General features: G+C 39.8%; 3 protein-coding genes and 1 long non-coding RNA gene across 6 annotated transcripts; 1 reads left to right on the plus strand and 3 right to left on the minus strand.

Annotated features, from left to right (window-relative positions):
• Nucleotides 1–112,528: 112,528 nt before the first annotated feature.
• On the minus strand, nt 112,529–114,638 carry LOC134210370 (ficolin-1-like). The gene is made up of 3 exons (XM_062686424.1): nt 114,563–114,638; nt 112,861–113,248; nt 112,529–112,586 (listed from the first exon to the last, which is right to left on the minus strand). Exons 1-3 carry the CDS (start codon nt 114,636–114,638, stop codon nt 112,529–112,531), a joined length of 522 nt encoding a protein of 173 aa, XP_062542408.1.
• Nucleotides 114,639–142,875: 28,237 nt separating this feature from the next.
• LOC134218004 (fibrinogen-like protein 1) lies at nt 142,876–143,884 on the plus strand. Its single transcript, XM_062696883.1, has 3 exons — nt 142,876–143,094; nt 143,163–143,673; nt 143,736–143,884. Exons 1-3 carry the CDS (start codon nt 142,908–142,910, stop codon nt 143,842–143,844), a joined length of 807 nt encoding a protein of 268 aa, XP_062552867.1. The 5' UTR covers nt 142,876–142,907; the 3' UTR covers nt 143,845–143,884.
• A 12,539-nt stretch (nt 143,885–156,423) lies between these two features.
• On the minus strand, nt 156,424–485,726 carry LOC134213593 (transcription factor hamlet). 3 transcript variants are annotated; one of them, XM_062692795.1, is made up of 9 exons: nt 485,024–485,726; nt 260,692–260,855; nt 260,456–260,626; nt 214,190–214,315; nt 213,986–214,103; nt 185,101–185,452; nt 162,333–162,501; nt 159,348–160,511; nt 156,424–159,281 (listed from the first exon to the last, which is right to left on the minus strand). In XM_062692795.1, exons 1-9 carry the CDS (start codon nt 485,058–485,060, stop codon nt 158,259–158,261), a joined length of 3,324 nt encoding a protein of 1,107 aa, XP_062548779.1. In that variant the 5' UTR covers nt 485,061–485,726; the 3' UTR covers nt 156,424–158,258. The 3 variants fall into 3 exon arrangements, with proteins under 3 accessions (XP_062548779.1, XP_062548781.1, XP_062548780.1); XM_062692797.1 differs by having other exon boundaries at nt 162,345–162,501; nt 485,024–485,725; XM_062692796.1 differs by lacking the exon at nt 485,024–485,726 and adding an exon at nt 281,846–282,727.
• LOC134218005 (uncharacterized) lies at nt 233,774–234,393 on the minus strand. The gene is made up of 3 exons (XR_009981214.1): nt 234,300–234,393; nt 234,161–234,244; nt 233,774–234,078 (listed from the first exon to the last, which is right to left on the minus strand). It is a non-coding gene; the product is annotated as an uncharacterized LOC134218005 (long non-coding RNA).
• Nucleotides 485,727–511,352: the final 25,626 nt, after the last annotated feature.

The following is a 511,352-nucleotide window of genomic DNA, read 5'->3' on the forward strand; positions in this document are numbered from 1 at the left end:
TCACATACCCTTAATAAGAAGTTCGGCCGGAACTGCACCAAAGTCGAATCTTCCCATGAGTCGAAAGATGAGTTTGAATGCTTCAGAATATAATTTATTGCTACTTTAATGTCAGCTGACTGGATAGGTCGCTTGATTGGCACCTGCACGCAGCGCCAACCAGTCCACTTATCTACGATCTCAACCCCAGTCAAGCAGTCAACAGGGTCCCGTCAGCGCCAAGTCAATGGGTCAACGATTATCATCAATATGTTAAAGGGTCAAAATTACGACCGGAATTGACAAATTAAAAGGTGACAAACGACGGGTCGCATCCAATAATGTCTGCTGGTGGCGTCTCTTGGCTAATGAGAATGGGCCTAATTTCACGATATTGATCGCGGATTATGAAAGGCCCAGCGGCACGGCTGCGGTGTTCATGATGGGTCTTATGATGTTGGGATAATCAGCCGCCGAGTGGACCACACGTAACCCATCCGGATTACTGATGATATTTGCAATGAAATTTATTGCACCCATCGAAATGAAACTAAGTTGCAAAAGTGAAATCTGTAATCCGAAACTCCCACTGAAAAAAAAATCAAACCTTATTACGACGTTGATCGTTGTAGCCAGCATCGGACGAACAACTCTTGCCATGTTTTGTGATAATAAAAACGGTAATACAGTGTGGTTGTAAAACCTCCTTCAACGGAGAGGCATCTCTTAGCTGCATGAATGACGATGCGAGTTAAAGTGATTTATTGGACCAATCATATCGCTGCTGGACAGGTGATGATCCTCGTCGAAACGTAAAGGTAGGTACGCTGAAAGTACCATCACAACTCTTGATGCCATAATACGTTTAAATTGCTTTAAAAATAGTTCTTCAATTACTTAGTTAATAAATGCATAATAATGTATATTATACGATTCAACGTCAATATTTGAACAACTTTGGAGCTTGTTCAAACCAGTCCCACTTAATCAACAAATCTTAGATTCATTTTTGATAGCTTACAAGAAATCGATTTGAATTTTTGGAATACAAAATACAGCATATCAAAAGGAATATTAACTTTATTACAAAGATATACAGCTCAGCACTGCTGAAGTTCATGGCATTACGAAAATTAGCTCCGGATCGTAAGTGGATGAATGTTTGTTACCTCGGCGATACGTCGGACAAAAAGTGCGCAGCGACTTCAAAATAATGATTTTTTTTTCAGAACTCGTGTTATTCGCATTGGGATTTGGATTGGATTTGGATTGGATTTGGATTGGATTTGGATTGGATTTGGATTGGATTTGGATTGGATTTGGATTGGATTTGGATTGGATTTGGATTGGATTTGGATTGGATTGGTTGGATTGGTTTGGATTGATTTGGATTGGTTGGATTGGTTGGATTGGTTTGGATTGGATTTGGATTGGTTTGGATTGGTTTGGTTGGTTTGGATTGGTTTGATTGGTTTGATTGGTTTGGATTGGTTGGATTGGTTTGGATTGGATTTGGATTGGTTTGGATTGGATTTGGATTGGTTTGGATTGGTTTGGATTGGTTTGGATTGGTTGGATTGGTTGGTTGGTTTGGATTGGTTTGGATTGGTTGGATTTGGTTTGGTTGGTTGGTTGGATTGGTTGGTTGGTTTGGTTGGTTTGGTTGGTTGGATTGGTTGGATTGGTTTGGTTGGTTGGATTGGTTTGGTTGGTTTGGATTGGTTGGATTGGTTTGGTTGGGTTGGATTGGTTTGGATTGGTTTGGATTGGTTTGGTTGGTTTGGATTGGTTTGGTTGGTTTGGATTGGTTTGGATTGGTTTGGATTTGGTTTGGTTGGATTGGTTTGGTTGGTTTGGTTGGTTTGGTTGGTTTGGATTGGTTTGGATTGGTTTGGATTGGTTTGGTTTGGATTGGTTTGGGATTGGTTTGGATTGGTTTGGGATTGGTTTGGATTGGTTTGGATTGGATTTGGATTGGGGTGATTTGGATTGGTTTGGTTTGGTTTGGTTGGTTGGATTGGTTTGGATTGGTTTGGATTGGTTTGGTTGGTTTGGTTGGTTTGGTTGGTTTGGATTGGTTTGGATTGGTTTGGATTGGATTTGGGATTGGTTTGGATTGGTTTGGATTGGTTTGGATTGGTTTGGATTGGTTTGGTTGGTTGGATTGGTTGGTTTGGTTGGTTTGGATTGGTTTGGATTGGTTTGGATTGGTTGGATTGGATTTGGTTGGTTTGGATTGGTTTGGTTGGTTTGGATTGGTTTGGTTGGTTGGTTTGGTTGGTTTGGTTGGGTTTGGTTGGTTTGGATTGGTTTGGATTGGTTTGGATTGGTTTGGATTGGTTTGGATTGGTTTGGATTGGTTTGGTTGGTTTGGATTGGTTTGGATTGGTTTGGATTGGTTTGGTTGGTTTGGATTGGTTTGGATTGGTTTGGTTGGTTTGGATTGGTTTGGTTGGTTTGGATTGGTTTGGGATTGGTTTGGATTGGTTTGGATTGGTTTGGTTGGATTTGGATTGGTTTGGATTGGTTTGGATTGGTTTGGTTGGTTTGGATTGGTTTGGATTGGTTGGATTGGTTTGGTTGGTTGGATTGGTTTGGTTGGTTTGGATTGGTTTGGTTGGTTTGGTTGGTTTGGATTGGTTTGGATTGGTTTGGATTGGTTTGTGGATTGGTTTGGATTGGTTTGGTTGGTTTGGATTGGTTTGGTTGGTTTGGTTGGTTTGGTTTGGTTTGGATTGGTTTGGATTGGTTTGGATTGGTTTGGATTGGTTTGGATTGGTTTGGGATTGGTTTGGATTGGTTTGGTTGGTTTGGTTGGTTTGGGATTGGTTTGGATTGGTTTGGATTGGTTTGGATTGGTTTGGATTGGATTTGGATTGGTTTGGTTGGTTTGGGATTGGTTTGGATTTGGTTTGGTTGGTTTGGATTGGTTTGGATTGGTTTGGATTGGTTTGGATTGGTTTGGATTGGTTTGGATTGGTTTGGATTGGTTTGGATTGGATTTGGATTGGTTTGGATTGGATTTGGATTGGTTTGGATTGGTTTGGTTGGTTGGTTGGTTTGGATTGGTTTGGATTGGTTTGGTTGGTTGGATTGGTTTGGTTGGTTTGGATTGGTTTGGATTGGTTTGGTTGGTTTGGTTGGTTGGGATTGGTTTGGTTGGTTTGGTTGGTTTGGTTGGTTTGGATTGGTTTGGATTGGTTTGGTTGGTTTGGTTTGGTTGGTTTGGTTTGGTTGGTTTGGATTGGTTTGGATTGGTTTGGTTGGTTTGGTTTGGATTGGATTGGATTGGTTTGGTTGGATGTGGATTGGATTTGGTTGGTTTGGATTGGTTTGGATTGGTTTGGATTGGTTTGGATTGGTTTGGATTGGTTTGGTTGGTTTTGGTTTGGATTGGTTTGGTTGGATTTGGATTGGTTTGGGATTGGTTTGGATTGGTTTGGATTGGTTTGGATTGGTTTGGATTGGTTTGGATTGGTTTGGTTGGATTTGGTTTGGATTGGTTTGGATTGGTTTGGTTGGTTTGGATTGGTTTGGATTGGATTTGGTTGGTTTGGTTGGTTTGGATTGGTTTGGATTGGTTTGGATTGGTTTGGTTGGTTGGTTGGTTTGGTTGGTTTGGATTGGATTTGGATTGGTTTGGTTGGTTGGATTGGTTTGGATTGGTTTGGTTGGTTTGGATTGGTTGGATTGGTTTGGATTGGTTTGGATTGGTTTGGTTGGTTTGGATTGGTTTGGATTGGTTTGGATTGGTTTGGATTGGTTTGGTTGGTTGGTTGGTTTGGATTGGTTGGTTTGGTTTGGATTGGTTTGGTTGGTTTGGATTTGGTTTGGTTTGGTTTGGTTTGGATTGGATTTGGATTGGTTTGGATTGGTTTGGGATTGGTTTGGATTGGTTGGATTGGTTTGGTTGGTTTGGTTGGTTGGTTGGATTGGTTTGGTTGGTTTGGATTGGTTTGGTTGGTTTGGTTGGTTTGGATTGGTTTGGTTGGTTTGGGATTGGTTTGGTTGGTTTGGTTGGTTTGGTTGGTTTGGATTGGTTTGGATTGGTTTGGATTGGTTTGGTTGGTTTGGATTGGTTGGATTGGTTTGGATTGGTTTGGGATTGGTTTGGATTGGTTTGGATTGGTTTGGATTGGTTTGGATTGGTTTGGGATTGGTTTGGATTGGTTTGGATTGGATTTGGATTGGTTTGGTTGGTTTGGATTGGTTTGGTTGGTTGGATTGGTTTGGATTGGTTTGGTTGGTTGGTTGGATTGGTTTGGATTGGTTTGGTTGGTTTGGATTGGTTTGGATTGGTTTTGGTTGGTTTGGATTGGTTTGGATTGGTTTGGATTGGTTTGGATTGGTTTGGGATTGGTTTGGTTGGTTTGGATTGGTTTGGGATTGGTTTGGATTGGTTTGGATTGGTTTGGTTTGGATTGGTTTGGTTGGTTTGGGATTGGTTTGGATTGGTTTGGATTGGTTGGTTTGGTTTGGTTTGGTTTGGATTGGATTTGGTTTGGATTGGTTTGGATTGGTTTGGATTGGATTGGTTGGTTGGATTGGTTTGGTTGGTTTGGATTGGTTTGGGATTGGTTTGGATTGGTTTGGATTGGTTTGGATTGGTTTGGATTGGTTTGGTTGGTTTGGATTGGTTTGGATTGGTTTGGTTGGTTTGGATTGGTTTGGATTGGTTTGGTTGGTTGGATTGGTTTGGTTGGATTTGGATTTGGTTTGGATTGGTTTGGATTGGTTTGGTTTGGTTTGGATTGGTTTGGTTGGTTTGGTTGGTTTGGATTGGATTTGGTTGGTTTGGTTGGTTTGGATTTGGTTTGGATTGGTTTGGATTGGTTTGGTTGGTTTGGATTGGTTTGGATTGGTTTGGATTGGTTGGATTGGTTTGGATTGGTTTGGTTGGTTTGGTTGGTTTGGATTGGTTTGGATTGGTTTGGATTGGTTTGGATTTGGATTGGTTTGGATTGGATTGGATTGGTTTGGATTGGTTTGGATTGGTTGGTTGGTTTGGATTGGTTTGGATTGGTTTGGATTGGTTTGGATTGGATTTGGATTGGATTTGGTTGGATTGGTTTGGTTGGTTTGGATTGGTTTGGATTGGTTGGTTGGTTTGGTTGGTTTGGATTGGTTTGGTTGGTTTGGATTGGTTTGGTTGGTTTGGTTGGTTTGGTTGGTTTGGATTGGTTTGGTTGGTTTGGATTGGTTTGGATTGGTTTGGATTGGTTTGGTTGGTTTGGATTGGTTTGGTTGGTTTGGATTGGTTTGGTTGGTTTGGTTGGTTTGGATTGGTTTGGATTGGTTTGGATTGGATTGGTTTGGGATTGGTTTGGATTGGTTTGGATTGGTTTGGATTGGTTTGGATTGGTTTGGGATTGGTTTGGATTGGTTTGGATTGGTTTGGATTGGTTTGGATTGGATTTGGATTGGTTTGGATTGATTTGGATAGGATTTGGATATGATTTGGATTGATTTGGATTGGATTTGGATTGATTTGGATTGGATTTGGATTGGATTTGGATTGGATTTGGATTGGATTTGGATTGGATTTGGATTGGATTTGGATTGGATTTGGATTGGATTTGGATTGGATTTGAATTGGATTTGGATTTGGATTCAGCTCACAAATGTCGCAATGATCAAAAATATCGAGAGCTGGTGTAATAATTATTGATGCTGTTGCATTTATTTGTTCTGGTATCTGGTAAACTTTTGACTTGACTTCACTGCTTCTAAGCACATTATTTGCTGTTAAGACATCAACGTGACATCAATAATCGTCTAATTTGTTAAGGCATTTTTATGTTTTGCTTTCAACACCACTGGGAACTAAGTTGAAAAACTGATAAAGTTTCCGTATGCCAAAAACTTGTAGTTAACATTGTTGCAATATTGGCGTACTTGATGGGGAATGAAAAATTGTTATTTTATTCTTGCTAACGGCGATAGTCAGTTGCTTCCATAACACAAATTTACTTGAAGATTCTCTGTCAATAATTTCAAAGCTTCTGGGAAAGTGATTTTCAGTCATCAATCGTCAAACGATTTCGTAAAGTCATCTTCTCAAAATCGCTTGTTGTAGAATGTCCGATAAAGTTAAACGCTGAATATTCAAAGATTTGTAATTTGAGCTCATTTTTCAGCCAGCTTGATACATTTTCTTCCTGCCACTACTCACTCCAGAGAACTTATCGCACATAAGGTTCGTCCAGCAGCAGCACCTGAGTGCCTGTTTACACAAGCCAGTTAAATTTTATTGAAATGTATGGAAACTGTAAACAATATTTGCATAACGACTGCCAACCCACCGCACCGATCCCACTTTGTCCAGCGCAGTTAAACATAATTGCATCGTTCCATGCGAGATAATGAAATGAAGTTCAACATCCATTTTTATATGTGCTTCACTGCCCACCACCGTTGAGATACTTGGCCCTTCCTCGTCCGATCACGCATTTTGTGATTTTTCTTTTTTGAAAAAGTAACACCATCATCACCATCAGCATGATCATCGTCATTATTGAAGGTTTCACTTATTCTTCTCATCCGACCGAGAAAAAGTAATTTATGATCCAACTTCTGACTGGGGAAACACGAACCCCAAGCTAGTACGTATACCGAAATCAAGGATCATTATGAGATTATGAGCAAAAAAAATTTGCATACCCGGACCCGGCCGAGGTCGATCACCGATTTAGGGTCAAATCCAAGTGTTGGCCAGATTAATAAGAAACTCACCACCAACATCGACCATGATTAATGCGCCGGGCCACACCTTCTCCGCGGAGGTTATCAAACTGTGGCGGATCTTCCCCGCCGCATGGCTCAATCAGGCCCCCTTATGGCGTTATAGCGTGAGATGGTTTCGGATATTGCCCGTTTTGGCCAGAGGACTCCAGTCGTGCCCGTAATGAAGCGCTGAAAGAACGATAAACATCACCTTCCAATTCATCAAGGTTTTATTTTCCCAAAGAATGCATGCGTGATGAGTTCTCTCGGCCACTTGATACGCTCTTCTTCAAACGAGCTGTGCAATGGTTTTTTTTTCTGAAGGACTGTGCAACAATGTTGGCATTGCCCACCAATCAATTAAGTGAGTATTTGTTGGTTTTTCGTTTATTTCGATCGTTTCTTCAAGTGGATTCAATGTGCGTCAATCAATTCGACGACGGCTGGAGGATATGAGTCAGACAATCGAATAACTCTTCAAGAAATGCAGTGCAGTAAAGCATCATTTTTTATGCACCTCTGACAGGATGGCTCCGAGCTGCATCCTTATCGTGATCCAATTGCATTCGGCCTCCACTGTTTAATGTTCGTTAATCGATGTTCGTGATGAAGTAATTTAAATTTTGTTTCGGGTCATTAATTGACGGAAGCTATCGTGGCTGCCGTTTCTGATGGAGGGTTTCGGTGTAAAAAATGGCCGCGAGGTGTCATGTGCCATTGGAATTTAGCAACGATCAAGGTCCAAACCCGAAATTTGGTTTGCCCATCATTTCAAAGTAGAGGTCTCGGTCGGATGCAGCTCACGACTATACTGTATAGTTGTCCCGTAATACTGGGCAGGATCACTTGTACGTAGTGCGTTACGGTGTAAGATTTACCAAACAGAGCCCTAGCTCAATCCATTTTCGAGCTACGGCAATAAGTTCTGGCAGTTGAGGATTCATCGTATTTAGTCTTCGCTTCGTGTTTGAATTATAGCAACATTAACTTTACCCAGCAGATAAAAAGACCACCGTATGCAGTTTACCCTTCGTATATAAGCATATGCTCCATACTGTATATATGCATTCTGAAAGCAAAGCCAGAAAAATAAAATTTCCTTGAAGAATTACAATTTTTCCATAAAAAAAATAGTTAATTGCCAAAAACGAAATCAATCATATAAGCGCAAAGCATGAGCATTCAAAATTCTATAGGAATCTGTGAAATAAATGGTGAGCAACTCTCTTTGTTTTTAATATTTCATTACGGTAACCTGTGAGTAATATAAACTAAATCATTAATGGTCTGCTGGATTACCGTTCTGTAATAATACTTTACAGTTGAAAACAAAAGTCGGTACATGCGCAGAGTTTTTTTGATTCTATAATATCGGGAATGCAGCACAAGCTATACATAGCTTGGCAGGTTGTTGCACTTCGGCGCATCCTTTAAAAACAGCAACCTCAAACACAATATTCTGTTTTAATGAGCTGCATCTCGAATTCTCAATAAGGAAACTGACGAGGATGCACAATATCGCAATAATTGTAATCTGAATCTATGCCGGCCGGAATTCATGTCATTACCCTATCACTAATTAAAAAAAAAATTAAGTGATTCTTTTTCGGAAATTGTACACTCAATGCTTTACAGTGGCGATGCTAGTTTCTTCATGTAGTTGTTTCATTGGACTTAACGAAACACAACAATGTGCATTCTAAATGCTGATTTATGACAATCCATCTCATGATAGCTTTGAGAGTGCTCATATTCAGAACACCTATTTTCAGACAGCATGGAAGTATAATGCTACAATATTGCTTAATTTGATATTTATAGATAAATGACGTTCATGGTGATTGCATTTTGAGATGAGCTAAATTGAGTTTACATATTACTGTAGGATACCTAAACCGATCGTTGATAAAGCGTGGTTGGATAAGGGGGCTCACAGGCCAGATTTGATCTACAACTACAAAAATGATTCGAATCCCCAACCGAACGTTGGGTGGTGAATTTAAATCCACGAAACACTCTCCCACTCAGCATCCATATGATCGTCGTTCGACCTTCGATCCGTCCATCACCTGCATCAATGACGTCGCTGAATCTTCATCGAAAGCAAAAGTGATTTGATGTGGCCGACCGTCGAGTTACTTGGAGGACAATGGCAAGCAGACAGCCTCTGCTGCGGTGCGGTTGAACCAGAATAAGTTAGTTAGGGTGGTTCTTACAAAAATTCTCACCCACCCTGAAATGTTGATTCCTGAACCTGTAAGTAGATAAAGTCCTCTTCGATGGGGACAGGGAAGGAAAAAGGTTAGGGTTCAAACATCATTTGCTGATTCCGGCATAGGAAGTAAGCAAACCTTCTCTACCGATCTCTTCGGTTAACGGAAACTGTTTTAATGGTTATGACTCGAACAACTCCGGTGTTTCAAGGATGCAACTTCATGATACGACCCATTCGCCAACGCATTTTCAGTAGTATGGTGTCCTGGATGACTACAAGCCTACCTACTTGAAGCTGAACCGGTGGCTTGCAGCGCTTGTTCCTACCATGAAACTGGAAAATGTATTCCTTCTTCCACCTATCCCAAAATTGCTGCAGCCTTTGCTAAACGACCTGCCAATGTTTAAGTTGGACCGAACATCTTCTTCAGGAAAAGATTATAAAGATTGTCCAATCAGAAAGTGGACCATTGTAATCGGTTCTAGGTCGTCTGGGACACCTGACATTCACATCAGTGGCTTGGAATTTGAATAACCTTCGTCTTCATGAGATGCAGAATTACATCATACAACACGCAGAATGTGATGTTTAGCCGATCGTACCGCAGCCTCCCATAATCCACCGAAATGCGGGGAACCAGGAGGAAAATGCCAACTGATTCCTTCATTGGCACAAAATCTTGCGTCTTCTTGACGATGTTCTGCATCGAAAGAATGAACACTCGAAAGAATGCTTTCAACGGATTTCGTGCTGTTGTCCGAAAACAGGTCGGTACACCTTCCTCTGCGCGAGATAAACCATATGTAGAAGCGCTTGCAGAATCCGTTTAGTGGACAAATCGGAAACTAGCTCCATGTGTACCGCCTTGGTGCACATACAGACAAATATTGCTACGTAGGTCTTCACTGGCCCTTCGCGTGGTGCTAAGCGTATATGAACTGAGCCAAAGTAGTTAAACGGGCGGGATGGCAATTCTCCCATAAACTGTTGAACTTGCTTTGGCTTTGACCTGAAGCATGTTAGGCATTTGTGTACGACATGTCCCAAACGTTTCTTCCTCTAAGAGACCAGTAGCATTGCCGAACTGTACTCAGCAAAAGTTGCGAACCGCCGCCGTAAAGCGATCGTAGACGTGGTAATTGAACAGAATTTTTGTGAAACGATATTTTGCTAGTTAAAATAATTCATTCCGTCAGGTTCAGGAGATCTTCTTCAAACGGATTTTTTTTTTTCGAATAAAATGCAGCTCTTTCGGAAATGTTTTCTATTGTAGGGGAAGGATGGTCAATATGCTCTTAATTTAACCTTTTATCTGTGCTCTGGGGTCAATATGACCCCAGGCCACTTTGAGAAACTGCCATTTTTTTTAGTTTTCAACCGATTCTCTTAATTTTTAGTAGTTTGGGAAAACTCGCCGAGATCTGTCTCCTAGGTGTAAATTTGCTCGAAAAATCTCGAAAATAAGAGCTACAATGTACTTTTATCACAGTGTACTTGTCTGTGGTCTGGGGATGAAGCTGCAGCTCAAAATGGGTAGGATTTCCAGATAAAAGCAAAATAAGCATAAAAAATCATTGTTTTTGTACCCTTTTTCACAAAAACCCTTTCCCGCGAGGTACCCTATGATCAATCTTAGGTAACGTCCTAAAAGATGATTAAATTATCTTTCGAGACTGCCCAAAAACTCAAAAAGTGGCCGAACATTAAAAAAGTTATAGCAATTTCAATTTGGAGTCTATATGACCCCAGAGCACAGACAACGTAAGTTTTTTACAGCACAGACAGAAGGTTAATGGTGATTAAATCCGAAACAGTGTTATTTCGGAGTGTTTATCAATAATCTAGCATTTCAGTCATTATATAGTCCAAGAATTTTCAAGAAAAACCAATAATAATGCAAAAAAAAAACGCTGTGCATATACACAGCCAAGTTATTCGCCTGAGAGCTCTTTATCCTTTTTAGTTAATTATTTAACAGATGTTTTCACTTGGTATACTTCCCAGATAAATGGAAAAATGCCAAAGTTGTTCCAATTTTGAAGCCGGACAAAAACTTCTTCAATAAGCAAACTGTTTGAAAAGATTATTTTAAAAAGAATGATGGTTCATATAAATGACAATTCTATTTTTGCTGATGAGCAATTTGGTTTTCGCCATGGGCATTCAACCAGTCATCAGTTATTAAGAGTTACGAATTTAATTCGACTCAACAAATCTGAAAAATATTCGCCAGGAGTTGCTCTTCTTGATATAGAGAAAGCATTCGACAGTGTTTGGCATGAAGGTTTGATTGTTAAATTGATGAATTTTAATATTCCTCTGTACATTGGGCCGATACAAATATTAAAATTATTTTATGTCACCCCCCCCCCCCTCAAATTTACAAAAAATATAGAGGGGGCGAAAAAAAAAATTGTTCTGGCGATTTAATTTTTTTTTAAATATGTTTGTACATGTTCATCACTGTTTTTATCTTGGTACGAAAAATGTCATTTATAGACCATACATTTGTCACCAAGAATATTTCAAATGAAAATAACAGCATATATATCTATCGGCATAAATATTCTATATCCTATCAGGTCACGCATATTAAGGGGACTCTTGCTTACAGGTTCCGTCCAAGCTCCCTTGCAATATGTGGCCTACCTATTTCCACCAATGTTATCGAAAATCTATATATTGCTATCTGTATTTGATGGCTTTTATGTCGCTCGGAACATGCTATCCAGCTGAATTGTCGTCCGAATTTTAAATTTTAAACATCATCTGCGTTATCTTGACCTATATACTCAAAACGTTTCAACATCAAGTGGTACACTCGACCTTTGGTGAGTGGATCAATCCGGTATTGTTTCCAAATATTTCGATAACACGCAAAGTTATCCCCAGGTCGTGGTTCCATGTCGATCCCAATTTCTCTATCTGCTGATATGGCGACGGTCTGATGGCGACAAATCAATTGGACAGTACCTACGTGTCCGAAATTTAACGTGGACAGGCTTTAATATAGCTTTCGTGATCATTAGCCAATACTTGGTGGTTTTTTTAAAAACACTGACTGAGACTTGAAGACGTTGTTCGAAGATCTCGAACCAGCACTTCAGCTGTCCAAGTCAAAGAGCAATTGAGGCTATAACCTCCGGTTGCTGCATCCATCCTTTCTTCATCGGTCAGGAAGTCCACCTATGCCTGCCTATCCTGTCTGCAGCAGCGCCCGACTCCCACTTACAGGAATACATACCGTTGACGGACTTTACTTCTCTGATTCTTCACATTCCTCACCGTTTGCTTCTCTACGCTCCTCAATCTTTCGTCAGGTTACATCTGCAATCCATTCTTTTCGCTGAGTGAGCAGCTCACCCAAGTTTTTCTCGCCGATTTCGATAAAAACATTCTTTACTGCCCACTTATCTTCTACGCTGCCACCTTCCAGAACCATTCACTACCCGAGTTCTAAGATCCTCAACGAACGATATCTTCACAGCTGGATCTTCTGGACGGTCTATTTTGATTCCTCGCTCGAGCCTCGCCTGACACCGCTGAATCTGAGCAATGCGATGTCGCCAATTAGAAGATGATAGTAAAAAGCTATGTCAGCGCTGCATTTAGTACGGATTCAAGAAGGCTGTAAGGAGGCTCCTGTGGGGGGTCCTTAAATTATTGGCTTATGCGCCACTGTCGTCTGCCAAAATCCAGTATTAGGCTGCCCAGCTGGCGACGTTTACGCCCACCAACAGAACCCTTCTCCCCGTGTCTTTCCAACTCAAACTAACTAAATTCCCAATAATCCTAAGTATTCCAATAAATCTATTCACGGTTATTCATTCCTCCAATTTAGAATAAGAAATAATTTAGTAGTGCCTAGAGAAAAATTTATTAGAAAACCTTTAAATAAAATTTTTGTAAATAATAAAAAAGTCGAAGCATTTAACATTTTAAATTTCGTTTTCGTTTTTTTTTTCCTTCAAAAAACATGTTTAACAATCCCCTAGTCCTCACTGACTAACCATCGGCCGTTCTCCCGGAGCAGATGGCTGGCCAACGGTACCGCACTTGCCGATGGTCACTCAGTACCTGCTTGTGACGTCACTACCCAGTCGTGTCTATACCTCGTTTCTTCCCCTACTATTTACAATCGTGAATCCCTGCTCGTTTTGGTGTAGTGGTGTGTGTCAAGGTTCGCGTACTTACAATTGGTCTTGTTGACGACGAGTCGATACCTGTTTACCACCCACTGGGTGGTTTTGTACGTCGAAGTGATGACGACCGATGATGATCGAGCCAGGATAATTGCACAAGCCCTCGTTGCAAATATTCCACCGACTCTTCGGCATTCGATACAGTGCGCCTAGTGGGTGGCACTTTGAGGGTTTGAGGTGGTGCGGATGGGTGGCGATCGAAACGTTCGATGTCTATCAACGTAGTATTGGTAGTCGCTTTTCTGGGAGGGTATCCTAAGGAGGGCCTCCGATTTTGAGTACGTGAGTCGGGCTGATTACTCGGGCGTTGGTAGTCTTTCCCCGATGGGACTTATCCACGAATGGGCAATCACAGGTAACGCGTGATGCACGTGGGCCCAGCGATTCGTACCGATGACCAGCGCTCTCTGACTGTACCTATAGTGGTACGCAACCACGAGACGATAGGTACAACCAGGGTAATCACGCCGGATACCGTCCGATGGGCTGCAAAACGGTGGGTTGACATCAAGGAAGGAGCGCCCAACAGAGCTCTGGTCCCCACAAGTCCCTATCTTCGTCCGATGACAAAAGACCGCCAGCTAAGGGTTGTGTACTTAGCTGGTAGTGCAGCCTGGGCACTGTTGTCCTTCTGACATCAGCTAGAGTGAGAAGGTATGCCTCGAGCGTCTGTTCACCAGGAGGTGCGGCTCAAACAGCGTCTGCCTGGTACCCAGCGGCTGATTAACGAAATGCTGTATCGCGTCAGCTACACCTAAGGTGGCAGCCCCATCATCGCGATGTAGGTAACGCGACCCCGGTAAGGTAGCTTACTGAAGCCTCTTAAATACCACGAAAAATGGAGATAGAAGAAAAAGAGAACGTTATTTTTGGCAACCGACCCGGCAACGAAATAAGGACTATGATTGGAAACTCGGTACTTGGAATGTCAGGACCCTAAATGAACCTGGACGAGTGAGCCTTCTGGCTCGTGAACTGCACAAGGTTGGAGTGAACGTGGCTACTATTCAAGAAGTCCGATGGCCTAGATCCGGAGAACGTTAATTCCGAGCCTTGGACCACACGACCAATACTGCATTCAAGTATAACATCTATCACAGCGGCGGTGAAAAAGCAGAGCATGGAGTTGGTTTCGTAGTGATGGGCAAGCAGATGAAGCGAGTGATGCGGTGGAAACCCATTAGCGAACGAATCTGTGTGTTGAGGATACGGGGCAAATTCTTCAATTACAGCCTAATCAACGTTTACGCATCGACAAACGATAAATCCGACGACGTGAAGGACACGTTTTATGATAAAGCCTATGGAGAGTGCCCAAAGCATGACGTAAAAATTGTTATCGGAGACGCTAACGCTCAGGTCGGTAGAGAGGACTTTTTCCGCCCCATAATCGGTAGGGAGAGCCTTCACTCCGCTACCAATGACAACGGCCTACGGCAAGTAAATTTTGCTGCTGCCAGAGGGATGGCCATCAGTAGCACCTAATTTGCACGAAAGAACATCCGAAAGCACACCTGGAGACACCCAAATGGTGAAACTTGCAACCAGATAGACCATATTCTGGTGGATGGGCGCCATTTCTCGGATGTTATCGATGTGCAGACATTCAGAGGTCCGAACATTGACTCTGATGGTGTTGGGTACCCGATCGAATAGAGATCGGTACAAGGAAGAAACAGCTTGAGCTTGATTGACTGCTCGTAGTTGCTACTCCATTATGACCAGATCAGCTGATCAGGGAACCAACAGATGTTTACTTGGGACTAGCACAGATCTTCAATTTACAAGTACTGGTGATCTCATTTGTTAGGTCATACTGGCGCCTGCCACGTCAGAATGCAAGTCAATGTAGGGAAGGGGAAGGAATGATGATGCAATCACTCGCCCACTGCAAGCCGAATATACCTCTGCACTTGCCACGAGTTCATGCGGAATTTGTTGGAATTTTTGGGTTAGGTTCGAGAGGCAGAGGTCCGTCTTGGTTAACGAGCTGCCAATGTGATAGATAGGAGAAAGCAACTGATGGAATTTCTAATTGGATGTAGGAAACAGTTCATTTCCAAGATTACTGTTAGAATAATCAAGTTGAAGGTATAGGTATAGTAATGGAAACGGTATGGAATCCATTTCCAGTTCTAGCGATTGCTAGAACATGAGAAATATAGAGAAAGATACAAAGTAGGAGAATGGGACGGACCTGGGATTGAACCCACGACCTCCTGCGTATGAGGCAGAAGTAGTAGCCATATGACTACCAATCCCGCTAAATAGAGATCGGTACAAGGAAGCAAGAGCAGCCGAAAAACGAACCCACCGCAGGAAGAAAAAAGAGTACGAAGCACAAGTTATTAGTGAGGCGCAGGAAAAAAAATGGAGCAGAACGATATGCGGAGGTTTTATGCGTCTGTCAATGGCGTGCGGAGAAAGACAGCGCCATCTCCCGTCATGTGCAACGACCAACAAGGGAATTTGCTGACAGATAAAACCGAAGTGGCTGCCAGGTGGAAGCAACACTTCGAGACTTTGTTGAATGGAGGAAGTGATGGTGCATCGGTGAACAGAATAAATATTAGCGACGATGAACAAGCTGTGGAGTCACCTACACTAGATGAGGTTAAAAAAGCTGTTAAAGAGCTGAAAAACAATAAGGCTGCGGGGAAGGACCAGCTCCCGGCTGAACTTGTCAAACACGGCAGTGAGCAGCTTTATGAAGTTCTGCACCATATTATGTCGAAAATATGGGAAGACGAGGAAATGCCTGCTTGCTGGTTGGACGGCCTCATTTGCCCTCTCTTTGAGAAAGGGCACAGACTGGAGTGCGCCAATTACCGAGGAATAAACCTCCTTAATTCGGCGTACAAAATTATGTCCCGTATTCTGTTCAACAGATTGAGACCGCTTGAAGAGTCCTTCGTCGGCGAATACCAAGCAGGTTTTCGTGAGGGCCGATCAACGACGGATCAAATGTTTACCCTGAGACAAATCCTTGATAAATTCCGGGAGTACAACTTGCAGACACATCATCTGTTTATTGATTTCAAGGCGGCGTACGATTCAGTGAAACGGAATGAATTATGGCAAATAATGCTTGAAGATGGTTTTCCGGCGAAACTGATCAAGTGTAAGGGTTCCGGATGAAATATCGACGTCATTTGTTACCTTAGATGGATTAATCGAATCTACTGTTCAATATAGCGCTCGAGGGAGCGATTAGGAGAGCTGGTGTGCAAAGAAGCGGTACCATTATCACCAAATCGCATATGCTCCTGGGATTGGCGGACGATATCGATATTATCGGAATTGATCGCCGTGCCGTGGAAGAGGCTTTTGCGCCTTTTAAGAGGGAGACAGCGAGGATTGTACTCACGATCAATACCAGCAAAACGAAGTACATGGTCGCTGGCAATCAACGTGGGTTCATTAGTGGTGGTGGTAGCGAAATAGTGCTGGATGGTGAAATTCTGGCGGCGTCGCATGAATCACGAATTGTACCAGGTGTATAAAGGGCTGGATATTATTAAGCTTATACTGGGCTGGTCACGTTGTTCATATGCCGGAAGAACGTCAAGCGAAGATAATATTTAGTAGAGAACCCGGAAGAGGCCGCAGGCTTCGTGGAAGGCCGCGTACACGATGGCTTTTTGCAGTTGAAGAGGACCTGAGAGCGCTCAATGTTCAGGGCGACTGGAAGCGATTAGCCCAGGATCGAGTCCAGTGGAGAAGGATACTCCATTCGGCGTAGGTTCATCGAAGAGCTGTAGCCCATCAAGTATCAAGTATCAAGTACAAGTAAATTAATATGAGGGAAGATGGGTCGAGTTCGAGAATAACATTTCGATGTCTTTGAATAACTATAACTCGGATACCGTTCCTTATAGAGAAAAAGTGTCCGTGAAGGAATGGTAGGGAGTTTGTTTTTTGTTTTGGATTTTCTAGAGAAACTTGTAGACGTTTCTAGAGGTACTTACGATGGAATTCCTGGAGATCTTTTGGGGGAATTTATGAGCAGCTTGAGAAATATTCCGGAGAATTTTTGAAGCAGAAAATAAGATCTCGCTGATCCTCGTTGCCCGGGGCAGTGATCACCAACGGCGATGAAATTCTACGCACAGGTCTGAATGCTACAACAAGCGATTTAAAAAAATAGCATTTTTTATGGCCGAGTTTCAAAAATTAGTCACTTCTACTGCGGATAATCCTTAGAGCATTGATATTGCTCTTAAACATAGCTATAGCAAACAGTTTAGAAAAAGCCGCAGCTTTCTGGGGCAAATAACAAAAATTGGCCGTTTTCCGGATGTTCCGGAGCTCCCGGAGAACCATTAGTCAGAAGAGTCCATTCGGGGCTTAGGTGAAACAGTCAAAGAAATAGTTGAAACTCTATGGTCAACTGTGATGAAAAGAAGAACAAGTGTCAAAACAAGGAAAAATAAGCTGCCGGTCTCGTCTATTCCTGACCACAATCTGACCACAATAAAAGTGTATCCAATTCAAAAGTCTTCGTAAACAAAATTCATGCGGAATATTTTATTTGGGATACCACTACTTGCTTCCAATATATCGGTCATATCGATATTTTTGCTTTCGATATCGATATATTGAATCAAAAGAAAGTAACACAAAAATAACAATTGCATTACATTTTGTGAGAAGAATACTTCAAAATGGATATGAAATTTCTTATTTTTAATGGTGATAATTTTTATCGGTAGCGCGGATGGTGTGAGGTGTGCGCTGAAAAGATATTTTAGTTTTTTTTTATCTATTGTATTTATTTGACAGGCTCAGGCGTGTATAACACTTAACTGAGCCGAGACTATTAATGATATTTCTCGCTTAACTTTTCAAAAGGACCTAAGTAACATTTTTTCATGAATTAATTTGAATAGCGCAATCAACAGAACAGCATGAAAGCTATTGATTGCAGTATTCAAATTAATTCATAAAAAAAATGTTACTTAGGTCCTTTTGAAAATTTAAGCGAGATTTACAATCGATATCATCTTATTATCAACAGTTAGTAAGGGAAAGGGACAAAGACCAAGATACTCGTAGCGACTCAAGGTTAGATTGCGTAATTTGGTGATGGACGGGGTTGGGATTTAGGTTTGAGGTATTTCAGCTGCTCATCCGGGTATTTGACATCAATTCTGGTTTGGCGTAGCGTCGTGCTCGGGTTTTGGTTCTTCAGGGAGCATCTTCCGGATGGCCAGAGCTTCATGGTACACGGAACAATAAGACAGAGACAAGAAAAAAAACTGAGAAAGAGAAAATTGAAGTATTAGACTTAGATGTGTATTTTTTCGTGAATGTATTTTTTCGTGAAAATTCTGAATATTCAATCAAATTTAAAAAAAGCTTACATGAAAATTCTGAAGAGAGAATCTTCTGTTGTTAAGAATCAGAATAACCCGTATAGAAATATAGAAAAAATGTCAGTGGAATTTCGGCAAATTTCTTAAAACTCCAGTTGATATTTTCGAGCGTACGGAAAACAGTGAGGTCAGTATCATGCCAAACGCCGCCACTTCCGGTTAAAACTACAATGATGGTTGTTGGACTGGCACACTATAGTATAGATGCAGATTGGATTAACAAAATTGAATAGAACAAAAACCATTGCCAATCATTAATGTAAAGGGCTAATACGGTATTACGATAGTATGAATAAATAAAACAAATATATTCTAAATATTCTCATTTTTGAAATATCATATGATTTTACGATATATCGATATTTTCATTCCAATATATTGGAGATATCGATACTTTGATTCGATTTCGATTCGAATCAAATATCGATATTTTGAAGTACATATTGGAACGTCCCTAGAAATGCTCAATCCTATTTTATCGATAAAGTAGAAATTTTGCTGAGTAGCATTTATTCAGCATCCGGAATGCTGAATAAATGCTTAATTTTTAAAACAAGAAAAAAGTTTTTTTCAATGGCATTTTTTTCTAATTCTTTTTTTACATAATTTTTTTTCATATTATTTTATTATTGTATTTTGATATTTGAAATGGAACATTTTTTTTTACTTTCTTCGAGCGGGATTCGAACTCGCGCTCTTGCCACCCGACGCTGTAGTTGTCATCGCCCTTAGCAGCTGGCCCGTAAGAGAGAGATGATAGTGGGAATAATTTTGCCCAACTTAAACATTACGCCCCTTCAGGAATATTGAAACTTAATCTAACTCATCTCAGAATGCAACCGTCACAAACGTCATACCCAGTTGAAATGAAACAGCTACAGTAGTGCTGCTTTAATCCATTCATCGAAAATAGTGCAATGGGGTAATAAAATGTAGCTAAACTATGTAATTAGTGGTAGGGTTAGGTTAACGACAAAAACTCCTGTCAATGGTCGGAATGGAAAAACAATTGTGCACGTACCAATTTCTATTCTCAAATGTAAGTTCATTGGACAAATAGTTCCCGCTTTATGATTCCATATTGGAAAACGTTTGATGTATGAACACTACAGGCCTTAAAGTGGCACTAATGTAGCTGTTCCATTGCACTTACCGAAAAACAACATTGTGCATTCAAAATGCTATTATAAGACTATGCCTCTCATGATTGCTTTGAGAATGCTTATTTGGAACAGCCAAGTTTTCGAAATGCTTATTTACAGCATGGAGCATATGCATATGCATGCAATGCCATTATAATGCTACTATAGTGCTTACTTTAATGCTTATTGGTTAACTGGGAATATTTGATTTAAATTTTGTCCTACTGGTCTGCGAAAGGTCAAGGGAGGGGATAATCTATATATCTATATACATAAAAATGAATTTCTGTCTGTCTGTGCCTTATAGACTCGGAAACTACTGAACCGATCGACGTGAAAATTTGTATGTAGAGGTTTTTGGGGCCGGGGAAGGTTCTTAAGATGGTTCGAGACCCCTCCCCGCTTTGGAAAGGGGGGCTCCCATACAAATGAAACACCAATTTCTTCATAACTCGAGATCTAATCAGAAAATAAATCAATTTTAGGCGAAACGAAGTTCGTCGGGTCTGCTAGTAAAAAATAAGTATTAAAATGGAAATAAAAAAAATCAATAAAACTCCTCGGATTTGTTAAAGAATGTTTTGAAAATTCTCAAAATCATCAAAAATTGTTTGTTTTTGCCCCCTCAAAATATAATTTTTGGGGGGAGACATAATTGTTTTTAAATATTTGTATCGGCCTAAGTTATGGTAAAAATCACATAAAATTTGAAGATATAGGTGGATTGATTAGCTACTAATATACAGTATCGACCCGATTTTGTCACTCCCCGATTTTGTCTACCCCCGATTTTATCACGTTCCGGTTTTGCCAACCCATTTTTTTTTAAATTTTAGCCTTTCTTTTTATTTTTGTTAATTGTACCGCAAACAATAATGATTTTCATGAAATAGCTTTCACCACCTGTGGTTTATTTTGAATGACTTCAGAGTACCTGTCAAGAATTTTGTCAGCCTTTTCGACAAGAAACTATAGGTTCCGTTCACGTAGTTTGCCTTCCCAAGGCATAAACTGATTCGTATTTGTGAAACAAATTTAAAAATCGATTTTTTTTTGTCTGATTTAGTCACAATTCCTACTTTATCAACCCAAATTTCACCAGGGGGGATAGAATCGGGATATTACTGTATTTCAAAAAATAGAATTGTACTTACATATAGATTTAGTTATGGCAAGATTGGCAGGTCGTTTAGTGTCAATATTGGGGACAGAAAGCTATCATTACAAGTAAATTCTACCATTGTTGAAGTGATGAATTCTAATGAAACCATATTATAGTTTAAGCACGGCTGCTTCAAAAATTATTTTATCCCGAACAAGTAAAATCAATAGCACTACTGTAAATTAAAATTTATAACCTCATAAATAAGGACTTACACTCGCAGTAAACTTTTCCCATAATTGACCCAGCTAGAGCCGTAGTAACCAAAATGATCCGAAATTATTTTTATGATCGACTTCATTTGCGCCATCAGCGGACAACTTAAATTGCTTTTTTTTTATTTTGGATGCAGTTAAAAATAAAAACATCTCAAAAAGCGTCGACCAAAAAAATCTAGTTCCATCAACGTGATCTCATCTTGGAAAGATCTTCGGTTGCCAAGGCGGATACCAGTTTCCTGTCACCACGCGAGCCCGTTCGACAATGTGATCTCGTCAGCAGCAGTAGTGATCCATTCTGATTTTGAATTTCCAGCAACTGAGCTTTTTGCTTCTCGTCGTCATCTCCGAAGCATCACATGTTTGTCCGTTCAAGGATATTCCACTTTTTCCCATCCCGTCAGCAGGCGGGCGGGGGGTAGGTAATGCTTCGACGAGCGAAATTAAGTCAACCGAACGGGACTCCGGCGCGAGACGAGCCGGAACATCATATGTCGCGATCGCAGAGGATCATTACAGTGCAGAAAAGTGAAAGGAGAAAAACTGGGCGTTGTTCCAATGGCCCATGTCCAGCTTGGATCGCTCTCGCTCCTCAAAGCATGCCCCAGCAGATGAAAAAAATGAGATCACGTAACCGTATCAAGCACCGGAGCATTAAGGGTATGCGATATGAGGGTTTTGTACGCTTCGAAATGAAGCTACTGCAGTGTTTGTATCTCTGAGGCGCATAGGACTGATGTGAATGTTCCAATGCGATTGCCTGTTTAAAAGTTATTTACCATACCCAATTTTGCTTTCGATTTTTATTATTTTGATATTTAAAAAATAAAATAATGAGCGTATAAATTCGGATTAAATTCTAGAAATTTGAAATATAAACAATTTTTTTCAGATATCTCTAGAACTTTCATAACCTGAGCTTTCCTTTTACCTAAACTCGTGCAATATTGATATCCTCGCTAGAATAAGTAAGTAATGCATAAGTAATGCAAGTATGCTGTGCTCACATTCAACAGCACGTATAATTAAAGGGAATACAAACTCGTCTTATGATAAGTCAGCTTGTTATCGCCGTTGATAAGATCTGCTGCAAAGTAGTGTTACACAAGGTTCTAGTCAGGATATTTGATTTGTCAGTCACCAACAGCTGTAAAAGATGTGGAAAATGTTTGCTTTCAATCTGACATGTGCAAATTTTGCCTACGGCTAAATTCCAAACGATTCGCCGAGAATTTCGATTCGAATTTTTTGGTATTCAATGAAGCATGCACATACCCACACCCAGTACTACACCGCCTTGAGTTATGATACCGTTTCACAGAAGAGTGCGCATTTTTTCACTCAAACCGAACAAAAAAAACTGTGACATCCACCAGTTTCGAATTACGCTGGAAGCTATATGCGCATCGAAAGAAAAAAAAATGATAATAAACTGCGATGGGTTATCGATCCTGATTGAAGGCTGATCCAATTCTGTCACAGTTTGGCCGCGCTGAGGAATCGATCCAATCGATCCTTAACGAAGCCCGTAATCCCGTCGGTTTAATTGACGTCGTATCTTTGGTGGATGATCCCCGAAAGATTCGGAGCCTACCCTAATTAGCTTTTAATGCCGAAACAAGCGTTCGTCAATCCCAACGACGACGACGACGCGACATCGGCTGGAAGGCTTTCATGGGAAGAATTTAATTTCACTCGTAATCAATCAAGCGCTCTCTGGTCCTGGTCGCATTTGCAGTCACCCTCGAGATGTGAGTTCAAGAATGGTGGCGGATGAATTTCCCATGTCAAGTCATCCTGCGGATTGAATATCGAGGATCGCGAAACTACGTCCATTAATTGAACTTTTGAGAGGGCCTTACAAAATGACATGCAAAGTGACTGCAGTGGGGTCAGATTATGATGGACTTTTCCATGGAAGGATCAAGGCGATGGCTTGGGTCAAGAGTATGTCGGTGGAACCATGGGGGATGGCGGCTGCAGCATGATTTATAAATCAATTTGTCATCTTTGTTTACCATTATTTTAACAGCATTGAATTTTTCTGATCGTTTCAATGGACAAAACACTGACTGTGGCTGGTTTAATGTGGAAAATTGCACGTTGCTTGGGTCACGATAATTATTATTAATGAATGTCCGATATGATGGCAGGTTCGTCAGTGGAAAGTGCTTGGTCAATGTCTGATGAAATTTTGAATGAGTTTGATACATCATAAATCAGACAAACTGGTGCAGCCCCTTAAGGGACTGAAGAAGTTGCTGGCGCCATGATACATAATGTAGACCGATTTTTTTTTCAAAAATGCTTTACATGTCTAGAAGGGTTTTCTTTGCTTGTATTCAAAATCATTGTGAAGAAACGCGACTTATTCTTTTTTTCAATTTGACTGAGTTTTTTACACACTTCACTTTTCCTAATTCTGTCTCCACGGCTCATCAGGGAATAGCACCCTTATATTTGGATAGCATAGCATAGCATAGCATATCTGACCGCACACTATCCTGGGTTGGCTGTCGATAGGGACGTTAGATGCGCCAGAAAAACAGCCTGGGGCTTGGCATGTTTTTCATTCAACGATCCCTTTGTTCAACACCTGGCCAGGTCCTTACGATCAGTGGGGATTTGGGTGGGAAGTGTTGATTAGATACCTACTTAAGAAGATGCGGAGAACTCGCGCGACCTTCATAGGTATCTGGAGTTGGAGTTTGGATGGGTTATTAAGGGGTGCTTTTCTTGGCGAAAAAGCGTAAATATTATATTTTTATTGGTATTGATATTGTAAAAGGTGATGTTTTGTTCTTGAATGTAATATGATTAAATAGATTTTGACAAAACGATTGCATTGATTTTGCAATCTGCGGCATATTTCTGAAACAATAAATTGTAGTAATATTAGACTTTGTAGTGTGATGCTGTTTCAGAATCTTCGTCAGCACCCAATGTTTCTGAAAATGAAGATCAATAATTGTCATTTGGTTAGGTAAATCGTTGACAAGATGACTGTTTATAAATGTTTATGCGAGATTATTTAAAATATATGGAGCTCCGTGGTATGAAAATATTAAGAATAAGTACAGAAAAAACGTTGTAATTTTTGAAAATCAAAGGAGAGCAAATTGATCCATGGTGTGAAATAAACTTCACCAGCAACACTTGTTTCAGCTGAAAAGGAAATATTAATGTTTAGATTGGGATTATATTATTTGAAAAATAGTTCACAGTGTCCCTGACCGAAGGACCTCAGCTTCAAGAAATCAGCGTCACCAGATCACCGTGTGTCAATAAAAATATATGGTAAAAATTATTAAAATAAATATGTTTCTTCTATTGTACTGGAAATGTTACCTTTTCTTTGTATCTTGTCAGCTCCTCCCGTTTTTATATCACCGAACCTATCAAAGTTTTGTCAGATAATAACGACCTAGGTAAATGATGCCATCTCAATCTTCCTTTATATTTAGTGAACCAGTTTCAGTAAGTTTTTAATAAAAATTTATATGAAAATGTAGAAAAATAGGTATAAGAAAATATGACAATATGAAGGGAATGTAAATAAATATATGAAAATATAAAAAAAAAAAAAAAAAAACGTGAACGTTTACAATAAAAATAAATATTGAAGAATGAAAACATAAACATATGAATATACAACAAAATGAAAATATATAAATTTAAAATTAAGAAAATATAAAAATATGAAAGTAGCAAAATATGACAATATGGGTATATGAAAATATACAAATGAAAATATGTATGAAAATATGAAAATATAAATGTATATAAAAAAATAAATATATGAAAATATAAATATATGAAAATAAAAATTTATGTAAAAAAAGATATATGAAAATATAAATAAATGAAAACATAAATATATGAAAATATGAAAACACGAAGAAACAGAAATATGAAAACAAGATAATATGAAAATATAAAAATATGAATATATGAATAATAACGAGATAATATGAATACATATTTGAAAAATATATAAATAAAAATATGAAAATAGATAATTGAAAAATATAGTTCCTTATCAACAGTATATGGCAGCATACAATACAGCATTATGGAATTATGAAAGCATAAAAATAAAAAAAAAATATGAAGATAAAAAAATGCAAAATTTTAAAATATGAGAGTATAAAAATATTACATTATGAAATTAAGTAAATATAGCACATATAAATATGGAAAAGTGAGGGAATAATTATACGAGAATAAAAAAAAAAAAATCAAATTCCAAATTAATGAAAAAAAATGAAAGTGGAGTAAAACTCATGTTTCTTTTGAAAATACTGTTCAGATTGCTATCAGGAATCAAGGTAGGTGTAGTCCTTGATTTCGATCCAAGACAAAAATTTCAAAAGCGTAAGGAGTGCGTACGGAGTACGCCCATCTAAACCACAAATAGGGGATGGAAAGGAAATGTTGATGTGATACTAAAGAGAGGCTCTCCACTCAGCGACACCCTCATAAAGTACCACGGAGTTGGATATTGAGAAGGTACTCGTTGGATCAGGATTTGCCTGTAGCTGGCAATGTGACCGTGGTAGATCTTACCCCGTAACGCACCACGTAAAGATGTCTACCCAGCGTTACGAGCAATGAAAAAATAAATATATGAAAATATGAACTCATTAAGAAACGAAAATATGAAAACATGATAGATTGTGAATATAAAAATAATAAATAGAAAAATATGAACATAGGAAATGAGATAGATGAAAAAATGAGAACGTGATAATATGAAAATATATTTGAAAAATAAATAAATAAAACTAGAAAGACATAAAATATGAAAATATATAATTAAAAATATAGTTCTTTATCAGCATATTAATTTGATTTTTCCTTGTGAATCTCGTTGAAACTTGTCCTCGTTCGCATAGGAAATATGCAGTTATGAAAATACATAAAAATGTGGAAGTAAAAAAAATATAAAATTATGATAATATAAAAACATTAAACTGTAAAGTTATTAAAATATAAAAGTATAAAAATATGAAAACATGAAAGGATGATAAAAGGCAAACATGTGAAAGTAAATTAGAATACGAGAAATTGAAAATAGCATTTATTAAACCGCGACTCCAAAATACAATCATATCGTATGGGAGATAGCGCCAGTGATACACCTCTTCCGGGGTGCAGATACTCTATACAAAAAGTGCGAGCTAGGAGTATGAGGGAGAGAATGGCCACATTTCGAACCGCGCAATGATTAGATCTCCATAAGAACAATGACGACACCTCCGAAACATTTAACCCCCAAAATCCAAAGTTCAAACCAGGGATCCTTTTCGATCCTACATGAGGTATCCAAAATATATTGCTCGACCACCTTTCCTGAGTGTCCTTTGTATCATCCATACAGTTCCAAATATTGCCACACTGCACATTAAATTCACTCCTACCAAATTCCCTTCGAAAGCTTCCGTAAATATCAAAGAACTATCCAAATATCCTTCAAGCTACATCCTAATTAGCAATCGTGCATTGATTTATCATATTTTCTCTGCATCTATATAAACCAAAACATACAAAATCAGCAGGACAGAAGCAGAAGCTTTGCCAAAAGCTAACACCGTAAACACCAAAGACTAAGACATCTGGTGGCAAGAATCAGAAGCGCGAATTCTTAACAAACTTTTAACGAAACGATGAGAAATTTTTAACGAAACTTTGTGCAACGACTGCAGTGTTCCTAAGCAACATTAAGTTAACTATTGAACAAAATATAAAAATCATTTCACACTATTATGCATTTTGGTACGATTTGTTTAAAATGTGAAAAAATTGGGTTAATCGGAAATACTATATAAAAGCTGTTAGATAATAAATATTAATAGTAAATATGGAACATCCTCACCGGTTTTCTGGTAATCCATTCAATAAATCTGGCAACTAAGAAGCTTTACGGCAAAGAAAAACATCCAAAAGCTTCTACACTGTAAAGGCACCCACACTAGCACAACTCTTCGCTTCGACTTTTTTTTTCTTTGGCATTGAGGTTATTTTATATTTAGGTTTCTTTTCTCAGCAATCCATATTCCAAACGAAATTCACTTCGACACCAATATGTTTGACACAAAAAACTTGATACACAATCTATTTATAATATTTGCTACCGTTTACACTAATAATTATTGCAATTTATTTTAACCCTCGTGATACAAACACCTGATGGCTAGCAGAGCTGCCAGCAACCTCCAATAGCACCCTTATATTTGGATTTGTTAAAAAGACATATATTTTCAATATTAGTGTGGAGGGTTGGATATTTGTGTATGTTCTTATAATTGCTGTACTGCTGTTTTTTACTAAGTTCTTTTTATCCATGTTTTAAATGCAGCCACCTATTTTGTCTATTGTATTGTTGACCTGTTATTAGACGAAGTAAAAGAAATCAGGTTTGTATGTTTCTCAAAATCGATTAAGTATCATAATGATAGCTTATGTTTTTCTCAGTATTGCATCATTAATTGTGGTAATGAATTATAGTTGCGAATCTATAGGAACTCGAATTAAAAAATATCACAACTATTGGAATATGAACTGCACTATAATAACAATAGTGGATGCTGCTGCGATTGAAACACTTTTCGTTTGAAACATAATTTATGAATTGTCTTATACACACTTGAAGTAGGTAAGTGGAATTGATCGTACAGCTTGTTCAGCCTATTATCTAATAATTGAAGTAATTTTACTGACAGAAGATGGTTCTGTTATTTCAAAGATAACCAAAAGTAACACATGCCAAATTAGCCAAGACAGACTTCAAATTCCTGGACTTTCTGAACAGTAACTGGAAGAGGAAACGTGGCAAAGATTTTTAATTAAATAAATTTTTCAAAAAAAATATCTCTTTCATATGTTTCTGTGGCTTGAAGAGCGACATTTATATACCAATCGGAACTAATTTGCGCACCTGAAGAAATAAAATAGACCCCATTTCGCGGTCCTCAGCCTCTTACTCAGCAGCTCTCTATCTCCTCATGGAGCCGGCCGGGAAACGAGCAACCTTAGTGCAGATCAAGTAACCAACCCAGGTGGGAACTATAGTCGCATGCGATCAAGGAAAGGTTGGGAGGGGGGTAAGTTTTGCTCCTCTCCGGTGGTATAAATCTTATCTTATCTAGCGAGAAAATCTGAGGGGCGGCTGATCATCGTCCAAGTTACATCGAGGGATTCTAAGCAAAATTGTACACCATGACCCTACGGAAATTTAGGGGGTTGGTGTCAGGCTTTAAAGAAATCAGCAAAGAATACTCACTAATCAGCGAGAGAATACGGACCAGAACAATCGGCAAAGACTACTGCGACGAAAAGCGATGGGAAACTCGATTCGTGAAACTGCAAATCCCTCAAGGCAAGAATGTTATCGATCATTTAGTAATTTGCGTTCGATCATTTAGTAGTTTGTCAATAACTTATTCCAGAAGCAGAATTTCTAAATGTGGTGTTGGGTGGACTTTTAGTGCGAAGGTTTTTCTACAACTCTGCCAAATGGTTCGTTGTTTGAATTCAACTAGTAACGGAGTTATAGCTATAGTTTCAGTAACTTAGACTAAATGATAACAAAATTCAAATCATTTAGTTGAAGTTACTGCAACTAGCGTTATAACTCCGTCATCCTTTTAATTCTAACAACGAACCATTAGGCAGAGTTGTAGAAAAACCTTCGCACTAGAAGTCCACCATACAACACATTTAGAAATTCTGCTTCTGGAATGAGTTATTGACAAACTACTAAATGATCGAACGCCAATTACTAAATGATCGATAACATCCTTGCCTCAAGGAACTTCCTAGAAGGTTACGGAGAAAATCCTGAAGGAACTTCGGGAGGAGTTCTTGGAGGAACTTCCGGAGGAGGTTCCTGGAGGAACTTCCGGAGGAGGTTCCTGGAGGAACTTCCGGAGGAGTTATTGGAGGAACTTCCGGGGGAGGTTCCTGGAGGAGCTTCCGGGGGAGGTTCCTGGAGGAACTTCCTGGGGAGGTTCCTGGAGGAACTTCCGGGGGAGGTTCCTGGAGGAACTTCCGGGGGAGGTTCCTGGAGGAACTTCCGGGGGAGGTTCCTGGAGGAACTTCCGGGGGAGGTTCCTGGAGGAACTTCCGGGGGAGGTTCCTGGAGGAACTTCCGGGGGAGGTTCCTGGAGGAACTTCAGGGGAGGTTCCTGGAGGAACTTCCGGGAGGTTCCTGGAGGAACTTCAGGGGAGGTTCCTGGTGGAACTTCCGGGGGAGGTTCCTGGAGGAACTTCCGGGGGGGGCTCCTGGAGGAACTTCCGGGGGAGGTTCCTGGAGGAACTTCAGGGAGGTTCCTGGAGGAACTTCCGGGGAGGTTCCTGGAGGAACTTCCGGGGAGGTTCCTGGAGGAACTTCCGGGGAGGTTCCTGGAGGAACTTCCGGGGAGGTTCCTGGAGGAACTTCCGGGGGAGGTTCCTGGAGGAACTTCCGGGGGAGGTTCCTGGAGAAACTTCCGGGGGAGGTTCCTGGAGGAACTTCCGGGGGAGGGTCCTGGAGGAACTTCCAGGGGAGGGTCCTGGCGGAACTTCCGGGGAGGTTCCTGGAGGAACTTCAGGGAGGTTCCTGGAGGAACTTCCGGGGGAGGTTCCTGGAGGAACTTCCGGGGGAGGTTCCTGGAGGAACTTCCGGGGGAGGTTCCTGGAGGAACTTCCGGGGGAGGTTCCTGGAGGAACTTCCAGAGGAGGTTCCTGGAGGAACTTCCAGAGGAGGTTCCTGGAGGAACTTCCAGAGGTGGTTCCTGGAGGAACTTCCGGAGGAGGTACCTGGAGGACCTTCCGAAGGAGTTCCTGGAGGAACTTCCGAAGGAGTTCCTGGAGGAACTTCCGAAGGAGTTCCTGGAGGAACTTCCGAAGGAGTTCCTGGAGGAACTTCCGAAGGAGTTCCTGGAGGAACTTCCGAAGGAGTTCCTGGAGGAACTTCCGAAGGAGTTCCTGGAGGAACTTCCGAAGGAGTTCCTGGAGGAACTTCCGAAAGAGTTCCTGGAGGAACTTCCGAAGGAGTTCCTGGAGGAACTTCCGAAGGAGTTCCTGGAGGAACTTCCGAAGGAGTTCCTGGAGGAACTTCCGAAGGAGTTCCTGGAGGAACTTCCGAAGGAGTTCCTGGAGGAACTTCCGAAGGAGTTCCTGGAGGAACTTCCGAAGGAGTTCCTGGAGGAACTTCCGAAGGAGTTCCTGGAGGAACTTCCGAAGGAGTTCCTGGAGGAACTTCCGGGGGAGGTTCCTGGAGGAACTTCCGGGGGAGGTTCCTGGAGAAACTTCCGGGGGAGGTTCCTGGAGAAACTTCCGGGGGAGGTTCCTGGAGGAACTTCCGGGGGAGGTTCCTGGAGGAACTTCCGGGGGAGGTTCCTGGAGGAACTTCCGGGGGAGGTTCCTGGAGGAACTTCCGGGGGAGGTTCCTGGAGGAACTTCCGGGGGAGGTTCCTGGAGGAACTTCCGGGGGAGGTTCCTGGAGGAACTTCCGGGGGAGGTTCCTGGAGGAACTTCCGGGGGAGGTTCCTGGAGGAACTTCCGGGGGAGGTTCCTGGAGGAACTTCCGGGGGAGGTTCCTGGAGGAACTTCCGGGGGAGGTTCCTGGAGGAACTTCCAGAGGAGGTTCCTGGAGGAACTTCCAGAGGAGGTTCCTGGAGGAACTTCCAGAGGAGGTTCCTGGAGGAACTTCCAGAGGAGGTTCCTGGAGGAACTTCCAGAGGAGGTTCCTGGAGGAACTTCCAGAGGAGGTTCCTGGAGGAACTTCCAGAGGTGGTTCCTGGAGGAACTTCCGGAGGAGGTACCTGGAGGACCTTCCGAAGGAGCTCCTGGAGGAACTTCCGAAGGAGTTCCTGGAGGAACTTCCGAAGGAGTTCCTGGAGGAACTTCCGAAGGAGTTCCTGGAGGAACTTCCGAAGGAGTTCCTGGAGGAACTTCCGAAGGAGTTCCTGGATGAACTTCCGAAGGAGTTCCTGAAGGAACTAGCGAAGGAGTTCCAGGAGGAACTTCTGAAGGAGTTCCTGGAGGAACATCCGAAGGAGTTCCTGGAGGTACAACCGAAAGAGTTCTTGGAGGATCTTCCGAAGGAGTTCCTGGAGGAACTTCCGAAGAAGTTCCAGGAGGAACTTCCGAAGGAGTTCCAGGAGGAACTTCCGAAGGAGTTCCTGGAGGAACTTCCGAAGGAGTTCCTGGAGGAACTTCCGAAGGAGTTCCTGGAGGAACTTCCGAAGGAGTTCCTGGAGGAACTTCCGAAGGAGTTCCTGGAGGAACTTCGAAGGAGTTCCTGGAGGAACTTCGAAGGAGTTCCTGGAGGAACTTCGAAGGAGTTCCTGGAGGAACTTCCGAAGGAGTTCCTGGAGGAACTTCGGAGAGAGATCCTGGAGGAACTTCCGAAGAAGTTTCTGGAGGATCTTCCGAAGGAGTTCCTGGAGGATCTTCCGAAGGAGTTCCTGTAGGAACTTCCGAAGGAGTTCCTGGAGGAACTTCGAAGGAGTTCCTGGAGGAACTTCCGAAGGAGTTCCTGGAGGAACTTCGAAGGAGTTCCTGGAGGAACTTCCGAAGGAGTTCCTGGAGGAACTTCCGAAGGAGTTCCTGGAGGAACTTCGAAGGAGTTCCTGGAGGAACTTCCGAAGGAGTTCCTGGAGGAACTTCGAAGGAGTTCCTGGAGGAACTTCCGAAGGAGTTCCTGGAGGAACTTCCGAAGGAGTTCCTGGAGGAACTTCCGAAGGAGTTCCTGGAGGAACTCCCGGAAGAGTTCTTGGAGGAACTTCGAAGGAGTTCCTGGAGGAACTTCCGAAGGAGTTCCTGGAGGAACTTCCGAAGGAGTTCCTGGAGGAACTTCCGAAGGAGTTCCTGGAGGAACTTCCGAAGGAGTTCCTGGAGGAACTTCCGAAGGAGTTCCTGGAGGAACTTCCGAAGGAGGTCCGGGAGGAACTTCCGAAGGAGTTCCTGGAGGAACTTCCGAAGGAGTTCCTGGAGGAACTTCCGAAGGAGTTCCTGGAGGAACTTCCGAAGGAGTTCCTGGAGGAACTTCCGAAGGAGTTCCTGGAGGAACTTCCGAAGGAGTTCCTGGAGGAACTTCCGAAGGAGTTCCTGGAGGAACTTCCGAAGGAGTTCCTGGAGGAACTTCCGAAGGAGTTCCTGGAGGAACTTCCGAAGGAGTTCCTGGAGGAACTTCCGAAGGAGTTCCTGGAGGAACTTCCGAAGGAGTTCCTGGAGGAACTTCCGAAGGAGTTCCTGGGGGAACTTCCGAAGGAGTTCCTGGGGGAACTTCCGAAGGAGTTCCTGGGGGAACTTCCGAAGGAGTTCCTGGGGGAACTTCCGAAGGAGTTCCTGGGGGAACTTCCGAAGGAGTTCCTGGGGGAACTTCCGAAGGAGTTCCTGGGGGAACTTCCGAAGGAGTTCCTGGGGGAACTTCCGAAGGAGTTCCTGGGGGAACTTCCGAAGGAGTTCCTGGGGGAACTTCCGAAGGAGTTCCTGGGGGAACTTCCGAAGGAGTTCCTGGGGGAACTTCCGAAGGAGTTCCTTGGGGAACTTCCGAAGGATTTCCTGGAGGGGCTTCCGAAGGAGTTCCCGGAAGAACTTCCGAAGGAGTTCGTGGAGGAACTTCCGAAGGAGTTCCTGGAGGAACTTCGAAGGAGTTCCTGGAGGAACTTCCGAAGGAGTTCCTGGAGGAACTTCGAAGGAGTTCCTGGAGGAACTTCCGAAGGAATTCCTGGAGGAACTTCGAAGGAGTTCCTGGAGGAACTTCGAAGGAGTTCCTGGAGGAACTTCCGAAGGAGTTCCTGGAGGAACTTCCGAAGGAGTTCCTGGAGGAACTTCCGAAGGAGTTCCTGGAGGAACTTCCGAAGGAGTTCCTGGAGGAACTTCCGAAGGAGTTCCTGGAGGAACTTCCGAAGGAGTTCCTGGAGGAACTTCCGAAGGAGCTCCTGGAGGAACTTCCGAAGGAGCTCCTGGAGGAACTTCCGAAGGAGCTCCTGGAGGAACTTCCGAAGGAGCTCCTGGAGGAACTTCCGAAGGAGCTCCTGGAGGAACTTCCGAAGGAGCTCCTGGAGGAACTTCCGAAGGAGTTCCTGGAGGAACTTCCGAAGGAGTTCCAGGAGGAACTTCCGAAGGATATAACGACATGTTTGGTCACGGGAAACTGTTTCTCGATAATAGTCTTCGCATTTCTGTTCGTCGACAGAATAGTTCAAGCCGTGTAGCTCTTCGATACGCCAGAACCGCTCTAATTGATCGCTAATAGAAGTAACTGTCGCCGCATGACAAGTTACTGTAGCTTGCTGGAGTAGTTCCTCGGGATTTTCAAACTTTCCAGTAACTACCCAACCAAAGACCGTTTCAATTAAAATCGGACCCTGCTTGGGCAAGCGAAATCGGCCATCTCGGAGAAATGTGTAAAAGTTGGCTGCGCCGATAATCATGTCGACTTGCCTTGAAGTGTTGAAATCGAGATCGGCGAGAAGGAAGCTTTCGGGGATTGCCCATCAGCTACTCAAAAACGTATTTCTGCCTTTACTTCGTATTTCGCGTTCGTAACAATGCTGTCCACTCCGGCAATTGGAATGTTGACAACTTTTCGTGTGAGGAGTAATTGTAGACTCAATCGCTCGCTGATTGCATTGGGTTGCGAGCCGGTGTCCAACAGAGAACGGGCAATATGCTCCTGGCCGTAAGCGTCAATGACGATCAACACTACGGTCGTTAGAATTACACTGGTGTTAGACGATTTGACCGTAGATAGGGTCTCTGGAGCTGATGAAGCTACCACAGCAGTGGTAATATTCAACGAATTCGAAGGAGAAGTACTGGAACTCAACGGAGCAATATTCTGCGAGCTGGGCTTGTCCATCTCGAATAGACCGGCGCTGATCATTGAATGATGTCGTCTGGAGCAATGCTTGCAGCTATATTTGGAGCGACAGTTACGGGTAAAATGCAGAAGCAATTGCTGCAGAGCTTCTTGTCGGTGACCACCTTCAGGCGATCTCTATTATCAAGACCGTTGAAGATCGCACAATCGAAAATAAAATGCTTTTGCTTATCGCACGCAGGGCATAACGGGAACACTTTCGTTGATATTTCTGCGGCAGCGATCGTGTTTAAATGGACTTGATACGGCTTCTTCGATGCGAGAGAAGAGTTGGAAGGCTTTGAGCAAGACTGCTCCGGTCGTTTCATGGCGATCGTCTCCAGAATACGCGCTCTTTTCTGAAGAAAATCCACCATTTTGTCGTTGGTGGGATGCTCGCCAGCTGCAACCTATTCCTCCCAGGCAGTTAGTGACGCATCGTCAAGTTATGCTTAAGTAACTCTATGAGAATAGAGCTAAACTGCTCCACCGGTTCATCAAGCTGTTCCAAAACTTTAGTGTGACGCTGAAATTCATCAACAATTCTATCCACCACTTAATTGTATCTTGACAGATACGTATTTCGACCTCAACAATTAAGTGGTGGAATTCAATGGGATTGTACAAACTCGTCTTATGACAAGTGAAGACATTCCACTAAAGAGCTCAAAATAATTTTCTTAACAATTCTATGCATCGTATCGACGTTGTTGCTGAAGATTTTTGGGTACTTAAGTAGCACTCGGATGTGTTTCTTCCGTAAAATCGCCTTGTTTGAGTAGCGGCTGACCAAAGTGTGCCAAGTGAGAGCGTAGTTGTTGGCCATAATTGTGATCGATTGTATCAAGTAGGCAGCCTCACCCTTCAAAGCGGCTCGCAGGTAGTGGTATTTCTGCACCTGTGAGATTTCCGTTGACGAATGGATCATCGACAACAATGTGTCGTGGAATGTCAGCCAAGCGTTGAAATCACCGTTGAACTCGGGAAGCGATATGGTTGGCAGTTTCACATTGGCGAGAGTAGTCGGAACCACTGGCGCTGACACATTATGTGCAACAGGAACGGGAGTAGGTGAACAAATTTCGACGAGCCCAGCTTTCACACGGAAGTACAGACCTTCTGCATATGCACGCATCTCCGAGTTTTTCTTAACAAAATGTTCGGAATCATCCATCTCTTCGTATTCGTCCTGCACAGTCTCAAACACATCCCAAACCTTCTCTAGACGATCCAAGCGGTGAGCGACTTCGTGTTGGTTATTATTTATTTATTCAGACTAAGGCCGGAGTGGCCTGTGTGGTATATAAGAGTCTTCTCCATTCGGCTCGATCCATGGATGGATACACGTCGCCATCCACGCAGTCTACGGAGGGTCCGCAAGTCATCTTCCACCTGATCGATCCACCTTGCCCGCTGCGCACCTCGCCTTCTTGTGCCCGTCGGATCGTTGTCGAGAACCATTTTCACCGGGCTACTGTCCGATATTCTGGCTAAGTGTCCGGCCCACCGCAGTCGTCCGATTTTCGCGGTGCGAAAGATGGATGGTTCTCCCAGCAGCTCATACAACTCGTGGTTCATTCGCCTCCTCCACGTACCATCCGCCATCTGCACTTAGTCGAGTCAAGTACGAGACACTGAAGACGGCCTTACTGTTGAGGTCGAAATAGTATCTGTCGAGATACAATTAAGTGATGGAATTCAATGGGATTGTATAAACTCGTCTTATGACAAGGGAATTCTATTTGGAAATTCTGCTACAAGTGCACTACATAAACAACAAAGTCATTTGTAACTTCATTGTACCTTATACGGAACATGCAGGGGACTTTCAAAAATAAAATACTGCTCAACTGAGCTCAAAGTGTTTTGCAACATATCAGAAACATTGTCGTAACAGCAATGAACCGAAGAGTTATTAGTTCTGCAACGTATCTGTTTTGTTTCTGATATGAAACACATCGAATTTTAAACCACCCAAGAAGTCAGATGGGTAAAATATTGTGACGCCACTTGGACGGAAATGAAACATTGTGATTTTCTGAAACTGGGAAGTGGCTTTAATGTGACTCGATGTATTGCCAGTGTCTTCAATGCAATTTATTAGGAACAAACACCTATTTGAAAGATGTTGCGCGTGCAGCTTGGGTACCGGTCTAATGAGCGTTTTGTAGATTGTCAGTTTGGTACGGCGGTGAACTCTATTCGATCGGAACGTCTTGTGAGGTCCAAAGTACGTACGATTTCAAGCCACTATGCGTCTCCGAATTTCTCTGCTGGTATCATTTTCGGCAGTCACCAGTGAGCCCAAGTACACAAATTCTTCTACCACCACGATTTCGTCACCACCGATTCAAACTCAAGGTGGGTAGCTCACATTGTCTTCTCTTGATCCCCTTCCTATCATGTACTTCATCTTCGACGTGTTGATGACTAGTCCGATCCGCTTAGCTTCCCCAGTAGGCTTCCTCCATCTTCTCAATGGTACGTGCCATAATATCTATGTCGCCGGCGAAGCCAAATAGCTGGACGGACTTATTGAAAATTGTACCACTCGTGTTAATCTCTGCTTTTCGTATTACCCCTTCCAAAGCGGTGTTGAATAGCAGGCATAAAAGACCATCACCTTGCCGTAACCCTCTGCGGGTTTGAAGGGACTCGAGAATGCCCCTGAAACTCGAACTACGCACATCACCCGATCCATCGTCGCTTCGATCAACCGTGTCAGTTTATCCGGAAATCCGTGTTCGTGCATTAACTGCCATAGCTGGTCCCGATCGATTGTATCATATGCGGCTTTGAAGTCGATGAATAGATGATGAGTGGGAACGTTGTATTCGCGGAATTTCTGCAGTACTTGGCGAATGGCGAACATCCGTGGTGGAGCATTTGCCCATAAAACCCACCTGGTACTGCCCACGACCTCCCTTGCAATTGGTGCTAGTCGACGGCATTTGATTGCGCTGTAGTTGCTACAATCCAGCTTATCGCCCTTTTTGTAGATGAGACACACGACACCTTCCATCCACTCCTGCGGCAAAACTTCCTCCTCCCAAATCTTGGTAACGACCCAGTGCAGTGCTCTAGTCAGTGTCTCACCACCGTGTTTAAATAGCTCTCCTGGTAGTTGGTCAACCAGGGGCTTTGTTGTTCTTCAGCCGGCCAATCTCCTCCTGGATTTCCTGGAGATCCGGAGCCGGTAGAATTATGTCCTGCGCGCGTTCTCCCAGGTCCATCACCATATCGTCATCTTCATCTGCCACATCGCTATTCAGGTGTTCTTCGTAGTGCTCACCTCACGCTCGTTCGTAGGAAGGTTCCCGTTTATGTCCTTACACATATCAGGCTGTGGCACGTGGCCCTTACGTGAACGGTTTAACTTCTCATAGAATTTTCGTGTGTTATTAGCGCGGTACAGTTGCTCCGTCTCTTCACGGTCTCGATCTTCCTGCTGGCGCTTTTTCCCCCGGAAAATAGTATTTTGTCTGTTCCGCGCCCGTTTATATCGTGCCTCGTTCGCCCTCGTGCGGTGTTGCAGCCATCTCGCCCATGCTGCATTCTTCTCTTCCGCTAGCTGCTCACATTAGCCGTCACACCAGTCATTTCTCTGATCTGGGGGCTTGGTGCAGCGGTTGCGGTGCTACCAAAGGCGGATCATATATCTCTCCAGCCATCTGTAAGAGACGCTGCGCCTAGCTGCTCTTCCGTTGGGAGTGCCACTTCCAGCTGCTGCGCGTATCCTTAGGCTAGTCTACCGTCTTGTAGCCGCCCAATGTTAAGCCGCGGCGTCCGACTTCGACGCGTGTTGTACACCGTCGAGAGTATTGAGCGCAGGCATACTGCAACGAGGTAGTGGTCGGATTCAATATTCGCACTGCGGTAAGTGCGGACGTTCGTGATGTCAGAGAAGAATTTACCGTCGATAAGAACGTGGTCGATTTGGTTTTCCGTTTCTTAGTTAGGTGATCTCCATATGGCCTTGTGGATATTTTTGCGGGGAAAGAAGGTTCTTCGGACTACCATTCCGCGGGAGGCTGCGAAGTTCATGCATCGTTGGCCGTTTTCATTCGATACGGTGTGTAGACTATCCGGACCGATGACCGGTCTATATATAGACCGGAAATGTATACATTTCCTCCCTTCCTACCTGTGCGTTCATGTCACTGATGACGATTTTGACGTCCCGCAGTGGGCATCCATCGTATGTCTGCTCCAGCTGTGCGTAGAACGCTTCTTTCTAGTCGTCGGGTCTCCCTTCGTGTGGGCAGCGCACGTTGATGATGCTATAGTTGAAGAAACGGCCTTTAATCCTCAGCTTGCACATCCTTGCGTTGATTGACTGCCACTCAATCACGCGTTGGCGCATCTTACCCAGCACTATGAAGCCGGTTCCCAGCTCGTTGGTGGTGCCACAGCTTTGGTAGAAGGTAGCCGCTCGATGCCCGCTTTTCCAAACTTTCTGTCCTGTCCATCAAATCTCCTGCAGCGCCACGACGTCGAAGTTGCGGGGATGTAATTCATCGTAGATCATCCTGTCGCAACCTGCAAAACCTAGCGACTTGCAGTTCCATGTTCCAAGCTTCCAATCGTGATCCTTAATTTGTCGCCTAGGTCTTTGCCGATTATATCGAGTCGCATTATCTCTTATATTGTTCGTAATTATTGGTTTTCCAGGCGGCTTATTGGGCCTGCGCAAACCTCCTGTCTCATCGGAGGGTTAGCGGGAAACCGAACGTACGCAAATGTGGGATTATGGCGGGAACGGGTAGCAATCAATCGATGTGTGGCGAGAACGGGGTGACCAACGATCCTGGTCACGACACGCTACGTTCTCAGAGAGGAGAATGTTGGAACACAGTTTGTTACCACTTGTCATAAGACGTACTTGAGTCGAGTCAAGTACGAGACACTGAAGACGGCCTTACTGTTGAGGTCAAAATACATATCTGTCAAGATACAATTAGGGTAAGACGGTATAATGCGCCCCACCTGGCCAAAACGCCCCCTTTAATTTCTAGACAACTATACCTGACTAAGAGTAAAAATCAGTTGGAACCTATAAATATTTGTAAAACCATTATGCTATGTGAATGTGGAAGTATTTTTCTATTACACAATGAAAATAATAGCAAAATACAAAAAGTTACAGTTTTGATCTAACTTTTCATGTTTGTTTGCTCAACATTCTGGAGCGACGCTAACATACTGTCCGCAAAACATGCACTGGAACACTAAATTGGGCAACAAAATAACTATTCTCAGTTGTTAATATGATATAAAATTGCTTCCATCTTCAAAAATGTAACGATTTTCGAAAACATGTTTCACTGGCCAAAACGCCCCAGTGTAGGCAGGACGGTATGCCCTTACCAACTGTACCCAAGCGCAGCGAGCCAGCAGCATTTGCTTCCAATTTGTATGGACAGTATTGAAATGTAATTCACACCTGCTTAAATGGACTTTTGTTGGTTTTTTAATGCCAAGACCATAAGGATTTGTAACCTTTTTGTTATGGGATAGATAAAATACTAATGAAGGGCTATGAAACGTGTTTGATTACGGTGGGGCGTATTGCCCAGGCACTTTTTGAAATCCAGTTTTCATGACTTTTCAAAAAAGCTTTATTACATATTCTCAGTAATATTTTTATATGACTACTCATAGACTTGTTGAACTACCAAATAACACAAAGTTTGCATAAATTACGTTGAAAAGTAAAAAGTTTTCATAGGAATTGTCTTAGGGGGGGCATATTATACCGTCTTACCCTAAGTGGTGGAATTCAATGGGATTGTACAAACTCGTCTTATAACAAGTTAAGACATTCCACCAAAAAGCTCATAATAATTTTCTTAATAGTTTGTTAGCCAAAATATTGCGCTCAAATTTCAATTCAATCAATACGTATTGTCACCATCTTCAGTGCCTCGTTCTTTACCCGACAGCACTAACTCCCCTGACAAACACACGACATCATTAAATTAAACAATTTGTGTGCTTCGTGGCCTTGCGGTTAGCGACGTCAATCATCTAGACGCATGTGCTGTGGAGTGTGGGTTCGATTCCCGCCCCGGTAAGGAGAAAACTTTTCGTAAAGCGAAAAGTTCTCCACTGGTCCACTGGGTGTTGTGTAAATGTCCTGTCCGTTGTCTCATGCTAGATGTTAAGTGTTCAGTCTGTGCGACCTCTCTGGTCGAGTGATTCTGTCTTTTTTTTAAATGCTAGAGACATGAAGACCCATGCATTTGCCCACTGAAAGTCTAGTCTCCAGAATTTTATTGGAAGGCCTCACTAGTCCCTTAAATTTTGAGTAAGCTGGACAGCTGTTTGCCATTTCCTCTAATCGACAAAATCTTTGGGTCTGGCATCTAGAATATTTGTTTAAATTCATATTATACAGGGACACGGCCATCAAAAAAAAGAAATAGAATATTCGTTCAAACCAAGCATCTGAATGTGCATTTTCATATACCTATGAACAATTATTTCCTTACAATGTATATATTAAACAAATGCCTTCGAATAAATCTGCAGAAATTTTTTTTTTCTTATTGTTCCCCATTTTACAAAACAACACTCAATAAACAACGTCAACATACGTCATCATTGCTATGATATGCCGACATTAACGTAAACCGTAATTTAATCAACGGTCTATCATTTCACGACCATCCCCGTTTCATACAATCCACCCTTTTCTCAGGTTTCCAAGAAGTTACATTGCGCTGTTTCCCACACATCACTTTTCGTTTATTTATGATGTAATTCATCAACTTGGTGCTTGAATTCAAAAAGAATCTAGCTTGGCCTTATTATTAGGGTTTATATAAAGCACTTTTACTTCACTAATTCCCTAGCTGTCGATTGATTTTGAAATGCTCACAAAAACGATCCCACCACTTCTCGATTCCAAATCGAATGCCGTTGCTCTCTAGCTCACACGGAGAATCCTATGTCGTTGATTGCCCTCGAAAAATAAACTCAGGTTGCCAAATCATATCAACACCCTATGGGCGAAGCCCCACACCGCATCAGGACCGACACTCGCCCTCCGCCTTCGAAAGCAATCCGACCGGGGAGGGCGTTCGGAGAATCTCCCCCGGGGACCCAATCCAGTTCATGACCTGCGAATTGTACGCCTTTTAGAATTACCAAAATTACAGATCGCTTACCGAAGACGAAACGAATTCGTCGTTCCGCACAAATGGAGATAAGCACGAAAACGCAGATCAGACGAACATGTGGAACCGAAACAAAATATGCCGCGTAATTTAAAAGACATTAAAATGAAATTTTCTCCCTGTAAAGAGATAATAACTCTATTAAACGAGTGTTCCCTCCTGCTCGGTTCGCCAAATTGGGTCGCATCCGAGAAGTCCGAACAGCGGTTCGAGGGTGTGTACGAATTAAATTTGCGGTTGCGAATCATACGTTTTTGGTGCTTTTGTTTGAGTTTTGATATGATTACCGTTCGTCCGTCTGTCGTAGGTTATGAAGAACTGCTGCATCGCCGGATGAGCAGCAGAGAGCTTTCTGATTGCAATGCAGACAGCGCCCCATGACGAATGGAAACGAAGCATCCAAACAGACCGGCAGCGATGTCCGATGGCCGCATTTCACCAAGTGGTATTTAACTGATATGCATGAGCATTGGTGGTTACGGAGACACCGCGTGACGAATAACGAGAGTCCTTATCGCCATTACACGGTGGTTGCTATACCTACGGAATGGTGGTCAAAAGTTTCGAACCGAATTTTTGGACGTGTCGTCTAACAATTAGCAAACTCGAATCTTCAATTAAAGAAACTCGGTTGCTGCTGTTTTGGCCACATAAATCACCACAATATATCGTAATCGACAGTTGTTAAATTCCGAACGTGGGATGCGTGTTCGGTGACTGATAAATGGCTGGCTTCGTCCGAATTAAGCTGTTGCCAAGAAGCGTTCACGGAGACAGAAGGCCATTAGTCTTGGGATTTGCGTGTCTGCGGTCATTTGACGACCTACCTGCAGCAACTGGAAAGCACTTGATGACTTAATTACTGCAGGTTGAGGTGAACCACACTGGGTGGTATACTCAATAGTTGGGCTTGCAACTTTTAATCAAGCTCCAATCATAACCCACAGAAACGGTTGAGTTATTTATATTCATCAATTTCACTGAAGGAATCTAAAGCAAATCTGCCATAAACTGTGTCTAAATTGTAATCCAGTTGTGTTCACTTTTTTGCTCCCCTCAATGTCATCTTGTTTTCGCTTTCATGTTCTGCTCATTAGTCTTGAAAGTCGTCGCGCGATGAAAATCGCGTTGATCCGCAGCGACACTAAATTGGATTAACTTGTTTTCAATCAGTCCACTTTTTCTATCGATGAACGGTCAGATAGACAACCACGCTACAGCGTCATCCTCCGCAAGAGTACCTCACCTCATTTTGCCTCGCGAAATCGAAAGCGAACGGCCACGGTTCGTCCATCCTACGAGATTGTGGATTGTTGCTCCCACTCACCTCCTGAACCAGCACCACCGTAGCGAACAATCACTAATTACTTGGCGGCGACAAATCATATCTCGGTGCTCCCTTTCCCGGAAGCGCCTCCAAACTGGATCAACCGTGTTGGAAAGAAGCTTACGGTTCATTGCCGACACGGTGCCAGAGAGAGATAGAAGGAGAAAAATGCCATTACACAGCCAAACTCGAACCCAGTGAGGATTCTGATGAAATCGCGAGCGAAATTTGCATACACCTCTTCTAATCCAATTAAAATGCAATCGCACACGGATAAAATTGTGAAATGCCAGCCAGAAACGGCACCAACAACTTGGCTCTGCGGTGTCCGCATATGTGTAGCCATTTCTTCCTTGTACCCAAAGCCACAGGTTAGGCCTTCAGATGTTCCCCAACTTGTGTAATCACAGACCGAATTCTTCAGAATATACTCACATTCAAAAGATAAAATTGTATCAAACAGTACGACAGAATGTCACTCGTTGTTGTGGCTGAACTGTTTGTTTGGGAACGTCTGCTTGGGGCTATTTAAGAAGCACATTGCAAGCGCGCGCATGTGTATCTCTGAAAGGGCGGTATGTTCGAAGAGCTGCTGCAATAATACATCAGTCCATCCAGCAGGCAGAGAGGTAGGTCGGTATTTAGCTTCCTAGACGCCACCTCTCTCCGGGCGGACGTTCGCCATTTACCACTCGCTGCAGTCTGTGTCCAGTCGGGGCCCGTTCACCCAGCTCTCCTCGATCCCTCCAGCTCAATATTGATTTTGATCGCTATTTTTAATTGCTGTTTGTGTTTTTGCACCGTTGCTCGCAATTATTTTCATTAATTTTGTAATATATTTAGCGGGGCGATGCAATAGTCTAAGTAGTAACAACAACATCAGCCCGCGACCGGCGTAGAGCATCGATTAACCGCAAACCGGCAAATGGGATTTTATGGCCGGGATTAGAGCGGCGACGGAGGCGACGAGAATGGGCCATTCGGCCACAGTGCATTCAGCTTCCAAACGGATAGGTGCACTGAATTAAGTGGGAACTGCCCACGCGCAAAATCACACTCTCTTCTGGAAGGCTAATGCCGCTTGTAGCGCGCTTTTAGGCAGAACAACAAAATGCAATCGAAAGCGATTCATCGCGATGATGGGAGTTGATTGCAAATTGTTGTTACAAATCCTTTAGTGGAGCACGCACTGTAGGGTCAGGTGGACAACATATAAAAATTCGTGTAATAATACGTAATTTAGGGCCCTCTTTCGAGACATTCTGTTCTTGATATGTGTAGCTTACGTTCCAGTCTAAAACTGCATTTTGAGTGTGTGAATCCAGGTTTTATTTGAAGCCGATTGGGCACATGCTGTTTGCACTTGCAGTGCATTTTTCCCTTTCCCAATCATCCAGATCGCGATAGAACACATAATAATGTATTGGAGGATGAATGGAGGAGTTAACAGATAGGCAAATTCGAATTTAGTAACGTTCAATAATAATCACAATGGGCCCTCCTTAGCCGTGCGGTAAGACGCGCGGCTACAAAGCAAGACCATGCTGAGGGTGGCTGGGTTCGATTCCCGGTGCCGGTCTAGGCAATTTTCGGATTGGAAATTGTCTCGATTTCCTTGGGCATAAAAGTATCATCGTGTTAGCCTCATGATATACGAATGCAAAAATGGTAACCTGGCTTAGAAACCTCGCAGTTAATAACTGTGGAAGTGCTTAATGAACACTAAGCTGCGAGGCGGCTCTGTCCCAGTGTGGGGATGTAATGCCAATAAGAAGAAGAAGAAGAAGAAGAATAATCACTCCAAAGTGATTAAAACTCGGCCATTACAGATTCAGAGCCTCCCTATAGCCAAGCTGCTTCAAGCACTCTTAATAAATTTTAATTTTTCTTCCGATATATTCAAAATAAACAGTTCACAGAGATGTCCGAATATCGATCGATTAATCCAGTGTTTCCCAACCACTGCTCCGAGAACCCCTAGGGGGCCGCGACACGGTGCCAAGGAAACCGTAGAACCTTTAAGAAACATTTCTTCTTTTAGTGGTTTCGTTTTTCTTCAGGAATTTGATCACTTTGTCTTCGAGGGGGAGCGATAAAATATCTACGTGCTAATCATTCCCGTTATGCTGGGATCCGGATACTCTGAAGTAGTGCGTAACGGTGTAAATCCGGTCATATTAGCGGGCTCGGTTCAACTCTTAAGCTAACAATATGACGACGTCCCGAAACCCCCAAGGTGCATGGGGACTGTCCCTACTTTGGTAGGGTAGTGCGTGGACTGCTTCGACAGTAGAGCAAGTTTGAGTGGCAGAAGTTTGAGTGTGGACTTTGCATATTGAGGCAGTAGTATCGTTGATTGGTCCCTACCAGGGATCGTAATGCTCCCTTATTCTCACGAGCAGAGGATGCTCACTCACACAGATTTTCTATTCCTCTCTCACTAACAGTGCCCCGAAAGTTGATTTGCTCGTTTTCTCAATTCTTTTATCCAGTTGATGTGGTGGTGTGACTAGAGTGAGCGCAACCTAGTGCCATTTTTGTTGGTGTACTGGGTTCGAATCCCACTGCAGTCATAACATTGTTATAAAAGTACACAGAAAATGTTCGTGAATATCTAGTGAGGCGTACGAATGATGAAACGAAAAATTCTCTTCAACAAGTAGTCACGATTTTGGTTTATCTTTCAGACTAGAGATGTCGCAAATTAATCGATTACTTCGATTAATCGATTCATCGTTGTGATAATCGATTAATTTTGAATCGATTATTACCCAACGATTAATCGATTCAATAATCGAGATGAATCGTGAGTAATCGATTAGTTACTAATCGATTAATCTGAATTTTACGACATCATAAGGATGTCGAAAATTAATTGATTATTTCGATTAATCGATTCATCGTTGTGATAATCGATTAATTTTGAATCGATTACTATACAATGATTAATCGATTCAATAATCGACAAGAATCAAGAGTAATCGATTAGTAACTAATCGATTAATCGGGATTTTACGACACCTCTATTTCAGACTTGTTCGAGTAGCGAGTGAAAAATGTTTCTCGCCACCAAGGTGCGTACTTTTCGTTTCGAAGACATGAAATCAAGCGATTTTTGGGTCGGAGAATAATCTTTTTTCGGAATTTGTTGTGGAGAAAACTTTTTTTCCCACCCCTCTTTTCTCTAAAGCGAACCTAGAAGATAAGCGAAAACCTACTTGATGAATTTCTATTTCCATTTCATCACTTTTATGCCTCACTCACTTTTCGCGAAAAATTTTTTAGAACATCAACAGAAAAGGCAATGAGATGTGGTAACTATAGCCATACCACCACATCGACTGCATGTAGGAATTGGCTTGCTTGTTCCATAAATGCTACTCTTTTTGCAATTGGTGATGACACGAAAAGGAATAAAGGAGTGAGAAAACGAGCAAATCAATTTAGTGAGGGAGACATGGTTATCTCTCATCACACCATTTTTCTTTTCTCGCAAACCGATTTCTCGGCGAAAATCAGCGTGAGGGAGCATTCTCTGCTCGTCAAAATAAGTGAGAATTACATCGCCACAGACTTAGAAAAAAGAATCTCCTTCGGCCCGCAAATCGCTTGTTTCGTCTTACCGAAACGGAAAGTACAAACCCTGGTCCTTATATACCACTATTGACACCTCGATGCATGCCAGTTGAGTGTGCTTGCGGATATTCTTACGTTCGAAGTAGGTACTGCTTATTGCCATCCCTCTAGCAGCATCAAAGGTTACAAATCGCAGACCATTATCATTGGTAGCGGAATGAAGGCTTTCCGTACCAATAATGACAAGGCGAAAGAAACTTTCTCGCCTGATCTGCGCATTTACATCTCCGATGATAATCTTTACATAGTGTGTTGAGCACTTTCCATAGGCCTTATCATGGCTCTCATAGAACTCATCCTTCACGTCATCAGGTTTATCGTTCATTGGGGCTGACGCTGATCAGGCCATAGTTGAAGAACTTGCCCTTCATTCTCAACACGCAAATGTGGTCGCTTAACACGCTTCATCTGCTTCCCGATCACCATGAAGCCTACTCCTCGTTCTGCTCTGTCAGCCGCTCCTAACAAGGAGGACAGACGCTCGATCAGATTTGCACCTCCTGAGAGGAGAAAATCCCCCTTCCGTGTCAGCATACGACCATAGTTCCCACAGGGGTTGGTTACCCGATCTTCCCTAAAGTTGCTCGCCACGCCTAAAGGCCAGCGCCACGAGGAGGTAGGGATAGGAGTTGCTGGGTAAGAGTTAGTTAGGACCGTGAAATGGGGTCTATTTTATTCCTTCAGGTACGCGAAGTACCAATACTGCACATATTAAAAACCTCTAAATCTGTTACGCTCGGTTACAATAAACAACACATGCTGAGGTAGGAGTGTTTGGCCCAGGCAGCTACCGCTATTGACTCCTCAAAACATGGCAGTGGAGTGTTAAAGTGAGCATCCAAGTAAGTCTCAAATGATATGAGAGCCTGTGAATACATTAAGTACAGCCTATCCCCCAGAAGATATGTTTAATTCTCCAAGTGTCGGCGGTAGGGACGCTTCTAGCACAGCGGGAGATACCAGCAAGAAGGAGTCTAGTGAGGTCTTCTCTCACTGGTGTGGAGGTAGTCGCTAACGAGTACGGCGTTATCACAGTAAATGGAAGAATAATAGAAACTGATACTTCGACAGTCTGTTCAAGCTGCAAAGCAAAAACAAGACACGTTCATTACGAGGGAGGTGGGAAGCGAGAAGGTCAAGGTAGGCTCACAGACAGCTCACAGAGGAAGGACATTTTGCGCAGGCCTACGATAAGGCTCCTACCCAAGCAACCAAAAGATCGGATAAGAGGGGATGTTTTGGCTTAATGGCTTAATGGCTAAATGTGAACCAAAAGTGAACCAATTGGTTCGGTTAGGAACAAAATTAAGTAAAATCTGAACTTTTGGTTGCTTGGGTAGTTTCCTTCCCAAGTAACATTTTAAGTTGAGAAAATTATGTTGAGCTTTTTAGTGGAATGTCATCACTTGTCATAAGACGAGTTTGTACCTTCCCATTTAATTCCACCACTTGATGGTCAATTGGTGGAATTAAATGGGAAGGTACAAACTCGTGTGGATTCAAGTATGTCGTTCACTACTTTTTTAGATTTCTATGTAGACCCCCCTCCCCCCTTTGTCACGCTTTTTTGTATACCTTGTATATGTACGGTCACAAAATCTTAGACCCCCTCCCCCTAAAACCTGTGACATCATTTTTGAACGATGCCTTATGACAAGTGAACATTTTAAGTTTTATTATTTTAAGTTCTAGAAGTCTCCGAGTCGGAGACCGACGTCGCTATTCTTGCAGATCCGTACACTCCCCCCACAATTATGGATCTTCCACAGTTATGGAAAACTTTTGCCAAAAAGTCATAATTTCACAATCAAATTATGAAACAGTTTAATTATTACTCTATAAGGCTGATACAAATATTAAATTTATTTTATGTCCAACAGGTCTAGAAAGGTCCAAGGGGGGGAATAAAAAAAAACAAGGAAACAATAAAAAAGTCCAAAATGAAAATATTTCATGGAAAATTTTAAATTTTAATGGAAAATGATAGCAAAGAATATGAATATTCGTAACATATTCATCCAGTAGTGAATATTGCACAAACTTATAATTTAAAAAAAATACTGGAACTCATTTCTGTAATTTTTGTTTTTCCCTTTTTGGAAAAGTTGGACTCTACACTGTTGAATCAATAACAACAATTTTTTTAAAGAACTGCCAGCAGTATAAGCTTGGCAGTCAGATGTACTTTTGAAATCACAGACGTGTTGTCTGAACTTGTTTTATGAAGTTCTTGCATTGTTTCGCAATTGCAGACTTTCCGGACTATACGGAATACATGTGAAGTAGAATCGGTGGAGTATCAGCATGACCACGTTCCCAAAATTATTGAAATGCCATGCTACTTTTTAGCGGCATATACGAGCTCGGACAAACCCGCAGAGAGGAAGCAATGGACGATAACTCACCCATGCAAGAAACATGCGCAGATGAACTGCGAGGATTTCTGTATAGTCGTACGGTGGTCATTTCGGCTCAAGCACGGCTCCCAACCCCCACACGATCTGAGATGTCTTTTCAGGTGTCTTGTTGCATTACCTTACTCCAAGAAAAGGTAAGATACACTGAAAACAACCTTGCTTATTGAGAGTTACAGTTTTATGAAAAATAAAACATTCTTCTAAACAAATTCTAAAATAATCTAAATAAATCTTATTTACTTTATAAAAATAAATAAATCTTATTTACTTTATAAAAGTTGCTAATCAAAATTACACACTACATTGGCGAGACAGGGATTGGTTTCCTTCTCAGCACCCATGTACGTGTGGCATTAATTGAGTGGGATCCAATTCTCACACACTCACTCTTGTGTTCTGAGCACCTTTAGGGGTACATAGGGCCAACGTAAAAGATCTCCATCCTTGACTTCGGCCCAAGTCTGATATCTATCGACTTCGATTATTTCTCTGTTAAGGTTTTGTTGATCACGGCGATCTCCTGGAACGATAAGTATAAGATAAGAACGAGTAGATATCATTTGAAAAATATTGGCCAGATTCAGAATGATATCTGTCGTTTCTGTAACATGGAACGTGAAACCTCGGAACATCTGCTTTGCAGTTGTTATGCATTGTACAAATGTAGATCCAAATTTCTAAATAGTGGCTTTATGCAACCAGGTGAAATTTGGAACGCAAATCCTGGAAAGGTAGTGAGTTTTATTAATTCAATTTTGCCGGACTGGGAACAGACGCGTCTTAGGTTGTTTACTTGAGAAATGGTGATCAACCTACAAGATGCGTAGTTAATAGCAAATAGGGGTATACCACAAAAGTTCAACTCAATGGACGCAGTGGTCCTACGCCTCAACAAAAAACCCTGATTAATCCACCTAGCGGTAATGGTGCCTTTCTCGTGCATTATAAAAATAGTATTTTGGCCATTACTCTTGAGCCCATAGTCCGATCTGCCCAATTTTCAATAGGAAGCAATGGTAGAGTATCTTGCGTCGAATGCAATTTGTTGCGAGTAAATCGACTAAGGATATGTGCCTGAAAAATGAGTGACATTTTTTTACTCAATTTTTCTATAAAAAAGTGGTATTTTGGCCTTAACTTCCGAGCCCATAGTCCGATCTGACCAATTTTCAATAGGAAACAATGGCAGAGTATCCTGCGTCGAATGCAACTTGTTGCAAGTAAATCGGTTAAGGATAAGTACCTAAAAAATGAGTGAAATTTTTTTTGGGTGGGTGCGCACAGACGAACGCACATACACACACACACATATACACACAGACATCACCTCAATTCGTCGAGCTGAGTCGATCGGTATATAACACTATGGGTCTCCGGGCCTTCTATAAAAAGTTTGTTTTTGGAGCGATCATATAGCCTTTACCGTATACTTAGTATACGAGAAAGGCAAAAAGTATTTTGGCCATAACTTTCGATCCCATAGTCCGATCTGGCCAATTTTCAATAGGAAATAATGGAACACAATTCTGCGTCGAATGCAACTTGTTGCGAGGGAATCGGTTGAGGATAAGTGCCCGAAAAATGAGTGACACTTTTTTACGCGATTATTCCGTAAAAAAAGTATTTTGGCCATAACTTTCGATCCCATAGTCCGATCTGGCCAATTTTCAATAGGAAATAATGGGACACAATTCTGCGTCGAATGCAACTTGTAGCGAGGAAATCGGTTGAGGATAAGTGCCCGAAAAATGAGTGACACTTTTGCTACATTTTGGTACGTGGGTGCGCACAGACGAACACACATACACACACACACACATACACACAGACATCACCTCAATTCGTCGAACTGAGTCGATCGGTATATAACACTATGGGTCTCCGAGTCTCCTATAAAAAGTTTGTTTTTGAAGTGATCATATAGCCTTTACCGTATACTTAGTATACGAGAAAGGCAAAAATGGTAAAATTTTCGATCCCATAGTCCGATATGGCCAATTTTCAATAGGAAACAACGGGACAGGATTCTACGTCGAATGCAACTTGTTGTGAGTAAATCGGTTAAGGATAAGTGCCCGAAAAATGAGTGACATTTCTTACGCGATTTTTTCGTATGAATTTGTATTTTGGCCATAACTTTTGATCCCATAGTCAATCTGGCCAATTTCAAATAGGAAACAATCGGAAAGGATTCTACGTCGAATGCAACTTGTTGCAAGTAAATCGGTTGAGGGTAAGTGCCAGAAAAATGAGTGACATTTTTTACGCGATTTTTACGTATGAATTTGTATTTTGACCATAACTTTCGATCCCATAGTCCGATCTGGCCAATTCCAAATAGGAAACAATAAGATAGGATTCTGCGTCGAATGCAACTTGTTGCAAGTAAATAGGTTGAGTATAAGTGCCCGAAAAATGAGTGACATTTTTTACGCGATTTTATCGTATGAATTTGTATTTTGGTCATAATTTTCGATCCCATAGTTCGATATGGCCAATTTCAAATAGGAAAAAATGGGACAGGATTCTGCGTCGAATGCAACTTGTTGCGAGCAAATCGGTTGAGAATAAGTGCCCGAAAAATGAGTGACATTTTTCACGTGATTTTTTCGTATGAATTTGTATTTTGACCATAACTTTCGATCCCATAGTCCGATCTGGCCAATTTCAAATAGGATACAATGGGACAGGATTCTGCGTCGAATGCAACTTGTTGCGAGCAAATCGGTTGAGGATAAGTGCCCGAAAAATGAGTGACATTTTTTGAGTAGTTTTGCGCACACACACACACACACACACACACACACACACACACACACACACACACACACACACACACACACACACACACACACACACACACACACACACACACATCACCTCAATTCGTCGAACTGAGTCGATTGGTATATAACACTATGGGTCTCCGGGCCTTCTATAAGAAATTTTTGTTTTGAGCGATCATATAACCTTTACCGTATACTTAGTATACGAGAAAGGCAAAAGGTGGTTTAGCCATAACTTCCGATCCCATAGTCCGACCTGGTCAATTTTTGATAGGAAACAATGGGACAGTATTCTGCATCGAATGCAACTTATTGCAAGCAAATCGGTTGAGGATAAGTGCCCGAAAAATGAGTGACATTTTTTACGCGATTTTTTCGTATGAATTTGTATTTTGACCATAACTTTCGATCCCATAGTCCGATCTGGCCAATTTCAAATAGGCAATAATGGGACAGGATTCTGCGCCGAATGCAATTTGTTGCAAGCAAATCGGTTAAGGATAAGTGTCCGAAAAATGAGTGACATTTTTTACGGGATTTTTACGTATGAATTTGTATTTTGACCATAACTTTCGATCCCATAGTCCGATCTGGCCAATTTCAGATAGGCAATAATGGGACAGGATTCTGCGCCGAATGCAATTTGTTGCAAGCAAATCGGTTAAGGATAAGTGTCCGAAAAATGAGTGACATTTTTTACGCGATTTTTACGTATGAATTTGTATTTTGACCATAACTTTCGATCCCATAGTCCGATCTGGCCAATTCCAAATAGGAAACAATAAGATAGGATTCTGCGTCGAATGCAACTTGTTGCAAGTAAATAGGTTGAGTATAAGTGCCCGAAAAATGAGTGACATTTTTTACGCGATTTTATCGTATGAATTTGTATTTTGGTCATAATTTTCGATCCCATAGTTCGATATGGCCAATTTCAAATAGGAAAAAATGGGACAGGATTCTGCGTCGAATGCAACTTGTTGCGAGCAAATCGGTTGAGAATGAGTGCCCGAAAAATGAGTGACATTTTTCACGTGATTTTTTCGTATGAATTTGTATTTTGACCATAACTTTCGATCCCATAGTCCGATCTGGCCAATTTCAAATAGGATACAATGGGACAGGATTCTGCGTCGAATGCAACTTGTTGCGAGCAAATCGGTTGAGGATAAGTGCCCGAAAAATGAGTGACATTTTTTGAGTAGTTTTGCGCACACACACACACACACACACACACACACACACACACACACACACACACACACACACACACACACACACACACACACACACACACACACACACACACACACACACACACACACACACACACACACACACACACATCACCTCAATTCGTCGAACTGAGTCGATTGGTATATAACACTATGGGTCTCCGGGCCTTCTATAAAAAGTTTGTTTTTGGAGCGATCATATAGCCTTTACCGTATACTTAGTATACGAGAAAGGCAAAAAGGTGGTTTGGCCATAACTTCCGATCCCATAGTCCGACCTGGTCAATTTTTGATAGGAAACAATGGGACAGTATTCTGCATCGAATGCAACTTATTGCAAGCAAATCGGTTGAGGATAAGTGCCCGAAAAATGAGTGACATTTTTTACGCGATTTTTTCGTATGAATTTGTATTTTGGCCATAACTTCTGATCCCATAGTCCGATCTGACCAATTTCAAATAGGAAACAATGAGACAGAATTCTGCGTCGAATGCAATTTGTTGCGAGCAAATCGGTTGAGGATAAGTGCCCAAAAAATGAGTGACATTTTTTACGCGATTTTTTCGTATGAATTTGTATTTTGGCCATAACTTCTGATCCCATAGTCCGATCTGACCAATTTCAAATAGGAAACAATGGGACAGGATTCTGCATCGAATGCAACTTGTTGCGAGCAAATCGGTTGAGGATAAGTGCCCGAAAAATGAGTGACATTTTTTACGCGATTTTTTCGTATGAATTTGTATTTTGGCCATAACTTCTGATCCCATAGTTCGATCTGACCAATTTCAAATAGGAAACAATGAGACAGAATTCTGCGTCGAATGCAATTTGTTGCGAGCAAATCGGTTGAGGATAAGTGCCCAAAAAATGAGTGACATTTTTTACGCGATTTTTTCGTATGAATTTGTATTTTGGCCATAACTTCTGATCCCATAGTCCGATCTGACCAATTTCAAATAGGAAACAATGGGACAGGATTCTGCGTCGAATGCAACTTGTTGCGAGCAAATCGGTTGAGGATAAGTGCCCGAAAAATGAGTGACATTTTTTACGCGATTTTTTCGTATGAATTTGTATTTTGGCCATAACTTCTGATCCCATAGTCCGATCTGACCAATTTCAAATAGGAAATAATGGGACAGGATTCTGCGTCGAATGCAATTTGTTGCGAGCAAATCGGTTGAGGATAAGTGCCCGAAAAATGAGTGACATTTTTTACGCGATTTTTTCGTATGAATTTGTATTTTGGCCATAACTTCTGATCCCATAGTCCGATCTGACCAATTTCAAATAGGAAACAATGGGACAGGATTCTGCGTCGAATGCAATTTGTTGCGAGCAAATCGGTTGAGGATAAGTGCCCAAAAAATGAGTGACATTTCTTACGCGATTTTTTCGTATGAATTTGTATTTTGGCCATAACTTCTGATCCTATAGTCCGATCTGACCAATTTCAAATAGGAAACAATGGGACAGGATTCTGCGTCGAATGCAATTTGTTGCGAGCAAATCGGTTGAGGATAAGTGCCCAAAAAATGAGTGACATTTTTTACGCGATTTTTTCGTATGAATTTGTATTTTGGCCATAACTTTCGATCCCATAGTTTGATCTGGTCAATTTCAAATAGGAAACAATGGGACAGGATTCTGCGTCGAATGCAACTTGTTGCGAGCAAATCGGTTGAGGATAAGTGCCCGAAAAATGAGTGACATTTTTTGAGTAGTTTTGCGCACACACACACATACACACACACACACACACACACACACACACACACACACACACACACACACACACAGACATCACCTCGATTCGTCGAACTGAGTCGATTGGTATATAACACTATGGGTCTCCGGGCCTTCTATAAAAAGTTTGTTTTTGGAGCGATCATATAGCCTTTACCGTATACTTAGTATACGAGAAAGGCAAAAAAGGTTTCGTTGCCAGGAGATCCTAGGTTTGCCTCTGCTACGATGTCCTGCCGGATTGTCCAGCGCTTGCTTGAAGATTTCTTACGTGGTGTGTGACCGGCCTTCACATTGTGGAGTTGTTCTAAATGGTCGAGCCAACGATTCAGCTGATCAGTTGTATCGGTGAGTGACTGACATGTCGCGTCTCTGGCATCCACGGATTAGTCTTTGCTCCAATCATGCGTCGTGAAATATCGTAGCGGAGGCTATAATCGCCGGTTCTTTCGGCTTTCCTCCCATCGTCGACCGGGGAGTCCACCTGCGCCCGTTTCTCCCATCTGCTACCAACAGCGTTTGACTTACTTCCTAGAGCCGCTTTTAGTTGGCAGATATAGTATTTAGCTCCTCTGGTAATGGATCAGCTGAAAATGGAGACGGTGCCCGTAATAAACGCAGCGCTGAAATCGCATTTGATTGTCATCTTCTAAGTAATTGGCGAGATCCGTCAACGCATTGCTCGGATTCAGCGGCGGGAGGGGAGGTAAGGGCGACGAATCAAAATAGACCAACTAGAAGATCCATTTGTCGTTTGTTGAAGAACTTGGAGCTAAGGTAGTAGATATTCTGGAAGGTGGTAACGTATAAGAGAAGTGGGCGACAAAGAATGCTTTTATCGCTTGAGTGTGCTGTGCTCTCTACGAAAAGAAAGGTTAACAGAGATGTAACCCAACGGAAGATTGAGGAGTGTAGAGAAGCAAAGATTGAGGAACAGAAAGAATCAGAGGAGTAAAGTAAGAGTTCCGTCAACGGCATGTGTCTCTGTAAGTGGGAGTCGAGTCCTGCTGCAGACAGGACAGGACAGAAAGAATGGCTAAAACAACCTAAGATTATCAATTACTCACTGACTTGGACAGCTGAAATGTTTTCGAGCACTTCGAATAGTTTCTTCAAGTCTCAGCCAGTGTTCTTCAAAAAGCAGCCATCCGAGGCATGGATTCTAAAAGGGCCCCCAAGGTCGATCGGCTGTCGGTGGAGGTGGACCCTGGACTGACCCTATGCTACCTGTGCGAATATTGTAGCAACTATTACGCAATGTTTTGACCCACTCCGAAAGTGGAAGTGTCCCTTTATTTGCTATTCATTGACTACGGAAGGGGCTTCTGTTGTCTGAGTCACGAAGATCTGTGTGGCACCCAGGGATTCGAGGGATTTTCAGTTAGGGTCGGAGCTTTGTCTGAATCCATTCGGATAGTCGCTGATGTGAGGCAAGGCTGCATCTTAATTACTTCTCAGCGTAATCGGTGGCTGCGATTAATTGTGTACCATACCTTGAGCTGCTTTGACAGTTTATTGTTGTGATCCATCTAGACGACTCTGATTTGGTTAATGATCACGAAAAGCTATATTAGTATAACGGGCTAACCGTATGCTTCTTTGCGGCGGGTCTCGCCATCAACGTCAACATGATCAGGTGGCTGAGTGTCAACGGGAACAGCCCCTTAAACTTTGAAGTAGCCGGACGATTGGAGGATTACAATATTTTGACAGTCTGATATCATCAGACGGCTAAATTAAGATCGACATTCTATATTCGGAGACCCAACTGGATTGATCCACGCACCAAAATTCGAATGTACTACTCTATCGTGAAACATGTTGTGTACAGGCAGATATAACGCAGATGATGTCTAAAATTTATAATTCCGACGGCCTTACAGCTGGATATTGTGTGCCGAGCAACATAAAAGCCATCAAATAGCGATAACAATAGATGCTGAAAACGTGGATGGAAACCGGCCACATATTGCAAGGGGGCTTAGACGGAATTAGTAATCAACAGTCTCCTTAATATTCGGGACCTGATAGGATATAGAATATTTATGCCGATAGAGATATATGCTCGTATTTTCCATTACAATACTCTTGGTGACAAATTTATGGTCTATAAATGATATATTTCGTACCAAGATAAAAACCGTGTAGGTATAATGTTCAAAATTAAAAGAAAAATTAAATCGTGAAAAAAAATTTTTTTCGTCCCCTCAATATTTTTGGAAAGTTGAAGGGGGGATGACATAAAATAAATTTAATATTTGTATCAGCCTAACTTGATTTCAAATTATTTTTTGTGTTAGCATCCACGATCAGAAGCAATAATTGTAGGATGGTTTCAACAAATGCATTGGTGGAATGAACTAATTTGTAACTAATATTTTCATTAAAACAGTGTTGTTTACATTCGCCGCCATGTTGGATACAAAGTGTTCCATAATATGGTTATTTGACATCGATTGGAAGTTCAGTAATTTTCTTTGATTCAAACATATTTATGATTAGATATTACATGGCGTATCGAAAGCTTAGATCCTAACGATGATATTGATGTATTAATATCATTTACAGTTGGTTGATTTTATGGAGTTGTACAAGTAATTGAATGTTGAGAGCGTCGTTGAGCGTTCCATAACCGTGGGGGTAGTGTACCGTGTCCCTGCCAACAACGGCAACTGGGTCGAAGATGGCGGCGATTTGCACTACGGGCTTCAAAAGTGTTGCCATAGCTAAGATCAACGAAGTGTTCTATTGCAGCTGTTATGTCCCACTACGTTGGCCAATAGAGCAATTCACCCAAATGGTCAAAAGGCTATCGTCCGACCTTGTAGGTCGAAGACCAGTTGTCATCACGGGTGACTTCAATGCTTGGGCAGTAGAGTGGGTAGTCACTTAAAATGAGCATAACATTGTCAGTTTTTCACCGATTTTGACGATTTTGGTTGCTACGGATTCAGGAACTTACCCGCTATGCGATACATGTTACATAAAACCGATTCGGATTACATAGTTACCGGTATTCCGGATTTACTGGGCCAAGTCCCAAAGTTTGTATAAATTGAAGATATAGTCAACCAAATAAAGATTTCTTGCGTCATGACTTCGTTCGAAATTAAAAGAAAATAACTTAACGTTAATAATGTTACAGGACCATCTAATTATTTAATCCCAGAATGATTATTCTGGAAACATGTTCCAGTGGGGCCTAAAGTGGCCACATACTCATTCTGAAGAAACCCTGGCAATATGGGTATCAAAATTCATGAAATTGTTTCGGAAGAACTGGTGGAGCGCTGCGATCGCAGACCTTCGGTCAACCTGCCTTAACACCCTGGGGCGATGCCTACAGAATAATAATGGCGAAGACCAGAGGCGGACTAGCACTCCCCAAACGCTCGCCGGCCAGGTTGAAGCGCATTATCGAAGTTTTCTGCACGAAGATTTGCTTGCGGTGGCCAAAACCATTGATACGAACAAAGCTGCGGGTCTCCAGTAGCCTTGCGAGCAAAGGCGTAGGATTGCCAATCCGGAGATGGCGAGTTCGATTCTCGGTCCGGTCTAGGATGTTTTCGGGTTGGAAACATTCTCGACACCCTGGGCATAGTGTATCCATTGTACTTGCCACACAAGATACATACTCATGCAATGGCGGGCATAGAAAAGCTTTCAATTAATAACTGAGGAAATGCTAATAGAATACTAAGTTGAAAAGCTAGGCCAAGTTCCAGTTGGAATGTAGAGCCATTGAAGAAGAAGAAGAGAAGAAGAAGAAGACGAACAAAGCTCTGAGGCCCGACGGAGTACCAAACCTCGCTCTAAGAACAGTGATCATGGTGAACCCTGACATGTTCAGGACAGCTATGTAGAGATGCCTGGATGAGTATAGTTTCCCCGCTAGGTGGAAGAGACAGAAACTGGTGCTATTGATCAAGCCGGGGAAGCCACCCGTCGACCCCTCGGCGTATAGACCTATTTGTCTGCTGGACACCACAGGGAAGTTGCTTGAGACGATCATCATCAATAGACTTACCTGGGCCCAGTGATATGAAACGCTATGTATGACGGTGTTTTAAGACTGAAATTTCCTCCTGGTGTTAAGATCGTTGGCTTCGCCGAAGACAAAATGCTAGAAGCTTACGAAGAGCCTATTGTTGAAGTGGAATTGACGGCGGCTCACCCGATCACCTAGCACACAATAAAACCGTGGTGGTTGTTGTTAACAACCATAAGTCGGTACAAGAGCCGGTGGTTCGCGTGGGCGACTGCGCCATCAACTCTAAGCGGGATGTGAAGCTCCTTGGGGTGATGATGGATGACAGACTGAACTTCGGCAGTCACGTTGATTACGCCTGCAGGAAAGCTTCAGCAGCTATTGCGGCATTATCGAGGATGATGTCCAATAGCTCGGAGGTGTGCTCCATCAGACGTAGGTTACTAGCTGGTGTTGCCCTATCTATCCTCAGATTGAACCTTCAGAAACTGGAGAACATATATAAGTTGCTGTGTCTCAGAGTGATAAGTGCCTAGGCCTACCGCACGGTATCACGGGATGCAGCCTGTGTGAATGCGGGGATGTTGTCCATTGAGCTAGTTATACGGGAAGACGAGGAGAGTTTCGATATGCGCGGAACCAGAAAAGCCCGTAAAGTCATTAGAGTCACCTCGACTAACAAGTGGCAACGGGACAGGGACAACTCTTCTAAGAGTAGGTAGACCCATCGGCTGATACCGAGCTTCACTTCCATCTGACACCTGTTCCTGTCAGGCCACGGCTGCTTAGGTGGTATCTACATAAGTTCGGGCATACGGACTCTCCCGTCTGCCCAGACTGCTCAGGGATTGACGATATGGCCGAGTACGTACTATTCGTATGTCCTCGTTTTGTCGTGGAGCGGAGCGGAATGTCAGTCGTTTGCGGGAGGGATACTACCCCGAATGATCTTATCCAGAAGATGTGTCAAGAGGTGGAAATGTGGAACGCGATATTGGCCGCTACCACTCAGATTGCCTGCATCTTGCAGCACAACTGGCGCGCCGATCAGTAGTCAGAAAGCGCCGACTAGTGAGTAGCTAGTCAAGAGGGGGTGAAACTAGTGGGTAGATAGTGAAAAGGTTGAAGCTAGTGGGTAGCTAGTAACGTGGGCGTGCGTAATCGCATGGACCCCTCCCAGAAGTAATGCCCCAAGGCTGTACCGGGGAGAACAAGGGTCTTTGAACAGGGTGGTTTTAGCGGGTAGGCGGTAGCCATCCCTGTTCGCCGGTAGCCCACCGGTGTCTGGATGCAGATTTCCACCCTACTGTAAAAAAAAACAGAAGTAATGGTGGAAAGCTGTCCCGGGGGAAATTAGGATTGGTGCCCAAGGAGGGTTTAGTAGATGGGAGTCCCACACTCCGGTACACTGCCATGTGGTAGGTTGGCAACTACTAAGCGGGTGCTAGGTTAATGCATAATGCATTACTCCTTGTTAAAAAATGGCTCGTTACTCAAGCTTATCACCAAGCATTACGTTGCATGAGCATTTGTGTTTGTCTGGCCAGGATAAAGTGGATGATTTGGTTCTTTCCGAAGCAACATCTCTGCTAGAGAACCATTTGGATACTCAATGTTGTCGAATCATTCCCTTGATCCATCTAACAATGTCCATGAAGGAAACAGAGACAGCCTCAGAACAGACTTATCGACCGGCGCCAGTCAAACGGTCGGCCTTCTCCTTGCTATGGATACCGGAGTGTCTGAGCAACCAGCAGAGCACGACGCTATTGGCCATTCTTGCCATCCTCATGAAGCCAGGAAAGCTTTGAGGAAGAGGAGCTTAGGATAATAGTCGTTAAATATGAGAAAAACAAAGGTTGGGGAGGGAAGAACCCTCCCGTTAAGAGCTGAGTAAAACAGATACGTTTGCGTACGTTTTGACAGCTTTCCTATGGGACAACTGTCAAAACGTACGCAAACGTATCTAATTTGCACAGCTCTTCATACACGGAGAGACGGCAGGGTTCAAAATTTGTGGAAATTGTAAAACCAAATTAAAAATATTTCACACTCCTGTCATTGAATCGGAAGCTATCTCCACCAGGAAACTATGGTCCCTTCAAATCCACATTGTAGTATCGCAGACAGTACTGCAAAAGGTCGTGATCGTCATATGACAGAGAGCAAAGCAAATTATTTTAAAAGATATATACAAAGAATAGTGACTAGTCGATAAATTAATCATATTCCTTTAATTCACCGGATTGAAAGTGGTAAAATACATAAATAAAGCAGATATTGCACACTTTCATGCCCTTTTACGGGACAAATATTTTTTGAGATTTTTGTAGCAGGTGACATCTCTCATTGAAAATGAGAAATTTCAGTAATGGTCACAGTTTCACTGCCTGGTCTTCTTGAACACCGCCAAAGATGGTCCTCAGCACCCGTCTTTCGAATACTTCGAGTGCTTGCAAGTCATCCTCAAGCATGGTCCAGATGTCATGTCCAAAGAGGACTACCGGTCTTGTAAGCGTTTTGTACACGAAATATTTTGTGCGGGTGTGAATCTTTGTACCTATTGGCTATAAGCCATTTTATGAGACAGATTCGATTAGCTGATCAAAATCTCACCATCAATTCGTCATTATCAGCATCATTTCATTTTGATTTCGAAAGAGTTCCTTCTTCTTCTTCTTCTTCTTATTGGCATTAAAACACCACACTGGGACAGAGCCGCCTCGCAGCTTAGTGTTCTTCAAGCACTTCCACAGTTATTAACTGCGAGGTTTGTAAGCCAGGTTACCATTTTTGCATTCGTATTATCATGAGGCTAGCACGATGATACTTTTATGCCCAGGGAAGTCGAGACAATTTCCAATCCGAAAATTGCCTAGACCGGCACCGGGAATCGAACCCAGCCACCCTCAGCATGGTCTTGCTTTGTAGCCGCGCATCTTACCGCACGGCTAAGGAGGGCCCCAAGAGTTCCTTGGTTGATGAATAAAAAGTAAATATCAGTGTCAGGTCGCCTATCATTTAACCCGTTTCGTAAAATAGCTTATTGCAGAAGTCCACCAATATACAGTAGGTACAACATTTCACCGTTTGTAGAGCTGTGGAACTGTTTGACGAACTATGTTGGCCAACTCAGTTTGTCAATCAGCCCTACACACGATCAAACATAGTGTCAACTTGTCTTATTTCCTGGGGGCGGAGCCAATGTTTGTAACACATGCTTAACCGTGTGTATGTGAAGTTATGCACTGGAATTCAGTTGAAAAATCACCTTGACAGCCACTTTGTATCCGTCATCCGATGCAATCTACCGTAATGAAATTATTTCGCCAAACCCATCGGAAAATTAAGGACCCTTCTCCTGAAAGGACAGTGACGACACAGTGGCGTCAACAACACACCTCTACGGCGCGCCGCTCGCCACCGCGCAGCGTCGATCGCATAAAAGCATGTCAAATTCAATCATTTCGATTCCTGCCGGAGTCATCGAACGCCCAACGTTGAAAGTTAAAAGGTCCAAGACGAAGCTATCTTCGCCCCGAAGGCTATCTTCGGCCGAATTGCCCTCGGGGAGAAAGGTACTGCGTTCGCAGGTTCCCTTGGAAGATGATGACGGCTAATTGCCTGCGGACATTGATTGCGTTCGTTCCGTTCGACGAAGAACAGCAACGTACCGGCACCGTCGTCGTCTTATAATCCATCATGTAATCGAAATGAAAAATGGGTTCCACCGATGAATACGGTGACGACGATAACGATGGCAAAATCGGAAAGAAAAACTTCTACGCGGATTCCCAAGATCGAACGAAGGGGGCTGTTTCATTAAATTTTATAATTACAGTGCCACATTACGGGTCGATTTTTTCACTTTGCCCAGTGCGTTGTTATCAGCGGCAACGCGCATTTTAATGGCCGCAACAATAAAACTTTTCGCGAGGGGACTTGATTGAAATGTAATTTAATTTATTCCTCATCAAACGGTGTTGCAGCAGCGGTAGCATGTTGCAGGTTGATAATTGCCCGACTCGCTTAGGATAATTACCAACTGCCCAGGTAATGGCACAGATCGGGTCACGCTTAATTGGCAGTGACCGCCTGATGCAATCAATCACCATACTGCTGGTACCTACTGCTGACCACAGTGTGAATGATCTTCGAAGATATGACTTTCAATAAAGAAGATGTGTTCGTATTCACGGCGATAGTGGAGTAGTGTATTCTATGTTGAGGATTTTTTAAATGATTTTTTGTGAAAAATACTCTTTTTAAAAACGATTTATCGCCTTTATTACAGTGCTTTGCATCAGAGGTGTCTATTCAATGACGAAGCTTTCAATTTTTAAAGATTCTGACTGTATGATAGGTTAGTATTAATTACGAATTCATTCATATGATATGTTCAAAGTATGCATTGCAAATCTCTTGTAGTTTGCTACGATATTGAGTAAGAAATTTACCTCCGTCCGGGGAAACAAATGTGAAAAACCCATCTGATCTCTTGTATTAGTTTTAGTTAAATCCATAAAATACAGATCCTCATACCTCATGAGCGAACGATTAGGCCTTTTCGAAAATGAAATGGAATTTAACTTTGGAAAACTAATTTAAAAAAAAATACAGTCCTGATTAAAAAAAATGAAATACCTAAGGATATTGTTCATAAAAAACGTTTATAAAAAAAACCTTGTTCAATTTGAAGAAAAAACGATAAACAAAATAAATCACATAAAGGTTTGAAAGCGCGCCAAGATTGGTACACCTTGCAAAAAACTTCGACCACTTATTAGCAAACCTCTTCGAATAAATGTGAGAATTTTGACAAATTTAAACGTACAATAATTGGAACCGCTGTCATTCCAGACTCGACAGATATTATATTATATCCCCATTACCAGCCCCTCCGTTCCCAAGAGGTGAAAGATGAGACAGCAAAATATATGCTCATGTATGAAATATTGCCCCCCGAGATCGTATCTTTCAATCTGATCTTCTTAATGAATGATGAATTCAATAATTAATCGCCATTGATTGCACGGTTCTTCTCCGAATGCGTCGCGATCCCGGCCAACCCGGGACCCGAGGGAAAATAAAAACACTTCAATAAATGATTTAATTTATATGTGAAACGTGCAAATTTAAACGTGAAGCCATTACCCATTTCTCATTGGGATTTTTTTTTTCTGTGCGGGGGGCACTTTGCATCCCACCGGCCAAGGATGAACGATTGTGAACGGAGACTGTGCATCGGTGAGAGTTCCTCGGGTATCGAAGCAAAAATCATCAACATCATCGTCCTCACAGTCATCTTCATCGATTTATGAAGCCTGGTCCGGTATGTGTTGTGGCTCAGTAAATGGATCTCGTGCTGGCTACCACCAAATATGCTCGCAGGAAGTCGTACACTTTTATTAACATTTACGACACTCTCATTGGATGACGCTGCAAAATGCGAGTGGATCTCATTTCAAATTTAATTCAAGTTCAAAATTTGATAGTGTCCGAAAGTGAGTGAATACGAAGAGAAATGTGCGTTGAGACTCTGGACCTTTCAAAAATCATGCTAGAATTTGATAATATTGCGCGAATGTAAGTTGTAGAAGAGTAATTTCTTGAACTATCTTATTTTATCTATACTTACCCTTCAATAAACGTTCATTTAATTTTATTACCAGCAATAATAGCTTCAATATTCACAATGAGAGTCTTGTAATTTAAATTTATTTAGTATCTCTGTATTACTGCATCGATATTCGGCATAAACTCATAGTTTTGATAAAAAAAATCCAGAATATGATTTCCGAACAAACTTGTTCATGGTCGAGTTTCAAAGATGCCCTCCAATCAAGGCCCTCCAAAAGCACAGCTTTCAAAAACGTAACTAGATTTACATTCTGTGGGCCCTCCTTAGTCGTGCGGTAAACGCGGCTACAAAGCAAGGGTGGCTGGGTGCGATTCGCGGTGCCGGTCTAGGCAGTTTTCGGATTGGAAATTATCTCGACATCCCTGGGCTTAAAAGTATCATCGTGTTAGCCTCATGATATACGAATGCAAAAATGGTAACTTGGCTTAAAAACCTCGCAGTTATTAACTGTGGAAGTGGTTAATGAACACTAAGCTGCGAGCAATAAGAAGAAGAAGAAGATATTATTATTCCACTTCAGATGCTATCTGTTTTCAATATAAGTTTAATCAAATTTTGTTTCAGTCCTGAGCGCAACGTCAATCAATCAACACAGGATGCTCATAAATTCAACAATATCGCAAACCTCCTTTTATTTTATTACCCTACATTAACGTTAATTCGAGCGATCAGTCTCCTCATTCGTCGCGGTAGGTCGAATCAATTTCGGCCCAGTTCATGACGAAAGCATCCCCATCTTCGACAAGACAAGCCCACAAAAAGCGAGTGTAGGGAAAATTGAAAAACAATGAAATCACATTTTTCAACTACCCCGCGTAGAGATCCTCGTCATGGTGATCAAGAAGTATAGAGAAACTGTGCATCTACATATGAGTATGCAAATTCCACCGTTTCTCGGCTCAGTGGCAACACCCATCCCATCGGTTTCGAGTCAGACGCGTATGGCATCGGCGGCAACAGCAGCAGCCTCGCACGCAATCCGGTAATCAGACCAGACTGCGCACTGCAAACAAAAAAATGATGTGAACTGTAACATGTCAAATTTACTCAACATTCAATTTCTCACCGAGACTTGGCGGTCCGAGGAGTACCGGATTCCGTTTTGCGGCTGTGTACACAACGCGCAATGCACCCGAGACAAAGGCAAAACAAATTAGTCTGGCTGGACGTGACCGGTATCCGGCAAATCACACGCCCCGAAAAGAAAAACGCATCCCCCCAAGTGATGGGCGGCGGCGCGGTGACTTGCTGGACTGACTCTGGTAGCTCTGCAGTTTGCGCACAGTGGCGGACCGTGGTATAGAAGTTGGACACACTTAGAGATGGTATTAAGTACGTTTGAACTGAAGTGTTGAATTCGATTTCATCGACGATAGATCGGCCCTTCCCAAGTAACAATTTTCTTGCTTGTTGGATTTATTTAATTCTTATAGTGGATTTATGACAGCAGTCACCATGGCTAGTTGCTCAGGTTTATTGGCGATCTTATTGCTATCAATAAACCTCTAATAAATCTGCTCGAAAAGCTTCAAACGTCAAATGCCGACTGGTCGTGTTAGCAGCTCTACGATTCTAACGAAGAGCGTAATAAGTCCAATTTTCAAAGCTTGATCAAAGCCATAATTTTTAGTCGTAATGTGGTCAAATGAATAACCCCAATAAGAATATTTACATTGAAAAGGGTTTATAACGGTGTTTAATAAGAGCAACATTTTTCTGATCGAAATCTATGATGGCCATATTGGAAATGGGGAACCATTTATCACTGGAATTTATTATTAGACGGTGTTTTCGCCGCGAAAGACACGTTTTTGGTAAAAGATATAAAAACAAACATATTTGGGTGTAATATCAATAAATTTAGTGAAGATTTACGCTATTGATGTTACATTAATTTTAAATTTATTGCCCAAAACTATATTATTTTGCGGACGCGTAGTGTTTAATCTAATTTTTCCACTAGCTTTCACCATGAAATCGAGCGCGCACCTGATTTCCATGAAAGTACATTGGGAAAAAAAACCTGAGAAAGTATTATTTTGTAGTCATCCTCATCATAATTTTCATCAACACTTTAGTTTGTTATTATTTGTTTGCTTGGTTTTGTTTCTCTTTTTTCAAAGCAACATTTTTAACAGCTGCCGCACCCAAATTCCCTTTTTTGCGGGCGGCCTAAAACGGATTTTTATATACTCTTATAAGAGGTATATAATGGTAATCTAGAGAGGGCCATTTGGACATATCTTACTCTTATAGTGGTCATCAGAAGGTAATCCTGTGGTATTGGGTTTTATTGTCAGTTCTTGTGATTCGATCTTGAAAACCATTCCTAGAGCGGAATAAAACTTGAAATGTTACTTGGGTTTGGACCAGATCGGTAACAAACTCGACGTAGACTTATATCATGTTCGTTCAGGATGACTTTTTCCAGCAACTCGAGTCGATTGGGCAGGCTTGGACTACAGCACCAATTTCTTCCTGGGAAGCCACCTTCGTTCTCGAATAAGTATTGCTTGTTCGAGGACACGGTTTGGGTTCCCGTTTTGCTCCAGTGCCTTGTCCAGTTCCAAGTTTTCCTTAGCAACGTTAAATTCATCGTTTGTTACTATTGGAACTACATCGGCGGGCTCGTACGGAGTAAAAGATCAAACAAGTCATGTGCCGGAAATAAACCATCACTATCCTCACCAACATATCCGAGGACTTCTCATGAAGAGTGATTTCAGTCGAAGTCATCCTGTTGCGCATAATGCACATCCAAAATTTGAACACCGAGAACCGTATTTAAGTTTGACAACCCTAAGTAAAAGTAGAGATCAATTAATTATTGGCAGTGGCTGATTTTCTACTCGCCGCTTCCACATCCAGGCGCTATCGTATATGCGCAAATAGCCAGCATGAGTTAACCGCCAGAAATTTGTATGGCGAAAGACATCTAACGCGAGTTTTCTCAAAATTAGGAACTTTTCATGAAAAACTATTTGGTACCGGTTATGTAGGAAGGTGTCCGCTACTACGCCTACCAAATATTTTTTCGATGAAGGTGCTTAATTTTGAGAAATCGAACCTTAGATGCCTTTCGCCATAATGATATCAGAAAGATAACTCCTAGTGTGCCGCTGTAATTACGCAGGCGATTCATTGCTAGTAAAGAGGTGCACGCAGAGTACAAATTATTTGTTTCTATAATCTGCCACCGAATTTGTAAGTTTTAAATGTTCGTAGCTGAATTCGTTCAATAAACTTTATTTTTTAGCTTTGTAGCTGAATTAAGGCTATGTGCTTGTTTTTCATATCTGCTGAAAGAGTCGGCTAATACTAAACCCTCCCACAACGGCAACTATCCTATCCAGAGGCGCATCCACGTTCCGAGTCGTGGGTAGGACAAATAGAAAATGCCGATTTGGGCTAAAATCTGGTATTATCGGTAACATTAAGCGATTCGTATAAATTCGCAGGTGTTGCTAACCTGCTCTAGTAATATTTTGGTTTAATGCTGGTTAAGGTCATGAAGAGCAAATTATGGCTTTGAAGATCGTTATTAAATAAAAAATGTTACTTGGGTAGAAGTACCATCATTTCCATCCGTTAACACAAATAATGATTTAAGACTAATCACTATTTCTTAGATGAAAGCAAGGCACTCTTTAACACCAACAGTCGAGATCAGTCCTGGTCACGTTTTGGGAATGGTGGAGGGAAAAGAAATATTAATTGGGATATCTATACATAAGAAAGGAGCTACTGGAGGTTATCCCAAGTAACATTTTAAGTTTTATTCCGCTCTAAGAATGGTTTTCAAGATCAATTTATAAGATCTAACAATAAAACCGAGTAATACACGGCAACCTTCTGATGACCACTATAAGAGTAAGATATTGCCAAGTGGCCCTCTCCAGATAACCACTATAAACCTATTATAAGAGCATTTAGAAACCCTTTTTAAACCACCCGCAAAAAAGGGAATTTGGCTGCGGCAGCTGTCAAAATGTTGCATTAAAAAAAGAGAAACAAATCTTTGCAGAAAAATAATAACAAAATGGATTGTTAATGAAAATTATGATGATGACAACAAAATAATATTTTATTTCAGGTTGTTTTTTTGATTCAGTACCATTGAAAAGAAGTGCGCTTCCGATTTTATGGTCAAATGTTGTGAAAAAATAAGGTTGAACACCACGCGCCGGCCATATAACGTAGTTCAGGGAAATAAATCGAAAATATTGATTACCACAACGTCTAGGATGTCCACTGAATCGATCAGTATTTTTGGCCAAACTATTAATTAATAAAATTATTTATCGGAAAAAGTATGATAAGCGGTGCAAATTTCGTTAAATCATGCATTTCAGTGATATATTTCACTGACAGCAAAATGCTTTCCCGTTTTCAATATGGCCATCATGGAATTTGATCAGAAAAATTTTGCTTTTATAAAACTCTTCGCAATACAAACATTCTTATGGGGGTAATTCATTTGACCACATTATGACCAAAAAATGTAGCTTTATTCGAGCGTTGAAAATTGGATTTATTACGCTCTTCATCACTTCCATAGATCTGTTCATATGGTCAATAGGCATTTAACGTTTGAAGCATTTTTCAGCAGATTTATGGGAGGTTTATTGATAGCAATAAGAGCGCCAATAAAACTGAGCAATCAGCATCGTGATTGCTGTCATAAGTCCGCAATAAGAATTAGATAAATCCAAGAAGCATGGAAATTGTTACTTGGGATGGAACTGTTAGTGTGGTATAACTGTAGGAATAGTTTTGGTAGAACGTGAAATACAAAAAGCATTGGCGTAAATATGGAGGGGGGGGGCTAGGGGGGACTTAGCCCTCCCTAGAAAATAATTAGCCCCCCCCTAGGATTTGATAAGTTAGTTAGCAGTGATATCAGTTTTCAACATATAGCATAATGAATTACCGAAAAAGTTTGAAGACTAAAGAGTTATCTCTCATATTCACTCTATCATACTTAATGAAATGAGCGGAAGAAAAATTAGCTTGTTTCTGAATTCAGAGAAAGATTCCCATCAGCATCCGAGAAGGATTCTCATCAGAATCCGAGAAGAATTCTCACTTCAATCTCTAAAGAATTCTTTTCGGATTCATCGAAGTATTCCAATCGTAATCCAGAAGAATTCCTATCATTTCCAGTACCCGCATAATAAAAAACAACATGTTATATGGTCAGAATCATTATTACGATGTAAGATATAGCTTCACAGTTTACGTTGCGGTTATGGAATACTTTTCGATCGATTCAACCATAACTGGTCGACATCATCACTAAATGTCAACATATAACATGCTGTCTCTAAAATGTTCTTTATTTCCTGCATTATATGTCAACATTTTATCATACTGTTGAGCGAAAATTTTGCACGCGAAAACAGACGATTTTTTATGGTGACATAACTTAACAACCCATTCAACATATTGTTATTTGTCAAATAACCGTACCACAAACTGTTAAAACTTTATATGAGATTGTTCATTTACAGTTGTCAACAGTATAGGATACTGTTGTCGACCGCACGGGAAAATGTCCATGTACAGTTTGTAATTATGCGGGTATTGTTAAGCAATACCCTTGGGAATCTGTGAAAAATGCCCTTTCATGGAGGATTTGCTTTAGAATCTCTCGTTGAATTGCTCCGGAATATCTCCAGATTCGTTTCAAGATTGGTTTAGGAATTCCTTGACAAATCAGAATCCTTCGGCGATTTGCTTCGCAATTCTTTGAAGATTTAATTTGGAGTCTCTCGACGTTTTGCAAATGATCTGCGTTGGGATCTCTAGACGATAAGGAATCCGGCTGACGATTAGCTTCGGAATCCCGCGAAGAATTGCTTCAAAATCATTCGACGTTTCGTTTCGGAATACATCGACGGTTGGCTTCAGAATTACTCATAGATATTGTTCAACATCCCTGGAGAATTCCCTTCAGGATCGCTGGAGGATTCTTTTCGAAATAACTGAATGATTAATTCGGAGTCGCTCGACGATTTGCTTCGAAGTCCTTCGACGCATTGCTTCGAAATCCTTCGACGATATGCGTCTTCATCCCTGGAACATTGCTCATGAAATACCTGGGACCATCATATTGGAATTCCTGGAGGGTTTTCGTAGAAATTCCTTGGAATATTCCCCTTCAAATTCCTGAAATATTTCCGTCAAAATTCCTGGAGGGTGAAGGATCCCTGGTACATTCTCGTCGGAATCCTTGAAATTTTTCCGTTGGAATTCCTGAAACATTCCCTCCGAAATCTCTGGTGGATTCCCTTCATGATCCCTGGAGGCTCCCATTGGTATTCTTGAAGGATTCATGTCGAAATATCTAGAGATTCCCGTCGGAGTCCCTGGAACATTCCAGTCAGCATCACTAAAGGATTCTCATCAGAATTCTTGGAAGATTCTCGGCGGAATCCATGGAAAGTTGCACTATTTTTTTTCATTTGAGATAGATAGAATATTTATGAAGTATGCAAATATATCCACTGCCTGACGCTAGTCGAGCGCAATAGCGCAAAACATAGACTGTGAGTTGTTGCTCACACGTGGCCACGTGCACGTGCTTGAGAAAAGAGAATAATATGAATGAGTGTGATGGATCCACAATTGCCTTAGGTGACTGGACTGCATTTGTCACATTACCGCTGATAACTTGATGAGATGTTATAATGTTCGAGAATTTTCAAAAAGAGGGTCAATTTCGAGAAAAAATATAAAGGGGCTATAGCTCTCCCTAGACATCCGAGGTAGTTACGCCAATGACAAAAAGAACTAACATAACAGAATAGAAAAAGGACAAGCCTGCGATCGAACCCATGACCTCCTGCTTATAGGCAGAAACTAAAGCCACTAGATCACTGAGCTCGGACAACAATTCTGGTAATGAGAAATCGATGCACATTCTAACTATACTTAGTACTACCACTGAAAGCATAATTGTTCTATGTTGATATGCAATCCATTTCGTTATGGGAAAGTTATATTTGCAATGAAATCAATTTTAAAAATAATCAGGACTTGAAAAGTTCTTACGACCAGAATATTTATATAATTTGAGAAAATTTCCTCGATTTTTAGGACAAATATTGCTTTTCCATTATCGATTATGTAATATCTCTTTACAAGCTTCAAAAAGATTACAGAAATTTGAAAAAATACTCAATGGTTTTAATCAATTATTGCTAACTGCTAGGATTATAGAAAATGTTATGGATCTAGATATAAGTCAAACTACCAAAAAATCGCATGATTGCCAAAGAATCTGCTTTAGGAGTTTAGAATCCCTTACGGATTAGATTTAGAGCGGACTTCGGTATGTTTCTGGTTTCTCAAATTTTAATAGATCTATCAAGGTTTAAAGAAAAAAATTTCCGTGGTCTTCTAATAATCGTGCTTTATCATAACATCCTAAAAAAAATATTCGCGGATTTCAATAACTTCTATTTTACCTCTGTAAAACATTTAGAGTCTGAGAAGTAAAGTTTAGACATCTTTGAGCGCTTTAGGGATTATAAAGTGCCTGAGGTCCCAAAGAACAATCAGTCTATTGTTATAGGATCCCAAAAACATCTATGATTATTGTTTTTAAAATAACCTTCTGCTGACACACAAATTCTTACCATCGAATGACTTCATATATTCTTACCATAATCATGGGTAGGACAATGCTTTGACTGTCCCACCCAGGAAAATTATTGCGTAGGACATGTCCTACCTGTCCCACCCACTCCCGGCGCCCCTGATCCTATCGATCACTTGTTGAAGAGCCTGCGTCTCACCGTCTGTCCTTCCTTGCCATGGAGCGTCACAGTTTTCTTTAAGCTTTAAGACAATTTCGGCGAAGGCTCGGCTCGCAACGAAGGGCTTCTTATTCTGTGAGTCCCTCCTGATCAAACTAAGATGTCCTCCATCCTGGATCAACAGAATTATTCTACCTTGTGTTTCCAAGTACTGGTACGATGGGCCACATTTAACTTCGCTAGCGTTTCAAGTATATTACCTCCACTGGGCATAATGCTCTAATCCGAACCACCTTGCCCACCTCGTCCGTAATTTATTCGTAATAACATCCATCCGCTTGCCAAGTTCCCCCTTGCCGTTTTCAGGCGACCTCCTCTGAAGTTACCAGGCCAGGCCACCACTTCGAAAGGAAAAGAAGTTCGAAAGGAACAAAGTGACGATAAAGGTAAAAGAAGTTGGATGAGATGAGGATGAAGGAAAAAGGAAAAAGAAAGAAGGATGAAGAAAGCAAGAAGAAGGAAGAAGGAATAAACAAGAAGAAATAAGGAAAAAGTAATATGAAATAAGAAGAAAGAGAGATAGAAGAAGATAGTCGAAGCGTTCCAGGGAGGTGACCTTCATTGATGTGACTGCGGAAAGTAGATTCGTCCTACCGCGCTTTTCCTGAAAAGCCGGTACCGATCTGTACGGCAACAATCACTACCCTGTGCAGATTTCCACCAACGCTCCTCCTTCTGAAGGCATCAAGAGACGCCGTAGGAAATATTATGAAGCCGATTGGGAAATGTAAGGGCGCACCTATCGATCGCTTGCGCGGACCAACCTTCCTCGTTCTTCATCGATTTCACAGACACGATCCTCGCTGCCGCTCAGCGAGCCATCCCTCAGTCCAGTGGTCGTTTTGGCCATCGTGCACTTCGATGGTGGACCGAGGAAACCCGGCGTGCTGTCAAAGCTATGCGCAAGGCCGTACGCACACTTAGAAAGCTCAACTTCGACCACCCTCTCAGATCTGACGCCTTGGAATGCTACAAGGAAAAACACCGACTGTGCAAAATAGTCATCAGGAAGGCAAAGTCTAAGCAGATTTCATCTACAGCATCAACCCGTTTCAGACCTCCGCCGAACGCAATCAGCGGCATATCGAGAGATGTTCGCATCCACCTCGATCTCTGTGAATATTTTGCCTCCCTGGTAGCCCTGGTTGATTTCCAAAGGACTATTGCTTCTCGTGGTCCACATCTAAACACCACCCTTATTCTCGCAGAAACCCCATCCCCTGCATATTGACCCTGCCTTTTCCAGCACATGAACTGGGCCCACGCACTTGCTAAGAGCGACGGGGACTCATCCCAATATCACCATATTGAACTCATCCGGCCCGGATAAGTTGGGGTATTGCTTGCGGAACAGACAAAACTCGATTTTCCGGAGGAAAAAGCGCCAGAAGGAAGATCGAGACCGTGAAGAGACGGAGCAACTGTACCGCGCTAATAACGCACGAAAGTTCTATGAGAAGTTAAACCGTTCACGTAAGGGCCACGTGCCACAGCCCTTAAGGACATAGACGGGACGTGTAAGGACATAGACGGGAATTTTCTTACAAACGAGCGTGAGGTGATCCAAAGGTAACGGCTGCACTACGAAGAACACCTGAATGGCGATGTGGCAGACGAAGATGGCGGTATGGTGATGGACCTGGGAGAACGCGCGCAGGACATAATTTTACCGGCTCCGGATCTCCAAGAAATTGAAATCTCCAAAAATGTCAAATTTGCAAAATTGTCAATATTTTTTTTTTCAAATCAATGAAATCAAACTATTTTTTTCGCTAGTACTAAGGTTATTAGTCTAGCTTTCCATTGGTATACAAATGTCGGCATAAGATCAACTAGGGCCAAAGTTATGGATCAAAGACAAAAGGATGCCCACAACCGAACCTCTTCCCCTACTATTTGGTCGAACAGACCATTAGGCCTAAAGGGACATATAGCCGAAAAGGTCATTTGGCCGAATAGGATACTTGGCAAAATAGATCATTTGGCTGTATAGGACATTTAGCCGAATAGGAAGTTTGGCCGTATAGGACATTCTTCTTCTTCTTCTTCTTTTTCAATGGCTACACATTCCAACTAAATCTTGACCTGCTTTTCAACTTAGTATTCTAATAGTATTTCCTCAGTTATTAATTGAAAGCATGAAGTATGTATCTTGTATGGCAAGTACAATGGATACACTATGCCCAGGAAGTCGAGGCAGTTTCCAACCCGTAAACATCCTAGACTCGAACTCTCCGTCTCCGAATTGACAATCCTACGCATTTGCTCACAAAGCTACTGGAGACCCAAGATGGACATTTGACGGAATAGGAATATGCGAAATGCCCCGCTAGGTCAAATGATCTGTTTGGCCAAATATCCTATACGGCCAAAAGTAGGAACTTGATATTTCCAAGGCTTATAGCAAAACCTGGACACTCTTGGTCCTTAGCAAACTCCAAGAGTGGAATATCATAGGCAACATGCTTGCTTTCATTAATTTTTTTTCACATGACGAGCCTCTCAAGAACTCATTGGCGGCTGTGCATCAGACGAGTTTCCCGAAGAATCTGGCGTTCCCCTTGGGTCGGTACTAGCGGTAACGTGGTAATAATGCAGTGCCGGACAACCTGTGGTTATCAGAGGGCAAAACCCATCTTTTTTCTTGTTGGAATTTTTACTTTGTGAGATGCCCTCCTTGGCCGTACGGTAAGACGCGCGGCTACTAAGCAAGACCATGCTGAGGGTGGCTGGGTTCGATTCCCGGTGCCGGTCTAGGCAATTTTCGGATTGGAAATTGCCTCGACTTCCCTGGGCATAAAGTATCATCGTGCTAGCCTCATGATATACGAATGCAAAAATGGTAACCTGGCTTAGAAACCTCGTAGGTAATAACTGTGGAAGTGCTTAATGAACACTAAGCTGCGAGGCGGCTCTGTCCCAGTGTGGGGATGTAATGCCAATAAGAAGAAGAAGAAGAAGGTTCTATTGTTGGTACGGTGATTTTTGGCAAGGGTTTTCATAAGACTGATGCGGGACTTGTAAGCCACTTTCTCCGCCTGTAAGTGCGGCAGAAATTTGAGTTTCCGGTCAATGTCGACTCCAAGCACTCCACAGTGGCTAAAATAGTGTGTTGAGCACCACCAACAATAGAACCACCAGACTAAAAGTTGGACAAGCTATTATGTATCGACATCCACTTTCAGAAAAAAATATTTAAGCTCTTTGAGTGGAATGTCTTCAACTGTCTAAGACGAGTTTGGTAATTTCCATTTAATTCCACTACGTTTTTTTTTATCTTTTCATATACGTATTTCGACTTAAACTGTGAGGCCGTCTTCAGTGTCTCGTACTTCACTCGACTTGCCAAGTGGAAATGGAAATGGAAAGTACTAAACTCGTCTTAGATAGTTGACATCCACTTGCTTGTTGGTCTCGAGCTAACGTGTCCTGCTTACCGGAATCTCGTAAACACTCTCTTGTCCGTCTTCAACAACTACGTCCGGTCATCCTCTGGTCTGCTTTTGTCCACCCCGCTGAAGCTGCATGCGGTGACGCCGGTGACTTCGACATCGAGTTCTGATGACCATCACCAGGATCGACCACACCATTGCCACCCGGCTCAAAAGTGGAACTGTTAGAAACGCGGCTCCGGGACTATGATATCCGGGACACCGACGGATCCGTCTGCAGCCGCGGTGTAGGTTTTGGAGTCTCCGGAGAGTCTAGCTAGTCAATGCAACATCTTCTCGGTTGAAGCCGCTGCTATTTTTTATTGCTGCTACGGTTCCGGCAAACAAGCCGATTGCGATCCTTACGGATTCAGCCAGTGTCATCGCAGCCGTCCAGTTTAACACTCCCAAACATCCATGAATCCAAGGAATTCTCGCTGGCATGGCGCCAAATACTTCCTTCGCATGGATTTCTGGCCATTGCGGCATCAGGGGTAATATCACACTTCGAAAAAATCATGTAAACTCACATTTTATAAGATGCACATAAAAGGAGCGACCCGATTGATGTACAAATACGTCTGATTTGAAAATCACATGACGCGCAAAAAATATGCGTCATGATGTAAAATAAGCTCTACTTATTTTTACGTCATGACATGTAAATAAAATTAATTTTTTTGTAACGTTAACATTATTCCGGCAGCGGTGTTGATCGGAAATTTTCTTGCATGCTCTGGTTTAAAAGAAATAATTTGTTGTAATTATATGATTTATTTTTTCAACGTCTTCTACAGTATTTTTATTTTATTTTGAAATTACTGGAATTTTTAATTTGATAAATCCAAGATTTTATGAGGTTTATCTATTTGTGCTGTACATCTGTATGTTGCAGGCCTGTGTTCCTTTTTGTTTCCAGAAGTGGGCAATTTTGTGGACGTTTGGTGCTCCGTTGTCAATCAATTTCTGTCATGATCATAACTCATAAGCAACCGTTTTACAGGACAAACATGAATGCATCTTGTACAAAGCAGTACATAAGATTCTGCAAGTACATACATAGTATCTGAAGAAGAAATTCTATTCTTATTTTGATGCTGCTAGCGAAGTTCGATAAAAAAAAAAATTACCAATCGAGGACGTGGTAATCTAAAACTGAAATTGCGATGAGTAGTCCAGCTAGCTTCATGATAGATTTCCAGATAAGTGATTCACTTTTCCATAAACAGCGCACGAAACAAAAAAAAATACGGGAGACTGCGACTGACATACAACTGCTCTGGCATTGTTTTCAACTGAACTGAAATTCAAGGACGAAGCTTTTTCATTCCGCCGCACAGCATCGGTCAAGATTCATGTAAATTTACGCCACACTGAACAGATTTCCACAGATTTGAAGATTTTAATTTTAAAATATGATGTGAATTTCAAACGATAACGTACATTTTAGTCATTATTCGAAGTAATGAAATTGATTTGAATTGCACATCAAATGCAATGTTAAATTAGTGCAGATTTTAGTTTGAGCAACCAAATAATTACACACCAAAAAATTATTAATGTTACAGGTGACGCGATTAAAAAAACTGACACAATAACACAAGACGTAATATGAATTGAGATGTATCTTTCAGTCAATTTGGATGCACACGAAAGTTTCAGTCCAATCGCCACAAAAAACAAACTGAAATTTACATCCATCGAACCCAAAGCACAGCAACCGGCGCGATGAACGTTTGAAATGACAACACACGCACCAAACACCCAAGCAGCCGACGCACAGTGTTGCTTTTTGTCGATTTCGTGCGCTTTTTTAATAGCATCGTTTCTGTTGATTTTTTCGCTGTAGTTTGTTTGGAGGAAACGTTAGATATCATAAAGGGCTTTTTTTGAGAAAATCTGTGAAATGATTAATCCACCTAAAAGTGAGATAAAAATTTTACTTTTTCACCTAAACCGTATATGCGCCTAGTGTCTTCGAGAAAGTTGTAGCGGATGGTATTTTAGGCCACTTTGCCAAAAATCATGTATCTGTGACTTATACTTTACTAGATATGTGACATTTACCGTGGAAGGCCCCTAAAATCAGTTTTTTGAGCATAACTTTTTTTATATGTTTCAGGCACTTTTACACCCTTCTACAAAGTTGTTTGGCTAATAAAAATACACGTTTTTGTAGAACATTGCGAAGCTCTATCTCTTAAAATTGATAAGTTATTTGAGAAAATATGTTTTTTTAGGGGTATTTGAGAATCGTATAACTTGGTCCGGCGCAAAATGGCGCAGACAAATTTTTAGTTCTCTGAAGCTGCTGTATGTTGACTCTTGCCTAGCGATTGAAGCTTGTGTTTACACGAAATTACAAACGAGTTATATAGATTTTAAATTTTCTTGTTTTTGGCCTTACTCGTACACTAAGATTATGTATAGGCTATAGGATCGCACTAAAATCCAATATTTGATGGTGGCCCATAAGCCCATAGTTTTATATAGAAATTCGATAAACTGAGCTGATGTCTGTATGTGTGTATGAGTGTATGTGTGTATGTGTAGACATTTAAAAGACACCTTTTTTGCCTTTCTCGTACACTAAGTGCAAAACTAAAAGACTTTTTTATTAAGACTAGATATACACATAGTGTCTTCGGGAAAGCTGTAGCGGATAGTATTTTGAGCCATATTGCCAAAGATACCCCATGTCTAACTATTATACTTTAAAAAATATGTGACTTTTTCAATGGAAGATACCTAAAATCACATTTTTTATCATAACTTTTTTTCTATTTTTCCAAGACTTTTCCAACCTTCTACAAAGTTATTTGTCAAACAAAACTACACGTTTTTGTGGAACATTGCGAAGCGCTATCTCTTAAAGCTTAAAAGTTATAATGAAAAAGGTGTTTTTTCTAGGGGTGTTCAGAAATCAAACAGCCTGTTCCGGCGCAAAATGGCCCACAAAACTTTTTAGGATTCAGAATCTACTGTTCTTCTACTTTTCTCTAGTGATGGAAACTTATGTTTACACGAAATTACACGTGTGTTATATAGATTTCAAACTTCCTCTATAAATCTCTGCTTTTTTAATTAATTCTGTATAAGGAGGAATCGCTTCTCAATTTTTTTTTTTTCTTTTTCATTATAACTTTTAAGCTTTAAGAGATAGCGCTTCGCAATGTTCCACAAAAACGTGTAGTTTTGTTTGACAAATAACTTTGTAGAAGGTTGGAAAAGTCTTGGAAAAATAGAAAAAAAGTTATGATAAAAAATGTGATTTTAGGTATCTTCCATTGAAAAAGTCACATATTTTTTAAAGTATAATAGTTAGACATGGGGTGTCTTTGGCAATATGGCTCAAAATACTATCCGCTACAGCTTTCCCGAAGACACTATGTGTATATCTAGTCTTAATAAAAAGTCTTTTAGTTTTGCACTTAGTGTACGAGAAAGGCAAAAAAGGTGTCTTTTAAATGTCTACACATACACACATACACTCATACACACATACAGACATCAGCTCAGTTTATCGAATTTCTATATAAAACTATGGGCTTATGGGCCACCATCAAATATTGGTTTTTAGTGCGATCCTATAGCCTATACATAATCTTAGTGTACGAGTAAGGCCAAAAACAAGAAAATTTAAAATCTATATAACTCGTTTGTAATTTCGTGTAAACACAAGCTTCAATCGCTAGACAAGAGTCCACGGAGAAAAAGGCTTTTAGTTTGAAACAAACAATTCGTTGGTTGAAATTCAAACCATCATTCATGGTTGTTTCAAACTGAATATTTGTTAATACTAACTTTTGTTTTTGCTTATATCAACCTGCTGTTTTAGTTTTAAACAAACTATAAAATTTAGTTATTTCAAAGCAATGTTTTTTTGTTTTGAACAAATATTATTATTATACCAAACAAAATGTTGGGCTATTTTTAACAATTTACGGGTTAAATTCGTTGTTCTGATTTCGCGTATGTTTGTTTGAAACAACCAACTTCGAAATAACAAATATAGTAGTTTCTTTGCTTCACGGCTTTAAAATTTATTTAAGTTAAAACTCTAAATAGTATCAAGAGGCTCTTGTAGTAAAAAACGTTTTTCAGCAGGTGTTTCAATTTCCTAATTATTGTAAAATATTTGCGAATCTGACGGGTGAGAAATCTATTCTTCGAAAAAGTTCTACTTATTTTAATTTTGGAAAATTTCAGGCAATGCATGCACCGTTTGAGTACGCATCCTGATAAAAGCTATGCTTTTGGTGAAATCCGTACAGCGATGGAGATTACTCTATATCAAGGTAAGTTATAAAAATCATATGCTTTAGATGTTTGTAAAAGTATGAACAATATTCATTGTGGCGTTGACAATATTTTTTACAGATCATGCATAAATCGCACAATGCATCAAGTAAGCGTCAATTGGACGTCGATGTAGCAGGTCATCACCCAGTCGAGACCGGTCGAAACAGCACCTGACGATGTCTGTCGTTAAAACTCTTCAATCGCATCTCGGACTTAATATACTACAATGTCCATCGCAGTAATGGACGATATATGTTAAGAATAATTATACATATGTAATTTACCAAAAATGAAAATAAACATGAAACTTAAACCATAATAAACATTGAGCATAAAAGGCAAAAAGCAAAAAAAAAACAAGAAAGAATCTGCCGTTTGAATGAACAAATTTCTTAGTTTGAAACAACCAAAATCATTGGTGGTTTACACGGCTGTCAAAATAACAAACTAAGATTTTGGTTGTTTCAAACAAATGTTTGTTTGATGCAGTTGTCAAACCACCGGATTGGCTACATTGTTTTTTAGTTTGTTTCAACCAGTGTCGATGGTTCATTCAAACTAATATTTTGTTTGGGCCAAATTCAAACTAAAGATTAGTTTGAAATAACCTGCATTTTGGCTGAAGTTACTAAATATTTTTCTCCGTGTCAACATACAGCAGCTTCAGAGAACTAAAAAGTTGTCTGCGCCATTTTGCGCCGGACCAAGTTATACGATTCTCAAATACCCCTAGAAAAAACATATTTTCTCAAATAACTTATCAATTTTAAGAGATAGAGCTTCGCAATGTTCTACAAAAACGTGTATTTTTATTAGCCAAACAACTTTGTAGAAGGTTGTAAAAGTGCCTGAAACATATAAAAAAAGTTATGCTCAAAAAACTGATTTTAGGGGCCTTCCACGGTAAATGTCACATATCTAGTAAAGTATAAGTCACAGATACATGATTTTTGGCAAAGTGGCCTAAAATACCATCCGCTACAACTTTCTCGAAGACACTAGGCGCATATACGGTTTAGGTGAAAAAGTAAAATTTTTATCTCACTTTTAGGTGGATTAATCATTTCACAGATTTTCTCAAAAAAAGCCCTTTATGATATCTAACGTTTCCTCCAAACAAACTACAGCGAAAAAATCAACAGAAACGATGCTATTAAAAAAGCGCACGAAATCGACAAAAAGCAACACTGTGCGACGGGTTGATGCAATGAACATAGCATACGCGGAAGAATGTAGAACTTGTTTCCCTTTGATCTCAGCTTCTTCATGAAGCGGTGATGGCTGGGTGGTAACGTGAGTGGCGCTCACGCTGCGAACCAATGTTCGATTCCCGTGTGGTACTTTATCATTTTTGTTTCATTAATACAGCCGTGTAAATTTAAAAGTGAACCTAGTTTTACATTTATCATGACACAGTTTCGCATCAATAATGATGCTCGTGGGTGTCGGTCTCGAAGCATATAAAATTACATGGCTTTTTCGAAGTGTGTAGGTTCAGTAACGTTTCAGTCATATGTAAATTCCATTATTTTTTAGAGTGTAGATGCCGATGCTCTTGCAAGCGTTGGGCATGAGGGCCATCCCTACAATGCAATGCTCCACCCCGCCGACGTTAAAGAATTGATAAGAAGTATGTCGTCGGTCAGAAATGGGTTCAGATTTAGAGCAGAAAAAACTCACTACCGTTAAGGAAGATTAAATGCACTACCGGTCCCTGGAGTGAATTAGCTTTGCAGAAAGAACAGCCAATCGTCTCGAGATTACGGACTGGTCATACAAAGGTCTCCCACAATTTTGGTGGGGGCCATTACCGGTTTCAATGTGACCTGTGCGAGGTCAGGAACAAAATGGCAGCTCAATTCTGCTTTTTGAAGGATGCTCGGGAACAGGGCCCTCTGCCGAGGCGAACGGGCATTCTTCGGATTTAAGTCTCACCCCGTCAGTGAAACGCACCTACTTCAGCTGATGGGGCCTCAGTCTCTTCTGTTTACAGCCATTTTCACATAACACTCTGTCATCTTTTCGAAATTTTCTTTTGCCTTTTCATCAAGTACTTTTCGGTGATAATTTGGCGTTTCAGTCTATATTTTGAATAAAAACCCCTCTATGTTTTCTTTCTCCAACGTTTCGATCCTTATTGAATATTTTTCAAGGATATTGGATCGTCAAGGTCCCAAAAATTATCTTTATTTGAGCAAGATGGGCTCCTCCAAAAATACGGGCTCTGAAATTGCCATTTCTTGGCGTGATGATGGCTTTCTGTTGTAGTTCACAGTATCGAAGTGTGTTTGTTTAGGTACCTTCCGATGATTGCTACAACGACGCAAATTGATAGCGTATGGTACTTGCGTCTAAGTGTAGTAGCGCTCGGCTTTGTTCCGCACACTCAAAGGACAATATGTGATGAATCACTGTCAGGCACTGTCATGGCAATGAATATTTTTGCTCATTTAATACATATTTTATCGATCTCAAATGAAAAAAAAATATGATAAGGCACCATTCCTCCAGGGATTCCAACGGGAGTCCTCCAAGGATTCCGATGAGAATTCTTTAGTGATTCCGACGGGAATGTTCCAAACATTCCGACGGGAATGTTCCAAACATTCCGACGGGAATCTCCAAAGATTTCGATGGAAATTCTCCAAGCATACCAAAGGGAATTTCCAGGGATTCCAAGAGGAATGTTTCAGGGATTCTAACATGGATATTCCAGCGATTCCAACGGGAATATTCTAGGTATACCAATGAGAATCTTGTGGATATACTCCATCCTCCAGGAATACCGTATGAAATACTCCAGGAATTGGAACAGTAATGTTTCAGGGATTCCGACAGAAATGTTGCACAGAACCCAACAGAAATATTTCTGGGATTCCAATGACAATCTTCCAAAGATTCCTTCCAAGATGGAATCCTCCATGAACTCCAATGGGAATATTCAAAGAATTCCGACGGGAATGTTCCAGAGATTCCATCAAAAATCCTCCAGGAACTCCAACGTGAATGTTCTAGGGATTTCGAAGGCAATGTTTCAGGGATGTAGAAGCAACTCGTCGAAAGATTCCGAAGCAATCTCTCGATGGATCACGAAACAAATCGTCGAGGGACTCCGAATTAATCCTGCAGGGCATCTGTAAAGAATCCGCCAGTGATTCCGAAGGGAATCCTCCAGGGATGTTGAGGCAAATCGAAGGATTTCCAAGCAAATTGTCGAATGATTCCGAAGCAATTCTTCTAGGGATTCCGAAGTAAATCGTCGAGGTAGTCCGAACTAAATCTTCGAGGAATTCCAAAGCAAACCGTCGATGTATTCTGAAGCGAATCGTCGAATTATTCCGAAACAATTCGTCGATAAATTTTTAAGCAAATCATCAGAGAAAATTCCAATCGTCGAGGGATTTCGAAGCAAATCATTGAGGGATTTCGCAGAAAAAAAAATCGAGAGACTAAATAATTAAAGGGATTTTGAAGCAAACCGTCGAAGTATTCTAAAACAAATCGTCAAGGAATTCCGAAACAAATCTCCGAATCATTCCGAAACAAAACGACTCCGGAGGAATTCCGAAGCAAATCAACAAGAGATTCTGAAGCAAATCCTCCATAGATTATGAAGGGTATCCCGCACAGTATCCCACAGCGATACCGAAAGGAATCCAGTATGAAATCTACTGGAATCCGCTTGGAATACTTCGATGATTCTGAAAGGAATTCTTCAGAGACTCCAATGAAAATACTTCTCGGATTCTGATGGGAATTACTCTCGGATTCTGATGAGAATCCTTCTCGAATGCTGATGGGTATTGTGGAGATTATCATGCTGCTAGGCAAACGGAAGTCTGCTGATAAACTGTCACTCCAACCCCGTGATGGTTGACCACTTGTCTTTGACTGACTGCTGGCAACTACCATGATTGCTTTGATTGATATTTTGATGGCTCTCCGTTGTTGTTCATATCAAGCCTACTTTTATGCTTTCAAATCAATGAATCACCCGCTTTGAACGTACTTACAGCGCAGCGTAGTGTGCAGGAGTTAACTTTCTAAAACCAGTATGGCGAAGGCCTCTAAGGTTCAATTTCTCAAAATTAAACACCTTCATCGAAAGACTATTTGGTAGACGTGGAATCGGACACCTTCCTACATAACCGGTACCAAATAGTTTTTCATTAAAAGTTCCTAGTTTTGTGAAAACCCGCGTTAGATGTCTTTCGCCATACACATTTCCGGTTAACTCATGCTGGCTATTTGCTCATATACTATAGCGCCTGGATCCTGGTTGCGGCGGGTAGAAAACTAGCCACTTAATTCATTGGATATTGCCTTTTCATAATGAATAACATACAGTGGATGGTTTCCTACCCGCCGCTGCAGCGTATCCAGGCGCTAACGTATATGTAAAAATAGCTAGCATGAGTAAACCACCTGAAGTTTGTATGGCGAAAGACATCTAACGCAAGTTTTCGCAACAACAGGAATTTTTCACAAAAATCTATTTGTTACCAGTTTTGTAGGAAGGTGCCCGCTACTACGCTTACCAATTTTGTTTTCGATTGAGGTGACTATTTTCGAGATATTGAACCTTAGATGCCTTTCACTATACTGATTTTCGAAACTTAACTCCTAGTGTACCGCTGTAAGCACGCTCAAAGTAGGTAGTTCATTAACACCAAGTGCAGTTTCACTGCCATACAGGAATCCTTCTCAGAAATGAGAAACAAGCTCATTTATTTTACACTCATTTCATTAAGAATGTGAGAAATAACTCTTTTGTCTTCAAATTTTTTCAGTAAATCATTATGCTGAATGTTAAAATTGATATCCCTGCTAACTAACTTTTCAAATCCTAGAGGGGACAAGTTTTGTTTCTAGGGCGGGCTAAGACCCCTTAAGCTTCCTTTTATTTGGATGGATAAACCCGACGACACAAAATTCATTAATTTTTTTTTAGAAAAATGTCTAGATATATTTAAAAAATTTCTCATACATTAAAACCTTCAGTTAGTTTAACATCGTTGTTACATACTTTAGACTTTTCTTTTGCTTTTTATGTACCTTTTTCGTAAACTAAGAGTATCGAAAGGATAGATTGAACAGTGCACCTTTTCAGCCACACCTTAAGGGCCGATGTCAACGTAGCGCGTACGTAGCACGTAGTTCAGAAACCCTCAAAATAATTTAGATTTTGGAAAAAATAATGTTACACTATGCAACGATTTTTATAGCAATAAATATAAAATTGAATACAGTTCGGCGATAATGTGACGGCATGTCCGCTCCCATTACTGTCCCATAACGTTGATATTCGGTTGAAGAAAAGAGATTAATACCGTTCACTTGGGCCAAAATATTTCCCCACAAGTGCGCCCTCGTTGATGGACGACCCAAAACTGCGAACGTCAAAAATACACTTCAGGGCGGGCCACTCATCACGGATCAGCAATTGGCTGGGCCTCTTTAATTTCTCCCACAATTTGCGTATGCCAATTGATATTAATATTGTAATTACGTTCCATTATAAAACGGAACCCTCCCATGCCGTGTGGCATCTCGTGTCCATTTATCTCCGATCCGGATCAGCGCGTTTTGCTACATTTTTTGTTGTTGTTCAACTGTCGGAAGGCAGTGTGCAGCATCTCGAGATCTCCCAAGCCAAGAAGCCGTCAACTGGTCGTGGCCCAGTTGAGTAGGTAAGTAGCAGTGTGGCGCGGCGTCGTAGCTCGTTTAAGCCTGCCGCCTTGTTTTCCACCCACTCACGACTTCCAGCTGAGCTCGGATGGACCGGCGCGCGGTTCAGTTCAGCTACCGCGAGACGAGCGCAGTTCTGCACAAAAAGTAACAAAACAAAACGGTCCCATCTTGGCAATAAACACAAAAAGCGAACCGACATGCGATGCTCATTATTTGTATAATTCTATTGTTATCACGCTGTTTTCATCATAGGCGGCATACACATGCTCATGTGTTGAGGAAATTGTGGGAATGCTAATGGTCTAAATGAGTCTTGCGTATCTTGGGTATGTTCCCTCAAAGGTAAGGTTGAAAGGTTGGACGAGATCTCGTTTTCTTATAAATTAAAACATTATTAGCAGATTTATATTTCGCAGTATTTAGAAATTTATAGCAAACAAAAACTTCATGGATTAAATCTGGACTTCTCTTGGCAATCACCGAAGAAATCTGTGAGTTTTTTCAGATTTGAGAAAGCTTTCCAATTTTTCAACAAAAACGTTTCCGGAATTACCAGAATTCTATCAACGATTTTGGAATTTCTTCTCGATTCTCTCCAACATTTTTCAGGGCATCATTTTGGATTTTTTTTTACTTTCCTCTTGCATATTTGCCAATGAATCTACGAAGCAATTATTAATATTTGTCTGCTGATTATTTACTTCTCTTCTTCGCACTGCCTGTTTAATTTGGTATTGCATGGAGGAATTTCTGAGAGAATCATAATGACGAAAACCAAAACTAGTGCTAGTCAAAGCATCTAAACCTTCAATATCATAATACGCTTTCATGATTGGCACAATAATCATACTCATTTGCGTTCAAAATAGTCATGACTTAACTTCAAACGTAATATCAAGTCTGCCAATTCAAATTGAAATCTTGAATGATTGTAACTCATTCTACCTTGTGACTGCGCTGCACAGAACCTGTAGAAAGTGAACGTCTGAGCCCAAATCACGAAAACAACACAATCAGACATGGCCCAATACGAACGACCCCTGAGCGAATCCTTTGTGTGGGGGACACACATTCCCGGCCAAAGTGGTCACGTGCCTTGATCACTATAATTATTGTCACCGAGGCGAGAGCGATCGTGGTTTGCTCGAGATGTGACGTGACCTACCCAAGAGCGCAAACGAACGCTCGCGCCGAATCCTGGTCATGATTCTGTGTCGCGCCGTCGTCCTCGAGTTGTGACTGCAAGCGTGATCGATGCGAGCCACGGTCCGGTTTGTGGCGATCAAAACGATTCAAACGAGTGGACACACATCACACACGGCGTTATCGCCTGTCGGGGAGATCCGTTAGCCGCACACCAACCACCGGACCACAACGGACGGACTCAATCAGGAACTTGATCCTGCTGGGTTGCAAACATTGTTGCGGGGAACCTGTTTCTGTCACAAAGGTGCGTGCAATTAAAAGTGACCGAGTGACAACGTTTATATATTTTTTGCATGCGCAGATCAGCATAAAATTAGTTGCCGAGATTTAATATTCGTGCAAGAATGAGCTAAATTGATCAGCGAGACCCAACATAGAAGGTGCCACATGGAAACAATCCTCTTTATCCTCATAGGAAGGTAAAACTGACACTAGTCTTGAGCAACTTATATTTTCGTTGGCGGCGTGATAGATTATTTTCCATCTTTGGCGTCACGCTGAAGTTGATTCGAAACAGAATTTCAGTATTGAACGTAAAAATATTTTTTGCAATTCCTGATCATAATATTTGGTTTACAGTTCGCATTTGAGTGATAAAACGGCCTACTTTTCCATACCATTGGAATTGGTGCTTTAATGATCATTATGCCACCCAAATGGGTTGCATAAAGTTCGATATAGCAATCACTTGGGTGCTATAATGGAAAACCAGCATTGGAACAATAGTTACATGACCATATTTTGCTCAATTAGCTTGGATTAGTGTTCAAATTGTGTATTCTCTGTGTCGCGTAATAAATGAAATAGTTTAATGGACATGACATCAAAATTCCCCAAAGATAGATTTATCTATCGCTATATGGTCTGTCGAGCATTCAATTAGTCACGATAACATGGAATCTGTTTGTTTTCTGCAGCAACATGATTTTTTGGCCAGATTTGTCATAAAACGTAAATCAGACAGTACCATTTTGGTCCAGATTTATCATATTAAAGCCCATTTTTCGTCATTGCAAAAAATAGCGTGTGCAACTCGTTGCAAAACTCGATTTTTTCAGCACTCGTAGTATTTATCCAACTCGGCAAGCCTCGTCGGATAAACGTACAACTCGTGCTGAAAAAATCATCTTTTTGCAACTAGTTGCACAAACTACTATTTTGCAATTCCTGATCATAATACCTGGTTTACAGTACGTCATTAAGTGATAAAATGGCCTACTTTTCCATATCAACCAAATGGGTTCTTTAATGATCATTATGCAACTCAAATGGGTTGCACGAGCTCGGTGGTCTAGTGGCTACCGCTTCTGCCTTATAAGCAGGAGGTCGTGGGTTCAATTCCAGGCTCGGCCCTTTCCTACTTTGTATTTCTATCTTAGTTCTTTCTGTGTTTCACGTTATACCAAAACGATTCCTACTGTTATAACCTTCCACACAATCCCAAAACCTCCCGTGGCACCTATGAGAGGTCGTAGAGTTCTCTGCATCTTTCTTAAGTAGGTGTCCAACAAACCATCCTTCCTCTTCCTCAGCATTCTCAAGGACGTGACCAGGACAGATCTCGACTATTGGAGAGTGCAATGCTTCCATCTAAGAGATAGTGATTAGTCCCAAATCAATATCTGAGGTAACGGATGAAAGTAATGCTACTCTCATACAATAGTCTTGGCTTGTACCACCTACGAATTTGTGCGAAATGCTCAATGCTAATGCTAATGCTAATGCTAATTATGCAACTCAAATGGGTTGCATAAAATCCATTATAGCACTCATTTGGGTGTTATAATGAAAAACCAACAACAGAACAGTAGTTACATGACTACATTTTGCTGATCAAGCTTGGGTAAGTGATCAAATAGTGTATTCTATGCGTCGCAAGCCTCGTTAGATAAACGTACAACTCGTGCTGAAAAAATCATCTTTTTACAACTTGTTGCACAAACTACTATAATCAGTTTTTTCACTTTTTTCAATCAGTAGGCTAAATGTGTAAAAGGTTTACGAAATACTCTGAAAGAGACTTTGGAAATTTGAAGCATCTTCTAATGGATTTTTCGACTTCATGATACTTCCCATAATTTCCATAACTATCCATTATCCAGAATACCATTACCCCAAAGGCCACTACCACGAACGCCACTACCCTGCATGAGTCACTACGAATGTCATTGCCCCTAATGGGACACTACCCCGAATTAGTCATTATTTCAACTGTTTCAAGTGTATAACTTCATTTCAATGAAAAAAAAATGCCCTCGCCTAGAACTGTTCCAATGTAGTATAGAACTAAGTATTCTTACTCCGTAAAATCCCGTACCACTTCGTATGGCACCCTTCAAGAGTTTTTTTACCCTAAGTTTCTGTGAATTGTGAAATTACTTCACTAGTCATTATATTGCCGGCGATAAGGGAGCAGCTAGCTAGGCTGATGATGATGATGATGATGATGATGATGATGATGATGATGATACTACCATCTATTGTAGCAAGGCACCTGCCGATAGCACTGGCCATATCTGACAAACAGCCTTGGGAAGACCAGAGAGGCTCGCACACCACCTTGGGTGGGACTTATTTCTGGGTTGGGGTGCCTGGATCTAGAGCTGGATCTAGATCTGGTGGTACAGTCCTCCATCTTTGAGGAAGCAGATGAGGACAGATAGGCAAGCGGTATCGTCCGCTAGGGTATCTCGTATGTTTGTCGGTATTCCGTAGCTGGAACGTGGATTGTCAAACTTTGGACATCGGCATATCACATGTTCAACTGAGTTTTGTACTTCACAGAAGTCACAAACGGTACGAAGGGCCTTCCGCCAAAATTATGTGAGAACCGGGTGTGTCCGGTGTGGAGGCGAAAGATCGTTCCAGGATGCCGTGGATCCCTTGACCTTCCGCAATTCCGTGGTTCTGGAAGCAGCCCATTGGTTTTCCCAATCCTGGCTGACGATCTTTCTGATCCAGGTTTTAACGTCAGCCGAGGGAACTGATGTTGTGAAACGCTGGCCTTGGTGACCGATTCCAGCCAGAATGTCCGCAGTGACACCCCACAGTGCCCGGGAATCCAGGCGAAGGATGCCGATTGTTGTTCGCTAGCGAGGATGGCCTGGATCCATTGGTGTGTCGGGTGGCGATGGCACTGGCGGAATCAGTCAGAACTGGGACCGGTTTGTCGGAAATGGTAGTAGCGGCAATTACCAGAGCTGCGTTTTCCGCCGAGAAGACGCTGCATTGTGCATGAAGGCTGTTCGAGACCGTTTTGTTGCTCCCAGTAACGCCTAAGCCGACTCCTTTTCTCGAAAAAGAACCGTCAGTGTATCGATGTTCATGGTCCCTAAACTCGGTGTTTAGCAACTCGGCTACGTCTACTAATCCAGTAAAGTATGAACTTGCTCCATACCCCGGGCGAAAGGCGTGTTAGCGAAAACCAAGATGTCCGGCAGACTCAAGCTTTTCACGCAGTCTACGGCTGACCAACCTCTCGACGACCTTTGACACACAGAATGTTAGCGAGATAGGCCGGTAATCAGCGGCGTCACGGGAGGAGATAGGGGAAGTGCACCGGTTTTGGCCAACCCTGAAAAATACATATTTTTCCAAAATAATCGATCAGTTGAAAGCAGCGTTGAAGCGTGAGGGATATATCTCTTGTTGGAACTAATAAAACCCTTGCGAATTGTTTTGTTTTTGGAGTTATTCGCAAAATTGGCCAAATTAGGAACATGGCCAAAACCGGTACAGTTCCCCTACTGTTTTTAGGTATCGGAATAACGAGGCGCCACAAGTCCAGGCTTGAGTTGTCAGATCGAGAACTACTATTTTGGCGGTAGTTGGAAGGTTGTTCAGCACCGGATACCCTATTCCATCCGCACCGGAAGACTTCTTTTCGCTTCTGACAAGAGCGAAGGAATGGTTGGCGAACGAAAAGAGCTGGTTTATTGGGGAACTTAGCAAGTCCGGAGGGACTCGAAAGACCTGCAGCGTTAGAGCCCTGGTGGCTATGAGCCTTTGAAAATCGGCAGGGTAGCCGCTTACTGATGCGAGTGATGCAAAATACTCCCCTAGTGCATGGGCCACATTCGGCGGATCGAAAATAGTACGGTCTTGTGAATCGATGTGGATGGGGGAAGATCTACGCTTGCCACTTAGCGCATTGACTTTCCCCCATAGTTCGGCGGTGGATTGGGCCGAATTGATGGAGTCAAGGAAGTCCTCCCCCTGTTTCTTTTCGGCGTCTTGGATGACCGTTCGGCACTCATAGTGTTTTTGTTTGTAGTTTTTCAATGCACTTACCTTTCTCGGGTGTCCAAGTGGAAGCCTCCTAAGCTCTCGGAGGGCTTTCCTTCTGGCTTTGACAGCTCGACACGTTTTGTACGACCATACACGAAGGGCTTTTTTGCGTCCTGGCCAAGAACGGGTAAGGGATCGCCCGGAGGATCCTTATCGCCACGGAGTGCCGGATATTTGTACTTACCTTGCAAATCCATTTGTATTTGCCTCCAAGGGAGCGATCTATGAAGTCTGGTGAGATGCGGTTGACCTGTTGCAGGGCTATAATCCAGGGTGAACTATCGTTTGTCAACAGTTCCAGGTTGAGCAGGTTGTTAAAAAGGCCGTTAATATTCCACTGAAGACATAGTTTGGCCTCTGGTGGAAACGTAGGAGTCGGAAAAGAGGCAGAAGTGTTTACTATATCCGTACCCCACTCAGGTGGGCGCGATGATGACGTTGTATCAGCTGCGTTGCGCTGAGCAGATTGAAAGAGAACGCTTTGGGAATCGGAGCGGACATCCTCGGAGGTATCCGGAAGGGTACTGTTGTAGACAGGTGGTCGAGTCTGGGTAATATCTGGAAAAATCTGGAAAACAATTGATTGGAATCTCAACAACTTGTAATGAAACTTGAAATCTCACCAAGGTCTGTAATGGTATGGTCGACAAAACGGGCCTTCCCGTCGTTTTAAATGAAAGTAATTCGGAGGAAGGATTTTATTCGAATTCCATTTGGCCGAAAAACATGTTAATACGAAAGTCATCTAGTCGAATTTAATTTGGCTGAAATGAACGTTTGGTCAAAACGGTAAATAGGTCGAAAATGGTTTGGCCGAAAATGTTATTTTTAAATGAAATCGTGCCGAAACTAACATACTGTCGAAAGGGACATACGGTCGAAAGGTGCATACGGCCTAAATGACCTAAAGTCGTTTGCCCTAATAGGTCATTTGACCGAAAATGCCGTTCGGCTAAACAGGTCATTTGGTCGAAAATGTTTTTCAGAATTTCTACTGGAAGGTCTTCTTAGTTTTTACGGACAGCATTTCTAAAATTTTCACGAGAAATTCCACTGGTACCTGAGAATTTCCACGTAAATTATTTAAATTAGATTTTAAGATTTTAAGCAATGTATTCGACGACCGCATAACTCCAAAAACTGAGGGCGTAGACAGCATGGCGCGGTGGCGCATATAAGTTTCATATAAGTTCTCCAGGGCCACTCCACGAGCTTTCGGGAATAGTTAATGAGGTCTTTACAAAAAAACCCATAAGCTTATTAGTAAGAATCCGAGAAAAAATAAGTTGTCGTATGACACTTTTTTGTCTGCAAACGGAGATGTTCATCCTAAAAGGTTCCCTGGTTATAGACTATAAGGGTTTTAGGGTGGCAACTAAGATCTATTGTGCTTTACAATCTGACCCGCCTTTTTCAGGAGAAGAAACGCCACCTGGAAGAAGCGGAGTGCGAGGAGATGGAACAGCTGTGCCGTTCTCAAGATACACGCAAGTTCTATCAGAAGCTCAACGCATCCCGCAAAGGCTTCGTGCCGCGAGCCGAAATGTGCCGGGATAAGGATGGAAGCATCTTGACGGACGAAAGTGTGGTGATCAAAAGGTGGAAGCAGCACTACGAGGAACATCTGAATGGCGCGGAGAGTACAGGCAGTGAAAGTCAAGGCAGCGGAGGAGATGACTACGTCAGTTCAGCGGACGATGGAAGCCAACCAGCCCCCACCTTGAGGGAAGTTAAGGATGCCATTCAACAGCTAAATACCAATAAAGCAGCTGGTAAGGATGGTATCGGAGCTGAGCTCATCAAGATGGGCCCGGAAAAGCTGGCCACTTGCCTGCACAAACTGATAGTCAGAATCTGGGAAACCGAACAGCTACCGGAGGAGTGGAAGGAAGGGGTTATATGCCCCATCTACAAGAAAGGCGACAAGCTGGAGTGTGAGAACTTTCGAGCGATCACCATTAGGGCAGTTCACATTTCAAAAATGTTCGAAAATTCCAACTCCCATATGTCTATTAGCATCATTTTGATAATTTAGGAGTCCCGGCAAAATTTCAGGCAATTCGGTGGCCATTTAGGGGTGGCGCGAAGTCAATTTATGTTTATATGGAAATTTGTATGGAAAAAAATTAAAATTTATTCAAATCCCCCTACAACTCTTAAATCGTGATGAATTCAAATAAACATCCCCAACCATTTTTGGAGTCTATTTGAGCTCAACCAGTGGATAACTCATTAATTTTGATTTATATTTCCACTGCTACGTTGAGGCTAATTACACCATTTTTGCCATTTATATCATATTCACACTGTCAATAGAACCGTTCAATCCACTCATAACTAATGTGTTATCCGGAGGTCTCCTTTATATAGATTCCAAAAAGGGAGGTTGGGGATGTTTATTTGAATTCATCCCAATTTGACAATTGTAGGGAGGCTTGAATAAATTTTAAGTTTTTCCCATACAAATTTCCATATAAACATTAATTGACTTCGCGCCACCCCTAAATGGCTAATCACCATCCTTAATGCCGCCTACAAAGTGATATCCCAGATCATCTTCCGTCGTCTGTCACCATTAGTGAACGAGTTCGTGAGAAGTTATCAAGCCGGCTTCGTTGACGGCCGCTCGACAACGGACCAGATCTTTACTGTACGGCAAATCCTTCAAAAATGCCGTGAATACCAGGTCCCAACGCACCATCTGTTCGTTGATTTCAAGGCGGCATACAACAGTATAGACCGCGTAGAGCTATGGAAAATTATGGACGAGAACAGCTTCCCTGGGAGGCTTACCAGACTGATCAAAGCAACGGTGGATGGTGTGCAAAACTGTGTGAAGATTTCGGGCGAACACTACAGTTCGTTCGAATCGCGCCGGGGACTAAGACAAGGTGATGGACTTTCGTGCCTGTTGTTCAACATTGCGCTAGAAGGTGTCATGCGGAGAGCCGGGTGTAACATCCGGGGTACGATTTTCAACAGATCCAGTCAATTTATTTGCTTCGGGGATGACATGGACATTGTCGGCCGAACATTTGCAAAGGTGGCAGAACTTTACACCCGCCTGAAACGTGAAGCAACAAAAGTTAGACTGGTGGTGAATGCGTCAAAGACAAAGTACATGCTTGTGGGCGGAACCGAGCGCGACAGGGCCCGCCTGGGAAGCAGTGTTACGATAGACGGGGATACCTTCGAGGTGGTCGAGGAATTCGTCTACCTCGGATCCTTGCTAACGGCTGACAACAACGTTAGTCGTGAAATACGAAGGCGCATCATCTGTGGAAGTCGGGCCTACTACGGGCTCCAGAAGAAACTGCGGTCGAAAATGATGCGCCACCGCACCAAATGTGTCATGTACAAGACGCTTATAAGACCGGTTGTCCTCTACGGACATGAAACATGGACAATGCTCGAGGAGGACTTGCAAGCACTCGGAGTATTCGAGAGACGGGTGCTTAGGACCATCTTTGGCGGTGTGCAAGAAGACGGTGTGTGGCGGCGAAGAATGAACCATGAGCTCGCCCAACTCTACGGCGAACCCAGTATCCAGAAGGTAGCTAAAGCCGGAAGGGTACGATGGGCAGGACATGTTGCAAGAATGCCGGACAGCAACCTTGCAAAGATGGTGTTCGCTTCCGATCCGGCAGGTACGAGATGGCGTGGAGCGCAGCGAGCAAGATGGGCAGACCAGGTGCAAAACGACTTGGCGAGCGTGGGGCGTATCCGAGGATGGAGAGATGCGGCCTCGAACCGTGCATTGTGGCGTCAAATTGTTGATTCAGTGTTATCTGTTTAGATGTTAACTAAATAAATGAAATGAACCTGATAAGAAGTTTATTCGTAGGCAATCATGAATGAAGAGCTATCACATGACACGTTTCGATCTGCAAACAGAAATGTTCCTTCCTACAGGTTCCCCCGGAGAATCCCGAGAATGTCCTCTCCTACTACTTTCCCGGGAAAATCTGAGAATATCTTAGAGACGTTCACAAGCACTTCAAAAATTCTAAGACAATCACAAGCCAAATCGTAGGTACCCTATCGTGCCCCAGCTTAGATTCGCCGATGCTTTGAAATCGTTTACCCAACATCTCATCCGTTGCACCTACTATTTTTTTTTCAGTTTTCATTTCATCGCCCATCAACCTCGTGCAAACTTGTGATAAACAATTCCTTTGATATACTTCATCCACATTATCAATTTTGACAAATTGGCTACGGTTCAGTCCAAACTCAAAATATGTACTTACTGCCGTTGCAACATTATCGAATCGATAATTCTCATGCAACAAACTGGAGCCCCCAACGGCAGTGAAACCGCAATTCACGACATGCATCACCGTCACGAAAAGCCACCACGGAAATTAAACGTCCCTTCCAATAATCGTTATCCCGCGCGCGAAAGGCCTTGAGAAATGAGAAAGAACCCCTTCGCGCCATGATAAATTATCGGTTGACAAATGTATGAATATTTATGTTCGTTTAATCAAACCCGCCAAAATCTCGGTGAAAATAAATTATTTGTTTATCTTTCGCAGTCGACTTACCTATATGGGTACCAAGTGTTCCGATGCGTTACCTTTTTGGCGTTTTGCCCGGTCGGTAGGCAGGCTGGACAAAGTTGTGAGAGAGCTTCCCATTTTGTTCGTCGTCATCCAGCCCGAGCGCGAACATCCCCACGGGGGGACTTTCAATAAAGCTATCATAAATCCTCGCAGTTATCATATTTTTAATCATCTGCCCGGTTGTAAAAACGAAATTTCCAAATTAACAGCTTTGTTCCAATCGAATTCGCTTTGCTGGCTTTTATGTGGCGAGCGAACACCAAACCTATGACTTATGTTGTTGGCGGTTGGGACCCTGGCCAGGGGATTAAAAATCCGTTTGACTTCTTTCAAGGAGGTGCTACAAAGTTCGTGTTGCTGCAGCTTGTGGCACTTCCAGCCACAACGTGGGACCCAAGATGGAAAGGGAGACAATGTGAGCAGATTTTTCTTTCACTTAATTGGAACTGAAGGAATGCATCCAGGAGCGATTTGTATATAGTGGCTTTTCGTTTTGTTGGGTTCTCGCGCGAAAGTTGGCCCGGTTCCGGGAGTGCGACACTGACCAGGGCGCTTCTTATCAGTGGTCAATCGGTAATAAAAATTAAATAAAATGAGTATTGGTGTATCTGCGTGAGTCGGGAAAGGGGTTTCTCTTCGCACTCACTAAAGATAGCAATTACGGTCGTAAATAATGTAGTCGCACCATTGTGCTCATATGTTGTGATAGTGAGACAATAAAAAATGTGAGCTACGGAATCCACGAAAATCTCAAATTGGAACCAATTTGTATGCACAGATTTTCATCATAATGTTGCGTTGATAAGCTGCAAGTTGCAGTGCTCGGTTTATTCTTTGGAAAACATGTGACGATGTAGCAAATCCAAATTATAGAAGACTCTGAAATGTGTCTACTTCCAATTGAATCATTTCAATCAAATTGTGGATTGTTCGGAACAGCAGACGCTATGCCAAAATTTTAAATTTGGGTATGGTAAGTCCGGCCTAACCGTTATTCAACTCGCGTGTGGTTTTTCACTTCACCTACCGTGGATTAATGTACAGCTCGTCCATCGTCTTCATGCTATATTCGGCATGGATCCTACGTCTATAGCCTGTTTCCAGCATTTTCTATGGGATTTATTTCTCGTTAACTATTAGTTTTTTACTGCACATGATTTTATAGGTAACGATAGAGCCATTGAAATTAAATCTTTTTCGATTTCAAATGCAATCTAACCACTGTTGAATTGTAACATCGATAAGTTGCAAAACTGACATTCAGATGCTTCCAGGTTGATATACGCTGGGCGCCAATTTATAAATAGCATGGCCTGGCCAGGAAACTCAAAGCTTAAGGCTAGTTCGGATTAATCAATTTAACGCGAATTTTAGTAGATGCCAAATATTGTCCAGGTACTCGAGATTATACCTGCGGACCAACCAAAAACGTAAAAAGGAATCTGATTTTGTAGCAATACCGAAAAAGTCGAATGGCCGAAAGGATCATTTAGGCAAAAGGATCATTTTCCGAAAGGGTAATTTGACCGAAATGGTCATTAGGCCGAAAGGGTAATTTGACCGAAATGGTCATTTGACCGAAAGGGTCATTTGGCTTAAAGGGCCGTTTGGCCAAGAGGGTCGCTTGCCGAAAAGGACATTTGGCACTATAGTTCATTTGGCCGAATAGTTCATTTGAAAAGAGAGAAATTAGGAATGAAAAGAGAGACGTCTCACTTCTCACTCTTAATTTTTCTCTTCACACTGTAAAAAGTGAGAAGCGCGAAATGAGTAGTGAGACGTCTCACTACGCACTTCGCAGACGTCTCACTTCTCAATCCTCATTTCTCACTTCTCATTATAAAAAAGAGGAGCGCGAAGTGAGTAGTGAAACGTCTCACTACTCACTTTTTACATCGAGAAGTAATAAATGAAGAGTGAGAAGTGAGACGTTTCACTTCTCACTCCTCATTTATTACTTCTTGCAGTCAAAACTTAGAAACGCAAAGTGAGTAGTGAGACGTCTCACTACTTACGTCGCGCTTTTCACTTTGTACAGTGAGAAGAGAAAAATGGAGAAAGTGAAGTAAGACGTGAAAAGTGAGTAGTGCGAAGTGGGTAGTGAGACATCTCACTACTCACTTTTTACAGTGAAAGGTGAGAAATGAGTAGTGAGAAGTGAGACGTCTCACTTCTCACTCCTCATTTCTCACTTCTCATTGTAGAAAGTGAGTAGTGCGAAGTGGGTAGTGAGAAGTCTCTCTACTCACTTCGCGCTTCTACTTTTTACAGCGAGAAGTGATAAATGAGGAGTGAGAAGTGAGACGTCTCACTTCTAACTCCTCATTTTTCACTTCTCACTGTGAAAGTGAGTAGTACGAAGGGAGTAGTAAGACATCTCACTACTCATTTCACGCTTCTTACTTTTTACAGTCAGAAGAGAAAAATGAAGTTTGAGAAGCGAGACGTCTCTCTTCTCATTGCTAATTTCTCACTTTTCAAATGAACTATTCGGCTAAATGTCCTATTCGACTTAATGATCCTTTCGGCCAAACGACCATTTCAGCCAAATGACCCTTTCGGCCTAACGACCCTTTCGGCCAAACGACCCTTTCGGCCAATTCACCCTTTCGGCCAAATGACCCTATCGGCCAAATGACCCATTCAGCCAAACGACCATTTCGCCCAAACGACCCTTTCGGACAAAACGCCCCTTCCGGTCAAACCACCCATTTGGCCAAACGACCCTTTCAGCCAAATGACCCTTTCGGCCAAACAACCCTTTCGGCCAAACGACCCTTTCATCCAAATGACTTTCAGCCAGATGGGTTTCGGCTCAATGGTCTGTTCGGCCTAGTGGCTTTTTTCAGGAGAAGAAACGACGCCTAGAAGAAGCGGAGTGGGAGGAGATGGAACAGCTGTGCCGTTCTCAAGAAATACGCAAGTTCTATCAGAAGCTCAACGAATCCCGCAAAGGCTTCGTGTTGCGAGCCGAAATGTGGCGGGATAAGAATGGGAGCATCTTGACGGACGAACGTGTGGTGATCGAAAGGTGTAAGCAGCACTAAAAGGAACATTTGAATGGCGCTGAGAGTACAGGCAGTAAAAGTCAAGGCAGCGGAGGAGATGACTACGTCAGTTCAGCGGACGAAGGAAGCCAACCAGTCCCTACCTTGAGGGAAGTTGAGGATGCCATTCAATAGCTGAAAACCAATAAAGCAGCTGGTAAGGATGGTATCGGAGCTGAGCTCTTCAAGATGGGCCCGGAAAAGCTAGCCACTTCCCGAGCAAAAATGAATAACTAATTGATAACAAATTCTATTATCCGGTTATCGAACATATTGATAACTGAACTTGTTATCATGTTGGCTGAATTAAGAGCCAACATAACAAAAATGATACCAGAATTTTGTTCCTGAAATAACTACATGAAAACAAATTAGGTTATCACTGATACCAAATTGATAACACATTTTGTTAAACATGTTATTTACTCAAATAACTGATTTAGTTATTATTTAGTTATCAACCATCACTGTTTTATCGACCAAAATAGTTAAATCTTCTTTGCCGACTTCGTTACGCATTGAAAAAAATGTTGGCATTCACTTGGAATCGAACTCGAATTGACTGATTGTACGGCGTTGTCTCTAGGCATTCACCCAATCGCGCTTTCTTGAGCAGCAGAAGAGAAGAGCACTACGCTTTCTACAATTTTGCATTTACTGAAGACTAGTTATAATCAAATCATGATGCCATGACCAAGGCTTGACACGAGGACCAAAATAAACACTCCCCCTAAACAATTAGAAAATTCCCATAAGAAAAAAGAAAATTGCCAATAAAGAAATCAGGGTATGAGCAATAAATAAATATAAAATTTCCACAAATAAAACAAAATTTCCATAAACAATTAAAAATTTTCCACAAAACAAAAATAAATAAGCACTTTTAAAAGCAAAAATTGCAATTATAAAAGAAGAATTTTCCATAAAAAAAATTAAATGTTCCACGAAAAAAAAATACAAAATTTCCATAAATAAATCAATATTAGCAATAAAAAATAAAAAAAAATTCCACAAAATAAATATATTTTTCCATAACAAAATAAAACTTTTCCACGAAATGATCAATAAAAAGCAATAAAAAAAATAAGAAAATTTCCATAAAGAAATATAAAAAAGCAATCAAACTGTGCTTTTTTTCCATAGATGACCCCTTCTTTAAAAGCGTTTAAAGTTCATGTAAAATTTCATCAGCTTTATTGCTTTCTTGTATTTTTTAATGGAAATTTTCTTATTTGTTTATTGCTCTTTATTGATTATTTTGTGGAAATTTTTTGATTTTGTATGGGAAAAAGTATTTATTTTGTGGAAAATTTTGTATGTTTTTTTTTGCTAATATTGATTTATTTATGGAAATTTTGTATTTTTTCGTGGAACATTTTCATTTCTTTATGGAAAATTCTTCTTTTATAATTGCTATTTTTGCTTTTAAAAGTGCTTATTTATTTTTGTTTTGTGGAAAGTTCTTAATAGTTTATGGAAATTTTGTTTTATTTGTGGAAATTTTATAATTATTTATTGCTCATACCCTGATTTTTTTATTGGCAATTTCCTAATTGTTTATGGAAAATTTCTAATTTTAAATGGAAATTTTATTTAGCTGCCTGACGAGCTGGGTGCAAAGCAGAATAACTTATTAATAACAAACTTAATTATCCAGTTATATTGATAAATAGAATTGTTATCATTTTGGTCGAACTACCAAAATTTTATTCAAAATAGCGTTGCTAGCAACGCCATGCTGTGTAATCGATTTCGGTAATAGGTTTTATTCAAACTAAACCACAACCTTGAATTTCACAGTGGAACGTTTCATGTTTTCATATGCACATATAAACACTGCCGACTAGTTAAAAAATATTTTTGGGCTACTTTGTGATGGTCCATTCAAACAGCTTCCAAAGGATTTTCTATTTCACAACTCAATATTCCCATGAGTCGACCGTACTTTCAACATCGACTATTGGAGGTTCGACTCCAGATTGTCTTGCCCGGGTTTATATTTTGCCTTCAAACCTAGGTTTAAATTGTCAATAGTTAATGTTTTCTCCACAACACACTACATCGTTGTAATTTCCTGATTATACGACACTTCCAGTTCCAGTTCCTGAATGTGCTCATGCCCTTGGATCATATGTTCCTGAAGCTGCAGGGCCATTTTAAGTACTACTACAACGCTTGGTGCTCACATACATGTTTCATTAGTCAACGACACCTGAAATGAAAGTTATGTCAATAAGCATTGTATAAAACAAATAAGAAAATTTCAACTTTCGTGCAAATTGCTTTGTTGACAGAGAAATAAACAAATCGTTGGTAACGGGGAAAATCACCGTCTGCTTAGACGAAAATTTCATAGCATAGGTCGGGAACATTTAGCAGAAGTTTTCATTTCAGTTATCTGCCTTTGCTCGGGTTGCCTGCACAAATTGATAGTCAGAATCTGGGAAACTGAACAGCTACCGGAGGAGTGGAAGGAAGGGGTTATATGCCCCATCTACAAGAAAGGCGACAAGCTGGAGTGTGAGAACTTTCGAGCGATCACCATCCTTAATGCCGCCTACAAAGTTATATCCCAGATCATCTTCCGTCGTCTGGCACCATTAGTGAATGATTTCGTGGGAAGTTATCAAGCCGGCTGCGTTGACGTTCGCTCGACAACGGATCAAATCATTACTGTACGGCAAATCCTTCAAAAATGCCGTGAATACCAGGTCCCAACGCACCATCTGTTCGTTGATTTCAAGGCGGCATACGACAGTATAGACCGCGTAGAGCTGGAAAATTATGGACGAGAACAGCTTCCCTGGGAAGCTTACCAGACTGATCAAAGCAACGGTGGATGGTGTGCAAAACTGTGTGAAGATTTCGGGCGAACACTCCAGTTCGTTCGAATCGCGCCGGGACTAAGACAAGGTGATGGACTTTCGTGCCTGTTGTTCAACATTCTGCTAGAAGGTGTCATGCGGATAGCCGGATGTAACAGCCGGGGTACGATTTTCAACAGATCCAGTCAATTTATTTGCTTCGCGGATGACATGGACATTGTCGGCCGAACATTTGCCAAGGTGGCAGAACTGTACACCCGCCTGAAACGTGAAGCAACAAAAGTTGGACTGGTGGTGAATGCGTCAAAGACAAAGTACATGCTTGTGGGCGGAACCGAGCGCGACAGGGCCCGCCTGGGAAGCAGTGTTACGATAGACGGGGATACCTTCGAGGTGGTCGAGGAATTCGTTTACCTTGGATCCTTGCTAACGGCTGACAACAACGTTAGTCGTGAAATACGAAGGCGCATCATCTGTGGAAGTCGGGCCTACTACGGGCTTCAGAAGAAACTGCGCTCAAAAAAGATTCACCACCGCACCAAATGTGTCATGTACAAGACGCTGATAAGACCGGTAGTCCTCTACGGACATGAAACATGGACAATGCTCGAGGAGGACTTGCAAGCACTGGAAGTATTCTAGAGACGGGTGCTTAGGACCATCTTTGGTGGTGTGCAAGAAGACGATGTGTGGCGGCTCGGAATGAACTATGAGCTCGCTCAGCTCTACGGCGAACCCAGTATCCAGAAGGAAGCTAAAGCCGGATGGGTACGTTGGGCAGGGTATGTTGCAAGAATGCCGGACAGCAACCCTGCAAAGATGGTGTTCGCTTCCGATCCGGCAGGTACGAGATAGCGTGGAGCGCAGCGAACGAGGTAGGCAGACCAGGTGCAAAACGACTTGGCGAGCGTGGGGCGCATTCGAGGATGGAGAGATGCGACCTCGGACCGTGTATTGCGGTGTCGAATTGTTGATTCAGTGTTATCTGTTTAGATGTAAACTAAATAAATGAATGATGTGTTCAAATAGTGTATTCTCTGCGTCGCGTAATAAATGAAATAGTTTAATGGACATGCCATCAAAAATCTCCAAAAGAAGGTTCGTCTATTGCTTCATGACATGTCGAGCTATGCAATATGGCACGATCACATGAAATCTGATGTTCCTCGGCAAGCCTCGTTGGATAAACGTACAACTCGTTCTGAAAAAATAATCTTTTTGCAACTAGTTGCACACACTACTATTGACAGCAAGTTTAAAACTAGGTTCATAAGAAATAATATAATAATACTGAAACATAATATGGAGTCTAAATCGCCTGTAGAATAAAATATAATTTAAGCTTGGATTTGTATACGTCCAATATATCTCCCTTTCAATTAATGTTACTTAATCAGACGTTGGTTCGATAGTTACATGAATTCATTCATGAAGCGCGGTCATTATCCAAATCCATAGATTGGACCTCCCTAATTGAACTAGGGAGTCGAGTCGTAAATTAAATTCGATCACATTTCAAGCAAAACTATCAATTGCTCCATATAACATATCCCGCCCAAATAGCATACCATTCAGTACCGATGAATTTATGTCTTTTGAATAGGAGATCAATCAGATCAACAATTTCACTCTATTTCAGAGAATCAATACACTTACACTAAAAAAATCGTTTCAAATTATAAAAATTATACGGATCTACGGTTCCAACTCCTCCCCACAAGCAACCGAACCATGAAACCCCACTATCTGATTCTGTCGATCATTTCACAATTGCCATTTTTCAATTGAATTCAATTTGCTCGATTTGTTTATTATGGCACTATTTTTTTCTTTGCGATCAGGTTCAGGTGATTTTCACCTCGTTGCTATCCAAACAGGACCCAACCAAGCCGTATTGCACCCAGCAATTGTGTGGCTGCGGCAAATAAAGTTGGCATTACTCTGCCCTGCCTGGCGTTCGCGTTGTCGTCGTCGCGTCATCGATCGCAATCGATCGGATCGACCGAGCCGCGGCGCGTGTCTCTAATGGCGAAGGGTCAAAGCGTGGTGGACCTCTGCAATTCGACCCGTGCTCGCGCGTGGACCTGCGCGGACGGACAGTTCAGTTCGGTTCGGTTCCAGCTGGCCGGTCCCACACGGGTAATCAAGATTGACAGGTCGTGACGTGTTGCAGCACGTTAGATTGTCGGGTGATCGAATGGAAGGGGGGGAGGGGCGAGGTTGAATTTTTCTGATGCGGGTGGAGATCCGTCTGGTGCAGCAGTTCTCAATTGAGCTTTTGGATCGCGTATCATCATGTAGCCTCAATCCTCAGAATTTGTTTGACTCAATTCAGTGCATCCTGCTTCTTATCGTATATGTACTTTACTTTTTGATAACTTGAGAACCACTGGATTTCCCATTTAAAACATTTACTTGAAACAAGACCACATACACTTGTAAATTGAATTGATCCCTCTTTTGTGAATGTAGATCAATCATTTATGATCTAATACTCACTGCAGCTGTGATATTGAAAATGTGAAGCATTCGAAAAAGTTTGATTTATGATCCTGGTCCATCTCGCTGAGGTAGGTCGGTACATCCCGTATCGCAGGTGACGCACGTGACGTGACGAGGTGAAAACATAAACTGTCAAAAGGAGAGCCGAAGAAAACCATTTGACGTGATGCGACGGGCGCTAATCGTTCGGTCATGACTTCGGTGCGGCATTTTAATTACCTCAGCAATATAATGGTTGCCGACGTTGTTGTTTCTAAGTTGGCCCACTTTTAAGCCGCGATTGAAGGGGACCCCAATTCGAGCCCGTATCGAATGCGGTGACATTGTGCGCAAAAATTGGGAAATAAATCAAAATGATTAGAGTATCCAGAAGCTGTCCATTAGGGAGGCCTAAAGTTGACGGGTTGCAAAATCGCCTTGCGTATGTCCGCCACCGGACCGGTACCCAGAGCAAGACTGACAGCTCCTCCGCTTCGACCAGATCAGATGGTTTATCTTGACGGGAGTTGGGTCTCATGTTGTTCGGATTGTTCCCATAGTAACCGCGGCTGTCACTTTCGATTTCTCGGACAGATCTGTCGAGACAGCCGGATAGAAAACAACACACATGTCAGTACGAGCGTAGTGCAACCAGTGTTCAGACTTCTGGAACGATTGATCTGACCACAGAGCACGTGATGGTGATTGATATAACTCAATCAGCTACTTGTGTTGACTGCTCCCGTTCGATTACGCAAGCCACTGATCTTAATTAGAACGCGAAGCGGGCTTGACTGGTAAAACCCGGTCGGGTCGGGTGCATGGAGTGCTGCAGCAATGGATGCGGAAGTCCAAACAAATGGTTGGACACAATTGAATTGACCACGATTAGGCTACTGGGCTAAAAGCTTCCAAGTTCTCCGTACATAAATTGACTAAGGTTTTGGTCAATAGCGAAAGGAGGTTTGCGAACAAGACGCAGCAAAATGCTTGGAGTTCCCTCTCCAGAAGGAAACCACATTTGGCCGGGAGTGCTATCATTTCAATATAATCGGGCCACAAATGACCCGAGCTTAACCGGCGACGCGGTTGGACATTATTCAGTAGCAAAAGGAAATCGATAACGAAAGTTTGCCTGTTTGGTGGCTTCTGGGACGAATGATTCGGGCTCCATAGTATGAAGAAGGAAGATGTAGGGCGGGATATCTTTCGAGTTAGCATACATCGGATCGTCCCCACCCGCGTTGGACTAGACTTGTGAGCCGTGATGATCTTCAAAGTGGGTCTCGATCAAGAAGACTAAGGTGAATTTTGAATGGAAAAAATGTTATTATATGCACATTCAATTAGTTAGAATGTTGTTTGACAAATACCAGTAATGCAAATTCTTTTATGAGGAAAGATGTCATTGAATATGAATCACTATGCAAACTTTTTATGAATTTCAACAACAAAATTCATTGGGATTAAAAATTATAAGATTTTTAATCGATGTACTCATGTATTTGGGCGCAAGTTCTTTTTGCAAATTCAGTTTCTACATTCTCGACTTGTGTTCTAATATGCAGGTTCCAGATGAGTTTCTCTCCAAACACTCTACTCCTGGATTTGTGGTACTTATTGGCCTTGGTAATTATAGAAAAGGGGCTAAAGCAGACCACTGGAAAACTGTCGCGATTAATCGTCCACAACAAGTCGAAGACTTTCTACCAGTCCCGCCCGATCATGAACGTAGCTGACCTCCAAAACCGTTAAAGATTTGCCTGACATTAGAAAAGCAGAGGCGTTCAATCTTTGACCGATCTTTGACCGATGATTCAGTGGAATTTCCATAGAATTTCCTGATTGATCCCTACAACATCACGTTGAAATCCCAGAGAATTTTTCGTGAATATTACCGAAAAACATTCTGTAAAAACTGAGAAAAGATTCGTGTGAAAATTACGAAGGATTTCCAGTACAAATCCAAAGAATTTCTCGTTGAAATTGAATTTTCGAACGAAAAAGGGTCATTCGGCAGAAAGCCATTTGGCCGAAGACCACAAAGCTGAAAGTTGTTTTTGCCGAATATATCTTTCGACCGAATAGACCATTTGGTAGAAAACTAAGTAGCCTAAAGTTATTTGGCCGAAAATGTCATTTGGTCGAACAGTTCATTTGCCTGAAAATAACGGTTGGCCGACTAGCTCAATTGGCCGAATATGCCTTTTGGCCGAAATGGTTGTTTAATGAATTGGTCAATTTGGATATTTTCAAAACATTACCAGAAGATTTTTTTTTATTTCGCCGGGAAAATCTGAACTTCCTCAGAAAATACTTTTTTCCAGAATGTTCTTTTAAAAACTATTCTCAGATTTTCCACGGGAGCTACTTTTAAGTTTCGAGAATTCTTTGGAATTACCAAGTGGAGCTCTTTGGATTTCCCAAGTGAAATTGTTTGGCATTTCAGCGAAAAAATCTTCGGATTTTACATGAGAATCTCATCAGAATATTCACAGGAAGTTGTTCCAAAATTCTACAGGAAAATATTCGGAATATCCGCGGAAAGTTCCTGTTGAGTTTCTAGTACTATTCAAAATTTACACAGAATATCCTTCATAATTGTAGGAGCTTGTGACTGGAAAAAGGGTAAAGCATATGTTGACTTTTTCAATCTAGATTAATTAGAAGACTAGTTTGGCACGGCATAGCCAAAATTCAACAGAAAATTCTTCGGAATATCCGCAGAGACTCCCTGGAATTTTTACGAGACGTTTTCTGCAATTTCCGCGAAAAATTCTTCAAAGTTACTGCGAAAGATTGTTCAAAATGTAGATTTCAAAAAAAAATCTTTGGTTTTTAACGGAAGATTGCTGGCAATTTTTAAGAATTTTCTTTGTATTTCTACAGGAAATTTATTGCATTTTCCATAAAAAAATTCTGGTAATTTGGCCGAAAAAGCCGTTTGCCCTAACAAGTCGTCTGGCCGAAAAGATCGTTGTTTTGCCACAGAAGTTATTAGGTCATTTGGCAGAAAATGTTATTATGGTCAAAAATGGCTACTCGTTTGGCGAAATGGCCTTTATGTCAAATGACAATTGAACAAAATTCCATAACCTTTCTACTTTTCAAGTCGATACTGGCCTTTATGCAAAAAATCATCTAGCCAAATCCCATTTAGCCGAGCTGAACTGAACGTTGTCTGAAACTGTTATCAGGTCGAAAATAGTTTGACCGAAAATGTAGTTTGGCCGAAAGCGACATTCAGCCGAAAGGAACAAAAGTCGTTTTGTCCGGTTAGATCATTTGATCAAAATTACAATTTGGTAAGAATGGTAATTTAACAGAAAGATCCACTTACCCCAAAATGTCCTTTCTGCAAAACAACCATTTCGGCCAAATGGCATTTTCTTCGAAAAGGGTCGTTCTGCTGAATTGATCAGTTTGCTAAGATGTCGTTTAACCGAATCTCATTTGGCGAAACATGCCGTTTGGCCGAAAGGGTTGTTTTGCAGAAAGACATTTTCCGGCCTAATGTCTATTTCTGCCAAATAACCATTCCTACTAAAAAGCATTTTTGGTCAAATGAACTATTCGTTCTAACGATTTACCACTTCGGTCGATATGTCGCTTCCTGCCAAACTACATTTGCGGACAAATCATTTTCGAACTGATAACAGTTCAATTCGGCTTAATGGGGTTTGGTAAGATGACTTTTTGCTTAAAAAAACTTACAAAGTAGAGAGTTTATGAAATTTCGTTCAATGATCCTTTGAAAATAAACACATTTCGCCGTAAATGTCATTTGGCCTAACGAGTGGACATTTTTCAGCGCAATCTCTCCATACCGAACCGATATATTGAATTTATTCACGTTATGGACAATTTTTTGCGTTGGGCTAAACAGCGAAACTTCATTTCGGGCTGATGACCTATTCGGCCAAAATACCATTTCGACCAAACTACCTGTTCGGCCGTATTTTTCTTTCAACCAATGTAATTTTCCAAGAATTCATCAAGAACAATGCCCTAGTCGTTAGATAACTGCAACATGTTTACAATTCAGTTATCAGCCGTTCGATAACTACAACGCATTGTAGACATCAAAAGATTGTCAGTCGACGTCAGATGCAATAGAAGTGCACCTGATTGTGCCGTGAAATGAAGCTATCATCGACTTTGACATCGTTTTGAGCTGCAAAACTGATACAACTACCGAATTGCAGTTAAAAAGCATTGTAGGTCAATGACTTGCAGTTGCCGAACGTCTGCTTTACGGAGAATTTCTCGTAAAAATTTTAGAGAATTTCCCTTGGAAACTGCATAGAGTCTCCCGCGGATATTCTGAAGTATTTTCTGTGTTAACGATATCCATGCCAAACTAGCCGTCTTAATTATTCTAGACTAAGCAAGAGAACGTTAAAACGCCCATTCTACTAGCCGCAATCTTTTTCAATTATAAAGAATTTTCTTTGTAAATTTCGAAAAATATTGAATAGAAACTTTCCGTGGATATTCCGAACATTTTCCTGTAGAAATTTGGAACAATTTTCGTTGGGATTTCCAAAGACCGTCTGATGGTAATTCAAAAAAAAAATCTCGAAACTTCAAAATATTTCCCGTGGAAAATCCGAAAATACTTTCCAAATGAACATTTTCCGTTAATATTTTGAAAATATCCTGAAAAAAGCAAAAAAAAAATTAAGAAACGTCATAAAAAAACCGTCACGCCGATTCACGCCGCCGCCGCCGACCAAAATTCTGACCAATGTCGCCTTCGTCTTCGACGTGTTGATGACTATTCCAATCCGTTTAGCTTCCCTTTTCAGTCTGATGTTTCCATCTTCTCAAAGTGACGTGCCAAAATATCAATGTCGTCGGCGAAACCAAATAACTGAACGAACTTCGTGAAAATCGTATTACTCGTGACGATCCCTGATCTTCGTATTACCCCTTCCAAATCGATGTTGAATAGCAAACACGAAAGACCATAACCTTGCCGTGGGGGAGGGCCGTTTGGCCGAATGCCGTTGCCATTTGGCCGAAGGCCACTAGGCCGAAAGTTGTTTGGCCGAAAGGGTCATTTGGCGTCTCACTTCTCGCTCGTGAGTAGTGCGACAACTCACTACTCACTTTGCACTTCTCACTTTTAACAGTGAAAAGTAAAAAATGAGGAGTGAATAGTGAGACGTTTTACTTCTCACTACTCATTCCCCACTTTTCAAATGATCTATTCGGCCAAATCTCGCGTGATTTTTGAAAACGTCTTAAGTCCAAATGAGAGACTCTGCCGACGTTCTGATACCTCTCTTTCATTACGCTCTCTTTTGCTAATATCTAGGCTAGTTTTAAATTGTTACAATATTTTCACCTCAGCACACCAGACAAAGCTATTTTCTTCAGATCGGTGCAGGAAAATACAATGTAAATGTTAGTATGGCTTTGTAATAATCGAAAGAGAAAGTAAACAAAGAGAGCCTCTCTTTTGGACTTACGACGTTTTCAAAAATCACGCGAGAAATGTCGTATTCAGCCAAACGTCATATTCGGCCAAATGTCGTATTCGGCCAAATGTCGTATTCGGCCAAATGTCGTATTCGGCCAAATGTCTTATTCGGTCAAATGTCCTAATCGGCCAAATGTCCTATTCGTCCAAATGACCCTTTCTGCCAAATGATCCTTTCGGCCAAATGACCCTTTGGCCTAGTGACCCTTTAGGCCATATGACCTTTTCGGCCTAATGACCCTTTCGGCTAAATTACCCTTTCGGCCAAATGACCCTCTCGGCCAAATGACCCTCTCGGCCAAATGATCCTTTCGGCCAAATGACCCTTTCGACCAGATGGGTTTCGGCCAAATGACCCTTTCGGCCAAACGACCTATTCGGCCGGATGACCCTTTCGGCCAAATTACTTTCGGCAAAATGGGTTTCGGTCTAATGGTTTGTTCAGCCTAGTGGCATTCGGCCAAATGGCTTTCGGCCGAATGGGTTTCGACAAAACGACCCTTCCCCCTTGCCGTAACCCTTTACGCGTTTCAAAGAGGCTCGTGAATGCCCCTGAAACTCGAACTACGCACATTATCCGATCCATCGTCGCCTTGATCAGCCGTTTCAGTTTATCCGGAAATCCGTTTTCGTGCATTAGCTGCCATAGATGGTCCCGATCGATTGTATCATATGCGGGTTTGAAGTCGATAAATAGATGATGTGTGGGCACGTTGTATTCGCGGCATTTCGGCAATACCTGACGTACGGCGAACACCTGGTCCGTGATAGAGCGTGGGGTCTCCAGTAGCCTTGCGAGCAAAGACGTAGGATTGCCAATCCGGAGATGGCGAGTTCGATTCTCGGTCCGGTCTAGGATATTTCGGGTTGGAAACATTCTCGACTACCTGGACATAGTTTATCCATTGTACTTGCCACACAAGATACATACTCATGCAATGGCGGGCATAGAAAAGCTTTCAATTAATAACTGAGGAAATGCCAATATAAGTTGAAAAGCAGGCCAAGTTCCAGTTGGAATGTAGAGCCAATAAAAAAGTAGTAGAAGAAGAAGGAGTGATAGATCGTTCTCCTATAAATCCCGCCTGGTACTGCCCCACGAACTCTCTTGCAATTGGTGTTAGTCGGCAGCATAAGATTTGGGAGAGTACCTTGTAGGCGGCGTTCAGCAAAGTGATACTGCGGTAGTTGCTACAATCCAGCTTATTGCCCTTTTTGTAAATGGGACACACGACTCCATCCACTTCTTTGTTGTTTTCAGGAGGCCGATCTCCTCCTGGATTTCCTAGAGATTCGGAGCCGGAAGTCACAACGAAAAAAGGGACAACTAGTGGCACGCAGCGCTGATCTGCGCGACCTTAGTAAAGTCTAGCTCATTGGTCTTGGCCTAGTCTACCGTCTTGGACGTCTCGGACGCGTGTTGTACACCATCGAGAGCTTTGAGCGCAGGCAAACTGCAACGAGGTAGTTGTCGGATTCAATATTCGCACTGCGGTAAGTGCGGACGTTCATGACGTCGGAGAAGAATTTACCGTCATTTAGAACGTGGTCGATTTGTTTTGCCGTTTCTTGACTAAGTGATTTCTATGTGGCCTTTTGGATATTCTTGTGGGGAAAGAAAGTGCTTCGGACTACCATTCCGCGGGAGGCTGCAAGGTTCATGCATCGTTGGCCGTTGTCGTTCGATACGGTTTGCAGACTATCCGGTCCGATGACCGGTCCCTTCCTACCTGAGCGTTCATGTCGCCATTTGTTTGCAGTGAAGCGAATAGCTGAAATACAGGCCAATACCATTAGCTTCCGCAGATATGATTTCTCGGGAAGTTCCCGTCATTGAGCCAATAAGTAGTGAACTGTGAAAACGTGACTACTAAAAAATAAGATCCGCTTGTCAAACGACATTTACAGCCGTATGACCCTATGGCCGCTAACCACAAGTCGAGCACATCTGTATATGGACGGCTGATATACATTCAGCCGTATTTCCCTTCTTGACATTTACGACTTATCGAATTATTCGATGCGTTTCGGCCAACCGTTCAAATCGTCCTAAAGGAATTGGACTTGATGATGTTTGTCCAGGTGACATTCAGCCAAAAGGCTTCCGGTTGAATGAATTTCGACCAAACGTCCGTTCCCCGATCTCCCGAAGGCACGTTCAAACCGATGAAGAACTAGAGCCTGGAGCTGAAAAAATATGCACATTGTCACTCAAAAAATTTCTCCTGATCTTAGTCCTAAACATACTGAAAATGGCAATCCATTATTGATCTTACCGTTGCGGAAAATCAATTTCTAACTATCAGGAATTAGGACGATCAATCAAGATGTGGTTTTTGTTGAGTGAAAGCTCTTGAGTGTTCTTGTTTTAGCTATATAGGTTTTCTTTTCGCCTGCGCTTAATGGGGAAGCGCTATAATGAGTATAATGAAAAAAATATTTCTTCATACTAATTTCAATGCAAGCGCAAACCGGCTTGTGCTAAGTCAGTTTGTATCCAAATCTGCACAAGTTTCCGAAGAAGACTCAGAACATGAACATGTGAATACTGACCTTCTAAACTTCTTCTCGTATTTCCAGCCTGCAAATGGATACACTCGGCTCAGCACTCTGCAGCTTGCGCTCCTCTTCAACGGCAACTTACTTCTCGCTGCTGCGATGCTGGATTAAAATCATAATTTTATTCCAAATCATGATTCACCCTGCAGCCAAGCGGCAGCATGCAGAGCCTCGGGGAATCAGTAGGTGGCCAAAACCAGCAGGCGAAACTTCTGTCGAAACGTTGTGTTCACTGCCGAGATGTAGCTACTGCCGTTGTCGCATCGCTACTGCCTTCCATTCCAGCCTAGAAGCCATCGCAGTTCCATTCCTCTTCCATTGTTTTTAGGCAATAATAAATTGTTTCGACTTTTGCTACGGTTTATCATCTTCCATTTTGGTTTCTCCGACCTCACCAATCGTTATATCTTTCGTCGTAATTAATGAGAATCGAAGTCGAACCTCACCCACATCGCACTGCTTCTTCGGGAGGGTTGCACAAATATGGCAAGCACCTCTCCCCCTCCTGCAACGGTCCTCCTGACGATCGGAACATCATTGCATAACCCCTCTCGGTAGACGGCTTGGAATGTCAAAACTGGATCAGCTCAATCACGTGCGCGCCCCCATGGCTTTCGGGTCACGCGCCTCCACAAGGAGAAATCCTCCGTTCGAGTCGGTGGTGTTATCTGCCCGCTTCGATCGATTACGGCCTCGTGTCGCTGAGGGACCAATATTCAATCAAGTCCCGGGTTTGATTGCCTTCTTGGCCGAGCGAAAAGCCGCCTCTCGTCGTTGTGGTTCATCGATGCTGTCGTCATCGTCTGAGAAAGCTGAACTTTTTGCTCTCATTACTAGTTGACGTTCGTCAATGGATTTGTCTGTTTGTTTACTTCGCAGATTTGATGTGATCTAATGTGACACTATGCAGAAAAATATTTGAAAAACATTAATTTTATGAATGCGAATATATTCGTATATTTTCGTATATTTTGCATATTCGAAATGTATGATCAATCCAACTCAGCCCCACATAAATTTATCATAATCTGTATTATTTTGGTAGACTCCGTTGAGATTCCTATGAGAAATAAACAAAATTAGTTCATGATTATTTAAGAATCCTCACTTACCTCCATCTACAAGGTCAAGCATGTTCGTCAAATATACACTCCGCCCCCCGCACAACAGAAAAATTGATGTAGGAACATTTGACCGTGAGTAGCGTTGTTGGTCAACTCGTTTTTTCAATCAACCCTACTCAAGCTCAAACATTGCGTTAACTTGTCTAATACTTGGGGGCGGAGTAAATTTTTGTTGAACATGTTTCACCGGAAGTATGGGGGGATACTCACGTTTCATGACAGTTGTTAAAACACCACCCACTCTCGTACAATTCTGCACAATTGCCGCTCCATAAATCATTATCTCGATCGAGAGTTGAAAAGCTCATCCCATTATGTTTCTTCAAATAGTCTTCCGTATTTCCACTGCTAAGGGGCCCCACTGTCAATTTGTAGTTTTCGGATTCGCCCGCTACATTGAACTCACTGTATTGGACCCACATCTCTTCCTCATCATAACCCTTCATAACTATCTTTAGCTCATAATTTCCCGCATCCGTGATCAGGTGCATGCGGTGCACCAGACCCAGCCAGTACTCGCCTTGGAGGTCTCTGAAGCCTTTGCGATAGTCATCCCAAAGGCGGATAAAGTTCTGCGTGCCATCAAAGCGCCGATGAACTACGATCCAATTCAAATTTCATCTGGGAAAATCGTGATAATAATATCTTTTTGTAACATAAAAGGTGTTATTAGTGAATCTTCAACAGTACCGTCGTTCGGGGTGACATTGGGCCTAGGGGGTAAGATTGGGCCAGAAACGAAAAATGTTTCAACTTCTAATATCTCAGAAACTGTTACGAATTTTGATGAAAACTTCAAACGGTTCGAAATTATATTAAAATTCACGTCTAGGAAATCACAAAACAAATTCCAAGGAATAATTGTGCTCGTACCATAATGCTTGGAATTTGAATGTAAAACTATTGATCGAATGAACCCGTATTAAAATAGTGTCAGTAATGCCCCACAAATCTATCACATAACTGAATTTTACATCGATGGATACCTGGTGATCATGTTACGATAATCTGTTTGTTGTTTTATCGAATTTTATGAATATTTATTTAGCGGTCTTGCTTTTTCGTAGCAACGAGCAATGCATGGCAATGTTGGTTGATTTGCCATACATAGTTTGTAAAAGCCATAATGTAGGCAATTATTTTTATTGAACGATTGAATCGTTGCACCGTCACCGCTGAACTTTATTGTATGTGGCCCAATGTCACCCCCTGTGAGGGGTGAGAATGGGCCAATTTTAAACAGCATATAACTTTAAAGAATTACTCTCATTTATTATTTTTTCCCCACACATTGGTAAATTTATTGTTTAAGCTTGTACCTATCTAATTACAACTTGATTCCAATATTAACTACTAGAGCTTTGTAACATTTACTTGGAGCATACCACATTTTGGCCCAATGACACCCCCGTAGACGGTATATCTCAAATTTACAACGCATCTAATATAGATTCCAGATTATGTGGAAAACCTCGGTGTTAAGTTTAGTTCCAAAAATGTTGTGAAACTGGTAACACTGGCAATTAAATGCATATTATATTTCAATACAGAGGCAATAGGGTTCGGTTAGAATGGTTTAGAGTGGCGATGGAGCCTGTTGCTTGTAAATTTGGTGAAACTAGTTTGTAAGTTACTTTATACATATAATGAATTTAATAATAATTAGATAATAAATTACAGCTTTGAAGCTGTGTGAAATGGACACTGCTGTCAAAACCGTTTCTATCAAGCCAGGAAAAATCCGTCGCAACACTCGGTTTCCTTAAAAGCAGAACTGTTCGGTAATGATTTTCTTATTTATTGCATAATAAAAGAAAATCTGTTAAATGAATACCGAACAGTTTTGCTGTTGAAAACTCGATGGAAGTCACAGAAACCTGTGATATAAGTAAAAGTGACAATGAAAGCTCACCGTCAGCTTTAACAGAAGCGATCATTTGCGTTAATTCTACAGCAAGAGCAATCGCTGTTACGCTTGCCATCCACATTGCGATGTGTTTTTCCATTCGCTATTTCGGAACTGATTTTGTATTCAACGGAAGTGAGTTTACTTTTATCAACAGTAGAGCGGTTCTGTGACATCGTTATGGGCGGAAATGGGTTATTGCTATTAGTTATGGAAATTATTAGCTTCTGAGGAACCTACTTCAGCATTGGGGCGAGTCGCGATGGGACTAAGCAGAACGATGCTGAATACGGCTGGGTTCAAATCAATTTTGACATTGTGACTACTTTCCAACTTATAAAATATACAAATCCTGTTCTTTGCTGAAATATTTAAGTTATAAAAAAGATCGCGTAATTTTAACACTGACCTATATTTTGTATACGCATATAAATCATTCACCGATTCGTAACGGGAAAAATGATTCTCAGAAAAAGTAAGCTATGTTTCAATTTGGGATGCAATGCCGTAAAGAAAGAAAAGGCCGTTTACTGTTTCTTAGATGATTATCGGTATTACGATAAAGAAACAATGCAGTGGGTCAGTGCTAAAAAATTTCCTCCCTCGTCATTTGTGTATGAATGAAAAAGAATTGTCAAAAATGTCCAAGAATTGTTTATTATTTTTAGAAAACTTGTTTTTTTTTGTCTTGCTTTTATCTACTCATAATTTTCCAGGCATCAAAATATTTACTCTGCTACTCTGCTGCTCGATCTGCGCGATAGAGGATGATCTTATTGCCGAACTGATGGACTGAGGACTAAAACCCACTATAGTCCACAAAATCGCTCATCATGAGTTGATCTGCCTATTATATTTGGTGCATGGGTCTATCGCGTGATGGAGCTTTAACTAATAGGTGTCCACAGTTGTTGACTGGGATCGTTTCAGAGTATTAGTGCAGTCCAAACTGTTACAACATCGGGTTATTCTCTGGTATTATCCTTTACAATACTTTAGGCATTGCTCCATCAATTTGCATTCCCGCTTTTGCGTAGATTGTCAAAACACATTCTTTTGCTACTGTGTAGCCTATGACAGCGAATGTGAGTAGTTAGTAGAAGAGAAGAATGCAGCATGGGCGAGATTGCTGCATTACCCCACGAGGGCGAACGAGGCACGATATAAACAGGCGCGGAACAGACAAAACTCGATTTTCCGGAGGAAAAAGCGTCAGCAGGAAGATCGAGACCGTGAAGAGACGGAACAACTGTACCGTGCCAATAACACACGAAAGTTCTATCAGAAGTTGAACCGTTCACGTAAGGGCCACGTGCCACAGCCTGATATGTATAAGGACATAAACGGGAACCTTCTTACGAACGAGCGTGAGCTGATCCAAAGGTGGCGGCAGCACTACGAAGAGCACATGAATAGCGATGTGGCAGACGAAGATGGCGGTATGGTGATGGACCTGGGGGAACGCGCACAGGACATAATTCTATCGGCTCCAGATCTCCAGGAAATCCACGAAGAGATTGGCCGGCTGAAGAACAACAAAGCCCCTGTGGTTGACCAACTACCAGGAGAGCTATTTAAACACGGTTGAGGCACTGGCTAGAGCGCTGCACTGGGTCGTTACCAAGATTTGGGAGTGTGGGGAATAAAGTGAGTCCGAAGAATGCATTTGCATTTGTTGGTTGCATTGATGGATAAAATGGAACGTATTTCTTATTTCATGATAAAAATAATGAAATAAACTAAAATATTTAAAAATGACATTAATAGAAAAAAATGATAACGAATTTGAAATTCAATCGTAGTTGGCATTTGAAATGCCAGCATACTAAGAGCTAATGAGAAGAAATTTGAAATTCAATCTCAGTAGGCTGACAGGAACGGTGAAAATAAACGATCATTCAGTGTTCTGTTTTTGAAGCGTGAACATGCGAATTATCCTTCGGTGTTCCGCGCTTGTTTTCGTTGGTGAGAGGCAAATCGGAAGACGGATTTGCTTGGCTACGACAGGGAGGAGGAAGTTTTGCCGCAGGAGTGGATGGAAGGTGTCGTGTGTCCCATCTACAAAAAGGGCGATAAGCTGGATTATGCCGTCGACTAGCACCAATTGCAAGGGAGTTCGTGGGGCAGTATCAGGCGGGTTTTATGGGCGAAAATCCACCACGGACCAGGTGTTCGCCATTCGCAAAGTACTGCAGAAATGCCGCGAATACAACGTGCCCACACATCATCTATTCATCGACTTCAAAGCCGCATATGATACAATCGATCGGGACCAGCTATGGCAGCTAATGCACGAACACGGATTTCTGGATAGACTGATACGGTTGATCAAAGCGACGATGGATCGGGTCGCACATCACCGATTTTCAGGGGCATTCTCGAGTCCCTTTGAAACCCGCAGAGGGTTACGGCAAGGTGATGGTCTTTCGTGTCTGCTATTCAACATCGCTTGGCTGCGAAATGGTGAGTTGACATCCGGGAAGGGGCGCCTAACATAGCTCTGGTCCTCACAAGTTCCAATACTCACGCTTCCACGGGTCTTCCGATGACAATTGACCGCCAGCTAAGGGTTGCGTACTTAGCTGGTAGTGCAGCCTGGGCACTGTTGTCCTTCTGACATCAGCTAGAGTGAGAGGGTGCGTCCTGTGGTGGGGTTCGACAGTGGGATCTGTTGAACTCCTGTAAAAAGCTGCATGTGTCCCCAAGCAAGCCCTATCAAAGCGACCGTGTGCCGCTAAAAGCGCACTAGCCTAATCCTGATGTTGGGTGGGACATTAAACAAATTTGACCCGACTGACCGAGCGTCTGTTCACCAAGGAGGTGCGGCTCCAACAGCGTCTGTTCTGGCATCCAGCGGCTGAGTATGAAATGCTATTCCCCGGAAGCTATACCTACTTCTACCTAGAACTTCTACAGTCAACTACAGGAAGTAAAACGCTCATGTCGACGGGACAAGCGAGCGTGGGCAGACTCTCTGGCCGACGAAGGAGAGAGAGCCGCCGCAACCGGGGACATTCGCCTCCTCTACGATATCTCACGACGTTTAAGCGGGGCGAAGATGAATGCAACGATGCCTGTGAAAGACGCGAATGATCAGTTATTGACCGACCCAACTGACCAGCTGAAACGCTGGTTCGAGCACTTCGAACAACTTTTTCAAGTGCCAGCCAGGCCATCACCACCTCGGCATGATCTGCCTAGGATCCGACGTATAACACGCGTCAATACCGAAGCTCAATCACTGCTAGAGATTCAAACAGCCATCCAAAGCATACAATCGAATAACCCGACTAGTTAGTCATAACAAAATTTTATCACAATTATATCAATATGTGTTACAAATAACAAAACTTGCAATAATGCTGTTATAAATTCTCTGCCAAAGATGGAGGAAATAAAATTTTATGATCGTGTTGATTATAACATAATGTGTTATGTTTATTTCTACCGAAAAGAAATTGCCTACATTTTTGGTATATAGAAATTGGAAAAAAAAGTGAGGTACCACCTACAGTATAACTTGAATCTACATCCAAAGTTGAACCAGCTGGACAAACTTAATTGCCTACATTATGGATAATCATAATCTTTTCAGGAACATAATTTGCTATAGTACAAGCTATTTTCACCACTTTTTATGTAACACAACGAGTTATATTTTTGTTCAATTAATAACATATTTAGTAATAATTTTGTTAAAACTAGAAGAGATTTTGTTACAATTTTTGTTATTTTAACTACTAATGGTACATGTTTTATAACAACCGCTGTTATAAAAAACTGCTGTAACAGAATAACAAGGTCTGATATAAATCTGTTACTATCTACTGGTCGGGAAAGCCCCAGGGGTCGACCGCATATCAGCCGAGATGCTCAAAGCTGACCCCATGACATCCGCTCAACTACTGCATCGTTTATTTCGTAATATCTGGGACACCGCAACTTTCCCGGTCGACTGGATGCAAGGTATCTTAGTGAAGGTGCCCAAAAAGGGTGACCTGACTGTATGTGATAACTGGCGAGGCATTATGTTGCTGTGTACCGTTCTCAAAGTTCTGTGCAAAATTCGACTCGACAAAATTCGATGCGACTCTCCGGCGGCAGCAAGTCGGATTCCGTGCCGAAAGATCCTGTGTGGACCATTTTGTCACGCTCCGCATCATTCTGGAGCAGGTCAACGAATTCCAAGAGTCCCTTTACTTGGTATTCATTGACTACGAAAAAGCTTTCGACCGTCTCAATCACGAGAATATGTGGGGCGCCCTGAGACGCAAAGGAGTTCCTGAGAAAATCATCGGCCTCATCGAGGCACAGTACGAGGCCTTCTCGTGTAGAGTGCTGCACAATGGGGTCTTGTCCTACCATATCCGGGTCGTAGCTGGTGTGAGGCAAGGATGCATTCTATCACCGTTACTGTTCCTTATCGTAATCGACGAGATTCTGGTAGATGCGATTGACCGTAAACCAAACCGCGGGCTGTTATGGCAGCCTATAACCATGGAGCACCTAAATGACTTCGAATTGGCGGATGATGTTGCACTACTCGCGCAACGGCGCTCTGATATGCAGAGTAATCTCAACGACCTTGCCGAGCGCTCCTCTTCGGCAGGTTTAGTCATCAACGTCAACAAAACGAAATCGTTGGATGTAAACACGGTGACTCCTTCCAGTTTCACAGTAGCCGGGCAACCAGTGGAGAATGTTGAAAGCTTCCAATATCTTGGTAGCCAAATGGCGTCAGACGGCGGTACCAAGATCGACATAGGCGCACGGATCAAGAAAGCAAGGGCTGCCTTTGCGAGTTTAAGAAATATCTGGAAAAACAGGCAGATAAGTGAACGCACCAAAATACGAATTTTCAACTCTAACGTGAAATCTGTGCTGTTATACGCTAGCGAAACATGGTGTGTATCAGTGGAGAACACTCAACGGCTGCAGGTGTTCATTAACAGATGCCTACGGTATATAATTCGGCCTGGTGGCCTCACAACTGGATCTCAAACAACGAGCTCGTCGTTGTCACCAGAGGCCGATAGCAACAGAAATTCGGGATCGGAAGTGGGGCTGGGTCGGCCACACTCTACGTAGGGGCGGAAACGAAATCTGTAAACAAGCATTAGACTGGAACCCAACGGGATATCGCAGCAGAGGCAGACCCAGAGGCTCATGGCGGCGAAGCCTCAATAAAGAAATAAAAGAAGTCGACCGAAATCTAACCTGGCAACAGGTTAAAGCGATAGCCGGGCAACGCTCAGGATGGAGATCTTTCAAGTCGGCCTTTGCACCACCGGAGGATCCATAAGTAAAAAAAAATTCAACATCGCTTTGGAAGGGGTAATACGAAGAGCAGGGATTAACACCAGTGGTACAATTTTCAATAAGTCCGTCCAGCTATTTGGCTTCGCCGACGACATACATATTATGGCACGTAACTTTGAGAAGATGCAGGAAGCCTACATCAAACTGAAGAGGGAAGCCAAGCGGATCGGACCAGTCATCAACACGTCGAAGACGAAGTACATGATGGGAAGAGGTTCAAGAGAAGACAATGTGAGCTACCCACCACGAGTTTGCATCGGTAGTGACGAAATCGAGGTGGTAGAAGAATTTGTGTACTTGGGCTGACTGGTGACTGCCGAAAATGATACCAGCAGAGAAATTCAGAGACGCATAGTGGCTGGAAATCGTACGTACTTTGGACTCCGCAAGACGCTCCGATCGAATAGAGTTCGCCGCCGTACTAAACTGACAATCTACAAAACGCTCATTAGACCGGTAGTCCTCTACGGACACGAGACCTGGACGATGCTCGTGGAGGACCAACGCGCACTTGGAGTTTTCGAAAGGAAAGTGCTGCGTACCATTTATAAGGGGGTGCAGATGGCGGACGGTACGTGGAGGAGGCGAATGAACCACGAGTTGCATCAGCTGTTGGGAGAACCATCCATCGTTCACACCGCGAAAATCGGACGACTACAGTGGCCCGGGCACGTAGCCAGAATGTCGGACAGTAACCCGGTAAAAATGGTTCTCGACAACGATCCGACGGGCACAAGAAGGCGAGGTACGCAGCGGGCAAGGAGGATCGATCAGGTGGAAGATGATTTGCGGACCCTCCGTGGGCTGCGTGGTTGGCGACGTGTAGCCATGGACCGAGCCAAATGGAGAAGACTCTTATATACCGCACAGGCCACTTTGGCCTTAGTCTGAATAAAATAAATAAACAAATAGTAGTGACGTCCACCCTAGTTTTCGAAGCGCAAAGAGTAAAAACTGTTGTTGAACTGATTCTAAGCGGTTCACATGTGTTTCTCGATACGGAGCCCAGACTACACGACTGTTGAGACTGGTTATGTCCTTTCTTAAAAAAACAAACCTATTTTTTGTTTGATATTTCTCCTGCTTTATTTAATCCGTAGGCCACAATCGACCAAAATTAAACGACCTCAGTGTGTTCAGACCAAATTATTTAAAGTATTGCAATGGTTAGAATGTTTTGCTGGGCAAACTATAAGTGCTGCATAGATTTATGCGAGCTTGTAGGGATTGCGTTCTTGATTATCTGGAAGATTTCCAAGTCCTTAACTATTTTTAGAAGTCCAAATACTCCACAGAGAGTGAATAAGAATTCTTACTCCGTAAGCGTACTTGAGAGCTAATGAAGGTTCCTCGATATTCACGAAAATCAAAATACCTAATCCATAAGGATTTTTAAACGGCATTAGAAGATATTCTAGAAGCTTCCACGATTGTTTGGAAAGAGTTCAAAAGTCGTGTCAAAAGATACAAGATTTCACACAAATTTCCAGAAAGATAATGAAAACGATTTGAAGGAGTCCGTCAGCAGTATTGGAGGTCTATTGCGACTCCAGGGAGTCCATAAAAATTTGCAATGGTGGGTGAAAGCACCAGAAAACTTATAACATTATTTGAGCCAATTTTGGAAAGATGTGAATTATGAAAATCTTTCAGAAGTTCTGCGTACTTGAATATTTGTGAACGGGTTAGGGACAAAAGGTCGAAAGACAAAAGGTCGAAAGGACAAAAGGTCGAAAGACAAAACGTCGAAAGACAAAAGGTCGAAGGGACAAATGGTCGAAAAGGACAAAAGGTCGAAAGGGACAAAAGGTCGAAAGGACAAAACGTCGAAAGGGAGGAAAAGTCAAAATAGACAAAAAACTGAAACGTAAATACAGGCATACCTCGATAGTACGTACCCTCGATTGTACGTACATTTTACCTCGATAGTACGTACACAAAGTAAAAAAAAATTTTTGTTCAATTTTCTTTACGATTTTAGTAAAAATTTGAATATGCTTTGATCATGGCACATGCGGGGGTCCTTCATATGTTACGTAATAATTTCACAACTGATTTAAACACCATCGTGAGCTTATAAGGAATTTAGTAGCAAAACTTTGAAAAAGCAGCGTGTCATAAATGTTTGCCAGTCTTACGTAACACATATTACACTATCATTTTAAACAATTGAAGGAACATCTGAAACAGCTGAGTTATGCGGAGCACAAGAGGAATTCTTTTGTCTTGGACGCGTTCGCACACGCACTCGTGTGAGTATGTCATCGGCATAAGAGTGTTAGCAGCAATAAATTAAATTGTATGGGTAGATTGTCTCAGAAAGCAGATTAGCTATCCACACTTATTATGTTTATTAATTATTTTATCTATCAAGGAAATTAGTTTCAATTCTAGAACCCTTCCCCATGCATTAGTTCACCTGATAGGCCAGAAAATATTTCCCCGAAGAGAAAATTAATTTCATCATGGGAATGGTGATTCATAAAATAGAATTTTCGCAAGATATTTTACTGTTTAATTAAGTTTACATTAAGTTTAGTTCCATTCCACAGTGTTGCTTTTTGTCGATTTCGTGCGCTTTTTTAATAGCATCGTTTCTGTTGATTTTTTCGCTGTAGTTTGTTTGGAGGAAACGTTAGATATCATAAAGGGCTTTTTTTTTAGAAAATCTGTGAAATGATTAATCCACCTAAAAGTGAGATAAAAATTTTACTTTTTCACCTAAACCGTATATGCGCCTAGTGTCTTCGAGAAAGTTGTAGCGGATGGTATTTTAGGCCACTTTGCCAAAAATCATGTATCTGTGACTTATACTTTACTAGATATGTGACATTTACCGTGGAAGGTCCCTAAAATCAGTTTTTTGAGCATAACTTTTTTTATATGTTTCAGGCACTTTTACACCCTTCTACAAAGTTGTTTGGCTAATAAAAATACACGTTTTTGTAGAACATTGCGAAGCTCTATCTCTTAAAATTGATAAGTTATTTGAGAAAATATGTTTTTCTAGGGGTATTTGAGAATCGTATAGTATAACTTGGTCCGGCGCAAAATGGCGCAGACAACTTTTAGTTCTCTGAAGCTGCTGTATGTTGACTCTTGCCTAGCGATTGAAGCTTGTGTTTACGAAATTACAAACGAGTTATATAGATTTTAAATTTTCTTGTTTTGGCCTTACTCGTACACTAAGATTATGTATAGGCTATAGGATCGCACTAAAACCAATATTTGATGGTGGCCCATAAGCCCATAGTTTTATATAGAAATTCGATAAACTGAGCTGATGTCTGTATGTGTGTATGAGTGTATGTGTGTATGTGTAGACATTTAAAAGACACCTTTTTGCCTTTCTCGTACACTAAGTGCAAAACTAAAGACTTTTTATTAAGACTAGATATACACATAGTGTCTTCAGGAAAGCTGTAGCGGATAGTATTTTGAGCCATATTGCCAAAAACACCCATGTCTAACTATTATACTTTAAAAAATATGTGACTTTTCAATGGAAGATCCCTAAAATCCACATTTTTTATCATAACTTTTTTCTATTTTTCCAAGACTTTTCCAACCTTTTACAAAGTTATTTGTCAAACAAAACTACACGTTTTGTGGAACATTGCGAAGCGCTATCTCTTAAAGCTTAAAAGTTATAATGAAAAAGGTGTTTTTCTAGGGGTGTTCAGAAATCAAATAGCCTGTTCCGGCGCAAAATGGCCCTAAAACTTTTTAGGATTCAGAAACTACTGTTCTTCTACTTTTCTCTAGTGATTGAAACTTATGTTTACACGAAATTACACGTGTGTTATATCGATTTCAAACTTCCTCTATAAATCTCTGCTTTATGATATCTAACGTTTCTCCAAATCTAACAGCGAAAAAATCAACAGAAACGATGCTATTAAAAAAGCGCACGAAATCGACAAAAAGCAACACTGTGATTCTTCCCACTTGTCGGTAACATTTTTTTTTCTTGAGAAACAAATTAGCAGCGTTACTAAAATGAGAAAATTTTTTGGAGGAAACTTTCCTCTGAGACGTCCTACTGAGAATTCCGAAGAAGTTTATTATGGAACAGTAGTTTCTCCCAAGGGTTCTCCCTGGGATACCTTGGTAGTTTGATCGAAAATTCCATACATGATTCAACTTGATATTCTATCTAGACCTGTGTGCCGATTGAAATTTTATCGACCGTGAGGCGTGATAGATCATTTTCAGCCAGTGCCAGTGGCATGGTGGTGATTGGCGGCGGCGTGAGTTAACGTGAATCAATTTCGTGTATTACAAGTTTTCCGGAATTTATCTGGATGTTCCTCCAGGAATTCCCCCGGAAGTTTCTCCGGGAATTCCTACGGGAGTTTTTCCCGATATTTCTCTGAAAGTTCCTTCAGGAATTCTTCCGGAAGTTCCTCTAGGAATTTCTCCGCGAATTTTTACAAAATTCCTCCGAACATCCATCTTAAATTCTAGCCAAATATTTCTCCGTTAATCCTTCCAAATATATCCTCTAAATTCCATTATTTTCTCGGTAATTTCTTCAGCAATTCACTTAGGAATTCTTTTTGAAATTTTCACATCCCCTTTCCCAGAACTTCCACCAGAAAATCATTCAGAAATTCCCATGTAAACTCCTCCGGGCATTCTCTCTGGAGTTACTCCAGAGACTCCATCAAGATCTCTCCATTGATTACTTCGAGGTCTTTCCGGATTTTCTTCAAAAACTCACGTGGAAGCCCTTGATACTCACGCCCCAGGAATTCTTCCAGAAATTCCTCCAAGAACTCTCCCGGAAAATTGTTCCGTTTTTTTTTCTTCGGGAATTCTCTTGGGAATTCCTTGCAAAATTCGTCTGCAAATTCATCTGGCTACAAAAATTAAATTTCGCCAAAACCAGTGCAGGAAATACTCGCTTCACGAGTAAGAAAAGAGTGTAATTGGGCCTACCAGAAATGCCATACTCGTGCGAACCTACTGCCTGCATTGCTTGCTTTGTTCGCGAGTACGAGCAGAGCAAAGACAAAAAGCAGGGCAGTATTTTTTTCGCGAGTAAAAATCACGATCGCGAGTATTTGTGGTTGTGTTCTTGCTCGAACATCCATGAGAATTATGTACCGATGTTAGTTTATGACATTTTGTAAATTAACCCGAATGACTCGCAAAGCTCCTCGAACATTTTTCGGGGTTCGCTTTTATGTTTTCTCTGCGAGTAGTAGGTAGGCAAGAGAAGGCAAAACAAGTGTTCGCGAGTATTTTGCATGGCATGGGTTTTGTGAACAAGTTTCACAGATATCCACCACTGGTCAAAACTCTTTCGGAATTACCTACAAAAATTCCCCTTGAAATTCCTCTTAAGGGATTCTCCCGGAAGATTCTACAGCCATTATCGAAATTTCTACGGTACTTCGCTTAAAATTTCTATAAAAATCATCAAAATGCCCTTCATTACCGCGAACCCCGAAAATTCTTCGAGAAACTCTCCCACTTTTTATTCCAGAAATTCCTCCATGTATTCTCCCAAAAAATCCGCCAATAATTTCCCCGGAAATTACTTCAAGAACTTCTTCAGAAATCTATTTCAAAGTTCCCCCGAAAAGTTCTTCAAAAATTATCCGGGAATTCGTTTCGGAATTACCACAAAGTTTTCTCAAATTATTCTGCAGAAAATTCCTTCAATAACTGCTCCGGGAAGTTCCTTTTTCAGAATGAATAGGAGTATCCGAAAGGATTTGCTGAAGAATTTCTTAAAGTAATTTTTGAAAAAAAAATCGCGATGTATTTCTTGGTTTGAGTTTGAGTTCGAAAAATCTTAATGGATTTCCTGGAGATATTCTCGAAAAGAAGAATATTTGAAACAAATCTAGGAGAAATTTGAAAATTAGAAGTTTTTTGAATGAATGTCCTAAGGAATTTTCAAGGGAAAATACTTGACAAACACACATTTTCAGAAGACAGTATCTTTATGTTTGGCCGAGAATGTATTGAATAGTGGCCATGTTGCCAAAAATTATCCCACGTCGCACTTGAAGGTTCCTTCAAATCAACGCGATGCGTTTGTTGCTATAGCTGACAGTTTGTCGCTTTGGTAAGGAAGCGTCAATAGAGCCAATAAAATCGCAACGACAATGACAGCGCAGGACAACCTTAAAGCTTTTCATTTACATAAAATCTATAGGTGGAATCCATAAAATACGTCACGTAAAAATGTTGTGATCAACTACTTTTTGTAGTAACATGCATAATAGACTGGCCCAGATTACTATGGGGAGAAAAAAATGTTGTCGAATTCCACGGGGCACCCCCCAGAATTGTGTCTTTGGGTGAGAAAATCAATCTCTGAAAATTTCAGCTCAATCGCTTGTTGCATAAGCTGGTGCATTTGATTTGAAGTTTGTATGGGGATTTCAGCCAAAATGTATAGGAAAATACACCTCCGTCACTCATTCGATCTGGAAATTGGTTCTGATTGCTCGATTGACCTCAGAATTGCAAAACCGGCAGTTGGTATGCTACAGAACAATTTCACAGAACATTGCATGATGATTAAATGAACTTTTATATAATTTTCGGCTGATTTATTAGGAGCTGATTTGTGTATTTTTGGGTTTTTTGATCGAATCGCATCAGCCGAAACCTATATAAAAATTCATTTAATCATCATACAATGTTCTGTGAAATTGTTCTGTAGCATACCAACTGCCGGTTTTGCAATTCTGAGGTCAATCGAGCAATCAGAACCAATTTCCAGATCGAATGAGTGACGGAGGTGTATTTTCCTATACATTTTGGCTGAAATCCCCATACAAACTTCAAATCAAATGCGCCAGCTTATGCAACAAGCGATTGAGCTGAAATTTTCAGAGATTGAGATTCTCACCCAAAGACACAATCCTGGGGGGTGCCCCGTGGAATTAGACAATTTTTTGTTTCCTGGGCCAGTCTAATGCATAATTATGCATGATGTGTAACATATCTTTAAAACGTCACAATATCACGTAATTTATGGATGTTCCGAAGCATTAAGGTCACTCCTGACGAAATCCAAGTTTAAAAGTGCTCGCGTTTTCGGGGGCACACCACTCGATACGGAAGCAACGAACAACTGTCATTTTTATTATTTCACGCATGCTGCGACGCAGCAAAGCTAAATCAACAAAAATGACAGTTGTGCATCGAGTGGTGTGCCCCGCGAGCACTGTTGAAACTTGGATTCCGTCAGGGGTGACCTTATCATACAATATTTCATAAAAACAATAGCCTCACATTTACAAGGACGATAAGTTTGCGCAATGCTATATGTAGGCACCATTTCAAGAAAAATCTGAGTCATGCTGGTCCGTTGTGTACTATATCAAATATAAATTTGCTTAGAATACAGAGCCTTCTATCGAAATTTCGGCTTCCGATCAGTTTTATAAACATTACACCACTCCCAAACAAATAGAAAGGCAAAAAAAAATTATTTTTGTTCGGTATTTTTTTGCTTCGATAGTACGTACGCTTCGATAGTACGTACACTTAAATTACGGAGGTGTACGTACTATCGAGGTATGCCTGTAATCGATCTCGCACCAGAGTTGCCCTACACAGTTAGCAAAATCTCTGCTCTTTTATTTTTCACAACTTTTAGCAATTAAATAATATTTATTTAGTGAGTACAAATAATAGATGGATGTTTGAGTTTTCTAAATGTCAGTTCAATCTGTCAGAATGGCCCACGCCGCACATCATGCACACTGGCGTGTATTACACGCCGCGAATTTTCAATACGCGTGCCTGCGTGGCTGCAGCGTACACTATTTTGACAGATCGAAGTGACATTTAGGAAGCCTAGATAATCATCTATTATTTACACTCATTGAATGAATTTTATTAATTTGTTAAAAATAGTGAAAAATAAAAGAGCAAGTTATTGCTGACTATATAATAGGACAACTCTGTCTCGTTTATTTATTTCCTAAATCAACAATCTTTTTTATCTCTAACAGAACTATCTAGATATTCATCATATTGTTTCATAGTAATTTCTCCTTCCAATAATTGTTCATTCTTCAAATTTGATTGATGAGATGAGTGTGTTATTCTTGCTTGAAGTTAAATGCATTTCACAAATTCCTTTGGAATACACCCATTTTGTTATCAATTTGTTCTTAATCGATCTTTTGTCCTTTTCGACCTTTTGTTCTTTTCGACCTTTTGTCCCTTTCGACCTTTTGTCCTTTTCTACCTTTTGTCCCTTTCGACCTTTTGTTCTTTTCGACCTTTTGTCCCTTTCGACCTTTTGTCTTTTTCGACCTTTTGTCCTTTTCTACCTTTTGTCCCTTTCGATCTTTAGTCCTTTTCAACCTTTTGTCTCTTTCAACCTTTTATGCTTTTCGACCTTTTGTCCTTTCGACCTTTTGTCCCTTTCGACGTTTGTTCTATTCGACCTTTTGTCCTTTCGACCTTTTGTCTTTTCGACCTATTGTCTTTCGACCTTTTGTCCTTTCGACCTTTTGTCTTTCGACCTTTTGTCATAGATTCTTTGTGAACGACCAGAATTGCCTACGATATTCTACAAATCCTTAATGTTCTGTTTCTAGAAGTGAATAGGCTTCCAGTAGCTCAGGAACTCGTATGGACTTCAAGGATTTACACATGCAGAGATTTTCATACGCTTCTGGGAATTGAAAAAAACACATTTTTCATACCTGGAATTTTTCGAGGAATGGTCTGGAAAGTCAGGTAATTTTATTCTCAGATTTGAGTCGACACCTTGATATATCTCTTGTTGGAACTAATAAAACCCTTGCGAATTGCTTTAGTTTTGGAGTTATTCGCAAAATTGGCCAAATTAGGAACATGGCCAAAACCGGTACAGCTCCCCTACCTTTTTCTATTTTGATTTTGTCGTCCAGTGATCAAATGGTATATTAAATTTTTTTCACAGCGGTACCTTGATAAGGATTGAGTGTACGATTCGTATTCTTTATGGGCCGCATGCTCGTTTTCATTATGAAAGGTGTGCGATGATCATCGGTAGATAAAATCAGACTTATGTTTGTTATTATTATATGAATAGCTACTTGAATAATAAATAAAGATAAAGGATCACAAAGTCAAACACTTATAATGTATAATTTAAAAGTATGTTTGAAGCACAAGAATATTTTGAAATATTTTTGGAGCTCCGCCGTTTAACAGATAGCTCACTGTTTGATAGCCCAGATATTGCGATCACCATTAACTCTGGCAAACCATATGCACAGTATTGAATGAGTACTGACAAATACGAGTTTTGCATTTCAAACCACTGTGCGTTGGGATGTCAAGTCAATGCCACCAGAAAGAGAGAATAATCGTGACACTAATCTTCGCTAGACATCGCGCGCGACTCGTTTAAAAATGCGTTTCCTACTCTGAATGGTTGTTGGGCTAGTCCAACGCAATAATGGTCAGCAGCCCATAACCGATATCCTGCTGCGTAGCGGCCTCTCGCTTTCATTCATAGATTCTCCCATTCAGCTATATCTCTTACCCTCCTGACTGTTCAGGGTCTATCGAAAGGCTATGTTTCCACCATTAAAGAATATGGCTCAAAGAGACATTTAGGCTGATCATCTTTATTTAAATCCGATTGGAAACTCAACTATCAGACATTGGAAAAGTTAAACATCCCCGCGGGGGGGATTGAATAGTTCTTTTTATCTACGCCAACTTTCTGCAACCTCATAGTTTCGATGTAGATTTATTCAATTTGTGGCCGTAGTCGTTCATTCAGTTTCCTTTAGATTGGTGACTTTACCAGTTTTTGTTGAAGTCACTTTAGTTGCGAGTACCGATTTACTTCACCGTCGAGAGTGAATTTCGCATTCCGCCGTTTTGTGTTCGGTTGATTGATCTCATCTGATTCGAGGCTCAGGACTCGCTATCGGACAGCTTTATCTCTAAATGCGTATATTTTTTGTCGTTTGTCCGAGTGCGGCTCAGTTTGGCAACGGTATGATTTATTATTTCATTACCGAAGCCATGGGTGATACTCCTCTCACAGTTTATTGTCGCCGAGTGGCGTGTGTTTAAAGATCGCCATCATGTCATAATGGAGAAGTTTACCTATCCGGCGGGACCCACTAGGCGATGTGGGCTATGACTCAACCGCACGGGCGTTGAGATGGGCTTGGCATTTGACGATCGATAAGCTTAATTAGATTTCCTGTATAACCAAACTAGTTTTCCTGTTCGAAAATTTGGGGATCGATCCATCAACCAGCATTCATCCTGCGAACTACCTTTCGCGAGTCAGAACCGGATTCGCTCTAATGAGGTGTATCACACTTCAAACAAACCCCACCTTCGACAATCAAGCAGTCACTGTCATATAAACGGTTTCACCAATTTACGACACCTTGTCGCTCAAAGGAGCCGCTCAGATAATTGCAAATAATTGATTATTTAGCGAAATTATGGTGTCATACTGACACCCTTCATTGAGATGTTGGCTGGAGTGAAAGGAGTACTTGGTGGGTGTCGTACAAAACTAACGGAATGCTGTCAAGAGGGGAGATCTTCACAATCTAAACCGATTTTTGTCGATTCAAATGCGAGATACTGAAAAGGGCTTTACTGTTGAGGTTAAAATATGTGCTTGTAAAGTAACAATCAAATAGCAAACGTACTATTCTTTCGTACAAAAGCTGGTAAAGAATTTCTATACGTGTTTTATGTTCGATGCCCTGATGTAATGAACGATTGTAAAACACATTTAATTTAATTTCAATTAACATCATCCAATTAAAAATCCCATGAAACACTAAAAAATAGCTAACCTTCACGTCCGACTATTTAGGAACACGAATTTGTGATTTTCATTACATAATGTCTTTAACAATTTCCAGGCTGACTTGAAATGTTTTAAAATAAGAGATTCTGAAGTCCTTCCGTATTGAATAGCACATAGGATAGTGAGGTGCCGTCGTGTTGGAATATATAATTTCATATATAATAAAATACATGAAGAACAGTCAAAGGGTTTTGGTAACAACTTTCTCTAATAATGGTTCTTCATTGATGAAAATCAATGGCACGTTTACAAATTGTTCAAAAATAGCACCGAAGCTGCACATTTACATAAATTTAAATTAATAGCAGATTCTATTAATAAATAATTCTATTAAATTAAATATATAAAGTGAATAACCATAATTTCGATTTTTAAGTCCCAAAAAGTCAAAAAAAATTTTTTTTTTGAGATAGCACCAGATCTCGATGTTTCATGCATTTCTAAGACATTTTGCATCAAAAATAAAAATCCGATTTCGAAATTTTCCTGTAAACCCCCTTTTGGGAACTAATCGCGTTTCAAAAAAGTTAAACTTTGACCGCTTTGGTCAAACACTTAATGGAATCCGATTGAGCTGAATTTTGCATAGGGATTTTTTTCGAGGAGATGAAACTTGTGAGCACTACCCGTTTTTGAAATTCGAGAAGTCGATTTTCATTGGCACCATTGGCAACTTTTCTATTCAATCAATTTCATGTTCCCATTTAGTTACCTCGGTTATTATTTGAAGAAGTTTTAAGCTTGCTATATTATTAAATTTTTTATTTCCATTCTTACAGTTGGCTGTACCAAGACAGACTCCAGAAGTTCGATTCTTTCCTGCAATAGAAAAACCTATCAAATTTAACAAAAAAATGTCAATTAATTAAAGTTTGTCAGCATTGCGACCACGTAATTGAGGTAGTATCGCCATCATAAAGAAGTATACTAAAATCTGCACAACATAAAATCTCATTCGATCCCACATTCGCCCAATAATGCGTTAAGTGATCCAACTACCGCCACAACGCGTTGAACGCAATCTCCCGCGAAACGGAATCATCATAATAATACGTTGGGGTAATTTAATTTTGACACTTTTGGTTTTGGTGGCCGTTTTGCCCTTTCTCTTTTTCGGCCGGGGCTTGCGAAGGGCTCATCGTCGCTGTTGCACATATAAATACCTATTTAATTGTTTCTGTAGACATTTTTCACCGGTGGCTTCCAATCAGAAGCAAAAGGACAAAATTGGCGGCACAATTTATGCGCTTTTTTGGCGGTGGTACTCATCGGGCTCGTTACGGCCAGTTTATGACCCTTCTTTTCGGTCAACGCTAGCGCTGGAGGGAACTGACGCGGTAGCACCCGGTAAGGGCCACTGCTGGAGATAATTAATGCCACGATCGGGTTCGCTTCGGCCTAATGAGCCAACCTGATGGGAAGTAGATTGTTATCACTCGGGTGGATGTTTTAACCATCTTGATAATAAAATCTTTGGGGAATGTGCGGGATGTATATTCTCTTTGCTCGGCGTGAGGTGATTTATTGGCAGTCGTAGTCTCAGTGTGTGGCACATTCTGGGGTAATCTGTGTTGCACAAACAAAGCCGTGATTAACACGCTAGCTTTGTTATTCCAACACCTAACTAGATGTATATAGGATTTATTGTAAAGATGAAGCTTGATCCAAAGCGAAACTGGATTAGCCGAAAATGTCCTTTGGCTGAAAGCGACATACAGCCAAACTAACAGAGTTTGCCTGAAAATACCATTTGGCCGAATTGGTCTTTTGACCAAACATGTCATTTTGAGGAAAAAGTTTTTTGGATGAACGGATCATATGGCCAAAACTATCAGCCAAATGGACCTTTCTAACAAACGATTATTCCGGCCGAACGGCATTTTCGGCCGAATAATTCTTCGGAATTTCCATTAGATTTTTTTTACAGCTCCAAAAAGAAATTGTTCATAATGCGTAATTAATATAATCGGGACAAGGGGCAAATACACACGCTCTATATACATCGCTAAAAAAAAATTTGCATTTAGAAAAAGCTTCTTAGTTGTCGACCAAGCTTGACTAAGCAGGACGGTAGGGCTCTCAGCCCTAGGTAATCGGATAATAATTTGATGTTTGATCTTTGTTCCTGCTGCTGAAAACTTTTCCGATGCCAAAATTTCTAAGTTTAGAACGTAATAGCACAGACAAACAGACGTAACACTTTTCATTTCAACATCGTTCACGTGTTCAACGGTTGATTTGAAATACATCTGTGCTACGCGATTGTGCCAAGAGAGGCACTAGTGCTCAATCGCTTTGACATTTGATTAGTGTATATGCTGCTGAATATTTTCTGTGTCGATGACGATGATGATGATGACTGATATAGATGTATGCGTTGGGAGCAAACGTCAAATGGAAAATAATCATGACCGACTGTGTTTCTCGCGATTCTGGTAACAGATGGCAGTAGTGTTTTCTGAAAAGCGAATGACGATAATTTTTCGAACAGTTTGTGTGAAGAGTTACGTCTGTTTGTCTGTGGTAATAGTCTGGTTAAGTTTTCATCAAAGTTTACGGATACTCGTTGCAATTCATTTGTTATTGGTGATAATGTGGTTAATGATTTTCTGTACAGAGTTTTTCTATGTTTGTCAATGATGGTCTAAATAGTTATACTTGAGTATTTGTTTAGTCTAGCTGTTTCAATTGTAATTTAATTCCTTCTGTTTCCTATGACGCTAAGTGGAAAAATCTCGAGTCTATTGTGATATCGGAATGTGGCATAGTTAGCCATGGAATTGAGATACATAGTTGAGAAGTGATGTGACAGACGTGTAACGCAAGAGGCGGAAATAAATGTAGATATTTACAATTGATTCTCCTTTTCCACCAATAAGTTTCCGAAATTAGATATCATATTGGCGACGAGGATCAAAAACGTTTAATCTGCGATTATAGTGTGTTATTAAAATCAATGGTTTGAAGCTTCCTGGAGGACCAATCAACAAGAAAATGGTGAAAGTACTAAACATTTTCAGATCAAGTGTAGATCCAATAATAAGTTCAGGTTATTGTTGTTTGTTATTATCATTAAAATAATTAGTATGTGACTTATTTTTTGGGGTGACCCTTAGAGGAATTGATATTCCGGATATAAGGTATGTTCAATTTTGTTTATATTCGAATAGTTTGGCCGTAATTCTTTGTGATAAATGCGATAGTATTATTAATATAGTTGAAATAGCATAATAAATAATACGTTACTTTTGCGTAAAGTATGAAAACAAGTAAGTATAATTGAAATGAACATTCAAATGTAAAGTAGTAGCCCATCATGGAAACCCCCAATATGTGCTGGTTGAGCATAGCTTTTCATTTCATCATGTGTTAGACCAAAATGAAAAATCCAACCAGGAAAAAAGTATCTAATAAGACGAATAAGTATGTAAGTTGATGAGTTCATAGGAAGATAGACATCATTGAATTTTATTATGTTCTGTTGTCGGTTTCACTGACGAGAAATGTGTAATTGGAAAGCTTTTAGATTATGATTAATAATAAACTTGACTTTTTGACTTATTGTTAGGAATATGTTTATAAACGGGGTTTCATCAACATAAATTATAAGAAGGCGCGTTTCGTCAACATAATTTAAAAGGCGGCCTTCGTCAATATTGTTTAGAAGGTGGTTTCGTCAATATAATGAGAAGGTGGTTTTCGTCAACACAAAGAATAAGAAGGCGGTTTTCTTCAATAAACTAAAAAGGCGTTTTACGTCAATAAACTAAGAAGGCGGTTTTCGTCAACACAATGAGAAGGCGGTTTTCGTCAGCATCTAGGAAAGACGGTCTTCGTCAATATTTCTGAGAAGGCGGTTTTCGTCAATATACTAAGACGGCGGTTTTCGTCAAAAGTTTTGATAAGGCGGTCTCGTCAATATTTCTTGAAAGGTTTGGTCAATATAACGAGAAGGCGATTTTCTTCAACAGTTTGGTAAGGCCGTGATGCTGAGAAGACGGGTTTCGTCAACATAAATTATGAGAAGATGGTTTTCGTCAACATATTGAGAAGGCTATCTTCGTCAATACAAACAATAAGAAGACGGTTTTCGTCAATACACTGAGCAGGCGGTTTTCGTCAAGACGAATCACGAGAAGACGGCTTTCGCCAACATAAATGAGAAGTCGGTTTCATCAATACTCGAAGAATGCAGTTTCGTCGACATTTTTGAAAAGGAGGTCAATCTCCATCTCACCGAACATACATTCATCTCATCGGGAAGCAAAGAAATACGGTACCAATTTCGTAGCTTCTTTTTGTCAACATAAGTGCTCCTGCTGAAAAAAAAAATACAAACAAACAAATACCTTTCCATTGCTCTGCTTTTGATGGGATGAACACCGGAGCCATGAGATGAAATCCAGGAGCAGTTCCCTTATATATTTAGGTCGCCGAAAAAACTGTTAAAACTGCATTTGCCGATGAGGGGAATGAAAATATGCATTTCATCTATACATGGTTTACCACTTTAACACAGTAAAACACTTTTATGGCTCAAAATGTTGCATTTAACAATTGTCACTATATGCTGTTTAATTGTAATACTTATTTTAAGAATTACCTGCATGCGATGTCGAGGGCAAAAAATGTTTGTTTATGATTTTTTCTTGTATCTGTCTACGTTGTCATGTTGTCATTATATATAAAACTGCCAAGCTTTTAGTTTGACCAAGATAAAACTTGCTAATCGTAACATGGTCCTGATAAAGGCCAAGATAAAACCTCTAGTTGTTTCAAATGCCAAGATAGGGCCAGTTCAGGAATAGTGGTTATACAGAGGCATATTTTATGCAATCAAAGTTTTATTCGAAAAAATGTCGCCGATATGAAAAAAATAATGAATTTCATAATCGAAATATCATGCACATTTATGTTACACCTTTTAAACGGTAAAATTGATCATCTAAATAAGTTTTAAGAATAATGCTTTGATTATTTGATCAAACAAAGTGGTTATTTATTGAAATTATTTCAAAAGTTACTAACTAAGACAATTAATTAACTTAATTAACGAAGCGCATTGCTTAAATACTGATTATTTATCATGGTTTCACCATGAAAAATCTCTGGCACGCCTTCAAACATGCATAGAACACCAAAAGCCAGATATGAACTTTTATTGAACATGGGTAATAATAATTCTTATATTTTTGTTGTAATCCATATAATGCAGGAAGAAAAACATATTCCTGTTCGAGTACAAGCGATAAACAAATAATCGACCTGAGAGTTGACAGCTGTCTAATTATCGGCTTGTTTGTTTTATCATAGTCATGAAGTGGTTGTATCATGGTTATATAGTGGTTCTCAAAACCACCAAGTCTGGAGGAGGTTTTATGTTGCATGTTTTATGTGAGACTTGAAGTATATTATAAAACCATTGGTTCTGAACTAGAACGCATATCAGGTTTTAATGATTGCAATAAAACTGGGCCAACTGGCTGTAACATGGTTATATAGAAATGTACAGGAGGTTGTGGAAACTGCGAGGACTGCATGGAAGGTTTTGAGATTAGGTTTTGAAGAACGCTATAAAACTTTGATACAACCTCAATTGTTACTTGGGATTGTACAAACTCGTCTTATAACAAGTGACTAGTTGATAAGTCAACCCAAGTAACATTTTGAGTTTTATAACGCTCTCGAGAACCATATTTTACTCTTCAAGTGTATAAAACCATAAAGTTACTAGAGAATGAAGCCCTCTAATAGTATTGGCAATAAAAAAAGAAGATGAATCTGGGATCTTGAAGAGTGTTTTCTAGGAAGTGTCTTTTTGAGATATAATTGAAATATAGCGACGAGAACTTAAAGCTTTTCCATAAGGTATTCCACATACTGGAACTTCATCATCAAAATTCAAAATACCACATTTACTATAAAAAAAAACTAGAAGACATTTCGCTTAACCCAAGCTTGGCAAAATCATGGCCTGCAATTCACTAGTCAATGTTGGCAACCGAACCGTTATACGGATGATATTTACATGCAGGGAGAGAAGGCCAACCACTGAATCCCTACCCCGACATGTGCTGGTTCTAAAATGTAAACAACAGTGTTAATTCTCTACCACCTTTTTGTTATGGCGAGGGAATTTTTATGCACACTTTTGTTCTCGATATTTTATCAAAATTAAACACTCAATCATGCAGCAATATAACGATGTGGAATGCTTGAGATAAATGTTTGATTAAAGGGACTCGAAAAAGAATTTATTTGCAGTAACTAACCGAATATAAAAATGTTCGCATTAACGATTGCGCCCTAACACTTGTTCTAAGCTTCGATGCAGAGTACACGAGCTTTGTTCGCCAGTGACAGGCGTATGGGGCCCTTGTTTACATGTCTGTCATCAATGCACGCTCAGAGTGGATTGCCCAATTACGTTTATTTGACGCGAACAACCCGCCCCTCTTTTTTTCTACGAGACGAGCCAGCCTTGAGCTGAAAGTCTCTTTAATAACAATATTTTAAAAAATCCACCCCTCTTCTACTCTACCTTCAAAAGCTGCAACAATCCGATACTCTTCCAGAGCACCTTTGACAACTGAAGCAGAAAACCGATGAGAAAACAAATCATTTATTCCGAAAACAAATCATGTTTAATCGAAACCGACAAGAACAACAAATCATTTAATCTGGTACCTTCGACATTACAAGTGGAAACAGATGAGAAAACGAATTTATTTACATAATTTACAATTATTTAACAATTTGTAATTTGCTTTGACGCTACTTCAGAGTTCTTTCGATTTAAACTCGTTTAGGTCAAACCGATAGGAAAAAATTAAATTATTTCAGCGCTCTGTCTGCCTTCAATGCACGCTCAGAGTGGATTGCCCAATTTCTATTCAATCTCACCCTCACATTCCTCTTCTTCTCTCATCAAAAAAGAGAAAAAAAACATTGACTTGCGATTTTCATAACACAACTATTAGCATCATTTTTTCTCGCATTTTTTTTTACGTTACAGCCAAATTTAATTTTACAATTCAGTATCCAACATCCGTACTCAATTCGCGTATTCAATATAATCCTAATTCAAATATTTCAATCCTACGTTTAATACGATTTTCCAATCCATACGCAAGTGCATATTTACTAAACAAATTAATCATACCTTTTTTTCCGGGCCTTCTGAACTGTCAACTTTTTTTTTATGTTCCTTCGACATCACAAGTCGAAACCGAAGAAAAAAATGTCCAAATCACGCTCACAGGATACTTACAGAACAATAATTTCCAACCAGGAACAACCTGGCCTGGTCAAATATGACGCCTAATTCCGTCGAACGAGCTATCCGTGGATTTGATCTCTTCTCGAGCGTGCAACTCCGGGCGTGCCCGACGAGGAAAGAGGCAAAGTCATGGCCTGCTATTCACTAGTCAATGTTGTAACCGAACCGTTATACGGATGTTAATATCATCTGTCTGTCATTAGTGAACGCTCAGAGTGGATTGCCTAATTTCTATTAAATCTCATCCTCACAGTTTTGTGTTTTGTACTTGTACTTGTACTTGTACTTGTACTTGTACTCCTTTGTCGGCGAATACCAAGCAGGTTTTCGTGAGGGCCGATCAACGACGGATCAAATGTTTATCCTGAGACAAATCATATATATAAAAATGAAATGGTCTGTGTTCGTATCCGCATAACTCGAAAACGGCTGGATGGATTTTTTTCATTTCTTCAGCAGAAACATTCGTTATCGTTTCCGACGGGTTTATATGATATTTCCTTATGCGAAAATCACGGGTAAGATGGAGTAAATCGTGAAAACCTAAAATTAAGAATCGTATGGAAACTTCGCATGGGCAGTTCACAACGCGCATTTTCGCCTACTATGCAGGACAACGTCTGCCGGGTCGACTAGTCCTTGATAAATTCCGGGAGTACAACTTGCAGACACATCATCTGTTTATTGATTTCAAGGCGGCGTACGATTCAGTGAAACGAAATGGCAAATTATGCTTGAACATGGTTTTCCAGCGAAACTGATACGGCTGATTCGTATAACGTTGGACAGATCGAAATCAAGCGTAAGGGTTGCGGATGAAATATCGACGTCATTTGTTACCTTGGATGGATTAAAGCAGGGTGATGCACTCTCGAATCTACTGTTCAATATAGCGCTCGAGGGAGCGATTGGGAGAGCTGGTGTGCAAGTAAGTGGTACCATTATCACAAGATCGCATATGCTCCTGGGATTTGCGGACGATATCGATATTATCGGGATTGATCGTCGTGCCGTGGAAGAGACTCTTGTGCCTTTTAAGAGGGAGACAGCGAGGATTGGACTCACGATCAATAACAGCAAAACGAAGTACATGGTCGCTGGCAATCAACGTGGGTTCAATAGTGGTGGTGGTAGCGAAATGGTGCTGGATGGTGAAAAATTTGAAGTGGTAGAAGAATTTGTGTATCTTGGAACATTAGTGACGTGCGAAAATGATGTTACCCGCGAGGTGAAAAGGCATATTGCAGCTGTAAATAGGGCTTATTACGGACTTCGTAACCAGCTTAAGTCCCGTAGTCTGCAAACGAAAACAAAACTCGCGCTGTATACTACTCTGATTCTTCAGGTGGCTTTATACGGCCATGAGACATGGACGTTAAAGGAGGCTGATCGGAGAGCTTTCGGAGTGTTTGAGCGTAAGGTTTTGCGGACAATACTCGGCGGTATACAGGAGAACGGTATCTGGCGGCGTCGCACGAATCACGAATTGTATCAGGTGTATAAAGGGCTGGATATTATTAAGCTTATACAACACGGCAGACTACGGTGGGCTGGTCACGTTGTTCGTATGCGCGGAAGAACGTCAAGCAAAGATAATATTTAGTAGAGAATCCGGAAGAGGCCGCAGGCTTCGTGGAAGATCGCGTACACGATGGCTTCTTGCAGTTGAAGAGGACCTGAGGGCGCTCAATGTTCAGGGCGACTGGAAGCGATTGGCCCAGGATCGAGTCCAGAGGAGAAGGATACTCCATTAGGTTCATCGAAGAGCTGTAGCCCATCAAGTATCAAGTTAGTACTTGTTCAGTATCTGTTTTTGTGTCTTTGTAATGAGTTTAAAATTCTTTGATTAACCATTTCGGCAGATATTATTTCTCTGATTTCGTTTCCTGGCTTGTGAATATTGGGTAGTCCTTTAATTCTAGATAAAGTTGGGTTAGAAATTTTAGGTCGGGGCAAATTTTCAAATATTGGTTTACATTCTTTGGTGGTCTGTCTACTTTTTTCAGAATATTTGCTAAAGATCCGTTGTTTTCCGAAGAGAATTTTGCAATCATTATAACATCGAGAGACGAGATAATGGTTGTTTTGATGAGGCTGCACTGTTCACCAGTGTTCCATTGAAAGAAGCTATTACCTTGTTAGAAGATTGGTTATTAAGACAAAAAAACAAACGCATCCTGAAAGACAAAAGTACGTACATATTTAAAATTAACAAGACTAGATATAGACTAGACTAGCATAGAAGAAAATTATTTCACATTTAGAGGAGAATTTTTCAAACAGGCAAACTAAGCAAAAATACGTAACCTCCTGTCCCCTTTCTTATGTGATCGAACCTCGGAATATATTTGAAGGGAAAAGAGGCTATTCCAGAACGATCGATGGTGGAGATATGTAGAAGATATCGTCAGCATCGTCAAGAAAGACGCACTCCCATCAATCCTAGAAGCCATTAAAAGTGTTCATATCCGAGAGATATCCGATGTGAACAGGAGAAAGACGGGAGATTACCTTTCTTGAATGTTCTGATAGTTAGAGAATAAAACCAAATGGAGACAAAACGAACATGAGAAAAAATGTTCAAAGAACATTTGGCAGAAGCCACAAAAGCTACCAAAGGCACAGAGCAGAGCAGACAAAGTAGCAGAACATATATTTAACGAATATCACCATTTAACTAAAGACAACATATCAATTCTCAGACACATCCAAAATCCTTGGAAACTTGACGTACAAACAAAAACAATTCGGTTTCCCTTCTGTAAGGTCTGCATAATTAGGAATAAAGTACTTTGACATAACGCCGTTTTGCATAACGCCATTTTGCATAACGTCATTTGGCTTCATAAAGGTCAGTTGTCATAACGGACATAACTTTGAACTGCAACAGATGAGTGGATCATTTGGCCTAACGGACGTTTGGCATAATTTGGAAAGAAAATTATTTTGAGCTTTTTAGTTGAATGTCTTCACTTGTCATAAGACGAGTTTGTACAATCCTATTTAATTCCACCACTTAATTGTATCTTGAAAGATACGTATCTCAACCTCAACAGTAAGGTCGTCTTCAGTGTCTCGTACTTGACTCGACTTTGAAGGAATTCCAAATAACGCTCCCTCTTTTTACGCTCAAAATTCTAAATAACGCTCCCTTTTTTACGCTCTGATTCAATTTATGCTCCCCTGTTTTGAACGCAAAAACAGGTTTTGCAGTACAAAAAAGCAATAAAATTTATAAAATTTTCCATGAACCTTAAATGCTTTTAGAGAAGGGGTAATTTATTAAAAAAAAATGCTCAGTTTTATTGCTTTTTAAATTTCGTTATGGAAATTTTCATAGGGGAAGTGCACCGGTTTTGGCCAACTTAGTGCCTATTTTGGCCAACCCTGAAAAATACATATTTTTCCAAAATAATCGATCAGTTAAAAGCAGCGTTGAATCGTGAGAGATATATCTCTTGTTGGAACTAATAAAACCCTCCCGAATTGCTTTATTTTTGGAGTTATTCGCAAAATTGGCCAAATTAGGAACATGGCCAAAACCGGTACAGTTCCCCTATTCCTTCATATTCCTCTTTATTGATAATTTCGTGGAAAATTTTTTATTTTTGTGGAAAAAAAATATTTATTTTGTGAAAAAATTGTTTATCACTAATATTGAATTATTCATGGAAAACTTGTAGGGGACACTGGGGTAATATGCACCCCCGGGACAGAACGACCCTTTGGCATTTTTGAGTATATTTTCAGCAGTTTTTCCGGAGTATTATCTACAGCGCATGTAGTTCGGATCTCGAACCACCGATTATACAGACATTCTTGAAAATATTCCAGGATCACCGTTAAAAATTCCAAAAGGTTGTTTTGCCCCGCGGCTGCATATTTTCCCAGTTACCCCTATTTTTTCCGTGGAACATTTTGATTTCTTTATGGAAGATTCTTCTTTTATTATTGCATTTTTTTTTTGCATTTAAAAGTGCTAATTTATTTTTGTTTTGAAGAAAATTCTTAATTGCTTGTTGAAATTTTGCATTACATATTTGTGGAAATTTTATATTTATTTATTGATCATACCCTGATTTCTTTATTGACAATTTCCTATTTTTTATGGAAAATTTAAAAAAATTGGGGAAATTGTTATTGTTATTATTAAAAGGGTTCGACAATATGATAAAAGGGAGAAACAATGCATGAGTTCTCTTGCACAAATGTCAAGTTATTTCAATGCTGATTTATCTTGCTAGTTGGCGTAATAACATTTGACATATTCATGATTTTACAGACACTAAAGTCCAATTATCACGTATTGGGCATATGATGAAAGCAATATAAAGGAATCGCTCGACAAATCTTATTCATCAATCACACAGCTCTAATAACAATAATGACCATGAAGACGGCCTTTTAGATGAGGTCGAAATACATATCTGTGAAGAATGCAACAGTGAAGACAATCCATCAAAAGAGCTTGAACTGATCATACGCGCGTCGTGACTAGTGCACATGATGGCGCACGGCAGTGGCATAGATGCGTGGAAGCACAATATTTCCGCTATTATTGTAATACATCTTTTGTCTACATAGAAATGATTCTCGAAACAATCCCATAATTTTTTTCCTACTACCTCCGTTTTTGCCGTCAAATAGGAGAAAAATGAACAAGTAGGTAAAATTTACATACACAGTATTTAATACATGTAATAGTTACAAAAACATAGCTTAAAATACGACAAACAAAAATTAACAATTAACTAATTCTGCATCCAGAATGGACTTACGCGGTTTTGTCGACAAACAAAATATTAGTTTCGCAGCCGTACAGTTTGAACAGTAAGCTGGATCTCATTTCATGCCTCTAATTGACCAGGAAATTTAGAGCTCCGCTACGTACTCGATTTAAACAAAGATTCAGTCATTTTTCGAGATCCAAAAGTATCACAATGAGATTGCTACAACTCGCAGCATTTTTGATGATCATTAATTTGGCATTCACCACTTACCACATACCGTACATTGCCTCTCAAGATAACCCATTGATGGTGGTGTTACAACTGATGCATGCCAATATTGACCAGTTGGCAAACGGAATGGAAACACTTAAGAACAAATTGGGTCATCTGAAAAACGGTGAGTTAATATTTGTCAAAAAAAATTCATTTGAATCGTTATCATTCGTTTATTTCAACTTATTTTAGAACTATTCTCCGCTCCAACATGCCCCAATAAAACCATCGATGGTGTTTACCGCTTGAAACCGTCCCAGTCGTTCATATCGGCGTACTGCCACTACGACCAAAATGACTCAAACGGTTGGATCGTTTTCCTCAGACGTTCCAGTGGATTGTTAAGTTTCTCCCGCCTTTGGAACGACTATCGCGCTGGTTTTGGAGATCTGCGAGGCGATCATTGGTTGGGTCTGGAAAAGCTATATCAGATCACCCGTATGGGAAATTATGAGCTGAAGGTAGTTTTGAAAAGTTTTGAAGAGGAGCACATGTGGGCCAGGTATGACGGATTTAAAATTTCCGATGAATTTGATCGGTACCGATTGCAACTGGGACGATTTGCTGGGGGAAATGTCGAGAACAAACTGAACAATCACAACGCTATGAAATTTTCCACCCCGGATAACGACAATGATGTGTGGGATGGCAACTGTGCAGAATTGTACAAGAGTGGATGGTGGTTCAACGAATGCCACACAGTGTAAGTATTTTGGATAATTGAGTGTGTTTTTAAAATAAACTGGTTTTCTTTTCTTATCAAAGAAATCTCAACGGGATGTACAGAAACAACACACAATTTGACAAAATAATTTGGGACGGCAAAACTTTGAAGGAAGCTCAGATGATGATTCGAATTATAAAATCTAAATAATCAAAGGCTAATAAAAACTGATCCTTTTTGTACTTGTCAAGCTTGCTTTTTGCTTTTTTTTTGCATTTTTAACTCTTGTCTTCCCTTAGGCCATCGAAAGAAAAAGACAACTGTTGTCTACTGAAAACTGAATACAACTTATACATGGAACAAACATTGTTTTACATTGTGATAAAATTAAACTTTCTTCGCTTCGGTCTCAAAATACAATCATCATTAAATTGCACCCATCAGCGAATCTAAACGACCACCACACGACGCAGAGTATAACCTCTTTCGAAATATTCTGCAAAAAAGGAAAGAAATGGTCAAATTGTCCGCAAGGTAGTTCACGACTCCCGCATTGCTAGCTTTTAAGTCGCTCGATTATCGATATTTACTTCTGGCTGACCGCAAAAAAAAACTTGCCTCAGCATTGTTACGCTAATTTGCTTAAATCGTAGGTGGTACAGCATTGCCCGGCAGCCAGTTGTATGACACAAACGATCAAACTACGGAAACAAAATCTGCTTCTTCCAATGCCTGCAATTGTTTTTTTTTTGCATTTGGCTTTTCCAAATGTAGTGCACAATTAATAGGACTATAAATAAATGAAAGTTCGTAGAGTTGCCGTCGAGTCAGATAAAACGGGGTACAGTTGTTCAGAAGCAAACTACCAGGATTCGCAACAATTTAAGGCACGTTAAACTTAATAATGGGCATCAAACTGATAATTTGGCTCTCGGAATCGAAGTAATTTGGAGGGAAGCATGCTTCACATCGTTATGGGTCCGAACGAGAACAGACATGGAATCAATTTCGCATATGGGCCAAGAAGACAGACGCACTGAGCCCGTCAAATCACCAGAAGCCATTGTCGTAAATTATCACTTTCGATGGGATATTGTTGATCCTCGTTGCGGGTTCGAGGTAAAAGCGTTATTTTGCGAAGATAATCATGATTTTAATGGTGCAACAGTTGCGTTACTGTCACGCGCGGTATTTTTCTGCAGATAAGTCACGAAATATCGTTCAAACCATATTAATAAAGGCCAGCAGATTGCTATTTTCGGTTTCTTTGAAGGAAAATTTCATTTCAAATAAATATTAAGGACGTAGTACTTCGGCAGTAAAAATTTAAACTTTTATTACGCACCACACTGAGGGTTGGGTTCGGTACCCAGTCTGGTCTAGCAAATTATCGGGTTGGAAATTTTCTCGACCTCCCTGGGCATAGAAGTATCATCGGGCCTCATGATATACAAATTCAAAAATGGTAGCTTGGCTTAGAAAACTCGCAGTTAATAACTGTGGAAGAGCTTAATGAACACTAAGCTACGAGGCGGCAATGTCCTAGTGGGGGATGTAATAGCAATGAAGAAGAAGACGAAATCCGCAAAATGGTAATGCTGGCATCTCGGCAAAAATAATGTTTGTCTGCGGTTGTTTTTGAGAGCTTAGTTCAAGTGTAGTTCAAGATGACTGCAAATTGAGCAAATCAAGGTTAAAAAAGTGTGACTTTGCTAGAATTTTTCTGTCGGTGAAATATTCCATCCTCATTTTTCAGACCCAATCATCGCTCCATAAGACTGTTAATATCAGGGGTCTTGAGTATGTGTAAAATCCTTCATTCAATTTATTATAATTAGGTTTATCTAATGAAACTATATTGCAGTTTACAGTTGAAGTGCCAATTGGTCGCGAAAATCAGAACTCGCATTGCCAGTATCCAATTGCAAAGGAAACGCCTTTCGGTTGCCATCATCATTAGCGTCAGCAAGTTGGCTCCACCTTTCGTTCGTTCGATATCCAGCCAGCGCGGCCGTGCAAAACCAGGGTAGAGGCATTTTCTTCAAGGTGCAGTGCAAATCATAATCGCTTGGCATCGGTGGCAGCGCAAGCGCTCGTCGGAGGGAGACGCTGCAAAAATTTATTCGTATGGATAGCATCTGTGCGGTGGATTATTCAGGGTTTTTTCTGGTACCTTCAATATTACACGTCGAAACCGATGAGAAAACGAATCATTTGCTTCGGCGCTACTCCAGAGTTCTTTCGATATTTTAACTCGTTTAAGTCAAACCGATGAGAAAACAAATAACTTATTTCGGCGCTCTTCCAGAGGTCACAAGCCAAAACTGATGGGCAAATCATTCAATCCGGCGCTCTACCACAGCAGTTTCAACATCACATATCGAAACAGATGTGGAAAGCGCCTTCGACTTTATGGGTCGAAACCGTTGAGAAACAACAAATGTTTCAACCTGAGTGCCTTCGCCATCACAAACCAAAACCGATGAGCAAATCATCGACATCACAAGCCGCTCTTCCAGAGATTCTTCGACATCACAAATCGAAACCGAAGAAAAAATGTCCCAACCACGCCCACAACATACTTACAAAACAATAATTTCTGACCAGGAACAACCTGGTAAGATCGCCAAATGTGCGGCCAAATTCCGCGGAACGAGCTATCCGTTGGTTGATCGCTTAGGTGCTGCCTTATCGAGCGTGCAACTTCGTTGATTGCCCGGCGATCAAAAAGGCAAAGTCATGGCCTGCTATTTAATAGGTAATGTTAGCAACCGAACTCGGCCTAAATCGATAGTTGATTGATCGGCTTTCTTCTCAGGAGCAACGTCTTGTACAACAGCTGATTCGTTGGAGATCCATTTACGTAATTCAAATCCCCCTTTCTATGAAAGTGCTTCCAGTTGCTTTCGCAAAGCAACGGCTTCATCCAACGTGTTTGCTCCGGAGTATAAATCATCGACATAGAAGTCTTTCCGAAGCACGTGCGCAGCATTCGGAAAATTGTCCTGCTTGTCTTCGGCGAGTTGTTGCAGTCCCCTTGTGGCAACAAAAGGAGCGCCTGGGGTACCGTATGTAATGGTTTTCAATTCGTATGTATAGAGTGGGACTTCGTGTGAAGGACTCCAGACGATGTGCTGTAAATTGTTGCTTTGTTTTTTTTTTCAAGTTCGTTTATTTGGTAGGCTCAGGCGTGTATAACACTTTACGGAGCCATGGTTCTTTGTGATACATATATACAATCAATATCATTTTATTATACAGTTAATAAGAGAGGGGAAGGAGCCAGCGTACTCGTGGTGACTCGAGGTTAGATTGTTGCTTTGTTAATCAGTAAGAATCTGTCGATACATCTGCTTAATATCGGCGTTGAGAAGAACAGGGCGGATTCGAGAACGCATAATAATGGATCTTAGGTCTTCTTGCACTATTAAGTCGACCATAAGTGCATCATTTAAAGATGGGCCATTTGGTGTGGGTCAAGGCGCGTCAAAAACAACTCGTACCCTTGTGGTACCCGGTGGCCCTCCTTAGCCGTGCGGTAAGACGCGCGGCTACAAAGCAAGACCATGCTGAGGGTGGCTGGGTTCGATTCCCGGTGCCGGTCTAGGCAATTTTCGGATTGGAAATTGTCTCGACTTCCATGGGCATAAAAGTATCATCGTGTTAGCCTCATGATATACGAATGCAAAAATGGTACCATGGCTTAGAAACCTCGCAGTTAATAACTGTGGAAGTGCTTAATGAACACTAAGCTGCGAGGCGACTCTGTCCCAGTTGTGGGATGTAATGCCAATAAGAAGAAGAAGAAGAAGACCCTTGTGGTGGTGCTGTCCTCTTTAGGGCCCTATAAACCGTAATCAATCCGGTGATGACGATGATTTTATTCGAATCCGCACTAATACTAATAAAGTTTTGAACTAAATTCAATATTTTGGGGCTATTTACGGACTTACCCTCCATCATAATATATTCATGGCATTTCTATATTAATTGTTCACTTATCAAAACTAGCTATTACTGAGGAATTGCTGGAAAAACGCTGAAAACTGCGTTTTTCCTAGGCCGATATTTGTATGTTCATCGAACGCATACCAACGTTCGAACGTTCGGATCAAACACATACACACTCACTTGATTTTGCACTTGATCTTTTCCAATTGTTTCCTTGATTTTATCACTCCTAAAACATATTCACTAACTGAATTTCACATTTATCTTCAATCTTGACTACCAATAAATTCACTTCACGTCCAAAAACTGTCGAAAACTGCTTTCCAAAAATCGAAGTGAGAGACAAATTTGACGACCGTATTGTGAATGCAATAAAATGCGGAAGGCTCAAATTCAGTAGCGCAATAAATGAAATGGTAAGTACGAAATCACCGCGATGCAGCTTCATTCAATCCAAACAATACAACGTATACGCCAGCCAACACGCAAACAAAGATGTGCATACACAAGAAACTAATCATCTCTTCTCCGTTGCCAGATTTATTTATTGGAAAAAATCATTGCTGTTTGTTGGATTGAACAAAAAAAAACTAAAAATAAATATTTGAACATGTTATGTAAGCTTCTACTTATTACGTTCTAAGTGGCGTATAACATTTTTTAAACCGGTAAATACGCATATATTTGATACACCATGTTCACGGTTATGATATAAAATAAACAATTCGTCAAGTCTGGCAACATTATGCATCAGCTAGCATGTTTTGAACACCCCATTTCCACCCACCCCAGTTGTAAACAAAATGTATTTATCGCTGCTGCACTTTTCCGTACCAATTGCATCACTATTACAAACAAGTGATACAGTCATTATTTTCAAAACATTGTGATGGAGTCTTGAGCCTTAACGACAGCATGATGGGGTAGATAATAACATGGTCTCGGAGATGATTGATTCTCTTCAACGCGTTGCATATGACACGATGTCAAATACTCGCTCATAAAGTCACAATACTGTTGGTTTTGTTCTTCATTTCGCGCAAGTTGAGTTTACAGTAACCGGAAACGACGAATAGCAGTACGGCGATTGTCAACGAGATTTACGATCACCTCTTCTTTTACAGGAAAACGCACGATGTAGCGATCGTCGGGATTTCGAGAAAATGTTCGGCAGAAATGCTCTTCACACGCAATTTCTTCAACAGAGTAGCAAGAACGAACGCTGTCTTCTTCAATGGACCAAAATTTCTCCATGAGATTGTTGATGTCACTCACGGTGGCAATATTATAAACGATTGGAGTGGTGATTGAACGCTGTGTGGTTTCCCTGAAACGACCCAGCCGAAGACGGAATTCACGAGAGTTGGTAACCTATTTCCAAGCTGTATTCGGCCTGTCACATTGAACAGCTCAAAGAATATTTCTGCTCCCAATATGAGATCAACGTGGTTGGGCTGATGGAAGGCAGGATCTGCTAACTGAAAGCCTGGAGGGATCATCCAGTCTGAGGCATCTACTGTGGTGGAAGGAAGATCGATTGCCACCTTAGGCAGGACGAAGAAATCTACACTAACAGAGTAATTACAGACACGAGAGCGGATTTTCGATGGAAACTTGAAACGCGATTCCGTAGACGATTGTCCAATCCCTGCGATTGGAAGATGTATTCGTTTCCGTTGGGCCTTCAGTGTTTGAGAAAACCGATTCAGTGGCGAAACAGAAGCGGGTTCTCTTTGAATTCGGAGACTTCATTAGACTTCGAGGGTGGAAGACCGGAACTTTGGCAAAGCTGAGTGTGGTGATGTCCTTTGCACTTTCGACAAGTGCTTGAGGATGAACAATGTCGGCTGGTGCCTGGTGCTGGGAATTTGGTTTCATCAGTACCCGCTAAGCTACGCTGGACGTCGGAGGTCCTTCGTAGCTTAGTAGGGAAAGCACCTGTCATGCGAACTAGGGTCGTGGGATCAAAGCCCACCGAAGGGGCGGTTACCCTCCAATACCTTTTCCGAACTTAATCTATCACATGTTGTACATATGCATAATCAAGTTTCAGACATAGTAATTAATTTCCACACCGGGTGACTTAATACCCGGCATAGAGGCAATTAACTTTGAATGCACTGGTCGAGATTACCAGTGAAAATGGGAGTTTTTATATCGGGCAATCTAATATGCGACGCCGCAGAGCTTTGTGTGTTTAGTGAAGAAGATGTATTACGAGGGGATGTAGTTTCCGTTTTAGTAATGGAGAGTAAGAATCCCTTAACACGGAAGTACGCCGTTTCGAATTCGACACGTTCTTTCAGATGAGCGTCGGTAGCGGTCTCGAGCTCCGCTTGTATGCCGTTGAAATCGTTCCATATACTCACGAGATGTTCGAGACGAACACCCACTTCACGTGCTCCTTCTGCCTCTGTGTATTCGTCTACAAACGATTTGATCAGACCGAACGAAGTTAGTAGGCTCTTCTGTCTCGTTTTCAAAGACTTAATCCGGCGATCAATCGACATCGTTGTGGAGATGATGATCTGAAAACCACAGACCGCGTAGCTCAAAAGGTAGAGATAGATACGCTTGGACAACTAATTACCTGCTTACAGGCATTGTGATGCCTAGAATGAATTCGAACGACGAGATACGATCAACCTGGGTCTACCACGTGGCGTGTTTCAAGCTGCCTGGCGGATTACCAGAGTTCGACGGTATCCGGCTCGAAGGACCAAGATGTCGGTAGCAATGATGAGCAGTAGTCTGATTGATCCCCGTATCCGTTCACTTTCTTTCCGATAATATGTTATTAAATTTCACTGATAGACATGCAAGTTCATTTATAATCCAACTCTTTAATCTTCTTCACAAACTTAGTTATTTCAATTGCCCATTAGGATTTTTCAAATTGTAATGCTTTAATTCACTTTACTTCTCTTAATTCAAATTTCTTCCCTTTTCCACATGGTCCACACTAATTTAGGACAACATTATGCTACAATGATTGAACTTTAAAAGAGAACATGCTGATGACACAGCGAGCTTTTATAGATTATCACCGGTTGGTATCATCGGAAGTAAGCTTTCGCCATGTTGCTATTTCCGAAGGTTCATTGCTGCCCAACGTAAAAGTTGTCAGAGTCAGTTGACCAAGTCACGATCAAGAGGTAGTCGTGGTGATGAGGATGATGAATATCGACAACTAGATGGAGCTCGGATGCACAGTCAAAATCACTCCGTGTATACACTGACAATACTATTGCTTTTTATAGTCATTGAGCACAATTTGCTTGTTTATAAATAAACTTCCAATTCATGCCCTGAAGGATGCCGTTCCAACAGCATGCTACACGCAGATGAAATTACTCTTATTCTCTCTGTTTACTCACATTCGCCATGCGCCGAAGGTTGTCTCTCCAGCGGGCGGCATACTAAACACGGAGACAGCTATCTCTTATTCTCTCTGTTTACCAGGCTATAGACATCCCTATCTAACTCCATTAGCCTAAAAATAGCCACCATGTCCCGGGCACAGTGTGCAGATAGACCGCTGTCAGTTGCATGAGATGTCAACAATCGTCAACAACACCAATGATTGTAGCTTGATAATTAAAAATATCCACAACAATAAAAGAGCAGGATTTCTTTTTAAATTCTGCTCAAGCTTTTCACGCTGAAATAAAAGACAAATTGTTGTTCTCCATGTAAGTAAAATCAAAATTGATCATGTAGATAAGTTTTGTAATCAATTAAACTTATTAGTCATATTTAATGAATATTCCCGATTGAAGTTGCATATTGAAGAAAGCTGAATTTGGATGTTTTATGATGTTAAGCTTTTTTAGATTTGACGTACATTGCTCGGCGTTGGTGTTGGTGTTGGCTACGCTAAACATGAGCTCTTAGCATAGGCCTGCTGTTTACACTTCGTTTGACAGAACATACTCGATTGCGCTAGTACTGCACCATTCGAAATCTTGTACTGCGATTGAATGAAGTCGACCGAAATACATAATGCCACAATTTTTTCGAAACGAATGCAAAAACGTACAATTCGAGTGACTCGATTCGAGATACGCAATGCCACCCCTGGTCTGCGCGAAAGCTTTGAAAGTTGGTAATATTGCTGATAAGTGTGTAAGGCCCGTTTAAGGCTCTATAAACCGTAATCAATTCGATAATGACGATGATTTTATTCGAATCCGCACTAATACTAATAAAGTTTTGAACTAAATTCAATATTTTGGGGCTATTTGCCGACTTACCTGCATCATAGCATATTCATTGCATTTTCATATTAATTTTTCACTTATCTAAATTATCAATTACTGAGGAATTGCTGAAAAAACGCTGAAAACTGCCTTTTTTCCTGGGCCGGCATTCGTATTTTTTCGAACGCATACTAACTCCGAACGTTCGGAGCAAACACATACACACGCACTTGATTTTTCACTTGATCTTTTTCCACTGTTTCCTTGATTTAATCACTCCTAAAACATATTCACTAACTGAGTTTCACCTTTTTATTCAATCTTGACTACCGATTAATTTACTTCACGTCCAAAAACTGTCAAAAACTGCTTTCCGAAAATCGAAGTGAGAGACAAATTTGACGACCGTATTGTAAATGCAATAAAATGCGGAAGACTCAAATTCACTAGCGTAGTAAGTGAAATGGTGATCCGAACAATACAACGTATACTCCATTGCACAGTGACGTCACGCACGACTTTTGACAGGTACTGGTCCTGTTGTTTACAGACGACTTTATTTTAATTTTGAGATTCTTCTATGATTCTTTGGATTTTCTGATCGATAATTACCTAAACTTATCGATAATTACCAATATTTGAATGCGGAATGTACAGAATGTCTTCAACATCGTGCAATATGCAGATCTAAGTCCGAAACGTAAACAACAGGACCAGCACCTGTCAAAATAGTGAGGTTAGGTTTGCCGCGCGCAATGACCTATACGCCAGCCAACACGCAAACAAAGGTGTGCATACAAAAGATCTCCTCTCCGTTGCCAGATTTATTTATTGAAAAAAGTCATTGTTGTTTGTCGGACTGAACAAATATACCAGAAATAAATATTTAAACATGTTATGTAAGCTTCTGTTGCATTCCAAGTGGTGAATAAATGTTTTTAAACCGATAAATACCCATATAATTGATACATCGCGAACATGTGTTATGATATAGAATAAACATTTCGTCAAGTCTGGCAACATTATGCGTCAGCTGGCATATTTTAACACCCCATTTCCACCCACCCCAGTTGTAAACAAAATTTATCTATTGCTGCTGCACTTTTCCGTACCAATTGCCTCACTATTACAAACAAGCGATACAGTCATTAATTTTCAAAATATTGTGATGGAGTCTTGAGCCTTAAAGTCATTTCAAGATCTTTATCTTTTGTTCCCTGATTGAATGCAAGTGTTTCCGCTAACTGATTTTAATTCTTTCTGGAACAAATTAAATGAAAACAATTGAGTACTGGACTTAAGGAAGACAGAAGTATTTCCTATGAACAGAATGCGGTAGCATAAAGTGATATATGTACCTCGAAATAGATAACGCATTTGCGAAATAGATACGCAAACCTCAAACCAAAACAGCACTAATAGAACTTTTGTTTTGTTTCTTATATTAACAGTAAAGGTTCTATCCGATGCTAATCCACTGTCCATTATTGGCGGATTTCCACGCAAAAGTATTTGCATACTATAGTTCACACTAATTCCTGGTGAAATGGCCATTCTTTTCTAACCCTGAAGAAAAATGGAATCCGAATCTCAATGTAATTCCGGGAAGCATTCCCAAAGGAACTCCAGAAGGGGTTTGGGGAGGGAATTTTCAAAGCGATTACTTGACGAGTTCCCGATGAAACAGCTGGAAAAATATTCGAAAAAACTTTTGGAAGAATTCTCAAAAGGGATACTGGCTGGAAGAATTCAAGAAGGAATCGTCAGAAATCCAAACTAAATTGGAAGACAAAAAAATGGCTGGCGGAATTTTCGAACGATTTTTGTGAAGATTTTCAATAGAATTTAAAAAAATATTTAAAATTGAAGTCATTAACAGCGATATATTTGAAGACATTTCAGAAAGCATGAGCATGAGCATGAGCATGAGCATGATGACCGTGCATTTCGTAGTTGCTACTCCGTGATCAACCGAACAATCGCAATTGCACAGGGAACCAATAGATGGAAGGATTTTTGCTCTCCAACCTCAATGTGCACAGTCCGAGAGTTCTAGTATTTTGGATGGTCGATAACGGCGCTGGCCACTTCCTCACGGTCATCGGGGATGGGAAGGAATTGATGATGCAGTCACTCGCCCACTGCAAGCCGAGAACACCTCTGCACTCGCCACGAGTTCCTGCGGAATTTTATTGGAATCTGGGGGTAAGGTTCTATGGCAGAGGTTCGTCTTGGTTAACGGGTTGCCAATGTGATAGTAATGAAAGGGAGATGTATTCTAATTGGATGCCGAAACGAGCTTTTATGCTCTTTTCGAATTCTAACAGCTACCTGCTAGAACTAATCAAATTGTAGGTATAGGGATAGAAGATGGAAACGGTATGAAAGCCCATTTCCAGTTCTAGCGATTGCTAGAACATGAGAAATATATGAAAGATACAAAGTAGGAGAAATGAAACGGGCCTGGGATTGAACCCACGACCTCCTGCGTATGAGGCAGAAGCGGTAGCCATATGACCACCAAGCCCGTTATATTTGAAGACATTTCAGAAAGAATCCCTAACGTAGTTATTTTTGGTATTTCAGGCAAAGACGCGCGGCTACAAAGCAAGACCATGCTGAGGGTGTCTGGGTTCGTTTCACGGTGCCGGTTCAGACAATTTTGTGAGTATAAAAGTATCATCGTGTTAGCCTCATGATATATGAATTCAGAGGTCTTAAAAAGAAGGGGGTTTTGGCCGATTTCCACCAAACTTGGAATACATATTCTTCATTCTATGCAAACAACTATACAGAGGGGAGAATAATCATTTCTTAGATATTGGCAATTCCCCGAATATGACTCTTCTCCATAAAAATTGTATTTCTCCGAAAATAATATTTTCCCCGAAAATAACTTATGGAAAAATACTTTTTCCTGGAAATATCATATAGAATGCCACAAAAATATATTTGGTAGAACTATTGAAATCTACCTTTTTTAATCATTGGATGTCCAGGTAACCATTAAGCATTAAGGTAAGCACTATAGCAGCATTAGGGTTTTGGTTTTATCATTTCCCAATTGTAATACAGCATACATAAGAATTACTATTATTAATTATATAAGCATTTCAAAAACCTGGCTGATCTAAATAAGCATTCTCAAAACAATCATGAGAGGCATAGTATTTTAATAGCATTTTGAATGCATAATGTTGTTTTTCGTGAAGTGCAACGAAACAGCTACATTTGTGCAACTTTGAAGCCTGTAGTATTCATACGTCAAACGTTTTCCAATATGGAACCATATGCGTGCAACTTTCCAATATGGAACCATACAGCGGGGACTATCTGTCCAATGAACTTACAGTGAGAATAGAAATCGGTTGTACATTTTTTTCCATTCCGACCACTGACAGTCCTTGTCGTTAACCTAACCCTATCACTAATTACATAGTTTATCTAGATTTTATTATTCCATTCCACTATATTCTATGGATGCTGTTTGATTGCACCTGGGTATGACGTTTGTGATGCGGCCTCGAACCGTGTATTGTAGCGTCAAATTGTTGATTCAGTGTTATCTGTTAAGATGTAAACTAAATAAATGAAATGAATGACGTTTGTGATGATTGCATTCTGAGATGAGTTAGATTACGTTTCAATGTTCCTGAAAAGCCGTAATGTTTATGTTGGGCAACATGTTACATTGGATGCGGAATCCTTCCTAACTTTTCGCTAATGAAAAATTGGCCCAATCGGCCATTGCGTTCCGGAGTTATTAAAAAAAACATTATTTTTTCCCCATTTTTCCCAAGGGAACACTCCTCCCCCAACCCGTCTTTTGAAAAAAAAAAGATTCAAAATATTTTTTTTTAACCGCTGCAATGCATTCAATTGAACGCAAATAAATGTGAATTTACGGAAATAACTGAATCTATCTCCCTAAAGTGCAATTTTGACCTCTCTTATGTGCTTTTCTGGTTACATTTTATAATACACGGGAAAGGCGTCATCACCGCTAAGAGGCTACATGCTTTATTTAATCCTTACTGGTTACCTGGGTGTTCTTTAACATACCGTTTGCAATCCGCATCCAATGATGAAGTATCAACATTTAAAAAAATGACCCTTTTGACCAACTGGTTTTATCATTTTCCAATTGTAATAGCAATTGCAAATTCGAACAATCCCGGCCAAGGCCGGGCACATACAGCATACAGCATACATAAGAATTACCGAAGAAATTTCTGTGAGAATTAGATACAGATTTAAATAGAGAGCCTCGACTTTACTTGGAAATTGAAATAACTAGTTTATTATTTTCCCTCAACAGATGCCAACTTTTAATCATTGGTTCTATAACATATCATTTACCATTCGCATCCAGTTTCAACATTAGAAGACAATTACCCTTTTGACCAACTGGTTTTATAATTTTCCAATTCTAATAGCAATTGCGAAATCAAACTGACAATTCCGGCCAAGGTCGGGTACATACAGCTAGTACTTTGATAAATTTCACGAAGAATTATCGAAGAAATTTCTGTGAAAAGAAATTGAAATAGAAAGCCTCGACTTTATTTGGAAACTAAAATAACTAGGTTAGTATTTTTCTCATCAGATGCCAACTTCACAATTCAATAAAACTCAAGAATCATTTTCGTAATTGATTTATTTGACGTATGCTTGGAAAAGTTTTGCGCTTAAGGTGTAGGAATTTTCCTCGGTTTATTTATTTATGTATTTGTTCTTTGCTGAAAGGGCTTCAAGTTTTTAAAACTAACTAACAATCCGTTCGTTTCCCATCCTTCCATCCGTAATTTTGATTAGCTTGTCATCGTTTTGCAGCGGGTTGTTGGTTGGTTGGTATGAGTAAACAATCAATCGTCGAACCGTTATTTTACAATTTGGAGTTCTTCCTTCACTTTAATTTATTATTATATTAAAAATTCTCTCATAGGTGTACAAGTCTTCTGGAACAATTCTTTGGGAAATAAATTACAAACTAAAGCAAATTCAATCAATGATAATAATAATAATACAACCGAATAAGAAAACACAAGATAAAATTTTGTCTACATTTTTTTCTGTTCTACCATTCTAAACGCGTGCTTAGTCGTGTGTTCGCTAAAATTTTTGGTTTCAACTAAATTCTTCCAAGTGGGGAGTTTGTTAAAAAGTTTAACTTTTTCTCTCTTATGTATTACTGACTATAATGCTAAAATTCGTTACATAAAAGTAAACAATATCAATATCACCAAAGAAAATATTTGATCTACGATAAGGGTGTGTGGCTGTGCAAAAATCGATAAGGAATTCTTTTGTCAGTGGGAATTAGGGTCTGTACAAAAGGGGGAGTGCCTATTGCCTAAGTAGCGTCTTAAAAGTAGTAATATTTCCTTCAATTGATTAGGGTAATTATCGATTTAATACTATTAGTTAGTGAGCCTGGTCAATGGGATTGGTGTGTAATCTAAACTCGGAATTAATTCGCTAATAGTGAGCATAGGGTGAAACAGTAGATAGGGTAAGACGGTATAATGCGCCCCACCTGGCCAAAACGCCCCTCTTTGATTTCTAGAAAACTATAACTAATTAAGGGTCAAAATCAGTTGGTACCTATAAATATTTGTAAAACCATCGTACTATGTGAATGTGCAAGTATTTTTGTATTACATAATGAAAATAATAGCAAAATACAAAAAGTGACAGTTTTGATGTAACTTTTCGTGTTTGTTTGCTCAACATTCTGGAGCGACGCTAGCATACTGTCCGCAAAACTTGCACGGGAACACTCAGTTGGGCAACAAAATAACTTTTCTCAGTGGTTAATATGATATAAAATTGCTTCCATCTTCAAAAACGTAACGATTTTCGAAAATATGTTTTACTGGCCAAAACGCCCCAGTGTAGGCAGGACGATATGCCCTTACCAACTGGACACAAGCGCGGCGAGCTTGCAGCAGTTGCTTCCAAATTGTATGGAAATTATTGAAATGTAATTAAAACCTGATTAAATGGACTTATGTTGGTTTTTAATGTCGAGCACATAAGGATTTGTAACCTTTTTATTATGGGATTGATGAAATACTAATGAAGGGCTATGGAACGTCTTTGGCTAAGGTGGGGCGTATTGCCCAGGCACCTTTTGAAAACCATTTTTTCACGACTTTTCAAAAAAGCATTATTACGTGTTATCTGTAATATTTTTATATGACTACTCACGGGCAATGCATTTGCGACTTCTTGCATTATCAAATAACACAAAGTTTGCATAAATTGCGATGAAAAGTAAAAAGTTAACAAGGTTTTGCCTTAGGGGGGGCATATTATACCGTCTTACCCTACAGTTGTTCGGTTCGGTCCTCTAATTTATGTACAGTTCGTGCAGGATCGCAAAAGGACCGACAAGAGAAAAGTTCGATGTTTGGTCCAATCAACAGCTCGTATTTACAGTTGAACACTTGGGCTGATCAAGATGTTCTACCATTAGGTGGCAACTTCTATCGCATCGTTGTTGTTCATCGGTTCCTTGTCCGAGTCGATGTTAATCATGTCACTTTCGACATCACTGGAGCCATCCTCCAGGTCCGGTTCCACCGTTGTCACATCGATAGGCGTGTAGATGTGACCGGCCGTACCGTGCAGGTGGGTTCCAGTCAAGGGCGATCCCGAATAGGTCACTTTGCCCATGAAGGTACGGATATCGTCGAAATAGTGATCCTCCCGTTCCGCCTCATTGGACGAGGGAGAATCGCCTAGGCCGAGCCCAAGCCCGGCCGCGTCGGCGTCGTGCTTTTTCAGGTGCCGGTCGAGATTCGTCTGCTGGCCGAAGCAGCGCTCGCACAGGTGACACTTGAACGGCCGCTCTTTGTTGTGAATGTTACGCACATGTCGCTGCAAATTACTAGAGATACTAAATGACCGTTCACAGTACCGACATTTGTAGGGCTGCTCACCGGTGTGGGTGCGCAGATGGCGCGTCAAATTGGCCGAGCGCGGAAATATTTTGCCGCAGAATTTGCACGAGTAGCGGTCCTTGACCTTGCCACCCCCGGTGAGTCCACCGGCGGCCATTATGGCCTCGTGAAAGGGCTTTGGCGGAAAGGAGCCAGCCGTCGATGCGTTTCGCTTCAGCAGGTCAAAGTTGGGGCCGAGAGAGCCTAAAAAATTGAACGGCGGCCGTTGGAAGTTCGGAATGCCAGGGCGGTACATGGCCTCCAGCAACATCGGATAGATGGGTCGTGGGTAGGAGATCTGCTGCGCACCGGGCGATGACGGCGATGGGGTGGGTCGAGGCGAAGGCGTCGGCGATGGACTGGTTGGCATGGTCACCGGTGGTGAGGCGACTGGCTTCGGGGAGGTAACCATGAGAGGTGCCGTTTCTGGAGTTGGGGTCGGTGTTGGGGTTGGCGTGGTCACCTCGATCGGTGTCGGACTACGTGCGCCGTTCTTCTTCTTGGTCACACTAAGATCCAACGGTTGTTCTGAAGTGCTTTCAATTTTAGGAATCTGGAAATGATGACGAAATCGATTAATACTGATGAATAAATCGAGTGATTCTAAGCTGCTCATTACCTTAGAGGGCACCTCCAAATTCTCTTCTTTTGTCTCACATACGCCCTCATCTTCGTCTTCCTCATCGTCATTATCTTCCTTGACCACATCAATTGAAGGCTGTCGTCTCTTGCCCAGCAACGATATCGGTGATTGGCGTTCTTCTTTGATGTCCAGCGATCCGGTGGATGATGCCGTAGAATACTTGGACAGGTCCTGCACACGAATCGATCCACCCGAAGGCAGCTCGTCATCTTCCGAGCTGTGCATTTCCAGTGGGGCAACACCTCGCGAAGCAGAACTGCTGTTGAATGAGCCATTTTCTCGGCTGCGGTTCAGGGGCTCTCTTTTGATGTGGTTGTTGTTGTTGTTCAAATGGGAGGCGATTGTTGTGTTGGTGGCAGTCGCCGATGCTGCCAACGGAGTGGACGTCATCGATGGGATCGAGTTGAAATTGACGGGGATTGGGCGCGCTGGCGATGGTCTCAGATGGTTGGTTGCTTCTTCCGCAGTGGGAGGTGAGATCTTCATCGCTTGCTGGCCATACTGCTCCAACAGGCTGACATGGCGTGGAGACGGGGTTTTACGATCAAGCTCGACTGGAGCTGGGGTTGGTTTGGGGAAGAATGGAAGTGGGAATTGGGGAGCTTGGGCTGGGTTTGGGGGGAAGATACCGGACATCCCTGGATAGGGACGGAACCCGGGCGGGAAGAAGGGGCTTCCGTGAAACATGAAGAACGGATTGGGTGGAGTGGCCATGTTGTGCGGCAGGTTGGGCACTCCAGAGGACTGTTGCTGATGGACTGCCGCTGCGGCTGCGGCCGCTGCTGCTGCTGCTGCCGTCGAAGGATGCAGTGGGCCTCCACCGACGGAGGTCGAATCACAGAATCGCTTGTGCTTGGAGAGCGACGTTACGGTACCGAAACTTTGTCCGCACTTGTTGCACTTGATTTGCATGCGACAGTCGGCATGCATGCGCTTGTGGCGGCACAGGTTCGAGAACTGGGTGTACGCCTTGAGGCACACTTCGCACTGGAACGGCTTGACCGACGAGTGGATGTGGGTGTGCTGCTTGAGGCCGGACGAGGTCGCGAATGTTTTGCCACACTCGGGACAGGCGTGGCTGCGGGCACCGACGTGATGGGTACGGATATGCCGCTGGAGGTTGGATGGATCGGTGAAAACCTGGACGGGCGAGATTTGAATAAGGCGATTAGTGAAAAATAGAAGAGAGTTAGGGAAACTTAGGCAACTGAATTGGAGGAGGATTCTTACAAATAAACAAAACATAAGAAGAGGAAAGCTTGGACATATTCATAACATACTTAACAAAACACGAAAAAATATGAAGACGACTGGATTGAATACGTCCCTCCAAATCCGTTGAATACATCAACAGAAATGGCTGAAGAGCAGAAATTACAGAATGGATTGAAAGATTTTGACAGACATCGATTTGGCAGCAAAGTCTTTTGGCCGAAAATGTCGTTTGACAGAAAGAGACATTTGGCTGAAAATGTTATTTGGTTGAACTGGTTGTACAGCTGAAAATGTCGTTTAGCCGAACGGGTCATTTGGCCGAAAAAGTCTTCTTCTTTCTTCTTATTGGCATTACATCCCCGTCTGGGACATTGCCGCCTCGCAGCTTAGTATTCATTAAGCACTTCCACATTTATTAACTGCGAGGTTTCTAAGCCAAGTTACCATTTTTGCATTTGTATATCATGAGGCTAACACGATGATACTTTTATACCCAGGGAAGTCGAGAAAATTTCCAACCCGAAAATTTCCTAGACCGAACCGGGAATCGAAAATCGAACCCAGCTACCTTCAGCATGGTCTTCCTTTGTAGCCGCACATCTTACGCACGGCTAAGGAAGGCCGAAAAAGTCGTTTGGTCAAAACCGTCATTAGGAGGAACAGGACGTTTGGCCGAATAGGTCGTTTGACTGAAAATGCCGTTTAGCATTTGACAGAAAGGGTCATATGGCCGAAAATTTCGTTTGGTCACAAAAATCATTTAGTCGAAATGACGTTTGGCCTAAATGGTCGTTTGACAGGAAAACCGAAAATGCTATTTGGCCAAACGGCTCGTGTCATACAGCCGAACATGTTGTTTGGCCGAATTGGTCATTTGGTAGAAAAAGTAGTTTAGCCGCATAGGTCATTTTGCCGAAAATGACGATTGACTGAAATGGTCGACAAAAAGGCCATTTGGTCGAAAGTGTAATTTGGCCGAAATTACGTTTGGCCGAAATGATAAAAAAGGGCCATTTTCAACAAGTAATTTGACCGAAAATGACGTTTGGTCGAAATAATCGGAAAACGGCTGAAAATGTCATTTAGCCGGAAAAGGCCCAAAATGTCATTTGGTCGAAAGGTCATACGGCCGAAAAAGCCGTTTCGTGAAAATAGTCGTTTGGCAGAAAGAGTCATTAGGCCGAACAGGTTATATTGCCGAAAGAATCGTTTGGCTGCAGTGATCCCTTAGCTGAAAATGACGTTTGATCAAAATGGTCGTTTGGCTGTCTAGGTCATATGGCCTAAAATAACGTTTGGTCAACCGGGTCATTTGACCGAATAAATCATTTGGCTCGTTTCAAGTGGTCGTTTTGGCAAAAAGGGCGAAAATTTCAAATAGCCGAAAGGGTCATATGGCTGAAAATGCCGTTTGGCCGAAGAAGTTGTTTCGACGCATAGGTCATTTGCCCGAAAATGACGTTCGGCCGAAATGGTCGAAAGAAAGATTTATACGAACGGATTATACAACAACATGAATTTGACCTTAAGGTTCACATAACTGATATTACCAAACATAATTTTTAATTTTAAAAATCATCCTATCAGATACTTTGAAATGTGCGACAATTTGGGCTAATTGGCCGTATGTCAAAGGGCCTATTCTTAAATAAGCATACTAAGAAATAATCAAACAAAATTACCGAACCAACTGAAGAAAAAAAAGTCCAAACAAGGGAACGCTTCCAAACCCAGAACGACACTTACAGAATCACTTACCTTGGGACAGTTCTCGCACGGATAGCGCCGGATCTCACCGTGGACGATGGCCCGGTGCCGCAGCAGCGACGGTCGATAGCAGTAGGCCCGCGGGCAGAGCTCACACCGATAGGCGTCCTTCGGGTAGTGGTGCGAAATTACCAGATGATCGTCGAGTCTGTTTTCGGTGCGGGAGGGAAATAGAGAAGAGAGGAATATTAATTTCTAGGTGGTGCTGCGACAATGCATAATTTCGATCGAACACGGGCAAGCATCAGTGGGAGTCATCATGCATAATTGAGAAAACGAAAAACTATGTGTGTGGATACAAGCGAGCGACCTTTAGACTTATGCTATGATGGAATCGGGTGGGAGGATCCCCTCAGTACACACAACAAACAACAAACAGGACAGAGGTAGAGAAGGTGGGCAATGCCTAATCGCTAGGCATGGCAACTCCCATCCCATTGTCGCCTTCCTATATATGTAAATGACTTAAACGATTGACACAGTATCGAATCCGGGTCCCAAATCTTCTCTAGCCTATAATGAGAATCGCCCCGAGTGACAATCGACAACTCTAATTCCAATTTCCGATGAATCCGAAGAGCCCTCATTACAACACCCGAAAATGCGTTTAATTATTCATCGTTTCCTCAATTGCCGCCTGACACTATTTATGATGGCACAGTGTACAAAGCAAATGAGTGTGATGGGCTGACGATGACCGTCGCGCGCTGTGTAGCAATTTGCTTAGGGGAAAACAAAACGTTTGGACGGAATGAAATGTGGATTGATCCACATACTGGCTAAAATGTCTATCTTGTGAGGACACTGGAAATCGTTTGTATCACGCCTTGCAGGCACTGTTCAGAAAATTAACGTTGAATATGTTCTTTTCATAAGACACCAAAGCTTTCAATTCCGTACTCGCATTTTCCCAAACGAAAGACAAAAGCCTGATGAAGCGATTTCATGTGTTGAATTTCTCACCCATTAGAGGTCGATCGGGGGGATGGAACCCAGCGTCACATCGAATGAGCACCCTACAACCAAACATGAGAAAGGGCAATCATCAGTCAGTAGCCCTCGTTCCCCCAACACACATGCTTTGCACCCATCCGGGCGCTGTCAATGCGTCAAAATCAGATAAGTCAAAGTGAATCACAGACCGATAGGATCACCCACTCAATCAATGGGAATGGGTCGCGCATTTGTGTGATGAATTCGATGCCATCAGGTCGTGCGATTCCCACGAACAATGCATTGGCGGAGCGGCACATATTCGATTTCTTTCTCGGAGCTTTACTCCATGCGAAGGAGGATCACCACCCCATCGTACACGGTTTAAAATTGGTGAAATGTCAACGTAAGAATAGACATGATACGATTATTTGGCTGCATTAGATTCAAACTTTCACTTTTTAAATATTTATACCACATATACTGAAGAATAGATTCGTGTGAGATCTAGCAGAAGAAGGTAAAGAAATCAATTCGAATTCTTCAGTTTTTTCGCAAACTGCTAAAATTAACAATTAAAGCTTCAATTTTCCACAATAAAAAGTTTAATTGAAATCTAGAAAAAGTTTTAATGTAAAACTATTTTTCCGACCATTATATTAAATATTATATTAGATATCTAACAAATTTCTGATAAAATCGTCTTCGAAAAATGATTTCTTTGCTAAGTTAAGAACAGATCGCTTAAATGACGCGTAGCAGTTGAAGATCGTGACCTTCTTCATGGAGTTGCGCGCCTTCTGTCTCGCGAGTGTTCTCAGTTGTCCGCTGTCAATCAAACCGATCCAATCCGAAAAGCCTTCCGAAGTTTTACATCAGCGTATGAATTAATTTTCAAAGTTTGCCACCCGTCCGGCCGTTCTTCGGCGGCAGATAAAGTGGCCTCGATAGCAGTGCGTCGAAGATTTATGCGAGCCGCACAAACGCAGCCTCAGCCTAGTGGTCGATTGGAACTTACGCACGAGATCGAATCGGACTTGGCTACCGCGTTGCTGCTGCTAATAATGTCTTGATCCGGACAATCGTAGTTCGTAGCTTTGCGCGGATGTCATTAGCATCGGACCAGGATCCATCCCACACGCAGTAGCAACATAACGATTAAGATCGTGAATGACAAACACCGGATTCACGATGCCCGAGTTTGTGTCGGATTGCGTTACGTGATCCGCCTTAAACTTACACTTCTTCTTCTTCTCGATAGGACTATTCCGGAAATCTAATCGGATTTCGCTTCGTCATAAAAGCGAAAACATGAGCTCCTATACCAGAGCAGGTGTACAGACTACAAAGACACCACGGATGAAGAACTTGATCAGTATGTGTTATGGTCTGGATCGGACATTTTTGGGATCTACGTCGCGTCGGTCAAAAATGTTTGACAACTTTCCCCGGATTCCGAAGCCAATTTTAAGCTAATGCAAGTTATTAGCGAGTGCGTGTCCGAAATAGTCGTCCAATGTGGCAATGAATCTGTCAATCCATGAGGTGTTCTGCGGTTTCGAGTCTTGAATACTTGCTCCAATCGATCGTAGAAGCAAATGCGTGGGTTTCAACATTTGGCATCAGATCGGTGGAAATCGGCACGCATTCCCATTTGCCGTGTTCAACTAATTAATTAATGACAAACCTGTTGAGTGCGAGCCTATGCCGCTTTTGCCGCTTGCGGTCGTGCTGCGGTATCACTTTTCACGCGGATTTGACATCTAATGAGACTTGACTTTCGTATTACCACGAGTGGCGGTAATTTCGTTTAGGTAATTAAGATTAGTCGTCAGCGGAGGTGACGAACGATCTGGGCTAGCTCAGCTGATTAGATTTGCCCGTCAGCGAAGCAATCGAATAATGGGGCTGTCAATCACAGAGCCATCCAATTTATTCGGGACACGATGATCACACCTTGTAGAGCGGAGTTGCGTCAGCACAACATACTTTCTAACAAAGTGGTCCTCTGCTGCCACCATTAACGATTCCAGCTCAAAACCATGTCGCACAACCATCAATTACGGCCAGCCCTCCAACTACCTCGCACTCGGACCACTTGGAAATCTTCCCAGAACAATCATTCTGAGCACGATACGGAAAAAAAAAATCACTGACCACACTCAGCAGGGATGCTCATAGGCAATGCACACAAAACAACAATTAAGGTGAAGCCACTGTGATTGCCACCTAACTGCACCGAGCCACTGCATCATCAACAACAACAACCACCACCACTCAGGACCATTTAAATATTCATAAACCTGTCGTTCCATCACTGAACGAACACGCGCGTTTGGGGCCCTATCATCATCATTGTCATCGCGCACTCAAATCGCCGCCGGGAAGCACCCTGCAGCGAGCCGGCCAGAACGAACGCCACCCGCCCGTCCGTGCGAGGATCGTCAATTATTCACCGACCAAATCAGTCCCACTAATGTTATTGCGTGCCATGAATCTGTTACAAACTAAATAAATCATAAATGGACGTCCTCCCGGTGTTGTCGTTGTTGTTTGCGGGGGCTGGTTTTTGCCGCTGGAACGGCCGGGGCGGTGCGTGGTGGCGCAAAGTTGTTGAATGTTGATGCCTGGTAAACATGTGGGTTTACATAAGAAATTTTCACTTCATAAATTCGAGATCGGGGACATCGCTCTGGCAAACATGAAACCGTGATTACGCAGATGGTTGTCACGAAAAGCGTCGGTAACATGTGGGGAGCAAACAGGACTTTGGAAATTAATTTATTGTGGCTCTGAGATGGATAAAGTTGGCATACTTCGGTAGGCTGTTGATGGTACGAGAATGTTTAAATTCCTTAAATTCGCTGGGTCCGTCGCAAATTGAGGAAATTTTAAGGTTTACTTTCAACTCGACTGACATAGTCAAGCTGGATATCATTGATATTGTGGGTAAGAACCATTCCATGATTCATTAGGTTTGAATTTAAAAAACCCAGATTAATCCACCTAGCGGTGATGGTGCCTTTCTCGACCTTCGTAAAATGTGTGTGCTTGAAAAAAGATGAGCTAGTGGCTAGGAGTAAAAAAGACAAATTTCTTTGTCCGTTCTATGAAAATCAGATTATTTATGGCAAAGATATTGTAGATCCAGTTGAAAACCGAAAATCATATTTTGTCCCATTTCCGGATGTCGCAACTGCAGCGCGAGTGGTGCCCGACTATGGCACAGTTGCGCACTACTCGGGATGCAGTTGCAACATCCGGAAATGCGATTTCGCGGGACCTCGGTTCGGTTTTCAGCTTGATCTACAATATGCTAATAAGAATTTCGACATTTTTGTTTCCTTTTCCAATCTTTTTGACGTACATAACCCTGTTTTATTTCACCCAGTCATATATTTTAAGGATATCACTTTTGGATGTTAGTTGAACTGAAGCTCCGACTACACAAAAAGAAAACGAAAATGTCATTCCCATCACGCGAGCGGAGGGCAATATTTGTTATGATATAAATCTCATGACCGTCTTTCTGCCAAACTCCCGTATGAACTGCCCATGATCACATAGTTGACGTATAAGCCAAAATGACCAAAACACACTTTTTTGCGAATATGGATTCTTCGTACGGTTATACATATGCTCCATGAAAAAATATTCATGTTTTGTTCGGAAACATTTGAGTTATGGCGATAATTGTTTTTGGAAAAATGGTCATTTGATCGCATAACTTGACGTACCTCCATTACCTGCTGCAATATGGAGCAAAAACCTGTCTCATATTTTTTCGACATTCACAAACCACTAATTAAGCACTACATAGGTTTTCGTTTTACTTTGTCGTATTTCAGGACTACTTTATGATTTGGGCGTAACTGATTTTGTAATCAAAAATTAATATGCAAGTTCCTGCTGAAGCAAGCATTTCTTACAATGATATGGAAATGCTAATATCAACTTCCAAACTTAGACGTACATGTTCACGGTAGAGTTCGAGGCGAAAGTATAGAGTTGATAGTTACGTTAGGATACGGCAGGCATGAAGAATGTTTTTATAGAAGTCGATTTGAAAGCGAGCGGGGGGCAATATTTGTGATGGCACATATCGCACGACCTTCCTTCTGCCAAACTTCCTTCTGCATTTCTAGTGAAATCCACGGTATAATCCGACAAAATAAGCTTTCATCCATCGAGGTGTAGCTCTGGAGATAAACGTTTACATTCTTTTGAATCAATAAAATAATGTTTGTTTGCTAATTATTGTCGCCAAAAGTTTTGATTTAAGACAAACGCGATCATTCAAAAAGAAGTATAATATAGAAGAAGAATGAAAATCTATTAATTATGTAACGCAATGATGAACCAAAATCTAGCTTCATTTTTTGCGTGACAGGAGAGGTCTGCCACTGAGGACTTAACACATAAGAATTAATGCGTATTAAATGGCTTTTTATTTGTACCTCAGCTTAATAATATTGGTATGTATATTTCGAGCACATTTACCGGGAAGGATCCTAATATATTCCACGGCAGTTATTTTAGTTTTTACAATTGTAATACAATTCTTATTCATGTTTTTCATTACCTTACCCGGCCAGAACTGAATTATACAACATGATATGGACTTTGATGTATGATTCAAAAGCGCAGCCAAAAATATCAACAAAAAAATGCACCGACGTGTTATTTAAATATCAAGATGAGTTATGGTGGATGAAAACAAACTAATAGCTCGAGATATTAATCACTTCTTCCAAATACCATTAAATGATAACCTCATGAAGTTTCGAATTTGGATATCGTCGTCTGATATTTTGTGCTTTTATATCCTACATATGAATCAGGCCCATATCTCATTTTGCAATCTAATCACGATTGATTTACTTCTAATCCTCGTCTACTCGGGTATTTGAAAATAGGGATTGGAACCATTTTTGCTTAAAATTTGGTTGGAACAAGGGCTTTGGTAAATACATGAAAACAACAACTGCTTGCACACTTGTTACAGAACCATTCTAATGCTGTAATGTGCAAAAATCCCCGTTCGGTACTGATTAAATTCTTTGCAACACGAACTCTTCCACTCATAATTTTATCTTTACCTCATAATTTTAATTTTCACGGAAAGAGCTATCCGAAAAACCTTTACCGGAAACTCGAACTTTCCAAAAGATTTCCCTTCTTAAATCAATAAATCGTTGGAACTAACTAGAATTATTCTTTAGCGCTATATAACCACACGTAGTAGCCTGGTTTTTACGCCATGTTATGGGAACAAACATTTCACAAAACGTTTGTTTGATCGCATAAACTGTCGTATGCATATTTAGACCACTTCAATTAAAGGAATATTAATTAATTCCCCGCGGCCTTAAAATAACTACTAATATTGTCCATTTAGACAGATTAGTTCATGTATTTTGTTGATTGATATGATAATTCGGGTAAAATTGATAAAAATGCGTTTTCCCAACATCGATGGTGCTGGTTGTTACGTCAACTATGAAATCATGGGCAGTGAAGTGGGAGAGACAGAGACATCATCTCAGTTCGTCGAGCTGAATCGATTGGTATATAACACTATGGGTCTCCAGGCCTTCTGTAAAAGTTTGGTTTTTGGAGCGAACATACAGCCTTTTCGTATAAAAGGCTAAAATGGTGTTTCGGCCATATCTTCCGATCCCATAGTCCGATCTAGCCAATTTTCAATAGGAAACAATGGGACAGGATTCTGCGTCGAATGCAACTTGTTTCGTGTGAATCAGTTAAGGTTAGGTGTCCAAAAAATAGGTGACATTTTTGTGATTTTTATGAAAAAGGTATTTTGGTCATAACTTCCAATCCCATAGTCCGACCTGTCCAATTTTAATAGGAAACAATGGGAAAGGATTTTGCGTCGAATGCAATTTGTTGCGAGCAAATCGGTTGAGAATAAGTGCCTGAAAAATGAGTGACATTTCTTACGCAATATTTTCGTATGAATTTGTATTTTGGCCTTAACTCTCGATCCCATAGTCCGATCTGGCCAATTTCAAATAAGAAATAATGGGACAGGATTCTGCGTCGAATGCAACTTGTTGCGAGCAAATCGGTTGAGGATAAGTGCCCGAAAATGAGTGACATTTTACGCTAATTTTTTGTATGAATTTGTATTTTGGCCATAACTTTCGATCCCATAGTCCGATCTGGCCAATTTCAAATAGGAAATAATGGGACAGGATTCTGCGTCGAATGCAACTTGTTGCGAGCAAATCGGTTGAGGATAAGTGCCCGAAAAATGAGTGACATTTTTTACACAATTTTTTTCGTATGATTTTGTGTTTTGGCCATAACTTTTGATCCCATAGTCCGATCGGGCCAATTTCAAATAAGAAATAATGAGACAGGATTCTGCGTCGAATGCAACTTGTTGCGAGCAAATCGGTTGAGGATAAGTGCTTGAAAAATGAGTGACATTTTTTACACGATTTTTTCGTATGATTTTGTGTTTTGGCCATAACTTTTGATCCCATAGTCCGATCTGGCCAATTTCAAATAGGAAACAATGGGACAGGATTCTGCGTCGAATGCAACTTGTTGCGAGCAAATCGGTTGAGAATAAGTGCCCGAAAAATGAGTGACATTTTTACGTGATTTTTCGTATGATTTTGTATTTTGGCCATAACTTTCGATCCCATAGTCCGATCTAGCCAATTCCAAATAGGAAACAATGGGACAGGATTCTGCGTCGAATGCAACTTGTTGCGAGCAAATCGGTTGAGGATAAGTGCCCGAAAAATTAGTGACATTTTTTACGCGATTTTTTCAAATGAATTTGTATTTTGGCCATAACTTCCGATCCCATAGTCCGATCTCGCCAATTTCAAATAGGAAACAATGGGACAGGATTCTGCGTCGAATGCAACTTGTTGCGAGCAAATCGGTTGAGGATAAGTGCCTGAAAAATGAGTGACATTTTGTTGAGTAGTTTTGCGCACACACACACACACACATACACACACACATACACACACACACACACACACACACAGACATCACCTCGATTCGTCGAACTGAGTCGATTGGTATATAACACTATGGGTCTCCGGGCTTTCTATAAAAAGTTTGTTTTTGGAGCGATCATATAGCCTTTACCGTATACTTAGTATACGAGAAAGGCAAAAAATCGAAGGCCTGAGTAATTAAATCTCTAAAACTTCAAATAAATTGGACAAAAATTTAAAAATTTGAAAAAAAGGAGAAATAAAAGAAAAAAAATTTCAAAATTTAAAAAAAATAAATAAAATTTAAGAAAAATTAACAAAAAAACTAAAAACGTGATTTTTTTTAAATTTAAATTTGAAAGAAACCTGTTTTTAAAAATTCTAGAAATTTAAAAAAGCTGCTACAAACATTTGATTAGAATTAAGTCCTACTGATATCCGAAAGGTCAGGGAGGGGACAATAATAATTAAATATTAAAATTAAAAAAAAAATCCTCGGATTTGTTAAAGAATGATTTAACAAGTTTTTCAGATTTTTTTTTGGTATTCCTCAAAATAACATTTTTGGGCCAAAGAATCTGAGACGAGGAGACATCAATATTTATCAATATTTGTATTGGTCAAATTTGAAAAACATGAAAAAAAAAATTTTACAACGTCAAAAAATTCTAAAAGTTAAAAAAAATATTGAAATGAAAAAACAAGGAAAATTTTGAAAATTATTTTTTGCAATTCCTGATCATAATATCTGGTTTACAGTTCGTCTATGAGTGATAAAACGGCCTACTTTTCCATACCAACGAAATGGATGCTTTAATGAACATTATGCAACTCAAATGGGTTGCATAATATTCATTATAACACTCATTTGGGTGCTATAATGAAAAACCAACACCAGAACAGTCGTTACGTGACTAAATTCTGCTAAATTAGCTTGGGTAAGTGTTCAAATAGTGTATTCTATGCGCCCCGTAATAAATTAAATAGTTTGGCGGTCATGACATCCAAAATTTCCAAAGGCAAGTACATCTATCGCTTCACGGCTCATTGAACTTTGCAATGTGGCACGGTAACATGGAATCTGATTCTTCTCCGCAGCAACATAATTTATTGGCAAGAATGATCATGTGGAGAAAATTAGACTACAATTTTGGAACAGATTTATCAAATTAAAGTCCATTTTTCGTCATTGCAAAAAATAGCGTGTGCAACTCGTTGCAAAACTCGATTTTTTCAGCACTCGTAGTATTTATCCAACTCGGCAAGCCTCGTTGGATAAACGTACAACTCGTGCTGAAAAAATCATCTTTTTGCAACTTGTTGCACAAACTACTATTTTATGGGTTATTGAAAAAAATTAAATAGGTATTTAAAAATCATTTAAAAAAATTGAAACATTTGGAAATTTGAAAAATTAAAACAATTAAATGATATAAAGCTAATGAAACAAAAATTTGAAAAATTTCAAGATTTTTTTTTATTTTGGAACTTGGAAAAAATTGAGAAATTTGAAAACTTGATAAAAAATATGAAAAAATTGAGAAATTATAGAAAAAATCGAATTTTGAAAGTTTTTTAATATTTTGTTTATTTGGTAGGCTCAGTCGTGTGTGACACTTTGCGAAGCCGCAATTCTGAAGTATGATTTTCCTTAAGTATTCATTATATTGAAACTTTCAAATTTTTATACATTTCCCAATATTTTTTTAAATTTAAATCCACAAAATTCGAGAAATTTGAAAAATGAAATACATTTTTGAATATGATGGACAAATGGGATTCTTTTTAATAATTTTTTTTTAAATTACCTTAAATTTGAAATATTGAAATTTTAAAATTAAATAAAAAACCGTAGAATCAAAAAAAAAATTCAAATCCGGAATATTTTTACAACTTTAACAAAATTTGAAATTTCTTTAAAAATGTTTTTTTTTTAGTATTTAGTAGGTATTTGTTTTATTAATTAAAGAATTATCAAAAGAGAAAATTTTAAACAGGTATATTATTATCATAAAGAAATAATTATAAAAAAAAAATATGAAAAAAATCACAGTTCTTTTTAAATTATAAAAAGGATTAAATTTAAAAAATAAAAAGCTAAACAATTTGGGAAAATTTAAAATTTTTACGATTTAATTTTTTTTATTCTCGCTTTTTTGAAGGCTCACCCATATTTTTAGGGCACTTCTTCTTCAATTCATTCTTACATCCTAACAAATTTCTTGATTTTTTTTCTAAATTCATTTTTTTTTCTTCTTTCTATTGTAATAATAATAAAAAATGTCAAAAAATGAAAATAAAAATTCAGGAAATTGAAAAATATCAATTTGAAGAATTTGTATAAAAAAATCAAAACTAGTATTTTAAAATTTTGAATAAAATTTTTAAATTCCAAAACAATTAGAGCTTCCATTTCCCGGCCATTTTCGTTGTCCCGGGATTCGGGATGATCTTGTTCGTTTATCCCGGGAAATCCCGGGATCCCGGGATTTTTCGATGTTTCCTTAGAAAACTTATTTTTTAACGATTACGATTTTATTCAATGTTCAGGGGTAAAGTTCATATTTTAGAAAGGCCAGATAATACAGAATTCAGCAGCTGGAGTCGGAATCCCTCGGCAACATGTTGGGATCCAAGCTCTAGAACAATATTTAATGCAGCGACCTGCATTACTGCATTCTAGGCATAGAGTACCTGCACCGAGTAAAAATACTCTCAATTACTAACCTCGTCCCCTATTCAGTATGATTCGGTTAGGATGAGGAATTTTGTCCTCACTGTTCGTTATAAAATAATTCGCGATTCTGAATATTTGAAGGTGATGCAATGCTTGAAATAGGTTTTGTATAACCAACTTGAGCATATTTGTACTTTTAACTGTAGTATACGTTACAGTTGACTCGCTTGCTCACTTTATCGTCAACGAGACATCATCGTACAACCGTTATCGTTATCGAAGTTTGCGTTAAATTAACGATGATAATTTATCGATTAACAACCCAGGAACAGATTATGGTCTAGGAAGATTTCATATCTTAAACACAGTGTCGATGGCTTATCTACAGAAACGTAATCGCAATCCGGGATCCATGGATGGGGCACATAAGTCTCGTGGGATCATGCATTGGCTGCGTAAGTCATGGGTAGCGCCGTACAGAATTTAGTGGGAGGTTTGAACTTCCGGTAGCTTGCTAGTTGGTCAGTAGGAGTCCAAGCGAAGCTTTGAGCAGGAGCTGGTCAGCAGCAAGAACCAAAAAAATTAGGTAGAGCATCAGGGTTGGACCACTTGTACCTGCGTATGTGCTGGAAAGTTTGTTGTACGAAGGTCGATTGGAAGGACATGAATTGGATCAAGAATTGTTTTGGAGGCAAGAAGCTCAGGAAGACTGACTCAATGTTGGGCAACGCGATGAGATTAGCAAGGCGAATATCAGCTAATGTACACAACCTCGCTGTAGACGGGAGATGGGTAGGAAGCAGGTGCCAAATAGATGTAGCTGATCTTCTACTGTAGGTACTTGTCGTTTAATTAACAAAGAGCTGGGGCTGCTGGAAATAGTATCAGTCAGTAGCCCTCTATTGAGTGGTATAAGAAAATCTAATATTTTTTGTGAAGGTGTTCTATTAACTATCTCCGATATTTGCATGTCTGTTCCTCTCTTACTAATTTAATAATAAGATGATATCGATTGTGCATCACAAAGAACCTTGGCTCCGTATACATGCCTGAACCTACCAAATAAAAGAACTTGGGAAAAATCGTGTCTGATGGGAAGTATAAAAATATGATATGAGTTTATCACCTAAGTTGGGTTTCGCATTCAAAACAAATAACTTTTTAAGAAGAAAAATTACACTGTTTGCGAACCGGAATGAAACAGTATTTTTTATCCCGGGATTTCCGGGCTTTCAAAAATAATATCCCGGGAATCGGGAAATCCCGAATTTTCCTAAATCCCGGGATTTTTTGTCCCGGGATGTCCCGGGATGGAAACTCTAAAAACAATTAAAAAATTTGAAAGAAAAAGAAAATTTGTATAATTTAAGAACTATTAAAATAACAATGAATTTAACATTTTAAAAATCATAACTTGAAACAAATTAAAAAGGTGAAAATTTTTATTTCTTTTTATTTATTTTAAAAATTTTGGAAATTCGGTTTAAAAAATTAAGAAAATTTACAATCCAAATTTTTTCTATTTAAATTAAACAATTTAACAACTTTTTAAATATTTTTTGAAAAATTTAAGAGATTTAAAAAATGTATAAAATTGCAAAAGCCTAGAAATTTTAAAAATCTACAATTTTAAAATTTTGAAAACAATGCTTAAATATAAAAGTTTTAAAAAACTGATAAAAGTTTCCATTTTGTCTCACCTTTAAAAAAAATTTATATCTGAAAAAAAATTGCAAGATCTAAAAAAAATTGTTTGCGAAAATGCCAAACATTTTAAAAGTTATGAAAGTTTTTAAGTTTTTGAAATTTGTTAAAATCAAAATAAAAAAATTAAAAATGTAAAAAACTACAGATTTTGACAAAAAAAAACATGTAAAATAATTAAAAATGCTCAAAAATTTGGGAAGAAAAATGAAAAATTTAAATTATTTGCAAAATAAAAAAAAACTTCAAAATTTAGAAAATAGTTTTTGACCATAGAAAACTTGAAAATTTGATTTTTTTAATAATTTAAAGAAATTAAGAAATAAAAAAAATAATTTAAAAGGTTTGTTTTTTATCATTCCATTCCTTGGAAGGCTCAGTCATGTGTGACACTTTGCGGAGCCGAAATTCTAAAGTAGGACTATTTTTTAAGTATTCATTATAATGAAATCTTCAAATTTTTATACATTTCCCAATATTTTTTAAATTGAAAACCACAAAAATCAAAAATTAAGAAGAAAGCTGTTAAACTTCCGATTTTTTTTCAATTTCCTATAAAACCCGAAATATTTTTACAAATTTAAGAAATATCTTGAAAACTTTGTCAAGTTGAAATTAGAAAAAATTATAAATTGAACAAATTAAAAAAAAAAATAGAAAATAAGAAAACTTTAAGCAAATGTTCTACTATTTAAATTTTGAAAATTTCAATGAAAATCACAAATTTCTGAAGAAAAGATTTGTTAAAGAATGATTTAACAAGTTTTTCAGATTTTTTTTTGGTATTCCTCAAAATAACATTTTTGGGCCAAAGAATCTGAGACGAGGAGACATCAATATTTATCAATATTTGTATTGGTCAAATTTGAAAAACATGAAAAAAAAAATTTTACAACGTCAAAAAATTCTAAAAGTTAAAAAAAAATTGAAATGAAAAAACAAGGGAAATTTTGAAAATTATTTTTTGCAATTCCTGATCATAATATCTGGTTTACAGTTCGTCTATGAGTGATAAAACGGCCTACTTTTCCATACCAACGAAATGGATGCTTTAATGAACATTATGCAACTCAAATGGGTTGCATAATATTCATTATAACACTCATTTGCCAAACATTTTAAAAGTTATGAAAGTTTTTAAGTTTTTGAAATTTGTTAAAATCAAAATAAAAAAATTAAAAATGTAAAAAACTACAGATTTTGACAAAAAAAACATGTAAAATAATTTAGAATGCTCAAAAATTTGGGAAGAAAAATGAAAAATTTAAAATATTTGCAAAATAAAAAAAACTTCAAAATTTAGAAAATAGTTTTTGACCATAGAAAACTTGAAAATTTGATTTTTTTTTAAATAATTTAAAGAAATTAAGAAATAAAAAAAATAATTTAAAAGGTTTGTTTTTTATCATTCCATTCCTTGGAAGGCTCAGTCGTGTGTGACACTTTGCGGCGCCGAAATTCTAAAGTAGGACTATTTTTTAAGTATTCATTATAATGAAATCTTCAAATTTTTATACATTTCCCAATATTTTTTAAATTGAAAACCACAAAAATCAAAAATTAAGAAGAAAACTGTTAAACTTCCGATTTTTTTTCAATTTCCTATAAAACCCGAAATATTTTTACAAATTTAAGAAATATCTTGAAAACTTTGTCAAGTTGAAATTAGAAAAAATTATAAATTGAACAAATTAAAAAAAAAATAGAAAATAAGAAAACTTTAAGCAAATGTTCTACTATTTAAATTTTGAAAATTTGAATGAAAATCACAAATTTCTGAAGAAAAGAATTAAATTTTACAATAAATTATAGCAATTTAAGAAAATTCAAAATTCTCACATTATTTTTTTTATTTTCTATTTTTTACAGGCTCATCCATATTTAAGGCACTTCTTCTTTAATTCATTCCACCATCCCAACTAATTTCTGGATTTATTTTTTTTATTTCTTTTTATCAATAATTAAAAATGTCAACAAAATCAGGAAATTGAAAAATATCAATACAATGAAGAATTTATAAAAGTTTTAAAATTTATATTTTAAAATTTGAAAAAAAAACTTTGGAATTTTAAAAACATTGAAGAATTTGAAAAATTAGAAAATTTGTGGAATTTAAAAATGACAATAAATTAAACATTTAGAAAAAATCGAAATTTGAAACAAATTAATAAGATGAAAAATATTTTTTTGATTTTAAAAGCCTTAAAAATTCTAAAAATTTTAAGTTTAATAAATTAGTCAAATAAGCCTTTTTTATCAATTCAAATTAAACGATGTTTTATTTGTTTTGCAATATTTCTCTATTTTCCATTTTTTTGTACTTTTCAAATTTTTAAAACTTTAATTGTTCAAATATTTTGGGGTTTTTCAGAAAATTTAAAAGATTTAAATTAATTATCAAATCCAAAAAAAACTTGACAAAATTTAATTTTTTTAATTGAAATTTTTTGCAAAAATTCAAAGGTTCAAAAATTTAAAATTTTAAAATTTAGAAAAAAATATAAAAATATAAATGTTAAACAAAATTGAAGAACGTTTCAACGTTTTTCTAACCGTGAATTTTTTTAAATCTGAAAAAAAAATGACGAACTGTAAAAAATTCAAAAACATTCAACATTATTAATTGAAAAAAAAGTTGAAGAATTTGGAAAATATCAAATATTGGCATTTTGAAAAAAAAATAAAAAGAACATTTTAAACAATCCGAAACGCTTGAAAAATTTAAAAAAAATGGAAGTTCTTGAATATTTGGAAAGTTTACAAAAATTTCAAACATTTTCAAAGTTCCAAAATTTTTTAAAATTTCAAAAACTTTACGAATTTGACAAAAAATGAAAAATGTATAAAAAGTACAAAAATTTTGGTTTTTTACTTTTTTTGGTAGGTATTTTCAATTTCAAATTACTTTTTTCCGGATGGTTCAAATTTATTTTTTATTTCAAAATTTTAGAAATTTTCTTTTTTTTTAATTTTTTTTTCATTTTTTGTTTTATATTATTTTTTTTAAGGCCTATTGGTCTCCAGAAGGTCAAGGGGGGGGGGGGATAATAAAAAATAAATATTTAAGGTCACTCCTGACAGAATCCAAGTTTCAAAGTGCTCGCGTTTTCGGGGGCACACCACTCGATACGGAGGCGGCGGACAACTGTAATTTTTGTTGATTCAGCTTTGCTGCGTCGCAGCATGCGTGAAAAAATAAAAATTACAGTTATGCGCTGCTTCCGTATCGAGTGGTGTGCCCCCGAAAACGCGTGCACTTTTAAACATGGATTCCGTCAGGAATGACCTTAAATGAAAAAAATCTGAAAACTCCTCGGATTTGTTGAAGAATGTTTTGAAAATTCTCAAAATTATCCGAATTTTATTTTGTTGCCCTCTCAAAATGTTATTTCTAGGAAAAACAATCTGAAGGGGGGTGAGCCAGAATTTTTTTTTAATATTTGTATCCTCCTAAATATTTAAAAAATTGAAAAAAATTAAACTCAGAAAATTTAAAACTGTCAGTCAATGCAATGAAGAATTTGTATATCAACATTTTGAAAAATTTAAAAATAATATTTAAAAAAAATCAACGAAATAAAAGAATTTGAATAATTTGGAAAACTTGAAGAATTCAAGAACTTTAAAAATAACGATAAATAAAACATTTAAAAAATATTAAAACTTAAACAAATTGAAAAGTTGAAAATGGGTGGGTGGGTTCAATTCCAGGCTCGTCCCTTTCCTACTTTGTATTTCTATCTTAGTTCTTTCTGTGTTTCACGTTATACCAAAACGATTCCTACTGTTATAACCTTCCACACAATCCCAAAACCTCCCGTGGCAGCTATGAGAGGTCGTAGAGTTCTCTGCATCTTTCTTAAGTAGGTGTCCAACAAACCATCCTTCCCCTTCCTCAGCATTCGCAAGGACGTGGCCAGGACAAATCTCGACTATTGGAGAGTGCATTGCTTCCATCTAAGAGTTAGTGATTAGTCCCAAATCAATATCTGTGGTAACGGATGAAAGTGCTACTACTCAAATACAATAGGCTTGGCTTGTACCACCTACGAATTTGTGCGAACTGCTAAATGCTAATGCTAATGCTAATGCTAATGCTAATGCTAACAAATTGAAAAGTTGAAAATTTTTTTTTTTATTTTCAAAAATCTTGAATGTTGAAAGTATATTTTTGCATAAATTTAAAAAGTTTGAAAAACTAAAAATTAAAAAATATTCAAAAACCACATTTTGGTTTTTTTTTTCAACTTTTTCTAAAATTATTTTTTTTAATTTGAAAATTTGAAAAAAAACTTAACCAACTACAAAATTTCATAAAATATGTCAAAATTATAACTTTTATTAAAAATAAAAAAAAATGTTGATGAATGAAATGATGAAATGAAAAATGAAATGTATTAGCATTTTGAAAAAAAAATGTCAATTAGCATTTTGAAAAAATAAAATTTTGCATTTGGAAAAAAATGATGAACAACTCATTGAACAATTCGAAACGATTAAAAAATTTGAAGGAAAAATTAGAAAACCTAGAATATTTGAAGGATTTGCCAAAATTTAGGAAATTTATAAATTTGTTATAATCAAAATTAAAAAATGAGAAATTGGTCCCTCCAAAGAGCTTTCCAAAGATTTCCTATTCCACATCTCGATATTTCCATGAGTCGATGGTCCCTTCAATATCGACTCATGGAGGTTTGACTGTAAATCCCACAAATTTTGAAATTGAAAACCATAAACCAAAAAATATAATGATTAATTATTTTAGAGCGTCTTAGGGGAAATGCTACAAGGCTTCAAAAATTATAACTTTTGGAAACTTAAAAAGCTTCTGAATTTTAAAATTTGTGATTTTTTTTCAATATTTTAAATGATTTGAAAATTTTAAAAGAATTGGCACGTGTGGAAAGTTCTTAAAGAATTAAAAAAAAAATTATATTTAAAAAATCTTGAAAAGTTTCAAAAATTTTAAAAGCTTAAAAATAAAAAATAGTATAAATGCAATGAATTGTTTTCTTTTTAATTTTCGAAATGTTTAAAGACCATTAGATTTCCTCATTTTTTTCATTTTGTTAAAGAAAATATGATTTAAATAAGATAGAAAATCCCAGAAAATTGAAAAAAAAATTAAAAGTTTGATAAAATGGTTTTAAAAGTTTGAAAATTGTTTCAAAACTTCCAAAATTTAAAATACTTAAAAAACATGAGAAAAAAAAATTAAGTTATGAAAAAAAATCATATTTTCCAATAAACAAAAATCGGAGACGAGCCAGCTTCGGGCTGAAAGTCTCCTTAATAAAGACACAAAAAAAAGAGAAGGAAAGCTCGAGAAAGCTTGATGGGTTTAATTTACTTAAAATTACCTAAATCAATTTTAATAAAAAGAGCGATTCTTAATTCAAAATTTAGAAATTGAAAAGGTTTTGCCACTTTTTCATATAGTAGAGGTTGCATTCGACGGGGGACAAACCCTAGTTGATCATTATTGAATTTAATCACGATCGGTCATTGCGTTCAAAAGTTATGAAGAAAACGGTGTGTTGGTTGGTTGTTTGACTTACAGCGTTTACGGAGACGAGCCAGCCTCGGGCTGAAAGTCTCTTTAATAAAAACACAAAAAAAAAACTTACAGCGTTTGCAAGAGCCATAATGTAGGCAATTGTTTATAACGTGTATCACACTAAGGTAAAGCAAAGGAATTGAATCGAGAAAGGCATCGTCACCGCTAGGTGGGTTATTCTGGTTTTTTAATGAGAAAAATGGGAATTTGGAAAGGAAATAAAAAAAAATTGTCAAAACTTTTTAAAACCTGTGAAAAATTGATGGAAAATAATAAATCATCAGATTTTTTTAATTCATAAGAAAACTAAACACAAAAAAATGATATTTAAAAAATTAGGAGTTTTGAAAAAACGTGGAAAACTTAAAAACAGATATTTTTTTAAATTTGAATTTTTTCATAAATACAAAGACATTGAAAAGTTCATTAAATGTGACATGTTATAAACAAATAAAATTAAAAATTAAAAGAAATGAGAAACTCAAAGAGAGTTCAAATTTTTGTTAAAATGAAATTTTAAGAAAATGAATCGTTGAAAAAGAGAATTTTGAATACATATTCATAAAATTTAAAGCAATACAAATCTAAGAAAAAGTCAAAGATTTAAAACCAATCAAATTTTGGAGTTTGTTAAAGATTAACTTTATTTCAGTACTTATTTTTTATTGAATTGAATAATACACTACTACGGCATTTTCAACATATTTGACAGAATGGATAATTTGGACAAATTGGGACAACTAAGCAGATTTCATTAATTTGGCAAATTTGACGAATTGCTTAAACCGGTCAAATTAAATTTGATCGAATTAAAAATGTGAACGATTGGTGAAATATTATAAAGTTTGACAAATTGTATAAAATAGGCTAATAATAAAACAAGTTCTACAAATTATTCAGCTGATGGCTAACAATATCGCTATATGTTACATGTTATATACGTATACATTATATTGAATCATCATACAGCAAAATATTTCCCACGTTTCATCAACGAGGCCTCGGGATGTCACCAAGACCACTCTTCAACGACAATTCACAATCACCGTACGGTAACACCTTTAGATATCACCAGTCACGCGCAAATCCAGAACCAGTGACAAAAGATCACGATCGTCGTCCCTTCCAACTCGGCCATTATCTTCTCACACCTTGCTCGGACTCGGATCGCTCGGCTTGGGCCACATCCATAGTTCACAGCCACGCCCACACACGTACGCACCCTCACACCGGACCAATGCGAGACGCTAATTGTGCCGTGTCGTCCTATCAACGACAACAATTAGCGCAATTAATTACCTACTCTAACCGGCAGAGATACAATCCGCCATTCGCTGACCATTTCCGAGTGATCGAGAAGATCGCGACGCGCGGTTGCTTCCTCTTCCCTTCTCCCAGGCGCGCTACGCTGCGAATAAGTGCGCGAGCAATCACTCCACCACGGCGAGGGAGATTTATTCATATTTTTAAATTATTCACGCCTCTAATTGTTCGGCTGGCGCGCGGGGCGAGTCGGGGCGACAATCGTGGAAAACATGATCTCCACTCGAACCCTCGCTCGGTTGGGTGTGTGGCAATTTTAGTGCCGAGTACTCTTAACAACGCGCAACACTCGCTACAAGTGCGATGAGTTATGTGACATTTTCATTAAATGCGATCGGAGTTTCACCAGCGTCCCCCTAGTTCCAGTTCCAGAGCGTTACATTGTGTGTATGAATGGAGCATAGACGACGATTATGACGACAACGGCAATCGGGTAGTGTGTGGGCGCGCGCGACAATATCTCGCGACAACGATCATCGCCCAGACGCCCAAGACAAGATGCACGACGGGCGAGAACCTGAAATTAGAATAATGATGCTCCGCTCGAGTTGGAGACGAGGCGAGATTGATCATAAATTTGATTTATGCCGCGCTGCGCTAGTTCGGGCAAATCAGTTCAATGACACCTTCAGGGTGTTCGAGTAACTGATAGGATCACCACCGTCGTCAGTCCGTGGCCCACTTGGGTCATGTTAGATTTTGGGCGATTTTTCGGGAAGTGTCACGCCCTAACCATTTTGGCATGGAGTAGCACAATCGCCCCAAATTTTGCATGGAGGCGTTGCATAACGTCTCTCTGGTCAGCCAACAGTGAACTGTCAGAGAGTTCGCAACAGTGATCAATCACCGCCGATCGCGATCCTGCTGCTGCTGTGCAGATTTGCTGGTTCTTGAATAGTTAGACCACTTTCACCACCGTTCCACAGACATAGACCAAATGACACAAAGCAGATCAGTTGGGTATTCGGCCACGGACGAACTGCGCGAATTGTCCGAATCGTAAATTGGTTCAACTTTCGCCCCCCCTTGCAGTCACCTTCGAAACGACGAATCCGAATATTTGGTTAGGATTATCTGCCGAGGTGAACTGTTGCCTGCGTTGATGGTGTGTGGCTCGCCACATATCGCGATGATCGATCTCCTTTCGCTTTCAAAAGAAATAATAGTGATCTGATTTGCGGGGTGCTGGCCGGCGCTGGTGCGTAACACAATTCGAAAAAAGGCTTTTATCGCGTCTCGGCTCTCAGTGAGACAGACGGCCGCCGCCGCCGCCGGCAGACTATCATTCCAAACCCAGTGGGTAAAGTAGCCAGTCTAATAATTTGAAAGCATCCGAAATATCAATCGTCATCATCAACGGTGGACAATGTGGTGATCCTCGCACGATCGTTCGCTAATGTTGCCGTGCTTCCAAGTGATGGATATGGAGATTAACATACCAACAGAAACACGAATGATTACAGGAGAAGTCTGCCAGGAAGCGATTTGCCCTTTCTATAAATGGTTGGATGACGGTTTTTAGTGCTTTGGATTTCGTATTAGAAAGAAGACGAATGGAATTTACTACCACTATACACGTTTTGTCGTTTCAACTTTTTTACCTTCGAGCTTTTGATCATATTTCTTCAGATTTTCGTTACATTCGACTTATTGCCAACCATATCTTTAGACAGAAAGTAATAATGATACTTCGCCAAAAATTGTTGTGCTAAATTAATCAACAGCAATTGAAGGCATTCCAAAAAAAACTAAATAGTCATTTTTTCATCGGGTGGTGCTCCATCAATCGGATTATCTCTAGCAATGAATGTCAGTTGATTTTCAGCATCTTCCATCCGAATAAAACTAAAGCAGCCCTGCTCGCCGCTGAGGCGAAACTGGTACAGTGTCTTCTAATCAGGGTTGTGGACCGTTTGATTTATAACACCGCGTTTGCGTTTCCTTGCACGAATCGAAGCCCGAGTAGCCGTCGTCGTCGTCGAAAAGCGTGGACACATCTCATTATTTCCTTCCCTTTGGCTATGACGTCGTCACTGTCGTCATCTCCGTACGATTTTGGATCGCCCTTGAGGAACGACGACGATGGTAGAAAGTTATGAATTTCAATCTATGTTCCAGTGATTCTGTTATATTTAGTGGCCCATTGCGCGGTGGCCGGCCGTGGATGTGGCCCGCCTGAGAAATGCATTTTAGCCAAGATATCAACCTGTGTCCGTCCATCATACTGTCTGTCAATGCCACCGACCCCACTCGGCTGTTCACTTGCGGTGGCATATGCTTCAAGACACAGATAAAGAGACTTTGCACTCCTAAATTGGTATTAATCGAGACTACACTAATTCCATATGTTCGTTATAACTTGTTCAACTCATTGCATATCAAGTGGATAAAGAATTTGAATGTTAAAAATCTGTTCATGGTTTATGTTTAGTCTGCATATCCGTACATACATCACAGTTTCTGTCGCCCAGAACCGGCAAGACGTTGAAGTAAATTGAATTTCTCTTAATAATGATCAAACATTACTTATCTCGGTTGCTAGTGTGGGAACAAGGGTTTTCCGACCATCGTCGTCGACAACAAACCAACGACGCTCGGTGGAGCATAAGGTCGGCTCAACATTTAGCAAATTAAGTCGTAGGTGGACACAAATTTATTGTTTCACTCGAGGCGGCTCTCGTCGGGGGTAAACCGCGCAAACTCGGAATTCAGAATGGTTGCAGAGAGCTCGCTTTTCATGATTGACACTGATGCGGTGCAGATTAATTGCCTGGCTGCTGCGCGGCAGCAGAAGCATGTGGTGAATCGCTGAGCATTTGACGTCCGTTCACACCTCTCGGTGGCCAGAAAACTTAAACGCGTGAGATGGAAACGAACCGGTTTTGATATATTTTAAAGAATTTACAGTTGAACTGTTCAATTGCAACTTCGAAACCCGTGCTAAAACCAACTAATCCAAATTTTCATAATTATGAAGAAAGAATAATTTTAACGACCTAACCTCATAAAAAAATAAAGTTATTTTGAAGAACTTATCTCGACAAGCTCTCCAAAGCAGCCCTGACTTGCTTATGTGACTACGATCCACCGGGCTAATAGCAGTCCATGCAAACATAAATAACGACAACCCAGCGAATTTACCCATGTCTCGTCCCGGGCGGGAATGATTTATCGTCCAACTCAGCGCGGAAAATTAATATAAATTGAATTTGACATTATTAAAATATTTGCCTTAGCTGCCGGCAACCGTCGTCCGTAGCTCCTGGCCATGAACGACTGTTCCATGTCAACAAGTCCGCCCCCGCGCGACGAGTCGCGAACGACAAACGACCCGAAGCCAAGGCGAGAATCACGGTTCAAAGCAATTACATTAGACCAGTGCCTTACGACCAGAGAGGGTAACCGTTGCCCGTTTGCCTAATGACCTGATCAATAAATAACGACGCGAACGAACTGCTTCCTGACTCGCATTGCATGCCACACACTCGCTCACACCCGCACCATCCAATCGAAACGGAACTAAAATCAACTAAAAACCGATAAAAGAACATCAAATCCGACCGATATACTCACTGATCGATATCGTGGCACTGCCGATCGCAGACGACGCACCGCGCATCGATGCCCTCCTCGTCGTCGTCTTCCTCGTCCCCGTCGGCTACCTCGCCGTCACCGTTGCCGTTCTGCGTGCCTTCGCCGGAGCCTCCGAGACCTCCGCCACCACCACCACCGCCGGAACTGATGTTGCTATTGCTGCTACTGTTCTGATCGACGTTGTGCGGGTGGCTACTGCTACTGCTGCTATTGTTGTTGTTGTTGTTATTGTTGTTGTGATGCGAATGATCCTTGTGGCTAAGATGCAGACTAGAATCGAACTCGGTCGAGGTGTTGTACTCGTCTTCGAATGCTTCACTGTTCTGGGAACCTGCAAAGGGAAGGAAAATGGGGTAGAAACGGTCGTTAGTGAAGGTATCCATCAATCATTGGGAAGACTTGGTACGGAAGAGTTGAACTGAGGGGTCCACGTTAAAGAGGTGTATTTCAGCTTGTGTCAGATTCAATCAATGGGATAGATGAAAAATGAATCCAGTGAAGCTAGATCATCTCTGAAGGCGTCACAGTCGTTTGGTGTGATTTTGTGGATGATCCAATAGTTTATTGAGTACTGAAAATTGGTACTACCATGTCTAGCATGGTTTGGCAAAACGAGTTATGATAAATAGCACAGGTTCATATTTTTTGACAAATGTATGTGCGAGATGAAAGTGTGTTCCAAATGCGTCGAGAGTTCGTGTAACGATATTAAAAAATGCACTGCGAGTTGACAGTATAAAAATACTCTGAAAGATGTTCTTAAATATTCTAGGGTTCTATTTATTCGTGCAGAAAAATATTTGGAATTTATCCAGATTAAATTCTACGAATATCCCAATAAAGTTCTTCTGAAGTTCCTAGAGACCAAAATATCCGGAATTTGAATTTTGGAGGGATTTTTCCGAATTTTCTTTGGAAATGTTTCTGATTTTACAATAGATGTGCTCCTAGATTCACAAAGAAAATTCTTTGAATTCCCAAGCAAAAATCTATTAAATTTTACCTGAATCTTCAATGGAAATATACATTAATCATCAAGGTAAATTTTCCTAAATTTCCAAAAGCAAACTCTACCAAATTGTGGAGGGAATTTCTCCTTGTAGGATGGAAGTTTTCCTGCCAAAGAGATGTGAGCAACCATTCATTCAAATACATCTAGTCTCCACCAAGATGGATACACCATTACGGATTACGGCAGTATTATTGGTACTGTGACAAAAAAATAATTTGTTCAAAATCATACATTCTGGTTGAACATAATTTTCAACTTTTTAGTATCGAGATATTCAATCATCGCACAGTGGGGAAAAGCTGACCCAGAAAGGTGCCTATTTATTGCGACATGCTGTGTCAGAAAAATATCTTTCCTAAAAGCACAATCCACGAAAAATCGAATGGTGCTATGTATTTTCTGGCCGTTTTGCCTTTTTTACCCCTGAAAATCGATTTTTTCCTATGGCAGCTACGATCTAAAATCGCTTGCGGCTAACTATTTAAATGTTTTCTGATGCTAATTTAGTAGAAATTCGAATGGTGTATAATCCGGCCTTGGACTGTGACTAGAAGTGACTGTTCTGTTCCACCTACCTCTAAATGTGCAGTTTTTCTACAATCGCTAAGAATTAAAATCGTTCGGAGCATTAGCGTAACTAACTAAAAATTCTTGGGGGGCAGGGGGGAGGCCAAACTTTTTTAAAATTTCTCCTACGTAATTTGCCTTTTCGGACCGCCTCAGTGTAATGATTATTGCAAATTATTTAAATAGAATTAAAATTAAAATGTGAATATAAAAAATACATTGTTTGTCAGTGTCAATAATGTTCCAATTCAGTGTTTCCGAAGTGATGTATCACAAACATCCATACCAGACAGTTGTTGTTAGACCAAACATTGGACAAGGAATAAACATATTATTTTTTTCCGGGGAAAGGTCATTTGGCCGAAATCCATTCGGCCGAAAGTCATTTGGCCGAATGCCACTAGGCCGAACAGACCATTAGGCCGGAACCCATCTGGCCGAAAGTCATTTGGCCGAAAAGGTGTCTATAATAATAATAAATCACAACAATTTTAAAAGTTTGATACCAGGTTGACGAAAAAAAAATGCGTTTGCCAAAATGTATGACTAAGACTGAATGACCGACTCATCTTGCATCGTTTTATTATTTACTTCAGAATAATAAAGTCGTTACGAATCTATATACATAAAAATGAATTTCTGTCTGTCTGAATCTTATAGACTCGGAAACTACTGAACCGATCGGCGTGAAAATTTGTATGCAGACGCTTTTGGGGCCAGGAAGGTTCTTAAGATGGTTCGAGACCCCTCCCTCCTTTGGAAAAGGGTGTCTCATACAAATGAAACAGCAATTTCTTCATAACTCGAGAACTAATTTGAGAATAAATCAATTTTAGGCGAAACGAAGTTTGTCGGGTCTGCTAGTATTTAATGAAAATTATGTCGTAGTGGCCTCCGGGAGGTCAAGGGTGTAAGGTTGAGTTTAAAAAACATCAAAAAAGCTCCACGGATTTGTTAAAAAGTGATTTGAATATTCACAAAATTTTCCTTAAATTTCATTGCTGCTCCCTCAAATTATTATTTTAGAACAAAAAAAAAACCCGCGAGGGGGAAACTTTTTTTTTATTATATCGACATAATTGTACGTTTGTTATATCTTCTCAAATCTTGTGACACAACGACCTGCGTTTAATTTGCTCCAGTTTCCTACAATGTCCATCCAATGAACGGTGATTTGTGTAAGGAAGCGACCGCAAGACAAAGAAACCCACAGAAACCAAACGAAGAATCCAGAAACAACACAAAAAACTGCCTTCAACTGAATGAACCAGATCGCGTTTAAGGTGATCCCGTTGGGGATCCATTGCTTGAGTAGCTTCTCTATTCAATAAATTAACAAATGAGTCGTCTGAAATGTGAGTGGCTACCATTCTAGAGTTCCGATTCGTTTGACCTTAATGAAAAACAGCAGCAAGACAGCTACCAGCAGGGTGAGGCAGTGCCGCCGTGTGTTCCGTACATCGGACAAGCATCACGAACAAGTGGCTCACTTCGCCGAGAAACTCGGTTAAGAATTTCGCTCGATCCCTTTTATGCTTGAACTTCTTTCCCCTGAAGTGATCGCGACCGGCAAAGGTAGAAATTAATTTTCTTCTGCTGGACCCGTTCCACGGCGGAGCGCAATGTCCTGCAACACCAGAGTAGGAGAACATCAGTTGAGGTGCATCGCCAGCGGATCTTCACGCTCTATTTAGAACCGCATGCACACGATCGGATGGTGGTGAATGATGGATAACAACGGTGGGAAGGCAACACAGCATCCCGCTGTGGAAGAATTCGAAGGAACGGGAGGCGGACGACATGTTCAACACCGCTTCACGGAAGGGCATCGTTTAGCAGAGCGGTAGCCGTTAACACACAAACTGGTAGCTGACCAAACCCTTTTGTATTTTGTTTTTGTTTCTGTGTCACTCGAAAACAAATTTGTTTCAGCAAAGTATGATATATACCTAGGCTGGCGGTAAGAATATATAACGGTTTTACAAGCTCCTCTTTTACTAGATATTGGAATTGGAAAAGACTTTCACCTTCTCAACCGTTGTGGTTCAGGTGATCTCCTATGTGATTTAGCATTTTAAATCCGATAAATTGAGCGATTTGGCTATTTGTAATTTCTCAATTTGAGAAAAATCATTGTGGTAATCAAAACAGATTTCTCTATACGTTTCGAATTAGGTTTTTCGACAACCTGCCGTGACTCGCCATTGCACCACCAGTGAAGGAGTCTTGACTTGACCTCTTCAAGAAGCGCTGCGCCTGCTGTGATTAGCCCAGTATTTCAATCACTTTCAACCGATTCATACCCCGTCCCTCCCCTGTTAGTCACTGGATGGAGCTCATTCGACTGTGAGTGAAAGTCGTCATCCGAAGTCAACGGACTCGATTTGTTTGCGCTTATCAGGTGTGCGGAATCTCCCTAAACATGTAGGTAACGCGCACCCATTTCTTCTAATTCGCCATAAGGCAGAAACTCCAACAGGTAGGTGGCCTCCATCGCATCGGCGGCAGTCCCATTGACCAGAGTTCATCAAGAAGATCATCTCACCTCCGGCGGCGGCGGCGGTCCGTTCGATCGGTGGTGGTCGGTGCTGGTTGATGCTGGTATCGCCATCGTCATCTGAGCACTGCGCACTGCACCGCCACCGCAGCGCAGTCGATGGTGGGTGATTTTTCATCTTCGATAGTTTGGGGGATAGTCATTTCTGTTTTTGTGTGTGCAAAAGACGGACTCCCAGAAAACAATTAGCAGAAATCGATTTTTTCACTTTGAAAAGCTTCGGATGGTTCGACGCGGGGGATGATTGATTGTCCCGCGCATGGTTCGAGAGAATCGAATAGGCACTACACACTCCTGGTAGGCGTTCGCTGCCGGCTAATGACGCACTCGTCTCTGGGATAGTGAGGACCTGGGGATAGTGATTTTTTTTGTTGGTACACGCGCGTGAGGTGCCATCTCTAGAAAATTGTATTTTTTTTCTTCCTATATCTGTAGCTCATTTCGGCAGCGTTGGTGGCTCGTCAGTTTCTACGCGAAGTAATGATCGCTTTCGAGTCAACTGCGACGTCCGGCTGGGTATTGATGGGTTTGCCGGAGCAGAGAAAAGTGATTGATGTGAATCAATCGCTGGGTTGTATCAACAGAACTACCGGACGGTATTGAGTATCGTTCGGTGCGCTTCGGACTGATCAAAGCGATACTGAGTTGCGGGACTGGTCAGATTCAAGGAGAACGTATGGAACGTGCGGAGCATAAATCAAGTCGCTGGTTGGGTGACTGGTAGATTTTTTCAACAATTATGCATAAAAACCTAGCAAAATCTGTATAAAAACTGAGCTTATGCGAAATTGTTAGATTCTCATATAAAAAATGTAAGCTCATAAACAAATATTGTAAGAAAAGCTTTTTGATACGAAAATTATTTTAAGCTTTTAGTAGAATTTGAGACGAGTTTGTACTAGTCCATTCAATTCCACTACTTTATTGTACCTTTGACAGATATGTATTTCGACCTAAACAGTAAGGCCGTCTTCAGTGTCTCGTAATTGACTCGACTAAGTCGTCTTCTTCGTTGAAATGTACTAAAGAATACACGAAAGAAGTCAAAGATATCTTAGATTTTTTCAAAATCCTAGGGATCGGAATCCAAAATCCAACACTATTTTGTCGAAAGCTTCGGAACGCAGATGCCAATCGACCCCATTTTCAATGACGAAAAACGTGATCACATTCTCCTTTGACTGCAAGCAAATAATGCTCAGCACCAAAAGGTGTGTCGCACATTTGTATTGATTTCAATTACAATGTTCTGCCAGATTTTAACAATATATTCCACACATGAAAAATTGTGTGATTCACTTGAGACTTGAATAACAGTTTGTAAGAGGAGCCTAATATTCTTTAAATCTTGTTTAAGAATCGTTCGAGGGGCAGAGTTAACGGCATTTCGATACCGTTCAAATGATCCGCAATTTTAATGTGAGTAAATGATTCGTCGCTAACTTTTTGAAAGACCCGGCTGAACAGATCAGCAAATCATCTCACCATTTGTAAAAAAAAAAATGGCGAAAGAAATGTTTTTGTTGTAACTACGTCTCTGTTCGTTGTTTATAGATATTTTATAGGATTTTTCTTAGTCGCCTTAATTGCTTCAGTGTTGTGCTTAATCATTATCAGACGATGATGATTGCAATTTTCACGTGAAAACTTTTCACTTAAAACCAGCAGGCGAGTTGTCTCAAACAATAATAAACACTGAATGTCCATTCAAACGTTAATTTTTTATAATATCAGCTAATTGTCAACAGTCTCGATCTTTTATTTGGCGTTATGGTATGGTAAGGAAAAAAATTCAAAATGTAACTGTAAATGCTTCAAATCAAGATATGATTTTCAAACGATTCTTGATTGCTGGCGAGTTTTATCAATTGATAATTTAAAAGTAAGATCGCGGGTGAGTTTTGATCACCCTCAATTTTTTGAAAATTTAATTTTTCCCATCCCTGTATTGCTTTTATTCTCTCCGCGCATCTCTTTATAATAACAATGTCTCTGCTCTGTATGGAACAATGCTTGTTAAGAAGAGCGGATGAAATAATTTACTGATTGGGTCAAAACTGTGAGCTGGGTCAGCCGTTTCACCATTTTGCATTCACCGGTTGAAAGGTCCGGATCATTATAGAGCGAATGATCCAGATCTTATCTGTTCGTTTGCCCATCTCTATTTGGGACGCAAAATCTTGAGGAAATTTTCACGATGTGCGATGCTATCATTAGGTAGGATCAATATAATGTGCCTAATTTAAAAGAAATCCAAAACGAACACTAACAGTAAGTACTTGATAAATGTACAATGAAATTCCTTACAAAAAAATCATGAGACATTGTTGTTTGTGTTGACTAAAATATAAACTCTCCCTAAAAAAAATAAACATTAGGGTGCCAATGAAAATGACATTTATGAATTTCAAAAACGACATTGCTCATAAGTTTCATTACCCCAAAAAATGACCCGATGCAAAATTTGAGCTCAATCGGACATGATTTAGGGGTGCCTAAGATTTATTAAACTACCCATGAAAATTTTCCTAAGGAGAGACCAAAGGAAAAGTCGAAAATCGAATTTTAGTTTTAGATGCCAAATGATTTAAAAATGCATAAAACGTCGAGATCTGATGTTATTCAAAAAGAGTTTTCAAAAAAATCGATTTTTTTTCTTAGAACATATTTGAGATTTTTTTTAGATGATGAAATTTTTTTCATCGAATTTTAACACCGGACGATACGCAAAAGTTTTCGTAGCTAAAAATATCCCCCAATGCAATATTTGAGTTTAATCGGACACGATTTAGGGGTGCTCAAAATCTAGCTATCAAAATTTTGAATTTCATGCGTTACCGCGTAATAATAACCGTGTAAAAATGAACCTCAGTGTAATAAATATCTCCTTGCAATCTGATAATTTTCTCCGTAAATCTGAGCTCAAAAGTTTTCAAAGTTACAAAAAATTCAAAATTATGATAGCAAGATTTTGAGCACCCCTAAATCATGTCCGATGGAGCTCAAATTTTGCATAGGGGCATTTTTTAGGGCTAAGGAAATGTTTGCGTAACGTCCGATTCTTAAATTCGTTGAAAAATTGTTTTCGCCATAAGAATTTTTTAGTCCCAAAACAGTCGATTTTTTTCAAAATATTAATTCCCTAAGTTTCATGCATTTTGAGTCTTTTGGCAAAGAACAAAAAAAAATCGTTTTCCCCTCGGAGAAAAAATAATAAAGTTTTGATTAATTTTGAGCAACCCTAAATCATGTCCGATTTAAATCAAAATTTGCATAGGGGGATATTTTTGGCCAAGAAAACGTTTGTGCATCGTTCGGTGTTAAAATTCGATGAAAAAAGATTTTGATCGTCTGAAATTTTTTTCAAAAATGTTCTAAGAAAAAAATCGATTTCCTCCAATTTAAAAAAAAATAAAATCAGATCTCAACGTTGCATGCAACGTTAAGTAATTTGGCATCAAAAACAAAAATTCGATTTTCGACTTTTCCTTTCCCCTAGGGAAAATTTTCATGGGTAAAAATTTCAAAACTTTGATGAATTTTAGGCACCCGTAAATCATGTCCGATAGAGCTCAAATTTAGCATGGGATCATATTTTGGGGTAATGAAACTTGTGAGCAATGTCGTTTTTTTGAAATTCGATGACAATTTTTTTTCCATACGTTCCATTAGCACCGTAATAAACATTTGTCATAAAATTTCGAAAAACTTTATAATTTTACTATGGGACGAATTGTCAACCTGGTAGCTAACTGTAAAACAGTCAAATTTCCATGTTCCAGAATAACTCCTGAGCCTATTGACCGATTTCAACCAAACTTGGAAAACACATTTTTTATCTTGTGGAGTGTAGGTGTATAGAGGGGCGGGGGAGGTACGTTTGACCGAAACCCATTCGGACGAAAGCCATTTGGCCGAATGCCACTAGGCCGAACAAAACATTAGGCCGAAACCCATCTGTCCGAATGACCCGGCCGAATAGGACATTTGACTGAACAGGACATTTTACCGAATAGGTCAGTTGAAAAGTGAGAAATAAAGTGTGAAAGTTAGACGTCTCACTTCTCGCTACTTATTTCCCACTTCTCAATGTGAAAAGTAGGTACTGCGAAGTGAGTAGTGAACCTTCACACAACTCACTTTCCACTTCTCACTTTTTACAGAAAGGAATGAGAAATTAGTAGTGAGAATTGAGACGTCTCACTTCTCTTTTTCTCATTTCTTACTTTTCACATTGAGATGTGAGAAATGATGTGATTGAGATGAAGGGAAATGAGTAGTGAGAATTGAGACGTCTCACTTCTCTTTTTCTCATTTCTTACTTTTCCCATTGAGATGTGAGGAATGAGGATTGAGACGTCTCACTTCTCACTCCTGATTTCTCATTTCTTACTGTAAAAAGTACAAAGTGAGTAATGAGACTCTCACTTCTCATTTCGTACTTCTTAGTTTTCACTTCACACCACATGACCTATTCGGCCAAATGTCCTATTTCGGCCAAATGATCTTTTCGGCCAAATGGCCTTTTCGGCTCTATGACTCATTCGGCCAAATGACTTTCGGCCTAATGGTCTGTTCCGTGCAGGAGAAAATGATGCAGGGGAAGGGTATTGTTTAGTTGTCGATCACCTCAGTGTAACTTCTGAGCCTCTTCACCGATTTCATCCAAATTTGGAACAAATATCCTCTGTAGAGTAGACAATTACAGTGATAGTGGGAGGGTCATTGGAAAAGGGGGAGAATGTGAAAAAGGGTATTTTTTAGTTTCTGATCAACTCCGTGTAACTCCTGTGCCCCTTGACCGATTTTAACCAAATTTGGAACATATAATCTGCGTCATAAGAAAAAGATTTTAATTTTTACGATTTTAATTTTAAAAAACGATTTTAATTTTTAAAAACGATTTTAATTTTTAAAAACGATTTTAATGTATAGGTCGTTGGAAAAGGGAGAGGGTGTGATGGAGAAGTATTACTCAGTTAACGATCAATTCAATGTAACTTCTATTGATCAGTATCGATCAGAATATGTATCTTTGAACTACTTCATCTATGTTAAAAAATACACCAAATACCTAACCCTTTCCCTTTCACGATTCTAAGTTATGACTCAGACCTCCCTGAAAATGACATTTCCCCGAAAATGTTACTTCCCGAAAATATTCATTTCAGAGAAAACAACTTTTCCACGGAAATATAATTTAGATTAGAACTAAAATTTATTTAGCGGAATCAATATTTTCAAAAGTGAAGTTTGCCTTCTTTTAGTCAAATGCAGAAGTATGAATAACACAACACAATTACGCTGTAGATCATAAACATAAATTCAGAATTCAAAAAAAAAATTTTCACCGTAGAGCAATAAAGAGCAATACAAAAATATTTCTTAGATTTTTTTGAAATTGTTTATTGCTACATACTATTGATTTATTTATGAAAATTTAATTTTTTTCTCAGTGGAGAATTTCGTTTTTTTTAATTAAAAAAATATTCATTCATAATTGCAATTATTATTACTAAAAGTGTTAAGATATTTTTGTTTGTTGGAAATATCTTAATTGTTATTGAAAATTTTGCATTCATTATGGATTTTTTTTAAATTTATTTATAGCTTTTAACCTTATTCTTTATGGGCAATTTCCTAATTTTTCATGGTAAATATTTTGTTCTTCATGGAACTTTTGTTTTGCTGCTTTTGTATTGCGCTGTTCTTGTAATCGTAACAAGAAGAGCAGTCGAATCTCACCATCGACTATTGCTATGGAAAATCTGCTTGCATGAAACTGGCCAAAAATACGCACTTTCACCTCTTTTGGATAAAAAAATAAAGATCTCAACGTAATGCGATGGTGAAAAGGCGATCACGTCAAATTAGTTCAGTCAACAGATGTTCTTGGCAAAATTATTGGATTCTGTTCTGTTTGCTAAAACATTCATTGTTGCTGAGCGATATCACAATTGTTAGATTTCTGCACAATTTTATCCCAACTGAATAAAATAAATTTGCATTTGGTGTGACCTTCACATTTTTTTTTATAAAAATCTTGTATTTTGATTAAATAAAAAGCATTCATTTGAACTTGCAAAAAGCTGTGTCGCTACGGATGGATTTTTTTGTTTCATTTCAATTTTTATTTGAAATACATAGCTTTTAATTTGAAACTAATTCGCCACCTGCTACGGATGGATTTTGTGAGCTTATTTTTAATAATTGATTCTGACATTTTCTTCTGATTTAGAAGCAGATCTGCCTTCTTACTACATCACTGCAACTGATGACAACGACTCAAAACCTCAACTTCTGCTTAGACCCCACCAGCTAAATCGAATGGTTGCGGTTGAAAACTTCCACTTCGCCTTGCACTTCGCGTCTGCGAAAAAAACGTGATTGAAAAACAGAACAACGGAGCACGCCAAAGTCATCCGTTCGCCGTTTCTTTACTACGGTCCAGCATCCTCTTCATTGAGGCAGTCTTAAATTGAAAAAGCTCTTTGACGCTGTGCACACGTTCAAACAATCGGAGCCATAAAATGTCCTCAAGCAGCACGCGGCCCGTCGCAAGTGAAATGATTAAGTGCCTCCACCTTCCCTACGGAATGGCACTTGAACGAGGTCTGATCTGATCTATTTGCGGTTTGCGGAATGCTGCAAAGATGTGCTTACGGTTTCTTTTGTTTTTCTCCTTTGCGGGGCACCCGCTTCTCTAAATCCTCGAACTGCTTCCACTCAATCACTGTCACTACGCAGTGCCACGTTGATGAACAAAATCACTTAATACACGAACGAATCTTCTTCACCGAAAACACCGGAACTCATCGGAACACCACCGAAAGGACATCCGAGCGCTTCTTCCACTTTGAGACGATTGCCGCACTGTCAGGAATCGCCGTCGCATCAAACCCGACAAAAGGAACAACACACCTCCCCCATAGGTCACCTGCCCTTCCGCGCTTTCCCCACCGAAAAACAACCCTGCTGATAGCAGTTAGTCATAAGTCACGGGGACGAGTGAAAACGCACATATGGAAATGATTTGACGGGGCAATCTACCTGTGTGTGCTCTCGCCAACCAACCCTCCGATAACAGCGCGTTACAGTTCTCCTGCCCGAGCCTTGTGTGAACCAGCGCGCGGGGATTCGTGCCCACCACTCCGTGACGGTACCGGTGCGGTGGGTGCACTTGAGTGACCCTCCTACACTGCCATCCTCGGCGTCCCCGTCGATCGTCATCGCCATCGGTCAAGTCCGGAATTAACACAAAAAGGATAATAATCGCATTGTGTTCGTTCACCATCGCCAACAATTGCCGCTATGTGTATAATCACTAGTGTGGTGTCCTGCTGCTGTTGGTTTGAGTTCAATGGTAATCAGTTTTATCTCTCCGTCAGTTTGGTTTGAAGCGATATTAGTTTTGAATTGGTCTACACGATGAGTGGAGCATTTATGGAAATATAATTGCGACACGAAAAGTATATCTTCTATTCCAAAAATTTAAAATTTGTTACAAATTCCGGAAAAGTATCTTACAAAGACCATCATGACATAAAAATTGTTAACATGCGGTACTAAAAAATAACATTAAAATATGTAAATTGCGCAAGAATTTGAATTGCATCTTACAAACGGTCCAATAACTCACGTCAGTCAGATCTTTAAATCCGCGATTCTGTGGCGCCAAGTGATTGGGCCTCTGCTGGTCCCGTTCCATTATTATGATCGATTATTGACATTCAATAAGATCAACACCCCGTCAACGGCGTCTAGCACTTGGAACCAGAAACAGGAACGACACATACTTGAACTATCGACGATCGCCCACTTCCCATCGTGCGATCCGTGGGCCGAAATGCCAACCATCTGGGCCGATGCAATATGCGCCACCATAAGAACCCAAAAAGCAGGCAAACCGCTTCCTCTTTGCAGCGAAGATTGGCGCTCGTTCAGAATTTCCCACGCACAAGAGTCATATCGCACCGCCAGTGCTCCCGCGCCAGCTGGTCGTCAGTATTAACACAAGGCACAAGGTGGTTTACCTTTCTTCCGTGAGCTTGTGAATGCTTCTTATTCGACCGTTACCCATCCTTGACTTTGCTCGAAATTCACGCTTCTTGAGCACGCGTCAGATGGTCACAAAATTTACTTGAAACTGAGGTGACTTACCGGTACCTTGTGAGAAAATTTCCCACGACTTGACTCGATTGCAAACAGCTGACATTCGACATCAAGTTTGAAGTTTTTTTAAGGAACACGAAAATAGATGTTTCATAAAATTCTTTCATGTAATTTTTCGTAAAATAATCAAATTTTCTAATTAACAGAATCAAACCCGGAAAATTAATTCAATTATTCAAATCAAACTTCAACGGTTTCCGGTCGGATCCGACAGCCCAGTTTTGGCACGTACCTACCCTCAACCGAAAAGCGAGCAGGTGTTGTATCCTTCGGCCTCGAAAGCAAAAAAAAAATTCAAACCACAAATAATGAAACTCTGGTTGGTTCGCTGCGGCTGCGTGCCCCGTTCAGAACGAACCTTAACTCTGCCCGAGTGATAAGATCCCGGAGGACAAAGCAGGAAGTGACTGCTCAACCTAACCCCTACGTCGCTTAGCCTTTCGTGATCACACCGTCGTCAGACGGCAAAAGGCTCGCACTGAGGGGAGGGGTGAACCTCTGACGGTTGATCTTCCGGTCAGTCACAGGGAGGCACACGGTCGGTGGTCGGTGGGTGCGAAGTCAAACGGTTGAAAATGATTTCCATTTGTGGAAATCAGGAAGTTCTCGATCCAGACAAGTGAGAGATGTAATTTGATGGAGCACGTGTCCAACCACCCACTGGCGTGCGTTAGCGTGATTGTAGTTTTGCTGGGAAAGGAGTTGCATTTGGTAAGGATTTTGTATGAACGGTACCATAAACACACAATCTAATAATCGTTTGTTGATTTTAGTTGTAGAAACAGTTGCAAATGCTGTTATAGCTGAGAAAGCCCTAGCCCATAAAATACCAACTTGAACGTAGAGAAAGTAATTTATTGAGGTGGAAATAGGTTTACTTTAGCATAATAGCACCATTCGCTGTTTTTCGATTCCATTGAAAACATTTTGGTTCTATCCAGCTTTCCACGATCGCCATAATGGCGGCTGCTATAATATATTCTGACAGCAACTGCTTCCGACGCCCAACTGATTCCGACGCTGAACCGTATCTCAGCAACCATTTCAGTTTGTTTATTTACTAATGGAAAAAGAAGCAAATTGAAACGATCAGCTATTCAAATGATATGGGTAAACTTTTTTAGTCTATTTATTATTATTTTTTTGTATTTTAGGTCCTACATTCCGGGGAATGGAAGCAAAAGAATTTCAACTTGGTGTATGTTTGATGGTACATGGACGGACACTGTCTTCATTGCTAGTGTTTTTACATAAAACAGTACCAGTGCCAAAGCAGTTCAACGTCCTACAGTTCAAAGTTTGGTCAGAAAATCATGCATAATTGGCAAAGATCTTGACCAGTAACCTCATCACGCCATTTGGTTGGAATCACCTTGAGTTCCTAGCCACCTTGTGGCTATTCTATTGAATTTTGTCTCTACGCATGGCAATATACGGTTGCGTTGAAATCATGTGTTTGCTGTGCCTTCTATTAAAAGTTTTCACGTTTTCTATTCCAAAAGAAGGAGTAGCAGCAACAGTTTTTTTTTCAAAATTATACATATAGTAAATACATTTAATTATTGAATTGAAATATACGGCAGCCCTATATTAGTACTGAGTAAATAAAGCATTAAGAATATTTGGGCACCATAGTATAGTACATTTTCGAATATGTTAAAGAATGACAAAATAATGTCTAAGCAAACACGACAAGGTCATTTTTAATTATCTTTGATAATAAGCTTCCTGCAAGAACTTGATTTGAAGTTTAGCAAACTGACATGCAATGAGTAGGGTAAGACACCCAGAAATCGCCCTCCCCCCAGTTTTCGCCCACCTATTTTAAAACCTTCATTTCTCGAAAACTAGTTGTTGGAAACAGTTAAAGTTCAGGTTTTTTCATAATTGATTGATGCTTGTATGGAAAAACTTTAACTGTAACTGTTTTCAACAACTAGTTTACGAGAAATGAAGATTTTAAAATAGGTGGGCGAAAACTGGGGGGAGGGTGATTTCTGGGTGTCTTACCCTATTCAGTATTCACATTTATATGGAAAGTAAGCATGTTGAAGACCAGTTTGCACTGGCAATTTGCAATAATATCTGGATCAACCAAATGGCTGATCGAAAAGGATGATAATTCACAAAAGATCCATGATGTAATCGTGAACAGCCGTTAAGTAACGTAGTTTTGTAGTTTTTGTTGCAGTACTATGCATAAACAGAACGTATAAGTTTACGCCGCTTTCACAACACAAACAACACAAACACATTGGATGCTCGCCAAATGATTAGTTTCGATGCTTCCATGCTGAAAAATATAAATTATCTATAATAAATTTGATTAAAAATGTACATATTTGTACAGCCTTTTATACAGCCACAAAATGTACAGCCTTTTCTTTCTGCCATCAGTAAATAAACAAATTGAAAGGCTTGCTAAGACACGGTTAGGCGTCGGAACGGATTAGGCGTCGGAAGCAGTTAATGTCAAAATAATTTATAGCAGCCGCCATTATGGTGAGCGTGGAAAGCTGGATTGATATAATTTTATTCAGCTCAATTTGAATCCATCCAAATCTTTCCGATTCTTCTCGACGCCATTCAAATTTCATCGATCATATTAGATTATTTTTGATTCTTCTCGCTTGTCGGAGACGAGCCAGCCTCGGGCTGAAAGTCTCCTTAATAAAGACACAAAAAAAAAAAAAAAAAAAAGATTCTTCTCGCTGCTTTTCGATTTTTTTTATCCTACTCGATTTCATTCGATTCTATTGTTTTTCAGGGATTGAATCCAAAAGAGAATGAAGCGGTCTCTCACTTATCATCTCTGTATACAAATAAGATATGTACACGACCTAAAATTGGCTTCTCTCATCAAACTGCTATCGTTAAGTAGTTTTCTTCCTCTGTTGTTTATAACAACAGGTGGAAAGAAAGAGATTCTAAATCTAAAACAACTCAAAATGTAAGTTGTTCGATCAACCCGTGTAGCATACCGTGAGAGACTTTCTCGCAAGCTGTCATGATAAAGAATTGATTCGGGAGGCTATACATCGTGATAAATTTCTTTTAAAAGCTCCAAACGCGAGGACCACTGGTTCTGACGATGCATTTCAACTTGTTCTACACCAGAATCATCACTTCTCCGTGGGGGCTGCCTATCCGATACTGTTTGTTCGCACTTGTATACAAGTTTGTTACATTTGTTATCATGGCTTGCTATGATTCGGAACAGTTTTTGACTTTCTTTTATAGTTGTTCGTTATCTATTGAGAGCGATTTCTGCAAACCCTGTTGATTTTCGATTTTTCTCATCCAATTTGATTGTAATCCATTCCATCCGACTTGATTCAATTCTATTAGATTCTGTTGATGCTTTTCATTTCAATTCTAATCTATATTTTTTTTTCGATTCTGTTCTATTCGATTTGTAGTCGATTTGATCCGAATACATTCCATTCAACTTTATTCGATTGTATTCACTTTTCGATAGACTACTCAAAACATTTCGATTTATTTCATTTTTGTTAACTGTTTTCCGATTCTATTTGTTTTCATTCTACTCTATTCCATTCAATTCGATGTTGTGTGGTTATGTTTGATTCCATCGACTGCTTCTCGATTCTGTTCGATCCAGTCTATTCCATTCGTTTCTATTCGAATGCAACCGCTTTAAATCCATTCGATTTTATGTGATTTTTTGTGTTGTCATTTGATTCAATCGGTGCTTTCCGATTCTATTTGATATTTTTCTACTGAACTAACGGAATCTATTTACTTCCATTCAACTTGCTACAATTCTTTGAGATTCTGTTCGATGCCTTTCGATTTAATTCGTTTCATTGATTTCCAATTTTATTTCGTCTCGTTCCATTCTATTCCATTGATCTGCCGCCACTCGATTATTTTGTTATATTCGATTTCAGTCCATTTCATTCGTTTTTGATTGATATGCTTCTATGCCTTTTGTTTCAATTTGATTCTATTCATTCCTTACCAATTCTGTGGAATTATTTTTTAATCCAAACGCTCTTCAGAATTTCCTCGCCCACAATTCTAGCGGGCGTCCCACCACGCAGAATTGTGATCCATCCAAATAACAATTAGGTACTAAATCTCTATCTCGTATTTGACTGCAAACGATAGGGCATTGGTTGTGTTGAGGAAGACTTGATTCATGATCTCATGAAAAAAAATCAAATATCGATTTGTTTTGGACCCAATTACACCATACTTCTTGCGGGTGTCCCGCACAAGAAACACTCTCGTATGCGCGCGTCTTACTACACAGTGATCCATCTGATCCAGAATTAATCCCTTCGTCTTGCAGGCGTTCCATTAAAGCACATGAAAAACTCTACGGGCATTACACCACACAAAAATGTGATCCGTCCGATCCACATTTACATCATTCTTCTACCGATGGAACTCTAATGAATTTTCTCTGAAAACTCAAGTGAACTTCTGCTGAGAATTCGAATGAATTTCTGTTGGAAAATCGATTGAATTTCCATTAAAAAAATGGTGAATTTCTGTTTGAAATTAATATAAATTACCGTTGGAAATTTGGATGAATTTTCGTTGACAGATCCGATGAATTTCCGTTGGCCATTTAGACGAATTTCCTTTGGAACTCAAAAGAATTTCCTTTGGAAACTTGGAAGTTTGCATTAATTTCTACTGAAGATTTGGATGAATTTCCGTTGAAAGTTCGGATGAATTTCCATTGGGAGTTCAGATGAATTTCCGATGGAAGTTTCCTTTGGAAATTCGGATGTATATTCTGGTGGAAGTAAAGATGTATTGCCATTGAAAATTCGGATTTATTTCCGTCTGCAGTCCGAATGTATTTCCGTTAAACATTCGAATGAATTTCTTTTAAAAATTCGGATTAATTTCATTTCCTTTGGAAATTCAAATGAATTTCTTTTAAAAATTTGAATAAGTTTCCTTTGGAAAGTCGGATGCATTTCCGTTAGAAGTTCGGATAAATTTCCGTTGGAAGTTAGAAATGAATTTCTCTTAGAAATCCGGACAAATTTCTTTTGAAAATTAGGATGAACTTCCGTTGAAAGTTTGGATGGTTTTCCGTTGGAAGTTCGGATGAATTTCTCTTAAAAATTCGGATGAACTTCCTATGAAAATTTAAATGAATTTCAGTTGATACATCGAATAAATTTCCGTTAATGGTTCAAATGAATTACCATTGAAAGTTCGGATGAATTTTCTTTGGAAGTTCGGATGAATTTCCGTTGCCAATTCAGATCAAATTACGACGAAAGCTCAGCTGAATATTTCTTTGGAAATTATGATGAAATGCCGTTGGAAATTCGATTGAATTTCCTTTGAAAACTTGGATGAGTTTCCATTAGAAGTTCGGTTAAATATTCTTTGGAATCAGGGTTCACTCACTTCGACAGTAGATGGGAGAGATTAGCGCAAGGGTGAAAAATTCATTTTCAGTGCAAAACGTAAACAAACTCGGTGGCTTTCCCATACAAAAATCCAAGATGGCTGAATCAAGAAATTGGCATACTGCAACATCTGTTTGTATTCATCTTGGTTGGAAGCTCAAATGAATTTCTCTTAAAAATTTAGATGAACTACCGTTGGAAGTTCAGATGACTATTCCGCGGGAAATTGTGAAAAAAAATATGCCGCAGGAACTTAGATTGATTTTTTTTAATTCGGATGAGTTTCCGTTGGAAGTTCGGATGTCTTTTCGTTCTGAGTTTGGATGAATTTCCATTGCAAGCTCGGATGAATTTCCGTTAGAAACTCGGATGAATTTCCCTCGGAAGTTCGGATGAATTTTCATTGGAAATTCGGATGAATTTCCGTTCAAAGTACTGATGATTTTTTTTTGGAAACTGGAATGCTTTGGAAATTCGGATGAATATTCTGATGGAAGTAAAAATGCTTTGTCATTGTGAATTTGGATGAATTTCCGTTAGAAACTCGAATGAATTTCTCTTGGTAGTTCGGATCAATTTCCCTCGGATGTTCAGATGAATTTCCGTTCGAAGTTCAGAAGAATTTCCATTGGAAACTGGAATGCATTTCCTTTGGAAATTCGGATGAATATTCCGATGGAAATAAAGATGAATTGTCATTGGAAATTCGGATTGATTTCCATAGGCAAATCGGATGAATTTCCGTTAGATATTCGCATGAATTTATCTTAAAAATTCAAATGAATTTCTTTTGAATATTCGGATGAAATTTCTCTGGAAATTCAAATGAATTTCTTTTGGAAATTTGAATGAATTTCCGTTGGAAATTCGGAATAATTTTCGTTGGAAGTTCGGAACGAATTTCTCCTAGAAATCCAGATAAATTTCCTTCGAGAATCCTGGTGAATTTCCGTTGGAAGTTCAGATGAATATTCCGTTGGAAATTCGGTTGAATTTCCCTTGAAAATTCGGATTAGTTTCCGTTGTAAACGGATGAATTTCCGTTGGAAGAATTTCTTTTGGAAGCTCGAATGCATTGCCGTTGCAAATTTGTTTGCATTTTCGTTGGATATTCAAATGAACTTCCTTTGAATTTTCTTTGGAAACTCGGAAGAATTTCTCTTAGAGGTTTGAATGAATTTCGTTTCAAAATTCGAATGAATTTCCGATGGAATTTCCGTTCGAAATTTGGATGAATTTCCGTTGGAAGTTTAGATAACTATTCCGTTGAAATTTATGAAAAAAATGTCGCTGAAAATTAGGCTGAATTCTGAGTTTCCGTTGGAAGTTTGGATGAATTTCCGTTGAAGGCTCGGAGGAATTTTTTTTGGGAGCTCGGATGAATTGCCGTTGCAAATCCGAATGCATTTTCGTTGGACATTCGAACTAACTTCCTTTCGAAAATCATATGAATTTCCGATTGAAATTGAAATTAATTTTTCGTAGGAATTTTGAAAGATTCTCCGTTGGAAGCTAAAACGAAGTTCCGTTGGAAATTCGAATGAATTGTTCAACTTATAGGCTCGTCCATGCCACATAGGTCAATTGGAACAAAGCCATTTTGCATAAGGTCAAACCATTTTAAACTCAAATCTTCAGCAATCCATTTTTCTATTCGATTTGATTGAATCCGTTCTATTTGACTCTATTGGATTCTGAGGAATGTCTTGTGATTAAATACGATTATATTTATATTCGATTTCGTTAGATTCCATCTCCAGCTTTTAATGTTTTTTTTATTGTATTTATTATCGAACTTTGATTAAACATTATTAATCTATATTCAATTCAATACTTTTCTATTCCATTTAGCCGAATTCAATTCCATTCTTTTCGATTCAATTCTGTAAGAATTTGGTTATCAACTGTTATATGATTGTATTTGATTTTATTATAACTTTATTTTATTAAAATTCTTTTAAATTTGTTTATTTCTGATTCGGTTTATATATTCGGTTATAATATATTTCACTATACGGTTATAATATATTTTACTATTCTAGCAGCGGCTAATGCTTGTTCGCGACAAAATCTGGACACACAACATCTTCTTTCTTCTACTAGTCTTCTTCTCTATATAAAAAAATGAGTAACCATTTCCTTCAAAGCAAAATAACTCACGAGCGGATGGACCGATTTGCAGCATTAAGCATAAAACGAAGAAAAAAAACATCGGGAAAGTTGGAAAATTGTCAAAATGCAACGTTTTCATTATTTCTTCAAACTCCATCTGAAATCGATCTAGAGTGCGACGCTGCAATCGAATACAGGGTTGACAATTTGGTCGAAAAAAAAATACATCTCGAACAAGTTCGGGCAGATTCGAGGTATAAAAATGATTATTTGCTATTTACAAGGAACCCCAATACGATCGCGCAAAATTGATCTAGAGGGCGGCGCTGCAATAAACTCAATAACTGACAGTTAGAGTGAAATCAGTAGTGATTCAGTTTCATTTCAAATTTTAAACCACTATTCTAGTTTGAATCTGGAGCAAAATAGAACAAACGCGCATGTTTTCATGTTTTTCAAATTTTCAATTAAATGAAATCATTATGTTGCTGCCAAGAAAGGCGCCGTAACTGCAAAGTGGATTGATCCGTAGAATGACGCATTCATACACCAAAACAATTGAAAAATATTTGAATCTCGTGATTCATTCGTGGTTCAAATCTTCAGAAAATAGAACTGAGCGTTATACAAGTTCTAAGTTTTTGACAGTTGACTGGTATAAAAAATAATCTAGAACAGCTGCTGGGGAAATGAATGTTTCAGATTCATATTCAAACTGACAGCCCTGAACGATTTGAATCACTGCTGATTTTACTCTTAGATTGCAAATTAGTACAACCCCAAGCAAGGTCGGGTCCGTTCAACTAGGTGAGAATAAAAAATCGACGTAGTCAGTTTATACGGCGTAGTTTCCACTTCAAATAAATTCATTCCTTGTCGATGCTTCAATGAATGCACTAAGAGTAAAATCAGCAGTGATTCAAATCGTTCGGGGCTGCCAGTTTGAATATGAATCTGAAACAGTTGTCAAAAAAATAAAAGTGTTATAACGCTCAGTTTTATTTTCTGCAGATTTGAACCACGATTGAATCACGAGATTCAAATATTTTTCAATTGTTTTGGTGCAATTTGTAATTACGGCGCCTTTCTTGCCAGCAACATAATGATTGCATTTCATTAAAAACTAGTTGACCCGGCAGACGTTGTCCTGCATAGTAGGCGAGAATGTGCATTCCGAACTGCCCATGCAAAGTTCGCATAGGAATCACAATTTTAGTTTTTCACGGTTTGCTCAACTTTACTCGTATTTTTTACATTAGAAAATATCATATAAACCCGTCGGAAACTATAACGAATGTTTCTGCTAAAGAAATGAAAAAAATCCATCCAGCCGTTTTCGAGTTATGCGGATACGAACACAGACCATTTCATTTTTATATATAAGATTTGAAAAACATAAATGGAACACTGCTGGGGAAACCAACGAGTCTGTTCTATTTTGCTCCAAATTCAAACTAGAATAGTGGTCAAAAATTTGGAATGAAACTGAATCACTACTGATTACGCTCTAAAGTTGGTGGCATTTTAATTTCCCAAGAAACAGTTCGTGCTGAAAGATTTGTCTTCCTCTGTAGTATTTGTTTCAATTTCCCATCCTTCTGGTGGTTTCCGAAATCCGTTCTTCTTTCGCTTATTGGCATTCTCGATGTTCTCAATGAAGCATCAAACTATTTCAATACTCTATGAACAGCGCTTACATGAAAACGAGTGCTTTTTAGCTAGATTTCGAATTGAAAGACCAAGATTTTAACGGCGGCTGAACACAATCCAGCTTTCAACGTTCACCATAATGGCGGATGCTATAAATATTTTGACAAGAACTGCTTCGAGACACTGAACTGGAATTCCCATCTAAGCAATAATATTCTCGTTACCAAAGACATCCATTGAGTTGTTTATTTCACTATCAACAAGCCAAATTTTCTCAAGATTGATTCAAAATTAGCTAATTTTCTTTTTCATTTCAGCTTATATATTGAATATGCTGAGATTGATGGTTAGTATTCTATGAATCGAACTGAAACTCAGCAAAATTTCTACAGCTTTTCACATTTTTAATACCAAAACCATATGTGCTGAAAGAGAGTTTCCCGAACCCAACAGAAAGTTCCAATTTTTCACCTCTTCAAAATCAACGCTTACTCAAATCTCCGTGTCCAGAATGTTTACAATATGGCATAATGATCGACAGAATCACAAAATATGTATTTCCATAATCCAGCAGAAAACAATGTCGTATTCCTCACCGATGAACTCCTCACAAATCTTCCGTCACAATAAAAAGCAGCTCAACATGTGCATTTCTGAAAAAAAAAAATCTGGGGCTTTTTCACCATGCTTTATTTTAAGCCACTCACGAACGAATGAATTCCGAAACAAATTTATACATTTTAACAATTGCTCTTTATGAAAACTAACCCGTCATATAAGTAAAACATAAATCTGGGAACAAGAATGAAGTATGTGTACGCTTCTATCAAACGTGATAGCGTGACACTGACACCGATGAAATAACTTAATAGATAGACAATCTTACCATTCAAACTTCTTAAAAATTAGCTCGCCCAAAGTCAGCAGAATATTAAATTGAGCACTGATCAACTATTTGAAAAGTCATTAAAAATGTTGACAGAACTTTTGAAATATAATTATAAACCAATTGCCTCACTCCAACCAATCCTTATTCTTCCCAAAGGGGATTAAGTGATCTGCACAGATACTTCTGCCATTACCTATTCCCATAACCATTACCCCAAAGAACCCACCAAAACTAACAAAACCAAAACGTTGAAACTCGGCTCAACGTGATAAAGACCGGGGTCTGAATGGGGACCATCTTCCTTTCGGGTGGTTTTCGTAAGGAGCAGTAGCAGAAAAGTATCACTTCATTCTGGAATTCGTTCATTCGTTTATTCCTCGGAAATACACATGTTGAAGCTGCTTTTTACTGTGATCTGTGAGAAGTTCATCGGCGGAGAAATACGTGGAAGAACATAGCGGGACCCGAAGTTGTGGATAAGCGTCGATTTTGAAGAGGTACGAATTAGGAACTATCTGCTGGATTCCCACTTCAGCTCGGAACTTTCCGCCAGCAAATATGGTGTTCTAGAATCAATAATATGAAATGCTGATAAATTTTTGTCGAGTATAACTTGAGCTCAGCTGGGCTAAGCATCAATGTCAGCATATGTAATTCAAAATAATAAGTATCTGAAATGAAAGAGAAATTGGCCAAATTTTTAATGATTTGAATAGAAGTATACAAGTATATAAATCTTGCGCTAATTTCCTTGTTAATAGTTAATAGTAAAACAAACAAGTCCAGTTCAGTGTCTGGAAGCAGTTCTTGTCAAAAAAATTATAGCATCCGCCATTATGGTGAGCGTGGATAGCTGGATTGATTTTCAAACCTGCTCTTCCTTCGACATTTAGGTACTTGTAATACAAATAAATAAAATATTTTCTAAACAGTACAGACATACGTTCATCACTCTATGAAATATTTTACTCGGTAATGAGGTAGTTCAAAAGTTATACGTGTTTTAGGGTGTCCAGATTTTGTCGCGAACAAGCCTTATATGGTTATATTTATATTGCACATGAAAATCAAGCACCCTTGCATACGTTGATATTTAACTAATATCAACCAAAAATACCCCTTCCAGAAACAATAGCGTTGAGGCATGGATTTAAGTTTCGAGTAAGCTATTTTGTTTGCGACTCCTTCGAGAAAAGCGTCCATCACCTTCGTTGCATTAGTTGATTACCGCACAACCATGTCCAATTAAATTTCGAAAAACATATTTCTCGAACACAATCTTGACCTTACGCCTAAAACTTTCCAAATTTGTGAGAGGGTGCACTACCATCACTAACATTGCAACAAACACAAAAGGTGCTCTGTGCGGCCGTAACACACGAACAATTATGCTTGTCATTAGTGTGGCCGCAGTGTGCCAGCATGAGCCGCATACAGAAAGGGATACAGCCAGCCACAGGAGCAAGGACACTTCGGCTTTGTTCGGCAGCAGCAATCATAATTTATGACCGCATGCTATCTCCACAGTGGAATCACAGTCCGTGACCTGTGCACACGCTCCTGCTGCTACTGCTGATCACTCACGGGAAAGGACCCCCTCCGGTATGCTCCGGACACACGATTGATTGCGGTGATATCAAAGCAAATACATGCGGGGTCCACGAACGTCCGTCGTTGAAACACACAGCGCAGCGGCAGGAAGGACACCAGGACTCGTGTGCCCCGATAATGAAGTCAATTTGCTCCCTGATCCCAGGAATCAGTGACGCTTTTGTTTCCAGTAGAATTTTCAAAGAGTAGAAAAAAAAACAAGTTTTTAATGATATCTTCTCGGTGACATCTAAATTATCGGGCGAAACCTCCGGTTATCAATACCGCTGCCATGGGTGGAAAAAATACCGAAGGGAAAAAAGCGTTTAAAATGTTGTTAATGATCGGAAACGAACCGCGCGTGGTGATCCGGGATGCACGCGCCTATCATCCCTCATCCTTCGAAGCCATAATTTATCAATTTACACCCATCCAGCAGCAGCAGCAGCAACGACTCGCTTCATCGATGTCGAAACACCAAAATTAATCCCCTAAGTGTGAAATTACGGTTTGGCCTCCCTTGGATTGAGCATTCGGGCAATGGCACTGCAACAGCTCTATAATGATGATCCGATGGTTGTCATCATTGTCATGTTTCGTCGTCGCTTTCAAATTCCCGTCGGACTATAATCGCCCGGCAAATTGAACACACACATTGGGTGCGCTAATCCACCCCTATCGATGCCGGGCGGCGCGGCGTTGCATCACTCATTCAAGAACAACAATCAACAAGCGGGCAATAGTAGCAGGATATAATTTCAAAGCAAATAGCGAGAGCTGGCATCATCGGACCGGCCGCCAGGCAGGAGCAGGAGAAAAATTGTGTAGTTACATATCTGATGCATGTATGTCACTCGCTTATCATGTCGATTTTCGAAACACTACAGCTCTGGCGAAACGGTAGAGCAGTACAGGTATAGTTCGATTTTGTGGAATTTTTCCTGTTCGAAATCGTCAACGTGTTTTATCAAAAAACGATTGAAGAAAGACAATTTTGAACCCAGCGGTCCCAAAAATATGAAACTTTTGCCTCTAGATATGGCAAAAATCGAAAAAAATTACCTTGGCATTTAATGTTGGAAATTCGAATAGTTTCCGTTGGAAACTCGAATGAATTTACTTTGGAAATTCGAATGAATTTCCGTTGGAAATTCGAATGAATTTCCATTTGAAATTGAATGAATTTCCGTTGGAAGTTGGAATGAACTTTTGTTGGAAAATCGAAAGAATTTCCGTTCAAAATTCGAATGAATTTCCGTTGAAAATTCGTTTGAATTTCCGTTGGAAATTCGAATTAATATCCGTTGGAATTCGAATGAATTTCCGTTGGAAACTTGAATGAATTTCCGTTGGAAATTCGAATGAATTTCCGTTGGAAATTCGAATGAATTTCCGTTGGAAGTTCGAATGAATTTTTGTTGGTGAATTGAATGAATTTCCGTTGGAAATTCGAATAAATTTTCGTTGGAATTTCGAATGAATTTCCGTTGGAAATTGAATGAATTTCCGTTGAAATTCGAATGAATTTCCGTTGAAATTGAATGAATTTCCGTTGGAAATTCGAATGAATTTCCGTTGAAATTGAATGAATTTCCGTTGGAAATTCGAATGAATTTCCGTTGGAAATTCGAATGAATTTCCGTTGAAATTCGAATGAATTTCCGTTGAATTCGAATGAATTTCCGTTGAAATTCGAATGAATTTCCGTTGGAAATTCGAATGAATTTCCGTTGGAAATTCGAATGAATTTCCGTTGAAATTGAATGAATTTCCGTTGGAAATTCGAATGAATTTCCGTTGGAAATTCGAATGAATTTCCGTTGAAATTGAATGATGAATTTCCGTTGGAAATTCGAATGAATTTCCGTTGGAAATTCGAATGAATTTCCGTTGGAAATTCGAATGAATTTCCGTTGGAAATTCGAATGAATTTCCGTTGGAAATTCGAATGAATTTCCGTTGGAAATTCAAATCAATTTCCGTTAGAAATTCGAACCAATTTCCGTTGGAAATTGGAATCAATTTCCGTTGGAAATTCGAATCAATTTCCGTTGGAAATTCAAATCAATTTCCGTTGGAAATTCGAATGGCTTTCCGTTGGAAATTCGAATGAATTTCCGTTGGAAATTCGAATGAATTTCCGTTGGAAATTCGAATGAATTTCCGTTGGAAATTCGAATAAATTTCCGGTGGAAATTCGAATGAATTTCCGTTGGAAATTCGAATGAATTTCCGTTTGAAATTCGAATGAATTTCCGTTGGAAATTCGAATGAATTTCCGTTTGAAATTCGAATGAATTTCCGTTGGAAACTTGAATGAATTTCCGTTGAAAACTTGAATGAATTTCCGTTGAAATTCGAATGAATTTCCGTTGGAAATTGAATGAATTTCCGTTGAAATTCGAATGAATTTCCGTTGGAAATTCGAATGAATTTCCGTTGAAATTGAATGAATTTCCGTTGAAATTCGAATGAATTTCCGTTGAAATTCGAATGAATTTCCGTTGGAAATTCGAATGAATTTCCGTTGGAAATTCGAATGAATTTCCGTTGGAAATTCGAATCAATTTCCGTTAGAAATTCGAACCAATTTCCGTTGGAAATTGGAATCAATTTCCGTTGGAAATTCGAATCAATTTCCGTTGGAAATTCGAATCAATTTCCGTTGGAAATTCGAATGACTTTCCGTTGGAAATTCGAATGAATTTCCGTTGGAAATTCGAATGAATTTCCGTTGGAAATTCGAATGAATTTCCGTTGGAAATTCGAATAAATTTCCGGTGAAATTTCGAATGAATTCGAATCCGTTGGAAATTTGAATGAATTCGAATTCGAATCCTTGGGAAATTCGAATGAATTTTACCTTTGACTTTTGGATGAATCATCAAAATTCGATACGATTGTTTCAATAGATCAAAAATGTTTATCAATAAATGATCAAATCAGAAAACAAAATGTGATTCAAGTGTCCACACAATCGAGGCATCCCTGTGGCCATTGTGTGCAGTCGCAAAAGCTGAACGGAAAACAATTAATGGTTCCTTTGCTCTCTCTATCGGCCTGGTCCGATATCCGTGCGCCTAATTCATAGGCGGCCGACTGCCTGCTAACATAATACATGGTATCTAGTCGTGGGTACAATTGTGCGATCGGGAGTTGCAAACAGCAAATGATGGCGGTGGCAGTCAGTCAGCCAGTGGTGTTAATCCTTTATGTCAACTAATAAACTGTCAGCTTGCGAAGTCGCTGGCCACATTGTTCGCAGCACCGAGAGTTGTGAGTTGTGATGGAAGTTGTGGCCAATTCAATTAGGTCTCCCGTATGGTCCCGATTTCGTTATGCTGTGCGCTACGCTGGCATTATGTGCGACAATGGATTTACGTTTTGGGCATATGCGCGTACGGCAGACAGATCAAGGCTCTCGTGAAATGGGACATCGCCGGTCGTACGTAATATGAAGGTGCAACCCTTTCACTTGATGGGTTTGTTACGCGCAGTCGATTGCGGGCGGCTGGAAGTGATTAATGATGGATTTGGTGAAATCGATCTGGTTGCTGAAGCTTAATGGTTATGATCGGGGTGGATTGTTCTATTACACAGGCGATGCCATTCGAGGTTGGGTTTACAGAAAACCTATGACAAAGGATATGGAAATCATCTCATAGCTACCATATTTATACAATACGAAACGAAGTAATAATAAGCAGATGCATATGCTTATGCTTGTTATTCTAATAATCAATTTGTTAGATTAAAAACTTTTACAATTTAACAACTTAATCTTGAATCGACTTGATTTCAAAGCAAAAAATGACACAAACATTGCATGCTGCTCGCAGCCCATAAATCTAATCGCTATCCCGCCCCGAAATCGTAACACGCTTCAAACTGCATCCTTTCTGAGTCGAAATCGATTGGTCCCACGGTTTTTTGCTCGATCATCGGGAACAATATTTTTTTATGACTTTATTACCGAAGCGCATCAAAGTGACGACAACGACAGCGGCACAGGGACGCGACTGCCGCCTAATTTGCAAATTATAAATGTCAACAAAAGAGCAGCTACCCTCCCCTGTATCGATGGATGTGCCTTCCCCGTAGATGAAGCGAAATCCGCATCTTTTCGAACTGCATCATTTTTTCCCTCATTTCCTATCTTCCGTTAAAAAACACAAACACGTGAACGGCGCATTATGCCCAGTGCATAACGCATAAAAGGGGTTTGAAAAAAGTCAAACCATGTCCAATTTTCACGGTTGTTGCCGAAGTAAAACGACGACAAACCTCATCACCCAGCATTAGCATAATGTAGACGATAAAGGTGGATAAAGGTTCAGTTTTTTTTGCGTGTGCTTTCTTATCCCGCCACCAGAGATGTTGTGCCGCTATCGCGTGTGCGAGCACACGCTAACTGTTCGAAAGGGCTGGGTGCCGTACGCGCGAGGCGCAAACTCTGTGATCGAGATGTTTGAGAGAACAGTTCTAAAGCAAAATGGTATTGATGTTTTCCAAAATTGTCTTATTTAGTAGTTGAAAAATTAACTGAACGATGTCTCATGCTTGATTCGACTTATTTTTTTTTCTGTTTGCCATTATTAAACATCACGCTACCGTCAGCACCACGCGATAGCAATCTCAAACGCGGGCGCGGATTAAACCCGATTTTAATTCTTTCGTTGGACTGACTGTTCATTTGATTTGCATTTCGCATGCAACGAGCGCGCAAGCATACACCATCCATCCGTAACAAAAACCGCCATCATCAAAATCCTTTTTAATTCCCACATTGTGTTGCGACGGGCCGCGCTCTAATCCGGTGCGGTCCCGTGCCAAAACATCTGTCACGGCTGATTGAAATCCCTGCAAATGTAGATTCTGTCCGTCCTCGTCTGAGGCGAATGGATAATGGGACTCACCAGAACCCCGACTGTCGTCGGCTCCTCCTTGGTCCCGGTGCGAGGGCGCCGGTGGAACCCGCGGCCTCACCAGCAGTTCCTGTCCCGGGCTAATATCACATATCACATCGAACCATTGCTGCAATAAAACGATTTTTTTTTTCAAATTATTAAACATATCGTTGGTGACGGTTGAGCTTCATTGCAGCATTGCAGGGGACTTACACAGCCATTCTTGAAATACTGTTGCACATTGACGTCCCCCAGGCTACTGGTGCTGCGAATGTTCCGAGACCAGTTGGCCGATTCGAGGGTGGCATCCAGCCAGCCACGCAGGTTCATGTCCATAAACTGTAACGGTGGGAGAAAGAGAAACGAAAAATTATTAAAGCGACACTGTGACGAGTGGTGGACGGTGTGGGAACTACGGGTACGACTGTTAGTGAAGACACCAACCGATTTGTAAAGTGTTATACCAGAAGTGAACTAGATATGTCGGTTATATGCAGTGTAGGACTCTTTGGGTATAGATAATGGAAATTATTTGATGGAACTGGATACAGAAAATTCAGAAAAATATTTTAAGCTTTTTTAGTGGAATGTATTCAACCGTCTAAGACGAGTTAAGTACTCTCCGTCGAGTCAAGTACGAGACACTGAAGACGACCACACAGCTGTGGTCGAAATACGTATCTGCAAAAATATCGAAAATAATTGGTGGAATTAAATGGACGTCTTAGACGGTTACAGAAAATTGATAAACGGTTTATTTAAGTGAATAGTGCACTGCACGAAAGCGAGTTCTAAGTTCCATAATGGGTGATGCGTTAGTCAGTTCGGCCGCTAGGAGACATATTTTTACGGCAAATAATGCCTACTTCAGTTTGGAAGACCGGAACGCGCCGGTAAGATGAAACAGCAACAATGTTCGCAGGAGAAGAAGCCAGAGCGGAAGGAGAAGTGCCCGCCAATTTTTATCAAAGGGGATCTTGCGGCCGATGATTAGGTAGTAAGCAAGAGGCCTAAAATATAACTTTCCACTATGCATTGAACGAGTGAAACTAATCACACAGGAGTAGGCTCTTGGTGCCAAGCCACAGAATGTGTTATTTTGTGGCCTTCACGACATGGATGTCGAGAAATTGGAGAAAGGACTTTGAGAATTTCTGTCCGAAGCTAGACAACGATTTCAAGATCTCTAATCACGACGCATCCTGAAAGTATCGAAATCGGCTCTATCTGATCCATCTACAACGCGGATTCATCATATCTGTTATCAACAGTGCTATTTTGATAGGCAACGGTACCAGTCAGTCAATGCACCGGGACTAACGAGCCTGGACTAAAAACTGGATTAAAGATGTTATTATTAAATTATTGGATTAAAAGATGTTATGAGTGCAGCCAAAAAATATTTTAGTTACTAGATAAAGATTGTCGCTGTCGTCACTGTCCGGAACATCTTTTGCTGGCGAGAATAGGGGAGCTAAATGTCAAAGAAGGAAAATCCATACGATTTGACAGCTTGGTACCCAACATGTTCCGGACAGCAGAACAAAGGGAACCGAAGCGACAATCTTTATCTAGTAACTAAAATATCTTTTGTGCAACCTCTTTAACCGGGACGTAACGCAAAATGCTTAGCGGCCTTTCACAAATTACGTATCGCTGTAGGGAGAGGGAGGAGGTCAAACTGAACAATGCATACAAAAAATTAAACCTTCCAAACAAAAAAAAACACGAGGGGGAGGGTGAGGGTCATAAATCGTTAAATTTAGTGTTACTTGATGTAACTGCTGTCACTCCGGGCACGGCATACGAAATCGTTACATATCATCTCGGTGCAGTAAGTGCGGTGTAAACAAGAGTAATGCAATGGAACGAACTGACTCCTAATGAATTTGATGAATTTCCGATGGAATAAGAATGAATTTCCGATGGTAATCGAAAAAATAATTTCCTATTGGAATCGGATTGAATTTCCAATGGAACTTGTAATAGTTTTTTTTAAAGGAAATAGGAAAAAGTTTCGATGGAAATCGGACTAAATTTCCTAAAGAAATCGTAGTGAATTTTGGATGGAAATCGGAATGAATTTTGAATGGAAATCGGAATGAATTTCCGATACATATCGAAATCAATTTTCGTTAGAAATCGGAATGAATTTCCGATGGAAATCGAAATGAATTTCCTATAGAAATCGGAATGAATTTCCGATGGAAATCGTAATGAATTTCCAATAGAAATCGGAATTAATTTCCGATAAAAATCGGAATGAATGAAATCGATGGAAATCGGAATGAATTTCCGATGGAAATCAGAATGAATTTCTTATGGAAACCAGAATGAATTTCCGATAGAAATCAGAATGAATTTCCGATGGAAATCAGAATGAATTTCCGATGGAAACCCAAATGAAATCGATGGAAGTCGAAATGAATTTCCGATGGAAATCAGAATGAGTTTCCAATGGAAATCGAAATGAATATCCGATAGAAATCGGAATGAATTTCCGATGAAAATCGGAATGAATTTCCAATGGAAATCAGAATGAATTTCCGATGAAAATCGGAATGAATTTCCGGTGCAAATCAGAATGAATTTTCTATGGAAATCAGAATGATTTTCCGATGGAAATCGGAATAAATATCCGATGGAAATCGGAATGAATATCCGATGGAAGCCGAAATGAATTTCCGATGCAAACCGGAAGCATTTCCGATGGAAATCGGAATCAATTTCTGCTGGCAACCGGAATCAATTTCTGAAATGGGAATCAATTTTAGATGTATATCGGAAAAAAAATCCGATGGATCAATTCCGATGGAAATCATGAAAAAATTTCGATGGAAATCGTAATGAATTTCCGTTGGAAATCGGAATGAATTTCCGTTGGAAATCGGAGTGAATTTCCGTTGGAAATTAGAATAAATTTCAGTTGGAAGTCAGAATCAATTTCCAATAAAAATCAAAATCAATCTCCAATGGAAATCCAAATGAATTTTTGATCGAAATCGGAATGATCTTCCAATGGAAATCGGTATACATTTCCGATGGAAATCGGAATGGATTTCCGTAGAATTCGAAATTAATTTCCGATGCAATGAACTTCTGATGGAAATCGGAATGAATTACCGATGGAAATTGGAATCAATTACCGATGGAACTCGGAATGAATTTCCGTTGGAAATCGGAATGAATTTCATATTGAAATGAATTTCTGATGGAAATCGGAATGAATTACCGATGGAAATCGGAATGAAACTCCGATGTACATTGAAATGAATTTCTGATGGAAATCGAAATGAATTACCGATGCAAATCAGAAAAAAATTCCGATGAAATTCGGAATGAATTTCCAAATAATATCAGAATGAATTTCCATTGCAAATCAGAAATGAGTTTCATTGGAAATCGGTATAAATTTCCCAAGGAAATCGAAATTAATTTCTGATGAAAATCGGAATGAATTTCCGATGGAAATCGGAATTAATTTCCGATCAAAATCGGAATGAATTTCCGATGGAAATCGGAATGAATTTCCGATGGAAATCGGAATGAATTTCCGATGAAAATCAGAATGAATTTCCGATTGAAATCGGAATGAATTTCCGAAGAAAATCGGAATGAATTTCCGATGAAAATCGGAATGAATTTCCGATGAAAATCGGAATGAATTTCTGATGAAAATCGGAATGAATTTCCGGTTAAAATCAAAATGAATTTCCGATGGAAATCGGAATGAATTTCCGATGGGAATCAGAATGAATTTCCGATGAAATTAGGAATGAATTTCCAAATAATATCAGAATGAATTTCCAATGCAAATCAGAAATAATTTCCAATGGAAATCGGAATAAATTTCCCAAGGAAATCGAAATTAATTTCTGATGAAAATCGGAATGAATTTCCGATGCAAATCGGAATTATTCTCCGTTTAAAACCGGAATGAAAATCCGATGGAAATCGGAATGAATTTCCGATGGAAATCGGAATGAATTTCCGATGTAAATCAGAATGAACTTCCGATTGAAATCGGAATGAATTTCCGAAGAAAATCGCAATAAATTTCTGGTGAAAATCGGAATGAATTTCCGATGAAATTCGGAATGAATTTCTGATGAAAATCGGAATGAATTTCCGATTAAAATCGAAATGAATTTCCGATGGAAATCGGAATGAATTTCCGATGGAAATCAGAATGAATTTCCGAAAAAATGGAATGAATTTCTGATTTAAATTGTAATGAGTTTCCGATGGAAATCGGAATAAGATTTCGAAGAAAATTGGAATGAATTTCCGCTGGGAGCCCAAATGAATTTGCGATGGAAATCGGAATGAGTTTTCGATACAAATCGGAATGATTTTCCGGTGGAAATCGGAATGAATTTCCGATGACATTCGGAATGTGTTTCCGAAGAAAATTAGAATGAATTTCTGGGAGAAATTGGAATGAACTTCTGATTCAAATTGGAATGCATTTTTGATGAAATTTGGATTGAATTTCCGATGGAAATCGGAATGAATTTCAGATGTAAATTGAAACGAATTTCCGAAGGAAATTGGAATGAATTTCCGAAGGAAATTTAAATGAGTTTCCTATGGAATGAATTTCCCATAAAACTCGGAATCAATTTCCGATGGAAATCGGAATGAATTTCCGAAGAAAATTGGAAAGAATTTCCGAAAAATTGGAATGAATGTCCGATGGAAACCCAAGTGAATTTCCAATGGAAATCGGAATGAGTTTTCAATGGAAATCAGAATGAATTTTTTATGGAAATCGGAATGCATTTTCGATTAAAATCGGAATAAATTTCGGATGAAATTCGGAATGAATTTCTGAAGAAAATTGGAATAAATTTCTGAAGGAAATTGGAATGAATTTCTGAAGGAAACTGGAATGAATTTCTGAAGGAAATTGGAATGAATTTTATATTCAAATTGGAATGAATTTCCGATGAAATTCGGAATGAATTTCCGAAGTAATTTGTTTTAAATTTCTGAAGGAAATTGGAATGAATTTCAGATGGAAACCAATTGATTTTGCAATGAAAATCGGAATGAGTTTTCTATGGAAATCAAAATGAATTTTCGATGGAAATGAATGAATTTTCGATAGAAATCAGAATAAATTTCCTATGGAAATCGAATTGAATTTCCGATGGAAATTGGAATGAATTTTCGATGGAAATCGGAATGAATTTTCTATGGAAATCAGAATGAATTTTTGATCTGAATTGGAATCAATTTCCGAAGGAAATCGGAATGAATCTCCGATGGAAATCGGAATGAATTTTCGATGGAAATCGGAATGAATTTTCGATGGAAATCGGAATAAATTTTCGATGGAAATCGGAATGAATTTTCTATTGAAATCGGAATGAATTTTCGATGGAAATCGGAATGAATTTGTGATTTAAATTGGAATTAATTTCCGAAGGAAATTGGAATGAATCTCCGATGGAAATCGGAATTAGTTTTTGATGGAAATCGAATGATTTTCCAATGGAAATAGGAATGAATTTCCGATGGAAATCGGCATCAATTTCTGAAGGAAATTGGAATGAATTTCTGATTCAAATTGGAATGAATTTCCGATAAAATTCGGAATGAAGTTAAGAATTTCGAATTTCCGAAGGAAATTAGAATGAATCTCCGATAGAAATCGGAACGAATTTTCGATGGAAATCGGAATGAATCTCCAATGAAAATCGGAATGAGTTTTCTATGGAAATCAAAATGAATTTTCGATGGAAATCGGAATGAATTTTCTATGGAAATCGGAATAAATTTTCGATGGAAATCGGAATGAATTTGTGATTTAAATTGGAATTAATTTCCGAAGGAAATTGGAATGAATCTCCGATGGAAATCGGAATGAGTTTTCGATGGAAATCGGAATGATTTTCCAATGGAAATAGGAATGAATTTCCGATGGAAATCGGAATGAATTTCCGATGCAAACCGGAAGCATTTCCGATGGAAATCGGAATCAATTTCTGCTGGCAACCGGAATCAATTTCTGAAATGGGAATCAATTTTAGATGTATATCGGAAAAAAAATCCGATGGATCAATTCCGATGGAAATCATGAAAAAATTTCGATGGAAATCGTAATGAATTTCCGTTGGAAATCGGAATGAATTTCCGTTGGAAATCGGAGTGAATTTCCGTTGGAAATTAGAATAAATTTCAGTTGGAAGTCAGAATCAATTTCCAATAAAAATCAAAATCAATCTCCAATGGAAATCCAAATGAATTTTTGATCGAAATCGGAATGATCTTCCAATGGAAATCGGTATACATTTCCGATGGAAATCGGAATGGATTTCCGTAGGAATTCGAAATTAATTTCCGATGCAATGAACTTCTGATGGAAATCGGAATGAATTACCGATGGAAATTGGAATCAATTACCGATGGAACTCGGAATGAATTTCCGTTGGAAATCGGAATGAATTTCATATTGAAATGAATTTCTGATGGAAATCGGAATGAATTACCGATGGAAATCGGAATGAAACTCCGATGTACATTGAAATGAATTTCTGATGGAAATCGAAATGAATTACCGATGCAAATCAGAAAAAAATTCCGATGAAATTCGGAATGAATTTCCAAATAATATCAGAATGAATTTCCATTGCAAATCAGAAATGAGTTTCATTGGAAATCGGTATAAATTTCCCAAGGAAATCGAAATTAATTTCTGATGAAAATCGGAATGAATTTCCGATGGAAATCGGAATTAATTTCCGATCAAAATCGGAATGAATTTCCGATGGAAATCGGAATGAATTTCCGATGGAAATCGGAATGAATTTCCGATGTAAATCAGAATGAATTTCCGATGGAAATCGGAATGAATTTCCGAAGAAAATCGGAATGAATTTCTGATGAAAATCGGAATGAATTTCCGATGAAAATCGGAATGAATTTCTGATGAAAATCGGAATGAATTTCCGGTTAAAATCAAAATGAATTTCCGATGGAAATCGGAATGAATTTCCGATGGAATCGGAATGCATTTCCGATGAAATTAGGAATGAATTTCCAAATAATATCAGAATGAATTTCCAATGCAAATCAGAAATAATTTCCAATGGAAATCGGAATAAATTTCCCAAGGAAATCGAAATTAATTTCTGATGAAAATCGGAATGAATTTCCGATGCAAATCGGAATTATTCTCCGTTTAAAACCGGAATGAAAATCCGATGGAAATCGGAATGAATTTCCGATGGAAATCGGAATGAATTTCCGATGTAAATCAGAATGAACTTCCGATTGAAATCGGAATGAATTTCCGAAGAAAATCGCAATAAATTTCTGGTGAAAATCGGAATGAATTTCCGATGAAAATCGGAATGAATTTCTGATGAAAATCGGAATGAATTTCCGATTAAAATCGAAATGAATTTCCGATGGAAATCGGAATGAATTTCCGATGGAAATCAGAATGAATTTCCGAAAAAAAATGGAATGAATTTCTGATTTAAATTGTAATGAGTTTCCGATGGAAATCGGAATAAGATTTCGAAGAAAATTGGAATGAATTTCCGCTGGGAGCCCAAATGAATTTGCGATGGAAATCGGAATGAGTTTTCGATACAAATCGGAATGATTTTCCGGTGGAAATCGGAATGAATTTCCGATGACATTCGGAATGTGTTTCCGAAGAAAATTAGAATGAATTTCTGGGAGAAATTGGAATGAACTTCTGATTCAAATTGGAATGCATTTTTGATGAAATTTGGATTGAATTTCCGATGGAAATCGGAATGAATTTCAGATGTAAATTGAAACGAATTTCCGAAGGAAATTGGAATGAATTTCCGAAGAAAATTTAAATGAGTTTCATATGGAAACCCAAATGGACATAGGAATGAATTTCCCATGAAACTCGGAATCAATTTCCGATGGAAATCGGAATGAATTTCCGATGAAAATTGGAAAGAATTTCCGAAGGAAATTGGAATGAATGTCCGATGGAAACCAAATGAATTTGCAATGAAAATCGGAATGAGTTTTCAATGGAAATCAGAATGAATTTTTTATGGAAATCGGAATGCATTTTCGATTAAAATCGGAATAAATTTCGGATGAAATTCGGAATGAATTTCTGAAGAAAATTGGAATAAATTTCTGAAGGAAATTGGAATGAATTTCTGAAGGAAACTGGAATGAATTTCTGAAGGAAATTGGAATGAATTTTATATTCAAATTGGAATGAATTTCCGATGAAATTCGGAATGAATTTCCGAAGTAATTTGTTTTAAATTTCTGAAGGAAATTGGAATGAATTTCAGATGGAAACCAATTGATTTTGCAATGAAAATCGGAATGAGTTTTCTATGGAAATCAAAATGAATTTTCGATGGAAATCCGAATGAATTTTCGATGGAAATCGGATTGAATTTTCGATGGAAAACGGATTGAATTTTCGATGGAAATTGGAATGAATTTTCGACGGAAATCGGAATGAATTTTCTATGGAAATCAGAATGAATTTTTGATCTGAATTGGAATTAATTTCCGAAGGAAATTGGAATGAATCTCCGATGGAAATCGGAATGAATTTCCGATGGAAATCGGAATGAATTTTCGATGGAAATCGGAATAAATTTTCGATGGAAATCGGAATGAATTTCCTATTGAAATCGGAATGAATTTTCGATGGAAATCGGAATGAATTTGTGATTTAAATTGGAATTAATTTCCGAAGGAAATTGGAATGAATCTCCGATGGAAATCGGAATTAGTTTTTGATGGAAATCGGAATGATTTTCCAATGGAAATAGGAATGAATTTCCGATGGAAATCGGCATCAATTTCTGAAGGAAATTGGAATGAATTTCTGATTCAAATTGGAATGAATTTCCGATAAAATTCGGAATGAAGTTAAGAATTTCGAATTTCCGAAGGAAATTGGAATGAATCTCCGATAGAAATCGGAACGAATTTTCGATGGAAATCGGAATGAATCTCCAATGGAAATCGGAATGAATTTTCGATGTAAATCAGAATGAATTTTCGATGGAAATCGGAATGAATTTTCTATGGAAATCGGAATAAATTTTCGATGGAAATCGGAATGAATTTGTGATTTAAATTGGAATTAATTTCCGAAGGAAATTGGAATGAATCTCCGATGGAAATCGGAATGAGTTTTCGATGGAAATCGGAATGATTTTCCAATGGAAATAGGAATGAATTTCCGATGGAAATCGGAATGAATTTCCGATGAAATTCGGAATCAATTTCTGATGGAAATTGGAATGAATTTCTGATTCAAATTGGAATGAATTTCCGATAAAATTCGGAATGAAGTTAAGAATTTCGAATTTCCGAAGGAAATTGGAATGAATCTCCGATGGAAATCGGAACGAATTTTCGATGGAAATCGGTATAACCCGCCAACCCGCACGTTTCCCGGGGAAATAAGATAGGTGGTTTAAGCGCCACTCCTTTCGGAGACCACCTTCCAGATATAGGGCTGCCCGGCCGCTGAGACCCCCAGGAAATGGGTCTAATTACTCCCGTTTTCAGAGAGGGAACGAATCGGGTGACGTAAGACTGGGGGTGAAGACAATGTAGGGGGAAAAGGGGAAGGGAAATCGATTTACAAGCGTAGGGATTAGGCGATTACGAAATAATACTTACGACCTGTTATCATCACTGGATGACCTGACCAATCCTGCGAATCCTGCTAAGGTAGAATAGGGAGTTATCGTGGTTGTTTCGGGGAACCGCCCCAGCAAAATATAATAAATAATAATAATAAATTAACGACCGATTAACATGCTAAACTTTAACCAACTTTATTATCACATGCTATTCGGGATAGATTTTATTTAACGGCGGTTCGCCTGCATTTATTCCGCCCGCAATACCAATAACAGTTTCCCACTACAAATGTTCAGTTTACATTCATTTTCAGATACATATATTTCTCTTCATGTTTCCATTCTCCTCTCTGCCTAGGCCTACTGTTTGCTTTCCCTTACTCTCTCTTTCTCTATCTAACCTCTGTCTTCATTCGGAGCGTGTGTTGAGTTCTATGCGTGCAGTGTGTTCATTCCGGTTGGTCGTGTGTGTGCTCAGACGCGACTGTCAGCGCAAGCGCTTGGGCTAAGGACAGTCACGTGGAAGATGTATTGGCACGCTACTTACTCTTAGTTCTTCGGTAGCGGCGGGAACTGAGCCATGCGCATGGACTTATCTAATCATGCATGATTACTTACGGTTTGCGTACGCTTGAAGGGGATTTTACGGGAATCAAACGGTCGTTCATTCGAACGGACGCGTTGATTGATGTTCGCGTCGATGACGTTGACGCAGATGATTCCCTCCGGTCTGTGGGCTTCACGCGGCGGCGATGAACGGGTACGGTCGTCGCGGCGATGAATTGTAGACGATTGGCGCAATTTCGCGATGAATCCGGGTATCTGCTAGCCTTGCCTAGGGCGCGATGAATGTTCGCAAACCCTCTTCCGGTTGACGAACTTCCGGGAAAACCCTCGTAGCTGACGGTGGGGTCAGAAGCGATCGTTGACTTTTGGTGTGATGTGTACGGCTCCGCAGAATGCCACAAACCTGGTTCAAATCACGTGGTGTCGTACGACGACACGATTAACACACACACACAAATTGCACATAAATTTGACCAACTAATTACCTGCACAATTTTAACCACACGCACGAAGCTGCTAATAACTTTACGCAATATAACGTTGCACTCAACAAGTTACACTCAACAAATCTAAACGGAAAGACTTAATTAAAATTAATCAAAGACAAGCATGCTAATATAAACCTTTAACAACACATCACGGCGCGACACTTAAAATCGATCACTCCTGCCTCTTCCACTAGCCAGAACGAAGTGATCGATCGAGGTCAATTTTCCTCAGATCAAGGTGCGCATTATTAATTAGTTTCGCAATCATAACCTTCGGGAAATCCGGAGCGGAAATCCGAAGGTTGAATAATTCCACGCTCGCGAAACGACCAAGGTTAAAGGGAGGGGATTAGTCTTCGCCGAAAGGCTTACATCAAACGGCTCGCTAAATCTGAGAGAGTGGATCCAAGTTCAATATCCCTGAATGCATTCCTCCGGGGTCATTGGACAGCGACGAGGGTGCAAATTTCATATTTGCTGTTATCGCTTTTCCCTTTTGGGCGGTTAGAGCATGTGCGAGTTGGCTAGGGTAGGAACTCATTTAAATGATTGCTTGTGGGACGCTACTCGTGAATATGAAACAAGATTCATGCAGTGGGTGAACTTTCCAGTACTAGACTGGTTCAAACTAATTATAATATTTTGGATAATGTATACTGAAGTAAATACGAAAACATTTAAAGAACGGACATGCTCGTTACATCATTCCCCACTAAAAGTACGAAAATTTGATTGGCATTGGAATGGAGATAACAATTACCAATCAAATTTTCGTAGGCCAAACACAGTCTACAAGACATTTTCATTTACATATTTACAATAGTGCATGAAGCAATCTGTTCAATTTTCGGGGTCATATAGATTCATCGTTAGCCTGGGCTAACTCCATCTCTGCTTACAGCACAGTTTCTATCACGGAACCTGCCTGCTACTGACTATCAACGACATTGAGTCTCCAGTCTCCAGCGAAAATGAACTTGAAAGACTCAATGTACCAATTATAAACATGTACTGGCGATGGATTTTGATATGAACGGAAAAAGCTATTGAGAACATAATTTGAAGAAGTTTATTTGTTTTTATTGTTGATGACCACATACACGCAAAATTAGAAAAATAACGATACATAAACGAAAACTACATTTAAAAGGCATCACCTCAATGTTGTCGACAAACATGAGTGAGCTAACGCGGTAAACGAAACGAACTGGTACACTATCTTCTACACCAGGACATATGCCGATTAGCGAAGACAGTGCACACGAAAATCCCACAAAAGTGGACGCGGAACCGATGGGTCGAAATTGCAACCTCAAGCCCAACACGAAGCGAGCGCGCGAGATTCGATTTCTTCCCACCATAAATACTGTACCTATTCAGAATTTGCAGCCACGGATTCACATCCGCGATTAATGCTTATTCTAAAATCGGAACGCAAATTATCTTCTTGAAAGAATTTTTCACGCCGGGCTTTACCCGACAACAAAATTCTCAAAGAAATTTTTCTAAAACATTAACACAAAATAAATACCATCCATGCACCCCTTGCATTCAAAATAAATGAACTCTGATGAATTACTTCATTCATTCATCGCCACTCATACCAGTCTATCAATCATACAGGTCAACAACAAAAGAAACGTCAAAACAAACACGTCGCGGAAATATCGGTACGTGTGTGGAAATTTTTCGGAGAAAAGTGGAAATTTTTCGAGTTTCGGGTTCGCTACGGTGGAAAAATGTGCTATTGGAGTGTTCTGCAGGTGTCCCATCACGGTTGGACGGTGTTACCAGGATAGTTTGCCGATTGCGATCGTTCCAAACCTTAGATGTAAGTTGGTTTGTTTCTATTTTTCTTTCGCAGTTGGACCGACCACCCACAGCCTTAGGAGGACGGGGACAAAAATACGATACGAGCTTCAAAGTGAACGAATCGAAAGGATATGGACAACGGGGACGAATAAACGGAGAACGATTAGACGTCTACTACAACATAACTATAGAAATGACTACAAAAAGGTAATTATTGTACTAGTTTACAAATTTACGAGTGAATGCACAAAATTTTAACACTTTAATTCTTTTTTTAGGTATGAAAACAACGACTATAAATATTTAAATAAATATACACGGAAAATGTAAATAAATGACTATGAAATGGAAATTGAATGAACTACTATATGTACAATGATGACAAACCCAACCAAAACGAATGTAATCGTGAGTGGCAATTAATTTACTATTAACAGAAGGCTCTATACTAACATTAACGATAAGATTTAGGGAACTAGGATTACTAATAAATAACTATTTACATATTTACAACGTGTACGCCACAGTCGGTCGTAACTTCGTCTTCGAGACTGCCCTTTCGGTGTTTAAATCAACGCGTCGTTTTGTAGTCACTTCAAGAAAGTTATTCATAGCTGGTGTAGGAACAATTTCGGTACCCTCAGTGTTCGGTTCGTTCTAAAACTTGCCTCCCACGAGTCCGTCGAAATGCCCTTCAAGATGCAATTAACCCCGTAGGTGTTTTTTTTCCTCATCGTAGTCTGTGGTCACTCACTAGGAGGTACATAGCTTAAAAAACTGCTACCACTTAATGGTTTAGATGAGCCTGCATCTTTTTCAGCCTGTTGGCAAAGTAGACCCCTAAGCGTTTGCCGTTTTGGTCCTCCAATTCATACGTAAAAGTCCCTAATACCTTCCTAACAATTGCAGGCTCGAATTTCGGAGCTAGTTTTTTGCAAAACCCTTTGTCCTTGTTCGATAAATCGAAAGTTTGTTTAAGAACAGTTTCCCCAACAGTGTAAGACGGGCAATTAGGATTTGACCTGAGATTGTATGTCTTGGAGTGCTTCGCGTAGGCGGTCGATAAATTCTGCTTCACTTGGTCAAACAGCTTACGTCTACTTTCGGTCGTCGAATTGTTACCGTCGTTTGTCGTTATGGTGTTGTCCCTTATTCGTGCGTATTCGGACCCGTCAGAAATTTTATCTCTGCCAAACACTATGAAATACGGACTATGTTTGGTCGAGTCATGAACCGCATTCCTGATGGCGTCAGCGATTTCTTGCAGATTGTCTGCCCAATGGTTATGAGTGCCTTTCAGCGTTGCCCTAATGGCTGTAGTTATCACCCGGTTAACTCTCTCGGTATTGTTAACCTGGGGATGATACGCCGGGGTCAACCAATGCGATACGTTGTAGTTCTTCAGCAACTCTCTGAACTGCTTTGATATGAATTGCGAACCATTGTCGGTCAACATGACTTCCGGGACTCCGAATAGTCTGAAGATCATGTTTTCTACAAATTCAACCAGCGAATGCGCTTTTGCCTCCCTGAACGGCTGAACCAGTATGAATTTACTGAAGACATCGGTCGCAACTAGAAGGCTGGTATGTCTACCTCTTCCCGATGGTGGCAGTGGCCCGACATAGTCTAGGGTCACGAACTGCCAGGGATATTCGACAGGTTTTTGTGATCCCATTGGCGGAGTAACGTTAGAGTTTCCGGCCTTACTTGTCTGACATTTCAAGCAGCTTCTACAGAACCGGCGTACTTCCTCATTCATTCGAGGCCAAAAGAAACGCGGTTTTATTGCGGCGGACGGTTTTTCAAAGCCCAGGTGGGCGTTTTCATGCTCCTTCCTAATTATTTCTCTCCGCTGTACTGAACTTGGAATCAGCTTCCATGCAAACCGTGGATCGGTCTGTTTGCTCAACGATTTTACATAACGGTATACCTGGCCGTCTATAACTCGGAAATCAACATGTTTTCCAGGGTCTGCTTGAATTTTATCGATTAGATCCTCGTATTCAAAGTCTGGTCCCGTTATCGTAACCGTATCGACTTCTATCGAACGAGACAAACAGTCTGCCGTTATATTAGCCTTTCCTTTTCGGTATTCTAGGTCAAAATCGTAAGCTTGAATACGAAGTGCCCATCGAAGCAATTTCGCATTTCCGGTCTCAGTTCCCACATTGAAGAGCCACAATAAGCTCCGGGCATCAGTGACCACACGGAACTTCGTTCCCTCTACATAATGCCGGAAATGTTGTATGGCCGAGAGAACACCTAAACATTCTTTTTCCACGGCAGAGTAGCGACGCTGCGTTCGGTTAAGTTTTTTACTAAAATAACTTATTACCCTAGTCACCCCTTCTTGTTCCTGAACAAGTGCTGCTCCTACGGCTCTGTCGGAAGCGTCTGACTCGATTGTAAACATCCGAGAAAAATCTGGGTTGCCTAGAATCGGAGCTGACGTGAGGACAGATTTGAGGCTTCTGAAGGCACTCTCCGACTCTTTTGTCCACTTGAACTTTTTATTTTCTTTTGTTAGCAGATCAGTGATCGGGGCAGTAATCTGGCTATAATTTTTAATAAAACGTTGGTAAAACCCCGCGAGGCCCAGCAGTCGCCTGATGTCCTCTTGCGTTTTAGGTTGGGCGTAATCGAGTATTGGCTGTATGCGTGAAGTGTCAATGGCCACGCCGCTTTGGTTTAAAAGATAGCCTAGATATACGACTTGCTTCCGGCAAAATCTGGACTTCTCGAGTGAGATTGACAGCCCTGCCTTCCGCAATCGTTCCGCTACAATTTTCAACAGTCGTAAATGTTCCTCGAAGGTGTTTGATGCTATCACTATATCGTCCAGATATACAAATACGTATGGCTCAAGGTCGAAGCCTATCGCCTTATCCATCAATCTGGACATGGTGAATGGAGCGTTCATGAGACCGAACGGCAGCACTTTGAAGCGGTAAACGCCCTTTGCCGTCCGAAACGCTGTGAAGTTTCGACTCTCCTGCTTCAAGGGAATCTGGAAGTAGGCGTCTTTTAAATCAATGACCGTGAAGTACTTTGCCTTCCCCAATCGACGAAATATGTCCTGCATATTGCGCATTGGGTACGTGTCTTTCACGGTCATTTTATTGATTTTCCTCGAATCTAAACATACCCTTACTTTGCCGTTCTTCTTCAGAACTGGTACAAGAGGGTTGGTATATTCGCTGTAGCATGCTTCTATCGCGTCTAACTTTTTGAATCGTTCCACTTCTTCGTCGATGGCCTGCTGAATGTAGGGGGAGCATTTATACATAGGAGCATTTTTAGGCTTCGCCCCTTCCTTGAGAATTATCTCATGCTCTATCAGGTTAGTTCTTCCTAGCTTACCTACACATGTTAGTTCGAACCTTTTTACTACGTTCGACAGTTGCTGTCTTTGTAGTTCGGAAAGGTCGTGCTCGGTTTCTATCGCGTCCGTATTAGGTGTTGATTCTGTTGGTCCCTCATATACTGGTATTTCTAATGTATCGTCTTCCTCTGCCGTATCCAGCAATGGAAGATCACCTGAAGGCTCTATTGTGAAACAGAGCGGAGAGCTATCGCGGTATTCAACCGTTTCAATCTCCTCAAGTCCTTTTCCTACGTCAATCATGGGTTTAATACCAAAGGACTCCCAAAAGTCCGCACCCAGGATTAGATGGCGAGATATTTCAGGGACCACCAATGTCGGGACGACTTTTGTAAGACCTTTGTATGAAAAGGGTATGTTTACATAACCCAAACAGCCGTATGCAGAACCGTCAGCCGTCGTGACTCGAATTGCTGCTGGCTGAATTGCAAGATTGTATCTGTGGACAATGTCAAGGGAGTTTAAGATGCTGATCCCCGCCCCTGAATCGAGTAGAGCATCTAATTCAGAATCAAAGATTCTGACCCTGATATGTGGACATTTTGTATGATTGATTCTAATGTGATAAATATGGGAGAAGGGGTTGTATGTCTTGTTTGGTTTTGAGTTTTTGGGAACGTCGGCTTCCGGAGGGATGAACGAATTCCCGACGTCACACCCCTTTATTCGTTTCCCTGTCGGCGTTGGAGGACACCTTCCGCTGGCGGTGAGCATCGCTCACAACTGCGAATGGTTCTGCCTATGTTTCCGCAACCATAGCAAAAAATGATTTTGGGTTTCTGGCACTGCCTCCAGCCATGGCCTTGCTCCTGGCAATTCCAGCAATTTAGAGTGTTTGAATTGGTCTGTTGGTCCCTAGTCAAAGCATGCACATTACCCTGTCTAAAATTCCTATTACCTCTGCTTCCTATCGCGTTGATAGACGCTGACTGATCGCTTTCATAGTCGCTGTACTGTGCCTCGATTTGGTGAACCGGTCTACGCATTGGTACTTCAGGTGTCTGTTGCTGAATTTGTGGGTCAGCTGCATCGATTCGATGGTTCAGCCGGATTAAATGCTGAAGATCTGTCACTTCAAACAAAGAAATTTTAGTCCGGTAGTGTTGGCGCATGTTATCCCATACTACCTCAAATTTTCTGCGCTTAGATAATGGCCGAGACAACAGCCGATCAAGCTTTTCGATTTCGGAGACAAATGCTATGAAGGTTTCCCCTCGCAACTGTTTCCGTTCGTGAATTTTAGATCTAATGCCCTGATCCATATTCGGGTTACCGAATCGGTAGGTGATAGACGTTTCAAAATTTTGCCAAGTCTGTAGCTCGTCGACAAAAGTGAAGAACCAGTCTGACGCTGGCCCTTCAAGCAGCATGTGTATGTCCCGTAGAAGGATTTCCATAGGAATTCCTTCACGTTCTGCTAACTTTTTGACCTTATAGAGGAAATTTTCGACGGAGACCGACCTGTGGTCTCCAGAGAAACGGATCTTCCATTTTTCAATGCGATTTTGAAACGAATGTCTATAGTGGACTCTAGTTCGTGTCTCCTGCGGATGCCCTGTGGTTGGACGATAACCTGAGTTCTCATACTCCGAGAAGTCACTGCTCGCTGAATACCGGTTCCTCTGGTCCCCTTCGCGTGTTCGGTAGGTTTCTGGTGTTCCCTGAAATGGTCTAGGTAGCTCATGATACTGCCTGGTAGGAACGTGTCTGTCTTCATCGCTACTGGTGTCATCTTTGTTGTCGCGGTGCGTGTTCGCCATGGGATATTGTACCTGTCTCTGCCGTTCTGGAGTGTTTGGTCGTAATGTCAGTGGCAAGCGATTATTGACTGGTTGATTTATCTTCATATCAACTGGTCGTTGGTTCAAGTCCTCACCATGCCATTGACTTGAAGTCCTGGGTGGATCATCATTTTTCACTCTGTCCCTCGGTTGTATAGAATTAGCTACCGACAGTTTAGCAGTCAGTTCTCTCAACATTGTCTGCATCTCATTCCATTCTGCTCGACTGACGGTGATTACTGATGGGTCCTCAACACTCGCAGATGGCTTTTTTGGAGTGGTTCCGGTAATTTTTTCCTCCAAAAGATTTTTTCCTTTATCGCTTCCTCGTTCGGGTGTTGCTGAATTCGACTTATGACCGCCTACAGCCCCTTCTGTACCCGTAATTATATTATTTATCTGATTGATAACTGGGGTCTGTGGTGGTCCAAACTGGTAGTGTTTCATGATCGTCTCAATTCTTTGACCTAGCTCTCTTCGCATCTTCTTTTCTTCTTCACCTGTAGCCCTACTCCATTTCGTTCGATACCAGTAATGTAGAACCCTCGATTCATACTTTGACTCCACTTTCTTCTCAAGAGCTTTTTCGAGAGTATCAATTCGCCCTTGAATGTGCTGAACCTCCGCCGAAATTGATAGAGGCGATCGGTAAGATCTACCCTCTTTTAAATCTTCTTTAAATAAACTTCTTAAATGTCTCTGCTTTCCAGTCAAATCGAGTGAGAAAACGTCTTGTGGTTGATTGCGTATAAGAAGTTCATAATCTAATTCTTCTAGATTAAGATCCTCCGCACGTGGGAACAAGCGAAACATTTTGAGCAGTAAGTTCTCAATCAAATGTGAATCGTAATTATGTGTAATTAATAAATGAGTATTCAAATTGCATGTATTAACCAAAAAATAGTACTCGAAAATTCTAGCTCTATGACTAGATCAGTAAATAAATATTTGAATAAATAAATAAATAATTTTGTAAATAGGAAAATAAATAAATAATCTAATAAACGAATAAATAGTTTAATATATAAATAAATAATTTAATAAATAAATAAATAATTTAATAAATAAATAATGTATTTAATAAATAGGAGACGAGTAGCAATATGACCAATTAAACAAAATAAATACGAAAATGAAAAAACGTTCAATTTATGTTCAGAAAATATACAAACAAATTTTAACTAAAAGTTCCTACACAAGAGTGTTTTATTTAGAAGAAATTATGTGAAAAAGGACTTCAAAAGCCTTGTTTTGTTGGGCGCCAGTTATAACCCGCCAACCCGCACGTTTCCCGGGGAAATAAGATAGGTGATTTAAGCGCCACTCCTTTCGGAGACCACCTTCCAGATATAGGGCTGCCCGGCCGCTGAGACCCCCAGGAAATGGGTCTAATTACTCCCGTTTTCAGAGAGGGAACGAATCGGGTGACGTAAGACTGGGGGTGAAGACAATGTAGGGGGAAAAGGGGAAGGGAAATCGATTTACAAGCGTAGGGATTAGGCGATTACGAAATAATACTTACGACCTGTTATCATCACTGGATGACCTGACCAATCCTGCGAATCCTGCCAAGGTAGAATAGGGAGTTATCGTGGTTGTTTCGGGGAACCGCCCCAGCAAAATATAATAAATGATAAAAATAAATTAACGACCGATTAACATGCTAAACTTTAACCAACTTTATTATCACATGCTATTCGGGATAGATTTTCCTTAACGGCGGTTGGCCTGCATTTATTCCGCCCGCAATACCAATAACAGTTTCCCACTACAAATGTTCAGTTTACATTCATTTTCAGATACATATATTTCTCTTCATGTTTCCATTCTACTCTCTGCCTAGGCCTACTGTTTGCTTTCCCTTACTCTCTCTTTCTCTATCTAACCTCTGTCTTCATTCGGAGCGTGTGTTGAGTTCTATGCGTGCAGTGTGTTCATTCCGGTTGGTCGTGTGTGTGCTCAGACGCGACTGTCAGCGCAAGCGCTTGGGCTAAGGACAGTCACGTGGAAGATGTATTGGCACGCTACTTACTCTAGTTCTTCGGTAGCGGCGGAACTGAGCCATGCGCATGGACTTATCTAATCATGCATGATTACTTACGGTTTGCGTACGCTTGAAGGGACTTTACGGGAATCAAACGGTCGTTCATTCGAACGGACGCGTTGATTGATGTTCGCGTCGATGACGTTGACGCAGATGATTCCCTCCGGTCTGTGGGCTTCACGCGGCGGCGATGAACGGGTACGGTCGTCGCGGCGATGAATTGTAGACGATTGGCGCAATTTCGCGATGAATCCGGGTATCTGCTAGCCTTGCCTAGGGCGCGATGAATGTTCGCAAACCCTCTTCCGGTTGACGAACTTCCGGGAAAACCCTCGTAGCTGACGGTGGGGTCAGAAGCGATCGTTGACTTTTGGTGTGATGTGTACGGCTCCGCAGAATGCCACAAACCTGGTTCAAATCACGTGGTGTCGTACGACGACACGATTAACACACACACACAAATTGCACATAAATTTGACCAACTAATTACCTGCACAATTTTAACCACACGCACGAAGCTGCTAATAACTTTACGCAATATAACGTTGCACTCAACAAGTTACACTCAACAAATCTAAACGGGAAAGACTTAATTAAAATTAATCAAAGACAAGCATGCTAATATAAACCTTTAACAACACATCACGGCGCGACACTTAAAAATCGATCACTCCTGCCTCTTCCACTAGCCAGAACGAAGTGATCGATCGAGGTCAATTTTTCCTCAGATCAAGGTGCGCATTATTAATTAGTTTCGCAATCATAACCTTCGGGAAATCCGGAGCGGAAATCCGAAGGTTGAATAATTCCCACGCTCGCGAAACGACCAAGGTTAAAGGGAGGGGGATTAGTCTTCGCCGAAAGGCTTACATCAAACGGCTCGCTAAATCTGAGAGAGTGGATCCAAGTTCAATATCCCCTGAATGCATTCCTCCGGGGGTCATTGGACAGCGACGAGCGTGCTAATTTCATATTTGCTGTTATCGCTTTTCCCTTTTGGGCGGTTAAAGCATGTGCGAGTTGGCTAGGGTAGGAACTCATTTAAATGATTGCTTGTGGGACGCTACTCGTGAATATGAAACAAGATTCATGCAGTGGGTGAACTTTCCAGTACTAGACTGGTTCAAACTAATTATAATATTTTGGATAATGTATACTGAAGTAAATACGAAAACATTTAAAGAACGGACATGCTCGTTACATCGGAATGAATCTCCAATGGAAATCGGAATGAATTTTCGATGGAAATCAGAATGAATTTTCGATGGAAGTCGGAATGAATTTTCGATGGAAATCGGAATGAATTTTCTATGGAAATCGGAATGAATTTTCGATGGAAATCGGAATGAATTTGTGATTTAAATTGGAATTAATTTCCGAAGGAAATTGGAATGAATCTCCGATGGAAATCGGAATGAGTTTTCGATGGAAATCGGAATGATTTTCCAATGGAAATAGGAATGAATTTCCGATGGAGATCGGAATGAATTTCCGATGAAATTCGGAATCAATTTCTGAAGGAAATTGGAATGAATTTCTGATTCAAATTGGAATGAATTTCCGATAAAATTCGGAATGAAGTTAAAAATTTCGAATTTCCGAAGTAAATTGGAATAAATTTCTGAAGGAAATCGGAATGAATTTCCGATGAAATTTAGAATGAACTTCCGAAGGAAATTGGAATGAATTTCCGATGATAACCCAAATGAATTTCCAATGGAAATCGGAATGAGTTTTCGATGGAAATCGAAATGAATTACCGATGGAAATCGGATTGAATTCTCGATGGAAATCGGAAGGAATTCTCGATGGAAATCGAAATGAATTTCCGATGGAAACCCAAATGAATTTCCGATGGAAATCGGGATGAGTTTTCGATGGAAATCGGATTGAATTTTCGAAGGAAATTGGAATGAATTTCTGATTTAAATTGGAATGAATTTCCGATTAAATTCGGAATGAAATTGGAATGAATTTCCGAAGCAAATTGGAATGAATTTCCGATGGAAACCCAAATGAATTTCCAATGAAAATCGGAATGAGTTCTCCATGGAAATCAGAATGAATTTTCGATGGAAATCTGAATGAATTTCCGTTGTAAATTCGTATGAGTTTCCGTAGCAAATTCGAATAAATTCCCATTGACAATTCGAACGAATTGGGATGAACATCCATTGAAAATTAGGAAAATCTTCCTTTGGATATTGGGATGGATTTCAGTTGGAAATTTGAAAGAATTTCTGTTGGATGTTCTGAAGAACTGTTGGAAGTTCGAAAGAATTTCTGATGGAAAGTCGAGTGAATGTTCTTTACTAATGCGGAATTATGATAAACGGAGTTTATAAACGACTACATTAAGATCTGCGCTTTCGTCTACTCAAGTACTAATGGAAAAAGTAGGTATGTCATTTATTTGAGCTCCAAATGATAAAAAATTGTTTGTAGAAAGACTGTAAAGAAATCGCTTTAGTTGAAAATAATGCAAATGTTTTATTATTTTGTAGATCGATCAACTGGACAAAAATTATTGAAAAATGACGAAACTAGAATAAATAAGCAACAGAAAAAAAAAACTGCACACAAACTACTCTTAATATCGAGCGATTTGTGATCGTATAAGCTCGATGTATTCAATGCAGAGATGTGGGCTACAGAAAAGATTTGAACAAAACCATTTTGAAAGGAAGATCTCAAGGTGACAATAATCTACATTTCGCCTTTGATTGACACATTCAGAAGGGTTCTTCGCTTTCGAAAAAAAGAGCAATATTAATATTTTCCGTCTTTTTATCTCCCTCCTCTACATGTTCTCACACCATGCGTTGCAGTTTGACCGGATAGAACAATACACCGAATATGAAAATTAGCTACCTGAAATTCATTCTTCCTTTCAAAATTTTGAAATGCGACGAAAAAACTTTACGCGTCGCACTTCTGACGGGATTATCATTAGTTTTTTTTTCACACCTCGTCGGATCGCACTCAGAAACTGTGGGCTTTGAAGTCCGTCCGAAATCGATCCCCCTCGGATGAACTCATCTGCGCAATGGATGCGGTGCATTGTCTTTCCTCCTTTTTTCCATCCTACGTTCCAGCAGGACGAAGAAAGTTGTCATAATCCCTTGACACTCAAAATTAGTGGAAATTCTTCTAGCGGTAAATTGGCTTTGAGTTGGATTCTCGGAGATGCTAAACTGCATGCTCATTGGATGATAATTAATATTGGGCTAAATGAGCATGGACAGTCCGAAAGTGCAACAACAACGAATAGAAAAAAAATAGTGACAATCAAGTACAAAAAGATCGAGTTGTATTTGATAAGCCTTTGATTGACTCATCAATCAATCCAGATGAAAAAAAGCAATTTTCGAATTGAACATTTGCACAACGGATGACAGAATTGCTATCACGCACACCCGGCGCAACTACAAAAGACTCCGAAACGGGAGATGAAGATCCGGCTTAGCTTCAGCAAAACTCATCAGCCCGCATCATCCCTATTAGAGAGAAAGGACCTACCTGGCAACGACAACGACGATGACGACGAAACGCTTGAAGCAATTCGGACAAAGGCTTTTAATTTGTATCTCCTTAACTTCCAGACACTGAAGAGGAAGAAAGTTCCTTCTGTTGGAAGGCAAACATTTCGACACCATCATTACCACAAACGATTTTTCATCCGCTTGGGAATTGCAAGCACAATCAAGATAGTAAACTATCAATTTTTCCGATTCCCCTGAATCCTTGTCAACTTGTTAATCGATTAAGGATGTTTTCTTACTCAATAGCGCTGTGTCTGCTCATTCGTTTCTATAAGAATGAAAGATGCGCCATCCTCCTTCGAGGAGGTCTCAATCTAAGAGTTTCACCATCATCAATCAATCAATCGCAGTCCAGATGAATCCTGTATTTTGACAAAATCGATTACAACTATAATAAGGATGTTTCGCAAACGAACGGGAGTTGGAAAAATCGCAACATATTGATTGCTCATTTGTGTAATCCGAAACGGTGAACGGTCACCAATGGCGGTTTTTGGCTGCGAGCCGTAAAATCAATAAAGGATGCTGTGGTCTCAAAGCGGGCGAACATTTTGCCACATTGCTGCAATCCGCTTTATGGCATCTAAGCAGGACGACGATATTTGCTTTGTCTGCGGATTGTCGATGGACCGTTGAAGGAAGCGAAAAAAAAAGTGAAATGGTTGTGGGCTGAATTGGGAGGAGAAAAGGGATGCATTGCACATATGCGGGTTGCTGTACTGGTTTCCAATCAGCAGCAGTGCGGAAAGGCGTTATGTTTAGAAAGCTAAGCAGATTTTGCGGTAGCGTTCACCTTTTTGGCGTAGTGGTTGCAACATTTCGGGATTTGTCACAGATGGTTGAACGAAAATTTTGTCAATGATCTGGTGCAATTTTTTTTGTCGTGGTCAGATTGAACTATTGCAATCGAAAACTTTTGATTCAAAACAAAATGATCAAACAATATTTTTTTTATTTATTTCGAAATATTTAAAACATTTCATTCCATAGTCGACATCATCATGGTATTCGGTCGTACCTTCTAATGACTCACTATAGAATCTTCGAAAGCTATGGATTCTTGCTAGTCTTCCAAGAAGCATCTCCATACAAAAGCTTTCGGCATTCTTGAAGCAAAGAAAATGTTCTCATTGTCCAATCACGCACGGACGAACGAGATCCTATCACCCGTCATCTTCATCCTCACTATCGCAGTCATTGATCCTTTTCAGCATCGAACGTCTCCCTGATCTCGGTGGAACGCAACGCATTCAATGTCCGAAAGCAATCGCACCGAAAATTTGTCCACCACACTAATCCCATTGAATGGGAAAATTAAATTTCCATTCAATCGGCCAACAACCGGATTACAACATCCAGTCATCGGGTGCCAAAATGCTTCGAGATAATCCCACAAATGCGATCCTCCTTCTTCCCGTTAATGGTCGACACCCACCTTCGCCAAGTTCGCTTTCCGCTCTTAATTTGCACCCATATCGAACAAAGGCAGCATTACAGGACCCAGAACAAAGCCCGAACAGATCGATCTGGATCAGCTGGACGCATCTTCGAAAGGTTTTCCGTCTTCGCTCTTCGTTTATTGCCGGCAGAAAAAAAACGACGAGAGTGTGAAAAAGCAAATTGCGATTTTGGCACGTCCAGGATCCGCATGCGTTCCGTTTCTTGGGACGGACGTCATCACCGTCATCTCGGCTCGGTGAATCTGCAAATAGACACCCAGTTGCACTGGGCGCAATCACGAGCGAAGAAAGATGATCTTCGTACGTGATCTCCCACAATAACAAAACGTAACATCGTAAAACGTTTCCGTTTTTCCTCCTGTCCTGCTGCTCACGTAAATGGATGTGGCTTCGAATGCTGCACCAACGTGGCCTGGATGGACGTGAGCTATCATTCGTAATCGGACTCGAACTGTCGCCCTCAACGTCACATTGCTATTGGTCCGGGGTCAGTCACTGTCACTTGGTTCGAAGATCAGACGGGGGCTTTTTTTAGTGTCGGTAGATTTTTTTGATTCTTTGTTGAAAGAATGTTTTTTGAGTTTTTTTATAATTAGCGCGACCATGCTTAGACGGCGTTCTTCTAAAACATTGTGTCGTGAGGTTATTCGTTAAGTTATTATACTGGATGAAGCAGAAAACCGGGATATTTAATCCTGAATAATGAAGAAAGCTGAGTACTGTACCCTTTATTAAAATGGAAGTATGAAATTGAACTTGAAATTAAATATGAATTGAATTATAAAAATTCTAAAACTTTTGAAAATTTCTAACATTTTAATTTTTTGAATATTTTCTAAATTCTCAAAAACCGAAAAATTTCCAAAGCTTGTAAAATATGTAAAAAAGCTGTTTATAAAATCATTGAATTTAGCAAAATTTTGAAAAATTCAAAAAAAATTCTCAAATACATTAAAAAATCTAGAGATTTTAAAAACCTTAAAAAATAAAAATATAAAACTCTACAGTTTCTGACTCATATTCCGAACACTTGTGACATGGAAATTTAACTGAAACAGTTCGTTATTATTGCATAAATGAACGAATTTTCTCGGCAGGCGTACAGATCAAGGACATTACAATTGTCCACCAAAGAGATTACGTTGGAAGTTTGCATTTTAGTTCATTTAAGGTAGTGTTCGGAATTTGGATCAAAATGTTCGGAATATGAAACAAAGTTTGGCAGAATAAAATCATTTCACATTGATAGTTACAATCTATGAAATATGATTATGAAACGCTTATATGAAAGTTCTATTCTGTTTCCGATGGAAACAATTTATTGTTCTATTTAAATATTTTAATTCATGTGTCACAAAGACCTCCGAAGGGAAAAAATGTGCTAAGTGTTCGGAATATGAATCAAATGGGTAAATCAAAACTAAGTTAAAAACATAATCAGAAAATATAAAATGTTTGGAATTTCTAAAACATTCGAAGTTTCCAGAAATTTTAGATTATTAAAAGACATTTTTTTTAATTTTGGGAATTTTTCGTATTTTTCAAACTTTAATCTGTAACTTAAGATGATCCATGAGGTACGTCACGCAAGCCCTTCCTCTTCGGAACACTTTTTGAATTAAACTTCCGGAATTTTTGTATTATTCATCATGAACACCCTCTTCCCTAGAACCGTGCCGTACTTTGTGGACGCCCCCTTTGTAATTTATTAATGTTGACAATATTTTAGAAATTTCAAGATAAAATTTTTATTTACCTAAAATGTTTAAAACTTTCAGTTAATTAATTTTAATTTTTGGATTTTGGACCTGCCATAATTTTAAAAGAATTAAAAATGTTTGGAATTTCGATTTGTTTTAACATTTTTAAATATTCTAAATTTTTTTAATTAAAAATTGCTCTCCAACCTCAATTTGCACAGTCCGAGAGCTCTAGCATTTTGGGTGGTCAATAACGGCGCTGGCCACGTCTTCACGGTTGTCGGGGATGGGAAGGAATTGATGATGCAGTCAGTCGCCCATTGCAAGCCGAGAACACCTCTGCACTCGCCACGAGTTCCTGTGGAATTTTATTGGAATCTGGAGGTTAGGGTTTTATGGTTTTATGTCTTGGTTAACGGGTTACCAATGTGATAGCAATGAAAGGGTGTATTCTAATTGGATGCCGAAACGACTTTTTTCGCTCATTCCGAACTCTAACAGTTACCTGCTAGAACTAATCAAGTAGTGGGTATAGGGATAGAAGATGAAAACGGTGTGAAAGCCCATTTCCAATACTAGCGATTGCTAGAACATGAGAAATATATGAAAAGACGTAGGAGGAATGAATTGGGATTGAACCCAGGACCTCTTGCGTATGAGGCAGAAGCGGTAGCCATAGTTCTTAAAATTTTAAGATTTCCACAGAAATTTCTAAAAATGTTTATAATTTTTCAAATTTATGTATAAAAATAAAGTCAGAGCTTCTAAAATATTTGAATTATAGAAACACCGGAAATATATTTTTTTTCCTTTTTGATTTTTTTCCATTTTTTTTAATTCTTTTTTTTTATATTTCAATATTTCTTTTACTCATTAACATTTCTACATTTTCAATTTTTTCTACAATATTTAAGAGTTTTTAAATATTTAAAAGTTTTAAGAATTATAAAATTTTTCAAATATTTAATAAATTTTAAAATTTTTCGACTTTTGAATCTCTTGCAACATCTAAAACTTGAAAATTTTCAGAATTTTTTTGGGTGTTTGGAATGTTTAGATTTAAAAAAATAATTAAATTTCCGAGATCCTTCAGAAGTTTAAAAATTTTCGGCTTAAATTTTTCAAATTTTCAAAAATTGTAAAATTTCAAGAATCTATCGATTTTTAAAATTTTGAGAGCATTTAAAGCTTTAGCCTTAAAGATTTAGTATTTTTCGAAAATTATCTTATTATTATCTTATCTTTTTTGATTTCAACAATTTTTAGCTATCACTTTGAACCTTTTGACATCCGAAAACTATTTAAAATTTTCAAAATTTGGAGTAGTTTCAAATTAATTTAACTTTCCATTTTTTAATTTTTCTAATTCTAAGATTTCTGAAATTTTATGTAATTTTAAAGATTTTATAACTTGAAAATTATAAAAATTTTCAAAATGTAAAAAATCCAAAGATTTTAAAATGTTTGTAACATTTTTTTTAATTTTAGAAATTTTTAAAGATTTTAGATTTTTCAAAGTTTATATTTTTTAGAATCTCCAGAACTTCAAAGCTTTCCAAAGCTTCAAAATTCTTGGTTTTATTGATTTTAGAATCTCAAGAATTTTATGTTTTTATTTAAAGTTTTTATGAATTTGAAATTGTTTTAAAATTTTCAAATCCCATTGGGTAACACGACCTATTATGGAGCAGTTAAGTACCGCGTCAAACCAAAACTGATTTCAAATATTCTTTAAAACCGAACTGTTTACCTTTTTTCACATTGTAGAAGTCGAATAGTGTGCTTTTTAACTCTAGTTTAGTAAATATTTCGTCAATTTTGCTTAACTTATGTTGTTTAGTTTTTATCACAATAAAAGCAAACTACCGCAATAATAGGACGCAGTTGTCTATCATTATTTTCTGAAGGTCAGTCCTTCAATAGGACCTTTAGTACTACCACAATAAAAGGCTCAAAGCACGCCTTTTATTAAGGCAGAATGTTGATTTTTGTTCCTAATACAAATAACAAATATTTTCGATGCATTAATCTCTAGAATGGACCATTTTAACACTATCGCACCCAAGATGAATACACCACTAGGTGTTCCAATCTGCCAAATTCACGATTCAGCCATCATGGATTTCAGTATGGGAGAGCCAGCCGGTTTGTTTATGTTTTGCATCGAAAATTAATTTTTCACCCCCGCCTTCTTCTCGTCCATAAATTGGGCAGATTGAAACACCTAGCTGTGCATTCATCTTGATCGCAACATTAGGGAAAACCACAACAACATAATGTTAAATTTAAAAATAAAAATAAAATTAAAATAAGAAACAAAATTATTGCATAAACATTTTTTTTTCAATTTCAAAATTTGCTAGATCTTTTAATTTTTTAAAAATATTTTTGAATTAAATTTTAATATTTTTAATGATCCATAATCCCTTTCCCTTACTAACTGTTGATAATAAGATGATTACGTTTGTAAAGATCATTAAGAGCCTCGGCTCCGTTAAGTGTTATACACGCCTGAGCCTGTCAAATAAATACAATAGTTAAAAAAATGATCCCTAATTTTTAGAATTTCGAAATTTTAAGAATTCCCAAAATTTGAAAAATTCCCAAAATTTTAAGAATATCCAAAATTTTAAAAATATCCAAAATTTAAAGAATTTCCAAAAATTTTCGAATTTATTAGTTTTATTAGAATTTATAATTTTGAGCATATAGTTAAACATTTTCAAATTTAAGAACTTTGAGAATTTTCAAAATTTAGTCGATTTTTAACATTTATTACTTTTTTTTTCAAATTTTAGAAATTTTTTTAGAAACATTTTGAGAAGATTTGAAATTTTACTAATTTTTAGTATCTTAAAAATAAATTGATTTTTTTGTAGATTTTCTAGAAATATTAGAATTGTAGGAAACTTTTTTTGAACCAAAAAATTTGTAAAATTTCAAAAATTCACAGATTTTTTCATTTTTTTTTTATTTTGAAAATTAAAAAAAAAATTAGGATCTTTAAAAATTTTGAGTCATTAAGATTTTTTTTAACTTTGAGAATCTTAAATTTTTTAATAGCTTCGAAAATCTATATTTTTGCCTTTCTCGTACAACAAAGTTGTACCAGAAGGCTATAATTTCACTCCAAAAGCCAAATTTTGATAGAAGGCTCGGAGACCCATAGTGTTATATACCAATCGACTCAGCTCGAAAAACTGAGCACATGTCTGACTGTGTGTGTGTGTTTAGCCCCGGGAATTTTTTATTGTTAAACACGTTTCATATAGAAGGACTTGGCCGATTCGAGTGCAACTAGTTTCATTCGACGGAGAAACTTTCCTAGTTGGACACTATTGTTTTTGTTTGCTAATATCTCATCCGGTTTGAATAATATTTCTATTTTTCTTTTATCAAATACGCTGTGTACATGCACATTTTAAATCATTAATCAATTTAGCCGTGACGCAATCCATTACTCTCATAGTTGAGTTATTTTTAAGCAGCGTGATATAATCGCATCAAAGCTATTAACCGCCTAAATGTAGGCAATTTACATTGCATTTCATACTAATTCGAATTCAACATATTGAATCGAGAAAGGCATAATCACCACTGGGGGATAAATTTGGGTTTTTATAATAATATTTCAAATTGTCAAAACTACAAGAATTTTGTTTTTATTTTTCTGGTTTTTCATAATTTTTGAAATTAAATAGGTAGTTTTTATTAATGAGTTTGTAATTTTTAAAATTTTTATTCCTTGTAGGAATTTTTCAAATTTCAAAAATCACACATTTTTAACATTTACTACTTTTTTTTTAATTTTTGTAATGTATTTTTTTTTAATTTTAGGATTTTTTAGAAATATGTTTTTAGAATTTCTCAGATCTCTAAATATTTTTAAATTTTAGAAAAAAATAGAACTTTGAAAATATTTGGCATATTACAAATTTTTATTATTCATGAAAGAAATTTGAGATTTTTTGGAAATATTAGAGTTATAAAAACTTTAAAATCGTGCAAATATTTACTTTTTAATAAATTTATAAAATATTGAAAAAAAATGGTATCACTCAAAAAAAAATTTTTTTTTCAGTTTTAATTTTTAATTTGTTTCAAAACTTTGAAAAATTAAAAAAAAGGCTTCTAGAATTTTTAAAATTTTTGAGTCATCGAGAATTTTTGTTAAAAATTAAAACTTTGAAAATTTTGGAATTTTTAAGAATTTTGAAAATATTTTTCATGATCAACAATTTTTATAATTTCTAAAATTTTTCGAATTTCCAAATTTTTAAGAATTTTCAAGATTTTTCGAATTTGTTAACTTAAAGTGAAAATAATTCACTTTTTAAAATTAATTTTTTTTTATAGATTCCAAGTATTCTTAGAATTTTAGGCATTTTTTAACATTCACTTTCTTTTTAGAATTTTTAAAATTTCAGAATATTTTTTTTTAGAATTTTCATATTTTTATTTTTAAGATCTCTAGAAATTTCTCAATTTTACATAAAATAGAATTTTGGAAAGATTTAGAATTTTACAAATTTTTAGTATTCTAAATAAGAATTTGATTTTTTTTTAGATTTTTTGGAAATAATATATGAATATAAAAACTTAAAAATCGTGCAAATTTTTAAAAAGTTTGGGATTTTTATATTTTATTTTATTTATAAAGTATTGAAAATGTTTAGAATATTTAAAAAAAAATAACTTTTTTTGTGAATTTTAAAAACTTACAGAAAAAAAAATTATTTTAGAATTTAAAAAAATTGAAAAACAGAAATTTATGATCTTTTTTCAAATTTTGAAAATTTTCGGATTTCTAGCATTTATTACTTTTTTTAATTTTTGGAACGTAATTTTTTTTTAATTTTAGGATTTTTTTAGAAATGTTTTGTATTAGATTTTTTCATACCATTAAATTAATAAAATATTTAAAAAATTTGAAATATTAAAAAAAATTAAACTTTTTTCTTTAATTTATAAATTTTTGAAAGTTTACAATTTGTTTAAATTTTTTTTTAACTTTGAAAAAAGAATGAATCGTCGAGAAATTTTGTCAAACAAATATAATCTCTGAAAATTTGGAATTTAAAAAAAAATGAAATCTTTGCTATTTTTAATTACTTTATAATATTTCAAATTGTCAAAACTTTTCAATTTGTTATGGTTTCATATTTTTCAAAAATAAATACATATTTTTAAATACACAATTTATATTAAAATCATTAGATTTTTTGATTTTTTTTTCAATATATTTGGAATTTTTTAAATTAAAAGAGTTATTTGAACTAAATATTTTTGAAGTATATAGAATTTAAAGAACTTTAAAAATATATAGAATTTTGGAATCTCCAAAATAGTTTGATTCTCAGAAATTTTTGACTTTTTTTATTTTATTAGAACCTATAGAAATTTCGAAATACAGTAATATCTTGATTATATCACCCCCTAATGAATTTCGGGGTGATAAAATTAGAAAATGTGACAAAAACAGAAAAAAAAATATTTAGAATTTTTTAATTTGTTTCTCAAATATGAATCAGTTATGCCTCGGCAAAGCAAAATATGTTAACGGAAATTATGTGTCGGAAAATGCTTAATATATTCTTTAATGGTACTCAGAAATGATTCGTAATAAGTCACAGGCGGTGAAAGATATTTCATGAAAATCATAGTTGTTTGCGGTATTAATTACGAAAATAAATAGAAAGACTAAAATTTTAAAATTTTCTTGGAGTGACAAAGTCGGGTCGAAAACGTCATAAAATCGGGGGTAGACAAAATTGGGGAGCAATTCTGTAATTTTTGTTTTAAAATTTAGGATTTTTTTGAATATCTGATTTTTTCTGATTTCTTATCTTTTTTAAGTTTTGAATGTTAGTTTTTTTTTTGCAATTCCTGATTATGATCCTGGTTTACAGTTGACATTTGAGTGATGAAACGGCCTACTTTTCCATACCAATGAAATGGGTGCTTTCATGAACATTATGCAACTCAAATGGGTTGCATAAAATCCTCATTTGGGTGCTTTAATGAAAAACCATCATTAGAACAGTAGTTACATGACCACATTTAGCTCAATTAGCTTGGGTGAGTGTTCAAATAGTGTATTCTCGACTCGACTCAAGCTGAAAAAATCATCTGTTTTGCAACTTGTTGCATAAACTACTATTTTATAAGTTCAAAAAACAAACGATTTTGGCATTCAGGATTTTTTTTTTCATCATTTCGAATTCCGGATTTTTTTAGAATTTCAATGTTTGAAAGCCTTAAATTCAAAGTTTTATAAATGTACAGACTTTTGAAAATTGCAGAAAAAATAAATTTTTGAATTCGTACTTTGAAAATCAGAATTTAAAATTCTTAACTTCTGATTTGGAATTCAAAATTGAGCATTCTCACTCGTCGATTCAAAATTCTCAATTTGAAAAGCAGAATATGGAATCCAAAATTCATGGTTCGACACAGTGTTGTAAAATGTCATTTGCATTTGTTTGTATAATTTTCCCAGAACATTTTCCAGAAGGTAGCTATCAATTCATGATGTATGACGAACTTATAGCGCTTAAATGTGGCTACAACTTTGTCTAACGAGACATTGCTGTAAATATGTAATCTGGGGCGTGGGAGGCAGAATGTCATTCAAATGACATTATGTCAAATGACACGTGACATTTTGGAGAGTTTTCACTCTCCAGCCTCAGATGTTATATTTAAAGCAATGTACCCTTGGACAAAAATATAGCCCTACTCAAGCGTTATGAGTACATCTAAAATTATGGAATAAATTTGGCTTCTAAAGAAAGTTATGAACAAATTAGTCAAATGACATGCAGATGACATTTCACAAGCCAAAATGTCAAAATCAAAACCTGGAATGTTGAAATCAACAATCCTTATTCTGATTGATGAGTTAAATAATCTCAAATTAAATGTTTGATTCCTGAATTCAAAATGATGCATATGTCTAATAAATGTGCGAATCTGCTTGTGATGTGACACATTGGCTTCAACGGTCATTATTTGTGCGTCAACTAATGCGACACCACATTTAACATTGCCACTTTGCATAGAAAAAAATCCTTCAACTAGTCATTTCATATTCATGAAATGATTCCAAGTTTTTTTTGTGTGTGGCCTACCTCTAATGAGAAAAATCGAGTGTAGTGCGGTCACAGACCAGCATGTGCATGTTGGGACAAATTAATTCCGGATGAAAAATCGTTGGCTGCTCCGGTGGTAAATCGTCAACAAAAAAGAACTTCCACCGTGCACTCAAATTAAAATTAAAATTAAAAAGTTGCAATAAAATTATGATTAAAAATTTATGCTTCAACATACCGACAGTCACACATCACCTACACGCAACCACATGCCAACCGACGACGACGACGGTAGTCATTTTGGAACAACTCTGCGGGAATCGTGGATGGCGGGCGGGATGCAAATGGAGATGAATAAACGATTCCCGGAGAGAAGATTGTGTCCTCGAATGAGAGGAAAGTCGTTCTTCAAAGAGCTCCACGTTCGTCTCTCATTTCAATCCCGGACCCACATCCGCCGAGTCCCATTTGGGTACGCGCACATCAAAGTTATCGAAAAGTTGGAAGCCAAGCTTTTCCTGCAGTTACAATATGATACAATGATCATCGTGTACCGACGACGACGACGACGACAGTGCCACTGTGGGTGGAAAACGTGTAGTTCGTATGCGGAGGGGCCGGGAAAATTGGAAAAATGACATCACACACATGACGGAACACTCGCCGCACTGCAACTTCCACGTGAGTGATCCCCAGTTGGCAGCTTTATCACCATTCAAATTTTAATGAGTTTACAGTTTTTCTCTGTGCCAGACCAGCGCGAACGACAACGGCGAGGACGACAGCAGTCAGCTAATTTACGGCTGAGCGAGTCTAATTCCGTTTAATTACTGCAAAATATGACGCCGTCCATTGTCTCCTTCTGGTGTCGCCCCTTCCCAGCTCCGAACACAAATCTCGACATTTAATTAAAGTTTATAATTATGAGACTGAGGCTTGTTGACTGTTTGCTCCCAGTAATTCCGTTTTATAGCAAAGACACAAGCTGACAACGAGCTCAGGGAACTTATGTCCTCTCTTCAGGCTTGTCCTGGAATAATAATTGTGAACCATTATCGCAATCACACCCCTCCCAAGCAGGAAGAAATTAAAATTTTAACGGTCTTCTTTGGATTGGAGTGCGGTGATTTATTAGAGTGAGGCATCTTGAGACGATTCCCCCGAAAGTTGATTGACAGCTGAATGATTTGTCGGTTTGTGTAATGTGAAACCTCCGAAAGGGTTTTTCACCTGCCTGCCTGTGCGGGCCAATCAAGAAACCAACCCAAAATCAATTGCAATCTAGCGCACTTTAACGGTTCTTTTGGATCGTAAAAAGTGGGATTACATGCCTGCGTAACAAAATTGTAGCACGTACCGAAGAAATCTGAAACCCAGTGGTCAGCGAGTTTGCTTCATTAAAAACCCTCCTAGTTATGCTAATGAGTCGCGCCAGGGAACTCAAGTTGTCAACGCACAGTGACCAACACGATTTGATTGACACCGGTCATCTTTCGCTTATTGCATTACCTTGGATGCGTGAGAGAGCCCGGAACCAGTTTCCATCAGTAGACAAGGAAGTGTGATCTGTTTTCCCGAAAAAGGGTGTCGTCTCACTATTTACCCTCCCTTGCAAAGGCGGTTTCACACTTCGATGATAATCTTCTTAAGTGTTTCCGTTAGTTTTTTTTCGCTTCTGTCAGAAAAACAGACAAAATCTCGAGAAAAAGAAGCTGCTTTTCCTGATCTGAAAAAAAAGTTCGATAAACTGCTAATCCTTGAAACCCCAGAAATTGATTGGATTTCTCACTGGTTGTCACTCAATTCAACACTCCGGGTCGGTCCCTTTCTTGCATGCGCGGTAGCTCCGTCGGTGGTGCAAATTTCAGGTTTTGTATCGGTTGCGAAATGAGCCTTAAACCGAAACCCAAATAGATTTATTACACAGCCGGCCGGGCGTAATGAGGGGAGGACAAGAAGCGCAGACAGAAGCTGGCAAAGAATCTATCTGATTGACACCGATGGGCACAAATTGCCCTCTATCGTGTTCTCGGATTCGGTTTTAGGATGATACTCGCAGGGGGAAAACTAAATTAGTAATCCCTGTGAGTGAAACTCTAAACAGTCCGAATATGCTGACGTGTTCGTCGAAATTCGAACCTTGAACAAAAAATCTTCAGAAGAGAAAAATCATTATTTGTCAAAATTCGAAATTACAATTGACTAAAAATGATAAATGCAATAATTTGAGTTGTTCAGTTGTTCAAATCTCATCAAAAACTAACTTCCTCCGGATATCCCTCGACATTAATTCAATCACAACTACCCACATTACCCCTCTTAAAACCACTCGCACATCACCCTATCCAGCTGCCGTAAATTTCCCTATCCGGCAAGTTCATCATCAACTTGACTTTAATTTTCAATTCGCCAGAGCGCTGAAAATGGGGAGAAAATCAATTGCCCTTATCACCAGGAACTTCCCACACAACGACACCCTCTTTTCTTTATTCGGAATCTCGTCTCGACTCTCCCGCTTTTGAGCTTCGGGGCCTGCTCTAATGTGGGAAATATGTTTCTATCTCCACCTCCTCTCGACGAATGCCTTCTCACTGAGCCACTTTAGCCGGACTATAATGCACTGCGGTTCGGAACCGTTCAATCCCCCTTAGGCCTGCCAGGCGCCGTATCGTTGCTCAATTTTGATTAAATTATCGGAACGAACGACTTATGTCTTCATGAGAAAATTTTTCTTTCTTTGAACACGATTCCAAAAAATAACATCCGTATCCAAGTACTCGGAAAACACAATCAATCGATAATTGGAAACGCGTTATGAATTTCTAATATCCTCTTCCCTGATTGCCCGAAAACCATAATTACTTGTTTATTGATTCCCTTCTGAGCGCACCGAGACCACGGAGAAACTCGCTGTGACAGATATGCAAATTGCTTCTCGGTTGCCGTTGGCAGCCTTCCCGTGGGTCGTCCAAGGACGACCGACGGGGACAATGCGGCCTTTGAATAGAATTGACATTCATTGATTGACAGCTCTGAGGCTTCCCCGATCGGTGCTGGCGGTGTGTCACCTTTCTGACTTCCTGGATGCTACGAGCATCGAGCAATCACGAAATTGATTTCCCTATTGTCGCCAGTAGAGTGGATGCTCATGCCCCGACGTTGTGACAACGTCGGCTCTATTGCGTAATCTATCCGAACAACCAAGAGGCGCAATGTGTAGGCGTCACCGATTAATTGCTACCAATTAGTTACCACTCGTACGGGAACTGACCACTGACTGGACAAACCCATCTGCTTCATGCGTTTTACTCAACAGAGAGCACACAGAAATCCAACGACACAGACACAAGCTGTTAACGATGGAAAAATTAATTGAATCCGATAAATCTCCGATTTCGTTCCATGCTTACACTCGCATCTTCCCGGAACCCCTTCGCACGGTTGACAATTTTTAATAACTTCATAATCAAGTGGAAAATTAGTTCTATCCTTAGAAAGAAAAAAAAAGACGACAACGACCGCCGCAGCACAGTACATCCACTTTCCATGAACGGACGGGTGCGATCTGCCTGCAGTAGTGCGGCATGGCATCTTCACTTGACTTGGGACTCATCCTTCCCGAACGGCTTCCTAAACAAACACTCCATGACTGGCTGTCAACTGGCAGCCCGCAAGCCCGTCGCGTCGTCGTTCGCTTTTGCTGTCACTCTTGAGGGTGCGGCACGCTTGGAATGGAAGTGCATCCGTCTGTGACGAGATCCTTGACGAGTGTAGTAGGAAAATTGTGAAGATGCACTTATCTTCGCCGCTCGAAGTGGATTATGTCGATTGTTACTAGCATTTGGTTCAAAGTACAAGGGTTTTGACTACATTGTGATTATTTCCTGGATCCACTTTGATTATGATCTAAGCATGATTGATTACGTTAAAAAATGATACGATGTCAAGACGGAAACATTACTAAAAAAATGCATTGCGAATCAAACAAACATGATTTCTACGCATGAAAATCGTAAATATCTGATCGTAAGTGTGCGAAGTTTATTCTGAAAAATAGAATCAATCGGCAAAAATCTGCAAAATCATGGAAAACGTTCCTCGATTAACATAGAATTTGTAGCCGCAATCTAGAAATGATTGCGGAATATGCGCTGAATTACTCGGAAAGCTACTTTGAAGAAGAATTTTAGGTGGAAAAAGTAATTTTTGCTTCGGTCTTAGCTTCGATTAACATTTTAGTGTACGATTGATCGTGTATCGCCTAATAAGCTTCGGGATTATTACGAAATACGGAAGAGTTGCATCTTCTGTATCTCGTACTACCCGAAGATCAGTGAAACAACTCAAGATTGCAGAGGTCGAACCCATGCACCGTGGTCAGTTTTCGAATCAATGGATCAAAACCAGCTAGTTTTTGACTTAATATGTAAATAAAATCTAACATTTCCATTTTTTGCCTAAGTAACTTTGAGCGATTCCGTGGGGGTTATCAAAAGAACTTCATAGACCTCTTGAAAGGAGGTTTTTGAGTCTCTTGAAAGGAGGCTTCCGAGCCTCTTGAAAGGAGGCTTCCGAGCCTCTTGAGAGGAGGCTTCCGAGCCTCTTGAAACGAGGCTTCCCGAGCCTCTTGAAAGGAGGCTTCCCGAGCCTCTTGAAAGGAGGCTTCCCGAGCCTCTTGAAAGGAGGCTTCCCGAGCCTCTTGAAAGGAGGCTTCCCGAGCCTCTTGAAAGGAGGCTTCCCGAGCCTCTTGAAAGGAGGCTTCCTGGGCCTCTTGAAAGGAGGCTTCCTGAGCCTCTTGAAAGGAGGCTTCCTGAGCCTCTTGAAAGGAGGCTTCCTGAGCCTCTTGAAAGGAGGCTTCCTGAGCCTCTTGAAAGGAGGCTTCCTGAGCCTCTTGAAAGGAGGCTTCCGAGCCTCTTGAAAGGAGGCTTCCTGAGCCTCTTGAAAGGAGGCTTCCTGAGCCTCTTGAAAGGAGGCTTCCTGAGCCTCTTGAAAGGAGGCTTCCTGAGCCACCTGAAAGGAAGCTACCTGAGCCTCTTGAAAGGAGGCTTCCTGAGCTCTTGAAAGGAGGCTTCCTGAGCCTCTTGAAAGGAGGCTTCCTGAGCCTCTTGAAAGGAGGCTTCCTGAGCCTCTTGAAAGGAGGCTTCCTGAGCCTCTTGAAAGGAGGCTTCCTGAGCCTCTTGAAAGGGGGCTTCCGGCGCCTCTTGAAAGGAGGCGGCCGAGCCTCTTGAGAGGAGGCTTCCTGAGCTCATGGAAAGGACGCCTCCTGAGCTTCTTGAAAGTAACCGTCGTGAGCCTCTTGAAAGGAGGCTTCCTGAGCCTCTTGAAAGGAGGCTTCCTGAGCCTCTTGATAGGAGGCTTCCTGAGCCTCTTGAAAGGAGGCTTCCTGAGCCTCTTGAAAGGAGGCTTCCTGAGCCTCTCTTGAAAGGAGGCTTCTGAGCCTCTTGAAAGGAGGCTTCCTGAGCCTCTTGAAAGGGAGGCTTGAGCCTCTTGAAAGGAGGCTTCTGAGCCTCTTGAAAGGAGGCTTCTGAGCTCTTGAAAGGAGGCTTCTGAGCCTCTTGAAAGGAGGAGGCTCTGAGCCTCTTGAAAGGAGGCCTGAGCCTTGAAAGGAGGCTTCTGAGCCTCTTGAAAGGAGGCTCTGAGCCTCTTGAAAGGAGGCCTGAGCCTCTTGAAAGAAGGCCCTGAGCCTCTTGAAAGAAGGCTCTGAGCTCTTGAAAGGAGGCTTCCTGAGCCTCTTGAAAGGAGGCTTCCGAGCCTCTTGAAAGGAGGCTTCCGAGCCTCTTGAAAGGAGGCTTCCGAGCCTCTTGAAAGGAGGCTTCCGAACCTCTTGAACGGAGGCTTCCGAGCCTATTGAAAGGAGGCTTCCGAGCCTCTTGAAAGGAGGCTACCAAGCCTCTTGAAAGAAGGCTACCAAGCCTCTTGAAAGAAGGCTACCAAGCCTCTTGAAAGGAGGCTACCAAGCCTCTTGAAAGGAGGCTACCAAGCCTCTTGAAAGGAGGCTACCAAGCCTCTTGAAAGGAGGCTACCAAGCCTCTTGAAAGGAGGCTACCAAGCCTCTTGAAAGGAGGCTACCAAGCCTCTTGAAAGGAGGCTACCAAGCCTCTTGAAAGGAGGCTACCAAGCCTCTTGAAAGGAGGCTACCAAGCCTCTTGAAAGGAGGCTACCAAGCCTCTTGAAAGGAGGCTACCAAGCCTCTTGAAAGGAGGCTACCAAGCCTCTTGAAAGGAGGCTACCAAGCCTCTTGAAAGGAGGCTACCAAGCCTCTTGAAAGGAGGCTACCAAGCCTCTTGAAAGGAGGCTACCAAGCCTCTTGAAAGGAGGCTACCAGCCTCTTGAAAGGAGGCTACGAAGCCTCTTTAAAGGAGGCTACCAAGCCTCTTTAAAGGAGGCTACGAAGCCTCTTTAAAGGAGGCTACCAAGCCTCTTGAAGGGAGGCGACCCACACGCTTGAAAGGAGGCCACCAAGCCGCTTGAAAGGAGGCTACTACGCCTCGTGACAGGAGGCTACCACGGCTCTTGAAAGGAGGCTACCAAGTCTCGTGAAAGGAGGCTACCAAGCTCTTGAAAGGAGGCTACCAAGCCTCTTGAAAGGAGGCTACCAAGCCTCTTGAAAGGAGGCTACCAAGCCTCTTGAAAGGAGGCTGCCAAGCCTCTTGAAAGGAGGCTACCAAGCCTCTTGAAAGGAGGCTACTGAGCCTCTTGAAAGGAGGCTACCAAGCCTCTTGAAAGGAGGCTACCAAGCCTCTTGAAAGGAGGCTGCAAGCCTCTTGAAAGGAGGCTACCGAGCCTCTTGAAAGGAGGCTACCGAGTCTCTTGAAAGGAGGCTACCAAGCCTCTTGAAAGGAGGCTACCAAGCCTCTTGAAAGGAGGCTACCAAGCCTCTTGAAAGGAGGCTACCAAGCCTCTTGAAAGGAGGCTACCAAGCCTCTTGAAAGGAGGCTACCAAGCCTCTTGAAAGGAGGCTACTAAGCCTCTTGAAAGGAGGCTAACGAGCCTGTTGAAAGGAGGCTTCCGAGCCTCTTGAAAGGAGGCTTCCGAGCCTCTTGAAAGGAGGCTTCCGAGCCTCTTGAAAGGAGGCTTCCGAGCCTCTTGAAAGGAGGCCTGAGCCTCTTGAAAGGAGGCTTGAGCCTCTTGAAAGGAGGCCTGAGCCTCTTGAAAGGAGGCTACTGAGCCTCTTGAAAGGAGGCCTGAGCTCTTGAAAGGAGGCTCTGAGCCTCTTGAAAGGAGGCCTGAGCCTCTTGAAGGGAGGCTTCTGAGCCTCTTGAAAGGAGGCCTGAGCCTCTTGAAAGGGAGGCTTCTGAGCCTCTTGAAAGGAGGCCTGAGCCTCTTGAAAGGAGGCTCTGAGCCTCTTGAAAGGAGGCTCTGAGCCTCTTGAAAGGAGGCCTGAGCCTCTTGAAAGGAGGCTCTGAGCCTCTTGAAAGGAGGCCTGAGCCTCTTGAAAGGAGGCTTCCGGAGCCTCTTGAAAGGAGGCCTGAGCTCTTGAAAGGAGGCTCTGAGCCTCTTGAAAGGAGGCTTCTGAGCCTCTTGAAAGGAGGCTCTGAGCCTCTTGAAAGGAGGCTTCTGAGCCTCTTGAAAGGAGGCCTGAGCCTCTTGAAAGGAGGCTTCTGAGCCTCTTGAAAGGAGGCTGAGCCTCTTGAAAGGAGGCTTCTGAGCCTCTTGAAAGGAGGCTTCCGGAGCCTCTTGAAAGGAGGCTCTGAGGCCTCTTGAAAGGAGGCTCTGAGCTCTTGAAAGGAGGCTTCTGAGCCTCTTGAAAGGAGGCTTCTGAGCTCTTGAAAGGAGGCTTCTGAGCCTCTTGAAAGGGAGGCTTCCTGAGCTCTTGAAAGGAGGCTTCTGAGCCTCTTGAAAGGAGGCCTGAGCCTCTTGAAAGGAGGCTTCTGAGCCTCTTGAAAGGAGGCTTCTGAGCCTCTTGAAAGGAGGCTTCTGAGCCTCTTGAAAGGAGGCTTCTGAGCCTCTTGAAAGGAGGCTTCTGAGCCTCTTGAAAGGAGGCTTCCTGAGCCTCTTGAAAGGAGGCTTGAGCCTCTTGAAAGGAGGGCTGAGCCTCTTGAAAGGAGGCTCTGAGCCTCTTGAAAGGAGGGCTGAGCCTCTTGAAAGGAGGCCTGAGCCTCTTGAAAGGAGGCTCTGAGGCCTCTTGAAAGGAGGCCTGAGCTCTTGAAAGGAGGCTTCTGAGCCTCTTGAAAGGAGGCTTCTGAGCCTCTTGAAAGGAGGCCTGAGGCCTCTTGAAAGGAGGCTTCTGAGGCCTCTTGAAAGGAGGCTTCTGAGGCCTCTTGAAAGGAGGCTCTGAGCCTCTTGAAAGGAGGCTCTGAGCCTCTTGAAAGGAGGCTTCTGAGCCTCTTGAAAGGAGGCTCTGAGCCTCTTGAAAGGAGGCTTCTGGAGCCTCTTGAAAGGAGGCCTGAGCCTCTTGAAAGGAGGCTTCCGAGCCTCTTGAAAGGAGGCTACCAAGCCTCTTGAAAGGAGGCTACCAAGCCTCTTGAAAGGAGGCTACCAAGCCTCTTGAAAGGAGGCTACCAAGCCTCTTGAAAGGAGGCTACCAAGCCTCTTGAAAGGAGGCTACCAAGCCTCTTGAAAGGAGGCTACCGAGCCTCTTGAAAGGAGGCTACCAAGCCTCTTGAAAGGAGGCTACCAAGCCTCTTGAAAGGAGGCTACCAAGCCTCTTGAAAGGAGGCTACCAAGCCTCTTGAAAGGAGGCTACCAAGCCTCTTGAAAGGAGGCTACCAAGCCTCTTGAAAGGAGGCTACCAAGCCTCTTGAAAGGAGGCTACCAAGCCTCTTGAGAGGAGGCTAAGTCTCTTGAAAAGGCTACCAAGCCCCTTGAAAGGAGGCTGTCAAGGCTTTTAAAAGGAGGCTACCAAGTCTCTTGAAAGGAGGCCACCAATACTCTTGAAAGGAGCCTACCAAGACTCTTAAAAGGAGGCTACCAAGTCTTTCGAAAGAAGGCTACCAAGCCTCTTGAAAGGAGGCTACCAAGCCTCTTGAAAGGAGGCTACCAAGCCTCTTGAAAGGAGGCCACTGAGCCTCTTGAAAGGAGGCCCAAGCCTCTTGAAGGGAGGCTACCTAGCCTCTTGAAAGGAGGCTACCAAGCCTCTTGAAAGGAGGCTACCAAGCCTCTTGAAAGGAGGCTACCAAGCCTCTTGAAAGGAGGCTACCAAGCCTCTTGAAAGGAGGCCACTGCTCTTGAAAGGAGGCTACCAAGCCTCTTGAAAGGAGGCTACCAAGCCTCTTGAAAGGAGGCCACCAGGCCTCTTGAAAGGAGGCCACCAAGCCTCTTGGAAGGAGACTTCCGAGCCTCTTGAAAGGAGGCTTTTGAGCCTCTTGAAAGGAGGCTACAAAGCCTTTTGGAAGAAGGCTACCAAGCCTCTTGAAAGGAGGCCACCAAGCCTCTTGAAAGGAGGCCACCAAGCCTCTTGAAAGGAGGCCACCAAGCCTCTTGAAAGGAGGCCACCAAGCCTCTTGAAAGGAGGCCACCAAGCCTCTTGAAAGGAGGCCACCAAGCCTCTTGAAAGGAGGCTACCAAGCCTCTTGAAAGGAGGCTACCAAGCCTCTTGAAAGGAGGCTACCAAGCCTCTTGAAAAGAGGCTACCAAGCCTCTTGAAAGGAGGCTACCAAGCCTCTTGAAAGGAGGCTACCAAGCCTCTTGAAAGGAGGCTACCAAGCCTCTTGAAAGGAGGCTACCAAGCCTCTTGAAAGGAGGCTACCGAGCCTCTTGAAAGGAGGCTACCGAGCCTCTTGAAAGGAGGCTACCAAGCCTCTTGAAAGGAGGCTACCAAGCCTCTTGAAAGGAGGCTACCAAGCCTCTTGAAAGGAGGCTACCAAGCCTCTTGAAAGGAGGCTACCAAGCCTCTTGAAAGGAGGCTACCAAGCCTCTTGAAAGGAGGCTACCAAGCCTCTTGAAAGGAGGCTACCAAGCCTATTGAAAGGAGGCTACCAAGCCTCTTGAAAGGAGGCTTCTGAGCAGTGATGGGAAATGTCAAAAAAATGTCATGGGGTTGCTATTACTAATTTGCTAATAACTTTTTTCAAAAGTCTTTTACAACTCGGATTTTTTATTAACATGTAATGCTTAAAGGATCCTACAACTTTGCCAAACAGGTCATTGTTCTAAATATACAGTGTGAGGCATGATAACGAATTTAAAAAAATGTCACGGAATGTCATGACATTAATGTCATTTGACACTAATTCGGCTCTCACGCCGCCATTTTCAGTTTTAGAGCAATGACCTATTAGAAAAAGTTTAAGTATCCTTTGAGTGCTTTATGTTTATATAAAACATACGATTGTAAATTACTTGTGAAAAAAGTTATTAACAAATTAGTCCCATGACATCGATATGACATTTCCCGTCACTGCTTCTGAGACGATCTTGTGGAGGTATTTGAGCCTGGATGTACACGATTTAATCAACATTGTTTTATTGAATCTGTGGAATGCAAACGTCTTTCTTTGAAACTTATTTTGTCGGATTCATAGCGTGTTTAGCGTAGGATGTACTTGATTTGCTTAGAGCTCACTTTTCAAAATTTGATGAACGCACATATTGCAAAGTGACCCGAATTATAAAATATTGTTCAAACCCTAGATCTTCAACTTTCACTCGAATTTTTAATGCAACCATTGATTTTTCCCGCTTGGTACCTATGGATTAGAACTACATATGAAAAAAGTGCTACGTATGGGTTACATGCTTTGGATAGTTGAAGCACTGAAATTGTTGTAAAGCGAATTGAGGTGCTAACTTTAAATACGCTTATATGAACTTATTAAAGTAAAGGAATGAAAAGGGTGGAATAGTTGAGCCATTATTGATGATGGTTATAGAACGAAGCCTGCGTACCTGTCGATCAGCTCAGTGAAATACCCCTTCTGACCGTGAAATAACCCTTCTGAGTCGAGTCAAGTACGAGACACTGAAGACGGCCTTACTGTTGAGGTCGAAATACGTATCTGTCAAGATACAATTAAGTGGTGGAATTCAATGGGATTGTATAAACTCATCTTATGACAAGTGCCTTCTGACCATACTAATCTCAATTCTAAGGACGTTGTTTTTTCTATCTTAAAATCATAAAAATCTCACTTAACCATTGCTTCAGATATTTACTGCAGAAGAGGCCCCTAAAACCAGATTTACAATGGCAATAACAATCACCACTGGGCAACGGTAGCAAATGTCTCTTAGTTTCACTTTATGCAGCTGTAACAAAGTATCCCCTCGTGTCAGTAATTCAGTAATAAAATGATTCTTCCTCCCTCCTTCGGCAATTATTATTCGTATTCGTCCTCTTACTTCGCCGGCTACAGGAAAAGCGGCCAAAATTTTATGACAATATTGCACAGTTCATGCTTCGGTGGCACGAATTTTGACAACGACAATGATGACTATTCAATAACAGCTTCGGGCTGAGGGGTCAAGTGTGCGAGCGTGCATCTGACTGCTGGGTCAAGCGGCGCACCGAGCATGATTTATGACCCAACTGCCTGATGACGCAAGGTATCCGAGAAGTAGCGGGGGTGGATCAATCCTCGAAAATATTCTAATTGCCCCGTCATCTTTTATTACTGAAATTCAAAAATCACTTTAAGTAACGCAGAGTTTGCTTCGCAAACCAATTAAATGCTGCTATCAACCATTTCAAGCTGTTCAACATGGTTCTGGAATGACTTGGCTGACAACTTCGATATCAATCAGTCCCCCCCCCCTCTCTCTCCATTGTTGACTTTCCGCAATTATTTCGCATCAAGTGCAGGTTTACACCCATAACTAGAAACGGTCACGAGAAAACATCGTTTATCAATCTGTGTAATCGCACACGACTGCGGTACTTTGGAACGGAGAGCTTATCTGCCCGGATTCTTTCGTATTTTCCTCCGTCGTCAGTCAGCCAGCCAGCCAGCAGCGGCGGCCTTCATATCGCACGCTCGATTAGCACCGAAATCCATTCGGAACAGTTGTTTTCTGCGGTAGATTGCAACAGCCCCAGAAAGATGAATTGAACGAGATACGGCGCGCCCGGGGGTGGGTGGGACTTGCAATGGGTGCCAATCGGTGGAAGCAATTTTCGACACACTCGCAACTCTCACGCTTCGGTGATTCAAATTGATAAGTAGTGATAATACGATTTTGACAAGGGGTTCAGAAATGGTGTAGTGTAGTGTTATGTTTCCAAGATAATAGCAAATAGGAGAATAAATCTGGGACCTGCGCCGTTTTCTAGCTCTTATTGCAGCATCAAAAGTTAACCAATTTCCACTTATCTATAATCATGGGATTACACTCTGTTATACTCCTTAATCATTCCGTAATCTCCTAAATTGGCGTTGAAAGCCAACCTCACATCAAATCCCGATCCGAACCCCAACATATTCGTTTATCTGAGATTTCGCCACATCAACACCGTAAAAATAATTGTTCAACATTCATCCTTCCTCCGTCGACATCGGTCCAATTTCCTAGGCGACCCCACCGTCCTTTTCTTCCGCCCGTTCGGTTGTCCCCCACCGTCCTTTTCGATTATCATCTCATTCATAAAATTATAATGACTACATCAGCTTTTAGCCTCTCCAATAAAACGACGACGACGCCATCGTCATCATCGGAATCATCTGTCTTGGACGATGTTTAGCACTGCCTACCGCCCTACAGCACAGAAATTCGCCATCGTCCCGTACTACGAGAGTAAACTCGCAACGATCCGAAACGCAGAGCGCACCCTGGGCCCACATAAGAACAAAAGCCTTTACGCAAGGAATGCGACGCGGCGATGGGAAGGGGAGCCGTCGTCGTAACTAAGCACTTTTGGTAGTAAGCAGCGAGGTGGTGGCGTAATTTCGGATTTAATATTCTCGTCCTTTTCGTCCCTCGTACATCGTCGTAGGTACATTGCCATGAGGAGGGACCCAAATCAAAACATCACACCCTCCCACCAGCTTCATCGCTTGAAACATTGAAGAACGGTCGCATGAAACGAATTTCTATAGCAGTGCGTTTGATCTTCTTACCTCCCGTCGGTTCAACGAGTCCCGGAAAAACTTCCCCATGAACGGTCCGTACTGGGTTCCCTTGGGGATGTGCTTGCAGGCCACCACCGAACCGTTGCGGATGTCCAGATCCGGCGGGGGTGGTCGCTGAAGTCGGGCCATCTGCAGCAGGAACTCTGCGCTCTGCAGTTGCTGGAACCGAAAGCCGAAATGGTGGTTATCGATTTGATCGAAGAGCTCGGAGCGGCACCACTTACCTTCAACCGTTCGTTCTGCGCCAGCTCATTCACCGTTGCACCACTGGTCGTGCCGTTGCCGTTGTGAATGACCAGGTGGTTCAGAGGGATCACCTGCAGTCCCGGAGGCACTTCTAGGTTCGATTGGACTCCACGCGACGAGTCCGACTCGTCTCCGCTGCTGCCTGTTGGCGAGATAGAGATGGAAACGTGCAAGGGTTAGATATGCATTTGAATGAGAATTCTGCAGAACGAAAGACGAAATGTCAACAAAAATGGGTCACAATCGTGGCGGCAAAGACTTCACATTTAAAAAAGATAACATGCGAAGCAAATAACATCAGAAAAAAAAAACAAATGAAAAAATTCTTTAAATTCATTATTTTTCGCAATTTCAACAAGAAAAGGTTTGAAATTTCTTCGGAATTTCCAAGAAAATGTCCACGAAAATTTTATGAAAACTCCATGGATTTTTATTTAGCATCACCAACTAAGTTTTCTGAATTTCCACGGACTTGAAAAACAATGACATTTCCACAGCAAATCCTTCATAATTTTCACGACATATTTTTCACGTTTTCCTCGGGAAATTCTTCGGAATTTCCTCGGGAAATTCTTCAGAATTTCCTTGGGAAATTCTTCGGAATTTCCTCGGGAAATTCTTCGGAATTTCCTTGGGAAATTCTTCGGAATTTCCTTAGGAAATTCTTCGGAATTTCCTCGGGAAATTGTTCGGAATTTCCTCGGGAAGTTCTTCGGAATTTCCTCAAGGAAATTCTTCGAATTTCCTCGGGAAATTCTTCGAATTTCCTCGAAATTCTTCGAATTTCCTCGAAATTCTTCGAATTTCTCGAAAATTCTTCGGAATTTCCTCGAAACTTTTCGAATTTCCTCGGAAATTCTTCGAATTTCCTCGAAATTCTTCGAATTTCGAAATTCTTCGAATTTCCTCGGGAAATTCTTCGGAATTTCCTCGGAAATTCTTGGAATTTCCTCGGGAAATTCTTCGAATTTCCTCAGGAAATTCTTGAATTTCCTCAGGAAATTCTTGAATTTCCTCAGGAAATTCTTCGAATTTCCTCGAAATTCTTCGAATTTCCTCGAAATTCTTCGAAATTTCCTCGAAATTCTTCGAATTTCGAAATTCTTGAATTTCTCGAAATTCTTCGAATTTCCTCGAAATTCTTCGGAATTTCCTCGAAATTCTGAATTTCCTCGAAATTCGGAATTTCCTCGAAATTCTCCGAATTTCCTCGAAATTCTCCGAATTTCCTCGAAATTCTTCGAATTTCCTCGAAATTCTTCGAATTTCCTCGGAAATTCTTCGGAATTTCCTCAGGAAATTCTTCGAATTTCCTCGAAATTCTTCGGAATTTCCTCGGAAATTCTTCGAATTTCCTCGAAATTCTTCGGAATTTCCTCGAAATTCTTCGGAATTTCCTCGAAATTCTTGGAATTCCTCGAAATTCTCCGGAATTTCCTCGGGAAATTCTTCGGAATTTCCTCGGGAAATTCTTCGGAATTTCCTCGGGAAATTCTTCGGAATTTCCTAAGGAAATTCTTCGGAATTGAATTGGGAATTTCCTCGGGAAACTCTTAGGAATTTCCTCTTGAAATTCTTAGGAATTTCCTCGGGAAATTCTTAGGAATTTTCTTAGGAATTTCGTCGGGAAACTCTTAGGAATTTCCTCTTGAAATTCTTAGGAATTTCCTCGGGAAATTCTTAGGAATTTCCTAGGGAAATTTTTTGGAATTTCCTCGTGAAATTTTTCGGAATTTCCTCAGGAAATTTCTCGGAATTTCCTCGGGAAATTCTTCGTAATTTCCTTGGGAAATTCTTTGGAATTTCTTCGGGAAACTCTTTGGAATTTCCTCAGGAAAATCCTTTGGAATTTTCTCGGGAAAATCTTTGGAATTTCCTTGAAAATTCTTTGGAATTTCCTTGGGAAATTCTTTGGAATTTCCTTGGGAAATTCTTTGGAATTTCCTTGGGAAATTCTTTGGAATTTCCTTGGGAAATTCTTTGGAATTTCCTTGGGAAATTCTTTGAATTTCCTCGAAATTCTTCGAATTTCCTCAGGCAATTTTTTGAATTTCCTCGGGAAATTTTAGAATTTCCTCAGGATTTTTTGAATTTCGAAATTCTTCGAATTTCTTCGAGAAATTTTCGAATTTCCTCGGAAATTCTTCGAATTTCTTCGAAATTCTTCGAATTTCCTCGAAATTCTTCGAATTTCCTCGAAATTCTTCGAATTTCCTCGAAATTCTTTCGAATTTCCTCAGGAAATTCTTCGAATTCCTCGAGGAAATTCTTCGAATTTCCTCGAAATTCTTCGAATTTCCTCGAAATTCTTCGAATTTCCTCGAAATTCTTCGAATTTCGAAATTCTTCGAATTTCCTCGAAATTCTTCGAATTTCGGGAAATTCTTCGAATTTCCTCGAAATTCTTCGAATTTCCTCGAAATTCTTCGAATTTCCTCGAAATTCTTCGAATTTCCTCGAAATTCTTCGAATTTCCTCGAAATTCTTCGGAATTTCCTCGAAATTCTTCGAATTTCTCGAAATTCTTCGAATTTCCTCGAAATTCTTCGAATTTCCTCGAAATTCTTCGGAATTTCCTCGGAAAATTCTTCGAATTTCCTCAGGGAAATTCTTCGAATTTCCTCGAAATTCTTCGGAATTTCCTCGAAATTCTTCGGAATTTCCTCGAAATTCTTCGAATTTCCTCAGGAAATTCTTCGGAATTTCGGAAATTCTTCGAATTTCTTCGAAATTCTTCGGGAAATTCTTCGAATTTCCTCGCGAAATTCTTCGGAATTTCCTCATGAAATTCTTCGAATTTCCTCGCGAAATTCTTCGGAATTTCCCCGAAATTCTTCGGAATTTCCCCGAAATTCCCTTCGGAATTTCCTCGAAATTCCCTTCGGAATTTCCTCGAAATTCCCTTCGGAATTTCCTCGAAATTCCCTTCGGAATTTCCTCGAAATTCCCTTCGGAATTTCCCCGAAATTCCCTTCGGAATTTCCCCGAAATTCCCTTCGAATTTCCCCGAAATTCTTCGAATTTCCTCGGGAAATTCTTCGAATTTCCTCGAAATTCTTCGAATTCCTCGAAATTCTTCGGAATTTCCTCAGGAAATTCTTCGAATTTCCTCGAAATTCTTCGAATTTCCTCGGGAAATTCTTCGAATTTCCTCAGGAAATTCTTCGGAATTTCCTCAAATTCTTCGGAATTTCCTCGAAATTCTTCGAATTTCCTCAGGAAATTCTTCGAATTTCCTCGAAATTCTTCGAATTTCCTCGAAATTCTTCGGAATTTCCTCGAAATTCTTCGAATTTCCTCGAAATTCTTCGAATTTCCTCAGGAAATTCTTCGAATTTCCTGGGGAAATTCTTCGAATTTCCTCGGAAATTCTTCGGAATTTCCTCAGGAAATTCTTCGAATTTCCTCGGAAATTCTTCGGAATTTCCTCGGGAAATTTTCCGAAATTTCCACGGGAAATTTTCCGAAATTTCCACGGAAAATTTTTAGGAATTTCCTCGGGAAATTCTTCGGAATTTCATCGGGAAATTCTTCGGAATTTCATCGGGAAATTCTTCGGAATTTCATCGAAATTCTTCGAATTTCCTCGAAATTCTTCGAATTTCCTCGAAATTCTTCGAATTTCTTCGAAATTCTTCGAATTTCCTCGAAAATTCTTCGAATTTCCTCGAAATTCTTGGAATTTCCTCGAAATTCTTCAGAATTTCCTCGAAATTTTCGAATTTCCTCGAGGAAATTCTTCGAATTTCGAAATTCTTCGAATTTCCTCGAAAATTCTTCGAAATTTCCTCGGAAATTCTTCGAATTTCCTCGGGAAATTCTTCGAATTTCCTCGGAAATTCTTCGAATTTCCTCGGAAATTCTTCGAATTTCCTCGAAATTGTTCGAATTTCCTCGGAAATTGTTCGGAATTTCCTCACTAAATTCTTCGAATTTCCTCGAAATTCTTCGGAATTTCCTCGAAATTCTTCGAATTTCCTCGAAATTCTTGGAATTTCCTCGGGAAATTCTTCGGAATTTCCTCGGGAAATTCTTCGGAATTTCTCGGGAAATTCTTCGGAATTTCCTCGGGGAATTCTTCGGAATTTCCTCGGGAAATTCTTCGGAATTTCCTCGGGAAATTCTTCGGAATTTCCTCGGGAAATTCTTCGGAATTTCCTCGGGAAATTCTTCGGAATTTCCTCGGAAAATTATTCGGCATTCCCTCGGGAAATTCTTCGTAGATTCTTCGGGAAATTCGAGGAATTTCCTTGGGAAATTATTCGGGATTCCTCGGGAAACTCTTCGGAATTTCCCGAGGAATTTTCGAAGAAATTCTCGATGAAGTTCTGAAGAATTTTCCGAAGAAAATCCTAAGAATTTCTAGAGGAAATTGCGAAGAACTTCTCGAGGATGGAAAAAAAAATGTTTGGAATTGTTCCACGGAAAATACTTCGGAGTTTTCACGGGAGGTATTTCGGGAATTTCCAGGTGAAATTGTTTAGAAAATGTACGAGAAATTTGTCACCGGATTACCAAATTTTGAACAGGGACGCCACTGTAAAAATGTCTGCGGTAGTAATGTGCCAAAAACTGTCAACGGCGGCGCAAACCTTCAGAGCTGCTAAATAAATTTCATGGTCAGAGAATTGATGAAACTTTCAACAAACCAAATAGACCACCATCGATGAAGCTGTTGCAGAAACATCGGCAAGTACAAAACAAATCCTGAACCAACATAACCATCCAGCAAACAGATCATCGCCGATCCTAAACCAGACATCAGGTGCAATAAAAATAGACAAACAGAGTACCAAACTCGCACATTTTAACAACATCACGCCAATTGCCCTATTTCCCGGCATTTGTTTGTTTTCATTGTTTGAGATATAAAGCCAGTCATAAGCAGAAAAAATCGTTCCGAAAAAAGGAAGATTCCTTCCCAACACATTAGGCCCGGTGCGGTGGTGTGGTTTATCATTTAATATCAACGAGCCGCATCATTTCCTTTTTCCTCCGTTGTTTGCCAAGCGTTTTAGTGTTCTACCTGTTAAATAAATAAAACATCTTCAAGAGATGTACCTTTTCCCTACTCCTGCACCGCCAATGTGGAACACAAAAGCGAATGCTGCAACTCATCGCAATTCCAACAATCTGTTTCCTCCGAGCGTAGGTCCCCGGCGCGCAACGGGACGGCGCTCGATCTTATTTTATTCCCCGATTCTCAATGAAAACCTGCAGAAGCAACGAGATAAGTGATCTCGAGGACGAGCGGAGATCATCTCCGGGAGAAACAATTGGAGGAACAACAACCATCAGATCGGACAACTTCCGATTTGTTTTCTCGTTGGTTCCACATTTACACGCCAGATGAGTTTTGTCTCTTGGGCTATGTATCTCCGATTGCAAGCGGGATGAGAACACCGTCTCGGGTTACGCGAGAACCTGATGAATGGGAACGTCTGATCATCCTTGTTCCATTTGATTGCGGTTCGTAGTATGAATGGACTTTTAAGGTACGGAAATGATTGTCTTATCTGATCATTTCTTTTGCGGTCGGTAAATCGGTGTGAAATTGTGAATGGAGAATTTTACTTCACATGTAGAAATAATTTGTAAGGCTGAAGGACATTCATTCGCATTTAATTTTAATCCATGACTAAATTGAACTGTAAATTAAAGTTTCTGGAATCCGTGACTCATTTCCCAATAGATTTCCTTGCCTATATTATTTCATATTCATTTAAAAACTTTGAAATTGAAGGCGAAGCCACAGAGTTTAAAAATGATACACAACATAGGCTACCAATTAGTTCCATATCAACATCAGTGAGACAAATGATAGTCAGAGAAATTTCAGCTATAATGATTATTTGTCATAATGAATTCCATTGCTTAGTGAGATACCACGCCGGCTCAGCTTTTCTTCGACACAATTTTCCATTTACAAATGTCTGTCCCTAAAACCAAACCATTCAATTCGTTTCCCCCGTTAAGTCACCAAGTGCTGCATCATCGTCTCTTTAACTGATATCGAAACGTCGCACGGTCTCGGAGACGATTTTACGAACAACTCAACTCAATTACAGCTGGTTGTGTAAACACCACTTGACAGACCTCGACCAGATCGAAACATCACTCCAAACACACATCGTTAGGCATCTTGAAATTATTTTATGGCACACAAATTAATAAGATGACGCCCGCGATTACGACGCATTCCATTAGCCCAGAACAATCACTGTCTCTGTTGGCACTCTACGAGCATGAGGATGAACCGCCTAGACCGGAGTGTCCCCCACCAAATTGTTTCCATTCTCCAGTTAGAGTGACGTAACCCGAGCCACTTGTTGGCTCGGAGTCAATCGATTAATCCACTGCTGAAATCTGCGTATCGCTTTCAATCACAATCTCCGGCTCAAGTGGTTGTGTACAAACATCGAGTGACAACAAACAACCCGTGCCTCTCGTCGTCATTGCTGAAACCTAAGCCGATCAATTTGCGTTTAAATTTCCTTACACTTCGGGTACCGGCAGTAAGCAAATCCATTCAAATCGTGTGCCCATGATTGAATAAACTAATTTTATTCTAATTGTCCGAAGTCAAACAAAAGGGGTGCCCAAAGGGCGAAGGCAAATGAAACCGAGATGTATTAAGTTTAAAACCAGAAAAAATGCACCAAACTGTAACTAATACGACGTTTATCACCACCCGAAAGGAAGGGACCCGAGAAAGCAAAGCAAATACGCGCGCAACGACAACGACGACGGTTCCAGGATGCCTGACGGTGAACGACGAGAAAATCTGAGAAAGAAAAGCAATGCAAAAAGGGTACAGCGACCTCTTGAAGAGGTTTGAAATTTCATCCACCCAGCACACCAGCCAGGCACCTTTTCCACCACCGACCGACGACTGGATTGAGATCTCTTAATCTCCTCGGAAATTCTGTTTGTTTAGTCTCATTGCGGCGCGCGAGATCGAGTCGTATATAGGCATCAAGCAACGAGGAAGCCAATTCCTATATCTGCACTACCGATTCGAGTTCGTTCCGGACTCGGGGTTCCGGATTTTTTTTCTTGCTCTTAATCCGCAAGCCGGGTGCCTGCCACCAGGTTTCAGCAGACGAGAGATAACTCAATCAGATGTCAAACAAGATGTCGAATAACAACACCGTTGCCGTGGTAGAAGCGCAGCAGACAGTCAGCCAAACGGGCGCGGCAGCACACCTGAGGACCGGGGTCCAATTTCGGGTGTGACAATCCTACCAATCAACGGGATCAATGGGACCGAGAATGGGAATGGAATGGAATCGATTAACGGTTTGTGTCTGTGTGTGATCTGGGATCTATATCGGTTCGGAATAGTGGGAAATGAACGGCGAGAGCGCCGTTTTGGGGGCTGGATGAGGAAGCAGATGCCTAGGAAATGTACTCACCAGCTGTAAAGGGCTTACAAACCAGTTAGGGAAGGACATATGCATTCTTAGCATTCCACAGTTCAGTCAGATATCGTTTAATATTATACCCTGGATAGACCAAAATGCATTTAATTTATCATTCACATTGTTTTTAATATGAGGACTAGTGATTAATTGGCCCATTCTGCTTGATCGACTATTGGCTATTCTTCGACAAATTTGGATTTCTGAAAAGATTTCTCCAGGGTTGTCGATTTAAATATGAGAATAATTCTCCCTGATTTTCCAGACCATTTCTCAATAACATCAATGAAAATACGAAGTTTCCAATAAACATATATCATAGCCGAATTCTGTTCTTACACAATTAACATTTCTTTAATTTGGCATTCATCCTAAATGTTTACAACATTTTAATAACCATGTGATTTTTGTTAGGTGGCTAATTGAAGCCCACGAACATAAATACGAAATCGTGTTAAAACTAAGATTTTCCAACTGTTCAAATGTTTCTATATTCATGAAGTGTATTTATCACAGAGGAGATCGAACACCTCGAAAGTGTTCATCTGATGCGATTCCCAAACATTATTCGAAATAGCTCCCTTGCAAAAGAAGAAAAATAAGGTCTAAGCGGGAGTATTCCACAAGATCTCAATGAGTAGAAAATTATACGAACTCGTACTCTACTGCACATGCGTCTAGATGATTGCCGCATCTAACTACGCATCCACGAAGCCCAGAAAATATATTGGCTGAATTTTCAAGTAAATCACTCCTAGCAGATATTCAAATTTGCGAAATATGTGGCAACTTTTTTGTAGAAATTCGAGGAACTTCTATACTCTTGGATTTGAAAATTTGACGAGTTTCATGGATAGACTGTTCTTGTTGGATGTTTTATTCAGCAGAAAATATAAAAGAACTATTTGGAACTAGATCTGGACCTTTTGGAAGATTGTATCATTGAAGACATTGAATAAGTATAACTTTTGAATGTCCTTCAGAAATAATAGATGGAGATTAGTGTAAACTAGACAGTCCATTTCCCGGAACTTTATTTGTCATGTGATTTTTTGTAATTGTAAATGAATCGAGTGGACTCCTGCTTTGTGAGACTGTCGATTGAAGATTTCGATTTAAGAAAATTACAAAAATCGCTTTGAAAAAACATTAAATTTACCATTTTTAAGAAGAACGTAGAATCAAGATCAATATATTGACGCAAAGCTCTATAACCAAAGCATTTTTGAGTTGAGTCGCTGTCGTCGTCAGGTACAGACGGAATAGTCGTGCTCTGTGCAGCCGTGTTGATTCCGTTGCCATCAGTAGCAAGCAATCACGCGCTTTTGTTTCTCGTTGTTTATCGGTCGTTCGCATTATTTTAGATCGCCGGTGGTGCTTTTCTATCGCAGAGAAAGCAGTAGATCAACGAAATGGTTTTCCAGTAGGCAGTCTTGGACCATCTTGGGCTGAAATTGCCACTTTTTTAAAGCAGCTTTATTGATTTATTGATGATGGACACAGCTTAAAAAACGGCATATGACCGTTCAATGTACATTAAATTTGTCACCCGCGATGTAATGGAAGAATCGATTAAGAGAAACACAGTGCCGGAGAAGTTTGTTTACACATGTGGGACGTCGGTTGAAGTGCGAATGAAAATCGCTGGCTCCAATGTGCGTTACGTCCGTGTGTTTGATCTGCTACCGGAGGTAAGCGAAGAAAGTTTATTGCGTGTGCTCGGACAGTTTGGAAAAGTTGATCAAGTTATACGAGAAAAATTTCCCGCGGAATTGGGATTAGAACATCTCTTCACTGGAGTTCGAGGAAAAGATATTTTAGTTACTAGATAAAGATTGTCGCTGTCGTCGCTGTCCGGAACATCTTTTGCTGGCCAGGATAGGGGAGCTAAATGTCAAAGAAGGAAAATCCATACGATTTGACAGCTTGGTACCCAACATGTTCCGGACAGGAGAACAAAGGGAACCGAAGCGACAATCTTTATCTAGTAACTAAAATATCTTTTGTTCGAGGTGTACAAATGGAGGTAGGAAAAAGTATTCCTCCGTCGATAGATGTGGCGGGAATCAAGGGAAGATTTTTTTTACGACGGACTTAAGGGTACTTGCTTTCTGTGTCAAGCAGTTGCTCATCGGAGAGACTCCTGTCCTCAAGCGCGGAAGAAGTCCGAAAAGCAAGCGCAGTGTACTACATATGCTAGCGTTGTATCTGGAAACGAAGGAGAGCGGATATCATCGGAACCATAGGATGAGGACTTCATCGCAGTTCCTGAAAAAATCCGAAAACAGGAAACCAGAAGCAGTCAGTAGTTCATGATAACCTACATTCGGAGAAAAAGGTTCGTCGGAAAAAAGATGACATGACACTGGAGGATGTGGCTATTGCAATAAAGGAAGCAATGTATCATCCACCGGCGACTCAGCGACGGGCTCAACTTTCCGGTTCGGGCTCCGGATCAAGTTCCGCTTCTGTAACACACCCGAAAAAGAAGTGTGTCCGAAGATCGTATTATTAATTGTATTTTATATTATAATTATTTGCCCTTGGCTCCGTAGAGTTTTTAAAGAGCAACTGAGCCATATAAATAAACAAACTGAAAAAAAAACCAAAGCATTTTTCGAAAAGCAATGCAATTTGAGTGAGGTCTTTTCTTGGCAGGCGTACACTGCCGTGATTCGCAAGTCTGTCTCATCGGTATATGGAATCCATATACAGAAGGGACTGACTTGCGATTCGCAGCAGAAGAGATCAAGGATAATATAATTGTCTAATAATGAAGAATAAGAATAAGAATTTCAAAATTGGAATTCGATACAGTTTTTTCTACGCGTGGATGAATAAAATTATAATGATGGTTAGGTACAATCAATAAAATATTGTTATGAGTTATGGAACTGGTTAATCTATTAATACATTTTAATTTCATCTGCAGTCTGAAATGAAAAATGATCTTAAATGTTCGTAATATGAATCAAAATGTTTCAGACTGAACATTTCACATCTGGCATTAAAAAAGCGGAAAGGACATATATGTTAACCAGTGGAGAATTTTCCGCATTATAAAAAGTTAGCCCCTTACCGGGGCTTTAAGTCACAGAACATGCATCTAGACAACTGACGTCACTAACCTTTCTTGGCAGATTTTTTAAATAAATTCCTCCAAAAAGAATTTCAATTGAAATTTGAGTAACATGATAATAATTTTTTAAAGAAATTCATGGATCTTCTGTGGAAATCTAATCAACGAATTCATCAAGGAACATCAAAACTCTTGGGTTTCTGTTTACGTTCGAGATTTTGAATTTGGAAGCAGCTTAAAATTCCTGAGAAGCAAGGAAAAAAATCAGAAAAAATGGAGAAGAATCTATATAAATCTTATATGTATATAAAAATGAAATGGTCTGTGTTCGTATCCGCATAACTCGAAAACGGCTGGATGGATGTTTTTCATTTCTTCAGCAGAAACATTCGTTATAGTTTCCGACGGGTTTATATGATATTTCCTCATGCGAAATTCACGAATTAGGTTGAGTAAATCGTGAAAAACTAAAACATGATTTTGTATGGGAATCTTTGCATGGGCAGTTGAAAACGCACATTTTCGCCTACTATGCAGGACAACGTCTGCCGGGTCGACTAGTTACTATATAAACAATAGAAGTTTTAAATGCACTTTAAACATGGAATCAAACTCCAGCAGCAGCAAAAATCTTACTTAATGCAGTATTGTGAGTTGCTACAAAGCTTCTCTCCTTTATAATTGACTTTTGATGCAACTTTTAATCGATTCAACAAAACGTGGAAATACATTTGTTGAACGACATCAACATCCATCTTTGTTACATTTCCGTTGAGCTTCTGACAGGTTAAAGCACTTGACTCTATGTTCTGATATTTTGATAGCCATTGTTTGGGAAGAAGTTCTTCTCTATTCAGATTTAGGTTTCATGTGGCTTTCATGGAAATCTTCAAAATTATCTGAAAATAGTTGCAAGAATTAAAGCAGAGTTTGCTTGCGCATGAAGACCCGACGAATGAGATTTAAAAATGATTCTACCGTCACAGATGCTTGTAGTGCATTTACGTTATAAGAAGTACGCTTTTGTTGCAAACACGATTCAAAGGTCAAAGTGAAACATTCATAGAAGAACAATTCAAAACGTTCAAAGTTACCAACAAGTGGAATAATTCCTTACTAAAACAAATTCCAACTACTACAAACTTCGTAGAATTTCCAGAGGAGCTCGGAACAACTTTCAAAGGAAATTAAGTAGAGTTTCTCGAGAAAATTCAGAAAAGTTTCTATGGAATTTCCGAAGATTTTTTCCAGTTGATTGCGAGATTTTTTCCAAATAGACGTTAAAGAATTTCTCGGAATTCCGCAAAATTTTTAAGAAATTTCGAAGAATTTCATAAGAAAATTTGAGAGAACTTCCCTTAGAAGTAACGAGGAGTTGCTCTCAAAAATTCAAAAAAAGATTTATTTAAGAAATACCATAGAATTTCCCGAGGAAATTTCGAAATATAGTGAGATAATTTCGAAAAGTTTTCCTAAGAAAATCTGAAGAGTAGATCGTGGAAATTTTGAAGAATTGCCCGAGAAATTTCGGAAAAGCCGCCGCCGCCGCTCGGCAAAATGGCAACAAACGCCGTTGCCCCAGCACACATCTTCTTCTTCTTCATTGGCACTACATCATCCCCCACTGGGACATTACCGCCTCGCAGCTTAGTGTTCATTAGGCACTTCCACAGTTATTAACTGCGAGGTTTCTAAGCCAAGTTACCATTTCTGCATTGGTATATCATGAGGCTAACACGATGATACTTTTATGCCCAGGGAAGTCAAGAAAATTTTCAATTCGAAAATTGCCTAGTCCGGCACCGGGAATCGAACCCAGCCACCCTCAGCATGGTCTTGCTTTGTAGCCGCGCTTCTTACCGCACGGCAAAGGAAGCACACATCCAGTCTATTAGTTTTTTTTTTCGTTATGACAGAATTAATGTGGGAGATAATTTTTTTGTCCTCAAACTTTTTCAGTAATTCAAAATCCTGTGTGTTGAAAATTGATATAACTGCCAATAAAGTTTTCCAATCCTAGGGAGGGCTATTTTTTTCTGTTGAGAGCTAAGCCCCGCTAGCCCACTTCCTATTTTCGTCAATGACTTTACTGCACAATAAGCCCGAGATGAAGTGGCAATGTGTAGGGTTGACCTGACCTCAGTTTTCGCTCACATATTTTACCATGTTCATTTCTGGAAAACTAGTTGGTGAAAACAATTTCAAACAGTATTTTCAAGCAGTTTTTAAATAAGTATTTGAACTTGCTTTGCAGTTGCTCAACCTATTTTTCGATAGCTAACAAAGCTTTATTTTGACGTTTGATTTAAGAATTGAATATCTGATATTATCTAATAAGCGGGAGTCCCCTGGGCACACCATCTGTCGATCTCATCATGTGACTGATTTGTCACGACTACTTTGATTCCTATGGACGAGACACTCAGTTGTGATTCGTGTCCAGCCTACTTCGATGGGAAAACTGAGCAATCTTTAATATAAATTTGCATTTTTGTTCTGATAGACCTGTGCAGGGGTTCAACGGGACTTTTCTTCACTCGAAAAAAAAAGTTCATTTTATGACCCGCTCAAACGTCAGCATTTTTTTTTTGTGGAGTCTATTGTTCACCGTCGCCGTCGAATTTTAATCAAACGCCTTATGGAAATTTGCCACAAGAAATCTTGGGTGCACGGCTAGGCAACTGCGTATATGAAGCATTATTGGTGGAATAATCAGTCGAAGATTCATAAGGCGTAACTTGTTTGTACTTGTTTGTTAATTAATTTCTTGTGGGTGTCAGTGAATTCCTTAAATTGGAATGATCATTTTATTAGCTATACTAGCTTTTTCTTAACGCACTTTGCTAAACCAGAAGGGGAAGGGTCTCTAAACATTTCTTGCCTTTTTAAATTTCCACATGCCAAATTTGGTTCTATTTGCTTGATTAGTTCTCGCATTATGTAAAATTCGAGTTTTTTTATGGGAGCCTCCCCCCTTCCATTTGTATTTCGATTATTTCACAACAGCTAGTCGGATTTTAATGGTAGTTGTTTTTATTAAAAGGTAATAAAATACGGATAAATCAAAGCATTTGTTGCGCTTTCGCACATACTGTTTTTAACCTTTTTGAACATCTTTGAACATTTTTCAAACCCATCGTTAGCAGCACGCACGTAGGACTACGGCTTTGAATTTGGTAAAAGTAGACACTTTATGCCCATTTTTTTTCACGACAGCAAGTATGACTATACAATTTACACACAATTATCCAAGAAGCTTACATCTGGTGAATTGGGAGACCATTCAGCAATTTCATTGTAAGAGAACTTTAACCTTGACCCAAGAACAATCTGTACTGCTTCAATTTTGTTAATAGAATGTGTTAATTTTGACACCATTCTTGATAAACATAAACAGTAGCTTGCCACATTTGCGAATAACTTAGTAGTGACTAAGACTAGATAAAAAAGTGTATGAGAATATATTTGACACGGTGAAAATGTATTATTATTAAGTTGCGAGTCAGGGATTCGCGAACCATAGATAAAAGGAAGTGGAACCTCCAGGATCATCTTCACAAATTTGGTGGTCAACCTGTCATATATCATAACAACGTAGTAGGGACCTTTCACGCAAGTGTACAAGGGATATGTATGTCGTTGAAAAAGTCCTATTCTGAGTCGAAATTGTCATTAAGTATCAGAATGTAGAAGGATCATCGACAGATGTCTCGACGTAAAGTTCAGATCTAGCAAACTGGGCAAATAGAACGAGAATTTTTCTCCCATTTTTGAATCCCAGGTCAATCTGCTATCAATAATTACTAGTGGCTTAATTTAGCAATAAAATCAAACGGTTAGTAGTAGAGTATACAATGGTTGTATACTATTTCGCCGAAAACCACTTGGCGGAATTTTTTCACCGAAACACATTTCGCGGAATGCACCTTTTTTTCGAAAGACATTTCGCGGAATGTATCTTTTCACCGAAAGTCATTCCACAGAATGCCATTTGGCGGAATTCAGTTTGAATAATTATCATTCAAATAATTACCGATTTCTGCTTAATTACATGAAATCCGGGCAAGTTTTTTTCCCGAGAATTTCGATTCGAACCCGACATAAGTTAATTATTTTAGCCCGCACACAATTTTTCCCAGAAAAATTCAAACTAGATATTTTCTGGTTCTCTTAAAATAAAAAAAAATGTAAGCCCAAACAACAAGCTAGCCTCACCATTGACAAAACTGAATAAAATAATTTGCAGTATTTTATTTCTCAAACCCGTACCCGACCCGAACCCGATATTGTAGTAATTTTTCAAACCCGAACCCATCGGGTACGGGTTCGACTCGACCGTATCTACCGCCCGTTATAAGGCGAAAGGAAATGCTAATGTTTTCTTTCGAAGAACACGTCTTCCTGGTATAAGGCGAAGGGAAGGGTAACGCCTTCTTTAAATGGATACTTCTGCCCGGTAAAAGGCGAAAGGAGTTGATAATGCCTTCTTTAAAAGTAGTAAATAGATATAAGGCGAAGGGAGGGGTAACGCCTTCTTTAAATGGATGCATCTGCGAAAGGAGTTGGTAATGCCTTCTTTAAAAGAATGCGTCTGCCCGGTATAAGGCGAAAGGAGTTGATAATGTCTTCTTTAAATGGATGCATCTACCCGGTATAAGGCGAAAGGAGTTGGTAATGCCTTCTTTAAATGAACGCGTCTGCCCGGTATAAGGCGAAAGGAGTTGATAATGCCTTTTTTAAAGAATGCATCTGCCCGGTATAAGGCGAAGACAGGATACATCTGCTCGGTATAAGGCGAAAGGAGTTGATAAGGCCTTCTCTAAAAGAATGCGTCTGTCCGGTATAAGGCGAAGGGATGGGTAACGTCTTCTTTAAACGGATGCATCTGCCCGGTATAAGGCGAAAGGAGTTGATAATGCCTTTTTTAGATGAACGCGTCTGCCCGGTATAATGCGAAAGGAGGGGTAACGTCTTCTTTAAATGGATGTATCTGCCCGGTATACTGCCCATGATCGCATATTTGTAACACTCGCATTTTTGTTCATTTTGTAAAAAGCCTGTGAATCGTTAAGGAATCTTGTAATGCAAAAGACGAGCCAATTCTAGAACCGCGAAAAACGTGCGATCGTTTCCATCGCATCGCTTACGTTCGCAAATCGATTGCAACGATGTAAAGCTCGGCTCGATTCGGCTCGAATTACGAATCGATCGTTGCGAACAATGACGAGCATATGCTGGTCTTGGCAAAAGTCACTCCAGGAACCTTCTATTAGGTTCTATATTAACAGTTTGTAAACTAAGCATTCTTGAGGCCTGGATCGCCCTATAAATAAGGTCCGTCCAGCCAGAATAAATCGGTTCAGTTTTGGTCTTCGGACCAAGTGTTAACCCGATCTTTAAATGTGACTAGTGATTATCACACCATCCTTCGTCCTCGTGGTGCCAAGAAGATCAACCCAACAAGTGGAACAGCAGGACCATTACAATCTTAATTTACTGCATCAAATCCCACAACAGGTAAATAGGCTTTACTATCTTGCTTATCTGTGGTAAGCTGAAAATGATTGAGTTTGTGGGAAGGATTGACAAACGATTTACAAAATCAACCAAAATGCAAATGTTACAAATATGCGATCATGGGCAGTATAAGGGGCAATTGAAATTTTGAAATTCTAAATATTCTTCTAAATATTCTGGGAGACGTTCCTTAGCCGTGCGGGAAGATACGTGACTGCAAAGCAAGCCTATGCTGAAGGATAGTCTCGTTAATCTCGTGTTAAACGAATGCAAAACAAAATGGTAACTTGGCTTAGAGACCTCGCAGGTAATAATGTCGGAATGCTGAATGAACAAAGGCTATTATTATTAATATTCCGCGAAATGGTACATTCCGCGAAATGGTACATTCCGCCAAAAGTCATTCGGCGAAAAGGTACAAACCGCCAAATGTCGTACGGCTAAAAGTTACAAATCGCAAATGTTATTCTGCGAAATGTTCAACTGCGAAAATGAATTCCACGAAATAGTTTTCGGCGAAATGTTATACAATCGTATACAATTGTAGTAGTATATAATAGGGTAAACGGCCAGATGGTTGTGGGTGTACCAATAGTTGCGGTCAAGGATGTTAACGATCATTCAGTATTTTGCGTTCGATATTTTAGTAGTTTGTCAATAACACATTCCAGGAGCTGAATTTCAAAATATGTTGTATGGTGGACTTCTAGTGCGAAGATTTTTCTACAACCTTGCCTAATGGTTCGTTATTAGAATTCAACTAATAACGGAGTATGAGCGCTAGTTGCAGTAACTTAAACTAAATGATTGGAATTTTGTTATCATTTAGTCTAAGTTACTAAAACTATAGCTATAACTACGTTACTAGTGAAATTCAAACAACGAAGCATTAGGCAGAGTTGTAGAAAAAACCTTTGCACTAGAAGTCCGCCATACAACATATTTTGAAATTCAGCTCCTGGAATGTGTTATTGACAAACTACTAAAAGATCGAACGCAAATTACTGAATGATCGTTAACATCCTTGGTTGCGGTAGTGCACTTGCACGCAAAAACTGACGATTTAATGCCGCAACCTGCTACGTTGATCGATCCATTGACATATCATAACTCAAAACAACAAATTGCAGACGTAAAATTCGATATAAATCGCTAAATATCATACGATTGAATAGTGTTATGGCGTGCTTAGTTCATCCTATATTAGATTAATTACCCTATTAGTAATACAATAATAGAAGGATTTTATTGTGATAATTTATTACGATGCGAGTAGCGCTGAATAGGTCCCTGGTACTAGTAGTGCATCCACAAATTTTGCTTCTAATTAGCAAGTAGATTCAAACAGTGGCAAAAGTGATAGGAATGGTGATTGAAGTTGAATTGCATAATAATTTATATCATTTCATATCATGCATAAGCCGAAGAAAAAGCCTTCTAATAATTAGCATGCTAAGGATTGCATTTTACTTCAATAGTTTAATTTAATTTTTGTTATTTTGACGATTTTCCGCTTTTACCAAAAGTGTCATTCAACAGACATAAGCAAATATTGATGATCACTTCCTCTAGGGGTCCAAAATCGGACATTTACCCTATATTGATCAATCTCAAACTAATGAGAAAGTACAAATTGCACAAATGTTATCTGTTATCTGATATCTGTTAAGAATAAAAAGTGGACTGAAATACACAAAGTATCGATATAACAACGATTGAATTACTTTTGTTAGGCTGTAGTAAGTCATAATCACAGAAAGCACGCACAAAAGTAGATAAGATAGAATTTAATGCCGGAAAATGACGTTTGTTATGGAAATCCCGCTGACCAATGCGTACATCGTGTGTTCCTTCCCTGCCTTATCGAATGTTGTTGATATTATCAACACTGTTGGACTGTTGGGAATTAGCATGAGAGCAACCAGAGGCTCTGTGAAGTAATGCTTGCATGTTTGGTGTACTTTTTGCATTATTCAGTTTTCAACATAAAAATGTATCTAATGTTTTGTTGTCGAACGCAAGAAGAACACGATTGTCCGAAATTTAAAAAAAAGTTCTTCCGAATATCCTGATATTCCGGATAACGGAAGCAAAATGTTTTTCAAATGCCCACCACTCGAAATACGTATCTGTCAAGATACAATTAACTGGTGGAATTCAATGGGATTGTATAAACTCGTCTTATGACAAGTGAAGACATTCCACTAAAAAGCTCAAAATAATTTTCTTATTTAACAAATGGTTTATTTCAACTTATCCAGATCCTCATTTCCTTACGTACAGTTTAATAAATGGGGAATCACATATCTCGGCATTGAGGTCACTCCTGACGGAATCTAAGTTTCAAAGTGCTCGCGTTTTCGGGGGCACACCACTCGATACATACGGAGGCAGCGCACAACTGTCATTTTTGTTGATTTAGTTTTGCTGCGTGAAAAAATAAAAATGACAGTTGTGTGTTGCTTCCGTATCGAGTGGTGTGCCCCCGAAAACGCGAGCACTTTGGAACTTGGATTCCGTCAGGAGTGACCTTAAGGTGGATCAAAAAACACTTTTTCGATTTTTTTTATGGGTCGCCTTCTTATTCGTTTTTATTAGATGCCCTGAGCGCTCTGGACAAAATTTCAGCTAAATCGATCATCGTTTGGGCAGTGCTAAACTCGTTGGAAGTTTATATGGAAAAATGTATGCAGAAACATCCATAAACAGTGATTTAAAGTTAGACGGCACAATTTACGATGAAGAACTATGATACTCATTCAGTTCATGTAGAATTGAATACAAAATGTGATGCTGAAAACCGCTGTGCAGAGCATCAGGGCATCAAATAGAACCGAATAAGAGGACAGCCAATCAAAAAATTTAGAGAAGTGTTTTACATACTAATTTGAGCTACTTTTCTCGGCATTTTTGGATTTATTTGAGCTTATTCAAATCAATGTGATAATTCCCACAAAAAATCTTTACATGTTAGCAATCTGTCCCATTGCTCTACTTTTGGTAAGTGTGCGCGTTCAGTGAAATGTCAATAACAAATTTAATCAATTGACGATCGTCGCGTTATTCCAAATTGAACGGCACTGAAAATGTCTACTCTTTGAATTACCATTTTTACATTTGTATATCAGAGTCGCATCCCCGCTATTAATTGTTCCTAAGCACACTTTTCGGAAATTTTGCATCAATGATTCTAATTATGGTAGGATATGGTCCACAGTATTGAAAATCAAAGATTCAAATCGCATTTTAAAGTGTGAGCCTCAAAGGTGGCTGAGTATTTATATCGTTATACGGTTAGGAATGTCAGTATCATATTGCGTTAATCTCTAGAGTGAGAGTTAGAATATTCAGTTATGTAGCAAAAATTATTATACTGTGGAAAACGCATCAAAAATCATTTATCCAAGAAGAAGCTACCCTCAATTTTCAAAATATCTGAATGAGTTTCTTCGGGCCTACCCGGGTACAAGCTGCTTCATTATTTTGAATATTTGGGGAGGCAACAATCAAATTTGTGGAAAATTTAAGTTTTTTTTTTCTTTTTTTTTATTCTTTTATTCCAAACAGGCATTCGGTTAAGACACTGTATTTCCTTGTATTTAAGATGGACCGAAGGCGTTATTCAGGCATTGAATCATGAGTCATTTTGCACTTTCATTACCTAGGTAAGATCATGCAGAATCATGTATTACAACTACCCACTAAACTATAATTTACGAAATGAAAGGGTAGCGAAAGGGAAGGATGTAGTGAATATGATTGAAAATTGCAATATTGTAAATAATAATAACTGTTGATGTATGAAAAATCAGTATCAGTTTTTTCAGTTGAATAATATCAAAAATTCAGGGCATGAATCCATCGAGTCTACTGACAGCAAGGTTCTAATTTTCAGCAGCTGAAGAATAAAACCAACTATTTAACATAAATAGCTATGAAAAAGTCTTTCGAAAAAAAAATAACGACCCAAACAAAAGTATATTTTTGTTCTACTTGCATACTCCATTTTTAATAAATATTTGCCTTGTTCCCAAAACACAACCGGCATGAAAAACAAATGAGATTTTCGTTGAATATAAATCACTCGTTTTATTTTGAAGATTTATTTAGAAGTGGGAAAATATTGAGGTTCTACACATATGCGTCATTCACTGATCTCTGCTGTTCCATCATTGGTATTTTTGGGAGCCGTTTCGAAAATAATCAAACATTTCTCCATGAACTAGTGGTTTGTAATTATACCCTATCAAAACAAATACAGTATTATAACGAGAAGCCTCAAACATTGTCTGCGCCGTCCAATATTTAATCCGCGCAAAATAACGCAAAATTCAAGAAAAAGGCAGGAGTTTAGGACTATTTTGGGTAAATGTGTATCAGTGAGAAGCATTCTGATTTGAAAAATAGTTCTTTTTCTCTATGTTAAAACACATTTGAATAATCTGGATGCATATCTCGTTCTTCATTTTCTTTGAAGCTACAGCATCAGATCACTGCTGGCCAAAGCAAAAAAAAATTTCGGGACTTTTTTTGTTTTGGCAACTCCTTTCTTCTTAATTAATCTCGAACCTTCATTTGTGTGACAGCTGTGTAAAGCCCATGACCTGAGAGCTGTTGAAACACAATAAGGCTAAAACCAATCCAGAATAGAATATCGTGGCGCTATATTCACAACACCGTCGGCAAGGCAATCATCAGCACATAAACACTAAATAAAACCAATTATTCCTTGCCTTGAAAATCCATCACGTCGCTGAGCCGAGTGCAATAAATTCAAACTGCTGATAAGAACCGGCTCTCCAGGCCACCTTCAAACTTTAATACACATCTATTTAGTCACAATTAATTAAATCCACCCCATTACGCAAATGATCAGACTCGTGGCCATTTTCATATGATCGCACGCACCTCTCATATTGCCCCCAAAAAGCCTGTCGTCGTCAATCAAATAAGTAGGATAAATACGTCAAAACCCGACACAACTCATAAACTTCCCCACTTCGATCGAATTTCGGAGCACTGTGGGGACCCCCCACAGCTGCTCGTACGTCATTATTCGCGACATTAACTTTATAATCTACAATGATTTGTTTCGGCCACAGTAGCCGCCCCTACCTGGCATCATTAGCTCGATATCAACCATATCAGGGCACGTTGCTGGTTCAGTTCGCCTCGCCGAAAACACCAATTAGAATTCGTACAACTTATTTAGGGTCGCGAGCATTCGGGCCGTGGCAGGAATCGCTCCAAACAACACATTTATATCCTAATTAGAATTATTTATCATTTCTCGCTTCACTTTTCACTGATCACGAACGCCAGCCCGACGCACTGAGTCACGCGGCCAATAAAAAAAAACACTAGCCCTGCCACCGAAATGGAAATCTTAATGAAAAACCATAAAACCACGAATGAAACCGAATAAATCTTAACCAGGCCCAGCTATCGGCCCACTCAAATCTCTCAGGACACTGATGGGTTCTCCACGTACGCCGCTAATCGATTTTCCTCCGCCAGAGGCACAATTTTCGCGCGATGGATGGGTCAATTTGGCGATTTTCCTCGCCAGAGCTTTGCGTGTTGACGAGAAAATTAGCCTTCAAATTGCTTCCTCCCACTCGCCGGGGACCAGACGTCGATTTTAAACCGGTTCGACTGAAAAACTGTTCATTCACCTGACCGGGGGAGTCACGTCACACACTTTCTTCGCACATGCCACCGCACCGCAGTTACGCGTCCGAACACCTCAATTTCTCACTTTTCCTATGCAAATCGATCACAGTCCGACCACACCGGCTTCGCGCGCCACCGTTTGTTAGTGTTTCGCAAGGATTCACGCCTCCACGCTCGCCGATGGAACCCCACCGTAACTGTTTCCGTTCCTGTGGATCCGCGCGCCGTGATCGTGTCCTTTGCCTTTCGTCCTAGTTCCTAGCTGTGTCGTGTGTGCGCGCGCGGTCTCGTTGTCTGTCTGTCGGATGCTAAGAATAGACTAACAAATTCTTCTCATGCAATTATCACACACTCCAGAGGGCCATCACAACAATCACGTCGCCGACGATGTCGACGTCGTCGTCGTCCACAAACACATATCGCACCGCGCCATGCTGCCTCCGGTCGGTGTTGGTTGGCAGGGCTCGCTCTCTCGCTCCCGAAAATAATTCTTAATTCTCCCGCTCAGATTCGAGTCACTCATACCACCGAATGTGTGTAAAGCCGCGGTGGAAAACCCCCTTCTGGTTTTCCAGAATGCAACCACCCGACCCTTGCGAAGAGAGGGAGCGTGCGGAAAGGCTCTGGCGACGACGACACTGCCTGACAGATAAGAAGGATCAAACAGTAAACGGAATCAAAGCTAGGGCTCTGCAAGGGACACCAACACAGTTGTGCAACCATTGGAAACAACGTTGACGTCCGCATGTCTGCCGGTTTGCGATGCTCTCTCGTCGGCTGTATGACCGAGCGAGGATGAGGACGAACAGGAACAAATGGAACATAAACGATCGAGGAATAAATCACGGTGGTAACGGTGGGCTCGTAAGGACAATTTAGGAAAGGAAAGTTAAAGAACTATGTTGGCAGAGAGTGGTGAATGTTATCCTTTTTTTGTGTTCTTTTGAGTGGATCTGCCTTGATGAAGTTATCTTCCGCAGAAAACTAAAGAAAACGTGGATGTGGAGTTCTTGATTTGTTTACAGAACTGCAGATAATTTTTTCATTTAAAATCATGTTTTTTAAACAAATTCAGCTCAAAATTTTGAATCGTGGCTTATAGAACTTCTAATAGATTCTTTGAGACTTAGAAATCTCTTGAAAATCTTCACCAATTACCACCTTCAATATTCATCTCATTACTAAAAACCTTTTGAATACTACCTTGAGTGTATTGATATTTTCCTGAATGATTTGTCTTATTTCACACAAACAACTTCAAATAGTATGCTGGAATGAAAAACTATATTTTTTATGTCTTTATTAGCGAGACTTTCAGCCCAAGGTTGGCTCGTCTCGAAACTATAATTAATATAATAGAAATTCAATGTTTCAAATAGATTTTCATAAGTTCTAAGAGTTTAAAATATTCATCAGGAACAGACGGAATCCTTTCAAAGGATCTAAAATGGTTATAGGAACTCAAAAGTTCTTTGGAAATCTCAATGAAAAATATCGCCAAGACAGAAATTTTAAATTCAACTCAACACTTTCAATTCCATTCAACACTTTGACTTCGGCTGTTATGGGTTGAACAGAACACGATGGTTTTGGTTGGGTCTGCTTGAATATATGTACGTGCAGCCAGAAGGCAGAAAATTGTTCGTCCGAGGACCGAAATGGCCATACGGCCGAAAATCATTTGACTGAAACGGACATATGGCTGAAAATGTCGTTTAGACCAGCGGTTCTCAACCTGGGGTACATGTACCCCTGGGGGTACCTTCGCTGGCCCTAGGGGGTACCCCGGACAAAAATGCGTAATGGCGGATGTATTACAATTTCAATCAAAATTTATTGATAAAGTTTTGATGATTGTGTATTTTCTATTTCAAAAAATTATATTGTACATAATATGTAATGCGATCAATAAATCCCAATTGAATCCTGCCTTCCACAACCAGGGTTAAGATTAGAAGCATCCTTTTACGCCTCTCGGATGCCTTCTTCCAAGCAGCTCGAAGACTTTCTTTCAAGAGGCTCGGAAACCTCCTTTCAAGTGATTGAGCTGCCTTCTTTCAAGAGGTTCGGAAGCCTCATTTCAAGAGGTTCGGAAGCCTCCTTTCAAGTGGTTAGGTTGCCTTCTTTCAAGAGGCTCGGAAGCCCCCTTTCAAGAGGTTCGGAAGCCTCCTTTCAAGAAGTTCGGAAACCTCCTTTCAAGAAGTTCGGAAACTCCTTTCAAGAAGTTCGGAAACCTCCTTTCAAGAAGTTCGGAAGCCTCCTTCCTTTCAAGAGGATCGGAAGCCTCCTTTCAAGAGGTTCGGAAGCCTCCTTTCAAGAGGTTCGGAAGCCTTCAAGAGGCTCAAAAACCTCCTTTCAAGAGGCCTCGACGCCTCTTTCCAAGAGGCTTGGAAGAATCCTTTCAAGAGGCTCGGAAGCCTTTTTTCAAGAGGCTTGGAAGCCTCCTTTCAAGAAGCTCGGAAGTCTCATTTCAAGAAGCTCAAAAGCCTTCTTTTCTAGAGGCTCAAAAGCCTCCTTTTCTAGAGACTCAAAAACCTCCTTTCAAGATGCTCGGAAGCCTTCTTTCAAGAGGCTCGGAAGCCTTCTTTCAAATGGTTAGGTTGCCTTCTTTCAAGAGGTTCGTAAGCCTGCTTTCAAGAGGCTCGGAAGTCTACTTTCAAGTGGTTCAGAAGCCTTCTTTCAAGAGGCTCGGAAGCCTTGCTTCAAGAAGCTCAGATTTCTTCTTTCAATAGGTTTGGAAGCATACTATCAAGAGGCTCAGAAGCGTTATTTCAAGATGCAACTTTTAAGTGGCTCGAAAACCGCCTTCAAAAGGCTCGGAAGCATCTCTATAAGGCTCAGAAGCCTCCTCTCAAGAGGCTCGGAAGCCTCCTTTCAAGAGGCTCGAAAGGCTCCTTTCAAGAGGTTCGGAAGCCCTTTTTCAAGAGACTCGAAAGCCTCTTATCAAGAGGTTCAAAAGCCTCCTTTCAAGAGGCCCCGACGCCTCTTTCCAAGAGGCTTGGAAGGATCCTTCCAAGAGGCTCAAAAGCATGCTTTCAAGGCTTTCAAGGCTCTGAAGCCTTTTTCCAAGAGGATCGGAAGGCTCTTTTCGAGAGGTTCGGAAGCCTCCTTTCAAATGGTTAGGTTGCCTTTTTTCAAGTGGTTCAGAAGCCTTCTTTCAAGAAGGCTCGGAAGCATCGCTTCAAGAAGCTCATTCTTCTTTCAATAGGCTTGGAAGCATACTATCAAGAGGCTCAGAAGCGTTTTTTCAAGATGCAACGGAAGCTTCCTTTTATGTGGCTCGAAAACCGCCTTCAAGAGGCTCGGAAGCCTCTCTATAAAAAAGCTCAGAAGCCTCTAATAAAGAGGCGCGGAAGCTTACTCTGAAGGGACTCAAAAGCTTAAAGGAGCTTCCCTTCAAAAGGGCTCGGAATTATGTTTTCAAGAGGATTGGAAGCCTACTTTCGAGAGGGGGTACCTCAAACCATGCAAAAGTTCGAAGGGGTACCTCTCAAGAAAAAGGTTGAGAACCGCTGGTTTAGACGAAAATGTTATTTTACCAAAATTTCATCTGGTCAAAAAGGTTAATTTACCGAAAATGTTTTTTGGACGAAATAGTCGTTTGGCAGAAAAGGTCATTTGGTCATAAAGCTCTTTGGCCGATAAGGTCATAGGGCGATCATGTTATTTGGTCAAATAATAGTGAATGTAAGAAGTGTGTAGCGATGATAGCTGAGAAGTGAGTAGTAAAAAATAGGAAGTGAGAAATTAAACGACCCACTTCTCATTCCTCGTTTCACAATTCCCACTGTGAAAAGCGAGAAGTGTGAAATATAAAGTTGTTTCGCTTTTCATAGCGAGAAGTGAGAAATGAGACAATCATGCTCGTATGACATGGTCGACAAAACGACGATTTTTTTTATAAATTCTTGGTATTATTTTTCTGTCAGATTTTAATACAAAAGATGTAAGCTTTTTATACAATTCCTAAATAAAAATAATACTAAATTGTAACATTTCAATACAATGACTGTATTTGCACAAACCAAAAATTGTGTACTGATTATGCCAGGTTGTAATGCAAAACTGTATTGAAACCTGCCATAAGCTGGTTGAATGTAGTTTCGGCTTGATAACCGCTTCAGCCAAATGGAACTCGGCTAGATGACCTTCAACCTAACGTGTTTTTCGGACAAGTGATCTTCGACCAAATGGCCGATGGTCCAAACGACCTTCTCCCCTTCAAGCTTCGAGAAGTGAATTGTCTGCTTTCTGCGAGAAGCATATTGTTCAAGCTCCGAAATATATTTTTTTGGAGTTCTGAAACGCACATGGTTCGAGTTCCGAGATTCATATAGTCCGAGTTTCGCAAATTGTAAAAATTACAAGAAGCAAATTTTCCGAATTTATGGGATGCAAAATATACGAACTTTTTAGAGCAAGACGTGAAAAATAAGGAGCGAGACGACATTTACGGTCGACCAGTTCAATCAAATGACATTTTCGGCCATGTTCAACCTATGACGTTTTCAGTCAAATGGCCTTTTTTGTGGAATGACCATTTCGTCTGAATGGCATTTTCGGCCAAATGGCTTTTTTTGTCCATTTTACCAGTTAAGCTAAACGATTTTCGTCTTCGTCCTAAAACTGGTTATTTCGGTCATATAGAATTCGGCTTTCAGCTTAACTTGTTACTCCAAAGTTCTCCTAGTTTCAGAAAACAAATTGTCCGAGTTCCGAGAAGCATTCTCTCTTTCTTCCGATAAGAAATTCTATCCGTTCATAGAAAAAAAAAAGCGCGACCGAGAAGTAATTTTCCAAGTTCATGAAGTGAATTGCCCGATTTCCTAGGAGCGTATTGTCCAATGTCCGTTTGAATTTCGAAATTAATGTAGTCCGTGTTCGAAGAAGCAAATTGTCTGAATTACGAGAAGCAAATATCAGATTGACTAGAAGGATTTTCTCAGCGTGCTGATAAGGAATCCTTCGCGTCCCATGAAGATATTTCTCGAGATTGAATAAGGAATTCTCTACAATGCTATAAGAAATTTTCCAAAGATCCAAGGGGCCAATTGTTCAAGTTCCAAGAAGGATTTTTCTCCACGTTCCGATAGGAAATTTCGCGCTTCGAAAGGAATTATTTGTGGTTCATATACGATTTTCTGCACGTTCCAAAAAATAATTGTTTGAGATCGTAAAAGCCGAGTTCCGAGTTTCCCCATTCCAAAATGTAAATTGTCCGAGCCTCATGCAGCACATTTATCATTAACGGGTTACCTAAACCTAAGTTTTTAACAGAATCAAGCCATATATATTAGACCTCTTCATGTTTTCAAAAAGTATCAAAAATTCAATCTGTCAGCCCAGAATCACAATTGTTATGCTAAAATAAGTCTCCTGTCAAATTTTCAGCTAATTCGGATAAAATTTCGACGTGGCTCAAGTCAATTTAGTGTTTTTGGGCTATTTTCAATTTTGGAGAAAATCTAACAAGAGATATAAACGTCGAAAACTGTCGCAACAGCCTCTATACGGAAGCTTTTGGTGTGTTTTACAAGTCTTGTGAACATTGCGATTCGTTCCGTTCACGTTTTATCCATGTTAAATTGATTTTCAAGCTTTTAAGTGCATAAAAATACTGTTTCCCCCAAAAGTCGTTGTTCTACAAAATTCCTGAATTTATGACAAATGATTGCTAATTTATTATATTATTATTCCTCTTTTTCCCCTGGAAATTTAAGTAATATAATTGCCAATGTGCGATTTACTGTTTAATTCTTAAAAATCAGAAGCTTAACATTTGTCATAAATTTGCACGTTAGGATTTCTACAAACAAGTTGTTCGAACAAAACATAAATCAAATCATATGATATTTGATGCTTACAACAAACGACTTCCAAATTTTGTTAATTTCACCATATGTCTGCATGCTTTTAACATTGAATGCATCGTAGTAACAAGTGAAATCGAAGCTTCTTTGTTTGAACAACTTGTTTGAAGAAATCTCAGCGTGCAAATTTATGACAAATGTTCAGCTTCTGATTTTTAAGAATTTAATGGTAAATCGCACATTGGCAATTATATTACTTAAATTTCCAGGGGAAAAAGAGGAATAATAATATAATAAATTAGCAATCATTTGTCATAAATTCAGGAATTTTGTAGAACAACGACTTTCGGGGGAAACAGTATTTTTATGCACTTAAAAGCTTGAAAATCAATTTAATATGGATAAAACGTGAACGGAACGAATCGCAATGTTCACAAGACTTGTAAAACACACCAAAAGCTTCCGTATAGACGTTGTTGTGATAGTTTTCGACGTTTATATCTCTTGATAGATTTTTTCCAAAATTGAAAATAGCCCAAAAACACTAAATTGACTTGAGCCACGTCGAAATTTTATCCGAATTAGCTGAAAATTTGACAGGAGACTTTTTTTTTGCATAAGAATTGTGATTCTGGGCTGACCGGTTGAATTTTTGATACTTTTTGAAAACATGAAGAGGTCTAATATATATGACATGCTGAAACCGAATCAGTCTGAATTGTGCCAGTCATGACAAGAAGATAAAAATTGCCCAAGTTCCTAGAAGGAATCTCCTCTCGTAAGAGTGAGAGGTTTCACGTGTTCCGGGAAGAAACCCAGATAGCACAGTTTTATCAAATCTGGTTACAGCAACTGCACATATATGATATGTCAACTGAATTAGAACATGTGTGCTACTCAGAAAACTGCCTGAGTTCCGAGTAGTAATTAATCCGATGTTCGTCGCGTTCTGATAAGGAACTATTTGAGCTCTGAGAAGCAAGTTTAGAGCAGGATTGTCAACACGTTCCGATGAGAAATTCGCCGTGTTCCGTGATGCGAATCGATCGAGTTTTGAAAAGAAGTTCTTCGCGTTCTTATACGGAAAGCAAATTATCCAAGTTCCGAAAGCAATTTGTCTGATCTGATGATCTGAAACAAATTGTCAAATTGTCTGATTTTCCGATCCGATCCAAGAGAATGATTTTCTCCGTGTTCCGATGAGAAGTTCTTCGATGGAAATCTCCCCTCTTCGTTAAGGCATAAGATGCAAACGAGTTATGAGAAGAAAATTAACCGTATTATGGAAGCAAATTGTCCGACTTCTCCGCATTTCGGTAAAAAAAATCTCCGTTTTTTAAAGAAACTTTCTTAATTTTCTAAATGTGGTTCACCGCGTTCCGAGAAGCAAATTGACCGAGTTGCGAAAAGCAAATTATCCGTGTCCTGAGAAACGAATTGTTCCGAGTTCCAAGACTCGTAATATATCTTATCTTTGAGAAGCAAATTGTCCGAGATCCGAGAAGCAAATTTTCTTCGTGTTCTGAAAACAAATTGTTGTAAACTTTGAGACAGAAGTATCCGCATTCCGATGAGGAGTTGTCCGTGTTCCGAGAAGCGAATTATCTGAGTTCAAAAAAGATTTTATTCGCGTCCCGATGAAAAATCCTACGCGCTTTAAGAAGCACACTGTCCGAGTCCCGAGAATTGAATAATCTGTGTTCTAAAATCAAATTACTCATGTCTCTTAAGACAAATTGTTCGAGTTCCATAAAGTAAATTGTATGATTTCCGTGATGTCAATAGTCCAAGTTTGAAAAGAGTAATGCCCGAGTGACGAGAAGCGAATTATCTGACTGAATAGCAAATAGTCCTCTTGAATGCTAAGTGAGAAATAAAGAAACGTGTAGATAATGAAGGGCCCTCCTTAGCCGTGCGGTAAGACGCGCGGCTACAAAGCAAGACCATGCTGAGGGTGGCTGGGTTCGATTCCTGGTGCCGGTCTAGGCAATTTTCGGATTGGAAATTGTCTCGACTTCCCTGGGCATAAGAGTATTATCGTGTTAGCCTCATGATATACGAATGCAAAAATGGGAACCTGGCTTAGAAACCTCGCAGTTAATAACTGTGGAAGTGCTTAATGAACACTAAGCTGCGAGGCGGCTCTGTCCCAGTGTGGGGATGTAATGCCAGTAAGAAGAAGAAAAAGAAGATAATGAAGAATAAGAAAAAGATAATGAAAAATAAAACATGAGGAATTAGACAATTATTTTCCACTCCAAATTAGCGTTCGTATGAATTCATTCCCTATTTTCGATTAATTGGTCTTTTCAGCTAAACGGCATTTTCGTCCAAATGACCTAATATTCCGGCCAAACGACATGTTCGGCCAAACTACCTGTTCAGTCAAACGTCTTATTCGGCCAAATAATCAAAAACCAAACGACATGTTCGGCCATATGACCCTTTCGGCCATATTTCTTTATCAGCTATATTTTCTTGTCGGCCAAATTATATTTCCGGCCTCACGTAATCCAAGTTTCAAAGTGCGTTTTTGGGGGCACACCACTGGGTACGGAAACTGTCATTTTTATTATTTCACGCATGCTGCGACGCAGCAAAGCTAAATCAACAAAAAAAACAGTTGTGCGCCGCCTCCGTATCGAGTGGTCTGCTCCCAAAAACGCGAGCACTTTGAAACTTGGATTCCGTGAGGAGTGACCTTAATGTCTTCCAGCCTAACGTCTTATTCGGCCAAGTAGCGTTCGACAGAATGACTTTCAACCGAATAACTTTCCTCAATGTTTTTTTCAGGAAAGCTGTCCGAGTTCCGAGGAGGATTTTCTCGATATAAAGTTTTTATGAATTATACACATTTCGAGGAATAATTACACAAAACCCAAGAAGTGAATTATCCGATTTCCAAAAAAACATACATTGTCCGAGTTCCGAGAGGTGAATTGTTTAAATTACGAGAAGCAAATTGTGCGAATTGTGGGAAGCAAGTAGTCCAATTTCCGAAAAAAAATTCTCTGCCTGTCGATAAGGAATGCTTCTCGTTTCCCTCTGATGAGAAATTCTCTACGTTGCGATAAGGAGGTTCCCCAGTAGGATCTGAGATCCAAGAAGGATTATAAACACTTTTTGAACAAGATTTCGCCACGTTCCATGTTGCAAATCGTTCACGTTTTCGCGTTCCACTATGGAACAATCCGTGTTCCATACAGTCAATTATACAGGTTTCAAAAACAATTTATCAAAGTACCGAAAAAGCAAATTGTCCGAGTTTCTGATCCGATCCGAAAAAAGGATCTGATGGGAAAATATTTAAGACGGAACTCCTCGCTCTCCGATAAGGAATTGTTCGAAATTCGAGAATCAAATTGTTTGAGTTCCGAGAAGTAAATTGTCCGAATTACGAAAAGCAATTTTTTCAAGTTTGGAGAAGATTTTTCTCCGCTTACTGTTAAAAAATTCATCGCATTTCGATGAAAAATTGTCCAAGTTCCTCGATGCAAAATTTCCGATTTCCGAGTTCGAGATGCAAATTCTCGTTCCACATGTCAAATACGGTACGACTCAATCCAGTCTTATATAAGTTACTGAAACCAAATTATTCTGAAATGTGCTAATCGAGGAGATTCCAAGCACCGAAAAGGAAACTCTCCACGTTCCGATGAGAAATTCTACGTGTTCCGGAAAAAACATTGCTCGAGTTCCATATAGAAAAAAAAGTCCGAATTCCGGAAATCTCGGGATTCTGCTAACTAGTAAATGCATGTTTTCAGAAAACCAAATCATCCAACTCGCGACTCCGAGGTACGACAATAAATCACGTCCTTATGAGAAATTCTCCAAGTTTCAAGAAGAAATTCTCTGCGTTCGGAGAAGGGATTGAAAAAAAGAGATCCAGGTCCCTATGAGGAATCCTCCAGTTTTAAAAGAGTTCGAAGACGCCAATAATCAGAGAAAGATTTTTTCTACATTCCAGGAGGAATTTCCCGATCTCCAAGAAGCAATTCACCGCGTTTCCACAAAATTTTCTGAATTTCGGGAAGTAAATTAATGCGAGTTGTCCGAATTAAAAAAAAATTTTTTTTCGCCTTCCGATGAAAATTCAATGTGTTTTAAGAAGCAAATTTCCCGAGTCCCGAGAATTAATTAATCCGTGTTTCAAATAGCAAATTTCCCATGTTTGTTCCATAAAGCAAATCGTCTAAGTTTCGTGATATCAATTGTCGAGGAGCGAACTATCTGACTGCGTAGCAAACGATACTAATTTAGAGAAGCAAGTTAGGACGATACAATTATTTAAAAATGTTGCCCAAAAATAATATTTTAAGGGGACAAAATAAAATTAGTATTATTTTGTGGATTTTCAAAACATTCTTCAACAAATCCGAGAAGTTTTCGATTTTTTTTTTCATTTTGGTATTGTTTTATTATATCACGAGAATACCCCTGCACCCGCCACGAGTTCCTGCGGAATTTTATTGGAATCTGTGGTTTTATGGTAGAGGTTCGTCTTGGTTAACGGGTTGCCAATGTGATACTACTGACAGGGTGGTGTATATTCTCTAATTCTCTAACGAGCTTTTTTGCTCATTCTGAATTCTGACAGTTACCTGCTAGAACTAATCAAGTAGTAGGTATAGGGATAGAAGATGGAAACGGTATGACAGCCCATTTCCAGTTTTAGCGATTGCTAGAACATAAGAAATATATGAAAAGATACAAAGTGTATGAGGCAGAATTGGTAGCCATATGACCACCAACCCCTTTTTTTAAATTGAAAGTTTTAATGAAAAGGAATGAAAAAGTTTTTGAAATACGATAATTCTAGACCAACATTTGAAAAGGGCGTAACAGCCAAAATTTATTCCTTCTGATTGTTTGTCAACATATATAGAAGAAGACGAAGACGAAGAATCAGAAGGAATAAATTTTGGCTGTTACGCCCTTTTCAAATGTTGGTCTAGAATTAATCTAGACCAACATTTGAAAAGGGCGTAACAGCCAAAATTTATTCCTTCTGATTCTTCGTCCACTTATAAAGCTATATATGTAGACGAAGAATCAAAAGGAATAAATTTTGGCTGTTACGCCCTTTTCAAATGTTGGTCTAGTAATGTTAGTTGCCGTTTGTTTATTTACGTCGAAAATATTCATTACATCAAGGCTTACTTGAAGAGTTCTAATGTTTTCTACCTCTTAAATGTCATATTGAACTTGCGTCGTCATTATCGAACGCAAAATAGGGTTAAGGTACGCATTTTCGTCTTTCCGTCATAGTCTCGAAAACCAAACTCATCCGTACGACATCGTACGCTCAGGAGAAACGTTCTGCTACAGTGGAGTTCTAAATAGACATTGCTTTCGTTGGTTTTAGCCTCTACGACGATGGACGAAAATATCGGTCGTGTCCCTACTAGATATAAAAACTACCACTGTAAAAATAATTCTAACGGAATCAAATATATACTCTGGCCTCGAATTCAATCATTAAAACGTATTTATAAATTTGGAACATAATATAAGCATTTCCATTTCATTGTGAAATATGTTTAAATTCGCAGGAGTTGTAATGTACACTCATCTTGGGAGAATTCACTAATGGCATAAAGTAGGGAAGGGATTTGCCTAGAATATAAAACTTAACATACATACAGATCAGTGGCATATCTGTTGATCATATTTTTAAGATAATCTTTTTGCATTCCTTTACCTTCAAATTGTATTTGGTTCACGTCAAAATGACGAGGAGCATAACTTCTACGTGACCTTTGCAATCCCAACTAGAGCTTTTCTCAGCTAAAAATTGCTCATTAATTCGGTCGAAAACGCAACTCGGTTGGCTCTTCATAGTGTAGCATGTTCTGCAGAGTTACCAAATTCAATTCTCTCACTTTGTTGCTTCCAAGGAGCATGCATGGCACACATACTCCACAATATTCTTCCCCATACTAATAATTTTACCAACCAAAGATAGATCCAGTATTAAAGTTCAGTTTATCATTCCAATTCCATCCGTTGCTACCAACCGCCGGTAACTCAAGGTATGGAGAATCGAGAACGCTTCAGCCGCATCCGTCGTTGTTCTTATTCCTGATAGCATTATTATTCAACTGTTTGTAAACGATGGTTTTTTGGCTCCTCCTCCCTGGCGGATGTTCCACACGCAAACAGACACAAAGGAAGGCACCGCGCGCCACCACAGCAGCAGCACCGTCCGCTTTCGGTGGAATAGACACTCGCCGTCGCCGATAGAGACTGAATGTGTGCGATGCGATGTGACATCGCGCAATGTTGTATAAAGATGGGCTGCAGTGAGCATTCACTCGTCGCTCTCTTCCAAACAACAAATCGCTTCAACGGCAGTGGCCTTTGCGATTGAATCGTCGTCCACCAGGCAGCCTCAGTCCTGGTCGCAGTGATAACGAAAATCGTTCTTCGTTCGCTCTGGCATCTCTTTCCGTTTGGGAGTCTTCCGTCTTGCTTTTACGTTTATGGCAACACAAGCGGTAATGATGATCCCCCACACGACCGGGAGATACACAAACACAGTGATGAACGAGTGGGCCATTGAAGGCGGGATTTACAAGGATGCTGCCGTCGTGCGCTACTGATGGGTGAACGTGATGCAACCTCTATCTCCCAAGTTGTGATAAGTTTGGAGGAACGTCTCTACATTTGACTGCCCTTAGACGAATGAAAAAGTTATTTTTGTTGAAAGCTTTTATTACAAAATTTATTTATCAACAGCAGATCTTCAACACAGAAACTACTTTCCGAAGCAATAAGGGAAAATTTCGGATTTGTCTTGTGATTATTATTAAGTCTCAAAAATTCAATGCATAATGGTTAATTAGGTTTAAAACAAGAAGACGAAGGTGAATGGAATTTATTAAAAGTTTTGAATAAATAATGTAAGAAAGGTGTTATTTGTTTATAACTTTAATAACTAACTCACTCATCTTTATTTTGTTATTTCCAATTTTTAAATAAATTTTGAATGCCTATATCTCACAGTCGAACGCCAATAGAGAGCTGATGTTGCTCGTTCCTTTCTCTGTCTGCCGTGCTGCTCGGTTGTCCAATGGGTGAACAGAGTGATAACAGCAGGCAGCATCAGCTCTCTGACCACCATCGCATCGGAGCTCCGTTGTGCAAACGTGATCCGTTATCTCATGAGTGGGTTCAACACATCTGCCGCGGCACCAATATATGTAACAGTGATTTTCTATTTTGTTTATTTATACACTTCGTTAATGTTAGCGGGGGCGGTAAGTTAGATTGGTAGAAGCGAGTTTTGGAGAATGGCGTAATAGCTCGTACATACACATTGTTACAGATCTATCATAGATCCCCATATTTTATTAATATTAGATAGAATCATATTCAATTTTGTAGCCTTCAAATAATCTTTAATTATAATAAAAAGTCTGTTATAATCGTTTTGGACAAATGGAATATCGATCATATTTTATACTAAAAATAAAATTTACCTCGTTCAATTGGCTTAGTTAATTCTTTGACATATTTAAGGAAATACACAACGGCATTCACTAACGTTTGCCACAAAGGCCAATTTAGCCCTTACCTCGCGTTTTTATTTGCATAAATATCAATAGATAAGGTAAAAGACCCAATAGAGGTGGAACTAAGCAAGCTCAACCACTACTCCTTCGATTATACGAAGTCTGTGTGAATTCAAAAGCACATCAGCTGTATATTTTAGGCAAAAAGTGATTCAATCGCAGCAGAATCCAACGAATCCTCCAAGAGACGGAGGAACTGTACCGCGCTAATAACGCACGAAAGTTCTATGAGAAGTTGAACCGTTCACGTAAGGGCCACGTGCCACAGCCCGATATGTGTAAGGACATAAACGGGAACCTTCTTACGAACGAGCGTGAGGTGATCCAAAGGTGGCGGCAGCACTACGAAGAGCACCTGAATGGCGATATGGCAGACAACGGTGGCGGTATGGTAATGAACCTAGGAGCACGCGCGCAGGACATGCGACTTCCGGCTCCGAATCTCCAGGAAATCCAGGAGGAGATCGGCCGGCTGAAAAAACAACAAAGCCCCTGGAGTTGACCAACTACCAGGAGAGCTGTTTAAACACGGTGGTGAAGCACTGGCTAGAGCGCTGCACTGGGTGATTACCAAGGTTTGGGAGTAGGAGATACTGCCGCAGGAGGGGATGAAAGGTGTCGTGGGCTCCATCTACAAAAAAAGGGGACAAGCTGGATTGTAGCAAATATCGCGCAATCACATTGCTGAACGCTGCCTACAAGGTACTCTCCCAAATTTTATGCCGTCGACTAACACCAATTGCAAGAGAGTTCGTGGGGCAGTACCAGGCGGGATTTATGGGTGAACGCTCTACCACAGACCAGGTGTTCGCCATACGTCAGGTATTGCAGAAATGCCGCGAATACAACGTGCCCACACATCAACTATTTATCGACTTCAAAGCCGCATATGATACAATCGATCGGGACCAGCTATGGCAGCTAATGCACGAAAACGGATTTCCGGATAAACTGATACGGTTGATCAAGGCGACGATGGATCGGGTGATGTGCGTAGTTCGAGTTTCAGGGGCATTCTTGAGTCCCTTCGAAACCCGTAGAGGGTTACGGCAAGGTGATGGTCTTTCGTGTCTGCTATTCAACATCGCTTTGGAGGGAGTAATACGAAGGGCAGGGATTGACACGAGTGGTACGATTTTCACGAAGTCCGTCCAGTTATTTGGTTTCGCCGACGACATTGATATCATGGCACGTCACTTTGAGAGGATGGAGGAAGCCTACATCAGACTGAAAAGCGAAGCTAAACGGATTGGACTAGTCATCAACACGTCGAAGACGAAGTACATGATAGGAAGAGGCTCAAGAGAGGCTCAAGAGCCACCCACCACGAGTTTGTATCGGTGGTGACGAAATCGAGGTGGTTGAAGAATTCGTGTACTTGGGCTCACTGGTGACCGCCGATAACGATACCAGCAGAGAAATTCGGAGACGCATAGTGGCTGGAAATCGTACGTACTTTGGACTCCGCAAGACGCTCCGATCGAATAGAGTTCGCCGCCGTACCAAACTGACTATCTACAAAACGCTTATAAGACCGGTAGTTCTCTACGGACACGAGACCTGGACGATGCTCGTGGAGGACCAACGCGCACTGGGAGTTTTCGAAAGGAAAGTGTTGCGTACCATCTATGGTGTGTTGCAGATGGCGGACGGTACGTGGAGGAGGCGAATGAACCACGAGTTGCATCAGCTGTTGGGAGAACCATCCATCGTTCACACCGCGAAAATCGGAAGACTGCGGTGGGCCGGGCACGTAGCCAGAATGTCGGACAGTAATCCGGTGAAAATGGTTCTCGACAATGATCCGACGGGAACAAGAAGGCGAGGTGCACAGCGGGCAAGGTGAATCGATCAGGTGGAGGAAGACTTGCGGACCCTCCGCAGACTGCGTGGTTGGCGAAGTGCAGCCATGAACCGAGCTGAATGGAGAAGTCTTTTATGTGCAGCACAGGCCACTCCGGCCTTAGTCTGATGATAAATAAATAAAGAATCCAACAATTTAATCTGAAATTATGCCTCATTGGTGCAGTGTGCCAAAAGTTGAAGGGTAAAATGCCCAATAGTGAACCCCCTAGTAGCGGAATTTTGCTCTTCCTGTCATAAGGAGTAGAAATTTTCAACATATTACTTCTGCTTGATATCTAATATCAAACTCTGCATCTCCTCTTCGCAATACATACATAAAACACTCAAATACACGACGTTATTCGTTGAAATTAGCATTTTAAAGTCTGGCTGAATTCGCCCTATAGTAGACCCCCTGGGGGTCCATAATAGGAAATTGCTTCCCTATAGTCGACACTTCATTTGATTTTTATGTTCCGTTTCGGGACGTTCTTCTTCCCTATTATGGACCCCCAAAAATATTCCTATAATGGACACTCTTGTGTTTATTTTTTATAGAATTGTAAAAAATCATCTAGTTTTACTTTCCATAGCATTTCCAATGCATGTAATCAAATCATAGGACTGTAAGGTAGGTTCTCCCGATGAAATTTCATGGCAAAATGTTTACATTGTGCTGCAATAATGTAAAAATGGCTGGAGGGTCCACTATTGGTTGGGGGTCCACTATTGGGCACTTTACCCTAGTATTTTTAATTCATGTTCCATCAATTTCATATGGGACTGGTTTCATTGGTTTGCGTGGGAGTGCTATCAGATTCGTCAAATCGTCGTTTCAATCTTTGTTTACAAAAGCAGATAAGTCGTTTTGAAAATTTTGTCTTGAATTAAAGGAACACTACCGCACCTATTGGTGCAAAGCAGATAAAATGGTAAGGTATTTTAGTAATTCTTCACCGATTTTGATGAAACTTTCAAACTGTTTTCTTTTATTTCGTGCAATGACAGGACAACAAATTGATAGATTATATGGATTGCTGCGTTTAATTCGTAGATTGTAGGATCACCCACGAATATCGGAACTTTTACTCTGGACACAACTAGATAGGCACAGTTGAACATCACTTTTTCAAGTACACTGCAACGCAGCAAACTCTAAGAAGTGATTTCTGCCGTGATCTGATTTTCCTTTGCTGAGATCTGAACATCTGAAGCTGAGAAGTATATTTGCAGTTGGATTCTCAAGGGTTTTACCTAAAGGTCAACTTTCCCAAAGAACCCATTTTAGAAGTTTCTAACTATTTCTTTTAAATCAAATGTTGACCTTTCGACGATAAGATTTACCCGTGGAAATTCCAAAGAATTCCGATAGGAAATATCGAAAAGTTTTCCAAAAAAATTAGACCATTACTTAAGTGGAATTCCTCAGATTTTTAAGAGAATTTCAAAAGATTCTTCCTTACAAAAGCCCGGAGAAAAAAAAATTAAAGAAATGAGCGCAATAAGAAATCATGACGCCGATTCATGTAGCGCCGATGGCTGCAATAACGGTTTTCGGCATGAAGCCGAAAGCACCGCTGCCGATATTCGGACCAGCACACATTCCTTATTAGGCGTGTATTGCTGTACCTTCTAATGTATCAGTTTCCACAAGTCCTGAAGCAATCTGGAATACTTCTGTTCTGAGACTTCTGTTATTTCGTTTGCGTCCAGTTCGCACAAAGGTGGTGTATCCATTGTTTTCAAAAGTGATGAAGTTAAGAATAGAAAACGATTGTTTTCAAAAATAAAATAAAAAGTCTACGTCTACGGCCCCTTATTACGCGCGTTGAAAATGGATTGGGGTATCGTAAATAGTCGTTTTTGAAGGTCAAAATCATTGCGGCGTACTACAAAACTGAGGTTTTTGAGACGATTTACGCTCCCAATGGCTTGGTGCTAAAACGGAGATAAGCCCTACGTGTTCCAATAGAACGATAACCCTTTATACGCGGAAAATGCGATTTAAGCCTAATATGGGGGCAATTTCAAAACTTTGCGACCTCCCAGCTTCCCGGATTGGAATCCTCTTAACTTTCTTGTTTGGTCCTTTATTATATTAAAGCTGTACGAGTACAAAGTCTGTAACTTGGACCAGTTCAAGACGTTATTTTCAAAATCTGGAACGAAATACCCATGCAGACTGTGCGTGCCGTTTGCGATGGGTTTTAGAAACGTTTGAAGCTCGTGAAGAAGTACAAAATAGAGGTCATTCCAAAAGAAATGTTACAAACGTTTCTTATAAACAATTCTTCCAATGAAATGGAACCGGGAAAAGAAATAATTGAATCTCAATTTTTAAACATTTTTTGAAAGCGTATTCGAACTTATTGAACACCCTGTAGATGTTTTGGGTGTCGTGAATCATTATTGATTTGTTTATTCCACATCCTGATCTTTTTACTTATATAAAGTGCTGTATTATTTATGCCAGTCTTTGCTTAATCTTTTTACTGGTAAGGGACCAAAAACTGTTCATTACTCCAAAACACTTTTTTTGCGGAGATCTGGTCTGGTTTGGTCTGAAAAACCTTCCGAAGTGTATACCGTATAGCATGTTGTTTTCCATCATCACTTCCGAAAAGAGCTCTAGACCAAGGGCTGGGTATGGCTGTCATCGACGAACATACAGTCACTCTCAAAATTGAGCGTACAGCAAGGATTAGATGAATATATTCGAAAATAGCAAAGGAAATTTAATTGTTGGCTCGGTTGTTTTTAATGCATTGCAATATTCATCCCTTCCTTCAATGTATGCGCACATGAAATAGTCAAATTTTTTTCTCTAAAGTTCATTTATTTGAAAATAATCTCAAAATACGCCTATTAGATGTGACAAAATTGAGCGTACAGCGAATGTTTTTCTATAAAATTTCTTATTATAAAAGCGATTAATGTAATTTAATGTTATTTTTTCATGATTATATTTATAATAATAAATATCCGCTACTTAAACATTCAATGTTTTCGAATTAAACCATATTTTGGTCAAAATGGAGAACAATTAAGATTATTATTATTTATCTTTATTAACGAGATTTTCGGCCCTTGGCCGGCTCCTCTCGTGACAATTAAGATGTATAAACAATGCTATTTAACAATTCAATGCTGCTGGGCAAAATAGATGCTTTAAGATATGGATTTCACCGGCATCGTGTCTTATATATGATAGATAATCGAAATCGAGCGAGACATATGAAAAATTTAGGAATAATCAGTCGGTAAATGATGAAAACAGATGTAAACATACAGAGAAAACGACAAATGTTGGGAATGGCATATTTCAAATTAAGTATAACTTTATTGAAAAGTCAATGTATAGGTAGCTTATAAGCTCAGGACACTCTTTAATAATAATATTAATAATAGAGCAGCACACGGATACATTATAAGATGTCATTTTATATTTAAAGTTTATTTTTACTCGACACAAGGAAATCATCCAATTGTATCCCTTATGGTAACAGATCGTGGAGTCTAATCCAAAATTAATTATGAAATTACGATTTTAAGCTATATTTTCAATATTCAATCAGAAGTACTCTACGGGGTTGAAAAGCTGATTTTATGTTCGGTACCTTAGCATGCACCTTGTACTTTTAGAATTCGACTGTGAATGATTGGATTCAATAATACTACTCTTAATGATAGACCTGAGACAATAATCGAGCTTTAAAACAAATTTAAGTTAAAGACATACTAAATTTGAAATATGTCATTCCTATCATTTGTCGTTTTCTCTGTATGTTTACATCTGTTTTCATCATTTACCGACTGAATTTTCCCAAAATAAACGTATGTCTTGCTCGATTTCGATTTTCTATCATATATAAGATTCGATGCCAGTGGAACATACAAATTAAAGCATCTATTTTGCCCAGCAGCATTGAATTGTTAAATAGTAATGTTCTTACCTCTCACTTGTTCGTCATTTTGACCAAAACATGGTTTAATTTCAAAACATTGAATGTTTAAGTAGCGGATGTTTATTATTATAAATATAATCATGAAAAAACAATATTAAAATACATTAATCGTGTTTATAATAAGAAATTTTATAAAAAAAACCACTGTACGCTCAATTTTGTCACATCTAATAGGCGTATTTTGAAATTATTTTCAAATAAATGAACTTTAGAGAAAAAATTTCAACCATTTTATGTACGCATACATTAAAGGAAGGGATGAATATTGAAATGCATTAAAAACAACCGAGCCAACAATTAAATTTCCTTTGGAATTTTCCAATATATTCATCTAATCCTTGTGTACGCTCAATTTTGAGAGTGACTGTAGTTCGTGTTCAAACCAGTGCTGTGTTAGAACCAGTATTAGGGCGCAATCTTGAAAGCGAACAAATTTAGATTCGATTAGTTGATATAAATAAACTCATTTTCAAGGCGATACACTAAATCAGGTATCCCAAGCAAACACATCGTTACATTGTTGCATAAACGGGTGCTGGATTTCAACAAAATATCGAATTAAAAATTGTGCATGAAGATTGATTCGCCATAAAGAATAGTTGGTAAAAAATTCACATTGTTGTTTACATTACACCTACCTCCCCTGCCCTAGACTCGACATTAAATAATTCTGGTATATACGAGCTTATACTAAAATAACTAATGAGTAATGCAATTGCGTTATAATAAATAATAAAAAAATAAAATTAGGTTTATCTTTAACCTTTTACGCCATAATCGAGAAATGCTCCCAAGATAGGTAAGTTTGACAGAACCACCTGAACCAATTTTTCGGGGTACACTGACAATGTACTGGAGACGTCAAGTTGTGGGGGGCTGCTTGCCACTTACCGACACGAGCGATACGAAGTGTTTCACCAGGGAGTTGGGTACTTTCAGCGGATCGGACGGTCGGCCTTCCATTCCAGATCTAGATGTATGAAACGAGATTCACGCTCACCACTAAACGGGTGGAAAATATATTGCGGTCTTGATGTCTTGCTTGTTTAACTGCTTGTTTTAGACCGGAATGCATAGGGAAGATACAGTAAGTGCGTTAGTGCTCTTTTCACCAAAGTCTTGCTCATACAACTCTAAATGCAATTCCTTGATGTGATAGTCAATAACATTCCGGTAATAAACGAATCACTTGACTCGGGTGTTAACCGGATTCGGAATTACTTGAACCATTCAACCATCCTCGGGGAAGAGTGAATCAATATTCTCGTCCAGTATATTTTAAACCTTTATTATTGTGCCGCCTAGGAAATGGATAATTGGACTTGGTGGTCACATGACTACCACTTCAGCATCATACGCACAAGGTCGTGGGTCTGTTCCATTCCTTCTACTTTGTATCTTTCCATATATTTCTCATATTCTAGCAATCGATATAACTGGAGATTGACTTTCATACCGGTTCCATCTTCTATTCTATATCAGGTAACTGTTGGAATTGGAAATGAGCGAAAAAGCTTGTTTCAGCATTTTATTGAAATATACTACCTTTTCATTACTATTACATTGGCAACCCGTTAGCCAAGACGAACCTCTGGCATAGAACCTAACACCAAAATCCAGCAAAATTACAAAGGTGTTCGCGGCGAGTGATTGCATTATCAAGTCCTTCCTATCCTCAATATTCCGTGAGGATGTGGCCAGCATGTAATCGACCATTCAAAATACTAGAGCTCTCGGACTGTGCACCTTGAGGTTGGAGAGCATATCCCATGCTTTCATTCATTGGTTCTGGTCAATCACTGAGTAGCTACTACGAAATGCACGGTTATCATGCTTATACTTTATTTTAGTGCCACCTAGGAAACGCCTCAAAGCCTCTAACCTCTTTACTTAACGATGGCTTGAATAATTCACTAGGATAGAATTAGAAAAGATCAAGTCCGAAAAGCGCTTTGATTTTGACTCGTCGTTGAAATCCTTTTTGTGATTGGTAGTTTGGTTTTTACTGCGTTCTAATGAATAATTTAGGATCAATTTAGTTTTTAGAATAAGTACTCACAGAAGCTTTCAATTTGATGTCCTCCCCAAGCAACCAAAAGTACGGATAAGAGGGGATGTTTTGGCTAAATCAGCTCGCATTTTTAGTAACTTTTTTACGGTGGGAGCGCAGAAATGAACTTTAAAGTTCGGTTAAGAGGCTTTTGGAACTCAATGTGAACCAAGAGTGAACTAATTGGTTCGGTTAGGAACAATTTTAAGTAAAATCCGAACTTTTGGTTGCTTGGGTCGTCATTGGTACAAAGTAGAATCTCAACCAAACCAGTAGATGGTAACAGATTAATACCAGAACTTATTATTCTGTTACAGCATTCATATATAACGAAGGTTGTTATAAAATATGTAATTCTTCTTATTGGTCCCATATCCAAACCAAAAAAAAATCTTTGTGGCATTCGTTATATTGAGCGTTTTGTATCAAATTTCACATGCAATCCGATCAGCGAATGTCATACTTGTTAATCCAGCTCATTGCATTAAGTCGGTTTATTTGGTTTCGATCAATACATCTAAACGACATTCATTGGCTCCTTCTAGAACAAGTATATGTATCGCTTATAGCAATATAAAGTCATCGTCGCAGCACGAAATTCCACAGATGGGGCGAGTTTTAGTGAGACTTTACTGACACTGCTATTCGTCGCATCGTCGATGACGAGTATGACATCACCCATCTTTCAAGAAAAAGCTCTCGCAAAAGTAAAAAATAAATAATTTTTTTTGATGTTTTACTATGTAATAATATGAGTGAAATATCGGCTCCGTGAAGTTTTTTTTATTAAAAAGCCAGAGCCTATTAATTAAACCATTGAAAAAATTACATTTGCTTTCATCGTTCAACCGTATCATCATGACGAGATCGAAGCTTGAAGACTTCATATTATTATTCAGCAAGCGGCAGCAACAATTTTATCGTAGAAAGTCGTTATAAATAAATTCGATACATTTATGTTACCAAAGTTTCTTTTATTTGTTTATTTGAGACGTTATTCTGTTTTCAACGTCTAAAATAAAAACTCCCAAAATAAAATTAAAAATTTTCCATTACAAAATGGTAAATTGCCAATAAAGAAATCAGTGTATGAGCAATAAATAAATATAAAATTTTCACAAATAACGCAAAATTACCATAAACAATAAAACATTTTTCGCAGAACAAAAATAAAAGTTTTGAAGCAAAAATTGCAATTATAAAAGAAGAATTTTCATAAAGAAATCAAAATGTTCCACGGAAAAACACAAAATTTCCATGTCTGAAACTTGATTATGCATATGTACAACATGTGATAGATTTAGTTCGGAAAAGGTATTGGAGGGTAACCGCCCCTTCTGTGGGCTTTGATCCCACGACCCCAGTTCGCATGACAGGTGCTTTCCCTACTAAGCTACGAAGGACCTCCGACGTCCACCGCAGCTTAGCGGGTACTGATGGTGCGGTGGACGACGGAGGTCCTTCGTAGCTTAGTAGGGAAAGCACCTGTCATGCGAACTAGGGTCGTGGGATCAAACCCCACCGAAGGGGCGGTTAGCCTCCAATACCTTTTCCGAACTAAATCTATCACATGTTGTACATATGCATAATCAAGTTTCAGACATAGTAATTAATTTCCAGTGGAAATTTTCCACTCCGGGTGGCTTAATACCCGGCATATAGGCAATTAACTTTGAATATACAAAATTTCCATTTTCCACAAAATAAACATGTTGTTTCCAAAAAAAATAAAAACTGAAAAAATCAATGAAAAGCAAAATATAAAAAAGTAATATAACTGAGCATTTTTCCATAGCCCTTATTTAAAAAAGTTCAAAGTTTTTAGAAAATTTTATCAGATTTAATTTTTTTATTGAAAATTTTTATTTTAAAAATGTAATGTTTGATTTTAACGCTTACTCGGCCGACGGGTACCCGTGTTCCTTTTTTTAAATTCGAACTGGGGATATTTCAATGTCTTTTTATAGCTGGAAGCCGAAATTCCAAAAGCTCCATAAAATGTAGCATCTGTGAAAAAATCACGTTGATACAGTGAGGGGGGACGTGGGGAGGGACCTCTGATTTTTTTACCACGTGGATGGCCGACAGGGTATACGTGTTCCCATAAATTGATATTTTAATAACTTTAACAATTTTCAACCGATTTAGATAATTTTGACCGTTTAGAAACTCATAAACTTTTTGTCCACTGTCAAGGCTCACAGCTTTTGTCCATGGTTATACAAGAAATCCTTGAACTAAGGCTTAAGAGTCTACACGCGTAACCAAAGGACTATCAACCAGTTTCAAATATGTTACTTGCTCATTGCGCTTCTTAGAGCAGTCGTTGTTCATAATAATAGTTCTGGGTTCCCAAAAAAACCTCTGGAGTGAGACCTCAGTCATCCAAGAAATCCCTGGAATAGGATCTTAAGGTCTGCTTGCGTAACCAAAGGTCTATCGTTCAAATTTATAAACGGTATATGCTCTTTATGGTACTCTTTATGGACCTGAAGGCCTTACTCCAGAGATTTCTTGGATGACCCGGAGTATATACTGTGATCGCATTCTATTCTAAGTACCACAAAGAGTATGTACCGTATATGAATTTGGATAATAGAGCTTTGGTTAGGCGAGTCAACCCTGAGGCTTTACTCCAGAAATTCATCGGATGACTAAGACCTCACTCCAGTGATTTTTTTGCATGACCCGAAGCATGTACTGTGAACACCTTCAATTCTAAGAAGCGCAAAGTGCATGTAGCGTATGGTTGATGAAACTGGTTGAATGACCTTCGGCTACGCGTGTAGACTCTTAGGCCTTACTTCAAGGATTTCTTGGCCGCATATGGGTTAAAGGTGCTATTTTTTTGTTTTGTTCAAAAATTCTTAATTGTTTATGGAACTTTTGCATTATTTGTGGAAATTTTATATTTATTTATGACTAGCAGACCCGAAGAACCTCGTTTCGCCTAAAATTTATTTATTCATTGATTACTTCTCGAGCTATGGAGAAATTGATGTTTAATTTGTATGGAAGCCCCCCTGTGCAAAGGGGGAGGGGTCTTGAACCATCTTAAAAACCATCCCCGGCCCCAAAAACCTCTGCATACAAATTTTCACGTCGATCGGCTCAGTAGTCTCGGAGCCTATAAGGTTTAGACAGACAGAAATTCATTTTATTTATATAGATTTCTTTACTTCTTATTTCTAATTTCTAATTCTCCATGGAAATTTTATTTTGCTGCCGTTTCCAACCAATCTATCTTTAATGACGTACAATCGATAATGTAAAAAAGCGTTTATAGGGATCGTCATAATTTTTGTTGGCACGCTTATCTTCGTGACACGAATATACCGAATAGATGTTGCGTTCTTTAATGTTATGATAAAGACTATTTTTTTTCGCTATCTCTTCTCTAATTCCATGTCGTTAGTTGAACATTTCGATGATGACTATTACATTGACCACTGTTAAACTGCAACTAGAGGTCTCGTCGTGACAAATGGGGAACCGAGCAGAAGCAAACTTCTTCCCTGGGTCGTCTCAAACTCCCATCGGGGTTGGTTACCCGATCATCGTTAAGGTGGCTCGTAAGCAGTTTTGGTAAAACCTCAAATTCTCAAATCTCATCCACGATTCAAATCAAGCGCGAGGCAAACCCTACCCGGCTCATAGCCTAGAAAATCGTCCATGTTTCGACTTGCGATTTGCATCATCGCATGATTTCTGAGTGTTCTTCTTCGTTAAATTCATCAGAATAACTTTCTTTACCTAAAACAATGGATAATAAATCCATACGTAAACATAAAATACGCTTCAATTGGGTTTTGACACTTTTTTGAGCAAAATGATTTTTTCGGCGAATGAGCGAAACTATGCGATTTTGCGTGAAAAACTCATGCGCGATGCTCTTCCTGCAGAATCGCAAGCGAGTCAGCTCGCGCATGAGGCTTCGATGAGTAAGATTTGAGCATGATTCTACCAACACTGCTCGTAAGGTTGCCCTGGCCGGAACCACGAGGGGTTGAGATAGGAGCTACTAGTGAGGACGTGGCCGGCATCCAAATCATGTACAGTGAGAATAGCTTGCTAGTCCCAAGAAGACTATTGAATTGGTGAGCTGTGCATATATTTGTTGTTTCTCGGCCAATCACGACTAGCAACTACGATGTGTACAGTCAATAAAACTAAGCTAAGCACATGCCGCTGATTTCAAATTGTTGATATTTGTTGATTCAAACTTGTCCAAAATTATTAGACTTTGTAGTGGCCAGGTTACATTGATGTTTGAGAATAATCTCTATCTTTATTAGTATTGCATTTCACAACTGGCACCATTCCCACCTCGCAATTCAGTAGTTATTAAGCACGAACAAGCCGTTGAGTTTATTGGGCAATAGCCTAGGATTGAAAAACTATATTTATTATGTAATAAAGTTTTTCAATGCAAAGCTTCTTCGGTTGGTGTATCAAACGTCCCTCCGGGACTCATTTCTTTTTAATTGACATTTCTACATCTTGGTGCACGAGAAAAGCATAAATCGACTTGAAGCAAAACCGATTTCAAATCAATTCTGCCCAGTATCAATAGAAATGAATTCCATTTTATCTTTACCCGATTATCCTTTTTTGAAAAACCCATTCTCTAAAATTCAATTTACAGATAACAACAAAAAGACACATTGACTTTAAACATTCCCATCCGAGAACCGATGGCACAATCTGCTGATAAGCCGCTTCTTGTTGTCCTCACACACTGCCATTCTCGTCCTGACCATAACCATAAGCACCCATCAGATTGCATGTCCTCTGGATCCCATTGTGCCATGTGCCGGTCGATCGTTCGGCGTCCGAGTCGTAGTTGGGCGGTAACTGTGTTTAAACTTTAAAAGGCTATTATTCCTCTCTTCTTGCTACTATTGCCGCTGATAGCGAAGACGGTGCAGCGGGTCCGGAGAATGATGGGATTTTCTGACAACGAAACGCGCTCTGGGAATTGATTTCGATTTCTGTGCTTCCCTTGCCCATCCAGCGACATACTTGGCTGGATTGGCTACTCTGGGCACGACATACCTACACAAAAGACGCACACCATCGCCGGTGGCTTTACTGGCTGGACGTGAACGGGATCCATTTTCTTCGGGTTTATCAAGGAAGTTTCTTTTTGTTGTACAGGTGGATGCTGTTAATAATTGGGCATTTACCACAACTATTTTCATTAATTTTATTATTGTATTGTCATTTCTTTTACATTAATTAATAATAAAACATATAAAAATCTGCGATATAATTAAAAATAAGTTAAACATTGACTCCTTCCACTTCGAAAGTTATGGTGCTGTATTCTACCTACAAGACGATTTTAGTGAATATCATCGAGTCACATTCCCCTATATAGCCACCTAAATGCGAAAGAAGCTAGATTTTTTCCTTTGTCCATGCTTCAATAGGATGGCGTGAGGGGAAAAATCGATGCGACGGAAAATGTTCGTTTGGAAAAGCATCAATACTTTAACAGATTACAGTTCTAAGTTTGGTTCAGTTTACTTTGGACGGGTAAAATCGTTGTTCCTTTCTCTACGAAAACTGATAAGAGTTGAAATGGATGAAGCAATCTATTTCGATCCAATGCATTACAGCTTATTGCCATGGAACATATCAGACAAGACAGGTGACAAATGCTTAATTGAAAAATATGTTCAGAATCGTAACAAAAAAAGGAATAATCAAACCGCATTCAGTCATAAATTTTAATAAAACAACCAATAACAAGGCCGCAACGCGAGCAGCAAAATCAGCAGAGGAACAATCCTGGGCATATGTTTGCCCGAACGTGTATGTAAAATTCTAACCCCGAAAGGGGCGCACAGAAACCACCGAACAAATCACAATCACCAAAAGAATATAAACACCGTTCGTTCGTGCGACCTCCCGCTGCCGGTACGACAATCGGAATAGACAAGGCATTAAGAGCATTACGACGGCAGCGAGAACGGGCTTCGGTTGTGTCGTTCTTTTTGGAGCGCAATCCGCATTAATGTGCGAACAACTTTATTATGCCATTATCGGTGAGACAGAAATCCGGTCGGAGTGGTGGGTCCTGGCTCGACGGCCGACAACGACTACGATAGGATCCTTACCAACCAAACGGAAAAGACAAAACGAGGTGGGTTGGACTTATTATTTGTGGTGAAATAAATCATATTAATGATGATGGAAAGTGGAGTTATCAGGGGCCCCACCTCCAGGAGAAATAATGCGATACAAAGTTACGTCGGTACGTTTAGAAAGTGGAGAATACTTACAACTTGGGAATTATTGACGCTCAAATCTGCCATTAACAAATTCAGTAATCTAAGACGAGATATTGCTATCCCATTTAATTCCACCACTTTATTGAAACTTTTTAGATAACGTATTTTGACTCCAACACTAAGGTTGTCTCCAGCGTTTCGACTTGAGTTCCGGGCCTCTTGAAAGGAGGCTTCCGAGCCTCTTGAAAGGAGGCTTCCGGGCCTCTTGAAAAGAGGCTTCCAGGCCTCTTGAAAGGAGGCTTCCAGCCCTCTTGAAAGGAGGCTTCCAGCCCTCTTGAAAGGAGGGTTCCGGGCCTCTTGAGAGGAGGCTTCCGGGCCTCTTGAAAGGAGGCTTCCGGGCCTCTTGAAAGGAGGCTTCCGGGCCTCTTGAAAGGAGGCTTCCGGGCCTCTTGAAAGGAGGCTTCCGGGCCTCTTGAAAGGAGGCTTCCGGGCCTCTTGAAAGGAGGCTTCCGGGCCTCTTGAAAGGAGGCTTCCGGGCCTCTTGAAAGGAGGCTTCCGGGCCTCTTGAAAGGAGGCTTCGGGCCTCTTGAAAGGAGGCCTGAGGCCTCTTGAAAGGAGGCTTGGGCCTCTTGAAAGGAGGCTTCCGGGCCTCTTGAAAGGAGGCTTCCGGGCCTCTTGAAAGGAGGCTTGGGCCTCTTGAAAGGAGGCTCTGGGCCTCTTGAAAGGAGGCTTCCTGGGCCTCTTGAAAGGAGGCTTCCGGGCCTCTTGAAAGGAGGCTTGGGGCCTCTTGAAAGGAGGCTTCCTGGCCTCTTGAAAGGAGGCTTCCTGGCCTCTTGAAAGGAGGCCCGGGCCTCTTGAAAGGAGGCTTCCGGGCCTCTTGAAAGGAGGCTTCCGGGCCTCTTGAAAGGAAGCTTCCGGGCCTCTTGAAAGGAGGCTTCTGGGCCTCTTGAAAGGAGGCTTCCGGGCCTCTTGAAAGGAGGCTTCCGGGCCTCTTGAAAGGAGGCTTCCGGGCCTCTTGAAAGGAGGCTTCCGAACCCCTTGAAAGGAGGCTTCCGGGCCCCTTGAAATGAGGCTTCCGGGCCTCTCGAAAGGAGGCTTCCGAGCCTCTTGAAAGGAGGCTTCCGGGCCTCTTGAAAGGAGGCTTCCGGGCCTCTTGAAAGGAGGCTTCCGGGCCTCTTGAAAGGAGGCTTCCGGCCTCTTGAAAGGAGGCTTCTGGGCCTCTTGAAAGGAGGCTTCCGGGCCTCTTGAAAGGAGGCTTCCGGGCTTCTTGAAAGGAGGCTTCCGCGCCTCTTGAAAGGAGGCTCCCGGACCGCTTGAAAGAAGGCTTCTGGGCCTCTTGAAAGGAGGCTTGGGCCTCTTGAAAGGAGGCTCTGGCCTCTTGAAAGGAGGCCTGGGCCTCTTGAAAGGAGGCTTCTGGGCCTCTTGAAAGGAGGCTGGGCCTCTTGAAAGGAGGCTTCCGGGCCTCTTGAAAGGAGGCCTGGCCTCTTGAAAGGAGGCTTCTGGGCCTCTTAAAATGAGGCGCTGGGCCTCTTTAAAGGAGGCTTCCGGGCCTCTTGAATGAGGCTTCCGGGCCTCTTGAAAGGAGGCCTGGGCCTCTTGAAAGGAGGCTTCGGGCCTCTTGAAAGGAGGCTTCCGGGCCTCTTGAAAGGAGGCCTGGCCTCTTGAAAGGAGGCTTCCGGGCCTCTTGAAAGGAGGCTCTGGGCCTCTTGAAAGGAGGCTTCCGGCCTCTTGAAAGGAGGCTTCCGGGCCTCTTGAAAGGAGGCTCTGGGCCTCTTGAAAGGAGGCTTCCGGGCCTCTTGAAAGGAGGCTTCGGGCCTCTTGAAAGGAGGCTTCCAGGCCTCTTGAAAGGAGGCTTCCGGGCCTCTTGAAAGGAGGCTTCCGGGCCTCTTGAAAGGAGGCCTGGGCCTCTTGAAAGGAGGCTTCAGGCCTCTTGAAAGGAGGCTCTGGGCCTCTTGAAAGGAGGCTTCCGGGCCTCTTGAAAGGAGGCTTCCTGGCCTCTTGAAAGGAGGCTTCCGGGCCTCTTGAAAGGAGGCTTCTGGGCCTCTTGAAAGGAGGCTTGGGCCTCTTGAAAGGAGGCTTCCGGGCCTCTTGAAAGGAGGCTTCCTGGGCCTCTTGAAAGGAGGCTCTGGGCCTCTTGAAAGGAGGCTTCTGGGCCTCTTGAAAGGAGGCCTGGGCCTCTTGAAAGGAGGCTTCCTGGCCTCTTGAAAGGAGGCTTCCGGGCCTCTTGAAAGGAGGCCTGGGCCTCTTGAAAGGAGGCTTGGCCTCTTGAAAGGAGGCTTCCGGGCCTCTTGAAAGGAGGCTTCTGGGCCTCTTGAAAGGAGGCTTCTGGGCCTCTTGAAAGGAGGCTTGGGCCTCTTGAAAGGAGGCTTCCCGAGGCCTCTTGAAAGGAGGCTTCCTGAGCCTCTTGAAAGGAGGCTCTGAGCCTCTTGAAAGGAGGCTTCCTGAGCCTCTTGAAAGGAGGCCTGAGCCTCTTGAAAGGAGGCCTGAGGCCTCTTGAAAGGAGGCTTCCTGAGGCCCTCTTGAAAGGAGGCCTGAGGCCTCTTGAAAGGAGGCTTCTGAGGCCTCTGAAAGGAGGCTTCTGGAGGCCTCTTGAAAGGAGGCTTCTGAGGCCCTTGAAAGGAGGCCTGAGGCCTCTTGAAAGGAGGCCTGAGGCCTCTTGAAAGGAGGCCTGAGGCCTCTTGAAAGGAGGCTCTGAGGCCTCTTGAAAGGAGGCTTCCTGAGGCCTCTTGAAAGGAGGCCTGAGGCCTCTTGAAAGGAGGCTTCCTGAGGCCTCTTGAAAGGAGGCTTCCTGGAGGCCCCTTGAAAGGAGGCCTGAGGCCTCTTGAAAGGAGGCTTCTGAGGCCCTCTTGAAAGGAGGCTTCCTGAGGCCTCTGAAAGGAGGCTTCTGAGGCCTCTTGAAAGGAGGCCTGAGGCCTCTTGAAAGGAGGCTTCTGAGGCCTCTTGAAAGGAGGCTTCCGAGGCCTCTTGAAAGGAGGCCTGGAGGCCTCTTGAAAGGAGGCTCTGAGGCCTCTTGAAAGGAGGCTTCCTGAGGCCTCTTGAAAGGAGGCTCTGAGGCCTCTTGAAAGGAGGCTCTGAGGCCTCTTGAAAGGAGGAGGCCTGAGGCCTCTGAAAGGAGGCCTGGAGGCCTCTTGAAAGGAGGCCTGAGGCCTCTTGAAAGGAGGCCTGAGGCCTCTTGAAAGGAGGCCTGAGGCCTCTTGAAAGGAGGCCTGAGGCCTCTTGAAAGGAGGCTCGAGGCCTCTTGAAAGGAGGCTTCCTGAGGCCTCTTGAAAGGAGGCCTTCTGAGGCCTCTTGAAAGGAGGCTCTGAGGCCTCTTGAAAGGAGGCCTGAGGCCTCTTGAAAGGAGGCTTCCTGAGGCCTCTTGAAAGGAGGCCTGAGGCCTCTTGAAAGGAGGCCTGAGGCCTCTTGAAAGGAGGCTTCTGAGGCCTCTTGAAAGGAGGCTTGGAGGCCTCTTGAAAGGAGGCCTGAGGGCCTCTTGAAGGAGGCTTCCTGAGGCCTCTTGAAAGGAGGCCTGAGGCCTCTTGAAAGGAGGCTTCTGAGGCCTCTTGAAAGGAGGCCTGAGGCCTCTTGAAAGGAGGCTCTGAGGCCTCTTGAAAGGAGGCTTCCTGAGGCCTCTTGAAAGGAGGCCTGAGGCCTCTTGAAAGGAGGCCTGAGGCCTCTTGAAAGGAGGCCTGAGGCCTCTTGAAAGGAGGCCTGAGGCCTCTTGAAAGGAGGCTTCTGAGGCCTCTTGAAAGGAGGCCTGAGGCCTCTTGAAAGGAGGCCTGAGGCCTCTTGAAAGGAGGCTTCCGAGGCCTCTTGAAAGGAGGCTTCCTGAGGCCTCTTGAAAGGAGGCTTCTGAGGCCTCTTGAAGGAGGCCTGAGGCCTCTTGAAAGGAGGCCTGAGGCCTCTTGAAAGGAGGCTCTGAGGCCTCTTGAAAGGAGGCTTCCTGAGGCCTCTTGAAAGGAGGCTTCCTGAGGCCTCTTGAAAGGAGGCCTGGAGGCCTCTTGAAAGGAGGCTTCCTGAGGCCTCTTGAAAGGAGGCCTGAGGCCTCTTGAAAGGAAGGCTCTGAGGCCTCTTGAAAGGAGGCTTCCTGAGGCCCTTTGAAAGGGAGGCCTGAGGCCTCTTGAAAGGAGGCCTGAGGCCTCTTGAAAGGAGGCTTCCTGAGGCCTCTTGAAAGGAGGCCTGAGGCCTCTTGAAGGAGGCCTGAGGCCTCTTGAAAGGAGGCTCTGAGGCCTCTTGAAAGGAGGCTCTGAGGCCTCTTGAAAGGAGGCCTGAGGCCTCTTGAAAGGAGGCCTGAGGCCTCTTGAAAGGAGGCTCTGAGGCCTCTTGAAAGGAGGCCTGAGGCCTCTTGAAAGGAGGCTCTGAGGCCTCTTGAAAGGAGGCTTCTGAGGCCTCTTGAAAGGAGGCTTGAGGCCTCTTGAAAGGAGGCCTGAGGCCTCTTGAAAGGAGGCTTCTGAGCCTCTTGAAAGGAGGCTTCTGAGCCTCTTGAAAGGAGGCTTCTGAGCCTCTTGAAAGGAGGCTTCTGAGCCTCTTGAAAGGAGGCTTGAGCCTCTTGAAAGGAGGCTTCCTGAGCCTCTTGAAAGGAGGCTTGAGCCTCTTGAAAGGAGGCTTCTGAGCCTCTTGAAAGGAGGCTTCCTGAGCCTCTTGAAAGGAGACGTCTGAGCCTCTTGAAAGGAGGCTTCTGAGCCTCTTGAAAGGAGGCTTCTGAGCCTCTTGAAAGGAGGCTTCTGAGCCTCTTGAAAGAAGGCTTCCTGAGCCTCTTGAAAGGAGGCTGAGCCTCTTGAAAGGAGGCTTCTGAGCCTCTTGAAAGGAGGCTCTGAGCCTCTTGAAAGGAGGCTTCTGAGCCTCTCGAAAGGAGGCTCCCGAGCCTCTTGAAAGGAGACTTCTGAGCCTCTTGAAAGGAGACGTCTGAGCCTCTTGAAAGGAGGCTTCTGAGCCTCTTGAAAGGAGGCTTCTGAGCTTTGAAAGGAGGCTTCTGAGCCTCTTGAAAGGAGGCTTCTGAGCCTCTTGAAAGGAGGCTTCTGAGCCTCTTGAAAGGAGGCTCTGAGCCTCTTGAAAGGAGGCCTGAGCCTCTTGAAAGGAGGCTTCTGAGCCTCTTGAAAGGAGGCTTCTGAGCCTCTTGAAAGGAGGCTTCCTGAGCCTCTTGAAAGGAGACTTCCGAGCCTCTTGAAAGGAGGCTTCTGAGCCTCTTGAAAGGAGGCTTCCGAGCCTCTTGAAAGGAGGCTTCCGAGCCTCTTGAAAGGAGGCTTCCGAGCCTCTTGAAAGGAGGCTTCCGAGCCTCTTGAAAGGAGGCTTCCGAGCCTCTTGAAAGGAGGCTTCCGAGCCTCTTGAAAGGAAGCTTCCGAGTCTCTTGAAAGGAGGCTTCCGAGGCCTCTTGAAAGGAGAAGTTAGTAGTAAAACGTGTTACTACCCACTTCGCACTACTCAGTTTTTACGTCTACTCCGAACAGATAAAACTGCTGGAGCATGACGTCCCATGACACGCACATAGTCTGGTGTTGTCGCAGTTAGCTTCGCGACTTCTATGTCCATGTAGATATTGATGTCTACTTTCGTTACCCACGAAGACATCCAGTTGTCAGCGAAAATACTCCTTGTCCTGTAACTGGGCAGCATCGTTCGGCGCGAAGCATTGGATTTCCGTGAGGATCCAAACCCGTAATCTGGCAATAATTATTTTCTCATTAATTTGTTCTCACTTGTTGAGCGCCGCCTGTGCCTGAGTGCTAAGCAGGAAACCAACTCCTCGGTGCCGGGGAGTGTTCATCCTTTAAATACTGGAATATAACAACATATGTCCCAATGGTAGTTTGTGTTCTCCAAAGATCGGACAACGGACTTTACTTAGTCCCAGGATTCCGAGCTTCACATGTCGCCCCTTTCTTTAGGCCACGAAGAGTTGATTGTCGGCCTAAGGTCTTTATCCTCCGGGATGGGGTTGCCATATCGAAAATAGCTTTAGGGGAATAGCATTTCATACTCAGCAGCTGGATACCACAACAGACGCTGTTTGATACACACCTCCTTTATGAACAGATGCTCGATTAGTCGGGTCAGATTTGTTCAAAATGTAATAAGCAAACAATTATATCTAGTTCAGCCAGAGGAAAAAAGCCTATTTCATCCCACCATCACCCCATCAATTCAGCGAAATTCAATTTCCATTCTCTATCGACAAGATAAACATTCGCACACGACCAACCCGATTTCTATTTCGAGATCCGTAACCAACTCGCACAAACCCGTGCAATTCTCCCCCATTCTGGCACGAAACCTTCAAACACGTTACAGCTCCCACTTTCTCGTAAATTTCTATAAATACTTAATGAGTCTGTAAACAGATTGTTTCTGGGGTTTGCTAAACATCGTCGTCATCCCCTGTCCGCGCCGCTACTGGCTGCGTTAGATGAACCGGGTCGGAAATGTTCGCCCACCCCCAACCGCAAGGCAAACAACAACAACAACCCGCTTTTGTGAATCTCGGCATTCCACTTGTGGGCCATGCGAGCAGTCAGCGCTTCTGATGGGACACTTGCGCTATCTCAAAAAAACGACGTCGCAATACTCTTTGGTGAGGTCCCACTGCGGGCGGTTCCGATTCAAATATTTGGTCAAAATTTAGCACAATTTGATTTTCTAATCTGCAACTGCTATCGCTTAAATCGATTAGTACTGTGATCCAGATAAGATACTTCAATGTCCTACTACCATTCACGGCATTTTGATTTCGATCGTGAAGACGAAATTCAATGTCCGATTTGGTAAAACATACGCCATGTAGAAAAAAATACAAATCGATTAGCATTTTTTTTATTTTGCCACTTGATTGTCACACAGTGAGCCCGACAGACTTCTGTGCACTGGAGATATTATGTCATTGTGTGCCGACGTGAGTCGACGGCCGTTTTGCGCGAACAAAGCCAAAAGAGAGCAACCCTGAGTGAGTGCTCACTAGAAGTAAAGTGACTGCACCGGAAATGGTGTACGTCTTTCTGTGTGGGCTCCCTCGCGGCTCTATTTCGTGGGATGGCCATGCGCCTCACTGCTATCAGCGGGATATGATAGCAGCAGTCCGCAGCGCCGAGGAACTCCCTCAGTTTGTGCGGTTCTCCAATGTGTATTGTTCTTGGTTTTGGTTCGAGAGCCGAGGACGGGCTGTCGACCGACATGAATGCAGGGCGAAGGAGTGAGTTGGGTCGAGATGTGCGGCGATAGAAGGGCTCATGTCGAGTGTTCGAGTGATCTCATTAAAAATGTATGCAATTTTGGCCACACGGTAAACACGGGAGCCGGCTGGCCGCCCGACCGTTTTACGTAGGCTGTCGATGGGTGTGAGACATTTGGTCTTTTGGATTATGCCCGTGGAAGGGCACTTGCCGGGATTGTCAATAGCTTCGGGAGTGTTTGCGAATGATGCTCGTCTGAACGAGTCGACTACTGTTGTGCAAACTGGGCGGAAGACGGTGGTGCACAAATAAGATGAGGCTGGATTTGAAATGAGCAATGACGTGGGTTCATGATGCTATTTTAGAATGAGGATTATGAAGAAATCTAATTCACTTAGTAAAGTTTTGGTCTCATGACATAACACAATATTGATTGGAAACTAACATCACGAAAGTATGGGAATGATTCGTCATAAGGCTCTTAATCTTCGAATAGATATGAGTTAGGATGAAACTTGGAATTTAGCAGAAATTTTTGTTCTTCATCTCCCCTTGCTATCATCTTATTCAAGTATTTCAAATCTATTCTATTTTTAATTGTAGATACAGTTCTTTGAGGCCCAATTTTGTTTGACGACAAAACTTCAAACTATTCCAATACCGTTAATTTGGGTTAAAATATATCTGCTCGATGTAAACCCACAACCGACTAGTAGTCTGAATCTAAAGTATCCTCTGGCATCCAATGATGTCGTGCCCTTTTTCTCCACAACACAACAGCATAGAATTCAAATTTTGAGTAAATACCTGCCGGAAAGAGCCATTCCAGTTCAACAGCCCGTAAAATTGAAATCGGAAAGTCAACAACTATCCCAATCCGACAGTTTCTCCCTATGTTCAACTTTCATTCGCACAGTCCTTCGACTTTATGCTTGCATGCGAAAACACACTCAACCGAATTCGATCCGCTTTAAATCACCTTTATTACCTTTCAATAGACAGCGCCGAAATGTGTGTATGCAAAAAAGGGCTGAAGAAGTGCGAAAAGTCAATAAATAAATTACACGCAATTCGTTGCAGCAGCGGCACCGCGAGAGATAACAGAAGACATGCTACCCTCGGCATAGACACGATGTCGACACACGTTCGCTCGCATAAGACATATGGCATAAATCAAACGGTTCAGGAAGCGCTGAGGATGTGTTAAACCAAGAGGGTAGCTACCAAACCGAAGGAAGCACCGTTTAATGTCTTATTTATTGCTTCTTAAGTTGACTGCGGGTCGAGGCCGTTCCCTTTGTCGGGTGATATGAATATATCAAGTCTATTTAGAACTGTTAATACCTCCCGAAAGATAGTGCATGCCGGATGGAAAGGTGAGAAAACATCGGTTATGAATGGAAAATAAGCCGTCATAAATTCATGATAAGAAACCAATCCTAGCGGACTTGTAACGGCTGTTTGGTGGAACGCGCATTTCCTCCTGCATCGAAGATTCGGATCTAGTTTCGCAAGCCATCAGGAAGTGCGGAAGGGGAGATACTTCATTAATTGACGGCGACAACAAGGACGACATGAACGTCCTGCTGGCATCGACATCTCCCGGCAGGGGCAGCAACATGCTGCGCCATCAGTCGACGCGGCTACACGTGGAGATTCATTGTGCGAAGTCTTGCTGCCAGCGGATCAATGCCATCCCGATGCGACGTTGTTGCTGTGTGCAACGGGGGGCGATGCTGCTGTAACGTCTACAACGGATTCATCTCGGGATTGGAAGGGAATTTCGTCACCACGTAGAAGCCGGAATTTGACTACGGAAACCGATACAGGGACAACGTAAGCATTTATCGAACGAGCGATTGGACAAAAGACATTCTACGGGAAGAAATCTGGTTCACAAGGTCATTAAATGTGTAACAACAACGAGCTGAACACAATGCCGCTTCGCTGCTTTCGAATTGAGACAGGCTCTGAGAAAGTACAAGGAAAGTCAGAGGGGTCTCGAAGGCAAATGTTTATAAATAATGGAATGTCGATCTTTGATTGATGCGATAGCAGTAAGACTTTGTGTAGTGAAAAACATCTCAATGGGAGGAGCGGGACCGAACGCGACTATTATATGAGATGTTGATTATCATACGTATTGAGCGCACAATGAATTTGATTGAAGTTTAGTGATTTATTTTTCGGCAGCTTTTTCAAATCATAATATATATTATACACAAAGTAGTAGACAATGAAATATAATCTCTATTATGACCTATGTGTACTACCCTCCTTAGCCGTGCGGTAAGACGCGCGGCTACAAAGCAAGACCATGCTGAGGGTGGCTGGGTTCGATTCCCGGTGCTGGTCTAGGCAATTTTCGGATTGGAAATTGTCTCGACTTCCCTGGGCATAAAAGTATAATCGTGTTAGCCTCATGATATACGAATGCAAAAATGGTAACCTGGCTTAGAAACCTCGCAGTTAATAACTGTGGAAGTGCTTAATGAACACTAAGCTGCGAGGCGGCTCTGTCCCAGTGTGGGGATGTAATACCAATAAGAAGAAGAAGAAGAAGAAGATGTACTACAATAGATCTTATTCTCTAATTTTCTTACAGCATTTGTATAAAACCTTCCATCCTTCAAGCTATTTCGCATATACCCAGTTCTTACACAGATAAAAAATAACTATATGAGCTGTTAAATGGTTTATAAACGACTGAGAATAATTTTTGAATTAGAATTTCAAGGTGTCAAAGGAGTCAAAGGTGCAAATTGTATACGCTAAACTAAATTCTTTTCAATCGAAATGTTATGCATGTACAATAGTACTTGATATAACAAGAAGTTTAATCCAGCAGATCATGTGATCGAATAGCCAAATATGCACAAAAAAATGCTCGTCAATAACAAGCCATTTAGCCAACAGTCAGTACAAAAAGTCCGGGCATAGACAATTATATGTGAATGTTAAACTTTCAAAAAATTAACGAATACCAGTATGGCCGATTAATGAAGGATCAGATATGGATCCGTGGATTTTCCGTGAATATAACTTGCAGACTCACTACCTGTTCATTGATTTCTAATCAGTGTACAATTCAGTGGAAAGAAATGAGTTGTAGCTTTGGTTATGGCAGATAATGTCTGAACATGGTTTTTCGGCGGAACTAATTAGGCTGATACGTGTAAAGCTTGACGTCTCGAAATCAAGTGAAATCATTCATTCATTCATTTTGCTTACATCTAAACATATAACACTGAATCTACAATTTGACTTCCCAATAGAAGAAGAGGCCCCAAAACCTATCCCAGTTGGTACGATGGTAGTTACGTCGAGTGAGCTGATGTCGAATCACCGAGGATCTAACCTGCATAATTATATTTGTAGCATAAACAGGCGTGGCTTATTGTAGGCAAAAGTAACCTCGGGCTGATAATGAAATACCAGGCAGATTGAAATGGGTCACTGATTGCAGTATTGTTAGCACTTTCTAATCTAAAAACAGACAGCTTTCTTCCATAACATCTATTTATTCGTTTATTTATTGGAATGTAGGTTTGTCCACCCTTAAACAAGTATATCTTAAAATCTATAATATCAATATAACATGAATCATTGCAATTAACCACGGTAATATAGTCTTAACCTACGCTTTATCATCTCAGTCCTCATATCTAAAGAAATGACATTTTGTAAACGGCCAAACATAAATCTAATCGCAGGCTCGTGCATCAGGTAATTATGATTGCGTAATGGGATGTTAAATACTTTCCGTTGTCGTAGATTAGTCTCGTTCTGGTTCAGCTGAATTTTCCCTCGGAGGTGTCGACTCTCGGTACGATCTGTCATGATATTAGTGAAGAACACAATATCTGCTATCCTGTGACGCGTAAATATCGTATCCAGGTTGACCAAGCCACAGAGGTCTTGATACCATGGCATTTCTTCTCCTGTCCACGGAAAATTCTGGAGAGCGAACCTTACAAACTTTTTTGGACACCTTCCAGTCGTTGAATTTGGCCAGCGTATTGTGGTCTCCACCTGGGCCCTCCTTAGCCGTGCGGTAAGACGCGCGGCTATAAAGCAAGACCATGCTGAGGGTGGCTGGGTTCGATTCCCGGTGCCGGTCTAGGCAATTTTCGGATTGGAAATTGTCTCGACTTCCCTGGGCATAAAAGTATCATCGTGTTAGCCTCATGATATACGAATGCAAAAATGGTAACTTGGCTTAGAAACCTCGTAGTTAATAACTGTGGAAGTGCTTAATGAACACTAAGCTGCGAGGCGGCTCTGTCCTTGTGTGGGGATGTAATGCCAATAAGAAGAAGAAGATTGTGGTCTCCACACAACACTGGCCTATTCCAGTTTCGACCTAACGAGTCCAACGTACACAGCCAGTATTGCATGCGGATCGTCCAGATCCCTTCCAATCCTTCTCAATAAAGCAAACAGGTGCAGACCTTCCTGTACAATCCGGTTAATATGCTCGTTGAACATGAGAGCACGATATTATCACTGCCAGTCAGTGGGGGTTAGTTTGTACATACACACATAGGGTAAAAGGACCCATTATGGAGGGGTTAAACATCGCTTCCATACCAAATTTCTTTTTTAAAAAATCCTTTAAAATGAACTGTTTATCTTCTCAGCATTGCGATTGTCAAATAGAGTGCTCTTTTAACTCTAGTTCCGTAAACATCACGTCAATTTTGCTAAACTTATGTTGTTTTGTTTTTATTACAATACAAACAAACTACCGCAATAACAGGACGCAGCTGCCTATCCTTGCGATATTTTTTGAAGGTCAGCCCTATTGTTGCGGTATAGGGGAGGAGAAGACCGCCAGCTGTCATCGAGAGAAAAAGTTGAATCATTGAAATTTCACACGATTTGGTATAGGAATTAAAGTATATTTTTTCCATAAAACAAAAATTAATGATGTTTTTCAAAAAAAAACCTTGGTTTAAGGGGTTAGAATTTTAAAAGCATATAAAATAGACATGATATCTCTATTTTTATATTTATTTTCGAATTAGTAGTTAATACTTAAAATTGTTGAATTTCTAACCCCACAAACTAAAAATTGTTTGACAAAAAGAAATTTATTACGTTCTAGAGGCATTTTAATTCTCATTTCCTATATCATGCCATGTCAAATTTCAATGGTACTCCTTTTTCTCTAAACTTTTCCAGGTAGCCGTACTGATGAACAAACCTCCCCCATTGCCTGTATTTCTTATGGAGAGCGATACAACAACAATAGGACTTTAGCACTACCGCAATAATAGGCTCAAGGGACGCAGGAAAAATGTTGATTTTTTATCATTTTGAAAGGAATTTTGTTGAACAAAAAGTGTTCTAGTGGTTCATTCGAAGGATTTTAAATCCACAATTGTTTTTGATACTATTATATCCAGAATGGATTATTTTAGCACTACTGCAACATTATGACATACCACAACGATAGAACGATTTACCCTACCCTAAACCAAACAACTAGTTTTGTGAATAAAGCAAAATTATGCAAAAGGATGGTGGGTCACAAGACCGAAGGGCCGAATAACAAGTAAGAAGTGAGGAGTGAGGAGTGATGAGTTAAAAGTGATGAATAAGAAGTGATAAATGATAAATTTAAAATGAGGAATGAGAAATGAGTGATGAGGAGTGCGAAGTGAAAAATGAAATGTGAGAAGTGAGAAATTTGAATTCAGCTGTCAAATATCAGAAGTGCAAAGTGAGAAAGAGAGAAAAGAGCAATGAGAAGGAAGAAGAGAGTGAGTGAGTGATAAAAAATGAGGAAAGAAATAAAGTGAAAGCAAAAGGGAAAAGGAAGAATTGGGCCCCCCCAATTCTTATGTACCAAAACCAACCTTTTTGTACATTTTGGGGCCCCCACAACCCGGGCCCCCCTTCCGGCTAAATCCGGCCCTGACTATGGGTTTCCGAGCCTTCTATCAAAAGTTTGGTTTTGGAGTGATCATATAGCCTCTACGTATACTTAGTATACGAGAAAGGCAAAAAGAACGAAGGAATAAGTAAGAAGCAAAAAGGAAAAAGCAAGGAAGAATGAAGAAAGAAGTAAGAAGAAAGAAGAAGGAAGGTAGAAAAAAAGATTAAGAAAGATGAAAGAAGGGAGAAGGCAAAAGGAAGATAGAGGGAAGAATAAGGAAGAATGAATGACGGAAAATGAAAAACGGTATTAGAAAAGAGGAAGCAGAAGGAAGGAACAAGAAATAAAAAATTGGAAGAAATAAGAAAAAAGCAGCAAGAAAAAAGAAGAAAGAAAACAGAAGAAACAAAGGAGAAGGCAGAGAGTATAAGGAATTAGAAAGAAGTAAGGAAGAAGAAAGAAGAGGGAAGAAGGTATAAAGAAGAAATAAAGAAGATGATGTATGGAAAAAAGGAAAATGAAAAAGGATGAAGGAAGAAGAAGGATGTGAAAAAGAGAAAGATAGAAAAAGAAGGAAAAAGGATAAAAGAAGAAAGAAAGAATTAGGAAGAACGGAGAAGAAAGAATTAAGAAGAAATAATAAAGCGAAAAGATTTAAAATAGAACAAGAAAGAAGGAAGACGAAAGAAATAAGAAGGAAAAAGGAAAAGAAGAAGGAAGGATGAAGGAAGAAGAAAGAACTTATACGAAAGTATAAGCTAGAAAAATGAAAGAAGAAGAAAAAAGGATGAAGCATGAATACAGAAAAAAGGAGAAAGAAAAAAGAAAAAAAGGACGAAGGAATTAGGGAGAAGGAAAAAGGAAAGAAGGAAGAGGAAAGAAATAAAAAGGAAGAATGAGATGATGAAAGAAGAAGGAATAAGGAAAAAGAAAGAAGGATCAAGAATAAAGGAAAAGGGAAGAAAGAGGAAGGAAGGCAAAAGAAAGAAGAAGGAAGATAATAAAAGGAAAAAGGTAGAAATAAGAAAGAAGGTAGGAAGAAGGAAGGAGGAAAAAAGAAGAAATAATGAAGAATCTATATACATAAAAATGAATTTCTGTCTGTCTGAACCTTATAGACTCCGAAACTACTGAAGCGATCGGCGTGAAAATTTGTATGTAGAAGTTTCTGGGGCCGGGGAAGGTTCTTAAGATGGTTCGAGACCCCTCCCCCCCTTTGGAAAGGGGGGCTCCCATACAAATGAAACAGAAATTTCTGCAACAAGCGAAATCTAATCAGAGAATACATCAATTTTAGGCGAAACAAAGTTCGTCGGGTCTGCTAGTATAGAATGAAAAGAGAAGATGTAAAAGGCAACAAGACGAAGGAAAAGGAGAAGGAAAAGGAGAAGGAAAAGGAGAAGGAAAAGGAGAAGGAAGGTTGAGGGAAGAGGAAAGAAGGAAGAAAACGGAAGGAAGAAGGGAGCATGGAAACTAACGAAGGTAGAAGGCAGAAGAAAGAAGGAAGAAAAAAGAAGGATGAAAGATGAATAAAGAGGAAAACGAGGAAGAAGAAAAAAGAGAAAATACTTAGTTTACGAGAAAGGCAAAAAGAGGAACTAGGGAATAGTGAAGAATGAAAAAGGAAAAAGAAAGGATGAAAAAGAAAGAAGTAAAATGGGAGAATAAAAAAGGATGCAAGAAAAAGGAAGAAAAAAGAAGGAAGAATTGTAGAAAAAAGAAATAATAAGGAAAAATAAGGGATAAGACAGAGGGAAGAATGAGGAAGGAATAAGGAAGAATAAATAAGGAAAAGGAAACGGAGTAAGGAAGAAAGAAGATGAAAAAAGGGGGGAACAAAAACAAAGGAAGAGGAAAGAAAGTAGAAGATAGACAAAAGAAAGAATAAATAAGAACGATGATGAATGGAAGAATGAATGAGGATGAATGAAGCAGAATAAAGATATAATAAGAAAGAAGGAAGAAGAAAAAAAGAAAAAGGTAGAAAAATAAGGAAGAAGGAAGAAGGAAGAAAAAAGAAAGAACGAAGAAGAAGGAAGAAAGACGAAGGGAGGAAGAAGAAAGAATAAAGCGAGAAGATGAAAAAGGAAACAAGAAAGAAGGAAGATGAAAGAAAAATGAAGGAAGAAGAAAAAAGAAAAGGAAGGAAGAAGGAAGAAAAGATGACGGAAAAAGTAAGAAGGAAGAAAAATTAACGAAGGTATCAGAAAGAAGGAAGAAGGAAAAATAAATAATAAAGATGGAAGAAGAAGACAGAAGGTTAGACGAAGAACGAAGAACATAGAAGAAAAAAGTAGAAGGAAGATGGCAGAAGGAAGAAAAAAGGACAATGGAGAGAAGAGAGGAAGTAGGAAAAAAGGAAGAAGGGAGAAAAAAAGAAGGAAATACAGAAAAGGAAAAGGGAAGGAAAAAAGAAATAAGATAGCAGGAAAAATTAGGAAAGATGAAGGAAGAAGAAAGAAGGAAGAAAAGAGGACGGAAGTTTAAGAAAGAAATAAGAAGTGAGAAGCTTAAAGGAAGAAATGTGAAAGAAGAAAGATGTAAGAGGGAGTAAAGACGAACGAAAAATAAAAACCCTGATTAATCCACCTAGCGGTGATGGTGCCTTTCTCGTGCATTATAAAAATAGTATTTTGGCCATTACTCTTGATCACATAGTCCGATCTGGCCAATTTTCAATAGGAAACAATGGGAGAATGCAACTTGTTGCGAGTAAAACGGTTAAGGATAAGTGCCAGAAAAATAAGTGACATTTTTTTACTCAATTTTACTATAAAAAAGTGGTATTTCGGCCATAACTTCCGAGCCCATAGTTCGATCTAGCCAATTTTCAATAGAAAACAATTCTGCGTCGAATGCAAATCACCTCAATTCGTCGAGCTGAGTCGATCGGTATATAACACTATGGGTCTCCGGGCCTTCTATAAAAAGTTTGTTTTTGGAGCGATCATATAGCCTTTACGTATACTTAGTATACGAGAAAGGCAAAAAGGAGAAGGAAGAAGAAGAAATTAAAGGAATTAACTTAGAATTTAAAGAAAAAATTAACTTGAAAAAGGATGATGAAAAACGCAACAAGAAGGAAGTAAGAAAGATAAAAGAGAAAAAACAGGAATGAACATGGAAGAAAGATAAAAGAAGTAAGTAAGTGGAAAGAAGAAGTAAGAAGAAAAAAGGAGGAACTGACTTCTCACTTCTCATTGCCTGCCTTTTATTTCTGATTTGATCGTTCGGCCAAATAACCATTCGGCCTAACGACCTCCGGCCTGATGACCTGATTTCATGCCAAAGGACCCTCTCTTTTGACGTTGTTCACAATTAAGCCCATTGTCCGTTATGCCAAATTCCGATGAATAATGCCACGTGTCTAGGTCATTCGACATAATTTTGAACTGTAACAAAAGGGTGGGTCATTTGGCATATTTGGAACTGTTAAAGTGAAAGGGATATTTGGTGTATTTTTTCACATAGAATGTATATCGGGGATATGTTCTGATAACTTTAGACTGATAGTAGACATTATTCGGAAGGATGGAAAACGAAATGGAAGAACTGCTTTAGAGGAAGGCATCACATATATCATTGACTTACTCCAGGCAAACACCTACTTTTGAATAAGGAAACAAATCCAACATTGCCTCAATTCAGGCAATCGCTTACTTTCAAAGAAGGAATTATATCCGCCATTGCCTTATTTCGGGCCAACGCCCATTTTAAATGAAGGGATTAAATTCCCAATAGACTTTTACAGGCAAACTACTACATCCAAATTTCACCGAGAAAAACCAATGTCTGATGAGCCAGCATAGTGGTGAGCTCACCCCAGCATAGGGCTACAAGCCTCTTCAATAAATAAGAAGCTTTATTCTGAGCAAGCTCCTTCTTCAAAAAAAGGCATTACATTTACCTTTACCTTATTCCGAGAAAACGCTCACTTGTAAAGAAGGGATCAAATCCACCATTGCCTTCATCTGGGTAAGCGCCAAGTTTTAAGAAAGGAGCGCATCCACCATTGCCTTAAACAGGGCTTCTTCTTATTGGCATTACATCCACACACTGGAACAGAGCCGCCTCGAAGCTTAGTGTTCATTAAGCACTTCCACAGTTATTAACTGCGGGGTTTCTAAGCCAGGTTACCATTTTTGCATTCGTATATCATGAGGCTAGCACGATGATACCTTTATGCCCTGGGAAGTCGAGACAATTTCCAATCCGAAAATTGCCTAGACCGGCACCGGGAATCGAACCCAGCCACCCTCAGCATGGTATTGCGTTGTAGCCGCGCGTCTTACCGCACGGCTAAGGAGGGCCCCTTAAACAGGGCAGGTTCTACGTTTTTTTGGAGGGATCGCATTCACCATTGCCCTTAACTGGGAAAGCGCCAACTATTAGAAAAGGGTTCATATCCACCATTGGCTTAATTCGGGCAAGTGCCTAGTTTTTAAAAAGGGATCACATCCACCATTGCCTTACCCAAATAGCATAAGTTTCGTGACACCGGTTGAAGCGACCTAATTGTGACTTAATCTGGTCACATATAAATTACTGTGCAACATGTGTACTGCCCGGGTAAACGTAACCCGATAGATGCGTTATTTTTGAATAAGAAAGCACATTAATCATTGCTTCTTGCTGGGCAAACCATTAATCCAATGGAGGGGTAACGATTTTCATTGCTTTATATACGTATTATGCATGCTTTCTACAAAAAGGATGTCTTTTTCAGGTGGGTGGCACGACGCCATGTTTTTGTTCAGAGTTAAATGTATGGCAGTATTTGTTTTGTTTACAAACATCTGATATCATTCTCATTGGGATCTAGAAATGTCAGTGGGGACCATTCGCGCAATGTTGGCAGCAAAACAAATCCATTGTGCATGATAGTGATGACATCAATCTGGTCGTTTTTTATTATTATCGATTGGTGTTATATTTACAATTACGGTTTTTTTATGACCCTCACTTTTGACGCTGTACACAATTACACAAAATGACCATTATGCCAAATATCCTTTATGCCAAATGACCTTAGGCAAAATGGCGTTTTGCCAAATGGCCCGCTCCCTTATGCCATACTAAAAACATGACGAAGTGTTTTTCTCTAAAATAAATGTTAATGTTAATGCTGTGGATATCGATCTCAGGAAAACAATGATTTCGTAACTTTTTTTGCTAGGTGAAGGAAACCATCCAACTAAACAATCCAAAAGTCCAATAAAATTAATCTGTTTCTCACAAATAAGCTTAAGATTGATTTAGCAATATTCATACTAGATGCTCAGAATACATGGTGGCCACAGTTAAGTTCCATCTCTTTCAAGGGTGATGTTGCCTTTTGGATTATTTTTTAAATAAAGTGTTGGGAAGATAGTTTCAAAAATTCATTCAAAGGATAAGCATGAGAACATTTTGCGCACTCTCCTTAACAAAGATGTTAAAAGTGGTTGCCAATTTAATTTCACACCGATCGAAAGGTACTAAGCTAGAATGAAAAAATGAAATTTAAACACCAAGGGAACACCAAGATTTAGTTCAATGTCGAAATCGGTCAAGATAATGTTTGTAACAAGGTAAGCAACTTTTGACGACGAAACTCCTGGTTTACGATTACTCTGCTCAATGCCCCATCACGATCTTCAAGGGCTGAGGTAATAAAACGATGAAAGTTAATTGGCGTTGAGCCTCACCTATATTATATCTACAGGGAGGAGAAGATGATTTTCATCATGAAGATCTTATTGAAAGATGTTAGGATTTTCTGCTTATCGAAGTCGAAGTCTTTCATTTATAATAAAGAACAGTGCAGTGCTTTAAATAAACAGGATGGTACAAGTGCTGGGTTCATAGTCGACCACCACTGTAAACAGATAATAGCAAAGATCAAAAACGGGGTTTTATGTTTTCATCCGACGTTTCGGACACATGTATTGTGCCTTTTTCAAGGAGTCTGTGGAGAATGAATGTGTTTATCTTGTGTTTATGTTTTTATGCTTAGTGTACTTACTAACTATGATCCGTTTTATTGTCACATTAGCCCTCAGCATAGGACCTATTTGTCACCACAATTCGCTACAACGAGAGAAACAACGTTATCCGGAGCACTCACTGTGTAGGCGGTCATTTTTAGATCAATTAAACTCACTTTGCCCTGTCTTGTGTGAGGTAGGGCGGAAAATTTGAATTGACCCGGCTCGCAGAAACTTTTTGGTGCACTTTTCTGTTTGGCGCCACTTTTACTCTGGTTGTGTCGGATTGTGTTGTGATGGCTGTCCTATCTGTTGATCGGCTCTACTACATCTATTGTTTTTTCAATGTATGTAGTATGCCGGCGTACGTACTGCTCAAATTGTCTGTGTCTGTACGTTTATTGACTGTGTGTTGTGTGTTTACAATGTGACAAGTTTCGAGAATGTGTAAATTTTGTTTCTTAAAACTAGAGTCTAATATTTGTGTGCGGTCGAATGCAAAGGCGTGTTGGTTGACGATGGAGTGATCGAGTAGCGCTGTTCGTTCCCGAAGCATAGCTAAGGCTGATGACATACTGGGAGCGAAGAGAAGCGAAGCGAAGAGGTTGGAGATAGGCAAAGCGAAGTGAAGCGACGATCAAAGCGAGCCATGACATACTGAAAGCGTTTTTCAGAGTGTTGATCTCGCAACAAATACAAGTGTGAAAACATGGATTTCCTCAGATGTAGAATGTTTTGCTTCTTCAAGCACATTTAGCACAAAGAGAAGAGTGTTGGGGAGATTTATAGAATGTCGCAATTGAAACCAGATTTTATGATGTGAGCGATAACTTATCACCACATACAAACAGACGTAGGGCGTTGCTATGGTAAAATTTTTTAGGCCATGGGTTTCATTCCTTTTTTACGTTTGCTCCTATGGAAGATCCATTAATTACGTAACGGGAAATTTTCAACTAACCCCCACCCCCCTACGTCACACTTTTTGTATGAAACATCTGAAAATTTTGTATGGATCGTCACACCCCTCCCGTTTCAAGCGCTAAGTAATTTATGGATGTTCCTCTTACAACATTTCTATACACTGAAGTTGATTTGTACTCGGGAAATACGTACAACACAACAATTTCTTTCGGTTCAAACGCGTATTGCAGATGGGTGAAAAATCTATCATTCAAAACTAATTCTAAATACGAGAACGATATTAAAATAACAAGTTCTAAATCCATTTGTATGTGGTAACAGCAAAATACGTGCTTTTTGTTTGAAAAAGTGTCTCTAAATGTATGGACTGCGCCAAAATATATTATTTTAATGAGTACCACTACTATGAAATACATCAGATTTGCTCCGTACATGTAGCTAAAACCATACATATTTTAATGTTTTTATTAACCAAATTAACAAAATAAACAATGTTGCCTTCCTCTCCCGCAATACTTTTCACCCACAGCCATTTTACACAACTGCGAACGATGGTAAACTCAAATCATACAGAAGTGATCCTTTGCGATCTCGCGCGGCAAAGCACTCTACGAACTGCTTCACCTCTTTGGCTACCGCTTCTCGCCTCTTCTCATCGCTTCCACTATGACAGGTATAAGCGATTTCCATACATCGCTCATTGAGGTAGCTTTCACGCGGACGCTTCGCTTCCCTCTCAACTCTTCTAATCGCTTCTCTTCTCTCAAAGTATGGCATCAGCCTAACTCTTGGTCCTCCGCAGTTTTGCCTTGATCCCACAAGCTTTGCAGTCTGTTGGAACAGGAGCGGTGGCTGGAAATCCTCGTTTTCAGTTTGTTTGACGTCATACCTACATAGCACGCTGGGCAACTTTCGCATGGGATCCTGTAAATCACATTCGACCGGTCGCCTTGGTCTACTACATCTTTTACCGGCGGCAGCATCTTTCCGACGGTTTTTGCATTCTTTGTGCTGATGGTGACGTTCGGATAGTCTTTTTTCAAACTTTTTTGAATTTTGTTTGATAGCTGTCCGACGTGTACCATCGACCGATACACTGTGTCTTCGTTTGGCTGACGTCATCATTGGTGGTGACTTGTCGTTCTCTCGATCGATCAATCGGCGGTTTATTACACGTGCGGGGTAATCGTTCAGCTTGAGTTGGGAGAAAATAATGTTTTTGGTGGTTCTTGTATCTAGGTTGGTGGAGAAATCCATCACTCGGTGAATGAAGTTTGTGGCGACGTTCACTTTGAGCCTTCCGAGTGTTCCGAGTGGTAGTTAATGAAACGACCGGAGGCCGAATGAAACGACCGCACACAAATATTAGACTCTAGTTTTAAGAAACAAAATTTACACATTCTCGAAACTTGTCACATTGTAAACACACAACACACAGTCAATAAACGTACAGACACAGACAATTTGAGCAGTACGTACGCCGGCATACTACATACATTGAAAAACAATAGATGTAGTAGAGCCGATCAACAGATAGGACAGCCATCACAACACAATCCGACACAACCAGAGTAAAAGTGGCGCCAAACAGAAAAGTGCACCAAAAAGTTTCTGCGAGCCGGGTCAATTCAAATTTTCCGCCCTACCTCACACAAGACAGGGCAAAATAAGTTTAATTGATCTAAAAATGACCGCCTACACAGTGAGTGCTCCGGATAACGTTGTTTCTCTCGTTGTAGCGAATTGTGGTGACAAATAGGTCCTATGCTGAGGGCTAATGTGACAATAAAACGGATCATAGTTAGTAAGTACACTAAGCATAAAAACATAAACACAACATAAACACATTCATTGTCCACAGACTCCTTGAAAAAGGCACAATACATGTGTCCGAAACGTCGGATGAAAACATAAAACCCCGTTTTTGATCCCAAAAGACTGAAAGCCAAAACCTCAAACGTCGCCATCTTAGTCGAATCAATTAAGATAATAGCAAAAATTATTCAAATTGTTCTTTATAGTAACTTATAGCACCTCTCTGAGCCTTCAAATAACTTCCATTATGCTCGTTTGCTGTTCCATGAACATTCGCCCGAATATTTTCTATCGCTCTCCAGGCAGAATCATAATTTTCCAATCTCCACCTTCGCCCAGAAACACTTTCAAATTGAGCCCGATATCTGTTTCTGACAAAACATTTTATTACAACATAATAACATAATTTATCACACTATAAATCATCCTCCCCCTGCTCGATTCGTTTCCCACAACCCAAAGGAATCTTCATTCAAACGCTCCCTCGAGACAACTGTATTACAAGCTATTCGAGCACCGCCGAAACAACGACGACCTTGTTCACTTGACTTTGAACCTCTGTCTTCATTACATACCAACGAGCAGTATCTAACGCCGTCAAACGATTCGACAAAGAGGATTTCCACCACCACCACCACCGAGGAGCGCCGGAAATCTCTCAAACGCACTTGTCTTCCGAGATTGCAACATCATCATCATCGTCGTCGTCGGAGAGGGTGGAAAAACCAAAACGTGGGAGACTTTTCCTCGCCGGGATCGGTCGGCTTGAATCCGAAGGGGATGAAAAGTGATTTTTCAATTTTCACACTTGTCCGATGGTGATGATGATGATGTCGGATGGGCGATGGGGATGGGTGATAAGAGCCGAGAAAAAAACAGACATCCGGAAAATTGAAAATGGGAAATAAATTATGAAAAATTTGGCTTTGTGCTGTCGGGCGTCTCCGAGGAGGGTTGGTTTGGTGTGGGTGGATCATCTTCAGGTTTAATATTTTAGCAAAAGTGAAAATTTCATGGGAGAGATGGAGGTGCTGCTGCTGGCGAATGTTTCTGACATTTGACAAGCAGTTTTTGCAGCATCACAGCTTCTCCACCTATAGATCGTTCACACAAGATACAGTGTGGCAATATGCTCGAGCTAAACGGACGAACCTGGAAGGGATGAGTAAGTCTGGTGGAAAATTTGTGTTTGTATAACGTAATAAATCCGTTGAAAACTTTGACACAGATTTTACTTTTTACTGGTGTAGATTGGAACTGGAGGTGATACAATTTTAAATAGAATTACACCCAATGGAACCGATAATAAATTGCGAATAGAATTGTAGAACAGGTGCGATATTTGCGCTTCAATTACATTTTTTTATCTTTCCTTTGTTATTCTTATGACGAATATGGAGCTAATGAAATAAAAGATCAAAACTATTTATCTATTTGTTTTTGTTGGTTGAATGTCAAATGCGAACATTACTGAGAATTCTTAATCCAGCAGAAAATAATTCAAAAAATCTGTGAAACAAAAATTTGGAAGGTAAAATGAAAGGCGTTGGATCTGCTGAGGATGGCACTTTCGCTTAGCTCAAGACCACCTGGTGAGAAAATTAATTACTTGTTTTCATGTTTTCACTTGCTTTCCTTTTCAAATTCAAACCGTTTAAACTTTTCCCCATACTCTAGCCCGTTCCCCTTCAACCATATCCTTCGCATCATCATCGGATCTGTTGGATAATTGAAATCATAATTCATATCCATCCCGTGCTTTGTGACAGTTCGCACCTCTAACTTCCCAACCATCAACCGTAGAAAGCAAATTTATCGTCCTGATTTCAAATTCAATTGTCCTCGGTGGTGATGTTTTCCAATCTCGTGAAAGGATTATCTCTTCGGTGATTTCCCGCGGCAAGCAACCCTTTGAAGCATTCTTTTTATTATCCTTGTAAGCGACACCCGACATTGACACTCCTAACTGTATCGAACCGTGTCCCATTTGAATCGAAATGAATGGATTAAACACGGTGAATCTCCGTCAAATATGCACCACTGACTGTCTGTGAGAGTCGGTCAAAGAAAGGAGACTTCCCCGAAGGGTTCAACGAAAAAAAGCAGAAGCAAATTAAATCAATCCAACATTATGTTAATGATAGATTTTTTCACCTCTGACACAAACCTAAATAGACCTAATGCATGCAATCCTGCATTACCATAATCTATTTCTGCGCCACTGACGACGACGCTGCTCGGCGGAGGACCCTCTCACCGTCTGCTCCTGAAGGAGTTCCGAAAAAAAAGGCCAATAAAATACAGAGGACATTGTCAACGACGATTCTTGCCACCGCCATCGAGGACGATGTCGGACTAGATTGATAGGATACCGACGACGCCAGTGTTATTCGTTTTCCTTTCCCCACCGCACACACACCGGACGGCCACCCTCCACTCACACTCGGATCGTAATCTATTGCTTTTCCGTAGTCTGTTTTCTTGTCTGCATTGGTAAAATGGACAACTCTTTAAGGGTACGCAATATAAAAGGTTATACTACATTATCGAACTAAACATTATTGAATTAAACGAAACTAAGAATTTTAGTTTAATTAGTGGATTTCCAAAAGAAGAAAAACAATTTAGAGACGTTAATTTAAATTATCGCACGAGCATCAACCTGTTATGCCCTGAAAAGACAAATGGAAACATTTTTATACAACCTAATTTTCGAAAACGTTATTTCTGAAATTCGACAAACTAAACTATACAATCGTGTTTAATATTTTTGCCAAGCGGATTTCATGTACAGCATACCCCTAACAACTATGAGTCTACGTGGTATGTAGGCCTGGAAAATCCTGTGGGGGAAGTTCCTTCCATTTAGGTTTATGGCCATGTTCAAAGTCATAAAAAACGAAGAGGTAAAAATCAAACGACTTTGCCTTAGATTACCACCAACTGGCGAATAGGCAAAGAATTTTCAGGGAATTTAGGCAACTGCTCATGCATAATCTTACGCTGTTACCTACTGAAACATTTGGGCTTTTGGGAGTTTGGACCTAGATTGAACGATAAACATAAATGCTTCCTATTCTAGTTGGAGTATTTCCTGCACGTTTCGGCACTGCAAACAGCCATGGGTTTGGTTTAAAATTGAATTTATTTTTGCATTTGAATAAACCTATCATCATTCAAAGGGCTTTGATCTGACCAATTGTCACTTCCAGTTCACGCCACCTCACATAAGCCGCATTCGATTGAGCCATTTTACACTCCAACTAGCGATTACCAACACCTACCGGGCGACGACCGTCATCACGCGCACACTTCAAAGGAACCAGAAGGGGAAAAAATGTGGAGAAGAGACCACCCACGGTGAGGCACAAGTGCGTGGTGGTCGGTCATCACACCACTCCGCCTTTGTCAATCAAACGGTGATTTTATAATCAATATGTCACCACATTCACTACCTCGGCTTGGCACCGATGCGATGTTCTCGTCCTCGAGTTTACTTTGATGTCATCACATATGGGATGTGGAAGAGCTTTGATTTATTTGATGAAGGATGACTGTAGTGTAGAATGGTGACATAACCGTAGAATGTCTATGAACAAGAGTTTATAATTTTGTTCTGTGTTCTGGAAAATAATGGTAAACAAGGCTGTTAGATTTTATAACAATTCTCTATAAGAACCTACCAAAACATGTATAAGTACTGGGCATATGCGAAATTGTTACATTCTTATACAAAAATCGTAAGCTCACAAACAAAAATTGTTATGAAAAGCTTGCAAAATTGTAAGGTCTCATACAATATTTGTCTCATACAATATTTGTATGAGAATCTAGCATTTTCGTGTATGCCTATTTCTCATACAGGTTTTGAACAGGTTTAACATAATTGTTAGAAATTCTAACAATCACCGGTTGGATGTATATGTGCATTGTGCAATAAGGAGAAGGGCCATTTAGCCGAAAACCATTCGGTCGAACGCCATTTTTCCGAAGGCCACTTTTTTAACTTTATTAGAGTGATTGTTCTTATTGGCTACCCAACAAACATTTAGGATTACTGCTCCTGGACTTCATCTCATAGCTCCGATATTGGTCTCACGAAAAACAAAGCAATGAAAAGGTATTTGGTTTGTTTATTTTTTTTTGTGATTTTTTTCAGCAGTGAATACGCATGTTAACAAAAAGAAGCGATGGAATTGGTGCCGTATTTCTTTGTTTCGCGATGAGATGAATATGTGTTCAGTGAGATGGAAATCGGAACAGTTCCCCTACTAGTTGAACTAACATCAGTGATGATTCAATTTAGCGTTGTGTTGAATAATTATGTCTGTACTATTTCCTATCTTCTGTTCAAGCTTGTTCATACAATTTTTGCGAAGTTATACAGCTACAACATCTCATTATGAAAAACAACTTTATTAACTGATTCGTTAAACATTTAAAAACCATTTTACTAAGCCTTAATTCAGCTACATGTAAATTCTTCGAAAATGATACGCATTGAAGTTAACATCATCAAGATCTCCAATTAACGTATGTTGAAGCAATTGCTATTTTCATATAACCATTTCCTCAATCGGGTCTCGAACTGCTGACATTTGATCATCCGCCGGTAACGTTGTCATCCACGTCATCCTTGATTTGTTAGATATGGCTCCCTCAATGCATAACATAAATAATCTTATTACTGAAAAAGAATCATAATTGGACTCTTATTCAATAAGTCAATCTGTTAAACTACAGTGAGTCATAACCATCGCACACTGGGAAAAACATGTAAAAATAATGTCAAAACGATAAAATAAAATCCGTCCCCAATGCTATTTATGAATTTATGAAAATGAATCAATTAATATTCGGCCTTCTTTAGAATCTCTTAATAAACGGTTGTGATATGATTGTCAAATGCTGAGATTATTCCAATTTCGCCACAATACAAATCAATATCCATGCGATAATATTGGGATTCCACACATCAAATATTCATCAATTTTCTAATGTTATTCAAGAAGTTTGTCCGGCTTTTAGTAAATATAAACAACTTCATAACTACATCCAGACACTACAAATATGTTCCATACCAGTCAATGCGTTCCGCATGAATACATGAATTTTCTTCATTGCTCCAGCAATTTTATTTGTCATAATCTCCGACAGGTTTATAAATCACGAATTAATTATGTATTGCCCCACGAATATAAAAAGTATGTGTTTAAAATAAATCATTATTCTCCTATAACTTAAATTTCCAGATCTAGAATCCAGATTTTCTCTCAAGCAGAAAAAAGCATAATGTTTTCATCAACTGTGCGATGCATCAGCTAAATGCGAATTCCAATAGTTAATAAGGACGAAGGATAAGCAGGTTATGCAATGCTTGCTTATTAACTCACTATTCAAACTCAATTCGACCACCCTTCTAGAGCATCACATCATAGTCGAACATAGAACTTTAAAGATCATTAGTTCAACACATTGTTAAACATCCCCAATGTGTTGAAATGTGATAAAACGAAAACCTTTGTTCGACTTCAAATAAAGGTAGTAAACAAATAAATAGACCAAGTCAAATCAGTTTAATCAACTGCTGAAATGAAATCTGTCTAGCGAATTATTCAGCATCCATTTCATGAAGCTACGAAGATCACTAATAAACTATAATTCAACCTAGATGATTATTTGTAGCTTGTCGTTGTTTGTTGGGTAGAGTTCATCACTCCCAAAGGCCATTACCCTAATAAAAAATCACTAAAGAGTTACAATAGACATTATACGGTAAACTCTATTGTAACTCACAATAGAATAACATTAAAGAATATTGTTCTCCACTATAAATCCTATTGGAAATTGCAGTTTTGAAATAGAAAATAGGGGTTGTTATGTATCTTTGCGATAACAAAATCGATTTTTTCTCGAACAATTTTTTGCCATTGAATTTATTGTAATTCTATTGTCAACATTCTACTGGCAATAGATTTTATTGTACATTATGGCACTATAATTGGTATGATATGAAAACAATAGAATTATATACTCATCAATGAAATGTATTGAATTTTTGTAATATTTTATTGCAACTCTATTGTATTTTTTATTCGAGTAGGCCGAAACTTGTTTGGCCGAATACACATGTCCGAACTTGGTCATTTGACCAAAGTATTTTAGTAAAAAGGGCCATATGACTGAAAAAGTCGTTTTGCCTAAAACGCCGTTGGGTCTTAATGGTTTGGCAAAAAGAATCACTGTGAAAAGTGGGAAATGATGAACAAGAGAGAGGACTCTCACTCCACATTTCTCACGAAAACGTAACAGTGCGAAATAAAATGTTAGAAATGAGAAGTGAGAAATGATGAGTAAGAAGTGAAATATGAGCTCACTTCTCACTCCTCCTATCTCAGTTCTCATTTCTCATTCATTATTTTTCACTTCTCATTTCTCACTTCAATCTTTTCGCGGTGAGAAGTGCGAAATGAGGAGGGAGAAGTGAAGCACTTCTCACTCATCACTCATTTCTCACTTCAACATTCCTGCTTTTCGTGAAAAGAAGTGGAAAATAAGGAATTAGAAGTGGGTCACTACTTAGTACTTACTCATCATTTCTCGCCGCGAAAAGTAAGAAGATCGAAGGGAGAAATGGGAAGTGAAAAATGATGAGTAAGAAATGAGATATCTCACTTCTCACTCACCATTTCTCACTTCTTATTTATCACCAAGAGAAGTGAGAAATAATGAGTGAGAAGTGAGTTGTGAGTCATCTTACTTCTCAATTCTCTTCTTCTTCTTCTTCTTCTTCTTACAGTCTCCAACGCGACAAAAAGCAACAACGTTATTGTCTCTCTTGAGCGAATGCCTATTTCTGGCAATCGAGGCAGCCTAGGACCGAAAACCTTATCGCAACCGAACCCTTTGGGTTGATATCTGCTGATTAAAAAGCAAAGTGTGGCGCCTTGGAAAATCTAGGTGCCAGCATGCCAAACGCCACAATCACACCGAAACGACTGGATCAACAATGGCATACTCTGCCAATACGTCGGCCATCAGCTCGGATCAAGATAGCCAACTAGCATCCAATCCAATTTTCGCAGGTTAAGCTTATGCCTCCAATGGAACAATAGCCATTAACTATTGGAATAACTTGCCAAACCTCGAGCTGTTAATTAACTAAAGATCCTCAACACCCCCTTTGGGTTATCAGCATAGGGACTGTGCACAAACCATGTAGATCAAATTTTCACATTTCCGAAGCCCCTCTCCCTCGTAGAGTTTCGTAGACTTTTCCAAAACCCTAGCCAACCCAGATTGTCATATAAACCAATTATTTGACCTGAAAGCATGCAATATAAGTGTCTATCGATCGGGTTTGATGAGTAGAACTCGAAAATCGAGGTTTGAAGCCATTTTGAAATCCAATATAGCGGACCGAAATTCAAGATGGCGGTAATATGGACGAATTGTTTGACCTGAAACCATGCAATATGGGTGTCTATCGATCAGGCTTGATGAGTAGAACTCAAAAACCGATAACTGACACCATTTTGAAATTTAAGACCAAAATTCAACTATATGAACCAATTACAATATCGATCCGATTTTGTGTATTCCTGATTTTATCACGTTTTTGACCTAATTTTGTCACCCCACACATATTTGAAAATCTAAGGTATTCTTTTTATTTTTGTAAATAATACCGCAAACAACAATGATTTTCATGAAATAACTTTCACCGCCTGTGTTATTATGGAATAATTGTGTTATTATGAAACGTTTCTGAGTACCTGTCTAGAAGTTTGTAAGCCTTTTCGACAAGAAATTATTTCCGATCACGTATTTTGCCTTCCCAAGGCATAAACTGATTCATATTAGTGATTTTTTTTTCGACCAGACCAGAGGGTGATAAAATCGGGATATTACTGTAATTGACCTGAAATCATTCAATATCGATGTCTATCGATCGGGTTTGATAGTAGAACTCGAAAATCGAGGTTTGAAGCCACCGAAATTCGAGATGGCGGCAATATGGATTAATTGTGTGGCCTGAAACCATGCAATATGGGTATCTATCGACCGGGTTTGAATTTTGGTCCGTCTTCTTTGATTTCAAAACGGCGTCAGACATCGATTTTCGAGTTCTGCTCATCAAACGCGATCGAAAGACATCTATTATATTGCATGGTTGCAGGTCAAATAACTGGTCCATATGGCCGCGGTGCCGGTACGAGCCAGTGAGTGTGACATGAAACACCGCGGTGATATTCTCCGAGAAGATTGACATCCCTGACTATGATATACAATCTTGTGTTTGCTGGGAAACACCTCCCCCTCTTTGAAAACTAGGTAGACTTTTCCAAAATAAAAACAAAATCATTACGAAATAATATGGAGATTAATCACGTGTTAAATAATTCAGTGATTCAAATCTGTTTTTGTATAAACATATAAATAAATTTTAAATGAAAATATAACAAAAATCGATTTTAAAACAGAACAAAATCAAATAAAAATAAACAACAAAACAAAAATTAATTTGATACAAAATCAAATTTAATACTCTGTCTACGGCTGATGAAACCATATCTCGAAAATAGTTGGTAATGTAATTTCCGCAGGGAATCAAATTTTCTTGGATGCTCAAGCAAATCAAGCGACAAAAGAGAATCAACAACAAAGCTTTGTTGACAAAGTTCCGAAAAAATTTCAGCAACAAAAATTAAGACGATTTTGTTGCTAAATTTTTATCCCGTTATTTTGCATTATCCCTACAGCAAACTTTGGTGTTAAGAATTTTGAAATTTCGAGTCAATTTCCGTAAGAATTAAAAATATTTTTCATAGGTAATTTTGGAATTTTTGTGGACATTGCAAAACATTTCTCGTTGAATATGACAAAAAATCTACAATGATTTCTGCAGGATTTCGCTCTAAGGAATAAGAAGATTTTTGGAGGAATTTTCTGGAGCGATGACCATGACGAGCTCGGTGGTCCAGTGGCTACCGCTTCTGCCTTATAAGCAGGAGGTCGTGGGTTCAATTCCAGGCTCGTCCCTTTCCTACTTTGTATTTCTATCTTAGTTCTTTCTGTGTTTCACGTTCTACCAAAACGTTTCCTACTGTTACAACCTTCCACACAATCCCAAAACCTCCCGTGGCACCTATGAGAGGTCGTAGAGTTCTCTGCATCTTTCTCAAGTAGGTGTCCCAACTAACCATCCTTCCCCTTCCTCAGTATTCGCAAGGACGAGGCTAGGACAGATCTCGACTATTGGAGGGTGCATTGCTAACATCTAAGAGATAGTGATTAGCCCCAAATCAATATCTGTGGTAACGGATGAAAGTGATGCTACTCTCATACAATAGTCTTGGCTTGTACCACCTACGAATTTGTGCGAATTGTTCAATGCTAATGCTAAATGCTAATTTTCTGGAGCGATGACCACGAGGAAGTTCCGTAAAAAAATCCGCAGCAATGATTATCGCCTTTGATTCACGAATGTATGGAATTCCGTATATATTGACTGACATTTTTTTCGCAGATTATTCTGAAACAATTTTACTTAAATTAACGGAAAAAAAATTCTCAAACGTATTTTCGCATAACCTCCGACAGAAACTTTCACAGGAATTTCCGGAAGAATTACTACTAATATTCTCGGAATAATTTCTAAAGTAAATTTTGCAGAAATTTGTGAAGTGCATAGTTTTAAGAGCAGTTGGAATTTCGGCGAGATTTCCGGTAGTTTTTTTTTCGAGGAATTTCTGAATACGTTTCCACTCGAGGGAGCGATTAGGAGAGTGGTGTGTAAAGAAGCAGTACCATTATCACAAGATCGCATATGACCCTGGGTTTTGCGGACGATATGGGGAAGAGGAATTTGGGCCTTTTAGAGATCTCGATCACGATCAATACCAACGTGGGAGGGAAAGGAACCAAAAGTCGAAGGACAAATCGGACAAGATTAAATAACAGAAGCAGTTAAAAGCAGTTAAAACATTATTGTTTTAACAATTTTGAGACTGTAAAGCCGAATCCCATCACATATATTTAACAGTCAGAATAATATTTAAATAACAGTGATTTTATTTTGTCAAGACTGAAAAGCCATCTATAAAGCATTAAATTACAGTCGAAAGTAATAGTTTAATGAAAGTAAAAAAGTCGAAAGGACAGAAGGTCGAAGGGACAAATTGTCGAAAAGGACAAAACGTCAAACGGAACAAAAGGTTGAAAAGACAAAACTTAAACTTGTTCTTGATCGACCTAGTCCCTTTCGACCTACAGTCATTTCGACCTTTTGTCTTTCGACCTTTTATCATAGATTCTGTACAGGGTGTTCAATAAGTTCGAATACACTTTAAAAAAATGTTTAAAAATTGAGATTAAATTATTTCTTTTCCCGGTTCCATTTCATTGGAAGTATTGTTTATAAGGAACGTTTGTAACATTTCTTTTGGAATGGCCTCTATTTTATACTTCTTCACGAGCTTTAAACTTTTCTAAAACCCATCGCATGCGGCACGCACGGTCTGCATGGGCATTTCGTTCCAGATTTTAAGAATTACGTCTTGAACTGATCCAAGTTACTGACGTCGTATTCGTACAGCTCTAACATAACAAAGGACCAAACAAGAAAGCTGAGAGGGTTAAAATCCGGGAAGCTGGGAGGTCACAAAGTTTTGTCCAAAAAGTCGATGAAATTGTCCCCATATATGGCTTAAATCGCATTTTTCGTGTATAAAAGGTTATCGTCCTATCAGAACACGTAGGGCTGATCTCCGTCTTATCACCGGGCCACTGGGGGCATTAATCATCCCAAAAACCTCAGTTTTGTAGTACGCCGCAATGATTTCGACCTTCAAAAACGGCTATTTACAATGCCCCAATCCATTTTCAACGCGCGTAATAAACAAACAACAAGAGACAGAATGCCAACACCACACTAGTATGTAGTAAAATTCTTCTTTATTTAAACATTTTTTGTTCTACAATTATTTTTAACATGTAAAGTGATCGGCCGGCTTGGCCCTCCAACTTCAAATTTAATTATTGTTATTATTATTATTATTTTTATGTTTTTACTTAATTTTTAAAATATAATGTATCATGACGGCCTTCAGGAGGCGCTAGTGTGTTTTTTTAAATTTGATAACCTAACTACTATGTACACTAATATTTACAATAAAAATTTGATAACCTAGATTGGAACTAGCGCCCTAAGCGCTTCTTGGTCCGAGTCCAAGCAACGGACCGTAAACTTTTCTTTACACTCACCAAAGCGTTCATGTAAGGTTTTTATTCCGGCCAGACGGTGCACCTCGGATGTTCTTGTCCTGGGAGGGGTGTTGAGGATCATCCTCAGGAATTTGTTTTGGACCCGTTGAAGTTTGAGGTGATGGGTTTTAGCGCAGCTCTCCCAGACCGGCATGCCATATTCGATCACAGGGAGGATGATTTGCTTGTAGACAGCAAGCTTATTTTTCAGGGACAATGACGACCGGCGGTTGATCAAAGGGTACAGTAGTTTCAACAAAACGTTACACTTTGTCACCGTTTTGTCAACCTGTTGCCTGAAAATAAGCTTGCTGTCGAAGGTCAGGCCAAGGTAGTCGGCCTCATTGGCCCATTCCACAGTCGTGCCATTGAGGATGATTTTACAGTCCCCAGGCGGAACATGTTTAGGGAATTTGGAGTGGGGGAAAATGATGACCTGGGTCTTCGCCGCGTTGATACAGATAGTCCAGCTGGTGAGGTACTCTGTCAGGGCATCCAGGCCTCGCTGGAGTTTTGCCACTAGCGCTCTGATCACTCTACCGTTGTAGACGATGGAGGTGTCATCTGCGAACAGCGACAGAATGCCGCCTTCTGGAGGTTCTGGCATGTCGGAGGTGAACAGATTGAAAAGCAGGGCCCGAGGATACTGCCCTGGAGGACGCCTGCGACGATGTTGTGCGCATTGGAACTCGCTCCGCTGATTGAGACCCGGAATGTCCTTGCCGACAGATAATTGTTGATGATTTTTACCAGGTAGCTGGGAAGATTGTAGCGTTGTAGTTTGTACACCAGGCCATCATGCCATACATTTTCAAATGCCTTCTCGACATCGAGTAAGGCCATGGCGGATGTTTTTGAGACAAACTTGTTCCGTCTGAGGACGTTGGTAACTGGAGTCAGTTGGTGTACAGTTGACCGACAGGTTTTTTTTTCATGTAGAAAACGAAATAGTATCTGATGATACATTAGTAATTATAGTGGAAGTAAATGGAAGTTTGAAATTTTTTAACCTTGGCGCTTTACTTACTTGATACTTGATGGGCTACAGCTCTTCGATGAACCTACGGAATTCGCTATATATAGGGTAAAATGACCAATAGTCGACCCCCATCCAATAGTGGACCCTTCAGCCATTTTTGCATTATTACAGCACAATGAACAGATTTTGCTATGAAATTCCATCGGGAGAACCTACCTTACAGTCGTATTATTTGAAAACATGCATTGGAAATGCTACAGAAAGTAGAAAATAATCACGAGAGTGTCCAGCATAGGAATATTTTGAGGGGTCCATAATAGGGAAAAATAACGTCCCGAAACGGAACGTCAAAATCAAATGAAGTGTCGACTATAGGGAAGCAATTTTTCATGGACCCCCAGGGGGTCTACTATAGGGCGAACTCAGTCAGACATGGAAATGTTAATTTCAAGGAATAACGTCGTATATTTGAATGTTTTATGTATGTATCATGAAGAGGAGATGCAGAGCTTGTTATTAGATATCAAGCGAAATTAATATATTAAAAATTTCTACTCCTTATGGCAGGAAGAGCAAAATTCCGCTACTAGGGGTTCCTTTATTGGGGATTTTACCCTACTACTACTATTTTTACCCATTCAAATTCACGATATTTCGTCCATATATCATTGCATCCTATTCATTATATCCAGTAGGTAGGGCAAACGATCCGATAGTCGTGGGTGATCCTATAGTTGCGGTAGTACAGTGTGCGTTAAATCTACGAATCAAACGCAGCAACCCATTTCTTCTAATGATAAAACGATATGTCAATATACGAAACAAGTTAAAACAACATTGATTATCTTCAAAAACTGGTAAATATCTAGAAAATACCTTACTAAATTTTCGCCTGTGTACAAATAGTTGCGGTAGTGTTCCTATAGTTGCGAGTCCCGTAAGAAAACAATGGGACTCGCAACTATAGGAACACGAATTAAAAAATATCGCAACTATTGGAACAGTGTACCAATAATTGGAGTTGATATTTTAGGACGGAATACATGCAACGGAAGCATTTTTGCAATAAAATAGATGGGGAACGCTTTCGAATATACATCGTAAGCGAAATGAAATTTCGTTTAATTCTAGTAAAATGAATAGTGTTGGAACGTGCTTAGTTCCTCCACTATTGGATCATTTACCCTATTATAATAATATGACAAGCATCAAAAATATACAATGGCATGAATGTACCATCCACACTTCTCCAAACTAAACCATATTGACCGTTAGAATTCAAAACGCCACTTGGACTGGACGGTCGCAAATATTCGATTCGATTCCGATGTCAATAGCACAGCAGCACTCCTGCTGGGAAAATTGACTCACTCTAAGATAAAAGGGATTCTCCGTACTCAACATCCAATTCACACTCACTCACCTATATGCATGTGCGCAGTGAGTGAGCATGGCCGGGGATTGCCCTTGACACCTTCTGAAGCAGGGCAACCTCATCTCAGCAATTCATATCGGTGCGATAAGGGTTCCTTCCATTGGTGGCGGGCTGGACGTGTCACTTACCTGAAAGAAAAAATCAGAAGAAATGGAAACAAATAACGAATTATTGAGATGTAACAAATTGAATCAATCGAATGCACTTAAATCAGCAAGCCACAAATTAACCCTATCTCAGTCGGCAGATGAAGCGAAATTTATTTTTAAAATTTCAGTTCGCACGCAGATTCTCACGGTTTTCGAGTCTCATTCTTGTGTCCCTCTCGAAAGGAATACCTTGACAATTGATTTGCAATCAAATTCGTACAAATTTCGAAAAATTCACCCCTTTCGCCTTATTCACCGAGAACAAGATGTCATTGTTCTTCAAGGAGGTTGCTTATTTTATCGATTTCCAAAAAAGAATTCTTTCCCCCTATTGTGTTTGCCGAAGATGATGACCCCTTTTTCGGAAATCGAACGGAAAGCTGTTTACGATGACACGACATTCAAGCGAATTTAATTGGAAGGGTTCGATCCGGGGCTAATCCGAGCCGAGAATAAAAATTGACGCTGGATTTGTCATATCATGTCTTTCTGAGGAAAATTTGTAAACGGATATGAATAAAGACAATTTGATGATTGTCGATTTATTTCCAACTCCAAGCTAATTTGAAAATAAGCATTACTAAGAAAAATTCGTATTGAAGCTCTAAGACACTACCTAGGAATGATTCGTTACATAAAATTAATGATTCCTTCGAACTTAGCCACAAGAATTGTAAAGAATAAACAACTGAAGGTCAATTTAATAGTTTATTTTCTTAGATTTCAAAAAAAAACAAAGTATGCTTGAAATCATAAAAGAAATGATTGGAACCCATAAATAAAACTAATATTAAAACACATCTGCAAATGATTGCACCCATTTTTCACCTATGCTGAACCTCATCAACCCCTTCTCACAAGACAAAGGCACTGCCACCAGTTAATCAACGGAAGCAACTACACGAGAACTACATTCGCCACGGGTTGTCTATTGAATTGCTTCGCACCATATCGCATGGTAACACAGCGCCACGCATCAGTATCGGAAAAAGCAAAAGTTTTCCTTCGCCAATTTCAGACTGCGTCACGCAAGCCAGAAGAGTTTGCGGGAAGGTTCAATTTGTCACGCATGTGGTTCTATCCGTATCTATCGCGTCGGATATTGTCTTTTTGTTGCCGGTAGAGCTGGTCGAAGATATCGTCACCCGTCGATGAAAACGGTTCGAGACAATGAAGACGCTTCATCAGGGTTAGCTTCTGTGGCAAGGGTTCTCTGCAGGTTAACAATGGCAGGATAAATTGGTTTTAGATTGGATGGTCTTTCTTTAATTAGAAACGAGTGAAAACTCTCAATAGATTTCGTGACTGTTAAATCGTTTGTGATGTTTTCTTCATCAATTTATTCGTATTGAAGCTTCACATACATTGTTATTCTACACTATTTGAAAGTTTTTGATAATCAGTTCATCGTTTTACTCCGCTAAGAGATGCCGAAATTGAACAGCAAGAAACAGATTCCAAAACATTCGGAATCTTTCCTAAATTAAAATTAAACAGCCCAAGAATAAGTCCATTTGGCTCTTCACTCAACCATCGACTGTTAGATTTGCTAACAATTCTGTATAAGAACATACCAAAACTTGTATAAGAACTGGACATATGCGAAATTGTTAAATGATTACATATACAAAAAATGGAACCTGACAAACAAATATTGTAAGAAAAGCTTGCAAAATTGTAAGGTCTCATACAATATTTGTATAACTATCTAAAGCATTTTCGCATATGCCCAGTTCTTATACAGATACAGGTTTTGATAGGATCTTATACAGAATTGTCAGAAAATCTAACAATTACCAGTTGAGTGTTCACAATCATAAGAATCACAAGAAAACATTAATGGTCGGATGCAAAACTTCAATATTGTTTCTTACTCAGAAGCCCCCCCTTTAAGGATAATGAGCGGAGCTGGGTGCGCCGTTCTTCGGGGAATCAGACTATTCCTCAATTCATTTTTAAGTTTAAAAAGTATTTTGATTCTGTACTATGATCGAACGGAGATTTGATAGAAAAATTTAGATACTTTTGGGAATTCTCACAAATAAATTTAAAAAAGGATTGGACCAATTTTCAAGAATTATTATCGAACTAAAATGTATTTCCACCAGTATCTCCATGTATGAAGGGCAACTCAGCAATTTATTTTTTTTTTTCAAAACTGCAAACTGAACCATTGCGTTCTACTCGACAATCAATGATTCAGCTTCTAACAAAGTCGAATCGTGTGAATGTGATATAATTTAAACTGGATTTTGGATGAATTAATGCATTACCAATCCATGTTTTATTTAAGGTTATTCTACTTTATATATACATCCCATTCAAATCGTACAGTTGTCCCACGTGAAAAATGTTGAAATCCAAAGTATATTAAGCCATTCAAGGAGCAGAATTGAAACAATTTATGAAATCATGTTTATTCATCAAATATATTCGTTTTACAACCATTCCTACGTTTTAAATTGTCTTCCGCATTGGCCCTTGAACTTTGAAAATTTATTCGATTTGTTCTATTAAATCTAGGTTTAAGTTAAATACTTCATGTTAATTCTAGAGAGTATCTGCTTTTAAACAATGTTGAATAAGTGGAGAATAAATAATTATCATCATTATTTTTCATCATATAAAATGCTTCCACAAAACCATCACAATCCGAGTTATTCTTCAGCGCTCAGAAGATTTCCATCTAACATGCATTCGACCCTGCTGCGACAGAAAGAGCATAACTGTCAACTTCTGAAACGGAATGAAAACAGAGAATTTTCTCTCTGGCAAAGAGAGCGTGACGCTTGTCAGTTTTGTTTTGTTGAATTTCTCCCTGCATCCCAGTTAGAACGAAACCTCTCTCGTAATAATTGTTCGTAATAAATTCTTTCTGACTCTTTTTAGCGGGTATCTTTTGACAGCGCAAAATGTATGGAATATTACATAAATAATGACATCATAAAGCGTATTTACCCTGAAACGCTAATTATAATGTCATTAATGGCGTAATCTGAATAGGCTATAAAATGAAAAAAATATCACTCTGATACTTCTAAGAGGGGTATTTCTTAAGAATTTTATTTACTTCACTTTAACAAAAAATGCATCGATTTTGGACCGGTTTTGTTCATCCAGTTTCCCCGAACGTTAGGGAAGAATCAGAGTAGTATACAGTGCGAGTTTTGTTTTCGTTTGCAGACTACGGGACTTAAGCTGGTTACGAAGTCCGTAATAAGCCCTATTTGCAGCTGCAATACGCCTTTTCACCTCGCGGGTAACATCATTATCGCACGTCACTAATGTTCCAAGATACACAAATTCTTCTACCACTTCAAATTTTTCACCATCCAGCACCATTTCGCTACCACCACCACTAATGATCCCACGTTGATTGCCAGCGACCATGTACTTCGTTTTGCTGGTATTGATCGTGAGTCCAATCCTCGCTGTCTCCCTCTTAAAAGGCACAAAAGCCTCTTCCACGGCACGGCGATCAATTCCGATAATATCGATATCGTCCGCAAAACTCAGGAGCATATGCGATTTTGTGATAATGGTACCGCTTCTTTGCACACCAGCTCTCCTAATCGCTCCCTCTAGCGCTATATTGAACAGTAGATTCGAGAATGCATCACCCTGCTTTAATCAATCTAAGGTAACAAATGACGTCGATATTTCATCCGCAACCCTTACATTTGATTTCGATCCGTCCAACGTTATACGAATCAGCCGTATCAGTTTCGCCGGAAAACCCTGTTCAAGCATAATTTGCCATAATTCATTCCGTTTCAATCTGCGCCAATCACCATTTTCTAATTTCCCTCCGAGTATTGTACGCAGCACTTTTCGCTCAAAAACGCCGAAAGCTCTCCGGTCCGCCTCTTTTAATGTCCATGCTTCATGTCCATAAAGGGCCACTGGTAGAGTCAGTGTTTTGTATAGAGCGAATTTCATTTCCGTCTGCATGTTGCGGGACCTAAGCTTACGTAATTCGTAAAAGGCCCTATTCGCTGCAGCAATACGTCTTTTCACTTCACAGGAAACGTCATTGTCTCATGTCACAAGCGTTCCAAGGTAAACAAATTCTTCAACAACTTCAAACTCATCCCCATCAAGCACTACCTCAGCAAAACACCACTAGGTCTTCCTCTATCTCTACCTGCCACCATGTACTTTGTCTTGGTAGAGTTAATGGTTAAGCCTATCCTCGCCGTCTCCCTCTTCAGTGGGTCAAAAGGCTCCACTACTGCTCTGCGATCGATTCCAATGAGCTCGATGTCGTCGGCAAAGCCCAGGAACATATGCGACCGTGTGATGATAGTGCCGTTCCTCTGCACGCCAGATCTCCTAATAGCGCCCTCGAGTGCAATGTTGATCAATAAATTAAAAAGTGCATCACCCTGCTTCAATCCGTCTAAGGTCACAAACGAGGTTGACACTTCGTCTGCAATCAGAATACTTGATTTCGAGCCATCCGCGTTGCACGTATCAGTCTAATCAGTTTCGCCGGAAAACCATGTTCGGACATTATCTGCCACAGCTCATTTCTTATCACTTACGCTGCTTTGAAATCAATGAACAAGTTGTACTCCCGGAATTTATCAAAGATCATCCGCAGGCTAAACATTTGATCCGTCTTTGATCGGTCCTCACGAAAACCTGCCTGGTATTCGCCGACGAAGGACTCCTCAAGCGGTCTCAGTCTGTTAAACAGGATACGCGACAGGATTTTGTACGTCGAGTTCAGAAAGGTGATCCCTCTGTTATTGGCACACTCTAGTCTGTTCCCTTTCTTATAGATTGGGCATATGAGGCCATCCAACCAGCCGGCAGGCAGTACTTCATTCACCCATATTTTCTGGATAATGTGGTGGATTGATTGATGCAGCTGATCAATTCCATGTTTGAAAAGCTCGACCGGGATCTCGTCCTTACCAGCAGCTTGACTGTTTTTCAGCTCGTTTAGAGCCTTCTTTACCTCGTTAAACGTTGGTGGTTCCACAGTTTGATCATCGCCGAGTATGTCCAATGTTCATCCTGCTCCTCAATACACCTTCATTTCCACCGTTCAACAAATCTTCGATGTGCTCCTTCCACTTGGCTGCCACCATAGTCTTGTCTGTCAACGAATTCCTCTTTCGGTCATTGCACATGTCGGGCACTGGCGCAGTCTGGCGCCATTGACAGTTGCGTAAAACCTCCGCATATCTTTTCTATCCATGTTCTCCTGCGCTTCAGCTATCCCACTTTCTTCGTGTTGCCTTTTTTTCCTGCGGTGGATTCGTTTCTCTTCTGCCCTTGCTACACTGTACCGCTCTCTGTTGGAACGGGTACGAGCCACTAGCATTCGATTCCTAGCACTCGACTCGTTCGTCACTGGCACTCTTCATCAAATCAACCATTTCGTTGGCGTCGCCAGATCCGGTGGCATCTCCCATCCGCTCGTCCAGCTTCTGGTGGTACTGTTCAGCAACTCCTTCAACTGACAAGCGTGGATATTGAATCGGATATTGTTCGGATTTCTGAAGGACCTTACATCTAAAACATCCGAGAAACGTCATCCGTCGATCAGCACGGGGTCTTTTTTTTATTTAATACTTTATTTGGTAAGCACTCTGTGTTTCTTAACCGCTACTGATCCGTGATCTACAGTGGTACTCTGCTGTACAGAATCCACACAGAATCTATTTTTAGACATTCATTATTGTTATCTTTACTGATTATGGATCGACTGTACGTTTTAATTTAATTTATTGAACGGCTACTCAGTCTTGCACTTATTACAACGAGTTTTTTATTTACCCGACGTTTCGACACGGGGATTGTGTCTTTTTCAAGGGGAAAATATTTTTGTTGTTTGAAAAAGACACAATCCCCGTGTCGAAACGTCGGGTAAATAAAAAACTCGTTGTAATAAGTGCAAGACTGAGTAGCCGTTCAATAAATTAAATTATTGTTATCATTGCCGGGTCCATCTCATCGTGAATCCATTGTGTCCATTTGTCCATATCGTTTATCCAATTGTTCATTGCATTGTTCGGTTTCCATTTATCCGGGAAACGTTGTTGGAGGATTGCCTCCGAGAAGAACAATTTTGTTAGTCGTCATCGGGCAGCCATGTCGATGAGACGCGTACCCCAAAACGCCACCGTTTGGGCTGCACCTCCGGCGACTGACAAGGATTTGGTGAACGGGCTGGGAATCGAACCCATGACCGTCCGCTTATAAGGCGAACGTGTAGCCAACTACGCTACGGGACCCCCACTAAGCACGTGGTCAATCTGTAAGCAAGTGTCTCCACTCGGACGTTTCCAGGTGTGTTGCGGATATTGTTACGTGCGAAGTAGGTACTGCTGATTGCAAAAGTCACAAGTCGCAGACTATTATAGTTGGTAGCGGAATGGATGCTTTCCGTACCAATGACAGAGCGAAAGAAACTTTCTCTTCCGATCTGCGCATTTGCATCCCCGATGTCAATCTTTACATCGTGTGTTGGGCACTCTTCTTCGGCCTTATCAAGGCTCTCAAAGAACTCATCCTTCACGTCATCAGGCTTATCGTTCGTTGGGGCATAGTTGCTGATCAGGCTATAATTGAAGAATTTGCCCTTCATTCTCAACACGCAAATGCGGTCGCTTATCGGCTTCCACCGGATAACACGCTTCATCTGCTTCCCGATCACCATGAACGAGGAGCCCAACACGTGCAGGTTCATTCAAAGTTCTCACGTTCCAAGATCCGACTTTCCAATCGTTGTCCTTTATTCGTTGTCGGGTCTGTTGCCGTTGAATCAATCAGTTTGCTCTACTTCTCCCTTTCTTGGTAACTGTAGAATCGCTGGTAGACTACCTTACCAGGGTTGCGCTACCTACATCGCGTTAAAGGGGCCGGCTTCTCGATGCTGACACGATGCAGCATGGTGTGCACAGTTTTGTTTAGAGTCCATCGCTGGCAACGGGGACGCTGTTGTGAGCCGCTCCTAACATGAAGAACAGACGCTCAATCAGATTTGCACCTCTCTGATGTAAATAGTAGTAAATCCTCCCTTCCCTGGCAACATACGACCATAGTTCCCACCGGGGTTGGTTACCCGATCTTTCCCAAGGTTGCTTGTATCCCGGCCAGCGCCACGAGGAGGTAGGGATGAAAAAAAGACAGGAACACCGTCTTCGACCAGAGGTCTGAACACTTAACACTTAGCATGAGACAACGGACAGGACACATAACACCCAGTGAACCAGTGGAGAATTTTTCAATCACGAAAAGTTTCCTCCTTACCGAAGCGGGAATCGAACCCACACTTCATTGGCACATGTGCCTAAACGCTAACCGCACGGCCACGAAGCCACGGATAGGAGTAAGAAGGAGGAACATATTTTTGCAAACTTAAGTTCTTGAAATGTGATAACTCAAATATGATCGATATGATTCTACTCATAAAATCAATTATTGCTTATTTGAGACCACGCATTCCTCACGTGAAGAATAGTTTTGTGTGCTCTTATAAACATCATTATTTAAACTTTTGCAATGTTTCCTAAAAATGTGTGGATTACAGCAGTGTGCATTGTTATATATCTGTCAACGGAACCATAATTACGTTTATTTTTTGTGTACAAAGCATCGAAATCAGAACCATGGCTGCTATGTATGTAACTAAATATCAAGGTGTGGCAACACAAGTGGGTTTTGTTTATCGAAATTCTTGAACAAAGTTAAAAATAATTTTCAAAGCAATATTTATTTATCCATTTTTATTTATAATATTTAAAATCCCACAGATGATTTCTCAATAAATAAAACTTAACCTAACTGGCAAGTCCCAGTTTAACTTTCCGTTTTCATTGATCGCTTAAGAATAAAGAAAGAATAATGGGCCATTATATATTTGGCATATTGAGCATTAGGCATAATTTTTTACATACGACAATAATGAAGTTCACTCAGATAATAATAAGGTAATAAATGACTACTTTTAACGCAAAATTACAGTTCGGCTGGGTACACGCATTAGATAAATAAATTTTTGATCGATCCAGTTGAATTAACTTTCATGTAGTTATCTAATACTTTTTAATCAGTTCAATCAAAGTTAATTGTCTATATTCCGGGGATTAAATCACCTGACTTGGAAATTAATTCACAATATTATGAAAACTCATATGTGGATATGTACATTATGTGGAAGATAATGATTTGAAAAATGTAAAGGGTTGTGGGTTCGAGTCCCATCGAAGGGAAGGTGGTTACCTCCAATACATTTTACAAATCATTATCTTCACATAATGTACATATTCACATATAAGTTTTCATAACATTGTAAATTACTTTTTAATTAAACATTTTGTCAAAAAAAACTTGTATATACAACAGCCCAAATTTTGCTAATTTATTTTCGTTTTTTTTATTTACGATGAAACTAGAAGCATTTCAAAATCAAAATCGAATCTCTTCTTTGAAAAGATTTTCGTACATTTTGTATGGGAATTTCAAATCTTGATCATCGGCATATATAACACGAGGTTGAAATTATCATTCGGTAAATCGATTTGTGCTATTTTTTTTTAATTATTTAATTTCCTTTCCTTTTTAATTAAAATTATAAAATTAAAACGGACCGAGGATAGAACTCGCCATTCCCGGATTGACAATCCTACGCTTTTGCTCGCCCCACCACATGATAAGCATACTTATAATTGGGTGCTGAAATGAAGAATCGATGTTCAATTTTATCTGATAGAAAAATTAAGCAAGTCATCCTGAACTCGTTAGATTTTTTTTTTCACTCCGAAGTCGAATGAAACATTGTTTAATTTGAATTTTGATATGATCAACTTGTAATGCTTGATTGATGCTGCAACTGTGCATAATAGGATATTGCTTTAAATCTTCACATATGTATAACGCTACAGACTTGATATGCTATCAATTCGCAGTAATACATCAGATTCCGGATTTAGAACAATGTATTGTTCAAAACATAGCAGCATTATTCCAGTCTGAATCATGAATCATTATCATAAATACATATTGGATTACAGTTCTACTGAAATTAGTAAATTGAGTTGAAAAACCAGCTGGATAGCAAAAATACTGAGCTTGTGCCAGTAATGAATTCTTGTCGGATGAAAACATATTCACATTATTATTTGATGTCAATAAAACTTGGTAGCATACAACCGAACAACCTTAACCTTCACCTCACAAATGCAAAAACAAATCGAACAATTGCATCAACAATGTAGCCGTATCAATCTGTTCCATCGAAACATTCAACATCGGCGCGAAGCCGCAGCTGCCGAGTTCCGTTGAATTGTGATTTCCAAACCCGGCAATTATCGCAAGCGTCATCTTCAAGAGCCGATCTCTATATACGTCTGCCCTCCTCTGGAATTAATACACATTAAGCGTCACTCCTTGGGATTCGGTGGTTCTTTGCGTGCCCTCTCCGGACTTAGAACGGAACCAGACCATCTGACTGCTTTTAAAACGCTCGATGCAACAAACACTGGGCTGGGGTGGCCGTCGCACATTGCATCGCATCATTTGATACTGGGGGCGTTGCTATCGTGTTCTCATTCTTTGCCGAGCCAAAACCGGCTCTTAACCTTCGTCGTCCTATCTGTTGTGGCCCGTTTCAACCGCATTCATCGCAGAGCAATGTTGTAGGCAATAGCGACGAAGACTGAAGAGTGCTCCGTATGCAATCGCAGCTCTGCCCACATTAACGTACAAGGTAGGTACCCTTGCGCCTTGCATATATGGTCCAACACAACAAAAGAGACGCGCGCGCGACTTCCGAAGAGTCGTCCTCGTCGTCGTACGGAAAGAAAAGGTGAGCGGAAGTTCCTTTCAACGTTCGTGAACAATGGAAAATGAAGTCGGGATTCCTCCTGTAATGTGAAAACAAGCGCATGTAGACACCGGGATTGTTGTCCTTGGTTGGTGGACTTGTCTATGGCATTCGGTGGTACAACGTTCAGCACCACAAGGTGTTCCATTTGCAGTACCGGAAGTTAATCGGCGCGCGCCGTGTCAGCTGTTAGCGAAAGAATTTGAGAACAGTCAGAAAAAAAATCTCCCATCAATCTTCTGGACTACATTCAACTGTTCGGAGGCATTAACCTTCCAGACAGATCCGATTTGATTACCCTGACGTAATTATGCAATATCGAAGAAAACAGCTGTTTGTTAATGTTTTAATGTTATGAAATAATTATTGAACTTGCATTAAATATACAAAGTATCTATCTAGACGCATATCGAAATTGCTATTAGCGGTGTCTCCAACGTGCTGAAAAAAGACAAAAAAAAATCGAACAAATATTTTTTTTATTATTATCCAATCGTTTCAAAACCCAATGAGATATTCTGATCTTCCCTTTCACGATTATTCCAAGTGACCTATTTTATATTCTATTTGATTTATTTGTCTAATTTATGTTACATTCCGTGGAATTTGCTCAAATTGCCCACTTCAACTATCGATTTGATCTCGATTTGCAAACAATATCTAAAAAAAAGTCTTGTTGCACAATGATATTGCTTTTTCCACAATAATTTAGGATTCTGTGATAATCCTGCTCATTTCGTTCTCGAACGACATATGCTAACATCATCTTACAAACTTAGACGTTCCATGATAGAATTAGAAGCAAAAACATAGATAGGATAGTACCATTATAATACGGCAGGCATAACGAATTTTTACAGAAGCGTATTTCTAAAGCTTCTATTTAAAAAAGGAAGGAAGTAGCAAATTCTCAACAATTTTATAATACATCAATGATATTGTCGATCATTTAGTAGTTTACGTTCGATCATTCAGTAGTTTGTCAGTAACTCATTCCAAAAGCTGAATTTCAAAATGTGTTGTATGGTGGACTTCTAGTGCGAAGATTTTTCTATAACTCTGCCTAAATATAACTAAATTCGGTTCTGGATGCATACAGTATGTGAAAGTTAATACCATTTCACTATTGATAAAGCAAGTGACGCTTGAGCTTGAAAAAACACAGCTGCCGGTGGCAATGACTTGTGTGCTCATAAAAATTGTTGCTGGCTAAGGCTCGATAAAATAATAATAAACAATAGACTTCTTCTTCTTCTTATTGTCATTACATCTCCACACTGGGACAGAAGAAGAATAAGAAAATACTATGAGGCAAGCACGATGATTCTTCTATGCCCAGGGAAGTCGAGACAATTTCCAATCCGAAAATTGCCTAGACCGGCACCGGGAATCGAACTCAGCCACCCTCGCATGGTCTTGCTTTGTAGCCGTGTGTCTTACGGCACAATAGACTTAGGATGCATTTAATGTTAATGCAGTATCCCAAGCTCTTCGTAGAGAAGCTTAACCAACACAGCACTGACCAGAAAGATCCCAAAAACTAAGCAACTGAACAGCAACAAGAATGCCTGAAGCCCAGCCTGAACCTTTGGGTTGACTTCGGAACCCGATGAAGGCCGCGGGTGGTTAAGTAAAGTGTGTACAAAAACAAGGAGAATAGCCTGTTAAGATTTCTCGTTAGTCGAGGCGCAGTCCATTCCACACCGTCGTCGGAGAATAGACGGAAAAGGGGCGCAATATATGCAAAATGGGGGTTGACATCAAGGAAGGAGCGCCAAACAGAGCTCTGGTCCCCACAAGTCCCTATCTCACGCTTCCACGGGTCGTCCGATGACAAAAGACCGCCAGCTAAGGGTTGTGTACTTAGCTGGTAGTGCAGCCTGGGCACTGTTGTCCTTCTGACATCAGCTAGAGTGAGAAGGTACGCCTCGAGCGTCTGTTCACCAGGAGGTGCGGCTCAAACAGCGTCTGCCTGGTACCCAGCGGCTGATTAACGAAATGCTGTATCGCGTCAGCTATACCTAAGGTGGCAGCCCCATCATCGCGATGTAGGTAACGCGACCCCGGTAAGGTAGCTTACTGAAGCCTCTCAAATACCACGAAAAATGGAGATAGAAGAGAAAGAGAACGTTATTTTTGGCAACCGACCCGGCAACGAAATAAGGACTATGATTGGAAACTCGGTACCTGGAATGTCAGGACCCTAAATGAACCTGGACGAGTGAGCCTTCTGGCTCGTGAACTGCAGAAGGTTGGAGTGAACGTGGCTGCTATTCAAGAAGTCCAATGGCCTAGATCCGGAGAACGTGAATTCCGAGCCGTGGACCCCACGACCAATACTGCATTCAAGTATAACATCTATCACAGCGGCAGTGAAGAAGCAGAGCATGGAGTTGGTTTCGTAGTGATGGGCAAGCAGATGAAGCGAGTGATGCGGTGGAAACCCATTGGCGAACGAATCTGTGTGTTGAGGATACGGGGCAAATTCTTCAATTACAGCCTAATCAACGTTTACGCACCGACAAACGATAAATCCGACGACGTGAAGGACACGTTTTATGAATGTCTTGATAAAGCCTATGGAGAGTGCCCAAAGCATGACGTGAAAATTGTTATCGGAGACGCTAACGCTCAGGTCGGTAGAGAGGACTTTTTCCGTCCCATAATCGGTAGGGAGAGCCTTCACTCCGCTACCAAAGACAACGGCCTACGGCTAGTAAATTTTGCTGCTGCCAGAGGGATGGCCATCAGTAGCACCTACTTTGCACGAAAGAACATCCGAAAGCACACCTGGAGACATCCAAATGATGAAACTTGCAACCAGATAGACCATGTTCTGGTGGATGGGCGCCATTTCTCGGATGTTATCGATGTGCGGACATTCAGAGGTCCGAACATTGACTCTGATCACTACCTCGTTGTCAGTAAAACTCGATCACGGTTGTCAACTGTATCGAACGAAAGATCACAGCGAACGATGCGTTACAATATCCAGCGATTGTCGGCGGAAGGAGTATCGGCTGAGTACCGCCAGAAGCTCGACGAACGGATAAGTGCAATCAACGTTAGCGACAACATCAACGATCTGTGGGAGTCGATCCATGGAGCGGTGAGCACAACAGCACGAGAAGTGGTAGGCACTGCACAGGTGCGACCCAGGACGCGTTGGTTCGATGTGGAGTGTCAGAGAGTGACAGACGAGAAGAACGTTGCCAGAAGCCGGATGTTGGTGTCAGGTACCCGATCGAATAGAGATCGGTACAAGGAAGCAAGAGCAGCCGAAAAACGAACCCACCGCAGAAAGAAAAAATAGTACGAAGAACAAGTGATTAGTGAGGCGCAGAAAAAAAATGGAGCAGAACGATATGCGGAGGTTTTATGAATCTGTCAATGGCATGCGGAGAAAGACAGCGCCATCCCCCGTCATGTGCAACGACCAACAAGGGAATTTGCTGACAGATAAAACTGAAGTGGCTGCCAGGTGGAAGCAACACTTCGAGACTTTGTTGAATGGAGGAAGTGACGGTGAGGTTAAAAAAGCTGTCAAAGAGCTGAAAAACAATAAGGCTGCGGGGAAGGACCAGCTCCCGGCTGAACTTCTCAAACATGGCAGTGAGCAGCTGTATGAAGTTCTGCACCATATTATGTCGAAAATTTGGGAAGACGAGGAAATGCCTGCTAGCTGGTTGGACGGCCTCATTTGCCCTCTCGTTAAGAAAGGGCACAGACTGGAGTGCGCCAATTACCGAGGAATAACCCTCCTTAATTCGGCGTACAAAATTATGTCCCGTATTCTGTTCAACAGATTGAGACCGCTTGAAGCGAATACCGCTTGTCGGCGAATACCAAGCAGGTTTTCGTGAGGGCCGATCAACGACGGATCAAATGTTTACCCTGAGACAAATCCTTGATAAATTCCGGGAGTACAACTTGCAGACACATCATCTGTTTATTGATTTCAAGGCGGCGTACGATTCAGTGAAACGGAATGAATTATGGCAAATTATGCTTGAACATGGTTTTCCGGCGAAACTGATACGGCTGATTCGTATAACATTGGACGGATCGAAATCAAGTGTAAGGGTTGCGGATGAAATATCGACGTCATTTGTTACCTTAGATGGATTAAAGCAGGTTGATGCACTCTCGAACCTACTGTTCAATATAGCGCTCGAGGGAGCGATTAGGAGAGCTGGTGTGCAAAGAAGCGGTACCATTATCACAAAATCGCATATGCTCCTGGGATTTGCGGACGATATCGATATTATCGGAATTGATCGCCGTGCCGTGGAAGAGGCTTTTGCGCCTTTTAAGAGGAGACAGCGAGGATTGGACTCACGATCAATACCAGCAAAACGAAGTACATGGTCGCTGGCAATCAACGTGGGTTCATTAGTGGTGGTGGTAGCGAAATAGTGCTGGACGGTGAAAAATTTGAAGTGGTAGAAGAATTTGTGTATCTTGGAACATTAGTGGCGTGCGATAATGATGTTACCCGCGAGGTGAAAAGGCGTATTGCAGCTGCAAATAGGGCTTATTACGGACTTCGTAACCAGCTTAAGTCCCGTAGTCTGCAAACGAAAACAAAACTCGCGCTGTATACTACTCCGATTCTTCCGGTGGCTTTATACGGCCATGAGACATGGACGTTAAAGGAGGCTGATCGGAGAGCTCTCGGAGTGTTTGAGCGTAAGGTGCTGCGGACAATACTCGGCGGTAAACAGGAGAACGGTATCTGGCGGCGTCGCATGAATCACGAATTGTACCAGGTGTATAAAGGGCTGGATATTATTAAGCTTATACAACACGGCAGACTACGGTGGGCTGGTCACGTTGTTTGTATGCCGGAAGAACGTCAAGCGAAGATAATATTTAGTAGAGAACCGGAAGAGGCCGCAGGCTTTGTGGAAGGCCGCGTACACGATGGCTTTTTGCAGTTGAAGAGGACCTGAGGGCGCTCAATGTTCAGGGCGACTGGAAGCGATTGGCCCAGGATCGAGTCCAGTGGAGAAGGATACTCCATTCGGCGTAGGTTCATCGAAGAGCTGTAGCCCATCAAGTATCAAGTAAGTAAGTATTTTAAGCGCAAAGTATGAAATCGCAGATTTTCCGGATGACTTCGTGGAAATCAAGCGTAGCCTGGTGTTATCAGGACGCTTGGCTCTTCCAGTATATACCGGAAGAAGTGCCCTTCGACGAGCTAGAGTTCAACGAGGATATCCCAATCGTTGGAGTACATCTCCGAGGTAGCATACAAGTAAGCGTAGTCGTAGTGCCAGAGTATATCTTCTTGGTTAGATTGGTGAGATCAAACCATTTGCTCTACTTTTCAAATAATTCTTAAATGTAAATCACTTTGTGAGTGCTTGATCAAACTAATTTAGGATGCGCAGAATGATCCGGAGATCCGCGTTACTTTAGTCTGCCTTGTGTTTTGGGGCAGAACGACCTTTGGAGTCTCCCCACTAGTCATCCAAGAAAGGTAAGTTGGGGGAACTTCTCATCTCCATCTGTAAAAATTGTGGAAGTACTTGGCATCACAATCACTTTTCACTGTCATTTAAGTTCCGTTAAAGTCTACTGCCGTATCAAGGTCAACAAAGTCTCACAGAACCAACATGTTGAACAAGCCATTATAGACTGCCGGCTTCTGTACGGTCTTCAACAGCCTTCGCCTCCGGTTACCATATCAGAGTCTTGTTAAGAAAATTATTTTGAGCTTTTTAGTGGAATGTCTTCACTTGTCATAAGACGAGTTTGTACAATCCCATTTAATTCCACCACTTAATTGTACCTTGACAGATACGTATTTCGACCTCAACAGTAAGGTCGTCCTCAGTGTCTCGTACTTGACTCGAGTTTTAAGTGGTGGAATTAAATCGAAATCGACAATTAAGTGGTGGAATTAAATGGGATTGTACAAACTCGTCTTATGATAAGCAGAGTCTTGTGTTTATTCGACCAGTTTAACGTTGATTCGTCCAGTCGCCCTGTACGGCCATGAAGCATCCGGACGTTGAATTCTCGGAGTGAAAAATACTGTCCTCAATACTTGGCGGCATGGTGAAAAATGGTGAATGGCACATATACATGAATCACGAGTTGTACCAAGTATACCGCAATACTTTATGCACAGGCGGTCGTGGGTTCAAATCCAGGCTCGTCCCTTTCCTACTTTGTATTTCTGTCTTAGTTCTTTCTGTGTTTTGCGTTCTACCAAAACGATTTCAAACTGATAAAACCTTCTACACTAACAATTCCAAAACCTCCCGTGACACATATGAGAGGTCTCTGCACCTTTCTTAAGTAGGTGTTCAACTAGCCATCCTTCCCCTGCTTCAGCATTCGCAAGGACGTGGCCAGGACAGAGCTTGACTATTGGAGAGTGCATTGCTTTCATCTAAGAAATAATTATTAGTCCCACCAAATCAATATCTGTGGTAACGGATTAAAGTGATGCTACTCTCATACAATAGTCCAGGCATAGAGAAACAGACGTCTCACTTAGAACAAAATGCAATCAAAATCATCGTCATGATTCCGATTCGCCCAATACTAAATTCACTGTGTTTGAACAAGCGGCAGCCAGATGGCGGTAGTGCTTAAACGTAAAACACAAGCGAAATCGATGGAAGCGCCATCAGTGGCCGATTGACCACCTACAAAAAAATGAATCCACCGTTAAAAAGGTGAACGATGGAACATATGTTGAGTGTGACGTCTGTTTCTCTGTGGTCCAGGCTAGTACCACTTACGAATTTGTGCTCAATTGCTCAATGCTACAAGAATGTGCAAGCTGAGGATAAAAGGCCGTTTCTTCAACTATAGCATCATCAACGTGCACTGCCCACACGAAGGGAGATCCGACGACGAGAAAGAAGCGTTCTATGTGCAGCTGGAGCAGACATACGATGGATGCTCACTGCGGGACGTCAAAATCGTAATCGGTGACATGAACGCTCAGGTAGGAAGGGAGGAAATGTATAGACCGGTCATCGGACCGGATAGTCTGCATACCGTATCCAACGACAACGGCCAACGATGCATAAACTTTGCAGCCTCCCGCGGAATGGTAGTCCGAAGCACTTTCTTCCCCCGCAAGAATATCCACAAGGCCACATGGAAATCACCTAATCAAGTAACGGAAAACCAAATCGATCACGTTCTAATCGACGGTAAATTCTTCTCCGACATCACGAACGTACGCACTTACCGCAGTGCGAATATTGAATCCGACCACTACCTCGTTGCAGTATGCCTGCGCTCAAAACTCTCGACAGTGATCAACACGCGTCGGAGTCGTCCGCCGCGGCTAAACATTGGGCGGCTACAAGACGGTAGACTAGCCCAAGACTACGCGCAGCAGCTGGAAGTGGCACTCCCAACGGAAGAGCAGCTAGGCGCAGCATCTCATGAAGATGGTTGGAGAGATATTCGATCCGCCATTGGAAGCACCGCAACCGCTGCACTAGGCACAGTGGCTCCGGATCAGAGAAATGACTGGTATGACGGCGAATGTGAGCAGTTAGTTGAGGAGAAGAATGCAGCATGGGCGAGATTGCTGCAACACCGCACGAGGGCGAACGAGGCACGATACAAACGGGCGTGGAACAGACAAAACTCGATTTTCCGGAGGAAAAAGCGCCAGCAGGAAGATCGAGACCGTGAAGAAACGGAGGAACTGTACCGCGCTAATAACGCACGAAAGTTCTATGAGAAGTTGAACCGTTCACGTAAGGGCCACGTGCCACAGCCCGATATGTGTAAGGACATAAACGGGAACCTTCTTACGAACGAGCGTGAGGTGATCCAAAGGTGACGGCAGCACTACAAAGAGCACCTGAATGGCGATATGGCAGACAACGGTGGCGGTATGGTAATGAACCTAGGAGCACGCGCGCAGGACATGCGACTTCCGGCTCCGAATCTCCAGGAAATTCAGGAGGAGATCGGCCGGCTGAAAAACAACAAAGCCCCTGGAGTTGACCAACTACCAGGAGAACTGTTTAAACACGGTGGTGAAGCACTGGCTAGAGCGCTGCACTGGGTGATTACCAAGGTTTGGGAGGATGAGGTTCTGCCGCAGGAGTGGATGGTGTGTGTCCCATCTACAAAAAGGGTGATAAGCTGGATTGTAGCAACTACAGCGCAATCACATTGCTGAACGCCGCCTACAAGGTACTCTCCCAAATTTTATGCCGTCGACTAACACCAATTGCAAGAGAGTTCGTGGGGCAGTACCAGGCGGGATTTATGGGTGAACGCTCTACCACAGACCAGGTGTTCGCCATACGTCAGGTATTGCAGAAATGCCGCGAATACAACGTGCCCACTCATCATCTATTTATCGACTTCAAAGCCGCATATGATACAATCGATCGGGACCAGCTATGGCAGCTAATGCACGAAAACGGATTTCCGGATAAACTGATACTGTTGATCAAGGCGACGATGGATCGGGTGATGTGCGTAGTTCGAGTTTCAGGGGCATTCTCGAGTCCCTTCGAAACGCGTAGAGGGTTACGGCAAGGTGATGGTCTTTCGTGTCTGCTATTCAACATCGCTTTGGAGGGAGTAATACGAAGGGCAGAGATTGACACGAGTGGTACGATTTTCACGAAGTCCGTCCAGTTATTTGGTTTCGCCGACGACATTGATATCATGGCAAGTAACATTGAGAGGATGGAGGAAGCCTACATCAGACTGAAAAGCGAAGCTAAACGGATTGGACTAGTCATCAACACGTCGAAGACGAAGTACATGATAGGAAGAGGCTCAAGAGAGGTCAATGTGAGCCACCCACCACGAGTTTCTATCGGTGTTGACGAAATCGAGGTGGTTGAAGAATTCGTGTACTTGGGCTCACTGGTGACCGCCGATAACGATACCAGCAGAGAAATTCGGAGACGCATAGTGGCTGGAAATCGTACGTACTTTGGACTCCGCAAGACGCTCCGATCGAATAGAGTTCGCCGCCGTACCAAACTGACAATCTACAAAACGCTCATTAGACCGGTAGTCCTCTACGGACACGAGACCTGGACGATGCTCGTGCAGGACCAACGCGCACTTGGAATTTTCGAAAAGAAAGTACTGCGTACCATCTATGGTGGGGTGCAGATGGCGGACGGTACGTGGAGGAGGCGAATGAACCACGAGTTGCATCAGCTGTTGGGTGAACCATCCATCGTTCACACCGCGAAAATCGGACGACTGCGGTGGGCCGGGCACGTAGCCAGAATGTCGGACAATAACCCGGTGAAAATGGTTCTCGACAACGATCCGACGGGAACAAGAAGGCGAGGTGCGCAGCGGGCAAGGTGGATCGATCAGGTGGAAGATGACATGCGGACCCTCCGTAGACTGCGAGGTTGGCGACGTGTAGCCATGGACCGAGCCGAATGGAGAAGACTCTTATATACCGCACAGGCCACTTCGGCCTTAGTCTGAATAAATAATAATAATCCTGGAGGAATGCCCGGAGAAGTTCCTAGAAGAATTTCCGAAGGAATTTCTTATAGATTTACAAGTGAAATTGTGGAGCGAAATCGGAGGATTTCCGTCATAAATTTCTGAAGAAACTTCTACCGGAATTTTGAAAGGAAATTCCGTTTGTATTCTTGAAGGAACTCCCGAATGTATATAAATGCAGAAGATTTTTCTGGAAGAATAGCCAAAGAAATGTCTAGAAGCAAAAATTGGAGAAGATGAATTTCCTAAAAAACTTATTTATTAAGGGGTTTCTAGATAAGGAGAGATTACAATTACATGAGAAAGGTTTTCGAACGATTTTCAGAGGAACTTGTGGATTACTTTCCGGAGGAATTTAGAAGTTCCCAGGGGAGCTTCTAGAAGGATTTCAAAGAGAATTCTTGCGCCCGAAACTTTTCGAGTTGTTTTGCCCCAACCTGCCCACTCTGGCTAAGCCCTTGTGTCAATCCCATCATTGCTTTGTAAAATCATGAAGTTTGAGGTGTCACATGACCTATTTTGAATTAATTTAGAAAATGGCCATCCCGTAGGTCCCCGGATTGTAACCGATGTGGCCAGATTGAGTCCGAGTAGGCCAGGAACCCCAAAAATATCATTCGCATCATTGCTTTGTGAAATCATGAAGTTTGAGGTGTCGCAAGACCTGTTTTGACTTAAAATTGTAAATGGCCACTTATTCCGAAGGCAACTGACCCCAACGGAATCTGGAATAATTCTGGAACCGTACTGTGGATAGCCTCGAAACTAGTATAAATCAAAAATTGGGATCCATCCGGATGGAATGCAACTTGTTGCGAAAAAATCGGTCAAGAAATGCGATTTTTACAGCAGTTTAGATTTTTGAAAGCCCTTAAAAACAGATGTTGGGGATGGAAAGGTTAAAAAAAATGGTTTTCAAAAGTTTTTTTTTCCATAACCCTATACTGTCGTCCCAAGCATATCTGTCCCATGTCGATTTTTATCATTTTTAAGTTTTAGCACCAAACGTTCTAGATTAATGTATATTTTATTGTGAACAAATAAATACATATAGTTTGTTCGAAAACTTGGCGAAAAAATATCGGGTCATTTTGTCCCATTGTAGAATTTCCAAGCATAACTGTCCCATTGAAACAAATTTCATATAACATGTATTAAATTACTTCGAAGAGGCCAATTTTCATTATCAAATCATTCAGAGAAAGAATATGGGTTGTGGTATAGTTTCAATGGGTAAAAAGGTTAATCCACCTAACATCGTTGATGCCTTTCTTGTGCATTATGAAAATTGAAAAGTAATAATTGAAGCATATTGAGATGATTTATATTAAAATTTGAGTCAGAATAGTCTCTCATTTTTATTCGCATTCTATGTATTCATTTAGACTTTTCTTCTTTTCTTGTTGGCATTACCATTTTTGCATTCGTATATGATGAGGCTAACACGATAATACTTTTATGCCTAATTGCACCCGAAAATTCCTTTGACCGTGAGTCCAACCAAGCTACCTAAGCATCATCGCTTTGTAGTCGTGCTTCTAATCGCATGGCTATAAGGTAGGCCCAATTAATTTACATATTCCAAGATTTTTGCAATAGCTTCGGAAGTGACTAATCGATTTTCAATAGCAAACAATGGGGCCGAATTTCCCGTCGAGTACAACTTATTACGAATAAATGGTCCTGACCATGTGTTTACAAATGTTCACACACACACCACACACAGGTGGAAGTTTCCACTCGACACATCAGATGCTAATCTGAAATAAATAAATTTTATAGGAATCATCAAACACCTTCGCAGTATTGCGGTATTGAGTTACCACGTAATCTGATTTTGAAGCTTCTTCCAAAAATCCATCTGCGCTGAAACATAATTCACCTGAACCAGTGGCGTTGCCAGAAAATGGGGGGGGGAGTTTTCCGAACATTTTTTCTTCGAAAAAAAAATTCTTCTAAAAAATTTGTCTCTGAAGGGGGGGGGGGGTTCATGTCCAAAACAACCCCCATGGCTACGCCACTGACCAGAACTTATTTCAGGATTAAATTATGTATAGGAACCAATTCTCACTGTCCTTATACTTATGTAAGATATAATATCTCTGGGGTTTTCAGACACACTCGTCCCCATGTCAGCTTTTTAATACATATTTTTTTCTATGGAGCGTAAGCCCCCTCCCCCAAAAGCTTACGTTATTAGTGTACGGCCCTTTACTACAATACGCTTTGAAAAGATTTAATGCATCTAATTTGAAACAGGTTGTTATCCAGACCCAACTAAACTTTTGCTAAGCGCGAAGTAATCTGATGATACTTTAGCATTGGGACAAATATGCTTGGAATTATCAATTTTGTCTTCAATTTCGCAGCATAAATGTCCCACTGAATAAATTCCACTAAAAAAACAGTGTTTATCTTTTGAAAAATACTAAGTCATTAGAAATACACTATTTTCATCGATATACGTTTATTAATCAAAATTTCATGGGGCAATTTCGCTACAAACTAAAAAATATGTTTCCAACTTCAATCGCATTTTTCTCAGTTGCATATTTTTTGACATGGGACAGATATGCTTGACACGGCAGTATATGTAGGGGAAAAGACGGCTTTGGCAGGTTTTGTTCTATTATTGTATGGGGGTTTTTGCCGACTAAATTTTATGAAATTTGGCCACAATATTTTTTGATATGCAAAGAATATTTAGGCCAAGTTTAAGCATAATCAGCCATAAAAAAACTCCTGACAATAATAGAACAAAACCTGCCAAAGCTGTCATTTCCCCTACCATGGAAATTACTAACCACTACTCCAATATTAACATTTTTGTCAATAAATTTCGACGATTGTTAAATGTATGTTAAATATGAAATAAAAAAAATCGGTGTATTTTATCTTCAAACTGTTTTATCTCAGAAACGGTTGCAAACGGTTAACCAAAAAGTTGAAACCCACCATCAATTCAGTGTCACCGAAATAAATGCAAATTTCAATCCGGCAGCTGCAGATCTTGAATTCTCCCGCCTCAAAAGTCATCATTTCACACAATCTCTCACCGCCCAGAACATTTGCATCGCGCTCACTCATTGTCTCGAGTTGATGTACTCAAGTGATTCTGTCTTCGTTCCGTACCCTGAAGCAATCCAAGAAAAAAAAGACCCCTAAGTTCCCAGCAACAAACTTCCAGAAATAGCATCTCTCAAACAATAGTTCAAACAGCCTAACTTCAACTCACTCCGGCTGGAGTTGAAGTGCTTCTGTTTGTTGGAACTCTTCGCTGTCTCAGAAAAATTGCGCGCCATAACGAAAATAGAGCACAACGCGATAAACACTATAATTAACTCTGTCAGGGGTCGACATCCTTGCCGTCATCATCGCAAAGTCGTATACTGTTCCAAGAAGAATCCTTGCTATTTGATTCCAAGGGCAACAAAGGAAAACGGAAGTCAATTTGTCCTGTCGTAACCCTCGAGTTCCGATACAGAGCCGCAGAGGTGAATGTGCGTTTGTCAAAATCGCAATAGTCGGAATCCCAGCGCTTCTTAATTCCGAATTCAGTTGATTGAATCGCTCGTCGCGGATGAAAATAGAAAGCCATAAAAAGTGTATTCTTAATAGATTCTGGAAAAAATAACTGAAGCCTACCCAAGCTCAGTTGAAGTTCCAATTTCGAGTTTATTTTAACGTTGTCAACTTTTCACCTCGACCGTTGTCACTCCCCCAAGGAACAGCAACCTCCCAAATGGAGAGTGCAATGCGTGATACCGTCACGTGACCACACAAAGTTTGAGGATAATTTATTTTCTTCTCCGGTGTGTCCCTTTCAAAATGAAAAGCCATTGAACAAGGAGAAAAAAACATTGTGCGGCTATTAAAGTCTGCATAATACTGCCAAAGTGCTCCAGATTATCTACGGTTGGGAAGCACGGAGCTGTCTGTCCGTGTTCCGTCATGAATACGAAAGCGAAACTGGATGACTCCATTAGGGCACTTGACGCGCAAAGCTCGAACCTGTCTCTGATTCAGGTCAATCGAGCCGTATCGTGATTCCCAGTGACATCAACCACCCATCATTAATTTTCCAATCCCTTCGGGAAATTAGTCTTTTGTGCGATATCCCTTAGATAAATTCAGAGGGAGACACTGTATTAGAAAAAAAATCACCGATCTTGCCGTTGTCCACTTTTCGGGCGATGACTGTCAAATTGAAAATAAATGCAGATTATTCACCGCGACACTTAATAGATCATGTTTGTATAGACGGAGACTGCAGGTTGTAAAGTCGGCGGTTGTTTCATTCGGGGCGACCGCATGGTGGCGAGCGAGAATAAAGGAGTCATTTCCATTTTCCTAATGGCTTCATGGTGTCTCAAATAACATCTCCAGTCTGGTCGGCGGTGGGCCGCCACACCTTTTACGATGAAGACCGCGACCGAAAAGTGTCGCATTTGTGTGCCGTTTTTTGTCGTCGTCCAACGACTGACCGGGGCCAGCTCGAACCAGTAACATGTTGGTTGGTATTGAAAGGCGGCGCGCGGCTGCATGCTGGCTGGCCAAACGACACCGAACGTGATGGGATGTACCAGAACGGAATATTTATGAGAATGCTGAAAATGTTATCACGCAGTTGAAACTGCGGTTGCTTTATACGCTAGTGCCATGGTGATTTATATGCCAGTGCGTTCGGTTAGTATTGAATGGATATGCTTAATCAGGCTGAATACATTATGCGATGGTTGGTTTTATGTTCCGAAAGAAATTACCTTCAAAATTGATATGATGTCTTCATTAGTTCTTTGTAGAAGACTCCGGATACATACAAACAGTGCGTTAGAATCAATTTCGAAAGTATTCGAATGTTTCACACAATAGCCCCATAACTCTATCGTTAAAATATTTCATAAAAGTTCTGATCTTTATTCAACAGCGATGTTTGTAATCAACGGCTGACTGGGGTTAGTCAATCATTCTCACTGTGCAAGATTCAGCAACTCAATAAATATAATCTGTAAAATGGAAGGAACATTAGTATATGATTTTTGCTATTTTTAAGACTGTGTCTCTGCGTCTCCACAAATATCACAGAAAGGAACATTAGTCAATGGGCAGGTATCGTTGGCTGATTCACATTTAAAAGTGATGTGGAGCTTTGTTCTGGTACGGACTTAACTTAGTGGACTGTAAAGGAACTATCCGTCCAGATCTTGGTACTACGAGGTCCTCGACCTCGTCTTCGATATGTTCTTCTTTCACTCGACCGAAATGGATCACTTGTACTTTGACCTCAATTAAACTTTATTTCCGACCGAACCGAGACAAAGAAAGGACACGTTGTCACTTTGCTGCTTTGATTTGGACTAATTTATTCTTGCGCACTGTACGTTATTATAAGCATATGATCTCTTCTGCAACTGTGAGATCTCTCGGGAAGCGAGAGACAGCTTCTCTTATCTCCTATCATTTATTGATCAAAGTGATCTAAAGAGATTAGTACCAGTGATTCTCCAACTGAATTGGACCGAACAAGCTTCTTAAATAGTAATATGAACACGCAATAATTAAACGATTTATCGCAGAATCAATCATTGCGATGATCGTACGATCTTTCTAGGTCCAGCATAAAACGCGAGCAAACGAGCACTGAAGACTTTACGAAGACTCAGACTCACGAGCAAACGCGATATCATATAGTTCCACGGTAATTCCGAAAAAAAATTCCACGGAAATCTCGAAGAACATTCCACCGTTTAATTTCCGAAGAACTTCGTGAAAAAATCGAAAAATATCGTAAGTGAATTTCAGAAAATTTCCCAAGGAAACAGCGAAGAACTTTCAAAGATAATTCCGTGCGATTTTTAGAAGATTTCTTAGGGCATCCCGAGGATTTTCTAAAGAATTTTCCGAGAAAGTTCAGAAGATTTTTCAGAGGAAAGAATTCGCCAAGGAAATTTTGAAGATTTTTGGGAAGATATGACGAAAAATTTACCGAGCGAATCCAGAGGAGACTAGAAGAGTTTGTAGAATTTATAGGGAAAATGCTAATGGATTACGCAATGAAATTTAAAACAAGAAAGAAGAAGAAATTCCAAGGAAAATCCCGAAGAATTTCGCGAGAGTTTCCCAAGGACATTCTGAAGAATTTGAAGGATATCATGATGGATTTTCCGAAGAAATCGTTGTAGATATTTTAACGAAAGAATTCGTCGAGTAAATTTTGAAGTGTTTGCAGTGGAATTTCTGAAAAATTTGTAGAGTTAACCCGAAAAATTTGCCGAGGGAATTTCAAAGAATTTGCTGAAAAAAATCCAAATAATTTTTCGATGTGATTTCGAAGTATTTGGCAAGGAGATCAATTCTGCTGATTAAATTGCCGAAGAATTGGTGGAGGAAATTCAGAATATTCTTCCAAGCGTATTTTGACGAAAGAGTATGCCGAGGAAATTATAAACAGTATGTCGATTAAATCCCGAAAATTTTCCCGAGGAATTCCGAAGAGCTTGCCTAGTGAATTCGGATGAATTTGCCGAAAGAATCCGACAAATTTGTCATAGGAATTTTAAAGGATTTCCCGAGAAAATTCTAAAGAAATTGCCGATGCTGTTTTGACAAAAAAAATGATGAGGGAATTTTGAAGAATTCGCAGGTGGGCTTCCCAAGAATTAGTAAACTAATTTTTCCAAGAATTTGCCGAATGAGTCCCGAAGCATTTTTAGATGAAATTTCGAAGTAATCGCCGAGACAGTTCCAAGGATTTACCAAATAACTTGTGAAGAATTTCCTAAAGAAATTTCGAAGAATTTTACGTGACGGTACGACTAAAACCTTCGTCGACGATTTATGTACCAGCGCATACCTCCAAATGAAGGGTTTAGAGTCATTTTGCAGAATGCCGTTTGAACAAATCCCGAAAGGGTTTCGTGGCCGAATCGGCAAGGGTTTCGTGGCCAAATATTTAACATTTGTTACCATAAATAAGTGCGAGAAATTAGAAATAAGAAGTGAGATCTTCTAAATTCGAAGTGGGACGTAAGAAGTGAAAAGTAAGAAGTGCGAATCACTAGTATTACATCATCCCAAGTGAGCAGTGAGAAAAGAATAACATAAAAGTAAGAGTGAGTACTGAGAAAAGAAAAGTGAGAAGTGAGAAGAGTGATGTGCGAAGTGAAAAGTGAGTAGTATAAAGTGAAAAGTGATAAGCAGATGGTGTAAAAAGAGAAGTGAGAAAAGAAGAAGAAGAAGAAGTAAGTAGTGAGTAGTAGGAAGTGAGAGTGAGAAAAATGAAATTAGTAGTGAGAAACAAGTGGTGAGAAGTGAGATGTGATAGGTGAGAAAAGAGATGTTATTGATTTCGTTGTTAGAAAGTATTGTACAGTTAATAACCAAATAAGTATTTTACATTCTGAATTATCTCCCACATAAAGAAGAGCAATGGCTATAACTATGCGATATTGTTCCGTTTAAAGTGCAAATAATCTTTTTATTCTAAAGTAGGTCACCAAGATTTGTCTTGTGTTCTGTTATTTTCAAACATCGGATCAGATTCTCAGATAAATAAAGTGCTTAACACATAAATTGGCAATTTTGTTCTGTTACAAATTAAAAACACTGCGCATCGCTTGAATAAAAACGTTTCTTCTGAAGTACTGATTTATGTAATAATTTGTGTTCTAAACAGAGAAATATTTATTTATTCGAAAAGTGAATAAAGATTCGCTTTCGCTTATCTTTGCCACCTCAAACATTTGATACAAAAGTGAGCTAATGGAAAACAAGACAACAGCCAAATAAACAGTAAATCGGCTGTTGTCTTGTTTTCATATCTGCTAATATTATAATTCCTTTCTTGTTGCAAAAATAAAGTCCGACATGCAACCAATCTCCATCCATGATCTGAAAATGCTTATACTCAGAAATAATATGAACAGTATATCTACATTCCTCAAAACAGTTTCGTTCGACAGTAGAAAACAGAATAGGTCCCACTTGCCCCGTTTGAAGGGGTAAGTGGGTCCTGAAGGTAAATTTATATCTTACACTACCAATATTTTTGTAATTGAATAAATGGCTTCCAACACCTCTACACTTCAACAATGAAAGCATTTAATGATCCGTGGTTAATATTCTGAAATACCCTGTTTTCTAAGTATGCGTTATCAATTTTGCCAAACTACCGTTTTTTAGGTCCTACTTACCCCGGGGTACCTTATGCAATGGGTGAGCAATGAGAAGTATATTATATAAAAGTAAGAGTGAGTACTGAGTAGAGAGAAGGGAAAAGCATGATGTCCTAGATGTTAAAAGTGAGTAGTATAAAGTGAGAAGTGTGAAATGAGACTTTCGAAGCAGGTGGTGTAAAGTGAGAAGTGAGAAATGAGTAGTAGGCAGTTAGAAGTGAGCTATTACTAAGAAGTAACTAGTTAGTAGTAGGAAGAGAGAAGTGAGAAGAAGGAAATGAGTATTTAAAAGCAAGTAGTGAGCAGTGAGATGTGATAGGTGAGGAAAGAGATGTCATAGGTGAGAAGTAAGAAGAAAAAAAAGGAGAGACAAGAAATGCGAGATGATTATTGGGTACTGAAATACGAGACATGCAAATGAGACAGGAAGAAGAAGGATGTATGCAAGGATGTTATCGATCATTTAGTAATCTGCCTTCGATCATTTAGTAGTGTGTCAATAACTCATTTCAGAGGCTAAATTTCAAAATGTTTTGTATGGTGGACTTCTAGTGCAAAGGTTTATCTACAACTCTGCCTAACAGTTCGTTGTTTGAATTTCACTAATAACGGAGCTATAGCGCTAGTAGCAGTAACTTAGACTAAATGATTGCATATTTTGTTATCATTTAGTATAAGTATAGCAACTAGCACCGTAACTCCTTTAATAGTGGAATTCGAACATCGACCTGTTAAGGAGAGTTGTAGAAAAACCTTCGCACTAAAAGTCCACCATACAACACATTTTGAAATTAGGCCTCTGGGATGAGTTATTGACATACTACTAAATGATCGAAGGCAGATTACTAAATGATCGATAACATCCTTGGATGTATGTAGAAAAAAAAAGAAGAAGAAGAAGAAAGAAGATGGAAAAAAGGAAGGCGGAAAAAAGAATGAACAAAAAGAAAAAGTAAGAAGAAAGAATTAAAAAAGGAGGAAGGAAGACAAAGAAAGAAGAAGGAAATTAGAGAAAGGAAGGAAGAAAAAAAGAGGCAGGAGGACGAAGGACAAAAGAAGGAGGAACAAGAAATAAGTCAGAAGGAAGAAGGAAGAAAAATAATGAGCAAGGAAGATGGAAGAAGAAAAATTGGAGATGGCAAATAGCAGATGAAAGACGAAAGAAAGAAAAGGGAAAAAACCCAGATTAATCCACCTACCGGTGCAACACTAGTCAGACAAAAATGGTTGTAGCAACTTGATTGTAACTAGATCTGGTCACATATGAGTTGCAGCAACCTATGTGGAACTTGTGTGCTGCTAGGGTAGCGGTGATGGTGCCTTTCTCGTTTTTTTCGAGTGAGTAATTTCTACGCAGTTTTGGTTCGAAAGAAAAGTATTTTGGCCTTAACTTCTGAGCCCATATTTCTATCCGGCCAATTTTCAATACGAATGGGACAGGATTCTGCGTCGAATGCAACTTGTTGCGAGCAAATCGGTTAAGGATAAGTACCTGAAAAGGGAGTGAGAATTTTTCTTGAAAAAAAATATATTTTGGCCATAACTGCGAAGCCCATAGACCGGTTGGCCCAATTTTCAATACGAAACAATGGGACAAGAGTGAGATTAGTTTGCGCACACACACAGACATCACTCCAATTCGCCGAGCTGAGTTCGTTTTTGATGCGAACATATAGCCTTTACGTCCACTTTGTATACAAGAAAGGAAAAAAGGAAAAACAAATCAATAAGGAAGAAGCAAGAAGAAAGAAAGAAGAACGAAGAAGAAAGAAAGAAGAAAGAAAAAGAAAGAAGAAAGAAAGAGGAAAGAAAGAAAAATGAAGAAGAGTGAGGGATGAAGGAAGAAGAAAGCAATAACAAGGAGAAGGAAGAGAAGAGAAGAAGGAAGGAGATAGCAAGAGGGCAGAAGGAAGAAGAAAGAACAAAGATGGAAGGAAGGAAGAAGAAAGAAGGGTAAAGTTGAAGAAAGAAAAACAAGGACGAAAGAAGAAGGAAAAGGAAAAACAAGAAGGAAAAGCAAGAAGAAAGATTGAAGAATTAAAAGAAAAGAATGAAGATAAAAAAGAGAGAGAGAAGAAGAGAAAAGAAAGCATGAAAAACAAGAACATGGAAGACGGAGAAAGATGAGCAAAGAATGAAGAAGAAAAATGAAGAAGAAAGAAGGAAGGAAGAAGAAATAAATAAGAAAGGAGATGGAAGGGAAGTAGATGGAGAAAGAAAGTAGCAAAAATAAATTTTAAAAAATGAAAAGAGAAGAAAAAAGGGAGTAGAAAGAAAAATGAAAATAATGGAGCAAGAATGAAGGAAGAATGAAAAAGGAAGATAAATGGAAAAAGAATGTAAAGAAACGTCCACAAATTACGTAACGCATAATTAATTACGTACGCTAAGAGGGAGAAGGGGGGTTCAGTGAAATGTGACAACTCATACAAAATGTGCAGAAGCTTCATAAAAAAAAGTGTGACATAAAGGGAAGGGGGTTCGAAAATACCCACTTTTCGCGTTACGTAATTAACGGATCTTCACAAAGGAATATTAAGAAATAACACAGAAGTATGAAAAACAGAAAAAAGGATTAAAAGGAAGAAGGAATAAAATAGAAAGAAAAAGAAAGAAGCAAGAAATAAAAATGAAGAAGCAGTTAAAAATTAAGAAAAACGCAGGAAAAAAAGGAGGAAGGAATGTGAAGGAAAATGAAGATGAGGCTTTATTTCTTATTTTCTATTTTCATTTCTCACCTCTTACTACTCATTTCTCATTTCTCACTTCTCACGTTAATAAAGAGTTAAAAGTAAATTGAATTTTTTTTTCAAGTGAGTAATTTCTACGCAGTTTTGGTTTGAAAGAAAAGTATTTTGGCCTTAACTTCTGAGCTCATATTCCGATCCGGCCAATTTTGAATACGAATTGGACCGAATTCTGCGTCGAATGCAACTTGTTGCGAGCAAATCGGTTAAGGATAAGTGCCTGAAAAGGGAGTGAGAATTTTTCTTGTAAAAAATATATTTTGGCCATAACTGCGAAGCCCATAGACCGATTGGACCAATTTTCAATACGAAACAATAAAACAAGAGTGGGATTAGTTTGCGCACCCACACACAGACATCACTCCAATTCGTCGAGCTGAGTTCGTTTTTGGAGCGAACATATAGCCTTTACGTATACTTTGTATACAAGAAAGGAAAAAAGGAAAAACAAATCAATAAGGAAGAAGCAAGAAGAAAGAAAGAAGAACGAAGAAGAAAGAAAGAAGAAAGAAAAAGAAAGAAGAAAGAAAGAGGAAAGAAAGAAAAATGAAGAAGAGTGAGGGATGAAGGAAGAAGAAAGCAATAACAAGGAGAAGGAAGAGAAGAGAAGAAGGAAGGAGAAAGAAAGAAGGCAGAAGGAAGAAGAAAGAACAAAGATGGAAGGAAGGAAGAAGAAAGAAGGGGTAAAGTTGAAGAAAGAAAAAACAAGGACGAAAGAAGAAGGAAAAAGGAAAAAAACAAGAAGAAAAAAGCAAGAAAAAGAAGGAAGAATTAAAAGAAAAGAATGAAGATAAAATGGGAAAGTGAAGAAAGAAGAAAGAATTAAAAAAACAAGAACATGGACGGAAAAAGATGAGCAAAGAATGAAGAAGAAAGAATTAAAAAGGAAGAATAAATAAATAAGAAAGGAGATGGAAGGGAAGTAGATGGAGAAAGAAAGTAGCAAAAATAAATTTTAAAAAATGAAAAGAGAAGAAAAAAGGGAGTAGAAAGAAAAATGAAAATAATGGAGCAAGAATGAAGGAAGAATGAAAAAGGAAGATAAATGGAAAAAGAATGTAAAGAAACGTCCACAAATTACGTAACGCATAATTAATTACGTACGCTAAGAGGGAGAAGGGGGTTCAGTGAAATGTGACAACTCATACAAAATGTGCAGAAGCTTCATAAAAAAGTGTGACATAAAGGGAAGGGGTTCTGAAAATACCCACTTTTCGCGTTACGTAATTAACGGATCTTCACAAAGGAATATTAAGAAATAACACAGAAGCGGGAAAACAGAAAAAAGAATTAAAAGGAAGAAGGAATAAAATAGAAAGAAGGAGAAAGAAGCAAGAAATAAAAATGAAGAAGAAGCAGTAAAAAATTAAGAAAAAGAAGGAAGGAATGTGAAGGAAAATGAAGATGAGGCTTTATTTCTTATTTTCTATTTTCATTTCTCACCTCTTACTACTCATTTCTCATTTCTCACTTCTCACGTTAATAAAGAGTTAAAAGTAAATTTCTCCCTTTTCATTATCCCCTACTCAGTATTTACATCCCACTTCTTTGTGCCTATTTTTAATTTTCAATTTCTCACTTCATATTTTTCATCTCTCACATTTCACTTCTCACTTCTCACATTTCACATCTCGTTACTCACTTTTTACTTCGTATTTCTCATTTTACACTTTTTACTTCCCGCTATCCATTTTTCACTCAACACACTTCTCACATCCCATGTTATACGCTTCTTACATGTCGCATCTTGTTCTTCACTTCTGATTTATTAACTTTAACTTCTCATTTCTATCTCTGCATTTCTTACTACTCACTTCTCACTTCTACCTTTTCACCTATCACTACTAGTTTTTATTTATAATCCTCAACCACCTTTCTCATTTCTCAAGTCTTATGTGAAGTGAAAGGTTAGAAATGCTGTATTTCTCACTTCACCTCTTCCCTCTCCACACTTCGCCAGTTTCACCGGCTCAATAGCCTATCATCCAATGGACGCGAGGCAAGCCCTCCAAGCTACTTCTATCCAGCAATGTATGAGGACAGCATAAAGCAGCAACTGCAGCTGCCAGCAGGCGTAATCGCTGCGCAAGAAGACGTGCCCGCTGGCTTCCATCAAGAATCACCGGACCTGCACCCGAAGCTTCGCCAACTGATTTCTTCAGAATCAGAATTTCAGCGAGAAATATTCGGAATATCCATCGAAATTTTCCGGATAGTTTTTCGCAATTTAAATAAAAATATATTTTATTATTTATTATCTTGGTAATACTTCGGCATATTTCGCCGAAATCTTTCGGAATTCACTCGAGAAAATTATTCAGAGCTTTATCTTATATTCCTTAGGAAATTATTTCGGAATTTCGTTGAGAAATTCTTCGAAATTTTCATGGGAATGCTTTCTATTTTTTTTGGGATATTAGACATTTCCGTGGGCAGTTCTGGAGCACTTCGTCGGGAAGTTATTTAAAAATTCAATAAGATTTTTTTTGGCTAGACAGATTGTGAAAATCGACGTGCCAGTGCAAAAATATCAGCGCCAGCGTGACGCAAACATTGTTGACAGCGGTGCACATGTTTAGAAGAAGGAAAAGAAAAGAAAAACAGAAAAAACAGAAGGGAGATGGATGCAAAATAAAATGTAAGAGAAAAGAAAGATGGAAAGAGAAACAAGCTCAACAGAAAAAACAGTAAAGAATGACGTTGAAGTAAGAGTAAAGAAACTATTTTCTTTCTTTTTTCTATATAATATATTGGAATTGAAAATAAAACAAATGAATTTAACGAGAACGTGCTCAATAAATTCACTTGTCCTCTGTTAATTCGATCATAAACTCACTAGATTCGACGCGCACTCATAAGATAACAATAAATCGCCGTGATTCTTCAAACCAACACAAACAAAACTAAAATCTAACGCGCATCCTTATGCCAAAATTGAATGATTTTTGTTTTTTCGTGAAGCTCGAGCCCACATGCATAGCTGCCGTATTAATGGATGAAAGATAATGCGGAACAATAAGGAATGATAAATTGTTTGAATACCTATTAAATTTTTCTTGATTATCGGCTCCGTAGAGTTTTCAATTTAACAAATGAGTCTAATAAATAAACATATGAAAAATATGCCTACTGCCTTAGTTTATCCCAAAAGTATAAAAGTAGATGCAGTTTCAAGCATAACTCATGATTGAAGATTATTCGTGTTAGGTAGATGTTGCCAAAACTTATTCCGTGCCAAAAGCAAACGACAATCTACTCAAGAAATGCTAATGGGCTATTCAGAAGCAAGGCTGCCACGAACATAGGTCTTGTGCGCATCACATACCACGGTCCATCCAATTATAAGGCACTTCCCACAGATTTGAAAAAAATAACAAATAAAATCATTTTTTAATTAAGTTTAAGCAGTATGTAATTAGGAATGTAAACGAATTTCTCTTCTAATCGTGTCGACCGTTTCCGAATGCGGGTTTTCTAGCACTTACTAGTTTTTCCCTGCATCTTATGTTAATTGTAGTTTAATAGTATAATTAAATAATGTATATAGTATAATTAAATAAAGCCACATCGTTATCTCTTTGTAGTAATATAATTTTTGATTTTGTTCCGAGAAGCTCTTCAACGGAGCTAAATTCCACTGGGATTCACCTTAATTCATGATAGCAGTTTCTGCCCCGCGTTTTAATTTGTTTGTTAGTAAGTGTCCATTACCAGGGGGCTCAGAATGTGAGCTCTTTGGTATGGGGGTCAGAGGAGGGTATTAAAAAAAAGGTAACATATAAAATGAAGAAACGACAAAGCAGCCAAATTGGAACAATGTCGATCCATCCATCGTAGCAGAAAATCGTATACTTATTTGAAGACCTCATGATATTGTAAATCTACAAAACAGTCATTGAGACCATGAGCCTTCCAAGGACACGGAAGCCGTAGATGATTACCACTGCTGGTATAGAGGATCAACGTCCAGTACATCTGTGAGGTCCGAATGAAACCAGGAACCGAATGTAATGCCTTGTTTCAGGTCGCTCAATCTTGGGCCGCCAGTCTCTGCCGGCCGCACGCGCGTCTTCATCGTTAGCACACACCCAGCGAGTGCGGGGTCTACCCCGGAGCCGGATTCAACTCATGATTCATGCGTCTGCCCATTCACCATTTTCCACCACTCCACCAAGTATTGAGCGCAGTAGAAAGTCCTACTTGTAGCCGCAATACATCTTTTCACTTCGCGGCTAACGTCATTATCACGAGTATTCCGATATATATCAATTCGTCGACAATTTGAAATCGCATCCCATCCATTTCCTCCTCGGGAATAACACCGTTTGGACTGTCACGATCTCTGTCAGCCACTAGGTACTTAGTTTTGACAGAGTTTATGATCAGTCCTATTTTTTTCTGTCACCCGATTAAAAGGCACGAAAGCATCTTCCACTGCTCTGCGATCTACACCAGTGATGTCGATGGCATCCGCTAAACCAAAGACTTGTTGATGATGGTTCCGTTACTTTGCATACCAGATTTTAGAATTGCACCTTCCAGAGCTATGTTGAATAGCAGATTAGAAGCGTATCGCCCTGCATCATTCCATCTAACGTCACGAAAGAATCGGATGTCTCACCAGATATTCTGACACTAGATTTGGATCCATCCAGCGTCACACGAATCAGCCAAATAATCTTTGCCGGAAAGCCATGTTCTGGCATTATATGCCACAGTTCGTTCCATTTCACTGAGTCGTACGCTGCCTTAAAATCTACAAATAGATGATGAGTCCGCAAGTTGTTGAGTCCGCATGTTTGGAATTTATCACGAATTTGTTGCAGAGTAAACATACCCGCTTTGATATTTTCCGCAAGCGAACGCTGTCTGCTTAACAGAATTCGAGTCTATGCTTTTTCTTGTAGTAGGACATATGAGGCCATCAAGTCAGCTCGAAGGCGTTTCTGCTCTCTCAAAAATTACTCCCACCTTTTAGAAGCTTGTCGGGCTTCCGTCGTTTACAGTGGCCTTACCGTTCTTTAGCCATCGAACAGCCTTTCTCACTTCGTCTAGCGTTGGGGGGTCCACTGCTTGTGCAACATGCTCAATCCTGATTCTGTTTGTGCACTTTCTGTCCGAATGTCTATTCAACAATAACTAAAAGTGATCCTTCCACCCAGCAGCCACCCCTGCTCGGTCGGTTAAAAGATTTCTGGAGCTGTCATTAATGGGCATGTTGTTGATCGTTTTGTTGAACTTCCACGCGTCGTCCACAATCTTCGAATTGAAGTCTTCCATGCGAATCACTTTATGGAAGGAAAACTCATGGTGTCGGAAGTACGTCGGGCCAGGCCTGAATATCACTATGTACAAGTGTTCTGAAAAATTTGCTGAGCAATGGAATTCATGGCAGAGGTCGCTGCTTGAGATGCAGCTTCTATTGGAACATATGCTCCTCAGTTTAATTAACTTCATTATCTGCGCTATCAGTTAAGTAACTAATTAAAGTAACTACTTAATTTTAGCGCTCCTCATATGTTGTCAACTCATTGTTTTCCAACCAGAAGAATTTCAACTTTAGTTTAGAGTTTTTTTATTCACAAAGTTCCAGCAAAATTCCATTCAATGTCGGGTCAATGCAAAATACATTGAGTCAAAATTCGTGACATACTCACATATCAAATAGCAAAATTCGATGGATTAGATTGGTCCAAACTCTTTTCTGAGGCTTATTTAGGTTAAATCTGAACTCAGAATCTTCTTTAAAAACCTCAACCAAAAATTCAATCGAAATCCTATAACCCACTCATACAGAGACCGACAACCGTTAGTATTTATCAAACAAAAGCCACAGCGTTCCACTCAAAGGTGAATACTTGTGGGTTTTCGAAAAAAAAACGAGTCCTTCACTTGAACTCTATGCATCGCGCCAAAATCGTTAAATCGACCCTTTTTCCTCTCCGAGGGCATGTTGCATCGCTTTCCGGCCTCATATTTGATCATTATCATTTGTTAACGATTTTGCTTTGTTTTTCTGAACGATGGCGCGCTCCCTCGCCATACGAAATGAGATTATAATACACTTTTCAACGCGTTTCAATTGAATCTGGTTCATAAGGCAGAGGGAAACCTTCTCTGCCAATCTGAATAGGATCGAGACCGAATGGACTCAACCGGGGGGGAAACAGAGCGGGAAGGAATTGTATTCTATTGCTGATGAAAAAATACAAACCGAAGCATCAAAGTAATTAAGCCATACGTCTGTATGGCAACGCGACATATGCAAAGCTCGACTGAACACAAAATGTCCTCACAGATTGAAAAAAAAAGAAAACTCCCATCTGGGATGGAGTCCTCAATTCATGCGGTAAAATATGGTTTCTTCGAGCATAACAACTCCTCGGAAAAATAGCTATTGAAGCAAACAAGTGGATACACTTGAAAGCGACCGTACATAGTACTCGAAAAACGACCAGGGGCGAAGGTTGTTGCTTTCAACTAATGGCTGTGAGGTTTTGAATGACCCCCAGCTACGTCACTGGATTCCTGTGAAGAGCAAGAAGGTCCTCCAACGAAAAACGGTTGCACGAGCATTTTTGATTGGATAATTGTTGTTTGCCGTATCATGGCCCACGTTCAACTTACCTCCCTAGAAACCAGCTACGATAACAAAATTGGCGGTTGTAGTAAGGTACGATCCAAAATTCAATTGTGATCCACTCTCACCAGCAGCCCTTCACAAATCGATTGTTTCTTGTTCCCAACCGGAAAATGCGCGCACGTGTTAGACGACGACCCGAATGCAAATCCTCGCCGCGATGCCTATCAACCGTTGATGCAATTCACCTCTAATCGGATCATAGCTGACACCCGAACTGAGGCGTTTTCCCCAAAACAAATCACTACTTCACACCGGCCCATCGATAAAAACAAACCCATTCGATTCTTTTGAGCGAGACCGCTACGTTGCTGTCACAACGTCAAACGCTAATCCCCATCAATTTGTGGGTAGTTGGCTTATCATTACCCGTCCCGTCCCGAGTCATCGTTGGAAGCTCAGGGACTCGCGGCTGTGGCTGATCCTACTTCATTTACCCTATCACCTCGAGGAATTAACTCTGGGTTTTTCGAGCGCACAAAACAAGCATTCGAGCCTAACAATTGCTATCTCATGGCCCAAAGCTGCACCAACACTATCACCATCAATAATGGAGGTGGCTTAACGGCGATTCCAATCGAGTTTTTTTACCCTTCCCTGTGCTTTGATAGATAGGATTTTTATTGCCATATTACGGTGGCAGAAGAAGAAACACCAAACTTTTTTCGGTAGCAAACGCTCTTATCGCGCGATGACAATAAATCTTGTCAGTCGACAACGGCAGCGAACAGATAACGATTTGCCGGCTCCGCTTCGATTGATAACGCTCGGGCAGGGTTGGGTGGGCCCAGCGGCCGGGGGTAGCAGCATAATGTGACCAAAAGCTGATGGTAATTTGGAGAACTCTGCGTGCTCCAGCAACAACTCTTCGAAGCCAGCCAAGCTGTCTGCGGGGTGTATGTAAAATACATTGTGTAGGATCGCTTTCCAGTATATATTTCTTAACATTCAAACTATTGGGCATATGGAGAATTAAAAATTGAGCCTCGTTGCCGATATCATCGATCATGACAATGCTAAATGTAGTACACCCACGGAATTAATTATATCGCATTCGCTGATTTTCATACAAAATGGTCATGTTTGAGTATCTCGAATCTCGATTTATTGCGATTAGATTGAAGACATTTTGGCATCCCAGACTAAAATGACCTAAATTTTCAATAAATGATTGTTTTTTGTATGCATGTTTACATGACACCTTTCCACTTGTATGGAGCTTCATATAAAAGTGATGGCTTTATAATTATTTCGAACTAAAACGTTTCTTTTCAGTAAACAATGTTAACTAAACATGCATACAAAAAACAATCAATAATTAAAACTTGAGGTTATTTTAGGCTGGGATGCCAAAAATGTTTTCTAGAAATCGAGATTTTGATTCACAAACATGACCATTTTTCTATATAATAAAAATTAAATGGTCTGTGTTCGTATCCGCATAACTCGAAAACGACTGAATGGATTTTATTGATTCCTTCAGCAGTTACATTCGTTATAGTTTCCGACGGGTTTATATAATATTTCCTCAGCCGAAAATTATTAGTAAAGTTAAGTAAATCGTGAAAAACTAAAATAAAGATTCGTATGAGTTTTTCGCATGGGCTGTTCACAGCGCGCATTTTATCCTACTATGCAGGACAACGTCTGCCGGGTCGACTAGTATTACCTATATATGAAAATCATGTAATGCTTTATAATTATTTTCGGGGGTGTATGTAGGCTAAGAATGTCAAACGCTATTTAAAACAATTCTTCCAGTATAAATTTTCAATCCAACCAACTGATCGTCTGACAGCGTTATCATTGGCGTAAATAAGGGGGGCTAGGGAAGCGGGGTGTTGCTAGCCCAAAAGATTAGCACCCCTTACGATTTGAAAACTTAGTTAGCAGTGGTATTAATGTTTAACATATAGCATAATGAATTACTGAAGTTTGAAGATAAAAGTGTTATCTTCCATATTCACCTTATCATAATGAAATGATTGGAAGACAAATGAGCTTGTTTCGCATTTCTAAGACAGATTCCTGTGTGTCAGTGAAATTGCACTTGGTGTTAATTATGAAAAGGCAATATCTAATTGCTTTGAGAGTTGTCCGCCGCCTCCGTATCGAGTGGTGTGCCCCCGAAAACGCGAGCACTTTGAAACTTGGATTCTGTCAGGAGTTGATTCAAAAGTATAAGCTAGCTAATGTCGTTCCTGTTCGCGTGACTAACATCTAGGTTACTTTGACCTGGCAGCCAAAGTATTGGTACTACAAGCAAAGATGACTATAAGCAACAAGATACTCGACTCTTTTGATATTGCGGAGACACGATAAGCGCTTACTAGCGAGCATAAATCGAACTAGTACACTGTAAAATTTCAATTCTTGAACTGTCAAGCTTGATGCACTGTGAAAAAAAAATAGTCAGTAAAGTACACTATAATCTGTTTCTATTCAATTTTAAATTTTAGTCCAGCGAAAAGATTTGTACAAACATGTTTTTAAATGAATTTGAGTAAACAAGTCTGTGACACAGGTACGGAAGACAAGATTAGGTAATGGTATCCCAAACCCATATGTTCTTCGATTCGATTCTTGCGATTTATTCAGCCTATTTTTGACGTTTAATTAGATTTGTAAACGTAACTGCTATAATACTACTATTAGAAGAATCTTGATGAAGTGTTTTGCCATCTATGAAAGCACCAGTTTAAAAACATACTATCGGGAACATTATTCTATCGTACTTTTACCCAAAACAAGAACTTTTTAGCAATGTTTGTACTTTAACGAACACTTTGTACGTCGGTTTGGACAAAAGATATTTTAGTTACCAAATAAAGATTGTCGCTATCGTCGCTGTCCGGAACAACTTTTGCTGTGGAGGATAAGGGATCTAAATGTCAATGAAGGAAAAATACATACGATTTGACAGTTAGGTACCACACATGTTTCGGACAGCAGAACAAAGGGAACCGAAGCGATAATCTTTATCTGTTAATTAAAATATCTTTTGTTTGGAATCGCCGATCCCTCTAATCGACGTTAAAATTGTCGATCGATAAAAGAATGAGAGAGCTACACGGTATGCATTTTGAACTTTGTTCACTGCTCGCATTGGCATAACGCATTTCGCGGAGAAACTCGTTTACTCATTAATGGGTACTTTTTCTTTGCTATTTCTTTCTCTCTGCTGAAAAATTAAATGAGTAGATCCACTTAATCTCCCAAAATGAGTGAATTTTCCAGCAGAGAGAAAGAGATAGCAGAGAAAAATACCCATTAATGAGTAAACGCGTTTTTCCGGGTTGCACGCTCTTATGGCAAAATCTCATTGCATCTCTGTCAGACATGGCCGTCAATCATTCCTTCTTGTTCCTTCACAGTAAAATCTTATTAGGAACTGTCAGACTGTGCGTGAAGCATTTAACTTCGTAGTCGTGAATTTCGGCTGGGCGGCGCGACGTGTTGGAGGGTGAACTGCTGTGCTTTTGGAAGTGAAAATAATTTCCAGGCAGTAAGATCTATATGGCGGAACGCCAAAGGAAATGGCACGATTTGACAGATAGCCCATACATTTTCTGTGAAATCCTGCCGTTACCGTGGCCGTTCTGTTCTATTGCACTGGATGCTTCAGAAATATTTTTTAATGCATTCGTTAAATGAAAAATGTTATCAAACTTTTTTTAAACAGATATTGCGAATTCATTAAATAAGGTATAATAATACCGTGGACCCCCGATAATTTGAACGGTACCTCATTCAAATTAACGGGGTTCATTTTTAATTTGAACTTCTGTCTGGTTACTCTATTTGCATCAGAAACACTCGTTTCTGGCTGCTCTTTTTGCTAGTTTGTTTTGATTATGCGTTCCGTTTCACGATGTTCCATTTTTCTTTTCTCGATTCCACATGCTAAATGACGTTTGAACCATTTTGAATTTGAACGATGTTCAAACGAACGGGGTTCAAATTAAAAAGTGTTCAGATTAAAAGCGGTCATATTACCGGGGGTACACGGTATTACAATTACACAGCTTTATTCAACCAAAATATAAATGATTGTAATAGCATCTGTATCAGCCAAATGTAAGGATATTCTCCCTAGATTCGAATTATTGTTTGGAATGCATCTTTCGATTGAATCAAAATTAAAATCATGACTCAATTTACATTTATTGGTCTTGTTAAATGGGAAAATGGTAAATGCATCATGAAACAATCATGATTATCCTTAAACAATTGAAAAATACTCCTTAAAAAATCTGATAATTTTTCCTCAAATTATTGAACAAATTACCTTGGAATATATAAAATGCTCCGTATACATTTGAAAAGTGTACCGTAGAAACGAAAAAAATGTACCGTAAACAATTGAAAATGCTCCTTAGAAAAACAAAGATTTGCTATTTAACTAATGATAATTGCGCAGTATATTGATATAAGAATTATTGTGAAATAGTTGAAAAAGTACCTTGAAATTGGCTATCATTAAGTAGAATCTTATGCACCATTGTATAGCCCCTGGAGTATGAAGCTGATTGTTTTGCTTGGTAACCCTATTCAACAGAAAAATGCTCCGAAAACTAAGGAAATGCTCCCTAAAAAGAAGAAATACTCCTTAAACCAATAAAAAATGCTCCTTAACCTGAGAAAATGCTCCTTAAACTAAAAACAGTGCTCCGTAAAAAAAATGAAATCCTCCACAAACTTATACAAAATGTAATCTTAGTCTACAAGCAATTCAAAGCATTGTTGAAGAAATTGTTCACCAGACTGCTCATAGACAAACAGACGTCCCATACAACATCGCATAAACATGCTTGACGATACGAATTTCATTAAAATCACATTGCATATTTTTAATGCTAATAGGTTTATTCATCAATTTCCCTGCATAACCACAAAAGATATCTTCAGAACGTCGGCTCCAGGGGCACGTTCACCTCAATTCGGGAGATTTGTGCCAGAACTGTCAAATTGTATATATTTTTCCTTCATTGACATTTAGCACCCTATCCTCGCCAGCAAAAGATGTTCCGGACAGCCACGACAGCGACAATTTTTATCTTGTAATTTGAATATCTCTTATAACCACCCACGGTTTGAGGAACTCGAAATTGTCGAAATCTGCGCTTACAAAATTTTCTAAGGAGCATTTTCAATTGTTTACGGTACATTTTTTTCGTTTTTACGGTACATTTTTCAAATGTTTACGGAGCATTTTATATATTTCAAGGTAATTTGTTCAAAATTTAAGGAAAAATGATTAGTTTTTTTAAGGAGCATTTTTCAATTGTTTAAGGATAATTTCATCTGTTTTAATGGACAATTTTTGGGCTGCCTTGTTAAATTCACTTTAATGAAAAATATTGATATTAATACATCGATGGAAAACTTAGCTTATATTGTGCATTGTGTCCAAAAATCTCAGGTGTATGTTTTTTCTATCAAAAGTTATGTATGATTTCCCAAATAATTTTTTGAAGGGCCATCTGACCAACGAACATTATTTTTATGGTTAATATGGCAATACGACGTCAGTTCCTTGATTTCATACACTATTCTAAGCCAAATATGTTTCAAAAATCAAAAGCATATCTACAACAGTATTTTATTTGAAGGGCTCAAAAGCTTTGAGCATTACGGAGCCGTATTCAAGTTATTGTATTAAATAATTCAAGAATTTTTGTATTGGTAAATCGCACATAACTTTTGATAGAAAAAACATACACCTGAGATTTTCGGACACAATGCACAATGTAAGCTAAGCTTTTCAACGATGTCTTAATATTCAAAATCGGTGGTTGCGAACTTGGCGGAAAAATGGTTTTTAAAAAGAAATCCAAGATGGCGACCAAATTCAATATTGTTGCTTGAATTTTTATTATTGCAAATTGAGGATACACTCTTCCTCTTTCCAACGATATGCTGATCTCTATGATCGGTTGAGAAATGTTGGAGTTATGACAGTTTTGGTGAGTCAAGAATTGACAAAAATCGAGGGGTCCATAAAAATGATTTCGTGTATAACTAAAGAGGGGTTCATATTTCTGATGAATTTAACTCGGATCCTTAATATACTCGCCGAAAGCTTTCGAAAGAATATAAATTTAGGCATTTTTAAGAACCTCGTGCAAATAGTGGCCCGGTTTCAGCGAGAATTACTCATTGGAAACTAGTTCTACAAAATGTCGTCGAACCGTGGAACAATGGGATCATCCTGAAAATAGACGATCGAAAATGTTTAGACCCTTTAAACGGCATTTTTTCGCCACGGTGTCTCATATTTTTTCTCTGCATCAGCAGGAATATAAATTTCAAGGGTCAATTTACTTGAATACCCGAGCAAAACAAAATTTCAGAGCATTTTTTTTAGAGGGTTGATGTCTTCAGCAAAGTTGTAGAGTATGATATTTTGAACTTCTTTGCTGAATAAACCTTATACATACCTTGGACTAACATTTGTAGGAGAAATCGCTTCAATTTGGTAAACTAACCTCAAAATCTTTTTGTAGGTTTTCCATGTTTTAGTTTTAATAAATCAACTCAGTATGTTCTGTGAACTTGTATATATAAGTAAAATAAAGCCGTTCACCCGTTACGCTGGGATAAGGATACTCTGAAGTAGTGCGTAACGGTGTAAATCCGGTCATATCGCCAGGCTCTGTACAACACTGAAGCTGACAATATGACGTCCCTAACCCCGAATCCCAAGGTGTCAGGCGACCCGTGCTGAGGGGATGAATGGCCTGGGGGGTGAAACAATTAGCCAGGCAATTAACGGAGCCTGTAATGCTGGGTAGACACTCTTCGTGTTGCATTACGGAGTAAGATCTACCACACTGTGCTCTAGTTCTTACTATTCTTGTTAATACTTATGAGTGATGGTCGGAAGAGTATGGAGACTATAATTTGCTTCTAGATGACTCATTTTTTGCGCCTTTTGGATGGAGTCAATTGAGTAAATAGTAAAAACGTAACTCAATCTTAGGCTGGTTTTCGAAGCCGACGACATGAATTTCCAAGCTCCAGAGCGCTGATTAATTAGGAAAGAAGCGAATACGAATTTGGTGGATCTGCTGAACCCTCTGACTGATTAGAGCTCTGTGTAAAGGTGAGATTCGGAAATGCCAAACGCAATGAAATCAGATCTCTATACAAAAACGAATTCGGAACTCATAAGATATGCAAAAATATGTTTGAACTTCAGTACCGATGCATGGTCAAAATCAGTATTATCCCACTTATTGTTGAGCCGAAACTGATTGAGGGGCGCGCCTTTGAGAGTTGGTATAAGCCATTTATGGTATAGGTAAAGTATAAATAGCGGAACCTTAATCTAAGGAGGCCTTACATTAAGCTTGAGAAATATATGAATAAAAAATGACTACTCCATTTCTTCTCAATAGAAATGGAGCAGAAAGACATGCACTAAACAATTGACACGGGTATACTACAAAAGTTCAATGAAATGGACGCAGTGGTTCATCCCGAACAAAAAAAAATAAAGCAATTTAAGGAGACTCCAGCAATATACAATGAGGATATGTGACGATATCATGATTATTAGGTGCTATTTTTTGCCGTTTAGGGTGTCAAAACATTTTCGATCGTTTATTTTCAGGATGATCCCATTGCACACTGGGGCACTGGGCGGAGCGTGCCCGAGAAAATACCTTAGAGCCTAAGGGATGCGTTATTTTAAGTTGGTGTCTTTGGAAGAGTTTCGTGTTTTAAAATTTTAAGCCCAGCGTCGAGCATTAGTTCAAATTTTCGCCGCATAGGTGGCACTGCAATACAAACTTTTTGTTTTACGGCTTAGAGCTTTGGTGTCTTTGGCAAAGTTGTAGAACGTGGAAAAATAATTGTAGTTGCCGAAGACACCTAAGCTGTATACCTTCTATTTGCAGAGATATAGTAAAAATTGTAAAGTTTCATCTTTTTCGATTTTCTTGGACTATTTACGAAAAATGTAAAAATAACATATTAAAACATAGTAGTCTGTCACAGTTGATAGTGCTCATGGTTTATGCAAGAGTTTTGATATTTCATCAAGTTGAAAGCGAAATATTAACCTGAATATTGAAACATTAGTGGGTCAAAGCAAACAATTCATGGCTAACCAAGAAAACGAGTTTGCAAACACAATACACTTCAGTTGCCTTCTATTATTTTTCCCAGACTTCAACTTTCATTGGACAACGTGACATATGAAAGAAAAAATAATAAAAATTACTAATATACAAACAATTATGAAAATGCTTTTATTCGCTCACTTCAATAGTAGTTGCACTGATTCTGGGAAAAAATATCTGGCCGTTTGAGGAAACTGTTTTCTCGACAATTGTTCGTATGGTGATACTGGATACTGATATACTAATAAATGTATGATATGTATAAACTGATTAAATAGCTTACCTTGAGCGATATCGATTATCGGATTAAAGCAAATGTGTTTTTTACATTCGCTAAAATGTTTAACAAGAAAACCACAATTAATGAAGATGAAATGTTTTGATTTTGAAATCTCACCTGCATAACCCTCAGTAAATATGTATACTAAGATCAACAGCATACGCTTTGCCTACTACGATTCTTAATCGATATGTTGTGGCAAAGATTTGCAAAACACGTTACCGTGCATCGATTATCAACATAAACTATAATTGGGTTGTTTAGGGGTATTAATGTTTTTACATATTCTGAATCTGCATAAAAAACTGAGCCTAACCCCAATTTTTCAGAATTTTTTGAGCCTCGGAACTATTTTTAATTTGCATTTTGAATGCATTATGGGCCAACTGTCATTTTATGAATGTTAGTGTCGTTCTATCGATTGAAATGGCTTATTGTTTGCTGTATAAACATGTAAATAAAAGGTTCACAAACAAAATAAAAATTTGTTCGAGATTAGCTAAGCATGCTTTTTATGTTATACTATATAAAATCTCATATTTTTCTTTGCTAAACAACCCAATTGAACATCCTAGTAGTAGGACTGAATTTATCGTAAACAAATATATATGACTAAAAATGTCAATAATGTTATGCCACAGACAAACAGACATAACACATTGAACATTTAGTCATCAAGTTCATAGTCGTTCAAACACTAACAACATCTGTTGATTTCAGTTAGTTGGGCAAATCACGAACCAGATGGCGATAGTGAGCAAACGTCAAACTCGAGCAAGTCCGATACGCGCGCCACGTGTGATAGATTGGCCAACAAATGATTATTTGAATTGACCAGTAAATCAGTGAACTATGGAAATTTGACGACTGTTATGTCTGTTTGTCTGAGGTTATGCGTTTAGATTGCATTAACTCATTGAAATCGATCTTTATCCGATGATTTGTACTGTGTGTTTTGTTACTCGATAAAAATATGCACTACTCTGATCGGTTCCTTTATCTTAATATGATAGTTTAATATTTCGAATTCAATAACTTCCCTAGCTCTATGATACCGTGAGGGACCGAAATCCGTACAGCACCGAAATCCGTCCACCTCATGACATATCAATAAATTAAAGGGGGTTAAAGGTAATTAATGTAGAAATAATACATCTTACCCTGTTCAGATTCTTGGCAGTAAGCTTTTAGGGCATAGAATTGGAAAGAAGGCTTTGATAATAAAACAACAAAAATCAAAAACAAATCTCCACCTACCAAACGCGGAGTTTGTGCCGCCATTTTGTTTTCGGGTAGAGCATAATTGCACCAAAAGTAACTGTGTTTTAATTGCTAATTGCGAATCATTACATAAGATAAGCGGAATATAAATCGAAGGGATCGCTTCTCAAGGTGCGTATCGAACTATTTACAGTGGTAGTTTAGTCAATCAGACTGTTTCAATTTAAATATTTAGTTAAATAATAGCTGTACGGAATTTGATCCTTTGATTCGAAATCCGTCCACGGTGGACGGATTTCGAGTCAGGAGTAGTTGATTTAATTCATTATTTTATCATGTTCTTCGTAGTTTCAATGAGTAAATGTGAAGCACTTCAAAAGCAGAAGCCTTCATGCTTCTGTGTTGATGACAAACGTTTTATTTACATTCGATTCCTATTTCCTAATGACTTTTTCATATACTAAGGTGCTTAAGTGTACGGATTTCGATGCCCCACGGTACTTTTATACCAAGTTACAGTAAAAACAACTCAAGCATGGACCATAACCATAATCAGTTGTGTAAATCAGTTAGTTCTGTCGCGTGTGATTAGTTTTTTTTACAATTTTGGGTAAAATAGTGCGAAAAATATAAAAATCAATGAAATTTTACAATTTTAACTATATCTCAGCAATTTGAATTAGACATAGAGCTTAGGTGTCTTCGGCGACTACAGTTATTTTTTTACGTTCTACAACTTTGCACTTTGAAGACACCAAAGCTCTAAAACGTAAAACAAAAAAGTTTGTATCGCAGCGCCACCTATTCGGTGAAAATGTAAACTAATGCTTTACATTGAGCTTCATATTTTTTCAAAACACGACACTCTTCCGAAGACACCAACTCAAAATTACGCATCCTCTAAGCTCCAAGGTATTTTGTCGGGCTAGCTCCGCCCCGTGGCCCAGTGTGCATTGTGGTGGGTACGTTGCTATTGTGATACCAAGCGTTGCGTCTTTCGACAGGATTAGAAGCCGGCTGGGAAATAAAAGAAAAACAATTAAATGCCCGACCAGTTAGTCATAACAAAATTTTATCACAATTTTATAAAAATGTGTTACAAATAACAAGACTCTTGCAATAATTTTGTTGTATATTTTCTGTCAAAGATGGAGAAAAGAAAATTTCATGATCGTCAATACATGTTTATAAAATAATGTGTTATGTTTATTCTTACCGAAAAAAATTGCCTACATTTTTGGTAGATATGAATTGGAAAACAACGGAGGTAGGACCACCTTCAGTATAACTTGAACCTACATTCAAAGTTGAACCAGCTGGACAAAGTTGATTGCCAACATTATGGGTAATCATAATCTTTTCAATAACATAATTGGTTATAGTATAAGCTATTTTTACCACTTTTTATGTAACGCATCGAATTATATTTTTGTTCAATTAATAACATATTTAGTAATATTTCTGTTAAAACATAAACGAGATTTTGTTACAATTTTTGTTATTTTAACTACTTATGGTATATGTTTTATAACAAACGCTGTTATAAAACCTGCAGTAACAGAATAACAAGTTCTGATATAAACCTGTTACTATCTACTGATCGGGTAGAGTATGGAAACCGCATTCAGGGCTGACAATCGTCATCGTCATAGCACGAAATGCCACAGTAGCGACGAGTTGCATTGTCTTCATTGCTACTCTACACATCGTCAATGACGCGCACGACGTTAGCTTTCGTCGTGTAACCAAATCGTCCTGACGACATCGAAGAACGAAGACTTCATACCGTTATTCTTCAAGCGGCAGCTGCCATGCGAAGATTTTTACTAATTCTTTGTAATAATGAATTTGAAGCAACGTATGGAAGCGTTATTAATGTTATCGATACATTTATGTTACCAAATTTCCTACTATTTGTTTATTTGAGACGCTATTATGTTTTTAACCAGTCCGTCTATAATGACGTTCAATCAATTGTGTGAAGAAGTGACGACGAAAATCGTCATAACTTTTGGCTGCGCGACGATCGTCGTGGTACGCATGCGGCGCGAAGAAAACGAATAGGTGTTGCGTCGTGCAATATTATGACGAAGACTAAATTTTTTTCGGTTTCTTCATACGACGAGAATGACTATTGTCAGCCCTGACCGCATTTGCTCTAAAACATCATATTTTGCTGGAGCGCCATCTGATAAAATAGTACAAGAGCACCTGCGGGCCTCGTACGATGCGGTCCTCAAGGACGAACAAGATGAACTTGAACAGTTAGCTTTCAAAAAGTGGTAGATTTCTTGTGAAATTGAATGAAATTGAAATGAAATATTTGTAAAGGAAATTCGAAACAGAATTTCCAAATTATATTCTGTGGGAATTTCCGACAGGTCCCAAAACGCCGGCAACGAAATATCGCCACTTTTCTGAAATGTGAATATTATCCCCAAGCAGCACAGGTCAGTCACAAATAGCTACAGTAACTTGATTGTGACTGAATTTGGTCACACATTAGTTGCAGTAACCTATGAAGAACTTGTGTGCTGCTGGGGTCAATATGGTCGAGATTTTTTCTAATTTTAATATGGCATCAGCTAACTATATTGTTGCGTGAAACACCCATGAAAATCGTTATAGCTAAGGCATAAAAGCAATCTATGCTTAGCTAGGGCATATTGCCCCTCCTACCCCCAATTCTTTCGGAATTTCTTGGGAATTCTTCTGAAAATCCTCCAGAAATTGCATCGGAGATAAATATAGAAATTTTCTTTGGATATTCCTCATAATATTCCTTCGAAAATTCAAAAAAGGAATTAAAAGAGAAATTTCGAAAGATCCTTCTTTTGAGATTTTTTCAGTACCTTCAACATTTACGAAAATTATTCTAGGATTACTGGAAATTGGAAATTTCTTTAGGAATTTTTTCGACATAAATTTTTCATAAAGAGTTCTTTGCCGGTACTTTCTCAAGAAATCTCTTCAGACACTTCTTGAAATTCCTTCGACATTTTTCTCAGGAATGTCTTCAGAACTTCCTCCAGAATTTCTTTCAAGAATTCTTTTAAGTATTCCTTCGGTTATTCCTTCGGATTTATTCAACTATTCTTACATAAATTCCTTTAGACCTTCGTTATTTCCTTTGTGCATTCTTTCATGAATCTCTTCAGAAAATCCTTTAGAATTTATTTTAAGAATCCATCGTAAATTTCAATTAGAAATCATTTTCCCAGTTTCTTCAGGAATTCTTTAGAAATTCCTTACGAAGTTTCTTCAGGAAATCCTTTGAAATTTCCTTTGGGAACTCCTCCGAAAATTCCTTTAGGATTTCCAATTTCATTCTTCCATAATATGATTTTTTTTCTACAAAATTTCGGGAATAATTCCTTCATAAATTTTGGAAGGAATCTTAAATTGGAATTTCTTGAGAAATTTACAAAGGCCTTCGGGAGGTTTTAAGAAGAATCCCTGGAGGAGTATTCAAATAAACTACAAAGGTAATTTTAAAAAGGTGATACCGAAAGGAGGAGGAGGATTTATTGGAGACATTTTGGAAGTATTTAATATATTCTCGGGAAATCCGTCGGAATTTACTTAAGGAGTTGCTTCAAACATTTCTTCAGTAATGATCATTTAGGTGATATTTCATGAATTTATTCAAAATTTCGTTCGAAAAATCCTCCCCCAGGAATTAATTCGATTAGTCACCCAGAAATTCTTGCAGGTATACCTCGAAAATTCCATCGTGAAATTCTTCTCTCTCCCGTTAAAATTTCTTATCCATCGCCAGTAAATCTAGAAATACCTTCAAAAATTCATCAAGGAATTCCTATGGAAATTGTTTTAAAAAATTGTCTAAGAATTATTTTAGAAACCCATCCGTAATTTCCATATAATACTCAAAAATTCTTCCAGGTCTTCGGAAATTTCATACCATCGGCTCCCGTAATTCCACTTCAATTTCTGAGATTCTTGGATTTCTCTGCGAAATTCTCCAAGAATTTTTTCGTGATTTCGTCCAGGGATTTTTTCAGCAAATTCTCAGGAAATTATTAAAAAAGAACCTTAAAAAATCCTTAAGGAATACTTGCGACTTGAGAATTTCTTCAGAAATTTCTTCCCAGATTTCTTAGAAAATTCCTTCGGAAATTCCTTGCTTTGAAAATTTGGTCGGAATTCCTACGAAAAATTCTTCAGAAATATCTACGGAAATTGCTTCAGGAAAATCTTCCGAAATTTCATTAGGAAATTTCTTTATGATTTCTTCTGGAAATTGGTTTAGGTTTTCGGCGAACTTTTTTTTAGAAATTACTTCAGCAATTATTTCAGGAATGTTTTTTAAATAAATTCTTCCAGAATTCCTATTATTATTATTTGAATTTTAACGAAATTGCTTCAGAACTTCATACAAAAATTCTTTCAATTTTTTTTTTTATTTTCGGAAATTAAATTAGGATTTTCTCGAAACCTTCGGGTATTTCTTAAGGATTTTTTTTTCGGAAGTCACTTCTAAAATTCTTTAAAAAGACAGGAATACACTTAACCGTGTGGACCAGTGAAGAATGTTTCGATCACGAAAAGTTTTCTTCATATCGGGGCCGAAATTGAACACACGTTCTATAGCACAAGCGTTTAAACGATTGACGTCGCTAACTGCACGGCCACGAAGCCCACAGAAATTCTTTTAGGATCATTCGGAACATACTTTAAGAGTTCTTTCGTAAATTTCATCTGGACATTCCTTTGAAATTTCCTTTAGAAACCTTTCCGAAAATTCCATTAGTATTTCCTATTTCATACTTTAATAAATTATCGGAAAAATAATCCCTAAAAAAATCACCGGAATAGTTTCTGAAGGAATTTCGGAAGAAATTTCATATGGTTTTATTAAAAGAATTTCCGAAGGATTTCCTGAAGGAAGTTTCCAAGGTGTTTCCGAAGAAACTTTCAAAGGAATTTGAAAGGAATTCTTAGATAAATTTCCAAAGAAATTTCTAAATGAATCTATGAAGAAATATTTAAAAGAATATGTAAATAATTTCCGAAGAAATTTTCAAAATTTTCTTAGAATTGTGGTGCTTACTACTGGCGCCAAATTACAAATTACGCCAAAAATGCTGTTGCCCCACCATTACCAGAACTCTGGCGCCGCCAGTGATTGAAATTGGTGTCTCTGAAAATGCGAGGTGAAAATTATCCGGATTCTGAACAGTTTCACCATAAGGGCCAATGTCCACGTAGCAGTTTTTTAAGCTGCGTGCACGCCGCGTCCACACAAGGTTCTCCAAGCACACGCATTGACGCTTCCAGGGTTTGCAGAAATCGCTCTCGATAGATAACGAACAACGATAAAAGAGAGTCAAATGGTCGATGAAACCTGGGGTGACATTGCGCATCTCGAATCGAATCACTCGATTCGTACGTTTTTGCATTCGTTTCGAAAAAATTGCGGCATTATGTATTTCGTTCGACTTCATTCAGTCGCAGTACAAGATTTCGAATGGTGCTGTACTAGCTCAATCGAGTATGTTCTGTCAAACGAAATGTAAACAGAGAGAATAAGAGATAGCTGTCTCCGTGTTTATCATGCCGCTGGAGAGACAACCTTCAGCGCATTGCGAATGTGAGTAAACAAAGAGAATAAGAGTAACTTCATCTGCGTGTAGCATGTTGCCTATTGGAAAGGCATCCTTCATGGCATGGATTGGCAGTTAATTTATAAACAAGCAAATCTTGCTCAATGACTATAAAAGCAATATTATTTATTGAGCAGTTGAAATTAAAACCTTATGCCGATTCAACATGTTTCATAAATTGAGATATAGTTACGACACAAAATATAATTTATAATAAATTATAAACATCTCGGCCGTACGAAAACCATTTTGTTTTTGTTAAATGTCTTGGCTGTGCATGGCTTTTCTAAAACATTTGTTTAGTTTGATTGCTCTAATTGTAATCAAGCGTCGGTCTTCCACCGTCATTAGTCGTCTGAGTACAAGCGACCGCATGCGTAGAGCAATCAAACTCATCAAATGCTTTAGCATTTATAATATTTATTCGAGTTTATACCACATATCCAATTTTGAGCTAAATAATTTAAAGCTAAAAACGGATTTGATAATAAATTGCTTTGATGTTTCCACGTGTTTTAGTTAGATGCACTTGGGTCATCTCTTGCGCGTTTTTTTTTTTTATTTAACTCTTAACTATTTTACGTAGATTTTGGAATATATACGTTTTTACGCAGATTTTCCCCATAGATTTTTCACGCGGTTTATCGAAATTGTCAAGAAATACGTGAAAACTGCAAAAAAAAACTATTTAAGTTGAAGTCGTTTTTACGAGGATTTCGGGATAATTAGAGATTGCATATTGTGTGGAAACTATAAAAGTAGGTATACTAATGACATTCTTTCCTTCAAGATACAATAATGAAACATTTATACTCTTCCCGTAGAGAAATAATAACAAATATAATGAAAAACTTTCAGCAAGAAATGACTCTCGAACAACATTCGAAAGCTATAAAGGTGACGAGTGATTTTCATTCGACTTGAGTCGTTTTTCAGTGTGCTATCGAGTCTCCATAATGCCAAAACATCTCGTTATTCTTGTACCTCCTCGAGCATACTCGAACGATGAGTCGTTTTCGAGATCGAATCGAAAGCCGTAATGCCAAACATGTTCGACTCGATAGAATTACGTTCGAATCGAGATGCACAATGCCACCCCTGTTAAGCACGTATGTATCTTACTTTCTTACAAACATAAGAGAGCAGATGCGTGTTTTGGTCGAAAGATCATTCAAGATTACCTTTGTTTGGGTCCCATCTCACTGCTCAATGAGAAGGCAGACTCGCTGGCAAAGGTGGGCGCACAGGAAGGTGAAGTTTATGATAGACAATACTCGAGCAACGAGTTTTTCCCATTAGTCCGTCAGAGTACTCTTCAAAGTTGGCAAAGAAATTGGACAGACAACGAACTTAGAAACGTAGAACGAACGTAGAAATTTTTCACATCTACCGAGAGCCTTGGAAAATGATCACAAAAGTTGTCATTTTGTTGCAAGGCACAATATTTTTTCGCACAGCTATGTAAAACAAATGTAAATGCATCACCAGAATCGGTCCCACCGCAATTGGAGCTTATTTAAAAAAATATGGGTAGTAGCCCCAATCAGTTCATTATCGTAACAGCTAACGAAAAACGTCTCTCACGGTATGCTACCTATCGAGAGTGTATACAGACATGATAAGTGAGAGATTTTCTCAATCTCCTTTGGATTCAAACCCTGGATGCTTCTATACCAACGCGACAGACAATCGAAGACAGCCGGTGACGGCAACAGACGTGTCGCGTAGATTTGGCGAAACTTTGAAACAATAAACATTTTTCTAAAACTATTTTTTTCTCAAATTGTAAAATATTGTAAATTTTACTTTGGGGCGCCTGATAAAGATTTCGCTAAGGGCGTTGGAAGTGTACGCTACGGCTCTGAGGATGACAGTTTGCTACTTTTATATTCAGAAAAACCGTTCCAGAAGGCCTGGTATTTACGTTTACTATTTTCATTCACCACCTTTTTTTTACATATATCAAATTCTCCACCGAGAGTTTATTCTGCCGCCGTTTGCCATTTCTCGCAATTTTTGGATGTCAATTACAGTATTCGCATCCCGAATAATATCACAAAATTCTGTTTTAATTGGATTCAATGCTTGTTTCTATCATCGTTACATCATTTCGCTTATCGTTAACCTACTGGACTCAAAGTCGACGTACAAACGTTCTTATTTTATGCATTTTCTAAGAGCTGCCATTCAGATTACGCGTATGACTTTTTTTAGAATTATGCTTCATCATTTTCTCGGTATTTAGCAAACGAAATTAAACAAGAAGTGAGAACGCACATTGGACGCAAATTTCTTGATTCAATTCATCGCAACCAGTCGAAGTGTCAACAAAGGCTGAAAGTCGAGCCATATGGTCTGCTGTCTCGCCTCCAAGAAACAAATCGCATAGACATTGAGGGGCGTTCTTAGGAGCAGAAGTTTTTTCGGCTAGCGCCACTATAGAAGGGCCCGGTATCATCTTTCACATAACGCAAGAAAAAAATAGTGACGAAGATTACACCCGTCGACGGGGAACAAAAGGACGAGCCACGCGTGTTTGTTATTCAAATATTTCAATTTCAGCCACACGTGCGCTCCTCTTCTTCTCTCAAGTCGAGTAAACATATGTTTCCTCTACTTGGTACGGAAGCGAAAGGATGGATGATCCTTATCTATTCTCCGTGTCAAGTCGCAACAACCCTTGCTGCGGTGATGATTGAGTGCGAAACAGTCGTTCAAAGAAGGGTAAGGCAAAATTGTTGATTTAATAGTGCGTATCGCTCGTAGATATGCTCCGAGAAGGATTATTTTCGGAATCTCTTACTTTGAAAAAAAAAATCATTCCACTTAATACCCAAGTCAGACATAGAAAACTATCCTTCCAGCTCTATGACTGATTAGCAATTCAAATAGAATTGTTTGGACAGAGCGGGGAAAAAGCGAACGAACTGATAAGCGAATTATGATTTCATAATTTCGGAATCAAATTAGTGAGTGTGGTGAGTAAAGCCACCAACCTGTTCGGGAAGGCTTCCTCGCCGCACCGCACGGTTGTAATTGGAAAATTTATTTATATTGCCACTTGGCACACGCTTTAGAACCTGGTGATGGTAGTGGTGGTGGAAAAGTCACGAGCACACCTGGATTTTAATTTGCTTATTAATAATTTGAGCGATTGCGAATGGAAATTGAGTGAGAAACAGAACTGCGAGTTTGAATCACAGAGTCAGTGTAACTGTGCTGACTGTTTGTGGATTTTGTTCGCGTGGTGGCGAGAACCGCGAATACTAACCGGTGTGTGGGGCGGACTTTGCGTGTGAGTAATGGCAGAGGTAACGATTTTTTTTTTCGACGATTCTATTCAAGCAGGGCTAATCTCCAGATGAGATCAGGCGAAATATAGCGTAACGCCAGAGAGACGGAAGGTGATGGAATAATAGCATTGAGCTGTGATTAGAGTCAATGGAAAGGGAATCTATTTTGTAGAAATGATATTTTAATTAGATCCTACCTAGCAATATGACATATTAATAACGTGGATTTGTTTGCAAATAAAACAAGATTGAGTTTTCAACAGTTCAATTACTGCGTACCAAAAATGCTAAAGTATTTATGAAAGTAGGGTAAAAGTGCTAAAAGTGATTTAATTAATACAATGAATTGAAGAGAGAAAATATATTTTACGATCTATAGCAAGACAAAATACAAAATACAGTCTAAATCCGTTGAATAAATGAATAAACTATAAAATTTGCTAATTAAAAAAAGATCTCTGTTATTTTACCTAAACAACTATCAAAAATGGCTTACACCAATGCTCTTTTAGTGCATTATGGGGAATTCTCATACAAATGGTCGGCGAAAAATATTTTTCAACGAAAACTGTTTCTATGCAACATATATTATGTGAACGAATATTTAAGAACCTTTTTTAATCCTTTAAGGGCCACCGTTAACCTTTCAAAAAATGTCACTTGCAAAAAAACTTTTTTGTTTGTTCCAATACAGCATGCATAAAATAGCAAACAACCATATTTCTAGTAATAATGTTGTTCATTTTCTAATCATTACGAGGTATAGAAAATAAAAACCACAATTTACAAGAAAACTTTGATTGCCGCGTTCTCGTAAAAGCGCAAATATGCGCAAGCAAATCACTCACTAAAAGGTGGTACTAGGGTTATATTTCAATCCACCATTCACAGATGAGGGGACATTTGAGGACATTAGGTTTGCGGGACCATTTTATGGCGAAGAGTTATGATAATTAAAGTTTTTCTTCTACAACTTTTTGAAATTAATCTTCGCGTGCAAAACAAACCAAACTATCGGAAAGCTAAAGTTTTAAGCTTAGAAATGGTATTAAAACCTTATATTTGGAGAAAAATTGACTTCATAGCATACAAATCAAAGTAAGGAATGATTTTTTATTTTCATCAGCTTTTTTCACTTCGCCAGGCCATATCTTTAGACTGAATAAACACAGCGCTTCGATATTTTCCGATTCTCTTATCTAGGGTACACACTTTCATATGATATATAAATTAGACAAATTGGAGATAGTAAATTTCCCGATTAATGGCCACCCTTTTCCCCATAGTGTAGTGGTGTGAAAAGCTTACTTTGGTTCTCATAGTGATGCTATCCATTGAATTCTTATGGGGCCCACCACAATGAAAATTCTCCGAAATATCCAATGGAAAATTTAATAATATCACATTTTTTTCACAATTTAAAAAACCTTTAGGAAAATTTAAAGAGACTTTAACGGAATTTCCCGGAAGCAATTATTTGGAATTCCCTAAGGCAATTCTTCGGAATTTCCTGAAGAAAATTCTTCGGAATTTCCCGAAGGAAATATTTCGGAATTTCCCGAAGGAAATTCTTCGGAATTTCCCGAAGGAAATTCTTCGGAATTTCCCGAAGGAAATTCTTCGGAATTTCCCGAAGGAAATTCATCGAATTTCAAAGGAAATTCTTCGGAATTGCGAAGGAAATTCTTTTGAATTTCGAAGGAAATTCTTTGAATTTCGAAGGAAATTCTTTGGAATTTCCCGAAAGAAATTCTTTTGGGACTTCCCGAAGGAAATTTCTTTGGAATTTCTCGAAGGAAATTCTTTTAGAATTTCCCTAAGGAAATTCTTTTGGAATTTCCCGAAGGAAATTCTTTTGGAAATTTCGAAGGAAATTCTTTTAAATTTCGGAGGATATTCTTCGGAATTGCGAAGGAAATTCTTTTGGAATTTCCGAAGGAAATTCTTTGAATTTCGAAGGAAATTCTTTGGAATTTCGAAGGAAATTCTTTTGGAATTTCGAAGGAAATTCTTTGGAATTTCCCGAAGGAAATTCTTTTGGAATTTCGAAGGAAATTCTTTGAATTTCGAAGGAAATTCTTTTGGAATTTCGAAGGAAATTCTTTTGGAATTTCGAAGGAAATTCTTTTGAATTTCCCGAAGGAAATTCTTTTGGAATTTCGAAGGAAATTCTTTTGAATTTTGAAGGAAATTCTTTTGGAATTTCGAAGGAAATTCTTCGGAATTTCCCGAAGGAAATTCTTCGGAAATTTCGAAGGAAATTCTTCGGAAATTTCGAAGGAAATTCTTCGAATTTCCCGAAGGAAATTCTTCGGAATTTCGAAGGAAATTCTTCGAATTTCGAAGGAAATTCTTCGGAATTTCGAAGGAAATTCTTCGGAATTTCCCGAAGGAAATTCTTCGAATTTCCCGAAGGAAATTCTTCGGAATTTCCGAAGGAAATTCTGCGGAATTTCGAAGGAAATTCTTCGGAATTTCGAAGGAAATTCTTCGGAATTTCGAAGGAAATTCTTCGAATTTCGAAGGAAATTCTTCGGAATTTCGAAGGAATTCTTCGGAATTTCGAAGGAAATTCTTCGAATTTCGAAGGAAATTCTTCGAATTTGAAGGAAATTCTTCGGAATTTCGAAGGAAATTCTTCGAATTTTCGAAGGAAATTCTTCGAATTTCGAAGGAAATTCTTCGGAATTTCCCGAAGGAAATTCTTCGAATTTCGAAGGAAATTCTTCGAATTTCGAAGGAAATTCTTCGGAATTTCCCGAAGGAAATTCTTCGAATTTCGAAGGAAATTCTTCGAATTTCGAAGGAAATTCTTCGAATTTCGAAGGAAATTCTTCGAATTTCGGAATTTCGAAGGAAATTCTTCGGAATTTCGAAGGAAATTCTTCGGAATTTCGAAGGAAATTCTGAATTTCGAAGGAAATTCTTCGGAATTTCGAAGGAAATTCTTCGGAATTTCGAAGGAAATTCTTCGAATTTCGAAGGAAATTCTTCGGGAATTTCCCGAAGGAAATTCTTCGAATTTCGAAGGAAATTCTTCGAATTTCGAAGGAAATTCTTCGGAATTTCGAAGAAATTCTTCGAATTTCGAAGGAAATTCTTCGAATTTCGAAGGAAATTCTTCGGAATTTCCCGAAGGAAATTCTTCGAATTTCGAAGGAAATTCTTCGAATTTCGAAGGAAATTCTTCGAATTTCGAAGAAATTCTTCGAATTTCGAAGGAAATTCTTCGGAATTTCCGAAGGAAATTCTTCGAATTTCGAAGGAAATTCTTCGAATTTCGAAGGAAATTCTTCGAATTTCCCGGAGGAAATTCTTCGGAAATTTCCCGAAGGAAATTCTTCGGAATTTCTGAAGGAAATTCTTCGGAATTTCGAAGGAAATTCTTCGAATTTCGAAGGAAATTCTTCGAATTTCGAAGGAAATTCTTCGAATTTCGAAGGAAATTCTTCGAATTTCGAAGGAAATTCTTCGAATTTCGAAGGAAATTCTTCGGAATTTCGAAGGAAATTCTTCGGAAATTTCGAAGAAATTCTTCGAATTTCGAAGGAAATTCTTCGAATTTCGAAGGAAATTCTTCGAATTTCGAAGGAAATTCTTCGAATTTCGAAGGAAATTCTTCGGAATTTCGAAGGAAATTCTTCGAATTTCGAAGGAAATTCTTCGAATTTCGAAGGAAATTCTTGGAATTTCGAAGGAAATTCTTCGAATTTCGAAGGAAATTCTTCGAATTTCGAAGGAAATTCTTCGGAATTTCGAAGGAAATTCTTCGGAATTTCGAAGGAAATTCTTCGAATTTCGAAGGAAATTCTTCGGAATTTCGAAGGAAATTCTTCGAATTTCGAAGGAAATTCTTCGGAATTTCGAAGGAAATTCTTCGGAATTTCGAAGGAAATTCTTCGGAATTTCGAAGGAAATTCTTCGAATTTCGAAGGAAATTCTTCGAATTTCGAAGGAAATTCTTCAGAATTTCGAAGGAAATTCTTCGAATTTCGAAGGAAATTCTTCGAATTTCGAAGGAAATTCTTCGAATTTCGAAGGAAATTCTTCGAATTTCGAAGGAAATTCTTCGAATTTCGAAGGAAATTCTTCGAATTTCGAAGGAAATTCTTCGAATTTCGAAGGAAATTCTTCGAATTTCGAAGGAAATTCTTCGAATTTCGAAGGAAATTCTTCGAATTTCGAAGGAAATTCTTCGGAATTTCGAAGGAATTCTTGGAATTTCGAAGGAAATTCTTCGGAATTTCGAAGAAATTCTTGGAATTTCGAAGAAATTCTTGGAATTTCGAAGAAATTCTTCGGAAATTTCGAAGGAAATTCTTCGGAATTTCGAAGGAAATTCTTCGAATTTCGAAGGAAATTCTTCGGAATTTCGAAGGAAATTCTTCGGAATTTCGAAGGAAATTCTTGGAATTTCGAAGGAAATTCTTCGAATTTCGAAGGAAATTCTTCGGAATTTCGAAGGAAATTCTTCGGAATTTCGAAGGAAATTCTTCGAATTTTCGAAGGAAATTCTTCGAATTTCGAAGGAAATTCTTCGAATTTCGAAGGAAATTCTTCGGAATTTCCCGAAGAAATTCTTCGGAATTTCCCGAGGAAAATCTTCGGAATTTCCCGAAGAAATTCTTCGAATTTCGAAGGAAATTCTTCGGAATTTCGAAGGAAATTCTTCGGAATTTCGAAGGAAATTCTTCGAATTTCCCGAAGGAAATTCTTCGAAATTTCCCGAAGGAAATTCTTCGGAATTTCCCGAAGAAAATTTTCCGGAATTTCCCGAAGGAAATTCTTCAGAATTTTCCGAAAGAAATTCTTCAGAATTTTCCGAAGGAAATTCTTCAGAATTTTCCGAAGGAAATTATTCAGAATTTTTCGAAGGAAATTCTTTAGAATTTTCCGAAGGAAATTCTTCAGAATTTTCCGAAGGAAATTCTTCAGAATTTTCCGAAGGAAATTCTTCAGAATTTTCCGAAGGAAATTCTTCAGAATTTTCCGAATTTCCCCAAGGAAGGCGAATTTCCCGAAGGAAATGCTTCGAAATTTCCCGAAGGAAATTCTTCGGAATTTCCCGAAGGAAATTCTTCGGAATTTCCCGAAGGAAATTCTTCGGAATTTCCCGAAGGAAATTCTTCGGAATTTCCCGAAGGAAATTCTTCGGAATTTCCCGAAGGAAATTCTTCGGAATTTCCCGAAGGAAATTCTTCGGAATTTCGAAGGAAATTCTTCGGAATTTCGAAGGAAATTCTTCGGAATTTCCGAAGGAAATTCTTCGGAATTTCGAAGGAAATTCTTCGGAATTTCGAAGGAAATTCTTCGAATTTCGAAGGAAATTCTTCGGAATTTCGAAGGAAATTCTTCGAATTTCGAAGGAAATTCTTTTGGAATTTCCCGAAGGAAATTCTTTTGGAATTTCCCGAAGGAAATTCTTTTGGAATTTCCCGAAGGAAATTCTTTTGGAATTTCCCGAAGGAAATTCTTTTGGAATTTCCCGAAGGAAATTTTTTTGGAATTTCCCGAAGGAAATTCATTTGGAATCCCCGAAGGAAATTTATTTGGAATTTCCCGAAGGAAATTCATTTGGAATTTCCCGAAGGAAATTCTTTTGGAATTTCCCGAAGGAAATTCTTTTGGAATTTCCCGAAGGAAATTCTTTTGGAATTTCCCGAAGGAAATTCTTTTGGAATTTCCCGAAGGAAATTCTTTTGGAATTTCCCGAAGGAAATTCTTTTGGAATTTCCTGAAGGAAATTCTTTTGGAATTTCCCGAAGGAAATTCTTCGAAATATTCCGTAGAAAATTCTTCCGAAGGAAATTCTTCGGAATTTCCCGAAGGAAATTCTTCGGAATTTCCCGAAGGAAATTCTTCGGAATTTCCCGAAGGAAATTCTTCGGAATTTCCCGAAGGAAATTCTTCGGAATTTCCCGAAGGAAATTCTTCGGAATTTCCCGAAGGAAATTCTTCGGAATTTCGAAGGAAATTCTTCGGAATTTCGAAGGAAATTCTTCGGAATTTCGAAGGAAATTCTTCGAATTTCGAAGGAAATTCTTCGAATTTCGAAGGAAATTCTTCGGAATTTCCCCAAGGAAATTCTTCGGAATTTCCCCAAGGAAATTCTTCGGAATTTCCCGAAGGAAATTCTTCGGAATTTCCCGAAGGAAATTCTTCGGAATTTCCCGAAGGAAATTCTTCGGAATTTCCCGAAGGAAATTCTTCGGAATTTCCCGAAGGAAATTCTTCGGAATTTCCCGAAGGAAATTCTTCGGAGTTTCCCGAAGGAAATTCTTCGGAATTTCCCGAAGGAAATTCTTCGGAATTTCCCGAAGGAAATTCATCGGAATTTCCCGATGGAAATTCATCAGAATTTCCCGAAGGAAATTCTTCGGAATTTCCCGAAGAAAATTCTTCGGAATTTCCCGAAGAAAATTCTTCGGAATTTCCCGAAGGAAATTCTTCGGAATTTCCCGAAGGAAATTCTTCGGAATTTCCCGAAGGAAATTCTTCGGAATTTCCCGAAGGAAATTCTTCGGAATTTCCCGAAGGAAATTCTTCGGAATTTCCCGAAGGAAATTCTTCGGAATTTCCCGAAGGAAATTCTTCGGAATTTCCCGAAGGAAATTCTTCGGAATTTCCCGAAGGAAATTCTTTTGGAATTTTCCGAAGGAAATTCGTCTGGAATTTCCCGAAGGAAATTCGTCTGGAATTTCCCGAAGGAAATTCTTCGGAATTTCCCCAAGGAAATTCTTGGGAATTTCCCGAAGGAAATTCTTTGGAATTTCCCGAAGGAAATTCTTCGGAATTTCCCGAAGGAAATTCTTCGGAATTTCCCGAAGGAAATTCTTCGGAGTTTCCCGAAGGAAATTCTTCGGAATTTTGTATGAGTGGTAGTAGTTATCTGTAGTTTGGAGTGAAGTACAAAAGTTAGGCTGTTAGAAAAAAATATTAACTTTTGATTGTCCATATTCTTATCGGGTAAATGCGATGGATGTGCAAAATAATGTTCCGGTGAACCTTCCGTAGGCTGAGCTACTAGCTATGTGTTGCGGCTATCGACTGTAACCTTTAATTCCACTCATACAATGTTGCAAAAAACAGGCACAAGCTCAATTTTCCCCGAAGACCAAATCAATCAAATTATGTGACGCGTTGCCTTGCAATCTTTCAAAATTCGGCCAGAATTTTCTCCGAATCATTTTCAAGTTGGAATTATTTCGTAAAACTTTCTACTACTAGTGACAGTTGATGTTTTCTTCACATTCTAATCCGAAACGAGCAGCCAATCAATCCGGATCGTGCAGTGATGATGACTACCATGGTGTAAAATAACACTTCCAACTTCTATTTCGGAGTGCTCCTCGGTGCCGAACCGGAAACGCATTATTTCCACACTCACCTAAGGAGAAAATGGTAAAAGCATGCAGGCAGCGACCATGCAAACGAACGAACACACACACATTTGAAAGACAGGTAAATTAGATGCGTTTCCGGCGAAAGTTGCTATTTCTGCCCAAATACATTCAAGTTGGGAAAGTTTGTGCAAGGTGTATGGTTCTCCGTCCAAAATAACACACCCTTGGGTGGTACGTGAATAAACCGCTCGAGCTTCTCCGCACTATTATTAGCAGTTTGTTTATAAGCGAACAAAGTGCTTCCTTTCTCGTGTGGGGGGGATCGAACAGAAAAAAACACAATCTGAAATATTTTTGGCACTTCGCGGAAAGCCTGTTGTTGCAAAAATCACTCCCCAAACGAATTGTTGATTGTTAGGTGTTTATGTAGTTCCTGTATTGTTTGAGTATGTCATTCGGAATGCGGTTAGATTTGGCATTTTTAGGCCGGTTTCCCATTTGGGGGACAGACGAATTTTCGGGAATGGTTGCTGATTTGGGAAAAGTTTGAAAGTTTTTTCTGGTTTTTCGGGTGTTGTTCAATTACCACAACCATCACCGGAACCCGAAGGGTGTAATTAAATTTTCACATTTGCTACTTTTATGGTTCTTTTACGTTCGCTGATAAACGTGCAACAGGTTTCGCATTCATGGGATTTGGAACGATTTGGAACAAAACGGCAAAGTTTTTTTATGGAATGTTCAGACTTGTACCGCTTTGGAATTTTTCTAATATTGATTAAATTCTGTAACTTTCGCACCGTAACAACAGCAAAATAGAAGAAGCAACCCCCAACTATCTTCCAAACAACACCCTCTCCGTTAGAATATAATGCTCATAGTCATAACTTCTGCAATGTTTGATAGAAAATCGACATTAGATAGATTGTGCGTTTCCCCGTCAAATAAGCCAAGGTGTTCGAGTACACGATAGAAATATGCGTTTTTCGACCGAAATTCTAACTCTGATTTTCATACATGTCCGGAAATTGCGCTGTCATCCATAGACGTTGCCACACCGAACCGAAACCGGAAATGCGCCGTATTCGAGTGTACCTTTTGCCACAGTAAAGTACCAAAGCAAAATAAACCGAAACGCACTTTCTCGCACTCTTCCTCGACTTTTCGCTATCCATCGGATCCGGTTGCAAGGATAGAAGAAGTGCGAGTTTTGGTGCGTTTCCGCCTGTTCGCAGCCGGAGCGTCCCGAAAGTTTCCGCGCCAATCTTCACTTGGACCTATTCGTAGCCCCCTCAACGCCCTATAACGATTTGCCAACATTTGCAATAAACGGATATTTCCTGCAAGAACGGAGCTCAAACGGTACACCGCAGGCAGGGAACGCGTGCAGATTTTTTCATTATCATTTGAATGATTTATCGCGCGCTGTATGTGCGACGGCGACGACCGATGGTGCGACTATATGGTAAAGGTAAATTGGCGAAGACTTTTCGCCAATTCGCGATATTATTGGCGACGCGCGGTTGGCTGTGCGGCTGCAGAATGAAAATTTATTGGAAGACATAAATCTGAATTTGGTTTCGAAGAATTAACGTGGAAGGACATTTTATTGGGATTTTCTCTACTTTGTGGCTGATGCAAGGATGGAAACAGGTTTAAAATTTTGTTGTAGCGTTATTTGCTCAGTAATTCATTGCAGATGAAGGATATTACACTCAGTGACGTTTATAGGATTTAAAGTTAGGTTGGTTTGGCTTGGGCTGCACAACTTGGGCTGCAGTTGCCACTACGTTACTGATTAGAATCTTTGTGAAAAAATAGTCGAGTTTTCCTTCTGCACAATTTATTTCGCGAAAGGATTATCTGTGATAAAAGTGATCCGAATCACAGATTGGTTTTAATGCCTTCTGGGAAGTCCAAAGAAAGACGTAGTCCCTTGGCGAAACTTTGAGAAACTTATTTTGTATGGAACATTTTGTATGAAAAAAGCCTAGTCAGGATGTTTTACTACCTCTTTTTACGCATGTTACCTGCTCTTCTACAGTCGGTGAAGCGAGCTTTAGGAAACTTTTTAAAGAGTTGAAAAAGAGTTACTGTAGCTGAAAATATTAGCAGTTGAATAATTCTTTGGTTTTTCAAGAACTAAAAACTGTCTGGTTCTGACGCCAATATATTGATAACCATATGGCTTAGAGTGCTAATATTTTGAGGTTCAATGCTCCAAAGTGTTAGCTGTTAGTAGGTCAACTTGAATTATTAATCGGAGAACGTCGATTTTTGAATTTCGGCCACCTGATTCCCCATAGTGAAACCCTCAGGAATTCAATCTGAATTCTCCAAGAAATTCATTCGACAGCGAGATGCATCCCATATTCTCAAAATAATTTAAAAAATGTCAAAATGATATGTATTTGATAGAGATTTGGAGCACGAGTTTAAACTTTTGATTATGTACATTGCAGAGCATTTGTGATTAATCATAGATTTAATCATGATTAATGAATAATAGGCAATTTAATCATTATTCATTAATCATAATCATACAAAAAATATGATTCAATCATTAATCACTAATCGATAATCATAGAATTTTACATTTAATCATTAATCACTAATCATATTCATAATTGTTTTGAGTTTAATCATTAATCATCAATTTTAATCTTTGCATACATCGCTTTTATTCAATAATCTTTAATCATAGGGGAAGAGGCCCCAAAACGCTCCCCCGATGCAAAACGCCTTTTGTGGTTTCCCTCATATTTACCGTCATTAATATGTCTGTAACAAAACTAGATCTAAAATTATGTAGGATAGGCGAAGAAAGTTTCAAAATAGTGCATGGGAAGGTCGGAAAAACCGAAAATTTCCACATTTTGAAGAAACATCTAACATTTTGGCGAGGCAAAACGCCCTAGTGGCAATAACCTACAAAGTACTTGCGTCTCCATCCACTATCCATACTAGAATGCTGATTCGCCGACGCGTGGTACTTTGTTCCCTAGGAGCCGCCAGCTGAAAGGCGTTTTGCCTCATGAGTTTTCCGGCAACAAAATATAACCACTTTTTTGAAATGTGAATATTATCAATATGATTGAGATTTTTAACAATTTTTGAATGGCATCAACTAGCTATCTTGTTTAACTGATGCATAATGTAAAAATACCCATGAATAGCGTTACAAATAAGACAATATAGCAGTGTTTGCTTAGCTAGGGCATATTGCCCCCCCTTCTCCTAATCATTCAATTTTCATATCTTTCAATAACCCAATTTGGTAAAAATGTTACTTGATAATTGATCAATATGAAAACCATTCAATTCGATTATTCATAATCATTAATCATTAATCATACCAATCTTTAATCATTAATCATACACATATTGTGTCAGCATTTAATAACGATCCGCAATCGTTAATCATACTCCAAACGTTTTATTCATTAATCATAATCGTTAATCATTGTCAAAAATTAATTTAATCGTTAATCATAATCATTAATCATTGTGAAAAATGATTAAATCATTAATCATAATCTTTAATCATAGAGTTGAATGATTTAATCATAACAAATTTAATCATTCATTGGAAGCTTTATTCATTAACGCTCTGGTACATTGTACTGTACATATATTTATTTGACTGTAAATGATAATAATTTTTTTTCTCGTGTTGATCCCGGAAAAGGTAGGGGAAAAGGTTCGGTTGTGGGCATCTATTTGTTTTTGGTCCATAGCTTTGGCCCTAGTTGATCTTATGCCGACATTTGTATACCAATGGAAAGCTGGACGAATAACCCTACTACAAGTGAGGAAATTATATCGATTTTGTGGATTTTGGAAATTTTATTGACAATACCGCAAAATTGACATTTATGGACATTTCAATTTTGTAGTTCGCATGTGGGCACCCTTGACTAAACGGCTAAAAATAAAGAAGAAAAATTTAAATTTATTCTAATAGCCAGGAGGCACTAAAAAGCTTAGATCAATCCACCTAGCAGTGATGATGTCTTCTTGGATATTAGGGAGGATATTGAAAACAATCACATAAGGAAGGTCTAAATTGCACTTTTGGTAAATGGATTGCATTTTTTCCATTGATTTACCTTTATTGTATTCATTTATATACACCACAGTAAAACAACAACCCCATTATTTTATTTTTATTCTATCTATATATATAAAAACAATCTATGTATGTATGTTCGCTAACTACTTCTGAACCACTGAGGAAGGGTTTTTTTCAGAAAACGGGCAATTCAAAGTAAATTATGAACCCCTGTACCGATTTCAACCAAATTTGGTACACACATTCTATATCATAAGGAAAAGATAACAAAGGTGATGGTCATTGGGAAAAAGGGGAGGGTATAGGGGGAGGTGTTGTCTTTGGAAAACGAGTAACTCAGTGTAACTCCCAACCCCCAGGACCGATTTCAATCAAATTTTGTACACATATTCACTATGAGAAGCCGATCGTATGGGAGGGTAATTTGTACAAGGGAGGAGGGGTCTGGAAGGAGGGGTACTGTTCATAAAACGGGCAATTTAGTTTAACTTCTGATTTCGACCGATGTCAACCAAATTTGATACACACATTGTCTATCCCAAGGAGAAGATAACAAAGGGGGTGAAATGGTCATTAAGAAAAGAGGGAAGGAGTTGTCTTTAGAAAACGAGCAATTCAGTGTAACTCCTAACCCCCCGAACCAATTCCAACCAGCTTAAATGATTAAATCATTCAACTCTATGATTAAAGATTATGAATAATGATTTATTCATTTTTGACATTGGTGACTGATAATGATTAACGATTAAATTCATTTTTGACAATGATTAACGATTATGAATAATGACTAAAAGAATCGTTGAAGTATGATTAACGATTACCGATCTTGATTAAATGTTGACACACTATGTGTATGATTAATGATTAACGATCGATATGATTAATGACTAATGAGCACGAGGAGTAGTTCCTGCGAAGTTTAAGTTTGAATTTTGGACAAACTTGTAAAAAAAACGGATGTTTTTGGCAAGGGATATGCAATTGTGGGGCAAAGACCTAGGTGTTCGTGACGAATAAAATTATGGACTCGAAGCTGTACAAGGAGGAATATCTCGCGGTCGACCTTCCATAAAGCCCATGAAGGTCCCGTAAAGTTTTGGCCAGATTTGGCGAGTTGCCACTACAGCCGGGAAGTCATCCAGTGGTACCGCGATAATAACGAAGATTTAATTGATAAAAACATAAATCCACACAACTGCCCACAGCTCCGGCCCATCGAGACATTTTGGGCAGTAATGAAGCGGAAGCCTAAGAAAAGTGGAAAACAGGTCGGGACGCGACTCAGATGACCAAAATGTGGAACAAATGTGCCAAGGAAATTGACACCGGAGGTGTGCAACTTTTGATGAGAGGAATAAAGAAGAAGGTGCGAATTTTCACTAGAAACAAGAAGAAATTATTTGTATCAATAATTTTTCCTTAAAGTACAGTAAATTACCCTTGTTTTGATGTATTAACCTTCTTTGTACGTCAATCCGTTACCGAGATACAGATGATTTTATTATTCCGGATTCTAAATGGACATAGCTTTAAGCGAGATTTGCATAGTGATCAATAATCGAGTAACCTTCATTCCAAATTTTAAAAGGTATAAAAATTATATGATTATGCTTAAAGTTTAATGAATAAAAGCAAGGTATGCAATGATCCAATGTTCCAGCATAACTTCTGTACCCCTTGCCCGAATTCAACCAAATTTGGAACAAACATTCTTTTTCTTAAGAAGGCGAAGATGATCGGGATGATATTTAGAAAACGGGAAGTTTGTGGTGGGACTGGCATTGTTCAGCTCTCAATCACCTCAGTGTAACTTCTGATCTCCCCTTAGCCGATTTCAATCAAATTTGGAACACACATTATTTATATTAAGGACACGACGATAGGGGGTAATGATGGAAAAGGGGTGGGTTTGGCGGTGTTGTATTGTTTAGTTATCGATCAACTCAACACTTCATCGAAATCATGGTTTGCCCAGTGAAAAACAATGATTAATGTGTTTCCTTGTGGATGGTGAATGTGATCCCTTCTTTTAAAACAGACGTTTTCCCGGAATAAGGCATCGGTGGATATTTCTCCTTCTTTAGAAATAGACGTTTGCCCGGAATAAGTGATTTTGGGTGTAATCCCTTTTTCAAAAACCAGTCAATGTGTTCAAATGAAATCTGCCTTCTTTAAATCAAATGATGAAGTATCAATAAGAAAACACAATTATCCTTTTGACCAATTGGTTTATTCATTTTCCGATAGCAAAAAAAACTGCGAATCAAACTGGCAACTCCGAGCAAGACCGGGTACATACAGCTAGTTAAAAATAATTATAAAAAATTATAAATTATAATTATACAAAAAAAAATGGCCATAAATTTTGATCCCATAGTCCGATCTGACCAACTGTCAACAGAATTTCCCGTAGAATGTAACTTGTTGCAAGAAAATCTGTCAACATTTAGTTCCAAAAAGTGTGAGTACAATAACTAGACATGTAAAAAAAGAAAAATTTAAATTAAACTCAATCAATTATGTCTAAATATGTAAATGTCCCCACGAATTCATTTAGAATTCTCCTACGCACTCATTCTGAAGTCCCCCAGTAAGTAGTAATTCCTGGGGGAATTCCTGGGGGAATTCAAAATGAATTCCTGATGGAATTCAAAATGAATGATTGGGGGAATTCAGAATGAATTCCTGGGGGAATTCAAAATGAATTCCTGATGGAATTCAAAATGAATGCCTGGAGGAATTCAGAATGAATCCCTGGGGGAATTCAAAATGAATTCCTGGAGGAATTCAAAATGAACTCCTGGAGGAACTCAGAATGAATTCCTGGAGAAGTTCAAAATGTATTCCTGAAGGAATTCAGAATGAATTCCTGGGGGAATTCAGAATGAATTCCTGGGGGAATTCAGAATGAATTTCTGGGGGAATTCAGAATGAATTTCTGGGGGAATTCAGAATGAATTCCTGGGGGAATTCATAATAAATTCCTGGGGGAATTCGGAATGAATACCTGGGGGAATTCAGAATGAATTCCTGGGGGAATTCAGAATGAATTCCTGGGGGAATTCAGAATGAATTCCTGGAGGAATTCAGAATAAATTCCTGGGGGAATTCAGAATGAATTCCGGGGAGAATTCAGAATGAATTCCGGGGGGAATTCAGAATGAATTCCGGGGAGAATTCAGAATGAATTCCGGGGAGAATTCAGAATGAATTCCGGGGAGAATTCAGAATGAATTCCGGGGGGAATTCAGAATGAATTCCGGGGGGAATTCAGAATGAATTCCGGGGGGAATTCAGAATGAATTTCAAGGGGAATTCAGAATGAATTCCGGGGGGAATTCAGAATGAATTCCGGGGGGAGTTCAGAATGAATTCCGGGGGGAGGTCAGAATGAATTCCGGGGGGAATTCAGAATGAATTCCGGGGGGAATTCAGAATGAATTCCGGGAGGAATTCAGAATGAATTCCGGGGGGAATTCAGAATGAATTCCGGGAGGAATTCAGAATGAATTCCGGGAGGAATTCAGAATGAATTCCGGGAGGAATTCAGAATGAATTCCGGGAGGAATTCAGAATAAATTCCGGGGGGAATTCAGAATGAATTCCGGGGGGAATTCAGAATGAATTCCGGGGGGAATTCAGAATGAATTCCGGGGGGAATTCAGAATGAATTCCGGGGGGAATTCAGAATGAATTCCGGGGGGAATTCAGAATGAATTCCGGGGGGAATTCAGAGTGAATTCCGGGGGGAATTTAGAATGAATTCCGGGGGGAATTCAGAATGAATTCCGGGGGGAATTCAGAATGAATTCCGGGGGGAATTCAGAATGAATTCCTGGGGGGATTTAGAACGAGTTCTCAGAATGAATTCCTGGGGGAATTTAGAACGAGTTCTCAGAATGAATTCCTGGGGGAATTCCGAATAAATTTAAATGAATGATTTCTGGAAGGAATTCATTATGAATTCCGGGGGGAATTCAGAATGAATTCCTGGAAAAATTCTGGATGAATTCTCGCTTAACTTTTCGAAAGGACCCAAGTAACATTTTTTTTCATGAATTAATTTGAATAGCGCAATCAACAGAACAACATGAAAGCTTTTGATTGCAGTACTCAAAATAATTCATGAAAAAAATGTTACTTAGGTCCTTTTGAAAAGTTAAGCGAGAATTCCTTGAGGTGTTTTCAAGAAGCACGCAGATTTTTTTTAACTTTATTAAAGTGTGTTTTAATCTACAGATTAAGTTCAACACCGCGAAGTAAGCAGAACGATCGCGCGATCATCCGAAATAACGTGTTCTGGATTGTGCGTGGCTGGTTTGATAGTTAGAAACGTAGATCAAGATCGTCAAGTCCTTGGACATAGTCCCTGCTGCCCCGCATAAATGTATCACCATGTTAGCCTCATGATATACGAATGCAAAAATGGTAACTCGACTCAGAAACCTCGCAGTTAATAACTGTGGAAGTGCTCATGCTAATAAAAAGAAGAAGAAGATTATGTTTAAGCCTCACGAAATACAAATTTAAATCCACTCGAGATTTCAAAGACATACCACTCAATAGAAGCAACGCACAAATGTAATTTTTGTTATTCCAGATTTGCTGAGTAACATCATGCGTGAAATAAAAAAGGTGACAGTTTTTGAACGTTTTTCGTGTCCTTCAAAACGTGAGTAGATTCCGAATTCCGGGAGACTGAAATCGCTTGAAGGGTTCTTCGTTGGCGAATACCAGGCAGGTTTTTATCAGATCCAATCAACGTGCAGGTCAACGAATTCCAAGAGTCCCTTCACTTGGTATTCCTTGATTACGAAAAAGCTTTCGACCGTCTCAATCACGAGAATATGTGGGGCGCCCTAAGACGCAAGGGGGTTCCTGAGAAAATCATCAGCCTCATCGAGGCACGGTACGAGGCCTTTTCGTGTAGAGTGCTACACAATGGGGTCTTTTCCGACCCTATCCGGGTCGTAGCTGATGTGAGGGAAGGATGTATTCTATCACCGTTACTGTTCCTCATCGTAATCGACGAGATTCTGGTTGGTGCGATTGACCGTGAACCAAACCGTGGGCTGTTATGGCAGCCTATAACCATGGAGCACCTGAACGACTTCGAATTGGCTGATGACGTTGCACTCCTTCGCTCAACGGCGCCCTGATATACAGAGTAAGCTCAACGACCATGCCGAGCGCTCCTCTTCGGCAGGTTTAGTCATCAACGTCAACAAAACCAAATCGTTGGATGTAAACACGGTGACGCCTTCCAGTTTCACAGTAGCCGGGCAACCAGTGGAGAATGTTGAAAGCTTCCAATATCTTGGTAGCCAAATGGCGTCAAACGGCGGTACCAAGATCGACATAGGCGCACGGATCAAAAAAGCAAGAGCTGCCTTTACGAGTTTAAGAAATATCTGGAAAAACAGGCAGATAAGTGAACGCACCAAAATACTAATTTTCAACTCTAACGTGAAATCTGTGCTGTTATACGCTAGCGAAACATGGTGTGTATCAGTGGAGAACACTCAACGGCTGCAGGTGTTCATCAACAGATGCCTGCGGTATATAATTCGGGCCTGGTGGCCTCACTGGGCCCTCCTTAGCCGTGCGGTAAGATGCGCGGCTACAAAGCAAGACCATGCTAAGGGTGGTTCGATTCCCGGTGCCGGTCTAGGCAATTTTTGAATTGGAAATTGTCTCGACTTCCCTGGGCATAAAAGTATCATCGTGCTAGCCTCATGATATACGAATGCAAAAATGGTAACCTGGCTCAGAAACCTCGCAGTTAATAACTGTGGAAGTGCTTAATGAACACTAAGCTGCGAGGCGGCTCTGTCCCAGTAAGGGGATGTAATGCCAATAAGAAGAAGAAGAAGAAGGCCTCACAACTGTATCTCAAACGACGAGCTCCATCGTCGTTGTCACCAGAGACCGATAGCAACAGAAATTCGGGATCGGAAGTGGGCCTGGGTCGGTCATACTCTACGTAGGGGCGGAAACGAAATCTGTAAACAAGCATTAGACTGGAACCCAGCGGGACATCGCAGCAGAGGCAGACCCAGAGGCTCATGACGGCGAAATCTAACCTGGCAACAGGTTAAAGCTGGACATTGCTCAGGATGGAGATCTTTCAAGTCGGCCCTTTGCTCCACCGTAAGTGATCAACGACGTATAAGATATTTAACCTAAGGATGATGCTTGAACAATTCTGGGAGCACAACGTTCATAATCTCTTCATTGATTTCAAATCAGCGTACAATTCTGTGAAAAAGATAATCAATGCAAGTCTGAAAGTCAAACAAGTCTGAAATTGTGATCCCAAGAATATTGAGAACTTATAAGATTCATGTCATTTCAAATGCTTTGTATCGAAAATGTCACTCCGTGCATACTACTGGTACTGACACAAATTAGACAACGAGTGACATATTTCCTGGTAAACCTTAATCTCGCTATCAATCAGACAACAGGCCTGTCAATGCAAATGTTTACCCAAATGATGTACAACGGCGCCTTATCGAAATCGACTTCTGTGTACATATCTTTCCACAGATAAGGCAATACACACCCGTATATGGAGTCGCACTACTGGGTTCTTCTTCGCTATAGTCAGCTGGCTTTGGATTAGTGCCCACGGTCGCAGTGGTACGATACCAAAAAAAACGGAAGCCCGAAACTTCGACAGGAATGTTTGTTAGTTAAGCGATAGGGATGGGCACGCTGCTATCACACTGAATGACACTTTAATTGTGCCATAATTGATTAGTTACCACGTCACAGTCGATTCGGTAGCTAATCACGCGACTTCGCTTCTGGAGCGGCTTATCGGTGGCCGAAGCACGGGCCTAAGCCCCCGTATTTCACCAACTCACCACGATAAGTCTCCGATGGAGGCATGCTTTGGAACGATGAACGTGATCCTGGAGCGATTGGACCATTCCCGGCGCAAATAGACGCATTTAGTAGGAAATCAAATCCGACTATCGGAGCGGTTATTTTTGGGCAGGTTGATAAGCACTTCATCCTATCTGTTCCGATGACGATAACGGCAGTCAATCTGCTAATCCCGATATCGGTGTCTGTACAAAGGTTGGTGCATTTCGGTGGAGGATTCGGCGTGTCATAACTATTTACGCAAACTCAACCCCGCCAACAACAATCAATCAAGCTTAGCGGTTGACACTGGTTAGCATGTTTTATGAGCGGTGCTTTTTATGGTGATAAGTATAGGTTTTCAACATCAATAGATTGGTCGTTTGAATTAATTCTATGAAGGTAAGTCACGTATCGCGTTAGTACGAGAAAATCAACACCGTGGATCAAAGTTCATGGCTAATGGAAAGCTTTTGACGTTGCTGTTAGAAAGACTGTTTTAATGTCCCGGATCAGTGATAACGTGTAATCCAACTCATCGATAGACACAAGTTCATTTGTTTTTTCGTTATCATCAGCGAGGACAGCTACGCCGAATTTTGGGACTTTTTGGTGATGGGATGATCATTCATCATCATAAAACTGCCATAGATTAATCGAGAATACATTAGGCGTCGCAATTGTTCGAAGCTCACTCATTTGTGAAGAATTTCAATCGAAATCAATTTCAAAAGCACTCTCCTATCTTTTGCAAAGGGAGCTGTGCCATCGTCTTATCATATCACAGGTGACGCTTCTGTCTTGTCATACCCCTTGAGTGGTATCTGGTCGAACCATAAAAAGCCGTAAAACGATTTTACGACGCTACAATAACCGCTTAATTCGGTAGCAGTTTTCGATGGAACCCGATTTCAGATAACTTAAAGTGGAAAATTTTGTTCATCCGCACGCGCTTCGTAATTTGCCTTTGAAGTACTGACTTGTACAGACTGCACGTTATCTTCTGCAGTCCAGCTCGTTATATTCTTTCTTGTTTATTTATACACAACTCTTTTTCTTTCCAAAACAGATAAAATTTGACCAACTCGTTTCTTTTCGGTGATTGTGCTGACAGTGCGGTCTTCCGATATCAACGAGCGCTGCGACAACGAGATGGAGGACCCTCAAAATGTGCGTCAGCTTGATATTAGTACGATGTTTACAAAGAGATCCACATCCAGAACGGGTAGCTCGCGTATCCGGATGGCGTTCGGTGCTTTGACGAAGGCCTGCGGTTCTCGTATTTTGTATGGCCAAGAAGCCCATACTCACCGACCGGCTACAAAGTATAACGTTTTATGTCAATGTAAACACAATCGACTGTCTCTTATCTTGTTTGGTGCCACTGAGTGGACAGTCGTTTTATTTTTTTGGAACCGACATCATTCCACTGAATAGAGGCCTTCTTTTTACTTGGAAAATCCTAATTGCGATAGATTTGTTTCATCAAGTTACAGTTTACAAAATTATATTTTTGCCTCTTTGAGAAATAAAAACAAAAATCGACGTAACAACAACGCCATTTAATGGATGGTACGAAGCTGTGCAAAAAGATAAGACAAGTCATTGTCAATGAATGAATCTTAAACTGAAATTTGTTAAACAGCGCGCACCTGGTCCGTGAATCAAATTTCGTAGCTCCGATTAAAATCTGTTAATATTTCTCGCAAGAAACGGACTCTCTGATAAATTGAGCTACAACATTTTTCTTGAACATATGATCTGGCTATTAAGCTGGAATCAGAATTCGATTAGATTAGACTTGAATTAGACGTGAATTGATCAAATTAGTAGAATTCAATTCAATTGCTAAAACTATACTAAAACTCATAATTTCGTCTGCGAGCATAAAATTCTGAAAATTCCTTCCTCCACCACACTGACTGTTCCAATACCAAGAGTCTCTTGCACAACAGGTGAAATATCTGTTCGCAGTGATGCATCCAAACATAAAAAAAACAGTTCAACTGGTCGCGCTTTTAAGAATGATACTGCGTAAAAGGCTATTCATAAGCTAAAGACGTTCAATACAATGTATGTCTAATTAAACAAAAATATATTCTGAAAGGTAAAAAGAATAACTGATATGAATTTTGAATTCAAAATAGAATGAAGAACCAAACTGTCAAAAATCAACCAAGTAAAATCCGCCAAGTCCCAATTAAAAATTATTCAATTTCACACTTCTTCCCACATCCGCGTCCTCCAAGTTCCGTTCGCCCCTGCCAGGCAAGCTCCAAATCCGCACTCGCTAATATCCCTTTCGTGAAGTGGTTGACCATTTGCCAGCTGAGTTGTGTTTCCTGCGGCATTAAAGCCCAAGCACTAACTGGCAGGCAGCGTCCAACAACGGATCGCTGGGCTGGCGTCGGCACTTTGGCATCCAACGACCAACCAACACTGTTGCTCGAATGGGAGCAAACTAGTACTGGAAAATGCTTCGATTTTCACACTTTCCAAGAGTCAGCGACGACGCTTGGCAGTGAAAGCTTTATGGTGCTAACCAGTCACGGCTGAGGACCAAAGTACCAGAACCCCCAATATGGAAATATACAAAAAAGGATACGGGAGTGGTGAAAATGAAAACGAGAAGTTAATTGCTCGTGTATTTAAATGCGAAATGTATGGTGTCGAGGAAAAAACTGAAAAACTGTGCGCCGTTCGGTGGAAAATTATTAAGCCATTCCAGCTGGTTCGTTTCCTGCTTTGCTTTCTTCAAATCACGGTTTTGGAGCGGTGAGACGGGTGAGGGGAACAAAACTGAAACATCTTTCGCAGCGAGTGGCAGTGTCCTTACTTCCCCCATTATCGACATTGGCTTCGGGAAGACTCAAACTTCCGATAACTTATTAATATATTTCCTTCATCCTTCATTACCAATTAACTAAGATTGAAGCAAAAAAACTGTTTAATTAAAACCGTAAATAACATTTTCCGCGCCATTTGTGTGCGCTTCCTAAAGACTGCAGTCGCCGGTTCCATGCCATATATTTGAGCACTTGGAAACGTAGGAAAAAAATATTAAGACAAGAAAAAACAACGATCCAAAACGAATCACTTCTTTGGTTGAAGTAAAACGTGAATGTCGAGGGTGGAAATACGAAATGAATGTGAAAAGCTATAAGCGACGTCGGTCTGGTAAAACTCGGGCACATCAGTCGTATTTAATATATTGGGACGCAAATCTATGGATGAGTCGCGTGCGCATTGGTTACCACCTTTAGAAGCAACACTCGGGATGACTTCTCCGCACTCAAAAGATATAACACTCGGTCAACTGGATACCCCTTCAGCGGATTTATTAGTTAACAGATTACAAGCCTTAGAACCGAGGGTTCGTATATCTCAAAAAAGACATAGATTACAGTGACGGCCACGACTCAGTCTCAGTCAAACGCAAGGTCAAACGGCTTTTATTCCTGAGCTGTCCCCAAAATTCTACCAAAATATTGGGCTTTTCGGAAATATTCAACTGCTGCACTGCCGCTATACTTTAAGGACAATCCTCACGGAATCCAAAACTAAATGTAATCCCGTCTTCATTTTTAATATTTCAGCTTTGCTGCGTCGCAGCATGCGTGAAATAATAAAAATGACAGCTGCGCGTGTGCGCGAGTGCTTTTAGTTTTAAATTCCGTAAGAATTGTCCTTAAAGCAAATGCGTTGGAAGCGGTTCATCATCAATTGATACACCCATCCGAAAAAGCTGATTGTGTTCGACGTTATCGTTTGCTACGATAACGATTAATCAATTCAATAATGTTCGAAGTTCGATAATAACTCAACCTAAATTAAATCGACAATTTTGTAATGAAATAGTTGCTTGATTACTTGAATACAGTGTGGGTGCATAATTTTGGCAGAGATTCCACGGCAAATAATAATAATGGATATCGAATTGGATAAATTAGCTTGCCTTTAGAATTTCTCAGCATTAGCCCAACCACTGATTGGATGAAATGATTTGCATTAAAGTGTGATTCAGTTGCTCCAACAAGTCAAGTCACGTTTCGGAGCAAAATAAAATAGAGTCCTGTGTTGTTGCTTCGATTCAATTAGCATTTGCATCAAATTACTGGTAAGGTATTCTTCAATAACACGTATATTTGATTTAACTAAATAACTTTCAAAACATTTATGAGCGTTGCAATATTCTAAAAAAAGATTTTAAAACAAACTTGCTTTGATTTGACTGTTTAACTCAATATTCAGCGACAAATTAACTAATACTCGATAACAATATCGATAAATCCAACGCTCACTTTAACGTCATCGTAAGTCTGTTATCGTAATCGAAGTCGGCGCTAATCAACGACGTTAATTTATCGATTAACATCCATGTGCTCTTCTTTTGTACCTACATGTGAATGTAATCATTAACACCCTGAAAACGCTAAATATAGACGATCGAAAACAATCATCAGCTCAATACCTGCCAAGATAATTACCACAGAGAAAGAGACATCTTACTTAGAACACAGAGAACAGACATGGAGGCTCATATCAAATTTTGTTGAAAACGGGTATAAAGCTCTTTAGCGCCACCAACGCAGTCTGTCCGACATAGAAACTCAATCTCACCAAGCGATGGCGTTGGCTTACACTACGTAAACAATGTGATGCTGCCTTCTAGTGACGATTCGGAATGATCACTAGCGCTAAAACGTAAAGTACGGAAAATTTTCACTAACATTCTTAGCACACTAGCACCGCGCAACGGGGGCATAACGACATACCTCAAAATTGTCAGTACAAAGTTTTACACAATTGTGAGATAAACATAAGAAGAACGTCTGTTCTCTGTGCTTAGAATTATCGCCAATGCTAAATGCATTGTGAATGACCAATCGGCAACCAGATGGCGGTAGTGTACGAACGTCCAACACAAGCTAAATCGACGAAATCGCCATCGGTTTCCGATCGACCACCTTCAAAAATTTGAATGCACCGTTAAAAAGGTGAACAATTGGTACATGCAAGGGTACATGTGTTGAGTTAGACGTTTCAGCTGCACTTACTTGGTTGTGATATTCTTTGTACTGATCATTTTGAAAATATTCGCTATGTAATTATTATTCGGCGCTAGCAGCATCGGGGTCGACCGCATATCAGCCGAGATGCTCAAAGCTGACCCCATGACATCCGCTAAACTACTGCATCGTTTATTTCGTAATATCTGGGACACCGCAACTTTCCCGGTCGACTGGATGCAAGGTATCTTAGTGAAGGTGCCCAAAAAGGGTGACCTGACTATATGCGATAACTGGCGAGGTATTATGTTGCTGTGTACCGTTCTCAAAGTTCTGTGCAAAATTATCCTAGCCCGGATTCAGGAGAAGATCGATGCGACTCTCCGGCGGCAGCAAGCTGGATTCCGTACCGGAAGATCCTGTGTGAACCATATTGTCACGCTCCGCATCATTCTGGAGCAGATCAACGAATTCCAAGAGTCCCTGTACGTGGTATTCATTGACTACGAAAAAGCTTTCGACCGTCTTATTCACGAGAATATGTGGGGCGCCCGGAGACGCAAGGGAGTTCCTGAGAAAATCATCGGCCTCATCGAGCCACAGTACGAGGCCTTCTCGTGTAGAGTGCTGCACAATGGGGTCTTGTCCGACCCTATCCGGGTCGTAGCTGGTGTAAGGCAAGGATGTATTCTATCACCGTTACTGTTCCTCATCGTAATCGATGAGATTCTGGTAGATGCGATTGACCGTGAACCAAACCGCGGGCTGTTGTGGCAGCCTATAACCATGGAGCACCTAAATGACTTCGAATTGGCGGATGATGTTGCGCTCCTCGCGCAACGGCGCTCTGATATGCAGAGTAAGCTCAACGACCTTGCCGAGCGCTCCTCTTCGGCAGGTTTAGTCATCAACGTCAACAAAACCAAATCGTTGGATGTAAACACGGTGACTCCTTCCAGTTTCACAGTAGCCGGGCAACCAGTGGAGAATGTTGAAAGCTTCCAATATCTTGGTAGCCAAATGGCGTACCAAGATCGACATAGGCGCACGGATAAAGAAAGCAAGGGCTGCCTTTGCGAGTTTAAGAAATATCTGGAAAAACAGGCAGATAAGTGAACGCACCAAAATACGAATTTTCAACTCTAACGTGAAATCTGTGCTGTTTTACGCTAGCGAAACATGGTGTGTATCAGTGGAGAACACTCAACGGCTGCAGGTGTTCATTAACAGATGCCGGCGGTATATAATTCGGGCCTGGTGGCCTCACAACTGGATCTCAAACAACGAGCTCCATAGTCGTAGTCACCAGAGGCCGATAGCAACAGAAATTCGGGATCGGAAGTGGGGCTGGGTCGGCCACACTCTACGTAGGGGTGGAAACGAAATCTGTAAACAAGCATTAGACTGGAACCCAGCGGAACATCGCAGCAGAGGCAGACACAGAGGCTCATGGCGGCGAAGCCTCAATAAAGAAATATAAGAAGTCGACCGAAATCTAACCTGGCAACAGGTTAAAGCGATAGCCGGGCAACGCTCAGGATGGAGATCTTTCAAGTCGGCCCTATTGCACCACCGGAGGTGTACAGGATCCATAAGCTAAGCTAAGCTAGCAGCATCAAAAACTGCCACTGCGCGCTAGTATCGCCTTGCGTACAAGAGTATAGCAGCACCAACGCGCTGTGAGAATGGGGTTTAAAGTTGCAATGTCGACGTTGTCGATCGGGTCGATTGAATACACATGTTTTGAAAGAAATTTTGTTCGAGGTGAAATGTCTGTTATCTGTGCTTACATATACTTTAGGTATGGAAAGTGTAATCAACTTTGGTATTTGTGCTTCCTCCTTGGGTAGAAAACTTGAGCAACTCACAAGCTGGTCAGTTTTCAAGCATCTAGGCCAGTCGATCCTTCGATGATCACGAGCACAATTACTGTGAACGTCAATTCAAACAGGCGGTCTTGTCCTACACTCAGTGCTAAAAATTCTGCTCTTTGATTTTACTCAATCTAAACGGTGTTATAATCTTAGCTAAATAAGTTCAACTAATAGAGGGATATTTGAACTTTCTAAATGTCATGTCAAACTTAAAAAAATACACACCAGAGCCACAGGAGCGCGTGGGCTAAAAATACACTCCAGTGGAACCACTCCAGCATATCCAAATCGTTCTGGAGTGTTGATCAAACGGTCTACCGAATCAGTCTCTGCTTTCAATGTATTCTCAGCCTCAGCGTGAAACTAATTATGTCCTCCAAGTATATATTGTTTACTGGCAGTCGTACATGAGCTCATTTGAGATCTCCGAATTACCCTGGAGATTGAATAAAATGATCGTCCGAATCAATCACGCCTTCCGTAATGCCCTCAGCAACAATATCAACGCAATTGTACTATGTACAAGTATTTGTAGCTTGTTATTTATGCGCATCAATGACCTATCGCCTTAATTTCAGCTCCTACAGCAAAGGTATCAACTCAATCGTACTTTTCAAACCTTTTCATCAGTGTCTGAAATTCGGAAGCCATGTACGTAGTAGTACGTTAGGCTTCCGAATTTTTTTCCTGCTTAATTGGAATGTACAATTTTGGAAGAACTTTATCGGGGAAGATTTACCTTGTAATTTTCAAAAAAAAATATTTTTCTTCTAGACTTCTTCTTGGTGTTACTTGAACGTCAGTTGGCATGGCAGTCAGGCATGGACAACAACGCCAAGATTTTGAACAGAATAAGCATGGTCAGCGCCGTAGCGTGTGGTTGGCCAAGGGCACCAGGCCTTAGGGGGGCGCCGAAATCCAGAACTATGGGAAATTATGAAAAATCTTTTCAAGTTTTTTTGCGCGCTTGGATACTACTTGAATTGAACAGGAAATACAATTGATAAGACGAATGGAACAAGTTTCTGGGGAAGAAGCCCTCGATAAGGAATTTAATACGCCAAACACGATACACAGAGTAGACTGTAAAAAACCGCGTATAATTTTTGTTCGTAGCTAAGAAATCTAAACCATTTTCAAATAATAAATACTCGTGAGTGAGTTTGAATTTAAGATCAATTCTCTCATTTTATGCAGACAAACATAACGATCGCATTTCATCTAGTGACCTTTTCGATTCCTTAATACCAGACACTTGTATGATGGTAAAAACCCAGATCAATCCATCTAGCGTTGGCGGTGCCTTTCTCGCGCATAAAAAAAATAAGAAAAACACATAAGAGAGGTCGAAATAGAACTTTAGGGGGGTAGATTTAACTTTTCCCTTCAATTCATATGCATTTGCGGTCATTTGAGTGCATTGCTGCAATCTCTAAAAAAAAAAACATTTTTCGCCTTTGAAATTTTTTTACCCAGGGGGGGACCCTTGGCAGAAAAACAATGTTTTTTCAATAACTTTGAAACGCAATGACCGATCGAGCAATTTTCAATAGGAAACAACTAGACCGCAATCCGCGTCGACTGCAACTTGTTGCGAGCAAATCGAATAATGCTAAATATCAAAAAGTGTGTCTCACATTTTTGTACACACACACACACACACTCACACACACATACAGACATCACCTCAATTCGTCGAGCTGAGTCGATTGGTTTATAACACTATGGGTCTCCGATCCTTCTATCAAAAGTTTGGTTGTGAAGTGATGCTATAGCCTTTACTTATACTTTGTATACGAGAAAGGCAAAAAAACATGCAACGTCGTTTACTTAAGAACTTAAGGCATTTATAAAGCAAACATTTATTAAATCGGCACGGCAAATGCTGGGTAAAGCGTACCATTGGTACTTCGCGTACCTGAAGGAATAAAATAGACCCCATCTCGCGGTCCTTAGCCTCTTACCCAGCAACTCCTATCCCTACCTCCCCGCGGTGCTGGCCGGGATACGAGCAACCTTAGGGAAGATCGGGTAACCAACCCCGGTGGGAACTATGGTCGTATGCTGACAGGGAAGGGGGGGTTTGCTCCTCTCCGGAGGTGCAAATCTTATTGAGCGTCTGTTCTCCATGTCAGGATCGGCTCACAACAGCGACTGTTCTCCATGTTAGGGGCGGCTGATCATCGTCCGAGTGCCAGCGAGGGACTCTAAGTGAAACTGTGCACCATGGTCCACCGGAAATAAGGAGGAATGGTCCTCCGGAAATTTAGGGGGTTTGGTGTCAGGCCCTGCAAGCCAGCCTTTAAAAATCTTAAGCAACGAACAATCAACAAGAGAGTACGGACCGGAACCATCGGCGAAGACCACTGCGACGAAAAGGGACTAGCGATTGGAAACTCGGTTAGTGGAACTGCAAATCTCTCAACTTCATCGGGAGCACACGCATACTCGCCGATGTGCTCAAGGACCGTGGATTCGGCATCGTAGCGCTGCAGGAGGTTTGTTGGAAGGGATCAATGGTGCGAACGTTTATTGGTAATCAAACCAGAGCTGCGGCAACACACACGAGCTGGGAACAGCTTTCATAGTGATGGGCGATATGCAAAGGCGCGTGATCGGGTGGTGGCCGATCAATGAAAGAATGTGCAGGTTGAGGATCAAAGGCCGGTTCTTCAACTTCAGCATAATCAACGTCCATAGCCCACACTCCGGAAGCACTGATGATGATAAGGACGCATTCTACGCGCAGCTGGAACGTGAGTACGACAGCTGCCCAAGCCACGACGTCAAAATCATCATAGGAGATTTGAACGCTCAGGTTGGCCAAGAGGAGGAGTTTAGACCGACTATTGGAAAGTTCAGCGCTCACCGGCTGACGAACGAAAACGGCCTACGACTAATTGATTTCGCCACCTCCAAGAATATGGCCATTCGTAGCACCTACTTCCAACACAGCCTCCCGTATCGGTACACCTGGAGATCACCACTGCAGACAGAATCACAAATCGACCACGTTCTGATTGATGGACGGCACTTCTCCGACATTATCGACGTCAGGACATATCGTGGCGCTAACATCGACTCGGACCACTATCTGGTGATGGTTAAACTGCGCCCAAAACTATCCGTCATCAACAATGTTCGGTACCGACGACCGCCGCGATACGACCTAGAGCGACTGAAGCAACCTGATGTCGCCACTGCATACGCGCAGCATCTCGAGGCAGCGTTGCCGGAAGAGGGTGAGCTCGATGGGGCCCCTCTTGAGGACTGCTGGAGTACAGTTAAAGCAGCCATTAACGACGCAGCGGAGAACAACGTCGGGTATATGGGTCGAAGTCGACGGAACGATTGGTTCGACGAAGAGTGCAGACAGATTCTGGAGGAGAAGGACGCAGCGCGAGCGGTCGCGCTGCAGCAAGGTACCCGGCAGAACGTGGAACGTTATAGACAGAAGCGGAGACAGCAGACCCGCCTTTTTCAGGAGAAGAAACGCCGCCTGGAAGAAGCGGAGTGCGAGGAGATGGAACAGCTGTGCCGTTCTCAAGATACACGCAAGTTCTATCAGAAGCTCAACGCATCCCGCAAAGGCTTCGTGCCGCGAGCCGAAATGTGCCGGGATAAGGATGGGAGCATCTTGACGGACGAACGTGTGGTGATCGAAAGGTGGAAGCAGCACTACGAGGAACATCTGAATGGCGCTGAGAGTACAGGCAGTGAAAGTCAAGGCAGCGGAGGAGATGACTACGTCAGTTCTGCGGACGATGGAAGCCAACCAGTCCCCACTTGAGGGAAGTTAAGGATGCCATTCAACAGCTAAAGACCAATAAAGCAGCTGGTAAGGATGGTATCGGAGCTGAGCTCATCAAGATGGGCCCGGAAAAGCTGGCCACTTGCCTGCACAAACTAATAGTCAGAATCTGGGAAACCGAACAGCTACCGGAGGAGTGGAAGGAAGGGGTTATATGCCCCATCTACAAGAAAGGCGACAAACTGGAGTGTGAGAACTTTCGAGCGATCACCATCCTTAATGCCGCCTACAAAGTGATATCCCAGATCATCTTCCGTCGTCTGTCACCATTAGTGAACAAGTTCGTGGGAAGTTATCAAGCCGGCTTCGTTGACGGCCGCTCGACAACGGACCAGATCTTTACTGTACGGCAAATCCTTCAAAAATGCCGTGAATACCAGGTCCCAACGCACCATCTGTTCGTTGATTTCAAGGCGGCATACGACAGTATAGACCGCGTAGAGCTATGGAAAATTATGGACGAGAACAGCTTCCCTGGGAAGCTTACCAGACTGATCAAAGCAACGGTGGATGGTGTGCAAAACTGTGTGAAGATTTCGGGCGAACACTCCAGTTCGTTCGAATCGCGCCGGGGACTAAGACAAGGTGATGGACATTCGTGCCTGTTGTTCAACATTGCGCTAGAAGGTGTCATGCGGAGAGCCGGGTGTAACAGCCGGGGTATGATTTTCAACAGATCCAGCCAATTTATTTGCTTCGCGGATGACATGGACATTGTCGGCCGAACATTTGCAAAGGTGGCAGAACTGTACACCCGCCTGAAACGTGAAGCAACAAAAGTTGGACTGGTGGTGAATGCGTCAAAGACAAAGTACATGCTTGTGGGCGGAACCGAGCGCGACAGGGCCCGCCTGGGAAGCAGTGTTACGATAGACGGGGATACCTTCGAGGTGGTCGAGGAATTCGTCTACCTCGGATCCTTGCTAACGGCTGACAACAACGTTAGTCGTGAAATACGAAGGCGCATCATCTGTGGAAATCGGGCCTACTACGGGCTCCAGAAGAAACTGCGGTCGAAAAAGATTCGCCACCGCACCAAATGTGTCATGTACAAGACGTTAATAAGACCGGTAGTCCTCTACGGACATGAAACATGGACAATGCTCGAGGAGGACTTGCAAGCACTCGGAGTATTCGAGAGACGGGTGCTTAGGACCATCTTTGGCGGTGTGCAAGAAGACGGTGTGTGGCGGCGAAGAATGAACCATGAGCTCGCCCAACTCTACGGCGAACCCAGTATCCAGAAGGTTGCTAAAGCCGGAAGGGTACGATGGGCAGGACATGTTGCAAGAATGCCGGACAGCAACCCTGCAAAGATGGTGTTCGCTTCCGATCCGGCAGGTACGAGACGGCGTGGAGCGCAGCGAGCGAGATGGGCAGACCAGGTGCAGAACGACTTGGCGAGCGTGGGGCGTATCCGAGGATGGAGAGATGCGGCCTCGAACCGTGCATTGTGGCGTCAAATTGTTGATTCAGTGTTATCTGTTTAGATGTTAACTAAATAAATGAATGAAATTATTAAATCCACAACGCAAAAAAAAATTTAAAAAATTAACCTTAGTTTTTGTTTAGGTTCATTTGCCGTTAAGCGTTACGAAGTTAAAATCATGTTTTAATAACAATTTTTCATGATTTTTATGTACTAATGTTTGTTTTGGGGAACTGAAAGACTCGCGATTTGGTTATGGAATACAATAATACAGTAGGGAAGGAAGGGAAATTAGGGTATTTAAGTAATAACGATGCTGATGTTCACATAGTTGCCATTCTTGGCGATGTTTCACTTCTGTAATGAAACGAACTAACATTTTCTTGGGAAACAATACAGAGAGGAAGACATTTGAAAGGGAAACGACAGACATTCAACTGGAAAACAAGAGGAAGATATTTGTGATGGGTTTGTGGTAACCAGCAGAACCAGCCGAATGCCAGTTTGTTACAAACAACAACTTCGCAACACATCCGTTGCGTTCAACTATGTCCGAGTTAGTCGTTGAAGTTATCCAGGTTGAAGAATAATACTGATGACTCCACTGCGATGATATTTTCCTTTCCCCGCACCTTTTAGAAAAAAAAAGTTTGAAAGTTGAAAAAATCTTCTTTTTTTGTAGTATTACTCCACCCTGTTGTTATTATTCGTTATATTATTGAAATACCTAAGCATGGTATGCCTCAAGTATTCTGCATATAAGTTTTTGGTATTATTTTTTGGTATTTTACAAGGCTAAATCATACCAATTTCTGTTATTGAAGTCGTCGCTCCTGCTCGGGTATAGATCACTCCAAGTTTGTTTGATTTCTTGATAGCAGGCCTGGAAACCCATAGTATTGTATACCAATCGACTCAGCTTGACGAACTGAGGTGATGTCTATATGTGTGTATGTGTACAAATTTTATAGACACACTTTTGGAAACTAAGCATTGTCCGATTTACTCGCCACAGGTTCCATTTGACATGGAATCCTGTTCCATTGTTTTCTATTGAAAATTGGCTTATGGGATCAGAAGTTATGGCCAAAACATTATTTTTTATGCTATTAGACGCTATTTTTTAGTATTATTTTTTGCACGAGAAAGGCACCAACAATCTTCTGTTTCTTCATGATCGACATTGGAAAGAAAATTTGTATTGATTGGGAAGGTAATGTATAGGAGATCGCGTTTAAAGATACCACAACTAACGCCGTGATTCACTCAAACGTGCACTCGCAGACTCCATACAATGCTCGCCGAGTGGTTTCTGCAAATTATGGAGAATCGTGCTTTTTTTGATAGAAGCTACACGTGTTACAAGTGCACAATCTAACAAATGCTAATTATTCAGTTTCACCGTCCCAAAAACTGAAAAATCATACAATGATCGCGCGATGGCTGCTGCATGCTCACTGTAAATTCTCGCGCTTAGTTTCATAGGGGCGTAACTGTATAGATCTATTTTTCTTCGTCGATGTTTTCTTTTTATTATTGTACCGAATTGCTCAAGTTTGTCGATGATTTAATGGTTTGGTGTGGTAAAGGATGATTGTATCTTGCACCAGAATCAATAATTACGGTTGTAGCTTTTGAAACAAATGAGTCATTAACAATATATAAGATCGATTAAGAGAAATCGATCAATACAGTTACGCCCCTATGAAACCAAGCGCGAGAATTAGTTTAATAACTGCCCATGAAATACAAAAGGAGAATTCTCTGGGAAATGTTATGCGCTAGATTTGGCTTTAGAAACCTGCCTTCAAACTTTTTGTCGTATATTTTGTCTCAGTCATGTGTACAGAATTATAAATTTTTAAATGTTGGGCTTCGACCTCATGTCCATTCGACCTTTTGTCCCTTCGACATTTTGTCCTTTCGACCGTTTGTTCCTCCGACCTTTTGTGTGTTCAACCTTTTATTTCTTCGACCTTTTGTTCTTCGACTTTTTGTCTTTTGACCTTCTGTCCCAAAGCCTGATACGCTCATACGGTTACTTGAGGTTCAAATTATAAAAGAACCCTGAGAATCATATGACAAATGTAGACATAACATGCCCGGTAGCGAGTCACTTTTAAGTGACTTGTTCACTTTTTTCTGGTCTGCCACTAAAAATTATCTTTTTTCGATCTCACGTCACTAAAGTCACTTTTTCTCGGGAAAAGTCACTATTTTCAACTATTTTGGAACTATTGATTAGGTTTAGTTAAGAGCATCGTTCTGGAATGAAAAAAAAATGTTGAAAAAATTGAAGCTTTATCCATAGGAAAGCGTTATATTCAAAACGGACATGAAATGACGGATTTAGAGAAAAATTACCACTTAGTAATTTTTGGCCCGAAAGCTGTTCGCAAATTCTTAGTGCCTTCAAATTAGCTTCTTAGATTTTGAACAGCGAATAATGAAAAGGGTTTTGTGTCACAGTGATTCAATTGGGTATATAGTGATGCAAGCAGGACGGACACAGGTGATTGAGAGTATAAATATAATCACAAGGCTTATTTTAAACCCTTTTGTAAAAACTATTAAACTCTCCACCTTATCAATTGAACTATTCTGAATCATCTTTTCAATAAAAGTCTGATATTTTCATCCCAATCCTACACAATTTTAACTCCTTCGAATTCTGTTCATTCGTGCACGAAACACCATTAATGATATTTGAATCATTTGTTTGAGAAACTGCATATATCCATTTTACACAATATCGAGAAAACAACAAAAAACTGTTTTTGAACAAATTGGCCCGAATATTTTGGTTTCTTCAGTTTAGATCTATAGTTTCTATAAATCAACACCCTGGGGTATTTCCAGAGCGAAAACTTTAGGTCTTTACCATGTTCTGAGTGTCCTCTGAAAATTTAGCAACTTAATTGTGACTTAATCTGGTCATATATGGTCGGGGTTCAGCCAAAACGCACCAAGCGCCAACGAACAATTACCCATTTTTCTGCCCAAACTTTCGTTTAGCAGATTTGATTGATCGCAAAGCGTATCGGATATCCCTCAATCCAATAAATGAGGATATCCTATTGCAAATGTACGCTTGAATTGATATGAAACGATTTCCGTTGTCCTTGTAAGAACAAAATTTCAAAAGTCAGTCAAAAAGCCGCTTGGTGCGTTTTGGCTGAATCCCGACCATATGTGCTTCTGAGATCTATGTGGAACATGTGTGGTGCTACAAATGACGTTTTACTTTACTGTTTTGATTTTGTAAATACATTTAAGGGTTAGGGGTGGTGATTCTTAATCTTTGAGGTGACCTTGTCCCTAATATAGTTGGCAATACCGCCCCAAGCTGACATCCAATCCAATCGATCATAATTACTGTGAATCTTCTCGGATTGTTAATGTAGATAGGCTATAGCTATATAAAAGCCTGGGTAAATATCAATTTGTGCCGAAAAACGAGAAATTTAGGCTTCAAATCTTAAATTATGCGATCACGAAATTATAAGAAAATTCGAATTTCAACTAAACAATCTTAAAACAATATTTCAAGAACAAGTAAGGTTGACAGAGTGCGTTTTCAGTTGTATAACCCTTTTACATTATTGTTAACCATCCCTCGTAATAATAATGTGAAAATAATGCTCACTTAAGTCATAACCAATGTTGGCTGTCTTGCCCCATTTGGCGATCTTACCCCACTTTCCCCAACCCAAAACTAACAAGGTTTTAATTTTTTTAATAACAAATATGTTTTTCTTACAAATATATATATATTTTTTTTTTTTTTTTGAATAAAAATATTTATTTTTGAATCAAAATGGAAAAATTTGAATCTCTGCTTGATACCTACTGCAAAAGACTTTGTGTGTGGAACATTTATTATGTAGGGGATCCCTAGTAGCAAGATTTTTCCATATTTCTTCCCAATGACCTCTCGACTTCAGCTCCGATAAATACATAAGAATTTTCCAAAATATATTCTGATGACAATTTAGACATTCGAAACTGCATAAACTTTGAATATTCCATCAAGAAAAATCGTGAATTTTTTAAGATTTTTATTATTTTGAGTTTGACTTACCGGTTGGTAGCTCGAACTTCTTGTTTATGCTTTTCGAAATTCTGAACAAAATCCTTTAGGTTTCGAAATGATTCTTGGGTTTCAGATTTATAAACTTTGTGAGTCGAAAAAAATCTATGTCCAAAAATAATTTTAATAATAATCTATCATAAAAAAGTGCCATTTTCACACACAAGCGAAATTTTTCCGAATAAGTTCGAAATCATATTAAACATTATTGCACCTTATTTTGTATGTGCCACACAGTGTGGTATCCTAATATGAGTGGGCACATGGGTTGGCAGTCGAGAGAAGAGCAGACGAGGTGACAGACGCTTGTGCTTGTTGGTTTTGACACCATTGGTAGTTTCTAGTGGTACATTAGCATTAGCATTAGCATTGAGCAATTCGCACAAATTCGTAGGTGGTACAAACCAAGACTATTGTATGAGAGTAGCATCACTTTCATCCGTTACCACAGATATTGATTTGGGATTGATCACTAACTCTTAGATGGAAGCAATGCACTCTCCAATAGTCGAGACCTGTCCTGGCCACGTCCTTGCGAATGCTGAGGAAGGGGAAGGATGATTAGTTGGACACCTACTTAAGAAAGATGCAGAGAACTCTACGACCTCTCATACACAGATAGAAAAATCCACTGAAATTTACGCTAAAGATGATGCACATAAATGGAACACCATTATTAGCTTAATTCCACGCGTGATTTAGCCTAAATGTATACCATATTTGACGTGAATCGTCAATATTGCTTGCAAGTTGTAAGCAAACTTGTTAGGAAGAGGTCCATTTCCGCGTAGAATAGTGTAAATTTCCGCATATCAAGTTTTACGCGCTGTTTACTTTTCATTATTTATTTCTGTGTAGGTGCCACGGGAGATTTTTTGGGGTTGTGTGGAGGGTTATAACAGAAGGAATCGTTTTGATAGAACGTGAAACACAGAAAGAACTAAGATAGAAATACAAAGTACAATAGCGACGAGCCTGGAATTGAACCCACGACCTTCTGCTTATAAGGCAGAAGCGGTAGCCACTAGACCACCGAGCTCGTCCTCGTTGGTAGTTTCTAGTGGTACACAGTATAAAAATGTTATAGCATATATGATGTAACAAAAAGGCTCCGTTCGATTCATTTTCCATCACTTTTTAAAATTACAGGTCGTCGTTATTATGGAGTTGCATTCAATATTGCGTACAAGAAAAAGTTGGATGTAAAATTAAAGGCTATTGAACACAAATCTGTATATTGCGTCGAGTTCAGCTCATGACCAATACAGCTTGCGTAGAGTTTCCGTTCCTTACAAAGCAATGCAAACAGTTGAACTAAATGAAGCCCAATGAATTAAATAAAATGGAAAATTACTAACCATTGTGTAGTAGATAAGGAGCCTAACATGTAGTTTTTCAAAATTCTAACTCTATGTATGTATTTAAAAGTTTTCAATATATCACTGTTAATAACATTTTAAAACCATTTTAAAATATACTTCCTATACTTCACCATGTTGAAACACTGATTTCACGCACACGTCCGTCACCGCTAGATGGTAACAGCGCGGCTGCGTCAAAGCGAATTATCCTAGGATTAGTGCAGAATCAAAGCAATCGGTGAGTATATCATTAGTTATTTTTAATATGTTTTATTTATTCTAGCATCTTCTGTCTTATCTACTACACATTGTAACATATTAGTGAAAAAGAAGACAAATTTGGTTTAACGTCAAGCTTGCGTAGAGTTTGAGCGTAGAGCGTAGTGAACAGTTGAATCGACGAAACCCAAGGCAAATATGATGAAGGAATAAGGAAGTTAGATTATGGAATTGAATAATACGACAGCAGTATTTTTTTCAAATACTTTCAAATACAAATTATTTCATCATAAAAAATGCACACATAATCATATCTTTTAGCAGGAGTTCTAAATAAACGTCATTCTCTGGCTAGTGGCTTTACTGTGGAGTAAATAATTTACTGGAGGTGGTAAGAATGGATGAAGAAAGAATATTTGTATTTGAAAAAAAAGTTCATTTTGGAAGGAAGTGTGCGTATGTCAAACAACAAGTGCGCTTGCAAACATCGTGACTGTTATTAACGAACTTTATCTTGCTAACGATTTGTTGTGGCATATTGTGATTGATTCATGACCCTGAAGTAACGATTTAATGTTTGATTTATCTGATAATTCATGGGATAGTTTCAGGTTTGATATGAGCAGTACTTAGGGAAGATCCATTGATTATGTAACGCAAAAATTGGGCACGTTCGACGCCCCCTTCTTATGTCAACCTTTTTGTATGAAATATCTGAAAATAAATCGTCACACTTTGCTCAACCCACTCTCCCCTGCTAATCGTTACGTTATTTGTGGACGCTCCGTCATAGTAAGGTACAGCTTGACCATATAGGATTCACAGAAAAAAATAATGAAAAATAAACAGCGCGTAAATCTTGACATGCGGAAATTTACGCTATTCTACGCTGAAATGGCCCTCTTCCTAACAAGATTGCTTACAACTTGTATACAATATTGACGATTCACGTCAAATATTGTATACATTTAGGCTATATCCCGTTTGGAATTACGCTAATAATGGCGTTCCATTTATGTGCATGATTTTTGGCGTAAATTTCAGTGATTTTTTCTATCTGTGTTGTTTTTGTTTCTGGACTATGTTGCGGTTAGAAGAGAATGCATTTTATTGCGTTTACGAGGAATGCAAGCCGCAGGGTCTCGTAGACTTATAAGATATTATAATATATGTAAGAAAAGTGGGTGTTAATCTATTATGTAGCAGGCGATGACAACTAGTTTGAATTTTGTTTTTGGGGACAACAACAGCACTTGGATGAATGCGATCGGAGTTTTTTAACGGGTGAGCAATAAAGTAGCGAATATGGGGATGTAATTTGAATGCTTTCCCAGTTCTCGGAATTCGCCTGTCGAATACTTCTTGGAAGCTGTCTGATTTTCACACAGATTATTTCATTATCCCCATTTCCGGTCTAACATGCGTACGACTGCATTATTTAATTGATATTTATGACAGGAAGCAACTTTTCCTGAAATGTGTGGGCTGTGTAATACTGGATTGGGTTCACTTCTGCTTGAAAAATACCTATTCTTGCTAAATATCCTTTGAAAAAGCTTTTGTTTGATTTAAATTAACGAGGTGTAGCACGCATTCCAGTCACAGCGATTGCTTCTCCGACATACTTTAATTCAATTCCCAACACAAGCGATTTTCACTCAATCCTAATCTCTCATTCTCTCTCGGGACTGTAGAAAATGCGACTTAAACAAAAATATGCACGTTCGACGTTCGACTATGCTCTCTGATTCACCACCCCCATTTTTGGCCCTTCATACAACAATATGTTGGATTCAAAATGATATTGAAATTCGGCCTTACTGTTGTAGAACCACATGCAGATCAAGGCTCCAGCTGGAATGGTAGTTAACTACATACATACATATTACATACATAGGGGAGGAGGTTCGGTTGTGGGCACCGTTCGGTTATGGGCACCCCTATGTATCTTTTGACAGATAAGAGATGCTGTCATTCTGACAACCGTCATTTGTTTGCTATAATAGCATGATGTTTTGTGCTCAATATCAAACCGGATGGGCATCTCTACTTTGAACTAGAAACAAATAAATTTTTCGTACAAGAGAAACAACACGAAAGTTTTATTTGGTCTTTTTCAAAGTGTCATAAATTAAAGGATTTAATTCAAAAAGTGAGTTCTAATGCGTATTTACACAGTAAATTTAATCTATTTTGAGCCCCAATGTCGATTGCCATCAAAATTTTAGCGCGATTTTTTTTTTTCTTGTCGTTCCAAAAGGGCTGCGAAATTCAGTTGTGGGCACCTTTATTGGTTCGGTTATGGGCACCCTCACTTTATTGATAAATCATTCAATATCGTTTTACTTGTCCCTTAACTTATTTTTAATAACGTTTTAAGGCAGTTTTTAAAATTAGTTTGACATAATTGTTCGAAATAATGAGTTTGTTAAACTTTTTCGTAGCCCGAGCGTAGCGCGGCTCGACTGAAATTATATTTAAGATTAATCGAATGTTCAATCACATTAATAGGTACAAATTCGGTTCACTTACAATTAAGTTTTCTGATATAGAGCGAGTAGCTGTTAAACCTACACTTGCTTCGGGGTTATCGTTGAAAGCCTGTTATTATTATACAAGGTGAATTACAGTACCTCATTGAGTGGACTAATTCAATACTATTACTCACGGTTTTTTCACTATAAGAAAATTCTGTTCATCCTAAATTCACTTCTGGAGAATATAATACGTGCGGAAATCTATCTAGGAATATTGAATAGTAATCGCACTATTAGACATAAGAATATTTATAGGACTATTTAATTACACTTCACCTTCTAACGAACTCTGAGGTTGCTGGAGTTCAATTGGTATGGTATTTTCTACGATTTAGGCACTAATATAAACTGTTGAATAATTTAGCAATAATTTGTTTCACGTGATTACAATGCTTGCTGTTTCGATCAACAATATTCTGCTAGTCATCCCGGGTTGTCGTATACTTTTGACAGGTTCATCTATACGACGACGTTTGATGCTGAATGTAGTGGTAGGTTACGGAGGCGCCGTACATCAAAAAAGGGTCTATCTGTCTTGCGCGTCAACAGAGTTTATTTAATATTTTTCCCAAGTAACAATTAAGGTTGTATCAGAGTTTTATAGCGTTCTTCAAAACCTAATCTCAAAACCATCCATGCAGTCCTTGCAGTTTCCACAACCTCCTGTAGATTTCTATAAAACCATGTTACAGCCAGTTGGCCCAGTTTTATTGCAATCATTAAAACCTAATATGCGTTCCAGTTCAGAACCAACGGTTTTATAATATACTTCAAGTCTCACATAAAACATGCAACATAAAACCTCCTCTAGACTTGGTGGTTTTGAGAACCACTATATAACCATGATACAACCACTTCATGACTATGATACAACAACAAATAAGCCGATAATGAAACAGTTGTCAACTCTCAGGTTGATTATTTGTTTTTTGTTTGTACTCGAAAAAAATATGCTTTTCTTCCTGCAATACGTGGATTACATGTCAACAACAAAAATAAAAGAATTATTATCAGCCAGTTCAATAAAAGTTCATATCTGGCTTTGAGTGTTCTATGCATGTTTGAAGGCATGCCAGGGATTTTTCATGGTGAAACCATGATAAATAATCAGTATTTTAACAATGCGCTTCGTTGATTCGTTATCATTTAGAATTTTTCAAGTTTAATTAATTGCCTTAGTTAATTACTTTAAAAATAATTTCAATGAATAACCACTTTGGTTGATCAAATAATCAAAGCATTGTTCCTAAAATTTATTAGGATGTCCAATTTTACCGATGTAAAGGTGAAACAGAAATTTGCATGATATTTCGATTATGAAATTCATTATTTTTTTCATATCGGCGACATTTTTTCGAATAAAACTTTGATTGCATAAAAAATGCCTCTATATAACCATCACTCCTGAACTGGCCCTATCTGGGCATTTCAAACACCTAGAAGTTTTATCTTGGCCTTTTTCAAGACCATGTTACGACTAGCAAGTTTTATCTTGGTCAAACCTAAAGCTTGGTAGTTTTATATATAATGACAACATGACAATGTAGACAGATATAAAAAAATCATAAACAAACTTTTTCTGCCCTCGGCATCGAATGCAAGTACTTTTAAAAATAAGTATTTCAATCAAAAAGCATATAGTGGCAATTGTTAAATGGTACATTTTGTACCATAAAAGTGTTTTACTCGTGTTAAATTGACAAACCATGTATGGATTAAATACATATTTTCATACCCCTCATGAGCAAATGCTGTTTGAACAGTTTTTTCAACGACCTAAATATATAAGGGAACTGCTCCTGGATTTCAACTCATGGCTCCAATGTTCATCCCATAGAAAGCAGTGCAATGGAAAGGTATTTGATTTGTGATTTTTTTTAGCAGGAGTTCGCATGTTGACAAAAAGAAGCGTAGAAATTGGTGCCGTATTTCTTTACTTCCCGATAAGATGAATGTATTTTCAGTGAGTGAGATGGAGATTGGAACAGTTCCCCTACATAATTCACGACATAGAAAAAACTGCTAATGTTTTTCTTTTAATTTTCGACTGAAAGCGAAATGAAAAAACTTCCGTGGGTCAAACAATTTGTGCTGAAAATTTAGTTTCTATCCATAGTAGTAGTTTCAAGCTTCGTATTCCTATGCAGGTCTTCTTCTGGAGTAAAGGTTTTATGTGGGTTTTATACAGGACTCTACGAAGCTTGGCAGCTTTTATAAGTCTTGATCAAAACCAACATATAACTTAACTGCTGGCTTTATGTCAGTTCCATTTTTTAGCTCTGAGGAGGAACACAGGAGCATTATAAAACCTAAAGAGCTGTGGTTTTATATTGGAATTCAAAACGTAGTTCTCAAGTACTCTTGCGGATCTAATTAAATGACAACTGAATAAAACCAAAATAAAACTTTAAGCATTTCTACATGCCGTAATAAAACCTCTATAAAACTAGCATAAATCTTCGAAGCATTGAGATTGTTACTTGGGTTGTTCTTTGTGCATGTCTAGTCATTATACACACACTTTTTGGAACAAAGCGTTGCTTGCAACAAGTTGCATTCGACGGGGAATGCTTTCCCATTGTTTCCTATTGAAAATTGGTCAGATCGGACTATGGGATCAAAATTTATGGCCAAAATATTATTTTTTGAAATGAACGAGAAAGGCACTATTGCCGCTAGGGTGATTTTTCAGGATTTTTTTGACTGTGATGCATACCAATAAAATGTAAATCAATGAAAAATTAAAGCCCATTTACCTAAAGTGCTATTTAGACCTTTTTTTAACATCCTCCTTAATGCACCGAGGGAGGCATCATCACTGCTAGGTGAATTGATTTGAGTTTTCTCAGCGTCTCCTGGCTTTTAGAATGAATAAACTATTCCTTGTCTTTAAATCTGGGTGGTTTTTATTCATACTTCTTTATTTTTAGCTAAGGTTTCAAGGGTGCCCACAACCGAACCACGAAATGAAAATGTCCAAGAATGTCAATTTTTTTAAATAGTCAATATTTTTTTCTAAATCGATGAATACATATTAATTTCCTTGCTAGTAGGAAGGTTATAAGTTTAGCTTTCGATTGCTATGCAAATGTCGACATAAGATCAACCAGGACCAAAGTTATGGACCAAACACAAAAGGGTGCCCACAACCGAACCTCCTCACCTACCATATTTTTTAAACTAAAGTAATAATAACGGCTTTTCTTATGTGAAATAAAACTCAAAACAAATTGTTACCTGGATTCAATTAGCCCTCGACATTCGATAATTTGTCAATCACTGTCTATTTAGGCTTTCGTGGTGGTCGTGACAATTTCTAAATGCGACGAAAGAAAATCTGAAAAATTCTAACTGTGGAACTATGTAGCTTCTATCGATCTGTTTTTCTTTATCACAACCCCTCAGTATCCACACCGATCAAAGGCCAGGTCCAGGATGTAGCATTCACCCAGGGTGAGTGTCTCCACTTCCGGTACTAATTTCCCGTTCACATTCCGCTCGCACAAAAAGTGCTTTGTATGATAATTTATTATCCATCAGTACACCACCCCTGTTATACTTTGTTACTAATTAGTGAAATAGTCATAATAGATTTCTCTGACGTTGGGCGGCTACCAGGACAATTGCGAGGCACACGGCTAAACGATGAATTTCACTTACCCTGCCTTATTCGCTAGCTGGTTGGAGTTCAATTGTAGATGGTATCAGTACTTGTTCTTTTGGGAAAATGAAATCAAAATATTAATGTTGATGGTAGACGAGAATGTCTTGCTGCAAAATTAGGCTGATAAAGAAAGGCAATTGTGGCGCAATTGGAATGCAGATGAGAGTATTATTCCATTGCGTCCCTACTAATCAACTTGTTTTGTGGTCAAATTCATCATGACTCGAAATGGATCGAATCAGTAGAAGCAAATCTACAGATAAGTGACACTATCCGTGCGTAGGTGCAAAGGGTAATCGAGCTCGAATGTCGAGTAAAATTCGTAGCCCCAAATAACGTCATCTTTAATCTAACCCAATAATCTACATTTGGGTTTCCCTCCGATAACAACCATTCAACAAGTTCAGGTCAACACGCACTCCCTCGCGAAGCCATTCAATTACCAGCAATTATCTGTTCACATTCAATATAATAACATCAAACACTCGCTCGTCGGAAGTGGCGACCTTGTGCTCGTCCGTGTCGCGACAAACGAACCCATCACTTCCATTTACCTAAATTATCACTTCAATTTGTGTCTCCTCCCGCAACATGGTGGTGTCACTTGGCTCTTGTAAACCGGAACGATGACAACGACACCACAGTGGCAGGCTTTTCGGCGTAAGTGGGACATAATTTCAAAAGGATGTCAATTGTATAAGTTGGAAACTTTAATAATGAAACTTGTTCAATTCCTAAAACCTGAATAAATTCAAAACATATTTTGACGGTCCACCCTCCGGCCACTACGTGCCAAGCTCGGAATCGGGAAGAGGAATCACCCTCGCTTTCAGCACCCTCAAAATTACATCGCTGTCGTCGCTGCTGTCTCTGGCCTGAATGTGTCTTCTTCCATGGTTTACTTCCCAGCACGAGCGAGCGCGAAAACGGTTTCCTGTAATCATCCCCCTCAATTGTTGCCACTGAATAGCATATTGCTACTGTTTTTCCTGCCTTCAGGGATGATTGCTGCTGGTGTTTGCCAGGCTACTCGGAAATGGAAATTCAATTACTGCGGAACAGATACTTGGCCCAGGAGATAAGCGTGTTTTGATAAAACCAATTAACTCATTCTTCCCTCCACGAGGCCATGGCTTTCTCATTTCGGAGCGGTTCTCGGTTGCCTGTGGCAATCGGAAGACAACGGGGTTTCCGATGTTTTTCTACCCGTCAATTACTTACCGGGCTGGGTGTGGGAAATTAGCTTTCTTTTGTGACGGGTCGAGCTTGTACGGACTCCGGATTTATGGCAGAGTTTTCCTCCAAGACAAATTATATACATCTGCCGCACTATTATCACCTCTGCCTAGCGACCTGGAAGTGTCGAACCTTTTCTTTCCTTTCCGAAGCCCCAAGTCAACTCCGAGGGGTTTCATCCGAATCTGTACAATTTTTCGGATGAAATATGCTCCACAATAACAATAATCATCAAAGCAATAAACTTTCGCCTGGCTCCCTCCCGAAACAGGAAAGAAAAATTAGAGAACTTTAAGTCTCACAATGCGCACCCAGTGAGCACAGAAATTTATGAATAATAATAAACAAATTAATTACCCCTTCCAAAGGGTGAACTCTTTCCTCCGGCTTCATCACCGACGGAGGACGCGATTCACGCGAAAGTGATCACTTCTCAACTTCCACCCTCCAACGTTCGCTTCACATCAGAGAGTATTCAAAATTCAAGTCACGTCAATTATATTTGCCTTCTTTCGCAGTGATGATGGCACACAACAGCAGTCACCATTTTCGCATCTATTCCTTCCAGTTCGAGTCCCAGACTGTAGAACGGAACGGTGCCACTAATTAACGCCGTCGTCGGTGTGGGCGCCGGATGCTGCTCTGATTGCTGAATGGGAGAAGAAACAATAATTTTGGAGACAGAGTTCTTAGGTTTCCTTGCTTTGGCCGATCAAGTCACATAGTTTGACAGTTCGAGGAGCACGAATCACCACCACCGCCAGTGAGTAACAGCTGTGGCAAACGGCTTTGGTAGAATTGTGTGATTCTTATCATAAACTTTGGGATTCGTTTCACATGAAATAGGAAAATTCTCCAAGAAGTTTGTTTTTCCTAAAACCAATCAATGAGATTATTCCTCGAGTCTAGATATTCAAACAGGAATTCTTCACGCGCTACTCTTAGAGATGCTTCAGAAATTTGCCTTGCAACGTTGGCTGACTATAATGGCTTGAGTAAAATGCCAATAACTTCGAATAAAATGACTTCGTAAAAGGCCAAGAAATTCTAATCTTTTCGCCGCTTTCTGCATTCGAATGGGTATCAAATTGTGAAGAAGCTGGATGGGTTTCTTAGATGTCTTCATCGTAAATAAGGCTAGTTTGCTTCGAAATACGAAAAAGATCTAGGTAAGATCCACACAATTTCCAACTTCAAATGAGTTGATCCCCAGCGAAACAATTTTGTCCAGAGTAGCGCCCTGCTACAAATAAAATGGAATAAGCGGGCGGACCATCGAAAACTTTGAATTTTTTTAGATTGGTTTAAAGTAAGGTAAAGCTAACAATTTGAAATTTGAATAAAACTGGTTAATGAATGAAAAAGGTCGACAAGAAAACAAATTACGTCGTAACATAACAAACAATAATGTTAAAATAATCCAACTCCAGGAAAAGTCGCACTCCAAGTAAACTTCGACGGCAATAAAACAGGTCTAGATGACGTCAAGGTGCGATCGAACTGATGCTAGTCCGGGAGAACGCAGAAAAGTTATCACTGCGGGATCGATCGTGTTGTTGAAGCTTATTAAACAAAGCACATTGATTGCGAGTTGCAATGATTTGAAGTACGGATTTCGTCTGCGTGTTTTCAAAATATTTCCGTTCACAATAAATATTTAGTCGCTTACCCAAGTGACTTCCCATGAATTACCTTCTCAACTTATCAGCTATTCCTTTCCCGTAGCGCTCACGGAGATGTAGAGGATTGCTCGGTCTCTTGTAGCAATGAGTGTCGAACCAATTTTCTTCTCCTATTCCTAAATTGACTGTGAGAACGTAGCCGGCATCGTTATTGATCTTGAATTAATAAAACTCCAAATCATGTACAGTGAGAATAGTTTTTTAATCCCAAGAAGGCTATTCAATTGGTGAACTGTGCATATTTGTTGTTTCTCGGCCAATCACGACTAGCAACTACGATGTGTACAGTCAATCAAGCTAAGCTAATAAAACAGGTCCAGGTTACTTTGAGTGCGCTGCTCACCGGAGATAATTGATATAGCTTGAGACAGGAGACTTACCCCAATAGTCATGGTCAAGCCTCTTATTACCTCCGGTCATGAGAAATCAGAACGGAAACGAAATTCTGTAACTGTTCAAATTACCCGACCGTAGGTACTCTCCGGAGTTATGCGATAGCCGCGTGTGTCCGGTTAAATAAGAGCTGGGAGATGATTTGCTGAGCTTTCGAGCTGGGTAGGCTGTCTATGCCAATGTGGTTCTCTTAACTTTCTGACGGTATACGGTTTTGACGTCAACGAGGAGGATGACGTGAAACGCTGGATCTGATGTCCGTCTCCGATAAAGAGATCTGTCGTTATGTTGCCAGGTACTCCGCAGTTCCGCGGAATCCGTGCGAAGGTCGTGTTTGGAAGCATGTTCTCAAAGATGCTTTGTTTTCAGGGGTGTTTAGACTTGACGCTGGCAGAGTCAAACAGGACGAGGATGAGTTTCCTTGGACGAGTAGATGGTGACGATAAATGCCTATAAGATGCTGCACATATTCGGGAGGCTGTCTGAGAAATGGTCTCGGTGACCCCAATGCCGATTCCACGTACCGAAACCGACCTATCCGTAGTAAACTTGTCTTCGTAGTTGTGGAAATCTCTGTTAAGAAGCTCAGCCACCGACCTTCTAAGATCCACGAAATTGTCACTTCTTTGGAAGTTGAAGCTATTTATTATGGACGATGAGGATATGAGCAATCCTGAGGCGGCTCGATTCCGGGGGAATTTTTAATTAATTTTCTCAAGAATTCCTGGGTGAAATTATGAAGTATTCCTAAGAGGAATTTCGCAGGAATTCCCAAAACTTTCTTTCTATAGTTTCGGAAGAAATTTCTTAAGGAATTACTGGAAGAATTTGGTTGCACAAATCCTGAAATAATTGCGGATGAAAATCATTTTAAAAATTCGAAGGAGTTCCAAATTCAATTTTGGTAGGAATTTCTAAAACAATTTCCAAAAAAATTCATAAAGACATTCATAAAGACAGGAATTTCTGAAGAGGTTCCGTAAGAAATAAAAAAAAAACTCCAAAATAATTACCGAAGGAATTTCTATCAGAATTTTGGAAAAAATTCTTAAAAGAATTTCGTAAAAATTCTTTATAAAATTTGCAAAGGGATTCTTGATGGAATCTCTAGAATCTCTCTCTTGGAAAAAAAATCCTAAAAGAATTTCGGAAAAATTCTTTATAGAATTTGCAAAGGGGTTCTTGAAGGAATCTCTAGAAGCATTTCCGAGGGAATTTCTAAAGGAATTTTCGAAGAAATTTCGCAAGGTATTTCCGAAACAAATGTGGACTTTCCAAGGATTTTCTGAAGAAATTTCTGTAGGATTTCTCCTAAATCAATTTCCAAAAGAATTCCAAAAACAATTTCCGTAGGTATTCCTGATAAAATTTTTCAAAGGAATTCGTAAAGGAAATTCTAAACGGAGTTTACAAATAAAATTTTGTATGAATTTCCGACATTCTTAAATTTCTGCAAACATGTGTTTTAGACCCCCATGGGCATTCAACCACCAATCAGTTATTTAATTCAGCTCAACAAATCTGAAGGTTTTTCGACTGGAGTTGCTTTTCTTGATATAGAGAAAGCATTTGAGAGTGTTTGTTAGGAAGGTTTGATTGTAAAATTGATTAATTTTAATTTTCCTCTGTAGGGGAACTAGGTTTAAAATGCGCCAGTCAGCTAATACGAGCCATTGCATTTTCTGGGTTAATAGGCTAAATTAAGTTTCAAAACCAATGGCAGCTGACGCCTAAACATGTTTTTAGATCAACAAATTAAAAATAATAGTCAAGACATCTATAATAAAGTTTTTAAAAATAAATTTGTTTTTTCCGCCTTTTGATAAAATTTAAGCTTCCGTTCCCTTAACCCTTTATAAGGCAGACGAATCTAAACAATAAATGAACAAAAACAACAATAGGACATAATGCTGATATGGTATGAAACTCAAATGTATGTTTGTTATACATTAAACAGTTCAGAAACATTGAAAAATTGGTGGCAAAATAGTTGCCACTGCCCGGCAAGCGGGACAACATTTGTGGCAATAAAGTTGCCACTGCCTGGCATGCGGAAAAACAGCCAACAACACTAATAAAAGATTTTTAAAAATTAGTTTTTACGTAAAACCAGTCAAATCAAGCCACGTTACATTTCTTAATGAAGAGTCCGAGTCGGAAAACGCATTATAAGTGAAAAAAAAATTCGCTTTTGTTCCCAAGGGTGAAAAAAAAACACATTTTCGTCAAACATCTAGAAACCAAATATACAGAAAGGCAACGCTTTTTTCACGCTAATTACGCCATAATCTAACACAGGAGATTCAAAATTCGTTTTTTTATCGAATTATAAATGGAAATCCTTCTTCCACTCGAAACTTACGATCTGTTCGTAAAAAAACTGTTCTCAAATTGACCTTGCAATTTTTTTATGGCTTTAATTCATCTGGAGGATTACTAGGCCAATAAAGTCACTACATAGAAAATAATAATTAGAGCTCTTGTTAATAAATAGAAAAACATATAATTTGTTGGTGGCTATATAGTTGCCACTGCCTTATAAAGGGTTAAGGATTTTCCACTAGATAAAAACATGTTTTCAATAATCTTTGCACATTTCTGGAAAAACAAATTAGTAAAGATTGTGCCAAGTTACTAAAAAGTTAACTTTACTGCATTTTTCATAGAAAAACACACATTTTAATAAAACCTCTGCATGCAGGATAAAACGCGCCCATCTGATGTGCTTGACTGTGGATGTTATAGTTTGAGAAGGGCGTGTGCCAATAATAATTTATTTTTAAATAATTATCAATCAAAAAGTAAAAAAGTAAGAGTTGAAAAGTGTGAAAATAAAAGTGAAAAGTGATGAGTGAAAAGTTATGAGTGATGAAAAGTGAGAAGTGAGAAACAACAAGGGATAAGTAGCAATTGAAAATTCCACTAAGTATTGAGAAGTGAGAAGCGATAGGCAAGCAGTAAGAAGTGCGAAATAAGATGTTATCAGTGAAAAGCGAGAAGCAAGTAGTCTCGCAAGTAGTAAGGTGAGAAGTAATAAGCGAGATACTTTGAGTGAGAAATGAGCAGTAAAAACGCATGAAGAGGAATATGACAATTGATAAATGAGATATGAGTAGTGAGAAACGAGACGTGACTACTGAGACTACTCAGAATAGAGTTTTTTCAGCATAGATTTTTTTGGCATCCAAGAAATCCCTGGAGTAAGAGCTAAAGATCTACAAGCGTAGCTGAAGATCAATCGGACTGTTTCAATTATGGCACATGTCCTTCTGGATGTGTAGAATAAAATGAGTCAACGTAAGAGATTCTGGGTCATTCAAGAAATCCCTGGAGTTGGGCCTTAAGATCTACACGCGTTATTAAAGATCAATCGGACTGTTTTAAATGTGGTACATGCCCTTTTGGATGTGTAGAATAGAATAAGTCAACGAGAGAGGTTCTCGGTCATCCAAGAAATCCCTGGAGTTATGTCCTCAGATCAACACGCGTAATCAAAGATCAATCGGACTGTTTCAGTTATGGTACCTGCCCTTTCGGATGTGTAGAATAGAATAAGTCAACGGCAGAGGTTTTCGGTCATCCAAGAAATCCCTGGAGTTGGATCCTCCGATCTACACGCGTAACTAAAGATCAATCAGACTGTTTTAAATATGGTACATGCCCCTTTGGATGTGTAGAATAGAATGAGCCATCGTAAGAGATTCTGGGTCATTCAAGAAATCCCTGGAGTTGAATCTTAAGATCTACACGCGTTACTAAAGATTTTTCGTAGTATTTTAAATGTGGAACATGCCCTTTTGGATGTGTAGAATAGAGTAAGTCAGCGGCAGAAGTTATCGGTCCTCCTAGAAATCCCTGGAATTGGGCCTTAAGATCTACACGTGGCACTAAAGATGTATCGGACTGTTTTAAATGTGGTACATGCCTTTTTGGATGTGTAGAATAGAATAAGTCAACGGCAGAGGTTTTCGGTCATCCAAGAAATCCCTGGAGTTAGGTCCTCAGATCTACACACGTAACTAAAGATCAATCGGACTGTTTTAAATGTGGTACATGCCCTTTTGGATGTTAAGAATAGAATAAGTCAGCGATAGAGGTTCTCGGTCATTCAAGAAATTCCTGGAGTTAGGCCTTAAGATCTACACGCGACACTAAAGATGTATCGGACTGTTTTAAATGTGGTACATGCCCTTTTGGATGTGTAGAATAGAATAAGTCAGCGGCAGAGGTTCTTGATCATCCAAGAAATCCCTTGATATTGGCACACAGGTCTGCACGAGTTACCGAAGATAAATCAATGGATTTTAAATGAGGTAAATGCCCATTTTAAAGTATAGAATATGATGTATCTACGGCATAGGTTGTCGGTTATCCAAGACATACCTAGAGCAAGGCCTTAAGATCTACTACAAAACAAAAGAGAATTGCCCTTTGTGGTGCATAGGCACAGGGCATGTATCATATTTGAAATAATCCAATTGCTCTATGGTTACTTATGTAGATCTAAACGCCTTATTCCAGGGATTTTTTGGACAACCAAGAATTCATACTTTGGACACATTCTATTCTATGCATCACAAAGGGCATGCTCCATATTTGAAACAATCCAAGTAACCTTTGGTTACGCATGTAGATTTAAGGCCTTATTCCAGGGATTTCTTGGTCGACCAAAAACCTATGCTGGGAACGCGTTCTATTCTATGTATCATAAAGGGCATGTACCAGCTTTGGAACAATCTATTTTGATCTACAGTTACGCATGTAGATTTAAAGGCTTATTCCAGGAATTTCCTGGACGACCAACAACCTATACTTGGAACGCGGTCCATTATATGCATCACAAAGGGCATGTAGCATATTTGAATCAAACCAATTGATCTATGGTTACACATGTAGATCAAAAGGCCTGATTCCACAGATTTCTTGGATGGCTAAGAACGCATACTGTGAGCATATTATATTCAATGCATCCAAAAGGGCAGGTGCCATAATCGGAACAATCCAAGTAACCTTTGGTTACGCATGTAGACCCAAGGGCTTATTCCAGGAATTTCTTGGACGACCAAGAACCTTTGCTTGGAACGCGTTCTATTCTATGCATCACGAAGGGCATGTACCATATTTGAATCAATCTAAGTAATCTTTGATTCCGCATGTAGACCTAAAGGCCTATTCCAGGGATTTCTTGGACGACCTAGAACCTATACTGGGTACGCATTCTATTGTATGTGTCATAAAGGGCATGTACCATGTTTAAAACAGTCCGATCGATTTTTTTATGCTCCTATAGATTTTATGGCATTGATCCAGAGATTTCTTGGATCATCAAGGAACTATTATGTAAACACATTCTATTATACGTATCACTAAGATCATATATCACATTCGAAGCAGTCCGATAGATCGTTGGTTACTCATGTAGACCTTAAGATCTCACTCCAGGAATTTCTTGGAAGCGTGATACATGTACCGTGAACAGAAAATCGTGATTTGGCTCCGTAATGCACAAGGTTACATGCGCCCACCAAATAAGTTAAAGAATAAACATATCTTGTATTCACACATCAACTAGTTACACGTAAATTTAGCAAAAAAAAATTAACGTTTCATAAGCTTTCATTGCAGTGGAAACGAGAATAGGACTTTTCATAAATTGATACTTGATTCTTCTGTCAGTTCACTGCTGTTTGTTTACATTTTAGGCTGGTGCGTTTTAGCTTCGGGGTGGCTCGTTTCATGGTTTGAATTTGCACGAAAATGCAGCGCTTCAAAATAAAATCGTTTTCTCGGAATATAATTGGTTTTTCGTCCACATTTTTATTCCGTATTATAAATGGTAAGTTAAATTTGTGGTTAACACATCGGAAGTACATAATTTCGACCATTATCGTTAAATTCGAAGATTTGCTTAGGGGGCGCATATTGAACGTCCCTCCCCTACATTATTAAACTGATCCAAATAAAATTTTGAAAATGATTCTGAAGTTACCTCCGTGGTATAGTACCAAAAAAATAGTACCAAACTTCATAGAATTTCTAATATTAAGACATTGTAACAAATGTCCAATAAAATAATTTCCAATTTTAGACCAAAATCGTCGCAATCTTCTATTGCAATGATTAGCTCCTTGTACCCTTAACATAAATTAGGTTAAGTTTAGTTTAAGTTGAAAACATTGTAATTCCTACATGATTCAATTCGACCAGAGGAAAAATCCTGCCAGAGGCAATTGAAATGTATTAAAAATAACTAAAAATGTTACACAGCAAATAAGGATGATAGTCTTAAGAAAACACAGAATACCTAGTCTAAAAGATGAATGTATTAGATAATTAGCAAATAAAATTAAATTAATTTTTTTTTTATTTCTTTATTAGCCCTAGGCTGGCTCACCTCTGAGGGAAAAAAAATTTAAAAACATGTTTTGGAACTTCTTTTGGAATGTTTTGGGTTTTTTTTTTCGGAAAATCCTCCTGAAACTGATCGAAGATAAATCCAGAAATTTCTATGGATAGATTTTTTTAAGTACCTACAACACATACCTACAAAGTTTCAAGAACTCTACCAGTACTTTCTCAAGAAACCCTTTGGAAAATCTAGAAATAAAGTCTTGAATTTTTTTCGAAAATTCCCTCAGGAATTTCTTTAGATCTTCCTCCAGGATTTCTTTCAAGAATTCTTTTAGGTATTGCTTCGGTTATTCCTTTGGATTTATTTAGCTATTCTTCCAGAAATTCCTTCAGACCTTCGTAAATTTATTTGCGCATTCTTTCGGGAATCTCTTTAGAAAATCCTTTGGAATTTCTCTTCAGAATCCTTCGAAAATTTTATTTGGAAATCATTTTAGGAATTTCTTCGAGAATTCTTTCCTTTTTCATTCTTCCATCATTTTCCGGATGATTTTTTTCAACAAAATTTCCGAAATAATTCATGCAGAAATTTTGGAAGGAATCTCTGGAAATTTACAAAAAATTTACGGAAGGTTTTACGAGAGAATCCTTGAATATCCGAATGAACTACAGGGGGATTTTCATAAATTATTTCTGGAGAAGCTCCCGAAAAAATTGGAGAAATTTTAGAAGAAATTCCTGATGTATTTCAGGAAGAATTTCCGAAGAATAACCTGAATAATTTTGAGACCAGAATTTCTAAACGAATTTCCTACAGATATTATGAAAAGAATCCTCGGAAGAATTTCCAATGAAAATTCAAAATATATTCCTAATGGAATTTCTAAACAAATTACTAAAGCAATCTTCATATAAATTTTTAGATTTCTAAAAGAATTCCTTCTGGAACATCTGAAAGAATTCTTTCCGGAATTCTGTCAGGAGTTTCCCCGGGAAGTCCTTTGAAAATTCGGACAACAGTAAAACAAAACCCTGTTTTCAATCTGGAATTAGAACTTGCCAAAAGATAAAAACATCGGGATTTGAGTCGATCCATCATCAAACTTCTTTTAATATTCTCGAGTATTCCTTGAAAGTTTACCTCAGGAGTCGTTTCAAAAATTTCTTCAGTAATCATTCAGGTGATATTTTATGAATTTATTCAAAAGTTCGTTCGCAAAATCCTCCCCAGGAATTAATTCGGGTAGTAACCCAGACATCCTTCAGGAATTCCATCGTGATTTTCTACTCCCTCATGAAGGAATTTCTCCAAAAATCCTTCTCAAATAAATCACCTTTAAAAATTCCTTAAGGAAAATTCCTTTAAAAATTTATCTAAGAATTGTTTAAGAAACCTTCGGAAATTTCTTTACCAATACTTTCAGAAATGCTTCCAGACATTCCATCGGGAATTCCATACCATCTGCTCCCGTAATTCCACTGGAAATTCTTTCAGGAATTTCCAAACGAATTCCTAAAGGAATTTCCGAAGGAAGTTCTGAAGGAATTTCTTTGTGAAATCCTTCGAGAAATTTTTCGAAATTTCCTCCAGGAATTCTTTCGGCAAGTTCTCTAGAAATTATTTTGAAGATAGATCCAGATTTTTTTGGAAATATTGCTGTTCCAGAGAAAGCTTTCCTTTTTCCGGCAAAATTTATAAACTACCGCAGCTGTCACTTCATCCTTTTTCTCTGTCGTTTTGCATGGCATACTATGATGACAACACCAAATATCTGGTTTTTGTTTCAGTGTTTCAAAAACTTTCAAGCCTGCGGAAGAACTTTGACAACTGCGGAAGAACTTTACGGAATTCGTGAAATGGGAAAATTTCAAGAGATCCGCAATACATCAAGATATTCTTTCAAAAATTTCATTAGAAAAACGTTGAAAAATTTAGACTGAATTCCGAGAACATAGGGGTAATGACGGCTTTGGCAGGTTTTGTTCTATTATTGGCAGGGGGGTTTTTTATGACTGATTATGCTCAAATTTGGCATAAACATTCTTTGCATATCAAAGAATATTGTGGCCAAATTTCATAAAATTCGGTCGACAAAAACCCCCCTGCCAATAATAGAACAAAACCTGCCAAAGCCGTCTGTTCCCCTACTTGAAGGAATGTCTAAAGATATTCTTGGACAAATTTAATGTCGGAAATGCCTTCAGAAGTTCCGTTGTCACTTCCGTGAACAATTCGGCAATTCTTAACATTTTGTTCTAGATTTGTGGAAGGTATTTTTGCTGCAAATTTCGGAATAATTACGAATAATTATCCGAAGGGATACCTAAAATAATTTTTGAATTAGATGTTTTTGGAAAAATATTCCGAAGATTTTCTAGAGACCTTTTTAATAAATAAGAAGATTACATGGCATTTTAAAGACGATAAAATGCAATAAAAATTTCCTGACATTTTATTAGTTGATTTAAATTGCTTGACTGTTTACACTCCCAATTGTAGTTCTTACTATTGACGCCAAATTATAAATGAACCAATTACGCTAAAAATGCTGGTGCCCCATCATTACCAGAGCACTGGCGCCGCCAGTGCATACAGCCCACTTAAAATTTCCCCATATTCAATGCAATCTTTTGTTTTTGTTCTCCTTTTTTTCTGTGGCTTTTCCAAACCTCAATAAAAAAAAACATTTCAATTAAAGTAAATTTAACAATATAGCTGTAAAAAAAGATTGTTCGCTCACATGAAAAATGTTACAGTGCGGGTCTGTGAGACGATGCCAAAATTAATTTTAGAACTATATGTGCACAAGATATCTTACATATCATTATCGTTGCTCAAAATATGACTCAAATTAATCATCTCAACATTATGAGGAAGAATTCAATTCAAACTTCCTACAATAAAGCGAAATTTTGAAAAAAAAATTGCAATCACAAATTTTGGCAAAAGTCTACAACATTGGGATCTCAAGCTCCACACAGGTAAAGGATTTGTTAATAGCTCTTCCTTATGAAGTACAAAAGATTACGGAGGAACTTCTGGAAGTGTCCGGTATTGGGAGGAGTCCGGTGCTGGGGGATCTCCCACTTCATAATTCAAAGGTTTCAGAGGGTGAAATGTGCTACGAATGAACGTACACCTACAATCATGATAGTCCTATAAAGTTAGATAATACGAAATTAACGATCGTATCAGTTCTTATTTGATTGAGCTCTCATAGAATTGACCAACGCTGACTACACTCAAAACACGTTAACCCCACTGAATCACTCACGGAACACAATTCGCCCCCTTTAACCACTGACACGATAGCTGGAACTGCACCATTGCCGGTTGACCAAAGGTTAATGTTTGACTTTTTATGGAAATTCAGCGGCCCCTTGCCCACCCGATTGGGCCAGTGCAATCAGAGTCAATTGTTCCAGTTTATCATACATAATATTCTATGTGTCATAAAATTTATGATAGCCTTCGTGCATAATTTTGTCGAGCGGAGAAGTGTCCAATCCTTACCGAGAAGTCCTGATTTATCCACTTAGTGGTGATGTTGCCTTTCTCGTAGTTTTTTCGTGACACTAACTTTGCTTGTTGTGCGCAACATTTCCGTCGCGACTTTCAAACCTAAGAATCAATTTCAAACATTATTCAATAGCTAGCAATTGGAGCATTTTTTACAGCGACTGCAGCTTGTTGTGCCAAAATCGTCGGTTAAGGTCAGAATGTACCGTTTAGAGCATATCAAAACACACAAAAATGATCTCAAATTAATGAACTGAATCAAATGACATCATAGAGCTTGACTCTTAGATGCTCCTAAAAAGAAGTGTTTATTGTGTGAAACTATAGCTTTTCCCACAACCCTGTACGATAAAGGCAAACAAATCGGTGCGTGACTTTGGCTTTACTTTGATAAGCATGGTGATCATCAACTCGAAGAGTTGGCTATAATCATATAACAAAAGACTTTTACGCAAATAAGAACATTCGTCCAAACAAATACGTTTTTGAATTGTAAGCTGTTCGCAAGTTCAAACATAACGTATTACAATTTTACTTGTTAGCGCTTAGTTCAGCAATTTATGTTCGCATCTTTTTACGAGAGTTTTAGCTTCTGTCTAGTTCACTTCATAAAGTTTATGAAATTCTGCAACTTTTTTTTAGTATAATAATTGCTTTGAGATATTTTTGCAATTGCAATTGTTGCGCATAATTTATTCAAGAAGCCTCCAATATGAAATGGTTGTGCATTTATTATATATGAGAACGGTTCGGCACTTCATCCCATATCTCCTATTTCCATCCCATCAAAAACAAAGCAATGAAAAGGAATTTGGTTTGTTTCTTATTTTTGTGATTTTTTTCAGCGCAGTAAGCACGCGTATTACCAAAAAGAAACGATGAGATTGGTGCTGCATTTCTTTGTTTTGCGATGAGATGAATATGTGTTCAGTGAGATGGAAAATGGAACAGTTCCTCTAATAAGTTATTTCTTGTGGAAATAATTCATTTTTGAAAAAGAACATAGATTCACTGTTATAGTAAACAATACAGATGTGCACGTGTTCCGCTCGACACCGTGTAGGATCTACGCTCATTGCTTATTTCTCTGTGAGCTCGAGTGACCATGGTCCCATTACGCGCCACAGTTTGCCCTGAACCACAGTTCCATCTGAAAGAAAGATCAGTCATGTTTAGAAAATATCTGTTTCGCCGGCTACATGGAGTGCGGTGTTTGTTTTTCGAAATATGATACGCTTTTCTCACTCGGCGAGTCAGTTTTCTATTAGCAGTACAATTTTTATGGCCGTGGATCGTCGAACGTAGTCTGCGGTTTGCGCTGCGGCGGCCGCCATTACTGCTAATGAGTCATGATGGGGAACGAATCTGGTTCAGGTCACGCGCATACGTAAGTGGATGCATGCGGACACTCCCACCACAGTGCTGGGGAACTTTTGAGAAATGATAAATTTAATTACAGTTGAGGGAAAATGTCTTGCTCCATGCCGTACCGTTATCGTGGTCGTCCGGCGATGTTCGAAGGCGTCATTTTATGAGTTTGAGCTAATTTAGATCAGTGCATGCAGACATGGTCACTCTCTGCGGACATACACATCGGCATTGTTTGAGCCGTAATGTGAGACGAACTTTTTTGATGGGTTATCCACCGTGGTAGATTCATGCGAAACAGAGTGATTATTTAAAAAATATCATTGAAACTTAACAATATTAATCTTTATTGTGAATCTATTAAAGATTGCAAATTCCTTGAGAATGTACCGAAATAGAACTACTGTACTGTACTACCGCATCAACCACTTATTTGGAATGAGAAAAAACTTGGTACTTGACTAGGCTATGGGCAACCAAGTGACTATCTTAACTACCTACAACGAAACACAACCCAAGAATATATCTTTCAACATTCAACCCATGCTCCAAGATAAGAAACACAAATCAGACACAGTTGTTCTTGATTTGGTTGTCCCCACCTGGTCCGAAGGAAAATGTCGCAGTGTCCAAAGTGGCATTTTCCCTTCCCCATTCTACAAGACACGAAACAACTTTGGTTGACACGGAAGGATAAGCTAGAACCATAATTTCTTATGTGTCCTCCATTCCGTCTCCTACCTATGGGGAACAACGACGGACGACATCAACTTGACCATTAGACTCCTCAGTGTGGCCACACTTACACTCCTGTGGACAGTTGCCCTTAAAAGACCAACTCGAACGAACCGACAACCACGGTGACAACCCACACCACCCCTTCCGAGCAGCGCTGAGCACAAGATATGATGGTGGTCTAGTCTGTTTTGAAGCGTCATCGTCCCCTTGCTGCCGGCCACGATGGGTGGTCTGTGGTCGCCTCCCGTTCCTTGGCTGCGAGATTCGCTGTTGGCGTTGTCCTCACCAACATTGGCGACCGGAGGAGGTCGTAAAGCGATATAAGTACGTATAATATTTATCGCATCCATTAGAGAGGCTTTTCGTTGTTGCTGTTACTACATTTTCTTCATTATTCTTTCGGTTTAGTCTTCCAGCCCAGGGCAGAATTTATGATCGTCTGTTAGGCCTGCTCCAATGGGTGGGCTGGAAGCAGCGGCGTAGGTGGAAATTTTGTTCGTATAATTCCTCATAATTCCTAAGACAACACTCATTGTCATGGTATAATAGTTTCATGAGAAAATGGCCACTATGCGTAGTACTGGACAAATTTAAGAGGTTGAATGTTTTCGCTATGGTATGAAAGGAATTTACACCATTTGCTGCTTAGTTTATACCGACATATTGGACAGAAGTTCAGCTGGAGCAGTCTTCATATCAACATTCAGCATTAATGCGACGTTGTTTTTTTTAATTGCGTTTTTTTTTTCATCGGTCCATTTCCTCACAAGTGACCACAAACGATATAAAAAACAACTCCCACACCTTGACCCTGTCGAATTGTTGTTTTTGAATTTCAGAATTTCAGCTCAATCTTTCTGATACATTTCAATAGTGAATAACTAATTTTTAGTTATGACACCTTTTGGTATTTGAACGTTTTGCCCCATGTTACAGCATTTTTACTTATGCCTTTGAATTTATTTTCTATCCTGTGTTGGAAAATGTTATTTCGATGTTATGAGACTGATTTGCTAATAAGAGTGGCTTGGTTCGATCCGCGGCGCCGGTCTAAGCAATTTTCGGATTGGAAATTGTCTCGATTTCCCTGGGCATAAAATATCATCGTGATAGCCTCATGATATACGAATGCAGAAATCTTCTTCCATCTTCAAAAATGTAACGGTTTTCGAAAATGTGTTTCACTGGTCAAAACGCCCACAGTGTAGGCAGGACATATGCCCTTACCAACTGGACACAAGCGCGGCGAACCCAGCAGCAGTTGCTTCCAAATGATATGGAAACTATCGAAATGTAATTCAAATCTGCTTAGAGTCGTGAGGGTGAGATATATCAGAAATTGTGCAATCCACTTTCAGCGTGCATTTATGACAGATATGCAAATATCATCCGTATTGGCAGATAAAAGTGAAGTTAAAAACGAAGGATCATCATTCGATAAATTGGTGATTGACGAGTTCTATGCACTGCTTTTTGTGTTTAAAATGGAAGAAAATATTTGATGCTTTGATTCTTACAATTGAAGTGATAAGAGAGCGTAATTTTTTATTCCAGTTTCAAAAATTTTCAAAACTTGACCTCACTTTAATTGCCAAATACCGGTTCGGATGCCAACATATTGACTACAAGCCCGTTTCAAATCACTCAGAGACTGAGTGAAATTGTATTGCCGTCTCTTTTTATCTCACGGAAATCTCATTTTTCGTAAAAAGTGGAACTACTCAAATTTTGAACTGAATTTTTTAAAATGCAATCATATATCGATTGAAATGACTTCATTCGATTTTGAGTGAAAATTTCCGACGCCATTATGACGTGAAATCGACTTATTTCCGAACTTATACCTCGCCTTAGTGGAAATTATAGTGAACTAAGTGCGTAATTTCTTTAAAAAATGGATCGTTTGTCGAAAACGATGGACACGGAGGTTATGAAGCTCCTTAGAGGTAAGCTTTTTACTAAATATACCTAAAATTATATTCAAATAATTAAATGATGTTTTAAATAACGATTCCGCTGTCATTTACCGGAATGTGGTCAATTAGTTGACGGATACATTTCGGAACTAAAAGACCATTATCGCCCAAAGACCTTTTCTTTGTTCAGAATGTTTCTACATTTTTGATACTTTTAAAACCCTTAAACGGCATATACTTGCTGTACATCCAATACCAAAGACATGCGAACAAGCCAGCAAGGAAATTTCGAAAACAGAAGCTCATTTGGAGAGCTTTGCAAACGGTGGAAATGGATCGTACCTTGGAACGACGAATCCACCTTCAACTTTTGAGGAATTTTCAAAAATAAATAACGGCTTCATAACCTTTTTCCGATCCGGCGTATCTTTACCTGAAGTAAAACTACAACAGTTCATGAAAGCCACATCGTCTTTAAAGAAAGACTACCAGGATTATGTCGGTAAATCATTTCAGGACTTTCTGGAAACCAAAGGTAAGGGAGGAAGTTCGGTTGTGGGCACCGTTCGGTTATGGGCACCCCTATGTATCTTTTGACAGATGAGAGATGCTGTCATTCTGACAACCGTCATTTGTTTGCTATAATAGCATGATGTTTTGTGCTCAATATCAAACCGGATGGGCATCTCTACTTTGAACTAGAAACAAATAAATTTTTCGTACAAGAAAAACAACACGAAAGTTTTTTTGGCCTTTTTCAAAGTGTCATAAATTAAAGGATTTAATTCAAAAAGTGAGTTCTAATGCGTATTTACACAGTAAATTTAATCTATTTTGAGGCCCAATGTCGATTGCCATCAAAATTTTAGCGCAAATTTTTTTTTCTTCTCGTTCCAAAAAGGCTGCGAAATTCGGTTGTGGGCACCTTTATTGGTTCGGTTATGGGCACCCTCATTTTATTGATAAATTATTCAATATCGTTTTACTTGTCCCTTAACTTATCTCTAATAACGTTTTAAGGCAATTTTTATAATTAGTTTGACATAATTGTTCGAAATAATGAGTTTATTTAATATTTTTGTTCTTTGGGCATGTCTAGTCATTATACACACACTTTTTGGAACAAAGCGTTGACCGATTTGCTTGCAACAAGTTCAACGGGGAATGCTTTCCCATTGTTTCCTATTGAAAATTGGTCAGATCGGACTATGGGATCAACATTTATGGCCAAAATATTATTTTTTTAAATGAACGAGAAAGGCACTATTGCCGCTAGGGTGATTAATCAGTATTTTTTTGACTGTGATGCATACCAATAAAACGTAAATCAATGAAAAATTAAAACCCATTTACCTAAAGTGCTATTTTAGACCTTTCTTATGTGATTTTTTCAAATTCCTCCTTAATGCACCGAGGGAGGCATCATCACTGCTAGGTGAATTGATTTCAGTTTTTTTTAGCGTCTCCTGTCTTTAAATCTGGGTGGTTTTTATTCATGCTTCTTTATTTTTAGCTAAGTTTTTTTAGCTAAGGGTGCCCACAACCGAACCACGAAATGAAAATGTCCAAAAATTTCAAATTTTCTAAATTGTCAATATTTTTTTTAAATCGATGAAATCATATTAATTTCTTTGCTAGTAGTAAGGTTATAAGTTTAGCTTTCGATTGCTATGCAAATGTCGACATAAGATCAACCAGGGCCAAAGTTATGGACCAAACACAAAAGGGTGCCCACAACCGAACCTCCTCCCCTATACCTGAAAACGATGTGGACGCCGCGATCACTTTCAAAAGGCTTTCAGAAGATCACTTTTTTGAAGACGTGAAAACACACGACGAAAATTTATCATATCTTGCTGGTATCGCTGGATGTGCCATTCCGATTCCTAAGGAAGTTATACTTGGAAAGAGGAAATTGGTGAAACGAGCGATCAATTCATCACTTGAGAGTATCTACGTAGTGTTATCTGTTCGTGCCGCAGACCTTAAGAAATATGGCTATGAGAAAGTTTTGTGGGCTCTTATCAGAGACCTATATCAACTAGAGTCTAACAAAGGTGACACTATTGCCGTTGATGGAGAGACTAAATTTACTTTGAGAGCTGTCTTGGCTAATGTACTAGGAGATACGCTTGCGATCCACAACATTTTCGGGCTATTGGGGCCACAGGCTAGACTTTTCTGTAGGATGTGTTACATTACCCGGCATGACTTGCACAACGCAGCATTAGGTGATAATTATCTGCCAAGAACTACTGAAAGTTTGCAGTCGGATCTTGAAGCCATTAATAACAAGGAGAGCGTGATTCAAGTGAGTGTGTGATTCTTCAAGTGATTCTGTACTGCATCAACTGAAATACTTCAGCATAACAGAGAACAACACATGGGATACTATGCATGCTATTCTCGAAGGCGTTGCTCCGATGGTCATACAACTTTTTTGGATGATGCAGTGATCGTCGGTAAGATAATCACAGCTGAAGAAGTCAATAAAGTTATTGAACAGTTCGAATACGGACAAACCGTCAGCAAATTTATCAGCTCAAAGTCTTAGAGGCTCAGGCCATGCCTTAAGCCAGTCAGCAGCGCAGTGCTGGACATTGTTGAGAGCGTTTTCTTTTATATTTCCTAATGTTATCACCTTTAATTTGAACTTTGGTCACATTGTTGAGAACAACTTTTTTTTTTTTTTTTCCTACAAGATTCCACACGAGCAAGTAGATTAATTGAATGATTGCATTCAGGAGTTTTTTGACTTGTTCAAATAAACTTTCCCAAACAAAAAACCTATCATTATGGTACACTATCTAGCACATTAGCCGACTTGCATAAGACAGAATGGACCAATAGTTAATTACAGCTGCATGCTATTCGAAGCAAAGTTTGAGGAGTCTAAAGGACAGGCAAAAACATGTAACAACTTCAACAATTTTTCCATTTAGTCTTACCAAAAGATTGAACCTGCGACAAGTTTATTTAATTCTCGGTCATATTTATAACCTCAATCAACCGTCAATTAAATCATCAGTCAATATTTTTAAAAACTTTCTAAAATACAATTTGATCTTATTTGATATGCCAGAGCGCGTTGAATGCATCAGAAGTAGACAATCAATAGCACATCTTTTCGACCGGGACTTGTTGTTAAATATAGCTTGAGTGGCCAAATGTTCTACGTACTGCTACATTATGCTATAAATAATAACGGCATCTCGCGTGTAGTTGAAGAATTGAATAGTGAATTCAACAAACTATGCACTAGCTTAAAAGTAACGATGAGTAGCAAGATTTTAAGAACAAAAGTAGAAAATCTGTGTACAAGAAAAACTTATAATTTCTGGATGTTTGCAAATGATGTATCGAATTCATTATACATAAGCCTTAAATATTTTGATGAGTAAAGTGACCGCAAATTTTGTTCACAATTCTTGATTTTATGTATCAACTGCAATAAACCGTGTTTAACAAAAGCAAACAATATGAAACATTTCTTTAATACAATATGATCCTTAAAAAACAAATAAACCTTCTTCGTATTAGCTCAAAAAATTAACGACAGCTCGCTGCTGTTGCTGGAAGATTCGGACCTACAAGAAATGGGTATCAACCAAAAGGGTCCAAGACTGTTGATTCTTCAGCAAATCGAGTCCCTTAAAAATGGAAATGACCAATCGGATCGCGGTACTGGTTCAGGAACTGTCCACGCAGCTACTGAGGAAACTAAACCGTGAAACTAAGAATGCTTGCCAACAACACATTTTGATTTTATCCACAACACACATGAATCTTCACTTTTGAAACAGATAACCCGGAAACTTTTTGAATCCGATTCAAAATTCCGCATTGATACTCTTCTGCCTATCCTTGATCGTGGAGGTATTCCCGATAAAAATGCTCTTCATAGTTTAACCAGCTTGCCAGTTTTTGAAACAAACCATTCGAGAGGGACATACGTGAGTAGGACCACTTTTATTCAAATCAATATTATATTTTTCATGCCAACTATACATGAGTCAGTGCATCAAATGAACTTGAACCATACAAATACATGAGCAGCAAATAGATCTGAAGATGCAATTCTAAATCAAAACGGAAAACGATTCTAACGAATGGAGTGCTTTTCGGCCGTCCTTCAACAATATAAGGATGCATTACTTACCGCTTAGGTTGTTCATTGAACTGCGCACTCAATGAAGTCGAAGTGTAGGAAGCTATTGATTTCCTTAATTTTATGCGGAAGAACGGGTTGTCGGTTTATATATCGTTGGATTTCCAATACTGGAGATGGGAACACTTCTTTACCTTGGCCATGTCTGTGCCAGGACAGCGGCTGCATGTCAAATCGGTGACCACCAAGGAATTTATTCCCTTTATCGAATTGTATACCTACTTCTTGTTTTGCGAAGCCCGGATCAACATACGATAAGGTGCTATAGCTACGCCACCTTTTGGCTACCGAGAGGAGCTGGATCGAAAGTACGGGTTTGCTTTTCCGAGGGCACAATCGAGAAAGGAAGGATCGGCTTAGAATTTCGCAAACAACTTGTCAACTTCTTCCTGATCAGTGAGAAACAGCAATATGTTGCGCAAATGCATATGCTTGACCTTCCAAATAAGCCCGTCCCAGTATCTTCGCTATTTCAACGTTCGTATATTCTATATTAATCCGTTTAAGCTCTCAAAAATACTAAAGCACCGAAGAGGAAACTCAGGAATTTTTGTTTACATTGAAGTATACACGGAAAGAAATACTTATCATTGTCTATACAGTTGCAGTGTAATTAAATCTAGAGGCCTGAATAAGAGAAACGCGGATAGGTATGTGCCGCCAATCGAACCGTCAAAAAACAGCAGCCAATCGAGCAGGAGACCTGTCAAGCAGCCAAAATATTGGCTCAAATACTGAAAACGTCCAAATTCGATTTTATGCTATTTTTAAATAAACAAAATTGAATATATTTTGCATTAGTTTGCAATAATATATGCAAGTCATTTATAGATTATGAAATAAAATGCCTTTGTTTATTGGATTCTATTGTTAGGTGATGTGGACACATAAAATAGCGGATTGTGAGATTTTATCTACATAAACCATTTCTTCCTTTTCATGTGTTGTTATTTGATGAAGAAGATTGAATGCAGTGTTGGCAGAGTCATATTTTCAATCCGCGTTTCTCTTATTCAGGCCTCTAATTAAATCTATGATTTTTAAGATATCCAACTACTCAAGAGCAAATGGATGTTGCAAAATCTAGTATTGCAGTATTTGCACAACTTGGACACACGTATCACACCTGATGCACCTGACGAAGTATGAATTATTACTAACGTATGCTGCCGCTAACCGCAAGTCGAGCACATCTGAATATGGCATCCATATACACATGTGCTCGACTTACGGTTAGCGGCAGTATTTTTGTTAGATTATTACTACCGAAAGTTTTTCTATTTCAGTCTCTTTCTTTTAGGAGTGGAGGCAAGGAGAAGGGACCAAATACTGGTCTCGGATTCGCAATGTGAACAAAAACTTACCCCCTGAACAACGTAAGTTCAAATGATCAAAGGCTGGAAATGAAGTCGGACACTCCAATTCATCCGAAACCGTCGAATGTGTTAAAATTCTTGCAGCTATCGAGTCAATAAAAGGAAATGCTAAGCAAATTTGTAAAGGAATAGCGACGTGTTTCGAGTTGCATAAGCTTATGCTGATCGAGAAAAAACGCTCTAGACATTCTTAACGTTTTTCCGCATTACCTTGACAGATACGTATTTCGACCTCAACAGTAAGGTCGTCTTCAGTGTCTCGTACTTGACTCGAGTCAACCCAAATTTCTGTGTTCGCTCAAAATCACTATTTTGCTTTCTAAAATCAATATTACACGGTTTGGGCTTTAAACATTTTTTATTCGCGCTTTTATCAATTTCACACTTTGATTTTTTAGAATTTTGTTTTTCAAGTTTTTTATCCAATCAAATAGTTTCTTTAACTAATTAATCTTTTTTGATTTTTCAACATATTTAGAGTTAGAAAATTCATATCCAATGCCGACTTATTGCAATTTTTATGTTTTCATAGTTATTTTTTTATTTTCCGTGTAACGAGTTGGATAAATATTTAAGAGTGTGGCATTCACCACTATAACCTGCTATTGAATGAGGTTGGTTGGAGAAAAATACTACACTACAAATATTTCACTTTTCAAAGGTATACGAGCGAAAACACGGAAGAACAAAATATTACTCAATTTTCAATATTTTTTTTATAAATGTGTAGAACCGTCGTCGGGAGTGACAATGGGTCAAATGGGGGTGAGAATGGGTCACTGTTTCAACTACTTAGAATGCTTGTAGAATGGATTGAATGTATCTGAGGGCAAGAAGACAAGAATATAAGAGACGAATGAACGATTTTACTCTACGACCTCCAGGCTGCCAGTGAGAGCGATGACCCATTCTCACCCCCAGACCCATTGTCACCTACTTTGAAAATTGACTTTAAACCACATTTAAACATGCATTGAAGTTTATATTCAAAAACTTTTCGAAATCTAATCAATTGAAAATAACAAAAAATAATCAAAATACCCCGTCTAAAGGCGGTCTTGGGCATTAGAGGGTTAATTGACATTTTGGATTAAATAGATTTTTATATCTGCCTCCACTACCACTAATATGCTAAATTTGAGAAATGATAATAAACGAACTTTAAGCAAAAAATTCGAACGTTCTAAAAGAATTAGAAACGTACTTGATAAATTTACCAACCGGTAATGGTGTAGTAACTAAGTACAGTGCGTGTTTTAGTCGTCGCGTCGTGGTTAAGATATCGATTTAGTCTTCAATGAAATACGTTAAGCATTTTCGTCTTTGTGTCATCGTAAATATTGTGCAGAAGAAATAATTAGTCGCTCATCAAGGTGCTTTCCAATAAAAAAAAATTCCTTCCCAACTAACATACTATTCATTCCCAGTGCACTCATGGACATGCAGAGGATTCCTCGATCTCTTGTATCAATGAGTGTCGAACTAATTTTCCCCTCCTTATCCTAATTGACTGTAAGGACGTAGCAAGCATCGTTATTGGTCTTGAATTAAGGAAACTCCAAAGCATGTACAATGAGCTTCTAATCCCAAAAGCAAAAAATGGTATTGAAGATCTTTTCAAATGCATCATATTTAAGTAGTTTATTTTTCGCTGCCTACACCCAATCGATGATTGTTAGATTTCCCAACAATTTTGTATAAGAACCTACCAAAAGCTGTAAAAGAACGTGGCATATGCGAAAATGTTAGATTCTTATACAAATATGGTTTACAAGCTTTTCTCACAACATTTGCTTGTGAGCTCATATTTTTTGTATAATAATCTAACAATTGCGCAATTGCGACATAGACAAACGGAAACAATGGACTAACGATGAGATGGACTGGAAACGACAACAATAATGAGCAATGGAAATCTAAAAATAGATTCTGTGTGGATTCTGTACAGCAGAATAGTAGATCTCGGCACAGTAGCGGTTAAGTAACACAGAGTGCCTAACAAATAAAAGAAGGAATAAAAAAACATGCTTAGTCTGGTGGTAGTCGATTGTATTGAAATGCAATTTAATAATTCTAATGAAAGCCTGAATTATTTGAATGCATTGAAGCTTTCAATCGAGCTCACATTTAGATCTAGGATAGGATGTGTCAAGTAGTCATTAAAAATCGTACCGTTTTTCTGCCACAATTGTACCAGTTGCTGATTGGTTGAAAATGACAATCGATTACTTCGATAAGCGGCGGCGTGTTTTTCGTAGGGCATCATGTTGTTAGCCTGGCCGTGCTGCTAGTTTGTAAAGTTGATATTAAGCAATAGACGTGAATGTTTGTATTCGAGTTTTTTTTTTTCAATGGATGTGTTTATTTTTCCGCTTTGATTTTTACATCTAATATATATGACAAGTGTTTGGCAACGCGGCCCTTCATCTTTATTTTATCTATTAATTTTAAGGTTAATTTTGAAATAGGAAATAATTTGAAAATGTTCCAATATAACAGGAGAGCCTTTTGCAGGCAAAAAAAATGGTAACCTAACTGCTATTTAAACTAATGTTCGAGTTTTTTGGCACAAAATTGATTTATATTAAACTCCAAACGCCGTATAAATTATTGTCAAGGTTTGTAAAGATTCAAAATTGTTGATATTAAGCATTATCATTCACTTTTCAGTCATTTTCAATCTCAAAGTCATATTTTCATACGCGAAAACTTCTTTTTGTTAGTCTTTCGCTTTTCTCACATAAATAATGGGTGGAACGGAATGAAAAATATCAAGTTTTGATACATAATATTTGGAATATTTTGTTTTAAATTAACTTAGCTGCACTGGTGACCAACTCGCCCAGAGCATCCGACCAAAAAACAACAAGGCAGTCTCAATCGAATGAATCACATACAGTGGTTGATTTCCTACCCGCCACTGCCGTATCCAGGCGCTAACGTATATGTAAAAATAGCCAGCATGAGTTAACTACCTGAAGTTTGTATGGCGAAAGACATCTAACGCATGTTTTCTCAACAGCAGGAACTTTACACGAAAATCTATTTGGTACCAGTTATGTTGGAAGGTGTCTGCTACAATGCCTACCAAATATTTTTTCGATTAAGATGATTATTTTCGAGATATTAAACTTTAGATGCCTTTCGCTATACTGATTTCCGAAAGTTAACTCCTAGTGTGCCGCTCAAAGTAGGCGATTCATTGTCACATCCTATCCTAGATTTAGATAAAGAGTGGCACCTATGCATTAAAAAGTCGATTGCTTTGATGAACAGCTTCAGTGCATTGAACAAATCATTAAATTTCCATTTCAATACAATCTGTTGCCACCACACTTAGGTATTTCAATACTAAGCGAATAATAATTGGTTAAACATGTATTGTTATGTTGTATTGAGCATAATAAATTTTGATATTATTCCTCTGATATTTTACCACTCATACAAGGTAAGTTCATAACAGAGTAAGGAATCAATAAAAGAATTAGCTATTTTGAGTTATTTTCTCCTGCATGAGACAGAACGGAATATATTTTTGACTAGCTTTTCCGGCAGACGTAGATCTGTAAAGCGAGTGAGAACGCCCTGTAAGCTGCCCATGCAAAATGGTGCCCCCCCCCCTTCCAAAGCGAAAAAGGAGTCCAGAACCACCATAGGAACATTTCTCGCATTCAGAAACCTTCACATGCCAAACTTGGGTCCATTTGCTTGCTTAGTTTTTGAGTCATGAATAAATTTCTGTTGCATTTGATTTTTCTTGATTTCAAAGATGTTTACATGCCGAATTGAGTTCCATTTGCTTGATTAGTTCTCGAGTTATGCAGACATTTAAATTCCATTTGTATGAGAGTCCCCCTCCCCCTTTCCAGATGGGAAGGGGTCACGAACTACCACGGAAACATTTCTTGACTTGACTTGACGACGAACGATGAACTTCAAATTTCAGGAAATTAAACGTTCACTTAACTTAACGTTAACGTTTACATTAACTAAACGCTAACAACTTTTGGAATTGCTTATAAATTCATAAATTCTACGAGTCAATAAGGATGCACAAGTAATTCAGAAGGATATCTAAAACATTTCCAGAGCGAACTGCAAGATACTTTGACAGCTTTCAAGAATTCCTGTCGAAAATAAGCTTAGAACCATTCCTGAAAGAGCGAAAATATTTTTAACAGCCATGTCCTTTAAAATTCCTGGAAGTTAAAGAACATTTTCAAAATTTGTAAGGATTTCTGCAAGACCAAACTTGCACTGTAACTGCTAATCAATATTCCTGAAATTAATCGACCTTTTTACTCATAAAAATTCCAGTTAATCCATTAATATTCTTGTGTATAATATAAGTTGGTTCTATTCCTTTCGAATTCCAAGTCTAGAGCCATCTTCAGTGTTTCGTACTGAAGTCGACTAAACTATTTTTAAAAGCTTTTAAAGTTTTACGATAATTATCTTTTTCTCGAAGTCAATGAACATTTTTTAAATTCACCCTATTTTTTTTTGCAAAAAACTGAAGGTTCAAATGCTGGTAATTCGTCAGATGACTGCAACTTCATAACGATTGCTGCAGTGCAAAATAATTGAAAAGGATTTATATATGAAAGTCTTTCTACAAATCTGTAAACATTGTTACAAAATCAAAAGTATCATTGTATGTATTCTATCATTGTAGGGATTTCTGCAAGTTTACGGAGATTTCTAGAAGTACATATTTGTACTGTAATAATTATTTCATAAAACCTTACATAATTTGTGAATAGTGCCCGAGCTTATTGATATAATATTCCTTCAGTTCAACGTATTCGAATTAAAACGACTGTGTCAATAATCGTTTCTGAATGGACAAACATATTACTTCTCGCTACATCACTGCACTCACAAGGATAATAAGTGACCACTGTCGCTGCTGTTCCGCCATGGAAAGGCGCCCCATCACCGGACACACACTCGACCGTCACCAACATCGTCCGTCCTGGTCGGCGCCCACCGAGTGATATGATTGCATGTCATGTCCTTTGTCCTCTTGACATGCAAGAATATTAACTTATTTCGCTTGTCAATTATTATCTAGATATGAGATCTGTGCCTTTCTTGCACAGTAAATCCACCGCAGCGCCACTTCGTAGGGGTTGCGTGTTTCGCACGAATGCGGAAAGGGTCCGAGAATTATGGGGAACCTCTTCGCGCTATACTTTGGCTCCGTTGGAACGGTCAAAATGCAAGCGAGGTGTCCTTCTTCGGACCGACCCTCCCTGCACTGGCTGGCCCTCTCCCGTTTTGTCACGTGCCGATCGATAAAAGTCGGGATAGATTTCTAGGTTAAAGTGCCCATGATATGCCCCGTTTAATAACCAACAATGACCACATTCATGGAATCGACTCCCACCGTCACCGTTGTCGTCGTAGCCCTAATCGTCGTCGCCGTCGTAACTCGTGTGGGATGAATGCTGCCACCATTTCATTAAAACGAACTTTCTCGGAATTTCCATCCCAGGGGCGGCAATCATTCACGCTAAAACACAAGCTCAGATTCACATTTCCATAGTCTTTCGCATGACATCACGACAGCCATCATAAAATAGAGCATTATCCTTAAGCTGCTTTGAATATGGAATCACGGCATCTCCTCTTTCTCTTCTAGCGGCGATATGGAGTGAAAATCAATAGCTTCTGCCGCCACACAGAGGCGGGAATTGGTAAAACACCTGGATAAAATTTGATGTAATTTTTATCGTGCCTTGCTTTGTAGCTGCACATTTTACCCATTTGGCTGAAGAAGACTTCAAAATATATTCTTCAAATGTTTAAACATTGGAATGAAATAATTCCTACAAAAAATCTACAACTATGGAGGTTCAAAAAATATAACATTGGTGTCCACTGTGACCACGCCGAGGCACAGGCTGAGACCTCGTCGCATGGAAATGACAAAGTACTCGAGTGAGCAGCAAACCCACCGAACCGCAAAACGGGTGAACGCGGCTTTATCTGACAAGGCTCTCCCTAACTAAGCTCTTGAAACCCACGGACATGCACTTGCACCACATGCACCCATATTGTGTTCATTAAAATTCATAAAAATCATCATAATCATTAAAATAAATTGTTTTAAGTCGCAGCCGCTGCTTCGCCTTGGGTTAATGGGAAGACTAAACGACTTCAGGTTGTTGATGATGATAACCAACGTGTCGCCCCATGAGGACCTCACCGGTCGGTATGGTGCTCCTTCTGTGCACACTCGCTCATTCATTCATCATCATCAGCAGCAATCGTCGACGTCGTAAAATCGTTCGGGACCGAACATCGTGGTGCAGCCTACACTACTGTCCACAAGGCGATTTTATGAAAGGCAACGAAGTCTTCAACTTCAACGACTCTTTCTCTAATAGCATGTCCCCGCGAGTGGAAATCTTCGGCAGATTAGGTAATTGGATTTTCCCGAGAAAGGTAGATCGGTGTATTCTATTGCGGTGCTGCCTACTTTTTTGTTCACCCATGTCATTAGAACAATGTGATATTTGTGGTGGAGATATGTGAGCATTCGTGTGATGGGGGTGTTCGAGCAAATCAAACTTATTTCAGTTTTAATGTACTAGGTAGAAATTATTGGTAGAAATCGGTGGTATTCCGCATTTGAATGTATTTCGCTTTCAAATCCCTTTGGAAATTTCAAAATAATTTCGCGGGAAACCTACATAAAAAAATTCGAAAGAAAATTCCCAAAAACTGGAAATTCGATAGGATTTCCTTCCGTGGAAGTTCAAAACAATATCTAATGGAAATTCGAAAAAAAAATCCACAGAAATTTGAAAAATTCTAATGAAAAATCAAAAATAAACCATGGAATTCAAAAAGAGTTTAGTTATACGAGAATTTGTAGCGGAAATTCAAAAGAATTGTCCATACATTTTCCAAAAGAATACCTCGTCAAAATTCCGAAAGAAACTGCTGTGGAAATTGAGAAAGAATTTTTCCTTGCCGCAGACTTGGCGCAGGCAAAATCTATTGAAGTTAAACACAGGCTTACAATAGAACACAATTTCACAAGCAATTTGTTTAGAAACAACCCTACTTGGGAAAGAATATTCCCTAACATCCAATTAACAATTCCTCGTTGATCACACGATATCCTGAAGACGCGGAACGAAATCATGCAAACAATAATAAATTGAAGCAAATGAGAGTATAGTTCAGTCGTCGGTAATAAGTGTCCTTGTTATTCGTCGATCCGATTCTCACAGTATTCAACCTGGCTTTCAAGTAGAAGAAACAATTTTTTTCTTCTGTTCAGGCATTGCCAAGAAACAACCCACCCCCCGATTACTGCCAAGAAAACTCTAGCCGTTGTCCCACACCGGCAGCCTAATATACGATTTGCATGTGTGGTTCCCATACGTTTTACACATTGTGCAATCAACCCCTTCCCATCCGTAATTGAGCAAGCCGCGATTACCGAGAAATCCGAGCAATATGCTTCCACTTGATATCCTTCCGTCAACGACGTACGAAGGCACTCAAATCCTGTGCGTCCCTGCTTTCTTCCCGCGCTTCCAACTCGAAGTCACACGGGATTTCGTCTTACCGGAGGAGTTTTACAATTGCATTCGGTCGAAGTGCTTCCGCGGACGGTGGTGGATGGTATATGCAAGGGCAGGCCACAGCAACATCCAATCTGACCCGCGCGCTTTGTGTTGCTTCTTAATGACGGAATAAAACGATAAAGTTGCACCACCGAGAACTAAACACAAACCGAAAGCTGTATGGGCGCAGTGCAGAGAAATGGTTGAGTGCCTTACGTATGAAGTTCAATTTGGGAATCGGGAAGTCAAGAAAGCAGAAGTTCGGAATTGAGGCAAATATCAAACAATGACGTGTGTCTGAAGTACCGTGTGAGTGAAGAATAGTAATCCGTTCATAATTCAGTAAGTTCCTGAGCATTGTTTTGTACAAAAATATTTTGTTAGCCATTTGTTTAATACAATGTTTAGAAGCTATAACAATTTGAAAATAATAGATTCATAAATTAAAACAAAATTTTGACCCATGAAAAATAAATGCGTTTTTCAAGTCATTAATGGTACCTGTATGAAATTCTTTCCAAATTTTCGTGCATTATTCTTTTAATAGTTTTCTCAACAGATCTAGCAGCTATTTGTTTCAAATTTTTCTCAACACATATTTTACATTTATTCACCGGAATCTCGTATAAAATCATCCAAAATTATTTCCAAGAATTCCACCACAACTTCCTCAAGAACTTTATCCAATAGCTCTCTCACTTATCATCTCTGTAATCTGTATACATATACGATATGTAGCATACCGTGAGAGACTTTTTTTTGAGCTCAATCGGACATGATTTAGGGGTGCCTAAAATTCATTGAAAGTAAGTTTTGAAATTTTTACCCATTTCTCAAGGGGGAACCAAAGAAAAAGTCGAAAATCGAATTTTTGTGTTTGATGCCAAATGACTTAAAAATGCATGAAACGTCGAGATCTGATGATATTAAAAAAAATTGAAAGACATCGATATTTTCTCTTAGAAGATTTTTGGAACTTAGAATTTTTTTCAGATGATGAAAATTCTAGCCAAAAATATCCTCAGCTCAATCAGACATGATTTAGGGCTGCTCAAAAAGGATTTCCCTGTTGGATTATCAGGTAGATTATAATTCCAAACTCTCAGTAGATAAGGAGCAAAAACAGTGTATTTTACACTTGGTTGAGAAACATCGAAAAATGTACAAAAGTTCGAAAAAATCTGAGCTCATTTAGAAGAACCAGGGAATCAATATTCGAGCAACGCTGAACAATATACTCTTTGTCATCAACAGAGTTTGTTACTGACAAACGAACCTAGCGACAAACCTTTATCTGAACCCAAACACAATATGACAAGAATCATTTGCCTTGCATGCTCTGATATTTCTGAGAGTACGATGCTAATTTTGTAATCATTGTTCGATTCTCGAATATTTCTACATTACTACTCGAATATTTTTACATTACTCACGTAATTTCTTGAATTACTTTTCAAAATCCATTATTTATTTATTTTACATCAGGATTATCTATTTCCCTTAAGATCAATACACAAAGGTTTTTTTACGTCGATTTTTTTCAATGTAAATCAAATCCGCGTAAAAATAGATCGCATTGTTTAAAAAAACGACGTGAAAAATCGTGTTTGTCCAAAAATTCGATAAAAAAATTCCATTAAAAAAAAATCTACAATAACATGAATCGTGTTTCTACATTTTCAGTTTTCTTGACCGTAAAAATAAACCTAAGTGTAATAAACATTGCCTAGCAATCTGATAATTTTCCCCTTAAATCTGATCTCAAACGTTTTCCAATTAAAAAAAAATCAGGTTTTGATAGCAAGATTTTGAGCACCCCTAAATTATGCTCAAATTTTGCATAGAGGTATATCTTAGGGCTTAGGAAATGTTTGCGTAACGTCCGGTTTTTGAATTCGATGAAAAATTGTTTTCGCCATGAGAAGTTTTTTCGAAGTCCCAAAACAATCGATTTTTTTTTTCAAAAAAAACTTAATTCTCAAACTTTCATGCATTTTGGCATCAAAAAAACAAAAAAATATATATCACCCTTGTGAGAAAAAAAAAATTATTGATTAATTTTGAGCAGCCCTAAATCATGTCCGATTTAAAGGCTACCTTACACCTCGGGAACATTTTCTGCCGGATTTTGGTCCCCGTGCATTTTAAATGGGGCCGGGATTTTGATTTTCCGTGCCCGAATCCCGGAAACATCGCATATGTAAAAACACATGGGGAAAAATCCGAGGACTAAATTAAAGCTTAACTCAAATTTTGCATAGGGGGATATTTTTAACTATGAAAAAAATTGTGCATCGTCCAAAAAACGTTCTAAGTTTCATCGGATCTTGACATTTTATGGCATCAAAAACAAAAATACGATTTTCGACTTTTCGACGTAAAATTTTTCATAAATTTGATAAATTTTAGGCACCCCTAAATCATGTCCGATTGAGCTCAAATTTTGCATGGGATCATATTTTGGGGTAATGAAACTAGTGAGCAATGTCGTTTATTGAAATTCGAAAATATAATTTTGATTGGCACCCTGTTCACATGCAAGTTATACACGACGGCAGACCATTTGGACGAACACCATTTGGTCGAAAGCCATTTGGCCGCAAGCCGTGTGACCGAACGGGTCATTTGAACGAATGCCGTTTTGCCGAACAGTTGAAAAAAAATCTTAGATTACGAGTAGTGAAAAGTGAATAATGAGAAGTGAGTAGTGATGAATTATTCATTTCTCACATCAAATAAAAAGTAAGACGTGAGATGTAGGAAGTTAATTGAGAAATGAGAAGTGATAAGTGGAAAGTACGAAGTGATAAGTAAAAAAGTGAGGAGTGAGAAGTTAGAAATAAGGAACTCGAAGTGAGAAATGAGAAGAGAAAAGTGGTAAGTGAGTAGTGAAAAGTAAGAAATGAAAAGTCAGAAAAGAGGAGTGAGAAGTGAGAATTACAAAGTGAGAAGTGAAAAGTTAAAAGTAAGAAAACATGAGTGATAAGTTAGAAGTGCGAAGTGAGAAATGAAAAGTGAAAAGTGAAAAGTGAGAAGTAAGAAGTGAAAAAAGAGAAATGGGAAGTAGGAAGTGAGAAGCAATAAATAAGAAGTGAGAAGTGAAAAGTGTGAATGACACGTACATAACGATTTTTTAATATGATCGTATTCAATTATGATGAAATTTTGCACATATTTTCGGCACAGCAGGATGACTATTTTCCAGTAATTTAAAAAAATCGACACTCAAGTAATTTATAAAAAGGTCGTATGAATGTATTTTCAAGCAAATTAATTTAAAAAGAAAATGTAAATCGGAAATTGTTCATTGTCCGAAAAAGCTATCTGAGAACGAATTGTTGGGGACTAAAAGGATTTATGGAGCAAATATTAAACTGGTCACAAAATTATTTTGTACTGAAAAAATCGATGAATAATGTAAAAATTTAAATACCTCAAAATTCCATGCTATTTTTTTTCACCAAATTTTTAGCACAAAAAACTTAATTCATTTTAACATTTTAACGATATCAGATCGACGGAGAAGTTCAAAATAAAACAGTTTAAGAAGAAGCCATTTTTGGCTCATTTTGGAAACACAGACTTTTTCCAAGATAAAACTTATATTTGATGCCAAATTATGATTCCTAATTCAATTTTGAACAAAAAAGTTGGTTTTCTTCCTTAGCATTACCGTTTTCGAGATACTACAAATTTAATTTTTGAAAGCTAAAAAAATATTTGTTTTCAGCCCTTTTCAAAACATACCGATTTGTAATTTTTTAATTAATTTTCTCAAAAACAAATACAACCTTTTTATATATTCATTTTTTTAATTAGTGGAAAATGGTCTATTTCTCACACCGAAAAACTGTGACAAGTTTTAATCGAATCAACTATCATCAAGTTCAGTCGATGTGTCATTCTGCGTAGAATCCGTCAGGAGTAAGAAATGAGAAGTGAGGTGTGACATGTGCCAAATTATTCCCTCCAACTTCCTTCTCCTTTTTTCTGCATTTTTTTCCTTCATCCTCATTATTTTTCTTTTCTTCTTCCTTTTTTTCTTTTCTTCCCTCTTTTGTCTTGCTACTTCCCTATTCTTTATTTCTTCTTCCTCCTTCTTTCTTCCTTTTTCCTTCATCCTTACCCTTTCTTTTTCCTTCTTCCTTATTATTTATCTTCTCTTCATTTTTTTCTTTCTACGTCTTTTCCGTTTTCTGCCTTCCTTCTTTTCTTTCTTATATGTCACCATTCAGTTCTCACTTCTTAACATCTCGCTTTCCACTATCAAATAATCATATCTAACTCCTTCCTTCTTGCTTCTGTTTTCCTCACTTCGCACTTTCTACTTCTCACTTCACAACTATCACATCTCACTTCTCACCACTCACTTGTCAGTTCTCATTTCTCACTTGTCATTACTCACTTCTCACTTGTTATTTCACTCATCTCACTACTCAGTACTCACTTCCATTTCTCACTACTCACTACTCACTTCTCACTACTCTGCATTTGCTTCGAACATCTTATTTTCTCACTTCTCAATTCTCACTCTTCACTATTCACTTTGAACGTCTCACTTCTCTCTTCACTTAATAAGAACACGAATTTTAACTATTGGGTCACACGGCATTCGGCCAAATGACCCTAAACCATATTTCTACTTGTTATGTAAATTGTTTGATACTTTGGAAAAAAAAACTAAAAGCTATCGGATTATTCTACACAAAGTTATGCTTATTTGAATTTCGACAAATTTTTGCCTATCTCAGCCATTTTGTATAACCCCTGTAGTAAAGGAAGAGCTTCAATTGTGTGCACCGGGTGTTGGGTCCACTCCTACGTATCTTTCAACAGAAAACTGATATTGTCATTCAATTTATAAATTAATAAATTGTATATTATAAATAAATAAATTTTATTTGCTATAGTAATATCGCAGTAGTTGTAAAGCCAACTTATTTTATAACGTTTTCATGCAGTTTTTCTGATATATTCATACATAATTGATTAATAAAAAAATAAGCTTTATTCATTTTGTTTTTATTATTATTATTGTCTTTACTCAAAAGACTTGCAGCCCTTGCACGTCTAGCCATTGTACCGTTCTGACTCAAATCCGTCTATATTCCAAACACTCGTCACAATAAGAAACATTTCGTTATTATTGCATAAATAAGCGATTTTTTTCGGCAGGCGTACAGATCAAGGACATTATAATTGCCCAACAATGAAATAGCGTTGGAATTTTGCATTTTAGTGCTTTTAAGGTAATGTTTGAAATTTGAATCAAAGTGTTTTGAGACAATTTTTACTAAGCGTATTCGGCATTTCGGACAAACTTTGACAGAATTAAATCATTCAGTAATTATAGTTACAATCAATAAAATATAAATATCAAGCGTTTATATGAAATTTCTCTTGTCATAAGACGAGTTAGTACAATCCCATTGAATTCCACCACTTAATTGTATCTTGACAGATACGTATTTCGACCTCAAATGTAAGGCCGTCTTCAGTGTCTCGTACTTGACTCGACTTGAAGTCGAGTCAAGTACGAGACACTGAAGACGGCCTTACATTTGAGGTCGAAATACGTATCTGTCAAGATACAATTAAGTGGTGGAATTCAATGGGATTGTACTAACTCGTCTTATGACAAGTGAAGACATTCCACTAAAAAGCTCAAAATAATTTTCTTATATGAAATTTCTATTTTTTCGCTACCTTGCGGAAATTATTGATCTTTTGAAATATTTCAATTCATGGCCAATAAAGACCTTTGAAGTGAAAAATGTGCTTAAGTGTTCGGAATATGATTCAAAACGGTATATGCACTTTTCGGAACTAAGCGTTGACTGATTTTCGCAACAAGTTTTAGTCGGCGGAGAACTCTATCTCATTGCTTGCTATTGAAAATTGGACCGATTAGGCATTGCCGTATGGAAAAAATAAAAAATTAGAGACTGCCCTAAAAAAACAAGAAAATAAAAAAAATATGTTTTTGACTGTGATGTATACGAATGAACATAACAAGCAGGGCCGGATTTAGCAGGAACAGGGCCTCGCGGCCGACGGTATGTGGGGGCCCCAGAATGTACAAATAAGGTTGGTTTTGGTACATAAGATTTGGGGGGGCCCGGGAACCAGTCTAACTAAGAAGCTTTTTAGGCCTTTCTTAGGCCATCACTTAGGTTTCCATTATCTTCCTTAATGCACGAGAAAGGCATCATAAAAGCTAGGTAAATTAATCTGGTTTTTGGTGCCTCAAGGCTATCAAAATAAATAATAAAATTTTCTTCAAAACTGGCCAGTTTTTATTCATTTTTCTTCATCATTGTACATTGGGCCACGTCGTAAAATTAGGAGGAAAAAAATATTTTCACCATAATCATAATATTTTAGGATGAAAGTGTCTTCAGCAAAGTCAAAGCTTATTATTTAAGCTTTATTTTGAAGTTTGTTGCAATAGGATGGCCCCACTACATTTTGAGATAAAAATTTTAACTTCTATATTTCTAATTTTAGCATTGTGCGATGTTCTAGAAAGTTGTGCCTTATTTAATTTTGAGGCACTTTGCTGAAGAAACCATTTTTGTACGTCGTTTGTATCATTTGTTATGTTAGTTTTAAATAATTATGTTAGGGTGACCCTAAAAAATCAATATTTTGATTGTAACTTTTTAGTTTTAATTTTTATCGAAGTGACATCTTCGACAAAGTTTTAGAGCATAAAAAATGCACGTTTTGGTTACGTTACCGTTTTGGTTTTGGTTACCGAGTGAATTCACTGTTTTTCTTGGAAAAATCCTTTGTTTCCAAATGCCTGTATTTTTGAATGAGGGAAAAGGGGGATCCATTTTCCCTGGGTTAGACAGAGGAAGAACTAAGGATTGCTCTGCATATTTTGGTATTAAGGAATTTGAGGGTTTTCCATCATTTAAAAAAAATGGCTTTATGTACGAGGAAATTAAAATCATGAGTTCTAGAAGTGTTATAACCGAAAATTCCGCCCAATTCGTCAAAAACAAAATGTTTATAGTAATCATAACTTCCTTATATATTTCCAACCCATCTTCACTCAATATACCGATTGGTAGAATAACATGTTCAATTATATCAACGCTTATCAACGTGACAACTTCACTGAACAGACCGTAATCGTAGGTTGTTTATATCACTTGTTCAATCGATTTTATTTTAAAATCGTTAGGGTGGTATGGAAAATTAGGTTTTGGAGCGTAATTTTTTTATTTAACTTTTATCTAGATATATATTACGGTGGTTCAAAAATTCGATTTTTCTCCACACCGATCACTTAATTCTGTCCCATGTTCTGAGTGTCCTCCGCGAATTTGAGCGAAATTGGATAACAACTGATTAAGCACGAGCCGTTTCAAGTTTGCATGGGAATTAGTATGGGGAAGTGGATTTTTCATCCTACTGATTATGGCGCTTCCCCATACAGCGCTGGCGAAAAAACCCCACATGGCCAAAATCACATGTTGATTAATCGTTCCAATAATTAGTAATCGGTTTTAATCCAGCTTGCAAATCTTTGGTTATGATTATTGAACTTCTCGAAGCGCATCACTGATACGTGCAGTGCAACATAGTAGCCTGATTTTGTCAGTGCTATCTTTCGCGCCAAGAGCAGCAATGTTGCCTGTGAAGTAGTTTCGCGGTAAGCTCCAAAGAACTACAACATAAATTAAAATCGATTACTAAATATTCGAACGATTATCCAAGTGATAATTCTTTAGGACTCCTTTTGGCTATGTGGGTTCTGTTTTCGCCAGCGCTTACTTGGGAAGCGCCATAATCAGTATGATGAAAAGTTCACTTTGCTCATACTAATTCCCATGCAAATTTGAAACGGCTCGTCCAGAAAAAAATTAAATAAAAAAAATACGCTCCAAAAACCTAATTTATTAAAATACGGTCGAAAAACCTAATTTCTCGTACCACCCTAGCGATTTAAAAGTAAAATCGATTGAACGAGTGATGTAAACAACCTACGATTACGGTCTGGTCAGTAAAGTGGTCACGTTGATAAGCATTGATATTATTTAACATGTTATTCTACCAATCGCTATATTAGGTGAAGATGCGCTGGAAATATATAAGGAAATTATGATAACTATAAACAATTTGTTTTGTGACGAATTGGGCGGAATTTTTAGTTTTATAACACTTTTAGAACTATGATTTTGATTTCCTCTTACATAAAGCCATTTTTTTAAATGAAGGAAAAACCTCAAATTCCCCAAAACCAAAATATGCAGAGCAATCCTTAACCCTTCCTCTGTCTAAACCTGGGAAAATGGATCCGCCTTTTCCCCCATTCAAAAATACAGGCATTTGAAAACAAAGGATTTTTTCAAGAAAAACAGTGATATCTCTGCAATCCACCAATGAATTTACTTGGTTATGTAACCAAAACGTGCATTTTTTTATGCTCTAAAACTTTGTAGAAAACGTCACTTCGATAAAAATTAAAACTAAAAAGTTACAATCAAAATATTGATTTTTTAGGGTCACCCTAACATAATTATTTAAAACTATCATAACAAATGATACAAACGACGTACAAAAATGGTTTCTTCAGCAAAGTGCCTCAAAATTAAATAAGGCACAACTTTCTAGAACATCGCACAATGCTAAAATTAGAAATATAGAAGTTGAAAATTGTATCTCAAAATGTAGCGGGGTCACCCTATTACAACAAACTTCTAAATAAAGCTTAAATAATAAGCTTTGACTATGCTGAAGACACTTTGATCTTGAAAAATTATCATTATGGTGAAAATAATTTTGTCCTCCTAATTTCACGACGTGACCCACTGTGCATTGGCCGGATTTGCAAGGGTGCCCATAACCGAACCACAAAATTGAAATAGTCAAAAATGTCAGATTTGCACAATTGTCAAAATTCTTCAAATGGTCAATAACATTTTCCAGTTCTTCGCTTCAAATGGCAGCATAATACCAACTAGGGCTAAAATTACGGACCAAGAAAAGAAGTGTGTCCATAACTGAACCTCTTCCCCTACTGGGAAAGCCTCCAGATTAAGTCTGAGGAATGCCAAGTTTGCCCTCTCTCTTTTCGCCTGAGCACCTCTGGATCTCGACCTTCCAGACAGGTGAAGACCAGCTGGAAGATGTTTATTGCAAGCAAAGTTCTGTATAGGGTAACGATGGTATTTTAGACATCTGAATATATTTTGGACTTTTGGCTATATTTTGTTTATTTTTTTACATAAATGTGGTTAGAAATGTGATTATGAAAGAGGCCAAAGAGACACATGATCCCTATTTAATTGAAGAAAGCTAAGTCGAAAAACACGCAAAATATAACCAAAAGTCCAAAATATATTCAGATGTCCAAAATACATCATTTACCCTAATGTATGGCCGATGGACCTGATAAGGGAGCCAGGGATAGTGTGAAACAGTGATTTTTTTTTTCAGTCTTCTTTTTGAGGCCTAGCCCACTCTAGATGTAGCGAGAGAAACGTCTTGGATTCTTCCTGAGTTCATCAACTTGCGGGAATACTCCATTCTCGGTACTCTGTATCATGATAATAAACTGTGACACGTAATTGTGTTAATGCTTCATCCATTCTCTAATGTTTGACTATTACTACCTTTTCCAAAATCTCATAGATTTCCGCATAAGGAAGCACGTCATGCTGTTAAGCAATTGCCTTATTTCAAAATCTTTGGTTTGACTGTACTGGCGGTTGGTAAAAATGCTTCATTAAATATTACGACGAATCGACATGGCCTTCGCTAATGTTCGTTTCCACAGCCGCAACAACCTGTGCGTCATTCAGGATAATTCCGACGAATGTCCGCTACGTCCCGCCAATAGACTTTCTGAGGCCATCGCTTGATAATTATTCTTCTACTCCGTAACTACATATGGGGGGTGGCTTGGCTTTGTGTTTCATGCCAAGCTATATTACGTTAAAGTGGGGCGTGATTTTGCTCAACGCATTGTAATCCAGACAGATATACATGGGACTGCATTGAAAACTTTTAAAACTAATGCTAACTTTGTTTTGCTCTGATAGGGTTTTAGATGCAACCGCGATCCCCACAGATCGCCTCAAAGGCCTTCTTATGAGATCAGATACGATTTAATGTTACAGAAAAATGTTTTTAGAATGAATTTTATCCCATTTTTAATGTTCCTTTTGGCCATATACAGGCACTTACAATGTTGAAATAATCATAAATTAACTAAACTGGCTCAATCAATTCTTCCACTATTGTAAAAATTAAAAATAGAATAAGTATTGCAATCCAAATCTAACCAGACTCTAAACCGATTTTGAACTGCTGTGCAGTTTAGTTATTAAACCGATTTACACTTCATCACTTTTATAAGTTTGTTTCACGACCAATACAGGCTTGGTAGTCATATGGCTACTGCTTCTGCCTCATACGCAGGAGGTCGTGGGTTCAATGCCAGGTCCGTTACATTCTTCTACTTTGTATCTTTCTCTATATTTCTCGTGTTCTAGCAATCGCTAGAACTGGAAATGGACTTCCATACCGTTTCCTTTTCTATGCTATACCTTCAACTTCACTGCTAGAATTGGAAATGAACGAAAAAAGCTCATTTCCCCAATAAAAAATTCTATCAGTTGCTTTCTCCTATCTGTCACTTTAGCAGCTCGCTAACCAAGACGAACCTCTGCCCCTCGAACCTTACCCAAAAATTCCAACAAATTCCGCATGAAGGCAAGTGCAAAGGCATATTCGGTTTGCATACTACATACATATTCGGATTGCAGGATTCATACTCTTTAGGGTGGCTCGAAAAACACTTTATCAAATGTTTTGATGGGCCGCCCTCTAATTCGGTTCTATTTGATGCTCTGATGCTCTGGACAAAATTTCAGCCAAATCGATCAACGTTTGGACGGAAGTTGGAAGTTTATATGGAAAAATGTATGCAGAAATATCGAAAACCGTGATTTGCAATTGGACGGCATAATTTAATATGAAAAGCTATGATACTCAATCAGTTCTTGTAGAATTAAATACAGAATATTATGCTGAAAACCGCGAGAAGATTAGAGTTTATTAGGCAAAGATATTAGCATTTTACTGGAACGTTGTATGGGTGAAATTATTTCTTTTCAAAGGTAAAAGAAACGAAATTTGCTCAAACCCCACTTCAGAGAAATGCTTTTGCCATAAATTGCCATAAAAAAGTAAAAACAGACAATGATTGTTAAAGCATGAGGTTTGCTTTGCAAATAATTTGTTGGTAATTTTCATTTAGGAGTTTGTGAATGCATTCTCTTCTCTTCTTCTTCTCTTGATGCAGACAAGAAAATGCTCGGGAATACAACCGACATTTCCAGGATGCTTTTCAATACTGGCTGTGCGCTAAGACAAGACAAGACAAGAGAAGACATTGACTCTCTTCTCGTCTCATCTCATTGACATTACATCCCCCACTGCGACATTGCCAAAATTACAATGTTACCTATGTTTTGTATCAGTAAATTCAATAAGAACGAAAAGACAACATTGAACCAATTTCAAAAAGTGATCAACATACCTTGAGCGAACCGTCTTGCGAGGGATTTTGACCGCATCCTCCTTAACGGCAACAGTTTAACGAGTAATTTAACAGTTGATTAACGAACTAACAACATACAAAAACAAATGTTTTCAAACGTTCACACCTGCTTCTGCTCACAACTCACTATTCCAACAAGCTTGTTCAACACCAAACTTCTATATACTCCATGTATTTACCACGGTCTACCGCACATCAATACCGATTTCCCAACTCAGAATCCGCCACGTCTCACATTCCCATAATCCACTTGTATGCGAACAAAATCGCGTCCGGACTCGGATCAGCGAACCTCGCTCTTGATTGATCCCGTCTAATCCCGATCCCGGTTTGCGAAAAATTTCCCCACTGTCAAACAGCCACGAGCGAACAACCGCACTGATAAGGGACGACTAACTGATACAACCTGCTACATCCACCGACACAGACCGTACAGGACGATAGTTTTCCTATTTACATACAACGCAACCATCGAGCGGTCGTGCCCAGCCATGGGACTAATTTTCCTCGGATTGACCAAAACACTATCAGCTCACGACGAAGGCGATAGCTTTTTTTTCCATTCACGTGCCGAGCCAGACATAAACCAAAGCGGCGACGAGGTGGCAGCCTGACCAGCGCACACACTCTACCGGACCGGTGGATGTTCGCAAGCAAATCAAACACCAGCCGTGATGGAGGGCACTTTGTGTTGGTCGTGTTAAGCCGCGGAACAAACTGAGCCGCGACTATCCGCGTAAAACTATGAGGGCCCTCCGGCAGCAACCCATCCGAGTGGTAACGTGGATCCGTGTCTCCATACGAGCCGGGTAGTGTGGTCACCGAGCGGAAAAACCATTCCTGAAAACAAATATTTTTCACCTAGTTTTTTTTCTGTTCATCTCAACCCCATCCCCCCATTCGCGGGATTCTCTCCGCGCGAATACGCTCATTGAGAATAGAATAATTACTGTAATTTATATAAAAACACAAGTTCACCTGAACACCGCACCGCGGCCGCGGATTCGCGCGCGCCCGTGCAGTGTATTCTCTCGTTCTCCCACACTCTCGCTCTCGGGGTCTTTTGGTTTCCCACACACGCAGGACATCATGGGACAAGCTTGAAAGCAAAACTACCCACACATAACCCCCGGAAGGAAATTGGATGAGGTTGGAAAAATCAACACACGTGGAGAAAGAGAAAATCAAGTTTTTCCATATCACTGTTAAGCGGGGAGTTGTTACAATTGGCGAAAATCGTCACGCGTAATGTATATGGTAGCACTGCGTTTTTACGACCTGGAAGAAGCGAATAAATTTAACATTGCAAACACAGTTGTGCTAAGACTTTAGCCACATCATTTTGAACTCGAAAAATCGAATTTTGTCCCATAGTTTTTTGAAGTATCTTTCTGGTGAAAGGCCTCTACGTGAAACGGATTGGTACTATCCCATTTAATTACTGCCGCTTGATAGTAACTTCACAAATATGTACATATATGTATCAACCTAAGGGGCAAGCCAGAGTAAACGCGACGAGCGATGCGACGCGACGCGACTCACGTAAAAGAATAACAATCATTATCAACAGGCTGTCAAATTGCACTGTCGCGTCGCGTCGCATCGCACGTCGCGTTTACTCTGGCTTGCCCCTAAGTGACTGGATTTGCGACTAGACAAGTGAGTTATGTAAAGCTACTTATAAGTGCAAGAATGCATGGGATAGAAACAACTTATGACAAGCTTCTTCTTTGTTCTAAAATCACTTAAATAAAAGAAAAAAAAAATCTTCTTTGTCTTTTCTTCCTTTTCTTCTTTGGTGACACTATCCCGATTTCCGCATCGCAGCTTCATGAAACCTATTAAAGTATTTAGTTAATTTTCGTTTAATATTGCATGAAAATTAACATGTAAGTAATCTTAAACACATTCATTTTTTAAATGACACGATCGTGTAAAACTAGATCAGATTTATTTTAATTCAAATACCTAAATATAAAAAATTTAACATCGCGGTTTTATTCACATTAAGTTAACTTTTACATTAGTTACTATTTTACATGTCATATAACTAAAAAATTGGAATGAAAAGAATGGCTCGGGATAAAAAATATAAAGAAGTACAGTTCAATCTGATATGTTATAGTTGTTCCTACAAAGAGTTGTCCTTAATATTCAAACTTAGACTAATGAATATTTGCATGTTGTTCGCAGAGTGTAAAATAATCGAAAATTTTTGGTGACGTCCACCTCTCTTCACTCACCTCACTTCAGCTCACTTCCAGACACATTCATAGTCGGCTCTGGACTGTCAATATTCGATTGAATATTAGTCATTGAATATTTATGTACGTTCTACAAATTGATAAATTATCTGAAATCGGAACAAGTTTTAAACGAGTAAAGTAGTTTATCACATAGAACTGAATCCGATTTTCATCCACGAGGCAATTCAACGGTAAACATCAATATAAACAATGCTAATTATGTTTTTTTCCTGCACATTGTAAGCACATTCAGTGACAGCCAAATGAATGAGTTGGTGGAGTAGTCGTCTGACTATGACATTCTATGTTTTGAATAATCATGCGATGTTTGTCAAAATTCGGACTGAAATTGCTTCATGAAGATCAATATTTTATGCTCTGGTTGTCCGTGTAGGAATGGGCGATACCGATACGATATATCGGGAATCGATATTTTCGCTCCGATTAATCGATATTTTGTATCGATTTTTTTATGTTCGATATTTGACCGAATCGATTTTTTGTTGCTGATATCGGATTTTGATTTTTTGCAGGGTGAAAATATAGCACATTAGGCACAATCTGTTAAAAACAGCGAATCTTCGATGTGTGGTTCGATGATCTGAAATCAAAGTTTCCATTTTTTTTTGCTCGTGCTTTTTTTTGGGCGTATCGATATATCGGAATATCGATGTTTCAACGCCGATATTTTTCGGCATCGATATTTCGAAAATAAAAACATCGATTCGCCAGTATCGATATTTTCCCGAAAAACGCCCATTCCTATGTCCGTGGTTCGCACGCGCACGCGCAACTTAGTCTTGGTGGTATAACATGATCACTGTACGGTTCTACCAAATCGATTTTCGGAATGATGCTTCTGATCCTGCTTATAAGTTGCTTCGTGTCTTTGCCTTACAATCACTTTTGTATACAATGGAGCTGAGTTGACCAAACAATGCATGACAGTTTTCGAAACATTTTCACGCTTAAAATGTTCGACCGTGTACTTTTCTTATGATCTTTGTTCGCTTGAAAAATTGACAATGCACGCCGCAGTAGCATTATTATTCTGAAAGAATAGTATTGAAGTCATTCAAATTTTTTAGTTGCAACCCGTTAAACTTTACTTTTTTCCCGTTACGAAGGGTAGATCACTTCAACATAGTGTGTTACAGAGTAAGATATACCAAACCGAGCCTTGGTTTAATCCAGTTTTTTAGCTGGGATAATAACGTTGTGGTTATTAAAGATTCATCATAATTAGCCCTTGCTACCAACTAAATATGGGAGGATGAAGAACTACCAGCTGGTTGGAAGGCCTCATATGCCCGATCTATAAGGGCAAATTCTGTCGCGAATTCTGTTTAAGAGACTGAGATCGCTTAAGCCTTCATCGGCGAATGCCAGCCAGGTATGCTAAGGACCGATCAACGAAGGATCAGATGTTTAGCCTGCAGATGATCCTTGACAAATTCCGGTACAACTTGTACAACTTGCAGACTCACTATATGTTGATTAATTTCAGTTACGTATGTGGATTACTCTGGTCTGAAATTCATATTTAACAAATATTCTACCAATACAATCATACTTTTTTTTGCACTGATGCCAAACAGATTATCACTTGTTAATCAATTCATACGACAAGAATATGAAAACTTGACAGATGGTGAAATGTTCAAGAATCAATTATGGTCCCCAAGCCAAGGTAGAATATTTTCTAAATACACGACATCTCACTCCATTCGGCCAGCTTGTCAACCGCAAAGCAATATTTCGGAATCTTGCACAATTTTGTACGATACATAATTAGTCGATGTTGATAAAATCAGTTCCAGCACAAACCAACCGTCTAATGTCCAAAACTTCCTGTGATCTTATAGACTCGTCTTCAGTTACATCGATTGCAATATTTGATACATAAAGTCAAGCTCTATCTGGTAAAAGGGCGAATGTCGCAAGAGAGAATTCTCTTCGTCGACTTCCCCTCTTTTAAATAAAAGTGACAAGCAGAGGATTTCTTTGCAGTTTATCTCCTCAGAATGCAAGTTCGAATTGTTTTCAATCGTTCTGAGGTGATAAACCACAAAGAAATCCGCTGCTTGTCACTTTTATTAAAAAGAGGGGAAGTCGGCGAAGAGAATCCTCTCTTGAGACATTCGCCCTTATTCCAGATAGAGCTTGAAGTTTCTTATTCGCTTCTTTTGAATTTCATTGAAATTCGTGAGTGGCTTCAAATTTCGTTGAAGAAAGAGAAGAAGAAGAACTTATTGCACTAAAGAGCTTAGATCAGCAACTTCAGGGACTAATTTAGTTACTATTTGACTGATGCGGTCTGCTTTTTCAAACCACCAATTTTCGATTTGTTTGCGTCATCGTTCGACGCTGTTTCTTTCACAACATTCCGCAAGCGACCGCTTTCAATTCAATTTCTGCAAGAATCACACATCCAAAATATACTCTGATGTAAACAGGCGCAATTCCACCAAGTCCCTCGAAACCCACAACGATATCTACAGCAGAAAATTCAATATTAGATATTGCACTTGTTGACCATTTTGCAGTTTTGCAAATGTAACTAGTAGACTAATTAATGAGGATAATTTTATATAGTTTTGTGTCTTTTCCAAATCGGAGGTAGTAATTTTGAAAAAGATTATTTATTATATCTTACACTACTGGACAATAATAAACAAACAAACAGTGTTTGCTGTGTTGGCTTGTGTTGGCTTGTGTACCATGAAAATATGTTTTTACGATTTCTTTTAAAACTTATGGGAATGGGCATCTGCAGTTTCTCGAACAAATAATTTGAAATATATTAAAAATTCAAAGTTTACTGTCACACTTCAAAGAAGGAGGAAGAAATATGAAATAATTTATTTCTAGAATTTAGATTAAAGAGCTAGAATCCAACATGTGCAATTTCGGTCGGGATAAGTCTAATTTTTGCTAAATATGTTTTTGCCAGAGGTGATAGGGTTACCGGAGGTAATATTTGTCGTATTCCAGCCGAAAACGGCTGAATGGAATCCGCCATTGAAGAGCGGTGCGACTGTTCGTTTGTAAATTCGACAACAAACTGCCGGTGCAATCTTCGTCGTTGCTATTCAACCCGATGGCGTTACCAACACCATCTCACACTGCGGCGCAGCAATGAACCGTTGCATCATGACGTCATACGACAATTTTAATTTACTCGTATTCAAATGGAGAGTGAAGTTTCATGAGGGCAATGTTTACATTTTTTTTCACGATAGAGATCAGTATTTGTACATATGCAACATTGAGAGTTCGAATCAAGTCTAATGTGAAACTTGCTACATTGTACGGTAAATTGGGGCACGCGAAATATGTGATTGCACGAAATTGGTATATTTGATTGATTATGTTTGATGTGCTATCCGCAATAGCAGAATCAATTCATAGTCTAGAATCACTTATACAATCTAAAATCTTTAGCCGCTACTCTGAATACTACATCTTTCTCCTTCCCTACTCTTTCAACTTTGTAAGAATATGATTTCAGTTTTATAATTTTTTTCAAAATAAAGAAAAAACTTAAATTGCTTCAAAATAAATTTAATCTTTTCATAAAATTTTAGTACCATCAACATCCAATGCAAAAAAGAACAAACTTGATGTTAAGTACCGCCGTATTTTAGCTAATAACTAATATTGATTAGCCGCTTAATCTGAATACTACATCTTTCTCAATAGGTCTTCCATAGAATACCCAGACGTAGTCCTACGTCAACATGCCTTGGAGTTCTACTCTCTCAAAAAAAAAACAAAAAATGCATCGGAATCCTGCTCTGCATTCGCAAAGTATACTCTTCTATAGAATACACAAACGAAGTCCTACCTTGAAATGCCTTAGAGTTCTACTCGCTCCGCTCCCGCTCCCGCATTCGCAAAGTATACTCCTCTATAGAATGCACAGCCGTAATCCTACGTCAAAATGCCTCGGAGTTTCCGGAATGAACACAAAATGTCTTGGAATCCAGCTTCGCATTTGAAAAGTGTACTCTTCAAAATGTACTCTACATAATACACAGACGTAGTCCAACGTCAACATGTCTCGAAGTTCTACACGCTTCGGAAAAAAATTAAAAATACCTTGGAATCCTCGGACTTTTACTCGCTCCGGAATGAACACAAGATGTCTTGGAGTCCTGCTTTGCATTTTCAAAGTGTACTCTTCTATTGAATACATAGACGTAGCCCTACTCCAATAAGCCTCAGAGTTTCACTCGTTCCAGAATAAACACGAAAATGCCTCGAAAATCTGCTTCGCATTCACAAAATGTACTTTACATAATACACAGACGTAATCTTGCGTCAACATGCCTCGGATGTCTACTCACTCCGGAATCAACAACAAATGCCTCGGACTCCATCACATTCGCAAAGTATACTAGAATACACAGCTGTAGTCCTACGTTTACGTAATGAACACAAACATGTCTTGGAATCCTGCTTCGCATTTACAAAGTGTTCTCTTCTATTGAATACACAGACGCAATCCTACGTCAACGTGCCTCGGAGTTCTATTCGCTCCGGAATAAACACGAAAATGCCTCAAAGGTTTGCTCGCTTTCACAAAGTGTACTCTACATAATACACAGACGTAGTTCGACTTTAAAATGTCTCGGAGTTTTACTCTCTCCGGAATGAACACAAAATGCCTTGGAATCCTGCTTCGCATTCGCAAAGTGTACTCTTCTATTGAATTCACAGACGTAGCCCTACTTCAACATGCCTCGGAGTGTTACTCGCTCCGGAATAAACACGAAAATGCCACGAAAGTCTGCTTCGCATTCACAAAATGTACTCTAAATAATACACAGACGTAATCTTACGTCAACATGCCTCGGATTTCTACTCGCTCTGGAATCAACAAAAAAAGCCTCGGAGACCTGCTCGCTCCGGAATAAACAAAAAAAATGCCTCGGAGACCTGCTCGATCCGGAATAAACAAAAAATGCCTCGGAGACCTGCTCGCTCCGGAATAAACAAAAAAAATGCCTCGGAGACCTGCTCGCTCCGGAATAAACAAAAAATGCCTCGGAGACCTGCTCGCTCCGGAATAAACAAAAAAAATCCTCGGAGACCTGCTCGCTCCGATATCTTCTATTCCATCCTCGGGAGACCTGCTCGCTCCGGGATTATGTTTTATTAAACACTCGAAGACCTGCTCGCTTCGGTATTTCTTTCTCTGATTTCGGAGACCTGCTCGCTCCGAAATGCAGTACTTTTTTAGCATAAATCCACAACACAAAATGTGAGCATACTTACCATTTAGTAACTAGCACACTAATGGATGTGGCAAGCACCATTTTCATGTGCTAGTTACAAAACCAAACACTATTTCTACCGACCGCGACATGTCGTATTCCAGCCGAAAACGGCTGAATGGAATCCGCCATTGAAGAGCGGTGCGACTGTTCGTTTGTAAATTCGACAACAAACTGCCGGTGCAATCTTCGTCGTTGCTATTCAACCCGATGGCGTTACCAACACCATCTCACACTGCGGCGCAGCAATTAACCGTTGCATCATGACGTCATACGACAATTTTAATTTACTCGTATCCAAATGGGGAGTGAAGTTTCATGAGGGCAATGTTTACATTTTTTCACGATAGAGATCAGTATTTGTACATATGCAGCATTGAGAGTTCGAATCAAGTCTAATGTGAAACTTGCTACATTGTACGGTAAATTGGGGCACGCGAAATATGTGATTGCACGAAATTGGTATATTTGATTGATTATGTTTGATGTGCTATCCACAATAGCAGAATCAATTCATAGTCTAGAATCACTTATACAATCTAAAATCTTTAGCCGCTACTCTGAATACTACAATATTGACATAGGATAAAATGTTAATAATAAGAGTCTCATTATTAATTATAATTTAATCAATATTGAGACTCTTAGGGGAAAATGTTACAAGGTTAATCAATAGATACGAACTTCGTTTTCTTCTTGAAAACTTCTTCAGTGCGACCTAATCGAAGACCAAGATAATAAATAAATCCTATTTATTGAACGGCTACTCAGTCTTACAATTTTCACAACGGGTTTATTATTTACCCGACGTTTCGACACGTTGGATAAATAATAAACTCGTTGTGAAAATTGTAAGACTGAGTAGCCATTCAATAAATAGAATTAAACATACAGTCAATCCATCACCGGTAAAATAATAAATAAATAAATTTAGTTGAGGCGGTCCCAAAAATCGATGCAGCAACTCTTGAAACTTGCTTCCTACGAGGAACGTTTTACAACGGACGGTAACGAACAGCGAACTAGCATAGCATAACGTATTGTAAACCGAGTCCACAAGATTCTGCAAACGTCAACCACGGGACTGAATAGCCTTCAATGAAGTATCCTAGGAGACGCATAGAAGTATCCTAAATGGCATCCAATAATGTTACGTTACAGGCGAATCACATGATCTTAGCGGTTTAATCCATAGACGTAGCGTACACAGCAGTTTCACGCTACTCGAAGTCGTTCTAACGAGTTTGCACTCGGATGGACATGCAATATATCGCCGAACAAGAAATGCGGCAGTGTTAGGGATTTGAAGAGCCTCAACATGATAAACGACAAGGCAGTACATTACAGCGAGCGCAGGCTGGCTCAGATCTTGCCACATTGCTGAGTAATCAGTCCATCCCACAGCAAATCGGTTTGCGAAACAAATCCGAGGTTGTTTGCTTTATCTGACCAATCAATAATGATCGGACCATCCATTACGATTCCGGCAACGGGTTGACTAAATCCACCAACAATACGACGTCAGATTGTGACGAACAGGGCCTTGCCGCTTTTAGCTGGATTTACTTGAAGATTGTTTGGCCGTGACCAGTCTGCCTCGTATGTTCAAGGTCCTCATTCACCATTCTCTCAAGATCTCGTACGCAAGGAACAAGCCGAGTAATGTAAAGCTCAACATCATCAGCAAAAATTCGAATTGAACAATACTTCAGTACCGTTGGTAGACCGTTGATGTGACAGCTGAGTAGTAGTAGACCAAGGACTGAGCCTTGCGGTACACCTGGCGGCACCTCAACCAACCAAACCATACAGATACTACGAGCCAAATAGGTTTACGGCGTCAGAGGAGAAGTTGAACTGAGTTTGAAGGTTATCCACTAGTTTGTTGTGAGGAATGGTCAAAAGCCTTGGGGAAGTCCAGCAACAGCAGTATACCAGAGCCTCTTTTATGGACGGTGATTCCCAGGTCATCGTACTTGTGTGGTATGAATCAGCTTATAACATGAATCAGTCTATTGCAGGGTTAACTTGCATACACTGTACATCCATTTATGTCGTCAGTCACTACAGAGATTCCTATATGTTAAGTCGAGTGGCGAGGCATCGACGTGTTGGGTGATTCTCTGTGGAAGTTCGGAATACACATTTGGCGATCCTGCCAGGAGTCACTTCTATTTTGGTCCCCAAATATATTACCGCACAGAAATTGGTGAATCACCCAGCACAAGCCCGCAATAGTGGTGTATCTGTAACTATGTGAAATGAATCCGAATTGAGAAGTTTTTGTTTACCTTTTTGTCTTTCATTACAAAAGCGCAGTGGTTTTATTTTTGATACGGGAAAATTTTTATGTCGCTTTTTTTGATATTCATAAATATGCAGTGTTAAGAGGTAAGTCACATAGGTAAGTTCTCTTGGGTTTGCTAGGTACTCATAATACTAATTGATACTTGTCAATCTTGAAACATATTGACCGTTGTTGGTGTTGGGCTGTGATGTGTGTGGATGTGAGAATGTTTGTTTACAATACTCAAATTTTTGGAATTGATTCATAGTACTTGCATTGTGTATGCTATTGGATCAACTGTTTAGGTGTCATCATTGATGGGTTTCGACATTACCACTGCAGTTTTATTTTCGTTCAAAAAAATTGGATTTAGATGTTCTGACTTCAATATTCAACTAGATTTCAAGTCGGGCACTTGCTCAACTTACTTACCCAAACTAAATTTAACATAAATTCGAGTTTCTCAAAGGTAACGGCTTGATAAAACATTAAGGTGTATTGTAAAATGGTGTGCTAGCTTGGAGCCCGACTGAGAGGAAGAGGAAGTCCATCGATTAGAAATGGTGTTTTTATCTGTGTTCCCGTTAAGGCCTACTTACTCTGCATCGCATTCATGGAGCAAGAGTAATTGCATATTGCTTGGAAGAGAGTGCGGGATCGTCTATCCAATTTTTACACATTTGAAGGCTTTTGCCTAGATCTTAGTATTGATGATGTTGATTGTATTGTGAAACGATTTTGTTTGAATTGGCACTAAGAATTCCAAACTTTGTGCCATTATTGTTAATGCTAACATTGACTTATCTTAATTATAGATTCAGTTGATTCATTGCTCAATTTACTGTTTTTTTTGCAGACAGTATAAGCCGAATTAATATAAGTACCATTTTAGATTGTTTTAAGGTTTAAAGATGGTTAGTAACAACAGAGAGCGATATGTTGTTTAGTAGAAGATCGAAATAAGTGGTCAAAGTAGTGTAGAGAGCGGGGATGACCGCGCAATGTAATGTAGGAAGCGGATCGGAATGACCGCGCAATAAAATGTTGGAAGCGGATCGGGATGACCGCGTAATGAAATGTTGGAGACGGATCGGGATGACCGCGCAATGAATTATTGGAAGCGGATCGGGATGACCGCGCAATAAAATGTTGGAAGCGGATCGGGATGACCGCGTAATGAAATGTTGGATCGGGATGACCGCGCAATAAAATGTTGGAAGCGGATCGGGATGACCGCGTAATGAAATGTTGGAGGCGGATCGGGATGACCGCGCAATAAAATGTTGGAAGCGGATCGGGATGACCGCGTAATGAAATGTTGGATGCGGATCGGGATGACCGCTCAATGAAATGTTGGAAGCGGATCGGGATGACCGCACAATGAAATGTTGGAAGCGGATCGGGATGACCGCGTAATAAAATGTTGCAGGCGGATCGGGATGACCACGCAATGAATTATTGAAAGCGGATCGGGATGACCGTGCAATGAAATGTTGGAAGCGGATCGGGATGACCGCGAAATTGATAATATGAATTCGAACTGATGATTGACTATCTGCATTAGTTCATTAATTAATACATTAGAATAACAATGAAGAAACGAAATTGATTAGAAATAATGGTTGGGAAGGAATAAATTTCCTACGAAATAATTCTCTCTTTATTCTTGAAAATGCGGGGCAGCTACGCAAAACGATGCTGGTAGGGCTCGATTCACTTGATAAGTTTATTCATTTTTAAAGGCATAAAACAGCACCACTGACGGTTCGCCAGCTAATACGGTCATGATATACGAATGTAGAGAAGGTAACTTAGCTTAAACACCTCACAGTTAATAACTGTGAAAGTGATTGATGGAGATTGAGAAATGTAATGCCAACCAAGAAGCCTTTGCAAATATACAAACTCTATCAGTGCTAAGAACTGGAACTGGAGAACGTGAATTCCGGTCGTTGGATTCCATAGCGAACACTTAATTCAAGTACCACATCTACTATAGCGGCGGTGACAGAGCAGAACGAGGAGTTGGCTTCATGGTGATGGGGAAGCAGATGAAGTGTTTTATCTGGTGGAAGCCGATAAGCGACCGCATTTGCGTCTTGAGAATAAAGGGAAAATGCTTCAACTATAGCCTGATCAGCATATATGCCCCAACGAACGATAAGCCAGATGACGTGAAGGATGAGTTCTATGAGAGCCTTGATAAAGCCTGCGGAGAGTGCAAATGCGCAAATCGAAAGAGAAGGTTCCTGTCAATGGTACGGAAAGCCTTCATTCCGCTACCAACGATAATGGTCTGCGACTTGTAACCTTTGCTGCTGCTAAAGGGATGGCAATCAACAGTACCTACTTCGCACGTAAGAATATTCGCAAACACACCTGGCAACATCCGAGTGGAGACACTTGCTCACGGATAGACCACGTACTGATCGACGGACAACATTTCTCGGATGTTATAAATGTAAGGTCCTTCCAAGGAAGTGATCCTTGTGGTTGCAAAAATACGGGCGCGACTTTCCAGCGTCAGGAATTCACGAAACAACCACCAGTAACAACCACCAACCAACAGTACCACCAGAAGCTAGACGAGCAGATAGGAGATGCCACCGGATCTGGCGACGTCAACAGATTGTGGGAAAATATCTACGAAGCTGTGACTACAACAGCGCAGGAAGTGTTAGGCACAGCGACGCCAACGAAATGGTTGGTTTGATGAGGAGTGCCAACGAGTGACGGACGAGAAAAATGTTGCTAGAAGTCGAATGCTAGTGGCTCGTACCCGTTCCAACAGAGAGCGATACAGTGTACCAAGGGCAGAAAAGAAACGAATCCACCGCAAAAAAAAGGCAACACGAAGAGAGTGTGATAGAATCTATAAGAAAGGGCACAGACTAGAGTGTGCCAATTGCCCTTCTGAACTCGGCGTACAAAATCCTGTCGCGTATCCTGTTTAACAGACTGAGATCGCTTGAGCAGTCCTTCGTCGGCGATACCAGGCAGGTTTTTCGTGAGTATAACTTGCAGACTCACCATCAGTTCATTGATTTCAAAGCAGCGTACGATTCAGTGAAGAGAAATGAGCTGTAGCAGATAATGTCCGAACATGGTTTTTCGGCGAAATTGATTAGACTGATACGTGCAACGCTGGATGGCTCGAAATCAAGTATCGCATATGCTCCTGGGCTTTACGGACGACATCGACCTTATTGGAATCGCTCGCAGAGCAGTGACAATGACGTTCCTCGTGAAGTGAAAAGACGTATTGCCGCTGCGAATAGGGCCTTCCACGGATTACGTAACCAGCTTAGGTCTCGCATGCAAACGGACACGAAATTTGCTCTATACAAAACTCTGATTCTATCAGCGGCCCTTTATTGACATGATGCATGGACGTTAAAAGAGGCGGGCCGGAGAGCTTTCGGGTCTTTCGAGCGAAAAGTGCTGCGTACAATACTTTACAATTTTTTTCTGAGTTTGTTGTTGGTTGTTAGATTTCCAAAACATGTGTTTTCTTATTACAAACGTTTTGTCTTGAATTATTGATTATGCGAGAAGAGGGAAGATGTGTGGTATGAATCAGCTTATAACATGAATCAGTCTATTGCAGGGTTAACTTGCATACACTGTACATCCATTCATGTCGTCAGTCGCTACAGAGCTTCCTAGGTGTTAAGTCGAGTGGCGAGGCATCGACGTGTTGGGTGATTCTCTGTGGGAGTTCGGATTACACAGTACTTTCGAAGAACTGCGGATTTGATCCTTTACCCGCGGCGAAATCCTGCTTGGAAATCTGACATCTTCGACGTATGCTGTCATTTGTTGTTTAAGAAGCTTTTCAACCGCAAAGTGTACTAATTGGACGTAAATCTTAACGAAGATTATTGGTAATTCGTCGAGCCCCATTGCATTCTATTTTATATAACAGATAGCATTGACGACTTCCCAATGTCGAAAAGAATAACTATAGGTAAATGTGACGATGGCTGTACGGGCCTTGCCCCACGTGAATTCGTGAAATTCGCTCCAAATGCACGATTCCCCTCATCCGGATGGAAACCACACGGCTGCGATGCTTTCCCAAGTAACATTTTAAGTTTTATTCCGCTCTAAGAATGGTTTTCAAGATCAATTTATAAGATCTAACAATAAAACCGAGTAATACACGGCAACCTTTTGATGGCCACTATAAGAGTAAGATATTGCCAAGTGGCCCTCTCCAGATAACCACTATAAACCTATTATAAGAGCATTCAGAAACCCTTTTTAAACCACCCGCAAAAAAGGGAATTTGGCTGCGGCAGCTATCAAAATGTTGCATTAAAAAAGAGAAACAAATCTTTGCAGAAAAATAATAACAAAATGGATTGTTGATGAAAATTATGATGATGACAACAAAATAATATTAGGGGGGTCCCGTAGCGTAGTTGGCTACACGTTCGCCTTACAAGCGAATGGTCATGGGTTCGATTCCCAGCCCCTCCACCAAACCCTCGTTAGTCGTCGGATGCGCAGCCCATACGGTAGCGTATTGGGAGACGCGCCTTATCGTCACGGCTGCCTGATGACGACTGACAACTTGTTCTTCTCGGAGGCATTCCTCCACCGTACCTGGATAAATGACAACCGAACAATGCAACGATCATTGGATGAACGACATGGACAAACGGATACAATGGACTCACGATGAGATGGACTGGCAACGACAACAATAATGAGTAATGGAAATCTAAAAATAGATTCTGTGTGGATTCTGTACAGCAGAATACCACAGTAGATCTCGGCACAGTAGCGGTTAAGTAACACAGAGTGCCTAACAAATAAAGGAAGGAATAAAAAAAAAAACAAAATAATATTTTATTTCAGGTTGTATTTTCGATTCAGTACCATTGAAAAGAAGTGCGCTTCCGATTTTATGGTCAAATGTTGTGAAAAATTAAGGTTGAACACCATGCGCCGGCCATATAACGTAGTTCAGGGAAATAAATCGAAAATATTGATTACCACAACATCTAGGATGTCCACTAAATCGATTAGTATTTTTGCCCAAACTATTATTTAATAAAATTATTTATCGGAAAAAGTATGATAAGCGGTGAAAATTTTGTTAAATCATGCATTTCAGTGATATATTTCACTGACTGCGAAATGCTTTTCCGTTTTCAATATGGCCATCATGGAATTTGATCAGAAAAATTTTGCTTTTATAAAACACCGTCATAAACTCTTCGCAATACAAACATTCTTATGGGGGTAATTCATTTGACCACGTTATGACCAAAAATTGTAGCTTTATTCGAGCGTTGAAAATTGGATTTATTACGCTCTTCATCACTATCATAGATCTGTTCATATGGTTAATAGGCATTTGACTTTTGAAGCATTTTTCAGCAGATTTATGGAAGGTTTATTGATAGCAATAAGAGCGCCAATAAAACTGAGCAATCAGCTTCGTGATTGCTGTCATAAGTCCGCAATAAGAATTAGATAAATCCAAGAAGCAAGGAAATTGTTACTTGGGTTATCCTTGCCGACACCGAGACTCTTCATCCGTTGCCAAAGAGTTCTAGGCGGAGTTCTGCTGTCTAAGAAACCGTTCAGGTACTGTTGTTTGGTTTGGGCAATTTATGAATTTCATCAATTCCTCGTTATCTTGTACCGCTGTCGTTTCTCATCCTTCAAGTGTTCTGATGCTTGTAATTTGTCTTTGTAAGCTAGGTCACGTTCTAGAAAGATCGTAAACTGTCAGAAAACCAGAGGATGTGCCGACGACGTGTGACACAGACACGAAGGGGATAAACCCGATAAAGGGAGATAAACCCGTAACCCGGTGAAAATGGTTCTCGACAACGATCCGATGGGCAGGCGAGGTGCGCAGTGGGCAAGGTGAATCGATCAGGTGGAAGATGACTTGCGGACCCTCCGTAGACTGCGTGGTTGGCGACGTGTAGCCATGGACCGAGCCGAATGGAGAAGACTCTTATATACCGCACAGGCCACTTCGGCCTTAGTCTGAATAAATAAATAAATTAGTCTATATCAAGCCGCCGGAGTATTAACGTCGAAATCCGAAATTCCCTTGATGTCCCAATATCCCTCAACACTATTATTATTACTACTGGCATCGTTATAAAATGAACGTCACCAGCGATGTACAGTGTTGAAAATAAAAACATGAACAAAGTCGTTTCAAGTGAATTATTTGTTACAAATTGTAGATTTTGCACATTAAAGAGAGTTTTGAGCATTTCTATATGAAAACAATATATTATTTTTATCTCACAGCTACTAATATGAAGACTTTTTAATTTTGTTTTCGTGTTTTGACATTTTTCTGCGATCATACTATAGGTAGAGGGCTTGTAAATGAAAAAGTAAACAGGGGGTCAATTCAAAATTTAAAAAAATCGAGATGTTCTCAATGCCTACTGCGATTCTAAGGTCCTGCATCATTTTTTTCTTAAATTTCTACAAATTTCTAGTGAAACTGCTCCTGGAATTCATCTCATAGCTTCGGTATTTATCCCATGAAAAATAAAGCAATGGAAAATGGGGAAAATCAAACCAATTTGATTTGTTTCTTATTTTTGCTATTTTGTTCAGCAGTGTAGACAAAAAGAATCGACAAAATTTGTGCCGTTTTTCTTTGTTTCGCAATGAGATGAATATATGTTCAGTGAGATGGAGATCGAGACAGTTCCCCTACAAATTTTGAAATGCACGGTAATCATGCACATGCTCATACTCCTGGATAAAGGCTTCTAATTCTCGAAGAAGCTTTAAATGCCAACTTCAGGAAGGCAATTTATTACAATTTTATTTCTTAAGTTCATGTTAAGTATTTCTTTTATCATTCCACAGGTCGTTTTAGGAACTGCATCTACTAAATGGCGCATTCAACAATCTATTTGAATACATGTACTAATTTGTCTTCCAATTCTTATTAACCGCATCACAATACCATACGTATTATTTGTTATTACGGGTCCGCGACGTTAGACATAGGAACGATATGCATAATGAACGTTTGGCATAATTCTGCCTTTATGTCATGGGCTGTTCTTTTGATCATTTTATGTCTAACGTCCATTATGCCTAACATCCTTATGCCCAAGTCCTGGTGTTAGGTGGGACGCTAAACAGCCCTGACACGACGGCCCTCCGACGAGACAGGAGGTTTGCGCAGGCCCAATAAGCCGCCTTTAAAACAACCATTACGAACGACATAGAAGATAATACGACTCGATACAATCGGCAACGACCTAGGCGACGAATAAGGGATCACGATTGGAAGCTTGGAACATGGAACTGCAAGTCGCTAGGCTTCGCAGGTTGTGACAGGATAATCTACGATGAATTACATCCCCGCAACTTCGATGTCGTAGCGTTGCAGGAAATCTGCTGGACAGGACAGAAAGTGTGGAAAAGCGGGCATCGAGCGGCTACCTTCTACCAAAGCTGTGGCACCACCAACGAGCTGGGAACCGGCTTCATAGTGCTGGGAAAGATGAGCCAACGCGTGATTGAGTGGCAGATAATCAACGCAAGGATGTGCAAGCTGAGGAAAAAGGCCGTTTCTTCAACTATAGCACCATCAACGTGCACTGCCCACACGAAGGGAGATCAGACGACGAGAAAGAAGCGTTCTACGCACAGCTGGAGCAGACATACGATGGATGCCCACAGCGGGACGTCAAAATCATCATCGGTGACATGAACGCTCAGGTAGCAAGGGAGGAAATGTATAGAATGGTCATCGGGCCGGATAGTCTGCATACCGTATCGAACGACAACGGCCAACGATGCATTAACTTTGCAGCCTCCCGCGGAATGGTAGTCCGAAGCACTTTCTTCCCCAGCAAAAATATCCACAAGGCCACATGGAAATCACCTAATCAAGTAACGGAAAACCAAATCGACCACGTTCTAATCGACGGTAAATTCTTCTCCGACATCACGAACGTATGCACGTACGCACAGTGCGAATATTGAATCCTACCACTATCTCGTTGCAGTATGTCTGCGCTCAAAACTCTCGACGGTGATCAACACGCGTCGGAGTCGTCCGCCGCGCCTTAACATTGGGCGGCTACAAGACGGTAGACTAGCCCAAGACTACGCGCAGCAGCTGGAAGTGGCACTCCCAACGGAAGAGCAGCTAGGCGCAGCATCTCTTGAAGATGGCTGGAGAGATATTCGATCCGCCATTGGAAGCACCGCAACCGCTGCACTAGGCACGGTGGCTCCGGATCAGAGAAACGACTGATATGACGGCGAATGTGAGCAGTTAGTTGAGGAGAAGAATGCAGCATGGGCTGCATTGCTGCAACACCGCACGAGGGCGAACGAGGCACGATACAAACGGGCGCGGAACAGACAAAACTCGATTTTCCGGAGGAAAAAGCGCCAGCAGGAAGATCGAGACCGTGAAGAGACGGAGGAACTGTACCGCGCTAATAACGCACGAAAGTTCTAAGAGAAGTTGAACCGTTCACGTAAGGGCCACGTGCCACAGCCCGATATGTGTAAGGACATAAACGGGAACCTTCTTACGAACGAGCGTGAGGTGATCCAAAGGTGGCGGCAGCACTACGAAGAACACCTGAATGGCGATATGGCAGACAACGGTGGCAGTATGGTAATGAACCTAGGAGCACGCGCGCAGGACATGCGACTTCCGGCTCCGAATCTCCAGGAAATCCAGGAGGAGATCGGCCGGCTGAAAAACAACAAAGCCCCTGGAGTTGACCAACTACCAGGAGAGCTGTTTAAACACGGTGGTGAAGCACTGGCTAGAGCACTACATTGGGTGATTACCAAGGTTTGGGAGGATGAGGTTCTGCCGCAGGAGTGGATGGAAGGTGTCGTGTGTCCCATCTACAAAAAGGGCGATAAGCTGGATTGTAGCAACTACCGCGCAATCACATTGCTGAACGCCGCCTACAAGGTACTCTCCCAAATTTTATGCCGTCGACTAACACCAATTGCAAGAGAGTTCGTGGGGCAGTACCAGGCGGGATTTATGGGTGAACGCTCTACCACAGACCAGGTGTTCGCCATACGTCAGGTATTGCAGAAATGCCGCGAATACAACGTGCCCACACATCATCTATTTATCGACTTCAAAGCCGCATATGATACAATCGATCGAGACCAGCTATGGCAGCTAATGCACGAAAACGGATTTCCGGATAAACTGATACGGTTGATCAAGGCGACGATGGATCGGGTGATGTGCGTAGTTCGAGTTTCAGGGGCATTCTCGAGTCCCTTCGAAACCCGTAGAGGGTTACGGCAAGGTGATGGTCTTTCGTGTCTGCTATTCAACATCGCTTTGGGAGTAATACGAAGGGCAGGGATTGACACGAGTGGTACGATTTTCACGAAGTCCGTCCAGTTATTTGGTTTCGCCGACGACATTGATATCATGGCACGTAACTTTGAGAGGATGGAGGAAGCCTACATCAGACTGAAAAGCGAAGCTAAACGGATTGGACTAGTCATCAACACGTCGAAGACGAAGTACATGATAGGAAGAGGCTCAAGAGAGGTCAATATGAGCCACCCACCACGAGTTTCTATCGGTGGTGACGAAATCGAGGTGGTTGAAGAATTCGTTTACTTGGGCTCACTGGTGACCGCCGATAACGATACCAGCAGAGAAATTCGGAGACGCATAGTGGCTGGAAATCGTACGTACTTTGGACTCCGCAAGACACTTCGATCGAATAGAGTTCGCCGCCGTACCAAACTGACTATCTACAAAACGCTTATAAGACCGGTAGTTCTCTACGGACACGAGACCTGGACGATGCTCGTGGAGGACCAACGAGCACTGGGAGTTTTCGAAAGGAAAGTGTTGCGTACCATCTATGGTGGGTTGCAGATGGCGGACGGTACGTGGAGGAGGCGAATGAACCACGAGTTGCTTCAGCTGTTGGGAGAACCATCCATCGTTCACACCGCGAAAATCGGAAGACTGCGGTGGGCCGGGCACGTAGCCAGAATGTCGGACAGTAACCCGGTGAAAATGGTTCTCGACAACGATCCGACGGGAACAAGAAGGCGAGGTGCACAGCGGGCAAGGTGGATCGATCAGGTGGAGGACGACTTGCGGACCCTCCGCAGACTGCGTGGTTGGCGAAGTGCAGCCATGAACCGAGCTGAATGGAGAAGTCTTTTATGTGCAGCACAGGCTACTCCGGCCTTAGTCTGATGATAAATAAATAAAAAGTTCATATCGATGAAGCATATTCATATGATACGATAAAACCTTTGATCTCCTCCAAAACAAGCAAAGCTTAATTGTAAAAATTGATTTTGCTTAATTTTTGACGTCCTTTGCACCAGTTGTCGCACTAGTGGTCCCAATTTGGCCAATCCCATAAGAAAACAATGGGATTTGCCAAATAAGGAACTAAAATTAAGAATAGTGCCATAACTGGTGCATGCGTTCGTATTATGGATTAATCAATTTTGAGGATTATAACAAATTTTATTGTGGTTTTCGCAGGTGTTCTAAGGAGCAGGAAGTAAAACCTTTCGCTTGATATATAAAGTCCACCCACATCTTCCATTTGTGATAAATAAGCTGTAAGGACGGCAGTAATGTCCCAGTGGAGGAACTAATGCCAATAAGAAGTAGAAGCCAATCACAAACAGTTAATTGAAATATCAAATATGGAATATAAATTCCTCGGAAGATGTAAACTGAACTGGACTAATCACGATAACCCATTTTTAGTATGACTCGACTGCTTTCATGAGCTGACCACCACCGTTCACGATGGTGGCTCAAGCAATCCATGGTTATGATAAAGCATTCATGTGATTAACGCTGACCATATTGTACTTTAGTCACACCCACTAGCCCACTTATGCTCAATGTGCTCATGATAGTAATTCATTCTAAATAAAACCATATTGGACTCTAAAGCACTTTGAATTTGGTTTGGCACAAAATTTGGTTCCGCACACTAGTGCTGATCGATGTTTTGGCTCTATGTACTGTATGTTTGCTCCAGTAACAATCTCTTTTTATCAGATTCGTTATATACTAATCAACACAATTCGACTGCTTTAAGTGATTGGTGTGTGCGAGGAATCTCATTGTTTCATATTTAAAATTTAAGAAGCGTTCAAAAGTGATATCCAATACCAATATTAAACCAAAACACATTTTTCATCTTGATCATCATCATCTTAATGATTGTTCACATACGCTCATCTAAATTGTTGTCAATAAGCAGCGGTTCGACGATGATGATGATGGTTTGTTTTTGAGGGATATTAACTCAGGCGGTCATTCATCCCTATAGTTCGACGAGAAGTTTCGCAATGAATATAAGTAAATGAGAACAAGAAACACTATCTAGCTATCAAGCCCAAATTTAACTTTTCTTACATACTATTGACGTGCCTTTCTACAGCACGAGAAAAAAATCTATCTGAACTTATCCACCATTATTGGCATGCTTTTTTTAGCCGGACAACACAACGTTAAATGTAATTAATCTTATATTTGATTATTTAAGATATTTCTACAGATGAGTCACCAGTCTTTGCAAGTGCTTACTTAATACTTAAATACTGCAACTTTATTAGTTTGAGCATAAGCATAGAGTGAACCTTCAAATTCGAATGGTTATTAAAAACTATATCGAGATTCGTAGGAAATCGGTTTAATGGCGACATGACAACATTGCCGATCTAGTTACCGGCGTTTGAATAATGTTTGGCATGAAACGAGTTAACTAACGTCCGATTCACAAATTAAATTCAAGTTTTCAAAATGGATCCTCCAGCACCGGATATTCAGTTTACCCCGCCGTCACCTACACCAAGCATGGAATCATTCGATATGGCCCCGTCCAACGCCGAGGAGTGGGGCCTTATCCCGTATCTTTTTAACTGTTCCCGATTGTCCGCAATTGTGGGGGATGGGTTAAGCAGTCAGCTCAAAGAAATGGCCTCCATTCGATTGCCGGAATACCATCTGCTTGTGGATCACTCTCTCGGAGTTGTTTGGAAGAGCCTCTGCAATGACCATAAGGACATCGGATCAATGACAGCCGGTCAACTTATTTGGGCCATCAAATTTATCGAGTCACACCGAAATCGGAAAAGTCCGTATTCGGAGGATATGCGCATGTTGCTGCAGTACTTGCAAGAAGTCGTTGTGGCCATGTGCTCCGATGGGGTACATGAATCCGACCGTGAATCCGACGAAGTCGTCGAAAGTGCAGATCGTTCACTGTTATCCGCAGAACCATTGTCACTTCCGGAGAGTTCTTTTGTGTTAGCCAACATGACTTCTCGAACACTACAACCATCTGTTCCATCTATCACTTTGGCCCCGATGGCCGCCTCCACGCCGATGGTTCCCCCCAAGCTGATAGCCGACTCCACGCCGATGGCCGCATCCACCCCGCTCCCCACGAAAAGCAAAGAACCAAGCGCCCTTTCCGCATCGGTGAATGAGTTATTACGAAACTTGGAAGAGCTTCACAAGATGCTGGTGCGGTACAAGAACGATCAACTACGTCGTGTCGACATCGATGTGGAGCAACTAGATGCGATCGAGCGTTTGCTGTTGGAGATGGCCGACGCAGATCAAAGCTTAGATGCACCGGAACCATTGGGGCAAGAGCAGAATGCATCAGTGGAAGATAAAGGAACTGATCAGATCGACAGCAGTCCGCCGGAAAAAGAACCGGAAGTTGTAGCAAGTAATGAATCAGCAAAAAGCAGCCACTAGGAATTTTGTTGACTTATAAATTTTAGGACCAAATTATCTATTGTCAAAAGGCGAATAAATATCATATTTTTACTTTATTCAAATTTAATTATCTGTACCAGTTAAGCACAAGATATTCTTTGAAATAATACGGAATTTCACGAGTAGACAGTATTTTTATATGCTCTTTAGTCAACGAACCACTATGTTGCAAATTAATGTTTTAACAATAACTCCGGAATTCAATCAGCCATCTGGTCCATTATCCGCTCTGAATCCCAAACTGTGAATCTCGCGTAATTTTACTAACACACACATACTGTATGTGTGTGTTAGTAAAATTACGTGAGATTCACAGTTTGGGATTCAGACTGTAACAGACCTCATTTAAATTCTTTGATTTGAGTTGGAGCTATAATATGGCCGTTTTGTAGAAAATAAATCATTGTTTCTTGAGAAGAAAGATTGAGTGATATGAGAAGATTTCATTAGAATAAATCGACCATTCAGTTACCATGATTCAGAGATTTAAATAATAAAAACAATTCCTTCACCGCAATTACCATCGAGACTAATATACTTAGTACAAACAAAAATTAAAGTTGAAATGTTTTGCAAATTTGCCCTTTAATGTATTTCTTCTCGCGTCTGTTAATATCAATTAGAACTCGTGATTCAACAGTATCAAATCGAATAAGTACCAAAGGAATTCCACAACAAAATGAAACGCAAACAACACAATCTCCCATTTGCCCCCGCTCTATTACAACGTCGAACGAGAATAAAATAATTAACGAAATCCATTGTAAATCTAAATCACAAAACTTCATCTTCAGAGCATGTAGCAATTCCGGACAAAGAGCAGCCACAATTCTAGCGAGCGAGAGCTATTTACTTTTATCACAAAATCAATAATTCATTCCATTCCGCTTGGTTCTTTTTTGCCTCCTCCGAGCGGTTGGCTTTGGTTTTCTGGGAAACTGGAGCTGCTGCCCACACTCGAGCAGACCCATCTTTCCTCAACCCAACAGCCAGTGCGATTGCGATTATACATAGCATAGAATCTACTTCTGCTGAAATCACAGCTCCACCAGCAAGTCAACCGAATGAACAAACGGACGCCAAGAGAAAAGAGATGGAAGATAACCCCAACACCGGAACGAGACAGCAGAGACATACCCTGTATACACACGACGACATCCAAGGATCATCCGGATGGGCTGCCAAACCCCAGTTCAATTCCCATCTCCAACCACCCCATCAATCTCGAATGCCCCACATACCATCACACTACCAAAAGCCAAGGCAAAGCTGCCGTAGTCGGACTGCCAGAACGCAGAATCGAAGTCCCCCAAACAGATAAGACTAGATTGTCGCTGGCCCGGGGATTCCTACTGGCAGAAATGGAAAAAGAATGATACACAATATCCAATAGGAGGATCCCAAATGCGCTCGTATTCACTCTCCTGCTCACGTCCGCCGGTATCTGTGTATTTGTGTGACATACGCTCGTCCTCCCAACCAGATTTTCCAACGAAGAAAAAAAAGTCAGCTCCCAACACAATGCGATCCAAAAGACACCAACGATGATATGTATTAGATTTTACAACAGTTGTGGTGAAAACGCGAGCAAAAAATAACTCAAAAGCCAAAAGGGCAGTCGAGTGCAATTTTGTACTTGTAGCATTTTCCGGCCCCCCTGCAGAGCAGATTCGCCCCGCATCCTGACTTTCCGCGCCCATCATCAGCCCAGCCATCCGGAAGTCAGATATGTAGTTAAAAATGTGTGAGCGCATCCAACTGTCCCTGAAGTGCTCATCCACAGCCGAAGCCGACCCGACAACGTACGTCTGAGCTAGTTTCTGCCGACGACCCACATTGGGCATGCGCTTTATCAGTCCCGACCACGTTGGTCAACGCCCACTCTTCGATCCCCCACAACGGTCGGTGTGTGCGTGCCAACGAGATAACTCTCCTCTCTTTCTGATCACTCTCTCGATTCCAGGTTCTCTCGAATTTCCACCTCAGTGTGTTGGTATCCATCGAATTTCCACACCACCCACCAGAGCACTTATCGCAGCAAAACAACGCAACAACTGGGGGGACATCGCGGTGACAGAGATTCGAAAGCAACTCGCTCTCGCCGTCTCCCATTCGCTTGGCGTGCGTTCCATCATGAAATTTTTACGAGATTGATTGAAATGTGATCGCTTTCTCCCATCATCGCTTTCCCCAGCCTGAAACACAGGGAATGCAAACGAAACATTATCTGAACTGGAAAATCAATAACTTGGAACACTTGAAGCAAAAAGCAGGATGCAAAGTCGTGCACACATTGTACGCCCGATATGGAAACCAAAAGAGTATTGATTGCTCTCAGGTGACGTTGTCGAGAACAACGACGACGACGACGACGCTGAAGAGTACAAATTCAATCGAAACGTGTACACATGGGTCGAGCCTTCACCTCGGTGAGTTGCTGATTAAAGTGAGATTTAAATTTTCCGGGAAAACGCACTGCAACCGTCGTTCGTGGGATGATTTGAGCAGCCAACTAATGGACTAGTTGACGATATGTGAAACTACCCCATAATCATCAAATCGACGAATATAAATGATGCTTGTGTACCTTGTAGTGGAACTCATTTTTTGGTATTAAGTATTGACCGATTTGTTCGTTTTTTATGACTAACTGAAACGCCTCGTGGAAAATTAGATAATTTACTAAATGCACCTGAATATTGTAAATATGAAAAATGCGAAATGTTGTGGAAGTCAGATTTGATGGATACGGGGAATTGATTTACATAGGGGGAATGACGGCTTTGGCAGGTTTTGTTCTATTATTGGCAGGGGAGTTTTTTATGACAGACTAGGCTCAAGTTTGGCCTAAACATTCTTTGCATATCAAAGAATTATTATTATTTATTCAGACTAAGGCCGAAGTGGCCTGTGCGGTATATAAGAGTCTTCTCCATTCGGCTCGGTCCATGGCTACACGTCGCCAACCACGCAGTCTACGGAGGGTCCGCAAGTCATCTTCCACCTGATCGATCCACCTTGCCCGCTGCGCACCTCGCCTTCTTGTGCCCGTCGGATCGTTGTCGAGAACCATTTTCACCGGGTTACTGTCCGACATTCTGGCTACGTGCCCGGCCCATCGCAGTCGTCCGATTTTTGCGGTGTGAACGATGGATGGTTTTCCCAACAGCTGATGCAATTCGTGGTTCATTCGCCTCCTCCACGTACCGTCCGCCATCTGCACCCCACCATAGATGGTACGCAGCACTTTCCTTTCGAAAACTCCAAGTGCGCGTTGGTCCTCCACGAGCATCGTCCAGGTCTCGTGTCCGTAGAGGACTACCGGTCTAATTAGCGTTTTGTAGATTGTCAGTTTGGTACGGCGGCGAACTCTATTCGATCGGAGCGTCTTGCGGAGTCCAAAGTACGTACGATTTCCAGCCACTATGCGTCTCCGAATTTCTCTGCTGGTGTCATTTTCGGCAGTCACCAGTGAGCCCAAGTACACAAATTCTTCTACCACCTCGATTTCGTCACCACCGATGCAAACTCGCGGTGGGTGGCTCACATTGTCTTCTCTTGAACCTCTGCCTATCATGTACTTCGTCTTCGACGTGTTGATGACTAGTCCGATCCGCTTAGCTTCCCTCTTCAGTCTGATGTACGCTTCCTCCATCTTCTCAAAGTTACGTGCCATAATATCTATGTCGTCGGCGAAACCAAATAGCTGGACGGACTTATT

Source organism: Armigeres subalbatus, chromosome 2 (genome assembly GCF_024139115.2).
Source record: "Armigeres subalbatus isolate Guangzhou_Male chromosome 2, GZ_Asu_2, whole genome shotgun sequence".
Lineage (NCBI taxonomy): Eukaryota > Metazoa > Arthropoda > Insecta > Diptera > Culicidae > Armigeres > Armigeres subalbatus.

Excerpts from the sequence above, each read along its gene's own strand:
- LOC134218004 (XM_062696883.1), top strand. The coding sequence starts at position 142,908 with ATGAGATTGCTACAACTCGCAGCATTTTTGATGATCATTAATTTGGCA. Across the intron at positions 143,095-143,162 it reads ATTGGGTCATCTGAAAAACG|AACTATTCTCCGCTCCAACA; the intron begins GTGAGTTAATAT and ends AACTTATTTTAG. Across the intron at positions 143,674-143,735 it reads TTCAACGAATGCCACACAGT|AAATCTCAACGGGATGTACA; the intron begins GTAAGTATTTTG and ends TTCTTATCAAAG.
- LOC134210370 (XM_062686424.1), bottom strand. The coding sequence starts at position 114,638 with ATGTGGATGGCAAGCGTAACAGCGATTGCTCTTGCTGTAGAATTAACG. Across the intron at positions 113,249-114,562 it reads CGCTTCTGTTAAAGCTGACG|TTCATCGGCGCTTTGATGGC; the intron begins GTGAGCTTTCAT and ends ATTGGATCGTAG. Across the intron at positions 112,587-112,860 it reads TTTAACAACTGTCATGAAAC|GAATCTCAACGGAGTCTACC; the intron begins GTGAGTATCCCC and ends TATTTCTCATAG.
- LOC134213593 (XM_062692795.1), bottom strand. The coding sequence starts at position 485,060 with ATGCGGTCAAAATCCCTCGCAAGACGGTTCGCTCAAG. Across the intron at positions 185,453-213,985 it reads CGACGACAGTCGGGGTTCTG|GTTCCCAGAACAGTGAAGCA; the intron begins GTGAGTCCCATT and ends TTCCCTTTGCAG. Across the intron at positions 160,512-162,332 it reads GTCCCAAGGTAAGTGATTCT|GTTTTCACCGATCCATCCAA; the intron begins GTAAGTGTCGTT and ends TCGCCCGTCCAG.